This window comes from Calonectris borealis, chromosome W (genome assembly GCF_964195595.1).
Source record: "Calonectris borealis chromosome W, bCalBor7.hap1.2, whole genome shotgun sequence".
NCBI lineage: Eukaryota > Metazoa > Chordata > Aves > Procellariiformes > Procellariidae > Calonectris > Calonectris borealis.
Window position 1 is genome coordinate 10,918,049 of NC_134351.1, and position 576,716 is coordinate 11,494,764.

General features: G+C 45.1%; 2 protein-coding genes, 2 long non-coding RNA genes and 2 pseudogenes across 29 annotated transcripts; 3 read left to right on the top strand and 3 right to left on the bottom strand.

Moving 5' to 3' along the window:
- Positions 1-20,249: 20,249 nt before the first annotated feature.
- Positions 20,250-298,365, bottom strand: LOC142074915 (amyloid-beta A4 precursor protein-binding family A member 1-like). Of its 24 annotated transcripts, none has more exons than XM_075135890.1 (15): positions 181,303-181,484; positions 174,029-174,080; positions 173,885-173,936; positions 97,390-98,594; positions 66,563-66,661; positions 62,971-63,010; positions 59,009-59,154; positions 44,657-44,689; positions 43,658-43,744; positions 42,831-43,016; positions 28,707-28,886; positions 27,719-27,931; positions 24,647-24,766; positions 23,862-24,002; positions 20,308-23,496 (listed from the first exon to the last, which is right to left on the bottom strand). In XM_075135890.1, the coding sequence occupies exons 4-15, from the start codon at positions 98,539-98,541 to the stop codon at positions 23,425-23,427; spliced, it is 2,469 nt and encodes an 822-aa protein (XP_074991991.1). In that variant the 5' UTR covers positions 98,542-98,594; positions 173,885-173,936; positions 174,029-174,080; positions 181,303-181,484; the 3' UTR covers positions 20,308-23,424. The 24 variants fall into 24 exon arrangements, with proteins under 24 accessions (XP_074992009.1, XP_074991991.1, XP_074991988.1 ...); XM_075135887.1 differs by lacking the exons at positions 173,885-173,936; positions 174,029-174,080 and adding exons at positions 143,376-143,574; positions 180,460-180,610; XM_075135898.1 differs by lacking the exons at positions 173,885-173,936; positions 174,029-174,080 and adding an exon at positions 99,587-99,676.
- On the top strand, positions 131,678-143,404 carry LOC142074916 (uncharacterized). Its single transcript, XR_012670752.1, has 4 exons — positions 131,678-133,597; positions 134,197-134,580; positions 134,925-136,670; positions 143,324-143,404. It is a non-coding gene; the product is annotated as an uncharacterized LOC142074916 (long non-coding RNA).
- Positions 228,307-246,365, bottom strand: LOC142075001 (rod cGMP-specific 3',5'-cyclic phosphodiesterase subunit beta-like; annotated as a pseudogene).
- On the top strand, positions 259,512-283,115 carry LOC142075002 (rod cGMP-specific 3',5'-cyclic phosphodiesterase subunit beta-like; annotated as a pseudogene).
- Positions 265,743-268,761, bottom strand: LOC142074682 (uncharacterized). 3 transcript variants are annotated; one of them, XR_012670669.1, is made up of 2 exons: positions 267,191-268,761; positions 265,743-265,814 (listed from the first exon to the last, which is right to left on the bottom strand). It is a non-coding gene; the product is annotated as an uncharacterized LOC142074682 (long non-coding RNA). The 3 variants fall into 3 exon arrangements; XR_012670668.1 differs by having other exon boundaries at positions 265,743-265,805; positions 266,805-268,761; XR_012670667.1 differs by having other exon boundaries at positions 266,805-268,761.
- LOC142075003 (purpurin-like) lies at positions 284,656-290,163 on the top strand. Its single transcript, XM_075135994.1, has 4 exons — positions 284,656-284,772; positions 287,488-287,624; positions 288,432-288,544; positions 289,919-290,163. The coding sequence occupies exons 1-4, from the start codon at positions 284,656-284,658 to the stop codon at positions 290,161-290,163; spliced, it is 612 nt and encodes a 203-aa protein (XP_074992095.1).
- Positions 298,366-576,716: the final 278,351 nt, after the last annotated feature.

Here is a 576,716-nt window from a genome sequence, read left to right on the forward strand (position 1 = left end):
CGTGTCCAGCACAGCAGCACTCAGTGGTGGCGTGACTTCGTTCAGGCCACGATAGTCCACTGTTAGTCTCCACTCTCCATTGGACTTTCGCAGTGGCCATATGGGACTGTTAAAGGGTGAGCGAGTCTTGCTGATCACTCCTTGGCTCTCCAGTCGACGAATCAGCTTATGGATGGGAAGCAGGGAGTCTCGGTTGGTGCGATATTGTCGCCGGTGCACTGTTGTGGTAGCGATTGGTACCTGCTGTTCTTCAACCCTCAGCAGCCCCAGAACAGAAGGGTCCTCCGAGAGACCGGGCAAGGTGGACAGCTGTTAAATTTCCTCCGTCTCCAAGGCAGCTATACTAAAAGCCCACTGATACCCTTTTGGGTCCTTAAAATACCCTCTCCTGAGGTAGTCTATGCCAAGGATGCCTGGAGCTTCTGGGCCAGTCACAATGGAGGTGCTTTTGCCACTCATTCTCAGTTAGGCTCGCATCGGCCTCCATTACAGTTAACTCTTGGGATCCCCCTGTCACTCCAGAAATACAGATGGGTTCTGCCCCTTTATAGCTTGATGGCATCAGGGTACACTGTGCACCGGTGTCTACTAGAGCCTTATACTCCTGTGGGTCTGATGTGCCAGGCCATCGAATCCACACAGTCCAGTAAACCCGGTTGTCCCTTTCCTCCACCTGGCTGGAGGCAGGGCCCCTCTAGTCCTGGTCATCGTATTCGCTACCCACTTCTTATAAGTATGAATCAGAAGTCCCTTTGTTAAGGTCGGAAGTGGAATCAGCCCTTCTACTCTGCCTGGGGAACTCACTGGAGACTGGAGCAGCAGTTTTCCTGGAAGAACCCCCTTTTGTGGTTGTTTTCCCTTGCAACTCATGTACCCGTGCCTGTAGGGCTGAGGTAGGTTTTCCATCCCACTTCCTCATGTCCTCTCCGTGGTCACGCAGGTAAAACCACAGGGTGCCCCGGGGTGTGTACCCACGATGCCTCCTCTCTTGAGCAGAGGGACGCGTGCTCCTAATGGCTGAGACACTGGCCTGGGCAGGTGGAGAATAGGACATATCCTCTTTGAGTTGCTGGACCTCCCGAGACAGTTTCTCCACAGCAGAGACACAGGCCCGTAGGGAGGAAGAGAGACTTTCTTCATATTGCCGGAGTTGGCCAGCCAATTCATCCACCGTTTGTTCTTCTCCGTCTTTCCAGGTCATTATTGCCAATGAGTTTGCATGTGACGCTGGTGCGCTCCGTACACACTTCCGCCACATGGGTCGCGTGCATTTGACTTCATCTGGGTCTTTGGATAACTGCTCGTTGTTCAGGTCATCATAAATCACTTCCAGCACAGCTAATTCCCTCAGGTACTGGATACTTCTCTCCATGGTGGTCCACTTGCCTGGGTGGCATATAACATCTTCCTTGAAGGGATACCTTTCCTTCACGCCTGACAGGAGTCGCCTCCAGAGGCTGAGGACCTGTGCCCCTTGTCCAATCGCTTTGTCAATGCCCCCTTCCCTAGAAAGGGATCCCAGCTGCTTGGCTTCCCTACCCTCTAATTCCAGGCTACTGGCCCTGTTATCCCAGCATCGGAGCAGCCAGGTGACAACGTGCTCCCCTGGACGACAGCTGAAGTCTTTTCACATATCTCGCAGCTCACTCAGGGATAGGGATCGGGTGGTTACCATGTCATTTACGGGTTCTGCCTCCTCCTCCTCCTGTTCTCCTGATGGCCCTGGTTCATTTTCATCCCTTACTAAACGAGCTGATTTCCTTGTGCATTTTCTTTTTTGTATAGGGGCGACTGATACCGGCATGGGTTGGTTCTCTGTCGCAGGGGGCAGAGTAGCTGCCGTGCCTGCCGTGGGGGGTGGGGTAGCCGCAGGGCCTGTTGCTTTGTCATCAGCTGCAGAGACATTTTCTTCCCCTTGGGGGTTCTGAGTGGTGTTAAACAGGGCTCGGTAGGCGTGGGCCAGGCCCCAGCACATTGCATTGATTTGTGTCTCCCTAGAATGGCCAGGGTGACAGCATACTTCTTCCAAATATTCTACTAATTTTTCAGGATCCTGCACTTGTTCAGGGGTGAAGTTCCAAAACACTGGGGGTGCCCACCGTCCTAGACATTTGCCCATGCTATCCCACTCGCCCTGCCACTTATAACTATCCAGCCTTGGGGCAGATCTCTGGATGACATTCTTGAATTGCTTACTAACCTTGGATAAAACCAAAACAATATTCCCAAGGAATACCAATAGATGTATCTTAACTACCCAGGGATGTTCAAGGTACTGGCAAGTTATTTTAACAAAGGAGATGACATCATAGAGGAAGGTAGCGAGGGTGCCATTCTCTATTTCCTCCATAAAAAACCTCTCGGAGGAAAAGGTATAATTGCTAATGGTCTCCATGAGGTGGTACCCGAAATGCAGAAACGGCTTCATTACGAATCCCAAATACCAAATAACCCCCAATGCCAGCGTTTTAGTAACAAATCTCCCAGGCAAAACATCATTAATCACGGCAGAGCACAACAGACTACAAAACCCAACTCCAATCTTTAACAGGTACAGCAAAAACAAGAGCATGGTGCAGAACAAATTAATATGTTACCAGATACAAATTCCTTAATATGCTCTAGTTAATCTGTTGTTATCTCAACCCTTCGCTGCCCCACGTTGGGCGCCAAAAAGGACTGTGGTGGTTTAACCCCAGACATCAAATAAACCCTACGCAGCTGCTTGCTCACCCCCCACCTCCGGTGGGATGGGGGAGAGAATCAGGAGGGCACAAGTAGGAAAGCTCCCGGGTTGAGATAAAAACAGTTTAATAATGGAAATAAAACAAAGTAGAACAGTAATAACAATGAGAACAACAACAATAACAGAATATACAAAGCAGGCGATGCACAATCCAACCGCTCACCGACCGCCGACCGCGTGTCACGAACTGGGGGCGAGCCCCCCCACACACCTGGTTTTTATACTGAGCATGATGTCACATGGTATAGAATACCCCATCGGCCAGCTGGGTCAACCACCCCAACTAGGCTCAGCTTCCCCTGCACGTGGCAGGGCTTGGGAGGCTGATAAGAGAAACCAAAACTTCCTCGTACAAGCATCACCCAGCAACAACCAAAGCATCAATGGGCCATCAACGCTCCTTTCACACCAAACCCAAAACACAGCACACCCCCCAAGCTACTGGGAAGAAAGTTAACTCTGTCCAAGTCAGAATCAGGACAGAGGGACCTGGACAGGCGTGAGAAGTGGGCCCATGCGAACCTCATGAGGTCTCACACCTGGGTTGGGGCAACCTACTCCAGCATGGGTCCTTCCCTTGTGGTGCAGTCCTTCAGGAACAGACTGCTCCAGCGTGGGTCCCCCACGGGGTCACAAGTCCTGCCAGCAAACCTGCTCCAGCGTGGGCTCCTCTCTCCATGGGGCCACGGGTCCTGCCAGGAGCCTGCTCCAGCATGGGCTTCCCATGGGGTCACAGCCTCCTTTGGGGCACATCCACCTGCTCCAGTGTGGGGTCCTCCATGGGCTGCAGGTAGATATCTGCTCCATCGTGGACCTCCATGGGCTGCAGGGGGACAGCCTGCTTCACCATGGTCTTCACCACGGGCTGCAGGGGAATCTCTGCTCCGGCGCCTGGAGCACCTCCTCCCCCTCCTTCTTCTCTGACCTTGGTGTCTGCAGAGTTGTTTCTCTCACATATTCTCACTCCTCTCTTCTGACTGCTGCTGATGTTGCACAGTTGTTTTTTCCCCCTTCTTAAATATGTTATCACAGAGGCGCTACCACTGTCGCTGATTGGCTCGGCCTTGGCCAGCGGCGGGTCCGTCTTGGAGCCGGCTGGCATTGGCTCCATTGGACATGGGGGAAGCTTCTGGCAGCTTCTCACAGAAGCCACCCCTGTAGTCCCCCTGCTACTAAAACCTTGCCACGCAAAACCAATACACAGTGTCACCTCGATCCCTGGGAAGGTCATGGAGCAACTAGTCCTGGGAACCATTTCCAGGCCCATGAAGGACAAGAAAGTCATCAGGAGTAGTCAGCATGGCTTCACCAAGGGGAATTGATGCTTAACCAACCTGATAACCTTCTATGATGAAGTGACTGGCCTGGTAGACTAGGGGACAACCTTGACTTCATTATGTCTTTTGACACTGTCTCCCATAAGATCCTCATAGACGAGCTGATGAAGTATGGGCTGGATGAGCAGATAGTGAGGTGGGCTGAAAACTGGATCAATGGTCGATCCCAGAGGGTGGTGATCAGTGGAACAAAGTCTAGTTGGAGGCCAGTAATGATAAACTGTGGAATAAGTTCTGAAAGTTTAAATAAACCTGATCCCTTAACTCATGTCGTTATTAGTGATGGAGCAGAATACAAGTGCCCAATCATTTATGTGGAATGCCCTACACATAAATCCATGGGACCTGCCGAGATTCATCCCAGAGTCCTGAGGGAATTGGCTGATGTAGTTGCCAAGCCACTCTCCATGATATTTGAAAAGTCATGGCAGTCAGGTGAAGTCCCCGGTGACTGGAAAAAGGGAAACATTGCACCCATTTTTAAAAAGGGGAGAAAGGAGGACCCTGGGAACTACCGACCTGTCAGCCTCACCTCCGTGCCTGGGAAGATCATAGAATCATAGAATAGAATCATAGAATCATTAAGGTTGGAAAAGACCTCTAAGATCATCGAGTCCAACCATCAACCCAACACGACCATGCCCACTAAACCATAGAATCATAGAATCATAGAATCATACAGGTTGAAAAAGACCTCTAAGATCATTGTGTCCAACCGTCAACCCAACACACCATGCCCACTACACCATGTCCCTAAGGGCCTCATCCACACGTCTTTTAAATACCTCCAGGGATGGTGACTCCACCACTTCCCTGGGCAGCCTGTTCCAAGGCCTGACCACTCTTTCAGTAAAGAAATTTCTCCTAATGTCCAGTCTAAACCTCCCTTGGCGCAACTTGAGGCCATTTCCTCTCGTCCTATCGCTTGTTACTTGGCAGAAGATACCAACACCCACCTCGCTACCACCTCCTTTCAGGTAGTTGTAGAGCACGATGAGGTCTCCCCTCAGCCTCCTCTTCTCCAGACTAAACAACCCCAGTTCCCTCATCATGGAACAGATCCTCCTAGAAGCTATGCTAAGGCACATGGAGGACAGGGAGGTGATTCGAGACAGCCAACATGGCTTCACCAAGGGCAAATCTTGCCTAGTGGCCTTCTATGATGGAGTGACTGCATCAGTGGACAAGGGAAGAGCTACAGATGTCATCTATCTGGACTTCTGTAAGGCTTTGACGCTGTCCCCCACAACAGTCTTGCTGCTAAATTGGAGAGATATGGATTTGATGGATGGACTATTCGGTGAATAAGGAATTGGCTGGATGGTTGCATCCAGAGAGTAGTGGTCAACGGCTCAATGTCCACAAGTGTGTGGACGAGTGGTGTCCCTCAGGGGTCTGTATTGGGACCAGTACTGTTTAATATCTTCATCAATGACATAGACAGCGGGATTGAGCGCACCCTCAGCAAGTTTGCGGATGACACCAAGCTGAGTGGTGCGGTTGACATGCCTGAGGGACGGGATGCCATCCAGAGGGACCTGGACAAGCTCGAGAAGTGGGCCCATGTGAACCTCATGAAGTTCAACAAGGCCAAGTGCAAGGTCCTGCACCTGGGTCGGGGCAATCCCCAGTATCAATACAGGCTGGGGGATGAAGGGATTGAGAGCAGCCCTGCGGAGAAGGACTTGGGGATACTGGTGGATGAAAAGCTGAACGTGAGCTGGCAGTGTGGGCTTGCAGCCCAGAAAGCCAATCGTATCCTGGGCTGCATCAAAAGAAGTGTGGCCAGCAGGTCGAGGGAGGTGATTCTCCCCCTCTACTCCGCCCTGGTGAGACCCCACCTGGAGTACTGCATCCAACTCTGGGGTCCCCAGCACAAGAAAGACATGGACCTGTTGGAGCGGGTCCAGAGGAGGGCCACAAAAATGATCAGAGGGCTGGAACACCTCTCCTATGAGGAAAGGCTGAGAGAGTTGGGGTTGTTCAGCCTGGAGAAGAGAAAGCTCTGGGGTGACCTTATTGCAGCCTTTCAGTACTTAAAGGGGGCTTATAAGAAAGATGGGGACAGACTTTTTAATAGGGCCTGTAGCAATAGAACAAGGGGTAATGGTTTTAAACTAAAAGAGGGTAGATTCAGACTAGATATAAGGAAGAAATTTTTTATGATGGGAGTGGTGAAACATTGGAACAGGTTGCCCAGAGAGGCGGTAGATGCCCCATCCCTGGAAACATTCAAGGTCAGGTTGGATGGGGCTCTGAGCAACCTGATCTAGTTGAAGATGTCCCTGCTCATTGCAGGGGGGTTGGACTAGATGACCTTTAAAGGTCCCTTCCAACCCAAACCATTCTATGATTCTATAAGACTGAAGATTTTAATGAGCTAATGTAAAACAATAGTGCAAATGAAATCTGGTTTATTGATGGAAATTCTATATGCTTTGAGGGAAAACAATGCATTGGTTATGCAGCTCTAAATATGAATAAGGATAAAGTACAGTGAACAGTTCCAGGCAGACATTTGATTAGGACAAGAGGGGATGGAAATCAGGTGATTTCCTGATCTAAAGCTCATTTTAAATAAGAATTGCTGGGTGTAGTGATCCTGATCAGGAGACCATTGAGGAGTTAGTGAGCCACGTAACAGTTAACCTGAGTAGGCCCAGGCTTGTGCCGTGCTGCACGTACACCTTGGCCTTCAGGCCTGTGTTGTGCTGCACAAATCCCTTGGCCGCAGGATAAACTCAGCCAGCTCATTGTAACAGAGTAGCCTGCAGGCAGCTCCCACTTGGTACCGGTCATTACGCCACTTGCGTGTCTTTGCCTTTATCTAAAAGTGCAGCAAGAAGTTCTCATGTGAACGTCCTTTAGGTACAGAGTTGTTTCCTTGTAAGGAAATTATATATTAGCTCGAATGACCAAAAGGGAGAGCTTCTGTCTCTATGGACAGGATCTGCGCCGTGCGCCGTGGAGAAATCCATCTGGGCTCCAACCGATGCTGCATGAAAGCGAGGTGCCCAGCATCCGAAGGGATGTAAGATTTACTCGCTATCTATATTCTTCTTTTTATTCTGTCTTATTAAAGCAGTTATCTTATTAAGCCATTTGTTGTCGGGCCTTTCTTACTGAGATCCAGAAAGAACCCTACAGTGTGTGTCTCTCTCACCCCCACCTTCTCCGGTGCAGAACATTTGGCCTCATGGACAGGATCTCAATAAGAAATGCCGTTTTGGAAGAGGGATAACAGGTATCAGGAAAAGCTTGAGTATGTGCCAGGCTGGCCCAGCAGTGTTTAGCCCAGGTGACTCCCCTGGTGAGTTGGGAAACTGAGAAGGAATTACCCCATGTCCCACTCCTGAGGACATTAAGAAATGTTTAGAGAAGCAAGATGTAGGATGGGGCAGAGGACAACGAGTCCTAAGTAGTATCTGGTTATTGTTCACTTGTCTTTGGTGCCTGGGAGACCCTAGAAAGTGAACAAAAGAAAACAAGGGCGTTGCAGGCACAACTGGAAAGTTTGGAGACCTGGTTGTGCTTGGATAAACTGGAAGCCCAGGCACAGCGGGAGACCCTAGAAAGTTGTGGTGGATTGACCTTGGCTGGCTGCCAGACACTCACCCAGCCACTCTCTCACTCTTCCTCCTCGGCAGGACAAGGGGGAGAAATAAGATGAAAAAGCTTGTGGGTCGAGATAAAGACAGGGAGATCACTTACTGATTACCGTCATGAAAAAAATGAAAAAATTAAAAATTTAATTTAATTTAATTTAGGGAAATTAAAAAAAAAATTAGGGAAAACATATTTAATTTAATGACAATTAAAATAGATTTAGATAGTGAGAAACAAAGATAAAAATAAAACAACACCTTCCCCAAACCTCTACCCCTTTTTCCCAGGTTCAGCTTCACTCCTTCATTCCCAACTCCTCTACCTCCTTCCTCCCACCCTGAGTGGCACAGGGGGGATGGGGAATGGGGGTTTAGGTCAGTCCATAACAGTTCCTCTCTGCCACTCCTTCCTCCTCACACTTTTCTCATGCTCCAGCGTGGATCCTCTCCACAGGCTACAGTCCAACAGGAAAAATCTGCTCCAGTGTGGATTCTCCACAGGCCACAGTTCCTGCCAGGAACCTGCTCCAGCGTGGGCTCTCCATGGGCTGCAGTTCCTTCAGGAAACATCCAACTGCTCCAGCATGGTCTCTTCCACAGGCTGCAAGGAAATACCAGCTCTGGTGCCTGGAGCACCTCTTCCCCCTCCTTCTCTGATCTTAGTGTTCGCACGGTTGTTTCTCACACCTTTTTTTTCCTCACTCCTCACCGCTTGTGCAGCATTTTGCCCTTTCTTAAATATGTTTTCTCAGAGGTACTACCAGCTTCGCTGATTGGCTCAGCTTTGGCCTGTAGTGGGTTCGCTGCGGAGCCGGCTGGAACTGGCTGTGTCGGGCACAGGGCAGCCCCTGCTCTCTTCTCACAGAGGCCACCCCTGCAGCTCCCCCACTACCAAAACCTTGCCACGCAAGCCCAATACAGAAGTGAATGGAAGAAAACAAGGGAATTGCAAGGACAACTGGAAAGTTTGGAGACTCGGTTGCATTTCGATAAACTGGAAACCCAGTCACAGGGGGAGACCCTAGAAAATGAACAAAAGAAAACCAGGGAACTGGAAGCACAACTGGAAAATCTGGAGACCCAGTTGTGCTCACATAAACTGGAACTGCAAGCACAACTGGAAAATCTGGATACCTGGTTGCACTCAGATAAACTAGAAGCCCAGGTACAAGGGGAGACCCTGGAAAATGAGCGAAAGAAAACAAGGGAATTGCAGACACAACTGGAAAGTTTGGAGACAAGGTTGTGCTTGGATTAGCTGGAAGGGGGACATGCCAGAAACCCAAGTACACACAGTGAGGAAGCGGCAGAGTGCCTTCACTGAGCAATGAGTGCATAGGGGTCAAGTAGTTAGTTACTCCTGTGATTATTGGGATGGTGACAGCGGGGATTCCTCTGCCAAAGAACGGATTGAAGGGTCTGAGGACAAAAAAGATAGAGCAATCCCTGTGCGCCCTTTGCTTATTAACAAAGCAAAAGGAACCCCGAGGGCACCGCAGCATACAATATCAGTGTGAGATTACAATCAGACTGAGCTGCAGAATGTGGCAGACTCCTATCGGCAGAAGCCCAGGGAGACAATAGGACAGTGGTTACCACGAGCGTGGGACCAAGGAGGGGATAGTGTACAACTGAGCCCCCAAGAAATGACGCATCTGGGAGCAATTTCCCAAAATCCAGTGGTGACACAACGATTAAAAGGGGCTTGGACAAACAGAAATGTGAGTTATACTCTTTGGGAATGGTTGCGGGGGGGGCAGTAAAGACACAGCATCCGTCCCCATTTGTTTGGAATGATAGCACAGTGACATGGAAACATATAGATGAGGGGGACACTATTTGAGAGAATTGGGTATTCTACAGAGTATTTACCACCCTGCCTTCACTGGGCCTCTGCTTCCCCCACCACCGCCACTGAAGAAAAGGAGAGCATGCTCGCTGGAAAACATACAAAGTCCATTCCAACTGACTAGATTTGGATCCCACCCCCAAGGTGCAACAGGTGGTTGGAGCCCCACGGGGAGATAAAAGACCTTATATTCCCCTGACAGTACAGTGGAGCCATCATAGCTGACAGCGAGTGATAGCTCTAATGGAAACAGGGACTGAGGTCACTTTAATTCATGGGAACCCATTCCGACATCCAAAAAACAGATTGATGAAAATTAATGTCTTTGGAGGGGCAGATGAACCTGCTTGTGAAATCGAAATCTCTTTGATATTACAATCGGATTCCTACCCACCCCGACAACAAATGGCTTAATAATATAACTGCTTTAATGAGACAGAATAAGGAGAGGAATATAGATAGCGAGTAAATGGTGGGAGATGTGGTGGTCAGAGGCCGGCTTGGGCTTAGCGACCATGAAATGATAGAATTCTCAATACTTGGTGAAGTAAGGAGGGGGGCCAGCAAAACCGCTACCATGGACTTCTGGAGGGCGGACTTTGGCCTGCTCAGGACACTGGTCGAGAGGGTCCCTTGGGAGACAGTCCTGAAGGGCAAAGGGGTCCAGGAAGGCTGGACGTTCTTCAAGAAGGAAGTCTTAAATGAGCAGGCTGTCCCCATGTGCCATAAGAAGAACGGGCGGGGAAGACGACCGGCCTGGCTGAACAGGGAGCTTTTGCTGGGACTCAGGAAAAAAAGGAGAGTTTACCACCTTTGGAAGAAGGGGCAGGCAACTCAGGAAGAGTACAGGGATCTCGTTAGTTCATGCAGAGAGGAAATTAGAAAGGCAAAAGCCCAGCTAGAACTCAACCTGGCCACTGTCGTGAGAGACAACAAAAAATGTTTTTAGAAGTATATTAATGACAAAAGGAGAGCCAAGGAGAATCTCCATCCTTTATTGGATGCGGGGGGGGAACATTGCCACCGAGGATGAGGATAGGGCTGAGGTACTTAATGCCTTCTTTGCCTCAGTCTTTAATAGTCAGAGCAGTTATCCTCAGGGTACTCAGCCCCCTGAGCTGGAAGACAGGGACAGCGAGCAGGATAAACCCCCCATAATCCCAGAGGAAGCAGTTAATGACCTGCTACGCCACCTGGACGTTCACAAGTCTATGGGGCCGGATGGGATCCACCCGAGGGTACTGAGGGAGCTGGCGGAGGAGCTTGCCAAGCCGCTCTCCATCATTTACCAGCAGTCCTGGTTAACTGGGGAGGTCCCGGAAGACTGGAGGCTTGCCAATGTGACGCCCATCTATAAGAAGGGCCGGAAGGAGGATCCGGGGAACTACAGGTCGGTCAGCCTGACCTCGGTGCCGGGGAAGGTTATGGAGCAGTTCGTTTTGAGGGCACTCACAAGGCATGTCTGGGACAACCAGGGGATCAGGCCCAGCCAGCACGGGTTCATGGAAGGCAGGTCCTGCTTGACCAACCTGATCTCCTTCTATGACCAGGTGACCCGCCTAGTGGATGAGGGAAAGGCTGTGGATGTGGTCTACCTGGACTTCAGTAAAGCCTTTGACACTGTCTCCCACAGCATTCTCCTAGAGAAGCTGGCGGCTCATGGCTTAGACAGGTACACTCTTCGCTGGGTAAAAAACTGGCCGAGCCTGGAGAGTTGTGGTAAATGGAGTGAAATCCAGTTGGCGGCCGGTCATGAGCGGTGTTCCCCAGGGCTCAGTTTTGGGGCCGGTCCTGTTTAATATCTTTATCAACGATCTGGATGAGGGGATCGAGTGCTCCCACAGTAAGTTTGCAGACGACACCAAGTTGGGCGGGAGTGTTGATCTGCTGGAGGGTAGGAAGGCTCTGCAGAGGGACCTGGACAGGCTGGATCGATGGGCCGAGGCCAATTGTATGAGGTTCAACAAGGCCAAGTGCCGGGTCCTGCACTTGGGCCACAACAACCCCAGGCAACGCTACAGGCTTGGGGAAGAGTGGCTGGAAAGCTGCCCAGAGGAAAAGGACCTGGGGGTGCTGGTTGACAGCCGGCTGAACATGAGCCGGCAGTGTGCCCAGGTGGCCAAGAAGGCCAACGGCATCCTGGCCTGTATCAGAAATAGTGTGGCCAGCAGGAGTAGGGAGGTGATTGTGCCCCTGTACTCGGCACTGGTGAGGCCGCACCTCGAATACTGTGTTCCGTTTTGGGCCCCTCACTACAAGAAGGACATGGAGGTGCTGGAGTGTGTCCAGAGAAGGGCAACGAAGCTGGTGAAGGGCCTGGAGCACAAGTCTTATGAGGAGCGGCTGAGGGAACTGGGGTTGTTTAGCCTGGAGAAGAGGAGGCTGAGGGGACACCTCATCGCGCTCTACAACTACCTGAAAGGAGGTTGTAGTGAGGTGGGTGTTGGTCTCTTCTCCCAAGTAACAAGCGATAGGACGAGAGGAAATAGCCTCAAGTTGCGCCAAGGGAGATTTAGATTGGACATTAGGAAAAATTTCTTTACTGAAAGAGTGGTCAGGCCTTGGAACAGGCTGCCCAGGGAAGTGGTTGAGTCACCATCCCTGGAAGTATTTAAAAGACGTGTAGATGAGGCGCTTAGGGACATGGTTTAGTGGGCATGGTCGTGTTGGGTTGATGGTTGGACTTGATGATCACAGAGGTCTTTTCTAACCCTAAAGATTCTATGATTCTATTGTTTCGGTTTTATCCAAGGTTAGTAAGCAATTTAAGAATGTCATCCAGAGATCTGCCTCAAGGCTGGATAGTTATGAGTGGCAGGGTGTGTGGGATAGCATGGGCAAATGCCTAGGACGGTGGGCACCCCCAGTGTTTTGGAGCTTCACCCCTGAACAAGTACAGAATCCTGAAAAATTAGTAGAATATTTGGAAGAAGTATGCTGTCACCCTGGCCATTCTAGGGAGACACAAATCAATGCAATGTGCTGGGGCCTGGCCCATGCCTACCGAGCCCTGTTCAACACTATTCAGAACCCTCAAGGGGGAGAGAAGGTCTCCAGATCTGATAACAAAACAACAGGCCCTGTGGCTACCCCACCCGCCACGGCAGGCACCAGTGGCTAACTCACACCACACGGCAGGCACGGCGGCTACTCCGGCCTCTGCGACAGAGAACCAACCCGTGCCGGTATCAGTCGCCCCTATATAAAAAAGAAAATACACAAGAAAATCAGCTTGTTTAGAAAGGGATGAAAATGTGGGAGGTCCAGCAACTCAAAGAGTATATGTCCTGCTCCCTACGTGCACGAGCCAGTATCTCAGCTATTAGGAGTCAGGGTCCCTCTGCTCAAGAGAGAAGATATCGTGGGTACACACCCCAGGGCACCCTCTGGTTTTACCTGCGTGACCACAGAGAGGACATGAGGAAGTGGGATGGAAAAACTACCTCGACCCTAGAGGCACTGGTATGTGAGTTGCAAGGAAAAACAATCACAGAAGGGGGTTCTTCCAGGAAAACTGCTGCTCCAGTCTCCAGTGAGTTCCCCAGACAGAGTAGAAGGGCTGATTCCACTTCCGACCTTAACAAAGGGACATTTGATTCACATCTACAAGAAGTGAGTAACGAATATGATGACCAGGACTAGAGGGGCCCTGCCTCCAGCCAGGTGGAGGAAAGGGACAACCGGGTTTACTGGACTGTGTGGATTCGATGGCCTGGCACATCAGACCCACAGGAGTATAAGGCTCTCGTAGACACCGGTGCACAGTGTACCCTGATGCCATCAAGCTATAAAGGGGCAGAACCCATTTGTATTTCTGCAGGGACAGGGGGATCCCAAGAGTTAACTGTATTGGAGGCCGAAGTGAGCCTAACCGGGAATGAGTGGCAGAAGCACCCCATTGTGACTGGCCCAGAGGCTCCGTGCATCCTTGGCATAGACAGGTACCAATCGCTACCACAACGGTGCACCGGCGGCAATATCGCACCAATCGAGACTCTCTGATCCCCATCCATGAGCTGATTCGTCGACTGGAGAGCCAAGGAGTGATCAGCAAGACTCGCTCACCCTTTAACAGTCCCATATGGCCAGTGTGAAAGTCTAATGGAGAGTGGAGACTAACAGTAGACTACCGTGGCCTGAACGAAGTCACGTCGCCACTGAGTGCTGCCTTGCCGGACATGCTAGAACTCCAATACGAACTGGAGTCAAAGGCAGCCAAGTGGTACGCCACCATTGATATCGCTAATGCGTTCTTCTCCATCCCTTTGGCGGCAGAGTGCGGGCCACAGTTTGCTTTCACTTGGAGGGGCGTCCAGTACACCTGGAACCGACTGCCCCGGGGGTGGAAACACAGCCCTACCATTTGCCATGGACTGATCCACACCGCACTGGAACAGGGTGAGGCTCTGGATCACGTGCAATACATTGATGACATCATTGTATGGGGCAACACAGAAGAAGAAGTTTTTGAGAAAGGGGAGAGAATAGTCCAAATCCTTTTGAAGGCTGGTTTTGCTATAAAACAAAGTAAGGTCAAGGGACCCGCACAGGAGATCCAGTTTTTAGGAATAAAATGGCAAGATGGACGTCGTCAGATCCCAATGGATGTGATCAACAAAATAACAGCCATGTCCCCACCAACTAGCAAAAAGGAAACACAAGCTTTCTTAGGCGTTGTGGGTTTTTGGAGAATGCATATGCCGGATTACAGCCTGATTGTAAGCCCTCTCTATCAAGTGACTCGGAAGAAGAACGATTTCAAATGGGGCCCTGAGCAACAACAAGCCTGTGAACAAATTAAACAGGAGATAGTTCAGGCAGTAGCCCTTGGGCCAGTCTGGTCAGGACAAGATGTAAGGAATGTGCTCTACACTGCAGCCGGGGAGAATGGCCCTACCTGGAGCCTCTGGCAGAAAGCACCAGGGGAGACTCGAGGTCGACCCCTGGGGTTTTGGAGTCGGGGATACAGAGGATCCGAGGCCCGCTACACTCCAACTGAGAAGGAGATATTGGCAGCATATGAAGGGGTTCGAGCTGCTTCGGAAGTGGTTGGTACTGAAGCACAGCTCCTCCTGGCACCCCGACTGCCGGTGCTGGGCTGGATGTTCAAAGGGAGCGTCCCCTCTACACATCATGCAACCGATGCTACGTGGAGTAAGTGGGTTGCCCTGATCACACAACGGGCCCGAATAGGAAACCCCAGTCACCCAGGAATCTTGGAAGTGATCACGAACTGGCCAGAAGGCAAAGATTTTGGAATATCCCCAGAGGAGGAGGTGACACGTGCTGAAGAGGCCCCACTGTATAATAAACTACCAGAAAACGAGAAGCAATATGCCCTGTTCACTGATGGGTCCTGTCGCCTTGTGGGAAAGCATCGGAGGTGGAAAGCTGCTGTATGGAGTCCTATATGCTAAGTTGCAGAAACTGCTGAAGGAGAAGGTGAATCGAGTCAGTTTGCAGAGGTGAAAGCCATCCAGCTGGCCTTGGACATTGCTGAACGAGAAAAATGGCCAGTCCTTTATCTCTATACGGACTCATGGATGGTGGCAAATGCCACATATAGATGGGCTTGCGATTGAGGGGTGGACCATGGACACTATACTCAGGTTATCCATGAATGTGAAACATGCGCTGCAATCAAGCAAGCCAAGTGAGTAATGCCTCTCTGATATGGAGGACGATTGTTGAAATATAAATATGGGGAGGCCTGGCAGATTGTTGTGGTTTAACCCGGTAGGCAGCAAAACACCACACAGCTGCTCGCTCACTCCCCCCACCGCTACAGTGGGATGGGGGGGGAGAATCGGGAGGAATAAAAAAAGTAAAATTCGTGGTGTGGAAGAATTTAACCCTATCCCAGCCGAAACCAGGACACAGATCAATTATATCACACTCCCACAAACCCACCAAGGCAAGCGCTATGTGCTCACCATGGTAGAAGTAACCACAGGATGGCTGGAAACATATCCTGTGCCCCATGCCACCGCCAGGAACACCATCCTGGGCCTTGAAAAGCAAGTCCTATGGCGACATGGCACCCCAGAAAGAATTGAGTCAGACAACGGGACTCACTTCCGAAACACCCTCATAGACACCTGGGCCAAAGAGCATGGCATTGAGTGGGTCTATCACATCCCCTACCATGCACCAGCCTCCGGGAAAATCGAACGATACAACGGACTGCTAAAGACAACACTGAGGGCAATGGGTGGTGGGACATTCAAGCATTGGGACACACATTTAGCAAAAGCCACCTGGTTAGTCAATACCAGGGGATCTTTCAATCGAGCTGGCCCTGCCCAATCAAAACTCTTACGTACTGTAGATGGAGATAAAGTCCCTGTCGTGCACATAAGAAATATGCTGGGGAAGACAGTCTGGGTTACTCCTGCCTCTGGCAAGGGAAAACCCATTCGTGGGATTGCTTTTGCTCAAGGACCTGGGTGCACTTGGTGGGTGATGCGAAAGGATGGGGAAGTCCGGTGTGTACCTCAAGGGGATTTGATTTTGGGTGAGAATAGCTATTGAACTGGATTGTATGATGTTAATTGCTATATAATACTGTATATCATCGCTTCTATGGTTGCTATATGCCATATCAATGGTATTGCAGTAAGAATCACCCAGATTAATGTAGGATGAACTCCGATGAAACTGAGCAAAGTGTAATGATGATAGAACCGGACGAGCGCAGCAATAATGGAATCAGAACTGGCTTCAGGATGCAACAGCCCAACACCACACACCATCTCTCCTGCCCTGAAGGACGGTTATGACAGATGGAGCCCAAAGTCATGGACTAAATGAACTCAATGGACATTTTAGAGGGATGGCCCATGGACTAAGGGAATGATATCTCTGTGTGTGTATATATCAAAAGGCAGGAAAGGTGGTGATGACTAATTGGAATGTATGGGAAAATGTGAGACCTGGTCGTGATGTAGATGGTATAGAATAAGGGGTGGATACTGTCCTGGTCCCGGCTGGGACAGAGTTAACTTTCTTCCCAGTAGCTTGGGGGGTGTGCTGTGTTTTGGGTTTGGTATGAGAGGAGCGTTGATGGCCCATTGATGTTCTGGTTGTTGCTGAGTGGTGCTTGCACTGGGGACTTTTCGGCTTCCCATGCTGTGCCAGGTGCATGGGAAGCTGGTGGGGGGAGCATAGCCGGGGTGGTTGACCCAGCTGGCCAATGGGGTATTCCATACCATGTGACGTCATGGTCAGTATAAAATTAGGAGGCGTGGTGCCGGAAAGGGGGGCTCTCACGGTTCGGGACACGCGGGGCGTCGGTCGGCGAGTGGTAAGCAGTTGCATTGTGTATCACCTGCTTTGTATATTCTGTTATTGTCATTGTATCATTGTTATTATTACTGTTGTACTTTATTTCAATTATTAAACTGTTTTTATCTCAACCCACGAGTTTTCCTTCTTGTGCCCTCCTGATTCTCTCCCCCATCCTACTGGAGGCAGTGGGTGAGCGAGTGGCTGCGTGGGGTTTTGTTGCTGGCTCAGGTTAAACCATGACAGATGTTTAGAGGAACCACCGAAGGCAGGGAAACGGAGGTATCAAGTAGGTTTAGGGAGGAACAAGTGTGGGAAAATAGAGGGATAAGGGGATAAAAAGGGCCTGTCGCATTTATAATAGTTTGCTGGTCAGTATGCTTGTCTGGCCGTGCCCTGCACCTGATCAGTTCAGTCTGTCCTATCTTCTTATTAAATTCCTTTCTAACTCTTTTCCTGAGTGAGGGAGGGCTCTCTGATTTGTGTGCGTTTGTGTGTATGGAGGTCTGAGTGCCACCACCTGGAATCAAACCAGAGGTCGGAGGGCCTGTGTGCCAGCAACCAGAGTGAGAGCAGGTGTGCGAGTGAGTGTGTGAGTGCTAGTGAAGATCAAGCTGGACTAGCCAGTGAGTAGGTGAAATAGCCTGGGAGCCAGGCATGTGTGTGTGTCTAAGGGCAATACCACAGGAGCTGGCTACCAGAGGGACTTGGAGAGTCCTGGCCAACTTCCAGAAATCTCTGTGTGCGTGTGTGTGTGTACACGTTTGTACCAGCAACTGGAGTGGGACTGCAGCCTAGGGAGCTTATATGCCCAGGTGCCAGCAACTGGGGAGACTGGGATCCAGGGGCACCTACTGGGCAGACTGAGTGTGTGAGCCCAGCTACTGGCGGGATCCACATTGGAAATATGTATATATTCCCACTAGTGGACCTTCATATTGAACTACTAGAGAGAGGAACAGGATGAGGCCATTGGTGCTCTTTGTGTTTGCGTGAGTGCTGAGTATGTCTGTGTTTATCTGTGAGGCTGGCCATATATATATATATGCGTGTGTATGTTTGTGTGTGTGTATGTATTGTATATGTGTATTTGTGTGTCTGCTGGGGATACATGCTCAGCCTCTCTACTGGTTGGACCTGGAGCTGCAGCACCCTTGCCTCTATTGGGCTAACAGATTTGGTCTGCCCCTAACGCAACCTGTGGTTCTATGAAAACTTTGATAAGGAAATACTCCCCTGTTGACTCTTGCTTGATATACTTCATATTCCTTCTCATGAGGCACAAGAAATTTAAAAGTTCTATTGATGTCAGAGCTAGAAATATTCACCAGTCATCCCTTTAATTTCTCAGCCTGCATTGGTATGATGTGCATGCTCCATGAATTCTATGTGCCCCTGAATTTAAATTCTGTGGGTGTTCTCTATGTTCTTCTTATGCTTTAAAAAGATCTTATTTTTTATAATATCAGAATCTTTCTGCATAAATAATTTTCCAATATTACCATGTTGTTTTTAAGTCAACCTATCATAATAAAAATATTTTTCAGTCTTCACGCAGGCAGTCCCAGGATTTGCTGTAAGGACAAACGTATTACAACTAGATGGTTTTTATTCAATTTGTTAGGTGTTTAGAATATATCATACTGAAGACTTTGGAAAGAGAATAGTGGTTTAAGAATTATAATCATAGAATCATACAATGGTTTGCGTTGGAAGGGACCTTCAAAGATCATCTAGTGGGCAGGGACATCTTTCATTAGATTAGCTTGCTCAAAGCCCCTTCCAACCAGACCTTGAACACTGCCAACGATCACGGGCATCCACAACTTCTCTGGGCAGCCTGTTCCAGTGTCTCACCACCCTCATTGTAAAAAAATTTCTTCCTTATATCTAATCTAAATCTACCCTCTCTCAGTTTAAAACTGTTGCCCCCTGTCCTGTCACTACAGGCCTTGGTAAAAAGTCTCTCTTCATCTTTCTTATAAGCCCCCTTTATATATTGAAAGGCCACAATAAGGTCTCCCCGCAGCTTTCTCTTCTCCAGGCTGAACAACCCCAACTCTCTCAGCCTTTCCTCATAGGAGAGGTGTTCCAGCCCTCTGATCATTTTTGTGGCCCTCCTCTGGACCCGCTCTAATAGGACACTAGGGACCCCAGAGCTGGATGCAGTACTCCAGGTGGGGTCTCACCAGAGCGGAGTAGAGGGGGAGAATCACCTCCCTCGACCTGCTGGCCACGCTTCTTTTGATGCAGCCCAGGATACGATTGGCTTTCTGGGCTGCAAGCCAATGTCCACTTGGACATTGAGCCGTTGACTGTAACTCTTTGGACACGGCTGTCCAGCCAATTACTTATCCATCTAACAGTCCCTCTGTCAAACCCATCTCTCTCCAATTTAGCAGCAAGACTGTTGTGGGGGAACGCACCAAAGGCCTTACAGAAGTCCAGGTAGATGACATCCGTAGCTCTTCCCTTGTCCACTGATGCAGTCAGTCCATCATAGAAGGCTGCTAGATTAGTGATTAGTAATATAGGAAAGAAGCTGTTTGTACTGGGTCTGTATGGGATGGAGTTAACTTTCTTCATAGCAGCCTGTATGGTACTATGCTTTGCATTTGTGGCTAAAACATTGTTGATAACACAGCAGTGTTTTGGCTATTGCTGAGCAGTGCTTGCACAGCATCAAGTTTTTCTCCCCCCCTGCCCCCAGCAAGTAGACTGGGGGTGGGCAAGAGGTTGGGAGGGAACACAGCTGAGACAGATGACCCAAACTGACCAAAGAGCTATTCCATACCATATGATGTCATGCTCAGCAGTAAAAGCTCAGGGAAAGGAGGAGGAAGGGGGGGCATTTGTGGTTATGGCGTTTGTCTTCCCAAGCAATTGTTACACGTACTGAGGCCCTGTTTTCCAGGAAGTGGCTGGACATCTGCCTGCTGAAGGGAAGCAGTGAATGAATTCCTCTATTTGCTTTGCTTGCGCGTGCAGCTTTTGCTTTCCCTTTTAAATTGTTATTATCTCAATCCATGAGTCTTCTTGACTTCCTTCTGTTTTCTCCCCATCCCACAGGAGAGGGGAATGAGCGAGATTGTGGGTGGGTGTTTTGCTGCTGGCCAGGGTCAACCCACCACACTGTTTTCGAAGTGAAAAACATATTTAAAGTTAGACAGTGAAATAACATTTCTGCCATATGCATTGCATATTTAAATAGTGAACATATTTATGGAAAGATCCACATGTGGCAAGAATTAAAAATGAAAGCTGGGACACAACCTTAGCTAAGTAATTGATATAATTTACGAGCAGTTGTGTCATTTATTACCCTAAAACAATGCTGTTTTAAATACATAGTTAATATTATGTGTTTGATTCTGCAGATGCACATATACATTACTGCAAACTAAGTGGCAGAAGAGAAATTTGGACACCTTCTTAGCATACATTCATTCAGTTTTGGCAAGTCACTTCCTAAATTATTATCAGCAAACTCTCAGCCTTGTCTGAGGTATTTTTGTTCTGTATTTTATTGTTGCAATTCTTATAGACATTAGTGCTCTGCTAAATAAAGGAATGTAGCACAGTAAATACATCACAACAAAATAGATGGCAACTCCCCCTCAGCCCAAACTCCTCCCCCCCCCAAATGAAACCATTGCAGCTCCATTACAGAGAAAGGGTCAAAGACCTGTGACAAAAAACATCAGAGGAATTACATTCAGATGTGCAGGCTCACATTCTAGGCTCATTTATATATATAAAGAGAGAGATCACCAAGTTCAGTGTTTACAAAGAACAATATTGTTACAAATACGATACTATACTTTTCCCAATACTTCATAATAATTCCTATTCAACCTTTTTACAGAACAATAATACAAGAGAGTCTAGGCACTGCACAAAATATGTACAAGAGATCTCATGCACATTGCCATCTTCAGAAACTGTTTTCATTTAGAAAATTAAGGAAAAAACACACAAAACAAAACAAATCTGGAAATTCCAACCAAATCTCAAATCAAAACAAGATTCAAAACAAGTGGGGAAACTTGCTAATAAAAATAAAAAGGATGTTTCATCCTTAATGTAAACATTGAAGCATTAATAAGAATGTATGAAACAGTGAAGAGGAAAAAAACTTTTCAGACCTTTTACAGAAGGAGGAATGTAAAATGGCAGTTTATTCTTTTGAATCCATGAAGAATTCACACATCTAATCTAATAAACTACTGCACTACTGTAGGAAATTGCCAATTATTCCTTTTGAGCTCATTTTTCTTGTAAAATCCCACATCTGGTGGGATTGTTTACAAGAATTATCAGGAGTGCACACTGGAAACTTCCCAGTGTATAAATCTTATACACATATTACAATTAATTGGAACAATGAAGATTCTTCACTAGGCTCCAATCCTACAAGCATTCACACGCTTAGCTTTAAGCATCTGTTCACCATGAAGTTAACAGGTTAGGTACTCAGGTGCTTATAACTAGGTATAAGCTTGATTGCAGGAAAACAGCCTTGTTTTTAATGATTCAATTTTTTGTGTGCTTAGGTTTTCTTCATCTCCCACTGAAGTCAGTGGGAAGACCCCTCAACATGAGTTGGACAGAACCACAAAAACAACAATTGAAGTTGGGGGTGTAAAACACAGCAGGAATCAGAAGTGTGATAACTGTCTTCAAGACTGTTGAGTTTCCTCAGGCAACTTATGGAAAGGCTGCACTGTATATAACCTACTAAATAGTATATATATCATATATAGATAGATAATATATATATCATATATAATATATCATAATATATTATATATAATATACCATATTTAGATAGATTACTATATTTATAAGAAGTTATGAAAAATTTCAAATGATCTCCATAAGCCAGATGTCTACAATTAAAAACTCCAATCACAAGTCATTCACAATCTATTTACATCAGTCTGATAGCAGAGGTAAATACTAGCCTGGAATACTAATACCATTTGCTTGCAAAATCTGCTATTCCAGAGATCGAGATTAAATTATGCAATAACAATAGCTTATGCTTCGTTCCATTATCTCCCTTACTGCCCATTGAAATATAAAGCTTATTTTCTCTCTCTCTCTCTGTTCAGCCCATGTATGTCCGTGGTTTCTGAAAGGCAACAATAAACCTCTGACCACAGATGGAAACCAAGTGCTCAGATAAAACTAGAGTTTTCATGGCTCTCATCAACAGAAGTGTGCATGTGTACACACACGTCCATGAAATCTCTGGAATAAAATCCAGGTATCATTACTAGTCTCCAAACACAATGCACTGCACAGTCCATTCCACAGTAACTGAGAAACTATGGCTATAAGCATCACACCATTTTCAAGCAAAAAGGATGGGATTTTTTTTTCCCCATATGTGTTCTGGTCTTGTTTTTAATCACACTGAGCCTTTATATCACAATAAGACATGGCAGAAACTGTTGCTTTCAGAAAATTCAAGGCATCAGTCTGGTCTAAATATATGGTTCAAATTCAGTGTAAACAGCAGTATGCAGTATGGACAGAATGTAGCTACACAAAATGGAATGTTTTCTTCTTGAGGAAAAAGAGCCATCAGCTGCTTTATTCTTTTACTGTTTTTCCCCTTTGTCCCTGATATAAGTTATAGACCAGTCAAATCCTGCATTTCATGCATATCTACATTTCTTCTTCATACAAATCCATATAGTATTCACACATCCTCTAAGTGTCATATGGAAAAACAAATCACAAATTAACTTATATAACAAAATAAATAAATAAATTTATTCCCACCTTACCTTTACTTCTCCCATTTATCTATGTCTAAAGAAAAATGTCAATAAAAACTAGACGTCTTTCAACAAAAAATACTTTTAAACTGGCTCAGTGTAACAAAATTACTTAGAACAGTGTGCAGACCTATTATTTTCAAGCTTCATAAATATCAAGCACAATTTAAAAATGTCAATATACACAAGCACACAGTTGTGTGCACCAAATCTGTAATTAAGAGCTTAGAATGTATAGCTTCTCAGCAGAGCCCCTCAATATTACTCTTGCTGGATATTTAGATATCACTCCCCTCCCCCCTCATTTAACCTCTGAAATGGGCATGTAAAAGACACATTGCATTTGAAAAACAAGTATTTTAAAAATTAGAAACCTGGGGGACCCAACTGCAAAAAATAACATCTCCTGAATTATTTGCTGAAACATGTCAAAATTGCATTATCTGTACCAACTCATGGAGCACCTTTTGGGGTTCTACTATCCTGAAGAACAGAAATTAAAGGGTGTGCATTTGAACAATGGGTTTTATGACAGCATCAGTTACTCATTCTTCATAGGCATGTAAGTCGTCTTTTTGTGAATCTTACCATGGACACTGCTGCTGCTATTTACTCTGTGTGTGGAGTTGCATAAAGCTTTACTTGTATAGAGATGCAACCAAAAAGTCTCATGGCTATATTTTCCCTCCCCCTCTATACACAGCAAATGTTGGGGAGAGAGAGAAATGTATCTGTGGACACAAACGCAGCACTAGAAACAGAAGCAGTAATGAGGAAAACTATCCTTCGTGCATGTTGTGAAGGTGAGGTGTCAGCCTTAGATATAAACTGGTTGCTCTTGTGCAGTCAACAGTCTGTACATAGCAGCTGGCATGGTCTTCATATGAATCTAGAAGGTAATAAGACGTGTTAATCAATACTCCTATTAGGCATGCTACCAAAAACATGAGTGTCCATAGCCTAGGGAGCACTAGGGAAGAAACTAGCTGAGGTAACATAGGACAGAAGGGAAAAGGAAAGCCTGAGAATTTTCATATCCATACTAAGGTCTGGGGAAAAAGGATTCTCTAAGGTGTTGAGTATCTACCAACCATCTCAATTTTATCTATCTGAAGTTGTGGGCACTTCAATAATAAGAAAAACCTTGGTGGTTCTCACTCTCACTTCTAGCATTTATGTTTGAACAGTAACAACCCAAAACAGGCAATGATGATGAAATATGCAATACTGTCCAGGCACACTGCTTGCTCCTACCTCACCAACAGCATTTGAGAGAATGTGAACAATTTTCTCATGAGGTGTTGCTACAACACTCTGCCCATTGATTTCAATGATACGATGGCCAACTCGCACTCCTCCTCGCTCTGCTATACCTCCTCTCATAAGGCTACAGATCTGGAAGGGAAAGGACAAAATTATCACAGTTTTGATATGGAACAGAGGCTTTTGACCACAAATGATAATTCAGTATTTAAATACATGTGTTTGCAACAAAGTCTAAAATGTAGTGGATCACTGATTCAAAGTAACATTTATTAGCAATCGAGTACTACACATTGTCTTCCAAAAGCAAAAGAAACCATCCACCAAAAGCTATCTGTATTATACTTGTTACTTCATGGTTTGAAAATTTAAGAGTGTATGAAGAACCATAGTTTACAAAAAGTTCAAAGTGCATAAGCCTTGCATTAAGAGAGAATCAAAGACAGACTCTTTCTTTTGAGATCATATACAATGGTTTGGTCAGAGACACAAATGATACAGACTGAAAGCAGCCTTCTCCATACACTTTTGTTTCTTTAACCTAAACCAGCCTTTTTACTTCTCTGATTGATTCTAAAGCTATGAAATAAAGTTTCTTTTCCTACTTTTGACTGGGGAAAAAGTCAGATGAATAACTTTGACCAGTTCAGCTTTTATATCTTAGACTTAAAATGTGTACTGAGCCCCTGCTGCAGTGAGGGAAAAAATACAATTCATTACATATGTAAACTTTAACATATGTAAAAGCATCACCAGAAGGTCTGGAAGCTACTTACAATCCCATTCTGTACACTGAAGCCTAACTGGTATCTGAGGTCAGGTCTCCTGATCAAGACTGTGGTTACCGGAGGACATCTAACTACATTCAGTTTAACTTGGGCTTGGTTTTTCAAACCCTGCAAAAAATAACCATCACCATGAAAAATGCTGACAAAGATGGGGTGAAACAATTTAACATGAGCACTAGGAAAAACAATACTTAGAATGTTAACATGGGAATAGCCCTGAATAAGCAGTTCTTTGAACTATCATTATGAAACAGGATTCCTGAATACCAGACACAAGCAACAGGATGCTCAGTGAATTGAATGATGCAGTATAAACCTCTTCTTGTCAAGAAGCTCATGTGGTTGTTTTAAGAAATCTAGCTTCCTGTTGGCAATTTCTTCATTTGAGAACACAAATTATTGTTCTAAAGGAAGCAAAGGAAATAAAAAGCAGGTCTATGCAGTTGACCAGAAAACTGCCAAACATTCTAGCTGGGAAATGAAATTTAAAATATGCAGCTAAGATAGATAGTTACAAATAAGTGGCTTTCCTGGTGTAGTTATATTCAATTCTGTAATGCAAACATCAAGTCCTTGTATAAGCAATACTCACATTTACATTACCCCTCCCTTCTAAACTGGATTTATCACATTCGCCATTAAATCTTTGCTACCAGAAGAACTAAATGAAGAAGGAAAACCCAAACATAAAAGTGGAGATAATTGTAGAGTCTGACCATTACACATATTCAAGCATTCAGAGCTGTTTCTTGTAGATAAATCCAACTCCAATGTTAGATTACTTTTTTCTATACAACATATAGAACTGAACACACATTACTCTTAAATGTTGCATTTACACACATTTAGCCTTCAATAAACAGAACCCATATGGGAAAGAGATGCTATGTAGAGAGTACGGTAGCTTCAAGCTTCAATCATGTTAACATTTATCAATTCCGATGCCTGCTTTTGAATTTCTTTCATATGCATAAAGTGAAATACGGGTCCCATTGAAAACAATGGGTTGCCTGCCACTGACTTCAATAAGATTAGGATTTCATTCAGAAAAATAACTCCTATTACAGCTAAGGTAATATACTGATGTCTCTACATGCAATTTACTGCTGCTGATTTTGTTGAGCCTAACTCTAGACTTGGTACTGACTTGAGACTGACATTCTGCTCGGATGAAAAGTCAATGCTTCTAACTGCCTGGACATGACAGTTGCACAGTCCCTGAATCTGTTTCTGATAGTGGTTAGCACCAGATGCTTCTGAAAAAGACATAAGTAGCATAATACAATTAGGGAATAAACATCACATATGGAAAGTTTCTTCCTAGATCTGTCAGTTTGTAAATGGTTTATAGTCAATTAGTAGCAAGGCTTACATCTCTAATTTAAAAATAACCTTATGTGAAGTACTTGCAATATATTCTCCTCATCTATATAAAATGCTTATCTTTTCATAGGAGTCCTTATAGCATACTAAAAAAGTTTGCAATCTTAGGATATTTCTGTAACATTGAAATATATACTTGGGTGACTAATGTTTCATTTGGGGGTTCATTTGTGTTATCCAAAAATGTTACATAAACAGTTCTAGATGCATGGCTATAAAGACCTGCAAATGCATCAACTACCTTCTTAACAGAAAGATAAATGGCTAACAGTTCCTCTGGCAACAGCCTCATGTATCCATGAAAAAGGAGTAGAAAGGCCTCTAAAGGCAGGAGACAGCAAAGCTAGCTTTTTGATTGTTTTCATTTTGAGAAAGTACAGAAGATTCTTAACACATCACAGCAAAAGTCCATCTGTATGAGAAAAGCATACACCAGTTTTAGAAATAAAACTGATATGGGATAGGAAACAAGCATGACAAAGCTGATAACATGAAGGGTGGTGAGCTTTGTTCCACTGAAGTTGGCACAGAGATACTTAAGAGTTTTTTCTGCTTCAAGAAAAAAAGAAGAGTGCTGTTACCAAGGTTTTAATATACTGCATTCACAAGATATCATTTGAATTCACTGAATCCAGAATGGTTGGTCTCAGAGACTTAAATATCTATTACTTGTCAGTGCACGGTGTTTACATTTTCAGAAACCAGAATATCAGATCTTTATAGCGAATTTTTTAGTTCAAGCATTAAGAAAGGAATCCATGGGCAACAAAGACATACTTATTTTGTGAATTACTAAACAAACATTTTTTTACTGCAGAACACCACTAGCCAGCAGGGACACGGAAGGATTTCTATAGTCATATATAGCATTACATTGCATGTCTACATGCTACAATATGCACCAGTTCTGTGGTGATTGACTATTTCAATAGGTAACCCAGAAGACAATTTAGCTGAATTTCCAACATTCTCAAAGGTTGCATCTTTCCCCCTCCTGAAACTTTGCTGTTTAAATACCCATTCTCTTGCACATTGCATCTACCCCAGAGGCTCTTAATTTCCAGTTGACTCGCCTGCTTTTTGCATTTACATGCTCTCATGTCAATTAAAAGAAAGTTCTTCCAATTAAAAAATCCCACCATTTAGCCAAGTTCAAAGAAACATTATACTTTCCAATACACTCAAGTTGTTTCTACAGAAAATAAATGTTTAATTTTTCTTTTAAATTTAAAGTTTAGAAAAATGTTAAAATATGTTTTAAAAAACCAAGCTTTTTTAAAAATTACTCAGTTCTCTAGGAACTAGATCACAGGAATCATTTAAATGGCTAAAATTGCACCAATGCAGATTTTAGGCACCTATGTCTCAGACTGTCCTATGAAGTTTAGGTGCCTCCAGATAGTAATAGACATCTTCCTTTTGGATCCAAATATTCCCTTGGGGCCTGAATTCCTGCACCGTGCCCTGGTCTAAGCAGCTAAATGCATAGCTCCCTTCTTAGGGCTCAGAAAATAGGTAAAACAGAATTTGCCCTCTACTTTAAGGTCATCAAAAGGAAACTGCTATAAAATGCACAAGATCAGAGTTAACAAACAGCAAATAGTCCTATATTTTTTGCTCTCCCACTACTCCAATAAAGGTTTTAAAACATGTAATATCCAGGAATATTCTCTGTACCTTTATAATGCTCTGGCATGTTGAGAGTGGTAAGCCAACCAAACTGGTCCCATTAATTGACATGATCTGGTCCCCTATATTTAGTTTCCCAGACTTCTCTGCTGGTCCTCCGTGCATCATGTTGGCTATGATAACTGTAGGCAAAATGGATCCCCAGCCAGATTCCACAATCACTACACCTAGAATTTCTCCCTTTTGCTTTTCAATGTAAACCTGAATCATAAGAAAGAGAGTTTCAAACAACAGCTTTTTTCTCATCTATGGAACTGATGATCCCACCCCCCATATGTTTCCATATAAACAAACACAGGCTTCTCATTTGCAAAATGCCTTTCTTATTCAAAGGCAAAACACAATAGGGTATATAGTTTAACACAGTTCAAATGCCTTCAAGCATCAAATAACATTAAAACTAGAGATTTTGTTTAATTCAAAATCCCCCCCCAAATAGAACTCATCTGTTCATATGGCTGGAGGGAGCTAGTATAGAAGAAACCCTGGCATGATGGACTTTGGTGGACAGAACTAAGTCAGGGAGGGATTTAAAGTACTTGTGACTGTGTTTTCGGAAACAATTACCCATGTGTTGCAGTGTTACACTACTTCATCTTTATTAATAAAACCAGCAGCAAATATATAGCCTTTTAAAATCTGGGGTCAACCACTCTTATCAACCTCAGTGCCTCCAAAAATTTTATACTGTCTACTGTATATTCACTTCACTGACATGTAATGCCTCAAATGTGAAAATTGTTTGGTAAAAAGAACACACAGAGACAGTAAATCATTCAACTATTGATAAATTTAGGGTTCACTGCTTGCTCTTAAAACAGAATTGCCCACAGGATAAACCTACTGGGGAGGATAGAAATTACCTCAGTGAGGTTATTTATTGGAAGCACCAATAGCTTTCTAATTGTTGCCAGTACAGGCCTGAACTCAGGATACATGAGCTTAATGGTGTTATGGAAAAAAAGCAGAGACATACATCTTTGCAGTTTTCAGATTTGGAAAAATGAATCAGGTCATCATTGTACATGTCCTGGGTATTGAGCAAGTCACTATATTCCTTCTGGCTTAGGTCTTCTGGATTGATTCCATTTGCCCTCAGAAATTCCTGGTAGGCCACGCTAAATGCTTGACCTATAGACTGTGCAATCAGCTGTGCCTGTAGTAATTCCCAAAGAAGAAAAGAAGAACATCAAACATTCCAACGGTTTCATTCACTGACACTTTCTCTGTTATAAACATGCTGCAAAATGGTTTATGCCTACAAGTTAAGGAACTGCAATAAATTAAAAAAAAATGAACCTAAAGTAATAATTAAAAAAGCAAAACAGAACGTCAACATAGTCACCCATGCAGTGAACCCAGCTGAACAAGTAACTACACATAAGAAACACAAGTAAAGCCTTCCGTTCACAGCTAACTACTGCTAACATAAAGGTATACCCATTGCATTACTTGAAATTGAGACTGCAGAGGGAGAACTTGAGCTCTCGTCTGTGCTAGTTTTCACTTCTGGCACAAAGTCAAGCCATCAATAAAAAATAAAAGCACCTTCTAGAAAACACAAACCAGCATTTTAAAAGATAATGGGAAGGCCTTTAAAAGAAGTCAAAAGTATCTTTGGCTGCATTAGGAAGAGTGTTGACAGCAGTTCGAGGGAGGTGATCCTTCCCCTCTACTCAGCACTAGTGAGGACCTGGAGTCCTGTGTCCAGTTCTGGGCTCCCCAGTACAAGAGAGACATGGACATACTGGAGAGAGTCCAGAGAAGGGCCACAAAGATGATTCAGGGACTGGAGCATCTGACATATGTGGAGAGGCTGAGAGAGATGGGACTGTTCATCCTAGAGAAGAGAAGGCTCATGAGGGAACTTATCAATACGTATAAATAGCTGATGGGAGGATGTAAAGAAGATGGAGCCAGGCTCTTTTCAGTGGTGCCCAGTGACAGGACAAGAGGCAATGGGCACAAACGGAAACACAGAAAATTCCACTTAAACCTAAGAACACACTTTTTTACTGTGAGGGTGTGGTTGAATACCAGAACAGGTTGTCCAGAGAGGTTTTGGAGTCTCCATCCTTAGAGATATTCAAAACCCAACTGGACACAGTCCTGGGCAACCTGTTCTAGTGGACCCTGCTTGAGCAGGGGGGGTTGAACTAGACAATCTCTAGTGGTGCTGTCCCACCTCAGCTATGCTATGATGCTATGGTATTTCCTACTCTTCCTTCTCGCCCATGCTTTCCTTTAAAATTCTCACAACCGTGTTTGAAGTTACTGTCAGATAAAGTATGGAAAGGGTGGAAACAACTGGTCCATTGAGCAGATCCAGCCCTTAATGTGACTGGAAGTGGTCCACGATCCCAGAATCATTCAGGTTGGAAGGGACCTCAGAGGGTCTCTAGTCCAACCTCCTGTTCAAAGCAGTCAGCTATGAGGTCAGACCAGGTTACTCAGGGTTTTTAGTCAGGTATTGAAAATCTTCAGGGACAGACTATATAACCTCTCTGGGCAGCCTGTTCCAATGCTTGACTGTCCTCGTGGTGAAAAAGTTTTTCCTTGTATCCAGTCTGAACCTTTCTTGTTTCAATGTATGCCCGTTAGCTCTCATACTCCCACCGTGCACCGCTGTGAGGAGCCTGGCTCCGTCTTCTTGATGATCTCCTCATGGATATTGGAAGGCTGCTGTTAGGGCCCCCTGAAGCCTTCTCTTCTCCAGGCTGAACAAGCCCTGTTCCCTCAGCCTCTCCTCATAGGGCAAGTGCTCCAGCCCCCTGACCATCTTGATGGCCTTCTGCTGAACTCACTCCAGTTTGTCAATGCCTTTCCTGTATTGGGGGGGGCCAAAACTGGACGTGTTATTCTAGAGGTGGTCTAATGAGTGTTGAGTAGAGAGGAAGAATCATTTCCTGCAATTTACTGCTTATGTCCCTTTTAATCCAGCCCAGGATGCTGTTGGCCGCCTTTGCTGCCAGGGCACACTGCTGGCTCATGTTCAGCATTGCTGTCTGCCAAGACCCCCCCAGGGCCTTTTCAGCAGAGCTGCTCCCCAGCTAGTCAGTCCCCAGCCTGTTTTGTTGCTTCCCCTCACTGCTGCATTACTCTCTGTGAGCTGTTCTAGTGACGGGAGAAAAGGGAATATTGCACCCCATTTTAAAAAAGGTAATAAGGAGGACCCTGGGAACTACCAACTGGTCAGCCTCACCTCCGTGCCCGGTAAGATCATGGAACAGATCCTCCTGGAAGTTATGTTGAAACATATGAAAGACAGGGAGGTGATTAGAGACAGCCAACATGGCTTCACCAAGGGCAAATCGTGCCTGACTAATCTAGTGGCCTTCTACAATGGAGGGACTGCATCAGTGGACAAGGGAAGAGCTACGGATGTCATCTACCTGGACTTCTGTAAGGCCTTTGGTGCGTTCCCCCACAACAGTCTTGCTGCTAAATTGGAGAGAGATGGGTTTGACAGAGGGACTGTTAGATGGATAAGTAATTGGCTGGACAGCCATGTCCAAAGAGTTACAGTCAACGGCTCAATGTCCAAGTGGACATTGGCTTGCAGCCCAGAAAGCCAATCGTATCCTGGGCTGCATCAAAAGAAGCGTGGCCAGCAGGTCGAGGGAGGTGATTCTCCCCCTCTACTCCGCTCTGGTGAGACCCCACCTGGAGTACTGCATCCAGCTCTGGGGTCCCTAGTGTCCTATTAGAGCGGGTCCAGAGGAGGGCCACAAAAATGATCAGAGGGCTGGAACACCTCTCCTATGAGGAAAGGCTGAGAGAGTTGGGGTTGTTCAGCCTGGAGAAGAGAAAGCTGCGGGGAGACCTTATTGTGGCCTTTCAATATATAAAGGGGGCTTATAAGAAAGATGAAGAGAGACTTTTTACCAAGGCCTGTAGTGACAGGACAGGGGGCAACAGTTTTAAACTGAGAGAGGGTAGATTTAGATTAGATATAAGGAAGAAATTTTTTTACAATGAGGGTGGTGAGACACTGGAACAGGTTGCCCAGAGAAGTTGTGGATGCCCGTGATCCAAATGGTAATGGAGTCTGACAACATGTTATAAAACAAAGCTTTACTGAGGCAGTAGGAAAGATGAGCAACAACGCGCCCATACGGCGACTCACCTGATCACCAATAGCAAACACAGGATCATAAGCGATGCCATGGCTCTGGTAGACTGCCAGGGACACTTGGTGTCCGGGTCATCTGGCAGCAACAGCCAATTGTGCAAATGCCTTTTGAATGTGGGTAAGAGTCGTGCCGCCCCATGGCTCCACCAATGATAGTGTGATTTGAGAGAATCATACCTTACGTGAATAATGTGGGCGGCATCCTGCCTACGCTGCCGATGTCAGTCAGGGGGCAGGGTGTTGGCAGTCTGTCTACGCTGCCGATACTGGTCAAGGGCATGGTGTTGGCAGTCTGTCTACGCTGCCAATATTGGTCAAGGGGCAGGGTGTCAGGAGGCAGGGTGTCAATGTCCCATCATTGGAAGTGTTCAAAGTCAGGTTGGAAGGGGCTTTGAGCAAGCTAATCTAGTGAAAGATGTCCCTGCCCATGGCAGGGGGGTTGGACTAGATGATCTTTAAAGGTCCCTTCCAATCCAAACCATTCTATGAATCTATGATTCTAGCTCGTACCACCTGCTACTGGTGGTAGAGGTGGGGATGGGTAGAAAAACAAAGGCATGTAAAGGGAAAGCTCTGATCTCCGTGCCATGCAAGGAAACAGCTGAAAAGAGCAGACTAGTGGAATCCTTTGTTGTGAGGTGATCAAGGTAAACTTGGAATGATATACATATTGTTTACAAGTGGAAAGCAACATGACATGAGTGCAGAGCTGATGTGAGCAGTGCAGGAAACTGAGTGTGGAACAGTGCTGTGCATAACCAGAGTGCTGGGTGCAGGAAGCACTGTGAAGTGGTAGGGGTGCTGGTCACAGTGTGGAATGAAACTGCCCTCTGGTGTGTAGTTCTGGTTAGGGGGAAGGGGAGGGAAAGAGGATGGGGATGTAGGAACACAGCTAAGCAGTCCAATTCAGGCCCCAGTAAGGAAAAGGTTCCAAATCCCAAAATAAAAACTGTTTGTACCTTATATCTACTCAAGCTAGCTCTAAACTTGTTGATGACAAAAACATGATCGCTGGCACTGAAAAGGTCAACAGCACACAGAGTCTGGACTTCCATTATTTTGCAAACTTTCAAATCAAAACAATTTGATGGCAAGAACAATATGGCAAGAAGATGAGTGCACTGCAACTCATTAGCTCAGCACGCTATCTGCAAGAGAGGAGATAAATATGGACTTGTATATTCAGAGATGGACATCCAAGAAGAGATCAACTGCCATTTAGACACCCAGCATTTGGCCATGTTTTAGGAGCTGAGCAGTTCTGAATATCCAGTGCCAACTACACTTGGAAAATCTGTTGTTATTGCGTATTTTTTTTAAGATAAGGACAGTTCCAAGCAGGGACACATTTTGGCCATCACCCGTTTGAAGGCTTAAGACGTATCACAGTCAGCTTAACTGGATAAATACTTCTAGATACCCAGCTGTCCCAGAAGAAGAAAAGATGACAGTGAAATATGTGAGACTGATATATAAAAGAGGCTCTACTACTCCATTGGATTTACAAGCTCTTTAGAGTGGAAATCTCTTCGCTGCTAACAGATACATTTCTATCTTAACTCTTTCCGAGTTATATTTTTTCCTACTCATTTGGATTTTTTAGAATGTTTATAAGCTATTTTTTAACTACTCTATGACTGAGGAACGCTCATGTCCTGAAAATCCTCAGAATATGTTCAGACTATTAAGTGATCAATGCTTTTTTTAGACCTACAGACATGTACTTTCCAGGATAATATTTTCTGGCACAGGAAGGATCGTGTCCGACACAAATATGAAATCATCTGACCAAACCACAGAAGGTAATGACAACAATCCTCTAATGGAAGCACACATTTTGAATAGCCAAGAAAATACTGAGAAATAGATCCAGGAAGGCTATCATATTCTGAAAGAAAAGAAACCACTGCCTCTGGCATCTGACAAGTTGATCTTTACTTTTTGAACTGGCCAGTGAGAGAGAGAGAGTCCAGTAACATACAAAATGTGTGATTTGAAATACAGAAGCAACAGCCCCAAACTAGGCAGCACATCAGGTGATGTGATCACTAGTAATCTAGTGATGTGCCCCCCCCCCGAAAAAAACCAACAAACAAAACCCAAAACACCCCAAAACAACAAAACCCATAGTCTAGTCTTTCTATTTGCATACCAATTTCATGAAGGGCATTACAAGAAGAGTGGCTTATAAGCTATTTTGCATAAAAATCAATCTTTAAGGTTTTCTGACAAATTTGGTTTGGTAGAGGACTACCTCTAAAAAAGTAAAGTAAAAACACTGAGAATCCCAGCAGTAGGTTGCATGTGTACCTGCAACCACAGAATTTATATGAACATGATGCCTTCAGAACAGGTTCCCAAATACATAAAACCAGACACTTCTTAAAGGAAACTTTCCCATCTGGAAGACCTTACAAATATTTTTGAAGACATTTAAGGCAATAGTGAGAAATTAATATTTTCACTTAAATTTTTATTAATTAGTTTAATATACTCTGAATTGTACTGCAAAGACTTTTTGAAGCCTAAGTGAGGTGCAAGGCACGAGAAGTAGAAATAGGCTATTACCTCACCATCTGTAATTTGTGCAGGATGCCTTAACTGGCATGACTGCTGTAGCCTAAGCATTAATTTTCACATGGGAGTGATTCCCTATATATGAACCATCTGATCAGCATAAACATGGTGGTCACCATGGAGACATAATATCATGCTATTTGGAGGGCTGAGCAATAAATGAAATTTGCTGTCTTGTCAATTAGATAGCACTGTGTGAGATAATTTTATTTGGGACTAACCTGATTATAAGACTGACAACTCTGTATCTCTGTCCTGGTTCCAGCTGGGACAGGGTTAACTTTCTTCCCAGTAGCTTGGGGGGTGTGCTGTGTTTTGGGTTCGGTGTGAAAGGAGGGTTGATGGCCCATTGATGCTTTGGCTGTTGCTGGGTGATGCTTGCACCGGGAGGGGGGAGCACTGCCGGGGTGGTGGACCCAGCTGGCCAATGGGGTATTCTATACCATGTGACATCATGCTCAGTATAAAAACCAGGTGTGTGTGGGGGCTCGCCCCCTGTTCGTGACACGCGGTCGGCGGTCGGTGAGTGCTTGCGTTGTGCATTGCGTGTTTTGTGTATTCTGTTATTGTTGTTGTTCTCATTGTTATTATTACTGTTCTACTTAGTTTTATTTCAATTATTAAACTGTTTTTATCTCAACCCGGGAGCTTTCCTACTTGTGCCCTCCCGATTCTCTCCCCCATCCCTCCAGGGGGGGTGATCGAGCGTCTGCGTGGGGTTTATTTTTGCTGGCTGGGGTTAAACCACGACAGTCCTTTTTGGCGCCCAACGTGGGGAACGAAGGGTTGAGATAACGACAGATTATTTAGAGCATATTAAGGAATTTATAAATGGTAGCATATTAATTTGTTCTGCACCATGCTCTTGTTTTTACTGTACCTGTTAAAAATTGGAGTTGGGTTTTGTAGTCTGTTGTGCTCTGCCGTGATTAATGATGTTTTGCCTGGGAGATTTGTTACTAAAACGCTGGCATTGGGGGTTATTTGGTATTTGGGATTCGTAATGAAGCCGTTTCTGCATTTCGGGTACCACCTCATGGAGACCATTAGCAATTATACCTTTTCCTCCGAGAGACTTTTTATGGAGGAAATAGAGAATGGCACCCTCGCTACCTTCCTCTATGATGTCATCTCCTTTGTTAAAATAACTTGCCAGTACCTTGAACATCCCTGGGTAGTTAAGATACATCTATTGGTACTCCTTGGGAATATTGTTGTGGTTTTATCCAAGGTTAGTAAGCAATTTAAGAATGTCATCCAGAGATCTGCCCCAAGGCTGGATAGTTATGAGTGGCAGGGCGAGTGGGATAGCATGGGCAAATGCCTAGGGCGATGGGCACCCCCAGTGTTCTGGAACTTTACCCCTGAACAAGTGCAGAACCCTGAAAAATTAGTAGAATATTTGGAAGAAGTATGCTGTCACCCTGGCCATTCTAGGGAGACGCAAATCACTACAATGTGCTGGGGCCTGGCCCACGCCTACCGAGCCCTGTTTAACACCACTCAGAACCCACAAGGGGAAGGAAACGTCTCTGCAGCTGATGACAAAGCAACAGGCCCTGTGGCTACCCCACCCCCCACGGCAAGCACAGTGGCTCCCTCACCCCCCAGGGCAAGCACGGCAGCTACTCCGCCCCCTGCGACAGAGAACCAACCCATGCCGGTATCAGTCGTCCCTATACAAAAAAGAAAATGCACAAGAAAATCAGCTCGTCTAGTAAGGGATGAAGATGAACCAGGGCCGTCAGGAGAACAGGAGGAGGAGGAGGCAGAACCCGTAAATGAGATGGTGACCACCCGATCCCTATCCCTGGGTGAGCTGCGAGATATGCGAAAAGACTTCAGCTGTCGTCCAGGCGAGCACGTTGTCACCTGGCTGCTCCGATGCTGGGATAACGGGGCCGGTAGCCTGGAATTAGAGGGTAGGGAAGCCAAGCAGCTGGGATCCCTTTCTAGGGAAGGGGGCATTGACAAAGCGATTGGACAAGGGGCACAGGTCCTCAGCCTCTGGAGGCGACTCCTGTCAGGTGTGAAGGAAAGGTATCCCTTCAAGGAAGATGTTATATGTCACCCAGGCAAGTGGACCACCATGGAGAGAGGTATCCAGTACCTGAGAGAATTAGCTGTGCTGGAAGTGATTTATGATGACCTGAACAACGAGCAGTTATCCAAAGACCCAGATGAAGTCAAATGCACCCGACCCATGTGGCGGAAGTTTGTACGGAGCGCACCAGCGTCACATGCAAACTCATTGGCAATAACGACCTGGAGAGATGGAGAGGAACAAACAGTGGATGAACTGGCTGGCCAACTCCGGCAATATGAAGAAAGTCTCTCTTCCTCCCTACGGGCCTGTGTCTCTGCTGTGGAGAAACTGTCTCAGGAGGTCCAGCATCTCAAAGAGGATATGTCCTGCTCCCCACCTGCACGGGCCAGTGTCTCAGCCATTAGGAGCAGGCGTCCCTCTGCTCAAGAGAGGAGGCATCGTGGGTACACACCCCGGGGCACCCTGTGGTTTTACCTGCGTGACCACGGAGAGGACATGAGGAAGTGGGATGGAAAACCTACCTCAGCTCTACAGGCATGGGTACATGAGTTGCACGGAAAAACAACCACAAAAGGGGGTTCTTCCAGGAAAACTGCTGCTCCAGTCCCCAGTGAGTTCCCCAGGCAGAGTAGAAGGGCTGATTCCACTTCCGACCTTAACAAAGGGACTTCTGACTCATACTTACAAGAAGTGGATAGCGAATATGATGACCAGGACTAGAGGGGCCCTGCCTCCAGCCAGGTGGAGGAAAGGGACAACCGGGTTTACTGGACTGTGTGGATTCGATGGCCTAGCACATCAGATCCACAAGAATATAAGGCTCTCGTAGACACTGGTGCACAGTGTACCCTGATGCCATCAGGCTATAAAGGGGCAGAACCCATTTGTATTTCTGGAGGGACAGGGGGATCCCAAGAGTTAACTGTATTGGAGGCCGAAGTGAGCCTAACTGGGAATGAGTCGCAGAAGCACCCCATTGTGACTGGCCCAGAGGCTCCCTGCATCCTTGGCATAGACTACCTCAGGAGAGGGTATTTTAAGGACCCAAAAGGGTATCGGTGGGCTTTTGGTATAGCTGCCCTGGAGACGGAGGAAGTTAAACAGCTGTCCACCTTGCCCGGTCTCTCGGAGGACCCTTCTGTTGTGGGGTTGTTGAAGGTCCAAGAACAACAGGTACCAATCGCTACCACAACAGTGCACCGGCGACAATACCGCACCAACCGAGACTCCCTGATCCCCATCCATGAGCTGATTCGTCGACTGGAGAGCCAAGGAGTGATCAGTAAGACTCGCTCACCCTTCAACAGTCCCATATGGCCAGTGCGAAAGTCCAATGGAGAGTGGAGACTAACAGTAGACTACCGTGGCCTGAACGAAGTCACGCCGCCACTGAGTGCTGCCGTGCCGGACATGCTAGAACTCCAATACGAACTGGAGTCAAAGGCAGCCAAGTGGTACGCCACCATTGACATTGCTAATGCGTTCTTCTCCATCCCTTTGGCGGCAGAGTGCAGGCCACAGTTTGCTTTCACTTGGAGGGGCGTCCAGTACACCTGGAACCGACTGCCCCAGGGGTGGAAACACAGCCCTACCATTTGCCATGGACTAATCCAGACTGCACTGGAACAGGGTGAGGCTCCAGAACACCTGCAATACATTGATGACATCATTGTGTGGGGCAACACAGCAGAGGAAGTTTTCGAGAAAGGGGAGAGAATAGTCCAAATCCTTCTGAAGGCCGGCTTTGCCATAAAACAAAGTAAGGTCAAGGGACCTGCACAGGAGATCCAGGTTTTAGGAATAAAATGGCAAGATGGACGTCGTCAGATCCCAACAGATGTGATCAATAAAATAACAGCCATGTCTCCACCAACTAACAAAAAGGAAACGCAAGCTTTCTTAGGCGTTGTGGGTTTTTGGAGAATGCATATTCCAAATTACAGTCAGATCGTAAGCCCTCTCTATCACGTGACCAGGAAGAAGAACGACTTCAAATGGGGCCCTGAGCAACGGCAAGCCTTTGAACAAATTAAACGGGAGATAGTTCAGGCAGTAGCCCTTGGGCCAGTCCGGGCAGGACAAGATGTGAAGAATGTGCTCTACACCGCAGCCGGGGAGAATGGTCCTACCTGGAGCCTCTGGCAGAAAGCACCAGGGGAGACTCGAGGTCGACCCTTAGGGTTCTGGAGTCGGGGATACAGAGGACCCGAGGCCCGCTACACTCCAACTGAGAAGGAGATATTGGCAGCATATGAAGGGATTCGAGCTGCTTCGGAAGTGGTTGGTACTGAAGCACAGCTCCTCCTGGCACCCCGACTGCCGGTGCTGGGCTGGATGTTCAAAGGGAGGGTCCCCTCTACACATCATGCAACCGATGCTACGTGGAGTAAGTGGGTCGCCCTGATCACACAACGGGCCCGAATAGGAAACCCCAGTCGCCCAGGAATCTTGGAGGTGATCACGAACTGGCCAGAAGGCAAAGATTGTGGAATATCCCCAGAGGAGGAGGTGACGCGTGCTGAAGAGGCCCCACCATATAACAAACTACCAGAAAACGAGAAGCAATATGCCCTGTTCACTGATGGGTCCTGTCGCCTTGTGGGAAAACATCGGAGGTGGAAAGCTGCCGTATGGAGTCCTATACGCCAAGTTGCAGAAACTGCTGAAGGAGAAGGTGGATCGAGTCAGTTTGCAGAGGTGAAAGCCATCCAGCTGGCCTTGAACATTGCTGAATGAGAAAAATGGCCAGTACTTTATCTCTATACTGACTCATGGATGGTGGCAAATGCCCTGTGGGGGTGGTTGCAGCAGTGGAAGCAGAACAACTGGCAGCGCAGAGGTAAACCCATCTGGGCTGCCGCATTGTGGCAAGATATTGCTGCCCGGGTAGAGAACCTGACTGTCACGTAGATGCTCACGTACCCAAGAGTCGGGCCAGTGAAGAGCACCAAAACAACCAGCAGGTGGACCAGGCTGCCAAGATCGAAGTAGCTCAGGTAGATCTGGACTGGCAACATAAAGGTGAATTATTTATAGCTCGGTGGGCCCATGACACTTCAGGCCACCAAGGGAGAGATGCAACATATAGATGGGCTCATGATCGAGGGGTGGACTTGACCATGGACACTATTGCACAAGTTATCCATGAATGTGAAACATGTGCTGCAATCAAACAGGCCAAGCGAGTAAAGCCTCTTTGGTATGGAGGACGATGGTTGAAATATAAATATGGGGAGGCTTGGCAGATTGATTATATCACACTCCCACAAACCCGACAGGGCAAGCGCTATGTGCTCACCATGGTAGAAGTAACCACAGGATGGCTGGAAACATACCCTGTGCCCCATGCCACCGCCCGGAACACCATCCTGGGCCTTGAAAAACAAGTCCTATGGCGACATGGCACCCCAGAAAGAATTGAGTCAGACAACGGGACTCACTTCCAAAACGCCCTGATAGACACCTGGGCCAAAGAGCATGGCATTGAGTGGGTCTATCACATCCCCTACCATGCACCAGCCTCCAGAAAAATCGAACGATACCATGGACTGCTAAAGACAACACTGAGGGCAATGGGCGGTGGGACATTCAAGCATTGGGACACACATTTAGCAAAGGCCACCTGGTTAGTCAACAACAGGGGATCTGTCACTCGAGCTGGCCCTGCCCAATCCAAACCCTTACGTGCTGTAGAGGGGGATAAAGTCCCTGTCGTGCATATGAGAAATATGCTGGGGAAGACGGTCTGGGTTACTCCTGCCTCTGGCAAGGGAAAACCCATCCGTGGGATTGCTTTTGCTCAGGGACCTGGGTGCACTTGGTGGGTGATGCGAAAGGATGGGGAGGTCCGGTGTGTACCTCAAGGGGATTTAATTTTGGGTGAAAATAGCCAATGAACTGAATTGTACGATGTTAGTTATTACATAGCACTGTATGTCATCACTTCTATGGTTACCATATGCCATATTAACAGTATTACAGTAAGAATCACCCAGATTAATGTAGGATGAACTCCGATGAAACTGAGCAAGGTGCAACAATGATAGAACCGGACGAGCGCCCAGAACTGGCCTCCGCATGCAAGAGCCCAACACCACACACCATCTCTCCTGCCCTGAAAGACTGTTATGACAGGTGGAACCCGAAGTCATGGACTAAATGAACTCAACGGACGTTTTAGAGGGATGGCCCATGGACTAAAGGAATGATATCTCTGTGTGTGTATATATCAAAAGGCAGGGAAAAGTAGCGGTGACTAATTGGAATGTATGGGAAAATGTGAGACCTGGGCATGATGTAGATGGTATAGAATAAGGGGTGGATACTGTCCTGGTTCCAGCTGGGACAGGGTTAACTTTCTTCCCAGTAGCCTGGGGGGTGTGCTGTGTTTTGGGTTCGGTGTGAAAGGAGCGTTGATGGCCCATTGATGCTTTGGCTGTTGCTGGGTGATGCTTGCACCGGGAGGGGGGAGCACAGACACGGTGGTGGACCGAGCTGGCCAATGGGGTATTCTATACCATGTGACATCATGCTCAGTATAAAAACCAGGTGTGTGGGGGGGCTCGCCCCCTGTTCGTGACATGCGGTCAGCGGTCGGTGAGTGCTTGTGTTGTGCATTGCCTGCTTTGTGTATTCTGTTATTGTTGTTGTTCTCATTGTTATTATTACTGTTCTACTTAGTTTTATTTCAATTATTAAACTGTTTTTATCTCAACCCGGGAGCTTTCCTACTTGTGCCCTCCCGATTCTCTCCCCCATCCCTCCAGGGGGAGTGATCGAGTGGCTGTGTGGGGTTTATTTTTGCTGGCTGGGGTTAAACCACAACAATCTCCCAACTTCATTTTGATGTATTTGTGTATGATTTTGCCCCTTGCTTATTTAGTTTATTTTTTTTAAAAAAAACAAACTACATAAAACCAACAAGTTATGGGCATTGATATTTCTTTCTCAAAATGTTTGGGTTTTAATTAGTGAGGACAGGACATCAGGTTTGATAACAGACAACTCAGCCTTCTGTGGGGCTGCTTGGTAAAATGGCCTGGATGAGAACAGACGATAAGATGCTAGTGTGAGTGGGTGTATTGGGTCTGACTGGGATGGAGCTAACTTTCCCCACAGCAGCCCTCATCATAGTGCTGTGCTTTGTATTTGTAGCTAGAACAGCGTTGATAACACACCAATGCTTTGGCTACTGCTGAGCAGTGCTTGCACAGCATCAAGGCTGTCTCTCCAACCCTCCCTGCCCCCAAAGGCCAGTAGGCTGGGGGTGGGCAAGAGGTTGGGAGGGGACATAGCCAGGACAGCTGACCCAAACTGACTAAAGGGCTATTCCATACCATATGATGTCATTCTCAGCAATAAAAGCTGAGAGAAAGGAGGAGGAGGGGAGGCATTCGTTATTCAGGTGTTTGTCTTTCAAAGCAACCACTACGTACTGAGGCCCTACTTCTCAGGAAGCGTCTGGACATCGCCTGCTGATGGGAAGTAGAGAATAAATCTTTTTGCTTTGCTTTGCTTCTGCTCACGACCTTTGCTTTTCTTCACTAAACTGCCTTTATCTCGACCCATGAGTTTTTCGTCTTATATTCTTCCCCTGTCCCGCCGAGGAGGGAGAGTGAGAGAGAGGGTTGGTGGGCACCTGGCAGCCAGCCAAAGTCAACCCACCACAGTGGGTGAGTGTAACAGTGGGTGTGAATGGGACACCCACAACTGTCTGAGAAGGCATTTGCCCCAAATTGATAACAATGAAGAGGAAGATGACCATCACCTGATTTAAACAGCAACCATGGAATTTTAAAGAGACTTTGTAATTATAAAGGACACTCTATTGGAATTCCCAACATTATTGATTGGGCTTTTTTTTGGGGGGGGAATAATTTCAGCTACTCCTTCTGAACTCCATCATCATATCAAAAGGAAACCCAAACAAACAAAAAAAGCCAAAACACCCCTTTATGGCATATATCCGCAATCCTTGTGGCAACACTAGGGAATGGAAGCTCCCTATGAAAATAAGCTGCTTTGATGGATGCTCACTCTCACAGATCCTGAGCTGGTATATGTAAGCTGTGGCAACAGTGTTCTTTTAGAATCTGCCCCTCACTGTCTCTAGGAAAGTATTAAATTTACTTGAAAAAAAAGGAAGTTCTATAAATACTGACTTTGCAAGTAAAACACAGGGTTCCATCATGCAAAGAGAAAGCAAGTTCTTCTACCTCAATGAAATATTTTTATGCAATTAATAAACAAGCTACACAGGACCATTTGCTATAGACTTTCAAGCCTGTCAGGATGTGCTCATGTTTTACCTCCTAGAAAAATCACAAGATAAAAAAAATCCTTACATCCTCAGACTCGAAGACGTGGCAAATCATTTTGTATTGCCTTTTTCCATCTTGGGAGGGGTGAGATGCTTCCACATTGTCCTGGGAATTTGATCGCGGCATTCGTCTACGAGCCATCAGAACAACTATATTCCCTATATCCGCAATGTAAGAAATGGTCCTCAGAGGATGATCCATCATAGTTTCCTGGAGGATAGAAAAAATGGCATCAGATGCTGTTTTAAGCAAATTCTTATTGCACTTTTGGTGTTTTATAGAGAGATTAATGGCAGTATGACACCTTTATTAAGTAAAGTCTACAAAAAGGAAAAAAGTCTCCTGTATGAAAGGAGGTGCCAAGAGGAACCAACAGCCTCACTTTCAAAAAAAGCAAACCAAAAAAAAGCACATTTTGAAAATGAAAGTTACTGTGGAAAAGAACACAAAGACTTGGGTATCTTGGCCTGAACACACACAACATGCTGAGGACTAAGGACTTCAAGTTAGTTATCACAACAAAATACTTTAGGCTTGTCTGGGGACAATTGGTACTTGTCATATTATAGTACTAGACCGCCTAGAATGCTGTATAATGTGAACAAAGCTTCTTATCTTTTGGGCTGACTGCAATTAGCATACCTGCCAAATCAGTCAGACAACTCTGATTAATTCCATGTGTGATGTGGTTCTTGAGCATAGATTTCTGACCAGGAAGTCTTGGAGGGAACTATAAGAGCCAGCACTCCCTGAAAGTCAAATTTTGGCAGGTAGATGAAGGTCTTTTTCAAAGGACTATTACTATAACACTGACGAGGCCTGACCTGGCAAAGGTGCTTCTTTGTCCATACCTGTGTGTCTGCATTCAATACTTTTATTCTCTGTGTAGAAATGAAGAGGTCCACTTCAGTCACGGGTTGAGATTCACCTTCTGGAGCCTGCAAATAAATGGAATAGAGTCAATAACATTAGGTAACACCCTTAATAATGATATTAGAACACAAACAAGACACAGTCACCAGAACAGCAATTCAAAACAAAGTATTAGATTGCAGAAGCTAAAGATAAACAAAAAGATATGGAAACCCTGTATTAGATATGAAAGTGGGTTAGATGTAATTTGTAAAATTTTTAATCCCATAAAAACCACTCTGACCTCCCTTCCCATACAGGGGCTTAACAACAGTGACTGCTCAGAATAATGGAAAAATGTGTACCACAGGTGCAGTTTTAAATAACTTATAGTACAGTTCTGGCAAGAGGGTCTTCACAGTCAGACAATATGCTATTAACGCGCTAAGTCCCTCCAGAAGCCGTACCTTTGTAAACAAAAAGCAAATGCTTGCAATTTTAAGTGCCTTTTAAAAAATCTGATAACTATTTAAGAACTCCATAATCATAACATATTACTAAAATATGAGTCAGTCAGCATATAATTGTGTCTCTATACTTTTTTCCTTTATTTGACACAGCTGTGAATCAAGCAAAACACTCTCTATAGAGGAATAAAAAAGCACTTTTTTTTTACTTTGCCAGTTTACAGAACAAAACCTTTGACACATCAGTCCTATTTCTTTGGTATGCGTTTTCGGTACTACCTGTATCCCTTTGATAAGTCCAATCTTTACCCTATTTCTAACACAAAATTGCTAATGATAAGCAATGGCTAATGATGGCCAATCAGGCAATTGATTTCTGAGAAATGTTAACTGACATGGTAGCTCAGAAATAAACCTAAAAAAAACTTGCTGGATGCAGAAAAGAAAAGCACAAAATAAAAAGGCAAAAAAACCCAACAAAGCAAACAAAAGAACAGACATAACATCAAGCTGATGGTGGTTTTACTGCACCTTCTTCCTGCCTTTGGCTAATTTCTGGGCCATCTGTTTAGCATGTAATAAACAGAGATGGAAAATAGTTAGAGAAGAACTTGCAAAGACTCTTAAGTCAAACAGGAATCTATACACTAATGCCAGGGCTCAATCTATTAGTTGTTCTGGATTAGTCTCTACTTAGATTAATTTACTCCTTTTCTCTTTGGTTTAAGAAAAAAAAGTTTCACGTTTAATAGTTTTTTAAAAATGAAGAGAGATCTGCACCAGGAGAGTATATAAAAGGATTTTTTTCCCCATTTAAACATTACTCTGAAGGAACAGTTTCCTCCCCCACTCTCCAAGAGCCTTTCCTCATTTACAGCAGTACAAATTGAGAGTGGCTCCTCCAAAGTAAAGTCAGCATAAGATGCAAGAAAAGAATCCCACCCATTATTATTCCAACTTTCTCAGATTTAAAGAATTTAAATACAAACTGCTTAATGATCTCACACACACATGGAATCATAAATCCCAAAGCATGCAATCTTTAATCCCAAACACAGAAATATGTTAAATTTTCCTGGGAAAAAAAAAGTAGTTATATCTGACTGAACCCTTCTGCCCCCAACTACATCTCCTCCTATGCAAATATACCCATGCATTTGGAGACCAGGTTTTTCTGTGACACCTTCATAAGGATATTTCTATACCATCACATTCTTCCAAGAATGGGGAAGATAATATACTTCATAAACACCTGAAATTGTCTCTTATCATGAAGCAGTATTACTGTAACTCTAACTGCTTTATACCCAAAGATATTTCATCCTAATCCCATGAAAACCTCTTATGTACTATTACTGTGACAACAATAATGACTGAAAATAAGCATCATTGCCATTCTATTGCTTTGCAGTTGGTTTAAATATAAACCCAAGGACTCTGAAGACCTGAACTTATCGACCTGCTTATGAAGAAATGCAAGATTCATCCTGCTGGCAGATATCCTTTTTACTTCCAACATGAACATCTCTTCTTAGATAATTGAGTTAACAGATGTTCTGTGAGGGGGCAAGGGCCTATTATGCCAAGGCCTATTAAGCTCAAAATCTTGTTTACGGTCAAAGAGGAAGCACACCTTTTTTTTAATATATATATTTTCAAGAATTTATTGTTAGTATAATTGAAGTCTTAACAGTCTAACCATTATTAGTCTGGATCTAATTATTACCGAAAAAGAAAGAATAATAGTAAAGTTGAATCATAGAATCATAGAATCATAGAATCATTAAGGTTGGAAAAGACCTCTAAGATCATCGAGTCCAACCATCAACCCAACACGACCATGCCCACTAAACCATGTCCCTAAGCGCCTCATCTACACGTCTTTGAAATACTTCCAGGGATGGTGACTCAACCACTTCCCTGGGCAGCCTGTTCCAAGGCCTGACCACTCTTTCAGTAAAGAAATTTTTCCTAATGTCCAATCTAAACCTCCCTTGGCGCAACTTGAGGCCATTTCCTCTCATCCTATCGCAGGTTACTTGGGAGAAGAGACCAACACCCACCTCACTACAACCTCCTTTCAGGTAGTTGTAGAGCGCGATGAGGTCTCCCCTCAGCCTCCTCTTCTCCAGGCTAAACAACCCCAGTTCCCTCAGCCGCTCCTCACAAGACTTGTGCTCCAGGCCCTTCACCAGCTTCGTTGCCCTTCTCTGGACACGCTCCAGCACCTCAATGTCCTTCTTGTAGTGAGGGGCCGAAAACGGAACACAGTATTCGAGGTGCGGCCTCACCAGTGCCGAGTACAGGGGGACGCCTTCTTTGCCTCAGTCTTTAATAGTCAGACCAGTTATCCTCAGGCCACTCAGACCCCTGAGCTGGAAGACAGGGACAGCGAGCAGGATAAACCCCCATAATCCAAGAGAAGGGCAACGAAGCGATAGGACGAGAGGAAATGGCCTCAAGTTGCGCCAAGGGAGGTTTAGATTGGATATTAGGAAAAATTTCTTCACTGAAAGGGTTGTCAAGCATTGGAACAGGCTGCCCAGGGAAGTGGTGGAGTCACCATCCCTGGAAGTATTTAAAAGACGTGTAGATGTGGCACTTAAGGCCATGGTTTAGCAGTGGACTTGGCAGTGTTAGGTTAACGGTTGGACTCGACGATCTTAAAGGTCTTTTCCAACCTAAATGATGCTATGATTCTATGATTCTATGTCAATCCGCATGTTGTCGGAGCTGAATTGAGGGGGTGACTCTTTGTTACTCCTCTATATTCATGGCCTGGCCGGCGATGTCTGTAGAGAGGTAGCCCAAAGGTTGGTGCTGGGAGATTTGAAGGCTACCATTAAACATGCGTCTGAAGGGGCGTAACTCCTGTGCTTGCCTGGTTCTGCTCCGGCTTCGGGCCCCCGCTCCCCCTGGCGGCCCTCTCTGGCAGGTGCCATGCTAGCGGTGCCAGGGCCGGGGCCCGTGTGGCCGCTCCCCGAGTCCGCTTTACCAGCCCTGGCTCTGCTGCTTGCGGTGCGGCGGTGGGGGAACCGATGCAAATCAGGGCAGGGTTTGCCCAGTCCCCTTCTCTCCCTGCTGAGGACTCAGCAGAGGAGATGGTTGGTTTGGCTACCTTCGGGGACAGTTGGGATTTTCTGCTGTTTTCTGAATCACCCCTTTCATCACCCGCCATTTTGGAATCAGGAAACTGAGGGGAAACCCGCCACAGGGGCGTTACCACTGAGTGGCAGACCCCACTTCTGCAGCTCTCTGTCGCCCCAGGATGCTGAGAGTTTATTTCTTTTTCTGTCCTTTCTATGCCCTTTTATCCAGTCATCCTGGGCACGCCTTGGTTAGTCCGGCACAATCCGATGGTTTGTTGGGCACAGAGATGAATTTACCTTCCTGCCGTTGAGGCGGGGGCTGCTGCTGCTCTCCCCCCTCCCGCTGCAGCCGGCGGGGTACAGTGGGCTCTGGCGGCGGTAGTTGGCCAGGGTTCCAGGCAGGCGCTAGTGCCTGCTGGGTGTCCCGTGCCAGCAGCGTCAACACCCCGAGCCATCTGCTGGCCTGTTGGGGGCGCTGCTGCCAGAATTTAGGGATTTTTGGACGTCTTTGAGAAAAAGCAAGTAGCGACCTTATCCTCCGCCCCCCATCAGGTGTATGATTGTTTTATCGCGCTGTTACCAGACTCTCCTCTCCCCTTGGGTCATATCTATCCTCTGTCACAGCCAGAGGTGGTGGCCTTGAAGGCTTATAGTGAGGATGGCTTAGCCCAGGGTTTTATTCAATACTCCACCCCTTGGTGCCCCTGTATTTTTTGTAAAGAAGAAGGATGGAGACTTGAGGCCATGTGTGGACTACTGGTGATGGGGTGGAAATTGTAATGGATATACCTTTAAATTGTTGTAACCCATACCACCACCCAAAACACCATCCTGAGCCTTGAAAAGCATGGTCTGTGGTAGCACAGCATCCCAGAAAGAATTGAGTCAGACAACGGGACTCATTTTCCTAAACAACCTCATAGACACCTGGGCCAAGGAACATGGTATTGATTGGGTGTATCACATCCCCTATCACGCACCAGCCTCTGGGAAGACTGAACGATACAATGGACTATTAAAACCTATACTGAGAGCCATGGGTGCTGGGACATTCAAGCACTGGGATGCAAATTTAGCAGAAGCCACGTGGCTGGTTAACACTAGAGGATCTGTTAACTGACCTGGCCCTGTGCAAACAAAACCCCTACCTACTGCGGAAGGAGATAAGGTCCCCATACTGCACATAAGGAACTGTCTGGGAAAGACAGCATGGGTTACTCATTTTGCTCAGAGACCCAAGTGCACTTGGTAGGTAATGCGGAAGGATGGGGAAATCCAATGTGTACCTCAAGGAAATTTAACCTTGGGGGAAAATAACCCATGATTTGAATTGTATGATGCCATAGCTGTATGGAGAAAGATGGAGACTTGAGGCCATGTGTGGACTACTGGGGACTGAATAATATTACCGTCAAGAACTGGTAGCCCTTGCCCCTCATTCCTGAGCTGTTTTGCAACTGGAGTGTTTGCAGTGGGCGTGCTGGTTTACTAAACTGGATCTGAGAGGGGCTTATAAATCTTATTTGTGTTCGTTGGGGTGATGAGTGGAAAACTGCCTTTGTTTGCAAGTACGGCCATTTTGAGTAGTGTGATGCCTGTTGGCCTGTGTAGTGCCCCTGCCACCTTTCAGCACTTTGTGAACGATGTCTTCTGTGATTTGTTGGACAGTTATGTCATTGCATATCTGGATGACATTTTAGTTTACTTGACCACATGGGCGGAACATGTTGTTCATGTTTGGGAGGTTCTCTCCCACCTTTACTGCCATCACCTTTATGCCAAGCTGGAGAAGCGTGCCTTCTTCCAACAGTGTATGGACGTCTCGGGGTACTCGATAGGCCCTGAGGCATGAGCATGGACATGAAGATTGACACTGTTCTTCATTGGCAGGCTCCCTCAATGGTGTGTGACGTGCAGCGCTTTTTGAGCTTTGCCAATTTTTATCAACGTTTTATTTGGAATTTTGCTCAAAAGGTTGCTCTGCTCACAGCACTGACTCCTAAGTGTGTCCCTTTTTAGTGGACGCTTGAGGTTCAGGGGGCCTTTGATGACTTGAAGCAGACATTTATGACAGCCCAGGTTTTGGCCCACCCAGATACGAGTCATCCTTTTGTATTGGAGGTGGATGCTTCTGCCCATTCCATTGGGGAGGTACTTTCTCAGCGTGGTCCATCGGATGGACAGCTTCATCCTTGTGCCTATTTCTTCTGCCAGTTGACTGCTGCAGAGAGGAATTATGATATCTGGGAGAGTTGTTGGCCATCCATGAGGTGTTTGGTGAGTGGAGGCACCTTCTCGTGGGTCCTGCCAAGCCTGCTTTGGTACTGACTGACTACTGAAATCTGGAATGTTTTAGGAACCTGAAGTGCCTCTCTCCCCAGTTGACTTGTTGGGCAATTTTTCTCTCAGTTTCCGTTTAATATCACCTACAGACTGGGCAAACAGAAAGGTAGGGTGGATACCCTGTCATGTCAGGAAGCCCCAGCAGGAGCTGCTGAGGCAGATCCACCCCCATGTCATTTTTTCTCTCTACGAAATTTTGTTGCATCCATGCTGGTCCATGCCTTTTTAAGTTCTGTGCATCGGGCAATGGTTGGTGATTCTTTGGTCGTGCAGTTTCAGGCAGGGGATACTTCACAGAATCTGCAGGAGAAGGATGGTTGTCTGTATCATGATGAGCAGCCGTATATCCCTGCTGGTCCACTGCACACACAGTTCCTACAGCACTGTCATCACATGCTGACAGCAGGGCATGGTGGTCATTGGAAGACTCTGCTTCGAGTCATGCAGATGTACTGGTGGCTTATTGAGCATGCAGATGTCACGAGCTATGTTCTTGCTTGCAATGTGTCCTGGTTTCGGCTGGGATAGAGTTAAATTTCTTCCTAGTGCTGTGTTTTGGATTTAGTATGAGAAGAATGTTGATAACACACTGATGGTTTCAGTTGTTGCTAAGTACCCCGCTAGTCAAGGACATTCAGCTTAAAAAACAAAACCAAAACAAAACAGACGCTGGGGGGGAGCAAAGCTGGGACAGCTGGCCCAGCTGGCCAATGGGGTATTCCATACCATGTGACGTCATGCTCAGTATATGAGTGGTAGGCATGTTCCAGGAAGTACCGATCGCTACTTGGTTATCAGTCAGCGCGGGTGGTGAGCAATTACATTGTGCATCACTCATTTTTGTATATTCTATCATTATCATTATTATTATTACTATTTTCCCTTTTCTGTTCTGTTAAACTCTCTTTATCTCAACCCACGAGTTTTTCTCACTCTTACCCTTCTGATTCTCTCCCCATCCCACTGGGGGGGAGTGAGTGAGCAGCTGCGTGGTATTGGCTGCCTGTCAGGTTAAACCACGACAGTCCTTTTTTGGCGCCCAACGTGGGGCACGAAGGGTTGAGATAACGACACATCTGACGGGTTAAAAACAAATTAAAAAATTAAAACAAATTTGTTATAAGCATTCATTATATCGGTTTAGTAGTCGCTGGTCACAATGTTGGTTTATTTGCTCTCAGAGTTGTTGGATCTGTTCTTGGAGTTTTGGTCTGTAGCACCTTACTGGCTGTCTATACTGCTGATTATCAGTTTGTATGTGGGGTTGGTCATCTCTGGGAAATGGATTAAGGTCATCACTTTGCTATACTGTGTGACCTGGCTTTATGTTATGATAAAATTATTGATCAGGAGACTCAGCACTGCCATCATTCCTGTTTTTTAGAAGCTATCTTTTGGAAACTATTAATAATTATACTTTTTACGTCTTCACCTCAGAGAGCCAATTTATGGGGGAGACAGCTTCCTTTACCTTCCCCTTCTCCTCCAGGCTGATTACAACAGCTCTTGAGGATTTTGAATATCCTTGGGATGTTCAAACCAGCGTGTTCCTATTGCTAAGTCTCCTGAATGTGTTTCAGGCCTTGTTTAAGGTTAAACAACTATTTAAGAATACCACCCAGAGATCTGCCCCGAGGCTGGATAGTCATGAGTGGCAGGGTGTGTGGGATAGCATGGGCAAGTGCCTAGGAGAGTGGTCACCTCCAATGTCTTGGAGCTTCACTCCTGAACAAGTGCAGAATCCTGAAAAACTAGTAAAATATTTGGAGAAAGCATGCTGTCACCCTGGCAATTCCAGAGAAACACAAATCACTGCAAAGTGCTGGGGCCTGGCCCATGCCTACCGAGCCCTGTTCAACACTATTCAGAACCCTCAAGGGGGAGAAAAGGTCTCCGGATCTGATGAGAAAACGACGGGCACTGCGGCTACTCCAACCCCTGCGACGGGCACTGCGGCTGAACCAGAGGACCAACCCTTGCTGGTATCTGTCGCCCCTATACAGAAGAAGAAATCTTGGAAGCGAAAGTCAGGTCGTTTAGAAAGGGATGATGGAAAAGCAGGGCCATCACGAGGAGGGCAGGAGGAAGAGGAAGAACTCATAAATGAGACGGAAACCACCCGATCCCTATCCCTGAGTGAGTTGCGAGATATGCGGAAAGATTTCAGCCGTCGTCCAGGCGAGCATATTGTTACCTGGCTGCTCCGATGCTGGGATAATGGGGCCAGTAGCCTGGAATTAGAGGGGAAGGAAGCCAAACAGCTGGGATCCCTCGCTAGGGAAGGGGGCATTGACAAAGTGATTGGAAAAGGGGCACAAGCCCTCAGCCTCTGGAGGCGACTGCTGTCAGGCGTGAAGGAAAGGTATCCCTTCAAGGAAGATGTTATATATCGCCCAAGCAAATGGACCACCATGGAGAGAGGTATCCAGTACCTGAGAGAATTAGGCGTGCTGGAGGTGGTTTATAGTGACCTGGACAACGACCAAACGCCCAAAGATCCAGATGACGTCCAGTGCACGCGACCCATGTGGCAGAAGTTGGTATGGAGCGCACCAGCGTCGCACACCAGTTCGTTGGCAGCACTATCCTGGAAAGAAGAAGAAGCACCAAAGGTGGATGCCGTGGCTGGCAGACTCCGAGATTTCGAAGAAACTATCTCCTCCTCCCTTGTCTCGGCTGTGGAGAAGCTGTCCCGGGAGGTGCAGCAACTCAAAGAGGATATATCCTGTTCTCCACCTGTACGGACCAGTATCTCAGCCATTAGGAGTCAGTGTTTTTCTGCTCAAGAGACAGGATATAGAAAGTACATACCACGGGGCACCCTGTGGTTTTACCTGCGTGACCACGGAGAGGACATGAGGCAGTGGGATGGAAAACCTACCTTGACCCTAGAGGCACGGGTACGTGAGTTGCAAGGAAAAACAATCACACAAGGGGGTTCTCCCAGGAAAAATGCTACTCCAGTTGTCAGACAAAACCTGTCTCACGACGGTCCAGTTTCCAATGAACAGTTCCCCAGACAGAGTAGAAGGGCTGATCTTACTTTGGATTGTAATGAAGGAATTCTTGACTCGCGTTTGCAAGAAGTGAGAGATGGATACTATGACCAGGACTAGAGGGGCCCTGCCTCCAGCCAGGTGGAGGAAAGGGACAACCGGGTTTACTGGACTGTGTGGATTCGATGGCCTGGCACATCAGACCCACAGGAGTATAAGGCTCTCGTAGACACCGGTGCACAGTGTACCCTGATGCCATGAAGCTATGAAGGGGCAGAACCCGTTTGTATTTCTGGAGTGACAGGGGGATCCCGAGAGTTAACTGTATTGGAGGCCGAAGTGAGCCTGACCGGGAATGAGTGGCAGAAGCACCCCGTTGTGACTGGCCCAGAGGCTCCGTGCATCCTTGGCATAGACTACCTCAGGAGAAGGGTATTCAAGGACCCAAAAGGGTACCGGTGGGCTTTTGGTATAGCTGCCTTGGAGACGGAGGAAATTAAACAGCTGTCCACCTTCCCGGTCTCTCAGAGGACCCTTCTGTTGTGGGGTTGCTGAGAGTTGAAGAACAACAGGTACCAATCGCTACCACAACAGTGCACTGGCAGCAATACCGCACCAACCGAAAGTCCCTGATTCCCATCCATGAGCTGATTCCTCGACTGGAGAGCCAAGGAGTGATCAGCAAGACTCACTCACCCTTCAACAGTCCCATATGGCCAGTGCGAAAGTCTAATGGAGAGTGGAGACTAACAGTAGACTACCGTGGCCTGAACGAAGTCACGCCACCACTGAGTGCTGCCGTGCCGGACATGCTAGAACTTCAATACGAACTGGAGTCAAAGGCAGCCAAGTGGTACGCCACCATTGACATCGCTAATGCATTCTTCTCCATCCCTTTGGCAGCAGAGTGCAGGCCACAGTTTGCTTTCACTTGGAGGGGCGTCCAGTACACCTGGAATCGACTGCCCCAGGGGTGGAAACACAGCCCTACCATTTGCCATGGACTGATCCACACCGCACTGGAACAGGGTGAGGCTCCGGAACACCTGCAGTACATTGATGACATCATCGTGTGGGGCAACACAGCAGAGGAAGTTTTTGAGAAAGGGGAGAGAATAGTCCAAATCCTTCTGAAGGCCGGCTTTGCCATAAAACAAAATAAGGTCAAGGGACCTGCACAGGAGATCCAGTTTTTAGGAATAAAATGGCAAGATGGACGTCATCAGATCCCAACGGATGTGATCAACAAAATAACAGCCATGTCCCCACCAACTAACAAAAAGGAAACACAAGCTTTCTTAGGCGTTGTGGGCTTTTGGAGAATGCATATTCCAGATTACAGTCAGATCGTAAGCCCTCTCTATCACGTGACCAGGAAGAAGAACGACTTCAAATGGGGCCCTGAGCAACGACAAGCCTTTGAACAAATTAAACAGGAGATAGTTCAGGCAGTAGCCCTTGGGCCAGTCCGGGCAGGACAAGATGTAAGGAATGTGCTCTACTCCGCAGCCGGGGAGAATGGTCCTACCTGGAGCCTCTGGCAGAAAGCACCAGGGGAGACTCGAGTTCGACCCTTAGGGTTCTGGAGTCGGGGATACAGAGGATCCGAGGCCCGCTACACTCCAACTGAGAAAGAGATATTGGCAGCATATGAAGGCATTTGAGCTGCTTCGGAAGTGGTTGGTATTGAAGCACAGCTCCTCCTGGCACCCCGACTGCCGGTGCTGGGCTGGATGTTCAAAGGGAGGGTCCCCTCTACACATCATGCAACCGATGCTACGTGGAGTAAGTGGGTCGCACTGATCACACAACGGGCCCGAATAGGAAATCCCAGTCGCCCAGGAATCTTGGAGGTGATCACGAACTGGCCAGAAGGCAAAGATTGTGGAATATCCCCAGAGGAGGAGGTGACGCGTGCTGAAGAGGCCCCACTGTATAATAAACTACCAGAAAATGAGAAGCAATATGCCCTGTTCACTGATGGGTCCTGTCGCCTTGTGGGAAAGCATCGGAGGTGGAAAGCTGCCGTATGGAGTCCTATACGCCAAGTTGCAGAAACTGCTGAAGGAGAAGGTGGATCGAGTCAGTTTGCAGAGGTGAAAGCCATCCAGCTGGCCTTGAACATTGCTGAATGAGAAAAATGGCCAGTACTTTATCTCTATACTGACTCATGGATGGTGGCAAATGCCCTGTGGGGGTGGTTGCAGCAGTGGAAGCAGAACAACTGGCAGCGCAGAGGTAAACCCATCTGGGCTGCCGCATTGTGGCAAGATATTGCTGCCCGGGTAGAGTACGTCACGTAGATGCTCACATACCCAGGAGTCGGGCCACTGAAGAACATCAACACAACCAGCAGGTGGACCAGGCTGCTAAGATTGAAGTGGCTCAGGTGGATCTGGACTGGCAACATAAGGGTGAATTATTTATAGCTTGGTGGGCCCATGACGCCTCAGGTCATCAAGGAAGAGATGCAACATATAGATGGGCTCGTGATCGAGGGGTGGACTTGACCATGGACGCTATTGCACAGGTTATCCATGAATGTGAAACATGCGCTGCAAGCCAAGCGAGTAAAGCCTCTTTGGTATGGAGGACGATGGCTGAAATATAAATATGGGGAGACCTGGCAGATTGATTATATCACACTCCCACAAACCCGACAAGGCAAGCGCTATGTGCTCACCATGGTAGAAGTAACCACAGGATGGCTGGAAACATACCCTGTGCCCCATGCCACTGCCCGTACACCATCCTGGGCCTTGAAAAACAAGTCCTATGGCGACATGGCACCCCAGAAAGAATTGAGTCAGACAACGGGACTCACTTCCGAAACACCCTCATAGACACCTGGGCCAAAGAGCATGGCATTGAGTGGGTCTATCACATCCCCTACCATGCACCAGCCTCCAGAAAAATCGAACGATACCATGGACTGCTAAAGACAACACTGAGAGCAATGGGTGGTGGGACATTCAAGCATTGGGATACACATTTAGCAAAAGCCACCTGGTTAGTCAATACCAGGGGATCTTTCAATCGAGCTGGCCCTGCCCAATCAAAACTCTTATGTACTGTAGAGGGGGATAAAGTCCCTGTCGTGCACATAAGAAATATGCTGGGGAAGACAGTCTGGGTTACTCCTGCCTCTGGCAAGGGAAAACCCATCCGTGGGATTGCTTTTGCTCAAGGACCTGGGTGCACTTGGTGGGTGATGCGAAAGGATGGGGAAGTCGGGTGTGTACCTCAAGGGGATTTGATTTTGGGTGAAAATAGCCAATGAACTGAATTGTATGATGTTAATTGTTATATGATATTGCATATCATTATTTCTGTGGTTGCTATCAATTGTATAGCAGTAAAAATCACCCAGATTAATGAAGAATGAACTAATTCCAATGAAACTGAGCAAAGTGCAACGATTATAGAACCGGACGAGCGCAGCAATACTGAAATGAGAACTGGCCTCTGCATGCAACAGTCCAACAGCACACACCATCTCTCTGGCCCTGAAAGACTGTTATGACAGATGGAGCCCAAAGTTGTGGACTAAATGAACTCAGTGGACATTTTAGAGGGATGGCCCATAGACTAAGGGAATCATACCTCTGTGTGTATATATATATATAAAGACAAGAAAGGTGTTGGTGATTCATTGAAATGTATTGAAAAATGTGAGACCTAGGCATGACGTAAATGGTATAGAATAAGGTGTGGATACAGTCCTGGTTTTGGCTGGGATAGAGTTAAATTTCTTCCTAGTGCTGTGTTTTGGATTTAGTATGAGTAGAATGTTGATAACACACTGATGTTTTCAGTTGTTGCTAAGTACCCCGCTAGTCAAGGACATTCAGCTTAAAAAAAAAACCAAAACAAAACAGGCGCTGGGGGGGAGCAAAGCCGGGACAGCTGGCCCAGCTGGCCAATGGGGTATTCCATACCATGTGACATCATGCTCAGTATATGAGTGGTAGGCATGATCCAGGAAGTACCGATCGCTACTTGGTTATCGGTCAGCGCGGGTGGTGAGCAATTGCATTGTGCATCACTCATTTTGTATATTCTATCATTATCATTATTATTATTATTATTTTCCCTTTTCTGTTCTATTAAACTCTCTTTATCTCAACCCATGAGTTTTTCTCTCTCTTACCCTTCCGATTCTCTCCCTGTCCCACTGCGGGGGGTGGGGGGAGTGAGTGAGCGGCTGCGTGGTATTGGCTGCCTGCCAGGTTAAACCACGACAAATGTTAATGCCCAGGCCAAGAAACTGACACAGAGGCTGCAGGGTCTAATACATCCCTTACCAACTCCTGAGTGGCCATGGTGAATTATTTCAATTAATTTTATTGTGAACTTGCCTGTGTCTCAGGGGCAGACAGAGGTGCTTGTGGTGGTGGACTTGTTTACAAAGGCTGCTATTTTTGTTCTACTAAAGAAGCTGCCCACAGCCCCTCAGACTGTGCATTTGTTTTTGCAGCATGTGTTTTGCTGCCATGGCCTGCCGGTTAGCATGGTGATGGATCAAGGGGCCCAGTTCACTGCCCGGTTCTGGAGGCGGTTTATGGGCCTGCTGGGGGTGCAACTCTGTCTTTCCTACCTGTATCACCCACAGTCTAATGGTCAGAGTGGGTGAACCAGATCCTGCAGCAGTATCTCCATTATTATATTAATTACCATCAGGATGACTGGGTCTCTGTGTTACCATTGGCAGAATTTGCCTATAACAGCAGTGTCCACTCTTCCACTCAGCAGGCCCCTTTTTATGTGCAGTATGGTTTTCATCCCCATGACCACCCTGCTACTCTGGAGGCTGTCCAGGGGGTTTCCCCTGTGAAAGGCAAGATGCTAACTGCAATATGATTTCCTTAAAAGTACAAACACTACCTGAGACTATGAGCTTTTACCTCAGGGTCTAAGCTAGCTCTCACCGGCTGAGAACACCCCATACCCATGATAAAACAATAGAAGATTTACCTTTCAAAAAAAACCAGGCATATAACCATGGCCAGAACCGCAATTGACCAGAATCCAGTATAACCCCCCCTACACACACCTGCACGGGACATATTGGTTTAGAACAATGAAGATTAACACACCGCTGACACATACATCCATACCACCTGCATGGGACAAGCATGTACTGATCCTGCATGGGACAATTACATACTGATTACGTGAGCAATAGTAACTGATTAGCCCACCCCTTAACATGAGTAATTTGATTGGTCTACACAACTGTATTGTAACATATATAAACCCTGCTTTCCTCTGTATCGGGGTCCTCCATGCATTAGGCTGGGGCACCCCTGTGCGCATAGCTATAATAAGAGAATAAATTCCCTTGGTAATTCTATGCTAAGCATCCTTGTCTCCCTCCTCGGCCAGCGAAGAACTGACTTTTACACCCCTGAGGACTCCCTTGAGTGGTCTCCCTTGAGCGGTTGCGGCATATACATTTGCTTCTTCAAGAGCAGCTGGAAAAAGCAAAGGCTGCTTACAAAGACTATGCAGATAGACGTTGGTGACCAGCACCAGACTTTGTGGTTGGGGACTGTGTTCGGTTGTCTGGTGAACATGTTGATTGGGTGCAGTTTTTTTCTAATTTAGACTACCGTTATCTTGGCCTATATAAAATCGTGGCCCAGGTTAGTCTGGTTGCGTTTTGTCCGCAGCTTCCACGTGCTCTCAAGATTCACCCTGTTGTTCACGTCTCCCTGTTAAAACCCATTCACCCAGATCCCTTCTAGCGGCAACCTTGACCTCCACCTCTGATTATGGTCTAGGGCCAGAGAGAATATCACGTCTGGGCTATTTTGGATTCCAGGATATCCTGGGGTACCCTGCTGTATTTGATTGATTGGGCAGGGTATGGCCTGGAGGACCATTCCTGGGAGCCTGTGTCAGAGGTGCATGCCCCAGCTAAGGTTCAGGCTTTTTGTGTCCATTATCCTGCTAAGCCAGGTCCACTGGAGGGTGTGGGGGCACACCCTTGGGGGGGGGGGGGATGGTGTCAGGTTTATGCTTGTATCTGTTCAAAGGAGATGATGTTTTGTAAATAGTATGTCTACATCTGCCCTTGGTTTGTTATCAGGAGAGCTAATAAAACTGGCTAGCAGGCAGAGCTCAGCCTCTTTGAGCTATTACTTGCCTAGAGCCTTTGAATCGTATGTCTTTGTCTCTCATTTTGGGCCTGCCCTGACAATTATAGATTTTTGGCTAACAGAATAGAGCAGAAGTTGTACTGTACAAATTAGAATTATCTGGAACTTTTTTTCCTTTCACCCTTGTTCCAAAAGCAGCATTAAATAAGTGGTTTATCTTGCAAAAAGAAAGATTAGTCACTTAATGTTTCTGAAACCACAGATAACCCAACATGAGAAGACTTAAGCGTACAAGTAGTTCACATCTGCAGCTTTAAAACACCAACTTGAGAAACAGCAAGAGTCATCCCTCACCTTGATTCTGCCGACAGCCTCTTGTGCCTGCATCATTCTCACATTCTTGGAGGGAGTTTTGTCAGAAAGGAGTTGAGTGGAGCCGAGGTAATTGGCAGCAAAAATTATTCCGTCAATCAAGTCTTCAGGATCACAAGGTCCAGGAACTACAAATACAGGGGGGAAAAATCACATTAAACCATGGTTAAAAAAATAATATTCTGACTACTTGAGCCTGTACCTAAGAGCTGTAAATGCTCCTCTGAACTACTTCATTTTAGCATGATGGCATGACAACCAGTACTTTTAATCAAGGCATACAAAACACCGAGCATGTCTTCTCAACATCTGTCCAGCAAAAACTAATTGCTAATTCAATTTCTCACAATAGATCATTCTCCTATAAGGCAGGGTTCACTCTAGAGCAAAATAATCTCTTTAGTTTTGTTCTTACATAGAAACAAGAATACTTAAATTGTTCTCTCAGCACTTTGAACAGGTAGTGGAATCTCCTCAAGAGTGCTTTATAATTATGATACACACACACCACACACACCCCCAATAGAGGAGATCAATATTATCAAAATCACTTTTGTTCCCAACAAGAGTAATGTGTTGGGGCGGGGAGGGGGGGGGAGGTGTTAAACAAAAAGATTTTGATGGTAAATATACAGAGCAAGAGCTCTTGCGTTTGGAAAAAGCTACTGTCTTAGTCCTGCAAGATACTTAACGACTTCAGCTCTCATCAGCTTCTGTATAAAGTTAAAAGTCAATGAGGTATTTATCACCTCACAATTCAGTACAGAGAAACATGTATAATATACAGGTTTTCAGGTGTTTGGGGATTATATCTGCAGAAGACAGGGCTTTTCTCTATATATGTTAAAATTCTCATGATCTGAGAAAAAGGAAGGTTTATGCAAGAAGCTTCTTGTTTTGCTACAAGTACGAAAAAAAATCTATGTTCAAGACCAGTGAAAATGTACAGATAATCATCATTTGAGAGAATTTGAAAGAATTGGTAAAATTGTCTATATTTTATCAAGAAGTATAAACTGGTTTTGCTCTCTATTTTGCTAGGAACAAAACCTGATCCTTTCAGAACAGAGTTTTTAGTCAACTCAAGAGTTAGCCTGAGATTTAAGAGATGCTAAAGCCTGAAGTTGAACATAACACAAAAATGCCAATTTTCTTCTAATTCACCAAAGATGACATTAACAAGGACTAAGAACTTTACCCCCAAAAGAATATGTCATTATTAAGTTAATAAAAAAATTAGTAGCTAGAGCTAAATCTTAATCACACTCATAATATACACACAGATATGAGTACATACACAAACTTTATCATGAAGCTTTCCCAATTTATGGCTTCTTTATAGATGAAATTTTATGACTACTGATTTTGAGGTACCTTGAGTGTGCTCAATCTGTTCAGATGCTACATAAATGGACACCCAAAAAATGAAAGTAATTATGGTCACTAGTCACTTTCAAGAATGAAACCCAAAGGAATGGATTTTATATTGTTAGGGCTGCAGGGAAATGATTGGGCCACTGATTAGGCTGTGGCCCAAGGTTCAGCTAATTGAACAGGATGTGGAAAACTACTGGCCGTGACATGAGAAATTGCTGGACGTGACAGGTAACAGAGTGAGAAGCTGCCAAAAGTTACAGGCAGCGCCATGAGGGATGGCTGGATTGCACTGGTGGTTAAGGGGGAGCTACATGAGACTTCACAGACACCTGACAAGGAGCATTGGGGGCCTTTGGGGGAGTGGAACCTTGCAAGGCCAGCAGTGCCTGGGTAACTGTAGCATATAAGGCTGAGAGTGTCTAGGGACTGGTATCAGAAATACCAAATTTGGGTATGGATGTAGCAAAACAGATCAGTGGGGAAAGAGTAATTAGAGGTGAGTTATTTATTTGGGAGGAGATCAGGGTGGAGAATGGGAGGGATCAAGGTAGATGGCAGGGGAAGTACAAGCATGGGAAAATGGAGAAAAGGGGGGATAGAAGAGGCAGGTCGCATGTAAGCAGGCTGCCAGTCAGTACACTTGTTTGACTGAGCCTTGTGCCTGATCACTGCAGTCTTTCCTGTCTTCTTATTAAATCCTTTTTCTTAATTCATTTTTCTGTGTGCTCTCATCCTCTATCCTATGTGACCACTGCAAGGTCTAAGTGCCAGCAACTGGAGAAGGGGCCACAAGTCACAGGGCCTATAGGTCTAGGTGCCAGCAACTGGAGGAATCAGGGTGTGTTTATATTTCCCTAATGAATTTTAATACTCTGTGTGTGTGTGTGTGTGTAATTTGCTAGCAAACATCAACCTGGACTAGCTGGCAAGTAGGAGACCCACATCTGGAAAGACTCAAGGTGTGGGTGAGGGGCCCCAAGTCCAGGCATGGATATTAGAAAGGGAGATACAAGGGTGACAAAAAGGAGGGCCAAGCAGCAGGAAAAAGGATAATAAAGTATGTAAATCATGTGATCTGTGGCATTTGTGGGCCCCCATTGGGCAACCCTGTGCTTGATCAGTCACTGCAGTCTAAATCAGGACAATGAACAAAACCTGTTGTTCTGACCATATGACACATGTCAAACCTGCTTCCATGATCAGGATGACTGGGGGGGTTGGGGTGCTTTCCCTGGCTATCAGGGGAACACCCAGATGGGATAGAGCAAGCATCCTGATATCACTATGTTGGTGCCTGTTCCAGGACTGACAGCATCAGCATCTTACCAACCACTTCCAACCAACCACATAACATCTAGAAGTGCTACATATCGGCATATTATTGCTCAAGCCCTGAAACTATACAGTATTTTAATTGCTGATATTTGTTACTTTATGCATAAAGGCCTTATCACCACTTCCGTTACCAAACCCTTTATAGCATAGTTCTTGATCAAAACACAAAATCTTAAACATAGGGTGAAAGAGGTACAGATAAGACAGGAAGCATATTCAAAAAGAAAGAGGAACATGTTTTTTTTTTTTTGAGATGTGAACACACTTGCAGAACAACAGTATTGTTCTTCACAAGTCCCCCTCTGTACATTATGTTAGAGTATGAAATTATCTGTTGAATAAAAGTGTAGTGCAGGTGAAAGTTTTTCTCAGACTATCAATTACCTGCATAAAAATAGTGTGTTCAATGTTTTAAGCAACCGCCCACTGGACCAATATCTCAAAGAATGCTAAGAGATTTTTTTATTTGTTGGGGGGCAGGGACACACTTTAAGATGGTCCATGACAGAGAGTGGGCTGTCTACCAGAGACAGATACTTCATTGGTCTGAATTTCCAAACCTCAGCTAGTTTCAAAGCAATCTATGTAATTTACACCAGTTCATCTGGTCACAGGTTCTAAAATATACAACATATACTTTTAAAGACTAAACCAATGCCAAAATTTACAGTCTAAAGACAGTAGACTGTAAAGCAATCAAGGAATTTGAAGACATTCCAAATTAAATATTATATCAGCTTTTTTTTTTTTTTTGTCATTCTATAAAGCATAAGGGTTATTTAATCAGAGGATAAGTACCTGAAAATCAGTGCAAGTTTCCTCCTACTTGCCTGCCAATTAAATATCAGTTTTGTGGAGTTTTTGACTGTTTTGTCTAACCTCTATTCCTTATCAGACAACAAATTACTCTCTACACACACATTCACATACATTATGAATTCCATGGTGGTTTTTTTTAATCAGTGATTTAAATGATATCGATAACAACCCAGTAGAAAGGTGGCAGGAGCCATCAATAAAATGTTACAAAATAAGAGAGAGATTTTACTCAACTTCCAAAAAAGCCTACTGGGGTTTAATTCAAGTTCCAGGTTGGACACAGTTTAATCTAAATCAGTTCATCCAACCTTAGCAAGTTTTATGTTCTGCACATAAAAATAAAGTTCTATACATTAAAAACATTGGAGTTCTTCATATAATGAAAAAAATTTAAGTTATTAAATATATCTTACCTTCAACATATGTTGGGAACGAAGCCAAGCTTTTTCTGGACTGTAATCAAGACAAATAGGATTTCAAACAGAACAAAGTATTCTTAAATATACATTAAAAATTCCTCCATAAAAATGAAATCACAGTAATAGTTATTAGCAAAAGATGGTGAGAGTTTATTAGGAAAATATTTACTTTTAAATTAAAAGTCTGACCAATTATTAGAGGGTTATTATCCCTAAATATGGTATATTCTATTAACGTGTTCATCAAGCAGGCAACACACTACATTATTTTGAATTAGCTCTTGGTGTTTGGCAACATGCTTCCTGACTACTAATTAGTGCTGTGCTCTCTTTAATAAACAGAAATACAGGAAAATACATAATCTCTCAAAGACATTTGCCAAATAAATACATATGGAGATATTTAAAATGGACTGATACTATTATTATTCATGACAAAAAGCATTGACCTGCTCTGTTAATTATGAACCAAATTTAATTACTTATTAGGATTGTTCTTGACAGGCTATGTAGCCACCTATATCCGCTGGAGTAAATGCATTTAATAACAGTCCTACACTGATTATGTTTATGCTGTAACAAGCACAAAAGTACATATAAATGTGCATGATTTAGACAATGAAAACTGCAAGCAAGGCATTTATTCCTTGTTTGTTTAATCAAGTAAAGAATCAAGTAGTGTCTCACTTTCATGAAAGGTGGACTAATAGAAAAAAACCCAAAATGTCCATCCTACACTTGTAGACACACAGACTAAAATAATACCTCATTTCCAATTGTAATTTTCTATGAAAGATTCTGTGGTAACAATATAAACATGTAGAAACGATAACTTCAGGGAGACTCACCATTTTGTTATATTCAGCAATATATAGATATGGGAGAATTTACTAAAGACAACTTTGTTTAAAAAAACATGGTAATAGGTATACTAAAGCATATGCTTAAACCTTTTTGAAATAAAAGTTTTGGATAAGCCAAGCATTACAAGATGTTGACAAACCTGAACCTCATTCTACAATGCATTAAATTTGGAGTAACTCCTATCTCTCTCTCTCTCTCTCTCAAAAAAAGATCCATGTATGATCAGGATAAAGTCCAGTGTCTCAGAAGAGGTTCAGTTGCATTTACATATTCACATATATACCTAGTTGTTTTCCTTTATGATAGGCAGTTAAACAGGTTCTGTATGCTTGTGACAAACCAATCACTTGAGAAGTGCACACTTATGTGACAGGTAAATGACTAATCCAGTGAGTCTTTTCCATTTATTGTTACAAGAACGCGAGGAATAAGTAACATTTTTCATCCTACTACACTGTCCTCACTGTAAAATAATTGGTGGCAGAAAAACAAAAGGCGCATGAAACAGAAAACAGAGCCTAGAGGACCTTAAAATACTTGGCCTTTCCTTATGAGAGTTGCTGAGTTGTCCAGCAAACCCATGAAAGCTCTTGTGGTGGATTTGGCAGTGTTAGGTTTACGGTTGGACTTGATGATCTTAAAGGTCTTTTCCAACCTAAATGATTCTATGATTCTTCTCAGAGACAATATCAGCAGAAAGAAATTTGTGACTAAGTAATGACTGCCTGCTGTCAAAATGCTTAAGGGAAATCAAGTGCTGAGAGGACACAAGCATTTATTTTCAAATCAGGAGTGGCTGTTCTTTGGCTATTCAATCTGTTGTGATGACTTTATTTTTACTGTGCCACCTATACCCACTTCAATAATTTCATGCAATTGCTGCTACTGTGGTGCTAGCAGAGATTCAATTAGCTGGATTCTGACAGGCCTAGAGAACAAAAAAACTGTACACTTCCAAAAAATCAGAGGCAGCTTATCCACATAAGTATCCTTTTCAAAGCATACGTATAATTTTTTTTAAAAGACTCAAGGCCTAACCAAATTTTGTGTATATAATTACAGGTTTGACAGATATTCAGTAATCTGACTAGCCAATAAAACTTCATTTCAGGATAAAGCTGTGTAAACTAATATCAAATTAATGTTTTTATTACAAAGGCTCTACACAGACATTTTTTTTCATTCATTATCCATGTCAAGAAATACTGATAAAACTAAAGTAATAACAAGGTATCAGATAATGTTATTGAAAAAGGAGAATAAATTTTTAATTATATATCCATGAGTAACAAAAAAAAAGGTCATTAATGTTGAATTACTGGTTTTGTCCATCAACTGAACACTGTAAAATTTACATTTTAAATAAAGGTTTTGTTAAGACCTAAAAGTGTTTCTCAAAAATGATGAGGCTTTGTCATTATTATTTTTGTAAGGGAGGTACTAAACCATGCAGTGTTGCTTATTTGCGTGGAAAAAACCCCAGCACCCCACAACACATCTGAATGAAATTACTCTGAAAGTTTATTACTTTTAACACTGTATGTGATCACATATTGAAAACTAAAAAAGGTAGCATCTTGGCATCTTGTTCGTTTTTTCCTTTGAGTAAGATTAATGATATCTAACAACTGTCAGCCTTTAGAGTTGTCACAAAGCAACTACATCTGTAAACTGAATAAAGCCAGAGGCTTTAGCAAGCTAAAGAATATTGTAGATGAAATCATAATGACACAATCCAATACTGTTGAAGGCTTTGGTGCAGGATAAATTAAGGACAAAATTCCTAAGTCTTGTGAAAGCTTCCATCCCTTTCTAAATGCAAGCATAGATTTAAATTAATATATATACACAGGCTACAAGCTTTTTTCCCCCCTAGATGATAAAGAAAAAAAAAAAAAAGAATGGACTAAGTCTTGTTTAAATTTCAACCAATATTTCTGGTTACAGTAGATTGGTTAATTCATTTGTAGACGATATTATGCTGTTAACTGATAGCTAAGCACAAGTTATCTATCAGTAACTGTGTCTACTTGCTTACAGATCTCTGTTAACAAATCTAACATTGAAGTTTGAAAAAAAAAATTCTCATCTCATCTCAGTGAGATAAGAAGCATTTCTCATCTCATCTCAGTGGAACTACTGCAGTGTGGAAACCTGCCAGGTACAGGCCTTGACAAAAAAAATGAAGTGTATAGCTTGCTTTCAAGGAGCCCAGATTCAGGACTCCTAGATTCTAGTTCCAGTTCTGCCTGTGAATCATTGGCAGGCTATTGAGAAATCACTTACTTTTTCCTATGGGTCAGTTTGCCCATCAATAAGATAGTAGGCAGCATTAAATTACTACATTGGAAGGGCCTATTCACCTGGCTGAGAAATGTTATTTTCTTTATGGCAAGATATTCTGCAGAGATAAGGAAGAGGGCTAGCTCCTCTGACGTTGGCAGCTGTTCCTCAATAAATCAATACCCTCTAGCCTGTTAAACAAGTGTTGTTGCAGCCAAACACAGAGTAAGGAAGGCCATCGCAAATGGTCTTAGATACAGTATGTTATGCATTTAGTCAGACAGGGAGGCAAGTGCAAAGGAAAAATGTCAAATCAGTTTTTTCTTTTTGTTGATGTTTTGGTACAAGAGAGGAGATTACACATGTACAAAGAGGTAAAGAAAATAGAAAGGCATAAGCAATACAGACAAGACAGTGGCTTTTAAAAAGATTGCACTACCTCTTTATCAGTGGAGGTCTCTGCTGTACTGCAGACATCCTGATGATGTTGCCTACTTGGTTCAGCACCCCAGGGTGAAGAGGAATCAGGAGATAGAGACTAGACATAGTAAGAAAATAAAATTACATAATTTGAGTGACCGATGTAGAAATATCTCTGGTTTGGCAGTGGGAATAAGAAATGAGGAAAACACCAAAACATGTCAAACACTTTCTGAAGTGTTATAGCCCTTCCTTTTCATTGCAATGATCACACACAGTCTATTGGGATGTTGTGACTTATCTAAACAGCTAAATCGACACAGAAAACTTTTTTTCTTTGTCAATAATCTATTAAATTAAGCACATTGAAAAATTAATAGCTGCCCTCAGTGGTAGACAACTGTGGTGGGTTGACCTCGGCCAGCTGCCACACACCCACCCAGCTGCTCTCTCACTCCCCCTCCTCAACAGAACAGGGGGAGAAAATAAGATGGAAAAGCTCATGGGTCGAGATAAAGACAGGAAGATCACTTACCAGTTACTGTCACGGGCAAAACAGACTTGACTTGAAGAAAATTCCTTTAATTTATTGCCAATTAAAATAGATTTGGATGGTGAGAAACCAAGACAAATTAAACCAACACCTTCTCCCCACCCCTTTTTCCCAGGCTCAACTTCACTCCTTCATTCCTGACTCCTCTATTTCCCCACACCCCAAGCAATGCAGGGGAGATGGGAAACAGGGGACTTAGGTCAGTCCATAACAGTTCCTCTCTGCCGCTCCTTCCTCCTCACACTTTTCCCCTGCTCCAGTGTAGGTCCTCTCCACAAGCTGCAGTTCCTGTCAGGAAAAATCTGCTCTAGCGTGGGTTTTCCACAGGCCTCAGTTCCTTCAGGAAATATCCACCTGCTCCGGTGTGGGGTCCTCCACAGGCCCCAGTGTGGATATCTGCTCCGGCGTGGTCTCTTCCACAGGCTGCAGGGGAATATCTGCTCTGGTGCCTGGAGAACCTCCTCCTGCTCCTTCTTCTCTGACCTTGGTGTTCATACTACTGTTTCTCACTTTTTTCCCCCCTCACTCCTCTGCTCATCATCTGGCATTTTTGTCCTTTCTTAAATGTTTTCACAGAGGCGCCACCAACTTCGCTGACTGGCTTAGCTTCAGCCTGCTGTGGGTCCATCAACAAGCTGGCTGGAACCAGCTGTGTCCGGCACAGGGCAGCCCCATACCTCTTCCCACAGAGACCACCCCTGCAGCCCCCCCGCTACCAAAACCTTAACTAAATCTTAATGGAGAAACCATCTTTCAGACTATTTCCCCCACTCATTCACTATCATAAAGAATGTTCTTCTCTGTTCTAACTATAAAACCTCCATCAGATATCATATACTTGGGAAAGTCATATTAGAAAAATAAAGCAAACAGCACAGAAAACCAGTATCATGAATTTTCTATCTCTGTGTGATCCACCAGCAAATACCTTGGTAAGCTGCTATGAGAAATGCTATCATACTAATAGGAGACTCCTATGGAATGCTGTTAATATTAAAGAGCTATAGCTAGGTATCTAAAGTCAAGAGTAGTAAATAGTTTAGTGCAAATATGATACAAAAATACAGCATGTAAAAGAGTGTAAAGCTTTGACCCAGCAAGTATTTCAAAACCAGATCTTTAGGAGATGTGGCAGTGCAGATGTCACAAGGTGAACCCTCAGAGGAAGCTTTAGTATTCAGTTATGCACACTGTTGTTTTTTTTAGCCCAGCAGCCCTGAAATTCTACAAAGTCTCCTTCAACATAGGAATCTTGGTCCTTGCTTTGCCAGATCAGTACAGTTTGTCACTAATAGTAAAACAGTCAAATACTATCCTTCTAGCTTCATAAGCAATTATTACATCCCTTCTCTAAGCCAGCTAGTGTTATAACACTGTAATATGACTATATTTCTGCTTTGAGATGGCAGCAGCAATAACCCAGAAGCAAATTCTTGGCTGCATTCCCACCCCAGCTTAAATCTTGAACTCTATCAAATATTATGCTATGAAATCTAATTTCTGCTGCTTTTTCTTCACAAACACACAACAACAAAAAAATCCACCCCCCCTCCTCCTTTTCCTCATTTCTTGAAAAGGCCTATCTTGTATGTTTACTAAAAAGAAATTCCAGAATCACATTGAACTAATAGAGGCTACCAAAGAGTTAGAAAGCAATTCTTTATACAGATGCATCCTAGGTAAACAGTAGCCCTTGCTTCTATTTTTTTTTTTTTCTATTCACAACTGTGGGGCAAAAAAAGACATACAGAAAAGGTGATTTGGTGAAATGGCACCTAGAATATGGGAATATACTTGCACTATGAAAATGATGAATCGTCTATCAATCACCCATAAGATCCCTGGCACTCTCACAAGTACTTTGAGAGAGTTATATACTTCCTAACTTACCATGTGACATAAAATGTTATAGTTCTGTGCTGACTCAAATGCACAAGTAGCATTTCCTATTCCCTTGGGAAAGCATTCCCATCACATTCCTATTCCCATTAGATACATAATACTGTTTATATTACAGTTAAACATAAAAGGTGTGAAATACTGTCAACCTAATAATGACATCATATACAGATATTGGAAGACTGAGCTTTAAGCAGTAAGCAAAGACAAAAAAAATAAAGCATACGATCCTTCAACATCAAATGTATCCACAAAGAATTCTCTGAAAAGCCTGAAAGCTCTCATATTCATATGCCAAAATAATAATAAAAAAAGCTTTTACATAAACTAATATAATTGCTGACATATAGAAATTCAGCACTGCTTAAAATGTGTTAATGGTTGTTCCAGTAGCATCACAAAAATCCTAGCTACAGAATATTTTTCTTATTGACCTATCAGAAAGATCGTACAGCTGACTTCTAGGAACTGTCTTTCCATGTTTGCTACAAAAGTTTCTGAAAGAACTACTGCAGCCTGATCAACCCCCACCCCACCCCCCACAAATCCAAACATCATACAATCTACAGTGTGCTATAAGACATGCAATTAGTTATTCCCAAAAATGCTTGTATGTCCAAGTTTTGTCTTTGAAGAATAATTGCCTGTTTGTCTTCCTCAGCAAAATGAAAGCACAGAGGTACAATATACAACATACACTACAGCCCGCAGGTAGCTTTTATACCAATAGCAAGAAATATTTGATAAATCATGGAGGACAGACAACTTATGCAGCTACTTGAAAACACTATAAACTAATGTCTAAAGAAAATGTCCAATACTGCTTCTTTAAGAGTTAACAGAACTACTTTAGAAGCCTAAGTAAAACTTTCTCAAGATACAAACAATAAATGAATGTCAGTCTTTCTATTATTACCATAGAAAACTCTGCTACTGGCTTCTAAAGTGCTTTTTTCCAGGAGTCTTAATAATAATAATAAGCACCTGCAACCTTTTTTTTTCTCCTCCTTGAAGACCTACCTATATTTCTTGTTTAGCCCAGTACATCCAAAAATTCTCCATCTTAATTGCATTGCTTCAGTCTAACAGTGTGATCCACTTCACCTGAGAGTCCTTCACTGCCCTTTACAATGGGATTTAATAACAAAACTCATAATAGGAAAGACAATAGCACTGTGTTGCATCAAACCTATCCTGCTCAACCCAGTTGGTTAGAATGTCTTCTAATACTAAAATCTGCTTGTTTTAGAAGAGTGATGCTGTTTACCAATTTTTTTCAGCAGTATATCTCAAGACCTATGATTTGTGCACTGCATACATCTTCTATTTGTACCTTTAAATGCCTCCTTCCCATACTCAGCTAAGAGCATTCACAACATAAAATTTCTGGGTGGAGATAGCTCTTGCCCATCATTCTTCCCTAGGAGACTACTTTGAAGATACAGGGCCCTGCCCTTCCAGAGGGATGAGAGTATATACCTAGGAGAACCATGGCCTTTTCTAAAGGGAATCCCTGTATGCCATTCTCTCTGATGTGCATGTGCCAAAAAAATCCATGCTGGTCCATCATGCATTATTCAGGAGGGCATGAACTGCACTGCTCCAGTTCTATGCACAGAATATCTAATCTAACTGCAGCTGCATAGCCTTTTCCATACAGTGTCAGTTTCTCGATGTCATTACTCTTGTCGCTGTGCCAAATGAACTGATATTATATTTAAAAACAGATGATACAAAACTGGGAGAAGTGGCTGATACTCCAGAGGGTTGTGCTGCCATCCAGAGGGACCTTGACAAACTGGAGAAATGGGCCAACAGAAACCTCATGAAGTTCAGCAAAGGGAAATGCCAAGTCCTGCACCTGGGGAAGAACAACCCCAGGCACCAGTACATGCTGGGGGCCACCCAGCTGGAAAGCAGCTTGGTAGAAAAAGACCTCGGGGTCCTGATGGACACCAAGTTGAACATGAGCCAGCAATGTGCCCGCACAGCAAAGGCAGCCAACAGCATCCTGGGATGCATTAGGAAGAGTGTCACCAGCAGGTTGACGGAGGTGATCCATCCCCTCTACTCAGCACTGGTGAGGCCACACCCAGAGTCCTGTGTCCAGTTCTGGGCTCCCCAGTACAAGAAAGACATGGACATACTGGAGCCAGTCAAGCAAAAGGCCATGAAGTCGATTAAGGGATTGGAGCATCTCTCATGCAAGGAGGGGATGAGAGAGCTGGGACTGTTCATCCTGGAGAAGAGAAGGATCAGGGGGGATCTTATCAATCTATATAAACAGCTGATGGGAGGGTGTAAAGATGACAGAGCCAGACTCTTCTCAGCAGTGCCCAGTGACAGGACAAGAGGCAATGGGCACAAACTGAAACACAGGAAATTCCACACTTTTTTTTTTTAAATACGCCATGAGGGTCATTGAACACTGGAACAGATGGTGGAGTCTGCATCCTTCAAGATATTAAAAACCCAACTGGAGAATATCCTGGGCAACCCACTCTAGCTGCCCCTGCTTTGAGCAGGGGGACTGAATGAGACAATTGCCAGTGGTCCCTTCCAACCTCTGATACTGTCCCTCACAGCATCCTTCTGGACAAGTTGTCCAACTGTGGGATGAGCGGGTTTACGGTGCGCTGGGTGAAGAACTGGCTGAAGGGCAGGGCTCAAAGGGTTGTAGTGAATGGGGCTACATCTGGCTGGTGACCGGTCACCAGTGGTGTTCCTCAGGGCTCAGTTCTAGGGCCAGTTCTGTTCAATATATTTATCAGTGATCTGGATGCAGGAGTTGAATGCACAATTAGTAAGTTAGCTGATGATACCAAACTGGGATGTGCTGTTGACTCTTGAGGGACAGGAGGCCTTGCAGAGGGATCTAGATAGATTGGAGCATTGGGCAATGATTAATGGGATGAAATTTAACAAGTCCAAATGCCGGATTCTGCACCTGGGACGGAGTAATGCCGGGCACAAGTATAGATTGGGAGTGGAGTGGCTGGAGAGCAGCCCTGCAGAAAGGGATCTGGGGGTGCTGGTTGACAGCAGGCTCAATGTGAGTCAGCAGTGTGCCCTGGCAGCCAAGAGGGCAAACCGCATCCTGGGGTGCATCACACACAGCATAACCAGCTGGTCAAAAGAGGTGATTATCCCTCTGTATTTAGTGTTGGTGCGGCCTCACCTTGAGTACTGTGTGCAGTTCTGGGCCCCACAATTTAAGAAGGATGTGAAGGTCCTTGAATGCATCCAGAGGAGGGCAACAAAGCTGGTGAAGGGGCTGGAAGGCATGTCCTATGAGGAGCGTCTGAGGATACTGGCTTTGTCTAGTTTGGAGAAAAGGAGGCTGAGGGGTGACCTCATTGGTCTCTGCAGCTTCCTCAGGAGGGGAAGAGGAGAGGGAGGTGCTGATCTCTTCTCCTTGGTATCCAGTGACAGGACATGTGGGCATGGTTCAAAGCTGCACCAGGGGAGGTTCAGACTTGACATTAAGAAGCATTTCTTTACCGAGAGGGTGGTCAAACACTGGAACAGGCTTCCTAGAGAGGTGGTCGATGCCCCAAGCCTGTCAGTGTTTAAGAGGCATTTGGACATTGCCCTTAACAACATGCTGTAACTTTTGGTCAGCCCTGAATTGTTCAGGCAGTTGGAGTAGATGATCATTGTAGGTCCCTTCCAACTGAAATAGTCCTGTCCTATCCTATCCTATCCTATCCTATCCTATCCTATCCTATCCTATTCTTCTATGATTCTATGAAAAGGAGGCACTTATGAGGCCATATCCAGTGATAGCCATGTCTTGCTTAAAAAAGTTTTCTGGTTAATAGAAGTTAGAAAGATAAGCAATCTGATCATTTCACTTGAGTTAGGATTTTTCTCAAGCTTCAAACACATTTAGCCCAAGGATACGAACATATCTTTCAATGTTCCTCAAATACACAAATATATAACCGCAACAGAAAGGAGATGTCTGGAGCTCACTCATCCCCTCTGAAAGTATACATCACTAGATGAGATTGCACAAGGCACTTGTCAGTAAATACTTCACATCATTCAATATTAAATAGGTACCTGAATAGTTTATTTATTCACCGAAGTTTGTTACCTACCTTCTACATAACATGATTACCACAGTTTATTATGACAGAATTGTCCATGAGCACCAAGCTTCTATAATTTTTCTTTTTCATATACCTACAAAGCATTTATTTTGGAGAAAAATACATAGAATCACAGAATCACAGAACAGCCCAGGTTGGAAGGGATCTCGAAAGATCATCTCGTCAAAACTGTCGTGGGAAAGGGAGCCTAGATGAGATTATCTAGCACCTTGTCCAATCACATCTTGGAAACCTCCAGCGATGGGGACTCTACCACATCCCTGGGGAGGTTGTTCCAGTGAATGATTGTTCTCACTGTAAAAAATTTCTTTCTTATGTCAAGGTGAACCCTCTCCCGGTGCAACTGGTACCCATTGCCCCTTGTGTTCTCCACGTGGCTCCTTGTGAAAAGAGAGCCTCAGTCCTCTTTGTAGCCACCCTTTAAGTACTGGAATACCGTGATGAGGTCCCCCTGAGCCTTCTCTTCTCCAGGGAGAAAAAAAACCTAACTCCTTCAGTCTTTCCTCATAGGGCAGGTTCTCCAGCCCTTTGATCATCTTCGCGGCCCTCCTTTGGACCCTCTCCAATCTGTCTGCATCTTACTTGAATTGTGGGGACCAGAACTGGACACAGTACTCCAGGTGCGGCCTGACAAGCGCAGAGCAGAGCGGGATGATCACGTTTCTATCTCTGCTAGTAACGCCCCTGCGGATGCAGCCCAGGGTGCGATTTGCCTTTGTTGCTGCAGCGGCGCACTGCTGACTCATGTTCAGCTTGTTGCCCACCAGGACCCCCAGGTCCCTTTCAGCAAGGCTGCTCCCCGGCCACACAGATCCTAGCCTGTACTGGGCTCTTTGGTTATTATGACCCAGGTGCAGGACTTTGCACTTGTCTTTGTTAAACTTCATACTGTTCTTGCTAGCTCACTCTTCCAGCCTGTCCAGGTCTCTCTGTAAGATGGCTCTCCCTTCTGGAGTGTCCACCTCACCACCCAGTTTGGCGTCATCAGCAAACCTGGCGAGGGTGCTTTCAATCCCATCATCCAGATCATTTATGAAGACGTTGAACAGCGTGGGCCCGGTATCGCCCCCTGGGGGACCCCACTTGTGACAGGCTGCCAGCCTGAGTAGAAACCATTGATCACCACCCTCTGAGTGTGGCCTGTTAGCCAATTTCCTACCCACCTCGCAGACCACCCATCCAGTCTGTATCTTGCCAGTTTGTCCAGGAGAAGGCCATGGGAAAGAGTGTCGAACGCTTTGCTGAAGTCCAGGTAAACAACATCCACTGCTCTCCCCATGTCGACAGAAAATGTTATTTTGTTGTAGAAGGTGATCAGGTTAGTCTGGCATGATTTGCCTTTGGTAAATCCGGGTGGCTTTTCCCAATCACCTGCTTCATTTGAGTTGTGATAGTTTCTAGGAGGACTCATTCCATTACTTTCTCAGGGACTGAAGTAAGACTAATGGGCCTGTAGTTTCCCTGGGCCTTCTTTTGGGCCCTTCTTGTAGATGGGTATGACATTTGCCCTCTTCCACTCATCAGGGATATTCCCTGATCTCCACGACTTTTCAACGATTATAGACAGTGGCCTTGGGCAACAATGTCAGCCACTTCTCTTAACACCCTGGGGTGGATTCCATCTGGGCCCATAGATTTATGTGGGTTGAGCCCTTGCAAGAGGCTGCAGACCAGCCCTTCCTCCACTACTGGTGGGTCAACACATGTGTTGCTGTAGCTACTTGATCCTGTGATCTGGGGTCCAGTTACACTGGTAAAGACAGAGGCAAAGAAGGTACTGAGAACATCTGCCTTGTCAGCATTATTAGTGACTATTTTCCCTGCCTGTTTAGCAATAGGCCTCTGTCTTCCCTGTGCTTCTGCTTACTGCTCACGTACCTGAAGAACTCCTCCTTGTTGTACTTGACATCTTTGGCCAATTTCAGTTCTAGCTGAGCCTTAGCCTTCCTGACTGCATCTCTGCATGCCCTAGCAAGGTTCTTGTAGTCCTTGATGGCTATTTGGACGCCTTTCCATAGCCGGTATGCTTCTTTATTTGCTTTTAAGCACACCCAAAAGCTCATTGTTAAGCCAGGGTGGTCTCTTGTTCGCTTTCTTCCTTTCCTTTTGTAGGGGATGGAGATGTTCTTGTACTTCCAGGAGGCTATTCTTGAATAACTCCCAGCACTCACAAGCTCCCTTGCCCTCCATGGATGCTTCCATGGAATCCCTCGCAGCTGGGCTCTGAGCATCTTGAAGTTGGCTCTTCTAAAATCCAGGGTCTTTGTCCTACTACTGGTCTTCAGTGTGTGCAGCAGGATCTTAAACTCCACAATGTTGTGGTCGCTGTATCCAAGGCTACCATTAGTAGTTATGTTGTCGTATTGGGTTTACGTGGCAAGGTTTTGGTAGCGGGGGGCAGGGGAGGGCTGCAGAGGTGGCTTCTGTGAGAAGATGCCAGAAGCTGCCCCCGTGTTGGATGGACCCAGTTCCAGCCGGCTCCAAGACGGACCCGCTGCTGGCCAAAGCTGAGCGAATCAGCGATGGTGGTAGTGCCCCTGTAATAACATATTTAAGAAAGGGTAAAAACTGCTGCGCAACAGCAGCCGGGAGAGAGGAGTGAGAATATGTGAGAGAAACAACTCTGCAGACACCAAGGGCAGTGAAGAAGGAGGGGGAGGAGGTGCTCCAGGCGCCGGAGCAGAGATTCCCCTGCAGCCCGTGGTGAAGACCATGGTGAAGCAGGCTGTCCCCCTGCAGCCCATGGAGGTCCACAGTGGAGCAGATATCTACCTGCAGCCCGTGGACGACCCCACGCCAGAGCAGGTGGATGTGCCCGAGGGAAGCTGTGACCCCGTGGAGAGCCCATGCTGGAGCAGGTTCCTGGGAGGACCTGTGGCCCCATGGAGAGGAGCCCACGCTGGAGTAGGTTTGCTGGCAGGACCTGTGTCCCCGCAGGGGACCCATGCTGGAACAGTCTGTTCCTGAAGGACTGCACCCCGTGGGAAGGACCCATGCTGGAGCAGTTTGTGAAGAACTGCAGCCCGTGGGAAGGACCCACGTGGGTGAAGTTTGTGAAGGACTGTATCCCGTGGGAGGGACCCCACGCTGGAGCAGGGGAAGAGTGTGAGGAGGAAGGAGTGGCAGAGACAATGCGTTATGAACTGACCACAACCCCCCCATTCCCTGTCCCTCTGCGCCTGCCCCTAAGGGCCAGGATCTGTTGGCCCGAGACTTCCTTGAGCAGCTGAAGTAAGGTTTCGTCGGCCTCATCATCCTGATTGGGAGGTCAGTAACAGATACCTACCATAAGATCCCCCTTGGTGACGATCCCTCTAATCTTGATCCAAAGGCATTCGGTAGAACTTTTGTGGTCTCCACAGCTCACCTCCATACACTAAAATTTCTCTTTTACATAAAGTGCAACTCCACCTCCTCTTCTTCCCTTCCTATCTTTCCAAAAGAGTTTGTAGCCATCCATTGCGGTCTTCCAGTCATGTGAGTTTTCCCACCAAGTTTCCGTGATTCCTATGACATCATAACTCTCAGGCTGGGCACAGAGCTCCAGTTCCTCCTGTTTGTTGCCCAGACTATGTGTGTTGCTATACGTGCACCTGAGGTGTCTGGACTTAGGGTTCTTGCCTTTGGAGAGGGTTAGGGAGCATTCCTCACTACTCTTGTTAGGTGCGCTCATCCAACCTGTTGCTTATGAATATGCAGGTGTCACAGTTTTGGACACTCCCCCCCCCACCAAGTTTGTTAGTTTAAAGCACGATTCACTAAGTCAGCCAATTTGCTAGCAAAGATTCTCCTGCCTCTTCTAGATAGGTGGATCCCATTTCTCCCCAATAGGCTGTATTCATCAAAGAACGCCCCGTGATCATGGAAACCAAAGCCCTGGCGATGACACCAGTCATGAAGACAGGTATTGATCTGCATGATGCGTCGACTTCTGCCTGCACCTCTATCCCTGACTGGCAAGACAGAGGAGAAGATCACTTGGGCCCCCAGGGCTCTGAAGTCCTTATTGCTCTTGCCCAGGCTATGCTTTACCGTGTCATTGGCGCCCACATGGAAAAGAAGTAGGGGATAGTAGCCTGTGCTTTTAACCAGTTGTGGCGGTCATAGAATCATAGAATCATTAAGGTTGGAAAAGACCTCTAAGATCAGCGTGTCCAACCGTCAACCCAACACACCATGCCCACTACACCATGTCCCTAAGGGCCTCATCCACACGTCTTTTAAATACCTCCAGGGATGGTGACTCCACCACTTCCCTGGGCAGCCTGTTCCAAGGCCTGATCACTCTTTCAGTAAAGAAATTTCTCCTAATGTCCAGCCTAAACCTCCCTTGGCGCAACTTGAGGCCATTTCCTCTCGTCCTATCGCTTGTTACTTGGGAGAAGAGACCAACACCCACCTCACTACAACCTCCTTTCAGGTAGTTGTAGAGCGCGATGAGGTCTCCCCTCAGCCTCCTCTTCTCCAGACTAAACAACCCCAGTTCCCTCAGCCGCTCCTCATAAGACTTGTGCTCCAGGCCCTTCACCAGCTTCGTTGCCCTCCTCTGGACACACTCCAGCACCTCCATGTCCTTCTTGTAGTGAGGGGCCCAAAACGGAACACAGTATTCGAGGTGCGGCCTCACCAGTGCCGAGTACAGGGGCACGATCACCTCCCTACTCCTGCTGGCCACACTATTTCTGATACAGGCCAGGATGCCGTTGGCCTTCTTGGCCACCTGGGCGCACTGCCGGCTCATGTTCAGCTGGCTGTCAACCAGCACCCCCAGGTCCTTTTCCTCTGGGCAGCTTTCCAGCAACTCTTCCCCAAGCCTGTAGCGTTGCCTGGGGTTGTTGTGGCCCAAGTGCAGGACCCGGCACTTGGCCTTGTTGAACCTCATACAATTGGCCTCGGCCCATCGATCCAGCCTGTCCAGGGCCCTCTGCAGAGCCTTCCTACCCTCGAGCAGATCAACACTCCCACCCAACTTGGTGTCGTCTGCAAACTTACTGAGGGTGCACTCGATCCCCTCATCCAGATCATTGATAAAGATATTGAACAAGACCGGCCCCAGTACTGAGCCCTGGGGAACACCGCTCGTGACCGGCCGCCAACTGGATTTAACTCCGTTCACCACAACTCTCTGGGCTCGGCCGTCCAGCCAGTTTTTTACCCAGCAAAGAGTGCACCTGTCTAGGCTGTGAGCCGCCAGCTTCTCTAGGAGAATGCTGTGGGAGACAGTGTCAAAGGCTTTACTGAAGTCTAGGTAGACCACATCCACTGCCTTTCCCTTATCCACGAGGCGGGTCGCCTGGTCATAGAAGGAGATCAGGTTGGTCAAGCAGGACCTGCCTTCCATGAACCCGTGCTGGCTGGGCCTGATCCCCTGGTTGTCCCGGACATGTCTCGTGAGCGCCCTCAAAACGAACCGCTCCATGATCTTCCCCGGCACCGAGGTCAGGCTGACCGACCTGTAGTTCCCCGGATCCTCCTTCCGGCCCTTCTTATAGATGGGCATCACATTGGCGAGCCTCCAGTCGTCCGGGACTTCCCCAGTTAACCAGGACTGCTGGTAAATGATGGAGAGCGGCTCGGCAAGCTCCTCCGCCAGCTCCCTCAGTACCCTCGGGTGGATCCCATCCGGCCCCATAGACTTGTGAACGTCTCTCTGGGACATCCCAGATCTTGGCTCCTGGTAAGCAGCAAACTTCCCTTGACTGTATATCAAGCCGGCAGATGGGTGCCTCAGTGCCTCTCAGCAGATTGTCACCCACTACTAGCACTCGCTGCTTCCTTTTGCGGCTTTTAGTATGTCTTTTGCAGCTTTTAGTATGTGCTGCTGGTGCAGTTTCTCCCTGTGAATCTTGCTCATTGGCTTCATCCACTGCCAAGACTTCATATTTGTTGCTGGTTGGTACATATGAGGAGGGAGAGTGAAGTGACATCCTGTTCCCACAGGTCACCAGAGACCACGGCGCCTCCTTCTCCAACATGCTGTCTGTTCACTGTTGAAGCTCTTTGTCTGGTAGTCCTTGGAGGTCAGTGTCACAGGGACCTAGTATTTCTTCTTGCAAAGTCTCAAATAATATTCTCTCTCTTGTTCACCCTCCCTCATACAGCATAGTCTGCTAACTTCCTCCTGCAGCTCCTCCACCTACTTCCTGAGTGACTCCACCTGAGCACACCTTGCACAGGTGGAGCTTGCACCCTCCTCCACCCAGGAGGTGGGGGGTGCAGTCTTTGCAGCCCTCCATCTGGACAGCAGCTTCCCTAATAGGAAGCCCTGTTTTGGTGGCTGCCTCCACTCATCCCAGGCTAGCCTGGCTAGGTAGCTGATTCCTGGCTGCTGCAGAGCACAACCCTTGCCTAGTCTCTACCACCATGCTTCTGACAATCTCAAAGCACTGCCTAATAAGCCCTTCTAATTCCCTGGAGACCTCAAGCTGCTGGGTATGCTTGCACAGCCACCAGCTAGCTGAGGTGACCATTCAGGGCTGCAGCCTAAGCTGGAAGGTGAGCAGAGCAGGCAGCAGCTCGATAACTGGCCGAGCGTGTCAGCCGTTCCCATGCACCCTGCCGCGCAAGCTGCTGACACCACTCCCTGTTCACTGGCGTTCCCTAGGGGCCGGTTATATGCAGCTTCTCGCGGTTTGAAATGGCCGCGGGGACAAGCTGGCACCACCCAACTCTCACACACCCCTCTCGTGAGACCTGTCGCCTGCCGGCCGGTCCCTCCCCCACAGACAGCCCAAGAGTGTCGGAGGCCTCAGACACCCCCTCTCCCGCCCCCGGGTACCTCGCAAGCCTCTCACTCCTCTCAGCATGCGGCAGCTGCTGCTGTTGCTGATACTGTCCGCTTCCCACCATTTGTCTTCCCAAGTAACCGTTACACGTGATGGAGCCCTGCTTTCCTGGAGATGACTAAACATCTGACTGCCGATGGGAAGTAGTGAATGAATTTCTTATTTTGCTTTGCTTGCGTGTGCAGCTTTGTTTTACCTATTAAACTGTCTTTATCTCAACCCACGAGTTTTCTCACTTTTGCCCTTCTGATTCTCTCCCCCATCCCACTGTGGGGGGAGCGAGCAAGCAGATATTAATGACCCACTCATATCACATTGAGTACTTTGGGTAGAAGTAAAAACCCTTACGCAGCATTTCCTGAGGAGGTGGGGGGGCAGAAATTCTTTTTCCACATGTGGAATTAATAAGCACAGTGTCACTACCACTTGGCATAGTGGTTCAGTCTCAACTGCCTCCTCTTTTCAAGTCACAATCTTACAACAGCACCATTAGCTAGCTGTAAGGAAGATGACTGATGTTGCAGAGGTTAATGATTCCCCAAGTTTTCTGTGAAGTTGTCTCTGCAGAAAGCTGAATTTGATATTATCTAAGTCCCAACTTTTTATGTTGGACAGGGGTACCTTAGCATTGCCCAACACACTATCTTTCTATTACAAATGGAAAACATCCAGAGTTTTAGGACAGACCATATATATGGCTTAGCTTGGAGCTAGGTTCATATATGGTGGGCTCAAACTATTGCTCATGGTTACCTTTCTAACCAGACCTTGCTCAGGGTGACTCCCTGGCCCACCAGTTACAACTCCTCAGAATTAAAAACTGCAAGCTTTAGCCCACAATTAATAAACTCTCCCTCAAAGCCAGCACTAGCTGCTTTTTTATGTTTTCAAGGCTGCTTTATACCCTGGTGACACTGGGAAGCCCCATGCATTTTCTGGGACCTGACTGAACCAACAGTGGCGCCTTGCCCAACCCCATGGACAGGGGTCTGAGTTCCAGATGCAGCGGTGGAGAGGGGCAGACGAGGGAGGGCAGGAATTCAGAGGTTAGCCAGAAAAGAGATGTCTCTGTCATTCACCCAGTCCTGTCCTCTGGTTGGTTTCTGGCTCTCTGGAGGAGGGCACTGGGTCTCCCTGGCCTCGCAAGGCGCTCTGCAGGAGACGGTGCTGGCGGCACCTTTCCCTTCCCACGCCTTCACCCCATGAGCACCCGTGACTTGCTTGCAGATGTGGCAGCAGTACAGACCAAGTTCTCCCCAGCAGCCACAGGAAGTGTCCGCACTGTGAAAAGGCCAGAGGAAATGAAAGAAGCAGCACACAGGGCTGGTGTGTAGGTCTAGTTTTCTGGCTCTTGTGGCTCCTTCTCAAGTATTTTTCTTCCTGATAAGGGACTCAGTTCTGCCCCTCCTCCCCACCTCCCTTTCCCCTATGGGAATAAATCTCCGTGAGAGTTTCCACTTGCCGAGCTTCAGGAAGAGAAGGAGCCAGTCTAATATAGCTTGGGCTTCTGAAGACCAGTTTTCTGTTTATATCTCCTCAGTTGTTCCATGGCTTATGGCCCTTCATACTTCTCAGTAAATTATATTTATATGGTACTTATATGATGCAGCAAGTTTGTAGAAAGCCACAGCTGCATAAATAGAGTCTGTTAGGATCAACTGACTGAATTCAACCAAGCTCTTCAGTCTACTTTTAAATCAGATCATACTTGTTTATACAGACTATTGTTCATGTGGCATAAAGCAAAACTTACCTTAGCGTGTTTTACATTTAATATACAGATAAATATATGGGCATTCCTGGGTAAAACTACACACATAGATTGATTTATACCTACATAGATACTGAACAGCCTGAATGGAACGTTCAGAAAAAACATCAGCTGAAAGCCACACTGAAAAATGCACACAGTAATTGGGTACATGATGTGCAGGCCAGGGTACGAAGGCATTTGCACATGGAAATATCTGACTTGCACACACAGTGACAAACACCTGTGTGCAAATGTAGGTGATCAGTCTTGCACAAGCTTTTTACAGCTCTTGTAGGGCTTCCCTTTTATATTAACTTTATATTAACTGGGTGTAACCTATAAATATCAGGATCTAACTTTTACATTATAGAATCATAGAATCAAAGAATCATTTAGGTTGGAAAAGACCTTTAAGAGTCCAACCATTAACCTAACACTGCCAAGTCCACCACTAAACCATGGACCTAAGCGCCACATCTACACATCTTTTAAATACCTCCAGGGACGGTGACTCAACCACTTCCCTGGGCAGCCTGTTCCAGTGCTTGACAATCCTTTCAGTGAAGAAATTTTCCCTAATATCCAATCTAAACCTCCCCTGGTGCAACTTGAGGCCATTTCCTCTCGTCCTATCGCTAGTTACTTGGGAGAAGAGACCAACACCCACCTCGCTACAACCTCCTTCCAGGTAGTTGTAGAGCGCGATGAGGTCTCCCCTCAGCCTCCTCTTCTCCAGGCTAAACCACCCCAGTTCCCTCAGCCACTCCTCATAAGACTTGTGCTCCAGGCCCTTCACCAGCTTCGTTGCCCTTCTCTGGACACACTCCAGCACCTCCATGTCCTTCTTGTAGTGAGGGGCCCAAAACGGAACACAGGATTCGAGGTGCGGCCTCACCACTGCCGAGTACAGGGGCACGATCACCTCCCTACTCCTGCTGGCCACACTATTTCTGATACAGGCCAGGATGCCGTTGGCCTTCTTGGCCACCTGGGCACACTGCTGGCCCATATTCAGCCGGCTGTCGACCAATACCCCCAGGTCCTTTTCCTCTGGGCAGCTTTCCAGCAACTCTTCCCCAAGCCTGTAGCGTTGCATGGGGTTGTTGTGGCCCAAGTGCAGGACCCGGCACTTGGCCTTGTTGAACCTCATACACTTGGCCTCGGCCCATCGATCCAGCCTGTCCAGGTCCCTCTGCAGAGCCTTCCTACCCTCGAGCAGATCAACACTCCCGCCCAACTTGGTGTCATCTGCAAACTTACTGAGGGTGCACTCAATCCCCTCGTCCAGATCATTGATAAAGATATTAAACAGAACTGGCCCCAATACTGAGCCCTGGGGAACACCACTTGTGACCGGCCACCAACTGGATTTCACTCCATTCACCACAACTCTTTGGGCCCGGCCATCCAGCCAGTTTTTTACCCAGCAAAGAGCATGCCCGTCGAAGCCATGAGCAGCCAGTTTCTCCAGGAGAATGCTGTGGGAAACGGTATCAAAGGCTTTACTAAAGTCCAGGTAAACAACATCCACAGCCTTTCCCTCATCCACTAGGCGGGTCACCTGGTCATAGAAGGAGATCAGGTTGGTCAAGCAGGACCTGCCTTCCATGAACCCGTGCTGGCTGGGCCTGATCACCTGGTTGTCCTGTACGTGCCGCGTGATGGCGCTCAAGATGATCTGCTCCATAACCTTCCCCGGCACCGAGGTCAGGCTGACAGGCCTGTAGTTCCCCGGATCCTCCTTCCGGCCCTTCTTGTAGATGGGCATCACATTTGCTAACCTCCAGTCGTCTGGGACCTCTCCGGTTAGCCAGGACTGCTGATAAATGATTGAAAGTGGCTTGGCGAGCACTTCCGCCAGCTCCCTCAGTACCCTCGGGTGGATCCCATCCGGCCCCATAGACTTGCGTGTGTCTAAGTGGTGTAGCAGGTCGCTAAGCATTTCCCCTTGAATTATGGGGGCTTCATTCTGCTCCCCGGCCCTGTCTTCCAGCTCAGGGGGCTGGGTACCCGGAGAACAACTGGTCTGACTATTAAAGACTGAGGCAAAGAAGGCATTAAGTACCTCAGCCTTTTCCTCATCCTTTGTCACTATGTTTCCCCCGCATCCAATAAAGGATGGAGGTTCTCCCTAGCCCTCCTTTTGTTGCTAATGTATTTATAGAAACATTTGTTATTGTCTTTTACGGCAGTAGCCAGATTAAGTTCTGGTTGGGCTTTGGCCCTTCTAATTTTCTCCCTGCATAACCTCACGACATCCTTGTAGTCCTCCTGAGTTGCCTGCCCCTTCTTCCAAAGGTCATAAACTCTCTTTTTTTTCCTGAGTTCCAGCCAAAGCTCTCTGTTCAGCCAGGCCGGTCTTCTTCCCCGACGGCTCGTCTTTCGGCACATGGTGACGGCCTGCTCCTGCGCCTTTAAGATTTCCTTCTTGAAGAATGTCCAGCCTTCCTCGACTCCTTTGCCCTTCAGGACTGCCTCCCAAGGGACTCTGTCAACCAGTCTCCTAAACAGGCCAAAGTCTGCCCTCCATAAGTCCAAGGTAGCAGTTCTGCTAACCCCGTCCTTACTTCTCCGAGAATCGAAAACTCTATCATTTCGTGATTGCTGTGCCCAAGACAGCCTCCAACCATCACATCACCCACAAGTCCTTCTCTGTTCGCAAACAAGAGGTCCAGCGGGGCGCCTTCCCTAGTTGGCTCACTCACTAGCTGTGTCAGGAAGTTATCTTCCACACCCTCCAGGAACTTCCTCGACTGTTTCCTTTCCCCTGTATTATATTTCCAGCAGACATCTGGTAAGGTGAAATCCCCCATGAGAATAAGGGCTAGCGATTGTGAGAGTTCTCCCAGCTGGTTATAGAATAGAGCGAGCGGCCGTGTGGTGCTTGGTTGCCGGCTGGGGTTAAACCACGACACCCTTCTGAAGAGTTTATAGCCATCCATTGCAGCACTCCAGTTGTGTGAGTCATCCCATCATGTTTCCGTGATTGCAACTATATCATAGTTTTCCAGCTGCACAGTGGCTTCCAACTCCTCTTGTTTGTTGCCCATGCTGCGTGCATTGGCATAGATTCACTTCAGTTGGGCTATTGATCCTGCCACCTTTTTGGGGGGAGAAGCCCTAATTCCTATGTGACCGTTCTCAGGTGCTTCCATGGTTTCTAACACATCAATAACCCTTGCGTCTTTGCTGCCGCATGGATCTCCATCCCCTACCTCCACTGAGACGGGAGACTGAAGGACCTCGCTAGCACACTGTCCCTCAAACATTGGCGTGCTGCCCCCAGGCTTATCTCTAGTGATATTAGTGATAAGCTTATTTTAGAATGGACATATGTTGATCAGTTAATTAAAAAATTGTCAGCTGCTAATTAGGAAATTAGTCACACGGTGAAGTGTCACTTCTCCCCATGAAGTTGTCTTGGAGGACACTCGCATTCTGCCAGCACCAGTGATTTCTTTATACAACAGACTCTAATTATTGATGAGTACTTTTCTTTTGAATAACAGGAGATCTGTACTCTTGATGAAATAATAACCTACAGCCTCTTCATAAAAGAAATCCATCCTTTTGTCACAAAAGAGCTTCTGTAAGTTTCTACTGATCAGTTCCAAAAAGGAATGTACGAGAATAAAACTATTCAGGGTAAGGAAAGCTAGTCCTTTATTTATGTAATGTGTTAGTTTAATTTACTTGGTTCTCTACTGCAGTAATTAGTTGCATGAAATCATTGCTCTTTTGACAGTAAGTGAAACACTAAAAGGGAAGACTATTAGTTACTTCCTACTTGTAGCATCCCAGTAGCAAGATGCATTTAACAAAAACGTAAACACTCTTAGAGCTGTACTGTGTCTGGCTGGGATGGAGTTAACTCATAGAAGCCCATATGGCACTGTGCTTTGCATTTGTGGCTAAAGCAGTGTTGATAACACACCAATGTTTTGGCTATTGCTGCACAACATTAAAGCTGTCTCTCCACACACACCCCTCCCCGCAAAGGCCAGTAGGGCAAGAGGTTGGGAAGGGACATAGTCATATCAGACACACTGATACCACTACACAGAACATAGTAGACCTCCTGTTTAACCCGCTTGGCATTGCATGAATATAATAATTCATTAGGGAAGATTCTGAATTTTCTCAAAACTGTGAGAACATTTGAAAAGTCCTGTAGTTTGCATCAAATACTTAGAATGAATTTTGGTAAGGAAACATATTCACTGGGTCCTGTTGAGGAGGGGGAGTGAGAGCACAACTGGGTGGGGCTCTGGCAGCCAGCCAAGGTCAAACCACCACAGTCCTTTAGTAACAAGAAAGACAAACCGATGCAATTTGTGGTTGTACATACAGAAACAATATATCACAACCTGGGCTGCTGTTTGTCCCTTTGTATACAGCACTGGCAAGAGTGCACACAGACTTCTGATTACGTTTCTGCAAACCTCAGAGCCGTAAAGATGAAAACAAACTGAAGGGGATTTAGAGAAGAGCAATCAAAATGATTAACTAACTGCTAGTATTATTTTTTGAAGAAAGATTAAAAGACCTAAATATGTATAAATGCGAATTAGAACTAAGTGGGGGGTAAGGAGAATAGTGAACTTTTTAAAGGTATGTGAATGGAATAGAGGAATTGAAGAATTTCACAAGATTTAGACAGCAGTAAATGGGAAGGAAAATGAACAAAGGAAAATGCACGCTTAACATCAAGAATAACATCCTGTTAGGGAAGCTCTGTTAAGCTGGGATAATAATTTATAACTTGTGGAAGCTCATTGACAGAGTCATTTAAAACTGGATTGAGCAAATCATATTGTATATAAATAACATACTGAAGGGAACAGTTCTGTACTGGAGGGAATATAGATATGAGAACCTAAAACACCTTTTCCCTTCAGTCTGGAGAGTTTTCAGTGCATTTTCTCCAGGGAAATGCAGGCCAGGTCCTTCAAACATCTCCCACCGTGCACAGGCCCCCAAGGCAGCAATGTATGATGCTTGTGTAGCGCTCAGCCCCTGCATTCAGCTCCCTGGGAGGCTGCATCAGCATAATCACCAACAGGAATAGCCCTGCTGAAGCACTGGCAGTAGGCAGCAAATTCAGTGCTGATTGACCTACAAACTGCAGGACTTTATGGTTACTTATAAATTGGTGAATGCAGCAGCACTTCCAAGAACATCAAACATAGGCATGTTCCCACTACCTCCTGGCTCTGAATTAAGTTGAGATCCCGGGACAGGGTCCACAGAAGGAAAATTGGGCAAGTCAGACAGAAATGGGAACGCCTTCTGCAACAGATTCCCCCATCTGGACAACTGAGAAAGATGAACTCTGGCATACAGATATAAGGCACATTGACTGGTGAGTTTAGGCTCAGCCTATAGAGCCACAAGCCGCCTTCTTTAAATAAAATCCGAGTACTTTGCGGCAAATAATAGATCTGCCTTGATCTTTCAGAAACCTACCTTAGAATCGCTATGTGCAGGTATCTGTGAATTAGAGAAATAAATTATTAAATAAAATTTGACAGCAATTATACTTCAAGTGACCTGCTGCCATCCTTCTCTCCAGTGCATAGTTTCCTTTCATACTTCAGTATACATATGTTTTTTAAAATTATTTAATTGTATTTATATTTTATAGAGGCCTGTCCTGGTTTTGGCTGGGATAGAGTTAAATTTCTTCCTAGTGATGTGTTTTGGATTTAGTATGAGAAGAATGTTGATAACACACTGATGTTTTCAGTTGTTGCTAAGTACCCTGCTAGTCAAGGACTTTTCAGCTTCCCATGCTCTGCCAAGTGCGCAAGAGGCTGGGAGGGAGCATAGCCGGGACAGCTGGCCCAGCTGGCCAACGGGGTATTCCATACCATGTGACGTCATGCTCAGTATATGAATGGTAGGCGTATTCCAGGAAGTACCGATCGCTACTTGGTTATCGGTCAGCGCGGGTGGTGAGCAATTGCATTGTGCATCACTCATTTTGTATATTCTATCATTATCATTATCATTATTATTATTATTGTTATTTTCCCTTCCTTTTCTGTTCTATTAAACTGTCTTTATCTCAACCCATGAGTTTTTCTCACTCTTACCCTTCCGATTCTCTCCCCGTCCCACTGTGGCGGGGGGGGGAGTGAGCAAGCGGCTGTGTGGTGTTTGGCTGCCTGCTGGGTTAAACCACGACAAGGCCATACTTGGGAAATCAGTTGACTTACTGAGCTCTGACAATGCTGCTACATCCTGACTGCCATTATACTTTCATGGTTCATTCTTTCACACTGCCCTGCTGAGATGGTACCTGGATTCTGAGAGGGTGATGTAAGCAGCCATAAAGGTGGCCAGGTTAGAAGGGGAAAATTACTGAACAGAAGAAATTGTCTGCTGAAAAATACTGACAGAGAAAGGCCTGTGAACCAGAAACATCCTTGAAAAGTGCAGATGGCCTCTTTGAAGTGCAGCCGGGGTACCTAGAAACCGGAGATATCCTGAGATACCACCGATAAGCACAAAAACAAGGGAATGTAACAGCAACTTATCATCTGAGAAAGTGGAAAACAGTCTGGAAAAGTAAAATTTTTCTGAAAGAACAGAAAACATCATCATCTATTGGCTGCTACAGGTGAAAAATAGAAATTAACAACATCTATTGGCTGCTCGAAGTAGGATGTCCTATACCCTCTTATGTCTCCATTATAAAAAGGACTTAATTTTTATCCAAAATGGAGTTTCTCTCTTTGAGAACTTCCTGGTTGAATTCTGCACGAACTTTCTACAAGATCTTGGACTCTCACCAGGGATGCCTGGCTGACTGCAGATTCTGTGACATGGATCATTTTTGAAGTGAGACTCTGTTATCTTATTGGTTCGGCCTGTCCTCCCCTCTTTTGGGGATGGTTGGGACCCCCTCAGGGATAGGTTTGTTGTGTGTCCCCCCCGTTTTGGGATGGTTTGGCTCCTTGTGAAATCTGTCTAATTTGCTTCATATCAATATTATATAAATTCATATAAGTAATCCATCATAAGTATATCTGCTCTTATATTGTTGATAAGTTTGCTTCACTAATGATAAGTTGTAGTAATTTCTAATAGTATATAACTACTTGGTTGTTGCTGTTAGTGGCTGTACTACAATACTAATTGATGCTATTATCGATTGATACCATACTATTGATTGATACTATATTACTGATTGCTGATAGTAATTCGTAATAGGTTGATATATATTCATTCATATTCACTTTATTAATCATAGGTATATTTGCTAGTAGTGATTTTTGTGGTATTTGTGGTAATCTGTAGTAAATAGAGAAATTTAGAGGATAAAGCCTCTGTGGTCTTGTGCATTATGGAATCCTATGAACCCACGGTCGTGATCTCTACATACCCATAGACCGGGTAACCTTTAGATCATCACAGAGGGACTGTTGGATAAAGCCACTGGACAGAATTTTTCCACTGCAGTTATTTTCTGACCAAACATACCTGAAGAGCTCTGAAGAAGAGAGATACCAATTCCTTATTTAAGGTTTTAACTTTAATAATGCATAGCCAGTTAACCCAATTGCTAGAATGGGGGCATGATGCCTGGGTGTCCTGGTTTTGGCTGGGATAGAGTTAAATTTCTTCCTAGTGCTGTGTTTTGGATTTAGTATGAGAAGAATGTTGATAACACACTGATGTTTTCAGTTGTTGCTAAGTACCCTGCTAGTCAAGGACTTTTCAGCTTCCCATGCTCTGCCAGGTACACAAGAAGCTGGGAGGGAGCATAGCCGGGACAGCCAGCCCAGCCGGCCAACGGGGTATTCCATACCATATGACATCATGCTCAGTACATAAATAGGAGGCGTGGTCCAGGAAGTAGTGATCGCTGTTTGGGCATTGCTCGGCGGGTGGTCGCTCATTTTGTATATTCTATCATTATTGTTGTTGTTATTGTTATTATTATCACTTTCCCTTCCTTTTCTGTTCTATTAAACTGTCTTTATCTCAACCCACAAATTTTACTTTTTTTCTCCGATTCTCTCCCCCATCCCTCTGAGGCAGGGGGAGTGAGCGAGCAGCTGTGTGGAGTTTGGCTGCCTGCCAGGTTAAACCGCAACAGTCCTTTTTGGTGCCCAATGTGGGGCACGAAGGATTGAGATAACGACAGATCTGACCAAAGTATGTTAAGGCAAAATTGTTATAAGCATTCATTATATTCATTATATTGGTTTAGTACTCGCTGGTCACGATGTTGATTTATTTGCTCTCAGAGTTGTTGGATCTGTTCTTGTAGTTTTGTTATGTAGCACCTTACTGGCTGTATATACTGCTGTTTATCAGTATTTATGTGGGTATTGTCATCTCTGGGAGATGCATTAAGGTTATCGCTTTGCTACACTGTGTAACACCGGCTTATGCTATGATAAAAGTATTGGTCAGGAGACTGTACTCAGCACTGCCATTATCTATCCCTGTGCCTCAGGAGCTATCTCTCGGAAACTATTAATAATTACACTATTTACCTCTTCTCCTCGGAGAGCCAATTTATGGGGGAGACAGCTTCCTTCACCTTCCCCTTCTCCTCCAGGCTGATTACAACAGCTCTTGAGGATTTTGAATATCCTTGGGATGTTCAAACCAGCGTGTTCCTATTGCTATGTCTCCTGAATATGTTTCAGGCCTTGTTTAAGGTTAAACAACTATTTAAGAATACCACCCAGAGATCTGCCCCGAGGCTGGATAGTTATGAGTGGCAGGGTGTGTGGGATACAATGGGCAAGTGCCTAGGACAGTGGTCACCTCCAATGTTTTGGAACTTCACCTGTGAACAAGTGCAGAATCCTGAACAATTAGTAGAATTTTGGCTTCTTTGACCACGGGGAGGTTTACATGGTACCAGGCCTGATGGCGACAGACGGAGTTCAGCTGTCTCACAGGGGGAAAAGGATTCTTGCTCATGAGTTGGCGGGGCTCATCGAGAGGGCTTTAAACTAGGTTCGAAGGGGGAAGGGGATAAAACCAGGCTCACTAGAGAAGAGCCTAGGGACCGCACGCCAATGTCGGGGGAGAAATCGGTAGCCCAGCTCAAGTGCATCTACACCAATGCACGCAGCATGGGTGGCAAACAGGAGGAGCTGGAAGCCATTGTGCAGCGGGGTAGCTATGACTTAGTCGCCATCACGGAAACATGGTGGGATGAGTCTCACGATTGGAGTGCTGCAATGGATGGCTATAAGCTCTTCAGAAGGGACAGGCGAGGAAGGAGAGGTGGTGGGGTAGCCCTGTATGTTAGGGAGTGCTTCGAATGTCTAGAGCTCAATGATAGTGATGACGAGGTCGAGTGCTTGTGGGTAAGGATGAGGGGGAAGGCCAACAAGGCAGATATCCTGCTGGGAGTCTATTATAGACCACCTAGCCAGGACGAGGAGGCAGACGAAATATTCTACCAGAGGCTGGCAGAAGTCTCACACTCGCTAGCCCTTGTTCTCGTGGGGGACTTCAACTTTCCGGATGTCTGCTGGAAATACCACACGGCAGAGAGGAAACAGTCGAGGAGGTTCCTGGAGGGTGTGGAAGATGATAACTTCCTGGCATAGCTGGTAAGTGAGCCTACCAGGGAGGTGCCTCGCTTGACCTGCTGCTCACAAACAGAGAAGGACTGGTGGGAGATGTGGTGGTCGGAGGCCGGCTTGGGCTTAGCGACCATGAAATGATAGAATTCTCGATACTTGGTGAAGTAAGGAGGGGGGCCAGCAAAACCGCTACCATGGACTTCCAGAGGGGGAATTTGGCCTGCTCAGGACACTGGTCGAGAGGGTCCCTTGGGAGACAGTCCTGAAGGGCAAAGGAGTCCAGGAAGGCTGGACGTTCTTCAAGAAGGAAGTCTTAAAGGTGCAGGAGCAGGCTGTCCCCATGTGCCATAAGAAGAACGGGCGGGGAAGAGGACCGGCCTGGCTGAACGGGGAGCTTTTGCTGGGACTCAGAAAAAAAGATGAGCTTACCACCTTTGGAAGAAGGGGCAGGCAACTCAAGAAGAGTACAGGGATCTCGTTAGGTCGTGCAGAGAGGAAATTAGAAAGGCAAAAGCCCAGCTAGAACTCAACCTGGCCACTGTCGTGAGAGACAACAAAAAATGCTTTTACAAGTATATTAATGACAAAAGGAGAGCCAAGGAGAATCTCCATCCTTTATTGGATGGGGGGGGAACATTGCCACCGAGGACAAGGAAAAGGCTGAGGTACTTAATGCCTTCTTTGCCTCAGTTTTAATAGTCAGACCAGTTATCCTCAGGGTATTCAGCCCCCTGAGCTGGAAGACAGGGACGACGAGCAGGATAAACCCTCCATAATCCAAGAGGAAGCAGTTAACGACCTGATACGCCACCTGGATGTTCACAAGTCTATGGGGCCGGATGGGATCCACCCGAGGGTACTGAGGGAGCTGGCGGAGGAGCTTGCCGAGCCGCTCTCCATCATTTACCAGCAGTCCTGGTTAACTGGGGAGGTCCCGGACGACTGGAGACTTGCCAATGTGACGCCCATCTACAAGAAGGGCCGGAAGGAGGATCCGGGGAACTACAGGCCGGTCAGCCTGACCTCGGTGCCGGGGAAGATCATGGAGCAGTTCGTTTTGAGGGCGCTCACGAGCCATGTCCGGGACAACCAGGGGATCAGGCCCAGCCAGCACGGGTTCATGGAAGGCAGGTCCTGCTTGACCAACCTGATCTCCTCAGCCAGGTGACCCGCCTAGTGGATGAGGGAAAGGCTGTGGATGTGGTCTACCTGGACTTCAGTAAAGCCTTTGACACTGTCTCCCACAGCATTCTCCTAGAGAAGCTGGCGGCTCATGGCTTAAACAGGTACACTCTTCGCTGGGTAAAAAACTGTCTGGACAGCCAAGCCCAGAGAGTTGTGGTGAACGGAGTTAAATCCAGTTGGCGGACGGTCACAAGTGGTGTTCCCCAGGGCTCAGTACTGGGGCCGGTCCTGTTCAATATCTTTATCAATGATCTGGATGAGGGGATCGAGTGCTCCCTCAGTAAGTTTGCAGATGACACCAAGTTGGGCGGGAGTGTTGATCTGCTCGAGGGTAGGAAGGCTCTGCAGAGGGACCTGGACAGGCTGGATCGATGGGCCGAGGCCAAGTGTATGAGGTTCAACAAGGCCAAGTGCCAGGTCCTGCACTTGGGTCACAACAACCCCATGCAACGCTACAGGCTTGGGGAAGAGTGGCTGGAAAGCTGCCCAGAGGAAAAGGACCTGGGGGTGCTGGTTGACAGCCGGCTGAACATGAGCCGGCAGTGTGCCCAGGTGGCCAAGAAGGCCAACGGCATCCTGGCCTGTATCAGAAATAGTGTGGCCAGCAGGAGTAGGGAGGTGATTGTGCCCCTATACTGGGCACTGGTGAGGCCGCACCTCGAATACTGTGTTCCGTTTTGGGCCCCTCACTACAAGAAGGACATGGAGGTGCTGGAGTGTGTCCAGAGAAGGGCAACGAAGCTGGTGAAGGGCCTGGAGCACAAGTCTTATGAGGAGTGGCCGAGGGAACTGGGACTGTTTAGCCTGGAGAAGAGGAGGCTGAGGGGACACCTCATCGTGCTCTACAACTACCTGAAAGGAGGTTGTAGTGAGGTGGGTGTTGGTCTCTTCTCCCAAGTAACTAGCGATAGGACGAGAGGAAATGTCCCCAAGTTGCGCCAAGGGAGGTTTAGATTGGACATTAGGAGAAATTTCTTTACTGAAAGAGTGGTCAGGCCTTGGAACAGGCTGCCCAGGGAAGTGGTGGAGTCACCATCCCTGGAAGTATTTAAAAGACGTGTAGATGAGGTGCTTAGGGACATGGTTTAGTGGGCATGGTCGTGTTGAGTAGATGGTTGGACTTGATGATGTTAGAGGTCTTTTCCAACCTTAATGATTCTATAATTCTATTCTATGATTCTATAAAGTACCAGAAAATGAGAAGCAATATGCCCTGTTCACTGATGGGTCCTGTCGCCTTGTGGGAAAGCATCGGAGATGGAAGGCTGCGGTATGGAGTCCTATACGCCAAGTTGCAGAAACTGCTGAAGGAGAAGGTGAATCGAGCCAGTTTGCAGAGGTGAAAGCCATCCAGCTGGCCTTGGACATTGCAGAATGAGAAAAATGGCCAGTACTTTATCTCTATACTGACTCTTGGATGGTGGCAAATGCCCTGTGGGGGTGGTTGCAGCAATGGAAGCAGAACAACTGGCAGCGCAGAGGTAAACCCATCTGGGCTGCCGCATTGTGGCAAGATATTGCTGCCTGGGTAGAGAACCTGGTTGTAAAAGTACGTCACGTAGATGCTCACGTACCCAAGAGTCGGGGCACTGAAGAACATCAAAACAACCAGCAGGTGGACCAGGCTGCTAAGATTGAAGTGGCTCAAGTGGATCTGGACTGGCAACATAAGGGTGAACTATTTATAGCCCTGTGGGCCCATGATGCCTCAGGCCATCAAGAAAGAGATGCAAAATACAGATGGGCTCGTGATCGAAGGGTGGACTTGACCATGGACACTATTGCACAGGTTATCTATGAATGTGAAACATGCGCTACAATCAAGCAAGCCAAGCGAGTAAAGCCTCTTTGGTATGGGGGACGAGGGTTGAAATATAAATATGGGGAGGCCTGGCAGATTGATTATATCACACTCCCACAAACCCCCCACGGCAAGCGCTATGTGCTCACCATGGTGGAAGCAACCACCGGCTGGCTAGAAACATATCCCGTGCCCCATGCCACTGCCCAGAACACCATCCTGGGCCTTGAAAAGCAAGTCCTACGGCAACATGGCACCCCAGAAAGAATTGAGTCAGACAACGGGACTCATTTCCGAAATACCCTCATAGACACCTGGGCCAAAGAGCATGGCATTGAGTGGGTCTATCACATCCCCTACCATGCACCAGCCTCCGGGAAAATCGAACGATACAACGGGCTGCTAAAGACAACACTGAGAGCAATGGGCGGTGGGACATTCAAGCATTGGGACACACATTTAGCAAAAGCCACCTGGTTAGTCAATACCAGGGGATCTTTCAATCGAGCTGGCCCTGCCCAATCAAAACTCTTACGTACTGTAGATGGAGATAAAGTCCCTGTCGTGCACATAAGAAATATGCTGGGGAAGACAGTCTGGGTTACTCCTGCCTCTGGCAAGGGAAAACCCATCCATGGGATTGCTTTTGCTCAAGGACCTGGGTGCACTTGGTGGGTAATGCGAAAGGATGGGGAAGTCCGGTGTGTACCCCAAGGGGATTTGATTTTGGGTGAAAATAGCCAATGAACTGAACTGTATGATGTTAATTGTTATATGATATTGTATATCATTATTTCTATGGTTGCTATCAACGGTATTACAGTAAAAATCACCCAGATTAATGAAGAATGAACTCCGATGAAACCAAGCAAAGTGCAATGATAATAGAACTGGACGAGCGCAGCGATAATGGAATCAGAACTGGCTTCAGCATGGAACAGTCCAACACCACACACCATCTTTCTGGCCCTGAAAGACTGTTATGACAGATGGAGCCCAAAGTCGTGGACTAAATGAACTCAATGGACATTTTAGAGGGATGGCCCATAGACTAAGGTAATCATATCGCTGTGTGTGTGTATATATATATATAAAGACAAGAAAGGTGGTGGTGATTAATTGGAACGTATTGAAAAATGTGAGACCTAGGCATGACGTAAATGGTATAGAATAAGGGGTGGATACTGTCCTGGTTTTGGCTGGGATAGAGTTAAATTTCTTCCTAGTGCTGTGTTTTGGATTTAGCATGAGTAGAATGTTGATATCACACTGATGTTTTCAGTTGTTGCTAAGTACCCTGCTAGTCAAGGACTTTTCAGCTTCCCATGCTCTGCCAGATGCACAAGAAGCTGGGAGGGAGCATAGCTGGGACAGCTGGCCCAGCTGGCCAATGGGGTATTCCGTACCATATTGCGTCATGCTCAGTATATAAATAAGAGGCGTGGTCCAGGAAGTAGTGATCGCTGTTTGGGCATTGCTCAGCAGGTGGTGAGCAATTGCATTGTGCATCACTCATTTCGTATATTCTATCATCATTATTATTTTTATTATTATTATTGTTGTTATTGTTATTATTATTATTATTTTCCCTTCCTTTTCTGTTCTGTTAAACTGTCTTTATCTCAATCCACAAATTTTACTTTTTTTTTCTGATTGTCTCCCCCATCCCACTGAGACGGGGGGAGTGAGCGAGCGGCTGTGTGGTGTTTGGCTGCCTGCCGGGTTAAACCACAACACACCATTAGTAAGTTTGCTGATGATACCAAACTGAGATGTGCTGTTGACTCTCTCGAGGGACAAGAGGCCTTGCAGAGGGATCTGGATAGATTGGAGCATTGGGCCATCATCAATGGCATGAAATTTAACAAGACCAAATGCCGGATTCTGCACCTGGGACGGAGTAATGCCGGGCACAAGTATAGATTGGGAGTGGAGTGGCTGGAGAGCAGCCCTGCAGAAAGGGATCTGGGGGTGCTGGTTGACAGCAGGCTCAATGTGAGTCAGCAGTGTGCCCTGGCAGCCAAGAGGGCAAACCGCTTCCTGGGGTGCATCACACACAGCATAACCAGCTGGTCAAAAGAGGTGATTATCCCTCTGTATTTAGCGTTGGTGCGGCCTCACCTTGAGTACTGTGTGCAGTTCTGGGCCCCACAATTTAAGAAGGATGTGAAGGTCCTTGAATGCATCCAGAGGAGGGCAACAAAGCTGGTGAAGGGGCTGGAAAGCATGTCCTATGAGGAGCAGCTAAGGACACTGGTCTTGTCTAGTTTGGAGAAAAGGAGGCTGAGGGGCGACCTCATTGCTCTCTACAGCTTCCTCAGGAGGGGAAGAGGAGAGGGAGGTGCTGATCTCTTCTCCCTGGTATCCAGTGACAGGATGCATGGGAATGGTTCAAAGCTGCACCAGGGGAGGTTCAGACTTGACGTTAGGAAACATTTCTTTACCGAGAGAATAGTCAAACACTGGAACAGGCTTCCTAGAGAGGTGGTCGATGCCCCAAGCCTGTCAGTGTTTAAGAGGCATTTGGACATTGCCCTTAACAACATGCTTTAACTTTTGGTCAGCCCTGAATTGTTCAGGCAGTTGGAGTAGATGATCATTGTAGGTCCCTTCCAACTGAACTAAACTGAACTCTTCTATTCTATTATATGCTATGCTATGCTATAATGCATGAGAATTCATATCAAATTTCTAGAGACTGCAAGCAGATAAAGATCCTGAATCTTTTCAGATCTGCATCTGTGATATTACCTTTATAGAAACTGTTAGCATTATTATCTGACAGAAAACAAAACTGACAAGTCCAGAATTAACAGGAACACACAAGGTTCTATAGTGTATGGTAAATTATTTGATAGTTATTCTAATTATCCAGTGGATGTTAGGAAAAAAATTGTAGCAGCACTTGGTTCAGAAAAAAAGTCAATAGAGCTTTCTGTGTCAAATTCATATCTAGTACAACTCTAATGAAGTCAGCAGTGTTTCATAAATGAAAATTTCGTTCACTGACAACATATATGTATACTCCTTATGCATCCTTTTGAGTAAAAATTTAAAATAGATACAGCATTACATACTTTACTGAGGAATAAAATGAATCCCAGAAGAGTATAACCCTCTCAGTTTCACTTTAATGTATATTACACGGTCCCTGTTCCTTTAATTGTAACATGTGAGTCTATAGCTCTGTATACTTACATCTCCATCTAGTGGCCTCTGATCATTACAGTCCCTGGTTGGGCTAATGTCCTGCCTCATCACCCAAATAGGTTCTTTTGGTTCATCAGGGGTATAAGGAGAACGAACAGTCCTTGTCTTCACTTCCTCAATAGCTTCTTTAATATCTTTGATGGCCAGTGATATTGCATCCCTTTTTTCCTTTCTGCACCTCTGTACTGACTCTCCTGAGTTGGCTGTGGCCCTAGAGCCAGCTGACAGTTGACTATTGCTTTCGTGCCCCCTGCCAGGGAGAGCATGAGCATGCTCCAAGCTCTGCTCTGCCTCTAGCATGTCTTCATCAGCCTTGCCCAAGCTCTGAGAGCTCATACTCTGTTTCACCTCTGCCACAATCTGATCAATATCTTCCTCTTGTTCATAGCTGTCCATTCTTGGATATGGAGCAAACTCTGCCTCTTTCTCAGGGCTGTCCGACTCTCCATCAGATCGTTCATCATAATGGTGAAGGCGGGCACCAAGAGCTTCCTTGTGATAGTTGTCAGCTTCCTCCCTTTCCCACTCATAGAGCTGAAGCCCCTCCCTAACATCAAGGTCCAGCACATCCCCTATCTCCTCATACACATGCTCCTGCTGCCTATAGTCAGCATAGGGCTCAGCATACCGCTCATCCTCTCCTTGGTGGAGGGGCTGGTGAGCGTATACATAACCTGAGTATGCTGCATTCATGGCTTCCTCATGTTCAATGGAGTGGAAACGTACATGGTCAGGCAGTGTTCGATTATGAACAGCCTCAGTATGCTCTGCTTCAGCATTTTCTGTGTACTCCTCAGACTCAGGCCTGTACTGCACTGCATATGTACTCTCATCCTCATTCTCCTGAACTATATCTACATCATAGCCATCCTCTGCTATGGCTATAACATCCCCTTCCACCATGTCCATGTGATTGTGGAAATCGCTCTCAGTGCTGGCTGATCGAGCTAGCATCCCTTCCTCTTCCTGCCCAGACGGTACCCCTTGGTTGCTGTTTCTGTGCCTTGAATAGCAGATCACAGACTGTCGTTCCTCTTCTACCTGTGAGTGCTCCAAGTCAGCTTCCACTGATTCATTCATATCTTCATTTGCTGGCTCTTCATTCACTTCCACCTCAGATGGTATGACCAAATGGTTCATGGAAAGTTCTGGTGTGTAGGCCACTTATTCTATAGACATTTTGTCTACCAGGACTGGAAAGAAATTAAAAGAGTGAAATTATTAAAAATAAAAAAACCACAACCACAAACAAAACAAACAGTCAAACAAAAAAGCCCCACAATGTGGAGTCAACAAACAACCCCAGAGTAGCAAAAGGCACCCTTGCTTCTCCAACAGACAAATTTTTCGCTTCATCAGCTCTGAAGTTAGAGGACAACCAGCACAACAGCATGACCTTCCAATGCAAATTGATGTCTACCAGCACCATTCATTCAGAGATGGGACCACAATTCCTTTAAGAATTGCAGTTTACAGTTTTATGGACAAATTCTCTGGGAAAGAATCCACTATCTCAGACCAGTCCAAGAGGTGCTTCTATGGACTGTCCAGACATCTAGAAAATGCAGACAAGATGCACATCAAAGTAACTAACTTTCACCAGGGGCTCAATTGTGGTAGAGATATTGCGGTAGGATGTGGCAGTATAAAACGACAAAGAGATTTTATCCCATTGCAGTAGTCTGCAATTGGTCAGATATATGATACCTTTGCAGACCAGACATTTCCAACATGATATCTTCAATTGAGATCCTCAACCTAGGGCTCCTTTTAGTCAATGGAGAGAAAAAGACACTTTTAGGGTGCAATGCAAAGTGCCCGTTTCTCTTCCCTAGAGAAGCATAAGATAGCTAGCTCCAGTATAGACATCTTCATGAAATACATCGAAAATTATGCAAAATTACTTCTGCCCCAAATGTCTTTCCTAAAACAGGGAATAGACATTACAAATATTCATAACTGTGACCCTTGTCACATTGAGACTAATGAGACATTTTAGTTTTACCAAATGCGTTCTGCTCAGAGTAAAAAAATCTCAAATGATGACATAATTACAACAGAGGTCTGCCAACAATGATAATTATATACAGCATGGAAATAAGAAAAACCTATAAGAACACAGCTTATCCTCTAGATGTTTCTCAGAGCAACCAAGTTTACGTAGCTCAGAGGGTATACTTTTTACCTTCCAATTGCAGCTATTCTGAACCTTGTCCAATGTTTTAAAATGTAGTGTCATAAGACCATCTCATGTATTTCAAGTCTAATCACATACCTATGAGAAAAATATAATTTTAGCCTGTGGTTTACTACCAAATATAGAATCATAGAATCATAGAATCGTTTAGATTGGAAAAGACCTTTAAGATCATCAAGCCCAACCGTTAACCTAGCACTGCCAAGTCCACCACTAAACCATGGCCCTAAGCACCACATCTACACGTCTTTTAAATACCTCCAGGGATGGTGACTCAACCACTTCCCTGGGCAGCCTGTTCCAAGGCTCGACAACCCTTTCCATGAAGAAATTTTTCCTAATGTCCAATCTAAACCTCCCTTGGCACAACTTGAGGCTGTTTCCTCTCGTCCTATCACTTGTTACTTGGGAGAAGAGACCAACACCCACCTCACTACAACCTCCTTTCAGGTAGTTGTAGAGCACGATGAGGACTCCCCTCAGCCTCCTCTTCTCCAGGCTAAACAACCCCAGTTCCCTCAGCCGCTCCTCATAAGACTTGTGCTCCAGGCCCTTCACCAGCTTCGTTGCCCTTCTCTGGACACACTCCAGCACCTCCATGTCTTTCTTGTAGTGAGGGGCCCAAAACGGAACACAGTATTCGAGGTGCGGCCTCACCAGTGCCAAGTACAGGGGCACGATCACCTCCCTACTCCTGCTGGCCACACTATTTCTGATACAGGCCAGGATGCCGTTGGCCTTCTTGGCCACCTGGGCACACTGCCGGCTCATGTTCAGCCGGCTGTCAACCAGCACCCCCAGGTCCTTTTCCTCTGGGCAGCTTTCCAGCAACTCTTCCCCAAGCCTGTAGTGTTGCATGGGGTTGTTGTGGCCCAAGTGCAGGACCCGGCACTTGGCCTTGTTGAACCTCATACACTTGGCCTCGGCCCATCGATCCAGCCTGTCCAGGTCCCTCTGCAGAGCCTTCCTACCCTCGAGCAGATCAACACTCCCGCCCAACTTGGTGTCATCTGCAAACTTACTGAGGGTGCACTCAATCCCCTCGTCCAGATCATTGATAAAGATATTAAACAGAACTGGCCCCAATACTGATCCCTGGGGAACACCACTTGTGACCGGCCACCAACTGGATTTCACTCCATTCACCACAACTCTTTGGGCCCGGCCATCCAGCCAGTTTTTTACCCAGCAAAGAGCATGCCCGTCGAAGCCATGAGCAGCCAGTTTCTCCAGGAGAATGCTGTGGGAAACGGTATCAAAGGCTTTACTAAAGTCCAGGTAAACAACATCCACAGCCTTTCCCTCATCCACTAAGCGGGTCACCTGGTCATAGAAGGAGATCAGGTTGGTCAAGCAGGACCTGCCTTCCATGAACCCATGCTGGCTGGGCCTGATCACCTGGTTGTCCTGTATGTGCCGCGTGATGGCGCTCAAGATGATCTGCTCCATAACCTTCCCCGGCACCGAGGTCAGGCTGACAGGCCTGTAGTTCCCCGGATCCTCCTTCCGGCCCTTCTTGTAGATGGGCATCACATTTGCTAACCTCCAGTCGTCTGGGACCTCTCCGGTTAGCCAGGACTGCTGATAAATGATTGAAAGTGGCTTGGCGAGCACTTCCGCCAGCTCCCTCAGTACCCTCGGGTGGATCCCATCCGGCCCCATAGACTTGCGTGTGTCTAAGTGGTGTAGCAGGTCGCTAAGCATTTCCCCTTGAATTACGGGGGCTTGATTCTGCTCCCCGGCCCTGTCTTCCAGCTCAGGGGGCTGGGTACCCGGAGAACAACTGGTCTGACTATTAAAGACTGAGGCAAAGAAGGCATTAAGTACCTCAGCCTTTTCCTCATCCTTTGTCACTATGTTTCCCCCGCATCCAATAAAGGATGGAGGTTCTCCCTAGCCCTCCTTTTGTTGCTAATGTATTTATAGAAACATTTGTTATTGTCTTTTACGGCAGTAGCCAGATTAAGTTCTGGTTGGGCTTTGGCCCTTCTAATTTTCTCCCTGCATAACCTCACGACATCCTTGTAGTCCTCCTGAGTTGCCTGCCCCTTCTTCCAAAGGTCATAAACTCTCTTTTTTTTCCTGAGTTCCAGCCAAAGCTCTCTGTTCAGCCAGGCCGGTCTTCTTCCCCGACGGCTCGTCTTTCGGCACATGGTGACGGCCTGCTCCTGCGCCTTTAAGATTTCCTTCTTGAAGAATGTCCAGCCTTCCTCGACTCCTTTGCCCTTCAGGACTGCCTCCCAAGGGACTCTGTCAACCAGTCTCCTAAACAGGCCAAAGTCTGCCCTCCATAAGTCCAAGGTAGCAGTTCTGCTAACCCCGTCCTTACTTCTCCGAGAATCGAAAACTCTATCATTTCGTGATTGCTGTGCCCAAGACAGCCTCCAACCATCACATCACCCACAAGTCCTTCTCTGTTCGCAAACAAGAGGTCCAGCGGGGCGCCTTCCCTAGTTGGCTCACTCACTAGCTGTGTCAGGAAGTTATCTTCCACACCCTCCAGGAACTTCCTCGACTGTTTCCTTTCCCCTGTATTATATTTCCAGCAGACATCTGGTAAGGTGAAATCCCCCATGAGAATAAGGGCTAGCGATTGTGAGAGTTCTCCCAGCTGGTTATAGAATAGAGCGAGCGGCTGTGTGGTGCTTGGTTGCCGGCTGGGGTTAAACCACGACACCCTTCTGAAGAGTTTATAGCCATCCATTGCAGCACTCCAGTTGTGTGAGTCATCCCATCATGTTTCCGTGATTGCAACTATATCATAGTTTTCCAGCTGCACAGTGGCTTCCAACTCCTCTTGTTTGTTGCCCATGCTGCGTGCATTGGCATAGATTCACTTCAGTTGGGCTATTGATCCTGCCACCTTTTTGGGGGGAGAAGCCCTAATTCCTATGTGACCGTTCTCAGGTGCTTCCATGGTTTCTAACACATCAATAACCCTTGCGTCTTTGCTGCCGCATGGATCTCCATCCCCTACCTCCACTGAGACGGGAGACTGAAGGACCTCGCTAGCACACTGTCCCTCAAACATTGGCGTGCTGCCCCCAGGCTTATCTCTAGTGATATTAGTGATAAGCTTATTTTAGAATGGACATATGTTGATCAGTTAATTAAAAAATTGTCAGCTGCTAATTAGGAAATTAGTCACACGGTGAAGTGTCACTTCTCCCCATGAAGTTGTCTTGGAGGACACTCGCATTCTGCCAGCACCAGTGATTTCTTTATACAACAGACTCTAATTATTGATGAGTACTTTTCTTTTGAATAACAGGAGATCTGTACTCTTGATGAAATAATAACCTACAGCCTCTTCATAAAAGAAATCCATCCTTTTGTCACAAAAGAGCTTCTGTAAGTTTCTACTGATCAGTTCCAAAAAGGAATGTACGAGAATAAAACTATTCAGGGTAAGGAAAGCTAGTCCTTTATTTATGTAATGTGTTAGTTTAATTTACTTGGTTCTCTACTGCAGTAATTAGTTGCATGAAATCATTGCTCTTTTGACAGTAAGTGAAACACTAAAAGGGAAGACTATTAGTTACTTCCTACTTGTAGCATCCCAGTAGCAAGATGCATTTAACAAAAACGTAAACACTCTTAGAGCTGTACTGTGTCTGGCTGGGATGGAGTTAACTCATAGAAGCCCATATGGCACTGTGCTTTGCATTTGTGGCTAAAGCAGTGTTGATAACACACCAATGTTTTGGCTATTGCTGCACAACATTAAAGCTGTCTCTCCACACACACCCCTCCCCGCAAAGGCCAGTAGGGCAAGAGGTTGGGAAGGGACATAGTCATATCAGACACACTGATACCACTACACAGAACATAGTAGACCTCCTGTTTAACCCGCTTGGCATTGCATGAATATAATAATTCATTAGGGAAGATTCTGAATTTTCTCAAAACTGTGAGAACATTTGAAAAGTCCTGTAGTTTGCATCAAATACTTAGAATGAATTTTGGTAAGGAAACATATTCACTGGGTCCTGTTGAGGAGGGGGAGTGAGAGCACAACTGGGTGGGGCTCTGGCAGCCAGCCAAGGTCAAACCACCACAGTCCTTTAGTAACAAGAAAGACAAACCGATGCAATTTGTGGTTGTACATACAGAAACAATATATCACAACCTGGGCTGCTGTTTGTCCCTTTGTATACAGCACTGGCAAGAGTGCACACAGACTTCTGATTACGTTTCTGCAAACCTCAGAGCCGTAAAGATGAAAACAAACTGAAGGGGATTTAGAGAAGAGCAATCAAAATGATTAACTAACTGCTAGTATTATTTTTTGAAGAAAGATTAAAAGACCTAAATATGTATAAATGCGAATTAGAACTAAGTGGGGGGTAAGGAGAATAGTGAACTTTTTAAAGGTATGTGAATGGAATAGAGGAATTGAAGAATTTCACAAGATTTAGACAGCAGTAAATGGGAAGGAAAATGAACAAAGGAAAATGCACGCTTAACATCAAGAATAACATCCTGTTAGGGAAGCTCTGTTAAGCTGGGATAATAATTTATAACTTGTGGAAGCTCATTGACAGAGTCATTTAAAACTGGATTGAGCAAATCATATTGTATATAAATAACATACTGAAGGGAACAGTTCTGTACTGGAGGGAATATAGATATGAGAACCTAAAACACCTTTTCCCTTCAGTCTGGAGAGTTTTCAGTGCATTTTCTCCAGGGAAATGCAGGCCAGGTCCTTCAAACATCTCCCACCGTGCACAGGCCCCCAAGGCAGCAATGTATGATGCTTGTGTAGCGCTCAGCCCCTGCATTCAGCTCCCTGGGAGGCTGCATCAGCATAATCACCAACAGGAATAGCCCTGCTGAAGCACTGGCAGTAGGCAGCAAATTCAGTGCTGATTGACCTACAAACTGCAGGACTTTATGGTTACTTATAAATTGGTGAATGCAGCAGCACTTCCAAGAACATCAAACATAGGCATGTTCCCACTACCTCCTGGCTCTGAATTAAGTTGAGATCCCGGGACAGGGTCCACAGAAGGAAAATTGGGCAAGTCAGACAGAAATGGGAACGCCTTCTGCAACAGATTCCCCCATCTGGACAACTGAGAAAGATGAACTCTGGCATACAGATATAAGGCACATTGACTGGTGAGTTTAGGCTCAGCCTATAGAGCCACAAGCCGCCTTCTTTAAATAAAATCCGAGTACTTTGCGGCAAATAATAGATCTGCCTTGATCTTTCAGAAACCTACCTTAGAATCGCTATGTGCAGGTATCTGTGAATTAGAGAAATAAATTATTAAATAAAATTTGACAGCAATTATACTTCAAGTGACCTGCTGCCATCCTTCTCTCCAGTGCATAGTTTCCTTTCATACTTCAGTATACATATGTTTTTTAAAATTATTTAATTGTATTTATATTTTATAGAGGCCTGTCCTGGTTTTGGCTGGGATAGAGTTAAATTTCTTCCTAGTGATGTGTTTTGGATTTAGTATGAGAAGAATGTTGATAACACACTGATGTTTTCAGTTGTTGCTAAGTACCCTGCTAGTCAAGGACTTTTCAGCTTCCCATGCTCTGCCAAGTGCGCAAGAGGCTGGGAGGGAGCATAGCCGGGACAGCTGGCCCAGCTGGCCAACGGGGTATTCCATACCATGTGACGTCATGCTCAGTATATGAATGGTAGGCGTATTCCAGGAAGTACCGATCGCTACTTGGTTATCGGTCAGCGCGGGTGGTGAGCAATTGCATTGTGCATCACTCATTTTGTATATTCTATCATTATCATTATCATTATTATTATTATTGTTATTTTCCCTTCCTTTTCTGTTCTATTAAACTGTCTTTATCTCAACCCATGAGTTTTTCTCACTCTTACCCTTCCGATTCTCTCCCCGTCCCACTGTGGCGGGGGGGGGGGGGGGAGTGAGCAAGCGGCTGTGTGGTGTTTGGCTGCCTGCTGGGTTAAACCACGACAAGGCCATACTTGGGAAATCATTTCGTGATTGCTGTGCCCAAGACGGCCTCCAACCATCACATCACCCACAAGTCCAAGGGGGGAAAAATGCCTGTCAGAAGACTTATATTTTGATATATAAAATGATGCTATAAAAAGATGCTATAAAATATGTCAGATACCAATAATATTTAAAAAATAATTCAATGCATTAAATAGAACTTGAACCAAATTTAGTGAACTCTGGCAGAGTCTTAAATTACACTGCTGCACTAAACAAGCTCTGTGCAAAGCCACAGAAACGGTTGTTGGGTTTTTAATTTGGGTTTTTTTGTTTGTTTTTTTTTTTGTGTTTTTTTTTTACTCCTGCAGAGAAAAAGCAATAGTGATTTCAGCTGCTGTCCATCAGAGTTCCTGACAGGCAGGGGAGGGCAGCTATGAGTTATTTGTGCTACAGCTCTATAGGAACCCCCAGTGGGTGTAGCTTCCATTTCAGCAAGTGTTTCACCTTGTCTGTGCCATACTCATTTTTTTAGTCTTTAAAACTAAGTCCTTAAAAGAGAGGAAAAGGAAATCTTGGCCCAGGCTCCAGACAGACTTTTTTCACTTCCAGAAAGAAATCACATAAAAACATTATTGAACAGATAAAGATAGCATACACAAAACTGACTGAGCTTTCTAGGACTTCATATAAATGAAAAGCAAACACAAGTAGCTCATGGATTTAGACTTGCATCAAAAGAAGTATTAGAAAATTGGGGTGGTGTTTTCTTTTAACTGAAAAAGTGAAAGTATGTGAATAAGAACCCTCCAATGACAGGGTAATGTCTTTTTCATCAAGATTTCCAAGAACTGTGGAGCAATTGAAGATTTCTTACAACATACATTATAAATAATGAGAAACCCCCACAAAACAGATGACTACAGCTATATTATTTAAGGAAACACTTTAAAGAACAGCAGCACTGAAGAATTTTAAATCATAAGCATGGATTGAACAAAAAGAAAAGTGAAGATGATAATGCATATTGGGGTTTAGAAAAATCCATTCCAAGAAGAATTCATTGTTTGCATTGAAGTTTGTGGTAAAATTCCCATTGATTTACAGAGACAAAGAATTAGGCCCAAACAGAATGTTATTTAAAAATCCTGCCTTTAATCAGTTGCACTCAAAGCACCAATGACATCTAGGTAAGAGCCAGTGGCTCACTCACAGAAAGGGTAGTAGTAGAGAGAAATGAAGTTACACACAGCCACACAGAATGACAAATTTTCTGAAATCTTTATCATTTATATCCTGCCACATATCTTTAACTGAACAACATCAAGTTATGGACTGTGGTGGGTTTACCTTGGCTGGCTGCCACACACCCACTCAGCCACTCTCTCACTCCCCTTCCTCAACAGGACAGGGGGAGAAAATAAGATGGAAAAGCTCATGGGTTGAAATAAAGACAGGAAGATCACTTACCAATTACTGTCACGGGCAAAACAGACTTGACTTGAGGAAAATTATTTTAATTTATTGCCAATTAAAATAGATTTGGATGGTGAGAAACAAAGACAAATTAAAACAACACCTTCTCCCCACCCCTTTTTCCCAGGCTCAACTTCACTCCTTCATTCCTGACTTCTCTATTTCCCCACACCCCGAGCAATGCAGGGGGGATGGGAAACGGGGGATTTAGGTCAGTCCATAACAGTTCTTCTCTGTCACTCCTTCCTCCTCATACTTTTCCCCTGCTCCAGCATGGGCTCTCTATGGGCTGCAGTTCCTTCAGGAAATATTCACCTGCTCCAGCATGGGGTCTTCCATAGGCTGCAGTGTGGATATCTGCTCTGGAGTGGTCTCCTTTATGAGCTGCAGGGAAATATCTACTTCACCGTGATCTCTTCTAAAACTTCCACAGGATTCAGGGGAATCAGTGCCTGGAGCACCTCCTCCCCCTCCTTCTTCTCTGACCTTGGTGTTTCTCACACTTTTTTCCTCACTCCTCACTCTGCTGTGCAATGTTTTGCCCTTTCTTAAATATGTTTTCACAAAGGCACCATCAGCTTCATTGATTGGCTCAGCTTTGGCCTACAGTGGATCCGTTGCCAAGCTGGCTGAAACCGGCTGTGACCATCACGGGGCAGCCTCTGGCCTCTTCTCACAGAGGTGTTAGGGAATTTTTATGGTACCCCTTGAGGCAAATTAAACACACGTTTGTGCTTAAATATATATAAAAAAATATTAATGAACGATGCACTGGACAGAGTTCTACTGCCATAAGCAGTTCTACAAGGAGCCTGCAAAGATGCATCACAAGCAGATTCCTTATATACACTTGCACCAGCACCAATCCTGTGAGCGGTTGCCCAGGGTTGCATGGGGCACCTCAGCATGGCCTTGAGTCCATCCCCCAGCACCAGCTCTGCTGCCTAAAGGTGGTCCCTGAGTGATCCCTGCATTCCAGGATGGCTACAAGACAATGCTGAGGCTGTTTCTTATCTCATCAGCAAGGGAAACTTCACTCCCTTACAGGGAGTCCTTCTGTCTCTGGCATTCCCGCTTCCAGCCAGTTTAACCACTTCTTGCAGTTGGGCCTTCTTGCCCTCCATGCCAGATCATTCCTTGGTCAGGAATTACCACTGCTGAGCAATTACAATTTGAATTTCCCCTTCAAAGCCCGCCCCCCAAACCTTGCCACATAAACCCAATACAGGGAGGAAGTAAAAATTCAACTGCATGAAGACTATACCTCAACTCCAATAAACTATCAAATGCCACAATATTTACTACAGTCAAAGCTAAGACAACATCCAAAAAACACATGACCAAATTTTGAAGTCATATAACGCAAGATCAATTTCAAAATACTAGCAGACAAGAGAAGGACACCATTACTGACCAGTACAGCTCTGAAAAATTAAAAAGATATAAACTATTTAAAATATTATTATAGACCATTTGAAGGCCTCAGCATTTTCCTTTTCCAAAATGGAAGTTTCCAAGGTAAAGCAGTTTTAGTTGTTAAATCCTAAACATGTTAAAAAAAAAACCAAACAAAACCAAAACAAAACAAACCCCAAAACCCTACACATCCTACACTCAGAAAAGTTACATTTTTCAAAAAATGTCCGTTTCTGGTTGTCCCTTCCCTAATCATTCCAATTTAATTTCACTTTTTAATTTTGCAAAGAAAAGAATGTTTCCCATTTATTTAAAATATTCATTCCTAATGGTGTATGGATGTTTACTTATGAAACTGTGGAACTCAGTAACACTTAAGTTATGGGGTTTAAGTGACCTTCAGTAGAAAATAAGCTTTTAAATCACATGCACTCATTTAACTACTTAACAAACATTTGGTCTTTAATAAGACCACTGCCTTTATAGCTGGAAGTCAAGTGAAAAATGAAATTTTCTTCTCTCAGTAACATTACCATCAAGCTGATACAAGGTCTTTCTGATTATTCTTTCCAGGCTTTCACAAAAAGGACAGAAAAAAGCTTCATCTCAAAAATCAAAACACCCACACACCATGCTACAAAAGATGCCATAAATGGGAGAGAAGATAAGCAAGAGAGGTCATTTGACGCTGTAAATAAAGACACAACACCCCTCTGAAAGACGTCATACTCTCACATTAATTACCCAGAACAGCAGCTTTGTTCCAATAACCAGACACTTAAAAGAAAGCACTCTCTAAGCACTACTAGCTCTGCACTCAAGCCTTCATGTATGAATCTGACTCCAAAACAGATAAATCAGTGTCCTGGTTTCGGCTGGGATAGAGTTAAATTTCTTCCTAGTGCTGTGTTTTGTATTTAGTATGAGAAGAATGTTGATAACACACTGATGTTTTCAGTTGCTGCTAAGTACCCTGGTAGTCAAGGACATTCAGCTTCCATGCTCTGCCAAGTGCACAAAAGGCTGGGAGGGAGCATAGCTGGGACAGCTGGCCCAGCTGGCCAATGGGGTATTCCATACCATGTGACGTCATGCTCAGTATATGAATGGGAGGCGTGATCCAGGAAGTAGCGATTGCTACTTGGTTATCGGTCAGCACGGGTGGTGAGCAATTGCATTGTGCATCACTCATTTTGTATATTCTATCATCATCATCATCATCATCATCATCATCATCATCATTATTGTTATTATTATTATTATCCCTTTTCTGTTCTATTAAACTATCTTTATTTCAACCCATGAGTTTTTCTCACTCTTACCCTTCCAATTCTCTCCCCGTCCCACTGTGGCAGCGGGGGAGTGAGCGAGTGGCTGCGTGGTGTTTGGCTGCCTGCCAGGTTAAACCACGACCATCAGGCATCAAGTACTAATAAAACTAGCCTTTCACTGAAGGTTAAACTACCTTCCTAGCTATGAAGAAAAAAATATTTAACATCTCCACATATTTTTAAGCAACGGCAAAAAAAAAACCAAAAAAAACCCCTCAGTAATTTGAAGTTTGAGGCTCACAGATCACTGGTGCTAATCATGATGTGCAATTTAGAAGAGCTGAAAATTTGAGCATTCAGGTTCAGATTGGTTTTTGTTTGATATTTGTTTCCAAAGTCCACAATTCCCTCCCTTCTGAATTGGTAACCTGTTTGATTATATTTCTGTGTATCAAGTAAATTGATAAAGGGGATCACTTCTCCCAAAACAGCTTAAAAAAAATACTTGTAAAAATATTATATTCACTGATGGGCAAGACACATACGCCTTGAAAGTGACATTAAAAAAGAAAAAAAATTCACCTTATTTCATACCTATGAACCCTAATCATCATCATCATCAGGAAATGGTAAAGTAAAGCAGTTGTATACAGAAAATTACTGTGCACAGAGTTTTTGACAAGAGCTTGTAGAATCCTTGTACGACTGCAAAATTTAAAACTCGGGGCATAAGAATTTCAACAGGACAATCTGCCTTTAACATTTGCTACAGTGTTTTACACAAATTTCCTTCTTCTTAAATACCCATGTAAACTTCCATTTCTGAGGCCAAGCTCCTCTTAAGAATTTAGTAAGAGCAAAGTTGAAAATATGCACTCCACGGTGTTCAACAAAATAACCTTCTGTGTCCCAGCCATCAATAGGTAGATAATCTAATTTTATTTAGAAAAAAAAATTAAAGTTCCTGTGGACTTTGGCACAATGAAATACAAAGCAAGAGAGGTACAGCAGGAGGAGAAGAAAAAAAAAAATGTGTTAGAAAACACCAAGAAGGTAAAGTATGAGGGGGGGGAAACCAAATGAGATTTAGTAAGTTAATGTTTTAAATTTTTTTTAAATATGTAAGTTGATAACATTTCAAAATAACAAGGAATGGAGAGAAGAGAAGAGAAGAGAAGAGAAGAGAAGAGAAGAGAAGAGAAGAGAAGAGAAGAGAAGAGAAGAGAAGAGAAGAGAAGAGAAGAGAAGAGAAGGAGAATATTTCAGTTGGAAGGGACCTACAACGATCATCTAGTCCAACTGCCTGACCAATTCAGAGCTGACCAAAAGTTACAGCATGTTAGTAAGGGCACTGTCCAAATGCCTCTTAAACACTGAGAGGCATGGGGCATCGACCACCTCTCTAAGAGGCCTGTTCCAGTGTTTGACTATTCTCTCGGTAAAGAAATGTTTCCTAATGTCAAGTCTGAACCTCCCCTGGTGCAGCTTTGAACCATTCCCATGCATCCTGTCACTGGATACCAGGGAGAAGAGATCAGCACCTCCCTCTCCTCTTCCCCTCCTGAGGAAGCTGCAGAGACCAATGAGGTCACCCCTCAGCCTCCTTTTCTCCAAACTAGACAAACCCAAAATCCTTAGTCGCTCCTCATAGGACATTTCTTCCAGCCCCTTCACCAGCTTTGTTGCCCTCCTCTGGATGCATTCAAGGACCTTCACATCCTTCTTAAATTGTGGGGCCCAGAACTGCACACAGTACTCAAGGTGAGGCCGCACCAACGCTAAATAGAGAGGGATAATCACCTCTTTTGACCAGCTGGTTATGCTGTGTTTGATGCACCCCAGGAAGCGGTTTGCCCTCTTGGCTGCCAGGGCACACTGCTGACTCACATTGAGCCTGCTGTCAACCAGCACCCCCAGATCCCTTTCTGCAGGGCTGCTCTCCAGCCACTCCACTCCCAATCTATACTTGTGCCCGGCATTACTCCGTCCCAGGTGCAGAATCCGGCATTTGGACTTGTTAAATTTCATGCCATTGATGATGGCCCAATGCTCCAATCTATCCAGATCCCTCTGCAAGGTCTCTTGTCCCTCGAGAAAGTCAACAGCACCTCCCAGTTTAGTATCATCAGCCAACTTACTAAGGGTGCATTCAACTCCTGCATCCAGATCACTGATAAAAATATTGAACAGAACTGGCCCTGGACTTGAGCCCTGAGGAACATTGCTAGTGACTGGGTCGCCAGCCAGATGTTGTTATTTTTAAATAAGAACATGGATATTGTTATTTTTAAATAGGACAGATTTGTTTTAGGTCTTAAAAACTGCATTGTTTGGTAGTATATGTACTTTTCACTCTAGTCAGCGAATGTAATTTTTGGGAGAGATAAACATGTAAAAGTAATTTCCAAACTACTCCCAGTTTTATAATCAAAAATATTTTCAAAAAGTATTCAAAAATTTTGAATACTTTTGTTGATTCATAATATTCAAAAAAATCATTTTTTTCTCTCAACTGTTTCAAATTAGTTACAAAATTGTTCACAAGAGTGTAGAATAGGTTCATTATTTTCAAATTTCTTCTTCTCAAAAGTATTAGAGTGTTTAAGAAAAGTTATCTCTAAGTAAAGACCAGACACTGAAAAAACAAAATCTGTCCAAACAGTGAAAACTTTACTGAACTGAACTAATGAAAACCAGAAGAAACAGAATTTGCAACTTTACACTACAGTACTTGCTCACACTGTTATCTCTGTGCATGGGTACACAGCATGTGGATGTAAATAATATCGACTTAATATACATGACTTAATTCTAGTTCAACAAATTAACAGGCCACCTGCACTTTTTTTTTTTAATGTAGAGAACTTGAATATGTAAATACTTCAAATCTATGAATACTGGATGTATTGGGTCTGGCTGGGATGGAGCTAACTTTCCCCACAGCAGCCCTCATAGTGCTGTGCTTTGTATTTGTAGCTAGAACAGCGTTGATAACACACCAATGCTTTGGCTACTGCTGAGCAGTGCTCGCACAGCATCAAGGCTGTCTCTCCAACCCTCCCTGCCCCAAAAGGCCAGTAGGCTGGGGGTGGGCAAGAGGTTGGGAGGGGACATAGCCAGGACAGCTGACCCAAACTGACCAAAGGGCTATTCCATACCATATGATGTCATTCTCAGCAATAAAACCTAAGAGAAAGGAGGAGGAGGGGAGGGGGCATTCATTATTCAGGCATTTGTCTTCCAAAGCAACCACTACAAGTCCTGAGGCCCTACTTCCCAGGAAGTGGCTGGACATTGCCTGCTGATGGGAAGCAGAGAATAAAATCTTTTGTTTTCCTTTGCTTCCGTGCGCAGTGTTTGCCTTTCTTTGCTAAACTGCCTTTATCTCGACCCACAAGTTTTTCATCTTATTTTCTCCCCCTGTCCTGCTGAGGAGGGGGAGTGACAAGAGCGAGTTGGTGGGCACCTGGCAGCCAGCCAAGGTCAACCCACCACACTGGATTTTCTTAAGATATTTACCAATCATAATAAGGTATTGTAAGTTTCAATGGGGGCTTGTTTCTCTTACTAACTGCAGCAGTCATGTTTCTGACCACAACTAGTCTAAAACATTATAGAAATTCTATTGAAACTCACAGTAATATTGTCACTAAGAGGGAACTTTATATTGGTCCATGCTTGTGACTTCACACCCACAAACTGATAGCAACATTGTTTTTACAACAGAATCACAGCTAGCCAAAGATCAAACTTTGTGCCACAGTACTCAATGGCTTAAAACTCATGGTTCCTCACAACTGAAAGGGGAAAAAAAAAGTCAAATTTGTTAATAAAAGAAAAAATTTGCAAAAATATATGGTTTTATGACCAATAAAATGCTGAATTATTTGAACAAGACCCTCATAGCGTCATAGTCCAATACTCTGACCAGGTTCTTTTAGATATTCCACACGAGGAGGTTTTAATGTTTAATACGAAATTTACTTATTTGAAGATATTTGGCATTACATGGGATTTTGATTTAGCAGTGATGCAGCAATATACTGAAATCACAACACAAGCACAATATAGTAATTGAAATATACAGTTGGATCACAATACAAATGTGATTCCCGTTACTGATCTCTATATGTGCACCATCACGACGCTGGGTCTCCCCAGTCGCCAGGAGGGAATACATGGGTTGTAGCCAGCTCAAACCCGTTGCTCTCTGCAAAGTTAATTTGGTTGTTCGCTCAGTTTTTATACTCGATGTTGGGCTGAGCCACGTATACATCCTCATCCCCCCCCTTCGCCCGCTGGTCTGGCTGGCTCAGGAAGATAATACTCTGTATTGATTAACTCAGGGAAGGCCATTTACACAACCAGTTGACCCACTCAAATAATATAGCTGTTTATCTAAAACAAAAGACACACACTCCTACCCCCCACCCCCCCACCCCCCGGTCTCCCTCTGTGTTGAGCTGAGTTCAGCTTCCTTTACACTTTCTACATTCTTTTCTGAGCTTCATGAGCACATCAGCCTTACCCATCTCCTCTGAGCCTTCTTCCATTGTAAGGATTCATTGATTGTTCACATATAGGTTTAAGCCAGACAGAAAAACTGAACAAAACCTGGAAATTTTCAGGAAGGCAAACTGAAATCTGAGTCTAGTTAATTATTGATGATCCCACATACGATACAGAAAACATTATATTATTAACTTCATAGATGTATATGAAACTATAAGGAACTGAACATACAAACGGCAATGAATAGAAATCAAACTGGATTTGAGTCATTTATGCACACACTGCAGAGGCAAATCACATGCCAGATTTCATTTTCCCCACTGTTTCTAAACCTATTTTTGCTGTAACCAGGATATAAAATTCTGTAGTGAGAAAGGGTACTAATTCCAGTAACATGAATCAGTAGCAGACTGACTCTTGGTGTAAATGTTCAAAAGCACATTCATTATGTGCAGCAGTAAATGAAATAAACTGCTGAAACTGTAGAGGATAAGTTTAGAAAAAGGCAATTTATCTGAGAAACATCTCTACATCTTTGTATAGTGCTTGAAAAAATATCTTTAGGAAGAAAAATAAGAAAAGAAATTGTTATATTTACAAATTTAACAACTTACTGAAAACAAATTATTCAAATGCCCCTGCAGTTAAACTCTACCCCATTTAATAAGTATTTATAACAGATAAAAAGCATTTTAGCAGCCTTAAATTCACATAACAACTTCAGAAAATAATAATTTAGGTAACCTAATTGAAGCAGTAGATACAATACCTATTATTCCATACTGCTCGCTTCTGTAATTCTAAACAATGAAGACTTGTTGCTTAGGAGTTAGGTAACTAGCAAGTGTTGTGTTTGCAGGTGTGTAGAAATGTAACTAGTATAAACTGTGTATCCTGGAAGCATTGTTAGACTCTAGTGAAGATCAACCTTGGAAACGAGAACCATAAACAAACGTGGTCCAGACATGGCTCGGAGACAAATCTCAACCTTATAAGGAAAGAAAGGAACGGGTTCATGAAGAGTTCACTACCCTACCGAACCAAAAACGCATTGTTGTTCTGCTTGTAGTATAGGAAAACAATGTTTAAAACTAGGAGAAGAGGAAGAAGATATACAGATGTTGGTGGCACCGAGTAAAAATGAAAATTCTGAAAGTGGAATAAGAGGAAGTAACACATTTAGTCCAGTGGCTGGCAGAACTAGGACCCAACAGGGGTCTGTTTTGTTAGCACCCCTTCGTCAGGCTGTGGGCCCAAGGGGGGAACCAGTATTTGTGAAGGTACCTTTTACGACTTCTGCTTTAATGAATTGGAAAGAACTAGCAGGGTCATATAGAGAAAATCTTGAAAAGGTGTATAGATCTTTTAGGACAATTATTAAAAATCATAATCCAGATTAGCAAGATATTCAAGTTCTTTTAAATAATTTGTTCATTCCTGAAGAAAAGAGGGTGGTATTGGAAAAAGCTAATATGGAAAATGAAAGAATAAATGCAAGAGAAGGTCCTGCTCATTTTATGCCGACCCAAGAACCAAACTGGAACCCTAACAGCAGTGATGGGAAATTAATGATAAAACAGTATCAGCAATTGATTTTATATGGGGTGAAAAATGGAATATCCTGTCCAAAGAATTTAGCAAAACTAACCCAGGTAATTCAAGGGAAAACAGAAGATCCATCCACCTTCTATGAACGCTTATGTGAGGCGGCTAAACTGGCAATATTTACTACTTTCTTTGTTGGACAAGCAGCCCCTGATATTCGCAAAAAGCTGCAGAAAGTGGATGGTATTACAGGGATGACCATATCACAGTTGATTGAGATTGCCTATAAAGTTTATAATAACAGAGAAGAAGAAAAGAAAAACCAGGAGAAAGAAAAAATAAAAGATAGGAAACAGAAAGCTGCTATTCTTGCGGCTGCTTTTGTGAATGCCCAAGGACCTGCTGGAAGTAGAGGCAGAGGATATTTGAGAAGTAGAGGCAGAGGGTACTTGAGGGGTGTCCCGGTTTCGGCTGGGATAGGGTTAAATTTCTTCCTAGTGCTGTGTTTTGGATTTAGTATGAGGAGAATGTTGATAACACACTGATGTTTTCAGTTGTTGCTAAGTGCCCTCCTAGTCCAAGGACAGCTCCCATGCCTACTGACTGAGCTAGGTACACAAGATGGGAGGGAACATAATCAGGACAGCCAGCCCAGCTGGCTAATGGGGTATTCCATACCATGTAACGTCATGCTCAGTATATGAATGGTAGGCGTGATCCAGGAAGTACCGATCGCTACTTGGTTATCGGTCAGCGCGGGTGGTGAGCAATTGCATTGTGCATCGCTCATTTTGTATATTCTATCATTATTTATTATCATTATTTTCCCTTTTCTGTTCTATTAAACTCTCTTTATCTCAACCCACGAGTTTTTCTCACTCTTACCCTTCCGATTCTCTCCCCGTCCCACTGAGGGGGTGGGGGGAGTGAGTGAGCGGCTGTGTGGTATTTGGCTGCCTGCCAGGTTAAACCACAACAGTCCTTTTTGGCACCCAATGTGGGGCTCGAAGGGTTGAGATAACGATAGATCTGACCAAAAGCGTGTTAAGGCAAAATTGTTATAAGCATTCATTATATTGATTGGTCACAATGTTGATTTATTGGCTCTCAAAGTTGTGGGGCTGGCTCTCAATGTTGGGTCATGTAATACCTTGCTTGCAGTATATGTTCCCTCTTGTGCTGTTTATCATTATTCAGAACTGGGCCAAGGTTATCATTTTGCTGCTGTTTTATGAGGTGATAAAATCATTGGTCGCAAGTCTAATCTGGTATCTGTAGTCGGCACTGCCGTCATTTCTGTACCTCGGGAACCACCTCTTAGAAATTATTGGTAATGGCACTTTTTTCTCCTCGGAGAATGAATTTAAGGGGGAGACAGGATGGGACACTCTCTCCCACTTGTTCATCTTCCCTTCCATATCGTCAGAAACTCCTTTTTCTTCTGTCCTCTTCACAAAGATGTCCACAATATTCCCTGAGAATTTTGAATATCCTTGGGATGTTCAAACAAGCATGTTCCTATTGCTACTATGTCTCCTGAATGTGGTTCAGGCCTTGTTTAGGGTTAAACAACTATTCAGGAATACTGTCCAGAGATCAACCCTCAGAAACAAGAAAAGAGGGAGGGCAAGCAGCGGTGCCTCATCGGGGCGGGAGGAGCAGTGAGTCTCGGGGGCAGCTACAGACACTGTGGCTACTCAAAACCCCACAACAGGCACTGCGGCTACTTCAATCCCCACGACAACCCCTGTGGCTACTCAAACCCCGGCAACAGTCACCGTAGCTTCTCCAACCACTGCAATAGGCACTGCAGCCACTCAAACTCCGGCAACAGGCACTACAGTTACTCCAACCCCCATGACAAGCACTGCAGCTACCCAAACCCCAGCAACAGGTACTACAGCTGAACCAGAGGACCAACCCTTGCTGGTATCCATTGCCCCTGTACAGAAGAGGAAATCTTGGAAGCGGAGATCAGGTCGTTTAGAAAGGGATGATGGAAAAGCAGGGCCATCACGAGGAGGGCAGGAGGAAGAGGAAGAACTCATAAACGAGATGGAAACCAACCGATCCCTATCCCTGAGTGAGTTGCGAGATATGTGGAAAGATTTCAGCCGTCGTCCAGGCGAGCATATTGTTACCTGGCTGCTCCGATGCTGGGATAATGGGGCCAGTAGCCTGGAATTAGAGGGGAAAGAAGCCAGACAGCTGGGATCCCTTGCCAGGGAAGGAGGCATTGACAAAGCAATTGGAAAAGGGACACAGGTCCTCAGCCTCTGGAGGCGACTACTGTCAGGCGTGAAGGAAAGGTATCCCTTCAAGGAAGATGTTATATATCGCCCAGGCAAATGGACCACTATGGAGAGAGGTATCCAGTACTTGAGAGAACTAGGCGTGCTGGAGGTGGTTTATAGTGACCTGGACAACAACCAAACGGCCAAAGATCCAGATGACGTCCAGTGCACGCAACAAATGTGGCGGAAGTTGGTACGGAGCGCACCAGCATCGTATGCCAGTTCATTGGCAGTACTGTCCTGGGCAGAGGAAGAAGCACCCCATTGTGACTGGCCCAGAGGCTCCGTGCATCCTTGGCATAGACTACCTCAGGAGAGGGTATTTCAAGGACCCAAAAGGGTACCGGTGGGCTTTTGGTATAGCTGCCTTGGAGACAGAGGAAATTAAACAGCTGTCCACCTTGCCTGGTCTCTCGAAGGATCCTTCTGTTGTGGGGTTATTGAGGGTTGAAGAACAACAGGTACCAATCGCTACCACAACAGTGCACCGGCGACAATATCGCACCAACCGAGATTCCCTGATCCCCATCCATGAGCTGATTCGTCGACTGGAGAGCCAAGGAGTGATCAGCAAGACTCGCTCACCCTTTAACAGTCCCATATGGCCAGTGCGAAAGACTAATGGAGAGTGGAGACTAACAGTAGACTATCGTGGCCTGAACGAAGTCACGCCGTCACTGAGTGCTGCCGTGTCGGACATGCTAGAGCTTCAGTACGAACTGGAGTCAAAGGCAGCCAAGTGGTACGCCACAATTGACATTGCTAATGCATTCTTCTCAATCCCTTTGGCAGCAGAGTGCAGGCCACAGTTTGCTTTCACTTGGAGGGACGTCCAGTACACCTGGAACCGACTGCCCCAGGGGTGAAAACACAGCCCTACCATTTGCCATGGACTGATCCACACCGCACTGGAACAGGGTGAGGCTCCAGAACACCTGCAATACATTGATGACATCATTGTGTGGGGTGACACAGCAGAAGTTTTTGAGAAAGGCAAGAGAATAATTCAAATCCTTCTGAAGGCCGGCTTTGCCATAAAACAAAGTAAGGTCAAGGGACCTGCACAGGAGATCCAGTTTTTAGGAATAAAATGGCAAGATGGACGTCGTCAGATCCCAATGGATGTGATCAACAAAATAACAGCCATGTCCCCACCAACTAGCAAAAGGGAAACACAAGCTTTCTTAGGCGTTGTGGGCTTTTGGAGAATGCATATTCCAGATTACAGCCTGATTGTAAGCCCTCTCTATCAAGTGACTCAGAAGAAGAACGATTTCAAATGGGGCCCTGAGCAACAACAAGCCTTTGAACAAATTAAGCAGGAGATAGTTCATGCAGTAGCCCTTGGGCCAGTCCGGGCAGGACAAGATGTAAAGAATGTGCTCTACTCCGCAGCCGGGGAGAATGGTCCTACCTGGAGCCTCTGGCAGAAAGCACCAGGGGAGACTCGAGGTCCACCCTTAGGGTTCTGGAGTCGGGGATACAGAGGATCTGAGGCCCGCTACACTCCAACTGAGAAGGAGATATTGGCAGCATATGAAGGGATTCGAGCTGCTTCGGAAGTGGTTGGTACTGAAGCACAGCTCCTCCTGGCACCCCGACTGCCGGTGCTGGGCTGGATGTTCAAAGGGAGGGTCCCCTCTACACATCATGCAACCGATGCTACGTGGAGTAAATGGGTCGCCCTGATCACACAATGGGCCCGAATAGGAAACCCCAGTCGCCCAGGAATCTTGGAGGTGATCACGAACTGGCCAGAAGGCAAAGATTTTGGAATATCCCCAGAGGAGGAGGTGACGCGTGCTGAAGAGGCCCCACTGTATAACAAACTACCAGAAAATGAGAAGCAATATGCCCTGTTCACTGATGGGTCCTGTCGCCTTGTGGGAAAGCATCGGAGGTGGAAAGCTGCTGTATGGAGTCCTATATGCCAAGTTGCAGAAACTGCTGAAGGAGAAGGTGAATCGAGTCAGTTTGCAGAGGTGAAAGCCATCCAGCTGGCCTTGGACATTGCTGAACGAGAAAAATGGCCAGTACTTTATCTCTATACTGACTCATGGATGGTGGCAAATGCCCTGTGGGGGTGGCTGCAGCAGTGGAAGCAGAACAACTGGCAGCGCAGAGGTAAACCCATCTGGGCTGCCGCATTGTGGCAAGATATTGCTGCCCGAGTAGAGAACCTGACTGTAAAAGTACGTCATGTAGATGCTCACGTACCCAAGAGTCAGGCCACTGAAGAACATCAAAACAACCAGCAGGTGGACCAGGCTGCTAAGATTGAAGTGGCTCAGGTGGAACTGGACTGGCAACATAAGGGTGAATTATTTATAGCTCGGTGGGCCCATGATGCCTCAGGCCACCAAGGAAGAGATGCAACATATAGATGGACTCGTGATCGAGGGGTGGACTTAACCATGGACACTATTGCACAGGTTATCCATGAATGTGAAACATGCGCTGCAATCAAGCAAGCCAAGCGAGTAAAGCCTCTTTGGTATGGGGGACGAGGGTTGAAATATAAATATGGGGAGGCCTGGCAGATTGATTATATCACACTCCCACAAACCCAGCACGGCAAGCGCTATGTGCTCACCATGGTGGAAGCAACCACCGGCTGGCTAGAAACATACCCTGTGCCCCATGCCACTGCCCGGAACACCATCCTGGGCCTTGAAAAGCAAGTCCTATGGCGACATGGCACCCCAGAAAGAATTGAGTCAGGCAACGGGACTCACTTCCAAAACACCCTCATAGACACCTGGGCCAAAGAGCATGGCATTGAGTGGGTCTATCACATCCCCTACCATGCACCAGCCTCCGGGAAAATCGAACGATACAACGGGCTGCTAAAGACAACACTGAGGGCAATGGGCGGTGGGACATTCAAGCATTGGGACACACATTTAGCAAAGGCCACCTGGTTAGTCAACACCAGGGGATCTGTCACTCGAGCTGGCCCTGCCCAATCCAAACCCTTACGTGCTGTAGATGGAGATAAAGTCCCTGTCGTGCACATAAGAAATATGCTGGGGAAGACAGTCTGGGTTACTCCTGCCTCTGGCAAGGGAAAACCCATCCGTGGGATTGCTTTTGCTCAAGGACCTGGGTGCACTTGGTGGGTGATGCGAAAGGATGGGGAAGTCCGGTGTGTACCTCAAGGGGATTTGATTTTGGGTGAAAATAGCCAATGAACTGAATTTTATGATGTCAATTCTTATATGATATTGTATATCATTATTTCTATGGTTGCTATCAATGGTATAGCAGTGAAAATCACCCAGATTAATGAAGAATGAACTAACTCCGATGAAACTGAGCAAAGTGCAACGATGATAGAACTGAACGAGTGCAGCAGTACCGAAATAAGAACTGGCTTCAGGATGCAACAGCCCAACACCACACACCATCTTTCTGGCCCTGAAAGACTGTTATGACAGATGGAGCCCAAAGTTGTGGACTAAATGAACTCAATGGACATTTGTATATATTTATGTATATATATGTATGTATATGTATTATATGTATATATGTATGTATATGTTTTATATATGTATATATATAAAAAAGATACTGGTGATTAATTGAAATGTATCGAAAAATGTGAGACCTAAGCATAACGTAAATGGTATGGAACAAGGGGTGGATACTGCCCCGGTTTCGGCTGGGATAGGGTTAAATTTCTTCCTAGTGCTGTGTTTTGATTTAGTATGAGGAGAATGTTGATAACACACTGATGTTTTCAGTTGTTGCTAAGTGCCCTCCTAGTCCAAGGACAGCTCCCGTGCCTACTGACTGAGCTAGGTACACAAGATGGGAGGGAACATAATCAGGACAGCCAGCCCAGCTGGCCAATGGGGTATTCCATACCATGTGACATCGTGCTCAGTATATGAATGGTAGGCGTGATCCAGGAAGTACCGATCGCTACTTGGTTATCGGTCAGCGCGGGTGGTGAGCAATTGCATTGTGCATCGCTCATTTTGTATATTCTATCATTGTTTATTATCATTATTTTCCCTTTTCTGTTCTATTAAACTGTCTTTATCTCAACCCACGAGTTTTTCTCACTCTTACCCTTCCGATTCTCTCCCCGTCCCACTGGGGGGGCGGGGGGAGTGAGTGAGCGGCTGCGTGGTATTTCGCTGCCTGCCAGGTTAAACCACGACAAGGGGCAAAGGTAAAGAATGTGGAAATATATTTAGACAGTCTGCTCCAGTAGGGATCAATCAATGTGCTGTATGTAAGAAACAAGGACACTGGAAAAATGAGTGTCCAAAAAAAATAGGAAAGTTAGCCAGCCACAACAAATCCCACCTGAAGTTGATCTACTTATGATAGGAGGGGATTCTGAATGATGGGGACCGGGGGCAGAAAATTATATTCTCCCAGCTGAGCCCCTGGTTCCAGTAAAGCTGGGAGATGAAGTAGTTGATTTTTTAGTAGACACTGGAGCAAAATATTCTGTTATAAATACATGTAAAAGACCAATGAGTAAATTTAATGTATCTATTGTTGGGGTCACAGGAAAGAAAGAAGTAAGGCCTTTTTTGAAACCTTTAAAATGTAAAATTGGAGGAAAAACATTGATGCATGAATTTTTATATATACCGGAATGCACCATGCCTCTCTTGGGACGGGATTTATTGAATAAATTGGAAGCACAAATTAGTTTTAAAAAAGGAAAAATCCAAGTTCATTTTCCTGAAGCTAATGCCTGGCAAGCCCAAGTTTATTTATTACAGACAAACACAGAAGAACCTGAAGAAATACCAGAAGAAATTAAAGATGCAGTTTACCCTTTTGTTTGGGCAACAGAGAAACCAGGAAGAGCGAAAAATGTGGAACCGGTAAAAGTTGAATTGAAAATAGGAGTTCGACCGGTAAGAAAGAAACAATATCCTATTAGTATAAAAGCCAGAAAAGGTTTGGAACAATAATAAATAATTTTCTCAAATATGGACTTTTGAGGGAATGTCAATCTGATTACAATACTCCTATCCTTCCAGTGAAAAAGCCACATAACCAAGGATATAGGTTGGTTCAAGATTTAAGAGCAATAAGTCAATTAGTGGTGGACATTCATCCAGTAGTCCCTAATCCATATACGCTGCTAACAACTATCAATGAATCATATTTCTCAGTTTTAGATTTGAAAGATGCTTTCTTTTGTATAGCTCTGGAGGAAAACAGTCAAAAGATTTTTGCCTTTGAATGGGAAGATCCGTTGACTGGGAGGAGGACTCAGCTCTGCTGGACTGTGCTGCCATGAGGGTTTAAAAATAGCCCAACCATCTTTGGAGCAGCCCTGACCAAGGAACTGGAACAGTGGTCTGGTAAGGCAGATCAAATCACCCTCCTTCAGTATGTTGATGACATCCTATTGGGAGCAGATACTATTGAGATCTGCAAAGAAAGGACTGTTAGCCTCCTAAACTTTTTGGGAATGGCTGGGTACAGGGTGTCAGAAAAGAAAGCACAAATTGCAAAACAAACTGTAACTTATTTGGGGTTTGAGATTTCCCAAGGGCAACGAAGATTGGGAAATGATAGAAAAGAGACCATTTGCAGGATGGCACCCCCTCAATCTAAAAGAGAGTTGAGGGGATTTCTGGGAATGGCCGGATGGTGTCGCCTTTGGATTCCGAATTATGGTTTGATGGCAAAACCGTTGTATGAGGCAACCAAAGGCCCCGAAGAATTGTTAGAATGGACTCCAGAATGCCGAAAAAGTTTTGATGACATTAAGCAGACTTTAATGAAAGCTCCAGCTTTAGGACTCCCAAATTTGACCAAACCCTTTGAGCTATTTGTTCATGAAAAGGGACATGTAGCTATGGGAGTTCTGACTCAACGCTTGGGAGACTGGAGAAGACCAGTGGCTTACTTTTCTAAACAGTTAGATAAAGTAAGCTCGGGATGGCCCAGCTGCTTGTGGGCAGTTGCAGCAACAGTTCGCATCATTCAAGAAGCTAGGAAATTGACATTGGGACAAAAAATAACAGTTCACATACCGCACGCGGTACTTGCAGTACTGGAACAAAAAGGACATCATTGGCTTACCCCTAGTCACTTGTTGCAATATCAAGCTCTGTTAGTGGAACAGGATGACATCATTTTGAAAGTAAGTGCAATTTTAAATCCTGCTTCTTTAATGCCAAGTGAAAAAGAGAATAGTCCTAATCATGATTGTTTACAAGTTATCAAACAGGTATATGCCAGCAGGCCAGACCTGAAAGATGTCCCTCTCCAGACTCTGGATGAAGAATTATTTACTGATGGAAGCAGCTTTGTTGTGAAAGGAGAAAGGAGGTCTGGCTACGCTGTGGTAACTTTAACCAAAGATCAAGAAGTAAAAGCATTACCTCCAAACACATCTGCCCAGAAGGCAGAGATAATAGCTTTGACAAGAGCTTCAGATCTGGCTAAAGGTAAAAGAGTTAATATTTATACAGACTCTAAATATGCTTTTGGAGTTGTTCATGCTCATGGTGTGATATGGAAAGAGCAAGGACTTTTGTCTGCCAGTGGCTCACCTATGAAGTATGGAACAGAGATTTTAAATTTATTGGAAGCAGTACAAAAACCCAAAGAAGTTGCTGTGATTCATTGTAAGGCGCATCAAAGAGGAAACTCAAAAGTGATACAAGGAAATTGAAAGGCAGATGAAGCTGCCAAGCGTGTGGCGCAAAATACCACAATCTATGTTTTAATTCCATCAAAAGAAATTCAAATAGAATCCCCAAATTATAATGAAAAAGAAAATAAGTTGGCTGAGCTATTACAGTGCAAAAAGAATGATCAAGGATGGTGGATTACTTCACATGGACAATGTATAGTAACTCCCGAAATCATGAAGAAATTGATGGTCAAAACCCATGCTGAGACACATATGGGAGCAGAAGCAATGGTTGAGTCGGTAAAATGATATGCAATAGGGACTGAAATGTTATTGATTGCTAAAAGTGTGAGTAATAAATGTGGAGATTGTCTTAGGAACAATCCGAAAATACAAATCCGACCCGCTCCTGGAGAGGTAAGGAAAGGCATAACTCCCGGTGAGTATTGGCAAATAGATTTTTCAGAGTTACCAAGGTACAACCAATATCGATATTTATTGGTATTGGTAGATGATACCTTCTCTGGATGGCCAGAAGCTTTCCCGTGTCGAACCAACAAGGCAGAAGAGGTAACAAAACACTTATTAAAAAAAAATATTCCAAGATTTGGAGTCCCTTTAGAGATGTCCTCTGACAGAGGCCCACATTTTGTAGCGGAGGTTATTAAGAATATGAGTAAGACACTAGGAATCAAGTGGGATTTACATGCCCCTTGGAGACCACAGTCTAGTGGAGAGGTAGAGAGAATGAACCAAACATTAAAGAGACAAATTTCTAAAATATGTCAGGAAGCCCAGTTGAAATGGATTGAAGCTTTACCACTTGCCTTGTTAAGAATTAGGATAACCCCGAGAGCTAGAGAAAAAATAAGTCCATTTGAAATTCTGTATGGTAAACCTTACAATGTCAATCTAACAGGAAGGTTTGAACAAATGCACATAATAGGAGAAAAAGTGTTAACTGAATATCTCTTGTCTTTGAGTAAAATGTTGAGTTCTTTACACAGCTATGTTCTTTTAAGGACACCTTTACCCCTTGAATTTCTGATACATTCATTCAGTCCAGGACACCAAGTTTACCTGCGAACGTGGAAGGACGACCCCCTTGGAGAAAAGTGGAAGGGACCCTTCCAAGTGTTATTGACAACAAACACTGCTGTAAAATTAGAAGGAATAGACTCTTGGATTCATTACACCAGAATAAAGAAAATACCTCCTAGACTGTGGACATCTATACCTAAGGGACCATCGAAATTAACTTTAAGGTGTACTTGATGAGTCACCGGAGATGCTGCTGAATTATTTGTGATATTTAAAATTTTTATTGTTCGAAGGGAAATCAAATTAATTGGGAAATTGTGGGTTTAGGAGTAGAAAATGTGGAGCCTGTTGATATTAGTTATGATGATCAGTAAAGCTGAATCCCAATTTCTATTGCCAAAATGGGATAGAAATCGAAATATCTGGGAACTCTTAGCCCGAGAAGTAACCAACATGTCTTCTTTTTGTATTGCAGCAGAGAATTCAGTAGGAGGAATGTACAGTTCTTGCCTTGTAGGAATACCAACTCCTCTAGAATTGATAAAGAACTACACGATGTTTCAGAACTTTGACATCAAGTTAACTATCATAGTATTTATAGTCTGGGAAAAACAACTAGATCCAAGGAGAGAGGGATGTTAAGAGTTAAGGTACGAGGAACACTTCCGGCCAGACATTGTTGAGTTTGTGAATTGCCCTTTTGGATGCGAAAATTTAACACGTTTACAACCCCCTTTGAGGTGTAATTCTACCCAACCTCAGAGTTATGCATGGGCTCATACTAAACTACCCCTTGGATGGTTTTTGTTATGTGGGCGATTGGCATATTCTTATATCCCGGCAAATATAACAGGAGGTCCGTGTTCAATCGGGAGGATGGCTCTGTAGCTGATAAATAAGAAAGACTTAGAACATAGTGAACAAGTTGAAAGGAGTGTACACCAAGTATCAGAAGACTGTGACTCGCAAGTCACCTTATACAGCTCAAGTGAAATGTCAGCTGCAGCTATCCTAGTGCCCAGAGTTGGGGTAGCTATGAATTACCACACCGTAAGAAGAATTACCTGTGCTTTAGTTAAAGATATAAATTATACCTCTCAGGCACTTTCAGCTATTGGCATGGAAATGACTCAAATAAGAGAAGCTACTCTTGAGAACAGGGCTGCAATTGATTATTTACTTTTAAGACACAATCACGGTTGTGAAGAATTTAAGAGTATGTGTTGTTTTAACCTAAGTGATAATTCGCAGTTAGTTGAGAAGAAAATTCAACAACTGAAGGATTTAGCATCCGGATTCAAGGAACGAGAAGGATTCAATTTTTCTTGGTTATTTTCGTGGCTTCCAAATTTAAATTGGCTCGGATAGTTGTTTTTATTTGCAATACTGATCGTCATCTTAGTTATAATTACTTGTTGTATGATTCAATGTACGTCTTTTTGCAGACCAAATGCTTACAAGTGAATGGTGTGAGACTCATGATGCTTAACATCATAAGTCTCAAAGGGGGGAATTGAAGCAGTAGATACAATACCTATTATTCCATACTGCTCGCTTCTGTAATTCTAAACAATGAAGACTTGTTGCTTAGGAGTTAGGTAACTAGCAAGTGTTGTGTTTGCAGGTGTGTAGAAATGTAACTAGTATAAACTGTGTATCCTGGAAGCATTGTTAGACTCTAGTGAAGATCAACCTTGGAAACGAGAACCATAAACAAACGTGGTCCAGACATGGCTCGGAGACAAATCTCAACCTTATAAGGAAAGAAAGGAACGGGTTCATGAAGAGTTCACTACCCTACCGACCACCAGAGACCACTCGAGACCCTCAAGAAGACCCTAAAGGCTTTAGTGCGCATGTGTCTAGGGTGATGTAATATTATAATTAGTTCTCAGAAATTTAATGAATATGTAAAAGAGAAACTTAAAATATGTATGAGAAGCATGGATATAAACAGAAAGGTGACTAGACCAGGTGTACTTGATTTGTGGCAAGTCCACCAAGCACCCAGGCCTGAATAAAACAATATCTCTCCTGAGCGTGTGGAATTGGTTACTTGCACGCCGGGCACGAATCCACTTTTCGGACAACATAATCATTAAACTGAATGCAAAAAAAAAAAAAATAATCCTATTTCAAACACCATTATGTAAGGGTATTTGGAAGGAAAGTGTCTTCTCCTTTAAGGGTATCTGGTCAAGTACCTTTTTCAATGCAACAAGGGAAAATAAGAAAAGGAGGCAGCCATAAACAAGAATATAAAGGGACACAAACCTGACCGAGAAATGATAAGGGAGGCATTGAGGAGAACCAAACCTGGTCAGTCACAGAAATTGATGAGAGAATGTGAGAGAGTGAAAAGTTTTATTCCAGGAAGGTTATCTGATCGGGGACCTGGTCAACTGGGAAACTAAGGGAAAAAGGGGGAAACCAGAAGCAAAATACACAGAGACAGAGACCTGACAAAACAAACATGAAGACAATGACAAGAAACAAACCTCGCCAGTCACACTAATTGATGGGCTGTCAAAAAACAACAGGCGCCACTTCCAGGAAGATCAACCTGGATTTTGCAACTGATAAGACTGTAAACCAAGGTGGATCCCGGACTGGGAGGGGTGAGGGAATTGATAGACCTCCACAAACCCATGAGGGGATGTGCAGGGGGAAGAGAGAGGGCAGGGAGAAAGGGGTATAAAAGGGTCTGGGACAGTCAGTACCCTTGTCTGGCTGAGCCCTGCTCCTGATCACCGCAGTCCGTCCTATCTTCTTTTTAAACCTTTTAACTATCCCTCTGCTTCATCTCACGCTCTATCCCATGTGTATGTGTGCTGCAAGGACGAAGTGCCAGCTATTGGTGAGACCTCTGTGAGTGGATTTGGCGCCAGCTACTGGAGTCAGACTGGGGGGTGTAGGTGCCCCGATCCTGTGTTCTTAGCTACTGTAGCAAGTGGGAGTCTCAGTGCCAGCTACTAGAGTGAGTGGGGATCTTGGCTTCCAGCCACTGGGGTGGGAACGGTGTTAATGAACAATGCATTGGGCAGAGGCCTACCACAATAAGTGGTTCTACAAGGAGTCTGCAAAGATGCGTCACAAGCAAATTCCACATATATATACTTGCACCAGCACCAATCCCCTGACAAGGTACTTAGCAACAACTGAAAACATCAGTGTGTTATCAGCATTCTTCTCATACTAAATCCAAAACACAGCACTAGGAAGAAATTTAACTCTATCCCAGCGAAACCAGGACAAGGCCTCACTAGTTAAGAAACATTTGCAGCTGATGCTCTTGCCAGTCACCATGATTCAATTAACAAAGTAGTTGTAAGGAGCCTCTAGTCAGTGCATCCTTTTATCTGAAGGATTTCAGTTGCTGTTATTTATCATATCCTGCTTATCTGACACAGTTTTGGTCAAGAACAGGTTGTATAACCTAAAGGTATATAAACTCCGTAACTGCCGCATTTGGACAGAATTCATATCAGCAGAGGCTGTCACTTTGCTGCTCTGTGTTCTCTCCTATAGCTATAGTAATAAACTGTTTCTGTTCTGACCTAATCTAAATTGTATTCTGGTTATTTCTGTGACAGCTATTACTTACTATATCTTGCAGGTACTCTTTCAAGCTACCACTCTACATGGTAGTGCCCTATTTCACAGGTACAACCAGAATCCTTAATTTATAAAGATAATACCTTTAATTTTACAACATTTCAATACATATGGCTTGATTGTAATAAATTAACAAAATTATCAGAGGACAGACACCTATCTGAGAAAAAATTGCATAACCCTTTTGTAACAAAAATCAAAGTTGTTCTTATTACAGGAGAAGAGGAGACTTTAAGGCATTTGAAAGCTAATAGAAAATTACAGTATTTCCATCCGAAATTAGTGAGTTTTTAGCTATATTGCAAAACTGTCTCTTCAGAGGCCATTCTTATGGCATGGTATTAATTTAGAATAGACTTCTGTTTATTCATCTACCAAAAAAAACCCAGAGGCTCCTACCTGAAAAAGACTATTCTTTGTTAGAGTAGAGCCTGTGAGCCACTTGGCTGTATTTCTATACTCTAGTCAACATGCTACAGAACTCTATAAATGCAAACTCTAAAAAGCATAATGGAAAAGCATTTATTGAAAGAGGAGAGAAAAGCTCAAACTTCTTGAACAGAAGTGTTGGGTTTTTTTTTTTTTGGGGGGGGGTTGTTGTTGTTGTTGCTTACAGAACTGCTGCCACAACTGCTACCTCTAATTACAAAACACTTAATTTTTCCCATCTTTTCTTACTGTTTTTATTGATTGATATTGTCCTTTTCCATCCCGGAAACAACTTCCTAATGTACTACTTGGGGTAATTTGCAAGGAATGCAAATCAGCCATCTTCTAAAATATGCAGATGCTCTTGATGTGTAAATAGTGCTATTTACACTGAGTTTAACTAACATGTATATGTTCTTTTCCATGTATTCCAATTTGAAGACAAGCCTGTAAGGCTATGTGAAAGGACAGTGTCTGCTCCTTTAAGGGCATCTGGTCCAGGGCCTTTTCAATGCAAAAAGGGATAATAAGAAAAGGAGGAAGCCATAAACAAGAACATAGAGACACAAAACTGACAGGCAAAAATAAGGGAGACAAAGACAAGAAACAAACCTCATCAGACACACTAATTGATGGCTTATAGTACTGGGTCTGGCTGGGATGGAGTTAACTTTCTTCATAGCAGCCCATATGGTGCTATGTTTTACATTTGTGGCTAAAACACTGTTGGTCACACACTGATGTTTTAACTATTGCTGAACAGTGTTTACACAGTGTCAAGGCCTTCTATGTTTCTCACTCTGCCCCCACAGAGAGTAGTTTGGGGGTGTGCAATTGTGGTGGGTGAACCTTGGCTGGATGTCAGGTGCCCACCAAGCCGCTCTATCACTCCCATTCCTCAACAGGACAGGGGAGAGAAAATATGACGAAAGGCTCATGGGTCGAGATAAGGACAGGGAGAGATCACTCACCAGTTACCGTCACGGGCAAAACAGACTCGACTCGGGGAAATTAATTTAATTTATTAACAATCAAATCAAAGTAGGGTAATGAGAAATAAAAACAAATCTTAAAACACCTTCCCCCCACCCCTCCCTTCTTCCCGGGCTCAACTTCACTCCCAATTACTCTACCTCCTCCCCCCGAGCAGTGCAGGGGGACGGGGAAACAGGGTTGCGGTCAATTCATCACACGTTGTCTCTGCTGCTCCTTACTCCTCGCGCTCTTCCTCTGCTCCAGCATGGGGTCCCTCCCACGGGAGACAGTCCTCCACGAACTTCTCCAATATGGGTCCTTCTCACTCCTCTCTTCTGGCTGCTGTTGCGCAGCAGTTTTTACCTCTTCTTAAATATGTTATCACAGAGGCGCTACCAATATTGCTGATTGGCTCAGCTTTGGCCAGCAGCAAGTCTGTCTTGGAGCCGGCTGGCACTGGCTCTATTGGACGTGAGGGAAGCTTCTGGCATCTTCTCACAGCAGCCACCCCTTTAGCCCCCCTGCTACCAAAACCTTGCCACGCAAACCCAATACGTTGATGAAAAGCTCTTGGGTCGAGATAAGGACAGGGAGATCACTCACCAATTACCGTCACGGGCAAAACAGACTCAACTTGGGGAAAATAATTTAATTTATTGCCAATTGATTGTAACAGAGTACGACAGTGAGAAATGAAACAAATCTAAAAACACCTTCCCCCCACCCCTCCCTTCTTCTCAGGCTCAACTTCACTCCCAACTCTTCTACCTCCTCCCTCCGAGCAGCACAGGGGAATAGAGAATGGGGGTTGCGGTCAGTTCATAATGCTTTGTCTCTCCCACTCCTTCCTCCTCACGCTGATTGGCTCAGTGGCGGGTCTGTCTTGGAGCTAGCTGGAACTGGCTCTATCTGACACGGGGCAGCTCCTGGTGTCTTCTCACTGAGGCCACCCTTGCAGCCCCCCCCGCAGCCCCCCCCGCAGCCCCCCCCTACCAAAACTTTGCCACGTAGGCCCAATACAGCAATGTAATGAAAATTTCCCTCCCCGTTATATCAATCAGTCTTTATAGTATGAAAGTGTATTAACTTTGTTAATATATTGTTTTGGGTTTGCGTGGCAAGGTTTTGGTAGCGGGGGGGGGGGGGGGTGTCTACAGGGGTGGCTTCTGTGAGAAGCTGCCAGAAGCTTCTCCCATGTCCGATGGAGCCAGTGCCAGCCAGCTCCAAGATGGACCTGCTGCTGGCCAAAGCTGAGCCAATCAGCGACGCTGGTAGTGCCTCTGTGATAACATATTTAAGAAGGGGAAAAAACTGCTGCACAACAGCAGCTGGGAGAAAGGAGTGAGAATATGTGAGAGAAACAACTCTGCAGACACCAAGGGCAGTGAAGAAGGAGGGGGAGGAGGTGCTCCAGGTGCCGGAGCAGAGATTCCCCTGCAGCCTGTGGTGAAGACCATGGTGAGGCAGGCTGTCCCCCTGCAGCCCATGGAGGTCCACGGTGGAGCAGATATCCACCCTGCAGCCCATGGAGGACCCCACGCCAGAGCAGGTGGATGCCCGAAGGAGGCTGTGACCCCATGGAGAGCCCGTGCTGGAGCAGGTCTTCTGGCAGGACTTGTGACCCCGTGGGGGACGCGCGCTGGAGCAGTCTGTTCCTGAAGGACTGCACCCCGTGGAAAGGACCCATGCTGGAGCAGTTTGTGAAGAACTGCAGCCCGTGGGAAGGACCCACGTTGGAGAAGTTTGTGGAGGACTGTCTCTCGTGGGCGGGACCCCACGCTGGAGCAGGGGAAGAGTGTGAGGAGGAAGGAGCGGCAGAGACAATGCGTAATGAACTGACTGCAACCCCCATTCCCCATCCCCCTGTGCTGCTCGGGGGGAGGAGGTAGAGAAGCCGGGAGTGAAGTTGAGCCCAGGAAGAAGGGAGGGGTGGGGGGAAGGTGTTTTAAGATTTGTTTTTATTTCTCATTACCCTACTCTGACTTTTGATTGGCAATAAATTAAATTAATTTCCCCGAGTTGAGTCTGTTTTGCCTGTGATGGTAATTGGTGAGTGATCTCTCCCTGTCCTTATCTCGACCCACGAGCCTTTCATCGTAATTTTCTCCCCTCGTCCTGTTGAGGAAGGGGAGTGATAGAGTGGCTTGGTGGGCACCTGGCATCCAGCCAGGGTCAACCCACCACATATATATATTAGTTTGCATTTTACACTGCAATCTGATGAGGTAGTGGAATATTACTGGGGACTTTGCTATCGTTCATGCTCAAGTAAACAAAGCAAAGGACACCAGCTCATCTCCGGGACCAGAAGGACAGCCTGACCCTGGAGATAGGGACCTTGCTTCTCGGAATCTTAGAGCTGTCCATGAAGGATCAAAGATATCCCTGGACAACCAAGATAACACTAGCTTCCTACCCCTCTAACATATCCTTGAAAAAGCCCCAGTAACTGGCGTCATAGATAAGAAACTATTGCAAGACCAACTCCAGAGATATCTGGAGTAATAGATAAGAAGTTGCTTTGCAAAGTTTTACTATGATTGGTAGTCAGTAGTATGTGTTAATTAGTGACTGATCAATTTGTATTGTACCTGTACACCTGAAAGGTATAAAACCCCATGTAAAAACTACATTTGGGGTGCCCAGTTTGGCTGGGACACCTCATGTGCATGAATAAATATTTACCCTTGTAATTCTATACTTTGCATCCTAGCCTTTCTCCTTGGTCAGCATGGGCCAGTTATGAATTTTCATAACAGCAAGAAGCTGGGAGAGGACACAACCAGGACAGCTGACCCAAAGTGACAAAAAAGATATTCCATACCATATAACATTGTGCTCAGCAACAAAAATTGAGAGGAGGGGGGCTTCGGGTAGGTAACTGTTGTTCGGGGACTGGCTGGGCATTGGTCTGCTTATGGGAGGTGGCGAGTGATTGATTTTGCATCACTTGTTTTGGGTTTTTTTCCCCTTTCTTTCTTCTTCCTCTTTCCTTTGTTTATGAAACTATTTTTATCTTGATCCACAAGTTTTCTTGCTTTTACTATTTCTATTCATTCCCCCCATCCCACTGAGGGAGGGAGCGAGTGAGCAGCTGCGTGGGGCTTAGCTGCTTGCCAAGGTCAACCCACCACAGCTATCAAGAAACTGCAGGAAAACTGAGACTTTGCAACTGATGATAAGGATGTAAATCTGAGGGTCCAGGATGTTGGGGGTGGTGGTGAAACTATGCAAACTGATGAGGGAATGTGCAGGGGAAGGGAAATGGGGAGGTGAAAGGAGGGACAGGAGGAACAGGCAGAAAGGGGTATAAAAGGAGCCAGTTGCATGTAAAATGGGGCTGGTCAGTACGCTTGTCTGACTGAGCCCTGCACCTGATCACCGCAGTCTGTCCTATCTTCTTATTAAACCCTTTCTTAATTATCTCTCTGCATAATCTCACTCTGTATCCCATGTGTACGTGTGCTGCAAGGACTAAATGCCAGTTACTGGGAGACAGGTGTGAGTGGATTTGGTGCCAGCTACTGGAGTCAGACCAGGGGTGTAGGCACCCTGCACCTGTGGTGCCAAGAACTGGAGCAGGTGAGGGTCTCGGCTGCCAGATGCTTGGGTGGGAACAATGTGTGTCCTGAAAATCAGCTACTGGGACGGAACAGCGTGAGTGAGGCGAGTGAGGGGCTCAGCAACAGTGTCTGGAGCAGGACCGCTGGTCACGGCCTGTGTGCCTGGTGATGGCTGCTGGTGGGGAGCAAGTGTCTGTATCTTCCCCAAGTCAGATGTGTGTGAGGGTGTGCATGTGTATTCACAGGCAAACTTCAAGCTGGACTAGCCGACGAGTAGGAGACTCGTGAAGCAGGTAAGAGGGCCTGGGATCTAGGTAGGGATACCAGACGGACAGAGGGGCTGTGCCGGTACTTGGGGGATCTGCAAGCGTGCATGTGCTTGTGAATCTAGAGAGTGTTGTGTGTGCCTTCACTAGTGAACTTCTATCGCTGACAGCCAAAGAGGAGGAAAGGGACTTGGCTGCCTGTGCTTACATTTTATGCAAGTCCTATATGTAGGTGCTCTTGAAGGCAACGCCTTGCCTGTGGGAGTCTATGTAACTGGCCGTGTCAGTGTCCTGCATGTGTCCTGTGTGTGTGTGTGTCTGTGTTTCTGGGATATGTGCTCAGCTTTGCTAATGGTTGAACCTGCAAACAGGAAAGTGGCAGCTGCATCCCCCAGCCTGGGCAGAGACCCCGGGTCCCCAGGCACACCAGGCTGGGCTCCAGCCACCAGGCAGGAGGGAGTTCTGAGCCGGAGCAGCTGGAGGCGGCACCTGTCTTAACATCCCTTAACACATTAAACCTGTACTTATTGACTACTTGATATACAGCTAGCATGCAGTCAACAATAAAGCCAATCTAACGGATGCAGGATAAAAAAGTCCCTTCATTGCCTGCCCACATCTCCCCCTCTATCTGAGGAAAAAGGAACTGGAAGGATCCTGCACCTGACATAGCCAATCTCCACAAGTTCCTTTAAAAAAAGAAACAGACCTAGAATTAAGTCACCCCCCATTAATGTTCACCTTTTCTTCCAATTGGAAGTCCCAATTTCCAATTTCTATTCTGTTCTTCTCTAGCTTTAAGTTTTAAAAAACACGATTCAGGTTCAAATCTTCAATTCAGACACACCAGACATCATAAATGTGTACAAGTGAATGAGAACACAAAGTGACAGTGATCTCTGGGACACGAGAGAGAGACAGAGAGAAAAGAAAGAACATGCATGAGCAATCTCTGCTCAGGAAAGGAATAGGCCTTTCTTAGCAATAAAGTCTTGCCAACAGAAGAAACAGAGCCAATGGACTCAAGAGGGATTTGATACCATCTATCTACCACCATAGAAAGGTTGCCCAATGTTATAACACAAAGTAGTAGCAAACCAAAAGCAGTGAAGACAAAAATCTTTGCAAGCCTCCACAGACGACCATCTCTGTAACAACAGATTTCACACGCAGACTGGATCAAAAATGATAAAAAAGACATGAACAAATCCTAAATAGCAAGTGGTACAGAGAATAAATGTGTTTGTTCTCACCAACTGAAGTTACAGCTTAAGCATCGTAAATAAAATTACTAGTATAAAAGCCTAAAGCCTAAGCTAAGGAAATTTGATTTTCTTGTTCGGTTTTTACCGCACAATTATTCACTGATAGCTTACTCTTTTTTTTTTTCTGGGTTTATTATAGATTGTATCTTAAATTAGCTTCCAAGATCACCTACAATTTTGACCACTGGAATTGCCGCACTGGCGTTTATATCATGATTATTAAGAAGTCAGTTTCCAAAGAAAAAAGAGAAATTAGAATAGCATTTAAGTGAATATCAATATTATAATGCGAAGCTAGCTTTAATCTTTGTTAGAGAGATCATCCCCAATTAGGCTCCTTGGACTGAGTGCAGCAAATTATAGAATGCTGTTCCAGATTGTTTCAAAGCAGAAAAAAGCATTAAAAGGCTAAAGTAGTAGAATACAGAGCATATGCAAGATTTGAAGTGCCTCTAGAACAGTTAAGCAATAATTTTTTTACTTCTTAAAGGCATTTGTGACAAAGAAATAATTTTAGCAGTTACCAAGACAAGTAAGCAGTAGCTCTTGATCTAAAGACCTACTGCTTCTTACCCTGACCAAACCTAAAGTCAAGAGCACAAAATCAATCCAATGGAAAAACTAGAGGAAAAAGTGTTGAAACTCCAGGAAATTTCCAGTTAGCTTCTGTCACACGTTCAGTAAATAAATTCCTTTTGAGGAATTGGTTATACTTGAAAACTTCAAGCTAAGAGGATATTCCCTCATGGGAAGCCATCAGGATTCAGGCAATATAAAAGAAAGAGGGACCTGATTCTCCTTTGACTCATTTTTGTCAGGGAGCAGCAAGGGCCAGCTACTCTGCAAGCAAAGGTGTCGTGGTTTAACCCCAGCCAGCAAAAATAAACGCCACGCAGCCGCTCGATCACCCCCCCTGGAGGGATGGGGGAGAGAAACGGGAGGGCACAAGTAGGAAAGCTCCCGGGTTGAGATAAAAACAGTTTAATAATTGAAATAAAACAAAGTAGAACAGTAATAATAACAATGAGAACAACAACAATAACAGAATACACAAAGCAGGCAATGCACAACACAAGCACTCACCGACCGCCGACCGCGTGTCACGAACGGGGGGGCGAGCCCCCCCCCACACCTGGTTTTTATACTGAGCATGATGTCACATGGTATAGAATACCCCATTGGCCAGCTCGGTCCACCACCCCGGCTGTGCTCCCCCCTCCCGGTGCAAGCATCACCCAGCAACAGCCAAAGCATCAATGGGCCATCAACGCTCCTTTCACACCGAACCCAAAACACAGCACACCCCCCAAGCTACTGGGAAGAAAGTTAACCCTGTCCCAGCTGGAACCAGGACAATATCCACCCCTTATTCTATACCATCTACATCATGCCCAGGTCTTACATTTTCCCATACGTTCCAATTAGTCACCGCTACTTTTCCCTGCCTTTTGATATATACACACACAGAGATATCATTCCCTTAGTCCATGGGCCATCCCTCTAAAACGTCCGTTGAGTTCATTTAGTCCATGACTTCGGGTTCCACCTGTCATAACAGTCTTGCAGGGCAGGAGAGATGGTGGGTGGTGTTGGGCTCTTGCATGCGGAGGCCAGTTCTGGGCGCTCGTCCGGTTCTATCATTGTTGCACCTTGCTCAGTTTCATCGGAGTTCATCCTACATTAATCTGGGTGATTCTTACTGTAATACTGTTAATATGGCATATGGTAACCATAGAAGTGATGACATACAGTACTATGTAATAACTAACATCGTACAATTCAGTTCATTGGCTATTTTCACCCAAAATTAAATCCCCTTGAGGTACACACCGGACTTCCCCATCCTTTCGCATCACTCACCAAGTGCACCCAGGTCCCTGAGCAAAAGCAATCCCACGGATGGGTTTTCCCTTGCCAGAGGCAGGAGTAACCCAGACTGTCTTCCCCAGCATATTTCTCATATGCACGACAGGGACTTTATCCCCCTCTACAGCACGTAAGGGTTTGGATTGGGCAGGGCCAGCTCGAGTGACAGATCCCCTGTTGTTGACTAACCAGGTGGCCTTTGCTAAATGTGTGTCCCAATGCTTGAATGTCCCACTGCCCATTGCCCTCAGTGTTGTCTTTAGCAGCCCGTTGTATCGTTCAATTTTTCCGGAGGCTGGTGCATGGTAGGGGATGTGATAGACCCACTCAATGCCATGCTCTTTGGCCCAGGTGTCTATGAGGGCGTTTCGGAAGTGAGTCCCGTTGTCTGACTCAATTCTTTCTGGGGTGCCATGTCGCCATAGGACTTGCTTTTCAAGGCCCAGGATAGTGTTCCGGGCGGTGGCATGGGGCACAGGATATGTTTCCAGCCATCCTGTGGTTACTTCTACCGTGGTGAGCACATAGCGCTTGCCCTGTCGGGTTTGTGGGAGCGTGATATAATCAATCTGCCAAGCCTCCCCATATTTATACTTCAACCATCGTCCTCCATACCAAAGAGGCTTTACTCGCTTGGCTTGCTTGATTGCAGCGCATGTTTCACATTCATGGATAACTTGTGCAATAGTGTCCATGGTCAAGTCCACCCCTCAATCACGAGCCCATCTATATGTTGCATCTCTCCCTTGGTGGCCTGAAGTGTCATGGGCCCACCGAGCTATAAATAATTCACCTTTATGTTGCCAGTCCAGATCTACCTGAGCTACTTCAATCTTGGCAGCCTGATCCACCTGCTGGTTGTTTTGGTGCTCTTCACTGGCCCGACTCTTGGGTACGTGAGCATCTACGTGACGTACTTTTACAACCAGGTTCTCTACCCGGGCACCAATATCTTGCCACAATGCGGCAGCCCAGATGGGTTTACCTCTGCGCTGCCAGTTGTTCTGCTTCCATTGCTGCAACCACCCCCACAGGGCATTTGCCACCATCCATGAGTCAGTATAGAGATAAAGTACTGGCCATTTTTCTCGTTCGGCAATGTTCAAGGCCAGCTGGATGGCTTTCACCTCTGCAAACTGACTCGATTCACCTTCTCCTTCAGCAGTTTCTGCAACTTGGCGTATAGGACTCCATACCGCAGCCTTCCACCTCCGATGTTTTCCCACAAGGCGACAGGACCCATCAGTGAACAGGGCATATTGCTTCTCGTTTTCTGGTAGTTTGTTATATGGTGAGGCCTCTTCAGCACGCGTCACCTCCTCCTCTGGGGATATTCCAAAATCTTTACCTTCTGGCCAGTTCGTGATCACCTCCAAGATTCCTGGGCGACTGGGGATTCCTATTCGGGCCCGTTGTGTGATCAGCGCGACCCACTTACTCCACGTAGCATCAGTTGCATGATGTGTAGAGGGGACCCTCCCTTTGAACATCCAGCCCAGCACCGGCAGTCGGGGTGCCAGGAGGGGCTGTGCTTCAGTACCAACCACTTCCGAAGCAGCTCGAACCCCTTCATATGCTGCCAATATCTCCTTCTCAGTTGGAGTGTAGCGGGCCTCAGATCCTCTGTATCCCCGACTCCAGAACCCTAAGGGTCGACCTCGAGTCTCCCCTGGTGCTTTCTGCCAGAGGCTCCAGGTAGGACCATTCTCCCCGGCTGCGGTGTAGAGCACATTCTTCACATCTTGTCCTGCCCGGACTGGCCCAAGGGCTACTGCCTGAACTATCTCCTGTTTAATTTGTTCAAATGCTTGTCGTTGCTCAGGGCCCCATCTGAAGTCGTTCTTCTTCCTGGTCACGTGATAGAGAGGGCTTACGATCTGACTGTAATTTGGAATATGCATTCTCCAAAAGCCCACAACGCCTAAGAAAGCTTGCGTTTCCTTTTTGTTAGTTGGTGGAGACATGGCTGTTATTTTGTTGATCACATCCATTGGGATCTGACGACATCCATCTTGCCATTTTATTCCTAAAAACTGGATCTCCTGTGCAGGTCCCTTGACCTTACTTTGTTTTATGGCAAAGCCGGCCTTCAGAAGGATTTGGACTATTCTCTCCCCTTTCTCGAAAACTTCCTCTGCTGTGTTGCCCCACACGATGATGTCATCAATGTACTGCAGGTGTTCCGGAGCCTCACCCTGTTCCAGTGCGGTGTGGATCAGTCCATGGCAAATGGTAGGGCTGTGTTTCCACCCCTGGGGCAGTCGGTTCCAGGTGTACTGGACGCCCCTCCAAGTGAAAGCAAACTGTGGCCTGCACTCTGCCGCCAAAGGGATGGAGAAGAAGGCATTAGCGATGTCAATGGTGGCGTACCACTTGGCTGCCTTTGACTCCAGTTCGTATTGAAGTTCCAGCATGTCCGGCACGGCAGCACTCAGTGGCGGCGTGACTTCGTTCAGGCCACGGTAGTCTACTGTTAGCCTCCACTCTCCATTGGACTTTCGCACTGGCCATATGGGACTGTTGAAGGGTGAGCGAGTCTTACTGATCACTCCTTGGCTCTCCAGTCGACGAATCAGCTCATGGATGGGGATCAGGGGGTCTCGGTTGGTGCGGTATTGCTGCCGGTGCACTGTTGTGGTAGCGATTGGTTCCTGTTGTTCTTGGACCTTCAACAACCCCACAACAGAAGGGTCCTCCGAGAGACCGGGCAAGGTGGACAGCTGTTTAACTTCCTCCGTCTCCAGGGCAGCTATACCAAAAGCCCACCGATACCCTTTTGGGTCCTTGAAATACCCTCTCCTGAGGTAGTCTATGCCAAGGATGCACGGAGCCTCTGGGCCAGTCACAATGGGGTGCTTCTGCCACTCATTCCCAGTTAGGCTCACTTCAGCCTCCAACACAGTTAACTCTTGGGATCCCCCTGTCCCTCCAGAAATACAAATGGGTTCTGCCCCTTTATAGCCTGATGGCATCAGGGTACACTGCGCACCGGTGTCTACAAGAGCCTTATATTCTTGTGGATCTGATGTGCCAGGCCATCGAATCCACACAGTCCAGTAAACCCGGTTGTCCCTTTCCTCCACCTGGCTGGAGGCAGGGCCCCTCTAGTCCTGGTCATCATATTCGCTATCCACTTCTTGTAAGTATGAGTCAGAAGCCCCTTTATTAAGGTCGGAAGTGGAATCAGCCCTTCTACTCTGTCTGGGGATCTCACTGGAGACTGGAGCAGCAGTTTTCCTGGAAGAACCCCCTTTTGTGGTTGTTTTCCCTTGCAACTCATGTACCCGTGCCTGTAGGACTGAGGTAGGTTTTCCATCCCGCTTCCTCATGTCCTCTCCGTGGTCACGCAGGTAAAACCACAGGGTGCCCCGGGGTGTGTACCCACGATGCCTCCTCTCTTGAGCAGAGGGACGCCTGCTCCTAATGGCTGAGACACTGGCCCGTGCAGGTGGGGAGCAGGACATATCCTCTTTGAGTTGCTGGACCTCCCGAGACAGTTTCTCCACAGCAGAGACACAGGCCCGTAGGGAGGAAGAGAGACTTTCTTCATATTGCCGGAGTTGGCCAGCCAGTTCATCCACTGTTTGTTCCTCTCCATCTCTCCAGGTCATTATTGCCAATGAGTTTGCATGTGACGCTGGTGCGCTCCGTACAAACTTCCGCCACATGGGTCGGGTGCATTTGACTTCATCTGGGTCTTTGGATAACTGCTCGTTGTTCAGGTCATCATAAATCACTTCCAGCACAGCTAATTCTCTCAGGTACTGGATACCTCTCTCCATGGTGGTCCACTTGCCTGGGTGACATATAACATCTTCCTTGAAGGGATACCTTTCCTTCACACCTGACAGGAGTCGCCTCCAGAGGCTGAGGACTTGTGCCCCTTGTCCAATTGCTTTGTCAATGCCCCCTTCCCTAGAAAGGGATCCCAGCTGCTTGGCTTCCCTACCCTCTATTTCCAGGCTACCGGCCCCGTTATCCCAGCATCGGAGCAGCCAGGTGACAATGTGCTCGCCTGGACGACAACTGAAGTCTTTTCGCATATCTCGCAGCTCACCCAGGGATAGGGATCGGGTGGTCACCATCTCATTTACGGGTTCTGCCTCCTCCTCCTCCTGTTCTCCTGATGGCCCTGGTTCATCTTCATCCCTTACTAAACGAGCTGATTTTCTTGTGCATTTTCTTTTTTGTATAGGGGCGACTGATACCGGCATGGGTTGGTTCTCTGTCACAGGGGGCAGAGTAGCTGCCGTGCCTGCCCTGGGGGGTGAGGGAGCCGCTGTGCTTGCCGTGGGGGGTGGGGTAGCCGCAGGGCCTGTTGCTTTGTCATCAGCTGCAGAGACGTTTCCTTCCCCTTGGGGGTTCTGAGTGGTGTTAAACAGGGCTCGGTAGGCGTGGGCCAGGCCCCAGCACATTGTAGTGATTTGCGTCTCCCTAGAATGGCCAGGGTGACAGCATACTTCTTCCAAATATTCTACTAATTTTTCAGGGTTCTGCACTTGTTCAGGGGTAAAGTTCCAGAACACTGGGGGTGCCCATCGCCCTAGGCATTTGCCCATGCTATCCCACTCGCCCTGCCACTCATAACTATCCAGCCTTGGGGCAGATCTCTGGATGACATTCTTGAATTGCTTACTAACCTTGGATAAAACCACAACAATATTCCCAAGGAGTACCAATAGATGTATCTTAACTACCCAGGGATGTTCAAGGTACTGGCAAGTTATTTTAACAAAGGAGATGACATCATAGAGGAAGGTAGCGAGGGTGCCATTCTCTATTTCCTCCATAAAAAATCTCTCGGAGGAAAAGGTATAATTGCTAATGGTCTCCATGAGGTGGTACCCGAAATGCAGAAACGGCTTCATTACGAATCCCAAATACCAAATAACCCCGAATGCCAGCGTTTTAGTAACAAATCTCCCAGGCAAAACATCATTAATCACGGCAGAGCACAACAGACTACAAAACCCAACTCCAATTTTTAACAGGTACAGCAAAAACAAGAGCATGGTGCAGAACAAATTAATATGTTACCAGATACAAATTCCTTAATATGCTCTAAATAATCTGTCGTTATCTCAACCCTTCGTGCCCCACGTTGGGCGCCAAAAAGGACTGTCGTGGTTTAACCCCAGCCAGCAAAAATAAACGCCACGCAGCCGCTCGATCACCCCCCACATCCGGTGGGATGGGGGAGAGAATCGGGAGGGCACAAGTAGGAAAGCTCCCGGGTTGAGATAAAAACAGTTTAATAATTGAAATAAAACAAAGTAGAACAGTAATAATAACAATGAGAACAACAACAATAACAGAATACACAAAGCAGGCAATGCACAACACAACCGCTCACCAACTGCCGATCGCGTGTCACGAACGGGGGGGGGGGGGGGGGCGAGCCCCCCCCCACACCTGGTTTTTATACTGAGCATGATGTCACATGGTATAGAATACCCCATTGGCCAGCTCGGTCCACCACCCCGGCTGTGCTCCCCCCTCCCGGTGCAAGCATCACCCAGCAACAGCCAAAGCATCAATGGGCCATCAACGCTCCTTTCACACCGAACCCAAAACACAGCACACCCCCCAAGCTACTGGGAAGAAAGTTAACCCTGTCCCAGCTGGAACCAGGACAAAAGGTGAGCCAGGAGTGGAGCACAAGAATAAGGCAAGCAGGAGCAGTGACCTCACCAACAAGGAGCCATAATGTGGAGCCGCAAGTCCAGGTCAGGATTAGGGCCAGAGACAGTAGTTGGGGTCAGACACAGTCCAGTGATCACCCAGCAACTCCGTAGTGATGAGGCAGGTCCAAGGCCAAGCCAGGAAGCCAAACCAGCGGGTCCAGGTCTCAGTCAGAATCACAGAGGTCTGAGACCGGGCACAGACACAGCTGCAATGTAGCACAGGCAGGGGCCAGTGGTAAAGCCTCAGCTTAAAAGCAGCTCTCAAGGGAAAAGGAGGGTCAGGCTTCAAAAAAGCCCTTCAAAAACAAATTAATTAAAACTTTATTGCTGCCATATCCTAAAGTTCCTTCTCAAGGATCTGAAATATTATTGGATTACATTATTGAGAAGCAGGTTTTAAATATTTGATAGTTTGCCTCTCCTTTCTCAGAGCCAATGAACCTCAAAGGCCCATACATGCTTCCATGCACAGAAATTAAATAGGTAAGCAAGAGCATGCAAGAGTTGCAGATTTTTTAATACTCATAGAGAAAGGATGAAAATATATAATTGAAGCTTCACAGTCTATTTATAGTCTAATATATTTGCAAATGAAATCTCTTTGTTAAAGTCCCAACTAAAACGAGATTCAGATCTGCTAACACAATGAGTTTACCTGGAATATCAGGGATGCAGCCTGCTATTGGACTCTAAGCATTATCCTTAGCTATGCTTCTGATCTCACACTAATCTTCTGGCATGTTCCATCCCATCTGCCCCCCCCCCATACATATAGGTCACTCCTTGATCAATAAGGCATCCCACCAAGTTAACAGGTGATAACAGAGGGGTGTTATTAACCCTGCCTACCCATTGGAGTGTTCAGGCTATAGCATCAGTGATCACCACCTTTTTGGGGTCCCTCCCCTCTTGCCTGTAAACACACTCCAGCAGCCCAAGCAACTGTAGTTGATTACCCCCTTCTTAGTCCCTCCACAGGGATATCACATTCATGGGATCAGCAGGATTGGGCTATTGCTCAACATATCCCTCCATCGGCCAAGCCCAAAGCCCACCTCTGTTGCGCAGGGGAACGTTTACAAGTGGCATAGGCACCAAACTCCCCAGAAGCCTGCTCTCGAGCCATCAGCTGTATCCCACTGGCTCCAGTTTCCCAGCACATCCATAGCCACTGCAAGGGTGTTTCCTCATAGCGGTGGCTGTAAGTTTTCTATATATCCTTAATCTTGCTCTGAGTAAAGGACACATTCTGTGTGGTCACATTCTGGGGAATGGTACTTCAATTCTCATAGGTCTGCCTAATTGCTGTAACTGGGGCTGCCTGATAGGACTCTGCTTTTAATTCATCATCAGAGTCCTTAGTTCACCATCCCAGGATCCCAGGTTTTGGGATCCCAGTCCATGGCAGTCACCTTTAAGTTCACTGACTGTTCTCCTAGCAGCACAGGCAGTTTGGCACATAGCTTTTAATTTTGCCAGTTCAGTGCTACTAGCTGCTAACTTCTGATCAAGCACCTCTCTTTTGCGCTTAGCACTTGTTAATACTTCCTTTGGCAAGCCATTACTCTGTTAAAAAACATCACCTCCATTTGTGACCTTTGTTAAGCAGTCCAATCTTTTTGGAGCTCTACTTGAAACATAAAATATGTACTGGCACACCCGCACAGCAAATCAGCATCTCTCTCCTACTGTTTTGTGTGTCTTATCCCTTCTGGCTAATTTCCGTGGATAATGCACTTGGAGACTGTCCAGGTGTAACCCATGGCAAAAATACAGAAAGTTGACACTGGGGGGGGAGAGTCAATAAGCAGCATAGTAAGTTGAGGTCATATGCATAAGGGTTTCTTCCTGCCACTCTATTAGCATACCTGCTTTGGTGTGGGTCACCCACAGGTCACAATCTCTTCAGGGGTGTACGTACCCCCCCCCCCCCCTTCTGGCACAGAGTCCTCCCCCAAGAGGGTATCCGACCGTCCATAGCTGCCAATTTCTTTCTGAAATATGTTTGAGCAGGGGCTCCATGTGCTTCTCCAACTGGATAAAGTTTTGGCATGCAATGGGTTTTCTTCCACTGTTGTTTACATCTGTGTCGATGCTTCTTCAAAGGAAGAAACCCTGGCAACAAAACAGGCTGGGGACTGACTAGCTGGGGAGCAGCTCTGCTGAAAAGGCCCTGGGGGGGTCTTGGCAGACAGCAATGCTGAACATGAGCCAGCAGTGTGCCCTGGCAAGCAAAGGCGGACAACAGCATCCTGGGCTGGATTAAAAGGAGCATAAGCAGTAAATTGCAGGAAATGATTCTTCCTCTCTACTCAACACTCATTAGACCACCTCTAGAATACCATGTCCAGTTTTGGGACCCACCCCCCCCAATACAGGAAAGGCATTGACAAACTGGAGTGAGTTCAGCAGAAGGCCATCAAGATGGTCAGGGGGCTGGAGCACTTGCCCTATGAGGAGAGGCTGAGGGAACAGGGCTTGTTCAGCCTGGAGAAGAGAAGGCTTCAGGGGGCCCTAACAGCAGCCTTCCAATATCCATGAGGAGATCATCAAGAAGATGGAGCCAGGCTCCTCACAGCGGTGCATGGTGGGAGTATGAGAGCTAACGGGCATACATTGAAACAAGAAAGGTTCAGACTGGATACAAGAAAAAATTTTTTCACCACGAGGACAGTCAAGCATTGGAACAGGTTGCCCAGAGAGGTTGTGGATTTTCCATCCTTGGAGATATTCAAAACCCAACTGGACACAGTCCTGGGAAACCTGCTCTAGTTAGCCCTGCTTTGAGCAGGGAGGGTTGGACTAGACGAACTCCAGAGGTGCCTTCCAACCTCAAATATTCTGTAACTGTTACGGAGAAGACTTACCCAAAATCTCTGGGCTACATCTGCTCTGCTCTAACAGTTTAGGCATGCACAGGAAAGAAACAAAGCAGCACAGATAAACTCTTAATAGCTTTACATCCTTAGAACACATTTAGGGCAGGAGACCAGACAGCAATCCAGGTAAACAACTGCTAATTGGCCTTAGATATGGAGTAAGTCAAAGATATTGGTGTGGGGTGATGCAACCAACGAGGCCACCAGCAGCTTAGGCCAACCACCTAAGTTCAAAAGCAATAAACAGTGAAGACTATAGGCCCTTATGGGGAACATCAATACACAGAGGTCCAACACCACACAGGAGTCTGAGCCCACAGTGTAACTGTTACACATAATGGCCGGGCCACCGACAAGGATCCAGACACATCAAGTAATCAGAATGGGTGTCTAGTTCCCCTGGGGTCCATGGTGCCTATCTAAACTGGACCAGAGAGGGAGGGGCCTAGACTGGTGCAAGTGTGAAGTACAAGCATATCACAGAAGATAAATCTTAGGATAGAAATCACTATCCCCCCACTATACTCATCACACTCAATAAATTTCATGTCACTGAGCGGTGTGGTTCTGTTCTTGCTGCTACCTTACCCCTAAATGCCTGAATTCTTAACCAAAGGTCGCAAAGGTAAGAGTGTCTTCCTGATGCTGAGCAATCCTGTTCTCCTGTATATTAAGTATCAGTGGTATTGAACTCTCCTTTTTTAATGTTAGGCACCTTTGTTTGCAGGGAATCCTATTCTTTTGCACACTGAATGCATTTGTGGGGATTTTTTTTCTGTTGTGTATTGAGCATACAACCCAAGCCTTTTCACATACTGTGTTTTGACAATCTGAGTAGGACCCCAGCCCTTGGCATGCTTGTTTGAGACCCTGTCTATTCATAGGCTGAGTACAGGTATTTGCACAGAATTTTTTGTTTGTGGTGAGGACATATAATCAGGAACCCTGTATTAGGTATGATTGTTTGTCAGGTGTATGTGGGGTCTGTGTGATGTGAGAGATATCAATGTTTCCCAAAAACGAAGAGTATATCCTCATAGCATGGTCAGATGCAGAGCGCTATAGCATTCGTAACCAAGCAACTGGGATTGCAACCCAGTTGGTTAAAACTAACGCTTGTTTCAGGGTGCCAGGTGAACGGTATGCAGATATACTGCAGTATCTGGCATCTTGTTTGTGAGTACAAGCCAAGGAGTACAAAAAGCTATCTGAGATGTATGCGAATGAGTGCATGAGATCTGCTGGCCAGCACTGAGTCTGATTCGCCAGAGAGTAAGAGGAGGATCAGGACATTTGTCCTGTCCATGTTTATATGCGTATGTGGTGGCTGTAAAAAACACTGTTCTTCCATCTTTGTTGATCTATTGATGGTTGACCATGCCTGTGCCTATTGGGAATTTATGCTCAGACCTGGGAAAAGCAGAAGCCCTAGCAAGCTGCAAGAGGTGAGATGCCCCTAAAGCAAAGTCCACAGGACTTGGCTGCTCCTTAACAACTGTTGTTGTGAGGAGGGAATGGCAGGTACAGAATCCCTATATGAGGAAGGGACTGCTCCTTTTGCAAATGTGCCCAAATCATTAGAGTTTGCAACCAAAATGCGTAACATTCACTTGAAGGAGTATATTCAGGGTCTATTGAAAGCAAAAGAACACCACAATTATTGAGCCATGCTATATTGGCCATAAAGCAGGCAGAGACCCAGAGGCTGAGCTCTCTGCAAACTGGTCCCTGGAATGTGAGAAAATCTGTTACACAAGGAAAATAAACAATTGCAAAAGGATGTCTCCTCAACCTAAAGAGAAGTTCAATTTATACAGAACCGAGCATTCAGACTCTGAGTTATACAGAAAAAAAACCAAACTATAAACCTTTGTGTCGTGGTTTAACCTGGCAGGCAGCCAAATACCACGCAGCCGCTCGCTCACTCCCCCCCACCCCCAGTGGGACGGGGAGAGAATCGGAAAGGGTAAGAGTGAGTAAAACTCGTGGGTTGAGATAAAGACAGTTTAATAGAACAGAAAAGGGAAAATAATAATGATAATGATAGAATATACAAAATGAGTGATGCACAATGCAATTGCTCACCACCCGCGCTGACCGATAACCAAGTAGCGATCTCTACTTCCTGGAACACGCCTCCCATTCATATACTGAGCATGACGTCACATGGTATGGAATACCCCGTTGGCCAGCTGGGCTAGCTGTCCTGGCTGTGCTCCCTCCTCCCAGCCTCTGCGTTTGGTAGAGCATGGAGCTGTCCTTGACAGGGCACTTAGCAACAACTGAAAACATCAGTGTGTTATCAACATTCTTCTCATACTAAATCCAAAACACAGCACTAGGAAGAAATTTAACTCTATCCCAGCCGAAACCAGGACACTTTGTAAAAGGTAAAGCACACAGCAATCAGCTCCACTTTCCTATGAAGAACCACCTAATTCTTTTGTCTGTCTCTCATCTCCCATTCTCCAATAATCCCCTCCCCCCTTTTTTGATTCATTTTGCTATAAAACACTACTTAATCCTGTAAACCCTGTAAATAATATACCTAGTAAAAATATCAAATATCCCATGGCTCCTGTCACTAGACAAATACTTGCCACCCCTGCTAGTCAACAAGAAGTGGTTGAACAGAGCACACCAGGGCCTGACAGTCTGGTATAACTCTGCCAGCAGCATAGGACCTTGAGCCAAGGGGATAAAAGAAAAGGCTTCTTTAAAAAAAAAAAAAAAAAAAAAAAGAAAAAAGCAGCAGCAGCTAGGGACACCCTTCCCCCCACCCCAAGCCAGGAATCCTTAAAACTTATGCCCTTAGAAGAACCAAATAATAAGAATAATCTATTCCCTGCCTTTTTAGAATAAAATGCTAGGCTGGGGAACTGGGTTATTCAACAGAAGAGCAAACGCTTGAAATCTGGATCCTTGCAAAACTACCAAAACCCTCCCCTAAAGAGCTCAGGAGTGTGTGCAGTACAGTGGGTACCATTTAAACTGTTACCTTTACCAGTGTGACTCCCCAATACCCTTAAAGGTAGCAAAAGGGGGGATCCAAAGCAAAAAGAAATAGTAATTTAGAAATACAAACTTATTGCCAAATTTTATTTTAAATTTAATTGAAAATTAAATTTCAAATTTAAACTAATTGTAAGTTTGGTAAATTCGGGAGTTGATTAGGAAATAAAAAGTTTTTGTATTCTGCTGGATGCTAACACATCCACCAAAGTATGAAGAGAAAAGAAAGAAAAAAAAAAAAAGAGGAAAAATTAGAAACTGAAATGGATCCAATTTAAAGGTTTTAATCTCCAAAAAAGAGAAACCCTGTTTCTCTAAAGTGAGGATGGACATATTTCCTATTTTTTGAATAATGATCAATAACAAATCCCTGATATACTGATAGGGATTGATACCAAATACAAAGGAACAGTGAAGAGACATACGGTTCTTTGGTTGAAATGATGCAGATGGGTTAGGAATGCTTTGTGAATGGACAGGCCGGACATCCAGTAGATAAAAAGGCCTTGAAACTTTGTATTCTGCGTAAAATAGATAAGGAGGCTAACCTTGTATCTTGAGTAGAATAGATAAGGGGGTAGTGCTAGTTTGTGCTAATGAGAATTGTGCTAATTAAGCCAAGGGTTAAAACTGAGCATGCATAAAGACTGAGTTCAACTAAAGGACACTGTGAAGAAGACTATCGACGACCACCAGAGGACCCTGAAAGACCACCAGAAGACCCTGAAAGACCACCAATGAACACAAGGGCGCATGCGTCAAAGACTTTTGCATATGTTAATGAATTCCGGGAAATAACATGAATATTTAGATTATTTCTCGGAAATGTAATGAATATGTATACTCTAATTGTATATAACTTCTATGGTTAAGTGATTTGGTGCGCACACTAGGTGGAGCGATCCCCTGTGCGTCCGGTGCTGCAATAAAGAATACCTGCTTTCTAAAACTCCAAATTGAGTCTTAGAGAGTTTGTCAGGAACTTCCTTGTTTCAGATTGGCACCCCAGATGGGACTTCCTCTGCTTGTCTGCGGGACCCGCTGAGAAAAAGGACTCCCTTGGGTACCCCCGGAGACTTCTCTGGAGGGACTCCTCGCCTCATCCGGATCACCGCAGGAGCAGACAAAGGACTATCTATTTGATAAAGGTATTCTTTAACTCCTTAACTTTTGGGATTGGCCAATTTGAGGCTATCCATAAGATGTACGCAGGACGGCGTATACCGAGGCGCTAGCACCTCAGTGGTATACATTGGTTTTGGTTTTGGTTTTGGTTTTGGTTTTGATTTTAAATAAGTTTGGAAGTATATGGAATTATCGGTATACTGTTGCTCGTTATGATTTTGGTACTCTAAATGAGTTTTGGGGTATACTGCGGTATACTATTGTTCATAATGATTTGTTGTTGTTGTTATTGTGATAAGAGAATTTTGTTGTTCTTTGTGTAGGTGTTTTCGATTTAGTATGAGAAGAATGTTGATAACACACTGATGTTTTCAGTTGTTGCTAAGTGCCCTCCTAGTCCAAGGACAGCTCCCGTGCCTACTGACTGAGCTAGGTACACAAGATGGGAGGGAACATAATCAGGACAGCCAGCCCAGCTGGCCAATGGGGTATTCCATACCATGTGACGTCATGCTCAGTATATGAAGGGTAGGCGTGATCCAGGAAGTACCGATTGCTACTTGGTTATCGGTCAGCGCGGGTGGTGAGCAATTGCATTGTGCATCACTCATTTTGTATATTCTATCAATATTATTATTATTTTCCCTTTTTGTGTTCTATTAAACTGTCTTTATCTCAACCCACGAGTTTTTCTCACTCTTACCCTTCCGATTCTCTCCCCGTCCCACTGGGGGGGCGGGGGGAGTGAGTGAGCGGCTGCGTGGTATTTGGCTGCCTGCCAGATTAAACCACGACAGTAGGAATTTTGTGTATATCGTAATGGGCGGTAAGCAGAGTGGAGATATCTTGAAGAAGAGTCCCCATTTGGTTCGGGGTTAGAGTCCCCATTTGGTTCGGGGTTAGAGTCCCCATTTAAGGTAAAATCTGAATAAGCCCACAGTAACTATTGTAAATATTTGTCTGTTTGCTGAGAGTGACACAGGGGTTTGAGTCCCCTTCGATTGTTTTGTGTAAAGGTATTGTCTATTGTCATAGTGATTGAATATTTGTGGTGGTGTTATGCGAAAAGTTTGTTTGTGTGACTTCCCATGTGTAAAATGGGTAACGGATCGTCTACGGGTGGGGGAATTTTAAGAAAATCACCTTTGGCTTGCATTTTAACACATTGGAAACAAATTGCAGGATCCCCTGGAGGGACCGCAAAAAGAGATGATTTGATTAAGTATTGTAATCAATGGTGGCCATTATATAAACTAGAAGACGGAGAAAAGCAGCCAATGAATGGAACTTTGAACTATAATACTTTGTTGCAATTAATGCTGTTTCTAAGGAGGGAAGGAAAATGAGATGAGGTATTGTATGCTGATATGTTCTTTACTCTGAGACAACATCCTGAGTGGCAAAAGAAATGTAAACTGATGATGAATGATGCAAATGGAATGTGTATGTTAGCAGGAAGTGCTAATGGGAAAAGAAAGAAAAAGAATTGTTCTGAGAGATGTGAAAAAGGAAAGGAATGTGTTAAGGACTGTGGGGAGGCTGAAGATGTGTAAACATGAAATAAGGCAGGGGTCAGAGGAGAATCCCTCGGCCTTTTATGAAAGATTCTGTGAAACTGCTTATAGATGGACGGATTTAGATCTGGAGGATGAGGCTAATAGATGTATGGGACAATTGGCCTCTGATATTAGAAAGAAACTGCAGCGAGTAGATGGAGCTGGGGAAATGTCTGCATCACAATTAATTGAAATAGAGTACAAGGTATATAATAATAGTGATGATGAAAAAAAAAGAAAAAAAAAGAGAAAAACTTAAAGAAAAACAGAAAGGAATAAAATTACAAGCCTCATTGCTAGCATCTGCAATCGCTGAAAATTCAGGCAGAGAGAGAGGAGGAAGCGGATGGAACAGGGTAGGGCGAGGACAGAATCCCTGGAACCGTGCCCCTTTGGGCCCTAACCAGTGTGCTTTTTGTAAAAAGGAGGGACATTGGAAAAATGAATGTCCCGGAGAAAAAAAAAAAAGTTTGTTAAATCTACGGAGAAAGGGGGGCAAGAGACAGTTGCTAACCTGATTATGTTGGGAACCTCTGACTCTGAATGAAGAGGACCGGGGGAAAGTATTAAGATCTCCCCAGCTGATCCCCTGGTTCCAGGAAAGCTGGGGAATGAAGTTATAGATTTCTTAGTAGATAGTGGAGCAACACGCTCTGTAGTAACTAGTTGTAAAAGGACCCCTAAAGTAAAACTTACATACCAATTGTTGGAGTCATGGGAAAACGAGCCCTTAGGCCATTTTTAAAACCTATGGAATGTACAATTGGAAAAATTACATTGACTCATGAATTTCTGTATATGCCAGAATGCCCTCTACCATTATTGGGACGCAACTTATTGTGTAAATTAAAGGCTCAACTAACGTTCTCTGCTAAGTCTATTCAGCTACATGTGCCTGAGGAGACCGCATGGAAGGCCCAATTGTGTCTGCTGACTGAGAAAGGAGAGGAGAGGACCGGGATCCCAGAAGAAATCCTGGATGCTGTGATACCCCTAGTATGGGCTTCTAAGAAACCAGAACGAGCCAAGAACACCATTCCAGTAAAAACAGAGTTGAAACTGGGAGCTCAGCCAGTAAGGAAAAGACAGTATGCTATGAAATTAGAAGCCAGGGTGGGCTTGGAATCATTAATCAAAACTTTTATGCAATTCGGTCTGTTGCAGGAGTGCCAATCAGAAGATAATACTCCCATCTTACCAGTTAAGAAGCCCCGAACCCAAGAATATTGACTGGTACAAGATTTGAGAGAAATTAATAAGATTACTGTTGACATGCATCCTGTGGTACCTAATCCATATACCTCACTCTCTGGTATTCCTGAGAATAAGGTATATTTTACTGTATTGGATTTAAAAGATGCATTCTTTTGCATTCCCTTAGAAGAAGAAAGTCAGAAAATATTTGCCTTTGAATGGGAGAGCCCTACCACCAGGAGGAAAATACAGCTTTGCTGGACTGTGTTACCACAAGGATTCAAGAATAGCCCCACACTGTTTGGTAATGTACTTGCTAAAGAACTGGAAGATGAGCAAGGTAAGAATCCTTCCATCACTTTGTTGCAATATGTGGATGACATCTTGCTCGGAGCAAGGACTGAACGTACTTGGGGTTTGTAATTTCTCAAGGAAAAAGAGAATTAAGAGCAGAACGAAAAGCAGCTATTTGTCAAATAGCTCCCTCCCCGATCAAAAAGAATTGCAAGGGTTTTTAGGAATGGCCGGATGGTGCAGGCTGTGGATACCCAATTTCAGTTTGATTGCCAAACCATTATATGCTGCTATTAAAGAACCTGGAGAAACTCTGGAGTGGACACCAGAATGCAGAAAGGGGTTCGACTCTATTAAAACTGAGTTGATGAGAGCCCCTGCCCTGGGTTTCCCGGACTTGACAAAACCCTTTACACTCTACGTCCATGAAAGACAACATGTGGCATTGAGAGTCCTGACCGAGACTTTGGGAAATTGGAAAAGGCCAGTAGCCTGTTTTTCTGAACAGCTGGATGAAGTAAGTAAAGGATGGCCAGCATGCCTGAGAGCAGTAGCTGTGGTGGTGCTATTAGTTAAAGAAGCTCGGAAATTAACTTTAGGACAACCTATTACAGTTTTTGTACCACATGCAGTGGTTGCCGTCCTCGAACAAAAGAGGCATCACTGGATTTCTCCTAGTCAATTGGTTCAATATCAAGTGGTACTGATTGAACAGGATGATGTAACTTTGAAAATGTCTGCAACTTTGAATCCCGCCACTTTAATACCAATAGATGAAAGAGGAGAACTGGAACATGACTGTTTGCATGTGATGGAACAAGTATACTCTAGCCGACCTAATTTAAAGGATGTGCCACTAACGGATCCAGAAATTGAACTCTTTACAGATGGGAGTGGCTTTATGGTTAATGGAGAGCAAAAAGCTGGGTATGATGTGGTAACCCTGCGGGACGAAATTGAAGCCTGAATATTACCTCCAAATACTTCTGCCCAGAAAGCAGAAATCATCGCTCTAACCCGAGCATTAGAGCTATCTAAAGACAAGAAAGTAAATATATACAGATTCTAAATATGCATTTGGAGTAGTCCATGTGCATGAAGCCATTTGGAAAGAACGTGGACTACAGTCTTCACAAAGGACTCCTATTAAATATGGATCAGAAATTTTGAAATTGTTACAAGCTGTCCAAAAGCCAAAAGAAGTTGCAATTATACATTGCAAAGCCCACCAGAAAGGACAAACAGAAGTAGTTAAAAGAAATCAGAAAGCAGATGAAACAGCTAAAAAGATTGCAATGACAGGACAACTAAAAGGAGCATTAATCCCTCCAAGAAAAATTCAGTGGGAACCCCCCGAAATATTCAGAGGAGGAAGATAAACTCGCTAAATATTTAGAAAGCACAAAGTCAAAGGAAGGTTGGTGGGTAACTACTGATGGGCAGGTTTTAATTACCGCTCCAATGGTACAAGAGATAATGAAGAAAACTCATAATGAGTCACACATGGGAGCAGACGCTTTACTAGCAAGTATTAAAAGATATGCTATAGGACCAAAAATGCAAAAATTAGCTAATATAACTGTACGACAATGTCAACGGTGTTGCGCGAACAATCCAAAATTTCAAAAGAAACCTCCAGTCGGAAAAGTGAAAGAAGGTTATTCCCCCGGGGAATACTGGAAAATAGATTTTTCTGAGTTGCCAAAATGTAACCAGTTTAAGTATTTCTTAGTTTTGGTAGATACTTTCTCTGGGTGGCCTGAAGCTTTCCCGTGTCGTACCAACAGGGCTAGAGAAGTGGTTAGAGTTTTACTCAAAGAAGTGATTTCAAGGTTTGGTATACTGGAAGGGATATCCTCAGATAATGGGCCTCATTTTATAGCAGAAATAGTCCAAGGAGTAACTAAATTTTTACAGATACAATGGGATTTACATACACCTTAGAGACCCCAGTCAAGTGGAAAAGTAGAAAGGATGAGTCAGACTCTAAAGAGACAGATTTAAAAGCTGTGTCAAGAAACGCAGATGAGGTGGGTAGATGTGCTGCCCATAGCATTAATGAAAATTCAAATCATTCCTAAAGTTAGGGAAGGGGTAAGCCCTTTTGAAATATTATATGAGAAAACATACCCTACTACTTTAGTTGTAAAAAAAGGAGACCAAATGCATTTAAAAGGAGAAGTGGAAAAGACCCTATTTGGTGTTATTTACCACTTACACTGATGTGAAGGTGAAGGGTATTGTTCTGGTTTCGGCTGGGATAGAGTTAAATTTCTTCCTAGTGCTGTGTTTTGGATTTAGTATGAGGAGAATGTTGATAACACACTGATGTTTTCAGTTGTTGCTAAGTGCCCTCCTAGTCCAAGGACAGCTCCCATGCCTACTGACTGAGCTAGGTACACAAGATGGGAGGGAACATAATCAGGACAGCCAGCCCAGCTGGCCAATGGGGTATTCCATACCATGTGACGTCATGCTCAGTATATGAACGGTAGGCGTGATCCAGGAAGTAGCAATCGCTACTTGGTTATCGGTCAGCGCGGGTGGTGAGCAATTGCATTGTGCATCACTCATTTTGTATATTCTATCATTATTATTATTATTTTCTCTTTTCTGTTCTATTAAACTGTCTTTATCTCAACCCACGAGTTTTTCTCACTCTTACCCTTCCGATTCTCTCCCCGTCCCGCTGTGAGGGGGGGAGTGAGCGAGCGGCTGCACGGTTTTTGGCTGCCTGCCAGATTAAACCACGACAGTCCTTTTTGGCGCCCAACGTGGGGCTCGAAGGGTTGAGATAACGATAGATCTGACCAAAGTGTGTTAAGGCAAAATTGTTATAAGCATTCATTATATTGATTGGTCACAATGTTGATTTATTGGCTCTCAAAGTTGTGGGGCTGGCTCTCAATGTTGGGTCATGTAATACCTTGCTTGCAGTATATGTTCCCTCTTGTGCTGTTTATCATTATTCAGAACTGGGCCAAGGTTATCATTTTGCTGCTGTTTTATGAGGTGATAAAATCATTGGTCGTAAGTCTAATCTGGTATCTGTAATCAGCACTGCCATCATTTCTGTACCTCGGGAACCACCTCTTAGAAACTATTAGTAATTACACTTTTTTCTCCTCGGAGAATGAATGTAAGGGGGAGACAGGATGGGACACTTTCTCCCACTTGTTCATCTTCCCTTCCATATCTTCAGAAACTCCTTTTTCTTCTGTCCTCTTCATGAAGATGTCCACAATATTCCCTGAGAATTTTGAATATCCTTGGGATGTTCAAACAAGCATGTTCATATTGCTATGTCTCCTGAATGTTGTTCAGGCCTTGTTTAGGGTTAAAAAACTATTCAGGAATACTGTCCAGAGATCAACCCTCAGGAACAAGAAAAGAGGGAGGGCAAACGGCGGTGCCTCGTCGGGGCGGGCGGAGCGGCGGGTCCTGGGGGCGGCGGGATATTAACCCCGGCCACAGACACGGTGGCTGCTCAAACCCCCACGACAGGCACTGCGGCTACTTCAATCCCCACGACAACCCCTGTGGCTACTCAAACCCCCGTAACAGTCACTGTAGCTTCTCCAACCCCTGCGACAGGCACTGTGGCTACTCAAACCCCGGGGACAGACACCGTGGGTACTCCAACCCCCGTGACAGGTACTGCAGCCACTCAAACCCCGGCAACAGTCACTACAGTTACTCCAACACCCGCGACAGGCACTGCAGCCACTCAAACCCTGTCAACAGGCACTACAGTTACTCTAACCCCCATGACAAGCACTGCAGCTACCCAAACCCCAGCAACAGGCACTACAGCTGAACCAGAGGACCAACCCTTGCTGGTATCCGTCGCCCCTGTACAGAAGAGGAAATCTTGGAAGCGAAAGTCAGGTCGTTTAGAAAGGGATGATGGAAAAGCAGGGCCATCACGAGGAGGGCAGGAGGAAGAGGAAGAACTCATAAACGAGACGGAAACCAACCGATCCCTATCCCTGAGAGAGCTGCGAGATATGCGGAAAGATTTCAGCCGTCGTCCAGGCGAGCATATTGTTACCTGGCTGCTCCGATGCTGGGATAATGGGGCCAGTAGCCTGGAATTAGAGGGGAAGGAAGCCAAACAGCTGGGATCCCTCGCTAGGGAAGGGGGCATTGACAAAGCAATCGGAAAAGGGACACAGGTCCTCAGCCTCTGGAGGCGACTGCTGTCAGGCATGAAGGAAAGGTATCCCTTCAAGGAAGATGTTATATATTGCCTAGGCAAATGGACCACTATGGAGAGAGGTATCCAGTACCTGAGAGAACTAGGCGTGCTGGAGGTGGTTTATAGTGACCTGGACGACGCCCGAACACCCAAAGATCCAGATGACGTCCAGTGCACCCGACCCATGTGGCGGAAGTTGGTACGGAGCGCACCAGCATCGTATGCCAGTTCGTTGGCAGTACTGTGCTGGAAAGAGGAAGAAGCACCAACGGTGGATGACACGGTTAGCAGACTCTGGGAATATGAAGGAAGTGTCTCCTCCTCCCTTGTCTCGGCTGTGGAGAAACTGTCCCGGGAGGTCCAGCAACTCAAAGAGGGTATATCCTATTCTCCACCTGTACGGACCAGTATCTCAGCCATTAGGAGTCAGTGTTTTTCTGCTCAAGAGAGAGGATATAGAAGGTACACACCACGGGGCACCCTGTGGTTTTACCTGCGTGACCACGGAGAGGACATGAGGCAGTGGGATGGAAAACCTACCTTGACCCTAGAGGCACGGGTACGTGAGTTGTAAGGAAAAACAGTCACACAAGGGGGTTCTCTCAGGAAAAATGCTGCTCCAGTTTTCAGGAAAAACCTGTCACACAATGGTCCAGTTTCCAGTGAACAGTTCCCCAGACAGAGTAGAAGGGCTGATCTTACTTTGGATTGTAATGAAGGAATTCTTGACTCGCGTTTGCAAGAAGTGAGAAACGGATACTATGACCAGAACTAGAGGAGGCCCTGCCTCCAGCCAGGTGGAGGAAAGGGACAACCAGGTTTACTGGACTGTGTGGATTCGATGGCCTGGCACATCAGACCCACAGGAGTATAACGCTCTCGTAGACACCGGTGCACAGTGTACCCTGATGCCATCAAGCTATAAAGGGGCAGAACCCATTTGTATTTCTGGAGGGACAGGGGGATCCCAAGAGTTAACTGTATTGGAGGCCGACGTGAGCCTAACTGGGAATGAGTGGCAGAAGCACCCCATTGTGACTGGCCCAGAGGCTCCGTGCATCCTTGGCATAGACTACCTCAGGAGAGGGTATTTCAAGGACCCAAAAGGGTATCAGTGGGCTTTTGGTATAGCTGCCCTGGAGACGGAGGAAATTAAACAGCTGTCCACCTTGCCTGGTCTCTCGGAGGACCCTTCTGTTGTGGGGTTGCTGAGGGTTGAAGAATAGCAGGTACAAATCGCTACCACAACGGTGCACCGGCGGCAATATCGCACCAACCCAGATTCCCTGATACCCATCCATGAGCTGATTCGTCGACTGGAGAGCCAAGGAGTGATCAGCAAGACTCGCTCACCCTTTAACAGTCCAATATGGCCAGTGCGAAAGTCCAATGGAGAGTGGAGACTAACAGTAGACTACCGTGGCCTGAACGAAGTCACGCCGTCACTGAGTGCTGCCTTGCCGGACATGCTAGAACTCCAATACGAACTGGAGTCAAAGGCAGCCAAGTGGTACGCCACCATTGACATCACTAATGCGTTCTTCTCCATCCCTTTGGCGGCAGAGTGCAGGCCACAGTTTGCTTTCACTTGGAGGGGCGTCCAGTACACCTGGAACCGACTGCCCCGGGGGTGGAAACACAGCCCTACCATTTGCCATGGACTTATCCAGACTGCACTGGAACAGGGTGAAGCTCCTGTGTTGGAAGACCGTGACTGGGGGGGATGATAAACTCCCAGTGAACCCTGAACTTGTTCGAGACTTGCTGCTCCAGCTGGATGTGCATAAGTCTACGGGGCCCAATGGGATTCATCCCAGGGTACTGAAAGAGCTGGCCGATGTCATCGCAGGACCTCTCTCCATTATTTTTAAATGGTCTTGGGAGTCTGGAGAGGTCCCAGTCGACTGGAAGCTGGCAAATGTTGTCCCAATTTTCAAGAAGGGTAAGAAGGAAGACCCCGGTAATTACAGGCCTGTCAGTCTCACTTCAGCGCCTGGTAAAATTATGGAGAAGGCTATTCTGGGAGTTATTGAAAAACACTTGAGAGACAACACAGTCATTGGTCATAGTCAACACCGGTTCATGAGGGGAAAGTCCTGTTTAACTAACTTAATTTCCTTTTATGACAAGGTCACCCATCTAGTTGACCAAGGGAAGCCAGGAGATGTGGTGTTTTTGGATTTTAGCAAAGCTTTTGATACTATCTCTCACAGTATCCTTCTGGATAAACTGTCCAGCATACAGCTAGACAAGTCCATAATACGATGGGTGAGCAATTGGCTGATGGGTTGGGCTCAAAGAGTTGTAGTAAATGGGGTTACATCAGGCTGGCGGCCAGTCACCAGTGGGGTTCCCCAGAGCTCAGTTGTAGGGCCAGTGCTCTTTAATGTTTTTATAAAGGATCTGGACGCAGGAGTCGAATGTACATTAAGTTTGACGACAATACTAATTAGGAGGAGATGTGGACTCCCTCGAAGGTAGAAAGGCCCTACAGAGAGATCTGGACAGACTAGAGAGCTGGGCAATCACCAACCATATGAAATTTAACAAGAGCAAGTGCCGGATTCTCCACCTGGGACAGGGTAAACCTGCTTATACGTACAAATTGGGGGACAAGAGGCTGGAGAGCAGCCCCATGGAAAGAGATCTGGGGGTTTGGGTTGATGGCAAGTTGTACATGAGTCAACAGTGTGCCCTGGCAGCCAAAAGGGCCAACCGTGTCCTGGGGTGCATCAAGCACAGCATAGCTAGCTGGTCGAGGGAGGCAATTGTCCCACTCTACACCGCACTGGTGCGGCCCCACCTCAAGTAGTGTGTGCAGTTTTGGGCGCCTCAATATAAGAAGGACATCAAACTATTAGAGTGTGTCCAGAGGAGGGAGACCAAGATGGTGAAAGATCTTGAGGGCAAGACTTATGAGGAGCGGCTGAGGTCACTTGGTTTGTTCAGCTTGGAGAAGAGAAGGCTGAGGGGTGACCTCATCGCAGTCTACAACTTCCTCAAGAGGGGCAGCAGAGGGGGAGGTGCTGATCTCCTCTCTCTGGTGACCAGCGACAGGACACGAGGAAATGGAATGAAGCTGCATCAGGGGAAGTTCAGATGGGACATTAGGAAAAGGTTCTTCCCTGAGAGGGTGGTCGGTCACTGGAACAGGCTCCCCAGGGAAGTGGTCATGGCACCAAGCCTGTCAGAGTTCAAGGAGTGTCTGGACGACGCTCTTAGTCATATGGTTTAGTTTTAGGTAGTCCTGCAAGGAGCAGGGAGTTGGACTTGATGATCCTTATGGGTCCCTTCCAACTTGAGATATTCTAAGATTATCATATTCTATGATTACATGATAACACCTGCAATATAGTGATGACAACATCATGCGGGGCAACACAGCAGAGGAAGTGTTTGAGAAAGCTTTCAGAAGAATCTGGATTATTCTTTTCCCTAGTTTTGCCATAAAACAAAGTAAGGTCAAGGGACCTGCACAGGAGATCCAGTTTTTGGGAATAAAATGGCAAGATGGGCGTCGTCATATCCCAATGGATGTGATCAACAAAATAACAGCCATGTCTCCACCAACTAGCAAAAAAGAAACACAAGCTTTCTTAGGTGTTGTGGGTTTTTTGGAGAATGCATATTTATGGTTATAGTCTGACCGTAAGCCCTCTCTATTGAGTGACCCAGAAGAAGAACGGTTTCAAATGGGGTCCTGAGCAGCAACAAGCCTTTGAACAAATTAAACACGAAATAGTTTGTGCAGTAGTCCTTGGGCCAGTCCGGACAGGACAAAATGTGAGAAACATGCTTTACACCACAGCCAGGGACCATGGTCTCACCTGGAGCCTCTGGCAGAAAGCACCAGGGGAGACTCGAGGTCAACCTCTAGGGTTTTGCAGCCAGGGATACAGAGGATCCGAGGCCCATTACACTCCAACTGAAAAAGAAATATTAGCAGCATATGATGGGGTTCGAGCTGCTTCAGAAGTAGTTGGTACTGAAGCACAGCTCCTCTTGGCACCTCAATTGTCTGTGCTGGGCTGGATGTTCAAAGGGAGGGTGTGACTGTTCACTCAACTCCTGCTCAGATTGTTGGCTAACACACAGCTCATGCTAAGGCCTGATGTATGCTGGGAGCAGCGCCATTAGGTAAAAGCAAGAGCACCACACAGGCAGGACAGGTGGCCAGAAAGAGCTAAAATGACATTATGCAGCCATTATCACTTGCAGCTTGCTGTCTCCTGCAGCCATCATCTTTGCATATTGAGTGTCTGGCAGTTTCGTCAGAATCTGCTAACTCATGGAAATGGTGTAGACCAATCTTCCAAGCTGGAAGGTATAAAAACATCAGCTTACCCAAAAGGTTTTGAAGCAGATCACAGCAGCTGGATTGCTGAGGGTTTCGTGCTTCCCAGTGTGACAGGGGATGCCCGACCCTGACCGAGGAGGAAGGATGAGCACTCTCACCATTGGCTAGGTAACTATTTGCTCATAGGTGCACGACTTACGAGTTATAAGTTGTGAGTTATGAATTAGAAAACTTGCGAGTGAGAAACCTCATGACTTCAGTGATGAATTAGTGAATTCACGTGATAGACTAGTCTGTGCAAAGGGGATTGAGCCCTTGCTTGTCATGTTTCTTTGTTTTCTTTCCTTATGAGCTCATAAAATAAAGTTTAATTTACAGAGTACGTTGTCCTGTAACTTTGAGACATCAAAACGGACCATGATGGAGTCCCCTCTGTGCATCATGCAACCGATGCTACATGGAGTAAGTGGGTCGCACTAATCATGCAATGGCCTTGAATGGGAAACCCCGACCGCCCAGGAATCTTGCAAGTGATCATGGACTGGCCAGAAGGCCAAAACTTTGGAGTGTTGCCAGAGGAGGTGACTCGTGCTGAAGAGGCCCCTCTGTATAATAAATTACCAGAAAATGAGAAGCAACATGCCCTGTTTTCAGAAGGATTCTGTCATATTGTGGGAAAACAGGGGGAAGGCCAACAAGGCAGATATCATGGTGGGAGTCTGTTACAAACCACCCAACCAGGATGAAGAGGCAGATGAAATATTCTACAAGCGGCTGGGAGAACTCTCAGAGTCACTAGCCCTTGTTCTCATGGGGGACTTCAACTTTCCGGATGTCTGCTGGAAATACAATACAGGGGAGAGGACACAGTCGAGGAGGTTCCTGGAGCATGTGGAAGATAATTTCCTGACACAGCTAGTGAGTGAGCCTACCACGGGAGGTGCCCCGCTGGACCTGTTGTTTGTGAACAGAAAAGGACTTGTGGGTGATGTGATGGTTGGAGGCCGTCTTGGGCACAGCAATCACGAAATGATAGAGTTTTCGATTCTTGAAGAAGTAAGGAGGGGGGGCAGCAGAACTGCTACCTTGGACTTCTGGAGGGCAGACTTTGGCCTGTTTAGGAGACTGGTTGACAGAGTCCCTTGGGAGGCAGTCCTGAAGGGCAAAGGAGTCCAGGAAGGCTGGACATTTTTCAAGAAGGAAATCTTAAAGGCGCAGGAGCAGGCCGTCCCCATGTGCCGAAAGACAAGCTGGCAGGGAAGAAGACCGGCCTGGCTGAACAGAGAGCTTTGGCTGGAACTCAGGAAAAAAAAGAGAGTTTGGAAGAAGGGGCAGGCAACTCAGGAGGAGTACAAGGATGTCGTGAGGTTATGCAGGGAGAAAATTAGAAGGGCCAAAGCCCAACCAGAACTTAATCTGCCTCTGCTGTAAAAGACAACAAAAAATGTTTCTATAAATACATTAGCAACAAAAGGAGGGCTAGGGAGAACCTCCATCCTTTATTGGATGCGGGGGAAACATAGTGACAAAGGATGAGGAAAAGGCTGAGGTACTTAATGCCTTCTTTGCCTCAGTCTTTAATAGTCAGACCAGTTGTTCTCCGGGTACCCAGCCCCCTGAGCTGGAAGACAGGGCCGGGGAGCAGAATGAAGCCCCCATAATTCAAGGGGAAATGCTTAGCGACCTGCTACACCACTTAGACACACGCAAGTCTATGGGGCCAGATGGGATCCACCCGAGGGTACTGAGGGAGCTGGCGGAGGAGCTTGCCAAGCCACTCTCCATCATTTATCAGCAGTCCTGGCTAACCGGAGAGGTCCCAGACGACTGGAAGGTAGCAAATATGACGCCCATCCACAAGAAGGGCTGGAAGGAGGATCCGGGGAACTACAAGCCAATCAGCCTGACCTCGGTGCCAGGGAAGGTTATGGAGCAGATCATCTTGAGCGCCATCACGCGGCACGTACAGGACAACCAGGTGATCAGGCCCAGCCAGCACGGGTTCATGAAAGGCAGGTCCTGCTTGACCAACCTGATCTCCTTCTATGACCAGGTGACCCGCTTAGTGGATGAGGGAAAGGCTGTGGATGTTGTTTACCTGGACTTTAGTAAAGCCTTTGATACCGTTTCCCACAGGATTCTCCTAGAGAAACTGGCTGCTCATGGCTTCGACGGGCATGCTCTTTGCTGGGTAAAAAACTGGCTGGATGGCCGGGCCCAAAGAGTTGTGGTGAATGGAGATAAATCCAGTTGGCGGCTGGTCACAAGCGGTGTTCCCCAGGGCTCAGTACTGGGGCCGGTCCTGTTTAATATCTTTATCAATGATCTGGACGAGGGGATCGAGTGCTCCCTCAGTAAGTTTGCAGGCGACACCACGCTGGGCAGGAGTGTTGATCTGCTCAAGGGTAGGAAGGCTTTGCAGAGGGACCTGGACAGGCTGGATCGATGGGCGGAGGCCAAGTGTATGAGGTTCAACAAGGCCAAGCACCGGGTCCTGCACTTGGGCCACAACAACCCCATGCAACGCTACAGGCTTGGGGAAGAGTGGCTGGAAAGCTGCCCAGAGGAAAAGGACCTGGGGGTGCTGGTTGACAGCCGGCTGAACATGAGCCGGCAGTGTGCCCAGGTGGCCAAGAAGGCCAATGGCATCCTGGCCTGTATCAGAAATAGTGTGGCCAGCAGGAGTAGGGAGGTGATCGTGCCCCTGTACTCGGCACTGGTGAGGCCGCACCTCGAATACTGTGTTCCGTTTTGGGCCCCTCACTACAAGGAGAACACTGAGGTGCTGGAGCATGTCCAGAGAAGGGCAACGAAGCTGGTGAAGGGCCTGGAGCACAAGTCTTATGAGGAGCGGCTGAGGGAACTGGGGTTGTTTAGTCTGGAGAAGAGGAGGCTGAGGGGAGACCTTATCACGCTCTACAACTCCCTGAAAGGAGGTTGTAGTGAGGTGGGTGTCGGTCTCTTCTCCCAAGTAACTAGCGTTAGGACGAGAGGAAACGGCCTCAAGTTGCACCAGGGGAGGTTTAGATTGGACATTAGGAAAAATGTCTTCACTGAAAGGGATATCAAGCATTGGAACAGACTGCCCAGTGAAGTGGTTGAGTCACCATCCCTGGAAGTATTTAAAAGATGTGTAGATGTGGTGCTTAGGGCAATGGTTTAGTGGTGGACTTGGCAGTGTTAGGTTTACGGTTGGACTTGATGATCTTAAAGGTTTTTTCCAACCTAAATGATTCTATGATTCTATGAACAGCGGAGGTGGAAAGCTGCTGTGCAGAGTCCTACAGGATGTGTTGCCGAAACTGCTGAAGGAGAAGGTGAATCGAGCCAGTGGTGAAAGCCATCCAGCTGGCCTTGGACATTGCCAAACGAGGAAAATGGCCAGTACTTTATCTCTATACTGACTCATGGATGGTGGCAAATGCCCTGTGGGGGTGGTTGCAGCAATGGAAGCAGAACAACTGGCAGCGCAGAGGTAAACCCATCTGGGCTGCCGCATTGTGGCAAGCTATTGCTGCCCGGGTAGAGAACCTGACTGTAAAAGTACGTCACGTAGATGCTCACGTACCCAAGAGTCGGGCCACTGAAGAACATCAAGACAACCAGCAGGTGGACCAGGCTGCTAAGATTGAAGTGGCTCAGGTGGATCTGGACTGGCAACATAAGGGTGAATTATTTATAGCCCTGTGGGCCCATGATGCCTCAGGCCATCAAGGAAGGGATGCAACATATAGATGGGCTCGTGATCGAGGGATGGACCTGACTATTGACACCATTGCACAGGTTATTCATGAATGTGAACCATGTACCATAATCAAACAAGCCAAGCAGCTAAAGCCTTTTTGGTATGGAGGACGATGGTTGAAATATAAATATGGGGAGGCCTGGCAGATTGATTATATCACACTCCCACAAACCTGACAAGGCAAGCTCCATGTGCTTACAATGGTGGAAGCGACCACTGGACGGTTGGAAACATACCCTGTGACCCATGCCACTGCCCGGAACACTATCCTGGGCCTTGAAAAGCAAGTTTTAAGGCAACACGGCACCCCTGAAAGAATTGAATCGGACAATGGGGCTCATTTCTGAAACAAGCTCATAAACACCTGGGCCAAGAAGCATGGCATTGAGTGGGTGTATCACATCCCCTATCATGCACCAGCCTCCGGGAAAGTTGAACGATACAATGGACTGCTAAGGACTACTCTGAGAGCAATGGGTGGTGGGACATTCAAGCAGTGGGATACACATTTAGCAGAAGCCACTTGGCTAGTTAACACCAAAGGGTCGACCTGGCCCTGCCTAATCAACACCCCTGCGCACTGTGGAAGGAGATAAGGTCCCTGTAGTACATTGTCCTGGTTTTGGCTGGGATAGAGTTAAATTTCTTCCTAGTGCTGTGTTTTGGATTTAGTATGAGGAGAATGTTGATAACACACTGATGTTTTCAGTTGTTGCTAAGTACCCTGCTAGTCAAGGACTTTTCAGCTTCCATGCTCTGCCAAGTGCACAAGAGGCTGGGAGGGAGCACGGCCGGGACAGCTAGCCCAGCTGGCCAACGGGGTATTCCATACCATGTGACGTCATGCTCAGTATATGAGTGGTAGGCGTGATCCAGGAAGTAGCGATCGCTACTTGGTCATCGGTCAGCACAGGTGGTGAGCAATTGCATTGTGCATCACTCATTTTGTATATTCTATCATTATTGTTAATGTTATTATTATTGTTATTATAATTTTCCCTTCCTTTTCTTCTATTAAATTGTCTTTATCGCAATACACAAATTTTACTTTTTTTTTAATTCTCTCCCCCATCCCGCTGTGGGGGGCGGGTGGAGTGAGCGAGCGGCTGTGTGGTGTTTGGCTGCCTGCTGGGTTAAACCACAACATACATATAAGGAACTGGCTGGGAAAGATAGTCTGGGTTATTCCTTCCTTGGGAAAAGGCTAATGCATTTGTGGGATTGCTTTTGCTCAAGGACTGGGGTGTACTTGGTGGGTAATGTGGAAGGATGGGGAAGTCCAGTGTGTACCTCAAGGATATTTAATCCTGGTGAAAATAATCCATGATTTGAGTTGTATGATGCCAGTGTTACACGATGCTGTATGTCACCACTGCTTTCTCTGCCATACGTCAAAGGTATTATAGCAGGAACCCCTTGCTGCTAGCCAGGCTAGAGGCAAGGGGAGGAATTCATTGCAATGTTAAACCCTATGGCCTGGTCCAAAAGGACCAGGGGCAGGGATTGTAGTGGATATACCTTTAAATTGTTGTAACCCATTATTTGAGTTGCGTGTTGTATGAAGTACTACAGCAGAAACCACCTGAACCACTGAAGGACGAGCCTCACAAGAAGGAGTGCAAGTGCAACAGTGACCCGACCTGAGCTGGCTTTGGTGCCCTGTAACTCCACTCAACACACCGCCTCTCCTGTCCTGAGTGACCACCATAACAGATGGAGCCCAAAGTCATGGACTAAATGAACTCAATGGACATTTTACAGACATTTCACAGGGATGGCCCATAGACTAAGGGAATAATATCTATGTATATATATCAAAGGATGGGAAGGGGGCTGGTGGTTAATGAGGATGTATTGGATAGTGCGAGACCTGAGAGTGACATAAATGGTATGTAATAAGGGGTGGAGAATGTACTGGTTTTGGCTGGGGTAGAGTTAATTTTCTCCATAGTAGCTTGTATGGGCTATGTTTTGCATTGGTGATGAAAACTGCTGATAACGCAGGGATGTTTTAGTTATTGCTGAGCAGTGCTTACACAGAGTCAAGGCCTTTTCTGCTTCTCACACTGCCCTGCCAGCGAGTAGGCTGGGGGCACACAAGAAGTTGGGAGGGGACACAGCTGGGACAGCTGACCCCAACTGACCAAAGGGATATTCCATACCATGTGAGATTGTGCTCAGCAATAAAAACTGGGGGAGTGGAGTTTGGCCAGGGCTGCTGTTGATTAGAATCATAGAATCATTAAGGTTGGAAAAGACCTCTAACATCATCGAGTCCAACCGTCAACCCAACACCACCATGCCCACTAAACCATGTCCCTAAGCGCCTCATCTACACGTCTTTGAAATACTTTCAGGGATGGTGACTCAACCACTTCTCTGGGCAGCCTGTTCCAAGGCTTGACCACTCTTTCAGTAAAGAAATTTCTCCTAATGTCCAATCTAAACCTCCCTTGGCACAACTTGAGGCTGTTTCCTCTCGTCCTATCACTTGTTACTTGGCAGAAGAGACCAACACCCACCTCACTACAACGTCCTCCCAGGTAGTTGTAGAGCACGATAAGGTCTCCCCTCAGCCTCCTCTTCTCCAGACTAAACAGTCCCAGTTCCCTCAGCCACTCCTCTTAAGACTTGTGCTCCAGACCCTTCACCAGCTTCGTTGCCCTTCTCTGGACACACTCCAGCACCTCCATGTCCTTCTTGTAGTGAGGGGCCCAAAACGGAACACAGGATTCGAGGTGCGGCCTCATCAGTGCCAAGTACAGGGGCACAATCACCTCCCTACTCCTGCTGGCCACACTATTTCTGATACAGGCCAGGATGCCATTGGCCTTCCTGGCCACCTGGGCACACTGCCGGCTCATGTTCAGCCGGCTGTCAACCAGCACCCCCAGGTCCTTTTCCTCTGGGCAGCTTTCCAGCCACTCTTCCCCAAGCCTGTAGCGTTGCATGGGGTTGTTGTGGCCAAAGTGCAGGACCCGGCACTTGGCCTTGTTGAACCTCATACACTTGGCCTCGGCCCATCGATCCAGCCTGTCCAGATCCCTCTGCAGAGCCTTCCTACCCTCGAGCAGATCAACACTCCCACCCAACTTGGTGTCGCCTGCAAACTTACTGAGGGTGCACTCGATCCCCTCGTCCAGATCGTTGATAAAGATATTGAACAGGACCGGCCTCAGTACTGAGCCTTGGGGAACACCGCTCGTGACCAGTCGCCAACTGGATTTAACTCCGTTCACCACAACTCTCTGGTCTTGGCCGTCCAGCCAGTTTTTTACCCAGCGAAGAGTGTACCTGTCTAAGTCGTGAGCCGCCAGCTTCTCTAGGAGAATGCCGTGGGAGACAGTGTCAAAGGCTTTACTGAAGTCCAGGTAGACCATCTGCCTTGTTGGCCTTCCCCCTCATCCTTACTCATAAGCACTCATCCTTATCATCACAATCGTTGAGCTCTAGACAATCGAAGCACTCCCTAACATACAGAGCCACTCCACCGCCTCTCCTTCCTCGCCTGTCCCTTCTGAAGAGCTTATAGCCATCCATTGCAGCACTCCAGTCATGGGAGTCAGCCCACCATGTTTCTGTGATGGCGACTAAGTCATAGCTATCCTGCTGCACAATGGCTTCCAGCTCCTCCTGTTTGCCGCCCATGCTGCGTGCATTGGTGTAGATACACTTGAGCTGGGCTATTGATTTCACCCCCGACATTGGTGTGCCACCCCTAGGCTCTTCTCTAGTGAGCCTGGTTTTATCCCCTTCCCCCTTCGAACCTAGTTTAAAGCCCTCTCAATGAGCCCCCCAACTCATGCGCGAGAATCCTTTTCCCCCTGTGAGACAGCTGAACTCCGTCTGTCATCAGCAGTCCCGGTGCCATGTAAACCTCCCCATGATCAAAAAAGCCAAGATTCCACCGATGGTACCAGCCTCTGAGCCACGTGTTAATCAGGTGTTTTTAGGGACTGGCTGGGCGTTGGTCAGTTGGTGGTGAGCGATTTTTTGGGTTTTTTTTGCATCAGTTGTGTTTCTCTGTGTTAGATTTTTTTTTTCCCCCCTTTGTTGTTTTTTATTTCTCTCTCTCTTTTTTTTTTATTTATTAAACTGTTTTTATCTCAACCCATGAATTTTCTCACTTTTACCCTTTCGATTCTCTCCCCCATCCCACTGGGTGGTAGAAGTGACTCAGCAGATGTGTGGGGCTTAGCTGCCTACCGGGGTTAAACCATGACAACACCTATAAAAAACTATTGCGTTACAGGAACAAGTCCTACATATGTTCCTTAACCAAACTGCAAGAATGGGCAGAACTTTTGTAATAAGATTGTGCATGGAACAGAAAGGCAAGAATTGCAGCAAACTTATCAGTTGAGACCCCATTACATGGGACAAAGCCCATATTACAGCTTCAGGACAGCACCACCTAGAACATGAGCAGCAGATCACATGGGAAACAACCCACCAATTGAAACAGGGGCTGAACCATCAAGGCACAATTAACCTTGCCGTTTAACCTAATGGAGAACAGATGATTTGTTTAAGTTTACAACTGCCAAGTACCTTAGACAGTTTGCAGAGATGCTTTCTTTGAATGTTCCCCCACAACCACAGGAGTGCTACATCTAATGTTACATCCAATTGTAGTGTTGTTCATACTAATTGAATTATGTATTGTCTAGTTCTGCTTATGTGGTTACACACAGTATACCACCTGCTAACTGCAGCAACTTATCAGGTGGGATGACCCACATCCTATAGAAAACCTGTGAGGCAGAGGTTGCCACAGCACAGCCTAACTAGTGAACAATTGATTGCTTCAGTCCAGCCGGAAGATGGGCATCTCCACGATCAACTACTGCACTCGCAGAAGTGTCAGGATATTGTTGCGTAGTCATTGTTTGCTACTAAACACTTAAAGATATTGATATAAATATTGATAGTCAGCATAAGCTGGGGGATGGAATGTCAGAGTGAAGCCTGCCCAGAAGTATTACCTAGTTAAAGTGAGACCTTGACTGTATCAGCCCAGCTCCAAGTCATTAGACGATTCTGGTATGTGCTGTGAGGGAGAAAAAAAACTAACAAAAAAAACCCAAACAAAAAACCACAAGCACAGACAATTGTTATGGAGGAGCATATTGGATTTACACAGCAAGGTTTTGGTAGTGGGGGCCGCAGGGGTGGCCTCTGTGGGACAAGACCAGGGGCTGCCCCTGTAGTAGATAGAGCTGGTTCCAGCTGGCTCTGTAATGGACCCACCATTGGCCAAAGCTGAGCCAATCAGCAAAGCTGGTGGCACCTCTGTGATAACATATTTAAGAAAGGGTAAAAAAAAAAAAAAAAAAAAAAACAAAAAACCAAAACCAACACTACAGAGCAGTTGGGGGGGGGGGGGGGGGGGGGGGGAAGAAAAGAGAAACAACTCTGCAGACACCAAGGCAAGGTCAGTGAAGAAGGAGGGGAAGGAGATGCTCCAGGTGCCAGAGCAGTGATTCCCCTGCAGCCCATGGAGAAGACCATGGTGAAGCAGGTTGTCCCCCTGCAGCCCATGGAGGGCCCCCACACTGCAGCAGGTAGATGTGCCCTGAAGGAAGCTGCAGCCCTTGGAGAGCCCATGCAGGAGCAGGTTTTCTGGCAGGAACTACAGTCTGTGGGAAGGACCCATGCTAGAGCAATTCCTGGAGTACCGCAGCCCATGGAGAGTGCCCACACTGGAGCAGGGGAAAAAGAGTGAGGAGGAAGGAGCTGCAGAGACAGTGTGTTATGAACAGACTGCAACCTCCATTCCCCCTGTGCTGCTGGGGGTGGGGGGGTGTTTGTCTTTGTTTCTCACCATGCTACTCTGTTTTTAACTGGCAATAAATTAAATTAATTTTCCCCAGGTCTAGTCTGTTTTGCTCACGACAGTAATTATTAAGTGATCTCTCTGTCTTTATCTCAACCCATGAGCTTTTCCATTGTATTTTCTCCCCCCATTCTGTTGAGGAGAGGGAGTGAGAGAGCAGCTGGGTGGGCATCTGGTAGCCAGCCAATGTCAACCCACCATAAGGAGGCTTATCCAAAAGCTCTGGATTACACCTGCCCTGCTCTAATGGTTGAGGTATGTGCAGGAAAGAAACAAAGCAGCACAGATAAACTCTTAATAACTTCACATCCTTAGAACGTTTGGAGCAGGAGACTAAAAGGTGATAGTAACTCATGTACCATACCCATCCCACTCAGTGACATAAAACTTAAGTTATTTAGTGAGTGCTGTGCTTCTGCGACTACCTCGCCTCTAAATTCCCATGACATACCATATATCAAACTAGAAACAATACTAGAACAATCCAATGCTTCTGTGCTCAACTGTGAGGCTGCTACATGGACTTGTTATACCATGTTCAAGGCACTATACAGTTCAAGCATTTTGAGTTATAGCTGACAAAGTATAGCATTGCCAATTGTGAGAGTTAGTAATTAATTTTATTTTCTATTCTATTTTTCTTTCTATAACATATAAATTTGCTTTACATACTAAATTGCTCCTTTTTAGGAGTTTAAAAAGGCTCAGAAGGCATTGCTAGAGAATTCAAACAAGAAAAAATTAATGGATTAGCAAGTTAACCAGTTCAAGCATTAAATTTGACACTCCTCTATATACCTTATATCAAGCCCTCTATGAAGAGGAATTCAAGTAACCTAGACAACATTTTTACTTACATAGGCAAATGCTGCAGGGAAAAACTAGCAGAAAAATTATGTATAAAGATCCCTGTCTGATAAATGACTATAGAAATCACCTCTGATTTATTTACATCTACAATCTCCTCAACATTTAAGTGTTCAGGATTTTTCCATAATAGCTTCCAAAAAAAAAAAAAACAACACCCAAAAAAACCCCCAAAAAAACCCTGGCTAATTTTTCTGTTCCAAGGAGCAATGAAACTTTCGAAGCATTTGCTACATGAACTAGTAACTAGTGCACAAAATTAAAAAATAAATAAACCATAGAACTTGTTAGTAAATCCTTTTTGTTTCTTGGAGATTTAGTATCTGGAAGGTTTCTTGGCAATATGATTTTTTTTTTTTTCCCCTTGGCATAACTGCTGCAAACTGTACCTCCTCCCCCCCCCCCAGCAGTCTACAAGGTTTTTAGGTTAAGGGGGGAAAAAGTATATGAAGAAATTCCTGAAATTGAACAGTGGTTCTGACATTTTCTAATTCTTCCGCCTTAAATAAGAAACTAGTTACCATGTATAAAAATTAGTAGCAACTTCTTGGTATAGTGAACCAATTATTTTTTCCAAAGTTAACTGTATGAGCCTTATTTTAATTAACAGAACAGAGGTTATAGTTGCAACTTTAATATATATTTTTCAGAAAGTCATTTCCCCGTTACTACTTGGTTCAAAGCATCAACAACTGTTGAGCAAAATAATCAGGTGGGCAATTCATCCAATGACAGTTTTGACACAGAACTGAACCTCCTCTTCGAAATGTCTGATGAGCAAACAATGCAACTATGCCAGCATTAGTCAGTTATCCTCATAACTAGTGCAAACAGAAGATGCGATAACAACATTCTCTGTCATCTGCAACAACTAAAGTAATCCCAAAGAGGTACCTGATGTATTACATTGGTGAAAAAAGGTACAGAAAATACTGATAGGTGGCAGCCAACACATCACAATCTTTTAAAAATTCTCCTCTTGCAAGAAGTGGGGGAGGAGGGTTGGTTGTTTTTTTAAAAGCCTCTTCTACAGCTCATTTCAGTCAATTTTACTTACTTTTCCATGAACTAAATTTTGCAGAAGTATTAAACCACTTCTGACAGTGGTCTTCTGCAAGTTCACAAAAGATATATTCTTCATTTCAGTACTGCTTTATAAACTTTTTATCACTTTCCAAACTGTGTATTTTCCTTTTCTAGTCTATAAGCAAGAGGAAGATCAAGAGGCTGAGATACCTTGGTAAAAAACAAACCCAAAAAAACCTCCAGAAACCACAACCAGAAATCAGTTCAATAATTACAGATACTAGCTCTTCATTAATAAAACAGTTAGATTTGCTTCCAGAATTGTTTTAATGTATTCTATATTAAAAATCATCCATTACATTTGGGTTTCTTCTCTCCCCTTCAATATTACTTTCTTTTACCCTATCCCTCCTCAATCCCCACAAGTAAAAACAAATTTTGAGCAAAAGGCAATTCTTCTCAAATAAGATTTTGATGAAGCACTTACTGATTCTAGAAAGGCAAAAGTGGAAAGAATAGAAACCACCTTATTTTGCTACCTGCAAAAGATAAAATAATTAGAAAAATTCAATGACTTAGCCAGATTAATGCAGGAAATCAAATCTAGATCTCCCGTATATCAATCTGTTACCTCAACCACACACACAGAAAAGCAGTTCCTCCCAAGGCGTACATCTCAAGCACTACAAGAAAAATACAATAAAAGTAAGATAATTTCAGAAACCTGCTCAAATGATCTTGATAGAAGATGACTGGGTTTTTAATAGACTCCACAGCTCTGCTATCCTGATATTTCTCTCATCTGCACTCATCTTTTACAGCTGAAAGTTTGAATATCAAATTCAGAAGGGATACTCTCAGTGCTCAGAGAGGGTGTCGCAGAGGTTTATAATAGTATAACCAGTTGAGAAGACAAATTATCACTTAAAAGGATTCACCCAAAACCTCAGGGGTACACTACTCATCTGCCATGACCTTTCCCCACAGATTTTGTTTGGAAGTCTCCCACTCTAACTCTCTCTCTACTATGTGGGATAAGATGGTTTTCTATCTACAGAGAACAGGTCTTATGTAAGTGCTCATTTAAAAAAAAAAAAAAAAAGCAAAGCTGAATCCAAGTGTTACTTAATCACTGACTTATGAGCAAGCTTTTGAAGAATAGACAGATGATTCAAAAACAAATGACAGCATGGGGAGAGAGCAGCCAGAGCCATGAAAGTCACAGCTCCAAAATATTTGCTTTTTAAATTGTCTTAATTTCACAGAATGTCATCTCTTTTCACTACAAGATAGCAGAAGGGGAAGTTCCTGGTTGTTGTGGTTTAACCCGGCAGGCAGCTAAACACCACACAGCCACTCGCTCACTCCCCCCTCCAGTGGGATGGGGGAGAGAATCAGAAGAGTAAAAATGAGAACACTTATGGGATGAGATAAGAACAGTTTAATAATTGAAATAAAATATGATGATAATAATAATAATAAAAATAATAATATGTAATGAAAAGAAAGATAACAAAAGAGAGAGAAATAAAACCCAAGAAAGACACGTGATGCAAATGACGGAAACACCCCTGTATTATCAACACTGTTTTCAGCACAAGTCCAAAACATAGCCCCATACTAGCTACTATGAAGAAAATTAACTCTACCCCAGCCAAAACCAGCACACTAGTCTATCTCATCTAGACTATTCATTGTTTTAAATACTTCTATCGCATTGCTTTTGTATACTTCAGAAAGGAAGCTAGTAACCCCACTGACTATCAGCAGTGCTTGCTTATACAGACTTAGACCATGGAAAATTCCTCCAATGAGAAAGCACTAGAACATACCTTGTAGGACATGACCCTATAATGATAGTAAAATGAACTAGTTTAAGGTAACCCAGCTCCTTAAGCAGCAAGGGCAGGATTCTACTTTATTAATGGTGGTAGTAGTAGCAGCCCCCCTACATTAGAGATAAATGATCAGAGAATAACTTGCTAGAGCTCATATCAAGTAGAAATTTTCAGCTTCTACTGCAATAAGAAAATCACATTTAAAGTGTGGTACTACAACATCACGAGTTTGACATATCTATGCTGATATAATCTTGTAGGAAGTTATGCCTCAATTATGCTGCACTGCCTACTGGCAACATACGTTAAACTATCAGGGACACCTTGGGGGGGGGTTGCAATTCTCATGTGCAGTCTAATGAGAATCAAAAATAATTACAGTCAATAGAGCTATTCACGTACAAAGGAAAAAATGGCCTGTAATACCTAGGCACAAAGATGAGAGAGAAGTTTTAGCCTCTGTTTTGATTTTGTCAGCCTGAAGAACTCCAAAAACTTAATCTAGAAACATTTTTTTAAAAGGTGAGAATTTGTTTTAGATTCTAATCCTGCCCTCACATTTATGCAGCAACATGGCAATGAATACATATTACCTCTGCTATCTGATAGTTTTGGTTTCACTATCTATCACCCTTATTTTGCCATCAGCAAATATGTCAAATAAAGTATTTGCCATTTAAAAAAAAAAAAACAAAAACAACAAAAAAAACCCCACCCCACAACCTAAAACCAACTAAAGCACTACAAATGGCTACATGTTAAGTACAGGAAATAAAAAAATTTAAAAAAAAAAAAAAAAGGAGATAATATTCCCCCCTGCACTCATGCCTTTCATCTCCGCTCTAGTGCTAATAAGTGCTACTTGTAATAACAGAAGGTTAAGAACACTTCATAGGCAAACATAATTCTCATGTTACAGGCTTTTATAGCTTGATTTTTCTTAATTTAAGAATAATAAATATTGTAAGCCTACAGCTTAAACTAACAAAGAAAAAGTTAAGCCCTTGTTCCATTAAAATCCATTCAGATAAATCATGTTTTTAATAGCTGTTCCTTGGTTAGATTCTCACAAAGCTTAGCCTAGAAATCAGCAGCAAGATTTCTCTTAAAAGCATTATGGATTTTTAATATCCACACACAGCAAGCAAGACTTTCATATTTACCTCAGAAAATCCATACCCACTTTATCCATCCTGGAAGAGTGAGGAAGGGCACAATTGACTACACCAGAATTTTCACCTCTGGCATCACTACTCCATTACATTCAGCATCACAGAATCTCCTCCAAAGCATTACTTCCTATTATCTAAATATACATTGGGACAGCTACAAAACAAGAAAATGCAGAGTGCTCCCATTCTTGCCAAAGATATAAGGAATTACAAACTTCTAACTACACATTTGGAGATAACATCAACTTTGCTGATGATACCAAACTGGGAGATGCTGTTGACTCTCTTGAGGGACAAGAGGCCTTGCAGAGGGATCTGGATAGATTGGAACATTGGGCAATCATCAATGGCATGAAATTTAACAAGAACAAATGCCGGATTTGGGACACAGTAACACTGGACACAAGTATAGATTGGGAGTGGAGTGGCTGGAGAGCAGCCCTGCAGAAAGGGATCTGGGGGTGCTGGTTGACAGCACGTGGTGGTGCATTTCCCCCCCCCTTCTCCCGGGCCGCTTGTTGATCTCAGAAATTCCCATGAAACCTTGGCCTTGGTGTAATGAGTCTGGTGGTTGAGCGCTCCTTGACCATATCAGAAGCTCTGCATAGCTGAGGCTGGGAACGTACCCCTACTGCCTGGCCCAGGTGTCATCTTATCTGAGTCATAGCTCAAGTGGAACAACACTGAAACCTTGAGAATTTTTTTAGTAATTACCACCTGGGACTGTGGCCAGGATGGAAATTTACGGATGACTAAAGCCAATCATCTTGCGAACCTATAAACAGTGGTCTTAAGTGAGGCCCTTTGAGCTCTCCTGGACCGCAGCGGGCTGCACCCAGCATCTCCCTCTGAGTGGGATGCCTCTCAGAGCTTGCAACCTCTTGAGTCTGTGATATGCGGAGGCCCGTTGTCCGATGGGACCTGGGCTGAAACTCTTCACTCCTCGAGGCTCAACCCTCGCCCATTGAGAAATGCCGAGACATTTTACGTGAATATTTCTTCACTGAACTCGAAGGGAATTTTTACAGGTACCTTTTGTGCATTTTTATATATATATATTTCTGTCTGTGTGTATGTGTGGACTAATAGTAAGCATAATCTGTAATTAAGTTGTGATTGTAGTAGACTCTACTAACACTTACTTTGTAGATATTAAATTAGTTAATGATTAAGTGCTGCTAAAACTGTGAATGAACCCTAGACTGCTGCTAAACACATATAGTCCCTGAGATATAAACCCTTAGACACAACATGATTTTTCTTTATATGTTTCATCCGTGTAATAAGTAATAGAGTGAACCTTGCCATCGAATTCTGTGAGGTCGCACCTTTATAAATCTCTATTAAAATCACTTTCTGCTAATACCTTTGATGGTGATTCTTTGGGTGGCCTCTAAACCACTCATTCGCGACACAGCAGGCTCAATATGAGTCAGCAGTGTGCCCTGGCAGCCAAGAGGGCAAACCGCATCCTGGGGTGCATCAAACACAGCATAACCAGCTGGTCAAAAGAGGTGATTATCCCTCTGTATTCAGCGTTGGTGTGGCCTCACCTTGAGTACTGTGTGCAGTTTTGGGCCCCACAATTTAAGAAGGATGTGAAGGTCCTTGAATGCATCCAGAGGAGGGCAACAAAGCTGGTGAAAGGGCTGGAAGGCATGTCCTATGAGGAGCATCTGAGGACTCTGGGTTTGTCTAGTTTGGAGAAAAGGAGGCTGAGGGGCGACCTCATTGCTCTCTACAGCTTCCTGAGGAGGGGAAGTGGAGAGGCAGGTGCTGATCTCTTCTCCCTGGGATCCAGTGACAGGATGCATGGGAACGGTTCAAAGCTGTGCCAGGGGAGGTTCAGACTTGACATTAGGAAACATTTCTTTACCGAGAGAATAGTCAAACACTGGAACAGGCTTCCTAGAGAGGTGGTTGATGCCCCATGCCTCTCAGTGTTTAAGAGGCATTTGGACAATGCCCTTAATAACATGCTGTAACTTTTGGTCAGCCCTGGAGTGGTCAGGCAGTTGGACTAGATCATTGTAGGTACCTTCCAACTGAAATATTCTATTCTATAACAAAAGGACCTATGGATACTGTATTAAAGTAAATATAAAACTGAAAGAGTAATTCTAAACAGGACATCTCTCCCCTCCAACATACCACAGCTATCTTTTCTTGATAACTAGCTGTACTAAATCTACTTTCCCTGGCATTCTTTCATTTTTTTTAACTGAAAGGCCAATCTATGAACACCATCTATAATAGCCTTATAAAAGGCTGGCCTTGTATCTGTTAGAAGACAGAATAGTCAGAAAAACAATACTGGTATTTTAAGTGATGACAATAATACAAGATAAGCGTATCACTGAACTACATCTAAAAAGGTCCAATAAACCTAGACCATGAATTATAGGATTCATATTATACAGCTAGCCTCAGTCAGCCATTACTTGGTAAAACAGTTTGGCCTTGAAGCTCATAAACCTCTCAAAAAAAAAAAAAAAAAAAAAAAAACAACAAACAAACAAAAAAAAAACAACAAAAAACCCCACAAAACCCCCAAAACCCAGAAAAATAAAAAACAAACAAAAGAAACCACCACAAACCTCCCCCAACCCCACCACAACCAAATTACATTCTCTGTGCCGCCCCCCCCCCATAAACATAGGCTGCTTTTCTTCTTCCAAACAAACCATCTTGCATTTCACCCATTAGACATACATAAAATCCTTCTCAAAATGTATTAGAATGCTGGATTTGCTGCTTTTGTACAGTTTTCTCCACAGTCTTGCATTAATACTTACTGGAGACTTAACTTTTCAGTGTAAATATACAGAAATACACTGACAGAGAAGAATCACTCAGTAACTGTCCTTAGAAGTGGTGGCAGTCACTCGCAAGTAGTAAGGAATAGTTTTTAAAAGAAACAACTGTTTCTTCTTCTATTTAGACTGTGGTTCCATAGAACTAACAAGAACAAGATTTGAACTACACAGGCATACAATCTTTAATTCTTACATAGTTAATTATTGAAAATCTTATAATATCCTATCTTAAATTAAGAATTGGAGAAAAAGCTGAAACAAATGGGAAAATATAAAATCTGTTTTGAACTAGCTGGACAGAAGAGCTACATGCACCATTAGAAATTACTGCAATTAAAAATGATAGGTAAGCAGACTTCTGGGCACTCACAGTGGTGGGCTTTTTTGGGCGGCTTTTTTGACTCAAAAGGTAAACACGCACCTCATTTTTAATTAGTTGCATATCACAATTGTAATACCTAGAAAATAAACATTCTTTGCTATTTTCAGCATTTGTAAAAAAATATATTATACATCCATTTCTGGAAGTATGACAGGTACAGGCTGCAGAGATAAGGACAGTCAGTTCAGATTTTGAATGCAATGCAGTAGAATTTAAACCATTGTGACTGGAATATTTTAGGGAGTAAGTTGGTTGGGAGCCTGTGAGCCATGTTTAAAAAGAATAATCAAAATCCTTGCCATATAGATGTATTCTTATCACCTGACATAAGGTAGCATTAATTCTTATCTTTACTATGCATTATATGTCTGATCTGCCCCACATCCACATTAGCTCACCCTTAATAATATGCAGAGTTTGGGAAGAATCTATGCCTTCCAGCCTTTCTACTTTAGTTTCTTGGTGGCTATGACAGTTAGATCCATAGGGCATGCTAAGATAAACTATAATTCTACAGCCCAATAAGGCCACAAAAAGGGAAAGAAAAAAAAAATTCTTTCATCCCAGGCTCAAGTCCTCAGTCTCTTTCCAAATGCAGCTCTACATGTGATGATAGTGAAACAAGCTGCAGTAAATAGCTTCTGTTAAGACTAAACTTCCCAGAAAAAAAGATAAAATATTTATGGCTGCACCAACCAGGAAGATAACTTAAGCAATCCACACCCTAATTGCACCAGAACCTATACAGATGCTCCTCCAGGAAGAATCAAGAGGTCTCCCTTTCCTAAAATTAGTATTTGATACTAACAGCTGATTAGCTCCCTCTCCCGGCTCAAAGATGAAAGGAAGCTTACAAATAGGGGTGGGAAGGTCTCCTCTCCCTTGAGCCCCTCCCACAAGCCAGCAGTCTAGTAGGACCCTGTCAGGACACGTCTTCACTCCCTGTCCTGTTGCAACCATGTTCTGCTTGCTCAGCAATTAGTTTCCTCTTGACCTCCATTTCTCCTTTTAATCAGAGGAGGGATAAAAAAAAAAAATATGGTAGAGTATAAATAGTTCTATACAGTAATATCCCATGCATCTCTCAATATTATTAAAATAACCCAGTGCACATAGTTATTTGTTGAAGCCACTATTTGCAGCTGGATCTAGGGCATTAATATATCTTTATATCTTTCACTGCAGCTTAAAAAGCAGATGCAAATTTCTCTCATACACACTCAGAGTCTTACAGCCTACTGTCGTCCATTCCCATGTTCTCATTGGTGCATGATTCACACACCAAGTACCTGCCCCAGCACTGCACTCCTGATGCTAATGGCTGCCATTGCCTCATTTTTTTTTTTCAGTTGCAGCATCCTTAACTGAAAAGAAATCCTGCGAAGCAAAGAGTATACTCCTACAACGTTACACAGTTTATACACATCACAGATTATAACATACCCCCAGCACAACACACGTGATCCTACATACAGCCATCCAGACTCTCCTACTGTTACTCCAAATGAGCCCTATCCTTCCTCAGGAAAGCTTAGCAACTATCATCAGTACAACATGCAAATACATTTGTAACCGACAGGGATTCTCCCCCTCCCCCTCCCCCTCCCCCTCCCCACCCCCGCCCCCCCGTACGTCTTATTCCTAGTCCAATCCTCCCCCTATCTAGTTCAGCCCTAAAAAGAGCAGCCGCCTTATACCTTGACTTGATTCCGTGCGGGCTACCTCAGCGCGCAGGACAGCAATTATGACACCAGTGAAATTGACAGCACAAAAAACGACAGGAAGCCTAGGAAACAAGCCTTTCCTTCAACTGCTGCTATCGCTAACTCCACCATCTTCTTTCTCCTCCTACCGGCAATCACCAGCAGAGCCTGCTCCTGCCTACTCCTCTCTTACCCCGCCTCCCTCCACGTGACCAGCTTTCTCTCTCCAGCCTCTAACACACCGAGAAAAGGGGTGCAGGATGAGCTGTTTTTTTCGGGTAGGCGCAGCTGATGCAGGCAGGAAACTAGCTATTCCTGCCCCCAATAGAAGAGGATGGTGCAGGATCCTAGTCATTCTCCAACAGCAAGAGCAACAAATTGGATCCTGTTGCTCAGGAAAGGGTACGTATGCAGCTTGCTTTAGTCACTATCAGCCCGTGCAGGAAAACATGCTACAGTAGAAAGTTTCCTACGTGCACTTTGACAAGTTTGTTTTATTTCTCTCCCCTAACAAACTAATCCAAATCACAATACATGTTAACATGTTTGAACTTAAAAATACAGCAAATGCAAAAAACTGCATAACCATGTAATTGCTCCAGTCTATTGGCTACAGATGTCTGTGCAAATCAAGTAAATGCATCTTGCAATGAATTGTAAGGAGGTTAACTATATAGTTATATGCACATTAACCTGATTTGCATGTACAGCTCAGCAGGGCTGCCTTAAGCCCTTACAACTGCACCTCAGATCAACTCATTAACTAGCCCATTTCTAGCTCTAGCTCACCTAAAGCCACAGAGAAAGCAGGGAGAAACCCACACAAGATACCAAGCTGCATACCATGGAGGAAAAAATATCCCCTCCCACCTGGAGAAGCATTTGAAGTAGGAAGTTTTATTGCCATTTCAATTGCTTTAGTGCAGAAGTGACCGTAAACAATGCAGGCAAATCTCTCCTTCAATGGAGTTGGAAGGCTGGAAGTGACCAGCACCCAGATCCCTTTTCCCTGCCCCAAACATACCCCTAAAGGCTCAGAAACGTCTTACGAAGTATACTAAAGAGTGAACCTCACATTAAGTTTATCATGCACAAGCAATTCCCTTGATAAAATAGTATTTAATGGCCAAAATTCACTGGAAGCAATGTATTACTTAAAGGTTTTAAATGACCATCCTCTTCCTTATGCCTTTGTCAGCAAGGTCAAACAGCCTCACATCATCCTTTCCACATGCCAGTGCCCCTATGCAAGGAATCACAGCTCAATCTGCTCTTCTACAAGCTGAATAAATGGAACCCCTAAAACAATAATTTTTCAGGATTATTTTTCAGCCTCAGATCGCTTTTGTGGTCCTTTTTCCAACATTCCCACATCTCTTGAAATGTGGTCATAAGAGCTATGCAGCTGACTAGTACAAGAGCAATCCTCAATGGGACTGAGACTCTTCCTTCTCTCTTCCTTCTTTACATTAGGGCCTACAGCTCTCAACAGGTCAGGTGGGGAGGGGCATGCCTAACAGAAGAGGAGCAGCCTCTCAGCATAAAGCTGTATGATGGAAGGACAGATATACAAAGCACAGGCTTGCTCTTGGTTGCTGCTAGCCAACATTGTGTTTTCTTTCCTGCCTTGGAGGAGCCAAGAAAAGCAATGGTGCTGTAGAATGAATACAAGTACCCTAACAGCCAATGATGTAACAGAACAATGGGAAGCGGAGGCTGATAACTCCTTTAGCTTCCCTGCAGTAACAGTTTTACCAACACTGCCTTCCTGGGTGAGGGCATATCTGTTTACTTCTTTTATGTGTATAAAGATAGCATTAGTCCTTACATTGCATTTACAGGCCTCTCGTGGTTTAACCTGGCAGGCAGCCAAATACCACGCAGCCGCTCACTCACTCCCCCCGCCCCCCCAGTGGGACGGGGAGAGAATCGGAAAGGGTAAGAGTGAGAAAAACTCGTGGGTTGAGATAAAGACAGTTTAATAGAACAGAAAAGGGAAAATAATAATGATAATGATAGAATATACAAAATGAGTGATGCACAAAGCAATTGCTCACCACCCGCGCTGACCGATAACCAAGTAGCGATCGGTACTTCCTGGATCACGCCTACCATTCATATACTAAGCATGACATCACATGGTATGGAATACCCCATTGGCCAGCTGGGCCAGCTGTCCCAGCTATGCTCCCTCCCATCCTCTTGTGCACTTGGCAGAGCATGGAAGCTGAATGTCCTTGACTAGCAGGGTACTTAGCAACAACTGAAAACATCAGTGTGTTATCAACATTCTACTCATACTAAATCCAAAACAAAGCACTAGGAAGAAATTTAACTCTATCCCAGCCGAAACCAGGACAGTACCCACCCCTTATTCTATACCATTTATGTCATGCTTAGGTCTCACATTTTTCATTACATTCCAATTAATCACCACCACCTTTCTTGTCTTTTTTTATATATATATATACACACACAGAGATATCATTCGCTTAGTCCATGGGCCATCCCTCTAAAATGTCCATTGAGTTCATTTAGTCCATGACTTTGGGCTCCATCTGTCATAACAGTCTTTCAGGGCAGGACAGATGGTGTGTGGTGTTGGACTGTTGCATCCTGAAGCCAGTTCTCATTTCAGTATTGCTGCGCTCATCTGGTTCTATCATCGTTGCACTTTGCTTAGTTTCATCGGAGTTAGTTCTTTCTTCATTAATCTGGGTGATTTTTACTGCTATACCATTGATAGCAACCACAGAAATAATGATATACAATATCATACAGCAATTAACATCATACAATTCGGTTCATTGGCTATTTTCACCCAAAATCAATCCCCTTGAGGTACACACCGGACTTCCCCATCCTTTTGCATTACCCACCAAGTGCATCCAGGTCCCTGAGCAAAAGCAATCCCACGGATGGGTTTTCCCTTGCCAGAGGCAGGAGCAACCCAGACTGTCTTCCACAGCATATATCTTATGTGCACGACAGGGACTTTATCTCCATCTACAGTACGTAAGGGTCTTGATTGGGCAGGGCCAGCTCGATTAAAAGATCCCCTGGTGTTGACTAACCAGGTGGCCTTTGCTAAATGTGTATCCCAATGCTTGAATGTCCCACCACCCATTGCCCTCAGTGTTGTCTTTAGCAGCCCGTTGTATCGTTCGATTTTCCCGGAGGCTGGTGCATGGTAGGGGATGTGATAGACCCACTCAATGCCATGCTCTTTGGCCCAGGTGTCTATGAGGGCGTTTCGGAAGTGAGTCCCGTTGTCTGACTCAATTCTTTCTGGGGTGCCATGTCGCCATAGGACTTGCTTTTCAAGGCCCAGGATGGTGTTCTGGGCAGTGGCATGGGGCACGGGATATGTTTCTAGCCAGCCGGTGGTTGCTTCCACCATGGTGAGCACATAGCGCTTGTCGTGGCGGGTTTGTGGGAGTGTGATATAATCAATCTGCCAGGCCTCCCCATATTTATATTTCAACCATCGTCCTCCATACCAAAGAGGCTTTACTCGCTTGGCTTGCTTGATTGCAGCGCATGTTTCACATTCATGGATAACCTGTGCAATAGCGTCCATGGTCAAGTCCACCCCTCGATCACGAGCCCATCTGTATGTTGCATCTCTTCCTTGATGGCCTGAAGTGTCATGGGCCCACCGAGCTATAAATAGTTCACCCTTATGTTGCCAGTCCAGATCCACCTGAGCCACTTCAATCTTAGCAGCCTGGTCCACCTGCTGGTTGTTTTGATGTTCTTCAGTGGCCTGACTCTTGGGTACGTGAGCATCTACGTGATGTACTTTTACAACTAGGTTCTCTACCCGGGCAGCAATATCTTGCCACAATGTGGCAGCCCAGATGGGTTTACCTCTGCGCTGCCAGTTGTTCTGCTTCCATTGCTGCAACCACCCCCACAGGGCATTTGCCACCATCCATGAGTCAGTATAGAGATAAAGTACTGGCCATTTTTCTCATTCAGCAATGTCCAAGGCCAGCTGGATGGCTTTCACCTCTGCAAACTGGCTCGATTCACCTTCTCCTTCAGCAGTTTCTGCAACTTGGCGTATAGGACTCCATACAGCAGCTTTCCACCTCCGATGCTTTCCCACAAGGTGACAGGACCCATCAGTGAACAAGGCATATTGCTTCTCGTTTTCTGGTAGTTTATTATACAGTGGGGCCTCTTCAGCACGTGTCACCTCCTCCTCTGGGGATATGCCAAGATCTTTGCCTTCGGGCCAGTTCGTGATCACTTCCAAGATTCCTGGGCGACTGGGGTTTCCTATTCGGGCCCATTGTGTGATCAGGTCGACCCACTTACTCCACGTAGCATCGGTTGCATGATGTGTAGAGGGGACCCTCCCTTTGAACATCCAGCCCAGCACCGGCAGTCGGGGTGCCAGGAGGAGCGGTGCTTCAGTACCAACCACTTCCGAAGCAGCTTGAACCCCTTCATATGCTGCCAATATCTCCTTCTCAGTTGGAGTGTAGCGGGCCTCGGATCCTCTGTATCCCCGACTCCAGAACCCTAAGGGTCGACCTCGAGTCTCCCCTGGTGCTTTCTGCCAGAGGCTCCAGGTAGGGCCATTCTCCCTGGCTGCGGTGTAGAGCACATTCCTTACATCTTGTCCTGCCCGGACTGGCCCAAGGGCTACTGCCTGAACTATCTCCTGTTTAATTTGCTCAAAGGCTTGTTTTTGCTCAGGGCCCCACTTGAAATCGTTGTTCTTACTGGTCACTTACAATCAGGCTGTAATCTGGAATATGCATTCTCCAAAAGCCCACAACGCCTAAGAAAGCTTGTGTTTCCCTTTTGCTAGTTGGTGGGGACATGGCTGTTATTTTGTTGATCACATCCATTGGGATCTGACGACATCCATCTTGCCATTTTATTCCTAAAAACTGGATCTCCTGTGCAGGTCCCTTGACCTTACTTTGTTTTATGGCAAAACCAGCCTTCAGAAGGATTTGGTCTTTTTTCTTCCCTTTCTTGAAAACTTCCTCTGCTGTGTTGCCCCATACGTTGATGTCATCAATGTATTGCAGGTGTTCCGGAGCCTCACCCTGTTCCAGTGCAGTGTGGATCAGTCCATGGCAAATGGTAGGGCTGTGTTTCCACCCCTGGGGCAGTCGGTTCCAGGTGTACTGGACGCCCCTCCAAGTGAAAGCAAACTGTGGCCTGCACTCTGCCGCCAAAGGGATTGAGAAGAACGCATTAGCGATATCAATGGTGGCGTACCACTTGGCTGCCTTTGACTCCAGCTCGTATTGGAGTTCTAGCATGTCCGGCACGGCAGCACTCAGTGGCGGCGTGACTTCGTTCAGGCCACGGTAGTCTACTGTTAGCCTCCACTCTCCATTGGACTTTCGCACTGGCCATATGGGACTGTTAAAGGGTGAGCGAGTCTTGCTGATCACTTCTTGGCTCTCTAGTCGATGAATCAGATTATGGATGGGGATCAGGGAGTCTCGGTTGGGGCGATATTGCCGTCAGTGCACTGTTGTGGTAGCGATTGGTACCTGCTGTTCTTCAACCCTCAGCAACCCCACAACAGAAGGGTCCTCCGAGAGACCAGGCAAGGTAGACAGCTGTTTAATTTCCTCCAGAAATAATCAGGACAGTCAGCCCAGCTGGCCAATGGGGTATTCCATACCATGTGACGTCATGCTCAGTATATGAATGGTAGGCGTGATCCAGGAAGTACCGATCGCTACTTGGTTATCGGTCAGCGCGGGTGGTGAGCAATTGCATTGTGCATCGCTCATTTTGTATATTCTATCATTGTTTATTATCATTATTTTCCCTTTTCTGTTCTATTAAACTGTCTTTATCTCAACCCACGAGTTTTTCTCACTCTTACCCTTCCGATTCTCTCCCCGTCCCACTGGGGGGGCGGGGGGAGTGAGTGAGCGGCTGCGTGGTATTTCGCTGCCTGCCAGGTTAAACCACGACAAGGGGCAAAGGTAAAGAATGTGGAAATATATTTAGACAGTCTGCTCCAGTAGGGATCAATCAATGTGCTGTATGTAAGAAACAAGGACACTGGAAAAATGAGTGTCCAAAAAAAATAGGAAAGTTAGCCAGCCACAACAAATCCCACCTGAAGTTGATCTACTTATGATAGGAGGGGATTCTGAATGATGGGGACCGGGGGCAGAAAATTATATTCTCCCAGCTGAGCCCCTGGTTCCAGTAAAGCTGGGAGATGAAGTAGTTGATTTTTTAGTAGACACTGGAGCAAAATATTCTGTTATAAATACATGTAAAAGACCAATGAGTAAATTTAATGTATCTATTGTTGGGGTCACAGGAAAGAAAGAAGTAAGGCCTTTTTTGAAACCTTTAAAATGTAAAATTGGAGGAAAAACATTGATGCATGAATTTTTATATATACCGGAATGCACCATGCCTCTCTTGGGACGGGATTTATTGAATAAATTGGAAGCACAAATTAGTTTTAAAAAAGGAAAAATCCAAGTTCATTTTCCTGAAGCTAATGCCTGGCAAGCCCAAGTTTATTTATTACAGACAAACACAGAAGAACCTGAAGAAATACCAGAAGAAATTAAAGATGCAGTTTACCCTTTTGTTTGGGCAACAGAGAAACCAGGAAGAGCGAAAAATGTGGAACCGGTAAAAGTTGAATTGAAAATAGGAGTTCGACCGGTAAGAAAGAAACAATATCCTATTAGTATAAAAGCCAGAAAAGGTTTGGAACAATAATAAATAATTTTCTCAAATATGGACTTTTGAGGGAATGTCAATCTGATTACAATACTCCTATCCTTCCAGTGAAAAAGCCACATAACCAAGGATATAGGTTGGTTCAAGATTTAAGAGCAATAAGTCAATTAGTGGTGGACATTCATCCAGTAGTCCCTAATCCATATACGCTGCTAACAACTATCAATGAATCATATTTCTCAGTTTTAGATTTGAAAGATGCTTTCTTTTGTATAGCTCTGGAGGAAAACAGTCAAAAGATTTTTGCCTTTGAATGGGAAGATCCGTTGACTGGGAGGAGGACTCAGCTCTGCTGGACTGTGCTGCCATGAGGGTTTAAAAATAGCCCAACCATCTTTGGAGCAGCCCTGACCAAGGAACTGGAACAGTGGTCTGGTAAGGCAGATCAAATCACCCTCCTTCAGTATGTTGATGACATCCTATTGGGAGCAGATACTATTGAGATCTGCAAAGAAAGGACTGTTAGCCTCCTAAACTTTTTGGGAATGGCTGGGTACAGGGTGTCAGAAAAGAAAGCACAAATTGCAAAACAAACTGTAACTTATTTGGGGTTTGAGATTTCCCAAGGGCAACGAAGATTGGGAAATGATAGAAAAGAGACCATTTGCAGGATGGCACCCCCTCAATCTAAAAGAGAGTTGAGGGGATTTCTGGGAATGGCCGGATGGTGTCGCCTTTGGATTCCGAATTATGGTTTGATGGCAAAACCGTTGTATGAGGCAACCAAAGGCCCCGAAGAATTGTTAGAATGGACTCCAGAATGCCGAAAAAGTTTTGATGACATTAAGCAGACTTTAATGAAAGCTCCAGCTTTAGGACTCCCAAATTTGACCAAACCCTTTGAGCTATTTGTTCATGAAAAGGGACATGTAGCTATGGGAGTTCTGACTCAACGCTTGGGAGACTGGAGAAGACCAGTGGCTTACTTTTCTAAACAGTTAGATAAAGTAAGCTCGGGATGGCCCAGCTGCTTGTGGGCAGTTGCAGCAACAGTTCGCATCATTCAAGAAGCTAGGAAATTGACATTGGGACAAAAAATAACAGTTCACATACCGCACGCGGTACTTGCAGTACTGGAACAAAAAGGACATCATTGGCTTACCCCTAGTCACTTGTTGCAATATCAAGCTCTGTTAGTGGAACAGGATGACATCATTTTGAAAGTAAGTGCAATTTTAAATCCTGCTTCTTTAATGCCAAGTGAAAAAGAGAATAGTCCTAATCATGATTGTTTACAAGTTATCAAACAGGTATATGCCAGCAGGCCAGACCTGAAAGATGTCCCTCTCCAGACTCTGGATGAAGAATTATTTACTGATGGAAGCAGCTTTGTTGTGAAAGGAGAAAGGAGGTCTGGCTACGCTGTGGTAACTTTAACCAAAGATCAAGAAGTAAAAGCATTACCTCCAAACACATCTGCCCAGAAGGCAGAGATAATAGCTTTGACAAGAGCTTCAGATCTGGCTAAAGGTAAAAGAGTTAATATTTATACAGACTCTAAATATGCTTTTGGAGTTGTTCATGCTCATGGTGTGATATGGAAAGAGCAAGGACTTTTGTCTGCCAGTGGCTCACCTATGAAGTATGGAACAGAGATTTTAAATTTATTGGAAGCAGTACAAAAACCCAAAGAAGTTGCTGTGATTCATTGTAAGGCGCATCAAAGAGGAAACTCAAAAGTGATACAAGGAAATTGAAAGGCAGATGAAGCTGCCAAGCGTGTGGCGCAAAATACCACAATCTATGTTTTAATTCCATCAAAAGAAATTCAAATAGAATCCCCAAATTATAATGAAAAAGAAAATAAGTTGGCTGAGCTATTACAGTGCAAAAAGAATGATCAAGGATGGTGGATTACTTCACATGGACAATGTATAGTAACTCCCGAAATCATGAAGAAATTGATGGTCAAAACCCATGCTGAGACACATATGGGAGCAGAAGCAATGGTTGAGTCGGTAAAATGATATGCAATAGGGACTGAAATGTTATTGATTGCTAAAAGTGTGAGTAATAAATGTGGAGATTGTCTTAGGAACAATCCGAAAATACAAATCCGACCCGCTCCTGGAGAGGTAAGGAAAGGCATAACTCCCGGTGAGTATTGGCAAATAGATTTTTCAGAGTTACCAAGGTACAACCAATATCGATATTTATTGGTATTGGTAGATGATACCTTCTCTGGATGGCCAGAAGCTTTCCCGTGTCGAACCAACAAGGCAGAAGAGGTAACAAAACACTTATTAAAAAAAAATATTCCAAGATTTGGAGTCCCTTTAGAGATGTCCTCTGACAGAGGCCCACATTTTGTAGCGGAGGTTATTAAGAATATGAGTAAGACACTAGGAATCAAGTGGGATTTACATGCCCCTTGGAGACCACAGTCTAGTGGAGAGGTAGAGAGAATGAACCAAACATTAAAGAGACAAATTTCTAAAATATGTCAGGAAGCCCAGTTGAAATGGATTGAAGCTTTACCACTTGCCTTGTTAAGAATTAGGATAACCCCGAGAGCTAGAGAAAAAATAAGTCCATTTGAAATTCTGTATGGTAAACCTTACAATGTCAATCTAACAGGAAGGTTTGAACAAATGCACATAATAGGAGAAAAAGTGTTAACTGAATATCTCTTGTCTTTGAGTAAAATGTTGAGTTCTTTACACAGCTATGTTCTTTTAAGGACACCTTTACCCCTTGAATTTCTGATACATTCATTCAGTCCAGGACACCAAGTTTACCTGCGAACGTGGAAGGACGACCCCCTTGGAGAAAAGTGGAAGGGACCCTTCCAAGTGTTATTGACAACAAACACTGCTGTAAAATTAGAAGGAATAGACTCTTGGATTCATTACACCAGAATAAAGAAAATACCTCCTAGACTGTGGACATCTATACCTAAGGGACCATCGAAATTAACTTTAAGGTGTACTTGATGAGTCACCGGAGATGCTGCTGAATTATTTGTGATATTTAAAATTTTTATTGTTCGAAGGGAAATCAAATTAATTGGGAAATTGTGGGTTTAGGAGTAGAAAATGTGGAGCCTGTTGATATTAGTTATGATGATCAGTAAAGCTGAATCCCAATTTCTATTGCCAAAATGGGATAGAAATCGAAATATCTGGGAACTCTTAGCCCGAGAAGTAACCAACATGTCTTCTTTTTGTATTGCAGCAGAGAATTCAGTAGGAGGAATGTACAGTTCTTGCCTTGTAGGAATACCAACTCCTCTAGAATTGATAAAGAACTACACGATGTTTCAGAACTTTGACATCAAGTTAACTATCATAGTATTTATAGTCTGGGAAAAACAACTAGATCCAAGGAGAGAGGGATGTTAAGAGTTAAGGTACGAGGAACACTTCCGGCCAGACATTGTTGAGTTTGTGAATTGCCCTTTTGGATGCGAAAATTTAACACGTTTACAACCCCCTTTGAGGTGTAATTCTACCCAACCTCAGAGTTATGCATGGGCTCATACTAAACTACCCCTTGGATGGTTTTTGTTATGTGGGCGATTGGCATATTCTTATATCCCGGCAAATATAACAGGAGGTCCGTGTTCAATCGGGAGGATGGCTCTGTAGCTGATAAATAAGAAAGACTTAGAACATAGTGAACAAGTTGAAAGGAGTGTACACCAAGTATCAGAAGACTGTGACTCGCAAGTCACCTTATACAGCTCAAGTGAAATGTCAGCTGCAGCTATCCTAGTGCCCAGAGTTGGGGTAGCTATGAATTACCACACCGTAAGAAGAATTACCTGTGCTTTAGTTAAAGATATAAATTATACCTCTCAGGCACTTTCAGCTATTGGCATGGAAATGACTCAAATAAGAGAAGCTACTCTTGAGAACAGGGCTGCAATTGATTATTTACTTTTAAGACACAATCACGGTTGTGAAGAATTTAAGAGTATGTGTTGTTTTAACCTAAGTGATAATTCGCAGTTAGTTGAGAAGAAAATTCAACAACTGAAGGATTTAGCATCCGGATTCAAGGAACGAGAAGGATTCAATTTTTCTTGGTTATTTTCGTGGCTTCCAAATTTAAATTGGCTCGGATAGTTGTTTTTATTTGCAATACTGATCGTCATCTTAGTTATAATTACTTGTTGTATGATTCAATGTACGTCTTTTTGCAGACCAAATGCTTACAAGTGAATGGTGTGAGACTCATGATGCTTAACATCATAAGTCTCAAAGGGGGGAATTGAAGCAGTAGATACAATACCTATTATTCCATACTGCTCGCTTCTGTAATTCTAAACAATGAAGACTTGTTGCTTAGGAGTTAGGTAACTAGCAAGTGTTGTGTTTGCAGGTGTGTAGAAATGTAACTAGTATAAACTGTGTATCCTGGAAGCATTGTTAGACTCTAGTGAAGATCAACCTTGGAAACGAGAACCATAAACAAACGTGGTCCAGACATGGCTCGGAGACAAATCTCAACCTTATAAGGAAAGAAAGGAACGGGTTCATGAAGAGTTCACTACCCTACCGACCACCAGAGACCACTCGAGACCCTCAAGAAGACCCTAAAGGCTTTAGTGCGCATGTGTCTAGGGTGATGTAATATTATAATTAGTTCTCAGAAATTTAATGAATATGTAAAAGAGAAACTTAAAATATGTATGAGAAGCATGGATATAAACAGAAAGGTGACTAGACCAGGTGTACTTGATTTGTGGCAAGTCCACCAAGCACCCAGGCCTGAATAAAACAATATCTCTCCTGAGCGTGTGGAATTGGTTACTTGCACGCCGGGCACGAATCCACTTTTCGGACAACATAATCATTAAACTGAATGCAAAAAAAAAAAAAATAATCCTATTTCAAACACCATTATGTAAGGGTATTTGGAAGGAAAGTGTCTTCTCCTTTAAGGGTATCTGGTCAAGTACCTTTTTCAATGCAACAAGGGAAAATAAGAAAAGGAGGCAGCCATAAACAAGAATATAAAGGGACACAAACCTGACCGAGAAATGATAAGGGAGGCATTGAGGAGAACCAAACCTGGTCAGTCACAGAAATTGATGAGAGAATGTGAGAGAGTGAAAAGTTTTATTCCAGGAAGGTTATCTGATCGGGGACCTGGTCAACTGGGAAACTAAGGGAAAAAGGGGGAAACCAGAAGCAAAATACACAGAGACAGAGACCTGACAAAACAAACATGAAGACAATGACAAGAAACAAACCTCGCCAGTCACACTAATTGATGGGCTGTCAAAAAACAACAGGCGCCACTTCCAGGAAGATCAACCTGGATTTTGCAACTGATAAGACTGTAAACCAAGGTGGATCCCGGACTGGGAGGGGTGAGGGAATTGATAGACCTCCACAAACCCATGAGGGGATGTGCAGGGGGAAGAGAGAGGGCAGGGAGAAAGGGGTATAAAAGGGTCTGGGACAGTCAGTACCCTTGTCTGGCTGAGCCCTGCTCCTGATCACCGCAGTCCGTCCTATCTTCTTTTTAAACCTTTTAACTATCCCTCTGCTTCATCTCACGCTCTATCCCATGTGTATGTGTGCTGCAAGGACGAAGTGCCAGCTATTGGTGAGACCTCTGTGAGTGGATTTGGCGCCAGCTACTGGAGTCAGACTGGGGGGTGTAGGTGCCCCGATCCTGTGTTCTTAGCTACTGTAGCAAGTGGGAGTCTCAGTGCCAGCTACTAGAGTGAGTGGGGATCTTGGCTTCCAGCCACTGGGGTGGGAACGGTGTTAATGAACAATGCATTGGGCAGAGGCCTACCACAATAAGTGGTTCTACAAGGAGTCTGCAAAGATGCGTCACAAGCAAATTCCACATATATATACTTGCACCAGCACCAATCCCCTGACAAGGTACTTAGCAACAACTGAAAACATCAGTGTGTTATCAGCATTCTTCTCATACTAAATCCAAAACACAGCACTAGGAAGAAATTTAACTCTATCCCAGCGAAACCAGGACAAGGCCTCACTAGTTAAGAAACATTTGCAGCTGATGCTCTTGCCAGTCACCATGATTCAATTAACAAAGTAGTTGTAAGGAGCCTCTAGTCAGTGCATCCTTTTATCTGAAGGATTTCAGTTGCTGTTATTTATCATATCCTGCTTATCTGACACAGTTTTGGTCAAGAACAGGTTGTATAACCTAAAGGTATATAAACTCCGTAACTGCCGCATTTGGACAGAATTCATATCAGCAGAGGCTGTCACTTTGCTGCTCTGTGTTCTCTCCTATAGCTATAGTAATAAACTGTTTCTGTTCTGACCTAATCTAAATTGTATTCTGGTTATTTCTGTGACAGCTATTACTTACTATATCTTGCAGGTACTCTTTCAAGCTACCGCTCTACATGGTAGTGCCCTATTTCACAGGTACAACCAGAATCCTTAATTTATAAAGATAATACCTTTAATTTTACAACATTTCAATACATATGGCTTGATTGTAATAAATTAACAAAATTATCAGAGGACAGACACCTATCTGAGAAAAAATTGCATAACCCTTTTGTAACAAAAATCAAAGTTGTTCTTATTACAGGAGAAGAGGAGACTTTAAGGCATTTGAAAGCTAATAGAAAATTACAGTATTTCCATCCGAAATTAGTGAGTTTTTAGCTATATTGCAAAACTGTCTCTTCAGAGGCCATTCTTATGGCATGGTATTAATTTAGAATAGACTTCTGTTTATTCATCTACCAAAAAAAACCCAGAGGCTCCTACCTGAAAAAGACTATTCTTTGTTAGAGTAGAGCCTGTGAGCCACTTGGCTGTATTTCTATACTCTAGTCAACATGCTACAGAACTCTATAAATGCAAACTCTAAAAAGCATAATGGAAAAGCATTTATTGAAAGAGGAGAGAAAAGCTCAAACTTCTTGAACAGAAGTGTTGGGTTTTTTTTTTTTTTGGGGGGGGGTTGTTGTTGTTGTTGCTTACAGAACTGCTGCCACAACTGCTACCTCTAATTACAAAACACTTAATTTTTCCCATCTTTTCTTACTGTTTTTATTGATTGATATTGTCCTTTTCCATCCCGGAAACAACTTCCTAATGTACTACTTGGGGTAATTTGCAAGGAATGCAAATCAGCCATCTTCTAAAATATGCAGATGCTCTTGATGTGTAAATAGTGCTATTTACACTGAGTTTAACTAACATGTATATGTTCTTTTCCATGTATTCCAATTTGAAGACAAGCCTGTAAGGCTATGTGAAAGGACAGTGTCTGCTCCTTTAAGGGCATCTGGTCCAGGGCCTTTTCAATGCAAAAAGGGATAATAAGAAAAGGAGGAAGCCATAAACAAGAACATAGAGACACAAAACTGACAGGCAAAAATAAGGGAGACAAAGACAAGAAACAAACCTCATCAGACACACTAATTGATGGCTTATAGTACTGGGTCTGGCTGGGATGGAGTTAACTTTCTTCATAGCAGCCCATATGGTGCTATGTTTTACATTTGTGGCTAAAACACTGTTGGTCACACACTGATGTTTTAACTATTGCTGAACAGTGTTTACACAGTGTCAAGGCCTTCTATGTTTCTCACTCTGCCCCCACAGAGAGTAGTTTGGGGGTGTGCAATTGTGGTGGGTGAACCTTGGCTGGATGTCAGGTGCCCACCAAGCCGCTCTATCACTCCCATTCCTCAACAGGACAGGGGAGAGAAAATATGACGAAAGGCTCATGGGTCGAGATAAGGACAGGGAGAGATCACTCACCAGTTACCGTCACGGGCAAAACAGACTCGACTCGGGGAAATTAATTTAATTTATTAACAATCAAATCAAAGTAGGGTAATGAGAAATAAAAACAAATCTTAAAACACCTTCCCCCCACCCCTCCCTTCTTCCCGGGCTCAACTTCACTCCCAATTACTCTACCTCCTCCCCCCGAGCAGTGCAGGGGGACGGGGAAACAGGGTTGCGGTCAATTCATCACACGTTGTCTCTGCTGCTCCTTACTCCTCGCGCTCTTCCTCTGCTCCAGCATGGGGTCCCTCCCACGGGAGACAGTCCTCCACGAACTTCTCCAATATGGGTCCTTCTCACTCCTCTCTTCTGGCTGCTGTTGCGCAGCAGTTTTTACCTCTTCTTAAATATGTTATCACAGAGGCGCTACCAATATTGCTGATTGGCTCAGCTTTGGCCAGCAGCAAGTCTGTCTTGGAGCCGGCTGGCACTGGCTCTATTGGACGTGAGGGAAGCTTCTGGCATCTTCTCACAGCAGCCACCCCTTTAGCCCCCCTGCTACCAAAACCTTGCCACGCAAACCCAATACGTTGATGAAAAGCTCTTGGGTCGAGATAAGGACAGGGAGATCACTCACCAATTACCGTCACGGGCAAAACAGACTCAACTTGGGGAAAATAATTTAATTTATTGCCAATTGATTGTAACAGAGTACGACAGTGAGAAATGAAACAAATCTAAAAACACCTTCCCCCCACCCCTCCCTTCTTCTCAGGCTCAACTTCACTCCCAACTCTTCTACCTCCTCCCTCCGAGCAGCACAGGGGAATAGAGAATGGGGGTTGCGGTCAGTTCATAATGCTTTGTCTCTCCCACTCCTTCCTCCTCACGCTGATTGGCTCAGTGGCGGGTCTGTCTTGGAGCTAGCTGGAACTGGCTCTATCTGACACGGGGCAGCTCCTGGTGTCTTCTCACTGAGGCCACCCTTGCAGCCCCCCCCGCAGCCCCCCCCGCAGCCCCCCCCTACCAAAACTTTGCCACGTAGGCCCAATACAGCAATGTAATGAAAATTTCCCTCCCCGTTATATCAATCAGTCTTTATAGTATGAAAGTGTATTAACTTTGTTAATATATTGTTTTGGGTTTGCGTGGCAAGGTTTTGGTAGCGGGGGGGGGGGGGGTGTCTACAGGGGTGGCTTCTGTGAGAAGCTGCCAGAAGCTTCTCCCATGTCCGATGGAGCCAGTGCCAGCCAGCTCCAAGATGGACCTGCTGCTGGCCAAAGCTGAGCCAATCAGCGACGCTGGTAGTGCCTCTGTGATAACATATTTAAGAAGGGGAAAAAACTGCTGCACAACAGCAGCTGGGAGAAAGGAGTGAGAATATGTGAGAGAAACAACTCTGCAGACACCAAGGGCAGTGAAGAAGGAGGGGGAGGAGGTGCTCCAGGTGCCGGAGCAGAGATTCCCCTGCAGCCTGTGGTGAAGACCATGGTGAGGCAGGCTGTCCCCCTGCAGCCCATGGAGGTCCACGGTGGAGCAGATATCCACCCTGCAGCCCATGGAGGACCCCACGCCAGAGCAGGTGGATGCCCGAAGGAGGCTGTGACCCCATGGAGAGCCCGTGCTGGAGCAGGTCTTCTGGCAGGACTTGTGACCCCGTGGGGGACGCGCGCTGGAGCAGTCTGTTCCTGAAGGACTGCACCCCGTGGAAAGGACCCATGCTGGAGCAGTTTGTGAAGAACTGCAGCCCGTGGGAAGGACCCACGTTGGAGAAGTTTGTGGAGGACTGTCCACCACCCCGGCTGTGCTCCCCCCTCCCGGTGCAAGCATCACCCAGCAACAGCCAAAGCATCAATGGGCCATCAACGCTCCTTTCACACCGAACCCAAAACACAGCACACCCCCCAAGCTACTGGGAAGAAAGTTAACCCTGTCCCAGCTGGAACCAGGACAATATCCACCCCTTATTCTATACCATCTACATCATGCCCAGGTCTTACATTTTCCCATACGTTCCAATTAGTCACCGCTACTTTTCCCTGCCTTTTGATATATACACACACAGAGATATCATTCCCTTAGTCCATGGGCCATCCCTCTAAAACGTCCGTTGAGTTCATTTAGTCCATGACTTCGGGTTCCACCTGTCATAACAGTCTTGCAGGGCAGGAGAGATGGTGGGTGGTGTTGGGCTCTTGCATGCGGAGGCCAGTTCTGGGCGCTCGTCCGGTTCTATCATTGTTGCACCTTGCTCAGTTTCATCGGAGTTCATCCTACATTAATCTGGGTGATTCTTACTGTAATACTGTTAATATGGCATATGGTAACCATAGAAGTGATGACATACAGTACTATGTAATAACTAACATCGTACAATTCAGTTCATTGGCTATTTTCACCCAAAATTAAATCCCCTTGAGGTACACACCGGACTTACCCATCCTTTCGCATCACCCACCAAGTGCACCCAGGTCCCTGAGCAAAAGCAATCCCACGGATGGGTTTTCCCTTGCCAGAGGCAGGAGCAACCCAGACTGTCTTCCCCAGCATATTTCTCATATGCACGACAGGGACTTTATCCCCCTCTACAGCACGTAAGGGTTTGGATTGGGCAGGGCCAGCTCGAGTGACAGATCCCCTGTTGTTGACTAACCAGGTGGCCTTTGCTAAATGTGTGTCCCAATGCTTGAATGTCCCACTGCCCATTGCCCTCAGTGTTGTCTTTAGCAGCCCGTTGTATCGTTCAATTTTTCCGGAGGCTGGTGCATGGTAGGGGATGTGATAGACCCACTCAATGCCATGCTCTTTGGCCCAGGTGTCTATGAGGGCGTTTCGGAAGTGAGTCCCATTGTCTGACTCAATTCTTTCTGGGGTGCCATGTCGCCATAGGACTTGCTTTTCAAGGCCCAGGATAGTGTTCCGGGCGGTGGCATGGGGCACAGGATATGTTTCCAGCCATCCTGTGGTTACTTCTACCGTGGTGAGCACATAGCGCTTGCCCTGTCGGGTTTGTGGGAGCGTGATATAATCAATCTGCCAAGCCTCCCCATATTTATACTTCAACCATCGTCCTCCATACCAAAGAGGCTTTACTCGCTTGGCTTGCTTGATTGCAGCGCATGTTTCACATTCATGGATAACTTGTGCAATAGTGTCCATGGTCAAGTCCACCCCTCGATCACGAGCCCATCTGTATGTTGCATCTCTCCCTTGGTGGCCTGAAGTGTCATGGGCCCACCGAGCTATAAATAATTCACCTTTATGTTGCCAGTCCAGATCTACCTGAGCTACTTCAATCTTGGCAGCCTGATCCACCTGCTGGTTGTTTTGGTGCTCTTCACTGGCCCGACTCTTGGGTACGTGAGCATCTACGTGACGTACTTTTACAACCAGGTTCTCTACCCGGGCACCAATATCTTGCCACAATGCGGCAGCCCAGATGGGTTTACCTCTGCGCTGCCAGTTGTTCTGCTTCCATTGCTGCAACCACCCCCACAGGGCATTTGCCACCATCCATGAGTCAGTATAGAGATAAAGTACTGGCCATTTTTCTCGTTCGGCAATGTTCAAGGCCAGCTGGATGGCTTTCACCTCTGCAAACTGACTCGATTCACCTTCTCCTTCAGCAGTTTCTGCAACTTGGCGTATAGGACTCCATACCGCAGCCTTCCATCTCCGATGTTTTCCCACAAGGCGACAGGACCCATCAGTGAACAGGGCATATTGCTTCTCGTTTTCTGGTAGTTTGTTATATGGTGGGGCCTCTTCAGCACGCGTCACCTCCTCCTCTGGGGATATTCCAAAATCTTTACCTTCTGGCCAGTTCGTGATCACCTCCAAGATTCCTGGGCGACTGGGGATTCCTATTCGGGCCCGTTGTGTGATCAGCGCGACCCACTTACTCCACGTAGCATCAGTTGCATGATGTGTAGAGGGGACCCTCCCTTTGAACATCCAGCCCATCACCGGCAGTCGGGGTGCCAGGAGGGGCTGTGCTTCAGTACCAACCACTTCCGAAGCAGCTCGAACCCCTTCATATGCTGCCAATATCTCCTTCTCAGTTGGAGTGTAGCGGGCCTCAGATCCTCTGTATCCCCGACTCCAGAACCCTAAGGGTCGACCTCGAGTCTCCCCTGGTGCTTTCTGCCAGAGGCTCCAGGTAGGACCATTCTCCCCGGCTGCGGTGTAGAGCACATTCTTCACATCTTGTCCTGCCCGGACTGGCCCAAGGGCTACTGCCTGAACTATCTCCTGTTTAATTTGTTCAAATGCTTGTCGTTGCTCAGGGCCCCATCTGAAGTCGTTCTTCTTCCTGGTCACGTGATAGAGAGGGCTTACGATCTGACTGTAATTTGGAATATGCATTCTCCAAAAGCCCACAACGCCTAAGAAAGCTTGCGTTTCCTTTTTGTTAGTTGGTGGAGACATGGCTGTTATTTTGTTGATCACATCCATTGGGATCTGACGACATCCATCTTGCCATTTTATTCCTAAAAACTGGATCTCCTGTGCAGGTCCCTTGACCTTACTTTGTTTTATGGCAAAGCCGGCCTTCAGAAGGATTTGGACTATTCTCTCCCCTTTCTCGAAAACTTCCTCTGCTGTGTTGCCCCACACGATGATGTCATCAATGTACTGCAGGTGTTCCGGAGCCTCACCCTGTTCCAGTGCGGTGTGGATCAGTCCATGGCAAATGGTAGGGCTGTGTTTCCACCCCTGGGGCAGTCGGTTCCAGGTGTACTGGACGCCCCTCCAAGTGAAAGCAAACTGTGGCCTGCACTCTGCCGCCAAAGGGATGGAGAAGAAGGCATTAGCGATGTCAATGGTGGCGTACCACTTGGCTGCCTTTGACTCCAGTTCGTATTGAAGTTCCAGCATGTCCGGCACGGCAGCACTCAGTGGCGGCGTGACTTCGTTCAGGCCACGGTAGTCTACTGTTAGCCTCCACTCTCCATTGGACTTTCGCACTGGCCATATGGGACTGTTGAAGGGTGAGCGAGTCTTACTGATCACTCCTTGGCTCTCCAGTCGACGAATCAGCTCATGGATGGGGATCAGGGGGTCTCGGTTGGTGCGGTATTGCTGCCAGTGCACTGTTGTGGTAGCGATTGGTTCCTGTTGTTCTTGGACCTTCAACAACCCCACAACAGAAGGGTCCTCCGAGAGACCGGGCAAGGTGGACAGCTGTTTAACTTCCTCCGTCTCCAGGGCAGCTATACCAAAAGCCCACCGATACCCTTTTGGGTCCTTGAAATACCCTCTCCTGAGGTAGTCTATGCCAAGGATGCACGGAGCCTCTGGGCCAGTCACAATGGGGTGCTTCTGCCACTCATTCCCAGTTAGGCTCACTTCAGCCTCCAACACAGTTAACTCTTGGGATCCCCCTGTCACTCCAGAAATACAAATGGGTTCTGCCCCTTTATAGCCTGATGGCATCAGGGTACACTGCGCACCGGTGTCTACAAGAGCCTTATATTCTTGTGGATCTGATGTGCCAGGCCATCGAATCCACACAGTCCAGTAAACCCGGTTGTCCCTTTCCTCCACCTGGCTGGAGGCAGGGCCCCTCTAGTCCTGGTCATCATATTCGCTATCCACTTCTTGTAAGTATGAGTCAGAAGCCCCTTTATTAAGGTCGGAAGTGGAATCAGCCCTTCTACTCTGTCTGGGGATCTCACTGGAGACTGGAGCAGCAGTTTTCCTGGAAGAACCCCCTTTTGTGGTTGTTTTCCCTTGCAACTCATGTACCCGTGCCTGTAGGACTGAGGTAGGTTTTCCATCCCGCTTCCTCATGTCCTCTCCGTGGTCACGCAGGTAAAACCACAGGGTGCCCCGGGGTGTGTACCCACGATGCCTCCTCTCTTGAGCAGAGGGACGCCTGCTCCTAATGGCTGAGACACTGGCCCGTGCAGGTGGGGAGCAGGACATATCCTCTTTGAGTTGCTGGACCTCCCGAGACAGTTTCTCCACAGCAGAGACACAGGCCCGTAGGGAGGAAGAGAGACTTTCTTCATATTGCCGGAGTTGGCCAGCCAGTTCATCCACTGTTTGTTCCTCTCCATCTCTCCAGGTCATTATTGCCAATGAGTTTGCATGTGACGCTGGTGCGCTCCGTACAAACTTCCGCCACATGGGTCGGGTGCATTTGACTTCATCTGGGTCTTTGGATAACTGCTCGTTGTTCAGGTCATCATAAATCACTTCCAGCACAGCTAATTCTCTCAGGTACTGGATACCTCTCTCCATGGTGGTCCACTTGCCTGGGTGACATATAACATCTTCCTTGAAGGGATACCTTTCCTTCACACCTGACAGGAGTCGCCTCCAGAGGCTGAGGACTTGTGCCCCTTGTCCAATTGCTTTGTCAATGCCCCCTTCCCTAGAAAGGGATCCCAGCTGCTTGGCTTCCCTACCCTCTATTTCCAGGCTACCGGCCCCGTTATCCCAGCATCGGAGCAGCCAGGTGACAATGTGCTCGCCTGGACGACAACTGAAGTCTTTTCGCATATCTCGCAGCTCACCCAGGGATAGGGATCGGGTGGTCACCATCTCATTTACGGGTTCTGCCTCCTCCTCCTCCTGTTCTCCTGATGGCCCTGGTTCATCTTCATCCCTTACTAAACGAGCTGATTTTCTTGTGCATTTTCTTTTTTGTATAGGGGCGACTGATACCGGCATGGGTTGGTTCTCTGTCGCAGGGGGCAGAGTAGCTGCCGTGCCTGCCCTGGGGGGTGAGGGAGCCGCTGTGCTTGCCGTGGGGGGTGGGGTAGCCACAGGGCCTGTTGCTTTGTCATCAGCTGCAGAGACGTTTCCTTCCCCTTGGGGGTTCTGAGTGGTGTTAAACAGGGCTCGGTAGGCGTGGGCCAGGCCCCAGCACATTGTAGTGATTTGCGTCTCCCTAGAATGGCCAGGGTGACAGCATACTTCTTCCAAATATTCTACTAATTTTTCAGGGTTCTGCACTTGTTCAGGGGTAAAGTTCCAGAACACTGGGGGTGCCCATCGCCCTAGGCATTTGCCCATGCTATCCCACTCGCCCTGCCACTCATAACTATCCAGCCTTGGGGCAGATCTCTGGATGACATTCTTGAATTGCTTACTAACCTTGGATAAAACCACAACAATATTCCCAAGGAGTACCAATAGATGTATCTTAACTACCCAGGGATGTTCAAGGTACTGGCAAGTTATTTTAACAAAGGAGATGACATCATAGAGGAAGGTAGCGAGGGTGCCATTCTCTATTTCCTCCATAAAAAATCTCTCGGAGGAAAAGGTATAATTGCTAATGGTCTCCATGAGGTGGTACCCGAAATGCAGAAACGGCTTCATTACGAATCCCAAATACCAAATAACCCCGAATGCCAGCGTTTTAGTAACAAATCTCCCAGGCAAAACATCATTAATCACGGCAGAGCACAACAGACTACAAAACCCAACTCCAATTTTTAACAGGTACAGCAAAAACAAGAGCATGGTGCAGAACAAATTAATATGTTACCAGATACAAATTCCTTAATATGCTCTAAATAATCTGTCGTTATCTCAACCCTTCGTGCCCCACGTTGGGCGCCAAAAAGGACTGTCGTGGTTTAACCCCAGCCAGCAAAAATAAACGCCACGCAGCCGCTCGATCACCCCCCACATCCGGTGGGATGGGGGAGAGAATCGGGAGGGCACAAGTAGGAAAGCTCCCGGGTTGAGATAAAAACAGTTTAATAATTGAAATAAAACAAAGTAGAACAGTAATAATAACAATGAGAACAACAACAATAACAGAATACACAAAGCAGGCAATGCACAACACAACCGCTCACCAACTGCCGATCGCGTGTCACGAACGGGGGGGGGGGGGGGGGCGAGCCCCCCCCCACACCTGGTTTTTATACTGAGCATGATGTCACATGGTATAGAATACCCCATTGGCCAGCTCGGTCCACCACCCCGGCTGTGCTCCCCCCTCCCGGTGCAAGCATCACCCAGCAACAGCCAAAGCATCAATGGGCCATCAACGCTCCTTTCACACCGAACCCAAAACACAGCACACCCCCCAAGCTACTGGGAAGAAAGTTAACCCTGTCCCAGCTGGAACCAGGACAAAAGGTGAGCCAGGAGTGGAGCACAAGAATAAGGCAAGCAGGAGCAGTGACCTCACCAACAAGGAGCCATAATGTGGAGCCGCAAGTCCAGGTCAGGATTAGGGCCAGAGACAGTAGTTGGGGTCAGACACAGTCCAGTGATCACCCAGCAACTCCGTAGTGATGAGGCAGGTCCAAGGCCAAGCCAGGAAGCCAAACCAGCGGGTCCAGGTCTCAGTCAGAATCACAGAGGTCTGAGACCGGGCACAGACACAGCTGCAATGTAGCACAGGCAGGGGCCAGTGGTAAAGCCTCAGCTTAAAAGCAGCTCTCAAGGGAAAAGGAGGGTCAGGCTTCAAAAAAGCCCTTCAAAAACAAATTAATTAAAACTTTATTGCTGCCATATCCTAAAGTTCCTTCTCAAGGATCTGAAATATTATTGGATTACATTATTGAGAAGCAGGTTTTAAATATTTGATAGTTTGCCTCTCCTTTCTCAGAGCCAATGAACCTCAAAGGCCCATACATGCTTCCATGCACAGAAATTAAATAGGTAAGCAAGAGCATGCAAGAGTTGCAGATTTTTTAATACTCATAGAGAAAGGATGAAAATATATAATTGAAGCTTCACAGTCTATTTATAGTCTAATATATTTGCAAATGAAATCTCTTTGTTAAAGTCCCAACTAAAACGAGATTCAGATCTGCTAACACAATGAGTTTACCTGGAATATCAGGGATGCAGCCTGCTATTGGACTCTAAGCATTATCCTTAGCTATGCTTCTGATCTCACACTAATCTTCTGGCATGTTCCATCCCATCTGCCCCCCCCCCATACATATAGGTCACTCCTTGATCAATAAGGCATCCCACCAAGTTAACAGGTGATAACAGAGGGGTGTTATTAACCCTGCCTACCCATTGGAGTGTTCAGGCTATAGCATCAGTGATCACCACCTTTTTGGGGTCCCTCCCCTCTTGCCTGTAAACACACTCCAGCAGCCCAAGCAACTGTAGTTGATTACCCCCTTCTTAGTCCCTCCACAGGGATATCACATTCATGGGATCAGCAGGATTGGGCTATTGCTCAACATATCCCTCCATCGGCCAAGCCCAAAGCCCACCTCTGTTGCGCAGGGGAACGTTTACAAGTGGCATAGGCACCAAACTCCCCAGAAGCCTGCTCTCGAGCCATCAGCTGTATCCCACTGGCTCCAGTTTCCCAGCACATCCATAGCCACTGCAAGGGTGTTTCCTCATAGCGGTGGCTGTAAGTTTTCTATATATCCTTAATCTTGCTCTGAGTAAAGGACACATTCTGTGTGGTCACATTCTGGGGAATGGTACTTCAATTCTCATAGGTCTGCCTAATTGCTGTAACTGGGGCTGCCTGATAGGACTCTGCTTTTAATTCATCATCAGAGTCCTTAGTTCACCATCCCAGGATCCCAGGTTTTGGGATCCCAGTCCATGGCAGTCACCTTTAAGTTCACTGACTGTTCTCCTAGCAGCACAGGCAGTTTGGCACATAGCTTTTAATTTTGCCAGTTCAGTGCTACTAGCTGCTAACTTCTGATCAAGCACCTCTCTTTTGCGCTTAGCACTTGTTAATACTTCCTTTGGCAAGCCATTACTCTGTTAAAAAACATCACCTCCATTTGTGACCTTTGTTAAGCAGTCCAATCTTTTTGGAGCTCTACTTGAAACATAAAATATGTACTGGCACACCCGCACAGCAAATCAGCATCTCTCTCCTACTGTTTTGTGTGTCTTATCCCTTCTGGCTAATTTCCGTGGATAATGCACTTGGAGACTGTCCAGGTGTAACCCATGGCAAAAATACAGAAAGTTGACACTGGGGGGGGAGAGTCAATAAGCAGCATAGTAAGTTGAGGTCATATGCATAAGGGTTTCTTCCTGCCACTCTATTAGCATACCTGCTTTGGTGTGGGTCACCCACAGGTCACAATCTCTTCAGGGGTGTACGTACCCCCCCCCCCCCCTTCTGGCACAGAGTCCTCCCCCAAGAGGGTATCCGACCGTCCATAGCTGCCAATTTCTTTCTGAAATATGTTTGAGCAGGGGCTCCATGTGCTTCTCCAACTGGATAAAGTTTTGGCATGCAATGGGTTTTCTTCCACTGTTGTTTACATCTGTGTCGATGCTTCTTCAAAGGAAGAAACCCTGGCAACAAAACAGGCTGGGGACTGACTAGCTGGGGAGCAGCTCTGCTGAAAAGGCCCTGGGGGGGTCTTGGCAGACAGCAATGCTGAACATGAGCCAGCAGTGTGCCCTGGCAAGCAAAGGCGGACAACAGCATCCTGGGCTGGATTAAAAGGAGCATAAGCAGTAAATTGCAGGAAATGATTCTTCCTCTCTACTCAACACTCATTAGACCACCTCTAGAATACCATGTCCAGTTTTGGGACCCACCCCCCCCAATACAGGAAAGGCATTGACAAACTGGAGTGAGTTCAGCAGAAGGCCATCAAGATGGTCAGGGGGCTGGAGCACTTGCCCTATGAGGAGAGGCTGAGGGAACAGGGCTTGTTCAGCCTGGAGAAGAGAAGGCTTCAGGGGGCCCTAACAGCAGCCTTCCAATATCCATGAGGAGATCATCAAGAAGATGGAGCCAGGCTCCTCACAGCGGTGCATGGTGGGAGTATGAGAGCTAACGGGCATACATTGAAACAAGAAAGGTTCAGACTGGATACAAGAAAAAATTTTTTCACCACGAGGACAGTCAAGCATTGGAACAGGTTGCCCAGAGAGGTTGTGGATTTTCCATCCTTGGAGATATTCAAAACCCAACTGGACACAGTCCTGGGAAACCTGCTCTAGTTAGCCCTGCTTTGAGCAGGGAGGGTTGGACTAGACGAACTCCAGAGGTGCCTTCCAACCTCAAATATTCTGTAACTGTTACGGAGAAGACTTACCCAAAATCTCTGGGCTACATCTGCTCTGCTCTAACAGTTTAGGCATGCACAGGAAAGAAACAAAGCAGCACAGATAAACTCTTAATAGCTTTACATCCTTAGAACACATTTAGGGCAGGAGACCAGACAGCAATCCAGGTAAACAACTGCTAATTGGCCTTAGATATGGAGTAAGTCAAAGATATTGGTGTGGGGTGATGCAACCAACGAGGCCACCAGCAGCTTAGGCCAACCACCTAAGTTCAAAAGCAATAAACAGTGAAGACTATAGGCCCTTATGGGGAACATCAATACACAGAGGTCCAACACCACACAGGAGTCTGAGCCCACAGTGTAACTGTTACACATAATGGCCGGGCCACCGACAAGGATCCAGACACATCAAGTAATCAGAATGGGTGTCTAGTTCCCCTGGGGTCCATGGTGCCTATCTAAACTGGACCAGAGAGGGAGGGGCCTAGACTGGTGCAAGTGTGAAGTACAAGCATATCACAGAAGATAAATCTTAGGATAGAAATCACTATCCCCCCACTATACTCATCACACTCAATAAATTTCATGTCACTGAGCGGTGTGGTTCTGTTCTTGCTGCTACCTTACCCCTAAATGCCTGAATTCTTAACCAAAGGTCGCAAAGGTAAGAGTGTCTTCCTGATGCTGAGCAATCCTGTTCTCCTGTATATTAAGTATCAGTGGTATTGAACTCTCCTTTTTTAATGTTAGGCACCTTTGTTTGCAGGGAATCCTATTCTTTTGCACACTGAATGCATTTGTGGGGATTTTTTTTCTGTTGTGTATTGAGCATACAACCCAAGCCTTTTCACATACTGTGTTTTGACAATCTGAGTAGGACCCCAGCCCTTGGCATGCTTGTTTGAGACCCTGTCTATTCATAGGCTGAGTACAGGTATTTGCACAGAATTTTTTGTTTGTGGTGAGGACATATAATCAGGAACCCTGTATTAGGTATGATTGTTTGTCAGGTGTATGTGGGGTCTGTGTGATGTGAGAGATATCAATGTTTCCCAAAAACGAAGAGTATATCCTCATAGCATGGTCAGATGCAGAGCGCTATAGCATTCGTAACCAAGCAACTGGGATTGCAACCCAGTTGGTTAAAACTAACGCTTGTTTCAGGGTGCCAGGTGAACGGTATGCAGATATACTGCAGTATCTGGCATCTTGTTTGTGAGTACAAGCCAAGGAGTACAAAAAGCTATCTGAGATGTATGCGAATGAGTGCATGAGATCTGCTGGCCAGCACTGAGTCTGATTCGCCAGAGAGTAAGAGGAGGATCAGGACATTTGTCCTGTCCATGTTTATATGCGTATGTGGTGGCTGTAAAAAACACTGTTCTTCCATCTTTGTTGATCTATTGATGGTTGACCATGCCTGTGCCTATTGGGAATTTATGCTCAGACCTGGGAAAAGCAGAAGCCCTAGCAAGCTGCAAGAGGTGAGATGCCCCTAAAGCAAAGTCCACAGGACTTGGCTGCTCCTTAACAACTGTTGTTGTGAGGAGGGAATGGCAGGTACAGAATCCCTATATGAGGAAGGGACTGCTCCTTTTGCAAATGTGCCCAAATCATTAGAGTTTGCAACCAAAATGCGTAACATTCACTTGAAGGAGTATATTCAGGGTCTATTGAAAGCAAAAGAACACCACAATTATTGAGCCATGCTATATTGGCCATAAAGCAGGCAGAGACCCAGAGGCTGAGCTCTCTGCAAACTGGTCCCTGGAATGTGAGAAAATCTGTTACACAAGGAAAATAAACAATTGCAAAAGGATGTCTCCTCAACCTAAAGAGAAGTTCAATTTATACAGAACCGAGCATTCAGACTCTGAGTTATACAGAAAAAAAACCAAACTATAAACCTTTGTGTCGTGGTTTAACCTGGCAGGCAGCCAAATACCACGCAGCCGCTCGCTCACTCCCCCCCACCCCCAGTGGGACGGGGAGAGAATCGGAAAGGGTAAGAGTGAGTAAAACTCGTGGGTTGAGATAAAGACAGTTTAATAGAACAGAAAAGGGAAAATAATAATGATAATGATAGAATATACAAAATGAGTGATGCACAATGCAATTGCTCACCACCCGCGCTGACCGATAACCAAGTAGCGATCTCTACTTCCTGGAACACGCCTCCCATTCATATACTGAGCATGACGTCACATGGTATGGAATACCCCGTTGGCCAGCTGGGCTAGCTGTCCTGGCTGTGCTCCCTCCTCCCAGCCTCTGCGTTTGGTAGAGCATGGAGCTGTCCTTGACAGGGCACTTAGCAACAACTGAAAACATCAGTGTGTTATCAACATTCTTCTCATACTAAATCCAAAACACAGCACTAGGAAGAAATTTAACTCTATCCCAGCCGAAACCAGGACACTTTGTAAAAGGTAAAGCACACAGCAATCAGCTCCACTTTCCTATGAAGAACCACCTAATTCTTTTGTCTGTCTCTCATCTCCCATTCTCCAATAATCCCCTCCCCCCTTTTTTGATTCATTTTGCTATAAAACACTACTTAATCCTGTAAACCCTGTAAATAATATACCTAGTAAAAATATCAAATATCCCATGGCTCCTGTCACTAGACAAATACTTGCCACCCCTGCTAGTCAACAAGAAGTGGTTGAACAGAGCACACCAGGGCCTGACAGTCTGGTATAACTCTGCCAGCAGCATAGGACCTTGAGCCAAGGGGATAAAAGAAAAGGCTTCTTTAAAAAAAAAAAAAAAAAAAAAAAAGAAAAAAGCAGCAGCAGCTAGGGACACCCTTCCCCCCACCCCAAGCCAGGAATCCTTAAAACTTATGCCCTTAGAAGAACCAAATAATAAGAATAATCTATTCCCTGCCTTTTTAGAATAAAATGCTAGGCTGGGGAACTGGGTTATTCAACAGAAGAGCAAACGCTTGAAATCTGGATCCTTGCAAAACTACCAAAACCCTCCCCTAAAGAGCTCAGGAGTGTGTGCAGTACAGTGGGTACCATTTAAACTGTTACCTTTACCAGTGTGACTCCCCAATACCCTTAAAGGTAGCAAAAGGGGGGATCCAAAGCAAAAAGAAATAGTAATTTAGAAATACAAACTTATTGCCAAATTTTATTTTAAATTTAATTGAAAATTAAATTTCAAATTTAAACTAATTGTAAGTTTGGTAAATTCGGGAGTTGATTAGGAAATAAAAAGTTTTTGTATTCTGCTGGATGCTAACACATCCACCAAAGTATGAAGAGAAAAGAAAGAAAAAAAAAAAAAGAGGAAAAATTAGAAACTGAAATGGATCCAATTTAAAGGTTTTAATCTCCAAAAAAGAGAAACCCTGTTTCTCTAAAGTGAGGATGGACATATTTCCTATTTTTTGAATAATGATCAATAACAAATCCCTGATATACTGATAGGGATTGATACCAAATACAAAGGAACAGTGAAGAGACATACGGTTCTTTGGTTGAAATGATGCAGATGGGTTAGGAATGCTTTGTGAATGGACAGGCCGGACATCCAGTAGATAAAAAGGCCTTGAAACTTTGTATTCTGCGTAAAATAGATAAGGAGGCTAACCTTGTATCTTGAGTAGAATAGATAAGGGGGTAGTGCTAGTTTGTGCTAATGAGAATTGTGCTAATTAAGCCAAGGGTTAAAACTGAGCATGCATAAAGACTGAGTTCAACTAAAGGACACTGTGAAGAAGACTATCGACGACCACCAGAGGACCCTGAAAGACCACCAGAAGACCCTGAAAGACCACCAATGAACACAAGGGCGCATGCGTCAAAGACTTTTGCATATGTTAATGAATTCCGGGAAATAACATGAATATTTAGATTATTTCTCGGAAATGTAATGAATATGTATACTCTAATTGTATATAACTTCTATGGTTAAGTGATTTGGTGCGCACACTAGGTGGAGCGATCCCCTGTGCGTCCGGTGCTGCAATAAAGAATACCTGCTTTCTAAAACTCCAAATTGAGTCTTAGAGAGTTTGTCAGGAACTTCCTTGTTTCAGATTGGCACCCCAGATGGGACTTCCTCTGCTTGTCTGCGGGACCCGCTGAGAAAAAGGACTCCCTTGGGTACCCCCGGAGACTTCTCCGGAGGGACTCCTCGCCTCATCCGGATCACCGCAGGAGCAGACAAAGGACTATCTATTTGATAAAGGTATTCTTTAACTCCTTAACTTTTGGGATTGGCCAATTTGAGGCTATCCATAAGATGTACGCAGGACGGCGTATACCGAGGCGCTAGCACCTCAGTGGTATACATTGGTTTTGGTTTTGGTTTTGGTTTTGGTTTTGATTTTAAATAAGTTTGGAAGTATATGGAATTATCGGTATACTGTTGCTCGTTATGATTTTGGTACTCTAAATGAGTTTTGGGGTATACTGCGGTATACTATTGTTCATAATGATTTGTTGTTGTTGTTATTGTGATAAGAGAATTTTGTTGTTCTTTGTGTAGGTGTTTTCGATTTAGTATGAGAAGAATGTTGATAACACACTGATGTTTTCAGTTGTTGCTAAGTGCCCTCCTAGTCCAAGGACAGCTCCCATGCCTACTGACTGAGCTAGGTACACAAGATGGGAGGGAACATAATCAGGACAGCCAGCCCAGCTGGCCAATGGGGTATTCCATACCATGTGACGTCATGCTCAGTATATGAAGGGTAGGCGTGATCCAGGAAGTACCGATTGCTACTTGGTTATCGGTCAGCGCGGGTGGTGAGCAATTGCATTGTGCATCACTCATTTTGTATATTCTATCAATATTATTATTATTTTCCCTTTTTGTGTTCTATTAAACTGTCTTTATCTCAACCCACGAGTTTTTCTCACTCTTACCCTTTCCGATTCTCTCCCCGTCCCACTGGGGGGGCGGGGGGAGTGAGTGAGCGGCTGCGTGGTATTTGGCTGCCTGCCAGATTAAACCACGACAGTAGGAATTTTGTGTATATCGTAATGGGCGGTAAGCAGAGTGGAGGTATCTTGAAGAAGAGTCCCCATTTGGTTCGGGGTTAGAGTCCCCATTTGGTTCGGGGTTAGAGTCCCCATTTAAGGTAAAATCTGAATAAGCCCACAGTAACTATTGTAAATATTTGTCTGTTTGCTGAGAGTGACACAGGGGTTTGAGTCCCCTTCGATTGTTTTGTGTAAAGGTATTGTCTATTGTCATAGTGATTGAATATTTGTGGTGGTGTTATGCGAAAAGTTTGTTTGTGTGACTTCCCATGTGTAAAATGGGTAACGGATCGTCTACGGGTGGGGGAATTTTAAGAAAATCACCTTTGGCTTGCATTTTAACACATTGGAAACAAATTGCAGGATCCCCTGGAGGGACCGCAAAAAGAGATGATTTGATTAAGTATTGTAATCAATGGTGGCCATTATATAAACTAGAAGACGGAGAAAAGCAGCCAATGAATGGAACTTTGAACTATAATACTTTGTTGCAATTAATGCTGTTTCTAAGGAGGGAAGGAAAATGAGATGAGGTATTGTATGCTGATATGTTCTTTACTCTGAGACAACATCCTGAGTGGCAAAAGAAATGTAAACTGATGATGAATGATGCAAATGGAATGTGTATGTTAGCAGGAAGTGCTAATGGGAAAAGAAAGAAAAAGAATTGTTCTGAGAGATGTGAAAAAGGAAAGGAATGTGTTAAGGACTGTGGGGAGGCTGAAGATGTGTAAACATGAAATAAGGCAGGGGTCAGAGGAGAATCCCTCGGCCTTTTATGAAAGATTCTGTGAAACTGCTTATAGATGGACGGATTTAGATCTGGAGGATGAGGCTAATAGATGTATGGGACAATTGGCCTCTGATATTAGAAAGAAACTGCAGCGAGTAGATGGAGCTGGGGAAATGTCTGCATCACAATTAATTGAAATAGAGTACAAGGTATATAATAATAGTGATGATGAAAAAAAAAGAAAAAAAAAGAGAAAAACTTAAAGAAAAACAGAAAGGAATAAAATTACAAGCCTCATTGCTAGCATCTGCAATCGCTGAAAATTCAGGCAGAGAGAGAGGAGGAAGCGGATGGAACAGGGTAGGGCGAGGACAGAATCCCTGGAACCGTGCCCCTTTGGGCCCTAACCAGTGTGCTTTTTGTAAAAAGGAGGGACATTGGAAAAATGAATGTCCCGGAGAAAAAAAAAAAAGTTTGTTAAATCTACGGAGAAAGGGGGGCAAGAGACAGTTGCTAACCTGATTATGTTGGGAACCTCTGACTCTGAATGAAGAGTGTCACCGAAATCGGGAAGGAACCTCGTAACACCAATGTAGTGTTAAAAGGCAGGCATTCTTTATTAGCAGCGCTGGGGACACGGGGGATCGCTCCACCACAGCGTGTCCAATTTGTTGCACCCTTTACCACAAATTTATACAACAAAATCATAAATATACATAGCATTACATCATTTACTAATACATATGCATGACTAGTCCTCGCTTCGTATTAAAATGAGCTCTCCTCCCATTTGCGCCTGCGCACTGTTGCTTGGTGGTGGTCGTCAGGGGTCTTGGAGATGAAGGCCAGTGACTCCTCTTCGTCACCGTTGGCTGACCCTTTTACTTTGCGCAGACTCAGTGGCCTTTTGGCTTCTATCCGACCTAGGTGATTTGCTTCAACTGGTTTCTTCTAAGCATCAGTTGCTTCTTACAATAGTATACTAAATTATCTTCTAATATTTAACAAACCAACAGTCCCTCATGTTCCTAAACTTATTTGTACATCAAAGACTGTACTATAGAAACATGAACAGAACACTCTACCTGAATTTATAATAACTATTTGTTTCAAACATTACTCCTAGCAACTAGTGATTTCTTTTGATCATTAGTTTGATTGGAATTTAACCCAATCATGGTTTGGGGCTTTACAGAGAAATTTAAAGTAGCAGCACTGCTTGGTAACTGTGTGGTAACATTTCCCCCCTTTGGAAGTCTTGAAATTTTATTTAATTTCAATACTTCCACAATATTAACTATTTACAAAGGCAGGATTCGTGTTTGCTAGATTGTAATTGTCACCACTATTTCCTACTAGTGCGAGAGTGATTTTTCGATCAACGGCAGCCTTCCTTGTGAACTCTCTTTTCAAGCAATAATAGATAAGCAATATCACTAGGGAAATAATTAACAAACACAATACAGTACTAATTAAAGATTTTACCCAGGAACTTAGGTTCCATCCCAGTCCACTAAAAATTTTGTCAAACCAATTTTCTTGCATGTCTGTTTGAATTTCTTGAGTGTTCTTTTCTATTTGTCCTAACAAATCCAAATCATGTTCTACATCTTGTGTAACATTTGGGATATGTATGCAACAATGATCAATTCTATCTTTCAAATATCCACAAACTCCATGTTCTTTTAACAGAAGCATATCTAGGGCCATTCTATTTTGCAAAGTCATTTTTGAGGTGGCTTGGAGTTGTAAATTTAATTGTTTAAACCCTTTTCTTGTCACATTAGCTAATTTTTCTACTTGCCCTGTTAATTTATATAACCAAGCCCTATTCCTATAGGTTGATAGGGGAGCTAACAAGGACTCTAAGGCCCAGCCAATTTTCACTCCTACTGAGGGTTCATTCCATCTTTCTTCCTCAACTTGTGACCTCTTTGCACGAACCAATCTTAAATTTTCAAGAGCACCTTTAAAAGGAGCCTTTTTCCAAATTGGGCATAATGTTGGCATTCCTAAAGTAATTTGCCTCACCTTTTTATCCATGGATAAATGGGTGGTCCAGGTTCCATCACTCATTGCCCAAACTAAATGTCCTGGACTTTGAATAGTGGATTTCTTGCAACTAAAAACTGCATCTCTTTCAAGCTTATATGGATCATTGAGAATCAAATCATTTTTAAGACCTCTACACCAACACCCATATTTCAATGCAGCTGCCAAAGGGGGAATATTTTGAATTGTTTTGTCTATTGTACTACAATTATATATTTTTTACAACTCCACCAAGATACTATATTTTCCTTTTCTCGGGAAGCGGCTTCTTTATCATTAATAACTGATAGAGCTTGAAAAACTGTTCCATCCCCATTTTTGTTTTGGACTTTGTTCACAATGAAGCTCATCTTTATTCAAATTTGTCGTTAAAATTCCCCATGGAATCAACTCACCTACTGCTCTCGGAATTGGGAGGCATGCCGTTATTTGGGTGACATTTTGCAATTTAGCAAACTCCTTTATCAATCCTATCATTAGATTTCTTCCGGAGTCCTTTTGGGAATGTGTATCAATTGCTCTGATGAATCTTCAATTTCTGTTTTGTTCATTTGATTTCCTTCTTCTCCAAATAAAGTTCCCACCAATATTAATTGCCAGATTAACATACATTTTCTTACAATCAGACACATTTTAGAGTCAATTTTGCAGTTTCTGGATCCCTATTAATAATTTTCCACGACGGGGCCTTCTTTACTCGAGTGTAATGTATCCACGGCTCCACTCCTTCTACTTTGATTGCAGTGTAAGTTGTTAACAGTACCTGGAAGGGTCCCTTCCACTTCTCCTGCAGTGGTTCAGAGTTCCAGGTTCTTACATATACAAGATCACCTGGCTGATACTGATGTATAGGCGTATCCAAGGCAAGTGATCTAGTCAATACCACATATCTTCGGAGTGCTCCAAGGACTTTCCCTAAAGAAATCAAATATCTTTTCAAATCAGTTTCCCCAGTTACCTTCATATCCCCTGGGATTAAAGGAATTTGGTATGCCTTACCATACAAAATTTCATATGGACTTACACCGTCTTTTGATCTTGGTTGAATTCTAATTCTTAAAAGAGCCAACGGTAAAGCCTGTGGCTACCTCAAAGATGTTTCCTGGCAAATTTTACTTATCTGTCTTTTCAATGTTTGATTCATTCTCTCTATTTTTCCACTTGACTGTGGTCTCCAGGGGGTATGTAGGTCCCACTTGATGCCTAAAATTTTGCTAATTTGCTGGACCATTTCTGCCACGAAATGCGGTCCCCTATCAGAAGACATTCCTATCGGTACTCCAAATCTAGGTATTATTTCTTTCAATAATATTTTGACTACCTCTTTGGCTTTGTTGGTGCGGCAAGGAAAGGCCTCCGGCCATCCAGAAAATGTGTCAATCAACACTAACAAATATCTACACCCATTTTGCCTGGGTAACTCAGAAAAATTTGCCAATAATCTCCAGGAGAATTTCCTTGCTTTATTACTCCTAACGGTGGCTTCTTTTGGTTCAAAGGATTATTCTTATGACAAATTAGACACTTAGCTACTATTGATTTAACTATTCCTGTCATTCCCACGCAAACTGCAAATGTTTTCAAATTAGATATCATTGCATCTATTCCCCAATGCGTCTGCTCATGCTTTTCTCTTGCAAGTTCTATCATAACCTGCGGGGTCACTATTACTTGTTTTTCCAGTGTTACCCACCATCCTTCGGCATTTTGGGATGCCTTTAATTGCTCTGCCAATTGGTTATCCAATTTACTATATTTTGGTTTTGAATCAGGGAGTTTTATGTGTTTTACTGGTACTAGTGCAAGGATGCCTTGTTTTGCTGCCTCTTTCGCAGCTTTATCTGCCAATCGATTACCTATGTTTACTACTGTTTGACCAAATTGGTGGGCTTTGCAATGCATTACTGCTACTTCTTTCGGTTTCTGTACGTCTTCTAGAAGTTGGAGAATTTCTTCCTTGTATTTTATAGATGTTCCTTGAGCTGATAACAATCCTCTCTCTTTCCAAATAGCTCCATGAGCATGGATCACACCAAACGCATATTTAGAATCAGTCCAAATGTTTACCCTTTTTCCCTCGGCAATTTGCAGAGCTCGCCTTAATGCAACCAGTTCTGCTTTCTGTGCTGAGGTATTTGTAGGCAGCATCCTTGAGTCCAGTACCTCGGTGGTGGTGACAACAGCATACCCGGCCATTCGCTTTCCTTCCTGGACAAAGCTGCTTCCGTCAGTAAACAGTTCCAAGTCAGGATGTTCCAGAGGTTCATCTCTCAAATCCAATCTACTGGAATAGACTTGTTCAATGGTTAGCAAACAATCATGTTCTAAACTTCCTGCTGGATTCTCTGTTGTTAGAAATATTGCTGGATTGACAATTGGTGTGGTTTTCAATTCCACATCATCTTGTTCCAATAGGACAACCTGGTATTTTAGCATTCTGCTAGGGGACAACCAATGACCCCCCTTTTGCTCTAGAACAGTTATCACCATGTGTGGGGCATATACCACCATCTTCTGTCCCATAGTCAACTTTCGAGCCTCTTGGATCAACAACACTGTTGCTGCTACAGCGCGCAAACATCCCGGCCATCCTTTACTCACATTATCAAGTTGTTTGGAGAAATACCCAACCGGTCTTTTCCAGGATCCCAGTCTTTGTGTCAGCACTCCCAGAGCCAGATGTTGTCTCTCGTGCACAAACAGCTCGAACGGCTTAGTCACATCAGGTAGTCCTAAAGCAGGAGCCATCATCAATGCTTTCTTTAGTTCTTTAAATGACTTTCGGCATTCGGGTGTCCAGGTCAAATACCGATCTTTGGATTCTTTCAAAGCCTCGTATAGTGGCTTTACATATAGTCCATAGTCCACAATCCAAAGTCGGCACCATCCAACCATTCCCAAAAAGGCTCTCAATTCCTTTGGGCTATTGGGTTCAGGGGTCTGACAAATTGCTTCCTTTCTTTCATTCCCCAATTGTCTTTGTCCCTGGGATATTTCAAAACCCAGGTAAATCACAGTTTCTTTTCCTATTTGGGCCTTAGTCTTAGAGACTCTATATCCACCTTGGCCCAGGAAGTTCAATAAACTAATAGTACTCTCGAGGCACTCCTTTTTGTTTTCTGCCGCTATCAAGATGTCATCCACATACTGTAACAATGTGCCTTTCCCTTGATTCTGTCTCTTCCATATTTCCAATTCTTTTGCCAATTGGTTTCCAAATATTGTAGGGCTATTTTTAAACCCTTGTGGAAGTACAGTCCATGTCAATTGTGTCTTCCGTCCTGTGGTAGGGCTTTCCCATTCAAAAGCAAATATGCTTTGGCTTTTTGCATCCAGGGGTATGCAAAAGAAGGCATCCTTTAAATCCAGTACCGTAAACCATTTATGTTCCTCTTTTAAAGAGGTCAATAAAGTATATGGGTTAGCCACAACTGGATGCATATCTTGCACTATTTGATTTATAGCTCTCAAATCTTGGACTAATCGATATTCTTTTCCTCCAGATTTCTTTACTGGCAATATGGGAGTGTTATATTCTGATTCACATTCTACCAAGAGCCCATATTCTAAAAATTTTGTAATCAATTCTTCTAATCCTTTCCGAGCCTCCCACTTAATGGGGTATTGTTTTTGTCTTACCGGCTTGGCTCCAGGTTTCAGGTTTACTTTTACCGGTTCTGCCAACTTAGATCGTCCTGGTTTTCCACTCGCCCAAACCAATGGAATTACTGCATTTTCCACTTCTTCTGGAATTTGTTCTTCCTTGGGGAAATCCTGCAACATAAACGCCTTTGCCTCTATAATTTTTGACTCCGGTACTAACAATTTAATTTCCCCATCTCTAAAAGTTATCTGTGCATTTAACTTACTCAACAAATCTCGCCCTAATAAGGGCAATGGGCATTCTGGCATATATAAAAACTGATGAGTTACCCACCGCTTTCCCAATTTAAACTTTAATGGTTCTAAAAAGGGTCGGTTCTCTCTTTGCCCTGTCGCACCAACAACATTAACTGATTTACTACTAAGTAATAGTAGTAAATCAGTAGTACTACTTACACATATTTAGTACTGAATAGGTAGCTCCTGTATCTACTAAAAATTCTATTTCTTCATCCCCTAGCCTTAACATTACCAGAGGTTCAGCTAGGGTTGATTCCTCCGGTCCCCTTCATAAATCTTCGTCCAAGGTCATCAATTTAACTGCTTGAAGAGTTGGATCTAATTCTCTAATTTTGGGGCATTCTCTCTTCCAGTGTCCATGCTCCTTGCACGCGGCACATTGATCTTCCGCCAATCGGAGGTTTACCCTTTCTCTATCTCCAACATTCATTCCACGTCCTCTTCCTCTACCTCTACCCCTCCTATTATTTCCAGCTAGAATAGCCAGCAATTTTCCATCCCTTCGTGCATTCTTTCTCTTTTTCTCTATTATTATACACAGTCCATGCAATTTCAAGCATTTTACCCAAATTCCTAGATTCAGAACCTTCCAATTTCTGGAGTTTCTTCCTAATGTCTGGGGCCGACTGGCCCATAAATATAGAGGCCAATTGCGCTTCTTCATCTGGTTTATCTAAATCTAAATTAGTATATTTTCTAGCAGTCACCTTCAGTCTTTCCATGAAGGCTGAGGGAGACTCATTTGGTTCTTGTCTTACATCATATAATTTTGACCAATTCATTGCCTTGGGCATTGCATGTCTCACACCGTATAAAATCCACCTCTGATATCTATTTAACATCTCTCTGGGCCCTGGTTGATTAGGGTCCCATTCAGGATTCACGGATGGAAAATTCTGTTCCACTGTTCCCTGTAAACCCCCGTTAGCATGTGCCCCTTCTACCTGCTTCCTAGCAGCATTTAATACCATCCCTTTATCAGTCAAGCAAAGCATCCAATATCACTTGTAAGTCACTCCAATCTGGTCGCAATGCGAAAAACAAATCAACATATGCCATTTCATCCCATTTACCTTCCCTCTTACAAAATAACATCAGTTGTAGGATGGTATTATATTGCAATGTTCCATTCTCTGGCCATTTTTCCCCATCTTCCAATTTATACATGGGCCACCAATTATTACAATATTCAATTAGCTGTTTCCGAGTCAAAGGATCACCCCCCAAATCTTTCCAATGCTTCAAAATACATCCCAAGGGTGTTCTTTGTGGGACCGGTTTCTTGCTCGGAAAAGTACCCATCCTCCAAGGACTAGTCGAGTGTGATTGTGCACTATCACCAGTCACTAGTCAGAGGGACCCCAACCCCTGGTGGAGCTCCCTCTCCGGGGACTCTAACCCCGCGGGGACTCTAACCCCCTCCTTTACCCGGGTCTCTAGCCCAACCCTGCGAAGCTTTCACCGCGACTTATGGGCAGGCGTTATTACTAGGTACCTCTCAGCCCAACTCTGCGTAGCTTTCGCCGCGCCTTACGAGCAGACCGCGGGGACTCTAACCCCTTTCCCTTTTTAGAAAAGAATGCCTTTTTACCTGTTCCAGGGGACTTGCTTTGAATTCTTCGGTCCGGGGATCAGAGGTTCTCCCCGAGAATCCCTCGGTGCCGGCTGGAGGTCCTGTGATCCCACGGATCCGTCGAGATTCACAAGCAGGGTCCCACCTGGGTCGCCAAAACTGTCACCGAAATCGGGAAGGAACCTCGTAACACCAATGTAGTGTTAAAAGGCAGGCATTCTTTATTAGCAGCGCTGGGGACACGGGGGATCGCTCCACCACAGCGTGTCCAATTTGTTGCACCCTTTACCACAAATTTATACAACAAAATCATAAATATACATAGCATTACATCATTTACTAATACATATGCATGACTAGTCCTCGCTTCGTATTAAAATGAGCTCTCCTCCCATTTGCGCCTGCGCACTGTTGCTTGGTGGTGGTCGTCAGGGGTCTTGGAGATGAAGGCCAGTGACTCCTCTTCGTCACCGTTGGCTGACCCTTTTACTTTGCGCAGACTCAGTGGCCTTTTGGCTTCTATCCGACCTAGGTGATTTGCTTCAACTGGTTTCTTCTAAGCATCAGTTGCTTCTTACAATAGTATACTAAATTATCTTCTAATATTTAACAAACCAACAGTCCCTCATGTTCCTAAACTTATTTGTACATCAAAGACTGTACTATAGAAACATGAACAGAACACTCTACCTGAATTTATAATAACTATTTGTTTCAAACATTACTCCTAGCAACTAGTGATTTCTTTTGATCATTAGTTTGATTGGAATTTAACCCAATCATGGTTTGGGGCTTTACAGAGAAATTTAAAGTAGCAGCACTGCTTGGTAACTGTGTGGTAACAAGAGGACCGGGGGAAAGTATTAAGATCTCCCCAGCTGATCCCCTGGTTCCAGGAAAGCTGGGGAATGAAGTTATAGATTTCTTAGTAGATAGTGGAGCAACACGCTCTGTAGTAACTAGTTGTAAAAGGACCCCTAAAGTAAAACTTACATACCAATTGTTGGAGTCATGGGAAAACGAGCCCTTAGGCCATTTTTAAAACCTATGGAATGTACAATTGGAAAAATTACATTGACTCATGAATTTCTGTATATGCCAGAATGCCCTCTACCATTATTGGGACGCAACTTATTGTGTAAATTAAAGGCTCAACTAACGTTCTCTGCTAAGTCTATTCAGCTACATGTGCCTGAGGAGACCGCATGGAAGGCCCAATTGTGTCTGCTGACTGAGAAAGGAGAGGAGAGGACCGGGATCCCAGAAGAAATCCTGGATGCTGTGATACCCCTAGTATGGGCTTCTAAGAAACCAGAACGAGCCAAGAACACCATTCCAGTAAAAACAGAGTTGAAACTGGGAGCTCAGCCAGTAAGGAAAAGACAGTATGCTATGAAATTAGAAGCCAGGGTGGGCTTGGAATCATTAATCAAAACTTTTATGCAATTCGGTCTGTTGCAGGAGTGCCAATCAGAAGATAATACTCCCATCTTACCAGTTAAGAAGCCCCGAACCCAAGAATATTGACTGGTACAAGATTTGAGAGAAATTAATAAGATTACTGTTGACATGCATCCTGTGGTACCTAATCCATATACCTCACTCTCTGGTATTCCTGAGAATAAGGTATATTTTACTGTATTGGATTTAAAAGATGCATTCTTTTGCATTCCCTTAGAAGAAGAAAGTCAGAAAATATTTGCCTTTGAATGGGAGAGCCCTACCACCAGGAGGAAAATACAGCTTTGCTGGACTGTGTTACCACAAGGATTCAAGAATAGCCCCACACTGTTTGGTAATGTACTTGCTAAAGAACTGGAAGATGAGCAAGGTAAGAATCCTTCCATCACTTTGTTGCAATATGTGGATGACATCTTGCTCGGAGCAAGGACTGAACGTACTTGGGGTTTGTAATTTCTCAAGGAAAAAGAGAATTAAGAGCAGAACGAAAAGCAGCTATTTGTCAAATAGCTCCCTCCCCGATCAAAAAGAATTGCAAGGGTTTTTAGGAATGGCCGGATGGTGCAGGCTGTGGATACCCAATTTCAGTTTGATTGCCAAACCATTATATGCTGCTATTAAAGAACCTGGAGAAACTCTGGAGTGGACACCAGAATGCAGAAAGGGGTTCGACTCTATTAAAACTGAGTTGATGAGAGCCCCTGCCCTGGGTTTCCCGGACTTGACAAAACCCTTTACACTCTACGTCCATGAAAGACAACATGTGGCATTGAGAGTCCTGACCGAGACTTTGGGAAATTGGAAAAGGCCAGTAGCCTGTTTTTCTGAACAGCTGGATGAAGTAAGTAAAGGATGGCCAGCATGCCTGAGAGCAGTAGCTGTGGTGGTGCTATTAGTTAAAGAAGCTCGGAAATTAACTTTAGGACAACCTATTACAGTTTTTGTACCACATGCAGTGGTTGCCGTCCTCGAACAAAAGAGGCATCACTGGATTTCTCCTAGTCAATTGGTTCAATATCAAGTGGTACTGATTGAACAGGATGATGTAACTTTGAAAATGTCTGCAACTTTGAATCCCGCCACTTTAATACCAATAGATGAAAGAGGAGAACTGGAACATGACTGTTTGCATGTGATGGAACAAGTATACTCTAGCCGACCTAATTTAAAGGATGTGCCACTAACGGATCCAGAAATTGAACTCTTTACAGATGGGAGTGGCTTTATGGTTAATGGAGAGCAAAAAGCTGGGTATGATGTGGTAACCCTGCGGGACGAAATTGAAGCCTGAATATTACCTCCAAATACTTCTGCCCAGAAAGCAGAAATCATCGCTCTAACCCGAGCATTAGAGCTATCTAAAGACAAGAAAGTAAATATATACAGATTCTAAATATGCATTTGGAGTAGTCCATGTGCATGAAGCCATTTGGAAAGAACGTGGACTACAGTCTTCACAAAGGACTCCTATTAAATATGGATCAGAAATTTTGAAATTGTTACAAGCTGTCCAAAAGCCAAAAGAAGTTGCAATTATACATTGCAAAGCCCACCAGAAAGGACAAACAGAAGTAGTTAAAAGAAATCAGAAAGCAGATGAAACAGCTAAAAAGATTGCAATGACAGGACAACTAAAAGGAGCATTAATCCCTCCAAGAAAAATTCAGTGGGAACCCCCCGAAATATTCAGAGGAGGAAGATAAACTCGCTAAATATTTAGAAAGCACAAAGTCAAAGGAAGGTTGGTGGGTAACTACTGATGGGCAGGTTTTAATTACCGCTCCAATGGTACAAGAGATAATGAAGAAAACTCATAATGAGTCACACATGGGAGCAGACGCTTTACTAGCAAGTATTAAAAGATATGCTATAGGACCAAAAATGCAAAAATTAGCTAATATAACTGTACGACAATGTCAACGGTGTTGCGCGAACAATCCAAAATTTCAAAAGAAACCTCCAGTCGGAAAAGTGAAAGAAGGTTATTCCCCCGGGGAATACTGGAAAATAGATTTTTCTGAGTTGCCAAAATGTAACCAGTTTAAGTATTTCTTAGTTTTGGTAGATACTTTCTCTGGGTGGCCTGAAGCTTTCCCGTGTCGTACCAACAGGGCTAGAGAAGTGGTTAGAGTTTTACTCAAAGAAGTGATTTCAAGGTTTGGTATACTGGAAGGGATATCCTCAGATAATGGGCCTCATTTTATAGCAGAAATAGTCCAAGGAGTAACTAAATTTTTACAGATACAATGGGATTTACATACACCTTAGAGACCCCAGTCAAGTGGAAAAGTAGAAAGGATGAGTCAGACTCTAAAGAGACAGATTTAAAAGCTGTGTCAAGAAACGCAGATGAGGTGGGTAGATGTGCTGCCCATAGCATTAATGAAAATTCAAATCATTCCTAAAGTTAGGGAAGGGGTAAGCCCTTTTGAAATATTATATGAGAAAACATACCCTACTACTTTAGTTGTAAAAAAAGGAGACCAAATGCATTTAAAAGGAGAAGTGGAAAAGACCCTATTTGGTGTTATTTACCACTTACACTGATGTGAAGGTGAAGGGTATTGTTCTGGTTTCGGCTGGGATAGAGTTAAATTTCTTCCTAGTGCTGTGTTTTGGATTTAGTATGAGGAGAATGTTGATAACACACTGATGTTTTCAGTTGTTGCTAAGTGCCCTCCTAGTCCAAGGACAGCTCCCATGCCTACTGACTGAGCTAGGTACACAAGATGGGAGGGAACATAATCAGGACAGCCAGCCCAGCTGGCTAATGGGGTATTCCATACCATGTGACGTCATGCTCAGTATATGAACGGTAGGCGTGATCCAGGAAGTAGCAATCGCTACTTGGTTATCGGTGAGCGCGGGTGGTGAGCAATTGCATTGTGCATCACTCATTTTGTATATTCTATCATTATTATTATTATTTTCTCTTTTCTGTTCTATTAAACTGTCTTTATCTCAACCCACGAGTTTTTCTCACTCTTACCCTTCCGATTCTCTCCCCGTCCCGCTGTGAGGGGGGGAGTGAGCGAGCGGCTGCACGGTTTTTGGCTGCCTGCCAGATTAAACCACGACAGTCCTTTTTGGCGCCCAACGTGGGGCTCGAAGGGTTGAGATAACGATAGATCTGACCAAAGTGTGTTAAGGCAAAATTGTTATAAGCATTCATTATATTGATTGGTCACAATGTTGATTTATTGGCTCTCAAAGTTGTGGGGCTGGCTCTCAATGTTGGGTCATGTAATACCTTGCTTGCAGTATATGTTCCCTCTTGTGCTGTTTATCATTATTCAGAACTGGGCCAAGGTTATCATTTTGCTGCTGTTTTATGAGGTGATAAAATCATTAATCGTAAGTCTAATCTGGTATCTGTACTCAGCACTGCCATCATTTCTGTACCTCGGGAACCACCTCTTAGAAACTATTAGTAATTACACTTTTTTCTCCTCGGAGAATGAATGTAAGGGGGAGACAGGATGGGACACTTTCTCCCACTTGTTCATCTTCCCTTCCATATCTTCAGAAACTCCTTTTTCTTCTGTCCTCTTCATGAAGATGTCCACAATATTCCCTGAGAATTTTGAATATCCTTGGGATGTTCAAACAAGCATGTTCATATTGCTATGTCTCCTGAATGTGGTTCAGGCCTTGTTTAGGGTTAAAAAACTATTCAGGAATACTGTCCAGAGATCAACCCTCAGGAACAAGAAAAGAGGGAGGGCAAACGGCGGTGCCTCATCGGGGCGGGCGGAGCGGCGGGTCCTGGGGGCAGCGGGCGGCGGGATATTAACCCCGGCCACAGACACGGTGGCTGCTCAAACCCCCACGACAGGCACTGCGGCTACTTCAATCCCCACGACAACCCCTGTGGCTACTCAAACCCCCGTAACAGTCACTGTAGCTTCTCCAACCCCTGCGACAGGCACTGTGGCTACTCAAACCCTGGCAACAGGCACTACAGTTACTCCAACCCCCATGACAAGCACTGCAGCTACCCAAACCCCAGCAACAGGCACTACAGCTGAACCAGAGGACCAACCCTTGCTGATATCCGTCGCCCCTGTACAGAAGAGGAAATCTTGGAAGCGAAAGTCAGGTCGTTTAGAAAGGGATGATGGAAAAGCAGGGCCATCACGAGGAGGGCAGGAGGAAGAGGAAGAACTCATAAACGAGATGGAAACCACCCGATCCCTATCCCTGAGAGAGCTGCGAGATATGCGGAAAGATTTCAGCCGTCGTCCAGGCGAGCATATTGTTACCTGGCTGCTCCGATGCTGGGATAATGGGGCCAGTAGCCTGGAATTAGAGGGGAAGGAAGCCAAACAGCTGGGATCCCTCGCTAGGGAAGGGGGCATTGACAAAGCAATCGGAAAAGGGACACAGGTCCTCAGCCTCTGGAGGCGACTGCTGTCAGGCGTGAAGGAAAGGTATCCCTTCAAGGAAGATGTTATATATTGCCTAGGCAAATGGACCACTATGGAGAGAGGTATCCAGTACCTGAGAGAACTAGGCGTGCTGGAGGTGGTTTATAGTGACCTGGACGACGCCCGAACACCCAAAGATCCAGATGACGTCCAGTGCACCCGACCCATGTGGCGGAAGTTGGTACGGAGCGCACCAGCATCGTATGCCAGTTCGTTGGCAGTACTGTGCTGGAAAGAGGAAGAAGCACCAACGGTGGATGACACGGTTAGCAGACTCTGGGAATATGAAGGAAGTGTCTCCTCCTCCCTTGTCTCAGCTGTGGAGAAACTGTCCCGGGAGGTCCAGCAACTCAAAGAGGGTATGTCCTATTCTCCACCTGTACAGACCAGTATCTCAGCCATTAGGAGTCAGTGTTTTTCTGCTCAAGAGAGAGGATATAGAAGGTACACACCACGGGGCACCCTGTGGTTTTACCTGCGTGACCACGGAGAGGACATGAGGCAGTGGGATGGAAAACCTACCTTGACCCTAGAGGCACGTGTACGTGAGTTGCAAGGAAAAACAGTCACACAAGGGGGTTCTCTCAGGAAAAATGCTGCTCCAGTTTTCAGGAAAAACCTGTCACACAATGGTCCAGTTTCCAGTGAACAGTTCCCCAGACAGAGTAGAAGGGCTGATCTTACTTTGGATTGTAATGAAGGAATTCTTGACTCGCGTTTGCAAGAAGTGAGAAACGGATACTATGACCAGAACTAGAGGAGGCCCTGCCTCCGGCCAGGTGGAGGAAAGGGACAACCAGGTTTACTGGACTGTGTGGATTCGATGGCCTGGCACATCAGAGCCACAGGAGTATAAGGCTCTCGTAGACACCGGTGCACAGTGTACCCTGATGCCATCAAGCTATAAAGGGGCAGAACCCATCTGTATTTCTGGAGGGACAGGGGGATCCCAAGAGTTAACTGTAATGGAGGCTGACGTGAGCCTAACTGGGAATGAGTGGCAGAAGCACCCCCATTGTGACTGGCCCAGAGGCTCCGTGCATCCTTGGCATAGACTACCTCAGGAGAGGGTATTTCAAGGACCCAAAAGGGTATCGGTGGGCTTTTGGTATAGCTGCCCTGGAGACGGAGGAAATTAAACAGCTGTCCACCTTGCCTGGTCTCTCGGAGGACCCTTCTGTTGTGGGGTTGCTGAGGGTTGAAGAATAGCAGGTACCAATCGCTACCACAACGGTGCACCGGCGGCAATATCGCACCAACCCAGATTCCCTGATACCCATCCATGAGCTGATTCGTCGACTGGAGAGCCAAGGAGTGATCAGCAAGACTCGCTCACCCTTTAACAGTCCAATATGGCCAGTGCGAAAGTCCAATGGAGAGTGGAGACTAACAGTAGACTACCGTGGCCTGAACGAAGTCACGCCGTCACTGAGTGCTGCCTTGCCGGACATGCTAGAACTCCAATACGAACTGGAGTCAAAGGCAGCCAAGTGGTACGCCACAATTGACATCACTAATGCGTTCTTCTCCATCCCTTTGGCGGCAGAGTGCAGGCCACAGTTTGCTTTCACTTGAAGGGGCGTCCAGTACACCTGGAACCGACTGCCCCGGGGGTGGAAACACAGCCCTACCATTTGCCATGGACTGATCCAGACTGCACTGGAACAGGGTGAAGCTCCTGTGTTGGAAGACCGTGACTGGGGGGGATGATAAACTCCCAGTGAACCCTGAACTTGTTCGAGACTTGCTGCTCCAGCTGGATGTGCATAAGTCTACGGGGCCCAATGGGATTCATCCCAGGGTACTGAAAGAGCTGGCCGATGTCATCGCAGGACCTCTCTCCATTATTTTTAAATGGTCTTGGGAGTCTGGAGAGGTCCCAGTCGACTGGAAGCTGGCAAATGTTGTCCCAATTTTCAAGAAGGGTAAGAAGGAAGACCCCGGTAATTACAGGCCTGTCAGTCTCACTTCAGCGCCTGGTAAAATTATGGAGAAGGCTATTCTGGGAGTTATTGAAAAACACTTGAGAGACAACACAGTCATTGGTCATAGTCAACACCGGTTCATGAGGGGAAAGTCCTGTTTAACTAACTTAATTTCCTTTTATGACAAGGTCACCCATCTAGTTGACCAAGGGAAGCCAGGAGATGTGGTGTTTTTGGATTTTAGCAAAGCTTTTGATACTATCTCTCACAGTATCCTTCTGGATAAACTGTCCAGCATACAGCTAGACAAGTCCATAATACGATGGGTGAGCAATTGGCTGATGGGTTGGGCTCAAAGAGTTGTAGTAAATGGGGTTACATCAGGCTGGCGGCCAGTCACCAGTGGGGTTCCCCAGAGCTCAGTTGTAGGGCCAGTGCTCTTTAATGTTTTTATAAAGGATCTGGACGCAGGAGTCGAATGTACATTAAGTTTGACGACAATACTAATTAGGAGGAGATGTGGACTCCCTCGAAGGTAGAAAGGCCCTACAGAGAGATCTGGACAGACTAGAGAGCTGGGCAATCACCAACCATATGAAATTTAACAAGAGCAAGTGCCGGATTCTCCACCTGGGACAGGGTAAACCTGCTTATACGTACAAATTGGGGGACAAGAGGCTGGAGAGCAGCCCCATGGAAAGAGATCTGGGGGTTTGGGTTGATGGCAAGTTGTACATGAGTCAACAGTGTGCCCTGGCAGCCAAAAGGGCCAACCGTGTCCTGGGGTGCATCAAGCACAGCATAGCTAGCTGGTCGAGGGAGGCAATTGTCCCACTCTACACCGCACTGGTGCGGCCCCACCTCAAGTAGTGTGTGCAGTTTTGGGCGCCTCAATATAAGAAGGACATCAAACTATTAGAGTGTGTCCAGAGGAGGGAGACCAAGATGGTGAAAGATCTTGAGGGCAAGACTTATGAGGAGCGGCTGAGGTCACTTGGTTTGTTCAGCTTGGAGAAGAGAAGGCTGAGGGGTGACCTCATCGCAGTCTACAACTTCCTCAAGAGGGGCAGCAGAGGGGGAGGTGCTGATCTCCTCTCTCTGGTGACCAGCGACAGGACACGAGGAAATGGAATGAAGCTGCATCAGGGGAAGTTCAGATGGGACATTAGGAAAAGGTTCTTCCCTGAGAGGGTGGTCGGTCACTGGAACAGGCTCCCCAGGGAAGTGGTCATGGCACCAAGCCTGTCAGAGTTCAAGGAGTGTCTGGACGACGCTCTTAGTCATATGGTTTAGTTTTAGGTAGTCCTGCAAGGAGCAGGGAGTTGGACTCAATGGGTCCCTTCCAACTTAGAATAGAATCATAGAACCATAGAATCATTAAGGTTGGAAAAGACCTCTAAGGTCATCAAGTCCAACCGTCAATCCAACACACCATGCCCACTACACCATGTCCCCAAGGGCCTCATCTACACGTCTTTTAAATACTTCCAGGGATGGTGACTCCACCACTTCCCTGGGCAGCCTGTTCCAAGGCCTGACCACTCTTTCAGCAAAGAAATTTCTCCTAATGTCCAGCCTAAACCTCCCTTGGCACAACTTGAGGCCATTTCCTCTCGTCCTATCGCTAGTTACTTGGGAGAAGAGACCAACACCCACCTCGCTACAACCTCCTTCCAGGTAGTTGTAGAGCGCGATGAGGTCTCCCCTCAGCCTCCTCTTCTCCAGGCTAAACAACCCCAGTTCTCTCAGCCGCTCAACGATGGCCCAATGCTCCAATCTATCCAGATCCCTCTGCAAGGTCTCTTGTCCCTCGAGAGAGTCAACAGCACCTCCCAGTTTAGTATTGTCAGCAAACTTGCTAATAGTGCATTCAACTCCTGCATCCAGATCACTGATAAATATATTGAACAGAACTGGCCATAGAATTGAGCCCTGAGGAACACCGCTAGTGACTGGTCTCCAGCCAGATGTAGGACCATTCACTACAACCCTTTGAGCCCTGCCCTTCAGCCAGTTCTTCACCCAGCACACCATGTACCTGTTCATCTCACAGTTGGACAACTTGTCCAGAAGGGTGCTGTGAGGGACAGTATCAAAAGCCTTACTAAAATCCAGAAAAAACTAATTCCCCCCACAGAGGGGTCCTGCTGTAACATCCACTAGCTCCTTCAGTACTCTACAGTTCCCTTTGTGAACCCATGTTGACTGTGCCTGAGGATTGTATTGTTCTTTAAATTTCTTTCAATAGCACCCAGTATAATCTTCTCCATAATTTGTCCAGGTACTGAGGTTAGACTAACAGGTCTGTAGTTTCCTGGGTCTTCCCTCACGCCCTTCTTGTAAATTGGAATAACATTGGCTTGCTTCCAGGCAGCGGGGACCTCCCCAGACTCCCAAGACCTTTGGTAGATGATTGAGAGGGGTCCTGCTGTAACATCCGCCAACTCCTTCAGTACTCTGGGATGAATCCCATCAGGCCCCATGGACTCATGAACATTCGGCTGATACAGCTGGTCCCTTACCATCTCAGTGTCCACAAATGGAAAGTCACTGTTCCCGCAGTCGTGGTCCTCCGACTCAGAGGGCCAGGCAGCCCAAGGTCTTTCAGTATTATTAAAGACTGAGGCCAAAAAAGCATTGAATGCCTCTGCCTTTTCTTCATCCCTATTTGTCAGGTGACCATCTTCAACAAGTATCAGTCCTTGTATTCTTTAGACCTCCTCTTGCTATTAACGTACTTAAAAAAGCCCTTCTTCTTGTCTGACACAACACTGGCCGGTTTCAACTCTAGTTGAGCTTTGGGCTTTTGTGTCTTCTCCCTGCATATGCGAACCACGGCTCTGTAATCTTCCTGCAAAGCCTGACCTCGCTTCCAGAGATCATGCAATTTCTTTTTCCTCCTGAGTTCCAAGAGGAGTTCCCTGTTCAGCCAAGCTGGTCTTCTGCCCTGCTTGCTTGCCTTTTGACACAATGGGATTGCCTGCTCCTGTGCTTTTAAAAGGTGGTTCTTAAAAACTAACCAGCTCTCATGGACCCTCAAAAGCCCTCAAAAGCAGATTCCCAGGGGACACTGCTAACTGGCTCCCTGAGTAGCTTAAAGTTTGCTCTCTTGAAATCCGGGGTAGCAACTCTGCTGACCTTTTTTTCTCATTACACCGAAAATTTTAAACTCTACCATTTTGTGATCACTGTGGCCTAGACAGCCTCCTACCATCACATCCCACACGAGTCCTTCTCTATTCACAAATAACAAGTCTAGGAGGACATCTTTCCTAGTTGGCTCACTGAGTACTTGTGACAAGAAGTTATCTTCCACATACTTCAGGAATTTCCCAGACTTGCTTGTCACAGCAGTATGGTATTCCCAGCTGATGTCTGGGAAGTTGAAGTCTCCCATAAAGACAAGGGCTACCGATCCAGAGATTTCTCCTAATTGCCTATAGAATAACTCATCAGTGCTATCATCCTGGCTGGGCGATCAGTAGTAGACACTCACAACAACATCTGCTTTGTTTTCCATCCCCCTAATCCTCACCCAGAGGCTCTCCACCACATCATCCCTAACTGTAAGGGCTGTACAGTCAAACCTCTCCCTTACATACAGTGCAACTCCTCCACCTCGCCTGCCCTACCTATCCCTCCTGAACAGCCTGTAGCCCTCCATCCCAGCACTCCTGTCGTGGGACTCATTCCACCAAGTCTCACTAATACTAAAGACATCATAGCTCTGGGAATGGACCAATGCTTCCAGTTCGTCCTGTTTGTTCCTTATGCTGCATGTGTTGGTGTACAAGCGTTTCAGATGTGCTCCTAAACACTCAGTGCTCCCTGGAGCAGTGTAAATGCTCACATTAGCATTGCCACCCTCAGGCAGTGCCATGCCATCCCTTGGCTTACCTTTGGCTCTCCTGATGGTATCCCCTTCCCCCATCGAGTCTAGTAAATGTTATTTCCTCACTCTTCTTTTAGCCATATTTAAAGCTATAACCCTAATCCAACACTATGAACTACCTTAACTTTAAAATTGACCTTCAGATTCAGATCCATGATTTCTGCTATTTGAATTATTGGTGGAAATGATAATGTGTTTGAACTTTCAGTTTTTGGTTTCCCCTCCTTTTTGTGGGTATCTTTGGTATCTGCTGACACAACAGTGATATACAAACTCAAGATTCTTAGATTCTTTCCCTGATTAGAGCATTCTGTAGGAATCATTAGCCCTTTCATCCTCTGGATCTGTTTTATCCTGCAGCTCTTTCCTAGGTGGCTATATTACTTCATCATTCACATTTTTATGGTATTGAAACAATCAGATCAAGAACGTGAAATCATCAGTTAATAAGAATAAGCGCTGTTCTAGAACTCTGAAAATAAGCTTTTAGCACAGTGGATGATTGCAGGATCAAAGAGACATTTATCCCCCATATGGACTTTCACTGGAGACAAGAGCATGGCTGCCATGAACCATAGAATCAATTGCATGTCTTCTTCAGTGACAACCAATTGTCTGCTGCCAGAAACTAATTGCATGGATTCATATTCATCCCAATGAATTCAAGAGTCTCCCCTCAATCTAATAGATGCCAGAAAGACTGGGGTCTGGATTATGTTGAGTCAAAATACTCCAAGACTCTCAAATATATTCATTTATAGATAAGGAGACAAATTTAACAGGTGCTAGAGGCTTTACTGAGAGAATATGAAAGTTATTTTAATTGTACTAAGGAAAAATTCTATAATATTTTTAATAACCAGTTGAGGAAAAGAATTCTTAATTGTTTTGAGAGGTCCCTGTGGTGCTGCTAGTTGAAAGGGTGAAATACTCCAGGAGTGTTTTATGTTTGACTGCCACATATTTTAAGTTTAACAAAATACACTTAGAGTTCAATCCTGCTGAAGCTGATGTCTGTTCCTCAACTCCTACATTTTGCCAGTGGCAGCAGGAAGAGATTGATGAGGGATTGTGAGGATTGAACCTGTATCCCAAAATTGCTTAGGGACACCTCTCCCTGCGCTCTTCAGGTACATATCTTTGAAGCTATAACTTTTAAGTCAGAAGAATGCACTCTTAATTTTTAAATATAACGCCAGATTTTGAAGATGGAATGCTGGCATCTGAATTTTTAATCTTACCTGGCCTCTTTGAGTCTCACAATTGCAAAGATAACTCAAGTGATAAATTTTCAAGTTTAAGGAGGCAAAATTCAGGTACTTCGGGAAAAACTGAAAAGACAGTGAGACTGAGTTGAATGCAGCAGCAACCTCAGGTGTACTAGCTTGTGTAACACTGCTTGAACAACATCATGGTAATTCCTGAGGGCAAATGCTTTCCCTTGCACTGGTCTAAGATGATCATAGAATCATAGAATCATTAAGGTTGGAAAAGACCTCTAAGATCATCGAGTCCAACCATCAACCCAACACCACCATACCCACTACACCATGTCCCTAAGCGCCTCATCTACACATCTTTTAAAAACTTCCAGGGATGGTGACTCAACCACTTCCCTGGGCAGCCTGTTCCAAGGCCTGACCACTCTTTCAGTAAAGAAATTTCTCCTAATGTCCAGCCTCAAACTCCCTTGGCACAACTTGAGGCCATTTCCTCTCGTCCTATCGCTAGTTACTTGGGAGAAGAGACCAACACCCACCTCACTACAACGTCCTTTCAGGTAGTTGTAGAGCACGATGAGGTCTCCCCTCAGCCTCCTCTTCTCCAGACTAAACAACCCCAGTTCCCTCAGCCGTTCCTCATAAGACTTGTGCTCCAGGCCCTTCACCAGCTTCGTTGCCCTTCTCTGGACACGCTCCAGCACCTCCATGTCCTTCTTGTACTGAGGGGCCCAAAACTGAACACAGTATTCGAGGTGCGGCCTCACCAGTGCTGAGTACAGGGGCACGATCACCTCCCTGCTCCTGCTGGCCACACTATTTCTAATACAGGCCAGGATGCCGTTGGCCTTCTTGGCCACCTGGGCACGCTGCCGGCTCATGTTCAGCCGGCTGTCAACCAGCACCCCCAGGTCCTTTTCCTCTGGGCAGCTTTCCAGCCACTCTTCCCCAAGCCTGTAGCGTTGCATGGGGTTGTTGTGACCCAAGTGCAGGACCCGGCACTTGGCCTTGTTGAACCTCATACACTTGGCCTCAGCCCATCGATCCAGCCTGTCCAGGTCCCTCTGCAGAGCCTTCCTACCCTCGAGCAGATCAACACTCCTGCCCAACTTGGTGTCGTCTGCAAACTTACTGAGGGAGCACTCGATCCCCTCATCCAGATCATTGATAAAGATATTGAACAGGACTGGCCCCAGTACTGAGCCCTGGGGAACACCGCTCGTGACCGGCCGCCAACTGGATTTAACTCCGTTGACCACAACTCTCTGGGCCCGGCCGTCCAGCCAGTTTTTTACCCAGCGAAGAGTGTACCTGTCTAGGCCGTGAGCCGCCAGCTTCTCTAGGAGAATGCCGTGGGAGACAGTATCAAAGGCCTTACTGAAGTCCAGGTAGACCACATCCACAGCCTTTCCCTCATCCACTAGGCGGGTCACCTGGTCATAGAAGGAGATCAGGTTGGTCAAGCAGGACCTGCCTTCCATGAACCCGTGCTGGCTGGGCCTGATCCCCTGGTTGTCCTGGACATGGCTCGTGAGCGCCCTCAAAACGAACCGCTCCATGATCTTCCCCGGCACCGAGGTCAGGCTGACCGGCCTGTAGTTCCCCGGATCCTCCTTCCGGCCCTTCTTGTAGATGGGCGTCACATTGGCAAGCCTCCAGTCGTCCGGGACCTCCCCTGTTAACCAGGATGACTGGTAAATGATGGAGAGTGGCTCGGCAAGCTCCTCCACCAGCTCCCTCAGTACCCTCGGGTGGATCCCATCTGGCCCCATAGACTTGTGAACGTCCAGGTGGCATAGCAGGTCATTAACTGCTTCCTCTTGGATTATGGGGGGTTTATCCTGCTCGCCGTCCCTGTCTTCCAGCTCAGGGGGCTGAGTACCCTCAGGATAACCGCTCTGACTACTAAAGACTGAGGCAAAGAAGGCGTTAAGTACCTCAGCCTTATCCTCGTCCTTGGTGGCGACGTTCCCCCCCGCATCCAATAGAGGATGGAGATTCTCCTTGGCTCTCCTTTTGTCATTAATATACTTGTAAAAGCATTTTTTGTTGTCTCTCACGACAGTGGCCAGGTTGAGTTCTAGCCGGGCTTTTGCCTTTCTAATTTCCTCTCTGCACGACCTAACGAGATCCCTGTACTCTTCTTGACTTGCTTGCCCCTTCTTCCACAAGTGATAAACTCTCCTTTTTTTCCTGAGTCCCAGCCAGAGCTCCCCATTCAGCCAGGCCGGTCGTCTTCCCCGCCCTTTTTTCTTGCGGCACATGGGGACAGCCCGCTCCTGCGCCTTTAAGACTTCCTTCTTGAAGAACGTCCAGCCTTCCTGGACCCCTTTGCCCTTCAGGACTGTCTCCCAAGGGACCCTCTCGGCCAGTGTCCTGAGCAGGCCAAAGTCCGCCCTCCGGAAGTCCATGGTAGCGGTTTTGCTGGCCCCCCTCCTTACTTCACCAAGTATCGAGAATTCTATCATTTCATGGTCGCTAAGCCCAAGCCGGCCTCCGACCACCACATCTCCCACCAGTCCTTCTCTGTTTGTGAACAGCAGGTCAAGCGAGGCACCTCCCCTAGTAGGCTCGCTTACCAACTGTGCCAGGAAGTTATCTTCCACACCCTCCAGGAACCTCCTCGACTGTTTCCTCTCTGCTGTGTGGTATTTCCCGCAGATGGCCGGAAAGTTGAAGTCCCCCACGAGAACAAGGGCTAGCGACTGGGAGACTTCTGCCAGCCTCTGGTAGAATATTTTGTCTGCCTCCTCATCCTGGCTAGGTGGTCTATAACAGACCCCCAGCAGGATATCTGCCTTGTTGGCCTTCCCCCTCATCCTCACCCACAAGCACTCGACCTCGTCACCACTACCATTGAGCTCTAGACAGTCGAAGCACTCCCTGACATACAGGGCTACCCCACCGCCCCTCCTTCCTCGCCTGTCCCTTCTGAAGAGCTTATAGCCATCCATTGCAGCACTCCAATCGTGAGACTCATCCCACCATGTTTCCGTGATGGCGACTAAGTCATAGCTACCCCGCTGCACAATGGCTTCCAGCTCCTCCTGTTTGCCACCCATGCTGCGTGCATTGGTATAGAGGCACTTGAGCTGGGCTGCCGATTTCTCCCCCAACATTGGCGTGCGGTCCCTAGGCTCTTCTCTAGTGAGACTGGTTTTATCCCCTTCCCCCTTCGAACCTAGTTTAAAGCCCTCTTGATGAGCCCCGCCAACTCATGCGCGAGAATCCTTTTCCCCCTGTGAGACAGCTGAACTCCGTCTGTCGCCAGCAGGCCCGGTGCCATGTAAACCTCCCCGTGGTCAAAGAAGCCAAAATTCTGCCGATGGCACCAGCCCCTGAGCCACGTGTTGATCCGATGAGTTTTCCTGTTCCCTTCAGTGTTCCTCCCTGCCACTGAAGGGATCGAGGAAAACACTACCTGTGCTCCCGATCCTCCCACCAGTCGCCCCAGCGCCCTGAAGTCCCTTTTGGTCCCTTCGGGACTTCTCTCTGCAACCTCCTCACTGCCAGCCTGTATAACCAGTAGAGGGTAGTAAGCGGAGGCCTGCACGAGACTAGGGAGCTTCCTAGTAATGTCCTTCACCCGGGCCCCAGGGAGGCAGCAGACTTGAGATATTCTATGGTTCTATGATTCTACTGGATAGACTGAGCATCTAAGGACAGTTACTGGAGGGCTCCAGTGTGTGTGTGTGTGTGTGTGTGCGTGTGTCGGGGGGGGTGGGGTGGGTGGGGTGTCAGTACCAGCAACTGGAGTGGGGCTGTGGCCTTGGGGGCTTGTATGTTCAGGTGCCAGCAACTGGGGAACCTGGGATCCAGGGGCAGACTGAGTGTCTGAGCCCAGTTGCTGGAGGGGTCCACCTTGTATATATGTATATATATTCTCACTAGTGGACTTCCATCCTGTCGTGGTTTAACCCGGCAGGCAGCCAAATACCACGCAGCTGCTCACTCACTCCCCCCCTCACAGTGGGACGGGGAGAGAATCGGAAGGGTAAGAGTGAGAAAAACTGATGGGTTGAGAAAAAGACAGTTTAATAGAACAGAAAAGGGAAAATAATAATAATAATGATAGAATATACAAAATGAGTGATGCACAATGCAATTGCTCACCACCCGCGCTGACCGATAACCAAGTAGCGATTGCTACTTCCTGGATCATGCCTACCATTCATATACTGAGCATGACATCACATGGTATGGAATACCCCATTGGCCAGATGACCAGCTGTCCTGGCTGTGCTCCCTCCCATCCTCTTGTGCGCTTGGTAGAGCATGGAAGCTGTCCTTGACTAGGAGGGCACTTAGCAACAACTGAAAACATCAGTGTGTTATCAACATTCTCCTCATACTAAATCCAAAACACAGCACTAGGAAGAAATTTAACTCTATCCCAGCCGAAACCAGGACACATCCTGGTCAGCCAGAGAGGGGAACAGGATGAGGCCTTTGGTGCTGTTTGTGTTTCTGAGTGCTGTGTTTTTTGTTTGTGTTGATCTGTGTGGTCAGCTCTGTGTGTGTGTGTGTGTGTGTACATATATATACATATGTATTGTGTATATGGGTGCCTATTGGGAATACATTCTCAGCCTTTCTACTGACTGGACCTGGTGACATGGAGCTGCAGCAACCTTGCCTCTATTGGGCTATTGGATTCATCAACTACTAACAGTCTTTCTTTTGGTTTGTGATATGGAAGGTATTTTCAAACACAAAATGACTAGATTCTTGCTAAAAAAGATTTGGCTTTGTTGCACAGTGCCTTAGGGGTCTTGGCCTTTTGTATTGCTAAGGGACTTCTATATGCAACTCCGTAGCCTGCTTTCTACTCTCAGCACTGTAACCTTTCACCCAAAGTGCTGTGGCAGTCATTTTCATGTTGTTCTCTTGGTGTTTGTTAGGTTATGTGATAAAAGCTCGTCTGCACACCCGTAAAGGAGCACAGAGAGGCAATGGCTGCGGGGGCGCAGGGCAGGGGGAGAGGAAGCCCAAATAATACTCTGCCCAGGCTCCTTCCAGGCTCATCACAGGACCCATCAGCAATCAAAGGCCCATCTCCAAAAGCCTAGAGGAGCATGGAAACCCAAAGGCAGGTGGGGAGGGAACCTAAATTACAGACTCAGAGGAAGGGACACACTGTCTGGGCCCCTCCCAGAGCTGTCCCAGAAGAGCCTCAGTCCCATGGTCTAGGTGTGACACCCATAAAGATGAGTCAACGGGAGCAGCTTTGGGACTGAAGGGGGGTTACTGCCTAGGGGTATGGGATGCATTATGGGATGGAGGAGAAGAGCATTTCAGGATTGCACAGGACTTATTATGGGAAGCTTAGGGGATGAACCAAAGGTGGGGAAAGGGATAGATCTAGGTGATTAGGGGAGGAACAAGCATAGGAAAATAGAGGGGTAAGGGGATAAAGAGAGCCCATCGTGTGTAAATAGTTTGCTGGTCAGTACGCTTGTCTGGCCTTGCTCTGCACCTAGTCAGTGCAGTCTTCCCTGTCCTCTTCTTATATTCATTTCTAACTCTTTTCCTGGGTGAGGGACTCTCTATTCTGTGTGCATGTGTGTGTATGGGGGTCTGAGTGCCAGATACTTCAGAACCTGTGATACATGACTGTTTAGAAACCATGGAAGCTGTCTATTCCAGTCGACCGGACCTGAAAGAAGAACCACTGGAGGACGCTGAGGACTCATGGTTCACAGACGGGAGCAGCTTTGTGAAGCAAGGAGAACGTAAGGCTGGGTATGCTGTAACTACCACCCATAAGGTAATAGAAACTAAATCTTTACCTGTCAGGACATCTGCACAGAAGGCCGAAATAATTGCTTTGACTCGAGCCCTAGAATTATCAAAAGGGAAGAAAATTAATATATGGACTGATTCTAAATATGCTTTTGGAGCGGTGCATGCCCACGGACCCATTTGGAAAGAACGAGGATTACTCACAGCCCAAGGAAAACAGATAAAACATGCAAAAGAAATTTTACAGCTCCTAGAAGCTGTAAAATTGCCAGAGAAAGTGGCTATTATGCATTGCAGAGGACACCAAAAAGGTAACACTGAACAGGAAATTGGAAATAAATTGGCAGATCATGAGGCCAGACAAGCCACCAGAAAGGACGGAAGTTGAGGCATTGGCTTTGATTCCAGACGGTAAATTTCAAGTATTAAAATTAAATTTAGGCTCTGAAAGATATTCAAAGGAAGATAAGAATTTGATTGACAATTTAGGAGGGAAAGAAAAAGACGATGGATGGGTATATACACCAGATGGACGTATTATAATACCCTCCAGAATATTGTGGAAACTAATTTCAGATGAGCACAGCAAAACTCATTGGGGAGCAGATGCTTTGTACAAGGATCTAAACAAAAGAATAGTAGGTCACAATTTGTATACTGTGGTGAAACAAGTAACGCAGCAGTGTGAAATTTGTTTGAAAAATAACCCTAACACAACCAATAGGGTACAGGTAGGGACAAATGGAAAGGGTAACATCCCAGGGCAACAATGGCAAATAGACTTTTCCGAACTCCCAAGAAAAGGGGGGTATCGGTACTTGTTAGTGTTAACAGACACATTCTCAGGTTGGCCAGAAGCTTTCCCTTGCAGAACAAACAAAGCTTGAGGAGTCATCCGAGTATTGCTGAATGAAATCGTACCTCGATTTGGAATACCAGCAGTAATATCATCAGATAGAGGTACTCACTTTTGCGCACAAATAGTTCAACAACTTAGCAAAATGCTAGGGATTGAGTGGCAGTTACATACACCACATCGACCCCAAGCAAGTGGGCAGGTTGAGAAGATGAATCATTTGATAAAACAACAACTAGCCAAAATTTGTCAAGAAACTAATCTATATTGGTATCAAGTGCTTCCACTTGCGTTGCTTAGGATCAGAACAAAACCAAGAACTAAGGAAAGCATAAGTCCTTTTGAAATTCTGTTTGGAAGGTCATACCAATTGCAATATAGAGGAGAAGATTTGAATCAGTTAGGAGAAGGATATCTGCAACAATATATGATCGCTCTAGGAAAACAATTGGGCCAAATAGAAAAAGTTGTCTTAGGAACCAGAGCTAGGGGCCTAGACCAACCGGTTCACCCTTTTAAGCCAGGGGATTGGGTTTATGTCAAAGTTTTTGCAGGTCAACCGTTGGAAGAAAAGTGGAAGGGACCGTTCCAGGTGTTGCTGACGACCTTTACTGCAATCAAGATCAAGGAGCAGACACCCTGGATACACCATACTCGTGTGAAGAAAGCTCCCCCTGGAGAATGGACTTCTGAGAGGACAGGACCATTAAAGTTGAAACTCTCTCGAATGCAGTAAATTACACTTGGGACTTTGACGTATTATACACTGATATTAGCTTTTGAGTAAGGAATGAAAACACTAAGAGACTTGATATTCCATTGTTGCTTTTGGATAGAATTACTCCATGAGGGGTCAGGGAATCCATGGAAAGGAAACCTACATATAGACTTGTTACAAAGAACAGTCCAGGTCGCTAATAAGTCAGATTGTCGGGCCTGTACTCATTTTCCGGAGCATTCAAAGAAGGGAGTTCCCTTAAGTGGAATCCCTATACCAGCTAGTATATCTTGGAACACTCTGTGGGTAAACACCTCTTTTAACGTAAGTAGGAAAATGAAACAACAGGAATGGATAATTGAAACCCCAACTCCAGAACAAAAATATTGTACAAATATTGTACAAAAACATTGTACAAAAATATTGTACAAAAATATTGTATTGGGGGTGGGGGGAGTGAGTGAGCGGCTGCGTGGTATTTGGCTGCCTGCCAGGTTAAACCACGACAATGTGTACAATGGTGTAGCCCCCCCCAGAGGAATGGACAAAATCAGGTGCCTAACAAAGACTGACTTTGTTGGAAATTATTCTGATTGTAGTAAGACCATAAATATCGGAGGTTTAAGACCTTTTGAATCTTTTGAATGGCCGGTACCTGAAGGAAGAGGTTGGTATTGGATTTGTGGAAACAAGGCCCGTAAGGTCTTGCCACCAAATTGGTCAGGGATATGTGCTTTGGGAGCAGTAGTACCACACATTACTGTGGTTGAGAAATTAGAATCTAAAATGTGGCTAAGAACATATCTTCAAAGAAGTAAGAGAAGTGGAAATAACCCATTAGTAGAGAGACCCACCGGGTTCCATTCTTTTGCACGATGGTTTCTCCCATGCTTAGGAGTTGGTGAACTAGAGAAAGCTATAGTAAATATATCTGCTATGGTTGAGAAAATTGGGAACGAAACCTATGACGCTATAAAGGCCTTGCAGGAAGAAGTGTCTGAATTGGCAGAAATAAGCCTCCAGAATAGAATGGCTTTGGGCATGATGTTAACCTCTCAAGGAGGAGTATGCACAATGCTAAACACAAGCTGTTGTGTATACGTAGATCAAAGTGGTAGAATTTCTACTGATTTAGAAGAAATTTGGAAACAGACAAAATTGCTCCATGAAATACAGAAAGATGACACTTCATATGGACTTGGGGAAACATTCAAATGGTTAACTTCATGGATTCCTGACTTTAGTCAATGGGTGAAAAAGTTGTTAGGTATTCTCATGATTGTTATATTGGGTTTTGTTTGCATATATGTAATAATACAGTGTTTTTGGAAATGTTGTTCTGTAATTGGAAACCAAAGTTCTGAGAGGGTGAGACTAATATAAGAAGAACTACAGTGAAGTTCTCCTTCTATGGTCTCAAAGGAGCTTAATTTATTGAAGGATATAGCTTTAACTATATATCCTCAAAAGAAAAGGAGGGATTGATAGGGAGTAACATCATAAGTCTCAAAGGGGGAATTGATATAGTGGATATAGTTTGTTAAGATTTGTTGTTTAAAAGTTAGGTAACTAACAGGTGGTGTGTTTGTAGGTATGTAGGTAAATTGTGTATCTTGGAAGCATTGTTAGACTCCAGTGAGCAGTAACCATGGAAACGGAACAACCTTATAAGGAAGGAAAGGAACAGTGAAGAGACATGAGATTCTTTGGTTGAAATGATGTAGATGGTTAGCTCTGACTACTAAAGACTGAGGCAAAGAAGGCGTTAAGTACCTCAGCCTTATCCTCGTCCTTGGTGGCGACGTTCCCCCCCGCATCCAATAGAGGATGGAGATTCTCCTTGGCTCTCCTTTTGTCATTAACATACTTGTAAAAGCATTTTTTGTTGTCTCTCACGACAGTGGCCAGGTTGAGTTCTAGCTGGGCTTTTGCCTTTCTAATTTCCTCTCTGCACGACCTAACGAGATCCCTGTACTCTTCCTGAGTTGCCTGCCCCTTCTTCCACAAGTGATAAACTCTCCTTTTTTCCCTGAGTCCCAGCCAGAGCTCCCCATTCAGCCAGGCCGGTTGTCTTCCCCACCCGTTCTTCTTATGGCACACAGGGACAGCCCGCTCCTGCGCCTTTAAGACTTCCTTCTTGAAGAACGTCCAGCCTTCCTGGACCCCTTTGCCCTTCAGGACTGTCTCCCAAGGGACCCTCTCGACCAGTGTCCTGAGCAGGCCAAAGTCCGCCCTCCGGAAGTCCATGGTAGCGGTTTTGCTGGCCCCCCTCCTTACTTCACCAAGTATCGAGAATTCTATCATTTCATGGTCGCTAAGCCCAAGCCGGCCTCCGACCACCACATCTCCCACCAGTCCTTCTCTGTTTGTGAACAGCAGGTCAAGTGAGGCACCTCCCCTAGTGGGCTCGCTTACCAGCTGTGCCAGGAAGTTATCTTCCACACCCTCCAGGAACCTCCTCGACTGTTTCCTCTCTGCCGTGTGGTATTTCCCGCAGATGGCCGGAAAGTTGAAGTCCCCCACGAGAACAAGGGCTAGCGACTGGGAGACTTCTGCCAGCCTCTGGTAGAATATTTCGTCTGCCTCCTCGTCCTGGTTAGGTGGTCTATAACAGACCACCTATGATGTTTATCCCACCTTAACTTCCCCTGGTAATTTACTGAGATAAGCAGCCTTACTATAAGCCTCTTTTTTTACAGGGTGAGTTTACTATAGGGAAATTAGCATCAGTGGAGCTTCACTAGTGCAAGCATTTCTGCTGTAGAAGAGTGTGTTATGTGGTAAGGACAACTGCTTAAGAGAAACTTAACTACTACCCGCTTACTGTTTCACCAGAGCTGGTGAAGAATGGACTGTCCAGCTTATTAATAGCCAGAATTACAGCAACTACATCTTTGCCATTCAAGATGGGTGTTGCAGGGATACTTTTTGTGGTATAGTCTGTGAGCTCATCAACAAATGGGCTGAACTGGGCACACTGTTCAAAGGAGAAGTTCCAAATTAAGCATTATGCACAATGTCTACAATCTTAAAACTAAACCAAAGACCTCTGGGCTCAAGCTGCTTAAAGGAAGTTTTGCCTAAAGAATGCTTGGGGAGGGGAAAGGGGATTAGCAGAAAAACTGGACAAAGCAGAGGTAATAAAACTAGTATCACGAGACCTGGCTGTGATTTCCTATGCCTGCAACACATGCACTTTTTTTTTTCTAATTTTTTTGTAAAGATCTTGCAAATCATAAGCTTTTATATGCCAAAAATCTGTCAGAACCAGTAGTCACTTCCTTAACAATGGGCTATTCCTAATCACCATCTCCTTCACGTGCCACAAAATTGCTTCCAAGAGAACTTGCTCCATGATTTTCCTAGGAACCGAAAGCAGGCTGACCAGCCTATAGTCTCCCAGATCATCCTTCTTGTTGTCAGGCAGCAGCAAGGGCAGGCTGCTCTGCAAGGGAAGATGAGCTGAGCATGATAACAAGGAAGACAGAGGCAATCACCTCACCAACAAGGGCCCAGTTCATAAGGAAAACAAGCAGAGCAAGTCCAGTAACGGTAACCAGATTCACCTTAGAGCCCAGATTGACAGACAAGTCCATAGTGATAAGGCAGGTCTGAGGTCAATATGGGAAGTCAGTCTGCAGGTCTGGGTCAGGGTATGGACCAAAAAAGGTACATAGCCAGGCATAGGCATGGCTGCAACACAGTTGAAACTAACTCAGGTGAAGGCCAAGGCCAAAAGGATCAGTTTTTAAAATAAAAAAAAAAGCAACTCCCAAGCAAAGGAGGGGGAGCCATCACAGAGGCTTCTTCCAGCTCTTTCTTCACAAAAATTTCTTATCAGCAAGTGAGCTGGCCTTGAGTGTGGCAGCTGAATTCCTAGGGGCAGGGGTGTACTTAAGGCCTTGACAGCAGTCTCCCCTCTAAACAAGGTGTGCCCTCACATTTTACAAAGGCCGTTAGTCCAACTTACTATGAAATGTCTTGATTTTAGCTGGATCATGCTCATTGTCCACTGGTTCCCAGGCCAGGTCAGGAGTCACCATGGGGTTACTTCAGGGCACCATGCAGCTCTGTGGGTCTTAGCTGGAAGAACCAGGGATCAGTCCCCAGTTGCTGTGGGGCTATACAGATGCTGCCATGGGGTCACTACAGAATCCAAATGGGGGTGGGTGGGAAAAGCAAGCTGCCACTGAGGAGCTGCCTTCCTGCTTCCACCTATGTATACTGCCTTTTTGCATTGGAATTCTGAGTTCCCTGTTTAGCCAAAGCAGTCTCCTGATACATCTACTCCTTTTTCTGAGTATCAGGATGGACCATTCTTGCACTTGAAAGAGGTTGTCCTTGAACATCTCCCAACTCTTTTGAGCTCCTTTATCCTTCAGAGCTGCCTCCCACAGGCTCCCATCTACTAATCTTCACCACAGTGTCAGATAAGCTTTCAGCTACAATAACTTCTGTTTGGGGTAGAATATGCTGAGTCTCGAGTATAGGGGCCTCTGAGCATATTCAATAGACTGCATCCAAATCAATAATCACTCTCAAGTGCACCTACTCCCCATACCTCAGCCCCACTGCTGGTCTCTTTTCTGCCAGGGGTAGACCAAGCATTCAGACTCTGCATCTTTTGAAGAAACTGCCATAATAGTAGCAATGCCTGAAAGTGCTAGACTTGAGTGCAGCACTGGGCTCACAGCTCTGAAACTCTTCAGTATACTGGGTGAAATATTTCAACAGACAGGTTAAAAAAAAAAAGTTTCTATCTTCTAGCACATCCTTTGCATAAGAATGGTTGCAATACCAAACCAATGTTTTGGTGTGCTCCCTGTTAGACTGGGAAGCTTTTGCTGAAGCTTTTGGATACACTGATGTTGAACACTGAGTGGACAGATAAACAGATGGCCTTTTTGTAACAAGCAAAGAGTAGATGGAATAATCCCAAATTCCAGATTTGGGTCACATGGATTTTAGTTTTTATAATTCCAATTAGAACAAGCAGATTGTAATTGTTGCCATGCAGATTTACATGATTCAACCAGGGAGCATGACGGCCAAATATTCTCATGAATGCATAAGAATATAACATAAGGATTCCTTGTATCCTTCATAGTATTCAGTGTTATTTGAAAGGGGTTGTTTGGCCAAGGTTTGTCTCTTTCTACTTCTTACAAAGTTCACCTGTACACAAGCTACAGCTAACCTACTTGCTCTAAAGACTAGTTTGGGTTTTTTTTTTCTCATAAAATTGCCCCCAAAGGTCCTTGGTCCAGATTGCATTAGACAGCAAATATTTTCAAATAGCTTTGGTGTTGGAAAACTCTTGACTCTTTATAAAAAGGTTTCTGCTCTCTTTGCTGATTACTCATGGAATATAAGTGCGTGGAAAAAATTTCATGCACCTTCAATGCAGGTCTGACTGCAGCAGGTACTTGGCTCTCTTCTCCGCTGCACCAGAAGAGGGTGATTTTTGTTTGTTTGTTTGTTGGGGTTTTTTTGGTGAGGTTTTTTGGAGTGTGTGTGTTTTGTTTTTTTTAAATACTGAGACAGGGTAAGGTGTGACACTGCGCATATTTGCAATGCATTAACATCTGCTGTAATTCAATGTGCTTAGATCCACCTCACTCTAAATGAAATTAAGAGCTGCTGGCAGACTGACAATTGCTGCTTCAGTTTGACTTCATATAGCTGTTATACTGCATGAAATTTGTAAAAGCCCTGAGATATTCTGCCTTCTTCTGACACCACCTCCCCACGCCCAATACTAAATGCACGTGAGCCTTTCTGCTACTGAGTGGATAAACAGCAGACCTACCTTGCTGACATCCTTGATGTTCATGGTTTTTCTTAGTTTGAGCAACATAACCTACAATGCCTAAGTCCAAGGGATAGATAATCTCACAGTTTGAGGGGGACCAAGCATTCCTCAAGGGTGCTTCCCTCCTGGATGTTGAAAAGCCTTGTAGCCAATTCATATGTGCCATTTCTCTACCTGTACATGAAAAGGCTGCAGCAGTCAGCATGGATGAGTGCACTGATTCTTCTCAGGGTCTTGAAAATGACTTTCTCCATTTTGATGCTTTCTTGCATGTCTTCAATCAGCTCAAAAAGGATGTCACTTTCATTTCCATCCCAAGACTCCATTCTCATCTTCTTAAACTACTGCTTGGCAAAAACAGGGTTGCCATCAAGAAACTTTTCCACATGATCTTCACTAATGCTCATTGCAATTGATAGGGAGTAACATCATAAGTCTCAAAGGAGGAACTGATATAGTGGATATAGTTTGTTAAGATTTGTTGTTTAAAAGTTAGGTAACTAACAGGTGGTGTGTTTGTAGGTATGTAGATAAATTGTGTATCTTGGAAGCATTGTTAGACTCCAGTGAGCAGTAACCACGGAAACGGAACAACCTTATAAGGAAGGAACGGAACAGTGAAGAGACATGAGATTCTTTGGTTGAAATGATGTAGATGGGTTAGGAATGCTTTATGAATAGATAGGCCGGACATTCAGTAGATAAAAGAGCCTTGAAACTTGGTACTCTACGTAAATTAGATAGAGAAGCTAACCTTGTAGGGTTGATAGGGAAGGTATACTGGAATAAGCTAGCTTGTTACAAGTGAAAAACACGTAAACCAAGCCAAGGGAAAGACGGAGCATGCGTAAAGACTGAGTTCAACCAGAGGGCACTGTGATGAAGACTATCGACGACCACCAGAGGACCCCGAAAGACCACCGAAGAGCACAAGGGCGCATGCGTCAGAGATTTTTGCATATGTTAATGAATTCCGGGAAATGACATGAATATTTAGATTATTTCTCGGAAATGTAATGAATATGTATACTCCAATTGCATTTAACCCCTATGGTTAAGTGATTTGGCACGCACACTAGGTGGAGCGATCCCCTGTGCGTCCAGCGCTGCAATAAAGAATACCTGCTTTCTAAAACTCTAAATTGAGTCTTAGAGAGTTTGTCAGAGACTTCTTCGTTTCAGATTGGCAACCCAGATGGGACCTCCTCTGCTTGCCTGCGGGACCCGCTGAGAGAAAGGACTCCCTTGGGTACCCCCGGAGACTTCTCTGGAGGGACTCCTCGCCTCATCCGGATCACCGCAGGAGCAGACAAAGGACTATCTATTGGATAAAGGTATTCTTTAACTCCTTAACTTTTGGGATTGGCCAATTTGGGCTCTCCATAAGATGTAGGCAGAGGGTCCTACGCAGGACGGCGTATACCGAGGCGCTAGCACCTTAGTGGTATACATTGGTTTTGGTTTTGGTTTTGGTGCACCCTAGTTAGGAAGTATATGGAATTATCTGTATACTGTTGCTCGTTATGATTTTGGTACTCTAAGTGAGTTTTGGGGTATACTGGGGTATACTATTGTTCATAATGATTTGTTATTGCAATAAGAGAATTTTGTTATTCTTTGTGTAAGAATTTTGTGTGTATTATAATGGGCGGTAAGCAGAGTGGAGGTATCTTGAAGAAGAGTCCATTAGGATGTATATTAGCCCATTGGAAAGAAATTGGGGATCCACCAGGCGGGAGCGTGAATAAGAGAACTTTGATAAAATATTGTAATCAATGGTGGCCATTGTATAAGTTGGAAGATGAAGAAAAATGGCCTTTTAATGGAACTTTGAACTATAACACCTTATTACAATTAATGTTATTCTTGAGGAGAGAAAGAAAATGGGATGAAGTAATGTATGCAGATATGTTTTTCACTTTGCGAAACCATCCGGAGTGGCAGAAGGAGTGTGGTATAAATTTAGCACCTCAAGACCCTTTTGTATTGGCATTAGAAAAGGAACGACAGAAGGATCAGGGAAAGTTGAAGCGGTGTTGTTCAGCATGTAGCATTGGGCAGAGATGTTTGAGAACAAAGGAACAAGATAAAGAGGAAGAACTGGAAATGTTGATAGCGTCTCGAGCTAGGTTGCTAGAAAGGGGGGCAGAGGGGGGTGTTGACTCATCTCCGGAGGAACAAAGGCGGCAGGGGTGCATTACCCATTCAAGCTCCTTTACGGGAGGCTGTGGGACCGGAAGGTCCAGTAGTAGTTAAAGTCCCCTTTACAATCACAGATTTGAATAATTGGAGACAAGCAGCGGGCAATTATCGAGATAACCCTGAAAAGACAGCCCGAGCTTTTGAAATGTTAATAAAAACTCAAGATCCAGATTGGAGTGATTTAAATGCTGTGATGGGAGAGGTGTTTGACTCCACAGATATGGATATGATAAAACGAGCTATAAGAAATCATGTACAGGGCCAAATATCTACAGGGGTCCTGCAAGGGACAGTAGAAGATCACTTTCCCCTTGACAAACCTGCCTGGGACCCGAATATTCCTGCAAATAGGGCCAGGTTAGAGCGATATCGACAATTAATATTGTTTGATATTAGAACTGCTATTCCGAAAGCTATAAATTGGTCTAAGTTGTATGAGATAAAACAAGATCGGAAAGAAAACCCCACCGATTTTTTGAACAGAGTAAAAGAGGCAGCTAGAAAATATACAACTTTAAATGTGGAATCTGATGAAGGGCAATGACAGTTAGTTCCTTTGTTTATGGCACAATCCTCTGATGACATTAGAAAGAAATTGCAAAAGTTACAGGATGAGGATGCCCAAAACTTGGGAAAAATGTTGAATGTAGCATGGACAGTATATCGAAACAGAGAACAAACCAAAGATAAGGTGAATGCCTGGTTAGTAGCAGTTCTTGAAGGAGGAAATCGGAGAAATGGGAGACCTTTTAGAGTGAATGGCAGAGGAAAAGCTATGAAAGATCAAAGAGATTTTTGACCACCTTTACGGTAAGATCAGTGTGCCTTTTGTAAAGAACAGGGACATTGGAGAAATGAGTGTCCAAAGTTGCAAAGAATTAAGCCCTCCACCATTGCGGAGGTCGAGTGATGGGGACCTGGGGAATCTATCCTAGCGGATCCACTGGTTAAAATGAAGCTAGGAAAGCGGAGTAAAGAGGTTGAATTTTTGGTAGACATGGGTGCCTCTTACTCTGTATTAAACCAAGAATTAATACCTGTGGATGAGGATTTTGTGACTGTGATAGGAGCTACTGGCCAACAAGAGAAAGCTCTCTTTTTACAGCCGCTTAAATATAAGTTAGGAAAACAAATAGGGATACATAAGTTTTTGTATATGCCAAATTCTCCAAAATCCCTATTGGGGCGAGATTTAATAGAACAATTGGGAGCAGAAATAACATTCAAAAGGGATAGAATGGAATTTAAAATCAAAAATGAACAATTAACTAAAGTCTTAAGTCTGGCTCTAATACAAGCTGAAAAAAACAAAACAAATACCCCAAGAAATTTTAGATCAGGTATATCCAGGGGTGTGGGCCTCCGGGATACCTGGGAAAGCCAAAAATGCAGCACCAATAAAGACAGAATTAAAGCCAGGGGCTGGCCCAGTTAGAATTAAACAGTATCCATTGAGGCTAGAAGATCGAAAGGGAATAAAAGAAATAATTGATAATTTCTTGCAATTCGGACTACTTGTGGAATGTGAATCAGAGTATAACACTCCTATTTTACCTGTGAAAAAGCCGGATGGCAAAAGTTACAGATTGGTTCAAGATTTGAGATCAATAAACAAAATTGTAGAAGATTTGCACCCTGTGGTAGCGAATCCTTATACATTGCTAACTAAATTAAAGAATAGTCAGATATGGTTTACCGTACTGGATTTAAAGGATGCCTTTTTCTGTCTGGCTTTGGCAAAAGAAAGCCAAAAATTATTTGCATTTGAGTGGGAAAATCCCGATACAGGGAGAAAGACCCAATTAACCTGGACAGTGTTACCCCAAGGATTCAAGAATAGTCCTACTATCTTTGGTAATCAATTAGCACGAGAGATTGAAGCTTGGAATCCCCCATCACAAGATGGCACTCTATTACAATATGTAGATGATCTTTTAATTGCTACAGAAACAGAAAAAGAATGTGTGCAATGGACTGTAAGTTTGCTTAACTTTTTGGGATTACGCGGATATCGAGTCTCTCAACAGAAAGCTCAGCTGATACAATCACAAGTGACATATCTCGGATTTGAAATCTCGGGAGGACAAAGAGAACTCGGAGCGGAACGAAAAGAAGCTATTTGCCGCACACCAGAACCTAGGACGGTAAAAGAACTCAGAACCTTTCTTGGAATGACAGTTTTTGCAGGTCAACCATTGGAAGAAAAGTGGAAGGGACCGTTCCAGGTGTTGCTGACGACCTTTACTGCAATCAAGATCAAGGAGCAGACACCCTGGATACACCATACTCGTGTGAAGAAAGCTCCCCCTGGAGAATGGACTTCTGAGAGGACAGGACCATTAAAGTTGAAACTCTCTCGAATGCAGTAAATTACACTTGGGACTTTGACGTATTATACACTGATATTAGCTTTTGAGTAAGGAATAGATTCCTGGATTCATTACACTAGAATAAAGAAAGTGCCTCCTAAACTGTGGACATCTATACCTAAGGGACCATTGAAATTAACTTTAAGGCGTACCTGATGAGTCACTAGAGAAGCTGCTGAATTATTTGTAACATTTAAAATTTCATTTTAAAAGGGAGATCAAATTAGCTGGGAAATTGTAAATTCAAGGGCAGAAAATGTGGAACCTGTTGATATTAGCTATGACGATCAGTAAAGCTGAACCCCAATTTTTACTGCCAAAATGGGGTAACAATCAAAATCTCGTCCTAGCAATAGGATGAGAGGAAATGGCCTCAAGTTGCGCCAAGGGAGGTTTAGATTGGACATTAGGAGAAATTTCTTTACTGAAAGAGTGGTCATGCCTTGGAACAGTCTGCCCAGGGAAGTGGTGGAGACACCATCCCTGGAGGTATTTAAAAGACGTGTAGATGAGGCGCTTAGGGACATGGTTTAGTGGACATGGTGTGTTGGGTTGACGGTTGGACACGATGATCTTAGAGGTCTTTTCCAACCTGTATGATTCTATGATTCTATGATTCTATTCATTTAGACTTTTGTTGCAGTCGGAAATAGAATGTGTATCTACATGAAGATTATATTCACAAAGTACGACTGAAGTCAAGGCTCTGATGCATCTGACAGAAGTAGTGGGTCAAGATTGTGCTGCAAATATGTATATATTATTCCATGCGTGTGGTTACTTGTGTGTTTGTTATCATCACTGTCCAGTATCATATGAAGGCAGTTAAATAAATTCAGTGCTTTCCTACTGTGTAAGTGATTGGGGATCATCCTTACACTCACCAAGACTATACTGGAAGTATTCATTTGTGTCATTTTTAAGGTGGCAATGTCCTAGCCTGGATCCTATGAGGGAAACCTTCACTTCAATTGAACACTAAGTAGAATTACTTTTTGTGTGTTGCTACACATGTTAATGCCCACCTTCAGAGCATGTCACCAACCCTCCATAGCCCGATGCTCTCTCCACCAGCAGTGAGAACTGATCAGTGCTGGTAACACTTAAAGAGAGGCAGAGATACAGCTCCAGAAATGCGTGCTCTTCTCCCACAGTAGTATCTTTAGACTGAGTACCTGCTGCTGTAAATACCACTTAAGATTTCCTCTGCTAGGGAATACACACACCAGGTTCCCCGTCACCCCCGTGCTGTACCGCTCTCTGGCATGCCCCGCGGCCCGTTCCCCGCTGTGCCCCCGGGGCCACCATGCAGAGCAGCCGGCAGCCCCCAGCACTCCCGCGAGCCTAACGCTGAGCAAACCAGTGGCACGCAACGCTCCTTCACGCTGCTCGGGGCTGGTGCAGCGCAACGCCTGCCTGCTGCACGGGGGGCACAGAAGAGGAGAACAGGTCTGTCTGCAGTGATTGCAGCCAGACCCCACCCTCATTCAGCAAAAGATACCCCATTTCTTGCTCCAGATAACAATTCAAGTACCACTGAGGATAAAACATGCTCTTCCTTTTCTCATTGTACCGATGGCACAGAAGCTGATTATCACCATCCTTTGATCTAAAACATACTGCATTCTCCATACCCACTTTCTCTCACATACATATGGATTAAGCACTGGAACAGGCTGCCCAGGGAAGTGGTTGAGTCACCATCCCTGGAGGTATTTAAAAGACGTGTAGACATGTAGGCGCCTAGGGACATGGTTTAGTGGTGGACTTGGCAGTGTTAGGTTAATGGTTGGACTCGATGATCTTAAGGGTCTTTTCCAACCTAAATGATTCTATGATTCTATGATTCTATATCTGGGAACTTTTAGCCCGAGAAGTAACCAACATGTCTTCTTTTTGTATCGCAGCAGAGAATTCAGTGGGAGGAATGTACAGTTCTTGTCTCCTAGAAATACCAACTCCTCTGGAATTGATAAAAAACTACACTGTGTTTCACAGTTTTGACATCCAGTTAACCTATAATAGTATTTATAGTCTGGGACAAGCAACAAAATCCAAGGAGAGAGGGATCTCTGGAGAGAGAGTCTTAGAGAGTTTGTCAGAGACTTCTTCGTTTCACAGTGGTGTTGTCATCAGGAAGATATTCTTTTATAGTGCTGGAGGTGAGTCTGTGGGAGGATAGATCTTCTCAGCCAGACAGACTAGATTACCTCTAAAAAAAACCCCAAAACAAAACTACAAACCAAAATAAAAAAAACACAAACAACAAAACAAACAAACCACCCCCCAAAAAAAAAACCCAAAACACAACACACACCCACCACCACAAACAGGTATAGGTCAACTTTACTCTATTTAATCTAAATGCAAACAAAAATGAGTGTTCAGTCTGGATGCCCATGCAGACTGGATATCAACTGCAGGAACCTGTTATGGGAAATGAATAGCAGTTCTGGCCTGTGCAAAACAGTTTGATGTTGGCTAAGATGGAAGTGACCGTCAGAATGACTTTTTGTGCACTGTTCTGGAATGGGCTGAAACGAAGAAGTTCCTAACAAACACTTTAAGACTCAATTTGGAGTTTTAGAAAGCAGGTATTCTTTATTGCAGCGCTGGACGCACAGGGGATCGCTCCACCTAGTGTGCGTGCCAAATCACTTAACCATAGGGGTTAAATACAATTAGAGTATACATATTCATTACATTTCCGAGAAATAATCTAAATATTCATGTCATTTCCCGGAATTCATTAACATATGCAAAAATCTCTGACGCATGCGCCCTTGTGCTCTTCGGTGGTCTTTCGGGGTCCTCTGGTGGTCGTCGATAGTCTTCATCACAGTGCCCTCTGGTTGAACTCAGTCTTTACGCATGCTCCGTCTTTCCCTTGGCTTGGTTTACGTGTTTTTCACTTGTAACAAGCTAGCTTATTCCAGTATACCTTCCCTATCAACCCTACAAGGTTAGCTTCTCTATCTAATTTACGTAGAGTACCAAGTTTCAAGGCTCTTTTATCTACTGAATGTCCGGCCTATCTATTCATAAAGCATTCCTAACCCATCTACATCATTTCAACCAAAGAATCTCATGTCTCTTCACTGTTCCTTTCTTAACAATGCTTCCAAGATACACAATTTATCTGCATACCTACAGACACAACACCTGCTAGTTACCTAACTTTTAAGCAACAAATCTTAACAAACTGTATCCACTACATCAATTTCCCCCTTTGAGACTCATGATGTTAAGCATCATGAGTCTCACATAATTCACCTATAGACATTTGGTCTACAAAAAGACATACATTGTATCATAGAACGAGTAATTATAACTAGGATGATGATCAGTATTGCAAATATGAACAACTGTCTAAGCCAATCATAATTGGGAAGCCACGAGAACAGCCAAGAAAGATCTAATCCTTCTCTTTCCTTAGATCCAGATGCCAAGTTCTTCAATTGTTGAATTTTTTTCTCAATTAACTGCGAATTATCACTCAGGTTAAAACAACACATACCCTTGAATTCCTCACAACCATGATTATGTCTTAGAAGTAAATAACCAATTGCAGCCCTGTTCTCAAGAGTGGCTTCTCTTATTTGAGTCACTTCCATGCCAATAGCTGAAAGTGCCTGAGAGGTATAATTTATATCTGTAACTAGAGCACAGGTAATTCTTCTTATGGTGTGGTAATTCATAGCTACCCCAACTCCAGGCACTAGGATAGCTGCAGCTGACATTTCACTTGGGCTGTATAAGATGATTTGAGAGTCACAATCTTCTGATACCTGGTGTACACTTCTTTTAACTCATTCACTATGTTCTAAGTCTTTCTTATTTATCAGCTACAGAGTCATCCTCCTGATTGAACACGGACCTCCTGTTATATTTGCTGGAATATAAGAATATGCCAATCGCCCACATAATAAAAACCATCCAAGGGGTAATTTAGTATGAGCCCATGCATAACTCTCAAGTTGGGTAGAGTTACACCTCAAAGGGGGTTGTAAGCGTGTTAAATTTTCGCATCCAAAAGGGCAATTTACAAATTCGACACATTGTTTGGCTGGAAGTGTTCCTCGTACCTTAATTCTTAACATCCCTCTCTCCTTGGATTTTGTTGCTTGTCCCAGACTATAAATACTATTATAGGTTAACTGGATGTCAAAACTGTGAAACACAGTGTAGTTTTTTATCAATTCCAGAGGAGTTGGTATTTCTAGGAGACAAGAACTGTACATTCCTCCCACTGAATTCTCTGCTGCGATACAAAAAGAAGACATGTTGGTTACTTCTCGGGCTAAAAGTTCCCAGATATTTTGATTATTATCCCATTTTGGCAGTAAAAATTGGGGTTCAGCTTTACTGATCGTCATAGCTAATATCAACAGGTTCCACATTTTCTGCCCTTGAATTTACAATTTCCCAGCTAATTTGATCTCCCTTTTAAAATGAAATTTTAAATGTTACAAATAATTCAGCAGCTTCTCTAGTGACTCATCAGGTACGCCTTAAAGTTAATTTCAATGGTCCCTTAGGTATAGATGTCCACAGTTTAGGAGGCACTTTCTTTATTCTAGTGTAATGAATCCAGGAATCTATTCCTTACTCAAAAGCTAATATCAGTGTATAATACGTCAAAGTCCCAAGTGTAATTTACTGCATTCGAGAGAGTTTCAACTTTAATGGTCCTGTCCTCTCAGAAGTCCATTCTCCAGGGGGAGCTTTCTTCACACGAGTATGGTGTATCCAGGGTGTCTGCTCCTTGATCTTGATTGCAGTAAAGGTCGTCAGCAACACCTGGAACGGTCCCTTCCACTTTTCTTCCAATGGTTGACCTGCAAAAACTGTCATTCCAAGAAAGGTTCTGAGTTCTTTTACCGTCCTAGGTTCTGGTGTGCGGCAAATAGCTTCTTTTCGTTCCGCTCCGAGTTCTCTTTGTCCTCCCGAGATTTCAAATCCGAGATATGTCACTTGTGATTGTATCAGCTGAGCTTTCTGTTGAGAGACTCGATATCCGCGTAATCCCAAAAAGTTAAGCAAACTTACAGTCCATTGCACACATTCTTTTTCTGTTTCTGTAGCAATTAAAAGATCATCTACATATTGTAATAGAGTGCCATCTTGTGATGGGGGATTCCAAGCTTCAATCTCTCGTGCTAATTGATTACCAAAGATAGTAGGACTATTCTTGAATCCTTGGGGTAACACTGTCCAGGTTAATTGGGTCTTTCTCCCTGTATCGGGATTTTCCCACTCAAATGCAAATAATTTTTGGCTTTCTTTTGCCAAAGCCAGACAGAAAAAGGCATCCTTTAAATCCAGTACGGTAAACCATATCTGACTATTCTTTAATTTAGTTAGCAATGTATAAGGATTCGCTACCACAGGGTGCAAATCTTCTACAATTTTGTTTATTGATCTCAAATCTTGAACCAATCTGTAACTTTTGCCATCCGGCTTTTTCACAGGTAAAATAGGAGTGTTATACTCTGATTCACATTCCACAAGTAGTCCGAATTGCAAGAAATTATCAATTATTTCTTTTATTCCCTTTCGATCTTCTAGCCTCAATGGATACTGTTTAATTCTAACTGGGCCAGCCCCTGGCTTTAATTCTGTCTTTATTGGTGCTGCATTTTTGGCTTTCCCAGGTATCCCGGAGGCCCACACCCCTGGATATACCTGATCTAAAATTTCTTGGGGTATTTGTTTTGTTTTTTTCAGCTTGTATTAGAGCCAGACTTAAGACTTTAGTTAATTGTTCATTTTTGATTTTAAATTCCATTCTATCCCTTTTGAATGTTATTTCTGCTCCCAATTGTTCTATTAAATCTCGCCCCAATAGGGATTTTGGAGAATTTGGCATATACAAAAACTTATGTATCCCTATTTGTTTTCCTAACTTATATTTAAGCGGCTGTAAAAAGAGAGCTTTCTCTTGTTGGCCAGTAGCTCCTATCACAGTCACAAAATCCTCATCCACAGGTATTAATTCTTGGTTTAATACAGAGTAAGAGGCACCCATGTCTACCAAAAATTCAACCTCTTTACTCCGCTTTCCTAGCTTCATTTTAACCAGTGGATCCGCTAGGATAGATTCCCCAGGTCCCCATCACTCGACCTCCGCAATGGTGGAGGGCTTAATTCTTTGCAACTTTGGACACTCATTTCTCCAATGTCCCTGTTCTTTACAAAAGGCACACTGATCTTACCGTAAAGGTGGTCAAAAATCTCTTTGATCTTTCATAGCTTTTCCTCTGCCATTCACTCTAAAAGGTCTCCCATTTCTCCGATTTCCTCCTTCAAGAACTGCTACTAACCAGGCATTCACCTTATCTTTGGTTTGTTCTCTGTTTCGATATACTGTCCATGCTACATTCAACATTTTTCCCAAGTTTTGGGCATCCTCATCCTGTAACTTTTGCAATTTCTTTCTAATGTCATCAGAGGATTGTGCCATAAACAAAGGAACTAACTGTCATTGCCCTTCATCAGATTCCACATTTAAAGTTGTATATTTTCTAGCTGCCTCTTTTACTCTGTTCAAAAAATCGGTGGGGTTTTCTTTCCGATCTTGTTTTATCTCATACAACTTAGACCAATTTATAGCTTTCGGAATAGCAGTTCTAATATCAAACAATATTAATTGTCGATATCGCTCTAACCTGGCCCTATTTGCAGGAATATTCGGGTCCCAGGCAGGTTTGTCAAGGGGAAAGTGATCTTCTACTGTCCCTTGCAGGACCCCTGTAGATATTTGGCCCTGTACATGATTTCTTATAGCTCGTTTTATCATATCCATATCTGTGGAGTCAAACACCTCTCCCATCACAGCATTTAAATCACTCCAATCTGGATCTTGAGTTTTTATTAACATTTCAAAAGCTCGGGCTGTCTTTTCAGGGTTATCTCGATAATTGCCCGCTGCTTGTCTCCAATTATTCAAATCTGTGATTGTAAAGGGGACTTTAACTACTACTGGACCTTCCGGTCCCACAGCCTCCCGTAAAGGAGCTTGAATGGGTAATGCACCCCTGCCGCCTTTGTTCCTCCGGAGATGAGTCAACACCCCCCTCTGCCCCCCTTTCTAGCAACCTAGCTCGAGACGCTATCAACATTTCCAGTTCTTCCTCTTTATCTTGTTCCTTTGTTCTCAAACATCTCTGCCCAATGCTACATGCTGAACAACACCGCTTCAACTTTCCCTGATCCTTCTGTCGTTCCTTTTCTAATGCCAATACAAAAGGGTCTTGAGGTGCTAAATTTATACCACACTCCTTCTGCCACTCCGGATGGTTTCGCAAAGTGAAAAACATATCTGCATACATTACTTCATCCCATTTTCTTTCTCTCCTCAAGAATAACATTAATTGTAATAAGGTGTTATAGTTCAAAGTTCCATTAAAAGGCCATTTTTCTTCATCTTCCAACTTATACAATGGCCACCATTGATTACAATATTTTATCAAAGTTCTCTTATTCACGCTCCCGCCTGGTGGATCCCCAATTTCTTTCCAATGGGCTAATATACATCCTAATGGACTCTTCTTCAAGATACCTCCACTCTGCTTACCGCCCATTATAATACACACAAAATTCTTACACAAAGAATAACAAAATTCTCTTATTGCAATAACAAATCATTATGAACAATAGTATACCCCAGTATACCCCAAAACTCACTTAGAGTACCAAAATCATAACGAGCAACAGTATACAGATAATTCCATATACTTCCTAACTAGGGTGCACCAAAACCAAAACCAAAACCAATGTATACCACTAAGGTGCTAGCGCCTCGGTATACGCCGTCCTGCGTAGGACCCTCTGCCTACATCTTATGGAGAGCCCAAATTGGCCAATCCCAAAAGTTAAGGAGTTAAAGAATACCTTTATCCAATAGATAGTCCTTTGTCTGCTCCTGCGGTGATCCGGATGAGGCGAGGAGTCCCTCCAGAGAAGTCTCCGGGGGTACCCAAGGGAGTCCTTTCTCTCAGCGGGTCCCGCAGGCAAGCAGAGGAGGTCCCATCTGGGTTGCCAATCTGAAACGAAGAAGTCTCTGACAAACTCTCTAAGACTCAATTTAGAGTTTTAGAAAGCAGGTATTCTTTATTGCAGCGCTGGACGCACAGGGGATCGCTCCACCTAGTGTGCGTGCCAAATCACTTAACCATAGGGGTTAAATGCAATTGGAGTATACATATTCATTACATTTCCGAGAAATAATCTAAATATTCATGTCATTTCCCGGAATTCATTAACATATGCAAAAATCTCTGACGCATGCGCCCTTGTGCTCTTCGGTGGTCTTTCGGGGTCCTCTGGTGGTCGTCGATAGTCTTCATCACAGTGCCCTCTGGTTGAACTCAGTCTTTACGCATGCTCCGTCTTTCCCTTGGCTTGGTTTACGTGTTTTTCACTTGTAACAAGCTAGCTTATTCCAGTATACCTTCCCTATCAACCCTACAAGGTTAGCTTCTCTATCTAATTTACGTAGAGTACCAAGTTTCAAGGCTCTTTTATCTACTGAATGTCCGGCCTATCTATTCATAAAGCATTCCTAACCCATCTACATCATTTCAACCAAAGAATCTCATGTCTCTTCACTGTTCCGTTCCTTCCTTATAAGGTTGTTCCGTTTCCGTGGTTACTGCTCACTGGAGTCTAACAATGCTTCCAAGATACACAATTTATCTACATACCTACAAACACACCACCTGTTAGTTACCTAACTTTTAAACAACAAATCTTAACAAACTATATCCACTATATCAGTTCCTCCTTTGAGACTTATGATGTTACTCCCTATCAATTGCAATGAGCATTAGTGAAGATCATGTGGAAAAGTTTCTTGATGGCAACCCTGTTTTTGCCAAGCAGTAGTTTAAGAAGATGAGAATGGAGTCTTGGGATGGAAATGAAAGTGACATCCTTTTTGAGCTGATTGAAGACATGCAAGAAAGCATCAAAATGGAGAAAGTCATTTTCAAGACCCTGAGAAGAATCAGTGCACTCATCCATGCTGACTGCTGCAGCCTTTTCATGTACAGGTAGAGAAATGGCACATATGAATTGGCTACAAGGCTTTTCAACATCCAGGAGGGAAGCACCCTTGAGGAATGCTTGGTCCCCCTCAAACTGTGAGATTATCTATCCCTTGGACTTAGGCATTGTAGGTTATGTTGCTCAAACTAAGAAAAACCATGAACATCAAGGATGTCAGCAAGGTAGGTCTGCTGTTTATCCACTCAGTAGCAGAAAGGCTCACGTGCATTTAGTATTGGGCGTGGGGAGGTGGTGTCAGAAGAAGGCAGAATATCTCAGGGCTTTTACAAATTTCATGCAGTATAACAGCTATATGAAGTCAAACTGAAGCAGCAATTGTCAGTCTGCCAGCAGCTCTTAATTTCATTTAGAGTGAGGTGGATCTAAGCACATTGAATTACAGCAGATGTTAATGCATTGCAAATATGCGCAGTGTCACACCTTACCCTGTCTCAGTATTTAAAAAAAACAAAACACACACACTCCAAAAAACCTCACCAAAAAAACCCCAACAAACAAACAAACAAAAATCACCCTCTTCTGGTGCAGCGGAGAAGAGAGCCAAGTACCTGCTGCAGTCAGACCTGCATTGAAGGTGCATGAAATTTTTTCCACGCACTTATATTCCATGAGTAATCAGCAAAGAGAGCAGAAACCTTTTTATAAAGAGTCAAGAGTTTTCCAACACCAAAGCTATTTGAAAATATTTGCTGTCTAATGCAATCTGGACCAAGGACCTTTGGGGGCAATTTTATGAGAAAAAAAAAACCCAAACTAGTCTTTAGAGCAAGTAGGTTAGCTGTAGCTTGTGTACAGGTGAACTTTGTAAGAAGTAGAAAGAGACAAACCTTGGCCAAACAACCCCTTTCAAATAACACTGAATACTATGAAGGATACAAGGAATCCTTATGTTATATTCTTATGCATTCATGAGAATATTTGGCCGTCATGCTCCCTGGTTGAATCATGTAAATCTGCATGGCAACAATTACAATCTGCTTGTTCTAATTGGAATTATAAAAACTAAAATCCATGTGACCCAAATCTGGAATTTGGGATTATTCCATCTACTCTTTGCTTGTTACAAAAAGGCCATCTGTTTATCTGTCCACTCAGTGTTCAACATCAGTGTATCCAAAAGCTTCAGCAAAAGCTTCCCAGTCTAACAGGGAGCACACCAAAACATTGGTTTGGTATTGCAACCATTCTTATGCAAAGGATGTGCTAGAAGATAGAAACTTTTTTTTTTTAACCTGTCTGTTGAAATATTTCACCCAGTATACTGAAGAGTTTCAGAGCTGTGAGCCCAGTGCTGCACTCAAGTCTAGCACTTTCAGGCATTGCTACTATTATGGCAGTTTCTTCAAAAGATGCAGAGTCTGAATGCTTGGTCTACCCCTGGCAGAAAAGAGACCAGCAGTGGGGCTGAGGTATGGGGAGTAGGTGCACTTGAGAGTGATTATTGATTTGGATGCAGTCTATTGAATATGCTCAGAGGCCCCTATACTCGAGACTCAGCATATTCTACCCCAAACAGAAGTTATTGTAGCTGAAAGCTTATCTGACACTGTGGTGAAGATTAGTAGATGGGAGCCTGTGGGAGGCAGCTCTGAAGGATAAAGGAGCTCAAAAGAGTTGGGAGATGTTCAAGGACAACCTCTTTCAAGTGCAAGAATGGTCCATCCTGATACTCAGAAAAAGGAGTAGATGTATCAGGAGACTGCTTTGGCTAAACAGGGAACTCAGAATTCCAATGCAAAAAGGCAGTATACATAGGTGGAAGCAGGAAGGCAGCTCCTCAGTGGCAGCTTGCTTTTCCCACCCACCCCCATTTGGATTCTGTAGTGACCCCATGGCAGCATCTGTATAGCCCCACAGCAACTGGGGACTGATCCCTGGTTCTTCCAGCTAAGACCCACAGAGCTGCATGGTGCCCTGAAGTAACCCCATGGTGACTCCTGACCTGGCCTGGGAACCAGTGGACAATGAGCATGATCCAGCTAAAATCAAGACATTTCATAGTAAGTTGGACTAACGGCCTTTGTAAAATGTGAGGGCACACCTTGTTTAGAGGGGAGACTGCTGTCAAGGCCTTAAGTACACCCCTGCCCCTAGGAATTCAGCTGCCACACTCAAGGCCAGCTCACTTGCTGATAAGAAATTTTTGTGAAGAAAGAGCTGGAAGAAGCCTCTGTGATGGCTCCCCCTCCTTTGCTTGGGAGTTGCTTTTTTTTTTATTTTAAAAACTGATCCTTTTGGCCTTGGCCTTCACCTGAGTTAGTTTCAACTGTGTTGCAGCCATGCCTATGCCTGGCTATGTACCTTTTTTGGTCCATACCCTGACCCAGACCTGCAGACTGACTTCCCATATTGACCTCAGACCTGCCTTATCACTATGGACTTGTCTGTCAATCTGGGCTCTAAGGTGAATCTGGTTACCGTTACTGGACTTGCTCTGCTTGTTTTCCTTATGAACTGGGCCCTTGTTGGTGAGGTGATTGCCTCTGTCTTCCTTGTTATCATGCTCAGCTCATCTTCCCTTGCAGAGCAGCCTGCCCTTGCTGCTGCCTGACAACAAGAAGGATGATCTGGGAGACTATAGGCTGGTCAGCCTGCTTTCGGTTCCTAGGAAAATCATGGAGCAAGTTCTCTTGGAAGCAATTTTGTGGCACGTGAAGGAGATGGTGATTAGGAATAGCCCATTGTTAAGGAAGTGACTACTGGTTCTGACAGATTTTTGGCATATAAAAGCTTATGATTTGCAAGATCTTTACAAAAAAATTAGAAAAAAAAAAGTGCATGTGTTGCAGGCATAGGAAATCACAGCCAGGTCTCGTGATACTAGTTTTATTACCTCTGCTTTGTCCAGTTTTTCTGCTAATCCCCTTTCCCCTCCCCAAGCATTCTTTAGGCAAAACTTCCTTTAAGCAGCTTGAGCCCAGAGGTCTTTGGTTTAGTTTTAAGATTGTAGACATTGTGCATAATGCTTAATTTGGAACTTCTCCTTTGAACAGTGTGCCCAGTTCAGCCCATTTGTTGATGAGCTCACAGACTATACCACAAAAAGTATCCCTGCAACACCCATCTTGAATGGCAAAGATGTAGTTGCTGTAATTCTGGCTATTAATAAGCTGGACAGTCCATTCTTCACCAGCTCTGGTGAAACAGTAAGCGGGTAGTAGTTAAGTTTCTCTTAAGCAGTTGTCCTTACCACATAACACACTCTTCTACAGCAGAAATGCTTGCACTAGTGAAGCTCCACTGATGCTAATTTCCCTATAGTAAACTCACCCTGTAAAAAAAGAGGCTTATAGTAAGGCTGCTTATCTCAGTAAATTACCAGGGGAAGTTAAGGTGGGATAAACATCATAGGTGGTCTGTTATAGACCACCTAACCAGGACGAGGAGGCAGACGAAATATTCTACCAGAGGCTGGCAGAAGTCTCCCAGTCGCTAGCCCTTGTTCTCGTGGGGGACTTCAACTTTCCGGCCATCTGCGGGAAATACCACACGGCAGAGAGGAAACAGTCGAGGAGGTTCCTGGAGGGTGTGGAAGATAACTTCCTGGCACAGCTGGTAAGCGAGCCCACTAGGGGAGGTGCCTCACTTGACCTGCTGTTCACAAACAGAGAAGGACTGGTGGGAGATGTGGTGGTCGGAGGCCGGCTTGGGCTTAGCGACCATGAAATGATAGAATTCTCGATACTTGGTGAAGTAAGGAGGGGGGCCAGCAAAACCGCTACCATGGACTTCCGGAGGGCGGACTTTGGCCTGCTCAGGACACTGGTCGAGAGGGTCCCTTGGGAGACAGTCCTGAAGGGCAAAGGGGTCCAGGAAGGCTGGACGTTCTTCAAGAAGGAAGTCTTAAAGGCGCAGGAGCGGGCTGTCCCTGTGTGCCATAAGAAGAACGGGTGGGGAAGACAACCGGCCTGGCTGAATGGGGAGCTCTGGCTGGGACTCAGGGAAAAAAGGAGAGTTTATCACTTGTGGAAGAAGGGGCAGGCAACTCAGGAAGAGTACAGGGATCTCGTTAGGTCGTGCAGAGAGGAAATTAGAAAGGCAAAAGCCCAGCTAGAACTCAACCTGGCCACTGTCGTGAGAGACAACAAAAAATGCTTTTACAAGTATGTTAATGACAAAAGGAGAGCCAAGGAGAATCTCCATCCTCTATTGGATGCGGGGGGGAACGTCGCCACCAAGGACGAGGATAAGGCTGAGGTACTTAACGCCTTCTTTGCCTCAGTCTTTAGTAGTCAGAGCTAACCATCTACATCATTTCAACCAAAGAATCTCATGTCTCTTCACTGTTCCTTTCCTTCCTTATAAGGTTGTTCCGTTTCCATGGTTACTGCTCACTGGAGTCTAACAATGCTTCCAAGATACACAATTTACCTACATACCTACAAACACACCACCTGTTAGTTACCTAACTTTTAAACAACAAATCTTAACAAACTATATCCACTATATCAATTCCCCCTTTGAGACTTATGATGTTACTCCCTATCAATCCCTCCTTTTCTTTTGAGGATATATAGTTAAAGCTATATCCTTCAATAAATTAAGCTCCTTTGAGACCATAGAAGGAGAACTTCACTGTAGTTCTTCTTATATTAGTCTCACCCTCTCAGAACTTTGGTTTCCAATTACAGAACAACATTTCCAAAAACACTGTATATATGCAAACAAAACCCAATATAACAATCATGAGAATACCTAACAACTTTTTCACCCATTGACTAAAGTCAGGAATCCATGAAGTTAACCATTTGAATGTTTCCCCAAGTCCATATGAAGTGTCATCTTTCTGTATTTCATGGAGCAATTTTGTCTGTTTCCAAATTTCTTCTAAATCAGTAGAAATTCTACCACTTTGATCTACGTATACACAACAGCTTGTGTTTAGCATTGTGCATACTCCTCCTTGAGAGGTTAACATCATGCCCAAAGCCATTCTATTCTGGAGGCTTATTTCTGCCAATTCAGACACTTCTTCCTGCAAGGCCTTTATAGCGTCATAGGTTTCGTTCCCAATTTTCTCAACCATAGCAGATATATTTACTATAGCTTTCTCTAGTTCACCAACTCCTAAGCATGGGAGAAACCATCGTGCAAAAGAATGGAACCCGGTGGGTCTCTCTACTAATGGGTTATTTCCACTTCTCTTACTTCTTTGAAGATATGTTCTTAGCCACATTTTAGATTCTAATTTCTCAACCACAGTAATGTGTGGTACTACTGCTCCCAAAGCACATATCCCTGACCAATTTGGTGGCAAGACCTTACGGGCCTTGTTTCCACAAATCCAATACCAACCTCTTCCTTCAGGTACCGGCCATTCAAAAGATTCAAAAGGTCTTAAACCTCCGATATTTATGGTCTTACTACAATCAGAATAATTTCCAACAAAGTCAGTCTTTGTTAGGCACCTGATTTTGTCCATTCCTCTGGGGGGGGCTACACCATTGTACACATTGTCGTGGTTTAACCTGGCAGGCAGCCAAATACCACGCAGCCGCTCACTCACTCCCCCCACCCCCAATACAATATTTTTGTACAATATTTTTGTACAATGTTTTTGTACAATATTTGTACAATATTTTTGTTCTGGAGTTGGGGTTTCAATTATCCATTCCTGTTGTTTCATTTTCCTACTTACGTTAAAAGAGGTGTTTACCCACAGAGTGTTCCAAGATATACTAGCTGGTATAGGGATTCCACTTAAGGGAACTCCCTTCTTTGAATGCTCCGGAAAATGAGTACAGGCCCGACAATCTGACTTATTAGCGACCTGGACTGTTCTTTGTAACAAGTCTATATGTAGGTTTCCTTTCCATGGATTCCCTGACCCCTCATGGAGTAATTCTATCCAAAAGCAACAATGGAATATCAAGTCTCTTAGTGTTTTCATTCCTTACTCAAAAGCTAATATCAGTGTATAATACGTCAAAGTCCCAAGTGTAATTTACTGCATTCGAGAGAGTTTCAACTTTAATGGTCCTGTCCTCTCAGAAGTCCATTCTCCAGGGGGAGCTTTCTTCACACGAGTATGGTGTATCCAGGGTGTCTGCTCCTTGATCTTGATTGCAGTAAAGGTCGTCAGCAACACCTGGAACGGTCCCTTCCACTTTTCTTCCAACGGTTGACCTGCAAAAACTTTGACATAAACCCAATCCCCTGGCTTAAAAGGGTGAACCGGTTGGTCTAGGCCCCTAGCTCTGGTTCCTAAGACAACTTTTTCTATTTGGCCCAATTGTTTTCCTAGAGCGATCATATATTGTTGCAGATATCCTTCTCCTAACTGATTCAAATCTTCTCCTCTATATTGCAATTGGTATGACCTTCCAAACAGAATTTCAAAAGGACTTATGCTTTCCTTAGTTCTTGGTTTTGTTCTGATCCTAAGCAACGCAAGTGGAAGCACTTGATACCAATATAGATTAGTTTCTTGACAAATTTTGGCTAGTTGTTGTTTTATCAAATGATTCATCTTCTCAACCTGCCCACTTGCTTGGGGTCGATGTGGTGTATGTAACTGCCACTCAATCCCTAGCATTTTGCTAAGTTGTTGAACTATTTGTGCGCAAAAGTGAGTACCTCTATCTGATGATATTACTGCTGGTATTCCAAATCGAGGTACGATTTCATTCAGCAATACTCGGATGACTCCTCAAGCTTTGTTTGTTCTGCAAGGGAAAGCTTCTGGCCAACCTGAGAATGTGTCTGTTAACACTAACAAGTACCGATACCCCCCTTTTCTTGGGAGTTCGGAAAAGTCTATTTGCCATTGTTGCCCTGGGATGTTACCCTTTCCATTTGTCCCTACCTGTACCCTATTGGTTGTGTTAGGGTTATTTTTCAAACAAATTTCACACTGCTGCGTTACTTGTTTCACCACAGTATACAAATTGTGACCTACTATTCTTTTGTTTAGATCCTTGTACAAAGCATCTGCTCCCCAATGAGTTTTGCTGTGCTCATCTGAAATTAGTTTCCACAATATTCTGGAGGGTATTATAATACGTCCATCTGGTGTATATACCCATCCATCGTCTTTTTCTTTCCCTCCTAAATTGTCAATCAAATTCTTATCTTCCTTTGAATATCTTTCAGAGCCTAAATTTAATTTTAATACTTGAAATTTACCGTCTGGAATCAAAGCCAATGCCTCAACTTCCGTCCTTTCTGGTGGCTTGTCTGGCCTCATGATCTGCCAATTTATTTCCAATTTCCTGTTCAGTGTTACCTTTTTGGTGTCCTCTGCAATGCATAATAGCCACTTTCTCTGGCAATTTTACAGCTTCTAGGAGCTGTAAAATTTCTTTTGCATGTTTTATCTGTTTTCCTTGGGCTGTGAGTAATCCTCGTTCTTTCCAAATGGGTCCGTGGGCATGCACCGCTCCAAAAGCATATTTAGAATCAGTCCATATATTAATTTTCTTCCCTTTTGATAATTCTAGGGCTCGAGTCAAAGCAATTATTTCGGCCTTCTGTGCAGATGTCCTGACAGGTAAAGATTTAGTTTCTATTACCTTATGGGTGGTAGTTACAGCATACCCAGCCTTACGTTCTCCTTGCTTCACAAAGCTGCTCCCGTCTGTGAACCATGAGTCCTCAGCGTCCTCCAGTGGTTCTTCTTTCAGGTCCGGTCGACTGGAATAGACAGCTTCCATGGTTTCTAAACAGTCATGTATCACAGGTTCTGAAGTATCTGGCACTCAGACCCCCATACACACACATGCACACAGAATAGAGAGTCCCTCACCCAGGAAAAGAGTTAGAAATGAATATAAGAAGAGGACAGGGAAGACTGCACTGACTAGGTGCAGAGCAAGGCCAGACAAGCGTACTGACCAGCAAACTATTTACACACGATGGGCTCTCTTTATCCCCTTACCCCTCTATTTTCCTATGCTTGTTCCTCCCCTAATCACCTAGATCTATCCCTTTCCCCACCTTTGGTTCATCCCCTAAGCTTCCCATAATAAGTCCTGTGCAATCCTGAAATGCTCTTCTCCTCCATCCCATAATGCATCCCATACCCCTAGGCAGTAACCCCCCTTCAGTCCCAAAGCTGCTCCCGTTGACTCATCTTTATGGGTGTCACACCTAGACCATGGGACTGAGGCTCTTCTGGGACAGCTCTGGGAGGGGCCCAGACAGTGTGTCCCTTCCTCTGAGTCTGTAATTTAGGTTCCCTCCCCACCTGCCTTTGGGTTTCCATGCTCCTCTAGGCTTTTGGAGATGGGCCTTTGATTGCTGATGGGTCCTGTGATGAGCCTGGAAGGAGCCTGGGCAGAGTATTATTTGGGCTTCCTCTCCCCCTGCCCTGCGCCCCCGCAGCCATTGCCTCTCTGTGCTCCTTTACGGGTGTGCAGACGAGCTTTTATCACATAACCTAACAAACACCAAGAGAACAACATGAAAATGACTGCCACAGCACTTTGGGTGAAAGGTTACAGTGCTGAGAGTAGAAAGCAGGCTACGGAGTTGCATATAGAAGTCCCTTAGCAATACAAAAGGCCAAGACCCCTAAGGCACTGTGCAACAAAGCCAAATCTTTTTTAGCAAGAATCTAGTCATTTTGTGTTTGAAAATACCTTCCATATCACAAACCAAAAGAAAGACTGTTAGTAGTTGATGAATCCAATAGCCCAATAGAGGCAAGGTTGCTGCAGCTCCATGTCACCAGGTCCAGTCAGTAGAAAGGCTGAGAATGTATTCCCAATAGGCACCCATATACACAATACATATGTATATATATGTACACACACACACACACACACAGAGCTGACCACACAGATCAACACAAACAAAAAACACAGCACTCAGAAACACAAACAGCACCAAAGGCCTCATCCTGTTCCCCTCTCTGGCTGACCAGGATGTGTCCTGGTTTCGGCTGGGATAGAGTTAAATTTCTTCCTAGTGCTGTGTTTTGGATTTAGTATGAGAAGAATGTTGATAACACACTGATGTTTTCAGTTGTTGCTAAGTGCCCTCCTAGTCAAGGACAGCTTCCATGCTCTACCAAGCACACAAGAGGATGGGAGGGAGCACAGCCAGGACAGCTGGTCATCTGGCCAATGGGGTATTCCATACCATGTGATGTCATGCTCAGTATATGAATGGTAGGCATGATCCAGGAAGTAGCAATCGCTACTTGGTTATCGGTCAGCGCGGGTGGTGAGCAATTGCATTGTGCATCACTCATTTTGTATATTCTATCATTATTATTATTATTTTCCCTTTTCTGTTCTATTAAACTGTCTTTTTCTCAACCCATCAGTTTTTCTCACTCTTACCCTTCCGATTCTCTCCCCGTCCCACTGTGAGGGGGGGAGTGAGTGAGCAGCTGCGTGGTATTTGGCTGCCTGCCGGGTTAAACCACGACAGGATGGAAGTCCACTAGTGAGAATATATATACATATATACAAGGTGGACCCCTCCAGCAACTGGGCTCAGACACTCAGTCTGCCCCTGGATCCCAGGTTCCCCAGTTGCTGGCACCTGAACATACAAGCCCCCAAGGCCACAGCCCCACTCCAGTTGCTGGTACTGACACCCCACCCACCCCACCCCCCCCGACACACGCACACACACACACACACACACACTGGAGCCCTCCAGTAACTGTCCTTAGATGCTCAGTCTATCCAGTAGAATCATAGAACCATAGAATATCTCAAGTCTGCTGCCTCCCTGGGGCCCGGGTGAAGGACATTACTAGGAAGCTCCCTAGTCTCGTGCAGGCCTCCGCTTACTACCCTCTACTGGTTATACAGGCTGGCAGTGAGGACGTTGCAGAGAGAAGTCCCGAAGGGACCAAAAGGGACTTCAGGGCGCTGGGGCGACTGGTGGGAGGATCGGGAGCACAGGTAGTGTTTTCCTCGATCCCTTCAGTGGCAGGGAGGAACACTGAAGGGAACAGGAAAACTCATCGGATCAACACGTGGCTCAGGGGCTGGTGCCATCGGCAGAATTTTGGCTTCTTTGACCACGGGGAGGTTTACATGGCACCGGGCCTGCTGGCGACAGACGGAGTTCAGCCGTCTCACAGGGGGAAAAGGATTCTCGCGCATGAGTTGGCGGGGCTCATCAAGAGGGCTTTAAACTAGGTTCGAAGGGGGAAGGGGATAAAACCAGTCTCACTAGAGAAGAGCCTAGGGACCGCACGCCAATGTTGGGGGAGAAATCGGCAGCCCAGCTCAAGCGCCTCTATACCAATGCACGCAGCATGGGTGGCAAACAGGAGGAGCTGGAAGCCATTGTGCAGCGGGGTAGCTATGACTTAGTCGCCATCACGGAAACATGGTGGGATGAGTCTCACGATTGGAGTGCTGCAATGGATGGCTATAAGCTCTTCAGAAGGGACAGGCGAGGAAGGAGGGGCGGTGGGGTAGCCCTGTATGTCAGGGAGTGCTTCGACTGTCTAGAGCTCAATGGTAGTGGTGACGAGGTCGAGTGCTTGTGGGTGAGGATGAGGGGGAAGGCCAACAAGGCAGATATCCTGCTGGGGGTCTGTTATAGACCACCTAGCCAGGATGAGGAGGCAGACAAAATATTCTACCAGAGGCTGGCAGAAGTCTCCCAGTCGCTAGCCCTTGTTCTCGTGGGGGACTTCAACTTTCCGGCCATCTGCGGGAAATACCACACAGCAGAGAGGAAACAGTCGAGGAGGTTCCTGGAGGGTGTGGAAGATAACTTCCTGGCACAGTTGGTAAGCGAGCCTACTAGGGGAGGTGCCTCGCTTGACCTGCTGTTCACAAACAGAGAAGGACTGGTGGGAGATGTGGTGGTCGGAGGCCGGCTTGGGCTTAGCGACCATGAAATGATAGAATTCTCGATACTTGGTGAAGTAAGGAGGGGGGCCAGCAAAACCGCTACCATGGACTTCCGGAGGGCGGACTTTGGCCTGCTCAGGACACTGGCCGAGAGGGTCCCTTGGGAGACAGTCCTGAAGGGCAAAGGGGTCCAGGAAGGCTGGACGTTCTTCAAGAAGGAAGTCTTAAAGGCGCAGGAGCGGGCTGTCCCCATGTGCCGCAAGAAAAAAGGGCGGGGAAGACGACCGGCCTGGCTGAATGGGGAGCTCTGGCTGGGACTCAGGAAAAAAAGGAGAGTTTATCACTTGTGGAAGAAGGGGCAGGCAACTCAAGAAGAGTACAGGGATCTCGTTAGGTCGTGCAGAGAGGAAATTAGAAAGGCAAAAGCCCGGCTAGAACTCAACCTGGCCACTGTCGTGAGAGACAACAAAAAATGCTTTTACAAGTATATTAATGACAAAAGGAGAGCCAAGGAGAATCTCCATCCTCTATTGGATGCGGGGGGGAACGTCGCCACCAAGGACGAGGATAAGGCTGAGGTACTTAACGCCTTCTTTGCCTCAGTCTTTAGTAGTCAGAGCGGTTATCCTGAGGGTACTCAGCCCCCTGAGCTGGAAGACAGGGACGGCGAGCAGGATAAACCCCCCATAATCCAAGAGGAAGCAGTTAATGACCTGCTATGCCACCTGGACGTTCACAAGTCTATGGGGCCAGATGGGATCCACCCGAGGGTACTGAGGGAGCTGGTGGAGGAGCTTGCCGAGCCACTCTCCATCATTTACCAGTCATCCTGGTTAACAGGGGAGGTCCCGGACGACTGGAGGCTTGCCAATGTGACGCCCATCTACAAGAAGGGCCGGAAGGAGGATCCGGGGAACTACAGGCCGGTCAGCCTGACCTCGGTGCCGGGGAAGATCATGGAGCGGTTCGTTTTGAGGGCGCTCACGAGCCATGTCCAGGACAACCAGGGGATCAGGCCCAGCCAGCACGGGTTCATGGAAGGCAGGTCCTGCTTGACCAACCTGATCTCCTTCTATGACCAGGTGACCCGCCTAGTGGATGAGGGAAAGGCTGTGGATGTGGTCTACCTGGACTTCAGTAAGGCCTTTGACACTGTCTCCCACGGCATTCTCCTAGAGAAGCTGGCGGCTCACGGCCTAGACAGGTACACTCTTCGCTGGGTAAAAAACTGGCTGGACGGCCGGGCCCAGAGAGTTGTGGTCAACGGAGTTAAATCCAGTTGGCGGCCGGTCACGAGCGGTGTTCCCCAGGGCTCAGTACTGGGGCCAGTCCTGTTCAATATCTTTATCAATGATCTGGATGAGGGGATCGAGTGCTCCCTCAGTAAGTTTGCAGACGACACCAAGTTGGGCAGGAGTGTTGATCTGCTCGAGGGTAGGAAGGCTCTGCAGAGGGACCTGGACAGGCTGGATCGATGGGCTGAGGCCAAGTGTATGAGGTTCAACAAGGCCAAGCACCGGGTCCTGCACTTGGGTCACAACAACCCCATGCAACGCTACAGGCTTGGGGAAGAGTGGCTGGAAAGCTGCCCAGAGGAAAAGGACCTGGGGGTGCTGGTTGACAGCCGGCTGAACATGAGCCGGCAGCGTGCCCAGGTGGCCAAGAAGGCCAACGGCATCCTGGCCTGTATTAGAAATAGTGTGGCCAGCAGGAGCAGGGAGGTGATCGTGCCCCTGTACTCAGCACTGGTGAGGCCGCACCTCGAATACTGTGTTCAGTTTTGGGCCCCTCAGTACAAGAAGGACATGGAGGTGCTGGAGCGTGTCCAGAGAAGGGCAACGAAGCTGGTGAAGGGCCTGGAGCACAAGTCTTATGAGGAGTGGCTGAGGGAACTGGGACTGTTTAGTCTGGAGAAGAGGAGGCTGAGGGGAGACCTCATCGTGCTCTACAACTACCTGAAAGGAGGTTGTAGTGAGGTGGGTGTTGGTCTCTTCTCCCAAGTAACAAGTGATAGGACGAGAGGAAATGGCCTCAAGTTGTGCCAAGGGAGTTTGAGGCTGGACATTAGGAGAAATTTCTTTACTGAAAGAGTGGTCAGGCCTTGGAACAGGCTGCCCAGGGAAGTGGTTGAGTCACCATCCCTGGAAGTTTTTAAAAGATGTGTAGATGAGGCGCTTAGGGACATGGTGTAGTGGGTATGGTGGTGTTGGGTTGATGGTTGGACTCGATGATCTTAGAGGTCTTTTCCAACCTTAATGATTCTATGATTCTATGATCATCTTAGACCAGTGCAAGGGAAAGCATTTGCCCTCAGGAATTACCATGATGTTGTTCAAGCAGTGTTACACAAGCTAGTACACCTGAGGTTGCTGCTGCATTCAACTCAGTCTCACTGTCTTTTCAGTTTTTCCCGAAGTACCTGAATTTTGCCTCCTTAAACTTGAAAATTTATCACTTGAGTTATCTTTGCAATTGTGAGACTCAAAGAGGCCAGGTAAGATTAAAAATTCAGATGCCAGCATTCCATCTTCAAAATCTGGCGTTATATTTAAAAATTAAGAGTGCATTCTTCTGACTTAAAAGTTATAGCTTCAAAGATATGTACCTGAAGAGCGCAGGGAGAGGTGTCCCTAAGCAATTTTGGGATACAGGTTCAATCCTCACAATCCCTCATCAATCTCTTCCTGCTGCCACTGGCAAAATGTAGGAGTTGAGGAACAGACATCAGCTTCAGCAGGATTGAACTCTAAGTGTATTTTGTTAAACTTAAAATATGTGGCAGTCAAACATAAAACACTCCTGGAGTATTTCACCCTTTCAACTAGCAGCACCACAGGGACCTCTCAAAACAATTAAGAATTCTTTTCCTCAACTGGTTATTAAAAATATTATAGAATTTTTCCTTAGTACAATTAAAATAACTTTCATATTCTCTCAGTAAAGCCTCTAGCACCTGTTAAATTTGTCTCCTTATCTATAAATGAATATATTTGAGAGTCTTGGAGTATTTTGACTCAACATAATCCAGACCCCAGTCTTTCTGGCATCTATTAGATTGAGGGGAGACTCTTGAATTCATTGGGATGAATATGAATCCATGCAATTAGTTTCTGGCAGCAGACAATTGGTTGTCACTGAAGAAGACATGCAATTGATTCTATGGTTCATGGCAGCCATGCTCTTGTCTCCAGTGAAAGTCCATATGGGGGATAAATGTCTCTTTGATCCTGCAATCATCCACTGTGCTAAAAGCTTATTTTCAGAGTTCTAGAACAGCGCTTATTCTTATTAACTGATGATTTCACGTTCTTGATCTGATTGTTTCAATACCATAAAAATGTGAATGATGAAGTAATATAGCCACCTAGGAAAGAGCTGCAGGATAAAACAGAACCAGAGGATGAAAGGGCTAATGATTCCTACAGAATGCTCTAATCAGGGAAAGAATCTAAGAATCTTGAGTTTGTATATCACTGTTGTGTCAGCAGATACCAAAGATACCCACAAAAAGGAGGGGAAACCAAAAACTGAAAGTTCAAACACATTATCATTTCCACCAATAATTCAAATAGCAGAAATCATGGATCTGAATCTGAAGGTCAATTTTAAAGTTAAGGTAGTTCATAGTGTTGGATTAGGGTTATAGCTTTAAATATGGCTAAAAGAAGAGTGAGGAAATAACATTTACTAGACTCGATGGGGGAAGGGGATACCATCAGGAGAGCCAAAGGTAAGCCAAGGGATGGCATGGCACTGCCTGAGGGTGGCAATGCTAATGTGAGCATTTACACTGCTCCAGGGAGCACTGAGTGTTTAGGAGCACATCTGAAACGCTTGTACACCAACACATGCAGCATAAGGAACAAACAGGACGAACTGGAAGCATTGGTCCATTCCCAGAGCTATGATGTCTTTGGTATTAGTGAGACTTGGTGGAATGAGTCCCACGACAGGAGTGCTGGGATGGAGGGCTACAGGCTGTTCAGGAGGGATAGGTAGGGCAGGCGAGGTGGAGGAGTTGCACTGTATGTAAGGGAGAGGTTTGACTGTACAGCCCTTACAGTTAGGGATGATGTGGTGGAGAGCCTCTGGGTGAGGATTAGGGGGATGGAAAACAAAGCAGATGTTGTTGTGAGTGTCTACTACTGATCGCCCAGCCAGGATGATAGCACTGATGAGTTATTCTATAGGCAATTAGGAGAAATCTCTGGATCGGTAGCCCTTGTCTTTATGGGAGACTTCAACTTCCCAGACATCAGCTGGGAATACCATACTGCTGTGACAAGCAAGTCTGGGAAATTCCTGAAGTATGTGGAAGATAACTTCTTGTCACAAGTACTCAGTGAGCCAACTAGGAAAGATGTCCTCCTAGACTTGTTATTTGTGAATAGAGAAGGACTCGTGTGGGATGTGATGGTAGGAGGCTGTCTAGGCCACAGTGATCACAAAATGGTAGAGTTTAAAATTTTCGGTGTAATGAGAAAAAAAGGTCAGCAGAGTTGCTACCCCGGATTTCAAGAGAGCAAACTTTAAGCTACTCAGGGAGCCAGTTAGCAGTGTCCCCTGGGAATCTGCTTTTGAGGGCTTTTGAGGGTCCATGAGAGCTGGTTAGTTTTTAAGAACCACCTTTTAAAAGCACAGGAGCAGGCAATCCCATTGTGTCAAAAGGCAAGCAAGCAGGGCAGAAGACCAGCTTGGCTGAACAGGGAACTCCTCTTGGAACTCAGGAGGAAAAAGAAATTGCATGATCTCTGGAAGCGAGGTCAGGCTTTGCAGGAAGATTACAGAGCCGTGGTTCGCATATGCAGGGAGAAGACACAAAAGCCCAAAGCTCAACTAGAGTTGAAACCAGCCAGTGTTGTGTCAGACAAGAAGAAGGGCTTTTTTAAGTACGTTAATAGCAAGAGGAGGTCTAAAGAATACAAGGACTGATACTTGTTGAAGATGGTCACCTGACAAATAGGGATGAAGAAAAGGCAGAGGCATTCAATGCTTTTTTGGCCTCAGTCTTTAATAATACTGAAAGACCTTGGGCTGCCTGGCCCTCTGAGTCGGAGGACCACGACTGCGGGAACAGTGACTTTCCATTTGTGGACACTGAGATGGTAAGGGACCAGCTGTATCAGCCGAATGTTCATGAGTCCATGGGGCCTGATGGGATTCATCCCAGAGTACTGAAGGAGTTGGCGGATGTTACAGCAGGACCCCTCTCAATCATCTACCAAAGGTCTTGGGAGTCTGGGGAGGTCCCCGCTGCCTGGAAGCAAGCCAATGTTATTCCAATTTACAAGAAGGGCGTGAGGGAAGACCCAGGAAACTACAGACCTGTTAGTCTAACCTCAGTACCTGGACAAATTATGGAGAAGATTATACTGGGTGCTATTGAAAGAAATTTAAAGAACAATACAATCCTCAGGCACAGTCAACATGGGTTCACAAAGGGAACTGTAGAGTACTGAAGGAGCTAGTGGATGTTACAGCAGGACCCCTCTGTGGGGGGAATTAGTTTTTTCTGGATTTTAGTAAGGCTTTTGATACTGTCCCTCACAGCACCCTTCTGGACAAGTTGTCCAACTGTGAGATGAACAGGTACATGGTGTGCTGGGTGAAGAACTGGCTGAAGGGCAGGGCTCAAAGGGTTGTAGTGAATGGTCCTACATCTGGCTGGAGACCAGTCACTAGCGGTGTTCCTCAGGGCTCAATTCTATGGCCAGTTCTGTTCAATATATTTATCAGTGATCTGGATGCAGGAGTTGAATGCACTATTAGCAAGTTTGCTGACAATACTAAACTGGGAGGTGCTGTTGACTCTCTCGAGGGACAAGAGACCTTGCAGAGGGATCTGGATAGATTGGAGCATTGGGCCATCGTCAATAGCATGAAATTTAACAAGTCCAAATGCCAGATTCTGCACCTGGGACGCAGTAACACTGGACACAAGTATAGATTGGGAGTGGAGTGGCTGGAGAGCAGCCCTGCAGAAAGGGATCTGGGGGTGCTGGTTGACAGCAGGCTCAATGTGAGTCAGCAGTGTGCTCTGGCAGCCAAGAGGGCAAACCGCATCCTGGGGTGCATCAAACACAGCATAACCAGCTGGTCAAAAGAGGTGACTATCCCTCTGTATTTAGTGTTGGTGCGGCCTCACCTTGAGTACTGTGTGCAGTTTTGGGCCCCACAATTTAAGAAGGATGTGAAGGTCCTTGAATGCATCCAGAGGAGGGCAACAAAGCTGGTGAAGGGGCTGGAAGGCATGTCCTATGAGGAGCGTCTGAGGATACTGGCTTTGTCTAGTTTGGAGAAAAGGAGGCTGAGGGGGGACCTCATTGCTCTCTGCAGCTTCCTGAGGAGGGGAAGTGGAGAGGCAGGTGCTGATCTCTTCTCCCTGTTATCCAGTGACAGGACGCGTGGGAATGGTTCAAAGCTGTGCCAGGGGAGGTTCAGACTTGACATTAGGAAACATTTCTTTACCGAGAGAATAGTCAAACACTGGAACAGGCCTCCTAGAGAGGTGGTCGATGCCCCAAGCCTGTCAGTGTTTAAGAGGCATTTGGACAATGCCCTTACTAACATGCTGTAACTTTTGGTCAGCCCTGAAGTGGTCAGGCAGTTGGACCAGATGACCGTTGTAGGTCCTTTCCAACTGAACTATTCTATTCTAACATTCTCAAAGCTCATCTGGGATGTTAAGGTTGTTAAGTCAAACTTGCAAAAGCCAGGAGATACTGTAAGTAATATGGTCTCTTATTCATCAGGTTCCTGAGGTCTGTCTTGTTCCTCTTACCCTCTGTCCTTTCCTTTTGATTCCTGTCCACCACTTCCTCTTCTAATTGGGTGTCCTGGTTTCGGCTGGGATAGACTTAATTTTCTTCCTAGTAGCTGGTATAGTGCTGTGTTTTGGATTTAGTATGAGAAGAATGTTGATAACACACTGATGTTTTAGTTGTTGCTAAGTAGTGGTTACTTTAGTCAAGGACTTTTCAGTTTCCCATGCTCTGCCAGGTGCACAAGAAGCTGGGAGGGAGCATAGCCAGGACAGCTGACCCAACTGGCCAACGGGGTATTCCATACCATATGACGTCATGCTCTGTATATAAGCTGTGGGGAGATGGCCGGGGGGTGGCGACCGCTGCTCGGGGACTGGCTGGGCATCGGTTGGCAGGTGGTGAGCAATTGTATTGTGCATCACTTATTTTGTATATTCTATCATCATTATTATTTATTATTATTATTTTCCCTTCCTTTTCTGTTCTATTAAACTGCCTTTATCTCAATCCATGAATTTTACTTTTTTTTTTTCCTTCGATTCTCTCCCCCATCCCACTGGGGAGAGGGCGGAGTGAGCGAGCGGCTGTGTGGTGTTTAGCTGCTGGCTGGGGCTAAACCACGACACTGGGTAACCCGCTCCCTCCCCTGTCATTACACATTTAAAGCTCTCCTCACCAGATTGTCTAGCCTGTTGGCAAATATGCTCTTACATCGCATCATCAGGTGCATCCCATCTCTCCCTAGCAGTCCTCAAAGTGGGTCCTGTGTCTGTAAAAAGAAAGAAACAAAAAAATATCACTCTGTCAATGACACCAGCTGTGCAATCAGGTATTGACCTGCAGGGTCCATATGCTTCTCCCCAAGACTTTCCCCTTCACCAGCAGGATTGAGAACACCTGTGCCCCCATCCCTTTTACCCTAGGGCCACGTAGTGACTCTTGATGTGCTCAAGGGCCCCCTGTCACAATAATTGGTGCCCACGTGAATAAGCAGCAGGGGGTAACAATCCAAGGGCCAGGCAAGCCTTCTCAGTCTCTCCATGACAGCCTGGATCCAAGACCCCAGCAAGCACCAAACGTCTCTAGACAGCAGGTGGGAGGTTCTGTTCCCCTCAGGACAGAGTCTCCCACTGCTATCACTTGCTGCTTCCTCTTGGTGCTGATGCATAGTTTAGGCTTGGTTGACTCTGACGCCTCCCACAGGCATGGCTTTTTCCCCCTTGTCTGCTACCAGGGCAAGGAACTTAATCTGCAGTTGCAGATCTGCAAGTGGAAATTTCTCTTGAACTCAGAAAGCAAAGCACACATGCTCACACATATACATATTTGCAGACTAACTGAGACATCTTCCATAGGTGACTCACCTACCATTTCATGCGATTCTGTGAAACAGAAGTTCCCCCTGTTCACTCCCACTTCCTAGGGCCAATAGACCCTCTTTTTGCTGCTAGAAATACCTGCCTTGTTCATTGATTAACCTCCATATTTTTTTTTAACGAATGAAGCTTGCAGCCTATAAGCAACAGCTTCCTCCAAGGGTACACCCCCAGAGCAAGTCTGTTCATGGCATGGAATGGGGCAGGAGTCCCATAGGTTAAAAAATGATCATATGGTAATGCAAATAAACAAGAGAGCTGTGTTAAAGCTGTGAGAACAGTATTACTTCAGATATTTCAAATTTCTAACCACTTAACTTCGCAACTCTAATGTTAACTATTTTTTGGATGCATTATTTTACTTGCAGAACAGATACCACTCCAAAGGTAGAAAATATAAATGAGGCAATCTCTTTATTTAGGAATACTACATTTTTGCATTATATGTCTAAGGTGGGATTTTTACATTGCATATAGTGTTGACCTAACTCTGCTTTTTGGAGTACATCCTTACCTAGTAATAGAGGATGAATAAGCAATGTTTTTAAGTTCTGCATTATTGAGTACTATTTCACTTTTCAGGAACTGTGGCATAGTACAATTACTTCCTTTCTCCTTCCTGGGAGAGGCTATACTCACGTTTGGTTCTTATTCTGCAGGTCCTGTTGTGGTCAGCTGTGGTGGTGCATTCCCCCCCTTCCTGGGCCACTCCACGATCTCAGAAACTCCCGTTAAACCTTGACCTTGGTGTAATGAGTCAGGCGGTGACTCTGGGTTTGTCTAGTTTGGAGAAAAGGAGGCTGAGGGGGGACCTCATTGTTCTCTACAGCTTCCTGAGGAGGGGAAGTGGAGAGGCAGGTGCTGATCTCTTCTCCCTGGGATCCAGTGACAGGACGCGTGGGAATGGTTCAAAGCTGTGCCAGGGGAGGTTCAGACTTGACATTAGGAAACATTTCTTTACCGAGAGAATAGTCAAACACTGGAACAGGCCTCCTAGAGAGTTGATCGATGCCCCAAGCCTGTCAGTGTTTAAGAGGCATTTGGACAATGCCCTTACTAACACGCTGTAACTTTTGGTCAGCCCTGAAGTGGTCAGGCAGTTGGACTAGATGACCGTTGTAGGTCCTTTCCAACTGAAACTATTCTATTCTATTCTATTCCAAAAGCTTGCATGATTTGCCAGAAAAGAAAAAAGAAAAACAAAAACCAAACCAACTTTTAAAGGGATCAGAGCTTGTTTGGGGTTGCCACGAGTTGCTTTGTGTGGTCTCATTCCATTGCTAGCTAATGGATGGATCAGCCACTGGTCTCTTCCTTGGTAAACATTTGAATTGTGAGGGGAGCAGGTGCTGTACGAAGAATAATAGTGGGCTTTAGAGCCTTTCTTTTTGCCCATGTACCTTAGGGAAAGTGACCTAGGGGTTAAACTCCATTAGTAGTATATGGTAGTTACAGTATGGAAGAGACCATTCCATTAAGAATTGTTTCCCCTTTGCTAGCAGAGGTAGCTGTGTCTGTCCACTCCTCTCTGCTTTGAGCTGCTCCCTGTTTTTACTTGATAAGTGCAGAGAAATGTGTGTACTGTCTCTGTTCGAGCTGTGTCATGTTTACAAGAGAGCAAGAGGCTCTGGTCTTCACACCAAGAAAATGACATTCTCTTAGTTTAGAAAGGAAAGTGGCATTTCATTTTATGCCATTTAAAACTGTGAAGTATTTAAATGGCACCTTCAAATTCATAAAGCAATGATTTAACTTGCTTTTACCTAATGATGTAACAGAACCAAGAACCTTACACTTGAATCACACAGGAACAAACTTCTATACTGTATGACTTCCTTGATTTGGGAAAAATCAGCAATTCTGAACTGAAGTCACATAAACTGAGCACTCCTTAACTGATGTTCTTCAATGACCTTCATGTGTTCTACCACTATGGGAAAACCTTATTTCTCTTGCCTTGGTGAGGGACTAGAAAAAAATGCCAATGTTTCGGCCATTGGCAGATCTGGGAATGAACCTAGGTCCCCCAATACATAGGCATGCATATATGATACTGTATTGGGTGTACGTGGCAATGTTTTGATAGCAGGAGGGGCTGCAAGGGTGGCCTCTGTGGGACAGAGTCAGTTCCAGCCAGCTCAGCAGTGGCCCCACTGCAAGCCACAGATCAGCCAGTCAGCAAAGTTGGTGGCACCTCTGTGAAAACATATTTAAGAAAGGGCAAAAATGTCGGACAGAGAGAGGAGGAGGGAACAAAAAGAGTGAGAAACAACAGAAGGAACACCAAGGTTGCAGAAGGAGGGGGAGGAGGTGCTCCATGGTGCCAGAGCAGATATTCACTGCAGCCTGCGGAGGACCCATGCCGGTGCAGATGGATATTTCCGGAAGGAACTGTGGCCTGTGGAGAGCCCATATCAGAACAGAGCTTTCCTGATAGGAACTGCAGCCCATGGAAAAGCCCACACTGGAACAGATTTTTTTTTTTTTTCCTGAAGGCCTGCAGCCCATGGGAGATCCCATGCCAGAGCAGGGGAAAAGTGTGAGAGGGAAGGAGCGGCAGAGAAGAACCGTTATGTACTGACTATCCCCTCCCATCTCCCCCTGCACTGCTTTGAGGTGGGGGGTAGAGGAGTCAGGAATGAAGGAATGAAGTTGAGCCTGAGAGAGGGGGAAAGAAAGGTGGTGTTTTAATGTTTGTCATTGTTTCTCACTACCTGAATCTATTTTAATTGGCAATAAATTAAATTTTCCCTAAGTCAGATCTGTTTTGCCTGTAATGGTAATTTGTAAGTGATCTCCCTGTCTTTATCTCAACCCATGAGCCCTTTTTTTCATTTTATTTTCTCCCCCTGTCCTGCTGAGGACAGGGAGCGAGCGAGTGGCTGGGTGGGTGTCTGGCCCTTAGCCAAGGTTAACCCACCACAGATACTCTGTAAGGAAGCTCTGCTTTGTTAAGAATATCAATTAGACATAAAGCTAGAGCAGGAAATCCTCTCTGCTTAATGAAAAATAACTGCTCCATTTGTCAAAGGCAATTCAAAATGCATCTATATTTAGTTGTTCTCAAGAACCCTAGTAAATAAGCACGCTATTTGATTGCTAGCTGAACAGCAGGGAATTTAATGCCTGATGGGAGAGGCTATTTAGAGCTCTCACAATGTTCCATCTGTTGCTGAGCTAGCACAGATTGCTAAATCTAAGCTGGCAGAGCAATTGCAGTAAATCCCAGAGCAGCTTACCCAATGCTTATTCCAAGACCAAAATTCCTTTTCCTATGTCTCATAGGATAGGGCAGAACGTATCACTAAAGCATCTTGTCTGAATATATGTTTTACTGCAGACTGTTAAATCTACTGATTACACCTGTGCTGAGTCCAGTAAATGGAACATATGGTTTTTTTGTTCAGACCACCTTTTTCAGAAAAACAACAGTCAGTCTCAGTCTTGATCTGAACACATGCATCATGATGGGCAGGCCTGGAAAGGGCCCTTGGCCCTTCTCTTCTTTAGCCAGCTCATCCTGCACCCCTTTGTTTTTGAAGGGTCATTTCATGTTACATCAGTTTTAACTGATTCAGAAATATACTTTGATGTTTTTCTAGAATCCTTTCTTTTTTTCTAAGACCAACATGAACTACCATAATACTGTGAAACTGAAGGGCTAGTGCAATTTTTTTTCCTTCTTGCTGCAAACAGCAAATCATGCAGTGACAGATGTTATGGCCACCAACCAAAATCTTGTGCTGTAATTAGCTATTATTAGCATGTGTATAATCCCTTTGGGATTAACTGGTCACCTAAGTATGGCTTCAAGTGTCACCTATGTTTCACAGGGACCTAAACTAAGCTGTTTTGTTGAAAACAGACTAAGTGATAAGTGTTTTGAAGCCTTTCTAATTTATAGAAAATGCTGCAATTCAGCCTCTCTCAAATCACCATTCAGTTTGTGTTGGAAAGGAACCGTTTTGCACTTGGATTCTGTTTCAGGTGAGAATCCTTTGAAAAGTTGATGGGCATCCAGACCTCAAAAAGCACTTTACATTATTTGGCCATTTAAAGAACAATGTAAAAGAAATTAAATGGGCCTTTAGTTGGTTTTCCTTTCACTCCTAAACAAAGTAAATGCTGTTGGTGAGAAATGCGAGGAAAAGGGATGCTGCCCAGGGAAGCCAAACAGGCAGCTGGTATAGTGTGTACATGAGGACAAGTTGTGCCTGAATTAAGAGAGCTTGTTATCTTGACGCTCAGTGTGGAAAGCTGTCAGCCTTGTGCAATCCCTTCAGCACCCTGCTGATCTCTGGATCTCATCTCAGAGAATGGCCATTTGGCATTGTTCTAGAAAAACAGGCCAAGGGTTCAAGCAGGACAAGGTAGATCCACATTGCCCAGGGCATGGAGCACCCAGGAACTGGTCACAGCAGCTGAGCATATTTTATCTCCCTATACTTCCAGGTCTTGGTGTCCCCAGATAAGACCATCCAAAATGCCCAGGGAGAAGGGGCCATTGCTTTGAGAGACCTGCAGGTGGGGTAAGGAGTGGAGCTCTCTCTTAAGGGACCTCTGGTATTTCCCAAAAAAGAAGTTTTGATGCATAGGGGAACTTGGGTCTCCAAGGTTTTGATGGGGACTTGGAGGCAAAATCTTGTTTTTCATTCAGCAGATAATGTGTAACATCTATCAGCTCTTGCAGGAGGATCACCTTAATTTGATGATGCGAGTATTAGAAGCGCTCATGCTAGATCTACCCAAGGCAAATCAGCAAATGTGAAAACATGCCTATGCAGATGCATATGTCTGGTCCATGAGTTTCTGATTAACATGTGCAAGGAGCAGGAAGAATTGAATGAGACAAGAGTGTGGTACAGGCACTTCAGCGGGCTTATTAGCTTTCTGGGCTGCTTTTTCCATTATGCAAAAGCTGTGTTTGTATTAGTATAGCAGTCAGACCCACCAGTATGGGGATTACTGTTGGTTTTTACATAATGGATTATCCAAGATTAAGCGTTTTATTCAGGCACATGAGCAAAAATAACCAATTAGAAACTTTGCAGACTCATTATTTAAAGGCAGATGGAGGGCAATTCACACGAAACTCTCCTGCTGACTACAGCCCAAAGACTGTAGCAGAGTAGTCTCAGTGACCTCCAGCATCTCTGTCCCAACAGGTAGGTCAATATTTAGCAGAGAAGCATCAGGTTAGCATCTCCTAAAACAGAAAACTGAAGCTTGTGGCTGCAGTTGGGAACAGAATAGCTGCTTGGGAGTTTGGAAGTCCAGGGTTGGTAGCTTAGCTCAGTTTTAAATATTTGTGTTTTAACTTGGCATCAGAACAGATATTCAGGCATAAATATTCTGCAAGAGTGTCTAGGTAGGTGCTCTCTTCTCCCAAAGTGTTGAGACCAAGCATATTGGAATATGGGTGAGCTGGCATAGACTAGGAGATAAATACAACCTTGGCCAGCTTGCGGCTGTGTTATAATGGCAGATCAAGCCTCCAGAGATTGAATATCATCTGTTAAATTTGTAGAGGAAATGATCTAACTGAGACTATTGTTAAAATGTATTTTGCCGTCAGAGCAGACAGACAGGAAATGCCTGATTAGGTGATGAAAACTGAACATAAAGAACAGTTTTGCCAGTTTTAAAGCAAAGTGGATAACCACTATGAAAAATTTAGAAACTATGTATTTCGAACCAACAAGGTTTTGCCAGAGCTCATAAGAACATTTTTTTTGTTGTCAAAACAAAAATTCAATTAATTTCTAATTTTATCAACTCTTATCAACCTTATCCAGAGTCTGTCTTGATTTATAATGCAAAAATTATGTGAACTGCACTATTGCTAATGGAAAGCAAAATACTCTGGCAAAGTAATTGCCGTTGGTGGTCAGGGATACAGATCTGGCTGGATTCGGGCATAGCATTGATCCAGGTTTCTCAATGAAATAGTACTGTGCTCAGCATGGAATGAAACTAGTTTTAAAACAGGGGGAATGTATTTGTAGGCACAGCACTAGCTATCCATATGTGCTACAAGAAATAAGACTCTGCATGTTTACTTTTGTCTTGCAGGATGAAATATGCACAGTATGTTTTCCTGGCATTGCTCTTCTCCACTGTTGAATATAGCCTAGCTCAGACCTGTACAGTGGAGTCTTTCTCTGTGAAAGACAATTTTGATCCAAAGAGGGTAATTATGACTACTTCATCTACTAAACACAATATACCAGGAGAAGCTTCACTGTATAAACTGGTTTTCCAGTGTATAGGATGTATTAATCTAAACTTTGTCACTAGAATGCTATCTTTTTATATATACTGTCTCTGGAACACTGTTTCTGCAGTTCGCTCTTTTTGCTAGTGTTTAACCTGATCACAGAAATGTTGGGGATGCTAGACTATTATATTTGACATAATCTTCTATTAGCTCAAGTTCAGATTGGCTCTCAGTTTTGGGGAATCTATGAATGGAACACTTTTTAGATTATCAATAGAGGGAAAGGTCAAACAAGTACCCTGGAGGACAAATCACACACAGTCCACTGCTGTCCATTCTTGGGAGTCAGGTCAACACAAATTTTTAACTAAGCTGGGTATCCTAAACAAAGACTGTCTAAGTTCTAACTAGGGTGTCTTATTTGTCTGCCTCTGAACAGAAAACCAGGGCTAACTTTGTTTTGGAATGGTCCAGAATGGTGTGCCAGTACCTGTTTGGACTGGTTGTCTACAGAACATGCCATCGTATCACTTCCAGCCACATCCAGAATTTGTGGGGTTACAGAACTTTTTTCCTACAAAATTGGCCTTGCTGAAAACAAACACATTTCTGGGGAGAATGCTTTGAGAACTTCAGTGTTTTGATAAAGCAGTGTTATTCTTAGCCTCATGTATTCGGAAGTTACAAATTCTATCTCAATCTTCCTTAAGCATGTAACTTCCTAGACAAATTTCATCACTTTAACTGAAGAGTTCAGTTGATCAGAGCTATGTTCTGCTTCCCCCATTATTTCTACTGATACAGGTAATTTTTGAGGCTCTCCCAGTCATGCAATCACTTGCTTGTACCCTATTTTGATTTCAGCACATATTGGTTTTAAATTTTCAAGGTCACTTTTTTGTAGGAATTTTATTCTTCTTCTTAATCTCATTTCAGTTCCCCCTATTGCTAGTCACCCTAACACACTCTTTCTTTGTCATGGGCATAGTCAGCATTTTCTGCTTCTCTGTATAGACTCTTTACACAATGAGAGATCATGAGCAAAAGCTCGACTTTAGCCTGTCAGCCACAACAGGACAAACTGGCTAGTGCCTCCAGCCAGTTTGATAATGGCTTTGTGGCTATGATTTGGTCTCCTTATTGACATCCTTCACAAAGAAAACAAGGTCTACATGGGAATATAGAATAACTGAAATGATTCACAGCAGTAAATCCTGAGTTATGGGTGAAGCATTTCAAGATGGCATTTCAGAGAAGATTACAGTGTTGGGCCACCACTCCATGAATGTCTCAAGTGCTAAAGAATAAATGCATACAGAAATTCAGACTTCCTAGACCTATTTATTTTAATGCCTCACAAAAGAGCATACAGGTGAGTGTGTTGAACTGTATAGCAGAACCTGTGTGGAACATACCCACCCAAACTCAGACTTTTACCATAGGCCAGGCAGTGGCTAGAGTCTTCTGCCAGTTTTGCAGTGATGATTAATCCAGACAATTGTATTGGGTTTGCATGGCAAGGTTTTGGTAGTGGAGGGGCTGCAGGGGTGGCTTCTGTGAGAAGACACCAGAAGCTATCCCCATGTTGGACATAGCGAGTTCCAGTTGGCTCCAATACGGACCTGCTGCTGGCCAAAGCTGAGCCAATCAGCGATGGTGGTAGTGCCTCTGTGATAACATATTTAAGAAGGGGAAAAAACTGCTGCGCAACAGCAGCCAGGAGAGAGGAGTGAGAATATGTGAGAGAAACAACCCTGCAGACACCAAGGGCAGTGAAGAAGGAGGGGGAGGAGGTGCTCCAGGCACGGAGCAGAGATTCCCCTGCAGCCTGTGGTGAAGACCATGGTGAGGCAGGTTGTCCCCCTGCAGCCCATGGAGGTCCACAGTGGAGCAGATATCCACTCTGCAGCCCATGGAGGACCCCACGCCAGAGCAGGTGGATGTGCCTGAAGGAGGCTGTGACCCTGTGGAGAGCCCGCGCTGGAGCAGGCTCCTGGCAGGACCTGTGACCCCGTGGAGAGAGAGGAGCCCACGCTGGAGCAGGCTCCTGGCAGGACCTGTGACCCCGTGGAGAGAGAGGAGCCCATGCTGGAGCAGGTTTGCTGGCAGGACTTGTGACCCCGTGGGGGACCCACGCTGGAGCAGTCCGTGCCTGAAGGACTGCACCCCGTGGGAAGGACCCATGCTGGAGCAGTTCGTGAAGAACTGCAGCCCATGGGAAGGACCCACGTTGGAGAAGTTCGTGGAGGACTGTCTCCCGTGGGTGGGACCCCACACTGGAGCAGGGGAAGAGTGTGAGGAGGGAGGAGCAGCAGAGACAACGTGTGATGAACTGACTGCAACCCCCATTCCCCGTCCCCCTGTTGCCGCTCAGGGGGAGGAGGTAGGGAAAATCGGGAGTGAAGTTGAGCCTGGGAAGAAGGGAGTGGTGGGGGGAAGGTGTTTTGATGGTTTTATTTCTCATTATCCTGCTCTGATTTGATTTATAATAAATTAAATTAATTTCCCCAAGTCGAGTCTGTTTTGCCCGTGACAGTAATTGGTGAGTGATCTCTCTGTCCTTATCTCGACCCATGAGCCTTTCATCATATTTTCTCTCCCCTGTCCAGTTGAGGAGGGGGAGTGATAGAATGGCTTGGTGGGCACCTGGCATCCAGCACCCACCACAACAATAATCTTTCATTTCAGTATGCAGGGAAATGGTATGCCCTAGCCAAGAAGGATCCAGAAGGTCTTTTCCTTCAGGACAATATCTCTGCTGAATACAGTGTTGAGGAAGATGGCACAATGACAGCATCTTCCAAAGGCCGAGTGAAGCTTTTTGGGTAAGTGTGTGCTTAACTTCTAACTCTAGCTGATGACACGATATACTAAAGAGATGGTGTGAATGGTGATTTATCCTGAGTGCACAACATGACTGAGTTGCTGTTATCAAGAAGACAATCTCAACAAAATTAATACCTTAGAGGCCAAAGGTGATTGAGTCCTGGGTTAGTTCTCAGTCTAGTTCTGGTCTAGGCCCATGATAAAACTGTTGTATAATTGCCAATTCAATGATAAAGTCTTTAATGATAGACCAGTAAAGCAAATAAATTGGAATAAAAAGAGCGGAGCCAGTGTAGCCTGTGAGAAGGTGAGTAGCTCAACAGGTTTGAGGGAAGGAAATGAGTGTAAATGAGTGTTACATTAGTTGATCTTTCAATGTGATATTGTTTAGACTTCTTTGGTAAATACTCAATTAGCTCTTGGATACTTTTGTGAGACCTGAATAGGCAGATGGAAGTCCCTTGGTGATGGCTACTATAAGGGATTACAACATGTGAAGGGATTAAGTGGTTTTCTGGGTATAGATAGAGAAGAAAAACAGAGACTTTCTACAGGCTAATACTAACTCTGCTGCTATTCAGTGTTAACTAACCAAAATATTTAACTGGGTGAATAATGGAGTAAAGCAGGCTGCCCTGAACCTTAGGTTTAATAGCAAAGCACTCTAGGATATTTTGAGACAAGGCAAAATGAAGCTGAACAGATATGGCATACAATGTATGTGGGAAGAATACTCAAATGATAGTTGTGTATTTCTGAATGGCCTCTTCAGAAATCATGCAGGATCTCAATGGATGTCATTACAGGTTCTGGGTGATTTGTGCTGATATGGCTGCTCAGTACACAGTACCTGACCCAACCACTCCAGCAAAAATGTATATGACATACCAGGGCCTGGCTAGCTACCTGTCCAGTGGTGGTGAGTGAGTTTCTTCATCCCCCTGGGGTCAGTCTATAGTTTATGGTTGCCCAAACTTGTGTATTTCAGTATATGAGCAGTCAAAACAGCTGAGCTCAAATTGTTCCAAATGGAGACAAAGCATCCTTGGAGGGGGAAGCTTTTTCCAAGGTTTTTATCTCCACAGAAGGGGTAGGATCCAGAAATTCCCCGGGGACCCTACCTATCCACCAGTTTAGTTAACAAGGAAGACACAGCTTAGAGATAGCTGACATTGCAAATAGGCTTTGTACAGCTGAGCACTGTGCTGAACCTAGGGAAGCAATTCTTCCTGGACTCCCTGAATTCCTTATAACTGGTGGGACATGACACATGAATCCAAATCTTCATCCCATCAACAAGGCACTGATCCTGTCAGGCAGGCATGGCAGGAGTTTGCAGCACTACCTTAAGTCCCTCTCACAGAAATTCCTTGTGCCACACCTCATTTATGCAGCCTTCATACCCTGTAATTCCTTTCTGAATCCTCCACAGCTGTTGGGTTGCCAGAGAGACTAATTCTGGAAGTTGGGCAGTTGGGATTCAACTTGTTAGTGCATGACAAAATACATTCCTTCCGTACTGGCAGATAAACTACACTAAAATGTACTCAGCTGACGAACAAGGCTGGAAAACAGAAGCCATCTTTTACTGAGACTATTCATATAAGAAATATGATCTGCTTGCCCTTTGTCTCAATATACCCACCTAGACAGGAAATATAAAGAGATTTTGTCATCTAAAACCCAAAGAGATGTGGTCCAGCTAACACCTTTAGTCACAGAAACCAAATGTGAAAATGCGCTAAGTTCAAATCTTGGCTGAACAAGAGTCTATCTTGTAAAGAGATACCCAGCCTTTGTGTTAAGAACTTCATGGCTATTTCTATTGTCTCAATGAAATTGAGCCTGTTCTTATGATCACACTTTCCCATCATCCACCTTGTAACCCTCAGGCCTGTGCTTCAATCCAAGCTCTGGAGCTCTGATAGAGAGAGCATGGATGTGTTTGATGCCTTGGTGTGGGCTGTACTCTTGTCTGTGTGGTAGAGACCAGACAGCAATGGGGCCAAGCTCAGCCCATAGGGAGTCACCCATCATTGGCACTTTCTCAGCACAGTTGCCATGTGCTATAAAAACACGATGGGAAACATGGTGGATTCAGGGCACACCGTGTTTGCCCCATTCTTCACTTCACAGTGTAGACATAAGCTAAACAATTAGAGGTGACCTTCTGTCCTTTAGGAAGCTGTCCTTGCCATGTATTATAGTAAAGTCTCCATCTGCTAGAATAGCACATGCATGCCTTTGCTCTGTGTTTTCCACCATGACAAGCACATCTGATTTGATGTTTCAGGGGACAACTACTGGGTGATTGACACCGACTATGATAACTATGCTATTACCTATGCCTGCCGTAGTCTGAAAGAGGATGGCTCCTGTGATGATGGCTACTCCCTGATCTTCTCACGCAACCCTCATGGCCTTCCCCCAGCCATTCAACACATTTTGCGTCAGAAGCAGGAGGAAATCTGCATGTCTGGCCAGTTCCAGCCTGTGCTGCAGTCAGGTACTTTCAGTTACTTAAATGCATTGGAGTGACTGCATTGGCAGCTTATAGGACCAGGCAATTGCACTTGCTGTAAATGCAATAGAGTCACTGCAAACTAATTTTTACTCTTTTAGAAACATTTTTTGTAGTGTCATATTTAATAAGAATGTGCCTGCAAAGCAAAGTCTGTGGAAGGGAGAGCGAGTCAGATTTAGGGTGGTTCTGCAACCTTTATTTTTCCCTTATAGCAATCCTATGCTCTGAGGCTAGCACACTATGAAAGGAAGAATGTCTTTGTTATCCCAAAAGAATCACAGAATAATTTAGATGGGAAGGGACCTCTGGAAGTCTTTGGTCTAGCCCCCTGCTCAAAGCAAGGCTAACTTAAAGCAGGTTGCTCAGGGCCTTGTCTAGTCAAGGTTTGAATATCTCCAAGGATGGAGATCCCAAAACCTCTCTGGGCCCCTGTTTCAGTGCCTGACAACCCTCATGGGGAAAAAGGGTTTTCCTTATAATGAGTCAGAATTTCCCATGTTGCAACTTGTGTCCATTGGCTCTTGTATGTGCAAGTGTGAGAAGTCTAGCTTCATCTTCTCTACATCCTCCTATTAGGTAGTTGCAGATAGCAATAAGACCACCCTTCCAATCCCCCATCCTTAGCCTTCTCTTCTTAAGGTTGAACAAGCCCATTTCTGTCAGGCTCTCCTCATATATCATAATAGATACATACAAGGGCCTGGACATAAGATGTTTATGAACTTGGAAATGCTTGGCATGGCCACTTGGATAACATTGCATTACCTTCATTGCATTACCTTCATCCTTCCTAGCTGTCAGCATGATTTGATCCCTAGACTTCCTGTGTAACAGAGACTACAGAGACTGAGGGGCTCTGAGCAGCAGTTCTGCCAGTGTCTGCTGACAGTGGGAGTGAGCTGTTGCTCCACAGAAATACAAGTAGATCAACAGATCATTTTGCCGGGTCTCACAGCTGTTTTGAGAGTACCTTTGACTGGATTTATGGAAGCTCATCTTCCAGCTCATCTGCTGTCCCTGAGATGATGAGATAAGTTTCTAGCTTGGCTCCCACACCCTCTACATGCACACCAACTTCGCTGGAGATGGGCCTTTAACTAAACCAGGTTTGAGGACCTAGACTGGGGGATTGCCTCATTAGCACATATGTTAGGCCTAGTTGGACAGGAAGTAGCTGCTAAAAATCTCTGAATGGTATGTCATTGTGTGAGCCAGTTCTCAGCTACAGAGCACATATGGGCATCCTGTAAAGTCATAGAGCTGGTAGAGGGATCCCTGTCCCTTGCACTCTATATTGCTTCCTGTAGCAGAGAAAGGGTAACTGGTTTGTGGGCTGAGTGCCTAGGTGTTAGAGTAAGCTAAAAACTCATGACCCTTTGTGATTGGTGAAGGCAAACAGAACTCGAAACTGTCCAACAGGCACAGAACAATACAAACAGTCCCCTTGACTTAATCTTGTACTGTGGTTCAGGAGTACCCTAGGATGGCTGTAGCTACAGTTTCACTGAGGACTAAAAATGCTGTTAAAGCACTGGGATGGCTTTGCAAATTCATTTGCATGGACTAAAGTTCACTTTCTCTTTCTTTACAGGGGCATGCTAAAAAATACACTTCTGGTTCTATCTTTAAGCACTGAAACCAGACTTCTTGGTCTTGAAGCTGTCATTCACTTTTAAAAAAGAAAATCATAGTTTAGACTAGTGTTTTCTTCCTGAAAAACAAGAAAATGTCATGTGTTTGTAACTTGTGTGTAATACATTATTGATAACTGAATTTTCAAGGGAATACGTAATGAGGCATTTGTCAATAAATGTTTTTTAAAAAATCTCTTCAACTGCTTCTTGTTACATACAGTATGGCTCTTTTACCAGCATTTCTATCTTAATTCTGAAGTTATAAAAACCTGTTGAACAATAACTCTGAGCTGAGATTGACAATGTGCTCTTTGCTACATATCTTACTATGCTATATTTCTGGTACATGTTAATGTCCAAAGATCTGCACTGAGTATTTCTAATCAAATTATGGAACTAGTATCATAACTAACTAACTAAATAAATAGAGCTGAATCAAGAATGCAACAAAGCAACTTGTTCTCTCAATAACCCACTGCTTTAACTGAGCTCCCACTTACATTGTCCTGTGGCCTAGGTAGTAATTTACTCCCCACTGCCTTCCTCCAATGTTCAATAGCTGAGCAATACAGAGCTGATAGGGTTTGTGGCTAAGAATTTCACAGATGTAGGGAACCAAAGGAATATTACCTAGAAGATTCCTTGTAAGAAAAGGGAAATCTACATAAGCATTTTTCAGCCATATATTTCCCATTCCTCATGGGACAATCACATTCACTTTGAATGGTTTCCTATGAATAAAACTACCAGTCCAGAACTGCATAATGAACACTATACTGAACCCTACGGTTTGTCAACAACACAAGGTTTTTTCAGGTCATAATTACTGATGGTACAATGAAGACAAGACTGTACAGACTTGGCCCCTGGGGCATTTGCAAAATGTGTGGCACAATATTAGCCCTGAGTGAAGAGCTTCAGAGTAGCACAATCATAAGGCAGCCTCTACAAGTTGCTTGCATAATCTGTTATCTACTGCCAATCATTATCTACTGTATCTGTTCGAAGAAGCATATAAAATGCTGAGCAAAGGCTGTTATCCAGGGCTACCAATAGTATCCCAGAGATGCAGGGAGTTCCCTCAAGATAAGTTTGCTTTTCCCAAGATTCCCATCCAAGATTCCTCAGCCTATCAGCCAACAGAGAAGACTATTAGGAAGGGGTATTATTTGCTTTCCCAGTCTAGAAAAGCTACCTTAAAAGGAAAGTAAGATAAGTGACAGCCACCATCTCAAGCTAAGGACAGAAACAGAAAAGCAGCAGGAAATTCAAAAGGAAAACCATTAAGGTAAAGACTATCAAGGTTTATTGGGTTTACGTGGCAAGGTTTCGGTAGCGGGGGCAGGGAGCTGCAGGGTTGGCCTCTGTGAAAAGACACCAGGGGTTGCCTCCATGCCAGACAGAGCCAGTTCCAGCCGGCTCCAAGACAGACCTGCCTCTGGCCAAAGCTGAGCCAATCAGCAACGGTGGTAGCGCCTCTGTGATAAGAAGGAGGAGGGGGAGGAGGTGCTCCAGGCGCCCGAGCAGATAATCCCCTGCAGCCCATGGAGGAGACCATGGTGAAGCAGGTATTTCCCTGCAGCCCGTGAAGAGGACCATGCCAGAGCAGATACTCACACTATATAGCCTGTGGAGGACCCCCACTGGAGCAGGTGGATTTGCCCTGAAGGAAGTTGCACCTGTGGAGAGCCCACACTGGAGCAGGCTCCTGGCAGGACCTCTGGCCTGTGGAGAGGAGCCTGCACAGGAGCAGGTTTTCTGGCAGAACGGCAGCCCATGAGGAACCCACGGTGGAGCAGTTTTTTTCCTGAAGGACTGTACCCATGGGAAGGACCCATGCTGGCGCAGTTCTTGAAGAACTGCAGCTGGTGGAAAGGACCCACACTGGAGCAGTTTGTGAAGGACTGTATCAAATGGAAGGGACCTGCACACTGGAGTAGGGGAAGAGCGTTGTATTGGGTTTACATGGCAAGGTTTTGGTGGCGAGGGAGGACTACAGGGGTGACTTCTGTGAGAAAACACCAGAAGCTTCCCCCATGTCCGATAGAGCCAGTGCCAGCCAGCTCCAAGACAGACCCGCTGCTGGTCAAGGCTGAGCCAATTAGCGATGGTGGTAGAGCCTCTGTGACAACATATTTAAGAAGGGGGAAAACTGCTGCGCAACAGCAGCTGGAAGAGAGGAGTGAGAATATGTGAGAGAAACAACTCTGCAGACACCAAGGGCAGTGAAGAAGGAGGGGGAGGAGGTGCTCCAGGTGCACTGGAGTGAGGTCAGCAGAAGGCCATCAAGATGGTCAGGGGGCTGGAGCACTTGCCCTATGAGGAGAGGCTGAGGGAACAGGGATTGTTCAGCCTGGAAAAGAGGTGGCTTCAGGGGGTGCTAACAGCAGCCTTCCAATACCTACAGGGAGGTCATCAAGAAGACAGAGCCAGGCTCTTCACAGTGGTGCATGGTGGGAGGATGAGAGAAAACAGGCATGAATTGAAACAGAAGAGGTACAGTATGGATAGAAGGAAAAATGTTTTCAGCACTAGGACAGTGTCCTGGTTCCGGCTGGGACAGAGTTAACTTTCTTCCCAGTAGCTTGGGGGGTGTGCTGTGTTTTGGGTTTGGTGTGAAAGGAGCGTTGATGGCCCATTGATGCTTTGGCTGTTGCTGGGTGGTGCTTGCACCAGGGACTTTTTTATTTTTTTCTTTTCGGCCTCCCATGCCATGACAAGAGCAGGGGAAGCTGTGGGGGCGGGGGAGCATAGCTGGGGTGGTTGACCCAGCTGGCCAATGGGGTATTCTATACCATGTGACGTCATGCTCAGTATAAAAACCGGGGTGTGGGGGGGCTCGCCCCCCGTTCGTGACACGTGGTCAGCGATCAGTGAGCAACTGCATTGTGCATTGCCTGCTTTGTATATTCTGTCATTGTTGTTGTTATCATTGTTATTATTACTGTTCTACTTTGTTTTATTTCCATTATTAAACTGTTTTTATCTCAACCTGCGAGTTTTCCTACTTGTGCCCTCCCGATTCTCTTCCCCATCCCACCGGAGTGGGGGGGTGAGCGAGCAGCTGCGTGGGGTTTATTTGCTGGCTGGGATTAAACCATGACAGTCCTTTTTGGTGCCCAACGTGGAGCACGAAGGGTTGAGATAACAACAAATTAACTAGAGCATATTAAGGAATTTATATCTGTTAACAGTTGCCGGTCACAATATTGATTCATCTGTTCTCAATATTAATTTATCTGATCTGCACCATGCTCCTGTTTTTGCTGTACCTGTTAAAGATTGGTGTTGGGTTTTGTAGTCTGCTGTGCTCTGCAGTGATTAGTGATGTTTTGCCTGGGAGATTTGTTACTAAAACGCTGGCATTGGGGGTTATTTGGGATTTGGGACTTGTAATGAAGCCGTTACTGTACTTCGGGTACCACCTCATGGAGACCATTAGCAATTATACCTCTTCCTCTGAGAGGTTTTTTATGGAGGAAATACAGGATGGCACCCTCACTACCTTCCTCTATGATGTTGTCTCCTTCGAAAAAATAACTTGTCAGTACCTTGAACATCCCTGGGTAGTTAAGATACATCTATTGGTATTCCTTGGGAATATTGTTTCAGTTTTGTCCAAGGTTAGTAAGCAATTTAAGAATATCATCCAGAGATCTGCCCCAAGGCTGGATAGTTATGAGTGGCAGGGCGAGTGGGATAGCATGGGCAAATGCCTAGGAAGGTGGGCACTGCCAGTGTTTTGGAACTTCACCCCTGAACAAGTGCAGGATCCTGAAAAATTAGGAGAATATTTGGAAAAAGTATACTGTCACCCTGTCAATTCTAGGGAGACACAAATTACTGCAATGTGCTGGGGCCTGGCCCATGCCTACCAAGCCCTGTTTAACAGTATTCAGAACCCTCAAGGGGAAGAAAAGGTCTCTGCATCTGATGACAAAACAACAGGCCCTGTGGCTACTCCACCCCCCACAGCAGGCACGGCACCTACTCTGCCCCCTGCGACAGAGAACCAACCCATGCCGGTATCAGTTGCCCCTATACAAAAAAGAAAATGCACAAGAAAATCAGCTCGTTTAGTAAGTGATGAAAATGAACCAGGGTCATCATGAGAACAGGAGGAGGAAGAGGCAGAACCCATAAATGAGATGGTAACCACCCAATCCCTATCCCTGAGTGAGCTGCGAGATATGCGAAAAGACTTCAGCCGTCGTCCAGGCGAGCACATTGTCACCTGGCTGCTCCGATGCTGGGATAACGGGGCCAGTAGCCTGGAATTAGAGGGTAGGGAAGCCAAGCAGCTGGGATCCCTTTCTAGGGAAGGGGGCGTTGACAAAGCAATTGGACAAGGGGCACAAGTCCTCAGCCTCTGGAGGCGACTCCTGTCAGGTGTGAAGGAAAGGTATCCCTTCAAGGAAGATGTTATATGCCACCCAGGCAAGTGGACCACCATGGAGAGAGGTATCCAGTACCTGAGGGAATTAGCCGTGCTGGAGGTGGTTTATGATGACCTGAACAACGAGCAGTTATCCAAAGACCCAGATGAAGTCAAATGCACCCGACCCATGTGGCGGAAGTTTGTACGGAGCGCACCAGCGTCACATGCAAACTCATTGGCAATAACGACCTTGAAAGATGGAGGGGAACAAACGGTAGATGAACTGGCTGGCCAACTCCGGCAATATGAAGAAAGTCTCTCTTCCTCCCTACGGGCCTGTGTCTCTGCTGTGGAGAAACTGTCTCAGGAGGTCCAGCAACTCAAAGAGGATATGTCCTGCTCCCCACCTGCACGGGCCAGTGTCTCAGCCATTAGGAGCAAGCGTCCCTCTGCTCAAGAGAGGAGACATCGTGGATACACACCCCGGGGCACCCTGTGGTTTTACCTGCGTGACCACGGAGAGGACATGAGGAAGTGGGATGGAAAATCTACCTTGACCCTAGAGGCACAGGCACGTGAGTTGCAAGGAAAAACAACCACAAAAGGGGGTTCTCCCAGGAAAACTGATGCTCCAGTCCCCAGTGAGCAGTGCTCCGGACAGAGTAGAAGACCTGCTTGACTTCCAGTCTTAATAAAGGGACTTTTGATTCACATCTACAAGAAGTGAGTAATGAGTACTATGACCAGAACTACAGAGGCCCTGCCTCCAGCCAGGTGGAGGAAAGGGACAACCGGGTTTACTGGACTGGGTGGATTCGATGGCCTGGCACATCAGACCCACAGGAGTATAAGGCTCTCGTAGACACCGGTGCGCAGTGTACCCTGATGCCATCAAGCTATAAAGGGGCAGAACCCATTTGTATTTCTGGAGGGACAGGGGGATCCCAAGAGTTAACTGTGTTGGAGGCCGAAGTAAGTCTAACCGGGAATGAGTGGCAGAAGCACCCCATTGTGACTGGCCCAGAGGCTCCGTGCATCCTTGGCATAGACTACCTCAGGAGAGGGTATTTCAAGGACCCAAAAGGGTATCGGTGGGCTTTTGGTATAGCTGCCCTGGAGACGGAGGAAATTAAACAGCTGTCCACCTTGCCTGGTCTCTCAGAGGACCCTTCTGTTGTGGGGTTGCTGAGGGTGGAATAATAGCAGGTACCAATCGCTACCACAACAGTGCACCAGCGACAATATCGCACCAACCGAGACTCCCTGCTTCCCATCCATGAGCTGATTTGTCGACTGGAGAGCCAAGGAGTGATCAGCAAGACTCGCTCACCCTTTAACAGTCCCATATGGCCAGTGCGAAAGTCTAATGGAGAGTGGAGACTAACAGAAGACTATCGTGGCCTGAACGAAGTCACGCCACCACTGAGTGCTGCCGTGCCGGACATGCTAGAACTCCAATACGAACTGGAGTCAAAGGCAGCCAAGTGGTACGCCACAACTGATATCGCTAATGCGTTCTTCTCAATCCCTTTGGCAGCAGAGTGCAGGCCACAGTTTGCTTTCACTTGGAGGGGCGTCCAGTACACCTGGAACTGACTGCCCCAGGGGTGGAAACACAGCCCTACCATTTGCCATGGACTGATCCACACTGCACTGGAACAGGGTGAGGCTCCAGAACACCTGCAGTACATTGATGACATCATCGTGTGGGGCAACACAGCAGAAGAAGTTTTCGAGAAAAGGAAGAAAATAATTCAAATCCTTCTGAAGGCCGGTTTTGCCATAAAACAAAGTAAGGTCAAGGGACCTGCACAGGAGATCCAGTTTTTAGGAATAAAATGGCAGGACGGATGTCGTCAGATCCCAATGGATGTGATCAACAAAATAACAGCCATGTCCCCACCATTTAGGAAGAAGGAAACACAAGCTTTCTTAGGCATTGTGGGTTTTTGGAGAATGCATATTCCAGATTACAGCCTGATTGTAAGCCCTCTCTGTCAAGTGACCAGGAAGAAGAACGACTTCAAATGGGGCCCTGAGCAACGACAAGCCTTTGAACAAATTAAACAGGAGATAGTTCAGGCAGTAGCCCTTGGGCCAGTCCAGGCAGGACAAGATGTAAAGAATGTGCTCTACACCGCAGCCGGGGAGAATGGCCCTACCTGGAGCCTCTGGCAGAAAGCACCAGGGGAGACTCGAGGTCGACCCTTAGGGTTCTGGAGTCGGGGATACAGAGGATCTGAGGCCCGCTACACTCCAACTGAGAAGGAGATATTGGCAGCATATGCAGGGGTTCGAGCTGCTTCGGAAGTGGTTGGTACTGAAGCACAGCTCCTCCTGGCACCCCGACTGCCGGTGCTGGGCTGGATGTTCAAAGGGAGGGTCCCCTCTACACATCATGCAACCGATGCTACGTGGAGTAAGTGGGTCGCGCTGATCACACAATGGGCCCGAATAGGAAACCCCAGTCGCCCAGGAATCTTGGAGGTGATCACGAACTGGCCAGAAGGCAAAGATTTTGGAATATCCCCAGAGGAGGAGGTAACGTGTGCCGAAGAGGCCCCACTGTATAACAAACTACCAGAAAACGAGAAGCAATATGCCCTGTTCACTGATGGGTCCTGTCGCCTTGTGGGAAAGCGTCGGAGGTGGAAAGCTGCTGTATGGAGTCCTATATGCTAAGTTGCAGAACCTGCTGAAGGAGAAGGTGAGTCGAGCCAGTTTGCAGAGGTGAAAGCCATCCAGCTGGCCTTGGATATTGCTGAACGAGAAAAATGGCCAGTCCTTTATCTCTATACTGACTCATGGATGGTTGCAAATGCCCTGTGGGGGTGGTTGCAGCAGTGGAAGCAGAACAACTGGCAGCGCAGAGGTAAACCCATCTGGGCTGCTGCATTGTGGCAAGATATTGCTGCCCGAGTAGAGAACCAGGTTGTAAAAGTACGTCACATAGATGCTCACGTACCCAAGAGTCGGGCCGCTGAAGAACATCAAGACAACCAGCAGGTGGACCAGGCTGCCAAGATCGAAGTGGACATTTTAGAGTTGTTCCAGTGAATGATTGTTCTCACTGTAAAAAAAGTCTTATATCAAGATGAAACCTCTTCAGGTGCAACTGGTACCCGTTTCCCCTTGTCTTCTCCATGTGGCTCCTTGTGAAAAGAGACCCTCAGTCCTCTTTGTAGCCATCCTTTAAGTACTGGAATGCGGAGGAATCAATGTCTGAGAGTACAAGCAGTATCATAGCGTAGGTAAACAAGAAGCCATGGGAAGATGGGAAGTGAAAGAAGCCGTGGGAAAAAGGGAGATAAGAGGTGGCAGTTCATGGTTCTGAGGGCATGACAAAGATAAGGAAATTAGCGGAAGAGTGTCGAGATGACCTTTGCTTAGGGGATGTACTAGGGAATTCTTTGAAGTGTATACGTGGCATAATGTGAGGTATAAAAAGGCGCTTGTGCTGTATAATAAAGTTTTTTTTCGTCTTTGTCTTCGTGCCCTCTCAGACGGAGTCTGTGTCCTTATTCGCCACACTGGAATGCCGTGATGAGGTCCCCCCAAACCTAACTCCTTCAGTCTTTCCTCATAGGGCAGGTTCTCCAGCCCTTTGATCATCTTCGCGGCCCTCCTTTGGACCCTCTCCAATCTGTCTGCATCTTACTTGAATTGTGGGGACCAGAACTGGACACAGTACTCCAGGTGCGGCCTGACAAGCGTGGAGCAGAGTGGGATGATCAAGTTTCTATCTCTGCTAGTAAAGCCCTGTCGCGAATGAGTGGTTTAGTGGCCGCTTAAAGAATCACCATCAAAGGTATTAGCAGAAAGTGATTTTAATAGAGATTTATAACGGTGCGACCTAACAGAATTCGATGGCAAGGTTCATTCTATTACTTATTACACGGATGAAACATATAAAGGAAAATCATTTAAGGGTTTATATCTCAGGGACTATATGTGTTTAGCAGCAGTCTAGGGTTCATTCACAATTTAGCAACACTTAATTATTGACTAATCATTTACAAACTTTAGTAGCACTTAATCATTAACTAATTCAATATTTACAAAGTTGTCCGAAAAGCGGATTCGAGCCTGGCGTGCAAGTAACCAATTCCACACGCTCAGGAGAGATATAGTTTTATTCAGGCCTGGGTGCTCGGTGGACTTGCCACAATTCAAGCACCCCTGGTCTAATCACCTTTCTGCTTATATCCATGCTTCTCATACATATTTTAAGATTCTCTTTTACATATTCATTGAATTTCCGAGAACTAATTATAATATTACATCACCCTAGACACATGCGCACTAAAGTCTTTGGGGTCTTCTTGAGGGTCTCGAGTGGTCTCCGGTGGTCGGCAGGGTAGTGAACTCTTCGTGAACCTGTTCCTTTCTTCCCTTATAAGGTCGAGGTTTGTCTGCGAGCCACGTCTGGATCACGTTCATTTATGGTTCTTGATTTTAAGGTTAATCTTTACTAGAGTCTAACAATACTACACACCTGCAAACACAATACCTAATTTTTTAAGCATCAAATCTTCATTGTTTTAAAATTACAGAAACGAACAGAACAGTGTGCAATGTTCGAAATTACAAAACGAACAAACTATACCTACTACATCAATTCCCCCCTTTGAGACTTATGATGTTAAGCATCATGAGTCTCACACCATTTACTTATAAGCATTTGGTCTACAAAAAGACATACATTGAATCATACAACAAGTAATTATAACTAAGATGACGATCAGTATTGCAAATAAGAACAACTGTCTGAGCCAATTTAAATTTGGAAGCCACAAAAATAACCAAGAAAGATCTTATCCTTCTCGTTCCTTAAATCCAGATGCTAAGTCCTTTAATTGTTGAATTTTCTTCTCAACTAACTGTGAATTATCACTTAGGTTCTGCAATACAAAAAGAAGACATGTTGGTTACTTCTTGGGCTAAAAGTTCCCAGATATTTCGATTTCTATCCCATTTTGGCAATAGAAATTGGGATTCAGCTTTACTGATCGTCATAATTAATATCAACAGGCTCCACATTTTCTACTCCTAAACCCATAATTTCCTAATTAATTTGGTTTCCTTTCTAACAATAAATATTTTAAATATCACAAATAATTCAGCAACATCTCCGGTGACTCATCAAGTACGCCTTAAAGGTAATTTCAATGGTTCTTTAGGTGTAGATGTCCACGGTCTAGGAGGTATTTTCTTTATTCTGATGTAATGAATCCAAGAGTTTATTTCTTCTAATTTTACAGCAGTGTTTGTTGTTAATAACACTTGGAAGGGTCCTTTCCACTTTTCTCCAAAGGGGTCGTCCTTCCACGTTCGCAGGTAGACTTGGTCTCCTGGACTGAATGAACGTACCAGAAATTCAAGGGGTAAAATTGTGCTCAAAAGAACATATTCGTGTAAAGAACTCACTATTTTACCCAAAGACAAGAGATATTCAGTTAACACTTTTTTCTCCTATTATGTGCATTTGTTCAAACCTTCCTGTTAGATTGACATCATAAGGTTTGCCATACAGAATTTCAAATGGACTTATTTTTTTTTCTAGCTCTCGGGGTCACCCTAATTCTTAACAAGGCAAGTGGTAAAGTTTCAATCCATTTCAACTGAGCTTCCTGACATATTTTAGAAATTTGTCTTTTTAATGTTTGGTTCATTCTCTCTACTTGTCTACTAAATTGTGATCTTCTTAGTGTCTTACTCACATTCTTAATAACCTCCGCCACAAAATGTGGACCTCTGTCCGAGGACATCCCTAAAGGGACTCCAAATCTTGGAATAATTTCCTTTAAGAAGTGTTTTGTTACCTCTTTTGCTTTGTTGGTTCGACACGGGAAAGCTTTTGGCCATCCAGAGAAGGTATCTACCAATACCAATAAATATCGGTATTGATTGCACCTTGGTAATTCTGAAAAATCTATTTGCCAATACTCACCGGGAGTTATGCTTTTCCTTACCTCTCCAGGAGGGGGGCGGATTTGTATTTTCGGATTGTTCTTAAGACAAATCTCACATTTATTACTCACACTTTTAGCAATCAATAATATTTTAGTCCCTATTGCATATCGTTTTACCGACTCGACCATTGCTTCTGCTCCCATATGTGTCTCAGTATGGCTTGTGACCATCAATTTCTTCATGATTTCGGGAGTTACTATACATTGTCCATGTGAAGTAATCCATCATCCTAGATCATTCTTTCTGCACTGTAATAGTTCAGCCAACTTTTTTTTTTTTTTTCATTATAATTTGGGGTGTGGTATTCAGCGCTACATGCTTGGCACCTTCATTTGCCTTTCAATTTCTTTGTATTGCTTTTGAGTTTCCTCTTTGATGTGCTTTACAATGAATCACAGCAACTTCTTTGGGTTTTTTTTGTACTGCTTTCAATAAATTTAAAATCTCTGTTCCATACTTCATAGGTGAGTCACTGGCAGACAAAGTTCTTGCTCTTTCCATATTGCTCCATGGGCATGAACAACTCCAAAAGCATATTTAGAGTCTGTATAAATATTAACTCTTTTACCTTTAGCCAGATCTGAAGCTCTCGTCAAAGCTGTTATCTTTGCCTTCTGGGTGGATGTATTTGGAGGTAATGCTTTTAATTCTTGATCTTCGGTTAAACTTATCACGGCATAGCCAGCCCTCTTTGCTCCTTTCACAGCAAAGCTGCTTCCATCAGTAAATAATTCTTCATCCGAAGTCTGGAGAGGGACATCTTTCAGGTCTGGCCTGCTGGCATATACCTGTTTGATAACTTGTAAACAATCATGATTAGGATCACTCTCTTTTTCACTTGGCATTAAAGAAGCAGGATTTAAAATTGCACTTACTTCAAAATGATGTCATCTTGTTCCACTAACAGAACTTGATATTGTAGATTGAGGGGGTGCCATCTTGCAAATGGCTTTTTTTTCTATTATTTCCCAATCTTCATTGTCCTTGGGAAATCTCAAATCCCAAATAAATTACAGTTTGTTTTGCAATTTGTGCTTTCTTCTCTGACACCCTGTACCCAGCCATTCCCAAAAAATTTAGGAGGCTAACAGTCTTTTCTTTGCAGATCTCAACAGTATCTGCTCCCAATAGGATGTCATCAACATACTGAAGGAGGGTGATTTGATCTTCCTTACCGGACCACTGTTCCAATTCCTCGGTCAGGGCTGCTCCAAAGATAGTTGGGCTATTTTAAAACCCTCGTGGCAGCACAGTCCAGCAGAGCTGAGTTCTCCTCCTGGTCGACAGATCTTCCCCTTCAAAGGCAAAAATTTTTTGACTGTTTTCTTCCAGAGGTATACAGAAGAAAGCATCTTTCAAATCTAAAACTGAGAAATGTGCATTTGATTCACTGATAGTTGTTAGCAGCGTATATGGACTGGATGAATGTCTGCCACTAATTGCTTTTTCACTGGAAGGATAGAGTACATTCTCTTAAAAGTCCATATTTGAGAAAATTATTTATTATCGTGCCAAACCTTTTCTGGCTTCTATACTAATAGGATATTGTTTCTTTCTTACCGGTCGAACTCCTGTTTTCAATTCAACTTTTACTGGTTCCACATTTTTCGCTCTTCCTGGTTTCTCTGTTGCCCAAACAAAAGGGTAAACTGCATCTTTAATTTCTTCTGGTATTTCTTCAGATTCTTCTGTGTTTGTCTGTAATAAATAAACTTGGGCTTGCCAGGCATTAGCTTCAGGAAAATGAACTTGGATTTTTCCTTTTTTTAAAATTAATTTGTGCTCCCAATTTATTCAATAAATCCCATCCTAAGAGAGGCATGGTGCATTCCGGTATATATAAAAATTCATGCATCAATGTTTTTCCTCAATTTTACATTTTAAAGGTTTCAAAAAAGGCCTTATCTCTTTCTTTCCCGTGACCCCAACAATAGATACATTAAATTTACTCATTGGTCCTTTACATGTATTTATAACAGAATATTTTGCTCCAGTGTCCACTAAAAAATCAACTACTTTATTTCCCAGCTTTACTGGAACCAGGGGCTCAGCTGGGAGAATATAATTTTCTGCCCCCGGTCCCCATCATTCAGAATCCTCTCCCATCATAAGTAGATCAGCTTCAGGTGGAATTTGCTGTGGCCGAATCACAGCAACTTTCTTATTCTCTGGACACTCATTTTTCCAGTGTCCTTGTTTGTTATGTGCAGCCCATTGATTGATCCCTAACAGAGTAGACTATTTAAATATATTTCCACATCTTCTACCTCTGCTCCTTAAGTACTTTTTGCTTTTACCTCTCAAATATCCTCTGCCCCTACCTCCAGCAGATCCTTGGTCATTCACAAAGGCAGCCGCAAGAATTGCAGCTTTCTGTTTCCTATTTTTTTTTTCTTTCATTTTCTGTATTAGTTTTTTTTCCAATACCACTCTCTTTTCTCCAGGAGTTAACAAATTATTTTAAAAAATTTGAATATCTTGCCAATCTGGATTATGATTTTTGATAATTGTCTTAAAAGATCTATACACCTTTGCAGGATTTTCTCTATATGATCCTACCAATTCTTTCCAATTCATCAAATCAGAAGTAGTAAAAGGTATTTTCACAAACACTGGTTCCCCCCTTAGGTCCACAGCCTGACGAAGGGGTGCTAATAAGACAGACCCCTGTTGGGTCCTAGTTCTGCCAGCTATTGGACTAAATGTATTACTTCCCCTTGCTTCATTTTCAAAACTTTCATTTTTACTCGGTGCCACCAACATCTGTACATCTTCTTCCTCTTCTCCTAGTTTTAAACACTCTTTTCCTATACTACAAGGAGAACAACAATGCGTTTTTGGTTCCTTGTCCTCCATCATCATCATCATTACATTGGAATCTGAGTCTAAAAGTTTACATTTCTTCCGAATTTCATGATCATTTCTCAAGGTAAAGAACAAGTCCACATAAGGGACCTCATCCCATTTACTCTGGTTGTCCACAAAATAACATAAGTTGCAAGATAGTACTATATTGCAAAGTTCCCAATTCTGGCTATTTTATCTCATCTTCTAATTTATACATTGGCCACCATTTAGTACAATACTCAATTAATTTCTCCTTTCTTGAAGGATCTTCCCCAAATTTTCCCCAATGTTTTATGATGCATCCAAGGGGAGAGCAAGGTGTTACTTTAGACTGTTGAGTTCCCATATTTTTGCCCAAAAAGAACGTTCTAAACCATGATTTCATATACTCCAGTCGTCACTGTCAAACGTATATGAATATACCCTTTTTACCTTTGGCGCCACAATTTCATATACTCCAGTCGTCACTGTCAAACGCATATGAATATACCTTTTTACCTTTGGCCACAATTCCTTACCCAATGCATGCACAATTTTATACCCCAGAACAATATCTCATTTACCTTAGCGTTGCACCGTTGAGTCGCTCACCTGCTCTGGTTGGGGAGGATACTCACGGAGTCCCCAATCAAAAGGTCGGTGCGCGCTGGAGTCCAGAGAGCAGGGTCTCCCCATCGAGAGCCGGCAAGTCGATCCGGGCAAGGCTTCACAGCAGTCCCACCTGGGTCGCCAAAAACTGTTGTCCGAAAAGCGGATTCATGCCCGGCGTGCAAGTAACCAATTCCACACGCTCAGGAGAGATATTGTTTTATTCAGGCCTGGGTACTCGGTGGACTTGCCACAAATCAAGCACCCCTGGTCTAATCACCTTTCTGTTTATATCCATGCTTCTCATACATATTTTAAGTTTCTCTTTTACATATTCATTGAATTTCCGAGAACTAATTATAATATTACATCATCCTAGACACATGCGCACTAAAGTCTTTGGGGTCTTCTTGAGGGTCTCGGGTGGTCTCTGGTGGTCGGTAGGGTAGTGAACTCTTCGTGAACCCGTTCCTTTCTTTCCTTCTAAGGTCAAGGTTTGTCTCCGAGCCATGTCTGGACCACGTTCATTTATGGTTCTTAATTTCAAGGTTAATCATTACTAGGGTCTAACAACACTACACACCTGCAAACACAACACTTGCTAGTTACCTAACTCCTAAGCAACAAGTCTTCATTGTTTAGAATTAAAGAAGCGAGCAGTATGGAATAAGAGGTACTGTAACAGACTGTACCCACTGCATCAAGTTCATAACAGTTTCTCTCTGATGCTCCTTCCTCCTCATACTTTTCCACTGCTCCAGTTTGGGCCCTCTCCACGGGCTGTAGTCTTTTAGGAAAAAATCTGCTTCAGCATGGGTTCTTCAGGGGCTGCAGCTCCTGTCAGGAAAAATTGGCTCCAGCTTGGTTTCTCCATGGACTGCAATTCCCTCAGGAAATATACAACTGCTCTGGTGTGGGGTCCTCCACGGGCTACAGTGTGAATACCTGCTCCAGCGTGGTCTCTTCCATGGGCTGCAGGGTAATATCTGCTAAACAGTTAATGAATAGGCACCAAGCAGGGAAACTTCCTATTACCTTAGAGAATCAACAACTGCCACACCTGGAAAGGATGCAGAAACCCTTACTGTACATCACTGGTATGATATTTTTACAGGATGGTAAAATACAGGAACAGGAACCACATATGTGTTATTGCACCCCTTAATTATTATTTGTGTACTAATTGGCTGTCTTTTTTTTTAAGTTGTGGTATGGATTGTAGTGTGTGATGAACAATCCAAGTACTATATGCATGCTGGGAGCAGCAAAGGACCTATAAAGCTCTTGCAAGAAAACCATGAGGCAAGACTAGAACAGGACAATACTATGCCCTAAGAAGAAAAACTCTGCTCTGTAGCAGTAGCTAGCTTTGAGCCAGCAGGGAGAGTAGAGCATCCTGGATTCAGACTCATGATGATAGGAATGGAGAATTTCCATCCCATCAAGGAGGGTAATTGTAACCAAAACAGAGGCTTGTGACGCCTAGAAATAATAAATGCAGTAATAGGATATAATTAATAATAACTTGCTTTGAACCTGAATATAAGTGTACCAAAATATTGTAACTAACAACAATATTAACAGTATTTTGTAACACTGTAATGGCCTAGTCAGATACAATTTTACATAAGTATGTGAGCAATGTGACATCCAAAGGGGCAAAGATGGATGTAGTTACAGGTAGGAGGCATCTCAGTAACAAAAGTTGCCAGACAGAGAAGATAAGCAAATAGGCAGGGCAGGCCATCCTCCTGAATGCACAAGAAGGATGACTGGCAAAACAAAAACCAATATAAGCAGCACTGGGAACAGAGGAGATGCCCCCTCCCTTTTTGGGCAGGGGCAGTAGCATAAAAACATCAGGCATAAGCAAGGAAAATCGGAGAAGAAAGAAGACAAGCCCTCTTCAGTTCCAACTTCTCTCATCAACGATCTCTCAAGTCTGATCACCTTGACTAAGAGCCACCAAGAACCATAGCCATCAGTGCTACCTATAAGGCATCAGCTCCATGGTATTGTATACTCACAGCTAATTTAGGAGATAAGTGCTAAACACAGACAGTCTTGCATATGTAGTGATGATGATTAATAACGTGTAAGAATTAGCCCTTAGCAAGAAGTGTGCTATTAAGGAATGAATTTAGTAAAGTTTAAAGTTTAAAACTGGTGTGATTTGTCAGTCTTCTAAACGCTCCTGTGACAGCCATCTCAAATTCCCTAACTGATATGCATATGCGTACACGCGCGCACGCACGCGCGCACACACACACACACAAGAACGCACATATTCATTTGCAAATGGAAGGGGGACAACAGCTCCATGCCAAAGGGGGTGCACTCCTGAGGGAACTGCAGCCTGTGGCTGACACCATGCTGGAACAGGGTTCCTGAAGGAATGGACTGGAAGGAACCATTCCACTAACTGCTATCACATCACCCATCTCCTTGTTGGAGAAAATTGGAAGGACTGAGTGTGCCCTGCAGTGAAAATAAAGGAAGTTGAGACTGGGGAGGAGGAGGGTAGATATTTATGTAAGTGTTTGTCTAATTGTTTGTGTTCTTTTTTTCTCAATACCCAAATCAGTGATCGGAGGTCTGTGTTGGTTGGCAGTAAAGTGACTCAAGTAAAATTTCCTGACTTCTAGCTGTTTCACCCATGCCACCTGCCCATGACACTTGGTGGTACCATCACCTCTGCAGCCACCACTCCGCACACTGCTCAGCAACAGCCTGAGCTTGGACCTCTTGCAAGGATAACAGCCAGAGGAGCCAGAGCCAGAGACCTGCCCCACACTCCTGGAGCTTATCCAGGCGGTACACAGAACAGCACTAAGCAAACACCTCACCTACTCCTCCTGGGATCATTACCCTGGAAAGACGATCTGTGGTGTGAAATATGTTCATCTGATTCGTGTGATGAAGTGTGACCTTCTGTACTACATACCCTTGTATGACCACAAACCTAAGTCTAGCAGAGTGGTTAATGTATATAGTATGTATATAGTTCCTGCTTCTTGCAAAAGCCACTTAGTGAACATTCTGGTATAGTAAATGAATTTACTAACTTTTTAGAGAAGGGGGGATTGATAGAGGGAACTAACACTTAAGGGTTAATAACAGAGACATTGTCTAGCCTAAGCCATAAATTAACTAACAATTCCTGACTGAGATTTTACCATGGTATATCCTCCCACTTGATAAGAGCGGACAGGCCTTGAGCTGGCTCGTTAGGCCTCCTATGTAACAGCTGTAACGAGATAGTGTCCTATGTAAATCACTAACAATAAACAACTGTGAAGGGATAAATAAGTGTTAAAGGACAAGATAACCCGATGCCCCGTTACGTTCCAAGAGTCGAGGAACAGATGAGTTAATTGAATGACCATATATAGACAAAGAAAGCCCAGAGTTCAACTAACGGACACAGTGAAGAAGACTATGAACGACCACCAGAGAGGAAAAAGACCGTAACCCTAATTTTACTGCGCATGCTTGGACTATGTAAATGACTTTTGGAACTCATTTTAATACGAAGCGGGGACAGGTCATGCATATGTATAGGGATATTACAAAATTATATGAATATGTAATGTTTTACTGTATATATTTATGATGAGTGCCGCGTTACGGTGTGTGTCCTGGTGGAGCGGAGACTCCCGGCACACCCAGCGCTGTTTGCTTGCCTCTATTCGTTTAATAAATTGTAAACTTAAATTGGAATCCTGTTTGGGACTAAGTCATTTATAACAGTGGGATCCCAGGTGTTGGCCCCCATGCTCCCCAATCAGGAGTTCCAAAGCCCCCATGTCTTTTCTCCCTCTAGCACATCCAGGAGGGCAGCCAGGGTTCTCCCCCTGCTCGAGCTCTGCCCTTCTGAAACAAGGCCACAACAACACACACTTCTCAAACACCCGCCTTTACATGCACTGGAGATCAGCACCACTGCAGTCAGTACTCAGCTGCCTGTCAGCACTCAACTGCTTGCATTCTCCAACAAGTTCTTGTACAAAGGGTGCCTGAGACAGGTTCACATATACAAAGATTTATTAGCAGGGTCTGTAATGGATGGCATACATTCACTCTAATGGTGAAAGTTACTTTGGGTACAAATTTAAAAAATGGAGAGAGAGAAAAGGGAAAACTCCCCAGTGGCCAGCTGGGAAGAGAAGCAATGGGGGGTTGTTTTGCACCAGGAGGTGCTGGTCCATTATGATCCCAGTAAGAAAGGCACTCAGATTCTGTAAAGTATCATTTAAAATGCTATTTATTAAAGCTAACACTATAAAGAAAGAGACAATAGTATAGATAATCTTACATCCCTTCAGATGCTGGGAACCTTCAGTGGTACAGCATTGAACGGTCTTCCTATCCATATGCAATATGCCATGCAGATCCCGCCCATAGCAAGGGTTGCCCCATTTTGGTCATTTGAACCAATATAAGATTTTCTTACAAGGAAACAGCTCTATTCATCATTTTTACTGTCAAACAGAAACGATGTTCTCATGAGAACTTCCTGCTGCACTTTTAGATAAAGGCAAGGGCACGCAAGTGGCGTAATGACCGGTACCAAGTGGGAGCTGCCTGCAGGCTCCTCTGTTACAATGAACTGGCTGAGTTTATCCTGCGGCCAAGGGATTTGTGCAGCACAACACAGGCCTGAAGGCCAAGGTGTACGTGCAGCACAGCACAGGGCCTACTCAGGTTAACTGTTATGTGGATCACTAACTCCTTAAGGTACAATGGTCTTTTGGTCAGGATCGCTACAGGGCGGGTCCCCAGATGAGCATCCTTCCCTGATCTCCCCCCCCCCAAATACTTTTCCCATGGTAACAATATCAGTTGCATCAGGACCTGTTCGGACTGCCTATTCACTGTTCTGGCTTATGATGCTATTAGCACTGATTGGAGCACGCTTTGATAGGAGGCAGGTGATGCAGGATGATTGGTTGCTAAGCTTTGTACTGGCATATTATTGAGTCCCCTAATGTAAATCAAAAGCTACAGTCAAAGGGTAGGAAAAGGGAGGAAAGAAGGGGTGATTCTTGCACTGGTGGCAATCACTTCCTATGAGAACATGCTACAACAGTGTCGAGGTTTTCAGGTGCAAGGCCCTGGGAACAACACCATGAGAACAACAAGGAAAAAATATTGCCCCAGAAGCTCTGGAAACCACCATCATGGCAGCTTGGGTGAAAGGTTACAGAGATGCAGAGTTGCAGTACAAAGGCTAAGGCACCTAAGGCACTGTGCGACAAAAGGACAGAGCAGGAGAAAGGAAGCATCAGACCCCAGATTGCATTACACCAGTACGTGTTGCCAAGGAAGGAAGTAGTGGGAACTAGGGACAGAGAGGTGCTCTGTAGAAGGATAACTTTATTTGATCAAGAGAAGCAGAAAGCCAACCTAGGTCTCATCCTGGATAGAGTGGAAAGGAGGTGGGAAAGAGAAATATAAGGGAATGCATCTCCTTCCAAAGGGTGTCAGAAGGAAAGAACCCCTATATGCTTGCTCTAAAGAATCAGTTCAAGAAACAGCAAACACATCTCTTTCCACTAAAACAACCATGTCCAAGCATATGAAGGACAAGAAGGTGAGTAGGAACAGGTAGCATGGATTTACAAAGGGCAAATTGTGCCTGACTAACCTGATTGCCTTCTATAGTGGGATGACTGGCTGTGTGGATGAGGGGAGAAGTGGACGTTGCTTACCTTGACTTTATCAAGGCCTTTGATGTAGTCTCCCATATTAGCCAAATTGGTAAAATATTGTTTGGAAAGACAGACTTTAAAGTGAGTAGAAAATTGGCTGGAACACCAGGCTCAAAAGGTAGTGAACAGCAGTACAAAGTCCAACTGGTACTGGTTACTACTGGCATCCCTCAGGGCTTGATACTGAGGCTAATACTGTTCAGTGTCTTTCTTAACAAGCTGGATGATGGGACAGAATGCACTCTCAGCAAGTTTCTGGATGACACCAAATTGGGGGCAGTGGTCAATACACTGGGAGGCAGGGCTGCTATTCAGAGATACCTCAACAAGCTGGAGAAATGGACTGTCAGGAACCTTGTGAAGTTCAACAAAGGTAAGTGCAAAGATAAAAAGCACTGTGATTTGGGCTTGAGTTCCCAGGTGGGGCCTCTCTTCTTGTGCCACACAAAGCCAAGCACACTTTGAATGCAAACATAATATCACTGCATACCACTGCATCACCTTCCCAGGGATTGATGTGAGGCTGACCAGCCTCCTGAGCTTGGAGGAGGTCATCCTTGGAAATCAACCAACTCTCATGTAACCCTCTTCTCTCCAGGGCTATATCCCATGGGATTCTTCCAAGCAGATCGCTGAAGAGGCCAAAGCCTGCTCTCCTGAAGTCCAGAGTTTTGATCCTGCTTTCTGTCTTGTTCCCTCCTCTTAAGATCCTGAACTCCACCATCTCCTGGGCACTGCAGCCAATGCTGACCCAGCCTTTATGTCCCTGACCAGTTATTCTTTGTTTGTAAGTATGAGGTCCAGCAGAACACCTTTCCTTGTTGGCTCCTTGATCAACTGCATTAGGAAGTTGTCTCCTGGTCGGCTTGTGCCCTGCTGTGTTTTCCCTCCAGCAGATATAGGGGTGGTTCCAGTCCCCCATGAGGACAGAGCCTGCAAACATGAGGCTACTTCCAGTTGTCTGAAGAAGGTGAAACGAAGAAGTCTCTGACAAACTCTCTAAGACTCAATTTAGAGTTTTAGAAAGCAGGTATTCTTTATTGCAGCGCTGGACGCACAGGGGATCGCTCCACCTAGTGTGCGTGCCAAATCACTTAACCATAGGGGTTAAATGCAATTGGAGTATACATATTCATTACATTTCCGAGAAATAATCTAAATATTCATGTCATTTCCCGGAATTCATTAACATATGCAAAAATCTCTGACGCATGCGCCCTTGTGCTCTTCGGTGGTCTTTCGGGGTCCTCTGGTGGTCGTCGATAGTCTTCATCACAGTGCCCTCTGGTTGAACTCAGTCTTTACGCATGCTCCGTCTTTCCCTTGGCTTGGTTTACGTGTTTTTCACTTGTAACAAGCTAGCTTATTCCAGTATACCTTCCCTATCAACCCTACAAGGTTAGCTTCTCTATCTAATTTACGTAGAGTACCAAGTTTCAAGGCTCTTTTATCTACTGAATGTCCGGCCTATCTATTCATAAAGCATTCCTAACCCATCTACATCATTTCAACCAAAGAATCTCATGTCTCTTCACTGTTCCTTTCTTAACAATGCTTCCAAGATACACAATTTATCTGCATACCTACAGACACAACACCTGCTAGTTACCTAACTTTTAAGCAACAAATCTTAACAAACTGTATCCACTACATCAATTTCCCCCTTTGAGACTCATGATGTTAAGCATCATGAGTCTCACATAATTCACCTATAGACATTTGGTCTACAAAAAGACATACATTGTATCATAGAACGAGTAATTATAACTAGGATGATGATCAGTATTGCAAATATGAACAACTGTCTAAGCCAATCATAATTGGGAAGCCACGAGAACAGCCAAGAAAGATCTAATCCTTCTCTTTCCTTAGATCCAGATGCCAAGTTCTTCAATTGTTGAATTTTTTTCTCAATTAACTGCGAATTATCACTCAGGTTAAAACAACACATACCCTTGAATTCCTCACAACCATGATTATGTCTTAGAAGTAAATAACCAATTGCAGCCCTGTTCTCAAGAGTGGCTTCTCTTATTTGAGTCACTTCCATGCCAATAGCTGAAAGTGCCTGAGAGGTATAATTTATATCTGTAACTAGAGCACAGGTAATTCTTCTTATGGTGTGGTAATTCATAGCTACCCCAACTCCAGGCACTAGGATAGCTGCAGCTGACATTTCACTTGGGCTGTATAAGATGATTTGAGAGTCACAATCTTCTGATACCTGGTGTACACTTCTTTTAACTCATTCACTATGTTCTAAGTCTTTCTTATTTATCAGCTACAGAGTCATCCTCCTGATTGAACACGGACCTCCTGTTATATTTGCTGGAATATAAGAATATGCCAATCGCCCACATAATAAAAACCATCCAAGGGGTAATTTAGTATGAGCCCATGCATAACTCTCAAGTTGGGTAGAGTTACACCTCAAAGGGGGTTGTAAGCGTGTTAAATTTTCGCATCCAAAAGGGCAATTTACAAATTCGACACATTGTTTGGCTGGAAGTGTTCCTCGTACCTTAATTCTTAACATCCCTCTCTCCTTGGATTTTGTTGCTTGTCCCAGACTATAAATACTATTATAGGTTAACTGGATGTCAAAACTGTGAAACACAGTGTAGTTTTTTATCAATTCCAGAGGAGTTGGTATTTCTAGGAGACAAGAACTGTACATTCCTCCCACTGAATTCTCTGCTGCGATACAAAAAGAAGACGTTGGTTACTTCTCGGGCTAAAAGTTCCCAGATATTTTGATTATTATCCCATTTTGGCAGTAAAAATTGGGGTTCAGCTTTACTGATCGTCATAGCTAATATCAACAGGCTCCACATTTTCTGCCCTTGAATTTACAATTTCCCAGCTAATTTGATCTCCCTTTTAAAATGAAATTTTAAATGTTACAAATAATTCAGCAGCTTCTCTAGTGACTCATCAGGTACGCCTTAAAGTTAATTTCAATGGTCCCTTAGGTATAGATGTCCACAGTTTAGGAGGCACTTTCTTTATTCTAGTGTAATGAATCCAGGAATCTATTCCTTACTCAAAAGCTAATATCAGTGTATAATACGTCAAAGTCCCAAGTGTAATTTACTGCATTCGAGAGAGTTTCAACTTTAATGGTCCTGTCCTCTCAGAAGTCCATTCTCCAGGGGGAGCTTTCTTCACACGAGTATGGTGTATCCAGGGTGTCTGCTCCTTGATCTTGATTGCAGTAAAGGTCGTCAGCAACACCTGGAACGGTCCCTTCCACTTTTCTTCCAATGGTTGACCTGCAAAAACTGTCATTCCAAGAAAGGTTCTGAGTTCTTTTACCGTCCTAGGTTCTGGTGTGCGGCAAATAGCTTCTTTTCGTTCCGCTCCGAGTTCTCTTTGTCCTCCCGAGATTTCAAATCCGAGATATGTCACTTGTGATTGTATCAGCTGAGCTTTCTGTTGAGAGACTCGATATCCGCGTAATCCCAAAAAGTTAAGCAAACTTACAGTCCATTGCACACATTCTTTTTCTGTTTCTGTAGCAATTAAAAGATCATCTACATATTGTAATAGAGTGCCATCTTGTGATGGGGGATTCCAAGCTTCAATCTCTCGTGCTAATTGATTACCAAAGATAGTAGGACTATTCTTGAATCCTTGGGGTAACACTGTCCAGGTTAATTGGGTCTTTCTCCCTGTATCGGGATTTTCCCACTCAAATGCAAATAATTTTTGGCTTTCTTTTGCCAAAGCCAGACAGAAAAAGGCATCCTTTAAATCCAGTACGGTAAACCATATCTGACTATTCTTTAATTTAGTTAGCAATGTATAAGGATTCGCTACCACAGGGTGCAAATCTTCTACAATTTTGTTTATTGATCTCAAATCTTGAACCAATCTGTAACTTTTGCCATCCGGCTTTTTCACAGGTAAAATAGGAGTGTTATACTCTGATTCACATTCCACAAGTAGTCCGAATTGCAAGAAATTATCAATTATTTCTTTTATTCCCTTTCGATCTTCTAGCCTCAATGGATACTGTTTAATTCTAACTGGGCCAGCCCCTGGCTTTAATTCTGTCTTTATTGGTGCTGCATTTTTGGCTTTCCCAGGTATCCCGGAGGCCCACACCCCTGGATATACCTGATCTAAAATTTCTTGGGGTATTTGTTTTGTTTTTTTCAGCTTGTATTAGAGCCAGACTTAAGACTTTAGTTAATTGTTCATTTTTGATTTTAAATTCCATTCTATCCCTTTTGAATGTTATTTCTGCTCCCAATTGTTCTATTAAATCTCGCCCCAATAGGGATTTTGGAGAATTTGGCATATACAAAAACTTATGTATCCCTATTTGTTTTCCTAACTTATATTTAAGCGGCTGTAAAAAGAGAGCTTTCTCTTGTTGGCCAGTAGCTCCTATCACAGTCACAAAATCCTCATCCACAGGTATTAATTCTTGGTTTAATACAGAGTAAGAGGCACCCATGTCTACCAAAAATTCAACCTCTTTACTCCGCTTTCCTAGCTTCATTTTAACCAGTGGATCCGCTAGGATAGATTCCCCAGGTCCCCATCACTCGACCTCCGCAATGGTGGAGGGCTTAATTCTTTGCAACTTTGGACACTCATTTTTCCAATGTCCCTGTTCTTTACAAAAGGCACACTGATCTTACCGTAAAGGTGGTCAAAAATCTCTTTGATCTTTCATAGCTTTTCCTCTGCCATTCACTCTAAAAGGTCTCCCATTTCTCCGATTTCCTCCTTCAAGAACTGCTACTAACCAGGCATTCACCTTATCTTTGGTTTGTTCTCTGTTTCGATATACTGTCCATGCTACATTCAACATTTTTCCCAAGTTTTGGGCATCCTCATCCTGTAACTTTTGCAATTTCTTTCTAATGTCATCAGAGGATTGTGCCATAAACAAAGGAACTAACTGTCATTGCCCTTCATCAGATTCCACATTTAAAGTTGTATATTTTCTAGCTGCCTCTTTTACTCTGTTCAAAAAATCGGTGGGGTTTTCTTTCCGATCTTGTTTTATCTCATACAACTTAGACCAATTTATAGCTTTCGGAATAGCAGTTCTAATATCAAACAATATTAATTGTCGATATCGCTCTAACCTGGCCCTATTTGCAGGAATATTCGGGTCCCAGGCAGGTTTGTCAAGGGGAAAGTGATCTTCTACTGTCCCTTGCAGGACCCCTGTAGATATTTGGCCCTGTACATGATTTCTTATAGCTCGTTTTATCATATCCATATCTGTGGAGTCAAACACCTCTCCCATCACAGCATTTAAATCACTCCAATCTGGATCTTGAGTTTTTATTAACATTTCAAAAGCTCGGGCTGTCTTTTCAGGGTTATCTCGATAATTGCCCGCTGCTTGTCTCCAATTATTCAAATCTGTGATTGTAAAGGGGACTTTAACTACTACTGGACCTTCCGGTCCCACAGCCTCCCGTAAAGGAGCTTGAATGGGTAATGCACCCCTGCCGCCTTTGTTCCTCCGGAGATGAGTCAACACCCCCCTCTGCCCCCCTTTCTAGCAACCTAGCTCGAGACGCTATCAACATTTCCAGTTCTTCCTCTTTATCTTGTTCCTTTGTTCTCAAACATCTCTGCCCAATGCTACATGCTGAACAACACCGCTTCAACTTTCCCTGATCCTTCTGTCGTTCCTTTTCTAATGCCAATACAAAAGGGTCTTGAGGTGCTAAATTTATACCACACTCCTTCTGCCACTCCGGATGGTTTCGCAAAGTGAAAAACATATCTGCATACATTACTTCATCCCATTTTCTTTCTCTCCTCAAGAATAACATTAATTGTAATAAGGTGTTATAGTTCAAAGTTCCATTAAAAGGCCATTTTTCTTCATCTTCCAACTTATACAATGGCCACCATTGATTACAATATTTTATCAAAGTTCTCTTATTCACGCTCCCGCCTGGTGGATCCCCAATTTCTTTCCAATGGGCTAATATACATCCTAATGGACTCTTCTTCAAGATACCTCCACTCTGCTTACCGCCCATTATAATACACACAAAATTCTTACACAAAGAATAACAAAATTCTCTTATTGCAATAACAAATCATTATGAACAATAGTATACCCCAGTATACCCCAAAACTCACTTAGAGTACCAAAATCATAACGAGCAACAGTATACAGATAATTCCATATACTTCCTAACTAGGGTGCACCAAAACCAAAACCAAAACCAATGTATACCACTAAGGTGCTAGCGCCTCGGTATACGCCGTCCTGCGTAGGACCCTCTGCCTACATCTTATGGAGAGCCCAAATTGGCCAATCCCAAAAGTTAAGGAGTTAAAGAATACCTTTATCCAATAGATAGTCCTTTGTCTGCTCCTGCGGTGATCCGGATGAGGCGAGGAGTCCCTCCAGAGAAGTCTCCGGGGGTACCCAAGGGAGTCCTTTCTCTCAGCGGGTCCCGCAGGCAAGCAGAGGAGGTCCCATCTGGGTCGCCAATCTGAAACGAAGAAGTCTCTGACAAACTCTCTAAGACTCAATTTAGAGTTTTAGAAAGCAGGTATTCTTTATTGCAGCGCTGGACGCACTGGGGATCGCTCCACCTAGTGTGCGTGCCAAATCACTTAACCATAGGGGTTAAATGCAATTGGAGTATACATATTCATTACATTTCCGAGAAATAATCTAAATATTCATGTCATTTCCCGGAATTCATTAACATATGCAAAAATCTCTGACGCATGCGCCCTTGTGCTCTTCGGTGGTCTTTCGGGGTCCTCTGGTGGTCGTCGATAGTCTTCATCACAGTGCCCTCTGGTTGAACTCAGTCTTTACGCATGCTCCGTCTTTCCCTTGGCTTGGTTTACGTGTTTTTCACTTGTAACAAGCTAGCTTATTCCAGTATACCTTCCCTATCAACCCTACAAGGTTAGCTTCTCTATCTAATTTACGTAGAGTACCAAGTTTCAAGGCTCTTTTATCTACTGAATGTCCGGCCTATCTATTCATAAAGCATTCCTAACCCATCTACATCATTTCAACCAAAGAATCTCATATCTCTTCACTGTTCCTTTCTTAACAATGCTTCCAAGATACACAATTTATCTGCATACCTACAGACACACCACCTGTTAGTTACCTAACTTTTAAGCAACAAATCTTAACAAACTGTATCCACTACATCAGGGCACTGGAGTTCCCAAATGAGAATAATTTAATTCTCCTAGACACCCTCAAATTCCAGTCCTGTTTTGACACAGATGTTGACAAGATTAATTCCATCCAAAGTGCTTTTTTTGGAACTTCTTAAATCATTGTCCAGCCTCAGACATGTGAGCAGTACTGCAGATACTGCCAACACTCTGGGCCATAGTTACATTTTCACAGCTGCTGATATATTTATCCATACCAGCCAGACTAAGCTGCAACAGGTGTGCTAGCTCCTGCTGCAGTAATCATAGAATCATATAACAAGATTGTAGCTTATTTAATTTACCAAGATTTTCATACCACCTGCTTGTATCTGAGAATAGGCTTCCTGCCTCAAGTCTCCTGAGTCTAGAAGGGATCATATTCATGTTTCTTGCCCCTCCATGGAGCGGTTGGTTTTGAGGGCGCTCACGAGTCATGTCCGGGACAACCAGGGGATCAGGCCCAGCCAGCACGGGTTCATGGAAGGCAGGTCCTGCTTGACCAACCTGATCTCCTTCTATGACCAGGTGACCCGCCTAGTGGATGAGGGAAAGGCAGTGGATGTGGTCTACTTGGACTTCAGTAAGGCCTTTGACACTGTCTCCCACAGCATTCTCCTAGAGAAGCTGGTGGCTCACGGCCTAGACAGGTACACTCTTCGCTGGGTAAAAAACTGGCTGGACGGCCGAGCCCAGAGAGTTGTGGTCAACGGAGTTAAATCCAGTTGGCGGCCGGTCACGAGCGGTGTTCCCCAGGGCTCAGTACTGGGGCCGGTCCTGTTCAATATCTTCATCAATGATCTGGACGAGGGGATCGAGTGCTCCCTCAGTAAGTTTGCAGACGACACCAAGTTGGGCGGGAGTGTTGATCTGCTGGAGGGTAGGAAGGCTCTGCAGAGGGACCTGGTCAGGCTGGATCGATGGGCTGAGGCCAACTGTATGAGATTCAACAAGGCCAAGTGCCGGGTCCTGCACTTCGGCCACAACAACCCCAGGCAACGCTACAGGCTTGGGGAAGAGTGGCTGGAAAGCTGCCCAGAGGAAAAGGACCTGGGGGTACTGGTTGACAGCCGGCTGAACATGAGCCGGCAGTGTGCTCAGGCGGCCAAGAAGGCCAACGGCATCCTGGCCTGTATCAGAAATAGTGTGGCCAGCAGGAATAGGGAGGTGATCGTGCCCCTGTACTCGGCACTGGTGAGGCCGCACCTCGAATACTGTGTTCCGTTTTGGGCCCCTCACTACAAGAAAGACATGGAGGTGCTGGAGCGCGTCCAGAGGAGGGCAACGAAGCTGGTGAAGGGCCTGGAGCACAAGTCTTATGAGGAGCGGCTGAGGGAACTGGGGTTGTTTAGCCTGGAGAAGAGGAGGCTGAGGGGAGACCTCATCGCGCTCTACAACTACCTGAAAGGAGGTTGTAGCGAGGTGGGTGTTGGTCTCTTCTCCCAAGTAACTAGCGATAGGACAAGAGGAAATGGCTTCAAGTTGCGCCAAGGGAGGTTTAGATTGGACATTAGGAAAAATTTCTTTACTGAAAGAGTGGTTAGGCCTTGGAACAGGCTGCCCAGGGAAGTGGTGGAGTCACCATCCCTGGACGTATTTAAAAGACGTGTAGATGAGGCCCTTAGGGACATGGTGTAGTGGGCATGGTGGTGTTGGGTTGACGGTTGGACACGATGATCTTAGAGGTCTTTTCCAACCTGTATGATTCTATGATTCTATGATTCTATGATCCTGTGTCAAGATCTCCTCTTTTCCTGATAGTCTGGCTAATTCTTGAAGTCATCTATGGATTTTTTTTTTTTTCAGATAAAAAGCTAGCATTTGAAAACAGAAGCCTCCTGCAGCATTTCTTCCTCCTCCATTTCTTTCTCTGAGCCTTTAGATGGCACCACAATACAAACCTCTTAAGATTCAGCCTTAATATCATCTGCTAAGGAACTTCAAACTTTCGGGGCTCTTCATTACTGCAGCCAGCTCAAATGCTGCATGACTGCAGCAGGAGCTAGAACACCTGTTGCAGTTTAGTCTGGCTGGTATGGATAAATATATCAGCAAAAGTAGAGAAGTATGGCTCAGTGACCAGTCCTAGGTCTATAGAAGATACAACTTGAGTGTTAATCTGTTTATGCTACATCTCCACTTGCTTGTTATTGCTCATGCTAGACAGGTTACGCTAACCCATGCAGACTATTCAGATGCATGTTCATTTTGCTAGGTAGATTATGCTTGAAGTGTAGCAGAATTATAAAGGGTAATGTACTGAAATTTAAAACCACACCCATCAGTGTGCATAAAGGTGGGGAGCTCATATTTCAATTGCAAAGGGTAAACAATTTATTTTTTAGTCAGAGAACTTTGTTTACTCCTTAACCGTGTTGGAGATCTGGGGACTCCAAGTGTGTAATAACACAAGTACAATTTAGGACAGGTCAGACAGAAGCTTTATTAACTATGAACATAGTGAGAGAACATTCAGACAGCTTCTCCCCCTCTGCTCCCCTGTTCTCTGCCAAGTGATTGCAGAGACCCAACCTATATACTCTTTCAGGAAAAAAAAAAAAAGGAAGACGTGAGGAAAAACAATCATTTCAATGTTAATAAAGCCTGCTATCCATCCCTGGGAGGGATGGACTCCTTTAATGAGCTTGCTAACTGCCCAAATTCTAAGAAGGAATCAAACAGTAAACGACTGACAATATGGAGAGATGGCTCTTGGTGGAGCCTATAGGAGTGGGACACAAAGTATTATCTCAGCTCAGAAGTGGGGAGTTGGAAACAATCACAGACTGTTAGCTTTTAGTTAAAAGGAATGTTCTTTTAGTTAGGCTAAACTTCTTAGTCAAACCTCTCAAATCTTAAATATTAATAATTTTACCACCACAATCAAATATGCTTTCATCTTGCCATTCCCAAGGGATATCAGCTCTTCTAGAATTAGACTGTAGCAGTTATTAATCCTTTGGGAGAATTATTTTCAAGCTAATAGCCTCATTTAAATATTGAGTTTGTGAATTACAGAAAACCCTCAATGGGAGGTTTGAATCTGAATGGATCTCTCAGGGAGAAAATGATGCAACATACACACGTGTAAATTGACAGTTTTACCCTAATTCTGTAGCCTGTTCTGTGTTGTCCGAAAAGCGGATTCGTGCCCGGCGTGCAAGTAACCAATTCCACACGCTCAGGAGAGATATTGTTTTATTCAGGCCTGGGTGCTCGGTGGACTTGCCACAAATCAAGCACACCTGGTCTAGTCACCTTTCTGTTTATATCCATGCTTCTCATACATATTTTAAATTTCTCTTTTACATATTCATTACATTTCCGAGAACTAATTATAATATTACATCACCCTAGACACATGCGCACTAAAGCCTTTAGGGTCTTCTTGAGGGTCTCGGGTGGTCTCTGGTGGTCGTTAGGGTAGTGAACTCTTCATGAACTTATTTCCTCCTTTCCTTATAGGGTCGCAATTTGTCCCTAAGCCATGCTTGGACCACGTTTGTTTATAGTTTCCATAGCTAAAATTAATTATCACTAAATCTAACAATACTTCTAAAACACACATTTTATAATTAATTACTACTCCACACAATTACAAACACACACCTGTTAGTTACCTAACTTCTAAGCAACAAATCTTCATTGTTTAAAATTACAGAAGCGAGCAATATAGAATCCACAACAAACTAAACTATCTATAACCATAGTGTTCTTAAATTAAAACATATACATCTTGATCTTCTTCAATCAAACACCCACTCACTAACTTCATCATTCTGATTTCTTATTAACTGGTTTTTAACCCGGTTCTGGGCGAGGGCTATACACAGAACAATAACACTTTGAGGATTATTGTTGATTATGATTAACATTAACACTAATGCTAGGTATCACATAGCTGTTTTATTTCTTTAAAACTGTCTCTAAATGCAGAAACTGTTTTTGTATTAATCCTGCAAATTTTAAAAATAAACTCCAATATTTATTTTTTTACTTTAAGAATTGAATATTGCTAAGAGAGATTTTATGCTGGAAGATCAACCACAGGTGTTCCATTCACATGGGAATGACATTCTATAAGTGGTCCACTTCTATAGTGTTCAGAACTCCAGCTTGAATTCTGGATTTCCGAGAAATGACAATGTGCTCTTCCCTTAGGCACTATAGGTCACTTTGGGATTTGGCAACATTAGGTGCTGTTTTGAGAGAGACATCTTTGAGAACAGTATCTTTGCTATTGTACTGGGTTTGGATGGGATAGAGTTAATGTTCTTCATAGTAGCTTGTATGGGGCTATGTTTTGGATTTGTGCTGAAAATAGTGTTGATAACACACTGATGTTTTAGTTATTGCTGAGCAGTGCTTAAACAGAGTCAAGGCCTTTTCTGCTTCTCACACCACCTCACCAGCGAGTAGGCTGGGGGTGCACAAGAAGATGGGAAGGGACACAGCTGGGACAGCTGACCCCAACTGACCAAAGGGCTATTCCATACCATATGACGTCATGCTCAGCATAGAAAGCTGGGGGAAGGAGGAGGAAGGGGGTGATGTAGTAGGTACAGTATCTACTATTCCATACTGCTTGCTTCTGTAATTTTACTTGTTGCTTAGAAGTTAGGTAACTAGCAGGTGTTGTGTTTGCAGGTGTGTAGAATTGTAACTAGTCTAAATTGTGTATCCTGGAAGCATCGTTAGGCTCTAGTGAAGAATAACCTTGGAAACTATAAACAAACGTGGTCCAAGCATGGCTCAGGGACAAATTGCGACCCTATAAGGTAAAGAAGAAATAAGTTCATGAAGAGTTCACTACCCTAATGACCACCAGAGACCACCCGAGACCCTCAAGAAGACCCTAAAGGCTTTAGTGCGCATGTGTTTAAGATGACGTAATATTATAATTAGTTCTCGGAAATGTAATGAATATGTAAAAGAGAAATTTAAAATATGTATGAGAAGCATGGATATAAACAGAAAGGTGACTAGACCAGGTGTGCTTGATTTGTGGCAAGTCCACCGAGCACCCAGGCCTGAATAAAACAATATCTCTCCTGAGCGTGTGGAATTGGTTACTTGCACGCCGGGCACGAATCCACTTTTCGGACAACAGTTTTTGGCGACCCAGATGGGACTGCTGTGAAGCCTTGCCCGGATCGACGTGCTGGCTCTCGGTGGGGAGACCCTGCTCTCTGGACTCCAGCGCGCACCGACCTTTTGATTGGGGACTCCGTGAGTATCCTCCCCAACCAGAGCAGGTGAGCGACTCAACGGTGCAACGCTAAGGTAAAAGAGATATTATTCTGGGGTATAAAATTGTGCATGCATGTATTTGGTAAGGAATTGTGGCCACAGGTAAAGAGGTATATTCATATGCGTTTGACAGTGACGACTGGAGTATATGAAGTTGTGGTTAAGAACGTTCTTTTTAGGTAAAGGTATGGGAGCTCAACCATCAAAAGTAATACCTTGTTCCCCCTTAGGATGCATCATTAAACATTGGGGAAAATTTGGGGGTATTCCTTTGAGAAAGGATAAATTAATTGAATATTGTACTAAATGGTAGCCAATGTATAAATTAGAAGATGAGGAAAAATGGCCAGAATTGGGAACCTTGCAATATAATACTATTTTACAATTAATGTTATGAGGTACCTTATGTAATTTGTTTTTTTTCTTTGAGAAATGATCATGAAATTTGGAAAAAATGTAAACTTTTAGATTTAGATTCTAATGTAATGATGATGATGATGGAAAATAAGGAACCAAAAGTGCATTGTTGTTCTGCTTGTAGCATAGGAAAATGATGTTTAAAACTAGGAGAAGAGGAGGATACGCAAATGTTAGTACCACCAAATGAAAATGAAACTTCTGAAACCGAAGCAAGAGGAAGCAATACTTTTAGTCCGATAGCTGGCAGGACTAGAACCCAGCAAGGGTCTGTATTGTTAGCACCCCTTCGCCAGGCAGTGGGCCCAAGGGGGAAGCCAGTATTTGTGAAAGTACCTGTCGTGGTTTAACCTGGCAGGCAGCCAAATACCACGCAGCCGCTCACTCACTCCCCCCACCCCCAGCGGGACGGGGAGAGAATCGGAAGGGTAAGAGTGAGAAAAACTCGTGGGTTGAGATAAAGACAGTTTAATAGAACAGAAAAGGGAAAATAATAATAATAATGATAGAATATACAAAATGAGTGATGCACAATGCAATTGCTCACCACCCGCGCTGACCGATAACCAAGTAGCGATCTCTACTTCCTGGAACACGCCTCCCATTCATATACTGAGCATGACGTCACATGGTATGGAATACCCCATTAGCCAGCTGGGCTGGCTGTCCTGATTATGTTCCCTCCCATCTTGTGTACCTAGCTCAGTCAGTAGGCACGGGAGCTGTCCTTGGACTAGGAGGGCACTTAGCAACAACTGAAAACATCAGTGTGTTATCAACATTCTTCTCATACTAAATCCAAAACACAGCACTAGGAAGAAATTTATCCCTATCCCAGCCGAAACCAGGACAGTACCATTTACAACTTCTGATTTAATGAATTGGAAAGAGTTAGCAGGATCATATAGAGAGAATCCTGAAAAGGTGTATAGATCTTTATGAACAATTATTGAAAATCATAATCCAGATTGGCAAGATATTAAAATTCTTTTGAATAATTTGTTTACTTCTGAAGAAAAGAGGGTAGTATTAGAAAAAGCAAATATGGAAAATGACAGAATAAATGCAAGAGAAGGTCCTGCTCATTTTATGCCAACTCAAGACCCAAATTGGAATCCCAATAGCAATGACGGGAAATTGATGATTAAACAGTATCAACAATTAATTTTGTATGGAGTAAAAAATGGAATGTCCCACCCAAAGAATTTGGCGAAATTGACTCAAATAATTCAAGGAAAAACAGAGGACCCATCTGCCTTTTATGAACGATTATGTGAGGCAGCTAGGAAATGGACAGACTTAGATCCTGAGAGTGATGAGAACAGAGCAATATTTACTACTTTGTTTGTAGGGCAAGCTGCTCCAGATATTTGAAAGAAATTGCAGAAAGTGGATGGGATTACAGGAATGACTATACCACAGTTAATTGAAATTGCTTATAAGGTGTATAACAATAGGGAAGAGGAGGAAAAGAAAAATCAGGAAAAAGAAAAAAAAAAGACAGGAAACAAAAAGCTGCTATTCTAGCAGCTGCTTTTGTAAATGCCCAAGGATTAGCTGGAGGAAGAGGTAGAAGATATTTGAGAGGTAGAGATAGAGGGTATTTGAGAGGAAAAGGTAGAGGAGGTAGAAATATGTTTAAACAATATACCCCATTAGGATTTAATCAAATGTGCTGTATTTAAGAAACAGGGACACTGGAAGAGTGAGTGTCCAGAGAACAAAAAAGCAGTCGTGACTCAGTCACAGCAGATACCACCTGAAGCTGATTTACTTATGATGGGAGGAGATTCTGAATAATGGGGACCGGGGGTAGAAAATGATATTTTCCCAGCTGAGCCCCTGGTTCCAGTAAAGCTGGGAGATGAAATAGTCGATTTTTTAGTAGATACTGGAGCAAAATATTTTGTTATAAATACATGTAAAGAACCAATGAGTAAATTTAATGTATCTATTGTTGGGGTCACGGGAAAGAAAGAAGTAAGGCCTTTTTTGAAACCTTTAAAATGTAACATTGGAGGAAAAACATTGATGCATGAATTTTTATATATACTGGAATGCACCATGCCTCTCTTAGGACGGGATTTATTGACTAAATTGGGAGCACAAATTGCAAAACAAACTGTAATTTATTTAGAGTTTGAGATTTCCCAAGGACAGCGAAGATTGGGAAATGGTAAAAAAGAAGCCATTTGCAGGATGGCACCCCCTCAATCCAAAAGAGAGTTGAGAGAATTTCTAGGAATGGCTGGATGGTGTCGCCTTTGGATTCCAAATTATGGTTTGATGGCAAAACCATTGTATGAGGCAACCAAAGGCCATGAAGAAAATCCTGCCTCTTCAATGCCAAGTGAAAAAGAGAGTGATCTTGAACAGGTATATGCCAGCAGGCCAGATCTGAAAGATGTCCCTCTCCAAACTCCGGATGAAGAATTATTTACTGATGGAAGCAGCTTTGTTGTAAAAAGAGAAAGGAGGGCTGGCTATGCCGTGGTAACTTTAACTGAAGATCGAGAAATAAAAGCATTACCTCCAAATACATCCGCCCAGAAGGCAAAAATTATAACCCTGACAAAAGCCTTAAATTTGGCTAAAGGTAAAAGAGTCAACATCTATACAGATTCTAAATATGCTTTTGGAGTTGTGCATGCTCATGGAGCAATATGGAAGGAACGAGGACTTTTGTCTGCCAGTGGTACCCTTATAAAATATGAAACAAAGATTTTAAATTTGTTAGAAGCAGTACAGAAACCTAAAGAAGTTGCAGTGATTCATTCTAAGGCTCATCAAAAAAGGGACTCAAAAGTACTACAAGGAAATCAGAAAGCAGATGAGGCTGCTAAATGTGTAGCATTAAATACTATGATTTATGTTTTAATTCCATCAAAAGAAATTCAGGTGGAATTCCCAAATTATAGTGAGAAAGAAAATAAATTAGCTATGCTATTACATTGTAAGAAGAATGATCAAGGATGGTGGATAACTTCACATGGACAATGTATAGTAACCCCTGAAATTATGAAAAAATTAATGGTCAAAACCCATGCTGAAACACATATGGGAGCAGAAGCAATGGTGGAATCAATAAAACGATATGCGACAGGAACTAAAATGTTATTGATTGCTAAAAGTGTGAGTAATAAATGTGAGATTTGTCTTAGGAACAATCTGAAAATACAAATCCGACCCCCTCCTGGAGAGGTAAAGAAAAGCATAACTCCCGGTGAATATTGGCAAATAGATTTTTCAGAGTTACCGCGATGTAACCAATACCGATATCTATTGATATTGGTAGATACCTTCTCTGGATGGCCGGAAGCTTTCCCGTGTCGAACCAACAAGGCAAAAGAGGTTGTGAAACATTTGTTGAAAGAAATAATTTCAAGGTTTGGAGTCCCTTTAGGAATGTCCTCTGATAGAGGCCCACATTTTGTAGTGGAGGTTATTAAAAATGTAAAGAACCAAATATTAAAGAAACAAATTCCTAAAATATATCCAGAAGCTCAGTGGAAATAGATTGAAGCTTTACCATTTGCCTTGTTAAGAATTAGGGTGACCCCGAGAGTTAGAGAAAAAGTAAATTTATTTGAAATTTTGTATGGTAAACCTTATGATCCTTAATCTAACAGGAAGATCTAAACAAATGCATGTAATAGGAGAAAAATGTTACACCAGAATAAAAAAAAAATATATCCTAAACTGTGGACATCTATACCTAAGGGACCACTGAAATTAACTTTACGGCGTACTTGATGAGTTATCAGAGATGTTGTTAAATTATTTGTGATATTTAAAATATTTATTGTTAGGAAGAAAAAAAAAACCACCAAATTAATTAAGAAATTATAGTTTTAGGAGTAGAAAATATAAAGCCTGTTGATATTAATTATGACGATCAGTAAAGCTGAATCCTAATTTCTATTGCCAAAATAAGATAGAAATTCCAAATTTAAATTGGCATAGACAATTGTTCTTATTTGCAATACTGATCGTCATCTTAGTTATAATTATTTGTTGTATGATTTAATGTATGTCTTTTTGTAGACCAAATGCTTATAAGTAAATGATGTGAGACTCATGATGCTCAACATCATAAGTCTCAAAGGGGGGAATTGATGTAGTAGGTACAGTATCTACTATTCCATACTGCTTGCTTCTGTAATTTTACTGTTTGCTTCTGTAATTCTAAACAATGAAGACTTGTTGCTTAGAAGTTAGGTAACTAGCAGGTATTGTGTTTGCAGGTGTGTAGAATTGTAACTAGTCTAAATTGTGTATCCTGGAAGCATCGTTAGGCTCTAGTGAAGAATAACCTTGGAAACTATAAACAAACGTGGTCCAAGCATGGCTCAGGGACAAATTGCGACCCTATAAGGTAAAGAAGAAATAAGTTCATGAAGAGTTCACTACCCTAACGACCACCAGAGACCACCCGAGACCCTCAAGAAGACCCTAAAGGCTTTAGTGCGCATGTGTTTAAGATGACGTAATATTATAATTAGTTCTCGGAAATGTAATGAATATGTAAAAGAGAAATTTAAAATATGTATGAGAAGCATGGATATAAACAGAAAGGTGACTAGACCAGGTGTGCTTGATTTGTGGCAAGTCCACCGAGCACCCAGGCCTGAATAAAGCAATATCTCTCCTGAGCGTGTGGAACTGGTTACTTGCACGCCGGGCACGAATCCACTTTTCGGACAACAGAAGCATTGGTGGGAGAGGGGAGCAGGAAGGGAAGCTCCAATATAAAGGTCATGGGTAGCACAGACAGCAAAGGAAAATAATTACCAAGACAGATCACTTATTAAAATAGCCTGGAACACATTTGACCTGGGTGCAGACAAACAAAAATGTGGGGTGGAGGTCTCCTCTAAAATCCATGGACACAAACTGCCACAACTGGTCAGGTGTGGGGGTCGCTGCAAGAGACCCTGTGGTCTTTGCAGAAGCCTTTTGGTTCCAATGCAGGTGTCAGAACCAGACCTAGTCAGCCACATCTGCCTGTACTGTTGGCCACCAGTAGGCCCAGGTAATCAGGTGTTGTCTCTTCCAGCAGCCCCCATGTCTGGCTATAGATGCATCATGGCATTGGTGGAGGACTTATATTCACAGCAGCCCCTTTGGGATGTACAGCTGCCTGTCCCAGTACAGGCAGCCATCCTGTTCTCACAGGTTGGGGGTAGCTATGCCAGCAGGATGCTGTGCCAAGAGCAGGTCATCTGCAGTGGCCTGGTGAACTTCTGCAGCAAGCTCATCCTCTGCCATAGCTGCAATGAAGTGTCTTGGAGAAAAGAGAGCATGAGGTATGCATTTGAATCTCGGTCGTCCTGCAACAAGGCATCTGCCTTGCCGTTCTGCTTTTCTGTTCAGTAGGTGAATGTGAAGGGGAAGTGTGAAAAGGAAGAGGCCCAGGAAGGGCGAGGTGGGGAGAGAGGCACTTCATCCTTCCATAGTTTTCCAGGTCCTGGTGGCCAATCAGCATCACTGTCAGTTCTGCCCCCTCAAGGAGGTGCTGCCACTCCTTGAAGGCAGCTGTGACTGCCAGGAGCTTCTTGTCCCAGATGTCATAATTCCTCTCAGCAATGAGCTGCTGGCAGAATAAAAAGGCACAGGGGTGGAGCTCCTAAGTGAGGCTGACCTTCTGGGAGAGGGTGGCCCCTATGGCTGGGTGTCGTGGTTTAACCCCAGCCAGCAACTAAGCCCCACACAGCCGCTCACTCACTTCCCCCTGGTGGGATGGGGGAGAGAATCGGAAGAGTAAAAGTGAGAAAACTCGTGGCTTGAGATAAAGACAGTGTAATAGGCAAAGCAAAAGCCACGCACGCAAGCAAAGCAAAATAAGAAATTCATTCACTCCTTCCCATCTGTCGTGGTTTAACCTGGCAGGCAGCCAAATACCACGCAGCCACTCACTCACTCCCCCCACCCCCAGCGGGACGGGGAGAGAATCGGAAGGGTAAGAGTGAGAAAAACTCGTGGGTTGAGATAAAGACAGTTTAATAGAACAGGGAAAAAGAAGGGAAAATAATAATGATAATGATAATGATAAAATATACAAAATGAGTGATGCACAATGCAATTGCTCACCACCCGCGCTGACCGATAACCAAGTAGCGATCGGTACTTCCTGGATCACGCCTACCCTTCATATACTGAGCATGACGTCACATGGTATGGAATACCCCATTAGCCAGCTGGGCTGGCTGTCCTGATTATGTTCCCTCCCATCTTGTGTACCTAGCTCAGTCAGTAGGCACGGGAGCTGTCCTTGGACTAGGAGGGCACTTAGCAACAACTGAAACCATCAGTGTGTTATCAACATTCTCCTCATACTAAATCCAAAACACAGCACTAGGAAGAAATTTAACCCTATCCCAGCCGAAACCAGGACACCATCGGCAGGCAGGTGTTCAGCCATCTCCAGGAAAGCAGGGCTCCATCACGCATAATGGTTACTTGGGAAGACAAACGCCATAACTCTGAATGTCCCCCCTTCCTTCTTCTTCCCCCAGCTTTATATTGCTGAGCATGATGTCATATGGTATGGAATATCCCTTTGGTCAGTTGGGATCAGCTGTCCCGGCTGTGTCCCCTCCTAACTTCTTGTGCACCCTCAGCCTACTCGCTGGCGGGGTGGTGTGAGAAGCAGAAAAGGCCTTGACTCTGTGTAGGCACTGCTCACCAGTACCTAAAACATCCCTGTATTATCAACACTGTTTCCAGCACAAATCCAAAACATAGCCCCATACTAGCTACTATGAAGAAATTTACCTCTATCCCAGCCAAAACCAGCACACTGAGGCATCTGCTTCCACAATGAAAGGCTGGCTGAGGTCAGGGTAGACTGGGATGGGAGCCCTGGTGAATGCTCATTTCAGGTTTTCAAAAGCTACTTGTGCTTTGTGTGGACATCAGAAGCAAGCCCCCTTCCGGGTGGGTGCTGTTATAGGAGTCACAGCACTGGAAAACTATGAACCCTTGCATCTCCCTGCACACTAGAAGGGGGCTGCCAACTCATGACAGCTTCAACCTTCTTGGGGTCCATACACAAACTGTTGGGGCTGGCCCACCAGGTACTCCAGGAACTCCACCCTCTGCTGGTGGAAGGAGCATTTCTCTCATTTGACATAGACAGCGCTGCCACAAGCAACTCAAAACCTCCCAGATGCAGTCTATGTATGTGGAGAATATCAAGATCTCATCCAGGTATGCCACTACATAATTATTATGCAAGTCCCTCAGCACATCATTTACAAAATGCTGGAAGGTGTCCGGCGCATCAAGGAAACGGAATGGCATCACAAGATATTTGTAGTGGCTGTATCTGGTGTGGAAGGCAGTTTTCCATTTATCGCCCTGACAGATTCGGAGCAAATCGTAAGCCCCTGACAGATTCAGTTTAGTGAACCAGTGAGCCCCCTGCAGTTGGTCAAAGAGCTCTGGGATGAGAGGCAGTGGATGCTGGTTCTTACCTGTGATGTTGTTCAGCTCCCTGTAATCTATACAGGAGCAAAGACCCCCATTCTTCTGTTTGACAAAAAATATGGGGGCCTGAGTGGAGGAGGTGAAAGGGCAGATGAATCCACGTGCCAGATATACTCCTTGAGGGCTGCTAATTTAGGGTGTGACAAGGCATAGATGTGCCCGAAGGGTACCTACTTTCCCGGGGATTAGGTCAATGGGGCAGTCTTATGGGCAAGAGGGCAGCAGTGTTTCTGCCCCCTTCTTCTCAGGCATCAGCAAAGTTGCTGTACTCATCTGGGAATGTTGTTGGGGGGGTCCAGTGGCTGAGGTAGGGGCATGGTCCTGGGGCCTGGGTGATTCAGGGTTGGGGAGTCATGGGAGTGCAGAGATCTTGGGGCTGAGGCTGTGCCATGGTGAAGACAGGGCTGTGATCTGGGGGCATTATACTTGACATGGATACGGTGCAATTATGCTCCTTGGTCACAGTCCTCTGGGGGGGGGGTGTCATTGTAGGGCTCTCGGCAGCAAACAAGACCATGACAGTTGTTTGTCCAGACAATTGTTCACAAGGTGTAGAGCTAGTAACATGGGAATCTCTGGACCAACCCATGCAGGGTACTGTGGTGGGGAAAGCACCCCTCAGTGGGTCCTAGGGCAGGCTCCTGCCCTCAGGCTTTGAGTTTCCCCTTCCCTCAGGGATGTACAAGGTTTCCAACTGCCAGTCAATGACATGGTTGTGCTTCTGTAACCAGGGCAGCCTGAGAATGACAGGAAAGAGGGAGGTGGGCAGGATGGGGAAGGACAGTCTCTGAGTATCCAGGTGGCACAGTTACCCAAAGGGGAAGAATCTTATGAGTGATTTCCCCACCACACCATTGGTGATCCTCCCACCTACAGCAGTGACTGTGGTTGGGGTGGGTTGGGGCTGGGTAGGGATCTGGGCACTCTGGGCAAACTCAGGGGCCACAAAACTACAGGAGGCCACCCAGTCCACCAGTGTAGTAGTTGGATAGTGCATCCACCTGGGAGGCTGATGGTAAGGGGTATTGTGAGACAGGTTCTAGTGCACATGCTCTGACAGTACTCCCCTATATGTGCCTGCCAACCTGTCTTTCCTGACTTTTTCTTCTCTCGGGTTTCTGTCCTGCCCCTTATTTTCCTTTTTGATGTTCTCCTCCCTTTGTATTTCCTTCATACCCACAGTCTCTGTGCTCTCTCCCCATTATTTCAGCCTCCTTACAGTTCCCTATGCTCTCATTAAGCCACTCAGCAGCAGCCATTTTCCTTCAAGAGAGCTGGAGTTTGGCCCCAGTGAGAATATTGGAGGCAGTAAAGGCTGTGTTTCCTAAGGGCTCATGGTGGCTTTAAGAAAAAGGAAATCCTGGTGTGAGTGGGGTGTGCTTCATGTTACATGAAGGGGTGTACTGGGTTTATGTGGCAGGGGGCTGCAGGGGTGGCCTCTGTGAGAAGAGACCAGGGGCTTCCCCCATGCCAGACAGAGGTGGTTCTGAGAGAAGGGATTAAGGAATTTTAGTAGTTGAATGATTAATAGTAGTTAGAAGATTGAATCAGTAGGTAGGGGCTTGACACTTTGTTCCTCACAAGGCCGGCTCAGCCTGATAAGGCCGACTCAGCTATGGTGTAAATTAACTGTGGCTCCTCACAAGGACAGTTCCTGATAAGGACTAAGAACTTGTCTCAAGAAGCCAGCTAAAACTGACCCTGCGGTTTGGACAAAAGTAAGACGACAACTGAGCCTGCGCAAGAACAAAAGGTTAATAGCGGTGACAAAGAGGAACCACTAACCTTCATCCCCACGACCCCCGACGACCACCACTAGGAGGCAATGCGCAAGCGCAGATGGGAGGGGTCTATGGAAATGACTTCTTGGAACTCATTTTAATACAAAGCGGGGACAGGTCATGCATATGTATAGGCGTATTACGAAACTCTATGAATATGTAATGTTTTACTGTATATATTTATGGTAAGTGCCACGTTGAGACGCGCACGACTTTGGTGGGACTACCCCCCGTGCTGCCCAGTGCTGAATAAACATACCTACTTTACAATCTCATAGATTGTGGAGTCCGGTTTCTGCAAGTCAGTTTTGGCGAGCCAGGCAGGAGACACTCTGCTTCACCGCGGGATCGGCTGAGGAGCGGACGCCCCTGGGCACGCCCCGAGCACTTCCTCGGAGGGGACTCCGCTGCCAGCTGCTCACCGTGGGAGTAGACAAGAACCTCCTGAGTCCGCAGAAAGGAAAGGTATGTTTTAGGAGAGGGGCCTGTAAGTTGTACGCGTGGCCGGGGCTGCTGGTAAATCGTGCAGAGACGTCTGGCGTGCAGCATAGTCCCTGTATGGTAGGAGGGTACCCTGCACGGTAGGGGATTCGCTGACCGATAGAGCGGCCGCTAGCGATCTTGGGAGTAGATCGAGTGAATCTGAGGTTTCTGCTGCATCCCAGTGTTGGGAGCCAGGACGGACCTGCTAATGACTGGTATATAAGAAGCAGGAGAAGGGTAAGCAGACCTCCTCGCAATTGCGATTGGGTCATCTTTACAGTTGCAGCCGCTGGGTGGGTGTTAACTGGAGTAATTAATGTACAATTAGTCTGAGGAGTTGTACGTGGCATGGCCATAAGTATTATCATCTGTTGCAACAATTTATTGTGTGACTGAGTGTCTGTGTTGTATGAGTGAGGCGCAGCACAGCTGCGAAGCGAGTGCGGAGTTCTGATCCGCGGTTCCGTAATCTCCGCGAGGAGAGCGGCCGCAGACGAACGAAGTGAATGATAGGATCAAGCCTTTGTCTTTTGTGTACGAAAACATTGTAGAATTTTGTGAAAAAGCAGTATTGTATATCTAGAGGGTTCTATGATAAGAAAACCTTCGATAAAATCACTAAGACAGTGCGGGAAGGAAAACTAGTCCCGTCATCTTATTAAAGGTTAAAAAGAAAAGATCAATAAAGGGAAGATATGAAATGGGTAACATTCAAAAGGGAGTCTTGAAGAAAAGCCCCTTGGGCTGTGTGCTTGCTCATTGGAGAGATATTGTTGGGATCGGAGGGACGGAAAATAGAAAGATTCTTATTAAATATTGTAATCAATGGTGGCCATTGTATAAATTGGAAAGTGAGGCTAAATGGCCACTTAATGGATCAATAGACTACAATACTCTCCTACAATTGATGCTATTTCTAAGGAGAGAAGGGAAGTGGGATGAAGTTTCATATGCAGACATGTTTTTCACCCTCCGAAACCATCCGGAGTGGCAAAGGGACTGTGGAATGGCACCACCACAGGACCCTATGGTACTCGCACTTGAGCGAGAAAATAATAAGAAACTTAAAGGTAAACTGAAGCGGTGTTGCTCGGCATGCAGTATTGGACAGAGGTGTATGAAAGCAAACAAAATTCACCAGGCGCCGGAACCAGATCTAACTGACCTGTTTAAGCCTCCCCCTCGACCACAGGAACAGGATGCGGACTCGGACGAAACTTCCACCCCCCCGGACAGCCCTGTATCGTCCCGTACCAGAAAGAAAACTGCCCCAGTAGCCTTACAGGCACCTCTTCGAGAGGCGGTGGCGCCTGATGGCGGGACGATGCTAATCAAGGTACCTTTTTCCACTACTGATTTAGGGGAATGGAAAAGGGTTGCAAAGGATTATAGGAGCGATCCGATCAGTGTAACTAAACATTTTCAGTTTATTGTGAAACAACATAACCCTGATTGGAAGGACATACAATTATTATTAGACTATATGACTGAAACAGAAAAGCAATTGATTTTAAAAACAGCAGGGAGTTTGGCTGATGATCACTATAAGACTACAGGAGGGGATGTTAAGGAATATTTCCCTCTACAAGATCCAAAATGGGATGCGAACAGATCTGCAGAAAAGGTAAAACTACAGGGGTATCAGGAGTGGATTTTGAGAGGAATGGAAAAGGCTATCCCCAAAACTATGAACTGGTCAACTTTATATGCAGATAAGCAAGGTCCCTCTGAGTCCCCATCCGAATTCCTGGATCGACTGAGGGATGCAATGCGCCGTAACACACCGCTGGATCCTGGATTCAAGGTAGGAATACAACAACTAGTCTCTCTGTTTTTGGGTCAGTCCACAGGGGACATTAGGCGCAAGCTCCAGAAGCTACGCACTACAGAAAGTAGAAATTTGGAAGTGTTGCTAGATGAAGCATGGAGAGTATTTAGTAACAGAGAAGAAGGATATAGACAAGGGCAAAGGAGAATAATAACAGCTTTCAGGGAAGAGGAAGGAAGGAGGCCTAGACAAGAACCGTCTCGCTTAGAAAAAAATCAATGTGCACGATGCAAAAAGTTTGGTCATTGGAAAGGAGAATGTCCGATGAATAGGGGAAGAGGACGAAATTATCAGGCAAGGAAAGTGGTAGCTCATGTGAAAAAGGACTGACGGGAACCTGGGGAATCCACCCTAGCGGATCCACTGGTTATAATAAAGCTAGGGATCGCGTTAGGTCGTGCAGAGAGGAAATTAGAAAGGCAAAAGCCCGGCTAGAACTCAACCTGGCCACTGTCGTGAGAGACAACAAAAAATGCTTTTATAAGTATGTTAATGACAAAAGGAGAGCCAAGGAGAATCTCCATCCTCTATTGGATGCGGGGGGGAACGTTGCCACCAAGGACGAGGAAAAGGCTGAGGTACTCAACGCCTTCTTTGCCTCAGTCTTTAGTAGTCAGAGTGGTTATCCTCAGGGTACTCAGCCCCCTGAGCTGGAAGACAGGGACGACGAGCAGGATAAACCCCCCATAATCCAAGAGGAAGCAGTTAATGACCTGCTATGCCACCTGGACGTTCACAAGTCTATGGGGCCGGATTGGATCCACCCGAGGGTACTGAGGGAGCTGGCAGAGGAGCTTGCCGAGCCGCTCTCCATCATTTACCAGTCATCCTGGTTAACAGGGGAGGTCCCGGACGACTGGAGGCTTGCCAATGTGACTCCCATCTACAAGAAGGGCTGGAGGGAGGATCCAGGGAACTACAGGTCGGTCAGCCTGACCTCGGTGCCGGGGAAGATCATGGAGCGGTTGGTTTTGAGGGTGCTCACGAGCCATGTCCGGGACAACCAGGGGATCAGGCCCAGCCAGCACGGGTTCATGGAAGGCAGGTCCTGCTTGACCAACCTGATCTCCTTCTATGACCAGGTGACCCGCCTAGTGGATGAGGGAAAGGCAGTGGATGTGGTCTACTTGGACTTCAGTAAGGCCTTTGACACTGTCTCCCACGGCATTCTCCTAGAGAAGCTGGCAGCTCACGGCCTAGACAGGTACACTCTTTGCTGGGTAAAAAACTGGCTGGATGGCCGAGCCCAGAGAGTTGTGGTGAACGGAGTTAAATCCAGTTGGCGGCCGGTCACGAGCGGTGTTCCCCAGGGCTCAGTACTGGGGCCGGTCCTGTTCAATATCTTTATCAATGATCTGGACGAGGGGATCGAGTGCTCCCTCAGTAAGTTTGCAGACGACACCAAGTTGGGCGGGAGTGTTGATCTGCTCGAGGGTAGGAAGGCTCTGCAGAGGGACCTGGACAGGCTGGATCGATGGGCCGAGGCCAACTGTATGAGGTTCAACAAGGCCAAGCACCGGGTCCTGCACTTGGGCCACAACAACTCCAGGCAACGCTACAGGCTTGGGGAAGAGTTGCTGGAAAGCTGCCCAGAGGAAAAGGACCTGGGGGTGCTGGTTGACAGCCGGCTGAACATGAGCCGGCAGCGTGCCCAGGTGGCCAAGAAGGCCAACGGCATCCTGGCCTGTATCAGAAATAGTGTGGCCAGCAGGAGTAGGGAGGTGATCGTGCCCCTGTACTTGGCACTGGTGAGGCCGCACCTCGAATACTGTGTTCAGTTTTGGGCCCCTCAGTACAAGAAGGACATGGAGGTGCTGGAGTGTGTCCAGAGAAGGGCAACGAAGCTGGTGAAGGGCCTGGAGCACAAGTCTTATGAGGAGCAGCTGAGGGAACTGGGGTTGTTTAGCCTGGAGAAGAGGAGGCTGAGGGGAGACCTCATCGTGCTCTACGACTACCTGAAAGGAGGTTGTAGCGAGGTGGGTGTTGGTCTCTTCTGCCAAGTAACTAGCGATAGGACAAGAGGAAATGGCCTCAAGTTGCACCAAGGGAGGTTTAGATTGAACATTAGGAGAAATTTCTTTACTGAAAGAGTGGTCAGGCCTTGGAACAGGCTGCCCAGGGAAGTGGTTGAGTCACCATCCCTGGAGGTATTTAAAAGACGTGTAGACGAGGCCCTTAGGGACATGGTGTAGTGGGCATGGTGGTGTTGGGTTGACGGTTGGACACGATGATCTTAGAGGTCTTTTCCAACCTGTATGATTCTATGATTCTATGATTCTATGATTCTATGATTCTAGGGAAGGAAGAACAAGAGGTAGAATTTTTAGTTGATACAGGGGCAACATACTCAGTTTTGAATCAAGCCTTGATGCCCCTGGAGAATGATTACATCATGGTAAAGGGGGCAACTGGCCAAAGTGAAAAGGCGTATTTTTATAAACCTTTGAAATATGAACTGGGAAAACAATGGGGAATTCACAGATTTCTATATATGCCCAAGTCTCCAAAGGCCCTATTGGGAAGAGACTTGCTGGAACAATTAGGTGCAAAAATTATATTCGAAAAAGGAGAAATTTCTCTGAAAGTAAAAGATCAACAATACATTCAAATCCTGAGTTTATTCTTAACCAGTCCTTCCATAAAAAAAGAAATTAGGGAGGAAGTCTTAAATCAGGTATGCCCTGGGGTATGGGCTACCGATGTACCAGGAAGAGCAAAGAATGCACTACCTGTTGAAGTTAAACTTAGAAAGGGAAACCAACAACCAGTAAGGATTAAGCAATATCCCCTAAAGAGAGAAGATAGAGAAGGGATTCGGCCGATAATCGAAAAATTTTTACAATTCGGACTATTGAAAGAACGTGAGTCTAATTTTAACACACCCATATTACCACTTCGTAAGCCTGACGGGTCGTACCGTGTGGTCCAGGATCTACGGGCTGTAAACAAGGTAACTGAGGATCTCTACCCCGTGGTGGTGAATCCATATACTCTGTTGACTACACTAACACCTGAATTAGCCTGGTTTACTGTTATAGACTTGAAAGATGCCTTCTTTTGCCTCCCTCTCCATGAAGCCAGCCAAAGATTGTTTGCATTCGAATGGGAAAACCCCAAAACCGGTCGCAAGACTCAACTCACCTGGACGGTGTTGCCACAAGGATTCAAAAATAGCCCTACCATTTTTGGCAATCAGCTTGCGAAGGACTTGGAATCATGGGAAAGGAAAACTGCTACAATACGTGGACGATATCCTGATTGCCACCGAAACAGAGAATGATTGTATCACCTGGACGGTGAGTCTATTAAATTTCTTAGAGCTCCAAGGGTACCGGGTGTCTAAGAAGAAAGCCCAAGTAATACAGCGCAAAGTGATTTATTTAGGCTATGAAATCAGTGCTGGGGAAAGAACCTTGGGACAAGCCCGCAAAGAGGCAATCTGCCAAACCCAGAGACCTCGAACAGTGAAAGAGTTACGGACTTTCTTGGGAATGACTGGGTGGTGTCGGCTGTGGATTTATAATTATGGACTGCTTGTTAAACCATTATATGCCCTAATAACTACCGACCAGGGACACCTTGAATGGAACAACCAGGCCATACGAGCCTTTGAAAAACTAAAGAAAGCCTTGATGTCAGCTCCAGCTTTGAGGCTCCCAGATGTGAGTAAGCCATTTCTCCTCTTTTCCCACGAAAAACAAGGGGTTGCTCTGGGGATACTAGCACAGAATTTGGGTCCCGATTGACAAGCAGTTGCCTACTTTTCCAAACAGTTGGATGCAACTGCGAAGGGTTGGCCTGGATGCTTGCGGGCAGTCGCAGCTGTAATACTAAACATACAAGAAGCCCGAAAATTCACCCTGGGTCAGAAATTGACTGTGCTGGTGTCCCATACAGTATCTGCAGTACTGGATGCGAAGGGTGGACATTGGCTTTCTCAACAAAGATTTCTAATATATCAGGCTATATTGGTAGAACAGGATGATGTGGAAATAGTAGTCACTAACATTGCCAACCCAGCTTCCTTCCTAGAGGGAAACACAGGAGAACCAGTGCATCGTGACTGCTTAGAAACCATTGAAGCAACATATGCAAGCCGGCCAGATCTGAAAGACAGCCCCGTAGAAGACGGAGAAAACTGGTTCACAGACGGAAGCAGCTATGTCCTGAGTGGTAAAAGATACACGGGATACGCTATTACCACTAGTCAGGAGATAATAGAATCAAGACCTTTGCCCCTAAATACCTCAGCACAGAAGGCGGAGATAATCGCTCTAACCTGTGCCTTGGAATTGGCCCAAGGAAAAATTGTGAACATTTATACAGACTCAAGATATGCCTTCGGAGTTGTGCACGCACATGGGGCAATCTGGAAAGAAAGAGGGTTATTGAACTCTCAAGGAAAGAATATTAAACACGCAGAGGAAATTTTGAGACTGTTGGAGGCAGTACAACTTCCTGAGAAAGTGGCGATTATACACATCAAGGCACACCAGAAAGTGAGCTCGGAATTGGAAAGGGGAAATGAGCTGGCGAACAAAGAAGCAAAACAGGCAGCCAAGGCAAAGGTAAAATCGAAGGGGCTTTAGTCCCTGACAGGCGAATCTCCCTAGAAGGTAAGCCAGAATATACCAAAGAAGATCAGAAGCTTATTGCAGATCTAAAAGGGTCATATAATAGAGAGGGGTGGGCTCTCACCCCACAAGGAAAGTTAATCATTCCCTCCTATCTAACATGGTCTCTGATAAGGGAAGAACATAGAAAGAGGCACTGGGGGACAGAGGCCCTATATAAACACCTAATTAGAGAGATCGTAGCTAGAAATCTATACACCACTGTGAGACAAGTGACACAGCAGTGCGATCTTTGCCTCCAGACTAATCCCAAGAATACCCCCAAACCAGAAATGGGCCAAATTGGAAAAGGCAACGGGCCTGGGCAACAATGGCAGATCGATTTTTCAGAACTCCCAAGAAAAGGGGGGTATCGATATTTATTGGTATTAACTGACACCTTTTCAGGTTGGCCAGAGGCATTCCCTACCAGGACAGCCAAGGCTTGGGAGGTAACCAGAACATTAATACAAGAAATAATACCATGTTTTGGGGTTCCAGCAACCATATCTTCTGACAGAGGACCACATTTCATCTCAAAAGTAGTACAACAAATTAGCCGCCATTTGGGCATAGATTGGCAGCTTCATACCCCGTATCGTCCCCTGTTGAGTGGCCAAGTAGAAAAAATGAACCACTTAATCAAACAGCAGATTGTGAAATTGGGACAGGAAACTAACCTGGCCTGGCCTCAGTCTCTTCCTTTGGCTCTTTTGCGCATACGAACTAGGCCAAGAGGAAAGGAAGGACTGAGCCCTTTTGAAATCTTGTATGGACGACCCTATAGAGTACAGAAAGGGATGTCCACGCAAGCTGGGGATGAAATCATGACCTCCTACATGGTTGCATTGGGGAAACAACTCAGGAAGGTTGAGAAATATGTGGTTGGGACTCGAAGCAGGGGTTTGGATGGGCCTGTACATAATATACAACCTGGAGACTATGTGTATGTAAAGTCTCTTGCAGAGAAAACTTTGGAGCCGCAGTGGGAAGGACCATTCCAGGTACTCCTCACCACCTTCACAGCAATCAAAATCAAAGAACAGAGCGCCTGGATCCATCACACCAGAGTGAAGAAGGCACATAAATCTCCATGGAAGGTTGCACAAGCCCAACCAGGAAAATTATTTTTCTCACGGTCATAATTATAATTCAGGGATGGGAGAGCGCTCCTAGCCAGAATAATATTGAGCAGCCTTGGTCTCAAGCTTATGTCAAACATACTGGATCCATGGGGAAATATTCTGATCTAAAGAGTTTAACTCTATGCACGGAAGTCAAGTATACTTGAAAGAGGAATGGAATAATATAAAAGGCATTAATATAAAGTAAAAGAATTTACTAACTTTTTAGAAAAGGGGGGACTGAGAGAAGGGATTAAGGAATTTTAGTAGTTGAATGATTAATAGTAGTTAGAAGATTGAATCAGTAGGTAGGGGCTTGACACTTTGTTCCTCACAAGGCCGGCTCAGCCTGATAAGGCCGACTCAGCTATGGTGTAAATTAACTGTGGCTCCTCACAAGGACAGTTCCTGATAAGGACTAAGAACTTGTCTCAAGAAGCCAGCTAAAACTGACCCTGCGGTTTGGACAAAAGTAAGACGACAACTGAGCCTGCGCAAGAACAAAAGGTTAATAGCAGTGACAAAGAGGAACCACTAACCTTCATCCCCACGACCCCCGACGACCACCACTAGGAGGCAATGCGCAAGCGCAGATGGGAGGGGTCTATGGAAATGACTTCTTGGAACTCATTTTAATACAAAGCGGGGACAGGTCATGCATATGTATAGGCGTATTACGAAACTCTATGAATATGTAATGTTTTACTGTATATATTTATGGTAAGTGCCACGTTGAGACGCGCACGACTTTGGTGGGACTACACCCCCCGTGCTGCCCAGTGCTGAATAAACATACCTACTTTACAATCTCATAGATTGTGGAGTCCGGTTTCCGCAAGTCAGTTCCAGCCAGCTCCAAAACGGACCCACCACTGGTCAAAGATGAGCCAACCAGCAAAGCTGGTGGCGCCTCTGTGAAAACATATTTAAGAAAGGGTAAAAAACGCTGCGCAGCAGCTGTGAGAGAGGAGTGAGAAATGTGAGAGACAACCCTGCAGACACCAAGGTCGGTGAAGAAGGAGGGGGAGGAGGTGCTCCTGGCACCGGAGCAGAGATTCCTCTGCAGCCCATGGTGAAGACCATGGTGAAGCAGGTTGTCCCCCTGCAGCCCATGGAGAGGACCACATTGGAGCAGATATCCACCCTGCAGGCTGTGGAGGACCCCACACCAGAGCAGGTGGATATGCCCTGAAGGAAGCTGCAGCCCATGGAGAGCCCACGCTAAAGCAGGCTCCTGGCAGGAACTGCAGCCCACGCAGGAGCAGTCTTTTCCTGAAGGACCGTACCCCGTGGAAAGGACCCGTGTTGGAGCAGTTTGAGAAGGGGAATTTTGCTCGTTCCCTAGAGCATTCTGACTAAGGGAGAAGAAAATTGCTGTACAACTGATGCACATTCCACTGCAGAACTCCAGTCACTGGTATTTTTCCTCTGCTCATTTAACTCTGCTATGCTTAACTGTGTATTATACCACTTATGATATTAATTGTCTAAAAAGAAAGGAAAAATCTCTTCTGGGAACTTCTTCAGGGATCATCTTCTAGGAGTTTCTGGTGGCTTGCTGCTGCTGGTGAGGGTTTGTTTCTGGAGACTTTTGCTCCTGTCAGCTCTAACAGTGAGCTTCTGTTGGCTGTTTCCTGATTAGGAAGTGCCTACAGCTATTGTCTTCAACTGACTGCTGATCAGGGAGTGTGAAAAACCAATTCAGTTGGTGCTGGGGGAGTAGCTATGTAACTGGTAGTCAGGAGCACAGCTCCCAGAGACAGAAAAACAGAGACATAATAGTTGTCACAGCAGTTAACATAGCAGGGATTCAGAGAGGCCCAGGAACTTGTTCAGGATAGTGTGTCGATGTACCACAAGGCATAGTCTCCAGCACCAGCTGGAGCAACTGTCCTTAGCACATCAGAGGCCTTGATCCAGATGGATCTCAGGGAGAGGACACCATTGTCCAGGTCTGGGGCTGCAGGGAGTGCCTGGGGTCTTTCCCTGGGGCTAGGGGGTGACAGTAGCTTCACCTATGGGAGGTATACTCTGGTCGAGGCACTGAGTCACTAGGTGAAGGAGCTACAAGAGGAATGGAGCAGATTGTGTAGCATCAGGGAGGATGAAGATCAACAGAGTCTTCACAGAGACCCTGCAGAGACAAGAGCCTGAGCCCAGCAATGCAAGGAATAAGAGACAGCTAGAGGCTATGCTCAAATGAACGCTGAGTAGAGACTACCAAGATGGGGAAAGCTGGAAACCTTTTACTCCTGGAAATAGAAGGAAGGTTTCTTTTCTGCCTGCAGATCTGCAATTACAGGATCGTAGGATAATTCCGGTTGGAAGGGACCTCAGAAGGTCTCTAGTCCAACCTCCTGTTCAAAGCAGGGTCAACTATGAGGTCAGAACAGGTTACTCAGAGCTTTACACAGTCCAGTCTCGAAAACCTACAAGGATGGAGACTGCACAACCTCTCTGGGCAACCTGTTCCACTCCTTGACTGTCTTTGTGGTAAAAAAGCTTTTCCTTGTATCTAGTCCAAAACTCTCTTGATTCAATTTATGACCATTGTCTCTTGTCCTGCCATTCACCAATGTGAAGAGCCTGGCTCCATATTCTTAATGGCTTCCTTGTAGCCACTGGAAGGTGTCTATTAGGTCCTCCCCCAAAGTCTTCTCTTCTCCAGGCTGAACAAGCCCAATTCCCTCAGCCTCCCCTCATAAGGCAAGTATTCCATCCCCCTGACCATCTTGGTGGCCCTCTGCTGAAGTCACCCCAGTTTATCAACATCTTTCTTGTATTGGGGGGGTGTCCAAAACTGGATGCAGTATTCTAGATGTGGTCTCATCAGCACTGAGATAATCACTTCCCTTGATCTACTGGCTATACTCCTTTTAATACAGCCCAGGATATTGTTGGCTTTATTTGCTGCCAGGGTACATTGCTTTCCACCAAGACTCCCAGGTCCTTTTCAGTAGAGTTGCATTCTTTGCTCTTCCTGGTACATCGGTAGCCCATACCCCAGGGTATACCTGATTTAAGACTTCCTCCCTAATTTCTCCTTTTATGGAAGGACTGGTTAAGAATAAACTCAGGATTTGAATGTATTGTTGATCTTTTACTTTCAGAGAAATTTCTCCTTTTTCGAATATAATTTTTGCACCTAATTGTTCCAGCAAGTCTCTTCCCAATAGGGCCTTTGGAGACTTGGGCATATATAGAAATCTGTGAATTCCCCATTGTTTTCCCAGTTCATATTTCAAAGGTTTATAAAAATACGCCTTTTCACTTTGGCCAGTTGCCCCCTTTACCATGATGTAATCATTCTCCAGGGGCATCAAGGCTTGATTCAAAACTGAGTATGTTGCCCCTGTATCAACTAAAAATTCTACCTCTTGTTGTTCTTTCCCTAGCTTTATTATAACCAGTGGATCCGCTAGGGTGGATTCCCCAGGTTCCCGTCAGTCCTTTTTCACATGAGCTACCACTTTCCTTGCCTGATAATTTCGTCCTCTTCCCCTATTCATCGGACATTCTCCTTTCCAATGACCAAACTTTTTGCATCGTGCACATTGATTTTTTTCTAAGCGAGGCGGTTCTTGCCTAGGTCTCCTTTCCTCTTTTTTCCTTACAACTGCCACTGTTCTCCTTTGTACCTGTTTGTATGCTTCTTCTCTGTTACTAAATACTCTCCATGCTTCATCTAGCAACACTTCCAAATTTCTACTTTCTGTAGTACGTAGCTTCTGGAGCTTGCGCCTAATGTCCCCTGTGGACTGACCCAAAAACAGAGACTAGTTGTTGTATTCCTACCTTGGATCCAGGATCCAGTGGTGTGTTACAGCGCATTGCATCCCTCAGTCGATCTAGGAATTCAGATGGGGACTCGGAGGGACCTTGCTGTTGTGGCATACATGCACAGCCTTAATTCTTAATTCTTCTCCACATCTCCCCCTTTTTTGTTTATGATTTTGTAGCATTGCCAAAGTCCTATCCGAAACTCCCGATTCCAGAATTCTTCTCCACACCTTGCTTAATTGCATATAGAGCTGACCAGTTTATGGTTTTGGGTATAGCCTTTTCCATTCCTCTCGAAATCCACTCCTGATACCCCTGTAGTTTTACCATTTCTGCAGATCTGTTTGCATCCCATTTTGGATCTTGTAGAGGGAAATATTCCTTAACATCCCCTCCTGTAGTCTTATAGTGATCATCAGCCAAACTCCCTGCTGTTTTTAAAATCAATTGCTTTTCTGTTTCAGTCATATAGTCTAATAATAATTGTATGTCCTTCCAATCAGGGTTATGTTGTTTCACAATAAACTGAAAATGTTTAGTTACACTGATCGGATCGCTCCTATAATCCTTTGCAACCCTTTTCCATTCCCCTAAATCAGTAGTGGAAAAAGGTACCTTGATTAGCATCGTCCCGCCATCAGGCGCCACCGCCTCTCGAAGAGGTGCCTGTAAGGCTACTGGGGCAGTTTTCTTTCTGGTGCGGGAAGATACAGGGCTGTCCGGGGGGGTGGAAGTTTTGTTGGAGTCCGCATCCTGTTCCTGTGGTCGAGGGGGAGGCTTAAACAGGTCAGTTAGATCTGTTTCCGGCGCCTGGTGAATTTTGTTTGCTTTCATACACCTCTGTCCAATACTGCATGCCAAGCAACACCGCTTCAGTTTACCTTTAAATTCTTTATTATTTTCTCGCTCAAGTGCGAGTACCATAGGGTCCTGTGGTGGTGCCATTCCACAGTCCCTTTGCCACTCCGGATGGTTTCGGAGGGTGAAAAACATGTCTGCATATGAAACTTCATCCCACTTCCCTTCTCTCCTTAGAAATAGCATCAATTGTAGGAGAGTATTGTAGTCTATTGATCCATTAAGTGGCCATTTAGCCTCACTTTCCAATTTATACAATGGCCACCATTGATTACAATATTTAATAAGAATCTTTCTATTTTCCGTCCCTCCGATCCCAACAATATCTCTCCAATGAGCAAGCACACAGCCCAAGGGGCTTTTCTTCAAGACTCCCTTTTGAATGTTACCCATTTCATATCTTCCCTTTATTGATCTTTTCTTTTTAACCTTTAATAAGATGACGGGACTAGTTTTCCTTCCCGCACTGTCTTAGTGATTTTATCGAAGGTTTTCTTATCATAGAACCCTCTAGATATACAATACTGCTTTTTCACAAAATTCTACAATGTTTTCGTACACAAAAGACAAAGGCTTGATCCTATCATTCACTTCGTTCGTCTGCGGCCGCTCTCCTCGCGGAGATTACGGAACCGCGGATCAGAACTCCGCACTCGCTTCGCAGCTGTGCTGCGTCTCACTCATACAACACAGACACTCAGTCACACAATAAATTGTTGCAACAGATGATAATACTTATGGCCATGCCACGTACAACTCCTCAGATTATTTGTACTCCCACCCAGCAGCTGAAACCGTAAAGATGACCCAATCGCAATTGCAAGGAGGTCCGCTTACCCTTCTCCTGCTTCTTATATACCATTCATTAGCAGGTCCGTCCTGGCTCCCAACACTGGGATGCAGCGGAAACCTCGGATTCACTCGATCTACCCCCAAGATCGCTAGCGGCCGCTCTATCGGTCAGCGAATCCCCCCTATTACCGTGCAGGGTACCCTCCTACCATACAGGGACTATGCTGCACACCAGACGTCTCTGTGCGGTGTACCAGTAGCCCCAGCCATGCGTACGACTTACAGGCCCCTCTCCTAAAACATACCTTTCCTTTCCGCGGACTCAGGAGGTTCTTGTCTACTCCCACGGTGAGCAGCTGGCAGCGGAGTCCCCTCCAAGGAAATGCTCGGGGCGCGCCCAGGGGCGTCCGCTCCTCAGCCGATCCCGCGGTGAAGCAGGGAGTCTCCTGGCTGGCTCGCCAAAACTGACTTGCGGAAACCGGACTCCACAATCTATGAGATTGTAAAGTAGGTATGTTTATTCAGCGCTGGGCAGCACGGGGGGATAGTCCCACCAAAATCGCGCGCGCCTCAACGCGGCACTCACCATAAATATATACAGTAAAATATTACATATTCATAGAGTTTCGTAATACGCCTATACATATGCATGACCTGTCCCCGCTTTGTATTAAAATGAGTTCCAAGAAGTCATTTCCATAGACCCCTCCCATCTGCGCTTGCGCATTGCATCCTAGTGGTGGTCGTCGGGGGTCGTGGGGATGAAGGCTGATAGTTCCTCTTCGTCACCGCTAGTAACCTTTTGTTCTTGCGCAGGCTCAGTTGTCTTCTTACTTTTGTCCATACCGCAGGGTCAGTTTTAGCTGGCTTCTTGAGACAAGTTTTTAGTCTTTATCAGGAACTGTCCTTGTGAGGCGCCTCAGTTAATTTACACCATAGCTGAGTCGGCCTTATCAGGCTGAGCCGGCCTTGTGAGGAACAAAGTATCAAGCCCCTACCTACTGATTCAATCTTCTAACTACTATTAATCATTCAACTACTAAAATTCCTTAATCCCTTCTCTCAGATGGGAAGCAGGGAATCTCGGTTGGGGCGATATTGCCGCCAGTGCACTGTTGTGGTAGCGATTGGTACCTGCTGTTCTTCAACCCTCAGCAACCCCACAACAGAAGGGTCCTCTGAGAGACCAGGCAAGGTGGACAGCTGTTTAATTTCCTCCGTCTCCAGGGCAGCTATACCAAAAGCCCACCGGTACCCTTTTGGGTCCTTGAAATACCCTCTCCTGAGGTAGTCTATGGCAAGGATGCACGGAGCTTCTGGGCCAGTCACAATGGGGTGCTTCTGCCACTCATTCCCGGTTAGGCTCACTTCGGCCTCCAATACAGTTAACTCTTGGGATCCCCCTGTCCCTCCAGAAATACAAATGGGTTCTGCCCCTTTATAGCTTGATGGCATCAGGGTACACTGTGCACCAGTGTCTACGAGAGCCTTATACTCCTGTGGGTCTGATGTGCCAGGCCATCGAATCCACACAGTCCAGTAAACCCGGTTGTCCCTTTCCTCCACCTGGCTGGAGGCAGGGCCCCTATAGTTCTGGTCATAGTATCCATCTCTCACTTCTTGCAAACTCGAGTCCAGAATTCCTTCATTACAATCCAAAGTAAGATCAGCCCTTCTACTCTGTCTGGGGAACTGTTCACTGGAAACTGGACTGTCGTGGGACAGGTTTTTCCTGAAAACTGGAGCAGCATTTTTCCTGGAGAACTCCCTTGTGTCATTGTTTTTCCTTGCAACTCACGTACCCGTGCCTCTAGGGTTAAGGTAGGTTTTCCATCCCACAAAGGGGAACACAAAAGGAGAAGCAGTAGCTGGCTTATGTTTTTGTCAGTGCTTGACCGTTCAGAATACACAGGGGCCGTAACATTTTCCATGTACTGTATTTTGGTTAAGGCTAGTCAGTCAGTTTTGTCCTAGTCAACAGTGCTAGCTCCTGCAAAATTAGACCTTATGGGCCTATTTTGATAAGTTCAGCTCTTGTGGCAGGGTTAACTTTTAATAGGCTGGTTTTCTGTAAATGGCCTCCTTTTCAGGTTGCAGCATAAGCCTGAGTGCTCAAAGAGCAAGCATCAGTGCCACAAATAGGAGCAATGTTGATTGGCTAATGAAAATGAGTTGGCATTAAGCTGAAATGTGTGTGTTGGGAAGAGCTAGAAACTAGAGAAGCTTTTTAAAGCTGTAAGGAAGAATGGTTAAACTAAGTACCCTATTAATCAATTCCAGATTGACTGTTTTGTGGAAGTATAGACAATAGTAATTTATTCCAAAACTGCAATTTTTTTCATGCACAAAAAAGTATGTCTGCAACAACCCCAGCTGTGCTGCCTGTAAACAAGTACTCCCTGGAATGGTCATCAGGGTTGGCGTTGTAAACGGAGATGCACAGGATCTTTGAGAGCTGAGCTGGGTCCTGCCAGAACGCAGTGTGGCTGTGCTCGGGGGAGCTGCCCGCGATCCACTTGCTTTGGATTTGTGCTTTGTGTCCAATAGATGACATATTTCCACCTCATAGGAATAGGTTTTATAGACTGCTGCCCTCACACAAACTATTCTTACTGTAGAAACTGACATGACATGCTGGTACCATATGAATGTTATTTTTTAGAAGAGAAGGCTCATTTTACTTTTCCTAACTTCTCACTTTCACAACAACTTTGTAGAATGTTCTTTTTCTATAGATGGTTTTTCTCCAGATATTATGCTTTGTCCAGAGCTAGTATTTACCCTGTTTTTTTAAAACTGTAGATTTTTTTTTTAATATTTAGACAGTTATTTTGCATACAATAATTTGACTCTAAGTGTGAGATGATGCTGGAGGAAATGACCAAACAGCATACTGTTTGTATGCTGCTATAAGCATTAGGCTCATTCTGTGCAACTTGTTACAGTGACTTGGGCTGAGCTGAGAAGTAAGTTAAGAGGAGATGAATGGGTAACAAACTATGGTTACAGTGTAGGAGCTATTTCAAGGTTGAGCTTGTATGCACTTCTGTAAGCACTCAATTGTGTAGTAGAGTGGTCCATAGACTCAAGTGGCACAGGAGTAGTAAGTAGTAAGGTAGACCACTTGCTGTCTCTGCCAACAAAAGAACTAAGGGCTATCAAAAAAAAAAAAAAGAAAAAACCCACACACACCAATGTGTGGCGGTTCTTAAAGCAGCAAACTTGTCAGTCCCCCAAATCTGTATGGTTTTTGAGAGAAGTCTGGACAAGTATTTAAAAGAAAGAAAAATCCACTAGGAATTACTAAACAGCTCAGAAAGTCCTCTGAGCAGATAATAGTTAGAGGCTGTGAAAATAGTAGAAGAAAACAAGAACAGGACAAGCAGTTGGAGATAACTTCAAGGAAATGCCTGATGAAAAAAGATACTGTTAAACAGAAACCAAGCTTTAAAGACAGATGGCTGTTCTTGCCCTTGGCTTCTAGATAAATTGAACAGGGTTAGAGAAGGAACTATTGCTTTGGTCCAAAGTGGGCTCAAGCAACTGAATTATTCAGTGATATGATGTGGCACGAGATGCAATGTTATCCCTCACCCTTTTTATACAGGTAGCATAATTCATTGCATGAGAAAGCTGGTAGAATTGCTTCGACAGATGTGCCAGGCTACAAAAGCCATTGGAAACAGAGTTAGAAAACAGGTTTGCAGGGGGTATGTATTTCACTTCCACAGTGTAAATGGTAATTCTAGAACACATATGAAAGGCAAGTTTTGGGTATAGTTTGGTGGGGTGTGTGGGTGTGTGTGTGTGAATGATTTGGGAATATAAACTTCTGCTATTGACTTCATGGTAAACAGTATCATTGCTCTCTTTCCAGATACCATCTATGTTAGAAAGTTTGACTTAAAAAGGCATACTTACACATTAACCAAGTTTATGACTGAAAATGGATGCACAATGACTTCTATTTAAGACTTGTAACACTTTACTGCAGAGTATCACATGCCTGTCACTATACTTAAAATAGATAGGGATTGTTTCAGTTATAACTGCTAGATATTTATGTTTTTTCTTTTTCATAGGGATTACAAAAATCTAGAGAGATATTGTGTTTGCTGCAAGCCTTTACCTGTAACAGAAGGTATCTTCTAAAAACAGTACTAGATCAATTCCCACTTCACATTATGGAACAAGTTCATCAGCTTCACATGCTACTTCCATCTCAAGTCAAGCCATTATTTTTAATGGTGTATATTTAAACCACAGTTGTTTCAACAAGACACGTACAAACAGCAGTATATATAATATAATTGTTACCATGTTTTTAATAAATTTACAATTTGAATAGCTTTTTTTTTTTAAAGCACGAGCTTGAACCAACAGAAATTTAAAGTTTAGATATACATAACTGTGGTAGATGTTACTATATACAGGTAAAGTGAGCATCCAAGAACAGCAGCAGTCCCTTTAAGGCATTTACTTATATTACATAGTTAGACTTGTGAAATTGTTTTCCTTTCAGAGAGCAAGACAGGTGAGGTGGGTCATTCTTCATGGTTGATGAGTACTGTCAAAGTGATTTCCATTTGTTGGAGTCTCACGTAGGGTTGTATGGGAATCTTCTTTCGGTTGAAACATACATCCTCTCACTTTGAAGAAGTCAGACACATACACAGCCTAAGTGAACAAATTAGTGTTAAGCTCCTGCACTTGTAAATCTTTGAAACAATGGGTAAATGCTTTTGCAGAAGGTAAATTCCTTAAATAGATTGGAACATTAGAAAATTGCTAGGAAGTCTCATAACAAATTCTGGCATCTGTTCTTTCAATAGCTTTTTCTCCAGCTATTAACCCCCTCCATTGACCACTTAGCCACTGATGGTTTAAGCCAAATTCAAGGCTTGTGTGCTAACTGCTGTAACTGCCTTATCAGGCACTGCTTCATTACAATAGCCATAGTTTGAACAACTAAATGAAGGAGCAACATATGCTTGCTGAGGACCCAATTGGCATGTATGGTTAAATTTATTCTGTAATTTATGTAGAACAGGACAGGAGAGCTTGTGCTTTAGCTGAGCAAGAGGGTTCAATGGTTAGTCACTAGTATTCTCTTGAGCGTCACTCTCACTTACATTTCTTTAAAAGCTGGTTAAACCAAACTTGGACTCCTCGCCATGGCAAGGCTCACAGCAGCTCCCTCCCCGATACACGTGTCTCACTCACAGCCCCTGCAGCTGCAAGACCAACTCTACCTACAGTATCCTTTCCTGCATTCCTTTGAACATACCACCTCGCTTCCTTCACAGCTACTGACTATAAGAGGTCCATTGATCCGATTCTGCAGCTTGCTCTCTCTCCCCCCACCACTTCACCAAGTCATACTAGTAGAGGTGCTAGGTACAGTGCTGCATGAAGTGCAATAAATGAGAAGCCTTCTCTCATGATCCCTTCCCTTCCTACATCACCTCTTCCCCTCCTACTGCAAACCTGAGAACTGCAGAACACAGTTTAGGGAGATTGAAGAAACCATCTTCCACACTGAGGTCTGATTACCCAGCATGTGGCTTCAGCTGCACACTAGGTGAGTTTCAGTTTCCACTTAAATGCTGAATTCGCTCAACTCAGTTTAATGCTCCATTTCCTATTGCTTTTCCAGCATGCGCTTACCTTACCTTTCTGTTTCTGGAGGTGAACACTTCAGTTCTTTCAGCTAAGGATTTTGTTTTGTTTTCTTGGTTTGGGGTTGGTGTTTTTTGGGGGGGTTTGGTTTTGGGGGTTTTTTTTGTTTTTATTTTATTTCCTCAACTTTCAACTCTTTGTTCACTGTAATACCACTTTTACTCATTCTTGGATTACCAAGCATCAATAAGACATCCTCTTAATCACCAATACCTTTCACTAAACTTCTTTTCCTAATAAAAAGTACCCTTGTCTCTTCAATCCCTGATACTTCTCATTCCCTGCACTCCTTTTCTTAGAAATTGAGATTGTACCAAAACAAGGGATAGGATTATGTTTTAGTCAACACAGACATTTAATAACAGCTAATGCAGTTTGTATGGTTTCCCAGACCTGCTCCAAGATTTGTTTTTCTAATTCATTCTAACAACTAAAAAAAAAGCTTTATCTTGAAACAAACCATACTGTTGTGGTTTAACCCAGCAGGCGGCCAAACACCACACAGCCGCTCACTCACTCCCCCCTGCCCCCCCCCAGTGGGATGGGGGAGAGAATCGGAAAAAGAAAAGCAAAATTCGTGGACTGAGATAAAGACAGTTTAATAGAACAGAAAAGGAAGAGACTAATAATAACAATAATAATGATGACAGAATATACAAAATGAGTGATGCACAATGCAATTGCTCACCACTTGATGACCGATACCCAAAAAAACGATCACAACTTCCTGGATCATACCCCCTATTTATATACTGAGCATGACGTCATATGGTATGGAATACCCCGTTGGTCACTTGGGTCAGCTGTCCTGGCTATGCTCCCTCCCAGCTTCTTGTGCACCTGGCAGAGCATGGGAAGCTGAAAAGTCCTTGACTAGCAGGGTACTTAGCAACAACTAAAGTCATCAGTGTGTTATCAACATTCTTCTCATACTAAATCCAAAACACAGTACTAGGAAAAAATTTAACTCTATCCCAGCCGAAACCAGGACACATACCCTTCTGACTTTCAGCTGAGAAAGTGTTATTTTGGAGGTGGTTCTTCCAGGTGAGCCTCAGTTCTTGGTAACTGAATTCTTCAGCATGACCTCAATTAGTTCATGTCTCTGAACCAGAAGTCTGTCTTCCTTGATCTGTCCCTTCCCATGAAGATTTATCCATGGCACTCTCTGGTGGCAGCCAGCACAACTGCTTGGCTGCCACTAAGTTAACCAGGCCTGCAGCTTCAAGTTTAGCTGATTTCCTGTTCCTTAGGATAGCCTTTCACTCATCAGTACAGCTAAGCATCACATGCTGGTTATTGTGAACACCCTTTTAGCACTCAAAATGCACACAAGAAATGGTAAAGGGCTTTAATTTCCCATCAGACTGAAAAAAATTAACAAGAAGCTGTAGAAGCTGACAGCAGGAAACACTTTCATGCTCTGTCCTTATTCTTAGAGGCCTTTTTTTTCCCCGCTTACCTCATACACAGTTCTCTGCTATTATACTTGGGATTTAGAATTTGGCTAGAAACAAAAGGTATGGTTATATAGAGGCCCACATGTTTTTGTAGTTGGCCATTTCCATCTCAGTTATTTGAAAAGCTCTTGGGCAAGGATAATTTCATGTTGTCTAACAGCTAAAACAGCCTCTTATCTCATAATTGGCCCAGAGTCTGCCTCACTAGCCATAGTACTATTGCTACACCCAGTTCAAGGAGTTTTCCCCCTCTCCAGCAATTTTCAAAGCATCAGGAAGACAGGTCTGCTTTCCTCTGGACACAGCCTGCAATTCTAAGGTGCTGTTTATAAAAGCAGCATTTAAAAACAAACACACACCCCACACACACACCCTCAGGAATTACTTACAATGAGCACAGCTACCACTGCTCCCTGAATGAGTCCTGTTAAAACATCACTCCAATGATGTTTGTAATCAGAAACACGTGAGAGACACACATAGATGGATGCAGCAATAAGACCAAATTGTAGAGTAGGTCGTACAAGTCTTTCCCAGTCTCCTTTCATTCTGGCCTGAAGGTAAAGCTAAGAGGAAAAGAAAAATTGTTATAAAATGCAGTAAATACAGAAGCAGTTATCAGTTAAAATTGTCTTGGGTCTGTTCAAACAGTTGAGTTGGAACGTTTGTGGACATTATCATGTCTCAACACTGATTTCAAGTGCTATGCTCTCACAAGTATGCTAAGGCAGAGTTTGATAGTCAATGTTGATCTTTATGTTTTATATAAAACTACACAACACTATCATATTGTTATGATACAGAAAAATTTGCTGTATTTGTACCAATGTGACAAATGACTATTTTGAAGATAAGGTACTGGTAATAACAGAGCCATTTAAGGCTTAGAAAGAATCCAATGGAAATCAAAGCAGTATTTTACTCCTACATTGTCTACAGGTAAGTCTGTCTTATACAAAGAATAGCTGGCAACTGTCCAAATGTACAGTCCTCTAAATATAGGGAGCCCCATCTTGCTCTGAGCAGGAAGACTATTAACATCTTGAGTATAATAAAGTTGACATATAGCATACATAGAGCTGACAAGTTTTTAGCTTTACTCTCAATTCCAGTTACCTTTAGTATTATCAACTTTTAGCATAATATTCCAGCTGTAGTTAATTGTCACAACTAACTTGAGTATAATTGATAAGACCTAGGATCACATTCTTCAGTTGTCACTGGTATATTTCACTGAACTCTATTCCTAGTCCTTTCTAGTTGCATATTAATCATGTTACCACTCTGGTAAGCAAGTGGATGCATGCAATTCCCATCCTTTTTCTCTCCCCTCAGCTGTATTTATGTTGTGTATATCTATGCTCTTGATGCATCGTCTCAAATTCATTCTATGAAACCATAAAATTTAACTCCATTACTTTCCCATCTAATCTATTTAAGACCCTCCTTTTGTCTCCTCTGTTCTGTCTAGGACAGAGACCTCTTATTTCAGCAATAAGAGGAGCTTCTCCAAGTGCACCCTGTAAACATAATTGAATTTATTCTGGAACTTGATCCTGTCACCAAAAAAGGCACCATAGTTACTATATTTACAGAGAAGAACAGTACAGTTGGAAATTATTAGACATTTCAAGTATATCTTTTCAGTACCATTTAGGAACTTCAGGTCTAGTACAAAACCTTAATTGACAGTCTTGCGAAATCATAGAAGATAACTAAAACACAGGCTTCAGGCACTAAGACAGCATACTAAACTTCTAGTAAATCCCTCCAACTTCAAAAGCCATGGCTACCTTTTAGAAGCATTAACATTTACAATGTAAATACGGGCATAGAGCATACACTGTAGATGCAAAGGTGCTACTTTCCAAAGTTAAACATTTGGGGAATGTTTGGTTGGTTTCTCTGAGTAACTTGCATCATAATTTTGGCATGCTTTTTCAGCTATAAATGGAGTGTCAAAAATATCAACCCTATCCATAACTGGTTCTCTTTAATAGCAAGGTCAGGGTGAAATCAGGCTCTGGAGAAGCTACAGCTAAGCCTGAACTGGAAAATAATTTTTTCCCCTCGAGTAGTAGGCACTCTGCATATTTCTGGGGACCTTAGTTTCACCAGTAGGGAAAAAGGGAAAAATAGTGTTTAGCCACTTCAAAAATTAGCTGTCACACAGTTCTTTTAACAAAAGGTGTTTTAATGGTCTTCTATTAATACTACTTCTGGATTTACGAACAGTAGACCAGAACACTACCTGAGTGCCAGATGGAGCAGAGGTTGGTCCAAGGAGCACATGCTGGTAGCCTACAAAGATCTGGCTGATTATTCAATACTGGCTGTTCTTTCCCCTTTCCCTATTCCCATTAAATTCTGCTGAAGACAGCTAAAAATACCTTGCTGTAATAAAGTTTTTTTCCATGTAAGCATTTCTGGTAGTTGGCAAAGATGTACAGTCGTATTAGAAAGAAAAAATGTTATGCAACTGCAGATAGGTGGGAAACCAGGTTTACTTCTGAACAGAGAAAGAAGATGAGGCAAACCTCACAAAAAGCAAGCTTGGAAAAATGCCAGCCCGCAACACCAAATGACCAATAAAATAGTCTTTGAATCTCCCTTAAGGAGCATGTATTCAGGACAAATTTCTCATCTTCTTTCTGCCTGACAAAGCAGCAAACAAGAAACATGGCTTTAACATCTACATGAAAATTTAATTTCTGTATTAAAAGAGTAATCTCTAGTCATAGAGAAGATCTGGAGCTGCTTTATCACCTGCAGAACACATGCAGTCAGCTACAGGCTTTATCAGTTCTAGGTGCTTCTTGCAGACTTGCACACCATCAACTCCAGTAGCTATACAGGAAATCCCCAAAGCCCTTCTTGCACCTTCTACCAGCAGATGGATTTATATTGTTCTAAAACTAGGTCTGAGAAGGGTGAGAAATCATACCACAGATAAGTTGTCAGTGACTGATCATCGCTGCGTTTAACCAGAAGAACAGCTGCCACTTCTGAAATTACAATTGTTTTTTCTGATATTGCTTGTTCAATTGAGAGTAATTTCTTATTAACCAGCTGCTGCAATGGCAAATTCCATGTTATTTTTAAAGCAAGTAACTTCAAACTGACATTGCTTTTAGTAGGCTCAGGCAGTCATGCTCCCCCACAAAGATTCTTCCTACTACCATGACTCGCTCTTAAAAAAACAACAGCAACATATCTGAGCTGAAACAGGCCAGTAGTACTACACAGGAAAATAAAGCAGCCAAAGAAAGGAAGGAGCTTTTGCCTTATAATTCCATTAAATATAAACCAAGGTTGATACCAGAAGTATGCCCAAAGAGTCCTTTATATAGCATTATATGCACACTACAGAGATGTCCTGGTGTTACGCTGTATTAACACTTATTACTATTTTGACCCTGTTGACTAACAGAGGACAATGACTTCAGACTGTTTACAAGAACCCCTCCCTATATACGCAGCATGCCTCTGTTTTTTGAGCCCGATTTTGCTCCTCTTTGAAGTAATTTACAACACAGGCATAAAAAAGGGAAACTGAACCAAATCCCTGCCTGTCTCCCCACCCAAGTCTCTTTACTAGAAAGGAATAAACTTTACAACTAAAACTTTTCATCTACAGAAGCAGCAGGAACTTCAGGAAACATCATCTGGTTAATAGCACCATAATGCCCCTTACCAGCATTTCACTTGTTGCTGAGAAATATATTTGTGAGCCTATGAACACAGTATGAGCATCCAGAGCTGTTCTGGTAGCAATGTGCTCCTATCAATGACAGTTATTTGACCATGCTATCTTCCCTGCTATCCTGTTTCTGAGCACCTGTCTGATCTTTCAGTAATATCATTTAGCTATGATCTATTTCCTCTTCACTCCTCCATCCTCCTGTTTGTTCTTTCTTTTTAAAGTGCACAAATAGATTTCATAGCAACTTTCTTGTAATAGGATTAAATAATCTACAATTTTTCCCCCCACTAGCTAATGCTTACTCTATAATACCTCAAGTTGCGCCAGGGGAGGTTTAGATGATTGGATATCGGGAAAAATTTCTTCACCGAAAGGGTTGTCAAGCACTGGAACAGGCTGCCCAGTGAAGTGGTTGAGTCACCATCCCTGGAAGTATTTAAAAGACGTGTAGACGTGGCATTTAGGGACATGGTTTAGTGGTGGACTTGGTAGTGTTAGGTTAATGGTAAGACTTGATGATCTTAAGGGTCTTTTCCAACCTAAATGATTCTATGATTCTATAATGAAAATGTTCTCTATACCACACACATCCTGAACACAAGTTTCTTCTTAATCTGTGGTCTAGTACTTCATTTCTAAAAATACACACAGGAATGAGAGAAACTCACAGCCACTTTGTGGCTTCTTGCAAGAAGCCACAGACATGAATGGAAAGGTCTCTGCAACTGGAGAATTATTTGCTGCTCTTAACATTTCTAGCATAGCTTTCAAGTATTTGCTCTTCCACCAAAGCAGTATTAATATACATATACACACACCTGCCTACCTAATTTTAAAGTACAGGAACTTCTATTTCCTAGATGGACTTCTTGAGAGATGTAGCAGAATTCATAAGTCACTCATGAGTTGGGGTTCTTAAAACCACAACACAGACTTAGAGATTTATTTCACCTTTTTAATGAGATCTACTCCTTTTCTTAAAAAAATACATACTTATGATCCCTGATTGTCCTGGTTTCGGCTGGGATAGAGTTAAATTTCTTCCTAGTGCTGTGTTTTGGATTTAGTATGAGAAGAATGTTGATAACACACTGATGTTTTCAGTTGTTGCTAAGTACCCTGCTAGTCAAGGACAGCTCCCATGCTCTGCCAGGTGCACAAGAGGCTGGGAGGTAGCATAGCTGGGACAGCTGGCCCAGCTGGCCAACGGGGTATTCCATACCATGTGACATCATGCTCAGTATATGAAGGGTAGGCGTGATCCAGGAAGTAGCGATCGCTACTTGGTTATCGGTCAGCGCGGGTGGTGAGCAATTGCATTGTGCATCACTCATTTTGTATATTTTATCATTATCATTATTATTTTCCCTTTTTTTCCCTGTTCTATTAAACTGTCTTTATCTCAACCCACGAGTTTTTCTCACTCTTACCCTTCCGATTCTCTCCCCATCCCACTGTGGGGGGGGGGGGGGGGGAGTGAGCGAGCGGCTGCGTGGTGTTTGGCTGCCTGCCAGGTTAAACCACGACACTGATATATCTGCAATATTATCCGCTCTTTAGTTTTACTTTGAGTGGGCAGAGAACAAAGGAGAAAGGGGCAACATTTCAGAAATCATTTTTCCCCTTCCAGTGAAGGAAAAGGATATAGGTCTGCAGTTACTTCAAGGTGGAAGCTTATCTGGGCTGCTGTTCAAAGGGATGGACTATCCCTTTTACACTCTAACAATGTACTCCTGCCGACTCCCCTGTGCCAGCTCTGATGTTTGAATAGCCCTATGGTGAGCTGGTACAGGGAACTGATCCATTGGACAGATGAATTAAGGGGAAAAAATGGCCAGACTAGGGAGAAAAGGCAGAATATGTACTAGCCTGGTCTCCAAGATAGCTGCAGTGAAAACACAATTGATGTGCAAGAGCTGCCTCCTATGCAATGGGAAAAAATCCTGTCTTTTACTAGGTTAATAGCAAAACTCCCAATTCACTATCAAAATACAATCAATCTATTCTGTACAGACATTTCCTACTGTACAAGCCTCAACTTGGCTGTACATTGCAGAAATAATTGTTTATTGACATTATTTTACCATAAAGCAGGACAAACAATAATATTTTATTCCACTATGAATGCTTACGCTTGGCCATTTTCTGATAAGGAAAAACCTAAATGTGTTCCTTCTACTTGAAGGAACACATTTTTCTGTTGTTTCTACCAAGTTATAGAAACCTTCACTAGAAGAACATAAGCACTGCAAGGTATTGCTTTCAGCTCAGTCCTACAGGAGCCAATTCACAATAATCTCATCACTACTGACAGCCGTAATTCCCAAGCAAACTACAGAGAAGTCGTTTTGCTTCTTTTGCTTACTATTAAAAAGTCTAAATACCAATATTAAAAGAATACTAAGAGCACATACAAGTAGGAGAAGCACAAGCGTCTCCATATTTCAGCCTCACAGCATTACCAGTTATCCTTTATTTTTTTCCATCTCTGCTTCAAGTAAGATGCTTGGTACTGCCCAAAGCTACAGCCAAACAAAACATTTTCAGTAAGAAATGTCTTTTCATTAGGTTTTGAAGACTAGGTAGTCCTCAACTTTCATGTGGGCAGGAACGCATTAGGGACTGTTCTGTAGCTCTAGTCAGTAGCATTTGGGAAAGTAAAGAAATATTGCCATGCAAACAGACATACCTAGAATACTGTGTTAAAGGCTCCTAGGCTCTTATTTGGGTACTGTTTCACTCAACCTCCAATCGCAACATAAACAATTAAAGTAAGAGATTGTAAGAGCAAAGCTTGATTGGCACATTTAGGAGCATGAGTACCAAAAAGCAGCCTAAACCCCGCTTTCACTTGTGTTTAGCCTATGTCCTCTCTGCAAAAGGAGCTGTCAGCCCAGGTCACTCAAATACCAGTCGCCCTCCCGTTCTCTTCTGTAATTCCCCATTTCCTTGGGCATACAAGATGTTCTTTCCCAATGAACTGTGGGAGAGCTTGAGAGCAACTCAAGTTACATTGTGCAGAGATTCATCATCACCTTTCATCCCAAATCGAAGCAACACAAACACGTTGCCATCCCCAGAATAGCAGGACAGCTTGGCTGGGTTTCTGCAGCCCAGTTCCTCATCCCAGGTTAGGTGCAGGCAGGGAAGTGCCCAGGCCAGCTACAGCCAAGGCTGTCTCCATTACAGCAACCTCAGAGCTGCACACATTTCTGCCAGCTGCAACAGTTGCAGTGGGGTCATTCTAGCACTGTTGCTGCTCAAACTCCCTCTAGTTTCCACATGAAGCTGTTATTGGCAAAAGCATCCCAGAGATAACAGCTCAGTCTGGACCCAAACTGACCCATCTAGCTCTGCCAAATTAATCTCAAAATACATTTTCCACCACAACTTCCTGGCCCGACAGTCTGCGAGCAGATTTTTCCGTGGTTTCACTCATTCCATATACCGACAAGTTAGTAACTAGAAGAAACCAGAAGTCTAGCCTAGAAGTAGGCTGAAAACCCAGGCCTTAACCTGGTCCAGCTAGACGCAACATCTTTTTGACAAGTACATGGCAACATAACATCCAGTTAAAAATACAACAGTGATCTCTATGCTATAAGAATGATAAAAGTGATATACAATACTGCTTATTTAAGTAGGCAGATTAGATAAGCTATTTAACATTTCCTGAAATTACTCAAAACCCACACATTTCCTCTGTATTATCATTCTTTTAGAACTTGTTAGATAACTGTTTTATGAAACAGAATTAATGTGTTCTTCTCCTTACTCTGCAAATGAGCAAACTTACTTTCTCAATGGCAGGTGCCACAGTCCGAGTGGCAGTAGGCACTGTCCTCACTTCTGTTTTAATGCCAGATAGTCACATACAGCAAGCTACACAAGACCAGTTCAAATAGAGATTTTGCACATGAACACACTCACAATACAAACATGATAACAAAATGTAGATTCATTATAGTTTTTGTCATGGTTTAACCTGGCAGGCGGCCAAATACCAGGCAGCCGCTCACTCACTCCCCCCGCCCCCAGCGGGACGGGGAGAGAATCGGAAGGGTAAGAGTGAGAGAAACTCGTGGGTTGAGATAAAGACAGTTTAATAGAACAGGGAAAAAAAGGGAAAATAATAATGATAATGATAATGATAAAATATACAAAATGAGTGATGCACAATGCAATTGCTCACCACCCGCGCTGACCGATAACCAAGTAGCGATCGGTACTTCCTGGATCACGCCTACCATTCATATACTGAGCATGACGTCACATGGTATGGAATACCCCATTAGCCAGCTGGGCTGGCTGTCCTGATTATATGTTCCCTCCCATCTTGTGTACCTAGCTCAGTCAGTAGGCATGGGCGCTGTCCTTGGACTAGGAGGGCACTTAGCAACAACTGAAAACATCAGTGTGTTATCAACATTCTCCTCATACTAAATCCAAAACACAGCACTAGGAAGAAATTTAACCCTATCCCAGCCGAAACCAGGACAGTATCCACCCCTTATTCCGTACCATTTACGTCGTGCTTAGGTCTCACATCTTTTTTGATACATTTCAATTAACCACCACTATCTTTCTTTTTATATATACACACATATATATATATGCACACACAGATATCATTCCCTTGGTCTATGGACTATCCCTCTAAAATGTCCACTGAGTTCATTTAGACCATGACTTTGGGCTCCATCTGTCATAACAGTCTTTCAGGGCCGGAGAGATGGTGTGTGGTGTTGGACTGTTGCATCCTGAAGCCAGTTCTCATTTCAGTACTGCTGCGCTCGTCTAGTTCTATCATCGTTGAACTTCGCTCGGTTTCATTGGAGTTAGTTCATTCTTCATTAATCTGGGTGATTTTCACTGCTATACCATTGATAGCAACCATAGAAATAATGATATACAATATCATGTAACAGTTGACATCAAAATTCAGTTCATTGGCTATTTTCACCCAAAATCAAATCCCCTTGAGGTACACACCGGACCTCCCCATCCTTTCGCATGACCCACCAAGTGCACCCAGGTCCCTGAGCAAAAGCAATCCCACGGATGGGTTTTCCCTTGCCAGAGGCAGGAGTAACCCAGACTGTCTTCCCCAGCATATTTCTTATGTGCATGACAGGGACTTTATCTCCATCTACAGTACGTAAGAGTCTTGATTGGGCAGGGCCAGCTCGATTGGCAGATCCCCTGGTATTGACTAACCAGGTGGCTTTTGCTAAATGTGTGTCCCAATGTTTGAATGTCCCACCGCCCATTGCTCTCAGCGCAGTCTTTAGCAGTCCCTTGTATCGTTCGATTTTCCCGGAGGCTGGTGCATGGTAGGGGATGTGATAGACCCACTCAATGCCATTCTCTTTGGCCCAGGTGTCTATGAGGGTGTTTCGGAAGTGAGTCCCGTTGTCTGACTCAATTCTTTCTGGGGTGCCATGTCGCCATAGGACTTGTTTTTCAAGGCCGAGGATGGTGTTCCGGGCAGTGGCATGGGGCACAGGGTATGTTTCTAGCCAGTCGGTGGTTTCTTCCACTATGGTGAGCACATAGCACTTGCCATGGCAGGTTTGTGGGAGTGTGATATAATCAATCTCCCAGGCCTCCCCATATTTATATTTCAACCATCGTCCTCCATACCAAAGAGGCTTTACTCGCTTGGCTTGCTTGATTGCAGCGCATGTTTCACATTCGTGGATAACCTGTGCAATAACGTCCATGGTCAAGTCCACCCCTCGATCACGAGCCCATCTGTATTTTGCATCTCTTCCTTGGTGGCCTGACGCGTCATGGGCCCACCGAGCGATAAATAATTCACCTTTATGTTGCCAGTCCAAATCCACCTGGGCCACTTCAATCTTAGCAGCCTGCTCCACTTGCTGGTTGTTTTGGTGTTCTTCAGTGGCCTGACTCTTGGGTACGTGAGCATCTACGTGACGTACTTTTACAGTCAGGTTCTCTACTCGGGCAGCAATATCTTGCCACAATGCGGCAGCCCAGATGGGTTTACCTCTGCGCTGCCAGTTGTTCTGCTTCCACTGCTGCAACCACCCCCACAGGGCATTTGCCACCATCCATGAGTCAGTATAGAGATAAAGTACTGGCCATTTTTCTCGTTCAGCAATGTCCAAGGCCAGCTGGATGGCTTTCACCTCTGCAAACTGGCTCGATTCACATTCTCCTTCAGCAGTTTCTGCAACTTGGCGTATAGGACTCCATACAGCAGCTTTCCACCTCCGATGCTTTCCCACAAGGCGACAGGACCCATCAGTGAACAGGGCATATTGCTTCTCATTTTCTGGTAGTTTATTATACAGTGGGGCCTCTTCAGCACGCGTCACCTCCTCCTCTGGGGATATTCCACAATCTTTGCCTTCTGGCCAGTTCGTGATCACCTCCAAGATTCCTGGGCGACTGGGGTTTCCTATTCGGGCCCGTTGTGTGATCAGGGCGACCCACTTACTCCACGTAGCATCGGTTGCATGATGTGTAGAGGGGACCCTCCCTTTGAACATCCAGCCCAGCACCGGCAGTCGGGGTGCCAGGAGGAGCTGTGCTTCAGTACCAACCACTTCCGAAGCAGCTCGAACCCCTGCATATGCTGCCAATATCTCCTTCTCAGTTGGAGTGTAGCGGGCCTCGGATCCTCTGTATCCCTGACTCCAGAACCCTAAGGGTCGACCTCGAGTCTCCCCTGGTGCTTTCTGCCAGAGGCTCCAGGTAGGGCCATTCTCCCCGACTGCGGTGTAGAGCACATTCTTTACATCTTGTCCTGCCCGGACTGGTCCAAGGGCTACTGCCTGAACTATGTCCTGTTTAATTTGTTCAAAGGCTTGTCGTTGCTCAGGGCCCCATTTGAAGTCGTTCTTCTTCCTGGTCACGTGATAGAGAGGGCTTACGATTTGACTGTAATCTGGAATACGCATTCTCCAAAAGCCCACCACGCCTAAGAAGGCTTGTATTTCCTTTTTGCTAGTTGGTGGGGACATGGCTGTTATTTTGTTGATCACATCCATTGGGACCTGACGGCATCCATCTTGCCATTTTATTCCTAAAAACTGGATCTCCTGTGCAGGTCCCTTGACCTTACTTTTTTTTATGGCAAAACCAGATTTCAGAAGGATTTGAATTATTTTCTTCCCTTTCTCAAAAACTTCTTCTGCTGTGTTGCCCCATACAATGATGTCATCAATGTACTGCAGATGTTCTGGAGCCTCACCCTGTTCCAGTGCGGTGTGGATCAGTCCATGGCAAATGGTAGGGCTGTGTTTCCACCCCTGGGGCAGTCGGTTCCAGGTGTACTGGATGCCCTCTCCAAGTGAAAGCAAACTGTGGCCTGCACTCTGCCGCCAAAGGGATTGAGAAGAACGCATTAGCTATATCAGTTGTGGCGTACCACTTGGCTGCCTTTGACTCCAGTTCGTATTGGAGTTCTAGCATGTCCGGCACGGCAGCGCTCAACGGCGGTGTGACTTCGTTCAGGCCACGGTAGTCTACTGTTAGTCTCCACTCTCCGTTGGACTTTCGCACTGGCCATATGGGACTGTTAAAAGGTGAGCGAGTCTTGCTGATCACTCCTTGGCTCTCCAGTCGACGAATCAGCTCATGGATGGGGATCAGGGGGTCTCGGTTGGGGCGATATTGTCGCCGGTGCACTGTTGTGGTAGCGATTGGCACCTGTTGTTCCTCGACCCTCAGCAACCCCACAACAGAAGGGTCCTCTGAGAGACCAGGCAAGGTGGACAGCTGTTTAATTTCCTCCGTCTCCAGGGCAGCTATACCAAAAGCCCACCGGGACCCTTTTGGGTCCTTGAAATACCCTCTCCTGAGGTAGTCTATGCCAAGGATGCACGGAGCCTCTGGGCCAGTCACAATGGGGTGCTTCTGCCACTCATTCCCGGTTAGGCTCACTTCAGCCTCCAATACAGTTAACTCTTGGGATCCCCCTGTCCCTCCAGAAATACAGATGGGTTCTGCCCCTTCATAGTTTGATGGCATCAGGGTATACTGTGCACCGGTGTCTACTAGAGCGTTATACTCCTGTGGGTCTGATGTGCCAGGCCATCGAATCCACACAGTCCAGTAAACCCGGTTGTCCCTTTCCTCCACCTGACTGGAGGCAGGGCCCCTCTAGTTCTGGTCATAGTATCCATCTCTCACTTCTTGCAAACGTGAGTTAAGAATTCCTTCATCGCAATTACAATCCAAAGTAAGATCAGCCCTTCTACTCTGTCTGGGGAACTGTTCACTGGAAACTGGACCGTCGTGAGACAGGTTTTTCCTGACAACTGGAGCAGCATTTTTCCTGGGAGAACCCCCTTGTGTGATTGTTTTTCCTTGCAACTCACGTACCTGTGCCTCTCGGATGAAGGTAGGTTTTCCATCCCACTGCCTCATGTCCTCTCCATGGTCATAGAATAGAATAGAATCATAGAATCATACAGGTTGGAAAAGACCTCTAAGATCATCGTGTCCAACCGTCAACCCAACACCACCATGCCCACTACACCATGTCCCTAAGGGCCTCATCTACACGTCTTTTAAATACCTCCAGGGATGGGGACTCCACCACTTCCCTGGGCAGCCTGTTCCAAGGCCTGACCACTCTTTCAGTAAAGAAATTTTTCCTAATGTTCAATCTAAACCTCCCTTGGCACAACTTGAGGCCATTTCCTCTTGTCCTATCGCTAGTTACTTGGGAGAAGAGACCAACACCCACCTCGCTACACCCTCCTTTCAGGGAGTTGTAGAGCGCGATGAGGTCTCCCCTCAGCCTCCTCTTCTCCAGGCTAAACAACCCCAGTTCCCTCAGCCGCTCCTCATAAGACTTGTGCTCCAGGCCCTTCACCAGCTTCGTTGCCCTCCTCTGGACGCGCTCCAGCACCTCCATGTCCTTCTTGTAGTGAGGGGCCCAAAACGGAACACAGGATTCGAGGTGCGGCCTCACCAGTGCCCAGTACAGGGGCACGATCACCTCCCTATTCCTGCTGGCCACACTATTTCTGATACAGGCCAGGATGCCGTTGGCCTTCTTGGCCACCTGAGCACACTGCCGGCTCATGTTCAGCCGGCTGTCAACCAGTACCCCCAGGTCCTTTTCCTCTGGGCAGCTTTCCAGCCACTCTTCCCCAAGCCTGTAGCGTTGCCTGGGGTTGTTGTGGCCGAAGTGCAGGACCCGGCACTTGGCCTTGTTGAATCTCATACAGTTGGCCTCGGCCCATCGATCCAGCCTGTCCAGGTCCCTCTGCAGAGCCTTCCTACCCTCGAGCAGATCAACACTCCCGCCCAACTTGGTGTCGTCTGCAAACTTACTGAGGGAGCACTCGATCCCCTCGTCCAGATCATTGATGAAGATATTGAACAGGACCGGCCCCAAAACTGAGCCCTGGGGAACACCGCTCGTGACCGGCCGCCAACTGGATTTAACTCCGTTGACCACAACTCTCTGGGCCCGGCCGTCCAGCCAGTTTTTTACCCAGCGAAGAGTGTACCTGTCTAGGCCGTGAGCCGCCAGCTTCTCTAGGAGAATGCTGTGGGAGACAGTGTCAAAGGCCTTACTGAAGTCCAAGTAGACCACATCCACTGCCTTTCCCTCATCCACTAGGCGGGTCACCTGGTCATAGAAGGAGATCAGGTTGGTCAAGCAGGACCTGCCTTCCATGAACCCGTGCTGGCTGGGCCTGATCCCCTGGTTGTCCCGGACATGGCTCGTGAGCACCCTCAAAACCAACCGCTCCATGATCTTCCCCGGCACCGAGGTCAGGCTGACCGGCCTGTAGTTCCCCGGATCCTCCTTCCGGCCCTTCTTGTAGATGGGAGTCACATTGGCGAGCCTCCAGTCATCCGGGACTTCCCCAGTTAACCAGGACTGCTGGTAAATGATGGAGAGCGGCTCGGCAAGCTCCTCCGCCAGCTCCCTCAGAACCCTCGGGTGGATCCCATCCGGCCCCATAGACTTGTGAACATCCAGGTGGCATAGCAGGTCATGAACTTCATCCTCTTGAATTATGGGGGGTTTATCCTGCTTGTCGTCCCTGTCTTCCAGCTCAGGTCACGCAGGTAAAACCACAGGGTGCCCTGTGGTGTGTACTTTCTATATCCTCTCTCTTGAGGAGAAAAATGCTTACTCCTAAGGGCTGAGATACTGGTCCGTACAGGTGGAGAATAGGATATACCCTCTTCGAGTTGCTGGACCTCCCGGGACAGCTTCTCCACAGCCGAGACAAGGGAGGAGGAGATAGTTTCTTCGAAATCCCTAAGTCTGCTAACTAAGACATCCACCGTTGGTGCTTCTTCCTCTGCCCAGGACAGTACTGCCAACGAACTGGCATACGACGCTGGTGCGCTCCGTACCAACTTCCGCCACATGGGTCGCGTGCACTGGACGTCATCTGGATCTTTGGGCGTTCGGACATCGTCCAGGTTACTATAAACCACCTCCAGCACGCCTAGTTCTCTCAAGTACTGGATACCTCTCTCCATAGTGGTCCATTTGCCTGGGCGATATATAACATCTTCCTTGAAGGGATACCTTTCCTTCACGCCTGACAGCAGTCGCCTTCAGAGGCTGAGGACCTGTGTCCCTTTTCCAATTGCTTTGTCAATACCCGCTTCCCTAGCAAGGGATCCCAGCTTATTGGCTTCTTTCCCCTCTAATTCCAGGCTACTGGCCCCATTATACCAGCATCGGAGCAGCCAGGTAACAATGTGCTCGCCTGGACGACGGCTGAAATCTTTCCGCATATCTCGCAACTCATTCAGGGATAGGGATCGGGTGGTTTCCGTCTCATTTATGAGTTCTTCCTCTTCCTCCTCCCCTCCTCGTGATGGCCCTGCTTTTCCATCATCCTTTTCTAAACGACCTGACTTCCACCTCAAAGATTTCTTCTTCTGTACAGAGGCGATGGATACCAGCGACGGTTGGTCCTCTGGTTCAGCTGTAGTACCCGTCGCGAGGGTTTGGGTAGCTGCAGTGCCTGTTGCGGGGGTTGGAGTAACTGTAGTGACTGTTGCCGGGGTCTGAGTAGCCATAGTGGTTGTCGTGGGGGTTGAAGTAGCCACAGTGCCTGTCGCAGGGGTTTGAGTAGCCACAGTGGTTGTCGTGCGGGTTGAAGTAGCTACAGTGCCTGTCATGGGGGTTTGAGTAGTCACCGTATCTGTTGCTGGGGTTGATCTCTGGACAGTATTCCTGAATAGTTGTTTAACCCTAAACAAGACCTGAACCACATTCAGGAGACAGAGCAATATGAACATGCTTGTTTGAACATCCCAGGGATATTCAAAATTCTCAGGGAATATTGTGGACGTCTTCATGAAGAGGATAGAAGAAAAAAGAGTTTCTGAAGATATGGAAGGGAAGGTGAACAAGTGGGAAAAAGTGTCCCATCCTGTCTCCCCCCTAAATTCATCCTCTGAGGTGAAGACGTAAGAAGTGTAATTATTAATAGTTTCCAAAAGATAGCTCCCGAAGAACAGGAATGATGGCAGTGCTGAGTACAGGCTCGTGACCAATAATTTTATCATAACATAAAGCCAGGTCACACAGTATAGCAAAGCAATGACCTTAATCCATTTCCCAGAGATGACCAACCCCACATACAAACTGATAATCAGCAGTATAGACAGCCAGTAAGGTGCTATATACCACAACTCCAAAAACAGATCCAACAACTCTGAGAGCAAATAAATCAACATTGTGAACAGCGAGTACTAAACTGATATCATGAATGCTTATAACAAATTTGTTTTAACCCGTTGGGGTCAGATGTGTCGTTATCTCAACCCTTTGAGCCCCACGTTGGGCGCCAAAAAGGACTGTCGTGGTTTAACCTGGCAGGCAGCCAAATACCACGCAGCCGCTCACTCACTCCCCCCACCCCCCAGCGGGACGGGGAGAGAATCGGAAGGGTAAGAGTGAGAAAAACTCGTGGGCTGAGATAAAGACAGTTTAATAGAACAGGGAAAAAAAGGGAAAATAATAATGATAATGATAAAATATACAAAATGAGTGATGCACAATGCAATTGCTCACCACCCGCGCTGACCGATAACCAAGTAGCGATCGGTACTTCCTGGATCACGCCTACCATTCATATACTGAGCATGACGTCACATGGTATGGAATACCCCATTAGCCAGCTGGGCTGGCTGTCCTGATTATGTTCCCTCCCATCTTGTGTACCTAGCTCAGTCAGTAGGCACGGGAGCTGTCCTTGGACTAGGAGGGCACTTAGCAACAACTGAAAACATCAGTGTGTTATCAACATTCTCCTCATACTAAATCCAAAACACAGCACTAGGAAGAAATTTAACCCTATCCCAGCCGAAACCAGGACAGTTTTCCATAAAAGGCTTTAAGCAGGGACTAGCTTAATGAAGCTGCTATCAGTTATGGAAGTATATAAGTTGATATGGTATCAAAGACTCATTCCTTTTATTTAGATAACCTTTACGCTTGACTGCTACATGCATGGAAGGTGAACATTGCTCATGCAAGGAACTTAAGAAAGGTAATATTAAGTAACTGTAAATGCTGGGGAGCAAAGGTTATTTGTGTCCTCCCAGAAAGACATGAGCCCAAATTACATACCAAGTATTTCCATTCCTGAAGTTAGAAGTTAAGTTCTGCTCTCCAATCCTGTCCCATAAACCAAAAGACAAACTAAGGAGAAATGGTCCAAATTCCCATATATGTGCTTGCTTAGACTATTCCTTTTGAACAGTTCATGTGGCATGATATTCTTACATCATTTACATTTAGGAAGAACTAAAGAAACATGAATTTTCAATTTGGAATTTTAAACTTTTCAGCTTCTATCCTTCCTTCTGAACTAAATCACACATTTCTTCTATATGTTCCTGAAGCAAGGAAATGAGAGACCATCTAGTTAAAATCCCTGCTTCCCGGGTAATGAAGCCCCCAGAATATGAAGACACTGAAGTCACAACATTCCTAAAAGAAGAACTTAAAGAAAAAACAAAACACCACCCAAAAAAAACCCCACCACACCACACCCATGCAGCAGCACCTACAGCTTACAGTTTTTGCCAACAACTTCCTTCACATTAAGTATAAAGCCTGAGCTGCCGGGTGTTTCCACGTACCCTGCCCTCACTATGAGATGGGACATGCAGCACAGGAGTATGTTCAAAACTGCAGGTTTTTCTCCCAATACCAGAGAAGCCATACAGTCAGAACTCTGATACCACAGTTCCCACTGAGACTTGTGGAATTTCTCATGTTACCAAAGGTTTAAACAGTGCTTCCTGCAAAGTACTGCGCACCTGTAACCAGCAGAAGCCACCACCATTGTTACATAGCACATTGCATGCCTGTCCCTGTACTTGCTTCCAGTTGGATCCCCTGCTAACCTCTCACACTAAACCATTCCTTGGTAGGGATCACACAGATGATTGCAACAGAGATGTTTCTAAAGCCCACTCATGTATTGCCAAAAACAAGCACTTATAAGAGATTTTGTAAGAGAAACTACCTATTAAGTAAGAAAAAAACATTTTAAATTACAAGACTTCAACTCAAGCTGCAGCATTTTGAGTTCTCTCAATATTGAAGAATCTTTTTTTCCAAAGATTTTTATATCAGTCTAATGTAGCTACAGGAAGAGCTTCCTCCTTAATTCAATCCTCATTCAAAGCATAAAAAATCAGTGACACCTCACTAAGTAGAAAATCAGACCCTGAAGGATTATTACTCTATAGATATTGCTGTAGATGTTCACAAGTCAAAGCATCTAAAACATTTGAAAATACTGATGAACCACCTCATGTTCATTTTTAATCCATCATGTGCAAGCACACAGAAGAGAAAATAAAGCTACAATTTAACTTGTTTGTAATTCAGCAATTGTGCTTTAAGTAACTGAAGCTGCAGAAGTAGTTCACTACTTTGCCTAGTATTTTGCAAGGTGGCTTGATTTAAGCCACATACTTCAAGCATCTCTGTCCTGGTTTTGGCTGGGATAGAGTTAATTTTGTTCGTAGTAGCTAGTATGGGGCTATGTTTTGGATTTGTGCTGAAAACAGTGTTGATAATATAGAGATGTTTTCGTTATGGCTGAGCAGTGCTTACACAAAGTCAAGGCCTTCTCAGCTTCTCATGCTCTACCGACTGAGAAGGCTGGAGATACACAAGAAGCTGGGAGGGGGCACAGCCAGGACAACTGACCCAAACTGGCCAACGGGATATTCCATACCATATGACGTCATGCTCAGTATATAAAACTAGGGGAAAGCTGGCTGGGGGGCCGCTGCTTGGGGACTGGCTGGGCATCGGTCGGTTGGTGGTGAGCAATTGTTTTTCATTTGCATCACTTGTCCTTCTTGGATTTTATTTGTCTCTCTTTTTGTTATCTTCCTTTTAATCATTATTATTAATAATAATAATAATAATTTATTTCAATTATTAAACTGTTCTTATCTCAACCCATAAGTGTTCTCATTTTTACTCTTCCGATTCTCTCCCCCATCCCACTGGTGGGGAGTGAGCGAGTGGCTGTGTGGTGTTTAGCTGCCTGCCAAGTTAAACCACGACAATCTCCCATTTCACAGTTTCAATGTTTGTACTGTCTGTGGCAGAGATCATTTTCCCTTTGATTCCCCCAAAATGTTCCCTCATTTTTGAAATACATAACCTGACACGATACACATGTTCAGCAAGTAACATTTAAGAGTATGCTTTCTGCAGTATGCACACATGGCAGACTCCAGTCTCTCCAGAAACCAGCATGCTAGTGTCTGGTTATGATTAATACTGCCTATGAGTAATGCCACATGTTAACGATTCTGTCCTGCTCATGACTCAGTCTGTGGCTGGAGTGTGTGTGTGAAGAGCAGATGAAGCCAGCATCAGAGTTTAGTTAATGAACAGGTCATCAAGTGCCACTGTTTTGGTTTAGAGCCAGTGGCAGCACTCTGCCCTGCCACATGGGAGGGTTAGAAAGCAGTTTTCCCTAACCTTCCCCTGCAGTAGCTGTCTGCTTGAAGACATCTGTACTTTTTTTTTTTTACTTTTTTTTTTTTTAACTAAAAAGACCACATTCAATGCAAAGGTTGGTATGCAGTAATGCTGTGTTAATCGGCAAGGAAAAAAACATCCTGTGCAGGAGTTAACCTTCTTCACATGTCCTTCTGAAGGCCTCCCAACAGTTTCAGGACAGAAGAAAGAAGTCGTTTAATCTCCACAAAGCCTCTTATTATTTGTACTGGGCGATAGCTCAGCCAGAGACAAGACAAGAAATTGGGGTGCAGGAATAGATGAAGAACACCACCTTCTCCAGCCAGGGCTCTGGCTACTAATTAACAAGTTTACTGAATAACAAACTAATGTCCAATAAATCACTTACTGTTTAACTCTCTTAACATGACATTTGTTAAAGACATTGGTACCCTTCCAGTTTAAGGGAGCTAAGTTAAGCCATGCTGTCTTGCAGTTACTACAGGACTGAATGAACACGACAGTTTCTGTAGCAGCATGCAAAGCCACAGCAAGTTTTATTTCATTGCTGAACCAGGACTGACACAAGCTCTGTATTTACAGCATTTTAAAGTGGCAGAGGATGATATGACTCCCACTGTCCCGCCTCTCCCCTATGCAGAAGGTTGCTAAGAGCGAAGCTCACACACACAAACCCCAAGACAGGTAAGGTTCATAGTTGCCTATATCTTAGCTCAGTAGTTCAGGAACTCTCCAAACAAGTTCCTTTGCATGGATTAAAAAACAAAACAAAACAAAACAAAAAACATGCCACAATCAGCTACAGAAAGCATTATTCAACCCACATAAAGAAGTTAGTATCTTGAAAATAAAAAATTATTGACTTTCTTGCCAAAGGCTGCATTTTTTTAAATCCTAGTAGGTTTAACAAACAAGGTCTAAAGTCCAAGCTGTTCAGCACAGCTTCTATTATATTACCGCTATTATATTACTGTATAACAACCAGCGCAACTAAGAAAAGGTGACAGGTGATAGTAGTAGGTGACTCTCTTCTGAGAGGTACGGAGGCACCCATTTGCCGACCTGACACACTCTCTTAGAGAGGTGGGCTGCCTACCGGGGGCTCATATCAGGGATGTCACCGAGAGGCTACCAAGCCTCATACAATCCACTGACTATTATCTGCTGCTGCTGTTTCACGTGGGCACCAGTGATACAGCCAGAAACAGTCTGAGCAGTATCAAGAAGAATTACAGAGCCCTGGGAGCGGCAGTGAGGGACTCTGGAGTGCAGGTAGTTATTTCATCAGTCCTCCTGGTCAAAGGGAAAGGGTTTGAAAGCGCCAGTCGAATCTGGCGAATCAACAAATGGTTACAGGACTGATGCCACAGCCAGGGGTTCGGCTACTTGGACCATGGGACTCACTTTGAGAAACCTGGTCTACTGGGGGCTGATGGGGTCCATCTGTCAGAGAAGGGGAAGAGCACCTTCAGTCATAGGCTTGCCAAGCTGGTGAAGAGGGCTTTAAACTAAAGTTGCCAGGGGAGGGGAACCTCAATCCATCCCACTCCTACCAGTTTGATGCCAGTGCCAGCAATAGATGCCCAGAGCCTGGAGAAGGATCACAGGTCAGCAGGAGAGCACCTGAAGAGCAGCACAAAGGAACTCCAGCCAGTAAGACAGCTTCATCGGGGGCCCAACTTAAATGTCTCTATGCAAACGCACGCAGCATGGGGAATAAACAAGAGGAGTTAGAGACGTGCGCATGCCTGCAGGGCTGTAATCTTATTGGCATCACGGGGACGTGGTGGGATGGCTGCTATGATTGGAGTGTTGGGATGGAGGGATACAGACTCTTTAGGAAGGACAGGCAGGGGAGACGAGGAGGGAGTGTTGCCCTCTATGTCAATGACCAGCTGGAGTGCATGCAGCTCCGCCTGGGGATGGATGAGGAGCTGACCAAGAGCTTATGGGTCAGGATTAAAGGGAGGGCAGGGACAGGTGGCATTACGGTGGGGGTCTGCTACAGGCCACCTGACCAGGAAGACCGAGCGGATGAGGCCCTCTGTAGACAGATAGGAGCAGCCTCACATTCACAAGCCCTGGTCCTCATGGGGGACCTTCAACCACCCCGATATCTGTTGGAGGGACAACACGGCAGGGCACAAGCCATCCGGGAGGTTCCTGGAATGCGTCGATGATAACTTCCTTCTCCAAGTGGTAGAGGAGCCAACGAGGAGAGGTGCTATGCTGGACCTTGTTCTCACCAACAAGGAGGGGCTGGTGGGGAATGTGAAGCTCAAGGGCAACCTTGGCTGCAGTGACCATGAAATGGTGGAGTTCAAGATCCTTAGGGCACCGAGGAGGGTGCGCAGCAAGCTCACTACCCTGGACTTCAGGAGAGCAGACTTTGGCCTCTTCAGGGAGCTGCTTGGTAGAGTGCCATGGGACAAAGCCCTGGAGGGAAGAGGGGCCCCAGAAAGCTGGTTAATATTCAAGGATCACCTCCTCCAAGCTCAGGAGCGATGCATCCCAACAAAGAGGAAATCGGGCAAAAACACCAGGAGGCCTGCATGGATGAACAAGGAGCTCCTGGACACACTCAAACACAGAAAGGAAGCCTACAGAGGGTGGAAGCAAGGACAGGTAGCCTGGGAGGAATACAGAGAAATTGTCCAAGCAGCCAGGGATCAGGTTAGGAAAGCTAAAGCCCTGATAGAATGAAATCTGGCCAGGGATGTCAAGGGCAACAAGAAAAGCTTCTATAGGCACGTCGGGAATAAAAGGAAGACTAGGGAAAATGTGGGCCCTCTCCGGAAGGAAACGGGATACCTGGTTACCTGGGATACGGAGAAGGCTGAGGTACTCAATGACTTTTTTTCCTCGGTCTTCACCGGCAAGTACTTGAGCCTCACCACCCAAGCCACAGAAGGAAAAGGCAGGGACTGAATGAAGAGCCACCTACTGTAGGAGAAGATCAGGATCGAGACCATCTAAGGAACCTGAAGGTGCACAAGTCCATGGGACTCGATGAGATCCATCCGCGGGTCCTGAGGGAACTGGCGGATGAAGTTGCTAAGCCACTATCCATCATCTTTGAGAAGTCGTGGCAGTCCGGTGAAGTTCCCACTGACTGGAAAAGGGGAAACATAACCCCCATTTTTAAAAAGGGAAAAAAGGAAGACCCGGAGAACTACAGGCCAGTCAGCCTCACCTCTGTGCCTGGGAAGGTCATGGAACAGATCCTCCTGGAAGCTATGCTGAGGCACATGGAGGACAGGGAGGTGATTCGAGACAGCCAGCATGGCTTCACCAAGGGCAAGTCCTGCCTGACCAACCTAGTGGCCTTCTACGATGGAGTGACTACATCAGTGGACATGGGAAGGGCTACAGATGTCATCTATCTGGACCTCTGTAAGGCCTTTGACATGGTCCCCCACAACATCCTTCTCTCTAAACTGGAGAGGTATGGATTTGATGGGTGGACTGTCCGGTGGGTGAGGAATTGGTTGGATGGATGCATCCAGAGGGTAGTGCTCAATGGCTCAATGTCCAGATGGGGATCGGTGACGAGTGGTGTCCCTGCAGGGGTCCGTATTGGGACCGGTACTGTTTAATATCTTCATCAATGACATGGACAGTGGGATCGAGTGCACCCTCAGCAAGTTTGCAGAGGACACCAAGCTGAGTGGTGCGGTCGACACGCCTGAGGGACGGGATGCCATCCAGAGGGACCTGGACAAGCTCAAGAAGTGGGCCCATGTGAACCTCATGAGGTTCAACAAGGCCAAGTGCAGGGTCCTGCACCTGGGTCAGGGCAACCCCTGGTATCAATACAGGCTGGGGGATGAAGGGATTGAGAGCAGCCCTGCAGACAAGGACTTGGGGATACTGGTGGATGAAAAGCTGGACATGAGCTGACAATGTGCGCTCACATCCCAGGGCCTGTTGCAATAGGACAAGGGGGAATGGTTTTAAACTAAAAGAGGGTAGATTTAGACTAGATATAAGGAAGAAATTTTTTACAATGAGGGTGGTGAAACACTGGAACAGGTTGCCCAGAGAAGGTGCGGATGCCCCATCCCTGGAAACATTCAAGGTCAGGTTGGATGGGGCTCTGAGCAACTTGATCTAGTTGAAGATGTCCCTGCCCATGGCAGGGGGGTTGGACTAGATGACCTTTAAAGGTCCCTTCCAATCCAAACTATTCTATGATACTATGATTCTATATTCAACTGTTTGAAACTAAAGATGGTCTCAGATTTACAGCAAGCAATGGGTGGGGGTGAGAGAGGCAGCCGGGGCATACCACAGATTTTAATTAACAGATGCAAGGTTTAAAAATAGCATCTCCTTTCCCAGCCTATACCATCTGAGAAGTCCTCCTGACCACAACCATTGCCCCAGGCTGCAGCAAGCAGGACTCTCCTTACACATGCATGTGACAGAGGTAAAAGTTCAGAGACTCAGATCCCTGCCAAATGACTAATCCAGTGTGCTGGTTTTGGCTGGGATAGAGTTCATTTTCTTCATAGTAGCTAGTATGGGGCTATGTTTTGGACTTGTGCTGAAAACAGTGTTGATAATACAGGGATGTTTTAGTTACTGCTGAGCAGTGCTTACATAGAGTCAAGGCCTTTTCTGCTTCTCACACCACCCCACCAGCGATTAGGCTGGTGCACAAGAAGATGGGAGGGGACACAGCTGGGACAGCTGACCCCAACTGACCAAAGGGATATTCCATACCATATGACGTCATGCTCAGCATATAAAGCTGGGGGAAGAAGGAGGAAGGGGGGACGTTCAGAGTTACGGCGTTTGTCTTCCCAAGTAACCATTACGTGGGATGGAGCCCTGCTTTCCTGGAGATGGCTGAAAACCTGCCTGCCGATGGGAAGTAGTGAATGAATTCCTTGTTTTGCTTTGCTTGCGTGCATGGCTTTTGCTTTACCTATTAAACCGTATCTCAAGCCACGAGTTTTCTCACTTTTACTGTTCCGATTCTCTCCCCCATCCTACCGTAGGGGGAGTGAGCGAGCGGCTGTGTGGTGCTTAGTTGCTGGCTGGGGTTAAACCATGACATCCAGTCAGTATAAATTATAAACCATATTCATTACCACACACCTAGTAAATTTTCTCTTGTCTCTAAGTTTGTGCTTCTGAGAGGTGGCAGTATCACATTCTCGCATTGCTCAACAAAACTATGCACGGAGAAGTTAGATCAGACAGGTATGGCTGAATGCAATGGAGCAAATCTGTATTAGGTTGCTACATAGCAGTAATTGCTTCATTGTACTATGGAAATAGTGGGTTTGATCCATGGTTTTTGTTTGTGGAATCACATCACAAGTGGACCTATATAATTTTGGAGACTGCCAGTCATAATGAGCAAGTAGACGCTTGACTTTTTTTTAAAAAAAAAAAAAAAACAAACAGCTGACACATAGGAAGCTGTGCTATACTGTAGTCAAACCCAGGACATAATACTTTTATTAACCCTTTGTATTTACAGTAGATAAAAACAGGTAAGAGAGGGGAGAGGAACTAAACAGGTTTCGCTATAAATAAACTGCAGTGATAGACCCAAACTGAACACTGAGCTTCTGAAAAAGCTCAGCTTCTCCAGACAAAAATCAAATTAAAGACCTATGCCATACTAAAGAGCCACCCTTTTGTGTGTGCTGTTTTGGGGGGGGGGGTTAGTTCATTTTGAATAATCTGGATGTTACACTATTGCCAAAAGAGACAATAAAAAATTAAAAATGCAATCAAGATGGGAAGGCAAATTGAATCTGAGCTCTGTGAAGATCCTGACATGTATGTATTAGGTTAGGAATTTATACCCAGGACTAGAGCTTAATTTTACAACTGCATTAACAACAAAATTGCACAAAATTGTTTAATGCCTTCTGTGTTACAAATTAGCAGGGGGAGAACAACCAAATCAATCTTTTAGTGTTACAAAGCTTATTCTAGGAGTGAAGATAATTTGCCCTAGCCGACTTATATCAATTTGGACTGAAATGTATTAGGTTCCAATTGAAGCACTCAAATCCTCATATATAGTACTTATTAGTGAAATGATCTTCTCATTAGTATTTATTTCCACAGACAGATCTCTTTCCCCTTGCTTCCTGTGCCCTCCCTCCCTGCCCCCAAAAGATAGGAAAAAATTAACAGCAATTTAAAATTCAAGTTGATATGCTGTTTTGTGTTTATGGGCCCACCCATGTTTAATCAGGGTTTAAGTTTAGGTTTTCGGGTGGTTGGGTTTTTTTTTTTTTTGGGGGGGGTGTTCTTTTTTGGTTGTTGGGGGTTTTGTGTGTTTGGTTTTTTTGTTGTGTTTTTTTTTTTAAAGTAGGTTTTGCATGTTTCGTTAAGTGAGACATATCTTATTATATTTTTTTATTTATGGCTTGCAATACTTTTAATATAACCAAATTTAAGTAGCAGCGTATTTTTCCAAACCCACTGTCAACAGGTTTGTTTGGGACAAGACACACAAGCCAGCTACCATATTAAATATTTTTAGGCATCTTGAATATAATTCTGCTACTTCTTGTCCCAGTATCAGTGGCCTTATCTTACAAATCCACTTATCTCAGACAAACATCCTACAAAAGAAGTGTCCCTTGCACAAAGCAGCCAAGTAAATGTTTTAATTTTGTACTAGAAAACTAACAGACTTTGTTGCCATGTAGATGGAAAGAGCATACTTACTGCTAGGAAGAGCATGCAGTACATGGAGAACGAAGAATGGCCAGAGTAAAACGATAGTCTGGAAGAGAAGAGAGTAGATGTTTCATTGTTTTTCACTTGCAACAGTCAGTCTACGGTGATATTAAGTTATCTTACACAAGTGAACTGGTAAAATGCAAACATCCCCATGCTTTTTCTTCAAGGAGGCTACCTAGGCAAAACAGCAATCACTCATGTCTGACAACAGCTTTTGAAAAACAGCACAGACTTCACTACTCAGCAGCTATCCTATTTCGGCATTAAGTTGATCTCAACATCAGGTAGTAACTGTTGGTCTTTTAACTGAAGTTTGAGCAGCAAGTGAACACATCCTCAAAGCTAGAAATAAAGTGTCTTTTAAAGCAGTATATTTGTTACACCATCTTGATAAACACCAGTACAAAATACTGTAAATATTATCAATTTTTAAAATTACTTGTCTGAAAGTCACAGTATGTGTATGAGAATAAATGACACATTAATCACCCAAACTGATCAGTTGCATTTGGTCACCACCAAGAGGCAGTAGTTAACTACTCATATCTAGATGTTTATACCATGTATACATATGTTTGTTAAATGTACCAATTCATACAGACCACTATCATCTATCATTGAAGGGTAGGGGGAAAGGCAGGAAAGCATTTCATTAGCCAGCCAACCTCAAAAGATGACACCTCATCTAATACTTGTAGGAATAGCTTCATACTTGGATATCTGTGGTGGTTTGACCTTGACTGGATGCCAGGTGCCCACCAGGCTGCTCTATCACTCCCTCTCCTCAACTGGACAGGGGGAGAAAATATAACAAAAGGCTCGTGGGTCGAGATAAAGGACAGGGAGAGATCACTCACCAATTACCATCACGGGCAAAACAGACTCGACTTGGGGAAATTAATTTAATTTATTACCAATCAAATCAGAGTAGGATAATGAGAAATAAAACTAAATCTTAAAACACCTTCCCCCCACCCCTCCCTTCATCCTGGGCTCAACTTCACTCCTGATTTTCTCTACCTCCTCCCCCAGAGTGGCACAGGGGGACAGGGAATAGGGGTTGCGGTCAGTTCATCACACATTGTCTCTGCTGCTCCTCCCTCCTCACACTCTTCCCCTGCTCCAGCGTGGGGTCCCTCCCACAGGAGACAGTCCCCCACAAACTTCTCCAACGTGGGTCCTTCCCACAAGCTGCAGTTCTTCACAAACTGCTCCAGTATGGGTCCTTTCCATGGGGTGCAGTCCTTCAGGAACAGACTGCTCCAGAGTGGGTTCCCCATGGGGTCACAAGTCCTGCCAGCAAACCTGCTCCAGCATGGGCTCCTCTCTCCACGGGGTCACAGGTCCTGCCAGGAACCTGCTCCAGCATGGGCTCTCCACGGGGTCACAGCCTCCTTCGAGCGCATCCACCTGCTCCAGTGTGGGGTCCTCCATGGGCTGCAGGTGGATATCTGCTCCATTGTGGACCTCCATGGGATGCAGGGGCACAGCCTGCTTCACCATGGTCTTAACCACAGGCTGCAGGGGAATCTCTGCTCCGGCACCTGGAGCACCTCCTCCCCCTCCTTCTTCACTGCCCTTGTGTCCTGGTTCCGGCTGGAACAGAGTTAACTTTCTTCCCAGTAGCTTGGGGGTGTGCTGTGTTTTGGGTTTGGTGTGAAAGGAGCGTTGATGGCCCATTGATGCTTTGGCTGTTGCTGGGTGGTGCTTGCACCGGGAGGGGGAAGCACAGCCGGGGTGGTGGACCCAGCTGGCCAATGGGGTATTCTATACCATGTGACATCATGCTCATGCTCAGTATAAAAACCAGGGGTGTGGGGGGGCTCGCCCCCTGTTCGTGACACGTGGTCGACGGTCGGTGAGCGGTTGCGTTGTGCATCGCCTGCTTTGTGTATTCTGTTATTGTTGTTGTTCTCATTGTTATTCTTACTGTTCTACTTAGTTTTATTTCAATTATTAAACTGTTTTTATCTCAACCCGGGAGCTTTCCTACTTGTGCCCTCCCGATTCTCTCCCCCATCCCACCGGACGTGGGGGGTGATCAAGTGGCTGCGTGGGGTTTATTTTTGCTGGCGGGGTTTAAACCACCACAGTCCTTTTTGGCGCCCAACGTGGGGCAGCGAAGGGTTAAGATAACAACAGATTATTTAGAGCATATTAAGGAATTTATATCTGGTAACATATTAATTTGTTCTCAACCATGCTCTTGTTTTTGCTGTACCTGTTAAAGATTGGAGTTGGGTTTTGTAGTCTGCTGTGCTCTGCCGTGATTAATGATGTTTTGCCTGGGAGATTTGTTACTAAAACGCTGGCATTGGGGATAATTTGGTATTTGGGATTTGTAATGAAGCTGTTACTGTATTTCGGGTACCACCTCATAGAGACCATTAGCAATTATACCTTTTCCTCTGAGAGATTTTTTATGGAGGAAATAGAGAATGGCACCCTCGCTACCTTCCTCTATGATGTCATCTCCTTTGTTAAAATAACTTGCCAGTACCTTGAACATCCCTGGGTAGTTAAGACACATCTATTGGTACTCCTTGGGAATATTGTTGTGGTTTTATCCAAGGTTAGTAAGCAATTTAAGAATGTCATCCAGAGATCTGCCCCAAGGCTGGATAGTTATGAGTGGCAGGGTGAGTGGGATAGCATGGGCAAATGCCTAGGACGGTGGGCACCCCCAGTGTTCTGGAACTTTACCCCTGAACAAGTGCAGGATCCTGAAAAATTAGTACAATATTTGGAAGAAGTATGCTGTCACCCTGGCTATTCTAGGGAGACGCAAATTACTACAATGTGCTGGGGCCTGGCCCATGCCTACCGAGCCCTGTTTAACACCACTCGGAACCCCCAAGGGGAAGGAAACGTCTCTGCAGCTGATGACAAAGCAACAGGCCCTGTGACTACGGCAAGCACAGCGGCTCCCTCACCCCCCATGGCAGGAACAGCAGCTACTCCGCCCCCTGCGACAGAGAACCAACCCATGCCGGTATCAGTTGCCCCTATACAAAAAAGAAAATCAGCTCGTTTAGTAAGGGATGAAGATGAACCAGGGCCATCAGGAGAACAGGAGGAGGAGGAGGCAGAACCCATAAATGAGATGGTGACCACCTGATCCCTATCCCTGGGTGAGCTGCGAGATATGCGAAAAGACTTCAGCCGTCGTCCAGGCGAGCACATTGTCACCTGGCTGCTCCGATGCTGGGATAACGGGGCCAGTAGCCTGGAATTAGAGGGTAGGGAAGCCAAGCAGCTGGGATCCCTTTCTAGGGAAGGGGGCGTTGACAAAGCAATTGGACAAGGGGCACAAGTCCTCAGCCTCTGGAGGCGACTCCTGTCAGGTGTGAAGGAAAGGTATCCCTTCAAGGAAGATGTTATATGCCACCCAGGCAAGTGGACCACCATGGAGAGAGGTATCCAGTACCTGAGGGAATTAGCTGTGCTGGAGGTGATTTATGATGACCTGAACAACGAGCAGTTACCCAAAGACCCAGATGAAGTCAAGTGCACCCGACCCATGTGGCGGAAGTTTGTACGGAGCGCACCAGCGTCACATGCAAACTCATTGGCAATAATGACCTGGAGAGATGGAGAGGAACAAACAGTGGATGAACTGGCTGGCCAACTCCGGCAATATGAAGAAAGTCTCTCTTCCTCCCTACGGGCCTGTGTCTCTGCTGTGGAGAAACTGTCTCAGGAGGTCCAGCATCTCAAAGAGGATATGTCCTGCTCCCCACCTGCACGGGCCAGTGTCTCAGCCATTAGGAGCAAGCATCCCTCTGCTCAAGAGGGGAGACATCGTGGGTACACACCCCGGGGCACCCTGTGGTTTTACCTGCGTGACCACGGAGAGGACATGAGGAAGTGGGATGGAAAACCTACCTCAGCCCTACAGGCACGGGTACATGAGTTGCAAGGAAAAACAACCACAAAAGGGGGTTCTTCCAGGAAAACTTCTGCTCCCGTTTCCAGTGAGTTCCCCAGACAGAGTAGAAGGGCTGATTCCACTTCCGACCTTAACAAAGGGACTTCTGATTCATACTTACAAGAAGTGGGTAGCGAATATGATGACCAGGACTAGAGGGGCCCTGCCTCCGGCCAGGTGGAGGAAAGGGACAACCGGGTTTACTGGACTGTGTGGATTCGATGGCCTGGCACATCAGACCCACAAGAATATAAGGCTCCCGTAGACACCGGTGCACAGTGTACCCTGATGCCATCAAACTATAAAGGGGCAGAACCCATCTGTATTTCTGGAGTGACAGGGGGATCCCAAGAGTTAACTGTATTGGAGGCCGACGTGAGCCTAACCGGGAATGAGTGGCAGAAGCACCCCATTGTGACTGGCCCAGAGGCTCCGTGCATCCTTGGCATAGACTACCTCAGGAGAGGGTATTTCAAGGACCCAAAAGGGTACCGGTGGGCTTTTGGTATAGCTGCCCTGGAGACGGAGGAAATTAAACAGCTGTCCACCTTGCCCGGTCTCTCGGAGGATCCTTCTGTTGTGGGGTTGTTGAAGGTCCAAGAAAAACAGGTACCAATCGCTACCACAACAGTGCACCGGCGGCAATACCGCACCAACCGAGACCCCCTGTTCCCCATCCATGAACTGATTCGTCGACTGGAGAGCCAAGGAGTGATCAGCAAGACTCGCTCACCCTTTAACAGTCCCATATGGCCAGTGCGAAAGTCCAATGGAGAGTGGAGACTAACAGTAGACTACCATGGCCTGAACGAAGTCACGCCACCACTGAGTGCTGCCGTGCCGGACATGCTGGAACTTCAATACGAACTGGAGTCAAAGGCAGCCAAGTGGTACGCCACCACTGATATCGCTAATGCGTTCTTCTCCATCCCTTTGGCGGCAGAGTGCAGGCCACAGTTTGCTTTCACTTGGAGGGGCGTCCAGTACACCTGGAACCGACTGCCCCAGGGGTGGAAACACAGCCCTACCATTTGCCATGGACTGATCCACACCGCACTGGAACAGGGTGAGGCTCCAGAACACCTGCAATACATTGATGACATCATCGTGTGGGGCAACACAGCAGAAGAAGTTTTTGAGAAAGGGGAGAGAATAGTCCAAATACTTCTGAAGGCCGGTTTTGCCATAAAACAAAGTAAGGTCAAGGGACCTGCACAGGAGATCCAGTTTTTAGGAATAAAATGGCAAGATGGACGTCGTCAGATCCCAATGGATGTGATCAATAAAATAACAGCAACTAGCAAAAAGGAAACACAAGCTTTCTTAGGCGTTGTGGGTTTTTGGAGAATGCGTATTCCAGATTACAGTCAGATCGTAAGGCCTCTCTATCACGTGACCAGGAGGAAGAACGACTTCAGATGGGGCCCTGAGCAACGACAAGCCTTTGAACAAATTAAACAGGAGATAGTTCAGGCAGTAGGCCTTGGGCCAGTCCGGGCAGGACAGGATGTAAAGAATGTGCTCTACACCGCAGCCGGGGAGAATGGCCCTACCTGGAGCCTCTGGCAGAAAGCACCAGGGGAGACTCGAGGTCGACCCTTAGGGTTCTGGAGTCGGGGATACAGAGGATCGGAGGCCCGCTACACTCCAACTGAGAAGGAGATATTGGCAGCATATGAAGGGATTCGAGCTGCTTCGGAAGTGGTTGGTACTGAAGCACAGCTCCTCCTGGCACCCCGACTGCCGGTGCTGGGCTGGATGTTCAAAGGGAGGGTCCCCTCTACACATCATGCAACCGATGCTACGTGGAGTAAGTGGGTCGCCCTGATCACACAATGGGCCCGAATAGGAAACCCCAGTCGCCCAGGAATCTTGGAGGTGATCACGAACTGGCCAGAAGGAAAAGATTGGGGAATATCCCCAGAGGAGGAGGTGACGCGTGCTGAAGAGGCCCCACCATATAACAAACTACCAGAAAACGAGAAGCAATATGCCCTGTTCACTGATGGGTCCTGTCCTCTTGTGGGAAAGCATCGGAGATGGAAAGGTGTGGTATGGAGTCCTATACGCCAAGTTGCAGAAACTGCTGAAGGAGAAGGTGAATCGAGCCAGTTTGCAGAGGTGAAAGCCATCCAGCTGGCCTTGGACATTGCCGAACGAGGAAAATGGCCAGTACTTTATCTCTATACTGACTCATGGATGGTGGCAAATGCCCTGTGGGGGTGGTTGCAGCAATGGAAGCAGAACAACTGGCAGCGCAGAGGTAAACCCACCTGGGCTGCCGCGTTGTGGCAAGATATTGCTGCCCGGGTAGAGAACCTGGTTGTAAAAGTACGTCACGTAGATGCTCACGTACCCAAGAGTCGGGCCACTGAAGAACACCAAAACAACCAGCAGGTGGATCAGGCTGCCAAGATTGAAGTGGCTCAGGTGGATCTGGACTGGCAACATAAGGGTGAATTATTTTTAGCTCGGTGGGCCCATGACACTTCAGGCCACCAGGGAAGAGATGCAACATATAGATGGGCTCGTGATCGAGGGGTGGACTTGACCATGGACGCTATTGCACAGGTTATCCATGAATGTGAAACATGCGCTGCAATCAAGCAAGCCAAGCGAGTAAAGCTTCTTTGGTATGGAGGATGATGGTTGAAGTATAAATATGGGGAGGCCTGGCAGATTGATTATATCACACTCCCACAAACCCGACACGGCAAGCGCTATGTGCTCACCATGCTGGAAGCAACCACAGGATGGCTGGAAACATACCCTGTGCCCCATGCCACCGCCCGGAACACCATCCTCGGCCTTGAAAAACAAGTCCTATGGCAACATGGCACCCCAGAAAGAATTGAGTCAGACAACGGGACTCATTTCCGAAATACCCTCATAGACACCTGGGCCAAAGAGCATGGCATTGAGTGGGTCTATCACATCCCCTATCATGCACCAGCCTCCGGGAAAATCGAACGATACAACGGGCTGTTAAAGACAACACTGAGGGCAATGGGTGGTGGGACATTCAAGCATTGGGATACACATTTAGCAAAAGCGACCTGGTTAGTCAATACCAGGGGATCTGCCAATCGAGCTGGCCCTGCCCATTCAAAACTCTTACGTGCTGTAGAGGGGGATAAAGTCCCTCTCATGCACATAAGAAATATGCTGGGGAAGACAGTCTGGGTTACTCCTGCCTCTGGCAAGGGAAAACCCATTTGTGGGATTGCTTTTGCTCAAGGACCTGGGTGCGCTTGGTGGGTGATGCGAAAGGATGGGGAAGTCCGGTGTGTACCTCAAGGGGATTTAATTTTGGGTGAAAATAGCCAATGAACTGAATTGTACGATGTTAGTTATTACATAGTACTGTATGTCATCACTTCTATGGTTACCATATGCCATATTAACAGTATTACAGTAAGAATCACCCAGATTAATGTAGAATGAACTCCGATGAAACTGAGCAAGGTGCAACAATGATAGAAGCGGACGAGCGCCCAGAACTGGCCTCCGCATGCAAGAGTCCAACACCACCCACCATCTCTCCTGCCCTGAAAGACCGTTATGTCAGATGGAGCCCAAAGTCATGGACTAAATGAACTCAACGGACTTTTTAGAGGGATGGCCCATGGACTAAGGGAATGATATCTCTGTGTGTGTATATATCAAAAGGCAGGAAAAGTAGTGGTGACTAATTGGAATGTATGGGAAAACGTGAGACCTGGGCATGACGTAGATGGTATAGAATAAGGGGTGGATATTGTCCTGGTTCCAGCTGGGACAGGGTTAACTTTCTTCCCAGTAGCTTGGGGGGTGTGCTGTGTTTTGGGTTTGGTGTGAAAGGAGCGTTGATGGCCCATTGATGCTTTGGCTGTTGCTGGGTGATGCTTGCACCGGGAGGGGGGAGCACAGCCGGGGTGGTGGACCCAGCTGGCCAATGGGGTATTCTATACCATGTGACATCATGCTCATGCTCAGTATAAAAACCAGGGGTGTGGGGGGGCTCGCCCCCAGTTTGTGACACGCGGTCGGTGGTTGGTGAGCAGTTGCATTGTGCATTGCCTGCTTTGTGTATTCTGTTATTGTTGTTGTTCTCATTGTTATTATTACTGTTCTACTTAGTTTTATTTCAATTATTAAACTGTTTTTATCTCAACCCGGGAGCTTTCCTACTTGTGCCCTCCCGATTCTCTCCCCCATCCCACCGGAGGTGGGGGGTGATCGAACGGCTGCGTGGGGTTTATTTTTGCTGGCTGGGGTTAAACCACGACACCTTGGTGTCTGCAGAGATGTTTCTCTCACATATTCTCACTCCTCTCTTCTGGCTGCTGCTGTGCAGCAGTTTTTTCCCCTTCTTAAATATGTTATCACAGAGGCACTACCACCGTCGCTGATTGGCTCAGCTTTGACCAGCAGTGGGTCTGTCTTGGAGCCGGCTGGCATTGGCTCAATCGGACATGGGGGAAGCTTCTGGCATCTTCTCATACAAGCCACCCCTGTAGCCCCCCTGCTACCAAAACTTTGCCACGCAAACCCAATACAATATCTTATTTAAAGAGTGGCACCATTGCCTTCAACTTTTAAAGGCTTCTAGCAGGTCCAGACTGAAGGGACTTGACAGTTGACACTGACAGTCCTGTGGACTCCTAGAACAGGGTGCCTTTGGCAAGGTCCTCCCCTGCGCAGGTGGTTTCTGCAAGGAGCTGATTAGCAAAGGCTTAAAACAAATCCCACCCACCTCTTTGTCAAGAAGAGACAGCAAAATGGAAAGACGTTTCTGATTCAGTCTTAAGTGGAGAGATGAAAAACTGTACTTAAACCATTTTTTTCTATTATTTTATGTGCAGAGCCTTGTAACTGTACTGTTTCACAGGCTATCATCCAGGTCACAGCCAGGCTTCTGGCTACGTAACACAGCACTCCTCGCTTAAGAGAGTTTGGCATACACAAACAAAGTCAACTTAATAAAAAGTTTCATAGCTCTCCAGGCTGCCCTCTACCATATCCAGCAGGTATCACAGCACATCCCTATTTCAGTGCCTAAAGACAGGTAGGGAGCCTGGGTCCAGAGAAATTCCTGGTCAAGGGAAATGTTTCTACTCTTTGGACTGAGAGTAATGAAGGCAGCTCTGATATGCAGTAAGATAATTGGGTTCAACATTCACCACTCAAATACCACAAAGGCGGCAATAAAGCAATCTTGTGCACAAGTGAAACTGCAAAGCTTCTTAAATTAATTTGCGTGCACAACATTAAGAAACTGCATCAGACACCGGAAAGAAAAAACCCACATAAGTTTCCTCTGTAGGTTTTAGAGTTCTTGGTTTATATTTTACTCCAAATACTGTCAATAGCTTTCAGTTTCAGAGATACTAAACAAGCAATCTGAAAAGAATAACAAGATGACTTTTGTGTGTGTATACACATACACTCTCCCGATATTTTTCAATTTGGTTCTTAAATGGAAAAACTGTATTGACAATGTGTTATCTTCAGATGTTTAAAATTCAAAAACATTAAGATTGCACTTTTGCTAGACATCCCTTCTCCACTTTAGTACTCTAATTCTTCACCAGTTAAAGTTTCTGGGCAAAAGTCCACTATGAAAGCCAATACAATAAGAATTTTGAAGAGCTCTCTCCTTCCCGACAAACACATCATCTGAGCCATGAAAGCAAAGCATGCTGTTCTACAAAACAGAAGATACAGAATAAGGAATTCCTGGCTCCTAAGCCAATATTTTATCCACTGACTTTGGGGCTATTCCTGTTGTCCATAAGATGACATTTCCTACAATTCCTAAAGGCAACCTATTGCCAATTGGAGGAATTCAGAAGGCTAATGAATGACAGAAGGAATAAATACAATTCTTTAAGTTTATTTTGGAATTCCTATACCATTTTAAAGGTGTTGTTGACTACTGGCATTCTTTGTTTTAGGCATACATTAGCCCAATGTAACATTAAGAATGCCTTGTTCCAATTTGAGGATTACAAAATTTAAATGCATTCTCATCAGGCATAGATAAATATGCTGTACATGATTGAAAATGTTGTGCTTAGCACATGAAGTATTGCCAGAAATACAACTGGGACAAAGTATCGATCCAACTTGTACATTGTGCAATCCCAGTGAAATTTCTTTGGCAATACTGGTGTTTCTAGACTTCTTTAAAAAAAACCACACTCATTTAAAAAAACTCTTAAGACTCCTTCAATCATTAAGTTTAACGATGGAAAAGTTTCCCAACAATTCCTCAGCATGCAAACAACATCTTCCCAAAGCCAGAACATCCTATCTATCAAACCAGCCAAGCGGCTGCACAGCCCAGGCTTCTTTGTGACCATACTGCAAAGTGTTGGCTTGACATGAGCCAGCATTTAATAAATAAATAAATAAAATTTTAATTAAAAAAACAACCAGTATTTACTAGTCTCAAGAATGCAGAAGTATTAGAAGAAAATACATTTATAAGTAAAATGGTACAGACAATGCTCAAAACTCCTACCTTTCACTAATAAAGGAAAGGCTAAATTATCCCAGTAGGAATTTGCACATCAGATTTCAGGACTGCATCTTTTTCAAATGAACATTAGAACAGTATCCAGTGAAACTGTAGTGTCATGAAAGAGTTGGAAAGTCTTATTTTGATTCTTTCCCAAATGGCAAAGTCTGACATCAAAAGAACAGCTTTGCAGAGATCCATGCCTTTTACTCCATCAGTATCTACCTCACAGATCACTTCTAATGTGAGGAGCAAGGCTTCATTTTAACAGGAAAAAGCATAAGCTTTAATTATTTCTACTTGGACAATATATTACTACCAAGTTAGAAGAATGCCTTAAGTAGTAACATGAAATCGGTTTCAGATCTCAGTTAAGGTCTAAAGTATACTCTCAGTTTCTAATGTATACAGTACAGCTGCACGTCTCAAAAAGGTCTTAAAACAAGTAATTTAAGGGCTGTTTAGCTTTCTTGAAACTTAGTTTTGCCACAAATTTCACATGGTTTACAATAAAGACAAAAGTAAAACCACTATACTTTCTAAAAATGGTTGCTATAAGACTGATTACAATTAATCACTACAGTCTGTTATTGTAAGTCTGCTTTTGTAAAGATTACGTGGAAAAATAATCAAAGTACAAACAATTCCTGCAAGAAAGGAATTGGAGTGAACTGAACCACTCGGTACTTTTAGCCAGGATTTCTAATCCCAGATAAGCAAGTCTAAGACAGATTGCCTTGCAGGACTTGACACCTACAACCCTTTCATTCTGTTCTATTCCTTTCCATGAACATGAGGCAACTTAGCCTAGAGAGCAGAACCTGCCTGATAGAAAGTACTGTTTCTTGTATCCTCTAAACTGGACAGTAAACCTCACAGTATAAACTAAACTGCATGGTCCCCTTTATTCAAGCCTTCTACAAGGAAGCACGGTACAGCTCTACAAACACCATAGTTTAGATTTTGATTTCTTGTGGCACCTATATGGTCTAGTATATTGTGTTTTATATCTGCCCCCAATTAGAGCCACTACCCATTTCCAGCACTCAACTTCCCCCCCCCCCCCATTTAAACAGCTTAACAGTCAACTGCTGTTAAAGTGATAGTTCTGTGGATAGAGCAATTCTAGCAGTTACTGAATGCACAGAAACACTTAAGCAAAGTGCAACAGTCTTATAGGGAAATTAATAGCCTTAGTGAAACAAGAGACTAGGAAAAGAGCTAAATACATATGGCACAGTGAAGCATTAAATGGTAAGAAATTAAAGTGTTAGAAATTACAGTAGAAAGGGATAAACCAGAAGAAAGCATATCCTGTGGTGCCACAATAAACCTGACAGAGGCTGAATGATAAGGGAATCTTCCCAATACAACTATTGAATTATGGAATGATCCCTTAGAGGAAAAACAGGAAGTCCAGCAAAACATTATGCACACTCCCACATCAAAGCAAATAAAACCACCCACTGGATTAGCCAGCAAGACCTTTCTATCCTCAAGTTCTCTAAAATCTCCAAGTCTGACTCAAAGCTTCCACTGACATTCATGTTACCCATTCCATTGATCTGGAGGGGAATAAGTGTCAGACAGAGCTGCAGCTCAGCACATCTGTGTCGAGTAAGCCAGAGCTCTCCACACGCTTGTCAGGGAAATATTCCTAGAATTTCAGTGCAATGAGGACTTGGTTTAATAAGGTTCTAGTCCTATGCTCAAGCTGAGGCACCACATTCTTTATAGACAACTAGCTCTGCATTCAGCAATCAACGTGTTCTCACAGCACCCACTCTCTTCTCAAGTGCTACAGACTTGCACTAGTACAACTATCATCAGTGGGGGTTGAAAGGTTTGAGGACTCTGAAATGAAGTGCTTCTGTGATTATTGCAATGAAATGTTTAAGTAAACACACAAGCAATTCATGTATTTAACAATATCAGCAACTACTCAGAAATCCATTTTCAAAAGACAGTATTCCCAATTTCTCCCTCCTCTGCCAGTTGTTAAATCCACACTTAAGTACAAATCCTTACACTTACAGAGAGGGAAAAGCTGCCAGTGTCTTTCCAATTCAGTAATCCTTATCTGGACAATTTTATTGACAAAGGTGTTTCAACACGAGACTTCTATTAGGTGTCTTGCACAATTCCCTAATCATATTTGGGGTGAGGGGTAGATCCATTCAGCTCTACTTTAAGTTGTGGCAGATAGTGAGCAAACTTTGCCAATGCTGAGATGTAACATGCCATGAGACCATACCCAGCTTTTTGCAGACAGGTATTTACATGTTTTTCCTTTTACAGGCTCTCTCACCATATTCTTATCTTACACAAACGAAAGTTCCTTGCTTATCCTACTGACATAAAACAGATCTAGCAGGTTCTAGGAAGAAATAGGCAGTCTTTTTTCTAATTTGTAATCACCTTCTTCCCCCCATCACCCTTTTGAAACAAGCCCTGCAGACAGTGCAAGAAACAGGGGTATAAAGTAACCTTTTCCTGAGCTCAGGATCAACATGAAGTGGTTTGACTCAGCTATGAGTACTACAAGGCTTGTCTTCACTGCTAGGTTTAACAGATTTTAAAGTTTGTTACAAACTGGCATAATTTGTTTTGTTTTTTTCTCTCTGGGAATTGAAGAAATACATCATAATATATACAAGCATGCTACACACTGATGGAACACTAATTGGACAATGACTAGTTGCTAGCTATTCTGCATCTGTCAGCTGTGGTTTGTACCAGCAGCTACTAGAGGAGTAAACTTCACTGTAAGATAACTAGTAAGGAAAAAAACTCATCCCCCTACTATTTTTTCTTTTCAAATGAGCAGCAGTTAACCTGTTTTGAACTTACAAATATTCTTCCTTAAAAGTTTAATCCAAGGAGCAAGAAGTTACCAACTCCTGGCATTCTTACCGCACAAACATGTATGTTCTGAACTCTCAATATTACAAAGTCCAACCAACTGGCATGATACAATGACATTCCACATGCACATTGCAAAACCACCACAAAGCAGGTTCTCTGTCAGTTTTGACTTGTCACTCAATTTAACTCAACACACAAAAGGAAAGTTTAACTTTCCCCTACATTTCTAGTTAGTCTCCTCCAATTAAAAAACAAAACAAAACAAAACAAAAAACCCACAACCCAGGACTTCGTTTACTTCTCTTTCCAAGTAATCCCCTCTCAGAAAAGAGTAAAAGTGAAAATGGCAGCAAGGGGGACTCAAACTAACATTTCTAAAGACTAATGGTTTGCTCACACGCATCAGATTACAGGCTTCTGTTCCATTAGCCATGTCTGTACAAGTTATCCACATAATACTGTTCTCACTCACAGGAGTGTTATTATCATTTTACATAAAGGGAATGAGAACAAAAAAAGATAATCCCTGTTAAATCAGGGATTTGATTCATTCCCTCTTTAAGAAACTGCTTTGGGCATGAAGCACCTGGCAAGTGTGCAGAACCCCTCCCCCCAACAGATTTTTGTAATCTTCAAGAGGGAAAAAGGGAAGGGAGGCAGCAGGAGAACAGTAAGCATTATGGGGATTTCAGTCCCCACAGTACTGTTTAAGCTTTGAGCAATATGCAGTTATACACATGTCCAAAGTTTTATCTTAAGAAGACTCTTCCCTTCTATTAACTTGGACATAAGCTTTGCAAATCAATGAAATTCTGCCAAGAGTGAGAAGATGCATCTACCTGCTTCATTAGCCATAGCTAGTTTCCAAATAATTTTTAGGGCATACTGAACACAAGTTACAAATTTTGATTACTAATGAACTTAAGCATGATAAACTACTGAACTTGCAGATAAAATTTTTTAAAATATATATTTTTCAGACTGACATTTGTCTATTCTGCAGCTTAGAAATGCATTTAATAAACCAGTCCAGTTGCACAGGAAATGCAGTACTGTAGCTTACATGACTAGACCAATGGATAGGAAGTACCACATAATGGCCTTTAAAGATATCATATCTGTTCTTCTCTACGCAGTGATTAAGTGGAAGAATCACTGTATCCATAGTTCAAAACATAAGGCCAAAGACTGCAAGCACAGCTTTTTCTGAAAACTGTTCAAGGTGAAGAGTTTTATTTTCAGTTATGAAAATGAATGCCATCAATCATCACTAAGAAGGGCCAAGTTACATTAGGGCAAAGGAGATGTAAGATCAGAAACGTGATCCAGATTGCAGAACTACATCTCAATTAGTTACAGCATGTTCATCTTTCAGATTTGGTTCTCCCTACTGCCAGTTAATTTCTATTGCAAAGGCAGCTCTTTATGTTTCTAGATCAAGTAGAGCCCCATTTCATCATCCACTGTAGGCCAGAAGAAGCTTCTAAAGTTAAATATTTAAGACACTCATTCACTACCATATTTCAGCTTTTTCCTTCCCTGTAAACTTTCAGCAAGTGTTAAATGTAGGTGACCTGACTTTAAGTTCCAATTCTCAGAAGTGGTGGATAATTTGGTTAGGACTGGAAGCGTTCCCAGATCAGCCATGTTACATCTTGAATAACAGTAATGACAGAAGGGTGAGAAGTAGTGTTTAAGGAAAAAGTTGCACCATTTGAATAATAGTAAAAATATATCTGGCCTTCCATTCATCTCTTCAACTGCTTTAGTATCCAAGCTTCTTGAGAATTTTTTGGCATATATCTTTTCAGAAGTGAAAACTACTAAATTACGTTCTGATGAGAACTCCTGAACATTTAAGTTTCAGTACTGTAGAACACTTCACAGGTTAAAAGCTCTATAACAGAAATCATCAGAATGCTATACACAACATACCAGTATGCCCCTAGCAAACATGTAGTTAACAAGTCTGCAGCAGCTTTAACGACATTTCTGATTCACAATGCTGTTAGAAACTACCAGATTAGATAAATAATCATTCAAGCATAACTAAATGGATTAAGTGCAGTTTGATTTTTGACAAAGCTTTAAGTAGTTTCAAAACAAAGCTTGTATGAAGTGTTCCAATAAAACAAAATAATGTTTCATCTTAGAAATACTCCCAGTACTGAGAAGTGGGGGAAAAGGGAGAGAAGAAGAGGGAGAGACAGGAACAATTGTTTAATAGAGATGGATTGACCTGAAGCAAGTGTCCCAGTCTCTCATCTTAGGTTTAAAAATCCAAAGCAAACCAATTGCAAAGGCTATCTAATTGTCACGGTTTAATCCCAGCCAGCAAAAATAAACCCCACGCAGCCACTTGATCACCCCCCACCTCCGGTGGGATGGGGGAGAGAATCGGGAGGGCACAAGTAGGAAAGCTCCTGGGTTGAGATAAAAACAGTTTAATAATTGAAATAAAACTAAGTAGAACAGTAATAATAACAATGAGAACAACAACAATAACAGAGTACACAAAGCAGGCAATGCACAATGCAACTGCTCACCGACCACCGACCACGTGTCACGAACTGGGGGCGAGCCCCCCCACACCCCTGGTTTTTATACTGAGCATGAGCATGATGTCACATGGTATAGAATACCCCATTGGCCAGCTGGGTCCACCACCCCGGCTGTGCTTCCCCCTCCCGGTGCAAGCACCACCCAGCAACAGCCAAAGCATCAATGGGCCATCAACGCTCCTTTCACACCAAACCCAAAACACAGCACACCCCCAAGCTACTGGGAAGAAAGTTAACCCTGTCCCAGCTGGAACCAGGACAATATCCACCCCTTATTCTATACCATCTACGTCATGCCCAGGTCTCACGTTTTCCCATACATTCCAATTAGTCACCACTACTTTTCCTGCCTTTTGATATATACACACACAGAGATATCATTCCCTTAGTCCATGGGCCATCCCTCTAAAAAGTCCGTTGAGTTCATTTAGTCCATGACTTTGGGCTCCATCTGACATAACGGTCTTTCAGGGCAGGAGAGATGGTGGGTGGTGTTGGACTCTTGCATGCGGAGGCCAGTTCTGGGCGCTCGTCCGCTTCTATCATCGTTGCACCTTGCTCAGTTTCATCGGAGTTCATTCTACATTAATCTGGGTGATTCTTACTGTAATACTGTTAATATGGCATATGGTAACCATAGAAGTGATGACATACAGTACTATGTAATAACTAACATCGTACAATTCAGTTCATTGGCTATTTTCACCCAAAATTAAATCCCCTTGAGGTACACACCGGACTTCCCCATCCTTTCGCATCACCCACCAAGCGCACCCAGGTCCTTGAGCAAAAGCAATCCCACAAATGGGTTTTCCCTTGCCAGAGGCAGGAGTAACCCAGACTGTCTTCCCCAGCATATTTCTTATGTGCATGAGAGGGACTTTATCCCCCTCTACAGCACGTAAGAGTTTTGAATGGGCAGGGCCAGCTCGATTGGCAGATCCCCTGGTGTTGACTAACCAGGTCGCTTTTGCTAAATGTGTATCCCAATGCTTGAATGTCCCACCACCCATTGCCCTCAGTGTTGTCTTTAACAGCCCATTGTATCGTTCGATTTTTCCAGAGGCTGGTGCATGGTAGGGGATGTGATAGACCCACTCAATGCCATGCTCTTTGGCCCAGGTGTCTATGAGGGTGTTTCGGAAATGAGTCCCGTTGTCTGACTCAATTCTTTCTGGGGTGCCATGTTGCCATAGTGTTGTCCGAAAAGCGGATTCGTGCCCGGCGTGCAAGTAACCAATTCCACACGCTCAGGAGAGATATTGTTTTATTCAGGCCTGGGTGCTCGGTGGACTTGCCACAAATCAAGCACACACGGTCTAATCACCTTTCTGTTTATATCCATGCTTCTCATACATATTTTAAGTTTCCTTGTTACATATTCATTACATTTCCGAGAACTAATTATAATATTGCATCATCTTAAACACATGCGCACTAAAGCCTTTAGGGTCTTCTTGGGGGTCTCGGGTGGTCTCTGGTGGTCGGCAGGGCAGTGAACTCTTCATGAACTTATTTCCTCTTTACCTTATAGGGTCGCAATTTGTCCCTGAGCCATGCTTGGACCACGTCTGTTTATAGTTTCCATAGCTAAAATTAATTATCACTACTTCTAAAACACACACCTGTTAGTTACCTAACTTCTAAGCAACAAGTCTTCATTGTTTAAAATTACAGAAGCGAGCAATATAGAATCCACAACAAACTAAACTATCTATCACCATAGTGTTCTTAAATTAAAACATATACATCTTGATCTCCTCCAATCAAACACCCACTCACTAGCTTCATCATTCTGGTTTCTTATTAACTGGTCTTTTAACCCAGTTCTGGGTGAGGGCTATACACAGGATGATAACACTTTGAAGATTAATATTGATTAAGATTAACATTAACAATTCCCCCCTTTGAGACTTATGATGTTAAACATCATGAGTCTCATAATACTTATTTTCTACAAAAAGATACAAATTGAATCATACAACATGTAATCATAACTAAAATAACGATCAGTACCACAAACAAAAATAATTGTCTAAGCCAATTTAAATTTGGAAGCCACGAGAACAACCAAGAAAATCTAATCCTTCCAGTTCTTTAAACTCATATGCCAAATCTTTTAATTGTTGGATTTTCTTCTCCACTAACTGTGAATTATCACTTAAATTAAAACAACATATTCCTTTAAATTCTTCACAGCCATGATTGTGTCTTAAAAGTAAATAGTCAATTGCAGCCCTGTTTTCAAGTGTGGCTTCTCTTATTTGTGTCATTTCCATACCAATAGTCGAAAGTGCTTGGGAGGTATAATTTATATCTTTTCTTACCAAACAAGAACTATACATCTCTCCCACAGAATTTTCGGCTGCAATACAAAAGGAAGACATGTTGGTTACTTCTCGGGCTAAAAGTTCCCAGATATTTCGATTTCTATAACAAAAATTGAGAATCAATCTGACTGATCGTTATTATTAACAACAACACATTCCACATCTTCCCTCTCTCTCTAATTCTGTTCAATAATCAAATTGTTACACTAATTTAGCAGCATCTCCAGTATCTCATTGAACACGCCGCAAAGTTAACTTCAATGGTTCCTTAAATACAGATGTCCACAGTCCAGGTGGAATTTTCTTAATCCTCGTATAATGAATCCAAGAATCTATTCCTTCCAGTTTCACAGCAGTGTTTGTCGTTAACAGCACCTGGAAAGGTCCTTTCCACTTTTCTCCAAGAGGGTCATCCTTCCACATTCGCAAATAAACTTGATCCCCTGGATTAAATGAGTGTACTGGAAATTCAAGAGGTAAAGGTGTCTTCAAAGGGACATACTTATGCAAAGAATTCAACACCTTACTCAAAGATAAAAGATATTCAGTTAATACTTTTTCTCCTATTACATGCATTTGTTTAGATCTTCCTGTTAGATTAAGGATCATAAGGTTTACCATACAAAATTTCAAATAAACTTACTTTTTCTCTAACTCTCGGGGTCACCCTAATTCTTAACAAGGCAAATGGTAAAGCTTCAATCTATTTCCACTGAGCTTCTGGATATATTTTAGGAATTTGTTTCTTTAATATTTGGTTCTTCACATTTTTAATAACCTCTGCTACAAAATGTGGGCCTCTATCAGAGGACATTTCTAAAGGGACTCCAAACCTTGAAATTATTTCTTTCAACAAATGTTTCACAACCTCTTTTGCCTTGTTGGTTCGACACGGGAAAGCTTCCGGCCATCCAGAGAAGGTATCTACCAATATCAATAGATATCGGTATTGGTTACATCGCGGTAACTCTGAAAAATCTATTTGCCAATACTCACCGGAAGTTATGCCTCTTTTTACCTCTCCAGGAGGGGGTCGGATTTGTATTTTCGGATTGTTCCTAAGACAAATCTCACATATATTACTCACACTTTTAGCAATCAATAACATTTTGGTTCCTATCGCATATCGTCTTACTGATTCCACCATTGCCTCTGCTCCCATATGTGTTTCAGCATGGGTTTTGACCATTAATTTCTTCATAATTTCAGGGGTTACTATACATTGTCCATGTGAAGTTATCCACCATCCTTGATCATTCTTCTTACAATGTAATAACATAGCTAATTTATTTTCTTTTTCATTATAATTTGGGGATTCCACCTGAATTTCTTTTGATGGAATTAAAACATAAATCATAGTATTTAATGCTACACGTTTAGCAGCCTCATCTGCTTTTCGATTTCCTTGTATTACTTTTGAGTCCTGTTTTTGATGAGCTTTACAATGAATCACCGCAACTTCTTTAGGCTTCTGTACTGCTTCCAATAAATTCAAAATCTCTGTTCCATATTTTATAAGGGTACCGCTAGCAGATAAAAGTCCTCGCTCCTTCCATATTGCTCCATGAGCATGCACAACTCCAAAAGCATATTTAGAATCTGTATAGATGTTAACTCTTTTACCTTTAGCCAAATTTAAGGCTTTTGTGAGGGCTATAATTTCTGCTTTCTGGGAGGATGTATTTGGAGGTAATGCTTTTACTTCTCGATCTTCAGTTAAAGTTACCACGGCATAACCAGCCCTCCTTTTTCCTTTTACAACAAAGCTGCTTCCATCAGCAAATAATTCTTCATCCAGAGTTTGGAGAGGGACATCTTTCAGATCTGGTCTGCTGGCATATACCTGTTCAATGACTTACAAACAATCATGGTTAAGATCACTCTCTTTTTCACTTGGCATTAAAGAGGCAGGATTTTCTTCAGGGCCTTTGGTTGCCTCATACAATGGTTTTGTCATCAAACCATAATTTGGAATCCAAAGGCGACACCATCCAGCCATTCCTAGAAATCCTCTCAACTCTCTTTTGGATTGAGGGGGTGCCATCCTGCAAATGGCTTCTTTTCTACCATTTCCCAATCTTCGCTGTCCTTGGGAAATCTCAAACCCCAAATAAATTACAGTTTGTTTTGCAATTTGTGCTTTCTTCTCTGACACCCTGTAGCCAGCCATTCCCAAAAAATTTAGGAGGCTAACAGTCTTTTCTTTGCAGATCTCAGTAGTATTTGCTCCCAATAGGATGTTATTAACATATTGAAGGAGGGTGATTTGATCTTCCTTACCGGACCACTGTTCCAGTTTCTTATTCAGAGCTGCTCCAAAGATGGTTGGGCTATTTTTAAACCCTTGTGGCAGCACGGTCCAGCAGAGCTGAGTCCTCCTCCCAGTCGACGGATCTTCCCATTCAAAGGCAAAAATCTTTTGGCTGTTTTCTTCCAGAGGTATACAAAAGAAAGCATCTTTCAAATCTATAACAGAGAAATATGTATTTGATTCATTGATAGTTGTTAACAGCGTATATGGATTAGGGACTATTGGATGAATGTCCACCACTAACTGGTTTATCGTTCTTAAATCTTGAACCAGCCTATATCCTTGGTTATGTGGCTTTTTCACTGGAAGGACAGGAGTATTATAATCAGATTGACATTTTCTTAAAAGTCCGTATTTAAGAAAATTATTTATTATTGGTTCCAAACCTTTTCTGGCTTCTATACTAATAGGATACTGTTTCTTTCTTACCGGTCGAGCTCCTGTTTTCAATTCAACTTTTACCGGTTCCACATTTTTCGCTCTTCCTGGTTTCTCTGTTGCCCAAACAAAAGGGTAAACTGCATCTTTAATCTCTTCTGGAATTTCTTCAGATTCATCTGTGTTTGTCTGTAATAAATAAACTTGGGCTTGCCAGGCATTAGCTTCAGGAAAATGAACTTGGATTCTTCCTTTTTTTAAAGTTGATTTGTGCTCCCAATTTATTCAATAAATCCCGTCCTAAGAGAGGCATGGTGCATTCCGGTGTATATAAAAATTAATGCATCAGTGTTTTTCTTCCAATTTTACATTTTAAAGGTTTCAAAAAAGGCCTTATCTCCTTCTTTCCCGTGACCCCAACAATAGATACATTAAATTTACTCATTGGTCCTTTACATGTATTTATAACAGAATATTTTGCTCCAGTATCTACTAAAAAATCAACTACTTCATCTCCCAGCTTTACTGGAACCAGGGGCTCAGTTGGGAAAATATCATTTTCTACCCCCGGTCCCCATCATTCAGAATCTCCTCCCATCATAAGTAAATCAGCTTCAGGTGGTATCTGCTGTGACTGAGTCACGACTGCTTCTTTGTTCTCTGGACACTCACTCTTCCAGTGTCCCTGTTTCTTGCATACAGCACATTGATTAAATCCTAATGGGGTATATTGTTTAAACATATCTCTACCTCCTCTGCCTTTTCCTCTCAAATACCCTCTACCTCTCAAATATCTTTTACCTCTTCCTCCAGCTGATCCTTGGGCATTTACAAAAGCAGCTGCTAAAATAGCAGCTTTTTGTTTCCTGTCTTCTATTTTTTCTTTTTCCTGATTTTTCTTTTCCTCCTCTTCCCTATTGTTATACACCTTATAAGCAATTTCAATTAACTGTGATATAGTCATTCTGTAATCCCATCCACTTTCTGCAATTTCTTTCGAATATCTGGAGCAGCTTGCCCTACAAACAAAGTAGTAAATATTGCTCTATTCTCATCAGTCTCAGGATCTAAGTCTGTCCATTTCCTAGCTGCCTCACATAATCGTTCATAAAAGGTGGATGAGTCCTCTGTTTTTCCCTGAATTATTTGAGTCAATTTCGCCAAATTCTTTGGGCGGGATATTCCATTCTTTACTCCATACAAAATTAATTGTTGATACTGTTTAATCATCAATTTCCCATCATTACTATTAGGATTCCAATTTGGGTCTTGAGTTGGCATAAAATGAGCAGGACCTTCTCTTGCATTTATTCTTTCATTTTCCATATTTGCTTTTTCTAATACTACCCTCTTTTCTTCAGGAGTAAACAAATTATTCAAAAGAATTTGAATATCTTTCCAATCTGGATTATGATTTTCAATAATTGTTCGAAAGGATCTATACACCTTTTCTGGATTCTCTCTGTATGATCCTGCTAATTCTTTCCAATTCATTAAATCAGAAGTTGTAAATGGTACTTTCACAAATACTGGCTTCCCCCTTGGGCCCACTGCCTGGCGAAGGGGTGCTAACAGTACAGACCCTTGCTGGGTTCTAGTCCTGCCAGCTATCGGACTAAAAGTATTGCTTCCTCTTGCTTCGGTTTCAGAAGTTTCATTTTTACTTGGTGGTACTAACATTTGTGTATCCTCCTCTTCTTCTCCTAGTTTTAAACACCGTTTTCCTATGCTACATGCAGAACAACAATGCGCTTTTGGTTCCTTATTTTCCATCATCATCATCATCACATTAGAATCTGAATCTAAAAGCTTACATTTTTTCCGAATTTCATGATCATTTCTCAAAGAAAAAAAAAACAAATTACATAAGGTACCTCATAACATTAATTGTAAAATAGTATTGTATTGCAAGGTTCCCAATTCTGGCCATTTTTCCTCATTTTCTAATTTATACATTGGCCACCATTTAGTACAATATTCAATTAATTTATCCTTTCTCAAAGGATCACCCCCAAATTTTCCCCAATGTTTAATGATGCATCCTAAGGGGGAACAAGGTATTACTTTTAATGGTTGAGCTCCCATATCTTTACCAAAAAAGAACGTTCTTTACCACAACTTCATATACTCCAGTCGTCACTGTCAAACGCATATGAATATACCGGTTTACCCCTGGCGCCTACAACTTCATATACTCCAGTCGTCACTGTCAAACGCATATGAATATACCTCTTTACCTGTGGCCACAATTCCTTACCAAATGCATGCACAGTTTTATACTCCAGAACAATATCTCATTTACCTTAGCGTTGCACCGTTGAGTCGCTCACCTGCTCTGGTCGGGGAGAATACTCACGGAGTCCCCGATCAAAAGGTCGGTGCGCGCTGGAGTCCAGAGAGCAGGGTCTCCCCACCGAGAGCCGGCGAGTCGATCCGGGCAAGGCTTCACAGCAGTCCCACCTGGGTCGCCAAAAACTGTTGTCCGAAAAGCGGATTCGTGCCCGGCGTGCAAGTAACCAATTCCACACGCTCAGGAGAGATATTGTTTTATTCAGGCCTGGGTGCTCGGTGGACTTGCCACAAATCAAGCACACCTGGTCTAATCACCTTTCTGTTTATATCCATGCTTCTCATACATATTTTAAGTTTCCTTGTTACATATTCATTACATTTCCGAGAACTAATTATAATATTGCATCATCTTAAACACATGCGCACTAAAGCCTTTAGGGTCTTCTTGGGGGTCTCGGGTGGTCTCTGGTGGTCGGCAGGGCAGTGAACTCTTCATGAACTTATTTCCTCTTTACCTTATAGGGTCGCAATTTGTCCCTGAGCCATGCTTGGACCACGTCTGTTTATAGTTTCCATAGCTAAAATTAATTATCACTACTTCTAAAACACACACCTGTTAGTTACCTAACTTCTAAGCAACAAGTCTTCATTGTTTAAAATTACAGAAGCGAGCAATATAGAATCCACAACAAACTAAACTATCTATCACCATAGTGTTCTTAAATTAAAACATATACATCTTGATCTCCTCCAATCAAACACCCACTCACTAGCTTCATCATTCTGGTTTCTTATTAACTGGTCTTTTAACCCAGTTCTGGGTGAGGGCTATACACAGGATGATAACACTTTGAAGATTAATATTGATTAAGATTAACATTAACAATAGGACTTGTTTTTCAAGGCCGAGGATGGTGTTCCGGGCGGTGGCATGGGGCACAGGGTATGTTTCCAGCCATCCTGTGGTTGCTTCCAGCATGGTGAGCACATAGCGCTTGCCGTGTCGGGTTTGTGGGAGTGTGATATAATCAATCTGCCAGGCTTCCCCATATTTATACTTCAACCATCATCCTCCATACCAAAGAGGCTTTACTCACTTGGCTTGCTTGATTGCAGCGCATGTTTCACATTCATGGATAACCTGTGCAATAGCGTCCATGGTCAAGTCCACCCCTCGATCACGAGCCCATCTATATGTTGCATCTCTTCCTTGGTGGCCTGAAGTGTCATGGGCCCACCGAGCTATAAATAATTCACCCTTATGTTGCCAGTCCAGATCTACCTGAGCCACTTCAATCTTGGCAGCCTGATCCACCTGCTGGTTGTTTTGGTGTTCTTCAGTGGCCCGACTCTTGGGTACGTGAGCATCTACGTGACGTACTTTTACAACCAGGTTCTCTACCCGGGCAGCAATATCTTGCCACAACGCGGCAGCCCAGGTGGGTTTACCTCTGCGCTGCCAGTTGTTCTGCTTCCATTGCTGCAACCACCCCCACAGGGCATTTGCCACCATCCATGAGTCAGTATAGAGATAAAGTACTGGCCATTTTCCTCGTTCGGCAATGTCCAAGGCCAGCTGGATGGCTTTCACCTCTGCAAACTGGCTCGATTCACCTTCTCCTTCAGCAGTTTCTGCAACATGGCGTATAGGACTCCATACCGCAGCCTTCCATCTCCGATGCTTTCCCACAAGGCGACAGGACCCATCAGTGAACAGGGCATATTGCTTCTCGTTTTCTGGTAGTTTGTTATACGGTGGGGCCTCTTCAGCACGCGTCACCTCCTCCTCTGGGGATATTCCACAATCTTTGCCTTCTGGCCAGTTCGTGATCACCTCCAAGATTCCTGGGCGACTGGGGTTTCCTATTCGGGCCCGTTGTGTGATCAGCGCGACCCACTTACTCCACGTAGCATCGGTTGCATGATGTGTAGAGGGGACCCTCCCTTTGAACATCCAGCCCAGCACCGGCAGTCGGGGTGCCAGGAGGAGCTGTGCTTCAGTACCAACCACTTCCGAAGCAGCTCGAATCCCTTCATATGCTGCCAATATCTCCTTCTCAGTTGGAGTGTAGCAGGCCTCGGATCCTCTGTATCCCCGACTCCAGAACCCTAAGGGTCGACCTCGAGTCTCCCCTGGTGCCTTCTGCCAGAGGCTCCAGGTAGGACCATTCTCCCCGGCTGCGGTGTAGAGCAGATTCTTTACATCTTGTCCTGCCCGGACTGGTCCAAGGGCTACTGCCTGAACTATCTCCCGTTTAATTTGTTCAAAGGCTTGTTGTTGCTCAGGGCCCCATTTGAAGTCGTTCTTCTTCCTGGTCACGTGATAGAGAGGGCTTACGATTTGACTGTAATCTGGAATATGCATTCTCCAAAAACCCACAACGCCTAAGAAAGCTTGTGTTTCCTTTTTGCTAGTTGGTGGGGACATGGCTGTTATTTTGTTGATCACATCCATTGGGATCTGACGACGTCCATCTTGCCATTTTCTTCCTAAAAACTGGATCTCCTGTGCAGGTCCCTTGACCTTACTTTGTTTTATGGCAAAGCCGGCCTTCAGAAGGATTTGGACTATTCTCTCCCCTTTCTCAAAAACTTCTTCTGCTGTGTTGCCCCATACAATGATGTCATCAATGTATTGCAGGTGTTCCGGAGCCTCACCCTGTTCCAGTGCAGTCTGGATCAGTCCATGGCAAATGGTAGGGCTGTGTTTCCACCCCTGGGGCAGTCGATTCAAGGTGTACTGGACGCCCCTCCAAGTGAAAGCAAACTGTGGCCTGCACTCTGCCGCCAAAGGGATGGAGAAGAACGCATTAGCGATGTCAATGGTGGCGTACCACTTGGCTGCCTTTGACTCCAGCTCGTATTGGAGTTCTAGCATGTCCGGCACGGCAGCACTCAGTGGCAGCGTGACTTGGTTCAGGCCACGATAGTCTTCTGTTAGTCTCCACTCTCCATTGGACTTTCGCACTGGCCATATGGGACTGTTAAAGGGTGAGCGAGTCTTGCTGATCACTCCTTGGCTCTCCAGTCGACGAATCAGCTCATAGATGGGAATCAGGGAGTCTCGGTTGGTGCGGTATTGTCGCCGGTGCACTGTTGTGGTAGCAATTGGTACCTGTTGTTCTTGGACCTTCAACAACCCCACAACAGAAGGATCCTCCGAGAGACCAGGCAAGGTGGACAGCTGTTTAATTTCCTCCATCTCCAGGGCAGCTATACCAAAAGCCCACCGATACCCTTTTGGGTCCTTGAAATACCCTCTCCTGAGGTAGTCTATGCCAAGGATGCACGGAGCCTCTGGGCCAGTCACAATGGGGTGCTTCTGCCACTCATTCCCGGTCAGGCTCACTTCGGCCTCCAACACAGTTAACTCTTGGGATCCCCCTGTCCCTCCAGAAATACAGATGGGTTCTGCCCCTTTATAGCTTGATGGCATCAGGGTACACTGTGCACCGGTGTCTACGAGAGCCTTATATTCTTGTGGATCTGATGTGCCAGGCCATCGAATCCACACAGTCCAGTAAACCCGGTTGTCCCTTTCCTCCACCTGGCCGGAGGCAGGGCCCCTCTAGTCCTGGTCATCATATTCGCTACCCACTTCTTGTAAGTATGAATCAGAAGTCCCTTTGTTAAGGTCGGAAGTGGAATCAGCCCTTCTACTCTGTCTGGGGAACTCACTGGAGACTGGAGCAGCAGTTTTCCTGGAAGAACCCCCTTTTGTGGTTGTATTTCCTTGCAACTGATGTACCCGTGCCTGTAGGGCTGAGGTAGGTTTTCCATCCCACTTCCTCATGTCCTCTCCGTAGTCACGCAGGTAAAACCACAGGGTGCCCCGGGGTGTGTACCCACGATGCCTCCTCTCTTGAGCAGAGGGACGCCTGCTCCTAATGGCTGAGACACTGGCCCGTGCAGGTGGGGAGCAGGACAGATCCTCTTTGAGTTGCTGGACCTCCTGAGACAGTTTCTCCACAGCAGAGACACAGGCCCGTAGGGAGGAAGAGAGACTTTCTTCATATTGCCGGAGTTGGCCAGCCAGTTCATCCACTGTTTGTTCCTCTCCATCTCTCCAGGTCATTATTGCCAATGAGTTTGCATGTGACGCTGGTGCGCTCCGTACAAACTTCCGCCACATGGGTCGGGTGCACTTGACTTCATCTGGGTCTTTGGATAACTGCTCGTTGTTCAGGTCATCATAAATCACTTCCAGCATGGCTAATTCCCTCAGGTACTGGATACCTCTCTCCATGGTGGTCCACTTGCCTGGGTGACATATAACATCTTCCTTGAAGGGATACCTTTCCTTCACACCTGACAGGAGTCGCCTCCAGAGGCTGAGGGCCTGTGCCCCTTGTCCAATTGCTTTGTCAATGCCCCCTTCCCTAGAAAGGGATCCCAGCTGCTTGGCTTCCCTACCCTCTAATTCCAGGCTACTGGCCCCGTTATCCCAGCATCGGAGCAGCCAGGTGACAATGTGCTCGCCTGGATGAGGACTGAAGTCTTTTCGCATATCTCGCAGCTCACCCAGGGATAGGGATCGGGTGGTCACCATGTCATTTACGGGTTCTGCCTCCTCCTCCTCCTGTTCTCGTGACGGCCCTGGTTCATCTTCATCCCTTACTAAACAAGCTGATTTTCTTGTGCATTTTCTTTTTTGTATAGGGCCGACTGATACCGGCACGGGTTGGTTCCCTGTCACAGGGGGCGGAGTAGCTGCCGTGCCTGCCGTGGGGGGTGAGGAAGCCGCTGTGCTTGCCGTGGGGGGTGGGGTAGCCACAGGGCCTGTTGCTTTGTCATCAGCTGCAGAGAAGTTTCCTTCCCCTTGGGGGTTCTGAGTGGTGTTAAACAGGGCTCGGTAGGCGTGGGCCAGGCCCCAGCACATTGTAGTGATTTGTGTCTCCCTAGAATGGCCAGGGTGACAGCATATTTCTTCCAAATATTCTACTAATTTTTCAGGGTTCTGCACTTGTTCAGGGGTAAAGTTCCAGAACACTGGGGGTGCCCATCGCCCTAGGCATTTGCCCATGCTATCCCACTCGCCCTGCCACTCATAACTATCCAGCCTTGGGGCAGATCTCTGGATGACATTCTTGAATTCCTTACTAACCTTGGATGAAACTAAAACAAGATTCCCAAGGAGTACCAATAGATGTATCTTAACTACCCAGGGATGTTCAAGGTACTGGCAAGTTATTTTAACAAAGGAGATGACACAATCCGATCTGACCTACTTGCCTTTTTTCATTTAAAATAAAAAAAGCATTATTTTCCTGTTGCCAGATATCAAGATACCACACCAACAGGGGATGACAAAACAGTGTTGAAGTACAATACAAATAAAAATGCTAATTGAAATACCTTAACACACTTCTGGAGTCAGACTGCTTCTTGGTTACAGCTTTTTAAAGATGAATCAGCAAAGTCTATTATAGAGGAAGACCAGCCTGGCACTGCTTCTCATACTGGTTGTTTTAAATCCTGTAACTTGCTTCATGTGATAACAGAAAGATTTGTTTGGTAAGTGCACCAGACAATTTAAACATTATTTTGTCATATTGTATTCTGCCAGAGAAGCTTATTTGGGTCTATTTTTGGCTTCTGTATGAACAGGCAGTCTTAATTTTAAAAGCTAGATGGATTAGTGTACCAGAGAATCCGGCAAAAGTAGTTTGAAAAACACAATGCAAGTTGATCAATAGACAGTTTAGTTTTGTGCCTCTGAGATCAGTCCCATAACTTGGAAAGGAAAATTCCTCCCAGAAACTGGGTCAACTCATTAGCAGTTGATCATTAAACAAGAAGAGATGAGCAGAAGATCATTAATCTAAGTGGCACAGTTTTCTTCCAGTTTTTAAGCTGCAGGACAACACCACTCTGGCTGGAAAACTGCTTGTGGGTCTACTCACAGGTGGGAACTGAGAGGTCTATTGCTGCAGCTGAACTGATTATCATTTCCTGATGTAGTGACAGCTATATTGTTCCAACAAAACTGTCTAAGAAAGTATCTTAAGGGAATTTTGCTTCTTCAGGATAGCTTTAAGTGGTTTTGATTTTTGTTACATAACTAGGCTAAAACTAGTCACTCACTAGTCATTCATTATCTGAATTTCTAGTATTTGTGATTTTTCAGTTGTCTTCAGTCAACTGTTTTACTTGATTAGACCCCAAGAAGGAGGAGCTTCCTTTGCAGGATAAGGGATAGGGAAAAGAGCCAACCCCTGGCACTACCACCACCCCCTTGAGCAGACAAGGCAATAATCAAGCCCATACCAATAAACCTGACTTTTTAAAGCCACACTTCTGTGGGTAGTATATTTTGCCAATAAGGTTCTACATAATTCTGTTCAGCTTTTTCTTTTTTTTTCCTCCCCATCATCCAAGGTGAGTTTGTTTTAATTCTCCTGGACTAATTCTGGAAAGAGCATTATCAGTTATCTGGGATAAATCCAAGTCACTTGGAAGGCTACAAAACTCAAGTTATCTCTCATCATAAGGTACCTTCCAGAGTTAGGTCACCTCTCATGCTACCCCCTTCCATGGCTCCAGACACAGCCACAGATAGAGGACTATCATGGCTTTATCCTGTCATTAATATCTGGTCAGTGCAACAGTGCTCCTACATAACACTAAATAGTAACAGGCAACCAGCAGTTAACTCTTTTTGCCTCCTCTCACACTAGGGCTGTGATTGTGCAGGTTTCAAACAAAGCTGCTTTTAGTCAGTATGAGTTAGAATAGAATCATAGAATCATTAAGGTTGGAAAAGACCTCTAAGATCATCGAGTCCAACCATCAACCCAACACCACCATGCCCACTACACCATGTCCCTAAGCGCCTCATCTACACGTCTTTTAAATACCTCCAGGGATGGTGACTCCACCACTTCCCTGGGCAGCCTGTTCCAAGGCCTGACCACTCTTTCAGTAAAGAAATTTCTCCTAATGTCCAGCCTAAACCTCCCTTGGCGCAACTTGAGGCCATTTCCTCTTGTCCTATCGCTAGTTACCTGGGAGAAGAGACCAACACCCACCTCGCTACACCCTCCTTTCAGGTAGTTGTAGAGCGCGATGAGGTCTCCCCTCAGCCTCCTCTTCTCCAGGCTAAACAGTCCCAGTTCCCTCAGCCGTTCCTCATAAGACTTGTGCTCCAGGCCCTTCACCAGCTTCGTTGCCCTTCTCTGGACACACTCCAGCACCTCCATGTCCTTCTTGTAGTGAGGGGCCCAAAACGGAACACAGGATTCGAGGTGCGGCCTCACCAGTGCCAAGTACAGGGGCACGATCACCTCCCTGCTCCTGCTGGCCACACTATTTCTGATACAGGCCAGGATGCCGTTGGCCTTCTTGGCCACCTGGGCACACTGCCGGCTCATGTTCAGCCGGCTGTCAACCAGCACCCCCAGGTCCTTTTCCTCTGGGCAGCTTTCCAGCCACTCTTCCCCAAGCCTGTAGCGTTGCATGGGGTTGTTGTGGCCGAAGTGCAGGACCCGGCACTTGGCCTTGTTAAACCTCATGCAATTGGCCTCAGCCCATCGATCCAGCCTGTCCAGGTCCCTCTGCAGAGCCTTCCTACCCTCCAGCAGATCAACACTCCCGTCCAACTTGGTGTCGTCTACAAACTTACTGAGGGAGCACTCGATCCCCTCATCCAGATCGTTGATAAAGATATTGAACAGGACCGGCCCCAGTACTGAGCCCTGGGGAACACCGCTCGTGACCGGCCGCCAACTGGATTTAGCTCCATTCACAACTCTTTGGGCCCGGCCGTCCAGCCAGTTTTTTTACCCAGTGAACAGTACACCCGTCCAAGCCATGAGCAGCCAGTTTCTCCAAGAGAATGCTGTGGGAAACGGTGTCAAAGGCTTTACTAAAGTCTAGGTAGACAACATCCACAGCCTCTCCCTCATCCACTAAACAAAGGGACATAAATCAGCACTGAGTATGAATAGAAATTAGATACTAATAATTAAAGCAAACAAGTTCTTGAACTGCCTTTCTTTGGGAATAATGGGGACAAAAACCTAATTGCTTTTAATGGGCACAATAAGTTTATGAAAGTGATGATATAACATAGCTGCAAGTGATTGCAGGGATTGAATTTGATGATCTAGAAAGACCTTTCCATCCTTGTGTTTCTATGTTGTTATTAAAAAATAATGAATTCTTTTTTCTATTTCCACCAAGATAGGATGTAAAATGTTCAGTTTCATTTACAGGTTAGAGAACAACGTAAACTTTCTATTAAGATACTGAAGCACTGGAGCAAACTAGCTAAGAATGTTTTCAAGAATCACTTGAGCAAATATTTGACATGGCTTTTCTAGGTATACTTGGACAGGCTTACAGGAGTGGGTTGGTCTTTTGAGGTCCCTTCCAACCCTAAATTTCTATGAGAAAATATAGGCTTATATCTTTCTGGACTCTAGCTTAGCAAAACAGCAAAAACTCCAAGCTATTTCTGAGAAAGCTATTGAGTAATTTACACTCAGTAACTTTGTCATTAATATATTTGTAAAAACATTTTTTGTTATCTCTTACGACAGTGGCCAGATTGCGTTCTTGTGTTAATGTTATCCATCTCTTCAAAACCATGTCAGTGCATTGAATCAGCTCAGCACAGGCTCAAACAAGTACCTGAGCAGGTATAAAGGTGAGGCAGGACCTCTTCAGCTATGAGGGATGAACTATTTTACCATTTAGCTGTAGTGTGGTACTTCATTTTCTACAGAAAATATGTCAGAAGCCCCTTCCTTCCCATTCCCTTAAACAAAGGGCATCACCTTCATGTAAGTATGCTGCAAGAGCCCTTCTGTCTGTTTAAGGTTAGAAAACCACCAGGACTCAAGCAGCTGGTAAGGAACCTCACTGCTGACAAGCATCTTCCTCTGTTATGCCAAGAGAAAAGAGTATAGTGTCAAGTTCAAGATTTGGTTCTTGGGAAGGCACTGGAAGGTGAATTAGAATTTACCTATCACTGTAAGAGGCAAGTGCAAGAACTTCTCTTTTTGAGACAGGGGTTAGCCAGAGTACAAGATACACTTTAACAGCAATACTTGACAAAGCAAGAACCTAATTGCTGACTTTGAATAGTGTTCATTAACTAGTCAAGTTCTAACCTGAAGCTTTTCTGTAGGCTTCCTAGGCAGGACAGAGAAAGTCTCTGGGTAGAGCATCTTTCTTTATGTGGGGGGGAAAATAAGAAGTGACTGTTGCCAAAAACAGTACTAAGGGACAGTGTCACAACTGGAGTATTCAGTCTCATATGTTTGAGAAAGCACAGTGTGAGAGGGAAGACTTTCCCTGTTTTAGGCAACAACCATGTTTCCAATGAACTGAGAGTCAACTCAATGACTATCATCTTGTGGTACCTGGCAGACAGCGTCACTTGAAGACAAGCTGCTCTTTCACATGAACCTGTTACAGCTTAACAATGAATTCACGCACTAGAAAAAAGATTTACCATCCACATGATGTGGAAAGATAAGGATGGTGACACATATGTCAGTGAGTCACAAATAATAGGGGAGGAGGTTTTATTTGAACTAGGGCAATCAGGAAGTGCTAACCCACATACAAGTAGGCCTTCTTTGACTGTGCAGCAATACCTTAATTGTCACAGAGATTGCTGCCTTCAGTGATGGGGAGAGTAAACATTCCCAAAAGGGAAGAACAGCACCTAAAGCAAAAACATTGTACAGGGTGTGCAGAGTGTTCTATACACATGCATCTGCTGTTTAACATATTGCCCTGTATCACACAACATTCCTGCAGTCTTTAAATAGTAAGCTTAAAAAAAGCAGCGATGTAAGCATTTAGTATTTCTGGGTTTAGTTCACATGTTCTTCTGTTTGGAAGACTAGAACTTCTCCTTCCCTTACTCAGAAGTAGTTTCATGACAAAAAAGATAAATTAAAGACTGCCACAGTCCTACCTTCCCCACCACCAGCTGCCTACCAATCCCCTTCTCTTTTTACAGTTAGTGCTTGCAGCTCAGGGTACTTCAACACCCAAGTAGCAGATAGTTCCATTGCTAAAGAACAGCTGGGCAGCAGGTAAGTTTTCAGTTGGCTTCTTGAACCAGCACAGGGTAGGACATGGAGAAAAGGAGAAAAAGAAATCCCTACACATACACCAAACATAAATTTAAAACTGCTCTGAAATGTAGTTAACTAGTCCTTTAGTATTTCCAACATATTGCAGAAAAGTGGATCAGAACAGTGAAGGGCTAAATTCTTTAGAAGACATCAATTTTTCTAATCTTAGGTCGTACATATTCTTGCATTACACCAGCAATCACATATTGACAAGTACACTCCTTAATTACTTACAATAGCTTGTCAGTGATTGTATAGTCAGGCAAGGGACTGAAGAAACAGTTCTGTTGTATTGCATCCCTGCACTCAAGTTAGACATGAATTGCAAAAAGCACAGTCCAGATTTGAGTTGTCCTTGAGTCTAGCTTCACAGAGAATGTTTCCCTTACTGCTCTAGTCACCTCTGCAGAACTTACTTCAGAAAAATTCATGTTTTTCAAACAGTAATCTGACTTGGTCTTAGTGAGAGTTTGGTCTAAAGGTAGATGGATTTAGTAGTTCTTTCACTCATTACAGAATATATTACCATGGGTTTCCCAACTTTGTTCTTCAAGTGTTGTTTACTTGTCTTAATGAAGAAGGAGCCTAATTTGCAGTCAAACAATAGACCTGTAAGAGTGGCACAGAGTATACGTATAGTGCCTAATGAAGACATCAATCACAAGCTAATTAAGTTATTAGAATAAGCTGTTATTTTTGCAAGACAAATTGAAAGTGTAATAAACAATAAGAAAGAATCAAGCCTCAGTATCAGTGTAAAACTGTTTTACTATTGTTTAGAACTGTCAATACATTTACACATCTATGCCATTCTATATAAAATATCTCTCCATCAAAAAAAAAAAGAGGGACAAGTAACAACAAGTAGGTATGCAGGAGAAGGAAACCCTGCAGTCCAGGCCATTCATGCTGTCCTAGTTCCGGCTGCGACAGACTTAACTTTCTTCCCAGTAGCTTGGGGGGTGTGCTGTGTTTTGGGTTTGGTGTGAAAGGAGCGTTGATGGCCCATTGATGCTTTGGCTGTTGCTGGGTGGTGCTTGCACCAGGGGGGAGCACAGCCAAGGTGGTGGACCCAGCTGGCCAATGGGGTATTCTATACCATGTGACATCATGCTCAGTATAAAAACCAGGGGTGGGGGGGAGCTCGCCCCGCCCGCCCCCCCCCCCCCCCCCCGTTCATGACACACGATCGCATCGCCTGCTTTGTATATTGTTATTGTTCTCATTTTTATTCTTACTGTTCTACTTAGTTTAATTTCAATTATTAAACTGTTTTTATCTCAACCCGGGAGCTTTCCTACTTGTGCCCTCCCGATTCTCTCCCCCATCCCACGGGAGGAGTAGGGGGGTGATCAAGCGACTGTGTGGGGTTTATTTGATGGCTGGGGTTAAACCACCACAGTCCTTTTTGGCGCCCAACGTGGGGCAGCGAAGGGTTAAGATAACAACAGATTAACTAGAGCATATTAAGGAATTTATATCTGTTAACATATTGATTTGTTCTGCACCATGCTCCTGTTTTTACTGTACCTGTTAAAAACTGGAGTTGGGTTTTGTAGTCTGTTGTGCTCTGCCGTGATTAATGATGTTTTGCCTGGGAGATTTGTTACTAAAACGCTGGCATTCGGGGTTATTTGGTATTTGGGATTCGTAATGAAGCCGTTACTGTATTTCAGGTACCACCTCATGGAGACCATTAGCAATTATACCTTTTCCTCTGAGAGGTTTTTTATGGAGGAAATAGAGAATGGCACCCTCGCTACCTTCCTCTATGATGTCATCTCCTTTGTTAAAATAACTTGTCAGTACCTTGAACATCCCTGGGTAGTTAAGATACATCTATTGGTACTCCTTGGGAATATTGTTGTGGTTTTATCCAAGGTTAGTAAGCAATTTAAGAATGTCATCCAGAGATCTGCCCCAAGGCTGGATAGTTATGAGTGGCAGGGCGAGTGGGATAGCATGGGCAAATGCCTAGGACGGTGGACACCGCCAGTGTTCTGGAACTTCACCCCTGAACAAGTGCAGGATCCTGAAAAACTAGGAGAATATTTGGAAAAAGCATGCTGTCACCCTGGCCATTCTAGGGAGACGCAAATCACTACAATGTGCTGGGGCCTGGCCCATGCCTACCGAGCCCTGTTTAACACCACTCAGAACCCCCAAGGGGAAGGAAACGTCTCTGCAGCTGATGACAAAGCAACAGGCCCTGTGGCTACCCCACCCCCCACGGCAAGCACAGCGGCTACCCCACGCCCCACGGCAGGCAGGGCAGCTACTCTGCCCCCTGTGACAGAGAACCAACCCATGCCGGTATCAGTCGCCCCTATACAAAAAAGAAAATGCACAAGAAAATCAGCTCGTTTAGTAAGGGATGAAGATGAACCAGGGCCGTCACGAGAACAGGAGGAGGAGGAGGCAGAACCCGTAAATGACATGGTGACCACCCGATCCCTATCCCTGGGTGAGCTGCGAGATATGCGAAAAGACTTCAGTCCTCATCCAGGCGAGCACATTGTCACCTGGCTGCTCCGATGCTGGGATAACGGGGCCAGTAGCCTGGAATTCAAGGGTAGGGAAGCCAGGCAGCTGGGATCCCTTTCTAGGGAAGGGGGCATTGACAAAGCAATTGGACAAGGGGCACAAGTCCTCAGCCTCTGGAGGCGACTCCTGTCAGGTGTGAAGGAAAGGTATCCCTTCAAGGAAGATGTTATATATTGCCCAGGCAAGTGGACCACCATGGAGAGAGGTATCCAGTACCTGAGGGAATTAGCCATGCTGGAGGTGATTTATGATGACCTGAACAACGAGCAGTTACCCAAAGACCCAGATAAAGTCAAATGCACGCTACCCATGTGGCGGAAGTTTGTACGGAGCGCACCAGCGTCACATGCAAACTCATTGGCAATAATGACCTGGAAAGACAGAGAGGAACAAACAGTGGATGAACTGGCTGGCCAACTCCAGCAATACGAAGAAAGTCTCTCTTCCTCCCTACGGGCCTGTGTCTCTGCTGTGGAGAAACTGTCTCAGGAGGTCCAGCAACTCAGAGATATGTCCTATTCTCCACCTGCACGGGCCAGTGTCTCAGCCATTAGGAGCAAGCATCCCTCTGCTCAAGAGAGGAGACATCGTGGGTAGACACCCCGGGGCACCTTGTGGTTTTACCTGCGTGACCACGGAGAGGACATGAGGAAGTGGGATGGAAAACCTACCTCAGCCCTACAGGCACGGGTACATGAGTTGCAAGGGAAAACAACCACAAAAGGGGGTTCTTCCAGGAAAACTGCTGCTCCAGTCTCCAGTGAGCAGTTCCCCAGACAGAGTAGAAGGGCTGATCTTACTTTGGATTGTAATGAAGGAATTCTTGACTCGTATTTACAAGCAGTGAGTAACGAATACTATGACCAGAACTAGAGAGGCCCTGCCTCCGGCCAGGTGGAGGAAAAGGGACAACCGGGTTTACTGGACTGTGTGGATTCGATGGCCTGGCACATCAGATCCACAAGAATATAAGGCTCTCGTAGACACCGGTGCACAGTGTACCCTGATGCCATCAAGCTATAAAGGGGCAGAACCCATCTGTATTTCTGGAGGGACAGGGGGATCCCAAGAGTTAACTGTGTTGGAGGCCGAAGTGAGCCTGACCGGGAATGAGTGGCAGAAGCACCCCATTGTGACTGGCCCAGAGGCTCCGTGCATCCTTGGCATAGACTACCTCAGGAGAGGGTATTTCAAGGACCCAAAAGGGTATCGGTGGGCTTTTGGTATAGCTGCCCTGGAGATGGAGGAAATTAAACAGCTGTCCACCTTGCCTGGTCTCTCGGAGGATCCTTCTGTTGTGGGGTTGTTGAAGGTCCAAGAACAACAGGTACCAATTGCTACCACAACAGTGCACCGGCGGCAATACCGCACCAACCGAGACTCCCTGATCCCCATCCATGAGCTGATTCGTCGACTGGAGAGCCAAGGAGTGATCAGCAAGACTCGCTCACCCTTTAACAGTCCCATATGGCCAGTGCGAAAGTCCAATGGAGAGTGGAGACTAACAGTAGACTACCATGGCCTGAACCAAGTCACGCCGCCACTGAGTGCTGCCGTGCCGGACATGCTAGAACTCCAATACGAACTGGAGTCAAAGGCAGCCAAGTGGTACGCCACCATTGATATCGCTAATGCATTCTTCTCAATCCCTTTGGCGGCAGAGTGCAGGCCACAGTTTGCTTTCACTTGGAGGGGCGTCCAGTACACCTGGAACCGACTGCCCCAGGGGTGGAAACACAGCCCTACCATTTGCCATGGACTGATCCACACTGCACTGGAACAGGGTGAGGCTCCAGAACACCTGCAATACATTGATGACATCATCGTGTGGGGTAACACAGCAGAAGAAGTTTTTGAGAAAGGGGAGAGAATAGTCCAAATCCTTCTGAAGGCCGGCTTTGCAATAAAACAAGGTAAGGTCAAGGGACCTGCACAGGAGATCCAGTTTTTAGGAATAAAATGGCAAGATGGACGTCGTCAGATCCCAATGGATGTGATCAACAAAATAACAGCCATGTCCCAACCAACTAGCAAAAAGGAAACACAAGCTTTCTTAGGCGTTGTGGGTTTTTGGAGAATGCGTATTCCAGATTACAGTCAAATCGTAAGCCCTCTCTGTCAAGTGACCAGGAAGAAGAACGATTTCAAATGGGGCCCCTCTACACATCAGGCAACCGATGCTACGTGGAGTAAGTGGGTCGCACTGATCACACAACGGGCCCGAATAGGAAACCCCAGCCGCCCAGGAATCTTGGAAGTGATCACGAACTGGCCAGAAGGCAAAGGTTTTGGAATATCCCCAGAGGAGGAGGTGACACGTGCCGAAGAGGCCCCACTGTATAACAAACTACCAGAAAACGAGAAGCAATATGCCCTGTTCTCTGATGGGTCCTGTCGTCTTGTGGGAAAACATGGGAGATGGAAAGCTGCTGTATGGAGTCCTATACGCCAAGTTGCAGAAACTGCTGAAGGAGAAGGTGAATCGAGCCAGTTTGCAGAGGTGAAAGCCATCCAGCTGGCCTTGGACATTGCCAAACGAGGAAAATGGCCAGTACTTTATCTCTACACTGACTCACGGATGGTGGCAAATGCCCTGTGGGGGTGGTTGCAGCAGTGGAAGCAGAACAACTGGCAGCGCAGAGGTAAACCCATCTGGGCTGCCGCATTGTGGCAAGATATTGCTGCCCGGGTAGTGAACCTGGCTGTAGAAGTACATCACGTAGATGCTCACGTACCCAAGAGTCGGGCCAAGAACACCAAAACAACCAGCAGGTGGACCAGGCTGCTAAGATTGAAGTGGCTCAGGTAGATCTGGACTGGCAACATAAGGGTGAATTATTTTTAGCTCACTGGGCCCATGACGCCTTGGGCCATCAAGGAAGAGATGCAACATACAGATGGGCTCGTGATCGAGGGGTGGACTTGACCATGGACGCTATTGCACAAGTTATCCACGAATGTGAAACATGCGCTGCAATCAAGCAAGCCAAGCGAGTAAAGCCTCTTTGGTATGGAGGACGATGGTTGAAATATAAATATGGGGAGGCCTGGGAGATTGATTATATCACACTCCCACAAACCTGCCAAGGCAAGCGCTATGTGCTCACCATGGTGGAAGCAACCACCGGATGGCTGGAAACATATCCTGTGCCCCATGCCACCGCCCGGAACACTATCCAGGGCCTTGAAAAGCAAGTCCTATGGCGACATGGCACCCCAGAAAGAATTGAGTCAGACAACGGGACTCATTTCTGAAACACCCTCATAGACACCTGGGCCAAAGAGCATGGCATTGAGTGGGTCTATCACATCCCCTACCATGCACCAGCCTCCGGAAAAATCGAACGATACAACGGACTGCAAAAGACTACGCTGAGGGCAATGGGTGGTGGGACATTCAAGCATTGGGATACACAGTTAAGAAAAGCCACCTGGTTAGTCAACACCAGGGGATCTGTCACTCGAGCTGGCCCTGCCCAATCAAAACCCTTACGTACTGTAGAGGGGGATAAAGTCCCTGTCATGCATATGAGAAATATGCTGGGGAAGACAGTCTGGGTTACTCCTGCCTCTGGCAAGGGAAAACCCATTCGTGGGATTGCTTTTGCTCAAGGACCTGGGTGCACTTGGTGGGTGATGCGAAAGGATGGGGAAGTCCGGTGTGTACCTCAAGGGGATTTGATTTTGGGTGAAAATAGCCAATGAACTGGATTGTACGATGTTAGTTACTATATCATACTGTATGTCATCACTTCTATGGTTACTATATGCCATATTAACAGCATTACAGTAAGAATCACCCAGATTAATGAAGAATGAACTCCAATGAAACCGAGCAAAGTGCAACGATGATAGAACCGGACGAGAGCCCAGAACTGGCTTCAGGATGCAACAGTCCAACACCACACACCATCTCTCCTGCCCTGAAAGACCGTTATGTCAGATGGAGCCCAAAGTCATGGACTAAATGAACTCAACGGACATTTTAGAGGGATGGCCCATGGACTAAGGGAATGATATCTCTGTGTGTGTATATATCAAAAGACAGGGAAAGTGGTGATGACTAGATGGAATGTATGGGAAAATGTGAGACCTGGGCATGATGTAGATGGTATAGCATAAGGGGTGGATACTGTCCTGGTTCCGGCTGGGACAGAGTTAACTTGCTTCCCAGTAGCTTGGGGGGTGTGCTGTGTTTTGGGTTTGGTATGAGAGGAGTGTTGATGGCCCATTGATGCTTTAGCTGTTGCTGGGTGGTGCTTGTGGGGGATGGGGGGGGGGGTGGGCACAGCGCCGGGGTGGTGGACCCAGCTGGCCAATGGGGTAGAAAATTTGGTCCTACATCCAGTATCTAGCCTATTCCTACATTTATAGTTTGTCTCAGCTAGAGTTTAATTGAAACCTGTAACTCAATGTGTTTAAAGTTGCAGGTGTCAAGAGACTTCTTGTTATGCACTGGCTGCATTTTCCCCCCCTACTAGTAGTAAGTAAACAGGCCCAAGGAAAATATAAAGTCTGTTAACCCTCCAGCACACTGAGGCATCAATCAGGGCATTTGTGATCCATATGCTACATGGGGGCAGGGGAAGGTGTGTTAATTGATATTACACTGCAGAGCAAGTTCAAGAATCTACCTATGTTAGATTCTACTTATGTTAGAATATGTGCATATGCTTCGAAATGACCAAGGTACATGCATAGTGCAAACTCTTGCCTGATCATAAAGATTTTTGTAATGGCAATTATCAGAACAGACAAAACTACTTTACTGGCCATGAAGATAGCATGGAAATGTAAGCCTTGTTACAGCATAGCTTAGTAAAACTTCTGATCTGAATAAAGATTGCTCCTACTGGACTACATGGATCCACTATCATTCTCCAAAAGCTCTATCCCATAAAACATTTATTCAGAGCAACACATCATTCACCATAATTTTGTTCTTTAATGCCATTTAGCTGCAGGTAGCATTGCTGTTTGAAGCATCTAGCAAGATAAAAATGTTACTCATTATGTTCATACTGATGCTGGAGACATCTTCAACCAAGAGGGACTTCATGAGCCAGATCTGTTTGACTGAACACCACCCACTGAACATGACAAGAAAGTACTCAGATTTATTACTGAAGTACTGCTCTCATTTGATTAAGAAGCAAGCATCCAACAAACCAAGATCAAGTAACACTTCTTAAGATTGACCAAGAAGTAGACCTTCAGATACTGAAGACGCTTCCCTGGCTCTCAACAACCAGAGGTCAAGAAGAGTCACAACACTTTACAGAGTAAAGCTTCCCCTTTGCTGATCCATAACTAACAGCATTACTCCTTACACCATGTCATTACACAGAATGAGAAAGTTAACGCAAATTGACAGGCCATGATATAGTTTTAACAGAGCTAGAGATTGAAACAGAAGAAAGAAACATTAGGAAGGTGTTCTTATTTGGACTAGTTAAGACAAGCATTTGCAGTGCTGTGGCAGTGTGCTGTGGTTGTTATAGTTCAACACATGACCATCACCGCACCGAAGTATCACTCCTACCTCTACACGCATCCCTCACTGCTACACAAACATGAGGACACAAACATAATGTTCTAATAAATACCCCATTTTACTTTAAACCTCAACTTAGAGCATTAGTTTAGTTTCACTGAGACCGCATACAACTCAAAACTTAAAGTGATTTGAATCTTTTCTCTAGTGCATAATACCTATTGTGCCACTTCTGTTTGACACTAGGATGAATCGTGTTTCCCCGTGACCACCGTGATCCCGACCACTTTCATGGCAGCTTTCCAAACCACCAAGAGTAACACATCTCAGGCTGCAAACACCTACCTTCCCAGTACAGGCTTTTGCTACATCCGGTTTATTAGCCAACAGAAGAGGTTAGGGAAGGAAGAATAAGAACAGTAGAAAGAAGAGGGAGTTCCAGATGTCAGTGGATAAGCGGCAGCAGCTCCCTCCCCCAGGACTCTTCCTTTCCGAGTTAGAGCCTGCACAGCTGTGTTAAAATCGCTTAGCTGAGGTTTGAATATTATTAATAATCTATCAATTTTCAAGGGCTTCCAGAAAGAGAAAAAACGAGACTCATCTGCTCTCTACTGCAGCCCGACCCGGCCTGACAGCAAGACCCGCTGAGCGCCCCGCCATCTGCTGCTACGGACCGCGCTGGGGGCCAGCCCTGTGGCCCCAGCGGGGCGGGGTGTGTGTGTGTGAAGCGATTGCAGGCAGCAGTGAAAGCGGCACATAGACTCACGCTCGCAGGCACAGCGAGGACGCAGGCTGGAAGAAGATCCGCTCCAGGGTGGTGTTTAGCGCCGAGGGGAGGCTAGCATTCTATTAGCACGGTGCCGTGCGGGGAGGGAGCAGAGCGCCCCAGGGATGGCCTCCCTCGCCCCCTCCGCGGCCCGCCGACCTACCCAGCACCACGCAGACCACATCCAGCGCCACGAAGGGCAGCCGCGTCCTGTCAAACATACTGGCAGCGCCGGGCACCTCCTCGCGCAGTGACAGCCTCAGCCCGAGAGCGGAGACGGCGAGGCAACGGCGAGGCAACGGCGAGGCAACGGCGAGGCAACGGCGAGGCAACGGCGAGGCAACGGCGAGGCAACGGCGAGGCAACGGCGAGGCAACGGCGAGGCAACGGCGAGGCAACGGCGAGGCAACGGCGAGGCAACGGCGAGGCAACGGCGAGGCAACGGCGAGGCAACGGCGCCTGCGACCAGCTATCCCAGCACTACCACAGCCACCACCCGCACTGCGCTACTACCACTACTGCAGCGCCCACCCGGGGCTTTAAGGCGGGCGGCGGGGGGGGAGGGGGGGGGGGGGGAGAGAGGGGGAGAGAGGGAGGAGCGTGCTGGCGGCGGCTCTGTCCGCCCCTACCCGCCACCGTGACGCCTCACCCGGCGGCCGTGCTTCAACGGCCGGCTGGGACCGACCAATCGCGACGCGGCTCGCCCGCCCACATGGCGGCCTGCCTCCCTCCCCGTCCCTGCGGCGCGAGCCCCGCTGGGCCCCGCCGTGGCGGGTCGGGGGGGGTCCCCCCCCTCCTCAGCGGCCGCCCTCCACCCTTCGCCCGCCGGCCTCCGCCTGCCTGAGTCGGTGGCGACCCCACGCCCCCTGCCTGCCCCTCAGCGCGGATCCCCCCGGGCTCCCGTGGTCGTGGGGCTGCCGCAGGGATGGCGCCGACTGAGGGAGTACCTCGGCGGTCGCCCGTGCTCTGCCTCCACCTGCCTGCTCGGCCCTGTCCTGAGGCGATGTGGGCCGTGGCAGCGGTTCGTGGCCTGCCCGGCTCCCCGAGGGGCTGCCGGGTTGACAAACACCGGCAGCAGGTAGCAGGGAGGGACCAAAACGGGTGTCGGTGGCACCCGACCCTGGCCGGACACGGAGACTCCAACCGCAGCAGTGCCCCGGCCTGCCTGCAACTGAGCTGGGGAGGGGTTATCTGCTGCAAATACGGGGGCCTTTTTTTTTTTTTTTTTTTTTTTTTTTAACAAGGAAAAAGCTGCTTCCACCTCTGGAGGAGTGTTGGGAAATTGCAAAAGAACTGAGAAATTGAGTTTCAGCCTGTGCTGGTTTTGGCTGGGATAGAGTTAATTTTGTTCGTAGTAGCTAGTATGGGGCTATGTTTTGGATTTGTGCTGAAAACAGTGTTGATAATATAGAGATGTTTTCGTTATGGCTGAGCAGTGCTTACACAAAGTCAAGGCCTTCTCAGCTTCTCATGCTCTACCGACTGAGAAGGCTGGAGATACACAAGAAGCTGGGAGGGGGCACAGCCAGGACAACTGACCCAAACTGGCCAACGGGATATTCCATACCATATGACGTCATGCTCAGTATATAAACTAGGGGAAAGCTGGCTGGGGGGCCGCTGCTTGGGGACTGGCTGGGCATCGGTCGGTTGGTGGTGAGCAATTGTTTTTTTTTCATTTGCATCACTTGTCTTTCTTGGGTTTTATTTGTCTCTCTTTTTGTTATCTTCCTTTTCATTACATATTATTATTATATTATTTTATTTCAATTATTAAGCTGTTCTTATCTCAACCCATAAGTGTTCTCATTTTTACTCTTCTGATTCTCTCCCCCATCCCACTGTGGGGGGAGTGAGCGAGTGGCTGTGTGGTGTTTAGCTGCCTGCCGGGTTAAACCACGACACAGCCCAAACCAATCTTTTTCCTTGTTAAAAGCTTTTATTTGGAAAGAAAATAGTGACCAATACGAAAAAAAAAAATCTGTTTTCTGCATAACTGCATTTTTATTTTAACAACTTTTACCACAAAACAGACAACTTTTTTCACCAGTGTTATTAGTGCTGCTGGGCACAAACTTATCACTCATGCCACTGAGCACATTTGTGTTTTCTATGTAATTGCAGGTGGGATGAGCAGCACTTCCAACACTCAAAGCATCAGGCATAAACTTTTCTGCAATTTCACCCTCTAATTTTGTAAACACCTTCACTTTGTATTATATCCTAAAGGCTGAATAACAGGTTTGGCAGATCAACAAGGGAAACAAGTTCTTGAGATGGAAATGCCTCGCTAAATATGCTGTATCTTCAATTCAAGCATACCGTCTAAAAAGATATAAAGCAGATCCATATAGAATATATAAAGAAGCTCTACATAGCAGCCTATACAGGAGTTCCTGATTTCACCTCAATGCCTAAGAAGCATCCCAGCTACAAATCAAAATTGGCAGGTCTAAAGATTAAAACTACCCTTGATTTATGTAACTGTAGTGTAATTTACAGAACTCATTTTCCTGTGCAAGTATTCTGGGATGGTCTCATGGAGGTAGAAACTCCAGTGTTGTCTTAAAATGCAGAAAGTAATGGAATAAATTGTAGCACAACCTGTCAATGACAAAAACTGGACTTATCTTTGTGAGAACTGCTGCTGAAAGTAAAGTGTGGAATCTGCTCTGCTCCTCACAAAGTGGGGGATTGTTCACAAGGTCTTAAATCAGGAGTAGATAACATCCCCTAAATTGCAAGATGGTTAGAAAAAACAGAAGACAAGCAATGCAAACATTCCATGCACAACTGCTGTAATTGCTTTCTTCAACCCCAAAGCATCACGTTAATATTGTTCAGGCTAAGCAGCAAGCAGCTCTCCTGATCCACACCCCTATGCAGTAAATTAGAGACCGAAGAGATTGTGCTGCCTCTTCCCAGAAGAACATAAGCAAGATAGTGATGACACTTAAAAACACCTGGAAATTGGGCTGCAGCAGCACAGCATTCACCAACAAGAGAAATTAATCACGGTTTATTGTCTTGCAGTTTCTACATCTCTGTTTCACCCTTTAGATGTAGCTTTCCTGAGGGAAAAGGCATCTCTGCAATCTTCTGCCAGAATTCAGGAAAGAAATCAGTCACCCAGTTCCTCTCCAAACTTTCCATTGCACAAGGGATATGTGCCTTGCTGTTGCAACCTTATTCCCACCACTAGGCTTGCTGTCCTGGAAACCCCCAATTGAGCACAATTTAAGGGATTAGGTTAGCTCCGCACTGTTCTAGGCACTCAGAAGGCTTTTCTGGGCCTTCGTATATGGACAAGTATTAACTATGGAAATACGCCAACCCAAGCACTTTCAGCCTGAATTAGTACTCAGATTGGAAAAACCCTATATTACTCCAGGGTTGTGTTAGTACAAGTGCTGCATCTTCAGATATGTTACTGATTCTGTATCTTCAGATATGTTGTTATTTCACACAAAAAAGGATGTTTTGGTATAAAACTCAAGAGGAAAAAAATGCCACATGCCTAAGCACCTTTAACAAATAATAAAGTATCTGTGGCAGCAACAATGTCCAGCATAGCAGAAATGTCAAACTGATGGTGCTTGATCAGAAAGCATCTGGAACAGTAAGTTCCAGAGGGGATGGAGGATGTTTGATTATAAACACAAATAGAAATCACGTTCAGCATCGGTTGGAGTTTTTTTTTTTTAAGTATACAACACGAATATCAGAGCTTCTAAATTTAATTTTCTCCTGGTACTGTGAGAATTTTGTAGTATCTTCTGACTTCCTGGCACTAGCAGAATTGCTGGTAAATATATGCCTATTTGATAGAGTAAAAAAAAAAAAAAGAGACATTTTTCCTGTCTAGGCTTTGCTTGATATCTGTCTCTTGCAGCAAGGCTCTTAGATGTTCACCATTCTTAACCACCTTAGTAACCCACTGATGTCAAGTCAGATCTACTCATATGCTTAGCAGGGTCTATACTAAAGAACATTTTTGAACTGGGACCCGAGTAAAATGAAGGCAACAGACCAAGCTCATAAGTTATATTTTATCCCTTCATTAAATGTACATTTTTAAATAGTCTAATATTACTTTCTAGAATTTAAACTCTTCTAAATATCTTACCCTCTCACCTCTTCTCTTGTTTGGTATGGTTATTTAGTTGTTTTCTTTCTTTTTTTTTAATTGTATCTTTTTTGTCTTTTTGTTTGTTTAATTGAGAGCAGTGAGCAACAGAGAACATCAAGACCAAGTTCAAGCCCTGTTCATTTCTTTGTTTTCTTCTGGTTCTTCCAGAAATCCTGATCTTCAGTGTTTTGCCCATCCTCCTTAAAAGTTTTGTGTGTACTAGGAAGTTTATCATTAGCCTGTAGTAGTACTTCTATGCTAATTAATTAGTACTGACCCAACAGGACTCTTAACTGCAATTAACATTCATATAGATCAGCAGCTTTAGTAAATGATGGGACTTTCCCAGGCTTATTTCTCTGTAGCTTCATCTGGGGTTGGAGTCAATAACTCTAAATGAGCTGTTACCAATCAGGAAAGAGATTAGAGGGTCACGGTGGATAGTTCTGGGAAGCCATTATCTCAGTGCTCAGTGGAGAGATCACCATGCCAACCAGAATGCTGGGAATGCTATTAGGAAAGAAATCGAGAACAATTTGTCAAATATCATTATGATACATTCCTGAATGCCGGCAATCCCACATCAAAATGGATATAGTAGAAGCAGAGAAAGTGCAAAAGAAGGCAAAAAGGATTATTAGAACTTGTATGTAACAGCTTTAATACAAGAGAAACATTAGTAGTATAGTATTTTTCAACATGGAAAGGAAATTATGAGGGAGGAAAAGGCCTTATAAAGTACAGATCTATAAAATCATGAAATGTGTGGAGAAGGTTAAATATATAACAAGTATTCACTACTTTGTATCAGATAAGAACCAGGGAGAACCTAAATAAGGTGTCAGACAACAGGACTCCTTCTTTACGTGAGAATATTGTGGAATTCATTGCCTCAAGTTGCTGTGGGGTGCAAAATTACAACGGAGCCAAAAGGCACTAGGTAAGTTCGTAGAGGATAGTTCCACTGTTAAAACACTGGATCCTGGTAGTTTAGGAAGTGTCAGAACTGCTGACTTCCCACATTTAGAAAGGTTTGCTAGGGAAGAGTCATTCCACATGGGCTGTTTCTTAAACTCTTTCCCTAAACATCTGCTGCTGTGCACTGTTGCACAGTATTGGGCTGGATGGACTTGATCTGAATCAGGTCTTTGTATGTTCAAAGCCAGTCAATGGCCATAGTGTAACACTGCAAAATACATTACTAATAATTAGCAGAGATGAAATAGTTCAGACTTGTTTGTAATGTTCTGTCAGATTCAGACTCTGCAATACTTTTGTGTGCTTATTTAGAATTTATCTGCCAAAACCCCACTCATGCAGTAAGATCTACAGAAGAGGACCAAGGAAAAAAGTCTGCCAAGATGGCCCTCCTGATTTTCTCTGATATCATTTGTCCAGGGCATAGGATTTGCCCCTTACAGAATGACACAAAGTCCTACAGGTAGTTTTGAGACCTGGACCTCTGAAGTCAGTTGACACCCTTTGCACAGAATGTTTCAGAAAGCAGAATTTAGATTCTGCCAAAATATCTTAGCCTCGTATCTCTTCTTTTGTTTGGTCTGGTCATTTAGTTGTTTTCTTTCTTTTGCTCCTGTCTCATGTTTGTTTGGTTTTTAATAAGGGAGCAATGAGCAATAAAGAACATTTATATTTCTAATAAACAAAGCATGAGGAGTTTCCTGTCTTCTCTCCCTTAATTCTTTTCCCTTTAAATACAGATGATACTCGTTTGGATACTTCACCCCCACATCTCTATTCAACTGTGTTGTCTATTCATCAAAAAGCTCAGGCCAGTGACGAGATTGTCACCTGTGGTGCTCCACTCCTTCACTCTTGGGCGAGTTCAGATCCGTGAAGGGTTCTGCTCCCCCAGTTTTAGATCGAAGTTACAAGAGCATTTCTGCAAGAGTGATGAGACCTTTCTAGTAGAAAAAACAGGTTATTTCTAAAGATTAGCCGCAGAAATAAAGAATCAAGCAGACATCACCAGACAGCATAACATAAAATCAATATTCATGTTCATGTAATGAATTAAAATTCATTAAAACCCAAGTATATACCTTTGTTTACATATATTTAATAGCATGTATCATACAGCCTCAGAAGATCATATAGTATATTCCAGAAAAACACTTCAGGCTATGTCTACACAAGTTAATTAAGTGGGGCCAGCACACATGAAACAGGTACTGGCACATGATTGTCCATACTATTTATTTGTTAGCTCACAAATGATGTTGTTCAGAACTGACTAGCACTCTCCCCAACAATTCCTGGGCATGGGTCAGGGGTTAGTACAGGCCAGAGACCATTCCCCGTGGCAAGTTTGCATGCAGCCATACTATTTTTGACAGGAAGAAAATTTAGCTGTGCTGTTGGCCTTAGGGCTAAGAAACTGCCCCTGTTTGCTCTTTATTGGATTTTATTATTTGTTTCAATTACAGATATTGCTCTGGAGCAATAATAGATTCTGAAAGAAAAAATGTCTCAAGGGCACTCACAAAATGTTCATGGCCGAGTGAAACTTTTATTTAAAAAGTCTTATGATTATTGCAAGTTGGAGTGATTTAGGGGCTGCAGGACTTGTGTCCTCTGGCTTCCACTTTCCCCTCTCTCTTCTTCCCTTCTTGGTCATGCTTTCCAGTCAAACCAACAAAAAAAACAGAGGTAACTCTGGCAGCAGTAGGAATCTCAAGAGATGAACTTCAACAGGGTAAACCAGTTGCACAGTGAAGAATTTGCCAATGATGTATAAAAGGCACCCAGTTTTGACCCATTACACACCTAAAGCAGTAACTCAGCCTCCTGTGCCTGGTTCCGTATATATTTGGATATCCATGTATCCACTTCAACAGATAGATACAAGAAGATAAGCTTGAAGGAAAATGTGTGTCATTGCACCTCTTCCAGGTACATCTCCATGTGCTTCACTGACTGATCAAAACTGTGCATTCAGAGTGCAGCAGCTGAGTTTTCTGTTCCTGCTGCTTGTCCCTGCTTGGCAGCAACAGTCCCACCCCTGACACTCTGTGCTTTAAACAAGCAGCAATCTACACCGAAGCTGTTGCGAGGCAGCAGCTCCCAGTCCCATACCACTTCAAGATGGCTTGGATGCCAGTAGAAGTACCACTAGAAGTACAGCATGGGAGCAGACAAAAGCAGAAAGACCCGTCAAGAAGTAGACCTGAGTTTTTTTCCTGGCCCAATTGTTACGCTCCTGCTAGGTGGATGAACTGCCTGACTGCTGCCCCTTCAGTTCTACACGTCCTGCTCATTTATGTTGAAAAGTCTTCAGAACAGCAACAGTCTCTTACTATGTATGTTACCTAACACAGTGAGTTGGGCCTCCAGACGTTACTGTAACACTTGTAAGTCATATTCATCCAAAACTATACTCCAAAGCTAAGGCAAAGTTAATATAACCAGAATGGCTATGGAAATATGTCCTTAGGGGGGCCTTTTGCAACATTTTTAGTAATGGTATTGTGCCGTTACAGTTGTCAATGTTGCTTTTGTTTGAGTTCCACAAATTTGTGATTTTTTTTTTTCCAGTGACACAGAACCGAAGGAATTTATTCACAAGTTCATAGCATTTTGTTGTTGTTGTTGTTTTCTTAAGACATTATAAATATATTGGATAAAATTCAACCTTGGACATATCTCCCTGCACTAATATAATGCAGTTACAATAGCCTAGCACATAAATAATTGCAACTACAAAAAATAAATTATGAGTGGGCTTTGAAAGTGAAATAACAATAGGCAAAATGTCACCAAAAACCTCAAGCTGGCAGAATCAAGTAAAGCAAAAAGAAACCCACTTCAATATTGATTTTGGAGCACTTTTATTTCTTGCATCTCTGAATTATTCTTCACAGAGAATGATCAGGGTCAGTTCCTGCTCAAAACAAAATTAAGGGTGGAGGAGAATAAATCAACAGATAATTGCAACATTAATTATTTAGTATTCCTCTTCAAATAATTATGAGAGGATTTGGGTCTTAATACAATCATTATCTAATGAAAGCTTTTGCCTGTCCATCTTCTATAAAATAGTACTTGACTCCTTGAAATAGTCATCAGAGTTGAACACAAAAAGCCACAGCTAGAGCTGCTCCAACACACAGAGAGTTCAGTTACTGAAATCACTTCCTCTTAGTTTGCATCCTACACGCTGAGCAGGAAACGTGGGATTTCACTTTGCTGTCTTGTCCCTTTACATGGATTCATCCTTGTGCCAGCAGTAGATTCAGTGCCTTAAGGTACAAGTCAATGGCTCCTGTAATCTATTGCCAGAGCACAGAATGTCCAGATTGTAATTAAGCTGTGACCGCTTGGTATTTATTTTTATCACACTAATACCGAGAAGCCCCAGTAAGATTGGAGCCAATTGTGCTATGTGCTGTACACACTCACAGCCATTGCCTCAAAGACCTCACAGAGCAGGGTGAAAGAAAGAAAGTAGTATTTTCCACAGCAGCAAAAAGAGCCTTCTCCTTTAGGCATTAATCCTGAGAGACAAGGAATAAACCTGTCCCATATGAGTCATCTGTGTAGATGAAAGTGTAAAAATAACCTCTTCTCTCCTGTTTTATCTTTCCTTTCGACATTGCTGCTTCTTTCCCAACTAGAATAATAACAATGAAAATAAGAGTGAAGTCAGCACTGGGCAGGGATGTTGTAGTGTCTGGAGCACCAGAAGCAGTGGAAGCAGGCAGGAGTCTCGCTTGATGTGCTCTGACTCCTGTCAGAGCAAGCACTGGGCAAAGAAGAGGAGAAGGATTATATCTGTCAGAATAACTTTTATGGGACCCAACTCTTCCAGGGATTGTTTCAAATCCACATAATGCTCTTGAGTGTTAATGCTTGCATTGGGACGTTTGCATTAGCAGATAAATCATAGAATCATAGAATCATAGAATTATTAAGGTTGGAAAAGACCTCTAAGATCATCGAGTCCAACCATCAACCCAACACCACCATGCCCACTACACCATGTCCCTAAGCGCCTCATCTACACATCTTTTAAATACTTCCAGGGATGGTGACTCCACCACTTCCCTGGGCAGCCTGTTCCAAGGCCTGACCACTCTTTCAGTAAAGAAATTTCTCCTAATGTCCAGTCTAAACCTCCCCTGGCACAACTTGAGGCCATTTCCTCTCATCCTATCGCTAGTTACTTGGGAGAAGAGACCAACACCCACCTCGCTACAACCTCCTTTCAGGTAGTTGTAGAGCGTGATGAGGTCTCCCCTCAGCCTCCTCTTCTCCAGGCTAAACAACCCCAGTTCCCTCAGCCGTTCCTCATAAGACTTGTGCTCCAGGCCCTTCACCAGCTTCGTTGCCCTTCTCTGGACACACTCCAGCACCTCCATGTCCTTCTTGTAGTGAGGGGCCCAAAACTGAACACAGTATTCGAGGTGCGGCCTCACCAGTGCCAAGTACAGGGGCACGATCACCTCCCTGCTCCTGCTGGCCACACTATTTCTGATACAGGCCAGGATGCCGTTGGCCTTCTTGGCCACCTGGGCACACTGCCGGCTCATGTTCAGCCGGCTGTCAACCAGCACCCCCAGGTCCTTTTCCTCTGGGCAGCTTTCCAGCCACTCTTCCCCAAGCCTGTAGCGTTGCATGGGGTTGTTGTGGCCGAAGTGCAGGACCCGGCACCTGGCCTTGTTGAACCTCATACACTTGGCCTCAGCCCATCGATCCAGCCTGTCCAGGTCCCTCTGCAGAGCCTTCCTACCCTCGAGCAGATCAACACTCCCGTCCAACTTGGTGTCGCCTGCAAACGTACTGAGGGTGCACTCGATCCCCTCATCCAGATCGTTGATGAAGATATTGAACAGGACCGGCCCCAGTACTGAGCCCTGGGGAACACCGCTCGTGACCGGCCGCCAACTGGATATAACTCCGTTCACCACAACTCTCTGGGCTCGGCCGTCCAGCCAGTTTTTTACCCAGCAAAGAGTGTACCTGTCTAGGCCGTGAGCCGCCAGCTTCTCTAGGAGAATGCTGTGGGAGACAGTGTCAAAGGCCTTACTGAAGTCCAGGTAGACCACATCCACTGCCTTTCCCTCATCCACTAGGCGTGTCACCTGGTCATAGAACACATGTTTCCAGACATCTGCCTAGTGACTGCACATCTGAGCAGTTTGCTGAAACTTGATCCAAGGTCCACAAGCTCCTTGGGCTCCTGAAATGACTTCCAAGGTTTGTAATAAATTGTGCTGCTGAAGTGTACCGCAGTAGCAATTCTCACATGATAGAAACAGTGTGGTGCACTGCACTAAAACCACTCTATGATATTTTAACTGTTCAGCCTTTGAAAGCGTTCAGAAGGGAACAGAAACATACTGAAGAAATTAATACCTACAGATGTTGTGAAAAAAAGAAGAAACCATGGGATGATGCCCCCAGATTATCACCCTCCCAATACAGGCTAGTGGATAACATAATACTGATCTTCGCCATGCTTCGTATTAGCCAGAAGTGAGGAAGATGAGTGTAGTTGTTAAGGTATAAGCACTCCCCCATATTTCCAGGGAGCCTTGGTTGAATTGCTCACATCCCTCCAGCTGGGTCCATATTTTTTAGCCATGTTGGAGTGAGGACTTGAATGTGCAATGCCATAGGGTTAAGTGGTGGTGTCTGGGAAGGAGGGGTTCATTTTCAGGCACAAAAGGCATTGCAGTGTTGTTGAGTTTCCCTTCCTGGTGCACACATGGGCTTGCATCAGAGTGTGAGTCAACAAACAGGTGGTGTGGACTTTCAAGGAGCTTGGGCTTGAATGGGAATGCAAGCCATGAGCTAACGTACACCGTTTGTTCCCTTCTGTCAGGTGGGGAAGATAGCGCTGCTGTACTGCAGGTAGATATTGTGAAGATAAACATCATGGAAATGACAAGGGGCTCAGATACTACTGTCATGGGTATAGATTTAGGGCACAGATTTACTTTGTTCCTTTCTCTAATGCAATTTTTTTAAATTATAAAATTCACAAATAATAATCTATTATCAGGCTTAGAAAGGAGTTTATCTTCAGCCGTACTTAGGATGAGCACAACTGCTAGATTTCAGATGCAAACCCAAATTATTTTAGATAAGATCCACTAAGGTACCACTGCATCAACATCAGCAATAAACAGCTGGGATGGTTCCTCCTATAAACAGCATCTTACAGAACACACACAAATGATGCAGATCCATGCGAGTATAATCAGGCAGTGTGACAGCTACTTGTGCAATATTGATTTTCTGGAAACAAATACAAAAGCAGAGCAGCCTCATCATACAATCTTTGCACAAATCAATAGGGCAAAATCTGTCTCACTGCGTATGTACTTTGTATGACTAAAGCAATTAATAGGCATAAAAAGGCCATACAGTGGCTAAAAATAGCCAACTGGGGAGCATCCCATCCTAGACTCAGCAATTGGCAGAGGGTATGTGCTGCAGTCATTTGTCATGAACCTGATCTTTGTTTTGCTTAAGAGCCCATGAAGCATGCGATAAATGAACATATACTGGAGCAGCCATGGCAGGTTGGCAGAGGTACCCAGGACTGAACCTGCTTTTTATTGCCCAGTTATCCGCAGTCTTAAAAAAATTTGGTAACCGTGAATCAATATAGGTGACACATAAATGCTGAGTGGCGTTTCACCACTGCTTCTAGAATAAAAGCTAAAAGGAAAGCTACAAGCAGAAGTGGGAGGGGATGTGGTACAGGCAGATAAATGCAGGTCTATAAAACATGTTAGACCCTGTTAAAAAGTGACATGTGTGTGATGCAATGCAATTTTAATATTACATCTGCTAAGTATGTCCATGGTATGGTTTGTTTTCTATCAAGCCCTTTGTGCTATCCTTGTTTAAAAAAATTAACTAGTTTTATAAAATGAAAAAAAAAGAGGACCCATTTAAAAATCACAGATCAACTCTATGTGGTAAAGAACCCACTTGGCTTTATCACATTTAAGGACAACTGAAAGAAGTGGTTCTGTAAGGCTGGTGATTAGGAAGATCTCTGAGAGACTGTAACTTTTGCTGTAAGTCTGCTCCACGTGTTATGGAAAAGAAGGGGGAACTCCGCTTCCCAAATCTCCCATCTCCCAGCTGAACACTTTTACTGCCAGATGTGGGCAGGACATAACCCGTCTGCTTCCTGGCTGTGTTTCAAGGGACAGCTAGGCATGCTCTGGCTATTCCTGCTAGACCAGGATCAGCAGGTGACAAAGACTGGAGAACCCCAGTTTTTTTGCATCTCCCTTCTTAAAGAGTGCTGCACTCCTATAGGAGAAGAGATGCCATGTGAACATGAGCTCTCCCAAATCCCAAACCCACAATGCCAGCACAAAGCATCAGCAGGAATCATCTTCACTGCCTCTGCCACCCTGTACCAGCCCAGACCCCTTGAACTCTTATGCTGGAAGGTGAAGGGATCTCCCTGAGTTTGCTTACGCTAACTTGGTATCCCAACCTGGACTCTTATTACATATCTGTATGCAAAAAACCTAGATATTAACTGAGGAGATAAATCAAAAAACAGTTTCAATACAAAACAGCCTCCCCTTTCCTCCCATAACTGTTCTGTAATTTAAAACCCCTGTGGTAATTTTGTAATACAATCTCCTTTTGCTCTAAGAGATGAAGCCAGCTGGGCAGTGGGGACAATGTCTGTTTGGTGTGGCATTTAGTATCTAGCCTGGAACTCAATGTGTAGGCATTTCTCCTCCCCTCATATTGCAGCTGAATGACTCCACTGTGTTGATTTGAAATGATCTGACTAATCTCAACTTCCTCTAACAGTTTAATGAAATGTCAGAAGTGAACAAGGTCCACGGAACTGAAAAAAGACCATTCAAACAATGATGAAAAGAAACACATGAACAGCAGTTTTTAAACAGTCTTTGGGCTATTGGAAATAATTCAACGAGCTTTAGCCAAGCTGCAATATAAACATACTAAGAAGGGACCAAAAACGTTTTATATAAAGCCACATTTTTCATCTGGACTGTTTAATCTACTTCAGGATTAGAAAAAGGAGGTATATGGGAAAAGCCACAATTAGGTAAATTTGAAAAAAGAAAAGGACCCTTCCTGCCCCACTCAGATCAGTTGGTGTTTGGAAATACAAACCACAGAGCAACAGTTATGTAGCACCAGTTCTGCCATCTGAAATTACAGGAGTGAGAGGTAGAGAGGATCTGGCAAGTTGAGTCCTGTTCCTTTCCAAGAAAAGTTTAATGGTGTTCTCAACTGCAGAAGAAATTAAATATGCTGATCGTGACTCCAACCTCACAGAATACCAACTCAGAGGGAAAAGCTTACACTGTACTCCCCTGTCAAGCACGGTACGATCAGCTAAAACAAACATGTTGGTGCTTTGCATATCATTAATATTTTACTTCCTATTAGGAAGTTATTGAGAGCTCTGCTAAAATAGCATTTTCATTACTGAAGACAGCCCCCAAATTTAATGAACTGTCCATGGAAATGAATTTCTGCTTCTGACTGAAGGTAAGAGGGACACTGTTTTGCTGGTACAGCTGGTACCAGCTATTACCAAGCATGAATCCTTTCCCCATTATTATTTTTCCTCAGGTACCTTCATATCCATTATAATCATGACAGATGTTTAGTGCAATTGTCCTGCAGAGCAAAACATCCTGAAAAGCAAAAATATGCCTTCCAGAGGCTACCATATCTCTCACCTCCCTTACTACCATTTCACTGCAGACCATCTCCATTGCAGCATCAGTCTGACTGCACAGTACACAGGAGTCGCTGGGATTTCCCAGAATGCAGACTGTATCTCAAAGATTTGACTGTCTAAATTACTCTGGGAAGCCTCTCCTCCTTCCTATAGCAGCTCCAGCATTCAGTTCTACTGTCGCTGCCTCTCAGCTTTCCGCTATTATGCCATGTTGGAGGGACAATCATGAACATGGGCCACAAAAGAGTTTTAAGCAACCTTAGGGCTGACTGTACATTCTTACAAGTTAATTAACTTTTGCCCAAAGTCCAGCACTCAAAGTTAGGAAATGCCAGGTCTGAGCAATGATAGGGAACCAATTGCCATTGCAACCTTTGCACTCTCAAGCTGACGCCTTATGGAAAAAAAAGTTATGTGATCAAGTAATCAAAAGCTATGGAGAAGGTAATTTTTTTTTTCATCATGGCAGAAGGCAGACAGAAAAGCCCCATCATCTGTCCTTGTCCTTAGAGAGTACGACTACTTCTGTTCAACACAAAGCTCCCACTGAAAAACAGTCCCTAGGTCTCGGTACTCAAACTGTGTGTAATCACCCACAGACATGTCCACAACTTCACCACACAGACATGTCCACGACTGCTCTTGGAGCTTGCTGGGAATTTCCCTGGCTACTGGTACTTCGGCAATGTCTAAAGGTCATGCTGGGTTAATGCCTTATATATCTTGAGATCTGGATTTTAGCTTGATGATATCAGCACAGACGATTACAGCTGCTTGAGCCTCATGCAACGAAAACTTCAGTTTGCATCACAGAGTTACCACATAATATGGAGGGCTGGATTTTCAGAGTGCAGTAAGGTAGGGATGATGTCAAACAAAGAGCCTGGTACTGTTATGAAGAAAACCTTGGACTCTTACTCAATGTCCAGAGCTGACAGCATTTCACCTCGCAGCTTACTCCAGCAAAGATCAAATGTAAAGACAGAATTCAATATTTCCAGTAGAATTCATTTTTCTTCTATGAGAAGGTGTCCTGGTTTCGGCTGGGATAGGGTTAAATTTCTTCCTAGTGCTGTGTTTTGGATTTAGTATGAGAAGAATGTTGATAACACACTGATGTTTTTAGTTGTTGCTAAGTACCCTGGCTAGCAGGGCTAGTCAAGGACATTCAGCTTCCATGCTCTGGAAGAGGCTGGGAGGGAGCATAGCCAGGACAGCTGGCCCAGCTGGCCAACGGGGTATTCCATACCATGTGACGTCATGCTCAGTATATGAATGGTAGGCGTGTTCCAGGAAGTAGCGATCGCTACTTGGTTATCGGTCAGTGCGAGTGGTGAGCAATTGCATTGTGCATCACTCATTTTGTATATTCTTACCCTTCCGATTCTCTCCCTGTCCCACTGTGGCGGGGGGGGAGTGAGCGAGCGGCTGCGTGGGGTTTGGCTGCCTGCCAGGTTAAACCACGACAGTCCTTTTTGGCGCCCAACGTGGGGCTCGAAGGGTTGAGATAACGATAGATCTGACCAAAGTGTGTTAAGGCAAAATTGTTATAAGCATTCATTATATTAATTGGTCACAATGTTGATTTATTGGCTCTCAAAGTTGTGGGGCTGGCTCTCAATGTTGGGTCATGTAATACCTTGCTTGCAGTATATGATCCCTTTTGTGCTGTTTATCATTATTCGGAACTGGGCCAAGGTTATAATTTTGCTGCTGTTTTATGAGGTGATAAAATCATTAATCGTAAGTCTAATCTGGTATCTGTACTCAGCACTGCCGTCATCTCTGTACCTCGGGAACCACCTCTTAGAAACTATTAGTAATTACACTTTTTCCTCCTCGGAGAATGAATTTAAGGGGGAGACAGGATGGGACACTTTCTCCCACTTGTTCATCTTCCCTTCCATATCTCCAGAAACTCCTTTTTCTTCTATCCTCTTCATGAAGACGTCCACAATATTCCCTGAGAATTTTGAATATCCTTGGGATGTTCAAACAAGCATGTTCATATTGCTATGTCTCCTGAATGTGGTTCAGGTCTTGTTTAGGGTTAAACAACTATTCAGGAATACTGTCCAGAGATCAACACCGGCAAAAGATACAGTGGCTACTCAAACCCACACGACAGGCACTGTAGCTACTCCAACCCCTGTGATAGGCACCGTGGCTACTGAAACCCCCACGACAGGCACTGTGGCTACTCAAACCCCAGCAACAGACACCGCGGATACTCCAACCCCCGTCACAGGCACTGCAGCCACTCAAACCCCGGCAACAGTCACTGCAGTTACTCCAAGCCCTGTCACAGGCACTGCAGCCACTCAAACCCCGGCAACAGTCACTACAGTTACTCCAACCCCCGCGACAGGCACTGCACCTACCCAAACCCCGGCAACAGTCACTACGGCTGAACCAGAGGACGAACCCTTGCTGGTATCCGTCGCCCCTGTACAGAAGAAGAAATCTTTGAGATGGAAGTCAGGTCGTTTAGAAAGGGATGATGGAAAAGCAGGACCATCACAAGGAGGGGAGGAGGAAGAGGAAGAACTCATAAACGAGACGGAAACCACCCGATCCCTATCCCTGGGTGAGTTGCGAGATATGCGGAAAGATTTCAGCCGTCGTCCAGGCGAGCATATTATTACCTGGCTGCTCCGATGCTGGGATAATGGGGCCAGTAGCCTGGAATTAGAGGGGAAGGAAGCCAAACAGCTGGGATCCCTTTCCAGGGAAGGGGGCATTGACAAAGCAATTGGAAAAGGGACACAGGCCCTCAGCCTCTGGAGGCGACTGCTCTCAGGCGTGAAGGAAAGGTATCCTTTCAAGGAAGATGTTACATATCGCCCAAGCAAATGGACCACTATGGAGAGAGGTATCCAGTACCTGAGAGAATTAGGCGTGCTGGAGGTGGTTTATAGTGACCTGGAAAATGAGAAAGTACCCAAAGATCCAGATGAAGTCCAGTGCACGCGACCCATATGGCGGAAGTTGGTACGGAGCGCACCACCATCGTATGCCAGTTCGTTGGCAGCACTGTCCTGGAAAGAGGAAGAAACACCAACGGTGGATGACGTGGTTAGCAGACTCTGGGATTACGAAGAAAGTGTCTCCTCCTCCCTTGTCTCAGCTGTGGAGAAACAGTCCCGGAAGGTCCAGCAATTCAAAGAGGATATATCCTATTCTGCACCTCTACAGACCAGTATTAGAAGTCATTAGGAATCAGCGTTTTTCTGCTCAAGAGAGAGGATATAGAAGGTACACACCACGAGGCACCCTGTGGTTTTACCTGCGTGACCACGGAGAAGACACGAGGAAGTGGGATGGAAAACCTACCTTCACCCTAGAGGCACGGGTACGTGAGTTGCAAGGAAAACAATCACACAAGGGAGTTCTCCCAGGAAAAATGCTGCTCCAGTTTTCAGGAAAAACCTGTCTCACAACAGTACAGTTTCCAGTGAACAGTTCCCCAGACAGAGTAGAAGGGCTGATCTTACTTTGGATTGTAATGAAGAAATTCTGGACTCGCGTTTGCAAGAAGTGAGAAACAGATACTATGACCAGAACTAGAGGGGCCCTGCCTCCGGCCAGGTGGAGGAAAGGGACAACCGGGTTTACTGGACTGTGTGGATTCGATGGCCTGGCACATCAGACCCACAGGAGTATAAGGCTCTCGTAGACACCGGTGCGCAGTGTACCCTGATGCCATCAGGCTATAAAGGGGCAGAACCCATCTGTATTTCTGGAGTGACAGGGGGATCCCAAGAGTTAACTGTATTGGAGGCCGAAGTGAGCCTAACCAGGAATGAGTGGCAGAAGCACCCCATTGTGACTGGCCCAGAGGCTCCGTGCATCCTTGGCATAGACTACCTCAGGAGAGGGTATTTCAAGGACCCAAAAGGGTACCGGTGGGCTTTTGGTATAGCTGCCCTGGAGAAGGAGAAAATTCAATAGCTGTCCACCTTGCCTGGTCTCTTGGAGGACCCTTCTGTTGTGGGGTTGCTGAGGGTGGAAGAACAGCAGGTACCAATCACTACCACAACAGTGCACCGGCGGCAATACCGCACCAACCGAGATTCCCTGCTTCCCATCCATGAGCTGATTCGTCGACTGGAGAGCCAAGGAGTGACCAGCAAGACTCGCTCACCCTTTAACAGTCCCATATGGCCAGTGCGAAAGTCCAATGGAGAGTGGAGACTAACAGTAGACTACTGTGGCCTGAACGAAGTCACGCCGCCACTGAGTGCTGCCGTGCCGGACATGCTAGAACTCCAATATGAACTGGAGTCAAAGGCAGCCAAGTGGTACGCCACAACTGATATCGCTAATGCCTTCTTCTCAATCCCTTTGGCGGCAGAGTGCAGGCCACAGTTTGCTTTCACTTGGAGGGGCGTCCAGTACACCTGGACGATATTGGCAGCATATGAAGGGGTTCAAGCTGCTTCGGAAGTGGTTGGTACTGAAGCACAGCTCCTCCTGGCACCCCGACTGCCGGTGCTGGGCTGGATGTTCCAAGGGAGCGTCCCCTCTACACATCATGCAACCGATGCTACGTGGAGTAAGTGGGTCACACTGATCACACAACAGGCTCGAATAGGAAACCCCAGTCGCCCAGGAATCTTGGAGGTGATCACGAACTGGCCAGAAGGCAAAGGTTTTGGAATATCCCCAGAGGAGGAGGTGACGCGTGCTGAAGAGGCCCCACTGTATAACAAACTACCAGAAAATGAGAAGCAATATGCCCTGTTCACTGATGGGTCCTGTCGCCTTGCGGGAAAGCGTCAGAGGTGGAAAGCTGCTGTATGGAGTCCTATACGCCAAGTTGCAGAAACTGCTGAAGGAGAAGGTGAGTCAAGCCAGTTTGCAGAGGTGAAAGCCATCCAGCTGGCCTTGGACATTGCCAAATGAGAAAAATGGCCAGTCCTTTATCTCTATACTGACTCATGGATGGTGGCAAATGCCCTGTGGGGGTGGTTGCAGCAGTGGAAGCAGAACAACTGGCAGCGCAGAGGTAAACCCACCTGGGCTGCCGCATTGTGGCAAAATATTGTTGCCCGAGTAGAGAACCTGGTTGTAAAAGTCTGTCACGTAGATGCTCACGTACCCAAGAGTCGGGCCACTGAAGAACATCAAAACAACCAGCAGGTGGACCAGGCTGCTAAGATTGAAGTGGCTCAGGTGGATCTGGACTGGCAACATAAGGGTGAATTATTTATAGCCCTGTGGACCCATGACACCTCAGGCCATCAAGGAAGAGATGCAACATATAGATGGGCTCGTGATCGAGGGGTGGACTTGACCATGGACGCTATTGCCACCCGGAAAAGCCACCCGGTTAGTCAACACTAGGGGATCTGTCACTTGAGCTCACCCTGCCCAATCAAAACACTTACGTACTGTAGAGGGTACTGTATGTCCCTCTCGTGCACATAAGAAATATGCTGGGGAAGACAGTCTGGGTTACTCCTGCCTCTGGCAAGGGAAAACCCATCCATGGGATTGCTTTTGCTCAGGGACCTCGGTGCACTTGGTGGGTGATGCGAAAGGATGGGGAAGTCCAGTGTGTACCTCAAGGGGATGTGATTTCGGGTGAAAATAGCCAATGAACTGAATTGTATGATGTCAATTGTTATATGATATTGTATATCATTATTTCTATGGTTTCTATCAATGGTATAGCAGTAAAAATCACCCAGATTAACGAAGAATGAACGAACTCCGATGAAACTGAGCTAAGTGCAACAATGATAGAACCAGACAAGCACAGCAATACCAGAATCAGAACTGACTTCAGGATGCAACAGTCCAACACCACACACCATCTCTTCTGTCCTGAGAGACTGTTATGACAGATGGAGCCCAAATTTGGGGACTAAATGAACTCAATGTATATTTTAGAGGGACGGCCCATAGACTAAGGGAATGATATCTCTGTGTGTGTGTAGAGATATATATATATATATAAAGACAAGAAACATGGTGGTGATTAATTGGAATGTATTAGAAAATGTGAGACCTAGGCATGACATAAATGGTATAGAATAAGGGGTGGATATTGTCCTGGTTTCAGCTGGGATAGAGTTAAATTTCTTCCTAGTGCTGTGTTTTGGATTTAGTATGAGAAGAATGTTGATAACACACTGATGTTTTAGTTGTTGCTAAGTACCCTGGCTAGCAGGGCTAGTCATTCAGCTTCCATGCTCTGGAAGAGGCTGGGAGGGAGCATAGCTGGGACTGCAGGTCCAGCTGGCCAACGGGGTATTCCATACCATGTGACGTCATGCTCAGTATATGAATGGTAAGCGTGATCCAGGAAGTACCGATCGCTACTTGGTTATCGGTCAGTGTGGGTGGTGAGCAATTGCATTGTGCATCACTCATTTTGTATATTCTATCATTATTTATTATCATTATTTTCCCTTTTCTGTTCTATTAAACTGTCTTTATCTCAACCCACGAATTTTTCTCACTCTTACCCTTCCATTTCTCTCCCCGTCCCACTGTGGTGGGGGCGGGGGGAGTGAGCGAGTGGCTGCGTGGTGTTTGGCTGCCTGCCAGGTTAAACCACAACAGAAGGTAATAAATTACATTATACAATACACCATCAGGTCAATGTATTACTTTTTCTGCTCCATTAAATTACACGATGATTTGCTGGAACAGAGAACATGAGGAATTGGAATTAGCTGTCCATCACTGCAGGCCGCATGGGCAAGCAGGATGAAGTGTGTGTTTGTGGAGAACTACATTTTGTGCTTGCATGAAAAGAGACACTGCAGTCTACTTCTGGTCTTTTAGACCATTTAAGTTGCCATTGAATTTTAAAATATTACTTAACTTAGGATATCGACTTGTCAAAGAAAAAAACACTGAAAACTTCATTCTACTTACACACTCCTAACTTGCTTCTGGCACTTGTAAATATCCCAACTGCATGTAGTAAAATGTAAAAAATACTTTCTCATAAGAAAATGTACTTCACGTGATGACTGTGTAATGAAATATTTCTTATCACTTTAATACTTATTAAGTTTTAATTCAAATAAAAGCTGTTAAACGCCTGTAGAAATAAACAGTGCAGAAAGAACCGATATCTGTTGGAAGGACAACACGGCAGGGCATAAGCAATCCGGGAGGTTCCTGGAATGCATCGATGATAACTTCCTTCTCCAAGTGGTAGAGGAGCCAACGAGGAGAGGTGCTATGCTGGACCTTGTTCTCACCAACAAGGAGGGGCTGGTGGGGAATGTGAAGCTCAAGGGCAGCCTTGGCTGCAGTGACCATGAAATGGTGGAGTTCAAGATCCTTAGGGCACCGAGGAGGGTGCGCAGCAAGCTCACTACCCTGGACTTCAGGAGAGCAGACTTTGGCCTCTTCAGGGAGCTGCTTGGTAGAGTGCCATGGGACAAAGCCCTGGAGGGAAGAGGGGCCCCAGAAAGCTGGTTAATATTCAAGGATCACCTCCTCCAAGCTCAGGAGCGATGCATCCCAACAAAGAGGAAATCGGGCAAAAACACCAGGAGGCCTGCATGGATGAACAAGGAGCTCCTGGACACACTCAAACACAGAAAGGAAGCCTACAGAGGGTGGAAGCAAGGACAGGTAGCCTGGGAGGAATACAGAGAAATTGTCCAAGCAGCCAGGGATCAGGTTAGGAAAGCTAAAGCCCTGATAGAATGAAATCTGGCCAGGGATGTCAAGGGCAACAAGAAAAGCTTCTATAGGCACGTCGGGAATAAAAGGAAGACTAGGGAAAATGTGGGCCCTCTCCGGAAGGAAACGGGATACCTGGTTACCTGGGATACGGAGAAGGCTGAGGTACTCAATGACTTTTTTTCATCGGTCTTCACCGGCAAGTGCTCGAGCCTCACCGCCCAAGCCGCAGAAGGCAAAGGCAGGGACTGGGAGAATGAAGAGCCACCTACTGTAGGAGAAGATCAGGATCGAGACCATCTAAGGAACCTGAAGGTGCACAAGTCCATGGGACCCAATGAGATCCATCCACGGGTCCTGAGGGAACTGGCGGATGAAGTTGCTAAGCCACTATCCATCGTCTTTGAGAAGTCGTGGCAGTCCGGTGAAGTTCCCACTGACTGGAAAAGGGGAAACAGAACCCCTATATTTAAAAAGGGAAAAAAGGAAGACCCGGGGAACTACAGGCCAGTCAGCCTCACCTCTGTGCCTGGGAAGGTCATGGAACAGATCCTCCTGGAAGCTATGCTAAGGCACATGGGAGGTGATTCGGAGCAGAGGATCGCGCCGGGGGACCCTTCCTAAAGCGGCAAAACCGCGGCAAAAACCGCGAAGGCAAAAGCGCAGGGAGCGAGAGGGTGCCCCAGACCCCCCCTCCCCTGAGCCGGAGGAGTGAGCTCCTGACGAGAGGCAGCTCTGACTCAGCGTGGGCGGGGACAGGAGGGACGGCGGCCCAACCCCCTCACATACAAGAGCAGCCCCCAGGGAGCGAGAGCGACCCGGAGCGCGGCGACGAGGGCAGGCAAACAGGGCGTGACGCGGCAGTTTGCGCAGGCAGGGCGTGCGGGGAAGCGAGCGGGCAGGGCGCAGCCCCCCGCCTCCAGGCTCTAGAGGCTAGCTCAACTAGTGGTCATCGCCCTCCACAGAAGAAGACCTAGCCATGGTATCCACTCGGCCGAAAGCCATCTCCTGAAGAAATGTGGCGACCCAGACTGAGCTCCTACGCAAACATACATCTGTCCAGGTGTCATGGTTTAACCCCAGCCAGCCACTGAGCACCACACAGCCGCTCGCTCACCCCCCCGCCGGGTGGGATGGGGGAGAGAATCAGAAGGGTAAAAGTGAGAAAAACTCGCGGGTTGAGATAAAGACAGTTTAATAGGGAAAGCAAAAGCCGCGCACGCAAGCAAAGCAAAACAAGGAATTCATTCACCACTTCCCATCGGCAGGCAGGTGTTCAGCCATCTCCAGGAAAGCAGGGCTCCATCACGCGTAACGGTTGCTTGGGAAGACAATCGCCATCACTCCGAACGCCCCCCCTCCTTCTTCTTCACCCAGCCTTATATGCTGATCATGACGTCATATGGTATGGAATAGCCCATTGGCCAGCTGGGCCAGCCGTCCCAGCCATGCTCCCTCCCAGCCCCCTACACACCTGGCAGGGCATGGGAAGATGAAAAGTCCTTGACTAGCGTAAACATTACCTAGCAACAACCAAAACATCAGTGTGTCATCAACATTATTCTCACACTACATCCAAAACACAGCACTATACCAGTTAATAGGAAGAAAATCAACTCCATCCCAGCCAAAACCAGAACAGTATCCACCCCTTATTCCATACCATTTACATCATGCTCAGGTCCCACAGTATCCAATACATTCTCATTACCCACCATCCCCCTTCCCATCCATTGATATAATACACAGATATCATTCCCTTAGTCTATGGACCACCCCTGTAAAATGTCCATAAAATATCCATAAATGTCCACAAAATGTCCACTGCGTTCATTTAGTCCATGACTTTGGGCTCCATCTGTTACGGTGGTCACTCAGGTCAGCAGAGGTGGTGTGTTGCATGGAGTTACTGGGCACCAAAGCCGGCTCAGGTCGGGTCACTGCTGCACTTGCGCTGCTTCTTGTAAAGTTTGTCCTCCGTTGGCTCAGGTGGTTCCTGCTACAGTAATTCCTATAACATGCAACTCAAATCATGGGTTATAACAATTTAAAGGTATTTCCATTACAATCTCCACCCCTGGTCCCTTTGGGCCAGACCATCGGGTTTAACGTTGCAATGAACTCCTCCCCTTGCCCTGCTCCGGCTTGGACTTATCCACAGTCTGCAGTCCCTTAGGGGTGTACCTGCTCCAAGTGGAACCTGATCTATGAGCCACAGTCTCTCCAGGGGTATCCCTGCTGTGGCTCAGGCTTATCCACAGCCACAGTTGCTTCGAGGTGCACCGATTCCAGCGTGGCCTTCTCCATGGGCCACAGTCCCTTCAGAAGTAAACCTGCTCCAACATGGCCTTACCCATGGCTGCAATCTCTCCAGGGGTGTACCTCCCCTGTCATGCACTTATCCACGGCCACACGCTTTGAGGTGTTCCAGCATGGCCTCATGCACAGCCACTGATGCTTCAAGGTGTACCTGCTGCAGCATGGACTTATCCACAGCCACAGATGCTTCGAGGTGTACCTTCTCCAGCGTGGACTTATCCTTGGGCCACAATCCCTTCAGAGGTATACCTGCTGCGGCACAGACGTAATCACAGCCACAGATGCTTCGAGATGTACCTGCTTGGGCATGGGCTTATCCTCGGTCACAGACGCCTCGGGGTGTCCTGCTCCCGCGTGGACTCAGCCACAGGTCACAGTCCCTTCGACTCGAGTTCACACTGGAGTTCCAGCCTGTCCAGTGAAGCAGCACAGAAGCAGCAGCGATGCCCTGGCCATCTGCCAGCCCAGGCGCATCCCCATTGCTGTTATCAGAATGTTCCCAGGCACAGCACAGTAAGACGATCAGCAGTGCAGCAGTACAGCAAGCAGCGAGAGCAAAAAAGCAGCCACTAATGAGCACAAGACTCTAATACACATTAAGGCAAGCAAGCCCCATGGCAAGCACAAGAGCCTGCGAATTAATAGCTAAACAGCAGTAACAGCTATAAATTCGATCTAGCACATTCCAATCAAACCTGTCGTTATCTCGAACCCTTCGAGCCCCACGTTGGGCGCCAAAAAGGACTGTCGTGGTTTAACCCCAGCCGGCCACTGAGCACCACGCAGCCGCTCGCTCACCCCCCCGCCGGGTGGGATGGGGGAGAGAATCAGAAGGGTAAAAGTGAGAAAAACTCGTGGGTTGAGATAAAGACAGTTTAATAGGGAAAGCAAAAGCCGCGCACGCAAGCAAAGCAAAACAAGGAATTCATTCACCACTTCCCATCGGCAGGCAGGTGTTCAGCCATCTCCAGGAAAGCAGGGCTCCATCACGCGTAACGGTTACTTGGGAAGACAAACGCCATCACTCCGAACGCCCCCCCTCCTTCTTCTTCACCCAGCCTTATATGCTGATCATGACGTCATATGGTATGGAATAGCCCATTGGCCAGCTGGGCCAGCCGTCCCAGCCATGCTCCCTCCCAGCCCCCTGCACACCTGGCAGGGCATGGGAAGATGAAAAGTCCTTGACTAGCGTAAACATTACCTAGCAACAACCAAAACATCAGCGTGTCATCAACATTATTCTCACACTACATCCAAAACACAGCACTATACCAGTTAATAGGAAGAAAATCAACTCCATCCCAGCCAAAACCAGGACACCAGGTCTCCAGCTGCAGGGAGTGCCTGAGCTTGTCACTTGTACAGGAGGGCAGCAGAGACAATGCCTATGTGCGCTGTGACCAGGTGGATGATCTGCTCAGCCTGGTGGCAGAGCTGAAGGAGGAAGTGGAGAGGTTAGGGAGTATCAGGGAGTGTGAGAGGGAGATAGATTGGTGGAGCCACACCCTACCATCCCTGAGGCAAGGGCAGCAGATGGAGGCTCCACAAGAAGCGGAGGATCCCCTGCCCTCTTGCCACCAGGCAGAAGGAGGGGACCCAGGCGACGGAGGGGAATGGACACAGGTCCCTGCTCGGGGCGCCAGGCGAATCCCCGCCTGGCCTCCCTCACCTCAACCTTCCCAGTTGCCCTTACACAACAGATACGGGGCCCTGGAACTTGAGGGCCAGGCAAACGAGGATGTAGATGAAGGTCCATCCAGGGGGTTGCCCAGGGCGAGTCAGTCAGCCCCACGCATTACGACTGCCTCCGCTAAGAAAAAAAGGAGGGTAATTGTCATAGGTGATTCCCTTCTGAGGGGACAGAGGGCCCAATATGCCGGCCAGACCCATCCCACAGGGAAGTCTGCTGCCTCCCTGGGGCCCCGGTTAAGGACATTACTAGGAAACTCCCTGGACTGGTACGGCCCTCCGATTACTACCCACTATTGGTTATACAGGCTGGCAGTGAGGACGTTGCAGAGAGAAGTCCCAAAGCGATCAAAAGGGACTTCAGGTCACTGGGGCGACTGGTGGAAGGATCGGGAGCACAGGTAGTGTTTTCCTCGATCCCTTCAGTGGCAGGGAGGAATACTGAAGGGAACAGGAAAACTCATCGGATCAACACGTGGCTCAGGGGCTGGTGCCATCGGCGAAATCTTGGCTTCTTTGACCAGGGGGAGGTTTACACGGCACCGGGCCTGCTGGTGACGGACAGAGTTCAGCTGTCTCACAGGGGGAAAAGGATTCTCGCGTATGAGTTGGCCGGGCTCATCGAGAGGGCTTTAAACTAGGTTCGAAGGGGGAAGGGGATAAAACCAGGCTCACTAGAGAAGAGCCTAGGGGCGGCACACCAATGTCGGGGGAGAAATCGGTAGCCCAGCTCAAGTGCATCTACACCAACGCACGCAGCATGGGCGGCAAACAGGAGGAGCTGGAAGCCATTGTGCAGCGGGGTAGCTATGACTTAGTCGCCATCACGGAAACGTGGTGGGATGTCTCACGATTGGAGTGCTGCAATGGATGGCTATAAGCTCTTCAGAAGGGACAGGCGAGGAAGGAGAGGCGGTGGGGTAGCCCTGTATGTCAGGGAGTACTTTGACTGTCTAGAGCTCAATGGTAGTGATGATGAGGTCGAGTGCTTATGGGTAAGGATGAGGGGGAAGGCCAACAAGGCAGATATCCTGCTGGGGGTCTGTTATAGACCACCCAAGCAGGATGAGGAGGTAGATGAAATATTCTACCAGAGGCTGGCAGAAGTCTCACACTCGCTAGCCCTTGTTCTCGTGGGGGACTTCAACTTTCCGGACGTCTGCTGGAAATAAAACATGGCAGAGAGGAAACAGTCGAGGAGGTTCCTGGAGTGTGTGGAAGATAACTTCCTGGTACAGCTGGTAAGTGAGCCTACTAGGGGGAGGTGCCTCGCTTGACCTGCTGTTCACAAACAGAGAAGGACTGGTGGGAGATGTGGTGGTCGGAGGCCGGCTTGGGCTTAGCGACCATGAAATGATAGAATTCTCGATACTTGGTGAAGTAAGGAGGGGGGCCAGCAAAACCGCTACCATGGACTTCCGGAGGGTGGACTTTGGCCTGCTCAGGACACTGGTCGAGAGGGTCCCTTGGGAGACAGTCCTGAAGGGCAAAGGGGTCCAGGAAGGCTGGACGTTCTTCAAGAAGGAAGTCTTAAAGGCGCAGGAGCGGGCTGTCCCCATGTGCCGTAAGAAGAACGGGCGGGGAAGACGACCGGCCTGGCTGAAGGGGGAGCTCTGGCTGGGACTCAGGAAAAAAAGGAGAGTTTACCACCTTTGGAAGAAGGGGCAGGCAACTCAAGAAGAGTACAGGGATCTCATTAGGTCGTGCAGAGAGGAAATTAGAAAGGCAAAAGCCCAGCTAGAACGCAACCTGGCCACTGTCGTGAGAGACAACAAAAAATGCTTTTACAAGTATATTAATGACAAAAGGAGAGCCAAGGAGAATCTCCATCCTCTATTGGATGCGGGGGGGAATGTTGCCACCAAGGACGAGGATAAGGCTGAGGTACTTAATGCCTTCTTTGCCTCAGTCTTTAGTAGTCAGAGCGGTTATCCTGAGGGTACTCAGCCCCCTGAGCTGGAAGACAGGGACGGCGAGCAGGATAAACCCCCCATAATCCAAGAGGAAGCAGTTAATGACCTGCTATGCCACCTGGATGCTCACAAGTCTATGGGGCCGGATGGGATCCACCCGAGGGTACTGAGGGAGCTGGCGGAGGAGCTTGCCGAGCCACTCTCCATCATTTACCAGCAGTCCTGGTTAACAGGGGAGGTCCCGGACGACTGGAGGCTTGCCAATGTGACGCCCATCTATAAGAAGGGCCGGAAGGAGGATCCGGGGAACTACAGGCCTGTCAGCCTGACCTCGGTGCCGGGGAAGATTATGGAGCGGTTCATTTTGAGGGCGCTCACAAGCCATGTCCGGGACAACCAGGGGATCAGGCCCAGCCAGCACGGGTTCATGGAAGGCAGGTCCTGCTTGACCAACCTGATCTCCTTCTATGACCAGGTGACCCGCCTAGTGGATGAGGGAAAGGCTGTGGATGTGGTCTACTTGGACTTCAGTAAGGCCTTTGACACTGTCTCCCACAGCATTCTCCTAGAGAAGCTGGCGGCTCACGGCCTAGACAGGTGCACTCTTCGCTGGGTAAAAGACTGGCTGGACGGCCAAGATCAGAGAGTTGTGGTGAACGGAGTTATATCCAGTTGGCGGCCGGTCACGAGCGGTGTTCCCCAGGGCTCAGTTTTGGGGCCAGTCTTGTTCAATATCTTTATCAATGATCTGGATGAGGGGATCGAGTGCTCCCTCATTAAGTTTGCAGGCGACACCAAGTTGGGCGGGAGTGTTGATCTGCTGGAGGGTAGGAAGGCTCTGCAGAGGGACCTGGACAGGCTGGATCGATGGGCCGAGGCCAAGTGTATGAGGTTCAACAAGGCCAAGTGCCGGGTCCTGCACTTTGGCCACAACAACCCCATGCAACGCTACAGGCTTGGGGAAGAGTGGCTGGAAAGCTGCCCAGAGGAAAAGGACCTGGGGGTGCTGGTTGACAGCCGGCTGAACATGAGCCGGCAGTGTGCCCAGATGGCCAAGAAGGCCAATGGCATCCTGGCCTGTATCAGAAATAGTGTGGCCAGCAGGAGCAGGGAGGTGATCGTGCCCCTGTACTTGGCACTGGTGAGGCCGCACCTCGAATCCTGTGTTCAGTTTTGGGCCCCTCACTACAAGAAGGACATTGAGGTGCTGGAGCGTGTCCAGAGAAGGGCAACGAAGCTGGTGAAGGGCCTGGAGCACAAGTCTTATGAGGAGCGGCTGAGGGAACTGGGACTGTTTAGCCTGGAGAAGAGGAGGCTGAGGGGAGACCTCATCACGCTCTACAACTACCTAAAAGGAGTTTGTAGTGGGGTGGGTGTTGGTCTCTTCTGCCAAGTAACTAGCGATAGGATGAGAGGAAATGGCCTCAAGTTGCGCCAAGGGAGGTTTAGATTGGACATTAGGAAAAATTTCTTTACTGAAAGATTGGTCAGGCCTTGGAACAGGCTGCCCAGGGAAGTGGTTGAGTCACCATCCCTGGAGGTATTTAAAAGACGTGTAGATGAGGCGCTTAGGGACATGGTGTAGTGGGCATGGTGGTGTTGGGTTGATGGTTGGACTCGATGATCTTAGAGGTCTTTTCCAACCTTTATGATTCTATGATTCTGTAATTCGAGACAGCCAGCATGGCTTCACCACGGGCAAGACCTGCCTGACCAACCTAGTGGCCTTCTATGATGGAGTGACTACATCAGTGGACAAGGGAAGGGCTATAGGATATGGTTGGCCTTCTGGGCTGTGAGTGTACATTGCTGGCTCATGTTCAGCTTTTCGTCCACCAGTACCCTCAAGTCCTTCTCGGCAGGGCTGCTCTCAATCCCTTCATCCCCCAGCTTTTATTGATACTGGGGGTTTTCCCGACCCAGGTGCAGGACCTTGCACTTGGCCTTGTTGAACCTCATGAGTGATGGGATGCCATCCAGAGGGACCTGGACAAGCTCGAGAAGTGGGCCTGTGTGAACTCTGTACCAATACAGCTGGACATGCATTAAAAGAAGCGTGGCCAGCAGGTCGAGGGAGGTGATTCTGCCCCTCTACTCTGCTCTGGTGAGACCCCACCTGGAGTACTGCGTCCAGCTCTGGAGTCCTCAGCGCAAGAAAGACGTGGACCTGTTGGAGCGGGTCCAGAGGAGGGCCGCAAAAATGATCAGGGGAATGGAACACCTCTCCTATGAAGAAAGGCTGAGAGAGTTGGGGTTATTCAGCCTGGAGAAGAGAAGGCTTCGGGGAGACCTTATTGCGGCCTATCAGTACTTAAAGGGGGCTTATAAGAAAGATGGCGGCACACTTTTTAGCAGGGCCTGTTGCGACAGGACAAGGGGGAATGGTTTTAAACTAAAAGAGGGTAGATTCAGACTAGCTATAAGGAAGAAATATTTTACAATGAGGGTGGTGAAACACTGGAACAGGTTGCCCAGAGAGGTGGTAGATGCCCCATCCCTGGAAACATTCAAGGTCAGGTTGGACAAGGCTCTGAGCAACCTGATCTAGTTGAAGATGTCCCTGCCCACGGCAGGGAGGTTGGACTAGATGACCTTTAAAGGTCCCTTCCAATCCAAACTATTCTATGATTCTCTCTCTGTAACCCAGAGCTAAAACCAGGCTTTTAGAAAAGTACAGAATAATTTCCTTCTAAATATTAACTCAGATCATTGTACATTGCACAACTGGAAAAGAGACAAACAGATAGAAGATGCAATTAAGACACTTCACCGTGACCTCTGTCTTACTTGGGAATTTCTGTTGAACTACTAGATCCTAAGAGAATTTAATTCTGCTAAAATAAATGGGCATTTTACTATCGGCTTCAATGGCAAGGATTTAACTCATGGGATCATATCCAGATGGAACATGGAAGGACATAATCAAATTGAAGTATCTGAACTCATCAGGGTTTGTAGCTAAATTAAGCACTGAATCTATAACAAATAAGCACAAGAGCTTAATGTGAATTGGCCAATGATGCTTGAAATCCTGCATCTTTTGTCATTTGTTTTTGGTGTTCAAGTACTCTTCTTCTGTATCAAGTAATGTGGAGGGTTTAGCAACATATTACAGTTGTGGGACTGTAAATTTGTAAAATTTGTTGGATGTGGAGAAGAATTGTGGAGTTGGGAGTTTCGGCCAAGATAAGACAGGAATTCGGCCTGTGCGCTGAGAACTAGCAGACGCGCACATAAGCCTGAGATAAGACCTGAACACCTGGCTTAGTTGTCTCCTCTGTAAGGAAACTGAAAAACATCAAGAGAATTACGTAACTGGTTAACCGTGAGAATAAGCGGATCTGAGAGCAGTCGTGTGGATCTTTGCCAAAAGGAAGAGAGACTGTTTTTCTTAGTTAATAAGGGATACGAATCGGGTCATGATTGGGGGAGACAGCGGGACCTCCCCGTTATGGTAAAGGATATATTCTCCTGTATTGTAACAATAAATGATTCTGTGCATGCTTATGTGAGAGTCCGTGCAATCATACACCACAAATGGCGCCCAACTTGGGGCACGATTGAGAAAAAAAAAAAAAGACGACGACCTGAAGAAAGAAGGTCTTGAAGAAAGGAAATAGAAATATCCGGTGGTGTACCCCTGTTGAGCCGGACGGAGGATAAACGGAGGATCAACATATCGAGCTCGATTCATCACCGGTCGCAGGACGATTCAGGTGAGCAGCCACGGGGAAGTTATACGAACTTTATACATTGGTCATGGGACAGTCGGCATCTCAGTCACAAAAGCTTCAACTTGAAATATTTCAACGTATTTTAAAGGAACAAGGTTTTAAGGTCACTCCAATACAATTGGTGAGACTCCTTGCGTGGGTCCGGGATCACCGCCCTTGGTTCCCTTCTGTAGGAACGGCTGGGTGTTATGATTTAAAGCAATGGCAAAAAGTGGGTGAGGAATTACAGACTAAACAGATTTTGCAACTAGAAGTTCCAGAGGGAATATTGATTACCTGGCGAGTTGTGTATACGGCTCTGCAAAAGTTATGCCCTGCCGAACAGGTGTTGCAAAATGTGACTGATCCAGCAATACCGGGGGGAGAATCAAAAGATGGGGGAGATTCGTTTGAACTGTTGCCTCCTGATGAAACTGTAATGCCTCAGGCGGAGCCCCCGCCTCTGAAGGATGATTCGGAGCCAGACGATCCCTTTGACACGGGCTCGATAGAACCTGAACGAGAGCCTGATTTATACCCTCCACTTTCGCCAGTTAAAGCAATGGCTGCATCTGCGCCAACGGCGGATGAAATTTTACATCGACAGAGACAAAAGACACTTTCTCGGTTGTCCGTCATGAAACCACCACCATTTGCCCCCTCCCCCCCGCCCGAGGAGATCCGCAGCAGGGATCCGCGCACCCCCCCCACATATCAGCCTTTAGGTACGGTAGCGCCAAGGCTGTCCTTTGATGAGTGTCGTACGGAGGCATTAAAAAAGGGGGATATAACGCTTCTCCAGGCAATGCCTGTAATTTATCGACCTGGCAGAGCGCCAGAGTATGCTCATTTACCATATGAGGTGATTAAGGAGGTGCGCAAATCGATAAAGGAGTACGGGTTACGGGCTTCATTTACTATAAACTTACTGCAAGCAATAGGGGAATCTTACACGATGACTCCTTTAGATTGGAAGTCTGTATTACGCCTTGTTTTGTCAGCGGTGCAGTATTCTGTGTGGTTTTTTGAGTATTGTGAACTTGTTATTGCAAAGGTAGTAGACAACTTGGACAATTTGCAACTACCCTATGGGCGAGATCAAATGTTAGGTGAAGGGAATTGGGCGTCACCTGCTGCACAAGCCACCTTACCCCGTGAACTGCTTACACAGGCGGCTGATTTGGCTATGAAAGCATTAAGGCGAGTGAGTGCCGGATTCTGGCAAGCCGGAATCATCATTTGCTACGATCCGGCAAGGGGCGCAAGAACCCTATGTGCAATTTTTAGATCGATTACAAACTGCTATACAACGTCAGATAGAGTCTCCTGAAGCCGCCGAGTTGTTGCTTTTTCAGCTTGCAATTGAGAATGCTAATTCTGATTGTAGAAAAGCTATAGATCCCGTTCGGAATCGGGCAAAGACTTTAACTGATTTGATCAGAGCTTGTCAAAATGTGGGGTCAGAACAGTTTAAAGCGGAGATATTAGCAGCGGCGTTGGCTCAACAACTAACGGTGGCTCGAGCGGCGACTAAGTGTTTTGTATGTGGCCAGGAAGGTCATATTAAAAAAGATTGCCCCAGAGCAAGACGAGGAACAAAGGGCCAAATTAAAGGTCCCGCTCAGCTGTGTCCTCGTTGTCAGAAGGGATATCACTGGGGTAACCAATGTCGATCCAAATTTGATAAGGATGGTAACCTGCTCCCAGGACTGATGCAGGGAAACGGGAGGAGGGGCGCGAGGTCCGGCGCCCCAAGAACCTTCAACAGGACCCCGATTTCAGGGCCGGTGGCTCAAGCCTCAACCTGGGCGGTGAATTCGCACGAAGTAAATGTCAACAATTGCCAACCGTCCATGCCCTTAAGCCAGCTACATTCGGAAGCGCCGGGTTGGATCTGGCCACCAGCCAATCAACAGTAATACGAGATCAATCTGTTAACGTACTCCCCACTGGAGTGTATGGTCCTTTACCAGCAGGGTTTTGTGCCGTATTGATAGGACGTTCCTCAACCTCCAAGGCAGGACTTTTTGTTCTTCCTGGGGTGATTGATACTGATTATACTGGGGAAATTAAAATTATGGCTTGGACTCCTACTCCTCCGTGTACTATTCCCGCGGGGGAGCGCATTGCTCAGCTAATTTTGTTGCCTAATGTTCAAAGGGAGAAGGGAGATCCTATATTAGGCCAGCAGAGGGGGTCAGCAGGATTTGGAAGCACAGGTTTGCCTCAAATATTCTGGACTCAAAAGATAACTACGGGTCAGCCTATGTTGATGTGTAAAGTAAATGGCCGTGCATTTACTGGACTGGTGGATACAGGGGCGGATGTCTCGATAATTCAGAGATCTGAATGGCCCTCTGATTGGCCATTAGTACAAGTTTTTGCTGCCGTTACCGGAGTTGGTGGTACCCAAATACCATGGCAGAGCTTGCATTCTTTACTGGTGGAAGGCCCGGAAAATAAACATGCCATGCTGAAACCCTATGTTTTAAATGTCCCATGTACCCTATGGGGACGTGATCTGTTGCAACAATGGAATGTAGCACTTAAGACACATTTTTAATGAAGGCCAATGAAGTACAGCCATGCCTGAAACTGACTTGGCTTACAGACAAGCCAGTGTGGGTTGATCAGTGGCCTTTGAAAGGTGAGCGGCTAGAAAAAGCTTGGGAATTAGTACAGGAGCAATTACAATTAGGACACATAGTGCCATCCACCAGTCCTTGGAACACGCCTATTTTTGTCATACCTAAAAAATCAGGGAAATGGAGATTGTTACAGGATTTGCGAGCTATTAATGCCGTTATGGTATCCATGGGGGCCTTGCAGCCCGGGACCCCAAATCCTACCATGATCCCTGATGATTGGCATTTAAAAGTTATTGATCTCAAAGACTGCTTTTTTACAATTTATCTACACCCAGAGGATTGTATTCGGTTTGCTTTTTCTGTTCCTACAATTAACAATGATCGACCTATGCAACGGTTCCATTGGGTTGTTTTACCTCAAGGCATGAAGAATAGTCCTACCATTTGTCAAATAGTGGTGGGAGAGGCACTTTTGTCAATTCGTCAACGGTATAAAAATATTGTATTGTATCATTATATGGATGATATCTTGTTGGCAGCTGAGACAGAATCATATCTCTCTCAAATTTTTGAGTGTTTGTCCACAGAATTACATCGATATGGATTTCAGATAGCAGCAGAGAAGGTACAGTCAGTTTCTCCTTGGAAATACCTAGGCTGGAAACTCTTCGAGTCACATGTGTGTCCACAAGCCTTGCGGCTTGCTACTACTGTAAGTACTCTGAATGATCTACAGAAGTTGTTGGGCACAATCAATTGGGTGCGACCTCTATTGGGAATTACCACTCATGAACTGTCACCCTTGTTCTCGTTGCTGAAAGGGGATCCTGATTTGGCATCCCCCAGATCTCTTTCGGAACCAGGCCAAGAAGCATTGCAACAGGTAATGGATAAAATTAATGATACCTTCGCACATCGAATCCGGCTATCGTTGCCAGTTCGATTGTTCCTTATTTACCACTCTTTTCAGCCGTTTGTCTTACTGGGACAATGGGATGCTAGGGTACAAAGTGAAAAGGATGCCTTACGCATTCTGGAATGGCTGTTTTTACCTCACTCATTTAGTAAGACATTGACCACTGCAATTGAAATGATCTCTTGTTTGATATCACAAGGTCGACTACGATGTCAACAATTGACAGGTCGAGATCCAGATGTTATGCATTTGCCTTTCACAGGAGATGAATTTTGGACATTATTACAAAACAGCCTGAGTTTTCAGATTGCAATGGCGGATTACGTTAATTCCATAGAACACAACTTACCACGCCATCGACTTTTGAATTCCTTACAGTCTCTACCGCTACAGCCACGCATACTATTAAGTTCTGTGCCTATTCCACAGGCGCAAACTGTTTTCATTGATGGATCTGGAAAAACAGGTAAAGCTGTAGTGGCGTGGAAGACGCCGGGAGGACGGAAAACGTCTGAACACCAAGTGGAGGAAGCAGATCAGGCCTCCTGGTCTTCGGATGTTACTTCTCTACCTGGATCTACGCAGGTAGTTGAATTAGCAGCTGCTGTTCACGCTTTTGAATTGTTTTCTCAAATACCACTTAATATAGTGGCAGACTCAGCTTATGTCACAGGCATAGTACAGCGCATAGAGACTGCATTTATTCGAGAAGTAGATAATAAGCAACTATTTTCTTTGCTAATACAGTTAGCACAGCTGCTGCGTGTTAGACGATTTCCGTATTTTATTATGCATATCCGATCTCATACTAATTTACCAGGACCGCTCATTTCCAGTAATGCTGCTGCGGATGCACTCACTCTGATGGCAGTCCTACCTCGCCGTTTGGAACAAGCAAAATTATCCCATGAATTTTTTCATCAGAATGCTCGCTCCTTACGGAAGCAGTTTTCTCTTACAGCTGAACAGGCCCAGGACATCGTTTGTGCTTGCCTGGATTGTCAGCGGCTCACGCCAATGCCAGTAGTATCTGCTGTGAATCCCAGGGGACTGACTTCCAATGAACTATGGCAGATGGATGTTACTCATGTTTCCTCCTTTGGTCGTTTGCGCTTTGTTCATGTGTCTGTTGATACCTTTTCTGGGTTTTTGGTCGCAACGGCTCATACGGGTGAACGTGCTCGTGATGTTATCAAACATCTTCTTCGATGCTTTGCAGTATTGGGGGTCCCCCGTAAACTCAAAACAGATAATGGACCTGCCTATGTCTCTAAACGGTTGTTATTATTCCTACAGGCATGGGGCGTGTATCATGTTACAGGTATTCCGCATTCCCCCACAGGTCAAGCAATTGTGGAACGTGCTCACTCTTCCTTAAAGCTGATTCTTGAAAAACAAAAAAGGGGGAATCCGCTGGGAACTACGCCTCAGGAGATGTTAGATAAAGCCACATATGTATTCAATTTTTTAAATTTGTCAGGGACAAAGCAGCAATATCATTCAGCTGCTGACCAGCATTTTCGAACAGGAGAGGTTACTGAAGTGTATCCAAAGGTATTTTATAAACACTTAGAATCTGGTCTATGGAAAGGTCCGGTTCCCTTGCTTACCTGGGGACGGGGATACGCTTGTGTTTCTCTTCCTACAGGCCCATATTGGGTCCCTGCGAAGAATGTCAAGCCAGCGCAAGTGTTGGCAGATGGCCCAGAAAAAGGACCCGAGGAAAAACAACGAGAGGATGCTGCTCCTACGACGGTTCGGTAATGCAATCAGGTCAACATCAGTAATATGGTCTACAGTGCTGTTTTCTGTTCAATCTTGTCCCACGATAATGCTATGGGGAATTGGCACTACCATGATGTTTCAACCTGTGGAAGCTCACGTTTATTGGGCACATGTGGTGGACCCTCCTTTTTTCCGACCTTTGACATGGTGGGACGCATCGTTACCGATTAGCAATAGTGATACTTTATGGTCAGGTGGCATTTGGGTTCCCCCATCTCTAGATGGGAAAGATGATATATATTATGCTAATGACACAATGTTTGTTTCTGATTTTCCTCCATTATGTCTTACCGTAGATAATAAGTCAGAGTATTGTGTGATCGTTGAAACACAGCAACACTTAGTAGCAGTGTCACATGGAAAACGGGCGAACCTTACTATGGTCACCATTCCTGGGTTGGCATCGAAAAATACTATTGATAATGATATGTTAATTGGTGACTTTGTTCCTGATTTTCCGCAATGCATTTTGCACAAACTCTCATCGATCACACAATTTGGTTGGAAGCCATGCTTGGGAGAACGGCCTCGAGAACAAAATTTAACCGTTGGTCGTATTATAGATTGGGGCCCTTATGGGTCATTTTGGGATCCATCTTTGAATCAATCTGTTTTGCCTTTTCAGAAAGCCAATCATTCAATAGTCTGGCACAATGGTGGGTCCGCAGGACCCATCCTGCAGATGGAGTATAATGGTTCATTTTCTCCTCCACAACCGAATGTGTGGCGTTTAGCTTTGCCTTTTTTTACGAGGCAACTATCTCAAGTATGGATTGTCAACAAAACACAAGCTAATCTGAGTATAATACATGAAATTAATGTGACGGTATGTACTACTCATCCTTATCTTTTTGCTATGACAAAACATTACTCGATGTAATCACTCCTTTTGTATTCAGCTTTATTCTCCTTCTTTTAGAAGTTGTATATCTAAACATGATTTTAATGAAACTGCTTATATTTTTCCCCTTCGACGTCGGGCAGAACTATGGATACCGGTTAATTTAACCAGACAGTGGGAAGGGGAGGATGGTTTGGGTAGATTTGTTAGAATTCTAGTAGAAGATATAGAGAAGTCTAAGAAAAGAGCAAAACGATTCTTAGGTTGGTTAATTTTTGCAATTATTTCTGCTGTTATTATTTTAGCAAGTGCCACTGCAGCTATCGCTTCCTTGACACAATCTGTAAAAACTGCACATGAGGTAAGTGAGGCATTAACCAATGTTACTAAAGAATTCCAAATTCAAGAGAAAGTTGATGAGGAGGTATTATCTCGGCTACAAGCCCTAGAGGCTACTGTGATGTGGTTGGGGGATCGGCAGGAAGCGTTAAAAACGAGAATTAGTCTGCCGTGTGATTGGGAACACGTACACAAATCTTTATGTGTAACCCCATTACCATGGAATTCATCACAACATGATTGGACTTTTATTAAGCGACATTTGATGGGAGCATTCGATTTGTCATTGCAGTGAAATATTCAATCTTTACATGATCAGCTGCAGGATCAGATTCACAGATTACAGGAATTGACTAGCCAAAGTGTGTTTGACAGGTTACAGCAAGACTTGTCTTGGATAAATCCAAAAAATTGGTTTAATGGCCTCAATCTACGCATGTGGGTGTTTATTGGCATAGGGGCAGGAATGTTTATTTTGTTTCTAGTGTTCCTGCAGGTCCTTCGGTCTGCGATCCGCAACGTGCGCAAAATAGAAGCTCGCGTCATGGTGACCCTACTTACCAATGGGGTGGTGATAAACAAAAAAGGGGGAGATGTGGAGAAGAATTGTGGAGTTGGGAGTTTCGGCCAAGATAAGACAGGAATTCGGCCTGTGCGCTGAGAACTAGCAGACGCGCACATAAGCCTGAGATAAGACCTGAACACCTGGCTTAGTTGTCTCCTCTGTAAGGAAACTGAAAAACATCAAGAGAATTACGTAACTGGTTAACCGTGAGAATAAGCGGATCTGAGAGCAGTCGTGTGGATCTTTGCCAAAAGGAAGAGAGACTGTTTTTCTTAGTTAATAAGGGATACGAATTGGGTGATGATTGGGGGAGACAGCGGGACCTCCCCGTTATGGTAAAGGATATATTCTCCTGTATTGTAACAATAAATGATTCTGTGCATGCTTATGTGAGAGTCTGTGCAATCATACACCACAGTTGGAAAGAAGGGGAGGTTTGTTGGAAAGAAAAAAAATACAGAAAGTTTAATTTGTGAAATACACTACTGAGAACCTTGAGTGAATGCAGCCATCCAGTTACATGCAGTGATGACTACCTAGACATTCAAAGAAGAATTTTACGGGAGAGGTCAGACCCAGTCCCTAAACAGCAGGTGTGTAGGCCAGTGCTAAGGATGTGAGTCAGTGAAAAGGGTGGACAGATATGCCTTAGAGAATAAGGAAACCAAGCAGTGGAAGATAAGAGTACACAGGGATAATGACCAGGATGGGGCAAACACATCTCTCTAATACAGAACAGATGGTGGGTGTGTTCTCCAATTCTGATTTAAAGGCACAAAAAGTTCCGCAAGACAAAAAGAGAGAATCTGAAATAATTATTCTGTTCTGCCGATAATATTCCAAACCCATATGCTCTTGTATTTCATACAAATCAAGGGACATTTATGCAAGTCAGTGCCCTTTACACAGTTTGAGGAGCCTAACTCAAACAAACAGATCTACATCATTACTATAAAAATTCACATCATTTCCCAGAGAAGCATGGTAAATTATCTAGGTTACGCTTTTCATTGTCTTTCTGATGAAAATACGAACTCTTACCCTGCAACATAATTCTCTTTCCCAGTTCAACTCCTACTTCACAAATATTGCATCACTCCAACTTTTTTCCTCTTTTACTTACTTTGGAGTTTAGCATTGCTCAGAGTCCTCTTTCAATTATTCTACATTTGTTGATTAATTTATAACACTGAAATTCTGTACAAAGAGGAGTTTTTACTCTCTCTCCCACCACAAAAGATGACATTCCACTAGTGTCTGGCAACCTAATTAATGCATGTTTTGGGTTAAGACTCAGACTCACAGTCCGCAGGTGAAGGAAGGTGTCTGTGTGCATACACATGTACACCCTCTTAGTTAGTAAACAAGAAGTTAAAAACAACAAAACCTTTCCCAGATTCTTCCAGCTTCTGTTAAGAATTATCTGAAACTTAAATAATTTGATTTAGTTCACAATTCTGAAGAGTGTTAGCTTTGTCTCTCTGCTCAGGTCCAAAATGCCTAGAGTAATGTAGTTGAACAGCATAATGAGAGACCCCTAGATTAAGACCCTACAATGGAGGGAGCAAGCCTGTGATGAACATCGCGTTCAACATACACCCATAAAAGCACATACAACTCCTGACAAGACAACTTCATAGCACATAATAGCCCAGTTAACAGAGTTGAAGTGAGGTCAAGCATGGAATTCTAATTTTAATTGAGTCTTGTTCTAATTTTTTTTATCCTCCTGACTTTTTTCATTGTAAGATCACAAATAACTTGTGTACATATTGGTTCTGAATAAAACACTGAGACATGAGTTTATTGTTTCTCTTAGTTGGAATTTCTTAGAGGAAAAATGTTGCCAAAACAATTAAATAGTATATGTAAAATTAAGAGTGCATTTTGACCCAAATGACTATAAATTAACCTAAAAAAAAAAGGAAAGACAATAATTTCTTCATTTTCCAAACAAAACAGGAAAATAACTGCAACAAAAGAGCATTTCAAACAGTCACTGAACAATACTGTGAAAGCATATTTGTCAATAAAGTTAAAGACAGTTCCTTTAGAAGAAAAAGGAGTTCTACAGCCTAAGGCTGAAAGCTGTGTGTTTTGAGAAGTGTGCTGTAAAAAATTAAGATATTTGAGCTTCATTAATCCTTGATGTACGTTCAACAAAAACAGGAGAACTACCCCACTCAAATCTGAACCATTTCACTTCTCACAAAATTGTGTTTTTAGAGGAGCAAGACAGGTTTCCTTTCAAGCACCTGAAAGATGTGTTTTCAATTTGTTTCAAAGGTGCAGCTTTTCTCAAGATCATATTGAGGACTGTTCCATTCTCATGCGTTATAGTGTTCCTCAAGGCTGTTGCCAAATGTCACAGTACCACTTGTGACAGCCACAGGGAGAAGGGGGAGTTTTCACAATAGGAATTGTGCAATCAGATTAGCCAGTCCAAGGAGGATTATAAAGATGTGAATGATCAATGCTGGCCACATCAGCTGCCCAGCATTATGCAGGGAGATCACGTAGATGAGGGATGGATACAGGAATACAAAGGCCAGATGCACATGTTGCTCCAGAGTATCTTAAGAAAGGGGGAGAAGAAGAAAACAAAGAAAAAAAGAATACTTTGTGTTAACTCTTATTTCTTGTTGTCATTTTTTCCCCTCAAACCAATGAACAGTCTGACTGAACAATGACTATTTGCAGTCACTAAACATCAATTTCTGTTCCTTGCTGTCCTTCACTGGCACTGAATTATCCCCCTCTGTGTCGCTCAGCCCCCTGCCCCCCCATACCTGCACTCTGACATGCCTCTTGTTTCAGTCACATCCCCAGCTGCTTCTGGGGACTGACTCCCTATCTTTGACTTGATGTTTTTACTTTCTTTGGGGGAATTTGTCAACACGCAACAGAAAAAGACTGGACAGTGCATCCTTTACTGTCAGAACTGCAAGTCTCATTGCACCTCAGCCATCTGAGGACACATGTTAAAGCATGTGAGCTTGGAAATTCTCTTGAATCTGCAACTTTTATTTTAAATTATTTAATGAGCTTCTAACAAACCATTCTCCAGATCTGAAAAGATCAACATGTCTTCCTGGTAACATGATCAACCACAGCAAGTGAAACATTTAACTGTTCTTTTTCTAACCACTCCCTTGCTTACCAAAACTTTCTCATTATTTTCCCCTACTGTGAGTTTCCACCTACTAAGCTATACTGCAGCCAAATGTGCATTATTAACTAACAACATATTTTATTTCAAATATTTAAACATTCCTTTAGACAGTAGAAACATCATAATACAGAGTGACTACCTGCACAACAAAATAAGACTATATAGACAATTTATCAGCTGGAAATTCACTGTTCAAAATGTTTGATTACTATGCACAGTGAACACATTTGCAGAGGTCAGGATCAGTTTGCAAACAGAGAAATGTATTGCATTATATTTATTTGAAGTTAATAACTAGACCATCTCTATTGCTGGAATAAGAAAATTTTCACTAAAAGGAGAGGAAAAAAAAAAAAGGAAATGGTAAAAAACCTCAAAGATCAGCTACTGAGCAAAAAGCAAGTTATTTTGCTACGCTGGTCAGACCCAAGCCTGTCATTCTGGTTTTATAATTGCAGATTTATATATTTTTAAAAACCTCCCTCTCCTGGTTACTGTAGGAAAGATGCAAACCAGGAATGAATGACAATGATTATAAATACGGTGGTGTCAAATGTAGAAAATAAAACTGATTAGATAATTTCCTCTAATTTTTCTCAATTAAATAAATACTAGGTATTTATTAACATGGTAAATTTAAGACATCATTCAGAAGTACTTTTAGTCACTTTTCCCTTTGAAGTTACTTGCTTTCTTGGGTTTTATCACAGACTTTCAAATCAGCTTCGAATGGTCTTAATACAAAACTTGAGAGAAACCACACAATAACCAAGCAACTTTTTTACTGACACCATATTCATTGATGTGTATAGTTACGAGGTCCTCAAATATGGCTTTAATGAAACTTGGGGAATCATCCCAATCACCTCAGATGCAGAGGCACAATTACAGATACCTGCTTGTCAGAACTTTAAAAGAGCTGATTGTTTATACTTTTAAATCATTATTTACAACTTAAAATAGCATATATAAACATACAATTACCCACATTCATACAGTTCCTTTTCAACATCAAGAGGTAAACATGCAGTAACACCACAAGCAAGTTCAATGTGCAAGCAACACTTACCTTATCACACCTCTTATATTTGGATAACATCTTGCCATTGCTACTCCAGCTCCTACAATTGCTACGTGCAGAACGAGCACATAGAAAACACTACAGGGAAGTGAGGAAAGAGTGTTAAAATCTATGCTGTATTTATTACAAAATAATACCATTATCCTTCATTTACACTAACATTTAACTGGTACATGGATGGTGTTTCTATTTGCACGACTCACTCTATTACAGCTAATTAATTTCACAGCAAACATAACATCTACTGAATATTCAGAGTGCCAAACTCTAAATATCTAGTGTTTTGACTCAAAATATTCTTAAGGAGTAAGTATGTGTAATTTGGCAGTTCTGAAAAAACACCATATGTGGTACTCAGCACTCAAGTATTTCAGATGGATATTCAAAAACCAAAGAAACAATACTGTATAACTTAATTCCCACAAGAAAGAATTAGCTTGTTCAGAGAATGATCTGAATTGCTCAAAGTGAACTAATGGAAACCAGATGAAAGGAAAAGACGCATCATTGAGTGGAAAACATTACACAGAATACTAGGGGGAAAAAACACACCTTAATATTTGACCTCTAATGCATTTTGATAGAGGACAAACGTTTAGGATGTTGGATGTAATTTAATACAAGACCTGCATACTATTTATGCTGGATTTTTTTGTTGAATTTGTTTTTACAAATAATTTCCTGTTGCTTTCCTTTTTGCATTAAGGATGAAAAAAATGGAGATTTTCTGTTCTCCAAAAGCAGCTTTTAATGCATGAGACAAACTCAGTGTAGGTATTATGCACAGAGCTCAGACTCAGGAGAGTATCACTTTTCTTTGGAGAATATGAAATGTTGGCATATTTTAACATAAGGTAAAGTCAGGAAATATAATAAAAACCACTGCGATATTTTAGTCACACAGCTGTTTCTATGAAGGCAAAAAAGAATTCACACACAGGAAACATACACACACTTACAGGTTTTGTTTATTCTTCTGAAGGATTTGATTTCTTAAAATAAACAAAATCTGTAAGCTGATGCTACTGTTTTCCTAACTGTAGAAAGTATCTGTATTATGGAGGATGTCACTAACTAACAAGCTTTTTCAAAGTGACCACTTCCACGGCTGAAAGGCTGGCTGCCAGTTTCCAAGTTAGGAAGAAAGATTAGAGATGTAGAGTAGTCTCACTGAAGTTTAGGGGAATTGAGGTAATTTAAATACAAAGAAATAATTTAAGATATGGACTATTTCTAACATTTGCTCTTAAAAATTGATTTAAAAAAGACAGAATAATATCTTTAATTTTGTACATGGCATTTTAACAGTGGTACAAGAAGAGGTACACCTCAGAGACTGAAGATAGCAGTGGGAATACAGCAGCTGAAACTTTAACAAAAACATCATCAGATATAAACCTGGTAAAAGCCCAAGAATAAAAAATAAAATCCCAAGAATCAGACTTATTAGGGAAAGATGGACCAAATGTTTACTGCTTCTCTCATATTGCTAAGGGAAGCCAATTAACTATTCACAAAAAAGTGTTTGCCATTAAAATTTACTTCCTCTCTCCACATGTATATGGCAGATTGCAAATCTTACTGTCAGATAACACAACTGAAGCCAAAAGTTTATGAACACAGAAAACGATGGCACTTCTTCCATTCTATTTTTGCTGAGCTTAATTTTTTTTTAACATGATAGATTAAAAAGAGTGCAGGCTTAGTAATTCAGAAACGCTTTGCAAATTTGGGTCAGTTCAGAATATTTTAGCAGAAAAACTAAAAAAAGTCTGAAGTATGTCATTCTGAAATGCTTTAAAACAGAAGTGATTTTGTAGTGCAAAGTTATTGCTTTTGTCCTGGTTTCGGCTGGGATAGGGTTAAATTTCTTCCTAGTGCTGTGTTTTCGATTTAGTATGAGAAGAATGTTGATAACACACTGATGTTTTTAGTTGTTGCTAAGTACCCTGCTAGTCAAGGTCTCACTGCATGCTCTGCCAAGTGCACAAGAGGCTGGGAGGGAGCATAGCCGGGACTGCAGATCCAGCTGGCCAATGGGGTATTCCATACCATGTGACATCATGCTCAGTATATGAATGGTAGGCATTCCAGGAAGTGGGATCACTGTTTTTTTTTTCCCTCTGGGGCATTGTTTGGTGGGTGGTGAGCAATTGCATTGTGCATCACTCATTTTGTATATTCTATCATTATTATTCCCCCCTTCCTTTTCTGTTCTATTAAACTGTCTTTATCTCAACCCATGAGTTTTTCTCACTCTTACTCTTCCAATTCTCTCCCCCTCCCACTGCGAGGGGGGGAGCGAGTGAGTGGCTGTGTGGTGTTTGGCTGCCTGCTGGTTAAACCACGACACTTTTTAAAAAATTAATTCTAGTTTCTTATAACTTCAAAAACAAAGTGGGGTGTGTGTGTGTGTGTTTGGTGTGAAATGAAGTATTTTTCAAATTCTTGAACTGGGAAAAAAAATTGGGTTGTGGGGATGTGTTTTGGCTTAATTGAAAACATTTGTCTCAAAATGCTGGAGCCTCCAAAACAATTCAGTACTTACACAGCACTGCTTTGCAGTTTTAATTGTTACAATTAAGCAGGATCCTCCAGAACAACACCAAAATCAAAAAGCCTGAAAAGGATTTAAATCCACCTGTTTCAGGGCAAAGGGTTACACTGTATTTCTCCCCAGAACATCCTTGTAACTTTTTCTACCTTTTTGAAACAGCCTGAGTTGTAACCATGTTATTGAGCAACAAGTGTTTAACCTGCAAACCCTTTTTTTTACCTAGGCAAATATTCATACTTCATCTCAGATCCAAGACAGGAAAAAGGCTTATTCTTAATGGAGAGAAAGGCATTGTCATTTAGAAAAAAAACTATCCTTCTGAATAAAGAAGAATCTGGTATCAAGGGCTACTAGTAGCTGTATTATTTGAGATAGAATTTTTCATAAGATTGTAAGTTTTATGCAGGTGTGCTCCAGAAGGGACAAGCATTTCTCATAGCCCGTGACATTTTAACAGGTTCTAAATTGCTCAGTTTTAGCCTGACACTGGCTTACGGTACAATTAATGGTCACCACACATTGCAAAAGGGCAGTCAGAAAACAAGTATTTTGCGGGGGGGGGGAATAACTGTACCACCTCTGCTTATTACGATCAAAGGAAGAAAAGTATTTAGAAGATGTGAGAGATCAGAAAGATTCGGCCCCTTTTTACCTAACCACCCTGCTGGCACGCAGCTGTTTTCCAAGCAGCATTATAACTTTCTTCCTCATGGTCAATGGCAGCAGAGCTGGGTGGCCCATGCCAGGGCTGGATTACCCTCCTGGGCAGCCTGATTAGGACTTTTCATGGTTTAACACTAGCCAGCAACTAAACACCACACAGGCACTCGCTCACACCCCCACTCTGGTAGGATGGGGGAGAGAATCGAGAGGGCAGAAGCAGGAAAACTCCCGGGTTGAGATAAAAACAGTTTAATAATGGAAATAAAACAAAGTAGAACAGCAATAATAATAATGATGATAACAACAACAATAACAATATACAAAGCAGGCAATGCACAATGCAACTGCTCACCACCCCCCAACCAATGCCCCACGTGTCCCCAGTGCAAGTGGCCCCCTAGTTTTTATACTGAGCATGACGTCACATGGTATGCAATACCCCATTGGCCAGCTGGGTCAGCTGCCCTGGCTATGCTCCCCCCCCCCACAGCTTCCCCTGCACTTGGCAGAACATAGGAGGCCTAAAAGTCCCCGGTGCAAGCACCACCCAGCAACAACCGAAGCATCAATGGGCCATCAACGCTCCTCTCATACCAAACCCAAAACACAGCACACACCTCAAGCTACTGGGAAGAAAGTTAACTCTGTCCCAGCCGGAACCAGGACAGTATCCACCCCTTATTCTATACCATCTACATCATGCCCAGGTCTCACATTTTCCAATACATTCCAATTAATCATCACCACTTTCCCTGTCTTTTGATATATACACACAGATATCACTCCCTTAGTCTATGGGCCATCTCTCTAAAATGTCCGTTGAGTTCATTTAGTCCATGACTTTGGGCTCCATCTGTCATAACAGTCTTTCAGGGCAAGAGAGATGGTGTGTGGTGTTGGACTGTTGCATGCTGAGGCCAGTTCTGGTTCCATCACCGCTGCACTTTGCTCGGTTTCATCAGAGTTCATTCTTCATTAATCTGGGTGATTCTTAATGTAATACCATTGATATGACATACAGCAACCATAGAAGTGATGACATACAGTATTATATAGCAATTAACATCACACAATTCAGTTCATTGGCTATTTTTACCCAAAATCAAATCCCCTTGAGCTACACACCGGACGTCCCCATCCTTTCGCATTACCCACCAAGTGCACCCAGGTCCTTGAGCAAAAGCAATCCCACAGATGGGTTTGCCTTTGCCCGAGGCAGGAGTAACCCAGACTGTCTTCCCCAGCATATATTTTATGTGCACTACCACGACTTTATCCTCATCTACAGTAAGTAGAGGTTTTGATTGGGCAGGGCCAGCTCAATTGGCAGATCCCCCAGTGTTGATTAACCAGGTGGCTTTTGCTAAATGTGTATCCCAATGCTTGAATGTCCCACCACCCATTGCCCTCAGTGTTGTCTTTAGCAGCCCGTTGTATCGTTCGATTTTTCCGGAGGCTGGTGCATGGTAGGGGATGTGATAGACCCACTCAATGCCGTGCTCTTTGGCCCAGGTGTCTATGAGGGTGTTTCGGAAATGAGTCCCGTTGTCTGACTCAATTCTTTCTGGAGTGCCCAGCACCAGCAGTCGGGGTGCCAGGAGGAGCTGTGCTTCAGTACCAACCACTTCCGAAGCAGCTCAAACCCCTTCATATGCTGCCAATATCTCCTTCTCAGTTGGAGTATGGCGGGTTGTGGAGAAGAATCGTGGAATCAGGAGTTTCGGCCAAGATCAGATAGGACTTTGGCCTGTGCGCTGAGAACTAGCAGACGCGTACATACGCCTGAGAAAAGACCTGAACACCTGGCTTAGTTGTCCCTTCTGTAAGGAAACTGTAAACATCAAAATGAAAAACATCTCAGCTAGGGATGCTGCTTGCAGTCACCCTGAGGTGTGGAAGCCAAAGAAGAATTGAATAAAACAGAAGAGGTGGCCTAATGAGCACCAGCTGATTCAAGAGCCAAAACAGGTGAAGGGAATTGTGAGCAGACATGTGATCATTGCTGGAAGGAAGGGAGACTCTTTTTCTTAGTATATGAGAGAGGCAATGGAGAGAGAGGCAGTGGGACTGCCCTGTTATGATAAAGGCTCCAGTATTGTAACAATAAAGGATTCTGTGCATGTATATGTGAGGGTCTGTGCAATCATACACCACAGCGGGTCTCGGATCCTCTGTATCCCCGACTCCAGAACCCTAAGGGTCGACCTCGAGTCTCCCCTGGTGCTTTCTGCCAGAGGCTCCACGCAGGGCCATTCTCCACGGCTGCAGTGTAGAGCACATTCTTCACATCTTGTCCTGCCCGGACTGGCCCAAGGGCTACTGCATGAACTATCTCCCGTTTAATTTGTTCAAAGGCTTGTTGTTGCTCAGGGCCCCATTTGAAATCGTTCTTCTTCCGGGTCACGTGATAGAGAGGGCTTACAATCAGGCTGTAATTTGGAATATGCATTCTCCAAAAGCCCACAACGCCTAAGAAAGCTTGTGTTTCCTTTTTGCTAGTTGGTGGGGACATGGCTGTTATTCTGTTGATCACATCCATTGGGATCTGACGACGTCCATTTTATTCCTAAAAACTGTATCTCCTGTGCAGGTCCCTTGACCTTACTTTGTTTTATGGCAAAGCCGGCCTTCAGAAGGATTTGGATTATTTTCTTCCCTTTCTTAAAAACTTCAGCCGAAACCAGGACACCCACCCACAGGAGACAGTCCTCCACTAACTTCTCCAACGTGGGTCCTTCCCACGGGCTGCAGTTCTTCACAAACTGCTCCAGCGTGGGCCCTTTACATGGGGTGCAGTCCTTCAGGAATAGACTGCTCCAGCATGGGTCCCCCACAAGGTCACAAATCCTGCCAGGAATCCTGCTCCAGCGCGGGCTCTCCATGGGATCACAGCCTCCTTCGGGCATCCACCTGCTCTGGCGTGGGGTCCTCCATGGGCTGCAGGTTGGATATCTGCTCCACTGTGGTCCTCCATGGGCTACAGGGAGACAACCTGCCTCACCATGGTCTTCACCACGGGCTGCAGGGGAATCTCTGCTCCGGTGCCTGGAGCACCTCCTCCTCCTCCTTCTTCACTGATCTTGGTGTCTGCAGAGTTGTTCCATAGAATCATAGAATGGTTTGGGTTGGAAGGGACCTTTAAAGGTCATCTAGTCCAACCCCCCTGCCATGGGCGGGGACATCTTCAACTAGATCAGGTTGCTCAGAGCCCCGTCCAACCTGACCTTGAGTGTTTCCAGGGATGGGGCATCTACCAGCTCTCTGGGCAACCTGTGCCAGTGTTTCACCACCCTCATTGTAAAATATTTCTTCCTTATAGCTAGTCTAAATCTACCCTCTTTTAGTTTAAAACCATTCCCCCTTGTCCTGTCGCAACAGGCCCTGCTAAAAAGTGTGCCGCCATCTTTCATATAACCCCCTTTTAAGTACCGATAGGCTGCAATAAGGTCTCCCCGAAGCCTTCTCTTCTCCAGGCTGAACAACCCCAACTCTCTCAGCCTTTCTTCATAGGAGAGGCGTTCCATCCCCCTGATCATTTTCGTGGCCCTCCTCTGGACCTGCTCCAACAGGTCCATGTCTTTCTTGTGCTGAGGACTCCAGAGCTGGACGCAGTACTCCATCTGTTCCATGATCTTCCCAGGCACGGAGGTGAGGCTGACAGGTCAGTAGTTCCCAGGGTCCTCCTTTCTACCCTTTTTTAAAAATGAGTGCAATGTTTCCCTTTTTCTAGTCACCAGGGACTTCACCTGACTGCCATGACTTTTCAAATATCATGGAGAGTGGCTTGGCAACTACATCAGCCAATTCCCTCAGGACTCTGGTATGCATCGCATCGGGTCCCATAGTCTTATGTATGTTCAGGTTCCTCAGGTGGTCTCGAACCTGATCTTCTTTACAGTGGGAGGCACTTTGCTCCCCCAGTCCCTGCCTTGAGGTCCCTCCACTCGAGAGGTATAGGAAGAGAGATTGCCAGTGAAGACTGAGGCAAAAAAGTTGTTGAGTACCTCAGCCTTCTCCTCGTCTGTTGTTACCAGTTTGCCAGTCGTCTTCATCAGGGGTGGTACACTTTCTTTGACCTTCCTTTTCTGGCTGACATACCTATAGAAGCCCTTCTTATTATTCTTTGCATCCCTTGCCAAATTCAGCTCCAGCTGTGCCTCGGCCTTCCTGACCCCATCCCTACACAACCGAGCAATATCCCTATACTCTTTTTCTCTCGCATATTCTCACTCCTCTCTCCTGACTGCTGTTGTTGCGCAGCAGGTTTTACCCCTTCTTAAATATGTTATTACAGGGGCGCTGTCCTGGTTTCAGCTAGGATAGGGTTAAATTTCTTCCTAGTGCTGTGTTTTGGATTTAGTATGAGAAGAATGTTGATAACACACTGATGTTTCAGTTGTTGCTAAGTACCCTGCTAGTCAAGGACTTTTCAGCTTCCCATGCTCTCCCAGGTGCACTAGAAGCTGGGAGGGAGCATAGCCAGGACAGCTGACCCAACTGGCCAACAGGGTATTCCATACCATATGACGTCATGCCCAGTATATAAACTGCAGGGAGTAGGCCAGGGGGCAGTGACTGCTGCTCGGGAACTGGCTGGGTGGTGAGCAATTGCATTGTGCATCACTCATTTTGTATACAAAATACAAGGTTAAATTTTGCTGCACTGTGTAACACTGGTTTATAATATGATAAAATTATTGGTCATGAGTCTAATCTGGTATTTGAACTCAGCATTGCCATCATCTCCGTACTTCGGGAGCCACCTCTTGGGAACTATTAATAATTACACTCTTTACCTTTTCTCCTTGGAGAACCAATTTATGGGGGAGATGAGGGGGACACTATCCCCACTCTTTCACCTTCCCTTTCATGTCTTCAGAGGTGGCGCTACCACCGTCGCTGATTGGCTCTGCTTTGGCCAGTAGTGGGTTCTTCTTGGAGCCGGCTGGCACTGGCTCTGTTGGACATGGGGGAAGCTTCTGACATCTTCTTACAGAAGCCTCCCCTGTAGCCCCTCCGCTACCAAAACCTTGCCACATAAACCCAATACACTCTCCCCTAAGTCTTGCTGATTTTCCCCATTGCAAGGTTAAACTTTCAGACTGACAGAGTCCAGAAACAACCTGGCACACCAGAAGATCTTTAGAGGGCTTGCTCTATCAAATTCTCTCCTGGGGAAGTAGTAGCTACAGTTAAGGCACTGAATGACAATGACCATATATATCTAATTAACTTCAGCATCCTCAAAGTAAGAATCAATGCAAAAACTGTGAAACGAAACCCTAGGGCAGAGGATATCTAAGGAAAGAAACTGATTTTAAACCACCTCAGGTCAGATGCAAGGAAATTATAAGCACTGGACTCAGCATGGAGTCACAGGGTGAACACACACACACACACACACAATAAGGGAAATAGGAAAGCAAGGAAAAAAAGCAAAACAGGATCGTTTAAATAAGAATTTTTGAAAGGTTACTTTATCTAAAACTGTATTTTCTTTCTGGAAATCTCACTGAAGTGACATTGGTGAAAAGACTATGAATCACAGCAGTTAAGAAGACAGAAGCTAGGTGAAGAACAGATAGCTAAACACGCATGCAAACAGCAGAAATTTATTTCATTGCATCAGAAGATACACATCTGTGGGAGAACTGGCAGGTCTGCTGGGCTACCATGGAGTAAAAGGAGGACAATCTTTTAGGAAAGCCAAGTGATTTCTGTCCATCAGCTTATTTAACCTCTCAGAACAGGAAAGATGTTTAAAAAAGTTTTAAAAACTGATCAGATGACTGTACAAAGCATTTTATACACAGCATATAATTAATCAAGGGAATTCTCTGTCACAAATATCACTGTAGCCAAGAGCCAACAAAAATAATAAAAAATTAGCTTTCTATACATCCAAGAAGATCCAGAATCACATAAGAGACAGCAGATAAACCACATGCCTCTGGCCCTAAGTCACCCGTTAAATGATGCCATTGCAAACATATCTCACTTTAGAAAAGAAAGTAATTTCACAGTACGTGACATTTTGGCCTTCCTTTACAACACCAGGGAGAGAAGAGAAGAATAAACAGTTCCTTGGGTTTTGTCCCAGTACATCACTTTCTATGTTGTGGTCTGTACACTAGCATACATTTTGCAAAATGAAAGAAGGAATTAGGATGCCTTCTCTTGTCTCTAAATCTTTCGTAGGAAGCACAGAAAGGCTGAAGGCTTTGTGATGATGCCTGTCAGAAGACTACTGTGCCCAGCATGTCTACACACGTATTTGTTTTTAAGACGGGCAGACACACAGGTGTCTGACACTGATACATAAGAGGAAGGATAATCCCCCTTCTTAGAAGCAGAGGGGCTTTTGCTCTCCTCCTTACTGCTGGAGGACATAGAATGCTATTCATTTCCCCTGAGCTTCAGACAAGCAAGCTGCCACTGTTCAGCTGATCCCCAATGTGAAACCTGGGAGAAGAAAAAGGTATGTATTGTCTGCTTAAGCTTTGAAGTTTGGAGAGGATGAGCTTCTTTGTCACGCAAGACTACAGATTAGTAGGATACACCATTGCTAAGCACAGCAAAGCATTGTTAGTAGAAAAACAGCACTGCAAAATATCTAAAAAGCGTGGGACAGAAGACATGGGGATCAGTCTTCAGACAAGAAAAGCTCCCCTGAAATTGAGTAAATGGTTCCTGATTAATTCATAATCCATGGCTTACCAGCAAAAGCCAGGATATGAAACAGAATGTTGCTTTTGGTAGAATTGCCTTAGATTAGATCAATTGTTAAAACTAAGAACTACAAAGCAGCAAACTAATACCTTGGTGCTTCATCATATCCAGTGACAGATAGATAGTAAAGAAAAAGGAGTTAAAGCAAAGAATCAAATTGATCTGAGCAATAAAGTCACTGCTAGGAAATAAAAATTATCTGGCAGTCCTGTAAGCATGTGTGTGATCAAGCTGTTCAATCAACAGCCAGCTTTAAGATGCATCCATCCAGAGTTTTTCTCACTCTTACCCTTCCGATTCTTTCCCTGTTCCACTGTGGTGGGGGGGAGTGAGTGAGCAGCTGTGTGGTGTTTGGCTGCCTGCTGGGTTAAACCATGACAATGTCTTTTAGCTTTAGCATTGTATTTTATAATATAGTATTTTATAATAGATAATATTTTAAATTTGCCTATCTGCTTTATTACTGAATTTCTATAAACACTCCAGATAAGTGCACTAAATAATAGTCAAAGATTTTTTAGGAGAGAGTGCTGAAGCTAGGGTCATAAATCCATATTCAACTGTATTACATATACCTAAATATGGATTTAAACCTTAACTTCAATGTTCACTCCTGAAAATTTTGACTATATTTATAATATATCTAATACATTGAAAGATTGTCAACTACACAAAAATTATTAAAAGTTTGTTAGCAACATTTAGTATTGGAAAATAAGCAGCAAATCTACTCAAGTACTTTATGAAATTGCAGAATCCACATATACGTCAGAGTGACCTAATAGCAATATACTTAGTGGGTTATTCTTCTACATCAATTCCTTTTTTTGGAAATAAAGACAGACACCATTTGTTTCTAGTTATTAACTAACTATATTCTGTATAAGCTTATGCTATGCTATAAGACACTCATTACCTTATAGCAAACCATTTGTTCAGCTGCTGCTAATAATCAGCTTCTTAAAGGATTACTAGTAATGCTTCAATACACAACCCTATTTTCCTATGACTGGGAAGCAAGCCTTATTAGCTCAGGCGCAGCACCAAATTATTAGGACTATATGGCTTCCAGACCAGGATTTTATGGCATCCAGCCAGCTCACTGAGCGTGGGCAAAGCTTGCTCACATCTGTGCATGGAAATGTTTCCCTATGTGTTTCTTCACACTATCTCCTTGACAAAAGAAGCATATCCTATACCTTTTCTGGAGTCTTCTGAGGGCAGGTGGTCCCTGAGGAAAGTATAAAATGCTAGAGTACAAGTTTCAAGAAAAGTTCAGACGGAAGCAAGTTTTTAGCGAGGGAACTGGAATCTCCTGCTCATTTTGCCCATGCATTTGTGGTAGATTGATGCCTTTTCCCCATCAGCCCGCAAGAGGCCAATGATGTTTCTCATCAGGCAACAGTGCACTGTTAATGTGTACCCCAGGGTGGCCCTCATGCCCCCAGCAGCTGCACACTTCCAGCTGCAACCTCTTCCTCTTGCTAACCAGTTACATGCAGCTGGAAGATGCTTCTCTAGTCTTCACTCTCCACACACTGGTCACTGAGTAAGGACTATCAACCTCCATCAGAGGTTGAGCAATAGCATTTTCTTTAAATTATTCCCAGAATTTCTCCTTGGTGACGTGAGAAGCTGTACAGGTTTTTGTGTAACAGCTACATCTTCAAAAGCACCAGTGCCCATTCTAAAAAGTAATTTTAGGAATACTAAATCTGAGCATCCAGATTTCTTATAGGTATTTATGAGTAACTTCCATTAACTGCAGGAGCCAGAGACTAATCCGCGTAAGGTGGTTTTGCAGAGAGACATGGACTCTCATCTCTTGAAGACAGGACTTAGACAATTTTTCAAAATGCACCCAAGACCTTCTTAAGGCACATCATCTGACAAAACCTGTTTTCACACCTAAAATACCAAATTTAAAGCAAGTATTCCTCATGCATAAAGATAGCATAGTAACTCTCAGCTGTTATTTGTACTCTACCTACATATAAGCTCTAGAACCAACTGTCAAACTATTTTTGCTGTGATAAGTACTCGCAGTTTTGAGGGCAAGTGATCTGAAAGGAAATTCTTGCTGCTTCCTTTGGACTACGCTTGATTAAGGGTAGATAGCTGGTGTGCTATTACCTCTGATTATACTAACCAGTTCATGTTCCTACAGTTTCTTAAGAATGTCTGCTTTAATGTGTACTGAAAATAAATGCTGAGATAATTTTGATAACGTATTTTTATAGCACATAACACAATAAAGCCTTGACTTCAGGTGCTGTCACAATACAAAGAATACCCAGATTTTGATTTCCATAAGCAACAAGAAATAAAGGCAACTCAAAAACCTGAATTTATTTTTTCCTCAAAACATCCATCAGCTCCCATGCAAATATCAGCTTCTGCATAAGAAAGCAGCTAAGACAGTTATCTTTGTACAAGAGAGAGAGTGTGTGTGTGTGTGTGTATATAACAGGAACATCTTTTGATTACTGTTCATTACTGTCCAAGAGACCTGGGTTCACTCCCTAAAGACCTTGACTATAAATACTGTTTAGACAGCATAATTCCAGATAAAAAAATCAAAGGACACATGGAGAGAGATAAAAGGATTAATTTTAAATAACAGAGCAATAATCACATTGGTCTATTTTAAATTTTATATTAAGATGTTTATAGTCAGATTGGACATCACTGTGGTGGAAGCTGCGGCAGTCCTCGCACCTAGAGTTTATAATCTAAGAATCAAATGTAGAAGAGAGAGTTGAAAGAAGGAAGTATTTGGGGGATCAGAGTGGAAGGGAAGTATCAAAGATAACATGCAGGTCACAGTCCATAAGGATCACAGCTTACCATCTGTCAAGTACACCCAAAATAACTGGCAGATTTTGAGGTGGAACTTGGAGAACATATGTTAGCTGTAGTTATTGCTGACCAGGAGCTTTTCTGGTCAGATGCACAGGACAAAGTATTAAAAGTGCCTCTGGAGAAAGAGAAAATTGGGTGATTGAGGCTGGCAGCAGCAGCAGAATGAAGGCAGAAATCAGCCTCCTAACAAAAGGATGTCTGATAAATCGGGTGGAGCTAACTTAGAGAGCTCTGAAAGTACAAGATGTTATATCACACTCATGGACGAGTACCCAGGTGCAGGCTGGACCTGCGGCACAGGACTGGATGCAGTACAGTGCAGGCTCTGTGGCTCTACAGATATTTCCTCTGTGACGCTGAAAAGAACAGGCAACTTTCAGGCCTTGTTTTCCCTGTTACATGCCATGGAGAAAATAGTTCATTTTTTCCCTCAGTACCACAGTGAATGCTAGTTTGTAGAGTTACTTCTTGGATGGAGAAGCCAATATTGGTGCTTAGTAATTATTACCACATTGGAAGAAGTACCTTTTGTTCATCTCATTTCAGATTGGTCACTTCTCAAAAGACAGATGCTGCCTCTGTAATATCTCAACAGGACTCTGATCCATATCATAATAAACAGACTTCACAAAGAAAAAACCCAACAAATCACTTTCTGTGGCTGGGTTAGTTTTCTATGCAATCAGTTTCCAAACTAGTTCATTGTGCAGTTGCACAAACACACTGATAAATACAAGGGGGCAGCAGTGGGAGACAGGAACAGGGAGCTCAACTTTGAACTGCAGACTATGAACCCTGCTCACAGGGCTTCTCCAGGCTGTGCTGCTGACATTTGGCTTACTCCAGTGCGCTGCTCTTCTCAACACCCACACCACTGTACTGGAATAGCGGCCAGAGAAATCCTTCCCCATGTGTGTTTTAACTTTGGGCAGTGATACATGCCTGTGACCAGAATGGAAGCTGCTATTGTTTTGGATTTCTGACTCCATAAAAGGAATGTTATTGTTTTTCCTACTTTTTTTTCCACCTCCCCAAAGAGTGGTTCTTATGACCACTGGTTTCAGCAAGTTTTGTTCAAAACTAAAACAGTACTATTCCAGCTTGCCAAGTTCTGTGCCTTTTCACAGAACTCTGATGGAAGTGACATGTTAACAGGCTGATCCATAAAACAGTGGAGTCTCCATTTGATTCCCCATGAAATTACTGATACAAGAAAGCATCTTGTTGATGTAAATACATAGGAAAAAATACCTCAACACCTGGGACTTATCACAGAGGTTGAGACCCCATACGTATGTAAACCACAACAACATCCCACTTAGTCTGGCAGCTCAGTGAAATAATCACAAAAGGGTTAGTTCTTCAAGAACATCAGTACTTCATTAACATTTGCAAAGCACTTTGAGACCTAGGTGAAAGGCTCCTGTACAGCTACAATCAGACAAAGAAATCTCTAGCCAAATGAAACTCCTAGAAAAACTATGCACAGATTTGGCTTCCCATTACAAACCTTCCCTGCCATGCTTAAAGGTGCTCTTTCCATGCAATTTGAACACTGGAGTGCGAGAGTCTTGTCGAGGGCTTGGGATCCATGCTAGCGCTGACTTGGAAATCCAACTTAAACACCAAGGAGGGCATTCAGAAAAGCTGATTCAAATGCAGGCAGCACTTTCTTCCTCCTTAACACAGGAAAAGCAAGCTGGAGAAGATTCCAGGTGCTGCTCTTTGCAGCTGATTGCTTGCTCCGATGTAAATGGAGGGGGAAAAGCCACAGGAAAAGTCTTGATGGTGGCATGGAGGCATTAGGCCTCCTCTGCATACAGAGCTGATTGCAGGAGTGACCGTGCTTTTAGAATTTGAAAGCCACAGCTAAAGAGAAAGAGAAATCTTGCCCTTTTCCACATTGTAAGATTTTCTTAAGAAAACTGAGAAGAAATTTACTCAGTTTTCTTTCTCCAGAGCTCCACTAACCCCCTCTTTAGTTGTTAAACTATTTCAGAAATGCCCATAAAACACAAGAAGCTTTCCTAGAGTAGAATTCATGACTCCTTTTCAGAGGTGGTCACTCTCAGCTGGCCTTGGTTCACAGGGACAAAAAAGTAACTATACAGATTATTAAAGCATAAGGTCATCTCGCTGCATTGACACATAATCTGCACTTCACCTCTGAATAATCAAATCAGATTTATTTTATCAGATGTGTTGTGTAGGCAACCAGCTCTAGGGGGCCCTGCTTGAGCAGGGGGGTTGGACAAGATGACCTCCAGAGGTCCCTTCCAACCTCAACCATTCTGGGATCCTGTACCAGTTTTTGATACAGCTAATATTTTAAGAAAATCTTTGTATGTTATTGTAGTTACCTTTCCAGCTAAGATTTTAATGAGGCTGGACAAGAATCCTGGAAAGTAGGGGAGAAAAAAAAAATTACAGTGAAGATGTATTCTAAGACTCTAACACTGTATCATGTTTACTCCATTTTGTATTTTAAGATGGGAAGATATCAAGAAAGAATGCAGTTTCATCTGGATGAGCAGTACATAACATGTTTAAGGGTAAAGTGACTTGCGGAAACCGGACTCCACAATCTATGAGATTGTAAAGTAGGTATGTTTATTCAGCACTGGGCAGCACGGGGGGTAGTCCCACCAAAGTCGTGCGCGCCTCAACGCGGCACTTACCATAAATATATACAGTAAAACATTACATATTCATAGAGTTTCGTAATACGCCTATACATATGCATGACCTGTCCCCGCTTTGTATTAAAATGAGTTCCAAGAAGTCATTTCCATAGACCCCTCCCATCTGCGCTTGCGCATTGCATCCTAGTGGTGGTCGTCGGGGGTCATGGGGATGAAGGCTGATAGTTCCTCTTTGTCACCGCTAGTAACCTTTTGTTCTTGCGCAGGCTCAGTTGTCCTCTTACTTTTGTCCGAACCTCAGCGTCAGTTTTAGCTGGTCTTTAAGGCAAGTTTTTAGTTCTTATCAGGAACTGTCCTTGTGAGGCGCCTCAGTTAATTTACACAACAAAGTATCAGACTAATCCTTTAACTACTATCAATCACTCTACTACCTTAATCCCTTCTCTCAGTCCCCCCCTTTTCTAAAAAGTTAGTAAATTCTTTTACTCTATACTAAACTCTATACTAATGTTCTTTATATTATCCTATTCTTCTCCAGGTACTTTATAAGATTTCTGCCTGTTTCAATTTGTTGTCGGTGCTGATAGACATACATCAAGTGCCTTATTTGTTTTATCATTTGCCAATTTAAAACATACAGTATTGCAGATAAAGCAATACTAATAAAAACTAGAATTAGGAGAACAACAATAGGGTGACACAAGGTATTAAGGATACCTGTAGCAGTGGGCGACCATCCGAAAAGTATTTCCCACCATTTGTGTTCTCCATCCTTCTTTAACCACTTTAGAACTTTTTTTATTTTGTCTACGTCATGATGCACAGTTATCAAGGTCTCCTTTCCATTGTTTTTAACTTCTTCTAGTATCCGTGTTAAATCGTGATGTTGTAGTAATTCCTTCGTTCGAGCTAAATCCATCCCGAGGGATGTAGGTATCAATTCATGGAATAATGTATAATTAGATCTAAGAACCTGATGGGATATAACTGGAGCTATATAATTAAAGTCACATCCAATGATTTTAGTAAAATTGCAAGTGCAAAAATTTGAGTGATTTTTAGTATCTACCTTCGTGTCCTCTACAGATATAAAACTACAAGTAGTTCTCAAACATATGCAACCTTTGCCAGTGTATATTAATATGGTTTTAAGGTCAGCATTGGGGCGAATTTCAAAATGACAAACTTTCTGATCAGTGTCAAGACAAATATCTTGAGTATCGATAGCATTATTCTCACAAATGAACCCTTGTTGTTCTCGTACAATGCAAGATTCTAAATCTACAGTTTGCCATTCATTCCCTGTTTTTCGAGCCCATGCCCTATGTTCAAAAGGGTAAAGTAGAGTCTTGTTGTGATTCAGTCCTAACGCTATAATAGGGTGGATCATATATACTGTAGCTTTGCTAATAGTTAATACAAAAGCCTCGACTGTGTTTGTAGCAGGATCATAAGTAAAATTCACTAACTTCCACTAAGACTGAAGTTTCTTTTCGAAGTCATTTGCGTTGTCCCAAATTATTTTCCGAATTTCAGCGGGGAAGATTCCCTCTTCACCCTCTCAAGTATACCTGGCTTCCGTGTATAACCACGGTAGATAGATTTAAGCCTCTCAGATCAGACAATTTCCCCATGGATCCGGTATATTTGATATAAGCTTGAGACCAAAGCTGCTCAGTATTATCCTGGCTAGAAGTGCTTTCCCACCCCCAAATCATAATTATGACCATGGAAAAAAATAATTTTCCCGGTTGGGCTTGCGTGACCTTCCATGGAGATTTGTGTGCCTTCTTCACTCTGGTATGATGGATCCAGGCGCTCTGTTCTTTGATCTTGATTGCTGTGAAGGAGGTGAGGAGTACTTGGAATGGTCCTTCCCACTGCGGCTCCAAAGTTTTCTCTGCAAGAGACTTTACATACACATAGTCTCCAGGTTGTATATTATGTACAGGCCCATCCAAACCCCTGCTTCGAGTCCCAACCACATATTTCTCAGTTTTGCTGAGTTGTTTCCCCAATGCAACCATGTAGGAGGTCATGATTTCATCCCCGACTTGCGTGGACATCCCTTTCTGTACTCTATAGGGTCGTCCATACAAGATTTCAAAAGGGCTCAGTCCTTCTTTTGCTCTTGGCCTAGTTCGTATGCGCAAAAGAGCCAAAGGAAGAGACTGAGGCCAGGCCAGGTTAGTTTCCTGTCCCAATTTCACAATCTGCTGTTTGATTAAGTGGTTCATTTTTTCTACTTGGCCACTCGACTGAGGGCGATATGGGGTATGAAGCTGCCAATCTATGCCCAAATGGCGGCTGATTTGTTGTACTACTTTTGAGATGAAATGTGGTCCTCTGTCAGAAGATATGGTTGCTGGAACCCCAAAACGTGGTATTATTTCTTGTATTAATGTTCTAGTTACCTCCCGAGCCTTGGCTGTCCTGGTAGGGAATGCCTCTGGCCAACCTGAAAAGGTGTCAGTTAATACCAATAAATATCGATACCCCCCTTTTCTTGGGAGTTCTGAAAAATCGATCTGCCATTGTTGCCCAGGCCCGTTGCCTTTTCCAATTTGGCCCATTTCTGGTTTGGGGGTGTTCTTGGGATTTGTCTGGAGTCAAAGATCGCACTGCTGAGTCACTTGTCTCACAGTGGTGTATAAATTCCTAGCTACAATCTCTCTAATTAGGTGTTTATATAGGGCCTTTGCCCCCCAATGCCTCTTCCTACATTCTTCCCTTATCAGAGACCATGTTAGATAGGAGGGAATGATTAGTTTCCTTTGTGGGGTGAGAGCCCACCCCTCTCTATTATATGACCCTTTTAGATCTGTAATAAGCTTCTGATCTTCTTTTGTATATTCTGGCTTACCTTCTAGGGAGATTCGCCCGTCAGGGACTAAAGCCCCTTCGATTTTACCTTTACCTTGGCTGCCTGTTTTGCCTCTCTGTTCGCCAGCTCATTTCTTCTTTCCAATTCCGAGCTCACTTTCTGGTGTGCCTTGATGTGTATAATTGCCACTTTCTCAGGAAGTTGTACTGCCTCCAACAGTCTCAAAATTTCCTTTGCGTGTTTAATATTCTTTCCTTGAGAGTTCAATAACCCTCTTTCTTTCCAGATTGCCCCATGTGCGTGCACAACTCTGAAGGCATATCTTGAGTCTGTATAAATGTTCACAATTTTTCCTTGAGCCAATTCCAAGGCACAGGTTAGAGCGATTATCTCCGCTTTCTGTGCCGAGGTATTTAGGGGCAAAGGTCTTGATTCTATTATCTCCTGACTAGTGGTAATAGCGTATCCCGCATATTTTTACCACTCAGGACATAGCTCCTTCCGTCTGTGAACCAGTTTTCTCCGTCTTCTACGGGGCTGTCTTTCAGATCTGGCCGGCTTGCATATGTTGCTTCAATGGTTTCTAAGCAGTCACGATGCACTGGTTCTCCTGTGTTTCCCTCTAGGAAGGAAGCTGGGTTGGCAATGTTAGTGACTACTATTTCCACATCATCCTGTTCTACCAATATAGCCTGATATCTTAGAAATCTTTGTTGAGAAAGCCAATGTCCACCCTTCGCATCCAGTACTGCAGATACTGTATGGGACACCAGCACAGTCAATTTCTGACCCAGGGTGAATTTTCGGGCTTCTTGTATGTTTAGTATTACAGCTGCGACTGCCCGCAAGCATCCAGGCCAGCCCTTCGCAGTTGTATCCAACTGTTTGGAAAAGTAGGCAACTGCTCGTCGATCGGGACCCAAATTCTGTGCTAGTATCCCCAGAGCAACCCCTTGTTTTTCGTGGGAAAAGAGGAGAAATGGCTTACTCACATCTGGGAGCCCCAAGGCTGGAGTTGACATCAAGGCTTTCTTTAGTTTCTCAAAGGCTCGTACGGCCTGGTTGTTCCATTCAAGGTGTCCCTGGTTGGTAGTTATTAGGGCATATAATGGTTTAACAAGCAGTCCATAATTATAAATCCACAGCCGACACCACCCAGTCATTCCCAAGAAAGTCCGTAACTCTTTCACTGTTCGAGGTCTCTGGGTTTGGCAGATTGCCTCTTTGCGGGCTTGTCTCAAGGTTCTTTCCCCAGCACTGATTTCATAGCCTAAATAAATCACTTTGCGCTGTATTACTTGGGCTTTCTTCTTAGACACCCGGTACCCTTGGAGCCCCAAGAAATTTAATAGACTCACCGTCCAGGTGATACAATCATTCTCTGTTTCGGTGGCAATCAGGATATCGTCCACGTATTGTAGCAGTTTTCCTTTTTCAGACGGGATTTCCCATGATTCCAAGTCCTTCGCAAGCTGATTGCCAAAAATGGCAGGGCTATTTTTGAACCCTTGTGGCAACACCGTCCAGGTGAGCCGAGTCTTGCGACCAGTTTTGGGGTTTAAACAATTTTTGGCTGGCTTCATGGAGAGGGAGGCAAAAGAAGGCATCTTTCAAGTCTATAACAGTAAACCAGGCTAATTCAGGTGTTAGTGTAGTCAACAGAGTATATGGATTCGCCACCACGGGGTAGAGATCCTCAGTTACCTTGTTTACAGCCCGTAGATCCTGGACCACACGGTACGACCCGTCAGGCTTACGAAGTGGTAATATGGGTGTGTTAAAATTAGACTCACATTCTTTTAATAGTCCGAATTGTAAAAATTTTTCGATTATCGGCCGAACCCCTTCTCTGTCTTCTCTCTTTAGGGGATATTGCTTAATCCTTACTGGTTGTTGGTTTCCCTTTTTAAGTTTAACTTCAACAGGTAGTGCATTCTTTGCTCTTCCTGGTACATCGGTAGCCCATACCCCAGGGTATACCTGATTTAAGACTTCCTCCCTAATTTCTTTTTTTATGGAAGGACTGGTTAAGAATAAACTCAGGATTTGAATGTATTGTTGATCTTTTACTTTCAGAGAAATTTCTCCTTTTTCGAATATAATTTTTGCACCTAATTGTTCCAGCAAGTCTCTTCCCAATAGGGCCTTTGGAGAGTTGGGCATATATAGAAATCTGTGAATTCCCCATTGTTTTCCCAGTTTATATTTCAAAGGTTTACAGAAATACGCCTTTTCACTTTGGCCAGTTGCCCCCTTTACCATGATGTAATCATTCTCCAGGGGCATCAAGGCTTGATTCAAAACTGAGTATGTTGCCCCTGTATCAACTAAAAATTCTACCTCTTGTTGTTCCTTCCGTAGCTTTATTATAACCAGTGGATCCGCTAGGGTGGATTCCCCAGGTTCCCGTCAGTCCTTTTTCACATGAGCTACCATTTTCCTTGCCTGATAATTTCGTCCTCTTCCCCTATTCATCGGACATTCTCCTTTCCAATGACCAAATTCCTTGCACAGCGCACATTGATCCTTGCCTAACCGAGACGGTTCTCGTCTAGGCCTCCTTTCTTCCTCTTCCCTGACAGCCGCTATTATTCTCTTTTGCCCTTGTCTATATCCTTCTTCTCTGTTACTAAATACTCTCCATGCTTCATCTAAGCAACACTTCCAGATTTCTACTTTCTGTAGTACGTAGCTTCTGGAGCTTGCGCCTAATGTCCCCTGTGGACTGACCCAAAAACAGAGAGACTAGTTGTTGTATTCCTACCTTGGATCCAGGATCCAGCGGTGTGTTACGGCGCATTGCATCCCTCAGTCGATCCAGGAATTTGGATGGGGACTCGGAGGGATCTTGCTTAACTGCATATAAAGCTTGATTAGCATCGTCCCGCCATCAGGCGCCACCGCCTCTCGAAGAGGTGCCTGTAAGGCTACGGGGGCAGTTTTCTTTCTGGTACGGGCTGTCCGGAGGGGTGGAAGTTTCATCCGAGTCCGCATCCTGTTCCTGTGGTTGAGGGGGAGGCTTAAACAGGTCAGTTAGATCTGGTTCCGGTGCCTGGTGAATTTTATTTGCTTTCATACACCTCTGTCCAATACCGCATGCCGAGCAACACCGCTTCAGTTTACCTTTAAATTCTTTATTATTTTCTCGCTCAAGTGTGAGTACCATAGGGTCCTGTGGTGGCACCATTCCACAGTCCCTTTGCCACTCCGGATGGTTTCGGAGGGTGAAAAACATATCTGCATATGAAACTTCATCCCACTTCCCTTCTCTCCTTAGAAACAGCATCAATTGTAGGAGAGTATTATAATCTATAGATCCATTAAACAGCCACTTAGCTTCACTTTCTAATTTATACAACGGCCACCATTGATTACAATACTTAATAAGAGTCTTTTTACTTTCTGTCCCTCCAGTCCCAACAATGTCTTTCTAATGAGCAAGCACACAGCCTAAGGGGCTTTTCTTCAAGACTCCCTTTTGAATGGTACCCATTTCATATCTTCCCTTTATTGATCTTTTCTTTTAACCTTTAATAAGCTTCCGGGACTAGTTTTCCTTCCCGCACACCGACTTCACTGTCTCAGTGATTTTATCGGAGGTTTTCTTATCATAGAACCCTCTAGATGTACAATACTGCTTTTCCACAAAATTTTACAATGTTTTCGTACACAAAAGACAAAGGCTCAATCCTATCATTCACTTCGTTCGTCTCCGGCCGCTCTCCTCGCGGAGATTACGGAACCGCGGATCAGAACTCCGCACTCGCTTCGCAGCTGTGCTGCGTCTCACTCATACAACACAGACACTCGGTCACACAATAAATTGTTGCAACAGATGATAATACTTATGGCCATGCCACGTACAACTCCTCAGACTAATTGTACATTAATTACTCCAGTTAACACCCACCCAGCGGCTGCAACTGTAAAGATGACCCAATCGCAATTGCGAGGAGGTCCGTTTACCCTTCTCCTGCTTCTTATATACCAGTCATTAACAGGTCCGTCCTGGCTCCCAACACTGGGATGCAGCGGAAACCTCGGATTCACTCGATCTACTCCCAAGATCGCTAGCGGCCGCTCTATCGGTCAGCGAATCCCCCCTATTACCGTGCAGGGTACCCTCCTACCATACAGGGACTATGCTGCACACCAGACGTCTCTGTGCGATTTACCAGCAGCCCCAGCCATGCGTACGACTTACAGGCCCCTCTCCTAAAACATACCTTTCCTTTCCGCGGACTCAGGAGGTTCTTGTCTGCTCCCACGGTGAGCGGCTGGCAGCGGAGTCCCCTCCGAGGAAGTGCTCGGGGCGCGCCCAGGGGCGTCCGCTCCTCAGCCGATCCCGCGGTGAAGCAGGGAGTCTCCTGGCTGGCTCGCCAAAACTGACTTGCGGAAACCGGACTCCACTATCTATGAGATTGTAAAGTAGGTATGTTTATTCAGCGCTGGGCAGCACGGGGGGTAGTCCCACCAAAGTCGTGCGTGCCTCAACGTGGCACTTACCATAAATATATACAGTAAAACATTACATAGTCATAGAGTTTCGTAATACGCCTATACATATGCATGACCTGTCCCCGCTTTGTATTAAAATGAGTTCCAAGAAGTCATTTCCATAGACCCCTCCCATCTGCGCTTGCGCATTGCATCCTAGTGGTGGTCGTCGGGGGGTCGTGGGGATGAAGGCTGATAGTTCCTCTTCGTCACCGCTAGTAACCTTTTGTTCTTGCGCAGGCTCAGTTGTCCTCTTACTTTTGTCCGAACCTCAGCGTCAGTTTTAGCTGGTCTTTAAGGCAAGTTTTTAGTTCTTATCAGGAACTGTCCTTGTGAGGCGCCTCAGTTAATTTACACAACAAAGTATCAGACTAATCCTTTAACTACTATCAATCACTCTACTACCTTAACCCCTTCTCTCAAAAGGACCAATCCAAAGGCTACATATCACAAAGGTTCCCAATCCAGGCTTCAACTTTGAGGATTTCCTAAATAGGGTCAGGTTTCCCTATGAACCTTTCATTTGAATAAATTTGTAATGCATCTGTTACATTGTTTTCTTGATTCCTGTTATTTTGAAGAAGAGTGATGGCACAATCGTGGATGAAGAAGGCAAGTGTCAGAACCCCTGTGAGCTGAGGGAACAGAATTCTAAACCCTAAGGGAGGAAAAAAAAGTGTTAATAACTTGCTTCTTTGAAACAAAGAATGCCAAAACACAGAGGACATAGTGCTGTGGAGTCTCCTGGCAGAAACATGAACCTCCACGTTGAAATGGGACAATCTATCTTGTCTTTGACCATAGCCAACCCCAATGCTTAATCAGGAAGTACAAAATACATGAAGACAGCGGTTACTATATAACACATTCCCCAGAAAAATTTCTCATAAGACCCCAACCATCAAAAATTATCAGGTTAATCTAGGATTTACACATACAAGCTTTTCTGCTTCTCAGCAGTGTAACTGGAAAGCATTTTTGAGGCAGGAATTGGTTCCAGTGAGGCTGTATATGTATTGGTCCCTGAACAGGGAGATGGGGGGAAGGAATCATTCACTCTATGAGCATCTTTTGTTGTTTAGAATGATCAAGATCAACAAGTCACTTATGCTACCAGAGGAAAACTGATATCTGTAGATGTTTAAGAGATGCTGCTTCCAAACTAAGGCAGAGCAACTTCTTGTCTTATCATACACCTTACAGCATCTATGATTTATTTAATTTTTTTTGTCTCCATGGGAATAGCATTGCTCTGCTTCTTTTAATACTTGAAGGATTATGTCCACAAGATTCTGTTTCTGGAAGTGATGCAAATGGTCTAGGAATTTACCAATGTGTAACATCATTAAAGCATCATCTTTGTTGGCATTTTATAAGGATATATGTACAATTTAGAGTGTTAAGAGCAATTAGAGATCCCTGAGCTAGCTCAGCTTCTAGAAAGCATCCAGCAATATAGCAAAACACTCATTAGAGGCTGACAAACCCTTGCAGATCAAACCACACAGAGCTCCATGCAAACATATTTAAACCAGATTTCTGGTTTAATTTCCTTCATAGTACAGGACACAGCTCCTTGGAGCTAACTGGTCATGCAATTTTGCCTGTTGTAAAGAGTGGGGAAAAAAAAACAGCTAAAGACCTAGCCCCTGGTCTCTCTTTCCAGGTCTCCTAAAACAAGAAACTGATCTCTTTAGACTATCTGTTCATGCGGTGCCACTGTTTATATGATTGTGACATCTCACACAGTGATTTGTAACATCGCTGGCAGGGGAGGAACAAACACCCACCAAAACAACATTCGAGAAAGAAAAGAAACATACTAGAGAGCTAATGGGTGTTTAAAAGTGAAGAGCTAAGATTATGGACTAAATCCTGAGAGAGATTGGAAGTATGGGAAAAGTGTACTCATAAATTAGGGTGAATGAGCTATTTCATTTAAGCAAGACAATGTGTGGAGAACTTACAGCACCTTTACCAGTCAGCCTGTCTACAGTTTATCATTTGTAACTGCTACCGAAATAGGCATGATCTGAAAATCGTGCATCTAGAACTTATTATAATATAGGCAAAACAGGACTATGGCAAGCTTCCTGTCACATGATATATGCTGGAGATACCTCTGATGGGCACTCCTCCTCTTCTCCACAGTGCTGATACTGTCTCCTAATTAAGGAACATCACCGGGAAAGGGATTCCTTGTCACTTTGTCACAAGGGATCCTTCTTGAGCCTCTACATGCAACATCAGACAGCATTTCCTCACTTTATTTAAATCACAGAGGTGTTAAAAGGTGAATGAGACAGTCCTTTATGGATTGCTTTAAAAAAAAAAAATCTTAAACCCATCATATATATGTTTCATTACTGCATTTTAACTATCTTACCCGGTACAAAAAAAAAAAAAAAAATCATTCTCTGTAAACCAGTTGTATTCTAAGTGGATTCCCAGATGAGCAGCCTTTACAGTAACCAGAAAAACTAAGTAGACAACTGAAACCGTACCTAGAAAAGGCCAGAGACAAATAAACACCATGAGGCAGTAGAAAGTATTTGTGCTGTGTTTTATTCTTGCTCCATCCAACTAGTTACCAGTAGCCCAAACACTTAGGGTTGGTATTCATTCTTAAAAATACAGGCTAGGTCTAAATTTTCTTTTCTTTATTTATTTTATAGGTCAGAGAGAAAGAGTAATGCACTTGCACCCAATGCAAGCTTTCAGCATGTTTAATGTTCTCCAGATGCTGCACTAGTGACAGTGGAAGAATCCCTGGTGGTGGGCAGGTAGGGAGGTCTCTAGGCAGTAACAGATGAGTTCTAGCTTCAGCTATCAGGATTTTAATCTAACATGAGACACAGTTGGCCACAGTACTGCAGCTATTACAATGTCCATTCAGTCATTGACTTTTTGAACCAAATGGCCCAGCGAGATATGAATGAATGTTTACTGCAATTGTGAACTTTACACTGGGAACTAGAAGCTGATAATGACATTTGATCACTACTGATTTAAACCTTGTCTTGATCATAACCATGACCATAACACAGGATTTGCATTCCATCTCATTGGTTCAGAGTCATCCAGCAATACTCTGCACAGCTAGAGGACTACAGATAAGATCATAGATGAGTATAAATGCCTTACTGTGTCTGCATGTGGGATGGAGAGCATATGATCTTGGTTCCTGCCATTTAAAAGAGGATAGGGGCAGAAGAAAGGCAGAATAATAACTACCCAAAAATTGAAGGAAACTGTGCAACAGTAATTAAGGCTACTGCGATGCAACTTCCTGGCCAATAATACTACTAGTCACCAGAGAACAGCCTATAAATAAGTAGAGACAAAGAAACAGCATTATTACAGTTTAAAATACAGATTCAGAGAAGACATAATTTCATTCTAGCAATATCTCCAAGGTTACAAAATAAATTGAGGAAATTATCATTTGATTACACAGAGCACAGTCAAGGAATTAAGTAGAGAAAAGGTTCTGTACTTGAAGATCAGCTTAACAGCTAAAATATTCTGTAGTTTCTTAATGATTTAGGTTTCTGTAGGTGTACAGATAAGTAAGAGTTCTCTATTAAGATTCATTTCAGCATCTCAAAAATTGCCTTCTAGTTTTTCTTGTCCTATAAACTTCAAGGTTTAAAAAAATTAAGGCAACTTTGAACAGCCTCTGCATTACATAATAATCTACTGAAGTTATGAGAAATTTCATATTTTAATACTCAGGTTAGTTCTCAAATAAAAAATAGCTGCCCACAATAACGTGTTTATTTTTAAAAAAGGTAGTTATGGCCAGATCTCACTTGATAAAATATTTTCTTATCCCTAATGTTGTATCAATGCTTGATAGTCTACATAAAATCCTTACTTTTTATATAGAAGCACTATCACTTACCCAGGTTCCTGTGTTGTATTTTCACTTAGTAGTTCCAGCAACAGCAGATCCAAGCTCTAATTAAGTGTCATACTAGACTAGAGGACAAACTAGGCCCCCAATTCCCTGTCCTCTACCTCCTTTACAATATATCTCCATCTTTTTCAATCGGTTCTGTACTCCCCATCTCCTTTTCCCTTTCTCTTCAGCATGGGCTTCAATGCTATGCCCTCAGACCTCTCCTACTCCATAAACTGCGATCAACATCATCCATGCACTTCATCCACTTGACCAGTCCCACCTGCCTTGGTCTTCTATCTCAAAACATAGGAGCAAGAAGAAGTCACAATTTTTGTCCTTATAGCACAGAATAGGCCAGGGTATTAGGAGCTAGGGCAAAGCACAGCACCAGGTTACACTGATTGACTGATGTTGCTATTAATTAATCAATTGATTGGCAGCAAATGACTTCAGGTCAGAAGCAATTACTCTTTGGAAGTAACTGCCTGTGTTGAAACATTTACCAGATGAGGAAGGGTATGTCTGACTGCTTGTACCAAGGTAGTATGCATCAAATGCTGCATTGTAGTATGTGTACCACAATTTGGGAAAATCTGTTGTAAATACAGTGGAACTTGTTTTACAGGATTATCAAGGGAGCAAAGGAAAAAAATTAACTCCCTATTAACTGTAAGGCTCAAGTAAAGCAGGGTAGAAAGCCTGTGGGTGATTAACAAACCAACCAACGAACCACTCTGAGGCACAATATTGGCTGCCAGCAAACTACTCATTGGAGTAGCTTTCACTGTTTTCTATATATTTTAGCCACAATGAACCAATGCTTTAATAGTATTTGTTACCTACTTAGGACATTAAACTTTGCAAAGAAGGATGGAGACTTCAGATTTAGCAGGGGTAGAAGAACTGCAATCAGGTAAAATGGTACTATGTGTGATTTGTTCCACCGCTCCTCGAAGAGCTCAAAACCTGTACTATTGCCAAAAGAGAACATCACACTCCTGTTCTGTGGTGGGTGACCACTAGCAGCACTTGAACAAATGACTGGAAAAAAGGAAAATAAAAATATCCCCTGATGAAAAGGGGTTTTACTTGCACTGAATCTTCACAGCTACAATCCCATAATTTCTGGAGAGCGTTTTACCTGTGGAGAGTAGGACCACTCAAAAGCAATGTTTGACAACTCAGTTCCTAACTTCTATTTGTTTCTTTATCGGGAGTTCAGTGCTAAGATTTCACTGCTAGGCACCTTGCACTCTAAGCTGACAAATGCCACGGTTCTTTCAGCCGAGCACAACAGAGATGCTAATTTGTTTGTAGCCTGAGCTGTGGCATAGGATCAGCCGTCAGGATCACATACCTATAACTAGGTGTGTTCAGTGCCTACATGCACCTGCTGAAATCGAGTCATAGCAATGCACCTCTGCATCTGGCTGCGTATTTAGCATTGTGATCTATCCCTGCACACTTCAGTAAGATCATATGAACCAAGATGCAAGTGCATGTGTCTACAGAAGAGCCTGTATTACTGTACGTTGCCCTGGGAACACACAAACCGAGGATGACAAGAAAGCTACTATAACAAATGTCAGGTCTAAAACTCATGCACCAAAGCAAAACACCCTGTCATCTTGGTGCTGTGCCAGGTGCAAGTACATCACTGCTAGACAACACAACAGAAACAATTTAAGATATGCACCCACATGCTGCCAAAAGGGAATGTCACACTCCTGTTACATGGTGGCTGATCAATGGCAGCACCTGAACAAGTGATTGGAACAAAACCAACCAACCAAAAAGATCCCCTAATGAAAATGTGTTTATTTGCTTTTTGTTAATATCAACATTTCTTTCTAACAGATGCCTACAGAGTTATATGTTGAAATATGAACCTGTCTTATTGTTCTCTTAATTTCTTATTTTAAATTTTGGCATCCCACAATACTTGATAGCCTCCCTCCCACACTGGCAGCATGCCTGTTCTGTTACAAAGGCAAAGGTGAAACGAAGAAGTTCCTGACAAACTCTCTAAGACTCAATTTGGAGTTTTAGAAAGCAGGTATTCTTTATTGCAGCGCTGGACGCACAGGGGATCGCTCCACCTAGTGTGCGTGCCAAATCACTTAACCATAGGGGTTAAATACAATTGGAGTATACATATTCATTACATTTCCGAGAAATAATCTAAATATTCATGTCATTTCCCGGAATTCATTAACATATGCAAAAATCTCTGACGCATGCGCCCTTGTGCTCTTCGGTGGTCTTTCGGGGTCCTCTGGTGGTCGTCGATAGTCTTCATCACAGTGCCCTCTGGTTGAACTCAGTCTTTACGCATGCTCCGTCTTTCCCTTGGCTTGGTTTACGTGTTTTTCACTTGTAACAAGCTAGCTTATTCCAGTATACCTTCCCTATCAACCCTACAAGGTTAGCTTCTCTATCTAATTTACGTAGAGTACCAAGTTTCAAGGCTCTTTTATCTACTGAATGTCCGGCCTATCTATTCATAAAGCATTCCTAACCCATCTACATCATTTCAACCAAAGAATCTCATGTCTCTTCACTGTTCCTTTCCTTCCTTATAAGGTTGTTCCGTTTCCATGGTTACTGCTCACTGGAGTCTAACAATGCTTCCAAGATACACAATTTACCTACATACCTACAAACACACCACCTGTTAGTTACCTAACTTTTAAACAACAAATCTTAACAAACTGTATCCACTACATCAGTTCCCCCTTTGAGACTTATGATGTTACTCCCTACCAAAGGTGTAGGGAGCATTCTGTCAAATTTCTTGAGAGACCATTATGTTACCTTACTTCCAGTTTTCTCATTTGCTTTCTGTCCATTGCTTATAAGGCAATTGTTTCACAGACCTTGAAAAATGCTTTTGTTCTTACTGATCTCCTTGGTAGCCCTGAATGCCCTGCCAAGAGTCATTTGAGCATCTAGCAGCTGCATTAAATCTTCCAGTAACTGGAGGATGCTGCAGAATATTGTCTACTTTGTCTTCAAGTTATACCCCCTGCTGCATAAGAATGGGACAGAACAGCAGAAGCAGGAGAAAACACAAGAGAGAGAGCACTGCAGCAGCTATTGGTGTCTTGCTGGAAAGGACTGTAGGAGAATCAGGATTCAACACTAGCTCAAATACAAATCAGCTGGTTTTCAGAATTATTTAACAACTCCTTTGCCTGACCCTAAACAGCTGCTCTCCAGAAACACTGCTGCAGCTAGTGTGACACACAGCTGTTCGACTGGTTCTGAAATGTTTCCCCATTCCCATAAGCACCTAGAATAGAGAAAATTTTCCACTTCATAACAAAGAACTACATGTTCAGTTATGATACAAAGGCAGAAAAATCAGAGGCTGACAACGTCCTAGCTCCTGCCTTCATTGTACATTGTTCTGCCTACTTAAGGACTCTCAAAAGACCCATCTTCATACTGCAGTTTCTTGCCTTAGTTGTGCAAATGTCAGACTCCGCAAAAAGCAAGTGGACACTCATGTAGCTTGACACTTGTTTCTTTTTGTGTTCAGCATCATTAAAGCTGTGCTTACAGGATTTTTTAAATAAGAATGTTGTTGCAGAGCTGGTGAGGAGCAAAGATGCCCCAGCCAAGATTTTCGATAAACAGATCTGATGTGCCTCAATTTCAGGGTTAAAATTCCTTAAGGCAATTCCTCATTGTGCAACTACTGTTAAGAGGTCTAACATTCATGGTTTTAAGGAGTATCTAGCTGGGTATACACAAACTTGTAATTTGCTTTCTAAACCTTGTCCACACCCCCACTTTTTTTTTTTTAGTTATTAAAATTATTATTAATTTAACCAGCAAGTGTGTGGTTATTTGTGGAAGTACAAATCCCAGATAGAAATTTATAGTTTTTTTTAAAAACAGATAGTTAGAACTTAGGATATACACTTTATAACTGGGATGTGGTTAGGCATGAAAACATGCTGATTTACCTTTAAACACCTCCCACCCACTCCAAACCAGGAAATACAATACTAATAAGTGCTTCTTACCTTTGTTACTTCCATTCGTGCTGGGAACAATATCTGTTACAATCATGAGATTGTGCTCAGCACTGCCATCATCCCTGTGCTTTGGGAGCTATCCCTCAGAAACTATTAATAATTACACTTTTTACCTCTTCTCCTCGGAGAGCCAATTTACGGGGGAGACAGCTTCCTTGACCTTCCCCTTCTCCTCCAGGCTGATTACAACAGCTCTTGAGAATTTTGAATATCCTTGGGATGTACAAGCCAGCATGCTCCTATTGCTGTCTCCTGAATGTGTTTCAGGATTTGATAAGGTTAAACAACTATTTAAAAAAATCACCCAGAGATCTGCCCCAAGGCTGGATGGTCATGGGTGGCATGGCATGTGGGAGAATACCGGCAGGTACTTAGAGAACTTCTCACCTCCAATGGTCTGGAACTTTACTCCCAAAAAACTACAGAATCCTGATGAAGTCATAGAATGCTTGAAAAAAAAATGCTGTGGTTATTCCAAAGAGGCACAACTTACGGCACTGTGCTGGGCCCTGACTGGTATCTACCAAACACTGCTTGGTATTATACAGCACCCTCAGGGAGAAGAGAAGGAAAATAAACCAACAGGCACTGCGGCTACTCCAACCCCCGTGACAGGCACTGCAGCTACCCAAACACCGGCGATAGGCACTGCAGCTGAACCAGAGGACCAACCCGTGCTGGTATCAGTCGACCCTGTACATAAGAAGACATCCTGGAAGCGGAAGACAGCTCGTTTAGAAAGGGATGATGAAAAGGCAGGGCCATCAAGAGAACAGGAGGACGAAGAGGAAGAACTCATAAACGAGAAAGAAACCACCCGATCCCTATCACTGAGTGAGCTGCGAGATATGCGAAAAGATTTCAGTCATCGTCCGGGCGAGCATAGTTACCTGGCTGCTCCGATGCTGGGATAACGGGGCCAGTAGCCTGGAATTAGAGAGTAGGGAAGCCAAGCAGCTGGGATCCCTTTCTAGGGAAGGGGGCATTGACAAAGCGATTGGACAAGGGGCACAAGCCCTCAGCCTCTGGAGGCGACTGCTGTCAGGCGTGAAGGAAAGGTATCCCTTCAAGGAAGATGTTATATGCCACCCAGGCAAGTGGACCACCATGGAGAGAGGTATCCAGTACCTGAGGGAATTAGGCATACTGGAGGTGATTTATGATGACCTGAACGACAAGAAGTTACCCAAAGACCCAGATGAAGTCAAGTGCACCCGACCCATGTGGCAGAAGTTGGTAGGGAGCGCACCAGCGTCATATGCCAGTTCATTGGCAATACTGTCCTGGAAAGAGGAAGAAGCACCAATGGTGCATGAAGCGGTTGGCAGACTCCGGGAATACGAAGAAAGTGTCTCCTCCTCCCTTGTCTCGGCTGTGGAGAAACTGTTCCGGGAGGTCCAGCATCTCAAAGAGGATAGGTCCTATTCTCCACCTGTAAGGACCAGTATCTCAGCCATTAGGATTGAGCGTTCTTCTGCTCAAGAGAGAGGATATAGAGGGCACACACTACGGGGCACCCTGTGGTTTTACCTGCGTGACCACGGAGAGGACATGAGGCAGTGGGATGGAAAACCTACCTTGACCCTAGAGGCACGTGTATGTGAGTTGCAAGGAAAAACAATCACACAAGGGGGTTCTCCCAGGAAAATTGCTGCTCCAGTCTCCAGTGAGCAGTTCCCCAGACAGAGTAGAAGGGCTGATCTTACTTTGGATTGTAATGAAGGAATTCTGGACTCGTATTTACAAGCAGTGAGTAACGAATACTATGACCAGAACTAGAGAGGCCCTGCCTCCGGCCAGGTGGAGGAAAAGGGACAACCGGGTTTTCTGGACTGTGTGGATTCGATGGCCTGGCACATCAGACCCACAGGAGTATAAGGCTCTTGTAGACACCGGTGCACAGTGTACCCTGATGCCATCAGGCTATGAAGGGGCAGAACCCATTTGTATTTCTGGAGTGACAGGGGGATCCCAAGAGTTAACTGTATTGGAGGCTGAAGTGAGCCTAACCGGGAATGAGTGGCAAAAGCACCCCATTGTGACTGGCCCAGAGGCTCCGTGCATCCTTGGCATAGACTACCTCAGGAGAGGGTATTTCAAGGACCCAAAAGGGTACCGGTGGGCTTTCGGTATAGGTGCCCTGGAGACAGAGGAAATAAAACAGCTGTCCACCTTGCCTGGTCTCTCGGAGGACCCTTCTGTTGTGGGGTTGTTGAAGGTCCAAGAACAACAGGTATCAATCGCTACCACAACAGTGCACCGGCGACAATATCGCCCCAACCGAGACTCCCTGCTTCCCATCCATGAGCTGATTCGTCGACTGGAGAGCCAAGGAGTGATCAGCAAGACTCGCTCACCCTTTAACAGTCCCATATGGCCAGTGCGAAAGTCCAATGGAGAGCGGAGACTAACAGTAGACTACCGTGGCCTGAACCAAGTCACGCCGCCACTGAGTGCTGCCGTGCCGGACATGCTAGAACTCCAATACGAGCTGGAGTCAAAGGCAGCCAAGTGGTACGCCACAACTGATATCGCTAATGCGTTCTTCTCAATCCCTTTGGCGGCAGAGTGCAGGCCACAGTTTCCTTTCACTTGGAGGGGAGTCCAGTACACCTGGAACCGACTGCCCCAGGGGTGGAAACACAGCCCTACCATTTGCCATGGACTGATCCACACTGCACTGGAACAGGGTGAGGCTCCAGAACACCTGCAATACATTGATGACATCATTGTATGGGGCAACACAGCAGAAGGAGTTTTTGAGGAAGGGGAGAGAATAGTCCAAATCCTTCTGAAGGCTGGTTTTGCCATAAAACAAAGTAAGGTCAAGGGACCTGCACAGGAGATCCAGTTTTTAGGAATAAAATGGCAAGGTGGACGTCGTCAGATCCCAATGGATGTGATCAACAAAATAACAGCCATGTCCCCACCAACTAGCAAAAAGGAAACACAAGCTTTCTTAGGCGTTGTGGGTTTTTGGAGAATGCATATTCCAGATTACAGTCAGATCGTAAGCCCTATCTATCCAGGAAGAATGATTTCAAATGGGGCCCTGAGCAACGACAAGCCTTTGAACAAATTAAACGGGAGATAGTTCATGCAGTAGCCCTTGGGCCAGTCCGGGCAGGACAAGATGGAAAGAATGTGCTCTACACTGCAGCCGGGGAGAATGGCCCTGCGTGGAGCCTCTGGCAGAAAGCACCAGGGGAGACTCGAGGTCAACCCTTAGGGTTCTGGAGTCGGGGATACAGAGGATCCGAGGCCCGCCAGACTCCAACTGAGAAGGAGATATTGGCAGCATATGAAGGGATTCGAGCTGCTTCGGAAGTGGTTGGTACTGAAGCACAGCTCCTCCTGGCACCCCGACTGCCGGTGCTGGGCTGGATGTTCAAAGGGAGGGTCCCCTCTACACATCATGCAACCGATGCTACGTGGAGTAAGTGGGTCGCCCTGATCACACAACGGGCCCGAATAGGAAACCCCAGTCGCCCAGGAATCTTGGAAGTGGTCACGAACTGGCCAGAAGGCAAAGATTTTGGAATATCCCCAGAGGAGGAGGTGACGCGTGCTGAAGAGGCCCCACTGTATAATAAACTACCAGAAAATGAGAAGCAATATGCCCTGTTCACTGATGGGTCCTGTCGCCTTGTGGGAAAGCATCGGAGGTGGAAAGCTGCTGTATGGAGTCCTATACGCCAAGTCGCAGAACCTGCTGAAGGAGAAGGTGACTTGAGCCAGTTTGCAGAGGTGAAAGCCGTCCAGCTGGCCTTGGATATTGCTGAAGGAGAAAAATGGCCAGTACTTTATCTCTATATTGACTCATGGATGGTGGCAAATGCCCTGTGGGGGTGGTTGCAGCAGTGGAAGCAGAGCAACTGGCAGCGCAGAGGTAAACCCATCTGGGCTGCCGCATTGTGGCAACATATTGCTGCCCGGGTAGAGAATCTGGTTCTAAAAGTACGTCATGTAGATGCTCACGTACCCAAGAGTCAGGCCACTGAAGAACATCAAAACAACCAGCAGGTGGACCAGGCTGCTAAGATTGAAGTGGCTCAGGTGGATCTGGACTGGCAACATAAGGGTGAATTATTTATAGCCCTGTGGGCCCATGATGCCTCAGGCCATCAAGGAAGAGATGCAACATATAGATGGGCTCGTGATCGAGGGGTGGACTTGACTATGGACACTATTGCACAGGTGTCCTGGTTTTGGCTGGGATAGAGTTAATTTTCTTCCCAGTAGCTGGTATAGTGCTGTGTTTTGGATTTAGTATGAGAAGAATGTTGATAACACACTGATGTTTTAGTTGTTGCTAAGTACCCTTCTAGTCAAGGACTTTTCAGCTTCCCATGCTCTGCCAGGTTCACAAGAAGCTGGGAGGGAGCATAGCCAGGACAGCTAACCCAAGTGACCAAGGGGTATGCAATATCATATGATGTCATGCTCAGTATATAAACTGGGGGAGTTGGTTGGGGTGACAGCGATCGCTGCTCGGGGACTGGCTGGGCATCAGTCGGTGGGTGGTGAGCAATTGCATTGTGCATCACTCATTTTGTATATTCTATCATTATTATTATTATTATTATTATTATCCCTTCCTTTATGCTTTATTAAACTGTCCTTATTTCAATCCACGACTTTTACTTTTTTTTTTGATTCTCTCCCCCATCCCACTGGGGAGTGGCAGGGAGTGAGCGAGTGGCAGTGTGGTGTTTGGCTGCCTGCCGGGTTATACCACAACACCCTCCCAGCTGCTCATTCCTAAGGGACCAGATGGGATCCACCTGAGGGTACTGAGGGAGCTGGCGGAGGAGCTTGCCAAGCCACTCTCCATCATTTACCAGCAGTCCTGGTTAACAGGGGAGGTCCCGGACGACTGGAGGCTTGCCAATGTGACGCCCATCTATAAGAAGGGCCGGAAGGAGGATCCGGGGAACTACAGGCCGGTCAGCCTGACCTCGGTGCCGGGGAAGATCATGGAGCGATTCGTCTTGAGGGCGCACACAAGCCATGTCCGGGACAACCAGGGGATCAGGCCCAGCCAGCATGGGTTCATTGAAGGCAGGTCCTGCTTGACCAACCTGATCTCCTTCTATGACCAGGTGACCCGCCTAGTGGATGAGGGAAAGGCTGTGGATATGGTCTACCTGGACTTCAGGAAAGCCTTTGACACTGTCTCCCACAGCATTCTCCTAGAGAAGCTGGCGGCTCACGGCCTAGACAGGTGCACTCTTCCCTGGGTAAAAAACTGGCTGGACGGCCAAGCCCAGAGAGTTGTGGTGAACGGAGTTAAATCCAGTTGGCGGCTGGTCACGAGCGGTGTTCCCCAGGGCTCAGTTTTGGGGCCGGTCCTGTTCAATATCTTCATCAACGATCTGGATGAGGGGATCGAGTGCACCCTCAGTAAGTTTGCAGGCGACACCAAGTTGGGCGGGAGTGTTGATCTGCTCGAGGGTAGGAAGGCTCTGCAGAGGGACCTGGACAGGCTGGATCGATGGGCCGAGGCCAATTGTATGAGGTTCAACAAGGCCAAGTGCCGGGTCCTGCACTTGGGCCACAACAACCCCAGGCAATGCTACAGGCTTGGGGAAGAGTGGCTGGAAAGCTGCCCAGAGGAAAAGGACCTGGGGGTGCTGGTTGACAGCCAGCTGAACATGAGCCGGCAGCGTGCCCAGGTGGCCAAGAAGGCCAATGGCATCCTGGCCTGTATCAGAAATAGTGTGGCCAGCAGGAGTAGGGAGGTGATCGTGCCCCTGTACTTGGCACTGGTGAGGCCGCACCTCGAATACTGTGTTCAGTTTTGGGCCCCTCACTACAAGAAGGACATGGAGGTGCTGGAGCGTGTCCAGAGGAGGGCAACGAAGCTGGTGAAGGGCCTGGAGCACAAGTCTTATGAGGATCGGCTGAGGGAACTGGGGTTGTTTAGTCTGGAGAAGAGGAGGCTGAGGGGAGACCTCATCGTGCTCTACAACTACCTGAAAGGAGGTTGTAGTGAGGTGGGTGTTGGTCTCTTCTCCCAAGTAACTAGCGATAGGACGAGAGGAAATGGCCTCAAGTTGTGCCAAGGGAGGTTTAGATTGGACATTAGGAGAAATTTCTTTACTGAAAGAGTGGTCAGGCCTTGGAACAGGCTGCCCAGGGAAGTGGTTGAGTCACCATCCCTGGAAGTATTTAAAAGATGTGTAGATGTGGCACTTAGGGACATGGTTTAATGGGCATGGCTGTGTTGAGTTGATGGTTGGACTCGATGACCTTAGAGGTCTTTTCTAACCTTAATGATTCTATGATTCTATGATTCTATATTGGTTAGTTACACTCTTGTACGTGCACAGACACACAATCAATTAGGTATGTAGAGTTGTGGGAATAAATGATGGAATTGAGAGCTTTGAAAATCTGACTCATAGCGTTGAATAGCACAACTAAGATTTAAGAGTTTCCTGAAGTCCAAGTAGACCACATCCACTGCCTTTCCCTCATCCACTAGGCGGGTCACCTGGTCATAGAAGGAGATCAGGTTGGTCAAGCAGGACCTGCCTTCCATGAACCCGTGCTGGCTGGGCCTGATCCCCTGGTTGTCCCGCACATGGCTTGTGTGCGCCCTCAAAACCAACCGCTCCATGATCTTCCCCGGCACCGAGGTCAGGCTGACCGGCCTGTAGTTCCCCTGGATCCTCCTTCCGGCCCTTCTTGTAGATGGGCGTCACATTGGCAAGCTTCCAGTCGTCTGGGACCTCCCCTGTTAACCAGGACTGCTGGTAAATGATGGAGAGTGGCTTGGCAAGCTCCTCCGCCAGCTCCCTCAGTACCCTCGGGTGGATCCCATCCGGCCCCATAGACTTGTGAATGTCCAGTTGGCATAGCAGGTCGTTAACTGCTTCCTCTGGGATTATGGGGGGTTTATCCTGCTTGCCGTCCCTGTCTTCCAGCTCAGGGGGCTGAGTACCCTGAGGATATCTGCTCTGACTATTAAAGACTGAGGCAAAGAAGGCATTAAGTACCTCAGCTTTTTCCTCGTCCTTGGTGGCAATGTTCCCCCCGCATCCAATAAAGGATGGAGATTCTCCTTGGCTCTCTTTTTGTCATTAATATACTTGTAAAAACATTTTTTGTTGTCTCTTATGACAGTGGCCAGTTCGAGTTCTAGCTGGGCTTTTGCCTTTCTAATTTTCTCTCTGCACAACCTAACGAGATCCCTGTACTCTTCCTGAGTTGCCTGCCCCTTCTTCCACAAGTGATAAACTCTCCTTTTTTTCCTGAGTCCCAGCCAGAGCTCCCCATTCAGCCAGGCCGGTCGTCTTCCCCGCCCGTTCTTCTTATGGCACATGGGGACAGCCCACTCCTGCACCTTTAAGACTTCCTTCTTGAAGAACGTCCAGCCTTCCTGGACCCCTTTGCCCTTCAGGACTGTCTCCCAAGGGACCCTCTCGACCAGTGTCCTGAGCAGGCCAAAGTCTGCCCTCTGGAAGTCCATGGTAGCGGTTTTGCTGGCCCCCCTCCTTACTTCATTAAGTATCGAGAATTCTATCATTTCATGGTTGCTAAGCCCAAGCTGGCCTCCGACCACCACATCTCCCACCAGTCCTTCTCTGTTTGTGAACAGCAGGTCAAGCGAGGCACCTCCCTCTAGTAGGCTCACTTACCAGCTGTGCCAGGAAGTTATCTTCCACACCCTCCAGGAACCTCCTCGACTGTTTCCTCTCTGCCATGTTTTATTTCCAGCAGATGTCCGGAAAATTGAAGTCCCCCACGAGAACAAGGGCTAGCGAGTGTGAGACTTCTGCCAGCCTCTGGTAGCATATTTCGTCTGTCTCCTCATCCTGGTTGGGTGGTCTATAACAGACTCCCAGCAGGATATCTGCCTTGTTGGCCTTCCCCCTCATCCTTACCCACAAGCACTCGACCTCGTCATCACTACCATTGAGCTCTAGACATTCGAAGCACTCCCTAACATACAGGGCTACCCCACCGCCTCTCCTTCCTCGCCTGTCCCTTCTGAAGAGCTTATAGCCATCCATTGCAGCACTCCAATCGTGAGACTCATCCCACCATATTTCCGTGATGGCGACTAAGTCATAGCTACCCCGCTGCACAATGGCTTCCAGCTCCTCCTGTTTGCCACCCATGCTGCGTGCGTTGGTGTAGATGCACTTGAGCTGGGCTACCGATTTCTCCCCCGACATTGGCGTGCCACCCCTAGGCTCTTCTCTAGTGAGCCTGGTTTTATCCCCTTCCCCCTTCGAACCTAGTTTAAAGCCCTCTCGATGAGCCCCGCCAACTCATACGCGAGAATCCTTTTCCCCCTGTGAGACAGCTGAACTCCGTCCATCGCCAGCAGGCCCGGTGCCGTGTAAACCTCCCCGTGGTCAAAGCAGCCAAAATTCTGCCGATGGCACCAATCCCTGAGCCACGTGTTGATCCGATGAGTTTTCCTGTTCCTTTCAGTGTTCTTCCCTACCACTGAAGCGACTGAGGAAAACACTACCTGTGCTCCTGATCCTTCCACCAGTCACCCCAGTGATCTGAAGTCCCTTTTGATCGCTTCGGGACTTCTCTCTGCAACCTCCTCACTGCCAGCCTGTATAACCAATAGCGGGTAGTAATCGAAGGGCCGTACCAGTCAAGGGAGTTTCCTAGTAATGTCCTTAACCGGGGCCCCAGGGAGGCAGCAGACTTCCCTGTGGGATGGGTCTGGCCGGCATATTGGGCCCTCTGTCCCCCTCAGAAGGGAATCACCTATGACAATTACCCTCCTTTTTTTCTTAGCGGAGGCAGTCGTAATGCGTGGGGCTGACTGACTCGCCCTGGGCAACCCCCTGGATGGACCTTCATCTACATCCTTGTTTGTCTGGCCCTTAAGTTCCAGGGCCCCGTATCTGTTGTGTAAGGGCAACTGGGAAGGTTGAGGTAAGGGAGGCCAGGCGGGGATTCGCCTGGCGCCCCGAGCAGGGACCTGTGTCCATTCCCCCCCATCTCCTAGGTCCCCTCCTTCTGCCTGGTGGCAAGAGGGCAGGGGATCCTCCGCTTCTTGTGGAGCCTCCATCTGCTGCCCTTGCCTCAGGGATGGTAGGGTGTGGCTCCACCAATCTATCTCCCTCTCACACTCCCTGATACTCCTTAACCTCTCCACTTCCTCTTTCAGCTCTGCCACCAGGCAGGTGCCCCATGCCACCGCCCGGAACACCATCCTGGGCCTTGAAAAGCAAGTCCTATGGCGACATGGCACCCCAGAAAGAATTGAGTCAGACAACGGGACTCATTTCCGAAACACCCTCATAGACACCTGGGCCAAAGAGCATGGCATTGAGTGGGTATATCACATCCCCTACCATGCACCAGCCTCCGGGAAAATCGAACGATACAATGGACTGCTAAAGACAACACTGAGAGCAATGGGTGGTGGGACATTCAAGCATTGGGACACACATTTAGCAAAAGCCACCTGGATAGTCAACACTAGGGGATCTTTCAATCGAGCTGGCCCTGCCCAATCAAGACCCTTACGTACTGTAGATGGAGATAAAGTTCCTGTCGTGCACATAAGAAATATGCTGGGGAAGACAGTCTGGGTTACTCCTGCCTCTGGCAAGGTGTCCTGGTTTTGGCTGGGATGGAGTTGATTTTCTTCCTATTAACTGGTATAGTGCTGTGTTTTGGATGTAGTGTGAGAATAATGTTGATGACACACTGATGTTTTAGTTGTTGCTAGGTAATGTTTACGCTAGTCAAGGACTTTTCATCTTCCCATGCCCTGCCAGGTGTGCAGGGGGCTGGGAGGGAGTGTGGCCAGGACAGCTGGCCCAGCTGGCCAATGGGCTATTCCATACCATATGACGTCATGCTCAGCATATAAGGCTGGGTGAGGAAGAAGGAGGGGGGGCGTTCGGAGTGATGGCGTTTGTCTTCCCAAGTAACCGTTACGCGTGATGGAGCCCTGCTTTCCTGGCGATGGCTGAACACCTGCCTGCCGATGGGAAGTGGTGAATGAATTCCTTGTTTTGCTTTGCTTGCGTGCGCGGCTTTTGCTTTCCCTATTAAACTGTCTTTATCTCAACCCACGAGTTTTTCTCACTTTTACCCTTCTGATTCTCTCCCCCATCCCACCCGGCGGGGGGGTGAGCGAGCGGCTGCGTGGTGCTCAGTGGCTGGCTGGGGTTAAACCACGACACAAGGGAAAACCCATCTGTGGAATTGCTTTTGCTCAAGGACCTGGGTGCACTTGGTGGGTAATGCGAAAGGATGGGGAAGTCCGGTGTGTACCTCAAGGGGATTTGATTTCGAGTTAAAATAGCCAATGAACTGAATTGTATGATGTCAATTGTTATATGATATTGCATATCATTATTTCTATGGTTGCTATCAATTGTATAGCAGTGAAAATCACCCAGATTAATGAAGAATGAACTAACTCCGATGAAACTGAGGAAAGTGCAATGATGATAGAACCGGACGAGCGCAGCAATACTGAAATGAGAACTGGCTTCAGGATGCAACAGTCCAACACCACACACCATCTCTCCGGCCCTGAAAGACTGTTATGACAGATGGAGCCCAAAGTCGTGGACTAAATGAACTCAATGGACATTTTAGAGGGATGGCCCGTGGACTAAGGGAATGATATCTGTGTGTTTATATATGAAAAGGCAGGAAAAGTGATGATGACTAATTGGAATGTATTAGAAAATGTGAAACCTAAGTATTACGTAAATGGTATAGAATAAGGGGTGGATACTGTCCTGGTTTCGGCTGGGATAGTTAAATTTCTTCCTAGTGCTGTGTTTTGGATTTAGTATGAGAAGAATGTTGATAACACACTGATGTTTTCAGTTGTTGCTAAGTACCCTGCTAGTCAAGGACATTAAGCTTAAAAAAAAAACCAAAACAAAAACAACAAAACAAAAAAAGCGTTGGGAGGGAGCACAGCCAGGACAGCTAGCCCAGCTGGCCAACGGGGTATTCCATACCATGTCACGTCATGCTCAGTATATGAATGGTAGGCGTATTCCAGGAAGTAGTGATCACTACTTGGTTATCAGTCAGCACGGGTGGTGAGCAATTGCATTGTGCATCACTCATTTTGTATATTCTATCATCATCATCATCATCATCATCATCATCATCATCATCATCATTATTATTATTATTCCCTTTTCTCTTCTATTAAACTGTCTTTATCTCAACCCACGAGTTTTTCTCAGTCTTACCCTTCCGATTCTCTCCCCATCCCACTGGGGGGGAGTGAACGAGCAGCTGCATGGTATTTGGCTGCCTGCCAGGTTAAACCACGACAAGGCCTTTATAAACTTATGTAGGTTTGGGCCCTTATGTGTGAATTGATCTAGATCTCGTGTGTGTGTTTGTGTGTATTGATTTAGATAACCAGTAATAAGCATAATCTGTAATCAAGTCACTTTAGTAGTTGTAGTAAACTTGATTAGCTCGCTTTGTAACTGCTAAATTAGTCAATGATTAAGTGCTGTCAAAATCTTATGATCTACCTTAAAAATGTGAATGAACTTTAAATTGCTGCTAAACACACATAATCCCTTTAGGCATAAACCGTTGACCAAGTCTGATACTAGGGGTAGATCCAGCTGCACCTAGACTCCTCTCTGAGAAGGAGTTTAGAAAGCAAAGGGGTCTACTCTGAACCTCGTGACTCAACGGGAGGGTCTCCTTATCCCTTTTTTATTAGACACAAACCTTTGTCCAAGTCTGAGACTAAGATTGGATCCAGCCAGGTCTTCTCTGAACCTCATGACTCAACGGAAGGGTCTTCCTTACCTTTTTTGTCCTCGGTCTTTCTATAAATCATTCCAACTCAATTCTGACACGATTTTCCCTGTGTATGCTTAATCCATGCAATGAGTAATAGAGTGAACCTTGCCATCGAATTCTGTTAAGTCGCGCTTTTATAAATTTCTATTAAAATCACTTTTTGCTGATACCTTTGCCAGTGATTCTTTAAGCAGCCTCAAAACCACTCATTCGCGACAGGAGGGTGTGACTATTAATGCAAAACAGCGCAGACAATTTCCATTCATTGAGATAGACTATAGTGTCCAATGAATTTATTATATCCACACTAAAAAAACACAATTACCATTTATATTTCAATAGCTAGCCTGAAAAATAATGCTCTTTTTACCAGGGCAAACACACCAGTAAAACAGAGCTGTTTTCCATAGCACAATGAGTACGGACAAGATGCAGGATCTCATGCAGGAGGTCCATACCTCCCATACACTACACCCCACACATGTACTTCAGAAACCATTCCCAGAAAACCTGTAGCTATACTAATCTGCTAGTTATTTCTCTCTCACAGAAAGGAACAGTTAATAAGAATTCTAGTGCTGGTCCAGGAAAAGAGAGGAGAGGGCTTCTGTCCAAACTTCCTCACATTATGAACTTGGGTAGCAATTTTTGCAAGCACAAAGAAAATTGAAATGCTCATGATTAAAGTTGTTTCCAAATATTGTTCTAGGCAAAGTTCAAGTGTTGGATTTGGAGGGTTGGGGGGAATAGCACAATAGGAAAATTTGTCTGGCAAGCTACATACAATCTTGCAACTGCTAGCATCCATAAGGGTTGTACATTTTTTTTTCTGGATATTTTCAGAAATGTACAACATCTTGCAGAGCAATGAAGTAGTATTGTAGTCTGATACTTTCTCTGGGTGGCCTGAAGCCTTCCCGTGTTGTACCAACAAGGCTAGAGAAGTGGTTAGAGTTTTACTCAAAGAAGTGATTCCAAGGTTTGGTATACTGGAATGGATATCCTCAGATAATGGGCCTCATTTTATAGCAGAAATAGTCCAAGAGGTAACTAAATTTTTACAGATACAATGGGATTTACATACACCTTAGAGACCCCAGTCAAGTGGAAAAGTAGAAAGGATGAATCAGACTCAAAAGAGACAGATTTCAAAGCTGTGTCAAGAACTGCAGATGAAGTGGGTAGATGCGCTGCCCATAGCAATAATGAAAATTCGAATTATTCCTAGAGTTAGTGAAGGGGTAAGCCCTTTTGAAATATTATATGGGAAACCATACCCTACAACTTTAGTTGTAGGAAAAGGAGACCAAATGCATGTAAAAGGAGAAGAGGTGATGACGAGTTATTTATTGTCTTTGTCGCAGACCCTATCTTCTTTACACAGGTATCTTAACCAACGAGCTCCCTTGCCTCTAGACACACCGGTACATGAATTCCAACCTGGAGATGAAGTTTATATTCACACATGGAAGGATGAACCTTTAAAGGAGAAGTGGAAAGGACCCTATTTGGTGTTACTTACCACTTATACTGCTGCGAAAGTGAAGGGTTTGGACTCTTGGATACATTATACTCGTGTGAAGAAAGCTCCACAAGGAGAATGGACTTCTGAAAAGACAGGACCATTGAAGCTGAAGCTCTCTCGAATATAATGAATTGCACTTGGAGCTTTGACAAATCATACATTGAATTAGACTGTATACAGGGCCTAGTATTTTTATATTGTATTTTAGCTACTGTTTCTATCCTGTTATTGAGATATTTGTGCAAGTATACCAATCTTTTTAGAATAAGGAACGAAGGAACTAAGGGGGGTGATATTCCTTTGTTGTTTTTGGATAGGAGTACTCCATGAGGGACCAGGAAATCCATGGGAAAAGAATTTACATCTTGACTTGTTACAAAAGACAGTTCAAATCGCTAATAAGTCAGATTGTTGGGCCTGTACTCATTTTCCGGAACATTCAAAGAAGGAAGTTCCCTTAATTGGGATTCCTATACCAGCCAAAATATCTTGGACCACTTTATGGGCAAATACTTCTTTTAATATTAATAGAAAATTAGAGGAACAAGAATGTATAATTGAGACTCCAACTCTAAAACAAAAATATTGTACCTGTGTACAACGGTGTAGCCCCCCCCGAAAGGAATGAACAAAGTTCAGTGTTTAACAAAGACTGACTTTGTTGGAAATTACTCTGATTGTAATAAGACTATAGATATCGGAGGTTTAAGCCCCTTTGAACAGCCGGTACCCTAAGGAAGAGGTTGGTATTGGATCTGTGGAAACACGGCAGTAAGACCTTGCCACCAAATTGGTCAGGAATATGTACTTTGGGAGCAGTAGTACCAAATATTACTGTGACTGAGAAATTAGAATGTAAAATGTGGTTAAGAACATACCACCGGAGAAGTAAGAGAATTAGAAACAATCCGTTGATGGATAGACCCACAGGGTTTCATTCTTTTGCAAGATGGTTTGTCCCATAGTTGGGAGTTAGTGAACTAGAGAAAGCTATAGTGAACATTTCTGCTATAATTGAGAAAATTGGGAACGAAACCTATGACGCTATAAAGGCCTTGCAGGAAGAAGTGTCTGAATTGGCAGAAATAACTCTTCAGGATAGAATGGCTCTGGATATGATGTTAACATCCCAAGGAGGAGTATCCACAGTTTTAAACACAAGTTGTTGTGTATACATAGATCAAAGTGGTAGAATTTCTACTGATTTAGAGGAAATTTGGAAACAGACAAAATTGCTCCATGAAATACAGAAAGATAACACTTCGTATGGATTTGAGGAAACATTCAAATGGTTAACTTCCTGGATTCCCGTCCTTAGTCTGTGGGTGAAGAAGTTATTAGGTGTCTCAATGATTGTTATATCAATTTTTGTTTGTATTTATGTAATAACACACTGTTTTTGGAAATGTTGTTCCATAATTGGAAAACAAAGCTATGAAAGGGTGAGACTAATATAAGAGAAACTACAGTCTCAAACAGGGGAAATGTAGTCTGATCAGATCCATATGTTTGGGTTGGCTTTTGGGTTGCATTAGCATTGTTTGTCTTGGGGATTGGAGGCACCAGGGGTGGTGGGTCCCGGGGTGGGGGGGCTCTGGTGAGATAAGTGAGGAGGTACATCCTTGAAACTAGATAAGAGCTACCAATTAACCCCATTGTTTAGAAAAGCCCAGCAAATTCCTCTAGAGTAGTCTGACCTAGTCTGACCTATTCTAATTAGCATAGTAAAAACCCCACCCCCGGGCAGGAAAGCCCCCTACCCAACAAAGCCCCTTCCCCACTGAATATGCGCAGTAAAAAGAAAGGACACTGTGACTTTAAGTGAAGATGAGGCATTACAAGAACCAATAGAAGCAAGGATGACTAAGCGTAGATGTAAAAGTACTGATAACTGTTGCTCGGAATGTATAAAATGCTTACCGTGTGTTAACTGAGGTGTGCTAGCTTTGTGGAGTTACCACCTAGCACCCATCTCTGCGCAGACATGAAAGAAACAAATATCTCGGCTCTGTGTGTGAGATTGGCTCATTGCACATCGGGTAACGAACCCCGCTTGAGGGACAACAGTTTTGGTGACCCAGATGGGACTGCCGTTCTAGCCTTGCCCTGATTGTCCTGCCGTTCCGGACAGGAGATGGGACTGGGTAGGACTCCAGCATGCACCGACCTCTTGGTTGGGGACTCTGCCGGTTCCTCTCCACTGATGGGCGACAGGCAACGCAACGGTGCAACGCCACAATATCTGCAAGGAGGCAAGGGACTGCAGAGGTAAGTAGCCGCTTTTTGGGATTGCTCTGCATAAGATGTGCCTAGAAAAAAGGTCTGCGGCAGGAGCTTAAGAAAAGGCTTCTCATGTAGACGCATGGTAAAATCTTACCTTTACCGACAGTGGGTTGGTGCTGTGTGAGTGGTAAGATTTCACCTCTACCGGCAGTGGGTCGGTGCTGGGTGAGTGGTAAGATTTTACCTTTACCAGCAGGGGGTCGGAGCTGAGTGTATGAAGCCGAGGAATTCTTGGAGAAAATATTATGCGTAATATGGGTGCGGCTGCTTCCACTAAGGTACCCCCCTATGCTCTCCTTTAGGATGCATCCTGAAAAATTGGAATAAGTTTGGAGGGGATCCCCTAAGGAAAGATAGGTTGATAACTTATTGTAACCAATGGTGGCCGTATTATAAATTGGACAATAGTGAGGTCTGGCCAGAAAATGGATCGGTGAATTATAATACTATTTTGCAATTAATGTTGTTTTGTAGAAGAATGGAGAAATGGAATGAAGTTATATATATGTTGATTTGTTTTTCACTTTGAGAAATGATCATGAAACTCGTAAGAAATATAAACTGATGATGAATGATGCAAATGGAATGTCTATGTTAGCAGAAAGTGTTAATGGGAAAGGAAAGAAAAAGAATTGTGAGAGATGTGAAAAAGGAAAGGAATGTGTTAAGGATTGTGGGGAGGCTGAAGATGTGTAAATGTTGGTCCCCAAGGGGGGTCCAGTAGAAAGGAGGGAAGGCAAAGTTATACGAAATAAGGCAGGGGTCAGGGGATAATCCCTTGGCCTTTTATGAAAGATTATGTGAAACTGCTCGTAGATGGACGGATTTAAATCTGGAGGATGAGGCTAATAGAAAAATGTTTAATATGTTATTTATAGGACAATCGGCCTCTGATATTAGAAAGAAACTGCAGCGAGTAGATGGAGCTGGGGGAATGTCTGCATCACAATTAATTGAAATAGCGTACAAGGTATACAATAATAGAGATGAGAAAGAAAAAAAAAAAGAGAAAAACAGAAAGGAATAAAATTAAAAGTGTCATTGCTAGCAGCTGCAATCGCTGAAAATTCAGGCAGAGGGAGAGGTAGGGGCCGAGGCAGAGGGCGAGGACAGAATCCCTCAAGCCGTGCCCCTTTGGGCCCTAACCAGTGTGCTTTTTGTAAAAAGGAGGGACATTGGAAAAATGAATGTCCACAGAGGGAAAAACTGTTTGTTGAATCTATGGAGAAAGGGGGGCAAGAGACAGACGCTAACCTGATTATGTTGGGAACCTCTGACTCTGAATGAAGAGGACCGGGGGAAAGTATTAAGATCTCCCCAGCTGATCCCCTGGTTCCAGGAAAGCTGGGGAACGAAGTTATAGATTTCTTAGTAGATAGTGGAGCAACACACTGTAGTAACTAGTTGTAAAAGGACCCCTAAGTAAAACATACATGCCAATTGTTGGGGTCATGGGAAAACGAGCCATTTTTAAAACCTATGGAATGTACAATTGGAAACACTACATTGACTCATGAATTTCTATATATGCCAGAATGCCCTCTAACATTATTGGGACACGACTTATTGTATAAACTGAAGGCTCAACTAACCTTCTCTGATAAGACTATTCAGCTACATGTGCCTGAGGAGACTGCATGGAAAGCCCAATTATGTCTGCTGACTGAGAAAGGAGAGGAGAGGACCGGGATCCCAGAAGAAATCCTGGATGCTGTGATACCCCTAGCATGGGCTTCTAAGAAACCAGGATGAGAGAAGGGGCTAAGGGAATTTTAGTAGTTGAATGATAGATAGTGGTTAAAGGATTGAATTAGTAGGTAAAGTTTGATACTTTGTTAACTATTGTGCAAATTAACTGTGACTCCTCACAAGGATAGTTCCTGATAAGCTTTGTTAACTATTGTGTGTAAATTAACTGTGCCTCCTCACAAGGACAGTTCCTGATAAGAACTAAGAACTTGCCTTAAGAGACCAGCTAAAACCGACCCTACGGTTTGGGCAAGAGCCAAGGAACAACTGAGCCTGCGCAAGAACAAAAGGTTACTATCGGTGACGAAGAGGAACCACTAACCTTCATCCCCACGACCCCCGACGACCACCATCAGGAGGCAATGCGCAAGCGCAGATGGGAGGGGCTCATGGAAATAACGTCTTGGAACTCATTTTAATACGAAGCGGGGATAGGTCATGCATATGTATAGGCATATTGCGAAACTTTATGTATATACAACACTTGGCTGTATATATTTCTGGCAAGTACTGTGTTGGGGCGCGCACGACTTTGGTGGGATTACCCCCCGTGCTGCCCAGCGCTGAATAAACATACCTACTTTACAATCTTATAGATTGTGGAGTCCGTTTTCCGCAAGTCAGTTTTGGCAAGCCAGCCAGGAGGCTCTATGCTTAACCGCGGGATCGACTGCGGAGCGGACGTCCCTGGGCGCGCCCCGAGCACTTTCCTTGGAGGGGACTCCACTGCCAGCCGCTCACCGTGGGAGCAGACAACAACCTCCTGAGTCCGCGGAAGGAAAGGTATGTTTTATGGGAGGGGCCTGTAAGTCATACGCGTGGCCGGGGCTGCTGGTAAATCGCGCAGAGACGTCTGGCGTGCAGCATAGTCCCCGTATGGTAGGAAGGTACCCTGCACGGTAATAGGGGGGATTTGCTGACCGATAGAGCGGCCGCTAGCGATCTTGGGAGCAGATCGAGTGAATCTGAGGTTTCTGCTGCATCCCAGTGTTGGGAGCCAGGACAGACCTGCTAATGACTGGTATATAAGAAGCAGGAGAAGGGTAAGCGGACCTCCTCGCAATTGCGGTTGGGTTATTTTTTTTACATTTGCAGCTGCTGAAGGGATAACAACTAGAGTATGAACTGTATCCTTTACCTATGAAACGCCTGGGTATTTTATGTTAGAAGCATTTGTGTGTGTGTGTGTTTGAGACACAGCGCAGCTGCGAAGCGAGTGCGGAGTTCTGATCCGCGGTTCCGTGATCTCCGCGAGGAGAGCGGCCGGAGACGAGCGAAGCGAATGATAGGATTATGTTTTTGTCTTTATGTGTGCGTAATGTATGGAAAGATTGAAAGATTGTAAATGCCTCTATATGTTAATGAAGGAGCAAGGCGGAGGGAATCACTTCTTCGGTGGTTTGGGCTCGAACCTTGGGAATATTTAAACGAAGGAGGGAATTGGATAAGAAGGGGGAATGAGCAATTTTATCTGAAAGGAGCATATGTGACTCCCGCAGGACGGAAAGTGGCCTTAGAGTGGGAGCAGCCTTCGGATGTTTTTAGAAACCCCTGTGTTGGTGGACTAAGAGGAGTGATTTCCTGCCTTGCATGTGGACTTGTTCCTAGAAATTTGGCACCAGGCTTGGGTTTTGTTGAAATGTAAATCTTGCGGGAAAAATGGTATTGTATATCTAGTAGGCAGAAAGTGGAGTGCCCTAAGTGCCTTCCCCGGACTTCACAGTTCTGTGATAGGGAAGAAGTCCAACAAGAATCTGAAATAGTGAAGTTGGTGTGTGGAAAGTAAAAACTAGTCCCGGAAATTTGGGAAGTGTGGGAAAAGGACTGGGAGAAAACCATAAGGAATTGCAAGAAACGATTTACGTGGAAACTTACTAAAAGTCAAAATAAAGATCAATAGAAGTTGTTACAAAATGGGTAACGCTCAAAGGGGAGTTTTGAAGAAAAGCCCCTTGGGCTGTGTGCTTGCTCATTGGAGAGATATTGTTGGGACCAGAGGGACAGAAAGTAAAAAGATCCTTATCAAGTATTGTAATCAATGGTGGCCGTTGTATAAATTAGAAAGTGAAGCTAAGTGGCCATTTAATGGATCTATAGATTATAATACTCTCTTACAATTGATGCTGTTTTTAAGGAGAGAAGGGAAGTGGGATGAAGTTTCATATGCAGACATGTTTTTCACCCTCCGAAACCATCCAGAGTGGCAAAGGGACTGTGGAATGGTGCCACCACAGGACCCTATGGTACTCACACTTGAGCGAGAAAATAATAAAGAATTTAAAGGTAAACTGAAGCGGTATTGCTCGACATGCAGTATTGGACAGAGGTGTATGAAAGGAAACAAAATTCACCAGGCACCGGAACCAGATCTAACTGACCTGTTTAAGCCTCCCCCTCGACCACAGGAACAGGATGCGGACTCGGACGAAATTTCCACCCCCCCGGACAGCCCTGTATCTTCCCGCACCAGAAAGAAATCTGTCCCAGCAGCCTTACAGGCACCTCTTCGAGAGGTGGTAGGGACGGATGGCGGGACGATGCTAATCAAGGTACCTTTTTCCACTACTGATTTAGGGGAATGGAAAAGGGTTGCAAAGGATTACAGGAGTGATCCGGTAAGTGTAACCAAACATTTTCAGTTTATTGTGAAACAACATAACCCTGATTGGAAGGACATACAGTTATTATTAGAATATATGACTGAGACAGAGAAGCAACTGATTTTAAAAACGGCGGGGAATTTGGCTGATGATCATTATAAGATTATAGGAGGGGACGTTAAGGAATATTTCCCTCTCCAAGATCCAAAGTGGGATGTTAATAGATCTGCACATATGGAAAAATTACAGGGGTATCAGGAGTGGATTTCGAAAGGAATGGAGAGGGCTGTCCCCAAAACTATAAACTGGTCAGCTTTATATGCAGTTAAGCAAGATCCCTCCGAGTCCCCATCTGAATTCCTGGATCGATTGAGGGATGTAGTGCACCGTAACACACCGCTGGATCCTGGGTCAGAGGTAGGAATACAACAACTAGTCTCTCTGTTTTTGGGTCAGTCCACAGGGGACATTAGGCGCAAGCTCCAGAAGCTACGTACTACAGAAAGTAGAAATCTGGAAGTGTTGTTAGACGAAGCGTGGAGAGTATTTAGTAACAAAGAAGAAGGATATAGACAAGGGCAAAGGAGAATAATAGCGGCTGTCAGGGAAGAGGAAGAAAGGAGGCCTAGGCGAGGACCGTCTCAGTTAGGCAAGGATCAATGTGCGTTATGCAAGGAATTTGGTCATTGGAAAAGGGAATGTCCAATAAACTGAATCAAGCCTTAATGCCCCTGGAGAATGATTACATCATGATAAAGGGGGCAACTGGCCAAAGTGCCTCCAGACTAATCCCAAGAACACTCCCAAGCCAGAAATGGGCCAAATTGGGAAAGGCAACAGGCCTGGTCAACAATGGCAGATTGATTTCACAGAACTTCCAAGAAAAGGGGGGTATCGATATTTATTGGTATTAACTGACACCTTTTCAGGTTGGCCAGAGGCATTCCCTACCAGGACAGCCAAGGCTCGGGAGGTAAACAGAGCATTAATACAAGAAATAATACCACGTTTTGGGGTTCCAGCAACCATATCTTCTGACAGAGGACCACATTTTATTTCAAAAGTAGTACAACAAATTAGCTGCCATTTGGGCATAGATTGGCAGCTTCATACCCCATATCGTCCTCAGTCAAGTGGCCAAGTAGAAAAAATGAACCACTTAATCAAACAGCAGATTGTGAAATTGGGACAGGAAACTAACCTAGCCTGGCCCCAGTCTCTTCCTTTGGCTCTTTTGCGCATACGAACTAGGCCAAGAGCAAAAGAAGGACTGAGCCCTTTTGAAATCTTGTACGGACGACCCTATAGAGTACAGAAAGGGATGTCCACACAAGCTGGGGATGAAATCATGACCTCCTACATAGTGGCATTAGGCAAACAACTCAGCAAAATTGAGAAACATGTGATTGGGACTCGAAGTAGGGGTTTGGATGGGCCTGTACATAATATACAACCTGGAGACTATGTGTATATAAAGTCTCTTACAGAAAAGACTTTGGAGCCGCAGTGGGAAGGACCATTCCAGGTACTCCTGACCTCATTTACAGCAATCAAAATCAAGGAGCAGAGCGCCTGGATCCATCACACCAGAGTGAAAAGACACATAAATCTCCATGGAAGGTCACGCAAGTCCAACCAGGAAAATTATTTTTCTCACGGTCATAATTATAATTCAGGGATGGGGGAGCACTTCTAGCCAGAATAATATTGGGCAACCTTGGTCTCAAGCTTATATCGGATATACTGGATCCATGGCGATACATTCTGATCGAAAAGGGTGCAAATCTATCTACCGTGGTTATGCACGGAAGTCAAGTATACTTAAAGGAAGAATGGAGTAGAAAAGGATGGAGAACATAAATGGTGGGATACACTTTTCGGATGGTCACCCACTGCTACAGGTATCCTTAATAACTTGTGTCACCCTATTATTGTTCTCGTAATTTTGTCCTGTATTAGTGTCGCGGTTTAACCTGGCAGCAGCCAAATACCACGCAGCCGCTCGCTCACCCCCCCCGCCGGGTGGGATGGGGGAGAGAATCAGAAGGGTAAAAGTGAGAAAAACTCGTGGGTTGAGATAAAGACAGTTTAATAGGGAAAGCAAAAGCCGCGCACGCAAGCAAAGCAAAACAAGGAATTCATTCACCACTTCCCATCGGCAGGCAGGTGTTCAGCCATCGCCAGGAAAGCAGGGCTCCATCACGCGTAACGGTTACTTGGGAAGACACATGCCATCACTCCGAACGCCCCCCCTCCTTCTTCCTCACCCAGCCTTATATGCTGAGCATGACGTCATATGGTATGGAATAGCCCATTGGCCAGCTGGGCCAGCCGCCCTGGCCACACTCCCTCCCAGCCCCCTGCACATCTGGCAGGACATGGGAAGATGAAAAGTCCTTGACTAGCGTAAACAATACCTAGCAACAACCAAAACATCAGCGTGTCATCAACATTATTCTCACACTACATCCAAAACACAGCACTATACCAGTTAATAGGAAGAAAATCAACTCCATCCCAGCCAAAACCAGGACAGTATCCACCCCTTATTCCATACCATTTACATCATGCTCAGGTCCCACACTATCCAATACATTCTCATTACCCACCATCCCCCTTCCTATCCTTTGATATAATACACAGATATCATTCCCTTAGTCTATGGACCACCCCTGTAAAATGTCCATAAAATATCCATAAATGTCCACAAAATGTCCACTGCGTTCATTTAGTCCATGACTTCGGGCTCCATCTGTTATGGTGGTCACTCAGGTCAGCAGAGGTGGTGTGTTGCATGGAGTTACTGGGCACCAAAGCCAGCTCAGGTCGGGTCACTGCTGCACTTGCGCTGCTTCTTGTAAAGTTTGTCCTCCGTTGGTTCAGGTGGTTCCTGCTATAGTAATTCCTATAACATGCAACTCAAATCATGGGTTACAACAATTTAAAGGTATTTCCATTACAATCTCCACCCCTGGTCCCTTTGGGCCAGACCACAGGTTTAACATTGCAATGAACTCCTCCCCTTGCCCCTGCTCCGGCTTGGATTTATCCACAGACTGCAGTCCCTTAGGGTGTACCTGCTCCAAGTGGAGCCTTACCTATGAGCCACAGTCTCTCCAGGGGTATACCTGCTGCGGCACAGGCTTGTCCACAGCCACAGTCGCTTCGAGGTGCACCAGTTCCAGTGTGGCCTTCTCCATGGGCCACAGTCCCTTCAGAAGTAAACCTGCTCTAACATGGCCTTACCCATGGCTGCAATCTCTCCAGGGGTGTACCTCCCCTGTCATGGGCTTATCCACGGCCACACGCTTTGAGGTGCTCCAGCATGGCCTCATGCACAGCCACTGACACTTCAAGGTGTACCTGCTGCAGCATGGACTTATCCACAGCCACAGATGCTTCGAGGTGTACCTTCTCCAGCGTGGACTTATCCTTAGGCCACAATCCCTTCAGAGGTATACCTGCTGCGGCACGGACATAATCACAGCCACAGACGCTTCAAGATGTACCTGCTTGGGCATGGGCTTATCCACAGTCACAGACGCCTCGGGGTTTCCTGTCCCGCATGGACTCAGCCACAGGTCACAGTCCCTTCAATTCGAGTTCACGCTGCAGTTCCAGCCTGTCCAGTACAGCAGCACAGAAGCAGCAGCGATGCCCTGGCCATCTGCCAGCCCAGGCGCATCCCCATTGCTGTTATCAGAATGTTCCCAGGCACAGCACAGTAAGACGATCAGCAGTGCAGCAGTACAGCAAGCAGCGAGAGCAAAAAAGCAGCCACTAACGAGCACAAGACTCTAATACACAGTAAGGCAAGCAAGCCCCATGGCAAGCACAAGAGCCTGCGAATTAATAGCTAAACAGCAATAACAGCTATAAATTCGATCTAGCACATTCCAATCAAACCTGTCGTTATCTCGAACCCTTCATGCCCCACGTTGGGCGCCAAAAGGGACTGTCGCGGTTTAACCTGGCAGCAGCCAAATACCACGCAGCCGCTCGCTCACCCCCCCCGCCGGGTGGGATGGGGGAGAGAATCAGAAGGGTAAAAGTGAGAAAAACTCGTGGGTTGAGATAAAGACAGTTTAATAGGGAAAGCAAAAGCCGCGCACGCAAGCAAAGCAAAACAAGGAATTCATTCACCACTTCCCATCGGCAGGCAGGTGTTCAGCCATCGCCAGGAAAGCAGGGCTCCATCACGCGTAACGGTTACTTGGGAAGACAAACGCCATCACTCCGAACGCCCCCCCTCCTTCTTCCTCACCCAGCCTTATATGCTGAGCATGACGTCATATGGTATGGAATACCCCATTGGCCAGCTGGGCCAGCCGCCCTGGCCACACTCCCTCCCAGCCCCCTGCACATCTGGCAGGACATGGGAAGATGAAAAGTCCTTGACTAGCGTAAACAATACCTAGCAACAACTAAAACATCAGCGTGTCATCAACATTATTCTCACACTACATCCAAAACACAGCACTATACCAGTTAATAGGAAGAAAATCAACTCCATCCCAGCCAAAACCAGGACAATTAGTATTGTTTTATCTTTGGTGCTATATGTTTTAAATTGGCGAATGGTAAAACAAATGAGGTATATGATATATGCTCATCAGCTCCGACAACAAATTGAAACAGGAAGAAATCTTATAAAGAACCTAGAAAAGAATGGAATCATATAAAAGACATTAATATAAAGTAAATGAATTTACTAACTTTCTCGAAAAGGGGGGACTGAGAGAAGGGGCTAAGGGAATTTTAGTAGTTGAATGATAGATAGTGGTTAAAGGATTGAATTAGTAGGTAAAGTTTGATACTTTGTTAACTATTGTGCAAATTAACTGTGACTCCTCACAAGGATAGTTCCTGATAAGCTTTGTTAACTATTGTGTGTAAATTAACTGTGCCTCCTCACAAGGACAGTTCCTGATAAGAACTAAGAACTTGCCTTAAGAGACCAGCTAAAACCGACCCTACGGTTTGGGCAAGAGCCAAGGAACAACTGAGCCTGCGCAAGAACAAAAGGTTACTATCGGTGACGAAGAGGAACCACTAACCTTCATCCCCACGACCCCCGATGACCACCACCAGGAGGCAATGCGCAAGCGCAGATGGGAGGGGCTCATGGAAATAACGTCTTGGAACTCATTTTAATACGAAGCGGGGATAGGTCATGCATATGTATAGGCATATTGCGAAACTTTATGTATATACAACACTTGGCTGTATATATTTCTGGCAAGTACTGTGTTGGGGCGCGCACGACTTTGGTGGGATTACCCCCCGTGCTGCCCAGCGCTGAATAAACATACCTACTTTACAATCTTATAGATTGTGGAGTCCGTTTTCCACAAGTCAAGGACAAGCCAAGAACACCACTCCGGTAAAAGTAGAGTTGAAACTGGGAGCTCAGCCGGTAAGGAAAAGATAGTCTGCTATGAAATTAGAAGCCAGAGTGGGCTTAGAATCATTAATCAACACTTTTATGCAATTCGGTCTGTTGCGGGAGTGCCAATCAGAATATAATACTCCCATCTTACCAGTTAAGAAGCCCCGAACCCAAGAATATCGGTTGGTACCAAGATTTGAGAGAAATTAATAAAATCACTGTTGATGTACATCCAGTAGTGCCAAATCCTTATACCTTGCTGTCGGCAATTCCTGAAAATAGAGTGTATTTTACGGTGCTGGACCTGAAGGATGCGTTCTTACGCAAGGATTCAAGAACAGCCTGACACTGTTTGGTAACGTACTTGCTAAAGAACTGGAAGATTGGCAAGGTAAGAATCCTTCCATCACTTTGTTGCAATATGTGGATGACATCTTGCTCGGAGCAAGGACTGAACACGAATGTAAAACTGCAACTATTGATTTGTTGAATTTTTTGGGTTTAGCTGGATACCGGGTATCCCAGAAAAAGGCCCAAGTGGTACAAACTACAGTAACGTACTTGGGATTTGTAATTTCTCAAGGAAAAAGAGAATTAAGAGCAGAACAAAAAGCAGCTATTTGTCGAATAGCTCCCCCCCGATCAAAAAAAGAATTGCGAAGGTTTTTAGGAATGGCCAGATGGTGCAGGCTGTGGATACCCAATTTCAGTTTGATTGCCAAACCATTATATGCTGCTATTAAAGAACCTGGAGAAACTCTGGAGTGGACACCAGAATGCAGAAAGGGGTTCGACTCTATTAAAACTGAGTTGATGAGAGCCCCTGCCCTGGGTTTACCAGACTTGACAAAACCCTTTACACTCTACGTCCATGAAAGACAACATGTGGCATTGAGGGTCCTGACCCAGACTTTGGGAGATTGGAAAAGGCCAGTAGCCTGTTTTTCTGAACAGCTGGATGAAGTAAGTAAAGGATGGCCAGCATGCCTGAGAGCAGTAGCTGTGGTGGTGCTATTAGTTAAAGAAGCTCGGAAATTAACTTTAGGACAACCTATTACAGTTTTTGTACCACATGCAGTGGTTGCCGTCCTCGAACAAAAGAGGCATCACTGGATTTCTCCTAGTCAATTGGTTCAACATCAAGTGGTACTGATTGAACAGGATGATGTAACTTTGAAAATGTCTGCAACTTTGAATCCCGCCACTTTAATACTGATAGATGAAAGAGGAGAACTGGAACATGACTGTTTGCATGTGATGGAACAAGTATACTCTAGCCGACCTAATTTAAAGGATGTGCCACTAACGGATCCAGAAATTGAACTCTTTACAGATGGGAGTGGCTTTATGGTTAATGGAGAGCAAAAAGCTGGGTATGATGTGGTAACCCTGCAGGACGAAACTGAAGCCCGAATATTACCTCCTGTCGTGGTTTAACCTGGCAGGCAGCCAAATACCACGCAGCCGCTCACTCACTCTCCCCCACCACAGTGGGACGGGGAGAGAATCGGAAAGGGTAAGAGTGAGTAAAACTCATGGGTTGAGATAAAGACAGTTTAATAGAACAGAAAAGGGAAAACAATAATAATAATGATAGAATATACAAAATGAGTGATGCACAATGCAATTGCTCACCACCCGCACTAACCGATAACCAAGTAGCAATTGCTACTTCCTGGAACATGCCTACCATTCATAGACTGAGCATGACGTCACATGGTATGGAATACCCGGTTGGCCAGCTGGGCCAGCTGTCCCTGCTATGCTCCCTCCCATCTTGTGCACCTGGCAGAGAATGGGAGCTGTCCTTGACTAGGAAGGTACCTAGCAACAACTGAAAACATCAGTGTGTTATCAACAGTCTTCTCATACTAAATCCAAAACACAGCACTAGGAAGAAATTTAACTCTATCCCAGCCAAAACCAGGACACCTCCAAATACTTCTGCCCAGAAAGCAGAAATCATCACTCTAACCCGAGCATTAGAGCTATCTAAAGACAAGAAAGTAAATATATATACAGATTCTAAATATGCATTTGGAGTAGTCCATGTGCATGAAGCCATTTGGAAAGAACATGGACTACTGTCTTCACAAGGGATCAAAAATTCTGAAATTGTTACAAGCTGTCCAAAAGCCAAAAGAAGTTGCAATTACACATTGCAAAACCCACCAGAAAGGACAAACAGAAGTAGTTAAAGGAAATTGGAAAGCAGATGAAACAGCTAAAAAGATTACAATGACAGGACAACTAATAGGAGCATTAATCCCTTCAAGAAAAATTCAGTGGGAACCCCCGAAATATTCGGAGGAGGAAAATAAACTTGCTAAATATTTAGAAAGCACAAAGTCAAGGGAAGGTTGGTGGGTAACTAGTGATGGGCAGGTTTTAATTACCATTCCAATGGTACGAGAGATAATGAAGAAAACTCATTATGAGTCACACATGGGAGCAGACGCTTTAGTAGCAAAGCGTTAAGAGATATGAAAGAAACAAATATCTCGGCTCTGTGTGTGAGATTGGCTTATTGCACACCGGGTAACAAACCCCGCTTGGGGGACAACAGTATGGCGAATTTCTATCTCAAGAAGTTTTAAACTAAATAATATTGTTTTCTGAGTACCTTTGCTGAAATATATTTAAACAGCAAACAACTGGTTCTGGACATCTAATAAAAAATCTTAGATTCTTAGTATTGAGCTGTTACAATGTAATACAATTTTTTGTGTCAGTTTGTTTTGGCTCTACACGATGGTATTAATGACTTCACATTAGAAAAACTTCTCAGATTTGAATAAATATGAAAAAAAAAACCCAACCTCTTTACAGGATGCTTAACACAATTTCTTTCCTCTCTTCCAAAAAGATCACAAGAAGCCACTTTAGCTTATTCCACAGATTTCTTTGACGCCCCACATCAATCAGTTACTTTTCAGGGATGTGATAGGATTATTATACAGAAATAAATCTAGTAAATTCCTATAGCTTTATTGTTTTACTGAGTCACCAAATTATTATAGGAACGCTGTATATGGCACAGGAAACACTTACAGAGGAGTAAAATTGATTCACTATCATGGAAATTAAAGTAAGGAGAAAAAGTAATAAGAAAAGGACTATACTCGTAGGCTGCTACTTCTTTCTTAATCAGGAACTATCTGGATAGGAACGCTACGGATGTTAGTGCACTTCTCTTGAGGAAACCAGTTCCAAAGAATTCCATGACTGACTTGATTTTTACTTTCTAAGCTGTCTGAATTTACATAAGCATTGTAAACTGTATGCTTACAGTGTATCCTATAAAGTTTTTATTCTCTTGGCAACACATTTTACTTAAAACTTTTTCCATATTCATAATACCATTTTCATTATAGTGATTAGAGCATGACTACACAAGTATCTTAAAATGCTTGATGGCAGCAGAACCACAATAACCTTTCAGAGCACAATGCTGTCACTTCTGTTGCTCACAGGATACACATTCTAGTTCAATAAATAAGAAATCACAAGCTTCACTATACCACATTTCAAGCACTGTTCCCTCTTCTGTGTCAAAGGCAAAGCTATTCTACTCTTCTCTTACAAACAAGAAAAAAGGTTATTAGTTAAGAAGGTTCTAATTCTTCCCATTTAGGAAGTAGTAATATTAGGAATTAGCAAAAATGTTAGCAACACAGAAAAATGAAAAGCAGGCAATGGAGTAAAAAGACCACGTGGGTTTGGAGAGGTAAAAGCATAATGAATGCAGAAACTGTAGTTGTTGCACAGGTTAGTCCCTACCATTGTCTACCTTTTTGTAAGTTAAGAGAACTTTGAAAATAAAAGGGAACCGCTTTTGCATGAAAAAGGTTTCTCTGATTACCAACTACAGACACTGTTTAATTTCACCTACTGATCTCTCCTACATTGTGAGTACATTATGGGGCTTCAAAAAGAATAAAAAAAGGAATAAGGCTTGATCTCCCTTTAGCAGGGGGCATTGTCAAGTTTTTTGATATGCAAAACAACTAACACAAAACATCATTTGTTTCTTTGAAGGTTCAAGTATTCCTGAAGACGACTACAGTATCTCTTGACAATAAATAGATTTAAAGAGCAGTAAGAAGAAAAAAGAAACTCCCTCTCTTGCATACAATAATCATTAATAAGCCACTGCAGCAATGTCATTCTAGTTTTTAAAGGGACCTACAAAATGGGCAAAACATACCTAATAGATGTGAGTAATTCGGGTCATTGTGAAGAACAATAACATCCTCTTTAAGAGGATTAAAAGTGGCTTTCTATTTCCCCCAAATTAGCAAAAGAATACTAGACAAAATAATTTACAACTCTCAAAAACAATTAGCTCATTGTTCTTATGTAAACACTGAAAAGCATGCCTTTCAAAAATCCCAAATCCTCCAAGCTGCTAAGAAAACCAAATAACTATGTAAATGCCATCAAATCTCAAACAACCCAAACAAAAGAACAGAACAGCACTAAGACAGACAAACAGTGATTATAAGCAAATCACACAAAACAACAGCTATCTCAAAGCCAAATGAGGACCCTGAAAATAACCACCCACCTATGTCTGATCACGGTTTCTGAACAGCAAGTTAAAAAAAGGAACAAACTAAGCAGAGCAAATCATATACTATTGCACTTGCACTGTTTGATACTTTCATGCATGATAAACCTCTCTCCCTCGAGCTGGGACTCCCTAAAGCTCTAATGAAGCAGCTCTATGATTTCCAGGCCTTCCTGATATCCCAGGGCTCGTGCCCTTCATCTTTGTGCCTCTGCATGCTTGGAAGACAAAAGACTAGGTTCTACAAAATGGGAGAATGAACTCAAGGGAGGAACAATAAAGACAGAGTGGACAGATCTGCAAAGCTGGAGGTTGCGGAGGTGGGAACTCAATCCAAGTACACACTTCTGCTTTTGGGGAGGGAACCAAATGCCACATGTTATGACCTTTTATTTAATCTCCAAACTTAAGAAATCACAAAAAAACCCCACACAATGAGGAAACAATACCTAACCTTGTTAATGTTAATCTTAATCAACATTAATTTTCAAAGTGGTATCATCCTGTGTATAGCCCTCACCCAGAACTGGGTTAAAAGACCAGTTAATAAGAAACCAGAATGATGAAGCTAGTGAGTGGGTGTTTGATTGGAGGAGATCAAGATGTATGTGTTTTAATTTAAGAACACTATGGTGATAGATAGTTTGTTGTGGATTCTATATTGCTCGCTTCTGTAATTTTAAACAATGCAGATTTGTTGCTTAGAAGTTAGATAACTAACAGGTGTGTGTTTGTAATTGTGTGGAGTAGTAATTAATTATAAGCTGTGTGTTTTAGAGGTAGTGAGCTATGGAAACTATAAACAAACGTGGTCCAAGCATGGCTTAGGGACAAATTGCGACCCTATAAGGTAAAAGAGGAAATAAGTTCATGAAGAGTTCACTACCCTGCCGACCACCAGAGACCACCTGAGACCCCCAAGAAGACCCTAAAGGTTTTAGTGCGCATGTGTTTAAGATGATGTAATATTATAATTAGTTCTCGGAAATGTAATGAATATGTAACAAGGAAATTTAAAATATGTATGAGAAGCATGGATATAAACAGAAAGGTGACTAGACCAGGTGTGCTTGATTTGTGGCAAGTCCACCGAGCACCCAGGCCTGAATAAAACAATATCTCTCCTGAGCGTGTGGAATTGGTTACTTGCACGCCGGGCACGAATCCGCTTTTCGGACAACAGTTTTTGGCGACCCAGGTGGGACTGCTGTGAAGCCTTGCCCGGATCGACTCGCTGGCTCTCGGTGGGGAGACCCTGCTCTCCGGACTCCAGCGCGCACCGACCTTTTGATCGGGGACTCCGTGAGTATTCTCCCCGACCAGAGCAGGTGAGCGACTCAACGGTGCAACGCTAAGGTAAATGAGATATTGTTCTGGAGTATAAAACTGTGCATGCATTTGGTAAGGAATTGTGGCCACAGGTAAAGAGGTATATTCATATGCGTTTGACAGTGATGACTGGAGTATATGAAGTTGTAGGCGCCAGGGGTAAACCGGTATATTCATATGCGTTTGACAGTGACGACTGGAGTATATGAAGTTGTGGTTAAGAACGTTCTTTTTTGGTAAAGATATGGGAGCTCAACCATCAAAAGTAACACCTTGTTCCCCCTTAGGATGCATCATTAAACATTGGGAAAAATTTGGGGGTGATCCTTTGAGAAAGGATAAATTAATTGAATATTGTACTAAATGGTGGCCAATGTATAAATTAGAAGATGAGGAAAAATGGCCAGAATTGGGAACCTTGCAATATAATACTATTTTACAATTAATGTTATGAGATACCTTATGTAATTTGTTTTTTTTTCTTTGAGAAATGATCATGAAATTCGGAAAAAATGTAAGCTTTTAGATTCGGATTCTAATGTGATGATGATGATGATGGAAAATAAGGAACCAAAAGCGCATTGTTGTTCTGCATGTAGCATAGGAAAACGGTGTTTAAAACTAGGAGAAGAAGAGGAGGATACACAAATGTTAGTACCACCAAGTAAAAATGAAACTTCTGAAACCGAAGCAAGAGGAAGCAATACTTTTAGTCCGATAGCTGGCAGGACTAGAACCCAGCAAGGGTCTGTACTGTTAGCACCCCTTCGCCAGGCAGTGGGCCCAAGGGGGAAGCCAGTATTTGTGAAAGTACCATTTACAACTTCTGATTTAATGAATTGGAAAGAATTAGCAGGATCATATAGAAAGAATTCTGAAAAGGAGTATAGACCTTTTCATAATCCAAATTGGCAAGATATTAAAATTCTTACTCCTGAAGAAAAGAGGGTAATATTAGAAAAAGCAAATATAGAAAATGAGAGAATAAATGCAAAAGAAGATCCTGCTCATTTTATGCCAACTCAAGACCCAAATTGGAATCCTAATAGTAATGATGGGAAATTGATGATTAAACAGTATCAACAATTAATTTTGTATGGAGTAAAGAATGGAATACCCTGCCCAAAGAATTTGGCGAAATTGACTCAAATAATTCAGGGAAAAACAGAGGACCCATCCACCTTTTATGAACGATTATGTGAGGCAGCTAGGAAATGGACAGACTTAGATCCTGAGAGTGATGAGAACAGAGCAATATTTACTACTTTGTTTGTAGGGCAAGCTGCTCCAGATATTCGAAAGAAATTGCAGAAAGTGGATGGGATTACAGGAATGACTATATCACAGTTAATTGAAATTGCTTATAAGGTGTATAACAATAGGGAAGAGGAGGAAAAGAAAAATCAGGAAAAAGAAAAAATAAAAGATAGGAAACAAAAAGCTGCTATTTTAGCAGCTGCTTTTGTAAATGCCCAAGGATCAGCTGGAGGAAGAGGCAGAAGATATTTGAGAGGTAGAGGTAGAGGGTATTTGAGAGGAAAAGGCAGAGGAGGTAGAGATATGTTTAAACAATATACCCCATTAGGATTTAATCAATGTGCTGTATGCAAGAAACAGGGACACTGGAAGAGTGAGTGTCCAGAGAACAAAGAAGCAGTCGTGACTCAGTCACAGCAGATACCACCTGAAGCTGATTTACTTATGATGGGAGGAGATTCTGAATGATGGGGACCGGGGGTAGAAAATGATATTTTCCCAGCTGAGCCCCTGGTTCCAGTAAAGCTGGGAGATGAAGTAGTCGATTTTTTAGTAGATATTGGAGCAAAATATTCTGTTATAAATACATGTAAAGGACCAATGAGTAAATTTAATGTATCTATTGTTGGGGTCACGGGAAAGAATGAGATAAGGCCTTTTTTGAAACCTTTAAAATGTAAAATTGGAGGAAAAACACTGATGCATGAATTTTTATATATACCGGAATGCACCATGCCTCTCTTAGGACGGGATTTATTGAATAAATTGGGAGCACAAATCAACTTTAAAAAAGGAAGAATCCAAGTTCATTTTCCTGAAGCTAATGCCTGGCAAGCCCAAGTTTATTTATTACAGACAAACACAGATGAATCTGAAGAAATTCCAGAAGAGATTAAAGATGCAGTTTACCCTTTTGTTTGGGCAACAGAGAAACCAGGAAGAGCGAAAAATGTGGAACCGGTAAAAGTTGAATTGAAAACAGGAGCTCGACCGGTAAGAAAGAAACAGTATCCTATTAGTATAGAAGCCAGAAAAGGTTTGGAACCAATAATAAATAATTTTCTTAAATACGGACTTTTAAGAGAATGTCAATCTGATTATAATACTCCTGTCCTTCCAGTGAAAAAGCCACATAACCAAGGATATAGGCTGGTTCAAGATTTAAGAACGATAAACCAGTTAGTGGTGGACATTCATCCAATAGTCCCTAATCCATATACGCTGTTAACAACTATCAATGAATCAAATGCATATTTCTCTGTTATAGATTTGAAAGATGCTTTCTTTTGTATACCTCTGGAAGAAAACAGCCAAAAGATTTTTGCCTTTGAATGGGAAGATCCGTCGACTGGGAGGAGGACTCAGCTCTGCTGGACCATGCTGCCACAAGGGTTTAAAAATAGCCCAACCATCTTTGGAGCAGCTCTGAATAAGGAACTGGAACAGTGGTCCGGTAAGGAAGATCAAATCACCTCCTTCAGTATGTTGATGACATCCTATTGGGAGCAAATACTACTGAGATCTGCAAAGAAAAGACTGTTAGCCTCCTAAATTTTTTGGGAATGGCTGGCTACAGGGTGTCAGAGAAGAAAGCACAAATTGCAAAACAAACTGTAATTTATTTGGGGTTTGAGATTTCCCAAGGACAGCGAAGATTGGGAAATGGTAGAAAAGAAGCCATTTGCAGGATGGCACCCCCTCAATCCAAAAGAGAGTTGAGAGGATTTCTAGGAAGGGCTGGATGGTGTCGCCTTTGGATTCCAAATTATGGTTTGATGGCAAAACCATTGTATGAGGCAACCAAAGGCCCTGAAGAAAATCCTGCCTCTTTAATGCCAAGTGAAAAAGAGAGTGATCTTAACCATGATTGTTTGTAAGTCATTGAACAGGTATATGCCAGCAGACCAGATCTGAAAGATGTCCCTCTCCAAACTCTGGATGAAGAATTATTTGCTGATGGAAGCAGCTTTGTTGTAAAAGGAAAAAGGAGGGCTGGTTATGCCGTGGTAACTTTAACTGAAGATCGAGAAGTAAAAGCATTACCTCCAAATACATCCGCCCAGAAAGCAGAAATTATAGCCCTCACAAAAGCCTTAAATTTGGCTAAAGGTAAAAGAGTTAACATCTATACAGATTCTAAATATGCTTTTGGAGTTGTGCATGCTCATGGAGCAATATGGAAGGAGCGAGGACTTTTGTCTGCTAGCGGTACCCCTATAAAATATGGAACCGAGATTTTGAATTTGTTGGAAGCAGTACAGAAACCTAAAGAAGTTGCGGTGATTCATTGTAAAGCTCATCAAAAAGGGGACTCAAAAGTAATACAAGGAAATCGAAAAGCAGACGAGGCTGCTAAACGTGTAGCATTAAATACTATGATTTATGTTTTAATTCCATCAAAAGAAATTCAGGTGGAATCCCCAAATTATAATGAGAAAGAAAATAAATTAGCTATGTTATTACATCGTAAGAAGAATGATCAAGGATGGTGGATAACTTCACATGGACAATGTATAGTAACCCCTGAAATTATGAAGAAATTAATGGTCAAAACCCATACTGAAACACATATGGGAGCAGAGGCAATAGTGGAATCAGTAAGACGATATGCGATAGGAACCAAAATGTTATTGATTGCTAAAAGTGTGAGTAATAAATGTGAGATTTGTCTTAGGAACAATCCGAAAATACAAATCCGACCCCCTCCTGGAGAGGTAAAAAGAGGCATAACTTCCGGTGAGTATTGGCAAATAGATTTTTCAGAGTTACCGCGATGTAACCAATACCGATATCTATTGATATTGGTAGATACCTTCTCTGGATGGCCGGAAGCTTTCCTGTGTCGAACCAACAAGGCAAAAGAGGTTGTGAAACATTTGTTGAAAGAAATAATTTCAAGGTTTGGAGTCCCTTTAGAAATGTCCTCTGATAAGAGGCCCACATTTTGTAGCAGAGGTTATTAAAAATGTGAAGAACCAAATATTAAAGAAACAAATTCCTAAAATATATCCAGAAGCTCAGTGGAAATAGATTGAAGCTTTACCATTTGCCTTGTTAAGAATTAGGGTGACCCCGAGAGTTAGAGAAAAAGTAAGTTTATTTGAAATTTTGTATGGTAAACCTTATGATCCTTAATCTAACAGGAAGATCTGAACAAATGCATGTAATAGGAGAAAAAGTATTAACTGAATATCTTTTATCTTTGAGTAAGGTGTTGAATTCTTTGCATAAGTATGTCCTTTTGAAGACACCTTTACCTCTTGAATTTCCAGTACACTCATTTAATCCAGGGGATCAAGTTTATTTGCGAATGTGGAAGGACGACCCTCTTGGAGAAAAGTGGAAAGGACCTTTCCAGGTGCTGTTAACGACAAACACTGCTGTGAAACTGGAAGGAATAGATTCTTGGATTCATTATACGAAGATTAAGAAAATTCCACCTGGACTGTGGACATCTGTATTTAAGGAACCATTGAAGTTAACTTTGCGGCGTGTTCAATGAGATACTGGAGATGCTGCTAAATTAGTGTAACAATTTGATTATTGAACAGAATTAAATCAGAGAGAGAGGGAAAATGTGGAATGTGTTGTTGTTAATAATAACGATCAGTCAGATTGATTCTCAATTTTTGTTATAGAAATCGAAATATCTGGGAACTTTTAGCCCGAGAAGTAACCAACATGTCTTCCTTTTGTATTGCAGCCGAGCCACACTTGAAAACAGGGCTGCAATTGACTATTTACTTTTAAGACACAATCATGGTTGTGAAGAATTTAAAGGAATGTGTTGTTTTAATTTGAGTGATAATTCACAGTTAGTAGAGAAGAAAATTCAACAATTAAAAGATTTGGCATATGGGTTTAAAGAACGGGAAGGATTAGATTTTTCTTGGTTGTTCTCGTGGCTTCCAAATTTAAATTGGCTTAGACAATTATTTTTGTTTGTGGTACTGATCGTTATTTTAATTATGATTACATGTTGTATGATTCAATTTGTATCTTTTTGTAGAAAATAAGTATTATGAGACTCATGATGCTTAACATCATAAGTCTCAAAGGGGGGAATTGTTAATGTTAATCTTAATCAACATTAATTTTCAAAGTGGTATCATCCTGTGTATAGCCCTCACCCAGAACTGGGTTAAAAGACCAGTTAATAAGAAACCAGAATGATGAAGCTAGTGAGTGGGTGTTTGATTGGAGGAGATCAAGATGTATGTGTTTTAATTTAAGAACACTATGGTGATAGATAGTTTGCTGTGGATTCTATATTGCTCGCTTCTGTAATTTTAAACAATGCAGATTTGTTGCTTAGAAGTTAGATAACTAACAGGTGTGTGTTTGTAATTGTGTGGAGTAGTAATTAATTATAAGCTGTGTGTTTTAGAGGTAGTGAGCTATGGAAACTATAAACAAACGTGGTCCAAGCATGGCTTAGGGACAAATTGCGACCCTATAAGGTAAAAGAGGAAATAAGTTCATGAAGAGTTCACTACCCTGCCGACCACCAGAGACCACCCGAGACCCCCAAGAAGACCCTAAAGGTTTTAGTGCGCATGTGTTTAAGATGATGTAATATTATAATTAGTTCTCGGAAATGTAATGAATATGTAACAAGGAAATTTAAAATATGTATGAGAAGCATGGATATAAACAGAAAGGTGACTAGACCAGGTGTGCTTGATTTGTGGCAAGTCCACCGAGCACCCAGGCCTGAATAAAACAATATCTCTCCTGAGCGTGTGGAATTGGTTACTTGCACGCCGGGCACGAATCCGCTTTTCGGACAACAACCTCACTTTTGAAAAATGGATCTTGGCATTTCAATATATCACAAAGGTGTAAACTTCCCTCATTGCTCCTGCATCACCACACCACCTGAAACCCATGGCTCCTCAAACACAACACATACTTCCTCCGACACAAGGAGCTCCCAAAAGCCATATAAATTAGCAGTCTTATTGTGCCAGGAGGGCCATGAGGGGCTCAGACACTCCTCAGGAAGAAGATAAAGCAAGAATTCATTTTGCACATTTCCTTTTCCCACCTGAAAGTATTCTACTGTTTCCTAATCTTTATATACACAATTCTGTATGCTCCTACACCTGTGCTCCATTTGTTCCCCTGGGCTCACTCAGACCCTTGTCCTCCCTCCATCCGCCTTCCTTTGCTCACAGAGAGAAGAGAGATTGTTTAGCTCCTGGCTAACGTCTAAGTACGCTCTCAAGGCTTTCCAAAGCTGCAGGCTGAGACAGCAGCAAAACACTATAGTCAAGAACTCTCTTTTTTTGCTGAAGTGACCACCAACAAGAGGATTTTGCATACAATAGTGCCATCTTCAGTTCCTTCAGGAAAACTGCGCTACTGAAATACGATGCTGGATGCAAAGGAGAGGAAAGAGGCAGAAGAACATAAACAGAGTCCAAGAGGTACCACGGGGCTATTCCTTTATCTAAAAAAGCAGAGCTGGTGTCTCCAGCTAACATAACAAGGGCAGTTCCCACTCCGATCTCAGTTTTGGTTCCAGGACCAGCAACAGCTCACAGAAATCTTAACTGCAACAGCAGAGGAAGTCTCCCACTCCAAGCTCCTTTGGGGAACAGAGCTGTTAAACTCTAAGAAAATGTGCAAAATTCCCGCTTAGCTAGATATGTATTATTTTTGCAGGCATGGCAAAAAGGCTGAGCTGCCAAATTTTTCATATTTGCTCAATCTCAAAAAATACTATTTGTTTTTCTTAAAGGCAATAAAGGTCACTCTATTTTCTCAATACCAGCAAATAATGTATTTTTCCAGAGTCACCTGCAGAATGCATACAGAGCCATTTACACATACTGACAGCCATTTATCGACACTATCTGGCAAGCTTTCTTGCATAGTCTCAACATTTCAGTTTGTTGTGCTAAATAAAACCCATCGTGCTTCAATATACACACATGATATTCAGTGTTTAAAGAGCACTTTAAAAGCCATATGCCAAATTCTTATTGGAGCACTCTCTGAAGTGATGTCAATAGAAAAGTCTTATCCTTATAAAAAAAACACAACATGCACATCTGTTCACCTGGTGCTTAGAAATAACATCATATAGAGAAAAAGTAGGAACTGTTTGTACTCAGATCCTGTTTTTTTCCTGGTTTGTTAGTCTTCTGTCTTTGTAGGATTCTGTTGTGTGGTGGTGCATTCATACACCCCCTTTCTTCTCTGGGCCGCTTGTTGATCTCAGAAATTTCCATGAAACCTCGGCCTTGGTGTATTGAAGTCTGGCAGTTGAGCACTCCTTGACTGTATCAGAAACTCTGCATAGCTGAGGCTGGGAACATACTCCTACTGCCTGGTCCAGGTGTCCAGTAGAACAACACCGAAACCTTGAGAATTTTTTAGTAATTACCACCTGGGACTGTGGCCAGGATGGAAATTTACGGATGACTAAAGCCAACCATCTTGCGAACCTATAAACGGTGGTCCTAATTGAGGCCCTTTGAGCTCTCCTGGACCGCAGCGGCTGCACCCAGCATCTCCCTCTGAGTGGGACGCCTCTCAGAGCTTGCGATCTTTCGGGCCTGCGATATTCGGAGGACCGCTGGGTCCTGGGTGAGTCCCTTTAGAAGCTCAACCCTTTCGCCTGTTGAGAGGGAATGCCTAGACATTCGACGTGAATATTTCTTCACTGAAATCGAGGGGAATTTTTAACAGGTATACCTTCTGTATATATATTTTTTTATATATATATATATATATGTTTCTCTGTGTGTGTGAACTAATAGTAAGCATAATCTGTAATTAAGTTGTGATTGTAGTAGACTTACTAACTCACTTTGTAAATACTGAATTAGTTAATGATTAAGTGCTACTAGTTTGTAAATAATTAGTTGATAATTAAGTGTTGCTAAATTGTGAATGAAACCTAGACTGCTGCCAAACACATATAGTCCCTGAAATATAAACCCTTAGATGATTTTCCTTTATATGTTTCATCCATGTAATAAGTAATAGAGTGAACCTTGCCATCGAATTCTGTTAGGTCGCACCTTTATAAATCTCTATTAAAATCACTTTCTGCCAATATCTTTGATGGTGATTCTTTAAGCGGCCTCTATACCACTCATTCACGACATGTTGCTAAAAGCACAGATTAACCAACTCATTGCTATGTAATCCATCTGTATGTTTAGCCTTCCTCATACCATTTGCATTTAAAATCTTCTGGATTTAACTGTATATTCACAGGAACCAAGAGAGGTTTGGTATCCTCTTCCGTATTTGGTGAATGTGCTTCTTTCTTCAAGATTCTGTCAGTTATTCTGACCTAAAAAAAGGAAATGAGACAACTGCACTTAAGTAAAACTCTGTCCCTGTGTCGTGGTTTAACCTGGCAGACAGTCAACTACCACACAGCCACTCGCTCACTCCCCCCCCGCCATAGTGGGACGGGGAGAGAATCGGAAGGGTAAGAGTGAGAAAAACTCATGGGTTGAGATAAAGACAGTTTAATAGAAGAGAAAAGGGAAAATAAAAATAATAATGATAGAATATACAAAATGAGTGATGCACAATGCAATTGCTCACCACCCGCACTAACCGATAACCAAGTAGCAATCGGTACTTCCTGGATCACGCCTACCATTCATAGACTGAGCATGACGTCACATGATATGGAATACCCCATTGGCCAGCTGGGCCAGCTGTCCCAGCTATGCTCCCTCCCATCTTGTGCACCTGGCAGAGCATGGGAGCTGTCCTTGACTAGCAGGGTACTTAGCAAAAACTAAAAACATCAGTGTGTTACCAACATTCTCCTCATACTGAATCCAAAACACAGCACTAGGAAGAAATTTAACTCTATCCCAGCCAAAACCAGGACAGTATCCACCCCTTATTCTATACCATTTACGTCATGCTTAAGTCTCACATTTTTCAATACATACCAATTAATCACCACCACCTTTCTCGTCTTTATATATATATATACACACACAGAAAGATATCATTCCCTTAGTCTATGGGCCATCCCTCTAAAATGTCCATTGAGTTCATTTAGTCCATGACTTGGGCTCCATCTGTCATAACAGTCTTTCAGGGCAGGAGAGATGGTGTGTGGTGCTGGACTGTTGCATCCTGAAGCCAGTTCTGATTCCAGCATTGCTGCGCTCATCCGGTTCTATCATCATTGCACTTTCGTCAGTTTCATCGGAGTTAGTTCATTCTTCATTAATCTGGGTGATTTTCACTGCTATACCATTGATAAGAACCGTAGAAATGATGATATACAATATCATATAACAATTCACATCATACAATTCAGTTCATTGGCTACTTTCACCCAAAATTAAATCCCCTTGAGGTACACACCGGACTTCCCCATCCTTTCGCATTACCCACCAAGTGCACCCGGGTCCCTGAGCAAAAGCAATCCCACGAATGGGTTTTCCCTTGCCAGAGGCAGGAGTAACCCAGACTGTCTTCCCCAGCATATTTCTCATATGCACGACAGGGACTTTATCCCCATCTACAATACGCAGAAGTTTTGACTGGGCAGGGCCAGCTCGACTGAAAGATCCCCCAGTGTTGACTAACCAGGTAGCTTTTGCTAAATGTGTATCCCAATGCTTGAATGTCCCACCACCCATTGCTCTCAGTGTAGTCTTTACCAGTCCATTGTATCGTTCGATTTTCCCAGAGGCTGGTGCATGGTAGGGGATGTGATAGACCCACTCAATGCCATTCTCTTTGGCCCAGGTGTCTATGAGGGTGTTTCGGAAATGAGTCCCGTTGTCTGACTCAATTCTTTCTGGGGTGCCATGTCGCCATAGGACTTGCTTTTCAAGGCCCAGGATGGTGTTCTGGGCAGTGGCATGGGGCACAGGGTATGTTTCTAGCCATCTGGTGGTTGCTTCCACCATGGTGAGCACATAGCGTTTGCCGTGGCGGGTTTGTGGGAGTGTGATATAATCAATCTGCCAGGCCTCCCCATATTTATATTTCAACCATCGTCCTCCATACCAAAGAGGCTTTACTCGCTTGGCTTGCTTGATTGCAGCGCATGTTTCACATTCATGGATAACCTGTGCAATAGTGTCCATGGTTAAGTCCAGCCCTCGATCACGAGCCCATCTATATGTTGCATCTCTTCCTTGATGGCCTGAGGCATCATGGGCCCACAGGGCTATAAATAATTCACCCTTATGTTGCCAGTCCAGATCCACCTGAGCCACTTCAATCTTAGCAGCCTGGTCCACCTGCTGGTTCTTTTGGTGCTCTTCAGTACCCCAACTCTTAGGTACGTGAGCATCTACGAGACGTACTCTTGCAAACATGTTCTCTACTCGGGCCACAATATCTTGCCACAATGCAGCAGCCCAGATGGGTTTACCTATGCGCTGCCAGTTGTTCTGCTTCCATTGCTGCAACCACCCCCACAGGGCATTTGCCACCATCCATGAGTCAGTATAGAGATAAAGTACTGGCCATTTTTCTCATTCAGCAAAGTCCAAGGCCAGCTGGATGGCTTTCACCTCTGCAAACTGGCTAGACTCACCTTCTCCTTCAGCAGTTTCTGCAACTTGGTGTATAGGACTCTATACAGCAGCTTTCCACCTCCGATGCTTCCCCACAAGGCGACAGGACCCATCAGTGAACAGGGCATATTGCTTCTCGTTTTCTGGTAGTTTATTATACAGTGGGGCTTCTTCAGCACGCGTCACCTCCTCCTCTGGGGATATTCCAAAATCTTTGCCTTCTGGCCAGTCCCTGATCACTTCCAAGATTCCTGGGCGACTGGGGTTTCCTATTCGGGCCCGTTGTGTGATCAGTGCGACCCACTTACTCCACGTAGCATCGGTTGCATGATGTGTAGAGGGGACCCTCCCTTTGAACATCCAGCCCAGCACCGGCAGTCAGGGTGCCAGGAGGAGCTGGGCTACTGCATGAACTATCTCCTGTTTAATTTATTCAAAGGCTTATCGATGCTCAGGGCCCCATTTGAAGTCGTTCTTCCTCCTGGTCACGAGATAGAGAGGGCTTACGATCTGACTGTAATTTGGAATATGCATTCTCCAAAAGCCCACAACGCCTAAGAAAGCTTGTGTTTCCTTTTTGCTAGTTGGTGGGGACATGGCTGTTATTTTGTTGATCACATCCATTGGGATCTGACGACGTCCACCTTGCCATTTTATTCCTAAAAACTGGATCTCCTGTGCAGTTCCCTTGACCTTACTTTGTTTTATGGCAAAACCGGCCTTCAGAAGGATTTGGACTATTCTCTCCCCTTTCTCAAAAACTCCTTCTGCTGTGTTGCCCCATACAATGTTGTCATCAATGTATTGTAGGTGTTCCGGAGCCTCACCCTGTTCCAGTGTGGTGTGGATCAGTCCATGGCAAATGGTAGGGCTGTGTTTCCACCCCTGGGGCAGTCGGTTCCAGGTGTACTGGACGCCCCTCCAAGTGAAAGCAAACTGTGGCCTGCACTCTGCCGCCAAAGGGATGGAGAAGAACGCATTAGCGATATCAGTTGTGGCGTACCACTTGGCTGCCTTTGACTCCAGCTCGTATTGGAGTTCTAGCATGTCCAGCACGGCAGCACTCAGTGGCGGCGTGACTTCGTTCAGGCCATGATAGTCCACTGTTAGTCTCCGCTCTCCATTGGACTTTCGCACTGGCCATATGGGACTGTTAAAGGGTGAGCGAGTCTTGCTGATCACTCCTTGGCTCTCCAGTAGATGAATCAGCTTATGGATGGGAAGCAGGGGGTCTCGGTTGGGGCGATATTGCCGCCGGTGCACTGTTGTGGTAGCGATTGGTACCTGCTGTTCTTCAACCCTCAGCAACCCCACAACAGAAGGGTCCTCCGAGAGACCGGGCAAGGTGGACAGCTGTTTAATTTCCTCCATCTCCAGGGCAGCTATACCAAAAGCCCACCGGTACCCTTTTGGGTCCTTGAAATACCCTCTCCTGAGGTAGTCTATGCCAAGGATGCACGGAGCCTCTGGGCCAGTCACAATGGGGTGCTTCTGCCACTCATTCCCGGTTAGGCTCACTTCGGCCTCCATTACAGTTAACTCTTGGGATCCCCCTGTCCCTCCAGAAATACAAATGGGTTCTGCCCCTTTATAGCTTGATGGCATCAGGGTACACTGTGCACCGGTGTCTACGAGAGCCTTATACTCCTCTGGGTCTGATGTGCCAGGCCATCGAATCCACACAGTCCAGTAAACCCGGTTGTCCCTTTCCTCCACCTGGCCGGAGGCAGGGCCCCTCTAGTTCTGGTCATAGTATCCGTTTCTCACTTCTTGCAAACGCGAGTCCAGAATTCCTTCATTACAATCCAAAGTAAGATCAGCCCTTCTACTCTGTCTGGGGAACTGTTCACTGGAAACTGGACTGTCGTGGGACAGGTTTTTCCTGAAAACTGGAGCAGCATTTTTCCTGGGAGAACTCCCTTTTGTGGTTGTTTTTCCTTGCAACTCACGTACACGTGCCTCTAGGGTCAAGGTAGGTTTTCCATCCCACTGCCTCATGTCCTCTCCGTGGTCACGCAGGTAAAACCACAGGGTGCCCCGTGGTGTGTACCTTCTATATCCTCTCTGTTGAGCAGAAAAACGCTGACTCCTAATGGCTAAGATACTGGTCCGTACAGGTGGAGAATAGGACATATCCTCTTTGAATTGCTGGAACTCCCGGGACAGTTTCTCCACAGCCGAGACAAGGGAGGAAGAGACACTTTCTTCGTATTCCCGGAGTCTGCCAACCACGACATCCACCGTTGGTGCTTCTTCCTCTTTCCAGGACAGTACTGCCAACGAACTGGCATATGATGCTGCTGCGCTCCGTACCAACTTCCGCCACATGGGTCACGTGCACTGGACTTCATCTGGATCTTTGGGCGTTTTTTTCGTTGTCCAGGTCACTATAAACCACCTCCAGCACGCCTAATTCCCTCAGGTACTGGATACCTCTCTCCATAGTGGTCCACTTGCCTGGGCGATATATAACATCTGCCTTGAAGGGATACCTTTCCTTCACTCATGACAGCAGTCGCCTCCAGAGGCTGAGGGCTTGTGTCCCTTTTCCAATTGCTTTGTCAATGCCCCCTTCCCTAGCAAGGGATCCCAGCTGTTTGTCTTCCTTTCCCTCTAATTCCAGGCTACTGGCCCCATTATCCCAGCATCGGAGCAGCCAGGTAACAATATGCTCGCCTGGACGACGGCTGAAATCTTTCCGCATATCTCGCAACTCACTCAGGGATAGGGATCGGGTGGTTTCCGTCTCGTTTATGAGTTCTTCCTCTTCCTCCTCCCCTCCTCGTGATGGCCCTGCATTTCCATCATCCCTTTCTAAACGACCTGACTTCCACCTCAAAGATTTCTTCTTCTGTACAGGGGTGACGGATACCAGCAAGGGCTGGTCCTCTGGTTCTGCTGTAGTGACTGTTGCCGGGGTTTGGGTAGCTGCAGTGCCTGTGACGGGGGTTGGAGTACCCGCGGTGTCTGTCGCCGGGGTTTGAGTAGCCGCAGTGCCTGTCGCTGGGGTTTGAGTAGCCACCATGTCTGTTGCCGGGGTTGATCTCTGGACAGTATTCCTGAATAGTTGTTTAACCCTAAACAAGGCCTGAACCACATTCAGGAGACATAGCAATATGAACATGCTTGTTTGAACATCCCAAGGATATTCAAAATTCTCAGGGAATATTGTGGACATCTTCAAAAAGAGGATAGAAGAAAAAGGAGTTTCTGGAGATATGGAAGGGAAGATGAACAAGTGGGAGAAAGTGTCCCATCCTGTCTCCCCCTTAAATTCGTTCTCCGAGGAGAAAAAAGTGTAATTACTAATAGTTTCTAAGAGGTGGTTCCCAAGGTACAGAGATGACGGCGATGCTGAGTACAGATACCAGATTAGACTTACGACCAATGATTTTATCACCTCATAAAACAGCAGCAAAATGATAATCTTGGCCCAGTTCCGAATAAAGATAAACAGCACAAGAGGGAACATATACTGCAAGCAAGGTATTACATGACCCAACATTGATAGCCAATAAATCAACATTGTGACCAATTAATATAATGAATGCTTATAACAATTTTGCCTTAACATGCTTTGGTCAGATCTATCGTTATCTTAACCCTTCGAGCCCCACGTTGGGCGCCAAAAAGGACTGTCGTGGTTTAACCTGGCAGGCAGCCAAACCCCACGCAGCCACTCGCTCACTCCCCCCGCCCCCCCAGTGGGACGGGGAGAGAATCGGAAGGGTAAGAGTGAGAAAAACTCATGGGTTGAGATAAAGACAGTTTAATAGAACAGAAAAGGGAAAATAATAATAATGATAGAATATACAAAATGAGTGATGCACAATGCAATTGCTCACCACCCGCACTAACCGATAACCAAGTAGCAATCGGTACTTCCTGGATCACGCCTACCATTCATATACTGAGCATGACATCACATGGTATGGAATACCCCATTGGCCAGCTGGGCCAGCTGTCCCAGCTATGTTCCCTCCCATCTTGTGCACCTGGCAGAGTATGGGAGCTGTCCTTGACTAGGAGGGTACTTATCAATGACTGAAAACATCAGTGTGTTATCAACATTCTTCTCATACTAAATCCAAAACACAGTACTAGGAAGAAATTTAACCCTATCCCAGCTGAAACCAGGACACCCTGTTACGAATTTAACACTGGCAGAGTCCCACAGCTTCAGAAGCTCCTAGGGTGAAAACCACCAGAAAATCCCTTCAACTCGCCACAACAGAATTCTCATTCCATAATGCAAACACCACTAGTAAAGTACAGTAGGGACAATATTTTTACAACACACTGTCCATTTAAATAAAGCGGTCAATGTACCATTGTGCTCTGAATCTCTTCTACTATCACAACAAGCAATACAAATTAAAGGAATATGATGGATGCTGTCGCTTATACTGGGACTGAAACAGGTATGTAAAAAGTGAAGCTCAGAATCTGAATTTCCTTTGAGCTATCACAGCTAAGAATCAAGTCCACCATGTGCAAATTAATGTTAAATTTATCATAGAATCATAGAATCATTAAGGTTGGAAAAGACCCCAACACCACCATGCCCACTACACCATATCCCTAAGCGCTAATCTACACGTCTTTTAAATACTTCCAGGGATGGTGACTCAACCACTTCCCTGGGCAGCCTGTTCCAAGGTCTGACCACTCTTTCAGTAAAGAAATTTCTCCTAATGTCCAGTCTAAACGTCCCTTGGCGCAACTTGAGGCCATTTCCTCACGTCCTATTGCTAGTTACTTGGCAGAAGAGACCAACACCCACCTCACTACAACCTCCTTTCAGGTAGTTGTAGAGCGTGATGAGGTCTCCCCTCAGCCTCCTTTTCTCCACGCTAAACAACCCCAGTTCCCTCAGCCACTCCTCATAAGACTTGTGCTCCAGGCCCTTCACCAGCTTCATTGCCCTTCTCTGGACACACTCCAGCACCTCCATGTCCTTCTTGTAGTGAGGGGCCCAAAACGGAACACAGTATTCAAGGTGCGGCCTCACCAGTGCTGAGTACAGGGGCATGATCACCTCCCTACTCCTGCTGGCCACACTATTTCTGATACAGGCCAGGATGCCATTGGCCTTCTTGGCCACCTGGGCACACTGCCAGCTCATGTTCAGCCAGCTGTCAATCAGCACCCCCAGGTCCTTTTCCTCTGGGCAGCTTTCCAGCCACTCCTCCCCAAGCCTGTAGCGTTGCATGGGGTTGTTGTGGCCGAAGTGCAGGACCCGGCACTTGGCCTTGTTGAACCTCATACAATTGGCCTCAGCCCATCGATCCAGCCTGTCCAGGTCCCTCTGCAGAGCCTTCCTACCCTCGAGGAGATCAACACTCCCGCCCAGCTTGGTGTCGCCTGCAAACTTACTGAGGGAGCACTCGATCCCCTCATCCAGATCATTGATGAAGATATTAAACAGGACCGGCCCCAGTACTGAGCCCTGGGGAACACCGCTCGTGACCGGTCGCCAACTGGATTTAACTCCGTTCACCACAACTCTCTGGGCTCAGCCGTCCAGCCAGTTTTTTACCCAGCGAAGAGTGTACCTGTGTAAGCCATGTGTAGGTCTTATCTTCTGGCTTTCACACCATTGGACTCCTTTCCTTACTGCCCCACTAGAAGACTAGTTTGATTTTTAAAGAAGCTGTATTTCCAATTTGTAACAGTACAGCTGAGAATAATTTATCACAGTTATTAGAGACTATTGTTTCACTAAATTACTTCAAACTTTGCAGCAGATACATATGCAGTTTTCCAGTGTATTTCCCTGTCGTGGTTTAACCCAGCAGGCAGCCAAACACCACACAGCCACTCGCTCACCACCCACCCCCACCCCCGCCCCCGCCATAGTGGGACGGGAAGAGAATCGGAAGAGTAAGAGTGAGAAAACTCGTGGGTTCAGGTAAAGACAGTTTAATAGAACAGAAAAGGAAGGAATAATAAAAATAATAATAATAATAATGATGATGATGATAGGATATACAAAATGAGTGATGCACAATGCAATTGCTCACCACCTGCCGAGCAATGACCAAAAAACAGCGATCGCTACTTCCTGGACATGCCTACCATTCATATACTGAGCATGAAGTCACATGGTATGGAATACCCGGTTGGCCAGTTGGGTAAGCTATCCTGGCTATGCTCCCTCCCAGCCTCTTGTGCACTTGGCAGAGCATGGGAAGCTGAAAAGTCCTTGACTAGCAGGGTACTTAGCAACAACTAAAAACATCAGTGCGTTATCAACATTCTTCTCATACTAAATCCAAAACACAGCACTATAGCAGCTATTAGGAAGAAAATTAACTCTATCCCAGCCAAAACCAGGACAGTATCCACCCGTTATGCTATACCATTTATGTCATGCCTAGGTCTCACATTTTCCAATACATTCCAATTTGTCATCATCACTTTTCCTGCCTTTTCATATATAAACACACAGATATCATTCCCTTAGTCTATGGGTGTCGTGGTTTAACCCCAGCCAGCAAAAATAAATGCCACACAGCCGCTCGATCACCCCCCCCGGTGGGATGGGAGAGAGAATCGGGAGGGCACAAGTAGGAAAGCTCCCGGGTTGAGATAAAAACAGTTTAATAATTGAAATAAAACAAGTAGAACAGTAATAATAACAATGAGAACAACAACAATAACAGAATACACAAAGCAGTCAATGCACAACAGAACCGCTCACCGACCGCCGACCGCGTGTCACGAACAGGGGGCGAGCCCCCCCCCACACCTGGTTTTTATACTGAGCATGATGTCACATGGTATAGAATACCCCATTGGCCAGCTGGGTCCACCACCCCGGCTGTGCTCCCCCCTCCCGGTGCAAGCATCACCCAGCAACAGCCAAAGCATCAATGGGCCATCAATGCTCCTTTCACACCAAACCCAAAACACAGCACACCCCCCAAGCTACTGGGAAGAAAGTTAACCCTGTCCCAGCCGGAACCAGGACAATGGGCCATCCCTCTAAAATGTCCATTGAGTTCATTTAGTCCATGACTTTGGGCTCCATCTGTCATAACAGTCTTCCAGGGCAGGAGAGATGGTGTGTGGTGTTGGATTGTTGCATCCTGAAGCCAGTTCTGATTCCATTATCGCTGTGCTTGTCCGGTTCTATCATCGTTGCACTTTGCTCGGTTTCATCAAAGTTCATTCTTCATTAAACTGGGTGATTCTTACTGCAATACCGTTGATATGACATATAGCAACCATAGAAGTGATGACATACAGTATTATATAGCAATTGACATCCTAAAATTCAGTTCATTGGCTATTTTCACCCAAAATCAAATCCCCTTGAGGTACACACCCGACTTCCCCATCCTTTCGCATTACCCACCAAGTGCACCCAGGTCCTTGAGCAAAAGCAATCCCCCTGCTTTTCCATCATCCCTTTCTAAATGACCTGACTTTCGCTTCCAAGATTTCCTTTTATGTACAGGGGCAACTGATACTCGCACGGGTTGATCCTCTGGTTCAGCTGTAGTACCTGTCGTGGGGGTTGGATTAGCTGCAACGCTCGTCACGGGGGTTGCATTAGTCGCAGTGCTGTCATTTTGTCATTCAGATCCCGAGACCTTCTCTCCCCCTTGAGGGTTCTGAATATTGTTGAACAGAGCTCAGTAGGCATGGGCCAGGCCGCAGCACATTGCAGTGATCTGGGTCTCTCTGGAATGGCCAGGGTGACAGCATACGTTTTCCAAATACTTTACTAGTTTTTCAGGATTCTGCACTTGTTCAGGGGTGAAGTTCCAAAACATTGGAGGTGACCACTGTCCTAGGCACTTGCCCATACTATCCCAGGAAGGGTAAGAGTGAGAAAAGTCCTGGGTTGAGATAAAGACTGTTTAATAGAACAGAAAAGGAAGGGATAATAATAATAATAATAATGATAATGATATACAAAATGAGTGATGCACAATGCATTTGCTCACCACCCGCCAAGCAATGCCCAAAAAACAGCGATTGCTACTTCCTCGACACGCCTACCATTCATATACTGAGCATGACATCACATGGTATGGAATACCCCGTTGGCCAGCTGGGCCAGCTGTCCCTGCTATGCTCCCTCCCAGCTTCTTGTGCACTTGGCAGAGCATGTGTCCTGGTTCCGGCTGGGACAGAGTTAACTTTCTTCCCAGAAGCTTGGGGGGTGTGCTGTGTTTCGGGTTTTGTATGAGAGAAGCGTTGATGGCCCATTGATGCTTTGGTTGTTGCTGGGTGGTGCTTGCACCAGGAACTTTTTTTTATCTTTTCGGCCTCCCATGCACTGCCACGTGCAGGGGAAGCTGTGGGGGGGGGGAGCCTAGCTGGGGTGGTGGACCCAGCTGGCCAATGGGGTATTCTATACCATGTGACGTCATGCTCAGTATAAAAACCAGGGGTGGGTGGGGGGCTCACCCCCCCCGTTGGTGACACGCAGTCAGCGGTCGGTGAGCAGTTGCATTGTGCATTGCCTGCTTTGTATATTCTGCTATTTTTGTTGTTATCATTGTTATTATTACTGTTCTACTTTGTTTTATTTCAATTATTAAACTGTTTTTATCTCAACCCGCGAGTTTTCCTACTTGTGCCCTCCCAATTGTCTCCCCCATCCTACTGGACGTGGGGGGTGAGCAAGCGGCTGCGTGGGGTTTATTTGATGGCTGGGGTTAAACCACAACAGCATGGGAAGCTGAAAAGTCCTTGGACTAGCAGGGTACTTAGCAACAACTGAAAACATCAGTGTGTTATCTACATTCTTCTCATTCTAAATCCAAAACACAGCACTAGGAAGAAATTTAACTCTATCCCACCCAAAACCAGGACATTCCCAGAATAAAGATCAGATTATAAGAGTCTACCGTGTCCAGGCTCTTTGAACTAAAGGTAATGAATGGTTTAATAGTACATTAATCATAGAATCATAGAATCATACAGGTTGGAAAAGACCTCTAAGATCATCGTGTCCAACCGTCAACCCAACACCACCATGCCCACTACACCATGTCCCTAATAATAATGTATTATATGCATTCAGAGCACTCCTGACCAAACAATAGGGAACAGATCGCTTTTAAGCTAATGGAATTCTACTTAAACTGAATTGCAGTCCTCACATGGGACTCGCTGCACTCTCATGTGCAGTTGAACAAACATAATGGCTTTAACAGCTCTCATCCCTGCTACCTCGTGAAGAATTCCTCAGCCACAACTCCTCCTTCAAAAAAAAAAAATGGTAGAGGTATCTGCTCTTTCAGTGGGACTTTTCCCTGATGCTTTACTATGTTAGGCTGATAGAAAGATAGATGAGAAACAGAACTGGCACAAGATAAGGAAAAATGGCACTGGATGTTTGAAACCTGGGGTGGCGATGGAGGAAGACAAGATAGAAAGAGCATACACTAAGTTTGGCTTGAAAGCATGATTTGAGGCTGACAGAGTTGTTGCTCACTGACTCGTTAGGATTTACTTAAAAGCTGGATTGATGAAGAGGGTTTATTTTTAAATGCTTATTGTTGAGAACAGATAGGTAAAGCTTATGACCAGCAAATTAATTACTTTACAAATAGATGCAGATATCATATATGTAAAAGCTACAGGTGGAACCAGTGTAGCTTAAAAAAAAATTGTGGGCAGAAAAGCAAAATGAAGAAGAATGAACCTGATTAACCTCCCTTTTATCTACTTTCTACCCCTTTTGGCTGAACTGCATTCTCAATAAACATTTTGAATATATGGAATGGAGCCAGTTATGCTATCTGAATTTATTGCCTGACACTTTCCATTACAATAACCTCTTCTAAACTGCTTATTTTGCTAGTGTCCTAGTTATCTAAAGATTTTTTTATACTAGGTATCTGATCTAGGCTCACCTAATTCTAGAGGTTTCTTTTAAAAACCTGTGGTATGACATACAGTATTCTCTATACTGTCTTAAAAGCCTATAATCAGGACTGGGAAGTCAAACACAAAGAATTCATGTCAAAAATCAAAGTTGCTTGACAAACCTCATTCTGTTTGTGTATCTATGAAAGTATGGGGTTTACATGGCAAGGTTTTGGCAGCAGGGAGGGCTGCAGGGATGGCTTCTGTGAGAAGATGCCAGAAGCTTCCCCCATGTCCAATAGAGCCAGTGCCAGCTGGCTCCAAGACGGACCCGCCGCTGGACAAGGCTGAGCCAATCAGCAATGGTGGTAGCACCTCTGTGATAACATATTATCGTGGTTTAACCTGGCAGGCAGCTAAATACCACGCAGACGCACGCTCACTCCCCCCCCGCCACAGTGAAAAACTTCTGGGTTGAGATAAAGACAGTTTAATAGAACAGAAAAGGGAAAATAATAATAATGATAATGATGATAATAATGATAGAATATACAAAATGAGTGATGCACAATGCAATTGCTCACCACCCGTGCTGACTGATAACCAAGTAGCGACTGCTACTTCCTGGAACACGCCTACAAATGACGTCACATGGTATGGAATACCCCATTGGCCAGCTGGGCTAGCTGTCCTGGCTGTGCTCCCTCCCAACGCTTGTTTTGTTTTTTAAGCTTAATGTCCTTGACTAGCAGGGTACTTAGCAACAACTGAAAACATCAGTGTGTTATCAACATTCTTCTCATACTAAATCCAAAACACAGCACTAGGAAGAAATTTAACTCTATCCCAGCTGAAACCAGGACACATATTTAAGAAGGGGAAAAAGCTGCTGCACAACAGCAGCCAGAAGAGAGGAGTGAGAATATGTGAGAGAAACAACCCTGCAGACACCAAGGGCAGTGAAGAAGGAGGGGGAGGAGGTGGTCCAGGCGCCGGAGCAGAGATTCCCCTGCAGCCCATGGTGAAGACCATGGTGAGGCAGGCTGTCCACCTGCAGCCCATGGAGATCCATAGTGGAACAGATATCCACCTGCAGCACATGGAGCACCCCACACTGGAGCAGGTGGATGTGCCCAAAGGAGACTGTGACCCAATGGGAAGCCCATGCTGGAGCAGGCTCCTGGCAGGACCTGTGACCCCGTGGAGAGAGGAGCCTACGCTGGAGCAGGTTTTCTGGCAGGACCTGTGGCCCCGCAGGGGACCCACGCTGGAGCAGGTTTTCTGGCAGGACCTGTGGCCCCATGGGGGACCCACACTGGAGCAGTCTGTTCCTGAAGGACTGCACCCCATGGAAAGGACCCACACTGGAGCAGTTTGTGAAGAACTGCAGCCTGTGGGAAGGATCCACGTTGGAAAAGGTAATGGAGGACTGTCTCCCATGGATGGGACCCCACGCTGGAGCAGGGGAAGAGCGTGAGGAGGAAGAAGCAGCAGAGACAATGTGTGATGAACTGACTGCAACCCCCATTCTCCGTCCCCCTGTGCCGCTCGGGGGGAGGAGGTAGAGAAAATCAGGAGTGAAGTTGAGCCCAGGAAGAAGGGAGGGGTGGGGGGAAGGTGTTTTAAGATTTGATCTTATTTCTCATTATTCTCTGTTGTTAATTGGCAATAAATTAATTTCCCCAAGTTGAGTCTGTTTTGCCAGTGACTGTAATTGCTGAGTTATCTCCCTGTCCCTACCTCGACCCACGAGCCTTTCATCATATTTTCTCTCCCCCTGTCCAGTTGAGGAGGGGGAGTGATAGAGCAGCTTGGTGGGCACCTGGCGGCCAGCCAAGGTCAACCCACCACAATGATACACTGTGGTTACAGTTTCCATGAGGCCACTGTTGCATTCGAAGAATTACCATGGATCTCTGAGAATTAATGTATGGCTGCTTGGAAATGGAGACAGCTGTTTTTTAGGATACCCGACTCATTTGTTGTCAAACTGGGTTTTCCCACAAGTGGGAAAGAGGTTTCTGCTAGTGTAGTGTACCTGGACTTGGTGATATGAATTCATGGTGCTTTGTCTTCAGCAGTGCTATGAGTTAAAGGCATCACTGTTCCCTGCTGCTCAGTTTCACAGTCTTTTCTTTGCCCTATTTGTGGTGGCACAGCTATTTGTCTTCTTTCTCATCTTGGTGGAATGAACAGGACTGGGGAATGGCTTAAAAAAATAAATCTAAAGGGGAAGATAATTGTTTTAGGTCTGTAGTTCTGCAGAACCAGCAGTTTCATTGTACAGTTGAAGAGATGCGGGTATGGCTTGTGTAAGAAAGAAGTTGACAGTACTGCTGGAAGCGTAACTAAAACCACAGCCTGAGGGACCACCTATCTCTGACAGCATATTCCCCATTTTTTTTCCCCTTCTGCTTAGGACCTACTTTGTGTAATGCTGCAAAATGAAAGTGCATTTGTGCCGTGCAATGCTAAATGATGTTAAATATTTTGAAAGCAACCAAGTAACTCTCAAACTGAGCATTCAAAATTAACGGATTTTTTTTCTGTGCCTTATTCCCTATCCTTAAGAATAAGGATAATGGCAATACTTGCCTTAGCTCATAGACACACTGTGAAGAGAAATTAACTTTTACGGAAAACTTAGTTGTAATTTGTACTAAGCACTGCAAAAAAAACTCCAAGAGGAACAGTTAGTGTTTGTTGAGCAACAAATAAATCAGATAGCGTTCAGTCCACTTTTGCGTGAGACTATCACTTTGCCGCTCTGACAAAACATTCCCTATTCTGAGAACTGTCCAGCTTGAGAAAAATAATGATCTGGTAACTAAATATTTCTAATTGAAATCATAATCCACATGTACCAAGAAGACTAAGATTTCCTAGGCAATTTTAATTTTCATTAAACTTAGCCAAGTTTAATACTTCAACCTTTTAGTACTTCAACTTTGTAACCTCTGTCCTTTTAAACACAGGTTTCTGTGTTTAATTATCTGCACAGATACTAGGTTTGCTTCATAACGTATTTGGTAATGAACAAGATATAGGGATTTTCTCCCCAACATACTGCACCCTATATTCTTCTCTAAAAATCCTTCTTCTCTCTCCAGGTCCTCTGCCATTTGCTTGTCACCATTCTAGTCTTCTGCAAGCTCTCTTCTTTCACCTGCAAGGACCTGCTTTCTGTCCTCCTCTGCTGCAAACATCAGAGAATGATAGAATCATTAAGGATGGAAAAGACCTCTAAGATCGAGTCCAACCATCAACCCAACACTACCATGCCCACTAAACCATGTCCCTAAGCACCTCATCTACACGTCTTTTAAATACTTCCAGGGATGGTGACTCAACCACTTCCCTGGGCAGCCTGTTCCAAGGCCTGACCACTCTTTCAGTAAAGAAATTTCTCCTAATATCCAATCTAAACCTCCCTTGGCACAACTTGAGGCCATTTCCTCTCATCCTATCGCTAGTTACTTGGGAGAAGAGACCAACACCCACCTCGCTACAACCTCCTTTCAGGTAGTTGTAGAGCGCGATGAGGTCTCCCCTCAGCCTCCTCTTCTCCAGGCTAAACAGTCCCAGTTCCCTCAGCCGCTCCTCATAAGACTTGTGCTCCAGGCCCTTCACCAGCTTCGTTGCCCTTCTCTGGACATGCTCCAGCACCTCCATGTCCTTCTTGTAGTGAGGGGCCCAAAACTGAACACAGTATTCGAGGTGCGGCCTCACCAGTGCTGAGTACAGGGGCATGATCACCTCCCTACTCCTGCTGGCCACACTATTTCTGATACAGGCCAGGATGCCATTGGCCTCCTTGGCCACCTGGGCACACTGCCAGCTCACGTTCAGCTGGCTGTCAACCAGCACCCCCAGGTCCTTTTCCTCTGGGCAGCTTTCCAGCCACTCTTCCCCAAGCCTGTAGCGTTGCATGGGGTTGTTGTGGCCAAAGTGCAGGACCCGGCACTTGGCCTTGTTGAACCTCATACAGTTGGCCTCGGCCCATCGATCCACCCTGTCCAGGTCCCTCTGCAGAGCCTTCCTACCCTCGAGCAGATCAACACTCCCGCCCAACTTGGTGTCGCCTGCAAACTTACTGAGGGAGCACTCGATCCCCTCATCCAGATCATTGATAAAGATATTGAACAAGACTGGCCCCAAAACTGAGCCCTGGGGAACACCGCTCGTGACCGGCCGCCAACTGGATTTAACTCCGTTCACCACAACTCTCTGGGCTCAGCCGTCCAGCCAGTTTTTTACCCAGCAAAGAGTGTACCTGTCTAAGCCGGTGAGCCGCCAGACTCTCTAGGAGAATGCCGTGGGAGACAGTGTCAAAGGCTTTACTGAAGTCCAGGTAGACCACATCCACAGCCTTTCCCTCATCCACTAGGCGGGTCACCTGGTCATAGAAGGAGATCAGGTTGGTCAAGCAGGACCTGCCTTCCATGAACCCATGCTGGCTGGGCCTGATCCCCTGGTTGTCCCGCACATGGCTTGTGAGCGCCCTCAAGACGAACCGCTCCATGATCTTCCCCGGCACCGAGGTCAGGCTGACAGGCCTGTAGTTCCCCTGGATCCTCCTTCCGGCCCTTCTTGTAGATGGGCGTCACATTGGCAAGCTTCCAGTCGTCTGGGACCTCCCCTGTTAACCGGGACTGCTGGTAAATGATGGAGAGTGGCTTGGCAAGCTCCTCCGCCAGCTCCCTCAGTACCCTCGGGTGGATCCCATCCGGCCCCATAGACTTGTGAGCGTCCAGGTGGCATAGCAGGTCGTTAACTGCTTCCTCTGGGATTATGGGGGGTTTATCCTGCTCACCGTCCCTGTCTTCCAGCTCAGGGGGCTGAGTACCCTGAGGATAACTGGTCTGACTATTAAAGACTGAGGCAAAGAAGGCATTAAGTACCTCAGCCTTATCCTCGTCCTTGGTGGCAATGTTCCCCCCCGCATCCAATAAAGGATGGAGATTCTCCTTGGCTCTCCTTTTGTCATTAATATACTTGTAAAAGCATTTTTTGTTCTCTCATGACAGTGGCCAGGTTGCGTTCTAGCTGGGCTTTTGCCTTTCTAATTTTCTCTCTGCACAACCTAACGAGATCCCTGTACTCTTCCTGAGTTGCCTGCCCCTTCTTCCAAAGGTGGTAAACTCTCCTTTTTTTTCCTGAGTCCCAGCCAGAGCTCCCCGTTCAGCCAGGCCGGTCGTCTTCCCCGCCCGTTCTTCTTACGGCACATGGGGACAGCCCGCTCCTGCGCCTTTAAGACTTCCTTCTTGAAGAACGTCCAGTCTTCCTGGACCCCTTTGCCCTTCAGGACTGTCTCCCAAGGGACCCTCTCGACCAGTGTCCTGAGCAGGCCAAATTCCCCCTCCGGAAGTCCATGGTAGCGGTTTTGCTGGCCCCCCTCCTTACTTCACTAAGTATCGAGAATTCTATCATTTCATGGTCGCTAACCCAAGCTGGCCTCCGACCACCACATCTCCCACCAGTCCTTCTCTGTTTGTGAACAGCAGGTCAAGCGAGGCACCTCCCCCTAGTAGGCTCACTTACCAGCTGTACCAGGAAGTTATCTTCCACACACTCCAGGAACCTCCTCGACTGTTTCCTCTCTGCCATGTTTTATTTCCCGCAGATGGCCGGAAAGTTGAAGTCCCCCACGAGAACAAGGGCTAGCGAGTGTGAGACTTCTGCCAGCCTCTGGTAGAATATTTCATCTACCTCCTCATCCTGCTTGGGTGGTCTATAACAGACTCCCAGCAGGATATCTGCCTTGTTGGCCTTCCCCCTCATCCTTACCCACAAGCACTCGACCTCATCATCACTGCCATTGAGCTCCAGACAGTCAAAGCACTCCCTAACATACAGGGCTACCCCACCGCCTCTCCTTCCTCGCCTGTCCCTTCTGAAGAGCTTATAGCCATCCATTGCAGCACTCCAATCGTGAGACTCATCCCACCATGTTTCCGTGATGGCGACTAAGTCATAGCTACCCCGCTGCATAATGGCTTCCAGCTCCTCCTGTTTGCCACCCATGCTGCGTGCATTGGTATAGAGGCACTTGAGCTGGGCTACCAATTTCTCCCCCGACATCGGCGTGCCGCCCCTAGGCTCTTCTCTAGTGAGCCTGGTTTTATCCCCTTCCCCCTTCAAACCTAGTTTAAAGCCCTCTTGATGAGCCCCGCCAACTCATACGCAAGAATCCTTTTCCCCCTGTGAGACAGCTGAACTCCATCTGTCGCCAGCAGGCCCGGTGCCGTGTAAACCTCCCCCTGGTCAAAGAAGCCAAAATTTCGCCGATGGCACCAGCCCCTGAGCCACGTGTTGATCCGATGAGTTTTCCTGTTCCCTTCAGTATTCCTCCCTGCCACTGAAGGGATCGAGGAAAACACTACCTGTGCTCCCGATCCTTCCACCAGTCGCCCCAGTGACCTGAAGTCCCTTTTGATCGCTTCGGGACTTCTCTCTGCAACCTCCTCACTGCCAGCCTGTATAACCAATAGCGGGTAGTAATCGAAGGGCCGTACCAGTCAAGGGAGTTTCCTAGTAATGTCCTTAACCGGGGCCCCAGGGAGGCAGCAGACTTCCCTGTGGGATGGGTCTGGCCGGCATATTGGGCCCTCTGTCCCCCTCAGAAGGGAATCACCTATGACAATTACCCTCCTTTTTTTCTTAGCGGAGGCAGTCGTAATGCGTGGGGCTGACTGACTCGCCCTGGGCAACCCCCTGGATGGACCTTCATCTACATCCTTGTTTGTCTGGCCCTTAAGTTCCAGGGCCCCGTATCTGTTGTGTAAGGGCAACTGGGAAGGTTGAGGTAAGGGAGGCCAGGCGGGGATTCGCCTGGCGCCCCGAGCAGGGACCTGTGTCCATTCCCCCCCATCTCCTAGGTCCCCTCCTTCTGCCTGGTGGCAAGAGGGCAGGGGATCCTCCGCTTCTTGTGGAGCCTCCATCTGCTGCCCTTGCCTCAGGGATGGTAGGGTGTGGCTCCACCAATCTATCTCCCTCTCACACTCCCTGATACTCCTTAACCTCTCCACTTCCTCTTTCAGCTCTGCCACCAGGCTGAGCAGATCATCCACCTGGTCACAGCACACACAGGCATTGTCTCTGCTGCCCTCCTGTACAAGTGACAAGCTCAGGCACTCCCTGCAGCCGGAGACCTGGACAGAGGTATGTTTGCGTAGGGGCTCAGTCTGGGTCGCCACATTCCTTCTGGCGGTGGCTTTCGGCCGAGTGGAAACCATGGCTAGGTTCTCTTCTGGGAGGGCTATGACCACTAGTTGAGCTAGCCTCTAGAGCCAGGAGGCGGGGGGCTGCGCCCTGCCCGCTCGCCTTCCCCGCACGCCCTACCTGCGCGAACTGCCACACCCTTCTGACGCGCCACACCCTGTTAGCCCGCCCTGTTCACTGCGCTTCGGGTCGCTCATGCTCCTTGGGGGCTGCTCTTGTATGTGAGGGGGTTTGGCCACCGTCCCTCCTGTCCCCGCCCACGCTGAGTCAGAGCTGCCTCTCGTCAGGAGCTCACTCCTCCAGCTCGGGGGAGGGGGGGTCTGGGGCACCCTCTCGCTCCCTGCGCTTTTGCCGCGGTTTTGCCGCTTTAGGAAGGGTCCCCCGGCGCGATCCTCCGCTCCGGACCCTTCGCCTCAGTGGCTTCATGTCTCTCCTCTCTTAACTTCTACTAGTGACAGCAAAGATGAAGATTAGAAAGAGTGCTAACTGCATTCTCCCACAACTAAAGTCTTATTAATAAGGCAGGAACAAAGGAAGAAATTTTCGTTTTTTCCCCTGCAGCAGGCAGTGTTGCTGCTAATGGGAAAAGGCTGTAAGAATGTTTTCTCTTCACCCATATTTCTTTTCCTTTCCAACTTGGTTTGGGAGGAAACTGTTTGGTTTTCCTTGTGGAACTCCTAACCTGTCATATAACAGATATCTGCTACTTAGTCCTCCAAGCATTTGATTCCAGGAGGAAATACTCTGGCTTTGCTACCCCCATGAAAGTCAGTGTTAAGCGCTGTTGAAAATGCCTCCCTAAACTTTCATGGCTGTATCTAGCATAGTTATTAAGATAAAAAGGTAGGTCTTCCACAACAGTTATTATAAAGTAAATATATTCTTGACATACCTTTGTATTACCAAAAACTCCACAAATTTGGAGCAATGTTGACACTAGCATCCTTTTAAGGAACTGTTGTACAGTGCCTTAAAGCACGCTCAGTTGCCTTCCTTTCACATACGAAGGAATGGCTACATCTAGAAGGAAAATTTGAAATACTCTTCCAGCTACTAAAAAATTAGTTTCTCTTCTGGGTAATGACTTTGTCCTGGTTTCAGCTGGGATAGAGTTAATTTTCTTCCTACTAGCTGGTATAGTGCTGTGTTTTGGATTTAGTATGAGAAGAATGTTGATAACACACTCATGTTTTCAGTTGTTGCTAAGTACCCTGCTAGTCAAGGACTTTTCAGCTTCCCATGCTCTGCCAGGTACACAAGAAGCTGGGATGGAGCATAGCCAGGACAGCTAACCTAAACTGGCCAATGGGGTATGCCATACCATATGATGTCATGCTCAGCATATAAGGCTGGGGGAAGAAGAAGGAAGGGGGGGATGTTCAGAGTGATGGCGTTTTGTCTTCCCAAGTAACCATTACACGTGATGGAGCCCTGCTTTCCTGGAAATGGCTGAACACCTGCCTGCCGATGGGAAGTAGTGAATGAATTCCTTGCTTTGCTTTGCTTGCGTGCGTGGCTTTTGCTTTCCCTATTAAACTGTCTTTATCTCAACCCATGAGTTTTCTCACTTTTACCCTTCTGATTCTCTCCCCCATCCCACTGGAGGGGGAGTGAGCGAGCGGCTGTGTGGTGTTTAGATGCCAGCTGGGATTAAACCACGACAGACTTAAAACAACAATTACTTTTTCCAATCATATGCTACCAGCGCAGTCCTAACCATCATTAATATCTAATGACCTACATATTCAAACACCATTAATGTCAAGGTACCTGGTGTCCAGCCAAGGTCAACCCACCACACCCATCTTGATAGATCAGTACAGACTCACAGCCCAGGCCATGTAAGCAGGTTACTGAACAGGTGTATCCCATAACAGGAACAAAACCATGTTCAGTTAGTCAGTCATCCTAGTCATTCCACGAGTAGACTATGCTTAGCTGGTTTGCAGGATTGCTGTTTATCAGAGAACTCTCCATGGAGGGTGGGGGGAGGAAGGCAGAGAGGGGCACTACCACCACAGCCTCTAGTATGCCATCATGGCTACCAGCACAGTTGGAAGCAGTACTAGAAAAACAGCAGCTGGAGCTCTAAGAGCTGTTTATGCTCCATGTTACTAAAGCTGAAGTTGCTGCACAGACACTAGTAGTGGTTCTGTAACAATTTCTTACGAGTAGAAGGAGACCCAGTGGACCAGACATCACAGACAAAGCTAGAACTCTTAATTTGGAAGTCATGCATCTTAAAATAAACGATCTGCAACAGCTGCACCCACTCTGAGTGAGTGAACAGTACTTTGGTTCAGGCATCACCAACAAGTAGGCCTGACTGAAATCAGCCTTGCTGTGCAAACCGTGAGAACTGTGCTAGGCCATGTCTTCTCAGGAACTAAGGAATCTAGGCCATGTCTTATCAGGAGCCAACAGTACCAGCCTGAGCTGGGACTAAACAAAGCTAAAACTGCTACAGCTGCACATACCCCAAAGGGGGGTTTGACTACGAGTCAATCACTTGACACTATAAATGTCTGTAGCCCCCCTGAGCCCATTGAGCTCTCCTGTATGGCAGCAGGCTACACAGTGGTGATCTCCCCCTTGAGCAGGGATGCCTCTCAAGGTTACTCCTCGAGGTTGAGACACCCCTTACCTGGCATCTGATATCTATAATGAGGTAAGCAACATTTTACATTAGGCCTAAAAGTATATTGTATGCTAGCAACATCTATATATATCCAGCTATAGCTTAATTATTAGAAGTGTAGTAAGTAGTAGAGTGTTTGACCACTAAATCATCATCATCTAAATCACTGTTTAACTAACATTCAATTATTGCTTGATCCCCATTTGATTACCATTTGATTTTCATTCAATCATCGATTAATTACCATTTGATCATCATTTAATCATTAATAAAACCCTTTTAGTTAACCCCACAACAATGAGTTCTCTTAATTCATCTGCGACACAATCAAAGAACTTAATCAATTGTAACTTGTTCATTTTCAACCTCTTTAATTACAACTGCAGTCTTAAATGATTTTGGTAGGAATTTTGCCACCAAAAGCTCTTCTTATGCTTATGTGCAGCAGCAGTTTTCTTTGTTTTGAAGTTTCTAGTGGATCTTAAAAGAATAGCTCCCAGTCAATTAGATTACACAAATAAAAACGTGACAATTTAACTGTTTCATTTCTTAAAGTCACTACTCCTAAAACCCCACCTCATACTCATGGTTTTAAATGCAAGAATCCACTAATGAAAGTATTTAGTTCAAATAAGGAAAATTATTTTTAAAAGTGCTACTTGGTGTGACCTGGTCTTCTCTTAAATTCTGAGCAGATGAATAGATAAAAGCTCAAGACATAAATCTCAAGCAAACTGCAGGCTGTGCTGATAGAGGGAACTAACACTTAAGGGTTAATAGCAGAGCCATTGTCTGGCTTGCTAGTGCAATCTTTTGCAGCTAGCAACTCGGATAGACAAGATGCTGTTATAAGCATAATAAATATTGTAAGCAGAAGTTACAAAGGCTGTGTAGATAACAGGATCCTTGAATTACTAAACTAACTAACAATTCCTGACTGAGACCTTACTGTGGTGCATCCTCCCACTTGATAAGAGAGGATAGACCTTGAGCTGGCTTGTTAGGCCTCCTATGTAACACCTGTGATGAGATAAGTGTCCTATGTAAATCACTAACAATGAACAACTGTGAAGGGATAAGTGTTAAAGGACAAGATAACCTGATGCCTTGTTACATTCCAAGAGTCAAGGAACTGATGAGTTAATTAAGTGACCATATATAGACAAAGGAAGCCCAGAGTTCAACTAACAGACACAGTGAAGACAACTATGGACAACCACCAGAGAAGGAAAAGACCCTAACCCTAATTTTACTGCGCATGCTTGGACTATGTAAATGACTTCCAGGAACTCATTACCATAAGACCACCTTTTCTAAGGAATGTAATGAATATGTACATATGGATTGCATATAACCCCTGTAAGTTAAGTACCCTGGTGCGCACGACTTTGGTGGGACTACCCCCCGTGCTGCCCAGCGCTGAATAAACGTACCTACTTTATAACCTTTTAGGTTGTGGAGTCTGTTTTCCGCACATCAGTGCACATATAAATTGTGAGAAATAAGCAGGCTCTACACTGAAAAACAAGAACTTCAAAGCAGGACAGAAGAGTTCCTCAGTTCCTTTTTTGAGGCAGTGAGCCCTCCATCAGAAGGGACTGAAGAAAGTTATACTGGTTGTAAGAATAGTAGCATATGTCCAGAGCTCCTTAAAACTGGGACAGCTTGCTACCAGTTAGCCTGCCCATACTCTCCTACAACTGTATTGAAGATGATTAAAACTGTATAAGCAGTGTAAGTTAATAACTGGGAGAAAAGACTCTTAAATATACAAGCTGTACCACTGTCGAGCTTCTACGTACCTCAGACTGAACCAATGGGTATGTGGTCACTGCCAGATGATAAATCTAAGTAAAATTAAGAAGAAATGGAACACTAATTTGATTTGTCTTCAACAGATAAAGCCTCTACTATTTGTATATAGATTTTTTTTTTTTAGAGACTGTAAAGAAATACTTACAAGAATGTAACCAAAGTTATCACCTGAGGGATTAACTTACATTTTTACCATCTTTTGGGGGTGGTAATGGGTCCACAGGCTCGTTAAAACCGATGTAAGCCTTTCCATGATTTACGAATTGCCCAAAATGCTTTCATGCCGTCTCCGTACATCAAACAACGCTCTGATGTTTTGTTCGTTTGCCCACATAACACGTTACAACTCTAACCAGACAAGGTGTCGCTGGTCAGTTTCTGCCGCCCGAGCCGCTCCTACCCCGGTCCCTCTCCTCCACGCGACTCCAGCACCCTCGGCGGCACGCAGGGCGCAGCGGAGCCCGCCTTGGGCGGCAGAGCAGGGCAAAGCGGCCCGCCCCGAAGGGAGGCAGCGGCTCGGCCGGCCCGCGGCTCCCCTTAGGGGGCTGAGCAAGCCGGACTGCAGGCGGCGCTCCAGCCAGAGCGGGTGAGGCAGTGATAACCGCCGCACCATGTTCGTGGAGACCCCCCGCCCGAGGGCTCCGCTGCGCGCCCCCAGTGAGCCGCCCTTCCCGCCCCAGCCGGGCCGGGCCCGAGGGCGCTGCCAGCTGGCGCCACACAAACAGACACGACTTCTCTACCTGCGGCAGCAGCACCGCACTCCCACGGCGGCAACAGGAAGCACCCCGGACCGGAGTGAGGGCGACGGCGGGAGCCTCTCTCTGGCCCCCAGCGGCGGGCGTAGCGGGCTGCGTAGTTCCCGAGGGCGGCTCCGCTGAGGAAGCCGCCCGAGCGCTGCCAAGCGCAGGACTACGCTTCCCAGGGAGCCGTGCGCAGCGCGAGGCCGGCGGGGAGGGAAGCGGGGCGGGGCTGCGCGCCTTCCTGCAGGCGCGGCGCTGCTGCGGTGTGACCAGAGCTTCCCTTCGTCCCGCGGCGAACGGTGTCTACCGCCATCTGGTTGCTTGCAGCCGTTTGTTTGTGCGCTGTTGAATCGTCTGTACTCGACTTGGTGCTGAAGGGGTTTCTGAGGATCGGGGGGCTGAGCGCACGCTGATGGGGAGCACGTGTTTGGCGGCAAGATCGCAGTTTGCAAACTGCACCTTAGACCCAAAGCTCCGCGGGGAGGGGGGGGCTGGCAGACTACTTGCCTGAATGGGATTAATACCAATGGTAAAACAAAAACCAAAATGCTAGATGTAGCTCTGATGAGCCTAATGATTTGGCTTAGGGCAGGCGGTGTAATGATTATTTTTAGTGGCTTTCTCATCTCCCTCCTCTTTTTCTTTGTAAACAAAGACTCTAGTGCACCATTCTTCCAGGCGCTGGGCTTCACTGCCATGAAGTACATGTGCTATAACAAAACATGATTTGTGCCTGACCGAGTTCTCAAGCATAGGACATGGACAAGCATGCATTTACCAAATAGCCATGAAGAAAAGATTATATTTGCTGGTGATGATTTATCAGGCACCTCTATTAATGTCCAATCAAAAAAACAACAAACAAACAAAAAACCCCAACCCCCCTAAAAATAACCTCACCAATTTGCTTCCATGCTTTTGTAGTCAGTATGGTGATGAAGTGTAGATGTAATCCTTGCCAAAACAAACCATGTTGTTTCTTAGCATGACTGGCTGAGCGCCTCTCCTGGTTTCGGCTGGGATAGAGTTAATTTTCTTCCTAGTAGCTGGTATAGGGCTGTGTTTTGGATTTAGCATGAGAATAATGTGATAACACACTGATGTTTTAGTTGTTGCTAAGTAGTGCTTACACCAAGTCAAGGACTCTTCAGCTTCCCATGCTCTGCCAGGTGCACAAGAAGCTGGGAGGGGGCACAGCCAAGACAGCTGATCCAAACTGGCCAACGGGGTATTCCATACCATATGACGTCATGCTCAGTATATAAACTGGGGGGAGTTGGCTGGGGAGCAGTGATCCTGCTCGGGGACTGGCTGGGCGTCGGTCAGCGTGTGGTGAGTGGTTGCATCACTTGTTTTTCCTGGATTTTGTTCCTTTCTCTCTCTCTCTCTCTCTCTCTCTCTCGTTGTTTTCCTTTTCATTACAATTTTATTATTATTTTATTTCAATTATTAAACTGTTCTTATCTCAACCCACGAGTTTTCTTACTTTTGCTCTTCAGATTCTCTCCCCCATCGCACCAGGGTGGGAGGAGGGTGAGCGAGCGGCTGTGTGGTGCTTGGTTGCTGACTGGGGTTAAACCATGACAGCGCCTTCTGTGGGGAATGATTTATCATGAGTCTCTTGACCTGCTCAGGGAGGTATGCAACACTTGCTGAGCAAATGACAGGTAAGCAGACTAGACATCAGGGACAATCAGCCAGCCAATACATATTAGAAATTCACTATATTTAATCCTAGGTTTTTTTTTGGTCCTAGTTAAATCAAGTTGGGAACATGTCCTTTTCATAACTGGGACCCTGGTTAAAGTCAAATTCTAGGGATATTTATAGCTCATGCTTGGGAAAACTGCTGAATTGCATGCAAGGAAGGCAGCAGAGATAGCTTCCCCATGAGCCGGCAGTGTGCCCAGGTGGCCAAGAAGGCCAACGGCATCCTGGCCTGTATCAGAAATAGTGTGGCCAGCAGGAGTAGGGAAGTGATCATGCCCCTGTACTCAGCACTGGTGAGGCCGCACCTCGAATACTGTGTTCAGTTTTGGGCCCCTCACTACAAGAAGGACATTGAGGTGCTGGAGCGTGTCCAGAGAAGGGCAACGAAGCTGGTGAAGGGCCTGGAGCACAAGTCTTATGAGGAGTGGCTGAGGGAACTGGGGTTGTTTAGCCTGGAGAAGAGGAGGCTGAGGGGAGACCTCATCACGCTCTACAACTACCTGAAAGGAGGTTGTAGCGAGGTGGGTGTTGGTCTCTTCTGCCAAGTAACTAGCAATAGGATGAGAGGAAATGGCCTCAAGTTGTGCCAGGGGAGGTTTAGATTGGACATTAGGAAAAATTTCTTTACTGAAAGAGTAGTCAGGCCTTGGAACAGGCTGCCCAGGGAAGTGGTGGAGTCACCATCCCTGGAAGTATTTAAAAGACGTGTAGATGAGGCGCTTAGGGACATGGTGTAGTGGGCATGGTGGTGTTGGGTTGACGGTTGGAATTGATGATCTTAGAGGTCTTTTCCAACCTTTATGATTCTATGTGAGAACGATATTACAAAACAAGCTAGACACAAATCCCAATCTGTACTTTTTGTTCAAGTACAGCCCAAACCAGATTGTGTGACTAGCAGCGGGAGTATTCCTGCAAGAAAACTACTGTGTAATTGAATTTCAAACTCTGGAAGGAAATGAGGCAGCAGAGACTAACACCACCCATCATCCTGAAATTCAGCTGCATGCAAGCTGAGTCAGACCTAAAGTCTTGCTTCTTTGTAACCCAGCAAATTCACGATCATCTTTTGCCTCTGAGCCACTCTTAGAATCCAAGAGCCTTATGGCTCTTGGACATTTGAAGATTTTGATCAATGATTCAGGAAGTCTGGCCACCTGCTACCACATTAATTTGAAATGCAATGCTAACACCCCATGCTGGTGCTATGAAAGTGAATTAAACTAAAAAACACAAAATCGGAGATGTGTGAAGAACTGATTTTTTTTTCAGCATGCAAGCAGCTAGTCTTACTCTTTGTCACGAATGAGTGGTTTAGAGGCCGCTTAAGGAATCACCATCAAAGATATTAGCAGAAAGTGATTTTAATAGAGATTTATAAAGGTGCGACCTCACAGAATTCGATGGCAAGGTTCACTCTATTACTTATTACACGGATGAAACATATAAAGGAAAATCATTTAAGGGTTTATATTTCAGGGACTATATGTGTTTGGTAGCAGTCTAGGTTTCATTCACAATTTAGCAACACTTAATTATCAACTAATTATTTACAAACTAGTAGCACTTAATCATTAACTAATTCAGTATTTACAAAGTGAGTTAGTAAGTCTACTACAATCACAACTTAATTACAGATTATGCTTACTATTAGTTCACACACACAGAGAAACATATATATATATATATATAAAAAAATATATATATACAGAAGGTATACCTGTTAAAAATTCCCCTCGATTTCAGTGAAGAAATATTCACGTCGAATGTCTAGGCATTCCCTCTCAACAGGCGAAAGGGTTGAGCTTCTAAAGGGACTCACCCAGGACCCAGCGGTCCTCCGAATATCGCAGGCCCGAAAGATCGCAAGCTCTGAGAGGCGTCCCACTCAGAGGGAGATGCTGGGTGCAGCCGCTGCGGTCCAGGAGAGCTCAAAGGGCCTCAATTAGGACCACCGTTTATAGGTTCGCAAGATGGTTGGCTTTAGTCATCCGTAAATTTCCATCCTGGCCACAGTCCCAGGTGGTAATTACTAAAAAATTCTCAAGGTTTCGGTGTTGTTCTACTGGACACCTGGGCCAGGCAGTAGGAGTATGTTCCCAGCCTCAGCTATGCAGAGTTTCTGATACAGTCAAGGAGTGCTCAACTGCCAGACTTCAATACACCAAGGCCGAGGTTTCATGGAAATTTCTGAGATCAACAAGCGGCCCAGAGAAGAAAGGGGGGTGTGTGAATGCACTACCACAATCCACCCCGTGACTAAAGTCAATCCATCTTGATCACAGAGTGGTGGTGTGGTCGCCTCTTGCCTCTGTGCCTATAAACAGATCAATGCCATATTCCAATTGTAATTTGAGGGAAATTTTTGGTTGGTATACTTAATTATTAATATACTTAAGTATTAAGGTTTTATTAAGTACAATTAAGCAATGTTATATATGCGAGGATGTTTTGGTATTAGTGCCATTTGTTTAGTTATTTTCCACACTTTAACACATAGAATAATGTTCAACAACAAGCATAGCACAATAGAAATTAGTAAAATTGTTATGGGATGTAAAACCCAATTCAACGTTCCTGTTGCTGTTGGTGACCATCCAAATAAAACATCCCACCAGTGATGTTCTCCATCCTTCTTCACCTTTTCTAGGACATGATGCATCCTCTCTGCATCATGATGGACGGTAATCAGAGTCCTTTGTCCGTTGTTTCGAATCTGGTTTAGCAATTGACTCAGGTCATCATGTTGTAACAGTTTTCGTACTAATGTAAGATTCATTCCAGTGGGGGTAGGTAGTAGATCTTGATAAGATGTATAGCTTGATTGTAGCAACTGATGGGTTGTGACAGGAGCTGAATAGTTGAAGTCGCATCCCATAATCTTAGTAAAATTACAAACACAGATATTTGAGTGGTTAGATGTTTCCACAATTACGTTATCTGTAAATATAGAATCACAAAGAGTTCTCATGCAAACACATCCATTTCCAACATATATAAGTACAGTTTCAGGGGTTTCATCAGGATGTATTTCAAAATGACAAACATTTTGTCTAGTGTCAAGACAAAGTCTTGAGCCTTAATTGTATTGCTTGCACAAATAAATCCCTGTTGTTCTCGCACAAGACGTGCATCAACATCAATAGTTTGCCATTTATTCCCATTTTTTTGGGCCCATACTCTATGTTCTAACGGGTAGAGTACCGTTCCATTGTGATTTAATCCCAGCGCAATGATTGGGTATATGATATATACTGAAGCACTGCGTATTGTCAAAACAAAAGCTGTGACTTTGCTGTCAGTGGAGTCATAAGTAAAATTGACTAGATGCCACCAAGATTGAAATTCTTTTTCAAATTTAGTTGCATTAACCCAAATTACTTTTCGGATTTCAGTGGGCAAGGTGCCCTCATCACCTTCCCTTATAATTGCTGCCACGGTAGATGGTATCCATAATTGAGCCTGGATGCAGCTAAGAGCTAGAGAAATATTATTTTGAATTGTGCCAAATGTGTTTGCGATTAGTTGGTGGTCCTTTTCATTAATTCTTTCCCATGTAGACAATATATTAGCCAAAAGCCACTGGCTCGTTCCTAATGCTGTCAAAGAAGATCGTAATGGGTGTTCTAATTTATGTAAATCACTTGTTGCCGAATTTATTTTGTTTGCTAAAACTGCAGCATCCTTGCTGTTCAATATTCCTAGTCCCGTTCCCAGGATGCCAGTCACATCTCTCTGTGGAGGAATCAGTGTCTGAGAGTACAAGCAGTATCATAGCGTTGGTAAACAAGAAGCCGTGGGAAGATGGGAAGTGAAAGAAGCCGTGGGAAAAAAGGGAGGTAAGATGTGATAGCTCGCGGTTCTGAGGGCGTGACAAAAGATAAAGAAATTAGCGGAAGAGTGTCGAGATGACCTTTGCTTAGGGGATGTACTAGGGAATTCTTTGAAGTGCATACGTGGCATAATGTGAGGAATAAAAGGCACTTGTGCTGTATAATAAAGGATTTTGTCTTTGTCTTTGTCTTCGTTCCCTCTCAGTCGGAGTCCGTGCCCTTAATCGCCACAAATGGCACCCGAACAGGGACCCTCTGTCTGAAGGGCCATAAAGTTGGCAATTGCCGATCCGGTGGCGAGCCCCGCTGAACTGCAAAGCCGTTGAAAGGAAACGGGATAAAAGCCGTTGAAAGGAAACGGGACAAAAGCTGTTGAAAGGAAACAGGATAGCGACATCGCGTAATCGTCTCTGCAGAACAGAGGTGAGCAGCGGGGGACGGTAGTCATGGGTTCAAACATGACAAAGGAGGAAAATACTGTTTACAGGACCATGGAATTGATCCTGAAGAAATATCAAGTAACCATGGATCATGGGGACTTGAGATGACTCCTGAAGTGGGTGGCAACCACCGTTAAGGGAGTCGATTCGACTAACATTTATGACCTAAAAATTTGGGATGAAGCAGGCACCCAGCTTTGGGATGCTGCCACTCGTTCGGACTCGGTGGCTGCAAGGGCTGCTAGCGCCCTGGAGGACTCTGAATGAGACCCTAAAAAAGCACGTCAGTGCTAAAGACAAGCTGAGAGGTGAAAACTCAGGAGGGAGTGCATCTGTGGCCAAAGAGCCTTCTGCGCCCCCGGCCACTGAGGCTGGAGTGGTGGCTGCCTGGGGGGAGCAGGGTAGCGACAGTGATGATCCCAACCCGTTCGATCTGGGGCCGGTCGACCCAGAGAAAGAGCCGGATTTATATCCCCCGGATCCGCATGATGTGTGGAAGGGGATTCAAAGGGAGGCAGAGAAAGAAGGGGACTCTGACCTCGCGGTTAAGCTCCGTGAGGTCCGGGCGTTCCCGGTGATTTACGAAGCTCATCAAAGGCCCCGGTGGGAGGCCTTGAGTTTCCAAGTAGTGAAGGAGTTGAGAAGGGGAGTGATTGAATTTGGCCTCGGTGCCCCCTACTCTGCGAACATGCTAGGGTCGGTCATGAGGAGTTATACGTTATGTCCGCTCGGTTGTAAAACGCTGGCGCACTTGTTGCTCTCCTCTGTTCAGTTTATGCTCTGGAATGGGGAGTGGCGGCGACTCTGTGAGGCAAAAGCCCTGGACTATTTGGGGCGACCCGCGGCAGACCCACTGAGACTCTTGGGAGTTGATGCACTGGTAGGAGAGGGTCGATACGCCGCTGCCTCTGCCCAGGCACAACTCCCGATTGAAGCCCTAAATGATTCAAAGAATCTTGCCTACCTAGCATTTATGAAGGTCCCCGATGTAGGGAAGCCCCAACGCTCGTTTACTAATATTAGGCAGGGAGCGCAGGAACCGTATATGAAATTTATCGAGACATTAAAAGATGCTTTGGACAAACAAGTAGAGAATGAGGAAGCGCGGCAAATATTATTACAAAAATTGGCGATTGAAAACGCTAACGCGGATTGCCAGAAGGTGCTCTGTCTGTTAAAAAACCCTACGGTAGTTGAAATGATAGAGGAATGCAACCGTGTGGGGACCACGGAGCACCAGGCTGTGGCGATGGCTGCTGCTTTTGCAAACATTAAGCTTAGCCAACAGACGTGCTTCACCTGTGGCCGTCCCGGTCACTTTAAGAGACAGTGCCCGCAGGCAGGCAGGCGGAGGCGGGAACCGGCTGACTCACAACTGGGAACGTGTCCAAAATGTAGGAAGGGCCGGCACTTTGCGAATCAATGCCGGTCGCGGTATGATAAAGACGGTCAGTCTATTCAGGGAAACGGTCGCAGAAGCGCGGGGAGGGGCCGTGCGATGACACAAGCAACCCCCCATGCGATGATGCAAAGTGCCCCCAGCCCCCCGCTGGCATCCGTGCCTCCGAATTATCCTCCCGGACACGGGGAAGTGCCGGCGTGGACTTGGCCCCCTCCCACCCAGTGAACCTGACTTCTACGGCTGTTCAAGCGGTGCCCACCGGAGTGTGGGGGCCGCTAGGTGGCGGTTACAGCGCACTCTTACTGGGACGTTCATCCGCCACGTTACAGGGCTTGTTCGTTCTCCCTGGGGTTATCGATGCAGACTATACGGGAGAAATTAAAATCACGTTGTGGACGCCTACTCCGCCCTGTTACATGCCGGCAGGAGCGCGAATAGCACAGCTCGTCTACTTTCGAGCTGCCCCTCCTGCGGCGGAGCCTCAGGAACTGGGGGGTGAAGGTTTTGGTTCCACCGGCACGCCACAACTGTGGTGGGCGCAGCCTGTCGCTGCGGGGCGACCGTAACTGACTTGCTGCCTGTCAGGCAGTGGCCCTCAGCAGTCTGTGCGCATCAGCGGCCTTATTGATACCGGAGCTGACGTGACAGTCATTGTGCAGTCACACTGGCCAGCTCAATGGCTGACGAAACAGGTCCCGATTGCCCTTACAGGTATCGGAGGGCAAACAGCACCACTGCAGAGTGTTCAATTAATTCAAATCGAGGGACCGGAGGGTCAGCGGGCCAATGTCTGACCGTTCGTTCTTCCGGCCCCTCTCACGCTGTGGGGACGAGACTGTTTGTCACAATGGGGAATCATGCTGGGGACAAATTTATCCTAGGGGCTACTGATTGGACATAAGGAGAAATTTCTTTACTGAAAGAGTGGTCAGGCCTTGGAACAGGCTGCCCAGGGAAGTGGTTGAGTCACCATCCCTGGAAGTATTTAAAAGACGTGTAGATGAGGCGCTTAGGGACATGGTGTAGTGGGCATGGTGTGTTGGGTTGACGGTTGGACTCGATGATCTTAGAGGTCTTTTCCAACCTTAATGATTCTATGATTCTATGATTGGCAGCACACCCTGAAGTTGCAATGGTTCTGTGAAAAGCCTATATGGGTGGATCAGTGGCCCCTCCCCACGGATAAGCTGCATCACTTGCAGGACCTAGTTGCTGAGCAGCTGCGCGCTGAGCACATTGTGCCATCCATGAGCCCATGGAACTCACCAGTTTTTGTCATCCAGAAGAAATCAGGAAAGTGGAGGGTCCTTCACGATCTAAGACGTATAAATGAGGCTATAGAGGACATGGGAGCTCTACAGCCAGGTCTCCCTTTGAGAGAAGGGGTTAAGGTAGTAGAGTTATTGATAGTAGTTAAAGGTTTAATCTGATACTTTGTTGTGTAAATTAACTGAGGCGCTTCACAAGGACAGTTCCTGATAAGAACTAAAAACTTGCCTTAAAGACCAGCTAAAACCAACCCTGCAGTTTGAGCAAGAGTCAAGGAACAACTGAGCCTGCGCAAGAACAAAAGGTTACTAGCGGTGACGAAGAGGAACCACTAACCTTCATCCCCACGACCCCCGACGACCACCACTAGGAGGCAATGCGCAAGCGCAGATAGGAGGGGTCTATGGAAATGACTTCTTGGAACTCATTTTAATACAAAGCGGGGACAGGTCATGCATATGTATAGGCGTATTACAAAACTCTATGACTATGTAATGTTTTACTGTATATATTTATGGTGAGTGCCGCGTTGAGACGCGCACGACTTTGGTGGGACTACCCCCCCCGTGCTGCCCAGCGCTGAATAAACATACCTACTTTACAATCTCATAGATTGTGGAGTCCGGTTTCCGCAAGTCAGTTTTGGCGAGCCAGGCAGGAGACTCTCTGCTTCACCGCGGGATCAGCTGAGGAGCGGACGCCCCTGGGCACGCCCCGAGCACTTCCTCGGAGGGGACTCCGCTGCCAGCCGCTCACCGTGGGAGCAGACAAGAACCTCCTGAGTCCGCGGAAAGGAAAGGTATGTTTTAGGAGAGGGGCCTGTAAGTCGTATGCGTGGCCGGGGCTGCTGGTAAATCGCGCAGAGACGTCTGGTGTGCAGCATAGTCCCTGTATGGTAGGAGGGTACCCTGCACGGTAATAGGGGGGATTCGCTGACCGATAGAGCGGCCGCTAGCGATCTTGGGAGTAGATCGAGTGAATCCGAGGTTTCCGCTGCATCCCAGTGTTGGGAGCCAGGACGGACCTGCTAATGACTGGTATATAAGAAGCAGGAGAAGGGTAAGCGGACCTCCTTGCAATTGCGATTGGGTCATCTTTACGGTTGCAGCTGCTGGGTGGGAGTACAACTAGTCTGAGGAGTTGTACGTGGCATGGCCATAAGTATTATCATCTGTTGCAACAATTTATTGTGTGACTGAGTGTCTGTGTTGTATGAGTGAGACGCAGCACAGCTGCGAAGCGAGTGCGGAGTTCTGATCCGCGGTTCCGTAATCTCCGCGAGGAGAGCGGCCGGAGACGAACGAAGTGAATGATAGGATTGAGCCTTTGTCTTTTGTGTACGAAAACATTGTAAAATTTTGTGGAAAAGCAGTATTGTACATCTAGAGGGTTCTATGATAAGAAAACCTCCGATAAAATCACTGAGACAGTGAAGTCGGTGTGCGGGAAGGAAAACTAGTCCCGGAAGCTTATTAAAGGTTAAAAGAAAAGATCAATAAAGGGAAGATATGAAATGGGTACCATTCAAAAGGGAGTCTTGAAGAAAAGCCCCTTAGGCTGTGTGCTTGCTCATTAGAAAGACATTGTTGGGACTGGAGGGACAGAAAGTAAAAAGACTCTTATTAAGTATTGTAATCAATGGTGGCCGTTGTATAAATTAGAAAGTGAAGCTAAGTGGCCGTTTAATGGATCTATAGATTATAATACTCTCCTACAATTGATGCTGTTTCTAAGGAGAGAAGGGAAGTGGGATGAAGTTTCATATGCAGATATGTTTTTCACCCTCCGAAACCATCCGGAGTGGCAAAGGGACTGTGGAATGGTGCCACCACAGGACCCTATGGTGCTCGCGCTTGAGCGAGAAAATAATAAAGAATTTAAAGGTAAACTGAAGCGGTGTTGCTCGGCATGCGGTATTGGACAGAGGTGTATGAAAGCAAATAAAATTCACCAGGCACCGGAACCAGATCTAACTGACCTGTTTAAGCCTCCCCCTCGACCACAGGAACAGGATGCGGACTCCGACAAAACTTCCACCCCCCCGGACAGCCCTGTATCGTCCCGTACCAGAAAGAAAACTGCCCCAGTAGCCTTACAGGCACCTCTTCGAGAGGCGGTGGCGCCTGATGGCGGGACGATGCTAATCAAGGTACCTTTTTCCACTACTGATTTAGGGGAATGGAAAAGGGTTGCGAAGGATTATAGGAGCGATCCGATCAGTGTAACTAAACATTTTCAGTTTATTGTGAAACAACATAACCCTGATTGGAAGGACATATAATTATTATTAGACTGTATGACTGAAACAGAAAAGCAATTGATTTTAAAAACAGCAGGGAGTTTGGCTGATGATCATTATAAGATTATAGGAGGGGACGTTAAGGAATATTTCCCTCTCCAAGATCCAAAGTGGGATGCGAACAGATCTGCAGAAAAGGTAAAACTACAGGGGTATCAGGAGTGGATTTCGAGAGGGATGGAAAAGGCTATACCCAAAACCATAAACTGGTGTCGTGGTTTAACCCCAGCCAGCAAAAATAAACCCCACGCAGCCGCTCGATCACCCCCCCCACTCCGGTGGGATGGGGGAGAGAATCGGGACGGCACAAGTAGGAAAGCTCCCGGGTTGAGATAAAAACAGTTTAATAATTGAAATAAAACAAAGCAGAACAGTAATAATAACAATGAGAACAACAACAATAACAGAATACACAAAGCAGACGATGCGCAATGCAACCGCTCACCGACCGCGTGTCACGAACGGGGGGCGAGCCCCCCCCACCCCTGGTTTTTATACTGAGCATGATGTCACATGGTATAGAATACCCCATTGGCCAGCTGGGTCCACCACCCCGGCTGTGCTCCCCCTCCCCGGTGCAAGCATCACCCAGCAACAGCCAAAGCATCAATGGGCCATCAACGCTCCTTTCACACCGAACCCAAAACACAGCACACCCCCCAAGCTACTGGGAAGAAAGTTAACTCTGTCCCAGCCAGAACCAGGACAATATTCACCCCTTATTCTATACCATCTACATCATGCCCAGGTCTCACATTTTCCCATACATTCCAAATAGTCACCGCTACTTTTCCCTGCCTTTTGATATATACACACACAGAGATATCATTTCCTTAGTCCATGGGCCATCCCTCTAAAACGTCCGTTGAGTTCATTTAGTCCATGACTTCGGGTTCCACCTGTCATAACAGTCTTTCAGGGCAGGAGAGATGGTGGGTGGTGTTGGACTCTTGCATGCGGAGGCCAGTTCTGGGCGCTCGTCCGGTTCTATCATTGTTGCACCTTGCTCAGTTTCATCGGAGTTCATCCTACATTAATCTGGGTGATTCTTACTATAATACTGTTAATATGGCATATGGTAACCATAAAAGTGATGACATACAGTACTATGTAATAACTAACATCGTACAATTCAGTTCATTGGCTATTTTCACCCAAAATTAAATCCCCCTGAGGTACACACCAGACTTCCCCATCCTTTCTCATCACCCACCAAGTGCACCCAGGTCCCTGAGCAAAAGCAATCCCACGGATGGGTTTTCCCTTGCCAGAGGCAGGAGTAACCCAGACTGTCTTCCCCAGCATATTTCTCATATGCACGACAGGGACTTTATCCCCCTCTACAGCACGTAAGGGTTTGGATTGGGCAGGGCCAGCTCGAGTGACAGATCCCCTAGTGTTGACTAACCAGGTGGCCTTTGCTAAATGTGTGTCCCAATGCTTGAATGTCCCACCACCCATTGCCCTCAGTGTTGTCTTTAACAGCCCATTGTATCGTTCGATTTTTCCGGAGGCTGGTGCATGGTAGGGGATGTGATAGACCCACTCAATGCCATGCTCTTTGGCCCAGGTGTCTATGAGGGCGTTTCGGAAGTGAGTCCCGTTGTCTGACTCAATTCTTTCTGGGGTGCCATGTCGCCATAGGACTTGCTTTTCAAGGCCCAGGATGGTGTTCCTGACAGTGGCATGGGGCACAGGGTATGTTTCCAGCCATCCTGTGGTTACTTCTACCATGGTGAGCACATAGCGCTTGCCCTGTCGGGTTTGTGGGAGTGTGATATAATCAATCTGCCAGGCCTCCCCATATTTATATTTCAACCATCGTCCTCCATACCAAAGAGTCCTTACTCGCTTGGCTTGCTTGATTGCAGCGCATGTTTCACATTCGTGGATAACTTGTGCAATAGTGTCCATGGTCAAGTCCACCCCTCGATCACGAGCCCATCTATATGTTGCATCTCTCCCTTGGTGGCCTGAAGCGTCATGGGCCCACCGAGCTATAAATAATTCACCTTTATGTTGCCAGTCCAGATCTACCTGAGCTACTTCGATCTTGGCAGCCTGGTCCACCTGCTGGTTGTTTTGGTGCTCTTCACTGGCCCGACTCTTGGGTACGTGAGCATCTACGTGACGTACTTTTACAGTCAGGTTCTCTACCCGGGCAGCAATATCTTGCCACAATGCGGCAGCCCAGGTGGGTTTACCTCTGCGCTGCCAGTTGTTCTGCTTCCACTGCTGCAACCACCCCCACAGGGCATTTGCCACCATCCATGAGTCAGTATAGAGATAAAGTACTGGCCATTTTTCTCGTTCGGCAATGTCCAAGGCCAGCTGGATGGCTTTCACCTCTGCAAACTGGCTCGATTCACCTTCTCCTTCAGCAGTTTCTGCAACTTGGCGTATAGGACTCCATACAGCAGCTTTCCATCTCCGATGTTTTCCCACAAGGCGACAGGACCCATCCGTGAACAGGGCATATTGCTTCTCGTTTTCTGGTAGTTTGTTATACAGTGGGGCTTCTTCAGCACGCGTCACCTCCTCCTCTGGGGATATTCCACAATCTTTGCCTTCTGGCCAGTTCGTGATCACCTCCAAGATTCCTGGGTGACTGGGGTTTCCTGTTCGGGCCCATTGTGTGATCAGCGCGACCCACTTAATCCATGTAGCATCAGTTGCATGATGTGTAGAGGGGACCCCCCCTTTGAACATCCAGCCCAGCACCGGCAGTCGGGGTGCCAGGAGGAGCTGTGCTTCAGTACCAACCACTTCCGAAGCAGCTTGAATCCCTTCATATGCTGCCAATATCTCCTTCTCAGTTGGAGTGTAGCGGGCCTCAGATCCTCTGTATCCCCGACTCCAGAACCCTAAGGGTCGACCTCGAGTCTCCCTTGGTGCTTTCTGTCAGAGGCTCCAGGTAGGACCATTCTCCCCGGCTGCGGTGTAGAGCACATTCTTCACATCTTGTCCTGCCCGGACTGGCCCAAGGGCTACTGCCTGAACTATCTCCCGTTTAATTTGTTCAAATGCTTGTCATTGCTCAGGGCCCCATTTGAAGTCGTTCTTCTTCCTGGTCACGAGTTAGAGAGGGCTTACGATCTGACTGTAATTTGGAATATGCATTCTCCAAAAGCCCACAACGCCTAAGAAAGCTTGCGTTTCCTTTTTGTTAGTTGGTGGAGACATGGCTGTTATTTTATTGATCACATCCATTGGGATCTGACGACGTCCATCTTGCCATTTTATTCCTAAAAACTGGATCTCCTGTGCAGGTCCCTTGACCTTACTTCGTTTTATTGCAAAGCCGGCCTTCAGATGGATTTGGACTATTCTCTCCCCTTTCTCGAAAACTTCCTCTGCTGTGTTGCCCCACACGATGATGTCATCAATGTACTGCAGGTGTTCCGGAGCCTCACCCTGTTCCAGTGCAGTGTGGATCAGTCCATGGCAAATGGTAGGGCTGTGTTTCCACCCCTGGGGCAGTCGGTTCCAGGTGTACTGGACGCCCCTCCAAGTGAAAGCAAACTGTGGCCTGCACTCTGCCGCCAAAGGGATGGAGAAGAACGCATTAGCTATATCAATGGTGGCGTACCACTTGGCTGCCTTTGACTCCAGTTCGTATTGGAGTTCTAGCATGTCCGACACGGCAGCACTCAGTGGTGGCGTGACTTCGTTCAGGCCACGGTAGTCTACTGTTAGTCTCCACTCTCCATTGGACTTTCGCACTGGCCGTATGGGACTGTTGAAGGGTGAGCGAGTCTTGCTGATCACTCCTTGGCTCTCCAGTCGACGAATCAGCTCATGGATGGGGATCAGGGAGTCTCGGTTGGTGCGGTATTGCCGCCGGTGCACTGTTGTGGTAGCAATTGGTACCTGTTGTTCTTGGACCTTCAACAACCCCACAACAGAAGGATCCTCCGAGAGACAGGGCAAGGTGGACAGCTGTTTAATTTCCTCCGTCTCCAGGGCAGCTATACCAAAAGCCCACCGGTACCCTTTTGGGTCCTTAAAATACCCTCTCCTGAGGTAGTCTATGCCAAGGATGCACGGAGCCTCTGGGCCAGTCACAATGGGGTGCTTGTGCCATTCATTCCCGGTTAGGCTCACTTCGGCCTCCAATACAGTTAACTCTTGGGATCCCCCTGTCACTCCAGAAATACAAATGGGTTCTGCCCCTTCATAGCTTGATGGCATTAGGGTACACTGTGCACCGGTGTCTACGAGAGCCTTATATTCTTGTGGATCTGATGTGCCAGGCCATCGAATCCACACAGTCCAGTAAACCCGGTTGTCCCTCTCCTCCACCTGGCTGGAGGCAGGGCCTCTCTAGTCCTGGTCATCATATTCGCTACCCACTTCTTGTAAGTATGAGTCAGAAGTCCCTTTGTTAAGGTCGGAAACGGAATCAGCCCTTCTACTCTGTCTGGGGAACTCACTGGAGACTGGAGCAGCCGTTTTCCTCGAAGAACCCCCTTTTGTGGTTGTTTTCCCTTGCAACTCATGTACCCGTGCCTGTAGGGCTGAGGTAGGTTTTCCATCCCGCTTCCTCATGTCCTCTCCGTGGTCACGCAGGTAAAACCACAAGGTACCCCGGGGTGTGTACCCACGATGTCTCCTCTCTTGAGCAGAGGGATGCTTGCTCCTAATGGCTGAGACACTGGCCCGTGCAGGTGGGGAGCAGGACAGATCCTCTTTGAGTTGCTGGACCTCCTGAGACAGTTTCTCCACAGCAGAGACACAGGCCCGTAGGGAGGAAGAGAGACTTCATATTGCCGGAGTTGGCCAGCCAGTTCATCCACTGTTTGTTCCTCTCCATCTCTCCAGGTCATTATTGCCAATGAGTTTGCATGTGACGCTGGTGCTCTCCGTAGAAACTTCCGCCACATGGGTCGCGTGCATTTGACTTCATCTGGGTCTTTGGATAACTGCTCGTTGTTCAGGTCATCATAAATCACTTCCAGCACAGCTAATTCTCTCAGGTACTGGATACCTCTCTCCATGGTGGTCCACTTGCCTGGGTGACATATAACATCTTCCTTGAAGGGATACCTTTCCTTCACACCTGACAGGAGTCGCCTCCAGAGGCTGAGGGCCTGTGCCCCTTGTCCAATTGCTTTGTCAATGCCCCCTTCCCTAGAAAGGGATCCCAGCTGTTTGGATTCCCTACCCTCTAATTCCAGGCTACTGGCCCCGTTATCCCAGCATCGGAGCAGCCAGGTGACAATGTGCTCGCCTGGATGAGGACTGAAGTCTTTTCGCATATCTCGCAGCTCACTCAGAGATAGGGATCGGGTGGTCACCATCTCATTTACAGGTTCTGCCTCCTCCTCCTCCTGTTCTCGTGACGGCCCTGGTTCATCTTCATCCCTTACTAGATGTGCTGATTTTCTTGTGCATTTTCTTTTTTGTATAGGGGCGACTGATACCGACATGGGTTGGTTCTCTGTCGCAGGGGGCAGAGTAGCTGCCGTGCCTGCCGTGGGGGGTGAGGAAGCCGCTGTGCTTGCCGTGGGGGGTGGGGTAGTCACAGGGCCTGTTGCTTTGTCATCAGCTGCAGAGACGTTTCCTTCCCCTTGGGGGTTCTGAGTGGTGTTAAACACGGCTCGGTAGGCGTGGGCCAGGCCCCAGCACATTGTAGTGATTTGCGTCTCCCTAGAATGGCCAGGGTGACAGCATACTTCTTCCAAATATTCTACTAATTTTTCAGGGTTCTGCACTTGTTCAGGGGTAAAGTTCCAGAACACTGGGGGTGCCCATCGCCCTAGGCATTTGCCCATGCTATCCCACTCGCCCTGCCACTCATAACTATCCAGCCTTGGGGCAGATCTCTGGATGACATTCTTAAATTGCTTACTAACCTTGGATAAAACCGCAACAATATTCCCAAGGAGTACCAATAGATGTACCTTAACTACCCAGGGATGTTCAAGGTACTGGCAAGTTATTTTAACAAAGGAGATGACATCATAGAGGAAGGTAGCAAGGGTGCCATTCTCTATTTCCTCCATAAAAAATCTCTCGGAGGAAAAGGTATAATTGCTAATGGTCTCCATGAGGTGGTACCCGAAATGCAGAAACGGCTTCATTACGAATCCCAAATACCAAATAACCCCCAATGCCAGCGTTTTAGTAACAAATCTCCCAGGCAAAACATCATTAATCACGGCAGAGCACAACAGACTACAAAACCCAACTCCAATCTTTAACAGGTACAGTAAAAACAAGAGCATGGTGCAGAACAAATTAATATGTTACCAGATATAAATTCCTTAATATGCTCTAAATAATCTGTCGTTATCTCAACCCTTCGTGCCCCACGTTGGGCGCCAAAAAGGACTGTCGTGGTTTAACCCCAGCCAGCAATAATAAACTCCACGCAGCCGCTCGATCACCCCCCCCGCCGGTGGGATGGGGGAGAGAATCGGGAGGGCACAAGTAGGAAAGCTCCCGGGTTGAGATAAAAACAGTTTAATAATTGAAATAAAACTATGTAGAACAGTAATAATAACAATGAGAACAATAACAGAATACACAAAGCAGACGATGCGCAATGCAACCGCTCACCGACCGCCGACCGCGTGTCACGAACGGGGGGCGAGCCCCCCCACACCCCTGGTTTTTATACTGAGCATGATGTCACATGGTATAGAATACCCCATTGGCCATCTGGGTCCACCACCCCGGCTGTGCTTTCCCCTCCCGGTGCAAGCAACAGCCAAAGCATCAATGGGCCATCAACGCTCCTTTCACACCGAACCCAAAACACAGCACACCCCCCAAGCTACTGGGAAGAAAGTTAACCCTGTCCCAGCTGGAACCAGGACAACTGGTCATCTCTATATGCAGTTAAGCAAGATCCCTCCGAGTCCCCATCTGAATTCCTGGATTGACTGAGGGATGCAATGCGCCGTAACACACCGCTGGATCC

Coding starts and splice junctions, on each gene's coding strand:
- LOC142074915 (XM_075135902.1), bottom strand. CDS start 98,541: ATGAACCATTTGGTCATACCATCTGAGGTGGAAGTGAATGAAGAGCCA. Junction 44,690..59,008: donor AGGCTGTCGGCAGAATCAAG/GTGAGGGATGAC, acceptor CATGCTAAACAG/ATGGCCCAGAAATTAGCCAA. Junction 23,497..23,861: donor TCTCAAATGCTGTTGGTGAG/GTAGGAGCAAGC, acceptor ATTACCTTCTAG/ATTCATATGAAGACCATGCC.
- LOC142075003 (XM_075135994.1), top strand. CDS start 284,656: ATGAAATATGCACAGTATGTTTTCCTGGCATTGCTCTTCTCCACTGTT. Junction 284,773..287,487: donor ACAATTTTGATCCAAAGAGG/GTAATTATGACT, acceptor CTTTCATTTCAG/TATGCAGGGAAATGGTATGC. Junction 287,625..288,431: donor GGCCGAGTGAAGCTTTTTGG/GTAAGTGTGTGC, acceptor ATGTCATTACAG/GTTCTGGGTGATTTGTGCTG.